Below are 538,294 nucleotides of genomic sequence, written 5' to 3'. Positions count from 1 at the left end.
TCTGTGGGCCCACCTGCATGGACTGTTACCATGACAGCATCTGGAGCCCAACTCCTCCTGCTGGCCTTATGTGTTTACAGAGGCTCGGGCCTGCAGCAGTCTGCCCCTCGGGTTCGCCTCTCCTTCAAAGGTGAGTTCCTACAGATTAAACTTAAAACTCCCACTGACAAACAGGGGTTAAGGCATTGCTCTATATTACTTGTTTGGTTTGCGCACGCACAAACGCACACATCCACACCAGCCGTTTTGCTTCCTTTCCATACATATGTAAAAGAACTTACTTCCTGCCTAATGTCAAAACAGTGCCACAGTGAAAAACAAAAAGGTGGATATTACGTGTGGTGGGTTACTGGTCATGCTCACTGACAAAGCTTCTCCCCACGCCCTAAAGCCCACACGCACAATAGCTTGACCTGTCAGTTTCGGCTTCGTTTTTGATGTCTGACATTATGACACAAAAAGGAAGCACCTGAAAACCTGATCACGCAAGCAAAAAATTATATTATAGACCGGCCATGTTTTTCACCATTAGGTCTTCATCCGAGAATGGGTGGATACTGTTTTTTTTTTGTTTTTTTTTTGCAGCTTTTTCTTTTGTAGGCGTTTGGGATTTTTCCCGTCTGCTCCTGTCCTCATTATCTTGTAATGGCAGAGATTTGTGTTAAAGAAAAATATGCGGCTTGGCACCTTTTGATCAAAAACGAATCTGGATGATTACAGTTATCTCTGCGTCCCTGTCGTGTTGCTACTTCAGCTTGTGGACGGACGCACAAAACACACACACACGTCACTCCTGAGGTGCGCGTAATTGAGAGTTGGAGGCGTGAATCAGATTTAAAAACATTCTCGAGGGCTTTCGTGTGGAGCTGAGTCAAAACATTCAGGGTCAGGTCTAGGCAGCGCGAACACGTTTGCGCCCCTGAAGTGATTCGGTGAGAAACACTAACGATTTTTCTGCAATCCCAACAAAAGTCATCTGAAGCTGATTAGGGGAGAGGTAGAGATCTGTGGTCGACAACAATGCAGGCCGTCGGCTTTCTACGTGCAGAGCTGTTTTGAATTCAGACCGAAAACAGCTGTCTGCATGCTTGTGATGGTTTCGGTACACAGAGAGAGTTACATTTGAGCCTTGAGAGGATAATTGTCGTGCATTTTTATATGACCTTTAAGACTAATCCCCTCTCAGTAAACAGCTTATACGTACCAGTAAGGTTTCTTTTTAATTTTTTTTTACCAGTTACGCGAGTCTGGTCTTGAACTTGATCGTGTTCCTCTCAGATGAAGGAATTTACATTTGTAGAGAGTTCTCCATAAAATATTCATAAAAAGGGGCTTGTTCAAAGAGAGAGGGAGAGAGGTGTTAGATTTTAGTTTGCTGGTAAAGTCTTCTAATAATGCATTCACAGACCTCAGTCACCCTTCCCCTTAATACCAAAAGAAAAGTTGGATTTACTCTCCAAGTGTTTTCTGCCACTCCAAGGATTTATTGTTCATTGTTTGCGACAGCGAGCCTCTTTGTTCCCCGAGGCGCCTGTGGAGGAGGTTTTTCGGGGCGGCTGGAAGACATGTGACTCTTCTGAACAAACGAGCCGGGCTGAGTGACACTCTGGGGTACAGGAGGCCTGCAGAGGATCGAGATCTTGTATAGTTTCCTCTGCCGCCGGGAAGTCGTGTCAGTTGTACACGCTTCAAAGGGCCAGACCGCAGCCCGTTTGATAGAATTAGTCAGCATTGCTCGAGAGCAAAATGTGCAGTGTAACTGAAGCCGTGTTTTAGAATCTCATGCCCTCGCGGCGCTGTCACCAGTTTGTTCATGCTAGAAAGAGGTCTGGGACTAAACGGCAGCAGTCACTGGTGACGATGTGTTGTCAAGTTGTAACATGAGAGCTTACAGTGGTCCAGCTGTAGCTTCATACTTGAATTGTTTGTCCTTCCCAGTGTTTCCCTATCAGTGTCAGAATGCTGTCAGGGGATAAGTGTTTGGTGAATGTTTACCAGATGATGGCAGTACATTGTTTTCTATTTTTGGAGAATGGAGACATGTATAGGGGTGTGGTGTTTCTACATTTAGCCCGTTCAGTGAATCCACTATGGCCCAGTGGAGCTTGTTCAGAGGCTTGTTATCCTGTGTTTACCTCCTGGGAACAGAACCGGACCTCATCCCACCTCTAAGACTCCATCCCGTCGGGCCGTCCGGAGATCCGATTGCACAGCTTATTTTAGTGGCACCTTGACTGCATCCTGTTAACACTGGCCTCGGAAGGAAGATGGCAGTCACTTTGATGTAAATAAAGATTGTGCTTCCTCTTGAGTCCCCGTAAGCCCGCTTCTGACAGGCTCTGTGAACATTTGTCATTATATAAGCCCGCGGTCTTTAGCATGCCTCTGTCATGTCCCAGTTTGCACATATGGCGGTCAATATTTTCGCGCAGACCACAGATGTGTGTGTGTGTGTGTGTGTGTGCTCTTTATGCGTTTAAACTGATGCAAGGGATTGCTGAATGGCAGAATGGAAACAAACAGCCAGGGCGCTGCACAGAGTCCATTTGTCTCGCAGCAGATTAAAATTGTTCAATCAAAGCTTTCAGCAGAACAAAAAAGGAGAAACATTTTCCACGGCAGCAGCATGTCTTAACAGGTTACGCTCTGCTGAACACAAACTCGATCTTAAGAATTAGCTGTGAGTTCCACTGACCGTGTTTCCTAAGGGACCTGCTTTTTCGTCCAACTCCACAGGGCCTGCAGTGCCTTAAACTCAATCAGGCAGCCAGGACACATAAAATATTGAGATCTTAAAAGCGAATGTGTTTCTTAAAATGCTCTAGTTGAGTTATATTTAATCACTGACACACATTTTCCAGAACAGAAGTAAGAAGCGTGTTTAAGGGACCTTAAGTCCATTAAAGGCAGTAATGAAACATGTTAAAAGCATAAAGGGAATAATGTGAAGAGATTTTGAGAGGTAACTTTTGCTCTCCCTGCTGCTGGTGGCTTTCCAGAATGGTATAAATACTTCTTTTTTTTTTTTTTTAAACAAAACTATAACACTTTCCACACAGAACTCATGGACACAAGAGCAGCACGACCCTTCAGTTTCTCCTTCAACACCAGCGACTACCGTATCCTCCTGATGGATCAGGATCAGGGCCGTCTGTACCTGGGCAGCCGGGAGTACTTGGTGGCTCTGGACATGCACAATGTCAACAAGGAGCCGCTCATAGTGCGTACAAATTCCTGCAGCTTGCTTCTTAAATACTTCGAATGTGGTGTAAAGTTTCTGAGTTTCTTAATTAAGTAATTATTCGCGGGGTGGTGTTTGTGCTTTTTGAAAAACAGATTCACTGGCCTGCATCTGCTAAAAGAAAAGGAGAATGTCAGATGACAGGAAAGGGAAGACAGGTAGGATCATGTATTTACATCCTGTTCTTTCAAAAAATCAGGGGCCTCTCCTTTCAAGATGGGACAACTGTGTTTGAATTCCATTTGTGTTCCTCCCCTTTGTCCAGGGCGAATGTGCCAACTTTGTGCGGATGATAGAGCCATGGAACCGCACCCACCTCTACACCTGTGGAACAGGAGCATACCAACCCATCTGCACGTTCATCAACAGAGGCTGGAGGGCAGAGGTGAACAAGACATTTACGGTTTCCCCGAGCGGGATTTACAGCAAAACTCCCCCAGCGGTAGACCTGGAAAGCTTTGTCCTGCTAAATATTTCAGGACTACAAACTGGGACACTGATTTGTTTATGATTTTTCCATGCTCCCCTGTGACGTCTTAGCGGCCTATTTATAAGCATTCTCCCTGTCTGATCTGCCTCTGCAGGACTATCTCTTTCGGCTGGTCCCTGGGTATGTGGATTCGGGGAAGGGCAAATGTTCATATGATCCCAAACAGGAGAACGTTGCAGTTCTGATCAGTAAGATACGTCTTGTTTATAAGCAAAAAAAAAAAAAAAAACGTTATAAAAACCTATAGAGTTTCACCACTCCATCTCTTTTTGTCTGTCTCCAGATAGTAACCTGTATGCAGGCGTCCATATTGACTTCATGAGTACAGATGCTGCTCTGTTCAGGACCATGGGAGGCAGAACGGCAATCAGGACCGAGCAGTACGACTCCAGGTGGCTCAACGGTGAGTAAGTGTGGGTGTGAGGTGGTAAATATCGAAGATTACAGGTTATGGTTCCTCTCATTCTATTTGACAACCACTTGTCTCAATCCCCTCTCTTCGTATCTGTTTTTATCCTCTAGAGCCTGTGTTTATTCAGATCCAGCAGATACCTGACAGTGCAGAAAAGAATGACGACAAGCTTTACTTCTTCTTCCGTGAGAAGAGTCTAGACTCCAGCGGCGGGGCGAGTCCCACCGTTTTAGCCAGGGTGGGACGAGTGTGTCTGGTGAGCCGAGCTATACTGTACATGTGTAGTGAAAACGAACGCAGCCTACCTCACCATATAAAACATGTTGCACACATTAAATCATGGCCTAATTTCCTTCCTGTCTAGAATGATGAAGGAGGACAGAAGTCCCTGGTGAACCGCTGGACCACGTTCCTGAAGGCCCGTCTTATCTGCTCCGTGATAGGAGAAGATGGAGTGGAGACGCGATTTGATGAACTACGTAGGGTCATATTAAATTAGCGTCATGTTTAATCTGATTGCATTTCATCTACAGCTGCTTTGAGTATAGTGTTATGAATTTGCATATTATTATCTTTCAAGGGGACGTGTTCATTCAGGCAACGCAGGATGAACGAAACCCAATGGTGTACGCTCTCTTCACCACAGCCGGGTGAGTCATTTTTAATAAATTTACACTTCGCCCAACCTCTGTTTTGTTTTTTGTGGACAATTCACACTTCAATTTCACGGGTTGGGTGCACGCTGTCTCTTATCTCGCCGTCTTACCTTAATTATGTGTTTGTGCTCAAGCTCTGTGTTCAAGGGCTCTGCAGTCTGCGTGTATTCAATGGCTGATATCCGTAATGTCTTCAACGGACCGTTTGCCCACAAACATGGTCATAATTACCAGTGGACAGAGTACAATGGAAAGATTCCTTACCCGCGGCCTGGAACAGTATGTTTCATTATATCTAAATAAACCATGAGCAACTAAGTTAGGAACAAATATGAAAGCACATATTCATCTTCTTTTTTTATTCCTGTGCAGTGTCCGGGAGGAACCTTCACTCCTGGGATCCGTTCTTCAAAGAACTTCTCAGATGAGGCTGTGAATTTCATCAGGGCCCATCCCCTCATGTTCCATCCAGTTTATCCTATCCATCGTCGCCCCCTGGTGGTGAGAACCGGCGTGGACTATCGCTTCACTGCCCTGGTGGTGGATCAGGTGGATGCTGTGGATGGACGCTACGAGGTGCTCTTTCTCGGGACAGGTGGGACGCCTGCAAAGCTGATGGCACAAGCCTGGTTGATGGAATTTTTAAATTTTTTTTCAAGAAAAATTTAGCTCTTGAACATAATTTATCTCACTTCTAGATCGAGGAACTGTGCAGAAAGTTATAGTTTTGCCTAAAGACCCGACCAGCATGGAGGAACTGACCCTAGAGGAAGTGGAGGTTTTTCGGGTATGTCTAAATATATGAACCTGAAAACAAGCACACGCTGATCTAAAAAAAAATGAAGTCTCAATATCTGCACTTTAATTTACAGACCAGAGCTCCAGTCAAAACTATGAAGATATCATCTAAAAGAGTAAGAATCCCATTCCTAAATCTCACTGGGTGATACGCATTTGGCTTCACATGTCGAGGCAGATTCTTCACTGACTTGTGTTTGTTTTTCTTGTGTCAATTCAGCAACAGCTGTACGTGTCGTCAGATGCGGGGTTGACTCAGGTGTCGCTGCACCGCTGTGGTGTGTATGGGAGGGCCTGCTCTGACTGCTGTTTGGCCCGGGACCCCTACTGTGCTTGGGATGGAGAGAGCTGCTCTGCCTTCACCCCGTCGACCAAAAGGTCAAGGAACTTTCATATATTCCCAGGACACTGAACTAAAGAGAGGATGTGTGAATTCTGCTTTAATCCGAATTATGACTTTTGTCTCAGGAGGAGCAGGAGACAGGACGTCAAACATGGTGATCCACTGAGGCAGTGCAGAGGCTTTAACGCCAAAGGTGAGGCATGTTTTTATGTACTTTAAATCCCAAACGCTTCAAGCTTTTGTTTGTTTTACGTGTTTTTTTTAATCATCGCCTTCCTCTCTACATGTGCAGTGGAGAAACGTCTGAGAGAAACAGTGCAGTTTGGGGTGGAGGGCAGTAGTACCTTCTTGGAATGTCAGCCTCGCACTCCTCAGGCCACTGTCAAGTGGCTGTTCCAGAGGGAAGGAAAGAGGAAAGTGGTGAGGAAGAGCAATCACAACTTTCTAAATGTAACAGGAAACGTTTGCTATTCCGTTTGCTACTCATATTTTTCTTTGTTGCTGCAAGTTGTATGAGAGATCAATGTCATCATGTCTATCCAGTAAATTTAAAGTTTGTCAACACTGTTAAGCTGCAGGCCACCACCAGAGTGTCCCTGCTTCTGGCAAAGAATTAGTCCCTGTACACCACACACAAGTTCCAGACAGTATAACCATACATCGATCAGCCACAACATTAAAACCACTAACAGGAGAAGTGAATAACATTGACCATCTTGAGACAATACAGAGTTCTGCTGGGAAACTTTTGGACCTGGCATTCGTGTGGATGTTACTTAGACATGTACCACCCACCTAGACCAGACCAGGCACCCCCACCCCATAGCAATGACACTCCTTGATGGCAGCAGCCATCCCGAGCAGGATGCAGCCTGACACAGACACACACAAAAATGGTTTAGGAACAACTCCAAAAACATGAAGAACAGCACAAGGTGTTGACCTGGCCTCCAAATTCACTAGATCCCAGTCTGATGAACTATCTGTGGGATGCGCTGGAACAAGTCTGATCCACAGAGGCCCCTCCCCTCAACACATAGGCACAAGGATGACCTACACAATATTAGGAAGGTGGTCATAATGCTATGCCTGATCAGTGTGTACTGACAGAGCTTGGCTGTTTCCTTGTGTTCAAACATTTTAACTAAACCAAAAAAATCAGCTGCTGGTAGAAATGAAAGATTTCAATCTTCTCATCTAACTTTCAGTAAACGAGTAAATAAGTGTATTTATCAAAATGACATAGTATTGTTTTCTCTATTATTTATCATATTTTTTTCCATAGCTCAACCGTGTAGGAGGAGTCGTGAAGACCAACCATGGCATTCTTCTAAAGTCTCTTAACCAATCAGACGCGGGCCTCTACCACTGCCTCGCCACTGAAAACAACTTTAAGCACACAATGGCCCGCGTGGCTTTGCGCATCCTTGACCGAGACATCGTTATGGCCCTCACCGCTCACGACGAGGACGAAGAACCAGAACGCCGCCACGCAGGACCTTACTCGCAGTCGCCCCTCGCCTCCACACCCTTCCCTCCAGAGATTAGACTGATTAACCAGTACTGCCAGTCCTACTGGGAACAGCTCAGTCCCAAACAGCAGCAGCGCAAACGCACCAGCCGCAGGCACACAGAGAGTCAGGACCAAGGCCTCGGCTAGGGGACAAGACGGACGCTGTCCAACACTGGCATGTCTGGACTTTAGGGCGGACTTTTTCTTTGACACGCGTTTGGGTGTCGCTTCCATTCATTGGGCAGGTGATGCTGTCACTCTGTCGTTAAAGTACTATATTTGTGGTTTTGCAAGTGTCAGCCCAGTGGACATATTTTACACTACTGATGACCACAGTCTAGATAACACCATACATGTATAGGTTTCAGAACACATCTGTATTACCATGCAACTATAATGTTACTCGTGGTGAAAAATACCATAAAAGACCGCACGCTAAAGTTGATCACATATTTCACTCAGACATGTTTTGGAACAAGGCTGACCGTGCTGTAAAGTATATATAACATTCAGTTAATGGGCTACGAAATGCAAAAACACAAGTATGCTCCCTTTTAAGTATCTTGAAACAGAAATGTAATATATTGATTGTGAATATAATATATATGGTCCAGATATGGTCATTGGATTACTCTTGTATGAGGACAATATGTTGATATAAATGCATACTTTGCATGCGTACTATTGTTGTTTGTTGCAAGTTGTACATTTTACGGTTGTTCTGTTTTCTGACTTGGTGTGTTACAATATTTGTAAGGTGTAATGTGTTCTGTTAAGCTAATTCCATTTGGATGTTGTCATATAATGACTCCCCTACTGTCCTGTGCTTCAGTGACCTACAGTATGTGAGTGTTGAAGATACGTATAGCGTACAGTGTTCTTCCAGTTATGCACTTTGTCGGTGGTGGTATTTGAAGGAAATGGGGATCTTTGCACAGATGTATGAGTAAATATGATACAGAAATCTTTTTTTTTATGTACAGTATGTTATAAAAATGGGAATGAAACTGGCTCAGATTTAGTATTGTTTGCTGGTGTTCTGTCACTTGCTGTATTTACAGGTTTTTTAGAATTGCCTGTTATTGTTGTTTTTTCTAAAGGAAGCGTATGGAACAAGATAAATTCCAGTCAGAGCCACCATTCACCTTCGTAGTGAGTAACACAATGCTATGTGTTGTTGTGTAGATGAATCATACACTGGAAATGTTTGAACACATATATAAACATTTCAGAATTCTCTTAAATTGGTTCTTTGCAGTCCTTTATATGGAGTTACTTGTTTATTCATAAATGTAATCACCTACAGTTTCTCACACATACAAGTTATGCTCCAGCTTGCATCATCATCGAACCTGCAACAGACCATCACGCACGGTGGTGTCGCAGTTCAGAGGCTTAAAACTAAAATCTCAACCAAAACCGAAATCCGCAAAAAAACAAGAACCGCTTCATCAGTCGTCCCATTCGTCGTCATCGTCGTCTTCATCGCCGCCGTCGTCTTCACTTTCATCTGAAACAGGAAACGTGTAAAGATATGGGAGGTTTGCTGCTCTGATCAGTCCACTCATGCATCATTGTGTAAAAATGCTGTGATGTTCTAATGTTTACCTGAGGAGTGGATGACTTTACTTCTCTTCTGCATGACCATCATGAGGGCACCGACAATGCCCTCGCCTGATTCTTGTGAAGAAGCCGGAGCCGGCTCAGCATTCTCTGTCACCTGTGAAACATTTAGAAGCATTTAATTAAGCATGACAATCAAGAACTTTGTACCTACTGTACATATAACATATTTAAAACATTTTAGAGAAATTGCTTTACATTTTTGAGTTTCTTCCCCAGTCGGATCTGATCAAGCAGAGCTCCTCTGCTTTCTCCTCCTCCGGAAGATACAGGAGCAGGTGGCGGTGGCGGGCCTCCAGCGAGGGGAGGAGGAGGTGGGAAATCTGAAGAAATAGAGGTTTGTGGAGGAGGGGGTGGAGGGGGTGGCGGAGGAGGAGGTGGAGGGCCACCACCACCACCTCCTCCTCTGCTGGGTGTAGATGGGACAGGAGGAGGTGGGAAACCCGTGGAGCGTTGTTGGCTTGACGGTGGCGGAGGAGGAGGCAGGTTGTGGGAGGATGATGGAGGCGAGACATGAGAGGGTGGGGGCGAAGGGAACTGAGGATGTGCAGAGTGTGAAGGAGGTGGTGGCAGCGGTGGACCGCCACGGCTCGACGGAGGTGGGGGTGGCAGGCCTCCGCGTGATGGAGGCGGCTGGGGGGGCGGCGGCCCTCCTCGCTGTGACTGGCCTGGGATGGGAGGCAGCGGGCCAGAGCGTCCTCGTGGGGGTGGAGGTGTTGGAGCTCCGGAACCGGAGCCCGGCAGAGGAGGCAGGGGTCCCTGTCTGCCAGGAGGAGGTGGTGGAGGTCCACCACCTGTGATTCAGTGGAACAACATATTCATTAAAATTGAGGCAAAGATCAGACCTTCACATTAGCCTGTAGGGAGCAGTGAGACTGAGAACAGGGTGAATGTGAGACTGACCTCTGTGCACCTCCCTCTTGACCGCCTCCATGCCTCCTGACTGCTCGATGACATTATAGATGAGCCTGGAGGTATTTTCATCCCTCATCTCAGCTTCCCCAATGCCAGCTTTGGAGAGCAGGTTCAACAGGTCGGGGTCAAGGTTGTTGGGGTCCCAGCCGACGTGACTTACATGTCTGAAAGGAAGAAAGAGGAATAAAAACAAAACAGTACGAATTAGTTAAACTTGCAAAGCATGGACAATATTGTAAAACGTCTTCTGGAGAAATGAACTACAGCTACATCATGGCAGCACATTACGCTCATACACTCACTTAAATCCACTTGGGGCACCTATGTCTGCCTTGGAGAGTTTGGGACCACCCTTCTTCTTGCTCTTCTTGTCCTTCTTTCCTTTGCTACTCAGTGATGCAGCAGCAGGTGTAGGCATCGATCGATAGCGGGACGACTGGATATCCGGGTTTTGGATGTCCACCGTGGCCATGTGGAAAGAGCCAGGGTTGCCAGATGCTGCATGTGGAGGAAGTACAGAGTTCACTCAGGTTCTTATTATTTCGTTTCATATGTTTTTAGTCAGAGGTGAGAGAGGTGATGAGGTGAGCCAGTTACACACCTGGTGGGACTGGAGGCAGGGAACTTCTTTCTACAGTGGCAGGAAAAGAAAAAATAATTATACTTAAAGTTCACCTCATGTAAAAATAAATAAATAAGGCTGAAGTTGTGAGGCTCGTTGCTGTCTTACCATTCGTAGGCAGGGGGCGCTGTTTCTTGTCTGGCAGGAAGGACGTAAAAAAAAATGTAATGATGATAACACAATGTTTATGCAGCTAAAATACACATAAATCAGTGAGCTCTTGTTTTATCTATGACGTAAGTAATTACTTACAAGCTAGCTTTATCTCTATTATGCAACCAATAATCTTATTTCCATTAAATGGATACAAAAATAGCTGAAAGACTCAAATTTGGGCAAAATTCTTTTAAGATCTCATTTAAGATTTGGGGTTTTGTTCACCCCCACAAACAAAATAACATTAACATGACTGAAGCCTGTCAATCTGTTGCAAATGCATTAACGACACAGAGTGCAACACAGTGTTCCTTTTTCATGCTCTCTAGTGAGGCCATGACCCCACTGACCTTGACGGTTGTGTCTTTGGTTGATTTTCTCCTCAACCGCCTGCTGGAAGGCCTCCGCTTCCTGTTGCTCACAGAAGTTCAGTCCAACCTGACAATCCTAGATAGAGTTAAATATATAAAACAATACTTAAAGATTTGGTGAGTGTTTGTGACCTTTGGTGATGATTTTACCAGGAATAATTGTGGTGTGTCACATCATGACTACAGCAACAGGAAGAAAGCTCAAATAAAGATGTGCTTACATCTGCTGCAAAGGTATGAAAGTATGGCCGTGGTGTGGAGTAAACAATCTGGTTGTAAAGCTCCTGCTCCCAAACCTGTCTCTCTGTCTGTGGAAAAAAAAAATAAATAACGTCCTAATTATTTTATATCATAGTTTTGTAAATTTTTTAAAAGGACAGTTTATTCACCACGGCTAACTCATAGATACATCTATATACTTGCAGATGTGTTGCACTGTGTGGGAGGTTACCTTCAGATCAAACATCCGAATGAAGTAGGAGCGCTTAGGGTTGTCTTTGACGAAGCAGACCACTCCAGTGTGCTGCAAGCTCCACATGGATGGACTGTGAGGCAGAGCCATGAACAGTTGTGCTACCGCGGTGGCCACAGACTGAACACACAGACAAGAAAGTGTTCAGAGCTGATAGGACACTTGAGAGCATTTTATTACACTCCACATGTAAATTTACAGTTTTGTGGTGTCGATCAACTTCCTCATCCGCTTTCATTTGTTTAAATGGGAGCTTAAAGTCTTGCGATGCTCCTAATTTTTCACTGCGGCCGTCTAAATCATCAAAAATGTGTAGATTGTGGTTTGTTTGGCAGTTATGCCAGTCTGATACAGTTACAGGTGGTAGGTTTACCTCAGTAGCTAAAAGAGTGTCAGGAACAAAGTAACTTCTGCTCCACTGTTGACTGAACACAAGTGTGATGTCTAATTCTGACAGCAGAGGAAGAATTGGTTCAGCCACCATTTCCTGTTACTGCTACCTCCTACTTGATGACCTAATGTCAGCAAATTATTTTAAACTGCAGCTAAACTAAAATTTCAACAGACTTGCTCGAAGAAAATATGTATGTCGAGTTTAAATAGATTACAATAGATAAATCAAATAAAATGGAAGTAAATGAACGAAATGCGTTTGTTTGAGGAACAGATGAAACTGCAACACTGTTGAGAGTAGAGTTAAATATTCAGTGTTGCAGTCGTCTACTCAGTGTTTAACTGTCAACCCAAGCCCATTAAAATTCAGAAAATTATGTTTAACCGCCAAAGGCAAGAGAGAAAAGTCAAGAGGGCTGAAACTCTATCGTTCACTGGCATTCAGAATAAGCTGTATGGCCCTTTCACTTTTACCGTGAAGACTTTCATCACAAACAATACATGTCCGTACAGATAAAGAGGAATATCATGCCCACGGTAGGCAAACCCCTCCCAGGTCAGTGGAGAACTTACAGCACACCTTCTGCCCAACAGATCTTCCAACTTGTCATTCTCCTGTGGGCTCAGCAGCTCGCTTCCAGCAGTCTCCGTTTTGTTTTTACTTCCACGGCTCATGGTCCTCTTTTAAATCTCCCAATTTGTCTTAAATTACCCTGTACAGCATTTGAAAAAGCGTCCGCGCTACACCGTCAGAATAGTCTGCTCTACAGTCAAGGAAGTTTCTCTTCTCTGTTCTGTGCACACATCAGCTCAAAGCAGGAAACGGACAACCGCACTTCTCTAACCCCCACTTTTCTTCTTTCACTCAGACGCAGAGCGTAGATGAATGTGTTACTTCCATTTTCAGAAGGAGGCAGTACACTCTTGTTCATCTCCTGCTGTGAGCACATATCTGTCACTGCCACACAAATGACTTCAGGCCGCTTAACGTTTGATGTCAATTAAAACCCGACACAAACACATGTACAAATGAAACACATATTTTATTAACAGATATATTCAGTTAATTTATAAATGCACAGGATTCATGACAAAGTTAACACAATGTTTTGACAAATAAAAAAAAAAAAAGACTAATTTTAACCTAAATCCTAAATCCTAAATCCTAAATAGGTCTTTATTTAGCATACTAAATAGTTTCTGGGAGTGCTGATATGTACACAGCTTTTCCAACACTGCATGTTGCAATTTTTAATTGTCTTTTGCTGAGCACGATTGCAAAAAAAAATAAAAAATGAAAAAAGAATGTGTCTCTTAGTCTGACATAATAAATATATTGTTTGGTTTGCAGCTGTTCAAGTTATATAAAATCTTTGTTTCTTTCCTGTGTTTCTGCGAACCTCCTCTCTGTGTTCACACACACAGTTCTCAGTTCTCAGTAACTCTCTGTTTAACCTTCACGAAAAATAGCAACAAAGTGTACCGTATTTGTTGGATTACTGGCCACCGCAGACGCAGCTTTGAAGGTAACTGCCTTTGTAACAGTCATATTAATGCCACATTAAACACATAATTCAACCCCATGTAAAAATCACTGGCAAATTGTATTTTGTAAGGGAATGTTAGTGTGGAACTGCAGGTCAACCCTCGCTGGTCACATGGGGCTGAATTTAACAGATGTCTAAGGAAATTTGACTGCACGGTCAAATGTGCGAGTTTTAATTGCATATTGAAAAAGCAACAGTTGAATGAACAAACTGAAATGTCTGGTTCTGTTTGGTAAACATAGCTGGGAAACAGCTGATTGTCTGACAATACTATCAAATTGAGGTCCTGCAAAATCTAAGAAGGTAGGGAAGTAGATTGGAAAGATGTCAGCAGTGACTGAGCTATTCCAGGGAACTGTACACATCCACTGTCTAAAATGGGATTTCCATTTTAGTCATGCTGTTCCCTTTAATTATTTTGCTGCCGTTCTACACACGACCCCAAACAACATCCTCACTCTGGGCCGTGTCAGGCTTTACTCAGTAAGAACACATTACTTTGCATTCTCACTCATCACTCATCTCGCCTTCACTACGGGACATTTTGTTTGGCCCATTACATGTCAAACCGCTTTCTTTTTATTTTTGAATGTAGGCAAAGGTTCTTCTCCTATCCTTCGTCTTGTGCAGCCAAACGTTCCTGTTTGGCTTTGGATGAGAACTCTGCAGGTCGGGGTAATTTAACGAGAGGGCGAGCTTTGGCTGACTGTTGGTAGTACCTCTGTTCTGTCATGGCAACTAGTGCCCTCCCACACTTCGAGATTCACCAGTCACCCAGTCAATTAGGATAAACGACATACTCATGATCATAAAGATGAATCCCAATCCAGCAAAGCATGCGGCCTGGAATGAAAACAACATCTGGATCAACAACACATCCAAAACAACACGAGAAAAAATATGTGTCTTTGATTGCTGAAGGAACTGAGTTGTACCTGAATCTTTGGTCTTGACAGTAAAGGCTCCTGCTCTTCAGGAACAATCCGGATGTAGAAGATACCGGGTAGGATGAAAATGAGGCTGGGCGCAGATGTGGCTCCTGCAGATGATGGCGACAGAGAGAGAAGTGAGTTAATTTAAGGTAGTGAGAAATCAGTTATTACACAGTTTACAGAACATATAGGTCACAGTATCAGCAGTCAAGCCCTGACCATTCCTCTAGTTTAGACATACCGATGATGCCAAAGATGTCGCGGATGGAGGGCACAAAAATAACAAGTATGTTGACCGTGAAGAGGAGACAAATTGCAATGGCGCCGTGTCTGGCCCAGTGGAACGGCTTGTCAGGGAACAAGATCTGAAGCACAGCCCTGCGAATCTGTAGACATAAAGAAATTAGGAAAAGAAGAAAGAAATGGGAATTTCAAAATTAATAAAACTAGATCAAAGTAAAGGCTGCTCATATCTTATCCTTTCAGGTGACATTAAAATATCATAGAAGGCTGTTGAGAAGCTGTTACGTGATGCCATGTGTAAAAAGAGCTCCTGTTTGACTTAACTCAACGCAAGTAGCTGATGTTTTAGCATGTACAGTATTTTCTGTTAGTTGCTGAAGGCAAAATACCTGCTTTAATATCCCGAGGAGTGAGACCCTGCAGTTCAACATACTTGAAAGTTTCAGCCCACAGAGAGGTTTCTTGTACAGTAATTCAGAAAGAGTGAAATAGTGAGATGAGAAGATGGATACCACTCTCATATCTGTTCGGTATGTAACTAGCTTAGCCGGAAACAGCTAGTCTGCCTTACTACAAATGTTAAGAAATCCATCTACCTCTAAGGCTCAGTAGGCAACTCCCTCCCCACATTCTTTCACATACTGTAAAACATTTTTCATTTTTACTGAAGGATTTGTGTTGTTAACAAGAAAGCTTCACATGTGCTTACTAGATTGACTTTGTAACCTTTGGACAGAAGCAGGCTAGCCTTTGCTCATTTGGTTGCAAATCTAAGATTATGTTTTTGCTCATCTGCTGTGTGTCCTTAGTTAAGCCTTCAAATATGTATTGTGTCCATCCATTATACAAACTGCTCGCATTTATAGGCCATTTGCAAAGTTAATGGAAAAAGTTTAAAGATATCTGCACAGTCAATACACTACTGAAACAAAGACAGATGGTCTAAGGGATTTCACTCTGCCTGCCACAGCAATAAAACAGTAAAGCAGTTCCATTGCCTTCAAATACAGAAATATCCCTGTTCTTTGAGACATAGATGTGGTGTATTGGCTACCTTAGAAGTGTTTTTGGATGTGCTATGTGTTTTTATGCAATGTATAGTAATATTCTACCTTGTGCCAATGTGGATAAAAACTAATTATCCTAAAAATATTTAACAGTCCTGTCCACCAGTTTTGTTTCAAAAAGAAATTCTTCATCAGAAAAAGTAAATGTCGATTGTGGAGTACCCCTTGGAACAATATTCGGTCCACTGCTTTACTTTACTTACTTACTTACTCACTTAACTATTGAAGTCCTTAATTATTATATAAATAATAATCTACACAATGACTTTTAAATAATGTGCATGTAAGCATCCAAATCCAATTAAAAAAAATCTTGATGAATTTTTATAGAGCTGAAACTACAACATTTTTATTTTCATCTCACTTTCAAAGGGCCCAAGAAGATGTCATCAAATGTTAGGTCAATCACATTCTCAATATTTCTTAAGAAAGTAACTGATCATCAAAATAGTAGTTTCTGTCTATGGAAAAATCTGTTGTTCTGTATCCCGCTTTCATTTTTATTGCTTTTATCTGAATCTATTCTTTATTATATAAAGTGTGTTAAATTTTAATGTGTAGAAAGTTTCCAAACCATAAGAGTTACATTTCCTGCTTTTGCTGTGAATATTTTATATTATTGTGATGGATGTCTTACTGGGAAGAGGACCACAGGGACGGTTAGAGTGACAGCAACCAGGACAGCCAGACGCACACAGAGAACCAGGACATCCAGAGGGTCCACACGGCTGTAGGTGTGTAACAGCTCTGACTCCACAGCACCTATCCACAGAGAAGCATCTAGGCCTTGACATCTCTCACACAGAGGGTAATCCCTCATTCACAACACTGCAAAATGCATATGGGCTCAGGGTACAAGTGGGTCATAATTTTGAAATCTCACAACATTAGAACAAAGTGACCTTTGACTCTCAGAGGTTTCTTACCATAAAAGGTGAGGTAACCGAAAAGAGCCGTCAGCAGGTACATGACAAACATGGCCAGGATGGAGATGTTGGCCACAGCCTGCATGCGCTTCTTGGTGGCGCTATGGCAAAGAAAAGAAGAACAAACACATTCATTTATCACAGTTCTATGTGTGTCAAAAAAGAGTTGGGATTTTGTGAAAGGGATTGTGATATTCTGACATACTTTCGTAGTTCAGTGTAGATTGGTAGAACCTCTGGGTGGCAGACAAACGCGAACGCCAAGATTGGGATGGTGTATGCTGTCTAAAAGCCAAAACACAAACGTAAAGACAAGTGAGTGACACACAGTTAATTGCTTTTTATTCCCGTGGCTGTTGACAGAACACGCCTCAGCACTGTTGACTTAACACACTCTAGCGCAGAATACACCAATAAGGACATGGGCCTTCTGAGGGTGTCCTGTGTTGTCTGGTTACAGAATGTTGTTAGTGGGAGACTTTGGGTCCTATGAGTTGAGGGGAGGGGCCTCTGTGGATCATCCCACAGATACTTGATCAGTTCAGGATCTAGTGAATTTGGAGGCCAGGTCAACACCTTGTGCTGTTCTTCATGTTTTTTGAGTTGTTCTTAAACCGTTTTTGTGTGTGTGCCTCTGTCAGGCTGTATCCTGCTGGGTATGATTGCTGTCATCAAGAAGTGTCATTGTTATGGGGTGGGGTTTTCTGGTCTGATCTAGTTGGGTGTTACATGTCTAAGTAACATCTACATGAATGCCAGGTTTGAAAGTTTTCCAGCAGAACACTGAATTGCCACAAGATGGTCAATGTTTTTCACTTCTCCTGTCAGTGGTTTTTATGTTATACCTGATCGGTACATGTAGCGGTAGAGCTGCTGTGCTGACCATGAAATAAAAACACACATAACAGTTCCGGTAATGAGGCAACATGAAAATGTTTTCCTCTCTGACCTGTGAGTTCATGGTGAAGAACTTGGCCTCACAGAAGTCGTCTGTTACATTAGCATGTACATGATTTGGAGTAGAAGTGATGTTATGATGTCCTTCTTCTTGTAGTGGACAGTTGATGTTGAATTTCTTGTATATAACCTGGTGAAACAGACCTTCAGTTTAATCTAATGTAAATATTTGAGGGACGTTCAGCTGGTTATTTTATATACATCTTTGCTGACTCACTGAAATGAGGAAGAACACCATGCAGGAGAGGGAGAAGCCACTTGTATAGCCAAGATAGCCTATATGAGAACAACAAGATGTACAATTATTTGTTTGCAAACTGCAGACAGTAACTTCAGACCAGGAAATGGAAACTAAATGGGCAGAGGAGACGTAGATGTGACGACAGCACAAGTAACATGACACAAAAAAAATAAAAAAATGTGACAACAGAATGAAAAAACATACCAAGTTGTTTCATGAGTGCTAGAGGAAGGATGATGGCAACGCTAACAATGATGATCAAGTACCTTCCGTCCAAGAACCACTCTCTAAGAGACAGCCAGGCAAACAGATGAAAACATGTATACCACCAAACAGAAAACTCCTACTACTATACGTGAATCTAAACCAGAAGATCACTTTGACACTCACCCCGTGTTTTCATGTTTACCCAGGAAAGCCTGAATAACCAGTGGAAGCTCCGACTTTACGATGAAGAGGTAGCTGGACATTGCTAAAAAGAAATGAAAATGGGCTTATCCTATGACATTTAATTGCATCAGATTTAAAGGTTTAATGACAGATACTAGGCACCGAATTACAGGGAGGAAATGGGATGACATTACCTCCAATATTGTGTACCGTAATGATGCAGGCTGCCAGTATTTTTCCTGGGTGGCCAAAAGCCCGATTCCCAAGCTGCTCGTAAGCCCGTATGCCTGAAGACACACAAACATTAGATACGCATGCGATGAGTTATGAATACACACACGTCATGGAGTTATATGTGTTTAATCAAGCTCTGCCTTACCGACAACTCCAGCACATTTCAGCAGGAGATGAATTGAATACGCAGACAGAATAGCAATGAATATTAACAGGATTCTGAAACAACACAAGAACGAGATCTGCTGGAATTTATTCATTTAAACTACAGGTAACAGAAAAAAAAAAAAACACACTTTTAGAAACTTTTCAGCAATTCTTATGACTATTGTTTTTTTTTTGTTTTTTTTTTTTAACCAGCCCACACAAGGGATTGTTTGATTTAGAGAGACTGGCTCTCTCCAAACCTGCCACACTCCACCTCCCAGGCCCGCCACATAGCACAGGACTGATCCAAGCAGGCGTGTCTTGGAACTGATCACTAGGGTCTATATTTAACCACTCAAATCTGATTTAGAGAAGCTGCGTGTGTATGAGCTCTAATGTACATTCTGACAGGTCAGGGTTCGTGCAGTAGCAGCTGTATACAGCAATAGGTGCAAAACTATGTATTACAGCTCACGCAGACACACAGACAGAGACACTGTGTTCTCACCGCTGCCACGCGTTTATGCCCAAACACAAATACACACAGGGAGTCACATGACACACACTCATGTGGCCTTATTTTTGGCCTTATAAGGACCCTCTATTGACTTTATCCAACCTGTTTCCACTTAGTTATAAACTAATTCTACTGTTAAATTTCAGCCAAATTACAATAACAGTTATTTATAATTAAATTTCAAACATACACAAATGCAGAAAATAAGCCTTATGACTTTGGTTTGTAAGAATCTTAACTACAGAACATAAACTTTTACATTTGGCTTTGCCCGAATATGAAATATAAATCACAAGAAGCTGAAATGGATATACACTTTTCCCCTTTTTCCGTAGAGACTTCTACTGTGTATTGTGGGCCAACAAGTACACGAGTGGAATCATTACACACCACAAGAACTGACAAAAGGCACAAAGTTCAGCCAAATTTGGGGTTGGTGTGTTTGACTTGCATACTCACAGAAATAGAATGATTCCGGTGTTGGACATTGCAAAAGCCAATCCCAGAATTCCACTGCCCATTATGGCGTTGCTGAGGTTAAAGACGGACATGCCAAACGAAGTCTTTCCCTCGAACTGCAGTGAGAGGGTGTCACGCAGACAGTTTGGTTGACAACAAACACATAAATGTCATTAGTAGCATTTACTAGATTTTACTACAGCAAGCATATGGCAGAGAAAAGGCACTCACGTCCGTAAAGTGGATTTCTTTCTTTGCTCCTGTTTTATGTGGGAGAAACTCGTCATGTTCCATGGCCTCAAGCCCATCAAAGCTACAATGGAAAATAAACATAATGACAATAACATTGAACTTTGACCACGTTTGCTGTGATATGATGCACCTATCAAATCAGTATTGATCACTGTGAGGCTTACCCATCATCTCTGCTGTGTCCGTTCATCTTCTGAAGCTCCATTTTTGGGTGGATATGGTTGATCTGCTTGTGCTTGACTGAAAAAAATCCTCTTCAAATTTTCAAATGCCTGAAAGCGCAGCACACAGATGTTTGGTTCATGATATACTTACCTACCAAAAAAAGAACTCTTGCTAACGTGAAAATTATTAAACCAGCTGGGGTTGTTGTTACATAACATACATAACAATCCAGCTACGCGCATGCACAGACATTGCCAACTTTCCATTATTGGTGAAAAAAACAAAAAGAAAATGTGAGCAGGCTGCAACCACTCTGTGTCTCTTTCGAATTGCTTCTGTGTATGTGTGTGTGTATGTGTGTGTGTGTGTATCACTTTTTATTTTATTTTTTTAACTGCGATCTGTCTTAACTTGTCAGATGTGATACAAGATCGCGCCGTGGTTCTCTCAAGAAGCTGAAGGAGAAATGTGATGAATTTACGATGTGAGGCGTTGGCTCTGGCCTGCAGTACAATAAATGTGGAGTAATGTTACAGTGGCCGTCTGAGAAGGATGTTTAAATGTCCCCTGCTTCTTAAAGGTATACTTGCACAACAGAGAGAAGCTACGTGCTTAAGAAACACTGAATATGACTAATATAATACAAACTGGGTAAAATGCTGCAGGCCTATTTATAAAGTCTTCAGACTCAGCACTGTAATTTTTCATCCATGCCAAGAACAGCATGAATGCTGTATTTTTTTTCCCCCTCTTTTGGCAATGCAAAAAAATGGTGTTGCTTTTCTTCTCCACACTTTAGATATAAGGACACAGAATAAAGTTTCAGAACTTGTGGCAGTTTTTCTTGGGGTGTCAGTCCACATAAAGCTTGTGTGACACGTAAGGCTTTAAGTAACAAATGTTGTCAGAGGACTTATGTTGCTCTAATCTGTTGTGGGCCACACAAAGCTTGGCATGGACACTCTCTGGGAATGAGCGTAGGTCTGTCCTCCTGCCTACGGGGTCATGGGATACTTCCCTTCACTGTGGGTAAAAGTGCCCTCAGGATTTTCACATCTGACCCCTAAAGACACTGTTGCGCTACATTTTGCCATTCCTTGAGAGTTTCACACAAAACTGAAATTTTCTATGTTCCTACGCGCCACACTGAACGGGCCTGCTGAGGGAGAATTATCCACACAGCTCTGTGCTTGATAGCAGTGGGATAAACAAAGGGTTCCTGTGTAAATGGGGCTATTTAGTCTAAATACAGAGTAGCCTTTTCCCTTCACACTGGCCTCAGGTCAAGTTTGGTTAGAGAAACTTTCTTTAGCCACATACACGACGACTTTCCCATGGCCCGTAGCCAACGCGAACCAACAAATCATAGGCTGAATGTTAGTTTGTAATTTAACATTCAGCCAAAAGACAGTTTTGATGGATTGGCTGCCTCTACACATATCGTAAAAGGCAGACTTTACTATTGTGCTAAGCGTTGCATGGTAAAACTTAGGTGGGGGATGAAGGAACCAGACAAACCTGGTTAAGTAGGATCTTGTTCCACGTTAGTTATTTCATTTGCCAGAGGGCAGCTCTAACACGGTGGAAAGGCAACTAGTACCAAAAAACTAAAATTATTCATGTGCATTCCATGCAACATACATAAACAATACATTAAATGGTACGGTACAATCCCACCAGTAAACAAAGCATGTTATGTTAAATAGAGTAGCCATGACTGACTTTACTATTCAGCCACATGGCTCGTCTGACGCAAGACTAGCATACTATTGACAGCCCTTCCCTTCTCTTCCTCCACATCTACAAGGACACATCCACACATTTTGTTGCCAACTTACCCCGCTAGTTTTCTTTTTTGTATAAATCCTTGTCCAAGCTAGTTCAGTTTTTAGGTTCTTCAAATGTTTATATTTGGGCTTGTTCTTAGGAGTCTCTCCAAAGCTCCTTGGTAGTGAAGAGAGGAGAGAGTGAAGAGATTAGAAGCTGGGAGGGAGAGCAACCGGGAAATGGGAACACCCATAGCCTAGCTTTAACCCTTTGTTAAACCAGTCAGGTAGAGCTGCAAAGCCACAGTACGGCTCCACTCACCTGGTGTGTCTACACTGAAGTGGTGTTACCATGAGTGTCTGTACAAAGGAAATTAATTATTTGTAGTTTTCAGAGACAATTTGTAGTTCAAGGCTATAGCTAATCCCAGAAAATCTTCAGACAAAAGGGCTTCTGGTGTTCATACAAAAGACTAATCATGCCATTACAGCCTGTGCAAGCAGAAAGGAGGCTTGAAGCAGATGTCATCCGAGGTGGGTTTTGTTACAGCATGTGCGGATACTTACTGACAGTTTGCATCCTGCTGGAAGTCGTAGTGATGGTAATTAGCTTAGGAGATAAGTGCTGTTTTAAGATTGCTCGCATGTGATTGTGCTTAAGAGTGGAAACATTGTGTGTGCTTGATTCAAAACAAATGGTGAGACCTGAACTGCCATGTAATTAACAAGCCATGCACCATGACACCAAAAAAAAAATAATATATATATATATATATATTCATTCATTCATCTTCTGTACCCGCCCATTCCTGTTAAGGGTCACGGGGGTCTGCTGGAGCCTATCCCAGCTGTCATCGGGCGAGAGGCGGGGGTACACCCTGGACAGGTCGCCTATATGAATATGTATGGAACCTAAATAAAATAATACTTGTGTAGTGCTGTTGTCCTGAAAAAAGTTTCATGCCCAGCCTGTTAGTAGTCTTGAAACTTAAATGTTACTTCTTAGAGATGACATTTCAGTTATCTGATAAAGCTTGAGTTTGCACACCCAAGAAACACCCATATTTTCTTTATCTCACTGTGACATAAATCCTTCACTGGAAAACGTATACTCTTGTTTAAAGATTGTATCTGTTGTAGACCAAGTGCACACAGTTGGTTGTTTTAGAAATGTGGTAGTTGTAGCGGAAGAAGAGAGTCACTTCCACATTTTCTTCGGTTTTTGGCAGTGAGAAAAGGTTGATAATACATGTTAGACTGATGATCTAAATAGATAGGGCGAACGAAATAGTTAAATGTCAGTGAACTTAAATGACTTCAGTGGGTTAAAGGAAATGTGAGAAACTGTCACATAACAGTACAAACTTGAGTAAAATATAATTGATCAGGAGCCATTTTCTCTTTAGAGAACCATGCATTAAACAGTCATGGCATCATTGATCTCCCATTTAAACTGGTCATTGAAATGTATACTATGCAAACTGCCAGCATGTCAGGCAGATGGCAAATGAGAGCATAAACATATCCTTAGCTGACAGCTTAAATCCAGTGAGAATGAATCAGGGTGTTTCTTATTTTAACTGTAAATATTAGAGCGCACAGTCAGTTGCTTCACTATCCGTAAAATGCTGGTCTGCGGGTCTACTGCTTACCTTTCTTATAGCGGTCAGTCACATGGATGTCTTCAGTCTAAAGTAATAGCACACAAGTTAAAACTCGCAAGCTGGTTCTTGTCCAAAACTGTCTTTTCACACTGTCCACATGGTACAGCCATGGAGAAAAATGGAGGCGGAGGAAGCAATTAGGCGCGTAAAAAAACAGTTTCCTGTTATGTCACAAGTTAAGTCACAGCCTGTTTTTTTTTTTTGTTTTTTTTCAGACTGATCACACATGGTGGCCTGTTACTTTCTTTAGAAGAAGAATTGTGCACCGGAAGCATTCTGCTACGGGAGAACACTTTAGAATAGTGAAGCTTTCTTTCTAATGTAGTCCAAGTATACGTACTACATTAAGACACTATGCTTTACTGGCATACATTATAGTAGTTGGCTTGTGGCTACGCAGCTGATAGTGTAAATGAAACATGCTGCTGTGTAAAGTTACTTCTCTTTTTTTTCTGAGCTTCAGCTGTTTTATTGGCTCACTAACATTGCCATCTAGTGGCAACATTATACAAACAAACAGGTCAACAGCAACAGCACTCAGATGTGTTGAAACCTGAAGTTAAAAAAGAAATGAAAAAAAAAAACTTAGACCATCAGAAACTACATGATGTGAGTCTTACATTCGTTGAAGGGGAACAAGTAACCATGCAACTAAATGGCTTTTTATTATTCATTAACCCAACGATGACTTTCACACTTCACCGACTGCTTAATCTGTGAGATATCAGAAAATAGCGGAAAATGCCAGAGTTTCTCACAGCACAAGGTACTGTCTTCAAATCGCTTGGTTTGTGTAACCAACTCTGCAAAACTGTTAGAGAACAGAGAAAACGTAAAATAAGACCAAAGTCTAGAGAAGTTTAAAATAGGGAAAATAAATTCTTATAATAGCTGGAACCTCTGGGAATTTAGCATTGTTGTTTGAAAAATGGTTAGCAAAATCGCTGCACATACATTTTCAGATGAGCAACTAATCAACTGGTCGTCTAATTGTTCAAATTTGGGAAAAAATAAAAAACAAAGTCATCGTGGTATAAAACTATAATCTTTTATTAAACTGAAAAAACAAAAACAAATAGTGGACAATAAAAAAACACAGAACGTCTCTGTAGTAATGTTGTCTGAGTGGTAGTCCTTACAGTGAACATTTTATTTCCCCTTGTCAACCCACGCAAAGAAATTACATCGAGCCTCTGGGTTGGACGTGTGTCCCTGAGGACGGGCACAAACAAAAAACTGCTTGCCCATGTTTGGCCCCTCTTTTTTTACAGTGCGAAGCACACAAGGTTCCCCGTGGGCCTTACAGCTCGGCGGCGCAGGTGGTCCGTGAAACAATGACTTCCAAAACACTTGTGATGCCCCTTTCTTGGCATCTGAGTGTCCCCCCGCTGGCTTAGGGGTTGAATGTTGTTCTTTTATCTGTTTGTCAGTTTCGGCTGTGGAGCTGTTGGTGCAAAGCTGTGATGAGCCATTAAAGACAAGGTCAGTGTGTTCAGGGTTGGTGCCCGTGACTGGTGACACTTTCCTAGTTGTTGACGTAACTTTATCTACACCAAGTGCTTTTTCCTGCTGCCTGGCATTTGTTTGTTTGGGTTTAAAAAATGAAAGGAGGCTGCCCTGCGGCTTCAAGGAAGCATTAACGGTTTTAATCTTTTTCCCCGTTGGGGCGACAGTGTCTGATTTAAAAAAACGTTTTTTACCACAGACATTTCCATCAGCCAGTGGATTTAAATTCTCCCTCCTTTCTTCCTCTTCTTGAGATCCAGGTAAGGCATCCTTCTGCTCTGACTGAGTTGATTTTTGGTCCACTTTAACAAGGAAGCGTGAGAGTTTCTGCTGTTTGCCAGCAAACTCTGGCAGGTAGCGAGTACAGAGAGGAGGAGGCTTGGAGCTGGATAGGAGAGAGCAGCTCAGTTGCCCCCACACGGGGCAGTGGTCTGACCCTTCTACCTCTGGCATGATATCTGCTGCCACAAACTGCTCCTTGGCGAGCCGGCAATCAGCAAATATATAGTCAATGCGTGTGCCATAGTTGGTCTGCCGTGCGCCAGTAAGGGTGGACCAGCATGTGAAGGCGTTCGTGCGAGTTGGGTGGAAATAGCGGAAAGTATCCACGAATTTTCCGCCACGTAAGGGACCTGTTACCTCCGATTCGTCATCAGGTTCTTCCTCATCCTGGTTCTGTTCTTGTCTGCCACTTTGCAAAAAGCCATTCAGCCATTTCCTCCCAGGGTTTTCACCAAAATCCTCCTGGGTGATGAGAATGTCATTGTTACAAGCATACACGCCCATAATGTCTCAGGCTCATTAATGAACACACTATAACATGTTAGTGTTAAAGGTGCTCATAGGGGTTAAGATTTTGTTAGAAAATCTGCTTTTCAATCTTTAAGCTAAGATAAGCTAACCATCTGCAACTTCACATTTACTATACAGCAATGTCATTGTTAGAATTATCTGTTATTGCAGAGACATACTTCACAAAATGTTGGACTATTCCTTTTAGCAAGTAACAAGAAAACAGTTTCATGTGACTGTATTCTAAACGTTTACTTACAATATCAGTGGGGTCACAGTGGTCTATTGGCCGGTGGGATGTATTTACATCTCCTAAAATGATCACATGACTGAAAAGAGAAAAAAATAACTCTGATTGTTCCATTATAAAACACGGAAGCATATAACTAATAGACTTACTGTAACCACTAGGATTTTTATCCCAACACAGGCAAATGTCATTTGAAAATGCAGATTTTCTTTAAATTTAATGTTTCTTTTACAACACTTCGAACTGCTTTGAGATGCATTTAATGAGTATATAACATTTAACATCTGCCAAACTGCCCTTAGCAGTGTGAATGTGTTAAAGCTCAAATGTCACACACATTATAAGAGACCCATGTGTGTGCCATTTGTGGTAAAACCAAGATACACCTGTGCTCTCACCTCCCGTCTTTCAGTACAGCTTCAGCCCGACACTGAAGCAGCTTGTAGAACTGCAGCTTGAACTGCTTTCGCTCAGGTTTTTCAGGGTCAGCCCGTGGACAGTACACATTAATTACAGTAACTGTTTGCTCTTTGTCCTGACTCCTGTGAGGGTAGAACAGAGTCAGAGGCAGGCACGAAAATCTACGGTTTACAAATGCTTTACAAACACTAAAAATTTCACCGTACTGTATTTACTCTTACATGATTCTGTGCTTTGTGATAACGGCTCGTCCTTCGTTGTCCAAAAGTTGCAACTCCTCGCTTGAAAAGTTGGTGTGGTCACCGTAGCTACCGACAGCCCCATCATGGTTAGTCAGCAGACCTGTGAGACCCTCCTCAGCAGCAAACGGAGTGGCACTGTCCTTACAGTACGTAGCAACCCCTGTGCACATCGGGAATGGGACGAGAATTAGTTTGCACAATGTAGTAATAGATCAGCAGCAACTATAATGAAGGTGTATTGCAGTGGCTCAGTTACAAGGATCTTCTGTTTATTAATAACATTCATAACTGTTTTCATTAGAATGAATAGTGGCAACCATGTATATTTTAAAATATTAAGTATGTCTATTGAGTTTCAGTGAAAGAGGAAACAATGTCATAAATAAATAAAGGCAGAAAACTAGAGAACAAAATCAACCTGAGTAGCCGCTGCGTCCTCGACTGTAGCTAAAATAGGAGTTGTAGCCGTCAACGATGGCAGTTCTTTCATCGAGCAAGTCTCCTGTGGGGGACAAATAAGGGTTTGACTTTTTATTATGTTTACAACAGACTGTGGTGCACTGAGCATGAAAGTCCCAGCGTTTTCATAACTGCTACAGCTAATCACTTACTTGTCACTTTAGTCTCCTGGACACAGATAATATCTGCGTCCAGTGAGTCAAGAGCACGTTTTATACCGCCCCTAAAAGTCCTGATGCCGTTTATGTTCCAAGTAACGATCCTCATTTTGACTGCAATGGACCAGAGACGCTCCGGCGACGCGGGAACTAATGTGCAGAACCGGAAGTAAAACGGAAGTCGAGGAAGCACAAGCGGAAGTGGATTTCGCCACTAATCTTTCGATATTTCTATCTATCTTTAAATAAATACATACTTTTTTTGTGTTTTGAGCTTTAGTGCTTAATTTCTGTGTGTGGAGAGCGATAACGCAAGCTGTGTCCAACCAAATACAGAAAATACAGACAATGCTCGATGTAGTTGCATTGCACAGTTGCTAAGCTAGAGGGGGTTATCGTGCCTCCACCTTTTCGGCGCGCGTTTGACACTCGACCCTTGTTCTGAAACGAGAGAAACCGGGTGGGAGGAAGCGACGCAGCTGCTCGCTAACCTGGGCTGTTACTGGCTGTTACCCCTGGCTACTATCGCGATCGGCAGTTGTAAATTCAACGCTTGCCGGGGACCGAGGAGCTCCATCTTTGAAATAAAACCACAGGGTGAGTATCTTGCTCGGCTAATGATTGCTATCCGGCTAATTAGCTTGTCTGACAGGATCCGGCTGGCGTTACGACGGGTAGGTGATGGCGTCTGTTCGGTTAAGGTTATGTAAATGTACACAATTCTACAGCCAAGAAGTCTGTTAGCTAAATGTAACATTTCGTCGCTTGTAGTTTAGTTCCGTGGTCTCAGTTACTGTCGACATCATCGCCAGGCTAACGCTACTGTTGCTAACCGTCTAGTCGTGTCCCGTTTCAACTCCGGTGTCGTCTTGGATTTTATGTCCATGTCAGGATATTTTTCATCCTCTAGTTACAAGCTCGCTGTGGAAACACTGACAGCGTGTAGGCTGCTAGCTCTTAGGTGATGTTAAGATGGACTTGTTCGTGGACTGGGGGGGGAGCAGATGCTTAGGGGGTGACTAAGTAGCTACATCATCTGGCACCGGTCAGCCCCCGGCTGGTGTTTCCATCTTCGGTCAGACAAGAGGACACGAGGAAGTGGAGGGGATCTGCCCCACCCAGTCAACACTGGTGGTCGTAGTAACACCATATTGTTTCCTCGGCTTGTTTTTGCAGGACTACCAGCTGTCATAAGTGTGTAACTAACATTATTAACTCTTTTCATATTCTTAAAGTGTTGCTGATGCGACTCTGATGAATACAGTATAGTACTGCATCCCTTTTTAATAATGGCAGCCAATTTAAGCTAAGTAGTGGGGCATTAGCAATCATCAATAAACAGTTTTACATACCACAACTGTAGAAAAAAAGAATTTTTTTTTTTATACCTGATAATATCCACATTGCTTGCTGGTATTCACTAATTCCTTTGTTAATTTATGGATTGGATTTATCCAGTGGCCACTTGTCCTGTTGAGTTTAAGCGATTTCCCACTCAACCAATCCCAAACGTAATCTTTACAGTTTGCGCAATTAGTGTCTCGATATGATTTATGCAAAACCTCCTTGCCATGCTTTCGTAGTAGTTTATGTAACCACCATCTTGTGTTTTGCCTTTTGTAGTGGGGCATAATGAGAGTGGTGGAGTGAGGAGGCGGGTGTCCCAGTAGAACATTGGCAGACGAGTGGGAGGCCAGGCCGGGCCAGGATGCTGGAGGCAGACGCAGACCCAGCAGGTGCAGCAGCGGAGGGAGAAGGGGAAGCAGAGATGGGGAGCAGAGACTTCAACGCTGAGTTGGTGCGGCTGACTCTGGAGCTCCAAGAGGCCACGGAGGAAAAGCTACAGGCAGCCCGCTATGGCCTGGTGGTGCTGGAGGAAAGTGCTGCCCTCAAGATGAAACACAGGCAGCTGGAAGAGGAGCATGAAGCCCTCAAAGCGGAGCTACAGCAGCTCAAAGAGGTAGGAACCCTTAAGGCCATGCAGTTACATTTAGAAAAAATAAACTATGGATTTTATTCCTTCAGCTTCTGCACCACTGCTTTGTATTTTTTTCATATACTGGATATATGCCAACATATTTTTTATACTGTTGCGTTATTGCAGGATCTCATTAACACAATATCCCTTAATGGGACAGTAATAATCATAAGTCATTGTTTAACCTGCATTACATTTACGCAAAAATAGGATTGTAGAATTACCTGCTTTCATGTGCTTACACTGTCGGCAGAATATAAATGCTGACGTGATGTAGCGGTGTAATCGCCCTGCTCATGCTGTTTATTTTAATTTTTATGGCCAAGGAGCAGCCTTGCAATATGCCAAGCTATTCTATAAAGCTGTCATTGTTTTTATCTGTACCACTGAGCTGTGACATGAATTTGACTGCTCATCTCTGCGTTGCCTTTGAATGAGTATCTTCTACCACAATAACACTTCTGTTGCACTTGTGATTTAGTATTAATACTTTCAGTGAGGAGGCTGGTGATCACATGCTGAGTCAGTTTGACCCGTGCATGTCAATTAATGTCAGATCAGTGTTCTGTGCTGAGCACGTTCCCCGCAACCAATTAGTCAGAATGTTGCTGTTAGCATGCTGCACTTTCTCTGCCTGATTTTGATGCTTAAGTTCGAGGCATTAGCGCCGGATAGTCAAGATAAAAAGATTAGACCATTATGTTGAAGCTCAGATTATAATATAATCCAAGCCTCCGATGTATTGAAGGTCTGACATATGCTTCTGGCTGGCTCGAGGTTCTAAGCAATGTACTGTAGTAAAACTAGCCAAACAACCTGATCATGTGTGTTACAGTGTTGTATGATGTGCTGATATTGCTTGCTGATGTAAACTTTGTCACAAATGTTCCAGATGGACATTGAATGCTTTTAGTATCGCTGGAACAAGACTTTCTAAATCTGGTTTATGTAAGAATGTAATCCCATAAAATTAAATCCCGTCATGTGGGCAGATTTTGGGTTTTGCAATTGTCGCATGTACCTGCAAAAACTGAAAAGAAACAGAATGTTTAGGTTCCTGCTTACAGACTATATTACTAGACATTTAGTGTAATAAAACAAATATAATATTTATTCAAATTGATCCTCAGGGATGCTTATAGCAACATATCAAGCAAAGCTCTTTAGGTCCGAAGGGACGTAGTGGTACAGAATTTAAGTTATTTTTTATAATCTGCATAAACCACATTTCTTGGCTATTTAACCACCTCGGCTTTGGTAGGATTTTAACAAAGCAGAGCCAACTCATGCGTTGCAAATTAGCATCATTATATAACCATACCATGATGTTCATTTGAGTGTGTTTAGCAGCGTGTTCATTTAACACCTAATTTGGTAGTTCTTTCATCCGCACTCACAGATACATAATGTGTCAAGGTTCCTGAATGTTTCAAGCTGTGAGGAAATATATGGTATTAAATTGTTAAGCGCAGTGTGCTATAGCCTACTATTATACTATCATGTCAGCAAAACAAATAAACAGAGTGAAATAGTGGAAGTGGCTGGCGTGGTCTCATGTTACTGAACCGTATCAGCTACTTCCTCCCTGCAGTAGGTTTCAGATAATGGTTTTCAGGGACGTTCTCTTTCCTGTTCTTTCTTTAAAATGTTTACAATCCTTGCCTGGATGTGATATGGTTGTGTTTCAGTACTGTAAACGTTGCTCCAGTGTGTAATATACTTGCAGCGTGTCTGATGCCCTTTCCTTTTGTTTGTGTAAAGGCATTTGCAGATTCTGTGAGCAGCCAAAAGCGTGCAGCTGCTGATGGAGAGTGCCGGGAGGAGAGCCTGCTGCAGGAGACTGCCACTAAAGAGGCTGCCATGGCAACCCGCATAGAGGAAGTTCAGGCAGAGCTCAAGCAGTCACGCCTTGCCCTGAGCAATGCTCATGCAGAGATTGAGAGACTGGGGGTGGTCTCCGCCCAGCTAAAGAAGGTATGGGGTGTACTCACTCGGTACACCTCAACACTGGATGTTACATTGTATTTATATCTGCCCACATCTCGTCATGATAAATAATAATGTATCCAAAGCCAGATTTCACTGTACATGACATAAAAGTTGGAACTGTTGTGCATTTTGAATACTGTACTGATCAGATGGTGGTTTGTGTTCCCCAGGAGTGTGAATGTCTGGAGGCAGAGAAGGGCCATCTGAGGGACGAAATGAAGGAATATAAAGTACGTGAGCTGCGCCAGTTGCAGGACAATGGTGAGCTAGAGGAAGAGAACATATCCCTGCAAAAACAGGTGTCTGTGCTCAAGGAAAACCAGGTCAGTTATCGCCCGACTTTGTTTTTCCTAATTATGTGTCTTCATTTGTTTATGTCTTATATATTGTGTTTGTGAGTGAAGCACATGTAAGTGGTTGTTGGGACTCGTTCGAATTGGTGTCCAATTCTGTAGCTTCCACATCAGAGGACCGTAATTCATCTCACTATTACCTGCTTTTTCCATTTGTCTGTGAGTTCCTAGTGTGTCTGCTTCCCATAAGAGCTGAATACTGAAGCCAGTGAAATGATTTGCTGGCAATGCATCTGAAAAGAAATGATTACAGTTGCTAGAATAACTATGGCAACCACGCTTGCTGTATTTTAGCCACGTAACATTTTTAAGTACAACTCTTACAGCAAATTCAGGATCTGAAGTGATGTTCTCTTTCAGATTTATTTTTTAAGTTATGGATAACTTCAAAGACTTTGAGAAATTATATTTTGGAAATATTATTATATGTATTTTTGGTTGAGAAGATTTTTCTGAATCTGTTTTTAACAACTCTGCGTGCCCAAAACGCTCTTCAAAAACGTTGCGTCTTATTAGATACAGGATGTTCACTGTCCATGTTGGTTGGTATACTGAGTGGTTCTGTGATTCTGCCTCGGAGTGCGGAATAGGTCGCATGTTGTTCACGGACCTCTGTTAAGACAAACAGTGCTTGGCTAGTTCTAAATCCTGTAAAGGTTTGTTAGTGTGTACATGACCCATGAGGTGACTTTTTAAACATGGCCTTGCAATCCTCTGCAGTCGCTGCATGAAACCCCTGATCTTAAGACCCGTCAGTCATACAGGATTACTTTTAAAGTTATAGTATAAGAGGAATCCGTTCTTATTTTATCCACACCGTATTTAAAGCTTAAGTAAGGCAGCTAAATAAGCCGGCTGAACAAAGAGCATCATTCAGCACGTTTCCTCTTTATAATGTAAGATATTTGCCTTAAGAGAAGGAGGTAGTGAAAGGACCCAAATTTGGCTAGAATAGAGAAATATTAGTCCACCTGCTGTACCTTCATTTGGTATGTTCTTTTATAGAGAGGTAACCATAAAATCACCCACAATTTATTTTTGTTTGTTAGAGCCATCATGGTGTAATTGTACTGTGTGATTACATTATGTTCTTGATTACAGTGATACAATAGCTATGTTCGATTGTTGGAGCTGGGACGTGCATTCATATGTGTCACATAAAACAAGATGGAAAGATCTTTTGAAAACATTCTGTTCTTTTAATCACATTTCAGGTTGAGTTTGAATCGATAAAGCTGGAGCTGACCCACAAGAATGAGGAACAGGACGAGCTGCGGGGACAGCTGGAGGAGGCGGCGAGGCTGAGGGAGATTGCAGAGAGGCAGCTGGATGAGGCCTTGGAAGCCCTGAAGGAGGAGAGGGAGCAGAAGAACAGTCTGCGGCGAGAGCTCTCTGCCCTGACCCTCAACCCCTTTGATTCAGTGGGGAACCTGGAGCTCCACTTAGATCAGCTTGATGATAGCCAGGAGGAGGGCCAGGGTCGAGAGGGTGAAGGTGAGGAAGAGAACCAGGACAGCGGTTTTAACAATGGTTCTGGATCTGCTTCCAGTTCTGCTCACCCTCCTCACTTGGGCGGCTCCAAAAGTAATGGCCTCATCCATCGCTACTCCACTCCACGCAACAGTGACGTGTTCCTTCGTGCTCCGGCCTCTGGGCTGGTGTCAGACCTGCTGAGCGAGCTCCACTTCTCAGACAGTCAGAAACTGAAACAACAACTCCTTCAGGTAGGCGAGAGGGCAACACGCACCATGATACTGAGCCAAAGGAAACTAGTGAAAAGCGGCTGCCAAGTGAATTAGAGAATGAGATCAAATTTCAGTTGTGAGCTCGATTTACTCAGTGAGTGGGAATGGATTTGCTTTCTGGGTTGCATGACCGCGCAGTGAAATCAATAATATTAAAACCATTAGCTGTGGATCTGTCAAATTCAAATGGCACTGAACAACTCTGATCAAAGTGGATATTAGCTTTAGGTTGTAACTGTTCTTGAAACTGATGTTAATAATTTAAACTAAAATCTAATGCTGCAATGAATTAATCCACATTAATGTAAACTTATGTTACCTGTTAGCATTTAGCACTGTTACAGCAAGGATAGGGAGATTTAGAGAGGGCTCGCAAAATATCTTCTGCCTAAAAACAGTACTGTATGGGTCCAGTCCACTACACATACGAGAACAAAACACTGATTTCAATTATTTTTTAAATAATTCACAGTACTGTATTGTGGTTTGAGGTTGTTACTCAATTCTGTGTGTGTGTGACTAAGCTATTAGCGCTTCCTGCTCTGACCCACATCCGCTTTGTGTTGTGAACACGGAAGAGGTCTGTTGGTATTTGATAATGGCGTCTTCACCATGAATCTTAGTCAGCTGGCACAGTTTCACAGCTTCACAAACAAAAGGCTACTTTAGAAAATTAAGAATGACTTGAACTGTCATCCGTCTCTGTCTGAAAGAGATATATTATTCATGATGCACTCAAATTGGGGGTCGAGTCAGAAGGCTCGTACCCAACAGATGTTTCAGCTGTATAACTGAATCAGGTTACATTAAAAATGCATTAAGTGTAAAGACGGTGGGGGAGAAATTTGTCTGACCGGTAACAACTGTCCTTTTATTTTATGGAAATTAATGAACAACTAGCTTTAGTCCAAATACCTCTATTAGAACTGAAATGGATTATCACAAACATTTCATGTCTTTTTTGTGTTTGTGTGTACCCAGGCAGAACGAGAGAAGTCAAGTCTGTCTAGCAAGGTGGAGGAACTGCAGATGCAGCTGGTAATGTCTAAACAGGCACTAAGTCAGCAAGAAGACAAAGTGGGCTCTCTCACTCAGCAGCTGGAAGCTGTGCAGAGCAGTAAGCACAACAACCAAGATGCCGTTCAGGATGAGCCAGAAAATGGAGACGGTGACATTGCTGCCTTTGACTATGAGGTAGACACCAAGAGCAAGGAGGTGCTGGAGGCTCGCATGCGGTCGGCTAGTGAAGAGCTTCTGAAGCTGCGAGATGAACTGTCTCAGGCAGGAACTCGTTATAACACCCTGGAGCAGCGATACAAGCAGGAGAAGGATCGTTGGAGGGCAGAGGCCCAGGAGCTTGCTGACAAGATCCGTCAGTGCATCAAGTCCAGCAAGCAAGATCAGGAGCGCATCTTTGATCTGGAGAAGGAGATTGGAGACACACGGAAAGTGGCAAATGATTCTGAGGGTCACTTGAGCGTTGCCCAGGAAGAGCTGCTGGCCTTCTCTGAGGAGCTGTCCAACCTCTACCATCACATTTGTGTGTGCAACAACCTAACACCCAAACGAGTCACCCTGGACTATTACCGGGATGGCGCCAGGTCAAGCGGCGCAGGAGGCAGTGCACGAAGATCACACCATGCCTACCCACAGCAGAACTTGCAGAAGAAGCCTCGACCCAATGACATGTTCATTTCCAAAGCTGCAGCACTGCAGTTTATGGGTGAGGTGGACAGTGCCGGAGCCAGTGGAGACTCTCCCAGCTGCCCCGGATCCCCAACCTTGGATTTCAGGGACCCCTCCAATGTCCGCAACTTGGTAGCAGTCATCCGTTGCCAGATCAAACACCTCCGGGTAAGACAGCACTGCAGCTGCACATGAAGATATCAGACATTTATTTGTGAAAAGAAAACTGTAACCAGTGGAAATTCACAACATTTTCATTGTAACTCAGTCGCTGAAGGCCAGAGTTTTGTTCTTGTTCGTTACTCTTTCACAGATTTCTCACTGTACTTAAAAGTAGTGAGTAGCTCCCATGTCTGCACAAATCCACCGCCTGGTCTGGGCTGCTTTGACACGTGTGTGTGGGTTTGAATGGATTAGATTAGCAGGGGTCAAAGTTTAGTTGTGGCTTCCTCTCCACAGAATCCTTTGAGAAAACTGCAGTGTCTGAAACATTAGGAGCTTGTTTTTTTATTTACTTTGTTTAGATCATCTAGAAACAAAAATAGTAGATATTTTAAGACTGAAAATTAATATCTCTCAACCCAGTAAGATTTAATATTTGCCGTGGTAATAAAAGCATCCCTGCAATACTGTACAAACCTGTACTTTATTTCCTTTTATGAGTAATTTGTCTATGTGTTCTCTCAGGTGGCAGTGGACCTTTGCCGTCAGCGGGGTGCTATGCCTTACTCGGGGATCAGCAGCAGTTTAGAGTCGGAGCGGGACGCTGAAAGCCTCATGGAGGAAGTTCTGAAACTGAAGTCTCTTCTCAGCACCAAGAGAGAACAGATTGCTACCCTCAGGACGGTCCTCAAGGCTAATAAACAGGTAAACACTGCAATGTTCCAACCGTTCGTCCACGAAGTGAAGCACAGTTCAAGCAGACAAACAGGGGTTTTGTATTGGCTGACTGGCACCAGCCATTTGAAGGACAATGACTGGCTTGTTTTAGTGAATAACACCCAATCATTCATCCTCATTTACAGCACTGACATTATATCTTCACAATGACCACTGTTACTCTTACAAGAGCGCTCACGACAACACCACGACCCCCTCCATCCCCTCATCTTCATGTTGTTGAGTTATGTGATATTTAGTCTCAGCAGGATCCTCAACACTGCTCAGATTTGGTGGGGGGTCAGCAAACAAAACCCCCACACATTTATCTGACTGTAAACTCTGACTTTTTCCTCCTGCGTTTGTTCATTTTGTCTGTGGGATTCATCTCTTGTTAAGTTCATAGTCAGGGTAAGGCAAGAGAGCAAGTCTTGAGTATTATCCATGCATAATCTTGACATAATCTGTCTCGTCTAGTACGCTAGACTCACATGGTCCAGCACCTTGAGTATCCTGTGCTGATGCACACTTCAGAGGTTGAACCCCCCCACCCCCCCACCCCCACCCTCCTTTGCTGCTCCCCAAACACTGCATGACCTGTTTATGTCATCCCCTGAGATGTCTGTCCCTTTTACGCACACACTCAAGATAATCTCTTTGACTGGGCAGTATTCACTAGTATTCTTTCTCAAGTCTGATTGCAGGAACTACGATACTGTCCGCTAGTATCTTTGATCCTCTAATCATAGTCTTTACTCATTAACCTGGTGCCATTGAATATTCTATCTAATGGCCAAAATGGGCTTTGGATATCTTGTCTCGTGTCGAAGATAAATTATGTTTAACAGGAACACTCATAGATTGAGTATATTGATTTTGTAGTGTCTTCATTATCAGAGCATTGATTTTCCATTGATTTTTCTATCTCTGATATAGATTGCTCTTTAACAGAGGACATGCTTTTGTCACATGGAACAGGAAGGTATTGACAGTAATCATAGATATAATTTATGTGTTTACATCTAAGGAAAATCTAGAACAAAAAGAAAAATGAACTTGTGCAACACTTTGGCCGGTGTTCCCATCCTGCAGCAGGTTCTGGATAGAATTCCTCTGTGTGGTTGTGTCATCAGTTTGGAAATAGATTTATGAGTTCATACAGATCATGCATGATGATATGCAAGAAAGTGAATTGTATTTTTGGTTATTGCAGACTGCAGAGTTGGCCTTGTCCAATTTGAAAACCAAGTACGAGACGGAGAAGAGCATGGTGTCAGAGACAATGATGAAACTGCGGAATGAGCTCAAGGCCCTGAAGGAGGACGCTGCCACTTTCTCTTCACTTCGAGTCATGTTTGCCAGCCGGTAAGACTTAATCTTTATGTGATTTGCAACGATACAGAAACATCTCAAAAAGATTATTCTGATATTCAGCAGCGTTAGACAAGATTTTTGTTAATTGTTTAAAATAAATTGTTAAAGATGCATATATTTTTTTTCCTATAGTTCTGATTGTCTTAACTTCTGTGTTAGTGTTCTTCGTGCTTAGTAATGGAGCGCTTGTTGCGGTACAGCTTTTGCTGTCACTCATGTAATAAGCTTACTGTGCTTATTACCCCTGTTGACAATCCACTGGTTCACGTGAAGATTACGAACCACATGCCATGCCCTGTGCCGGCGGGGGAGGAGACAAGGACAGATTTGTCCCATCAAGCCAGGTCACCTTAGGGAAGGAGAAATCTAATGTGTGCAGGAGATGAGCGAGACAGTAGACAGGGAAGGTGCTATCAAGGGGAACGCACCAAGAGTTAAACTGACAGACCAAAACACTTCACAACACTCACTAACCACTAATCTCCTCTGACCATGCGTTGGCCTTGGTAATGGTTTGCAGTGTCTTGTCTTGAGTTGTTTACCTAAGTGCTTTTTTCTTCTTGGGATGGACAATAGAAATGCATATATTATTATTATTACTAAAATGCTAGAGAAGGTTCCAGGACGTTCATCAGACCGTCTAGGCCCTTTCCAGACAGTTATGAGGAGAGATTTGATTATCCCTAAGAAGGATTGGAGAACAGACCGTCATCAAGGACTGCTACTGTCTGTTCCAACAGGCTGAAGATTACAGCTCTAAGAGAAATATCTTGGCACATCATTAGGTGTAGTGGTGCCATCGTGTGGTTGGCTAGAGTACTGTATTTCTACAATATGACAAGGGAATATGCCTACTTCACTTTCTACTTCCTGCTTCACTCTCAACAATGGCGGCTGAAACTTTCACCTAAATTTCGCCGAACACAAGTCATACAAATGTCTGTATCTTCACAACTCCTCAGTTAACCTTGCCGTCAATTCGAAAATCGCGGAGATGGAGAAGCAGCCGGAAATACTGAAGCAGAAACACTACGCTACTACCAAGCGGACCAATCACAGCTCTTGCAAAAATAATCTTTTGTTGCAGTTCCAGCTGGTGTTTAAACTTTGCATCTAACACGCTATAAGTTATGTTTAGCGTGTGTTTTGCATGTCTCTGGCATTGTGCTTTAACTTGCCTGCTTGTGTTTGTTGCATCTTTTGTTGTGTTTGCATATCTCAGGTGTGACCAGTACGTCACCCAGCTGGACGAGATGCAGAGGCAGCTTGCAGCTGCAGAGGATGAGAAGAAGACACTGAATTCTCTGCTGCGTATGGCCATCCAGCAGAAACTGGCTCTTACTCAGCGTTTGGAGGACCTGGAGGCACCTCTGTCTCCCCACAGCTTGAACAGCAGCCCCCGACGCTCCCGGGCCAAAGAGCTTGCCAATAAGTCAGGCCGGGCCCCTCGGAGCCCCCGAAACAGTCCTGCCCGCCCCCCAGTGAGGAGCAGTCCACGTGCTAGCCCAGTTCTCGGGAGCAGCGTTCCTGCAACGGCAACTCACCACCTGCGAGCTCTAACCCGAAGCCTCCACACGAGCCCTGTAAGAACCTCTTTATCTCCTTGTCCTGACAACTCCATCAATTCAAGCAGCAGGCCTTACAGAGGCAAGGCTCTCCCACGAGATGCCACCTTCATTAGAAGTCGTAGTGTCAGTGACGTTTTCAACACAGATCTGAGTAATGATTATTCACTGACACATAAAGGCTCCACCAGTTCTGTGACGAGTGAATTGATGGTTAAAACACAAGTTAGTGATTCGAGAAAGGGTGCGTCAGGCAGGAGAGCTTCCCTCCCTGCTCGTCAGGACACCTTCATTACAACTCGTGTTGTACCTGCCTCTAACACCAGGCTGAAGTCTCCTTTGTCCTCTTCATCTATAGATAATCTAACCTCTTCTAAAACATTGCGTGTGTATCCTAACACATCTAAAGCATGGAGTGAAAGTCAGCCAAAGCCTGATCTAAAACCACACACTGAAGTCTCTGTAAGGAGAAAGCAGTTGACTCACAGGTCTAATTCAGTGCAAGCAGCAACTGCATGTCCTAACACATTTCAGTCAGAGCCGGCCTCTTCGCAGTTGCACGCAAAATCTTCAGCTGCCCAGACAACCACATCTCTCCCTGTCTCTCACAATCCACCTGGTAAAACCAGGATGACTGGTATCTGTAGAGAGTCTCGACGCAGATTATCAGCCTCCACCAGTAGAACCACTGAGGAATTTAATGCTAATATCAGCAAGAGCTCCGCTAATAAACCTCAGGCCACATCTTCCAGGGCTCGCAGCTCACACTCGAAATCATCTCGCAGGCGATAAAAAGATGCCGATAAAGTATACATCAGATTTATGCTCAATACCCACTAGTTTATCTACGCGTTGTCATAAATATTAAAGCACACGTATTATGCTATAAAATATCAAATAAGTTATTGACATTTAGAACAATTGTGTTTTTGTACAGATTTTGTTCACGCTTTAACTGATTCATCCTAATTTGCTGATCATATCTCATCTTGATCTGTTTATCAGCATAATTTATTTTGACATCTTTAGTTTCTTTTTTAAGTTAAACTAAATATGTTTTCTCTTGTCTGTCTCACCCTGTCTCTGTAGCGCTGAAACCCTCCTTCCATTACTCCAACACCCCTCTTCTCCTTAAAGGACCTGTCTTCATGTTGACTCCCTGGCTTCCACCTCCTTCCCTGACTTGAGACATCCTGTCCATCCCAGATGTGATGCTACATTCCTCACTCTACCCACCAGAACCATGGATTTAAAAAAAAAAAAAAAAACTCTCATCCCACCTTCTTGGTCTTCTCTGCTCTGAGCGGAGAAACCTGCATGCAGCCCGGAGACGGATGAAGAGACACATGTGCTGCTCATTTCTCTGTGAGGTCATTGACTGTGTCTTGTCCAAAGTGGTTCCAACTTCCTTCTGGTCTTGTTAAAGACTTGTGTGTTGTGGCGACCCATTGACAGTATTTATTCCCTAATGAGAGACCTCTTCTCATGTACAGTATTTACTTTCCTCAGACTTAGATTCAAGGCTCTGATCTGTTTTCTCTGAAGGCTTTATGTCTTAAAACTCTTGCCTTTAGTCTGGCATTCTGGTCAGGCCTGTCTGGCGTCTTTTGGTGTTGATAAGCCATTAGGTCATCCATGATAGCTCTCCTAGGTAGTTGTTTTTGTAGAACAATGCAGCCTTACCTACAGAATTGCTACCTTAAAAGTAGAGCTTGCTTTTGTCATGATATTCCCTACTTTTACTGGTGGTGCAGTGACCCCCCCCCCCCCCCCTTTTTTTTTTTTTTTTTTTTTTTTTTTTAATCCTGTGTCATTGCTGGTTCTTTGGCTTTAGCCTATCAGCCACACCCTTTAACTAGAGAATAATAAACATGCCATTTCATATGGAAAAAGAGCAGCCATAAGGTCACCACCTCAGGTCAAACACAGAGTGTTCACATACATGATTTGGGAAATCTTAAATGTGCGTCTTACTTTGCAAACTATGCAGATCAAGTCAGAACAGTGCCTGTTATACTCTCTGCTGTTCTTTAGGCTCAAGGTGAGCTCTGAAACCACTTTCAGTTAGCAGTGGAGGCTGCAGCTATTTTACAACAGCCATGTGGCATCTCTTATAAACAAGCAGCTTTTGGAAGTCACTGGGGAGGTTAAGCATGCCATTGATTAATCATGTAAGCATCATCTTGTTGGCAATGGGTGTTAAAACCCACCGTCTCGAATCACTCAAGAATTCAAGTGGCTCATTTTTCCCTAAAACGGAAACCAACACGTTTCATGCTCATTTCTCTTGATTACAGTAATAACAGTTCCCATTCAGCTTGTGTGTTTTCTTGCCCCTTGAACAGCTAAGAAACAACAACATTCATGTTTTTTATTTTATAATGTAATGTCACCCTGCTTTTTTCTGCTTCCAGGATGAGCATACAGTATAGTAAAGAAGTAGTATCGCCCACAGCAGGCGAGTTCTCCTGTGGCCACAGCGTCCATTGTTCACCATTTTGAATGATAATTGTGCTTGCAGGTCTTGTTAGAGTTGCTGCTTATAGAAAGTGAACAGAATAATCATGCTCCATAATGTTAAAAAAAAAAAAAGCATCACTCTGTACTTGTAGCGCCTTGTAGCACATTATGACTTAAATCCAAGAATATATAAACTTAGGAAAACATATTTCAAGGTCCACCCAAACTCAAACGTGACATTGCTTTGCTCTACAGCTCTAAACGCCTGTTCTGCAAAGTAAATAAAAATCATGTAAAAGTTACATCTATCTTTCTATTAATACCACCTCTATGGATTTCCTAAAGAGTAGTTTAGTGGTAGTTTGGTAGAGACTAGAAGACACCACTGCATACGTTGACCTCACCCGTCTCATTGAGAACAGTTCAAATTGAACTGACCTGATGCGACCAATCAAAGTCCATTAGCCCACATTTGGAAGCAGCTTTTGCAGAGAACTGTCCTGTTACAGAACAGTTATACTAGAAGGAGCCACGTCCTGCTGTTTGATTTATTTTATTTATTTTTTCGTGCCTTGGTTTTGGTCTTGTCTGTTGTTTTTTGGCTACATGACACTTTCTAAACAGAGGCTACCGTTCAACACTGTAGTTGTGATCATTGTAATGTATGATTTTAATTCCTTTTGGAGAAACTGATCGAGCAGTGTTAGCTCTGAATAATGTGATATCTGACTTTGTTAAAATATTTTCACTTTTTAGCTCGCCTTTTATGACTCCATTAACTAATGGATGATCCAAACATTTGCTGCATCTATGTTTTAAAGGCAACTATTATGATCAGTTACTGTATAAAGAATATAAAGAATTCTAGTTTTTGGTCAGGGGAGCTCATCCATCTATATAAACTCCAGCTGAAAAGTGAAAATGCTTTAACATAACGTCATATTAAACTGAAGGTTGTAAATGGATTTCTCAATCTATTTAATTCACTTTGTGCAGATGTCTGTATAATTTAATTACCACTGTTGTATAATATTTTAACTATTTATGTGGTCTGCTTTCTGTGTAAATTGCTCTTGGAGACGACATGCACGCACTCCACATAACACATGTGATGGTCCTCCACTTTTTATGTGTATGCAAGTTGACATCTCATTGACCTGTGACCCAGTTTTGTCATGAAGAATAAAAACAAGCCAACACTGTATACCGACTCAAGGGAGTGATTTCAAAATCAACATTTGTCCTACAGAATAATAAGATTTGGTCTGGCGGATGCATGTGATGGTGAGCGCCTATTCTAAAATCTTTTCCTGTGGATCAGCTTGCCGCCTCAACAGTTTTCCTCTACGTTTTGAATAAACCTCGGCTGAGTCTGAAGTTGAGCTGACTCAGCATGGGGAGTATGACTAATCACAGAAGTCCCATTTTGGGCCAACTTTGAACAGACCAGAGAATCCAGAAGGAAGAGGGGGAAGGGGTTGGCTTCTGGGATATGATTAATCTTGTTCCTCTGTGATTTCATGAGTTAAAAATGATAAATTGAACTCATTAAAAAAGTTCCACATGGCAGCATTAGAACAATAGCCCTCAACAAGAGAGTCATTTTGATAAAAAAAACTAAATAAAGGACCATAATTTTCAGTCTCCTTGTGGGAAGGTAAGATTTCTTTATTTAGAAAAGATAGGCTGTGATCATAAAAAATGAAATAATCTACAAATCTGCAAATCTACACCTGGAGAAACATGTCTTATTTATGTATATATGTATATATTATGGATAACACTAATGTCTAGTGTTATTTTGGGGATATATCAACCTCAGGAATCTGCTGAAGATTCCAAGATGTCCTGCAGACGTTTACATGTAGTGTATGTGTGCGGTAGCTGTGGTCAGCATAATCTTTCCTGTTTACCTCAGGGTCCCAGAGGCGTACAGGTCATGTAGTGGACTGTCCTTGCCATCAGCAGTGCCACAGATACCATGAAGAAGATGCAGATGGACTGGATGGGTGTTCTTTAAGTCCACTGACAACACTGCAGTGCAGGCTCCTAAAGAGTCCAGGTTTTAGATGAAGTACAGTATTCTTAGCTTTGGCTGGCTTTTTAGGAAAACTGCAGGAGGCCTAGAAGAGATGGCTTTCACAAGGCCCTCAACTGAAATCACCACCAGAGAGGTCAGGGTGTAGTCATTATCATTGTAGTTTTTCGGGGGGATGGGGATGGTTGTAGAGGCTTTGAAGCATGCCGGCATGTCCCCATTGATGTGTTTGAGATGCCACTATACACCAGAGACAACAGGTCAGACAGGGTGGAGGCAGAGACAGATTGTCTGGACTTGCTGCTTTGCAGGGGATTTATCTTTTGAACAGCCCGTTGTCCCTCTCAAGGGTGGAGCAGCAAGTCCTCGTTAGCTGTGGCATAGGAGGAAGGGGCCTCTGATTTGGGTGGATGATTGGCAGCCAAGGCTGGTGAGAAGGGCAGGAGTCATAGGGAATAGCATCTACACTGACCCCTTTGTTTTTCAAATGGAACTCATTCGGAGCCGGAGTTGAGGGGGTTTCAACTTCTTCAGACAGAAGCTGAGAATTGTCATAGAATTGTCATTTGCACCACTACAATTCTATGAATTGTCGTTTAGACATTCTCACCGACATGCTGAACCTGCAATTTAGCTCCTGGCCTTAACCCCACTCCTGATCACCTCTTCCTTCTCCAGCTTTAGCTGTGTAAGCTCTGCTGTGACCCAAAGTTACTTTGGTCTCTGTGGTGTGTGTGTGTTGTACAGCAGTCAGAAGAAAGACATCACCGGCTCTCTGCACTCAACACAACACAGGAGCACTCAAATTCAACACAGGAGCACTCAAATTCTTTGGTATCTACAGAACACACATTTTACAGATTAATATCCTGTGTAACAGGAAATGGAACTACTAAGTAAAAACCCAATATTTTAGTCTGTAAAAACACTCAGAGGTCAGTTTATCCTGCATGGAGTAGCTACCTTTGAGTTAAGTACTTTTTGGACTTTTTTTACTTGAATAACATTAATTCAGAACTTCATCACTAAACTTAAGTAACTAAATGAGTAATGCATTTGCAAACTTCAGCAAAACATAACGAACTCCCACTGAAAACCTTGTTTACATACACTGATCAGCCATAACATTAAAACCACTGACAGGAGAAATGAATAATATTGACCATCTTGTGACAAATCAATATTCTGCTGAGAAACTTTTGGACCTGGCATTCATGTGGATGTTACTTAGACATGTAGCACCCACCTAGACCAGACCAGGCACCCCCACCCCATAGCAATGACACTCCTTGATGGCAGCAGCCATCCCCAGCAGGATGCAGCCTGACACAGGCACACACACAAAACCGGTTTAGGAACAACTAAAAAAACATGAAAAACAGCACAAGGTGTTGACCCGGCATCCAACTTCACTAGATCCCAAACTGATCAAGTATCTGTGGGATGATTCAACCCATAGAACCCAAAGGCCCCCCATTAACAATATTCTGTATCCAGACACCACAGGACACCCTCAGAAGGCCCATGTCCATTCTCTGATGAGTCACAACTGTTTTGGACGCACAAGGGAGACCTGCACAATATTAGGAAGGTGGTCATAATGTTATGCCTGATCGGTGTATGGTTACCATGCCCAGTGTTGTCTGTGGAGATGATTGGCTGCAGGAACCCAGTGACGTCCTCATTAAAAGGAGGGCCAGGAAAACACGGGGCGTGGCTACAGGGGTATGTTGTTTTCATCAGTTTTCGAGCCCCAGTCCGCAGTGATAGCAGTGTTTAGGCGTGTTTACCTCGCTTTTTAAAGAAAACATGTCGTTTAAGATAGTGGGCACAGCATTAACTCGAACAATATGGACAAGAGGAAACACGACCCCTCCTCTCGCTAGGTCCCCAAAAGTGAACAAACTCTCCACCTCGTGCAGGCTGTCTGGAGGACGAAAGCAGTGCTGCGAAAAAACAAAAGAGCAGCAAAGTTGCAGCTCGGACTCGGACAGGCCGAGTGGCGACGCGCCGCCGTCCGACGAACCTCCTCACGCATGCACGCCCGCGGACAAGAAGAGACCCGTGGGTGCTCCCGGTGTTAGCGGTGTGCGACGACGGTCGTTCACCTCCAAGGCGGCTCCCATGGACCAGAGGTCTTACCTGTGGAGTCGTTACAATGAAATGAAGCGGCTGGTTCACGGTAAGCACGGGGTCCCGTCTCTTTGGTTCACATATTTAGACATATATGAACCCCTCCACGTCATCATCGGTGCACGATTACCCGAAGACATTTTGTTCGTTTGGGGATTGCGATCATCCTCTTTCCGAGCAGCCAGATGGGACTGCTGGGACATTAATTCCCTGGGTTCCTCTGTGCAGTTTTAGGTTAAAGTTTACACAACTGCTGATGGAAAAAAACAACAAAGAACAAAAAAAAAAGTCAGTTAGAAGAAGTCAATCTACACTTGTTCTCATGCGGTTCCTCTATTGAGCAGCGTTTGGTTTTGAAATCAGAAGCGTTTTCAATAGAATTCACCATCCACAGGCCATCAGAGCCTTTCTGTTCAGCATGTGAACATGTGCTGTGCAGTCAGCGATTCATCATCTGCTTATATGAGCCCCGATTGTTGTTTATGACAGGGCTGACCCCGAGTCTGGCGTGACTGCATGTCAGAAAATGGTGGATCTATTTTGGTATGCAGCATGATTGTGTGCACGTTGCAGCAGATCTAACTAAACAAGGCTAGAAATCAGAAGTTGGACCAAACAGTTCTTTAAAAACATCAGTTAATCACACATGACCGTGCAGGGCCATGCTTGGTAATATTTACAGGTTTGTTTATTTTGTCCACATGGTCCACAGCTACCACAGAGTGTTGTGCATAATGCGTGCAGGGGGAAGTATCCACACCAGTGTGTAAAAAGTCAGCAACAAGATTAGTTTCTTACTGAAAAGTGCACAAAACTGTAAAAACAAGACTTTTCAACTGTACTGTGGCTAGTCATTATAACTAATACATTAATATGGCTGCAGATTTAAAATACAAACAGCATTTTAAGTCTGCAGCCGGTCACAGTGACTTTTTTACTTTTATATACTATTAGATAGTTTCATTTCTAATATTGCATTATAAGCAATAGAGCAATCTATTTTGATATATAATTTAAAAAAATAAGTAAGACACTGCACATATCCACATTTGTTATATGCAACTATTGCACGTCTTTGTATTTGTTGTGTACAAACACTGAAGATCCTGCTCATGCAGATATGCTGTATATCTACTGTATGTATCAATAGACCAAGTGTACATACTTGTACACTACATAATGCAGAATGAAGTTCCTGTTTTATTTTTAGTTTCATGAGCACATACAGATTTCTGTATTTTCTAACTGCCACTTACTCTGTAGCTGCTGCGTCAGTGTTAGAATATTTCTCTCTGCAATGTTGTGCAACAGCAACATAAAATAGCAAATGGAATCACTCCAAATAGTTCCCCATTGGGCCTGGCTGTAGGTTGTGTTTCAGATAAAGCCTGTCTTTAGTATCAAGGTAGATGTTTTTTTCCCCCTCCCAGTAACTGAATCTGTGCAAACCACGAGTTCTTAGCACAGTGGGTTTTAATTAAAGGTGGTCATGCACTCTTGGCCAGAGCCGCAGTTTTCTAGATCTGATTTCTTGAAATGTGACTCAGCATTTTCAGTAGCTGGTAGTTATACGTGCCTGCTGGACCAGCTGCAACTCTAATTGGACAGTCCCACGACACAAAGGCCATGGCCCACTTTTTCCTGTTGATCAACAGTGACCTAGCCCCGTGTTCATATTAGAGACTGTCCCGGGAAAGCACGCTTAAGTGTTTATGTAAACTGTGTGCATGTGTTAGCTGTGTGACTGTACTTATCAAAACAGTAGGCTGATTAAACAGATAACAGAAATAGCCTCTGTTAGAGGTTATGAATGCTGTGCTCCAGTCCCCGTTTACATGGGACTAGATGCAAAATGTTCCGTACAGAATGTTCCTTTTGGGCTCATTTAGTTCAGTCAAGAGTCAGTTAACATCTTAGAAACGCCGTTACGCAACCTCCGGTGAGCTTGCCAGGCCCACTGTATTGAAAACAGCAACAGAGTGGCTTATTTCTCTCTCTGCAGAAGTGCATAATCAGCAGGTTTCACGATGGAAGCGTTACTGCTGATTTATTTTACATTAAATCATGAGTCGGTTTTTGGGAATCCTCTAATCATGCATTCCTGCACATAATCAGTGTGTTGTCTTTCCTTATCTTGATTAGTCATTGTCTGATTCTATCTATATTTGAATGAGGTTTCCTGTTTGTCTTTCCTTGCTCAGACTTGATCCCACCGGGCGCATGTAAATCCCTCAATTCCTCTACCATCTACGCCAACAACGAGGTCAACCTGTCTGAAGTGGACATCTACGGCTTTGACTATGACTACACGCTGGCTCTGTACTCAAATGCCCTCAATACGATGATCTACAATACAGCAAGAGGCTTCCTCATTGAACACTTCAAGGTGCGTTTCACAAGGTCAAGCATATTGGCGTTGCACTTGCTTTTATACCCGGGTTCATTCATCTACTTTGTCCTCCCGCTTCACAGTACCCTGAAGGCATCCGCAAATATGATTACATTCCCAACTTTGCTGCTCGGGGTCTACACTATGACATCCAAAAGGTAAAGAATAACTTTTCCATTGCAGGAAAAAACATACATTATACATTCTTCATATGTGATTACAAATTAAACAATTATTTTTCTTCTGTAGGGTCTTTTGATGAAGATAGATGCCTTCCATTACATTCAGCCAGGAACAGTGTATCGGTAAGAGGTTTATCATTGTCACAGAATACTAGTTTCAATTTCAGTACCGAAATGCATTTTGGTTTGGTTCCACGTACACTTTTCTCCACAATTTTATTCTTTACACATATCCCTGCTGCTGAAGCAAACGACACCATCTGTAATGTCTGAAATGTTACGTATGGTTCTAAGTTGTAATCAGAAGTGCTAAATACTACAGCTCCTTGATTGGCTGCTTGAGGCTGTCTACAAAGGCAAGTCAACCTCCACAGACCTACATGGTAAAATGGCGCACTTTACTGCAGAAATAAAACATATTTACAGCCTGGAACGAAAAACAGTTTGGATGTCATGACAACCGTATGGTCACCTTGTTGTTATGCATGATTTAGGGCATAGGTGGCATAGATGGCTAGTTGGTAACCAGACATCTTTCTAGCTGCCACCCATTTTTCCCCCATCTTTGAATTAGCCGAGAATTAGTCGCATCCATTGGTTATGTCCTGCAGGGTTCATCCACTTTTATGGTCACCGGTTCCATTCCTCTGTAGATACATGGCCGAAGTGCCCTTCAGCGAGGCACCTCGCATGGCTCCGCAATGCTTCAACCGTGTTTATTACTTTCTGTGTGTACAAATGGATGTGTTAAACTGAGAAAACAAATCACATGTACAGTATGTGTACATGTACATTAAATATTTGGCCAATAAAGCAGATTTCTTTTTTTCATGTTCACAGGGGCCTGAGCCCAGTGCCAGATGAGGAGGTCCTTCAGCTCTTTGGAGGGACCTTCCACGTCCCCCTGCAGCAGGACAGTGGCTTCTATGGAAAGGTGGGGAGGACTATTTGTACAGGGAAAAAAAAATAAAACACTATCACGCACTATTGTAACATACAGTTTGCATTCTGAATATTTTGAATGTTTCTTGTCTGTGATACATGTGGTTGATTTGTCTTAAATGTAAAATTCCCTGCTAACATCACAGACGCAACAAAATATGCTAACGTCATTTTGCAACTCTCAAACAGGGAGTTCGGGATTTAATCATGTTACTGTGCCAAGACCTTTCAAATGTCAGGATTTGCGTGGCTTTACTATTGCGTAATTCCTGGTGGTGAATTTGGTAATCTCATATGTACCATTGTCGTCACAAATCAGCTGGAAAACAGTGTTTCAGTCCCAGAAAAAGCTGACAGGAAACTGAGTCAGAACTGAAAGCTCCTATGTTTGTAGTTGTGACTTTGTACAAGCTGCACTCAGTAGAAATCGCTATGGTGTCTTTACAGTCACAAAGGTTAAGCTGGCATGTTTGCCAATTAGAGGCAATTTGGATTCTAAGGTTTTGAATTAAGCTCAAATAGCTTCCATTCCATCAGGTCTTTTAAGTGCTTCCCTGCAACAGGAACTCTTGCTGTCTCGTAATCCTCCTTGAAACAGCCTCGTCCAAAATAGTCTTGGGGTGCATCTAATCTCATTCAGGGAATTGGCAGTGTTTTCAGAGAGGCCTCTTAGAGGGTGATGGCTGTATTGAAAATTGTTCCTAATGCGATTGGGAAGTCATTCAAAAGACCACAGAGGTGCAATAAAAGCTCATTTGTTCAAGGTAGAAGATTTACTGCAGGCCCCGTAAAATAAACACCAGCCATTAACGTGCATTCTTTACACAGGGACCAAAGGTGAAGCAGTTCATGGACATCTTCTCCATCCCTGAGATGACCCTCTTGGCTGTGGCCAATGATTTTTTCATCTCCAATGACATCGACTATGATCCAGTTCACCTCTTCAAAGACGTCTCTGTGAGTTTGCCCACCCAACTCGCTGTGTTAAATGTTTTGCTCTGTGGTTTAAGTTCAGGCCCTCACCCTGTAGGTTACACTGAGGAGCACTGTGCCCCAGTGTGTTTGACTGTTTACACATAGTCTGATTTATAAGCTGCAGGCTGAAGAATCTGCTGAGCTTGCAATACGTAGAGCCAAGAACAATACCTGATTTTTTTTTCTTGGTCCAGAGGTGTGCAGGTTTCCAGTTACAGGGCACATCCCCACTTTCTTCCTCTACTCATACTGGATTGCCTTGAAATCTTTGTGCAAAACATTAACCAAGTTTCATCCTCAGGAAGCAATAGGCATGGTTCACCTCAAAGGCTACATGTACAAATGGGTGATGCAAGATCTCGGTGAGTTCTCCTTTCCTTTGTTCCAGTATTTACTTGAACCCGGCACGTTTCTACAAGTACGCTGAGGTTGCAGTCGCAGTCTTTGTTAATGAGTTGTCTTCACTGGCTTTCCAGATAAGTTCATTCTGAGAGGAGAAGAGACGGACGCCGTTTTGCATCGTCTGGTTAATCATGGGAAGAAACTGTTTCTCATTACCAACAGTCCCTTCAGCTTTGTGTAAGTGTCTAAGGTTCAGGTCTGCAGTTACTCCCTGTGATTCACAACAAAAAGTATATTGTTGCAGTCTATTATACTAATATTGTTTTCTGTGTGCAGGGATAAAGGAATGACGCACATGGTGGGAAAAGACTGGAGAGACTTCTTTGATGTCGTCATAGTACAGGCGGATAAGCCTCACTTCTTCACCGACTGTATCAAGTGAGTAACTATTTGTAATCCAGTGTGGTGAACGCGGTATGGTTCCTCCTCATCAAGCCTCATACAGTCACTTCAGTTTCAGAGCGCGTTTTCTCAACACTGTTACTCTCACAGACCTTTTAGACGCTTGGATGGTAATGGAGACCTTCGGTGGGAAAAGATCAACAGTTTGGACAAAGGACAGATCTACAAACAGGTCAGTAATACCTGAAGCTGTTTGTGCTCTAATCATTATTATATACACCGATCAGTCACAGTATTAAAACCACTGACAGGAGAACTAAACCACATTGACCACAATACAATGTTCTGCTGGGAAACCTTTGGACCTGGCATTCATGTGGATGTTACTTAGACATGTACCACCCACCTAGGCCAGACCAGGCACCCCCACCCCGTAGCAATGACACTCCTTGAAGGCAACAGCCATCCACATAATGTTGTGCCTGATCGGTGTATCTCTCTTTGTATTAGCTCTTTTTTTTACATGCAGTAAAAGCAACATTATTTGGTGTGTCTGGATGAACTAAAGAGAACAGCCTGTGATTCTTGTTCTTTTCTTTTGCGCTTCAGGGGAACCTGTTCGACTTTCTCAGACTCACAGGCTGGCGAGGATCAAAGGTTCTTTACTTCGGAGATCATCTCTACAGTGACTTGGCCGTAAGTATCAACTAGTGTGGATTTCGTCAGTGCTGAATCACCACAAAACGGACGCCAGCTGTGACTCACCGTTGGTGATGTGGTCACCCAGATTATTTCACTGTTTAATTTATTTTATGTCCTTTGCGTGCAATAGAGCAGAGGAGGGATTTTTACAAGAAATGTTTATTTTGTGTTTTTCTAATATGACATGAATGCACAGGCACCTCATTTTAACATCATACTTTACTTATGGTCTTCTTAAACATACAGAAGCAGAGGGTTAAACATGGACACGTCGTCAGATGCCTACTGTCTCACCCTTTTGCTCAATTCAGGATATTTCCAGTGTTGCATTAGGGTGGGGTCAGAAGGAGCTGCACAACGAATATTTCTAACACTAGGTGGCATCACAGGCTGCCTGATACTATTTCAGAAACACAAAACGAATGGCCGTAGTTACTTCACACCGTGAGAAACACATTATTTTGTGTGTCTCATCAGAAAGGAAAGCAAAGTATCCTAACTTGATCTGTGTGGGACCTTTCAGACAGGGAGGGAAGATGTTTTTTTTTCCTCCATCACACTGTCTTGATAACTGAATTGAGATGGCTGAGACTCACCCACGTTTTCAACAAAATATATTTTACCCTTTCTTGCAGGACCTGACGCTGCGTCACGGCTGGCGTACAGCGGCCATAGTGCCTGAGCTGGAGCAGGAAACCAAAGTGGTGAGCACGGGCCGGTATGCTGTGAACCTCACCTGGCTGCAGGCTTTAACTGGCTTGATGGAGCGCCTTCAGGTGAGAAGTTAACCGTGCCCAACTCATCGAGTTCTTAACCGATATTAGCACACGGTGGCAAAACAGACTTCTGTTTACAAGCCCCTGCTGCTTTGTGATTTGGTAACTGATAGACTGACCAAATTTTGCAATGGCAACTTTTTCACTCTGGCTGATGCCAAAGTATACAAGTTGTGTGTGTTCTTACCTTGGCACTGAGGATTAAATAAAACCTCATGTAAGGACTAAAATTACATTTTCTCTCTGTGTGTACTTGTTTTTTTCAATGTCGGTAGACCTAAATTTGTTCCTACTGCTCTTTGATATCATAGACACATCGTGACCCGGAGTCTAAACAAGTTTTTCTGGAATGGCAGAAGGAAAGAGAGGAACTAAGGTGAGTCCCTTTATCTGAATCCTTCACACAAGCACCTCCCAGTGTACCCAGTCATGCTGTTTAACATGTCTGTACCGTGGCATGTTCACTGAAATACTGGCACAAAGCTGAAGAGCTTAGAATTCATTTGAGAGTTTCAGTCTTAGTTTTTCATAATTCTACTCTGCTATACTGCTATATACTGTATTTGGCACTTTTTGTATATAAAATATTTAAACCTAGCTCCATATGAAACCAGCTTCAGTTACAGAGCAATTCAACTTTTATTTAGGGTATTCACCTTGGATTAATTTACTTCAGATGAGTATTAGGAAGGTGGTCGGAAATGTTGAGGCTGATCGGTGTGTGTCTTCCAGCATCTGTGAATGCAAAAGTGCCTGATGTGATATTAACTTTTCCCCTAACTTTTCGTGTTTTAGGGTGTTGACAAAGAACTTGTTCAACCCTCAGTTCGGCAGCATCTTCAGAACGTGTCACAATCCCACCTACTTCTCCAGGCGCCTGTGTCGTTTCTCAGACGTCTACATGGCCTCCCTAAGCTGTCTGTTGAATTACGACTCCTCGTACACGTTCTACCCCCGCCGCACCCCTCTGCAGCACGAGGCTCCTCTTTGGATGGATCAGCTTTGCACCGGCTGCATGAAGACACCTTTCCTGGAGGAGATGTCTCACATACGATGAGAGCTGTGCTCTCCTGAGAGACTTATAGGATTTCTTATTTTAGGCCTGGTAAACACTTGAGTTAGTCAGAGGACTTGTAGCAGGGTTTAGTTTTATCTGAGGCCGTTATCACACGGGCGGTGCAGTCTTGATCTTTTCTGGACCTCGCCTGGAGGGGCTGTATGTGAGAATGCAATAATTTAGGAACATTTTAAACAGATTTTACCTTTGCTAGCTGCCTTGTACAAAGTTCAGTTCATGTGTGAATAGAGCAGGCGGCTGTCCAGAGAGTGACCCAGTGAGCGAGTAGTTGTGCTGATGAGTGTTATGTCCTGCCTCCAGTACTCTCTGGCTCCTCATCTAAACCAAACGCAGTATTTCCTATAGTAAATATACAGCTGATACGCACAATCCACTGTTGTCTTCTACATGTGTCAATGTTGCAATATCCAGAGTTGTCGTTTCACACACCTGTTTAAAACCTGCTTAAGACGGTGCTGCCTAACTCCCTCCACACAGCACAGTTCACTGCTCAGCACAAAGAACACTTACCCAGTGAATCCACCAGAGGGAGCCGTAGACCCAGCTGCCGTCCAGAGAGCATGTAAACATGTGGTGGTGGTACAAAACTGACAGACACTCTGCTTTCTGTTGCTGCGTCGCACAATTAAAACAAATAAAGGACAAAAAAGTTAACATAATTATGTGTTGATCTCTTCTTAGACCTCTTACTGCGCGCTGCACATTTTCACATAATAAAAGATGCAAATTATAACCAAGGTTATTGGATTGAACAGATTTAGCACTGCTTAGCTTTGACACAAACTTAAGGTGAATTAAAAAATGTAGTTGGTGCCTTAGTTGTGCATGTAGAATTAGTATCCTTGCTTCCATTTATTTCATTGGTCGTTTGGTTGCTAAGCAGCGCAGCATCCATTCATCTCTACTGTAGTCAGCATCTTAAAGTCATTCACTTCCAGCTTCCTGGGTGAAGACAGCAGCAAAGGTACTGTACTCTGCTCCGTTACTTCCTACTTGTTTGTGCCAGAAGTGTACAAGTGTTCGAATAACTGGAAGGGCTAGTAAAAACAGGCTTAGGTTCAAGTTTTGTCTCGCTGTCCCGTCCAGGAATACGTCCCGCAGCATTGTATTGTTGCTTTTTTTTTTTTTTTTCTTGCGGTGCGCGTTTGTTGCAGATGTAAGTTGCATGCTGGTAATTAAGAATAAACACACGCTTTAAGCTACTCGAATGGTCGAATGATCTGCTTTTTACGTGGCGGCAGATATTTGAGAGACAGGGATATTTAGTAGCAATGACAGTGAGGTAAAAAAAGTTTGGTTTCAAAAGAGTCGCCATTTTAATGAGATAAGGCACCGTTTCATACAAGCTGGGATTTGTCTGGTAATTGGAAAAATTCTGAAGATGGCATGTTTTTTCGAAAATCACTTTAATGTTTTTATTTTGTTAGACAATAGACAATTTTCATTTGCCATTTTTTTTTTTCAACCCAGTTTGAAAATGGAGACTACCGTTAGGCTGTAACATCATTCCTATATGACATTACCCAGGCTGTTGTGTCCATGTTATAATATAATGACATAATTATAATGTTATAGGGTAATAGTGATGATGGAAATGAAATGAAATAGTTTTCACATGTATATTATGGAGTCTTAAACGATTCTAATTGTAAAAAAAAAGATACATCCACACACACACTGATAGCTTTTGACATTCAGTGATTAATTACACTTCCACATTCCTTCTCAAAATGTGTACATTTCCGTGACATCTGATGACAGAATGACTTTTTCTCTTCATTTAAAACATGCAGGCTATTGATTCGTCTGCGGTTAACTAGTCCTCCTGGGACTTGCAGAACATCCTGTTTCCTCAGCGAAGCCCTTAGCGTGTGTTGCCTGACCCTCTAGCATGAGTAATAGACTACTACATCTTCCTGCACATCGTCACCTCTTTTCGCACACTGCTCGTTGGCTGCATATTGCACATTGGGTGTTCAGTTCCCTGTGTTTTGGTGGATGAAACACAATCTTCGCAATGTTTGGGTGTTTACCCCATTGGCAGGCTTGAGAATCCTGAATGATAGGCTCCATGTTACTTTCATTCAACGTTTAGCTCCACTGTGCCGTGGAAAAATTAGGCTGGCAAAACGTTGGAGCGCTGTGACAGTATCACATTCACGTCAAGAAACATAGCACTTGACCTACTTTAGGTTGTGTAAAATGAAACTATGTCAGGAAAAGTGAAGATTTACAGCCTTAAGGGATGAATTCATAACACTTTTAGTCTCTAAACTTTGGAAACTGCATTGCAAAACAGCAGGATCGGTCTGATTTACTGACAACACTGGTGGCGGAAGAGAATTTCACACAAATTTGAACTCATCTTAAGGACGAGTGATGCTGCAGCTATATATAAATGCTGCATTATTTGTTTCCGGAATACCTTATATAACCTTTAGTGGTGCATCTGTATTTCTGCAGGGCGGACTGGTGTTTCAGTCTTTTTCATCGCTCTGTGCCTTCGGTGACTATGTCGGCATCTGAGCAGCAGAAGCTGCCAACAGCACAAGCGTTTTGCACATCAGTTGTATAATTTGGAATCAAGCAATAAAGCATGAAGCCTCATTTAACTGAAAAAAAAAAAAAAAAGCATATGAGCAGGAAGTAATTCATATGCCCTCCGCAGTAAGTTCTATAACATATGCCTGATTCCACTGATGACTAAACTACTGTATATGATTATTTTCAAATGAATGAATCTCAGTTGCCAGTGAGCTCTACCCAACCTGTCCCTTCATCCTTGAAAGCTTCCATCCTGCATTTATCTATAGCTTCACTGCTCCTCCCATTTGCACTTCCATTTCTTCATCCCTTTTCTTTTATCCTTCTATACCCCTCTCCAGCATTTCCACACCTCTAAATCTCTCAATTTCTTTCCACATTCAAACCTCCCGTTCTTCATTTCTCTGTGCTTCCAGCTGAGTGCCCCCAAATCTGTCGCTACACTGGCCACGGGAAGCTGTGCTCTCAGGTTTGTGTGCTCTGGCAGCCAGTCCCTCCATGCCGCAGCCTTTTCTATTATTAAATGTAATGGGACCTTTACTTTCACAGCCTAGAGTCTCGCTGTAGGAAGAATTCCCAATTGCAGATGATATTCTATCCATCTGCCTTGCAAAACTAAAGCAACAAAGAGAGAAACCCCACAGAGAAAACACAGACACACAGTCTTTGTTTTACTGTATTGTCATTCCTGCTCTTTGGCAAGCGTACGATGAAACAGCATCATATTTGTTAATTCATGAGATTTGCTTTCCCTTTAGTCAACCTACAAATAAAAAACAGATGGCTCTAGGTTTGCTGAAGTTGGAAATCTTAGTTTTGGTTACATCAGACAGAGACTGGGAGGATGAGCAGAGGAGCGAGTCCTCAAGGCAGTGACATACAATAACTGGCCCCTGCCAAAGTCCTGGAGCGGGGCAGTTTGAAGTCACTGTTGTGTAATCATTAACCACATTTCACATGATGAGCAAATAGTCTGTAATAAATATGATTAAATTGCCATTAGTCCAAAACACTTTTACAGCTGTTTTGTTAGCATACAAATTAATAACATTTCATACCCATAAGATATTTATTTACTTGAGTAGCAGTGACACTGTCTACTGTTTATCCCATAACTGGATAAACAGTTATTAAAGTTTTATAGAAAATGGTTGATGCCGACTAGATAAATCTTTTATTATGTCTCTTCAGTTGCATCTCTTCAGCAGCGATGACAACAGTGAGTCTGTATTTACATTCATTGTATATAGAGGGATGTTTTCTCAGTCTCAGGTACAGTACATTGTCAAAGCTGGACGTGGCTTGCGTTGACACACAGTGGATTTGATTCATATTCATCTTTTCTCACCTTTGTAAGAGCTTTTTACAAGCTTTTATCATGAAGGGCTACTCTGCCTCTACTGTGCAGAAATGATACCTGACATTATAATAGCTGTGTTTAAATTCAACCAGAGAATAGAAGCTGCTGTACAGCGTTAAATAACTATAATTCATATAATGCTGCTCCCTTCTGTTGGTTAAGGAGGAACATCCCACCTTTTCATATAAGATTCAATATATATATGAGGCTTTAAGGTGGAGGTTGAAGTGTGCAGAAGCACAGCGCACAGATCAGATTGTTGATGGTCTTTCATCTAGCAGTGGACAAATCTGAGTTATTTCTGCACAAATATTCACACACTTACATTCAGCTTCCTTTAGAAGGCTGTTCAGAAAGTTGAATTAAAACCGTCCTGGCTCATAATAATACGTCTGAACTCTTGATCCTGCACTGTACGAGGAGCAGAGTGCTTTTGTTTGTCATCTTTTCAATCACTTACTCTTGTTACAAGCTCCCTCTAATATCTTTTTTTTTTGTTTGTTTCTTCTTTCTTCTTCAGTCACACAAGTGTCTCCAGATTTCACATAGATTATTGATACGCTGGTTTATGTGAGGCCACTGGCTGCTGCAGAAGCACTCTTTCATCATCATACATGTAGGATGCCTGTTTGGCACCGTGACAAACACTCAAGTCTCTGAAGACGGGCTCTTTGGCACACCTTTCTCTTCTGCACTCTTGTTCTTTAATGCTCTAGTCTGATATATAATATCTACATTTCTGTCTATAATGTATGAAATACAAACCTGCTGCATTCAGTGAAGGTGTACTGTGCCAGTGTGGTGAGAACATCTTTTTTATTACAAGTCATTTTATCACTTTTGTATTAGATAGCTTGATTATGAAGGTGCCCTTTGTGTTTTTACATTACAGCAATAACGTTTAAAGCCTATGCTTAAAGGCCTTTTTTTAGAAACTGGATGCATCATTTTCCTCCCTGCTGAATTATTCATGTGCAGACTGCATTTATGTGCATTCTCTACTCAGAGGAGGATGTCAGCTGGACCACTGCAAACAGCTTATTAGAGTGAAAGTGTACTGTCTCTTTGATGGGCTTTGAATGAGTCACCCTCGCTCTGCCTCTGCATCCGTGAGGCTTCTATATTTATTCTTAATTTTCAACGCAAGTTGCCTTTGTACTGTTTCCTATTCAGCAGTTTCAATACCAACCAGGGACTGTGGGTATAATCACTGAGTTTTTTTTTAACCGGTTTACTCAGAGCTATACCTCACATCCACGCTCTTTGATGTCAGCCTCATTAACATTCACAGAAGTGTCTTGTCATTGCTTTGAGTCTGTGGCTCTGCAGCGGTTTAAGCTTTTATTTACATCTCTGAGAAAATATATTTCCCTGATGTCTTCATCCTGCTTGATGGAGGTGACTAGGGGAACAATGATCCTGTAAAATGATCATTACTGAGAAGTTCTTCTCAAAGTGTCGCAGCTCTTCAGTACAAACGCAGTCAGTTAATCCTCTAATTAAAAGGTGTGGCCTCATTAGGACTCCTTAGAAGCTGAAGCAGCAGTTCACAGTATTATGTAATGAATCCATTTAAAATAGTGCAGACTACAGTAAAGCTAGGCATATGATTTTGCTGTGTTGATGCAGTTTAGAGTTTGTGTGATCACTGATTGATCATTTATCACTGATGATGAAAATTAAATTATAAACATTTTTATTTATAACTTGTTATTACATATCACATGTCACCATTTATCAGACACCAACCTCCCAACTATTCTTGGACACATTATGTGTGGATATAATCCCATTTCAACTTTTGTTAACTTCCTGCACTCCTCATCAACAATACATGCCTCTACTTCTTGAGTTTAATATTCACCAGTGTGCATAAAATGTTATACCTATTTAAATATCAAGTTTGCATAAATGAACATTCTGTATTCAGTTCTCTAGTAATTTATTTTAAACGTTGTGTTGCATTTTAACAGTATTGCGCATACAGATTAGTACGGTATGACTCATAAGTCATCTATTACAGGACACTATGCACATTTCCTGACACATCAACCCTGCTGCCCCCTGTAATTCTGGAGAGCACTGTTTCCTTGGTGGCACGTGCAGAAGTTTGCTTCTAATTGTGGAGACACCTGCTGTTCCAGTGCTGAGCCTCTGACCCCTCACACACTCCACTGTCTGGCTACTAATGAAAATAGATGGCAATCCCAGGGATTTGGTTCAGTTTCATCCCATCTGCTGCACAGAGAACAGAAGTTATCTAACAAGATGTTTTAAGATTTTCTCTTGTAGACTTTTCAGTGCTGTTAGTTTCATCTTTCAAATCTTTATCCTAAACTTTGATCATTTCTCCTTGTCTCCGAGAACTTCTTAAAATGGGCTTGACCTGAAAACAGCAATGAAATTCTGCAGGAACTGAGAAATGTTATGTTCAATAATTTAAATAAGCTTGTTTGATGACATTTGTGCACACAGTGTGCTAGCTGTTGCAGCATAATATTTCTTAGTTAGGAAGCATAAATCCTCTTGCAGTCCTTGTGCAATCCTTATGAGCTTGTAATTTTTTAGGCTTTTTATATCAAAAATAATTTTAAAAAAAATGGATGTTTGAATAGATTCTTACAAACAATCAAAGTTTTTGTGCATTACTTTTCATGTTTCCTCTATGTTGCTCGAACCTACACCTACAGTGCCCAGAAGAGGGCAATGCAACTCTTGAGATCATCACCTTCAGTCTAAGCATGCTTTATAAAGTTACTGTCAACGTAAAGATGCTCACTTTCTTAAACTTTATTATTGACCATATCAGATCAAATATGTCTGGAATACGCAAACAGCCAATACAGTGTTGTTCAGTTCTGCAGTAGTGGTCAGTGGGAATGGAAACCGTCAAATGTACTACTGCCAGCGTGAGTTGAAAGCAAAGGGATTCAAAGTTACCCTTTAGCTTTCTGACATTTCTCCACCAGGCTTTAGGGATTTAAACTTGAGTGGTGTCGGGCTGAGTCTGTCTCTGCTGTGGCGAGCACTCTATTGATCACCTGGCATGAAGACAAAGTCTTTGCAGTTGCAGGGAACCATCTATCATGTAGCTGCCTGAGACACAGCGGAGAGATAGCATGGCACTGAGGATCCATTATAGCTGAAATAGATCTTTCTCTGCAACGAAGATCAATGAGCTACATGTCCCTGTAGCTGTTACCCTCATCCTCTATCCGATCATAATTGTTTGAAGAAGACAGGCTGCCATGATTAATTGATCTCATGCACAGTGGTATATAGTAGGTGCTCTATTATTAAATTATCTGTGACCCCTAAGAAAATTCTAAGTGATTTGTTTTTCAAGAAATAAGAAAAACTGATGCAAAGACAATCCAAAAGGGCTCTCTCCACCTAGGAATTATGTCTGGTCTCTTGCTAATGACACAAAGAGAATGGGAACAATGCAGGGAACTCATAACTGCATTCGAGCCTCAAACGCGTGAAACATCAAGTGGATCAGGCTCGTTCGATTTAAGCATGAGGACCTCTTTTCTTCTGCCCTGTCCACCATAACATCCTGGCCCCCGAAATGGGGAGGCTATGAAAGGCCACAGTGTGTGCACGAGGCTGTTTGTAGCTGCTCCCAGGGGCCTGAGGGGCATGTGACCTCGTTGGGAGGTGGATGCTTGAGTGGGGATGCTCCACCCCTCCCCGTCAGACAGTCGACAATCCTTACAGTAACTTCTTTCCAAATGTGCTATTTTCAGCTGCTCTCCAAGCGCGTCTAGGAATCCAGCAGAGGATGTGAAAGTGATGCTCAAGACGAAATGAAAGTGAGTGCTGAATAAGAAACCATATATAATTTTAAATATGGCACCCAAGTCGCCTAAAGTGACAATAAAGTGAAGTGAAGTAATAGACCTTTTTCTGTCCAAAATGACTTGAGGGGGAAATTTGAACCATCCAAAAATAACAAATGTCTTTAAATAATTGCTTCTGTCTCGGCACCAGTCATGCAGTCAGGTACTGAAGCTGGCAATGTTGAAAGAAAATGAAATACTCACTAGAGATAAAGCTCAGCCTATTTCCTCGCACTTCAAAGCACAATTGCCCTTTGAATATTCGCTGCCTTCAAATATTTGAGGGGTACCCCTTCCTCCGTGAGCTCACCCTCTCCAAATATCCTCAGCATATGTGTGCTCCTTGTTGAGTCCAGTATCACCAAAATATTTACAGTGTATACAGTGGCCATAGGGAGCTTGTTCATCTCCATACGGTACAAATATTGTGGAATGATTAACCCCGTCCGCATGTTCAGCTCCCGCATTTTTAGAGGTCCTGTCCAAATAGGCAGCCCTCACAAGCAAAAACAGCCACGGCTTAGCCCCCTCACCCTGAATAATAACATTTTAGATGACCGCTAATAAATGATGAATGACTGATTGTTTGTTTAAAAGTAAAAATGCCTCATTTATGTGGTATTTTTTTATATATATATTTGCTTGAGCCTGGAGGATCATAAAAAGAAATTTGTACATATATTGAAGAATATCATCTTATTTTTGAGTAAAATACAAATATAGATTATTTTTTAACTGAATGAAGCTTTCGCCAAGCCAGCAAGCCGTTACATTCATGAACTGTATGTTTTTCTAAACTGATTTACTTGTCCAGCCCCAAACACATTAAACTCCTACATATATAACATTAAGTTCCTCCTTTAAAAATATGAATGATAAATTCTGATCCTGCTCTTCAACGACAGCCTTCTCACGTGCTGGTTGTCCTGGTTTTCAGCTTTTCCGTAGACAGGCACGACCCTCATTTATTCAGGAGCAAATTTCCGTGCCTCAAGAAAGCAGCTCTGAGGATGAATGAATGATCTTTCCCTCTCCTCCCCCCACCCCTCAGCCCTCATGTAACACCTTGGCTCTGCCTCAACATCTGCCCTGCTGCTACTGCTGCTACCCTATCCACACTCCAGACTGGGCATAAATTATTGAGTTTATGGGGATGTGTTTCCCCATTCACAGACTGCAAATAGGAGGAGGCAGCCCACAGCTAATCTACTTGCACCTGCAGTAATAATAACATTCAACAGAACTGGTTTATGAAACAATGATTATGTTTTCCGATCTTCAAGCTTTTGCAAGCTTGAAGACAGCTGTTTTGTTGATGTTGTGGTATCAGTAGTCCGATGACATGGCTATCGGGCAGGGATCTCCATTTTTTTTGTCCTCTTGAGAGTCTTCCTGCCCGTCTTCCTGCCCATTCACTTCCTTTAAAACAAAAGAGGAGCCAGAGCTGCTTGGAGGACTGGGCCTTGTTCCTGAGGTGATGTGATTAAAGGCTCCTGTCTGAGCTGCGCCCATTCAAATGCCTCACACACACACACACGCGTGCACCGAAGCTGCTTTAGTTAATTGAATTGTCAGGAAAGCAGACAGGACTGAAGGTAGCACCAAGACTGATGTGCTAAATCAATAGAGTGGCACTTAAATAAAGTCGGTCTGTGGCGGCACAGAGGAGCAGCGTAGCTCACTGCTTGTTAAAGTAACAGAGCTTATGGTTGGGCTGAGGCTTTCTTCTGGAGGCGGATAAGACATGAAAAGGTTTGGTATATGAAACATGGTCATCATCACAATCACAAACAACTCCAAAGTGGCAACTTAATTGTATTCAAATTGTTGACCTCTCCTCAGCAACCATTTCTTTGCATTTTGTTGTGCTTCTTCGTGGATTTTGATATATTATTCATGTCTAGCCCATAGCGTATTTTTTAATCAGATAATCAAATATGTAATTTGTCTTTTTAACTTCTGGCTAGGAAAAATGGATGACGGCTGCTTAATTCCTTAGAGCTGTTGATCACCCAGATATTAATAACAAAATGCAGCACTAGAAGGCACTATAGGACACTCTGTGGGCAAGAGGAGGATGTAGCGAGGATGCTGTATGGATTTATATAGACACAGCAGTGCTTTGAGCTAAATGCACATAGTGATAGTATTAATATTTTTAGTACTATCAAGTCCATGGTCAACATCTTTGTTTAGCTTCCTAAAATCAGCTAATTAACTCACATTTTGACCTAGTTTGGCTTAAGGGATCACTGAGGCATAGTTACTCACGAGGGTATAATGTCATCCTCATGGCCACAGTGTTAGAGGTGAATGTATGGGATCAATAAGCTTTATGCTCTTCTACATGCATGTAAACCAGTTCAATCCATCCTGTTGTGTTTTCAGTTTGGGCAAAAGTCACACAACGTCCATCCGACAGACCTGCACAGCCGCCACTAGCGCCTCCTTCCTTGGGTGATAGCTAATTGTCAATCAAATCAATAATCTCTAACAACTAATCCTATCTCCATCAGGCAAAGATCTGTCAGGTTTGATAAATTGCAACATGGCCAAGAGACAAAGTGAAGTCCATTACTGACAAAGTCAGCCAAAGGACTGCGCTGAAGTGTTTTTTTAGGTGATTGCTCTCTTGGAGGAAAGGGGTGATGTAATTGCGGCGAGATGATGTAATTGCTTATCAGCGTGATTGTGCTCGTTTGGTAGGCCTATTGATTAATTAAGAGCTTGTCTGCTCCGTTACTACGGGTGCTTTGTAGTTAATGGGATGAAGACATCATTGGTCCTTGGGGAAATTAGGGCCCTGGATTAATGAGATTTTATTTACACGTAAAAATGTCGTTATTCCCATGTAATGCGACAGCCACCGTCCAGCCTAACACGGGGCATGGCAACAGGAGTCTGATTCATCCAACATAGTACGAATGCTTTGGTAATGAATGTCTCTCAGATAGCTGGCTGATGCTTGAGACTGCGATCCTTCTTTATTCAATAATCTGTGGCAGCGTTATTGCACCGTTGTCACCGCCGCCACTTTTATCAGACTCAACAGCCAGCTAAAGGAGGCTCTCTATGTCCAGATATGTACTCCATTTAATCAATGCGGTTGATAGTGAGTCAGGATAGCACTGCGCATACCAGAGGTGATGGGCTGACAAAAGGAAGAATTACTGTAGGCAGGAGACGAATGAGGAGATTAGAAACTTGCTCCGAGGTCGTCACCTGCAGTATGCAGGAGTGGAGCTGCTAACTTCAGGCTATAGGCTCTGTGATTAGGACATTTGTGAAGAATGATGTTTGTCTGATGTTTGCGGGCTTGTTTGACCAGCTGTCTTCCAGTGACAGATAAAGGGAGTGCTAGTGTTGCTGGACTTGTTCCGAGCAAACTCCGAGAGTATCAAGAAAACCTCTGCGTTCTTTATACCTGCAGCCGTTTTTGGAAGCTATTATGCAGTCAAGTAACAAATAATATCCCCGTGTTTGTGCTGTGTGACAGCATGTTCACTACACTTCTGGTTCGGTGGGAGACTAGCACAGTCAGCAGCTCTCACTCCAGCCCCCTCCACCCTTTTTCCTCCCTCATCCTCTTGCCGTTTCTCCCCTATTTGTGAAGGAGGCGTGTAAGCAAGGAAGAGGCAGGGCACGTTAGCCCCGGCTAGGGGAGTGGAGCTCAGACGGCAGGCAAAGCATACAAACACACACACACACACACACCCACACACACACATGCTCAGTCAGCGTAAGTGACACAAGTGCTGGCTTCATTCAGCACTGAGTTGACTGACTCACTGCTATCTATTAGCCAGTATGCCGCAGAGAAAGAGGAGTTTCACTTTTGGAGCCTATGGAGGGTAAGAAGGAATATCCTATTGATCTGCACACTGACTAATCCTCTTCTCAGTTCTCCTGTGTGATGGTGAAAGTCTGAGTATCTGTCTCTGGCACCTGGTTTGATGACTGTGCAGATTCAGTGTCTGTGTCTGTGTTTGTGTCTGTGCTGCACGTCTGCGCTGCTGGTGCACTGGAATGCCATCATTTGTATCAAGGCAGCTTTTGTCCTAAATCACTCGTCATGCTTGTTGCTTATTATTATTATAAACTGGACCTGATATTGCTGCTGCTGTCGCTACGTGATGATCTCTCATAAAGGTTTTCAATCTGCGGTAACGATGAGGTATCAGATGAAGGCTCATAAACGAGAAATCAAGGGAGAGACGACAGGGCAGAGGACCTGTATTTCATTAACGTGCGCGCAAAAATGTCACCTCATGGTTTGTGTGTGTGCTCATGTGAGCGCATGCTTGTGTTTTGTAGGTGTGGTATGCATTGCGTCTATTGTGTATATTTCCTTTTGTTGAAGTGAACTGTAAAGAAAGGCGTATGTGTTGTTGTCATTCTGCAGTGTGTATATGTGGCTCGGGATGTTGACCAGTAGACACAGAGTCAGCAGTGATTTTCTTGGTCAATAGGTGAACAGGTGCCCCTGTGCAACTGCATGCCTGTAGGACTGTTTGGTGCAAAGACAAGTGTTGCGCATATGCATATTATACACTTTGTGTGTGTTGAAAGCCTCAAGAAAGTCTGGAAATTTGCTAAGAACAAGTGGAGGCAGTTAAGGCTAGGCTGAGCTTTGCAGCAATTCCACTGTAGTGGCCACAGTAATGACATCAGTGTGTCAGTGTGGCCAGCTGAACGCCAGAGAGATCATAAACATTATGGAGAGTCATGGTAGGAACAGCACGCAGAAGAGAGGACTGTAGGCACTTAGCTTGATTTGATTCTTCGGAAGAAAAACAAAATGTAATTGATTTACTTTATTTGCGTTTGAGTGTTTAGCTTAACTTGAATGTCCGATGAGTTCAAGTTGTCTTCATGGGGAACAAGTTCTGATTTACCGTACAGCTCTTACTGGCACCAGAAGCGTCAAGTGATGCAACATCATCCTCAGTCACGTCCTTCACATTGTTGTGGCCGTCTTTCAGCGTGTTACAGTTGTAACCAGTCAAGCTAACAGTGTCTTTGTTCAGATAAGAAAAGCTCTGGGAAGCTTGTGTGTACCCGCATTTCAACAGAGGCAGGGAGGTTAACCAGATGAACGTGTGCCAAACCAAACAGACAGTAGTCATCGTTTTCATGTTCATCTGGTAGAAATGAAAAATGCCGTTTGAACACTCTTCCAGTAGAGCTTAAATCTCATCCTGGTGTTGTTTCTTGAAGTTTGTGGCTGTTGGAATAAACTACAACTGTGGTTTTCATCATCTGTCAAGAATAAGTAGGTGTTTTCTATCCTCTGGCCTCAAGGGACAGTAATGAGGCCATCATGCCTTGGCACACCACAATAAGACGAAGAAGATGATGTGCTTGAAAACTTAATTAGGCAAGCAACACAAAGGTGAGCTTTATTCTTCTTTGGAAGTGTTTTCAAACTGCATTTGAAAAGACAGAGAAGAGATTATTTTTCTGGGACTGCAGATTAAAGTTTGGTTAAGTTCCCCGCCTCTGGTACAAACAGTGGACAGCTGCTTTCCTTCGATTTTCTATGACTCATGCGTGGGATGAGAGTGTCTAGAAAAGCCTACTTTAAGATCACAGGACGTTTCCCTGAAAAACAATCCATAGAAAATTGTCCTTGACAAGCTGTATACAGTTTCAGAATTGTACTGGATTCCTTCCACGTAACTTCTTGTGAAGCGTAGAGGAGTTTAACCGCTTCACAGCAGGTGATCTGAACATTTTGCCTCGAGGACCGGATGTGTTTGGACTCATTGTCAATTGTTCATTTCCTCCATGTAGTGGAAAAGTTGACGGAAGACACTGGAGGAAGCAGCATATCTTCTTTTTATATAAAACAAATACTGTGCTTTTCAGTTTGGCAGCGGCCTTGAATGCCATTGCACTTGGCATTTCAATAGGTCAGTCTGATTGCTTATATCAGCGGGCGATTTGTAATACACTCTGCCCCCTGCATCCCATTGGCATTCTCATGCTTCTCTGCAGATTGGTCTTTCTTTGACACAGCATGCTCCATACTTTTGGCATCAAATATTAATGAAACTGCCACTTATTTTGACTTGTGCCATATGCCATTTTTTTTATTTTACTTTGCATTGGTTATAACCTCTTTTCAGTATTACAGGAACATTTATTTATTACTACACTTTTCCTTTGTACTTTAGAAACAGAAATGTTCTTAGTCAAGCGGGACAATAATGTTGCAATGCTAGACTTTCATATCCTTTACTGTCTCTTATCAAACATCCCGTCTACTTTCAGGGGTTATATTCCTTACTAGACTTTCTTGTCTATCACATGACATGAGCTGCAGATATTTCTGTTTGTCTCAGAGGGCTCTCATGTTTCCCTGTAAACTCCTATGAAATGAACTCCGAGCCATGACCTGTTAAGTGAACCAAGTACTCTCCCAGTAAACAAAGTGACGAGAGCTTTAGGCGACCCGAACAATGATGCTGTATGTTATAGTGTCCCATACAGGGATTGGAAGCATGCTGGTCAATGCTGTTCAAAAACAACCCAGTGGAAAGACACACATTGTTTTGACATTAGAGCAGGCCTCGTTTCGCATTCTCTGGTCAGCTGATTTGAAAAAAAATGTTATTTATTCAAGTAAACAAGACCACAGACTCTTTAGGGGAAACAGTGTTTCTCAGTGGGAAATAGAATAATTCATTTCATCATGTGTTTTTGTGCAGTTTGAGGCTCTTAAAGAGGCACTTTAGGTCCAGCATTGTCTTTGGAGTCTTTATTTTCACACCTCGTGCTGTTTTAATAAAAGAAAGAAAGAAAGAATAGCCTTTGTCTCTGTTTGATTTTTGATGATCCATTGTCTAAGGCGCATTGTGCCGAATAATGCACCATAAACAACAAGAAACCAAAGCAGACGGGGTCATTTTGTTTGACAAAAGCAAATGTTTGCATTATAAAAGATGATTACACTGCAAGGCAGAGCTACTTGAGAGCAGGAGGCCATTCAAGTGCCTTTCCAAGGGCAATGGCAAAACAAACAGGGGATGTAGGGCAACCCGAGGGCTCTTCAGTGCCTACGCAGTCAGTCCACCTTGCATATTTACCTTGTCACATTCATTTCCACAATGGCGAGCCGTCTACGGAGAAGAATGGCGAGGGTAGGCACTGCTTTAGCTGCAGTTAATTATCTAATGCTAATGGTCTTTTACCTAGTTCTAATAATAATAATAATAATAATAAGTAGTAGTATAATAGGCAACAATAATAATAGTATACTAAGCCCACCGTAAATTCCAATTGGTCCACTTCAGACAGTTGTGCTAAAGATAAATTCAGACACTTCAGCTTTAAAGATTATGTAATTCTAATCTTTAAAAAGACAATAAAACTGGTTGATCATTGTGGTCTTTAAGCTGTGCACGTTGGAAGGATTTGATTTTTTTTTTATTCAAGATCTTTTTATTAACATTTTCTTATTATAGCAAGTGTACAGTGCTGGATAGCCATTACAAAGATTATGGGTACATATCAATCGCACCATGTACACATAAAGAAGAAAGAAAAGGAAAACAGGACAAATGAAAAAAGACAAAACCTCGAACATTGTACAAAATAATCCCTCCCGTGTCATTGCCAGATTACCAGTCACAAGTATCACTGTTAAACCAAAAGCACAGAGTATATAACACATGTACAGCAAAGCTGAGCAGTATTCAAGGGCCAAGCCCTTAAAGGGTCTGGAAGTCTCTTAGAAAGGGGCCCCACACCTTCTGAAACCTCTTATTTGAATGCTGCAGGGAGTGTCTGATTTTCTCCAGTTTTAAGCAGGACATGATGTCTTCCAACCACTGTGCATGAGTGGGAGGAAAAGTATCCTTCCACCTGAGCAGAATTGCTCGTCGAGCCAGAAGGGAGGCAAAGGATAAAATGCGTTGCTTTGCTGTAGTTAGCTTTTCCTCCCCTCCCATAATCCCGAACAGAGCAGTCACTGGGTTTGGATCTAATTTTATGTTTAACACCTGAGAAAGTGTATGAAAAACCTCCCTCCAATATTTCCCAAGGCCTGAGCAAGACCAGTACATGTGGATGAGAGAAGCTTCCACATTTTTGCATTTTACACAGTATGGACTGATATCCGGATATATGGAGGACAGTTTTGCTTTTGAAATATGAGCCCTGTGCACCACTTTAAACTGGATTAAACAGTGGCGTGCACAGAGGGAGGTTGAATTAACCAGTTTAAGTGCGGAGACCCAAGCATCCTCCGACAGAGGAAAGCCCAAGTCCTCCTCCCATGCAGCTTTCAGCCTATCTGTGGAGGCATTTCCAAGCTCCAAGAGCTTGCCATATAGAGCCGAAATGGGCCTCTTTTTAAGTGGATTTATAGAAAGGACGGTGTCAACTATAGTCGAATCTGCTGTTGTTACAGAGCCGATCTTCTGAGAGAGGATGAAATGCCTTGCCTGGAGATACCTAAAGAAATTTGACTTAGGGAGGCTGAATTGCCTACTCAGTTGCTCAAATGATGCCAGATTGCTGTCTATGAACAGATCTTGAAAACGTACAATCCCTTTCCTGTGCCACTCTTGAAAGGTGGAGTCTTGGCAGGATGGTTTAAAAAGGTGGTTTGATGCGATGGGGCTTAGCAAGGAAAAACTATGAAAACCAAAATGTTTCCTAAATTGGACCCAAATTTTTAGTGAGTGTTTAACCACTGGGTTTCTGAGTGATCTTAATGAGGTTAGTGGAAGTGAGGATCCAAGGAGGGCAAGAACCGACAAATTACTATTTGACTGTACCTCCATCGCCACCCAGTCCGGGCAGTCAGGCTGGCCATAACAGGAAGACCAAAATGCAAGGCATCGCAAGTTAGCAGCCCAATAATAAAAACGAAAGTTAGGGAGGGCCAAACCCCCCATCGCCTTGGTCTTTTGAAGGTGAATCCTGTTCGGATTTGATTTTTTTTAAGAAAATAAATATATCTTTCCTTCTCATTTTTATCTAACCATACACCATCATATTCATCTGCCTCTTTTTTCTGTTTAACTATATTTTGATGTCACTAATGTGACTATATCAACAACTGCAGTAACTTCAGCGAAAGTTGGGGGAGGGTTTCACATGAGACACCTGTATACGTTGGTGTACTGTATAGTTATATAGCAGTTCCTTACAAATCTGAGGACAGAAAAGGAGAACAGATCATAAGAAGGGAAGGTGAAAAGAGCTACAGGAAACAAGAAGTGAACCTTCGCAAAATTTTCTCCAAACTTCTGAAATCTGAACTAATACTTCACTTGAAGTGCCTGCATATGCACATATTAATGTGACACATATAGACACATAGAACTGAAATCATATCTGCTTATTGGGATTTACATATAATCACAAAACACCGGCATAAAATAAACATTATAGTGATCAAATAAAACTACATCCAGTCAAGTCACGCTAAAAAAGAAACACTACATTCTTTTTCAATAAACTGACAATTGAAAATATAGTCGAGTGTTTCGTTTGTTTGGGGGATAAATGTTGCTGAGCCTAGCAGCCAGCATAGTAATGTGTGTGTTTTCATACACACTGTATCCTACTGTACTGTAGCTAAATGAGGACATTCAGCCACTTTACACTCATTTCTCCGTCAATAGGCTCATTCAGCCCACTCAGGGCCGCAATGCAGTCTACAGTCTAGGTCTGGTCACGTTCAGCATCGTTTGACAATGTCTTTTATTGCTTCCCTGGGTGTTATTTATAAAGAGTGACTGCCCGAGGCCCTGTCAATCTCTCTGTGCATCTATCTTTTTCATCCAGACCCTATCCTGAGGCACCGTGAATGGCTAAAAGCAGAGGCAGATATGACAATATGTGGCGCATTCATCTAGTCGTCTACTTTTATTTTTTTTGCTGAGCAAACATTGATCTGTCACCGGGTCGACGTGCCGGTTCAGCCCAGACAGAAAGATCTCAGCAATTTTTTTTGAAGGACTGCCATGACTCTTTTCCTTATTTGCTGCCACAGGACAGCTCACATTTTTGGAGTTTAGTGAAATATCTCAACAAGAAATCACTGGCATGAAATTTGACACATTGAGGAGGAATCGTATTTACTTTTACATTTATGTCAACAGTTATGTTTGTCTAGCATTTTGTTCAATAATCGCGGAACTAATGAAAATATCATTCAGTTGTGCTTTTCTATTTAGTGCTAACAATCAAACGTCATCTTGCTGTCTGGCTTAACTAAAACGACATGTCATCATTTTAAGAACGCTGATTTTAGAAGTTTGTAAAGCGCGATCTCCCAGAGCCGCCAGGACAGCAGTAGATTGTTGAAGCCTCAGTACTGATTCTATAAGAAGGCTGTAATGGTTATGTTCTTAGGTTAATGTATACGAATGCGTGACCTTTTCATCTCTGTTTAGGTATCAAGCCCACACTGCCGAAGGACATTAGTTGTTCTCAGTTCCTGCTCGGGGGGAACACAGAGGATTCTGCTCAAATTCACCGCAGCCTTAGGGAATCATTTCAGTGTGAGCTGGGTTCATTAGGAAGATGTCCTTAGCATTAGTTTCACGATATCACTTAATACAAATGTCTCTTATTTGAAACCTGTGCTATCAGACACAGACAAACTGTTTTTCATAGAAGTACAGCGAACATCCAGAAAGTGAAAGTCCTAACTGAACGATGATGGGATACTTCCATAAAGTCTGCAGCCTTTCAAGATGGTTTTTGTCAGTTCTGCTGTGGATTATGCCAAATTCTTATATTTCACATATAGAATTAGTAGCTACCGCAAGAACATGTTACCGAAGCAGATTTGTAGCTGAACAACAAACTTGTTGGCTTTAAGCTGGATTTCCTTCGGGCTGAGTCCTCGACTCAGTCTGGTGACCTACTTGCCAGGAGCGGTGTTGCTGACTTGATATATACTAAAGGCCTCAGCTAATTTCTAAAGTAAGGAAAGTGTTTAAAGTTTAGCCGGAGGCGGAGAAAATTACAAGCTGTGAGATTAAGTTGAATTAGCTAATTGTCGAGTTGTAGGAGCTGCTGACACAGTGACAGCTTCAGGGTTTCTGAGACCCGCCTTGAGCCCTCTTATGCCTTGCTGATGTCGGTTTCCCTGGCAACCGGTTTCTGGTTGACGCCTAGCTGAGGAGGCATGAAAAAACAATTTGCTTTTATTTGGCTGCGTCCCGCTGAGCTGTAATTCCTATGTTGCGTTCCGAAATGGGCTAGTTCGTAGTCTTCTTCTTCTGTTTATTTATTTTTGATTAAAAATACGCTGCACACACTGTTTTCATGGTGAATGTGCAAATGTGACTCATAGCCCACAAATGCATTAGCGCAGGCAAATTTGCTATAGCCTACTTTTGTCCACGCCAAACAGAATATTCTTTGTTTTGCTGCTAAGGCTGAGATTTTATTTATTTATTTTTTTTAACGGGTGTCTGTCGTTAGCTCTCCTTCTCTGTCTTTATTTGTGTTTTGTCCCGCGCAGTTTAGCTTTGCTTTGCTTTATTTGTGGAATGTTTTAGTGAAGTTTGTTTTTCATCAGGATATTTGAATCTCTTATTCATTTGCTATTCTTTTGAGTGACTATCATTTCCCTACAAAATAGAGATATTACACTTAGTACTAGGACATTTTTTCTGCATGTCAGATAAAAAAAGACCTTTGTTCTTCCCCGGGTGACACACCTGACACTTTCAGATAAATTGTGGAATGTCAAGAGTCAACAGGAATGAAGCCAAACAGCTTTTAATGTAGCTACTATTGTGCGTGCAATTTTCTTGCCCTCTGTCTAAAAACAACCATGTTTATGTCACCAAGCAGCTTATTTTTAGCTTTTAGCAAGATGCCAGACAAGTACAGTATTTGTATGAGTACATCTGTGTATGTTTTTGCAGCTTCATACAACAAGGGAAGAGGAGTGCTTGTCGATTTCATGGCTGTAACTAAACTAGACACATTTAGTCTTCCTCTTTCCCAGTAAAAGAGCTCTGAGCTGTTGGGTGCCTTGTTCTGTTGTCCAGCTAAGGATGGGTTTCATTTCAAATTTCCTGCGTTGGTTTTTGGTGTTTCAGTTTGGAGCCTTTGTCCAATAATCTGGACACACCCAGGTTGATTTCATTTTATAGGAATTCCACGAAACCTGAGATTGGGTGAGCGGCGCAGGATGAGGTTTGGAAAATGTTTTCTTTAGTGATGCGGTACATATGAAAACAGCTTTTCTCTCCTCGCACTCAGCTTCACGAGAGCAGAGCGACAAGGACCTCTCCCAAGGACCGGTGTGCATTCCACTTGAGATAGAGAGCTGATATATCTACACACACACATGTCTGAGAGGCTGTTTGAAATCATCGCTGGTGGAAGATTTGAGATAGAACAACACGGCAAATTCCACCCGTGTGTCATCATATGTCACATGGAGGCTCGGGGCTTGAAAATGATGAGATATCTTTTGCGCCGCGAGGAGTCGGGCAACAACCTACTGTAACAACACAGGTCTGTAGATTCGTGACTCCACAGTGCATTGAACAAACGAACCCCCCCCCCCCAAAGCCTGTTTCCTCTCACTTAAACAGCTTTCTCAGAAGGAGGAAGCTTTGGGCTTTCATTTATCTTTTTGAGGATTTCCCACAACAAAAGAAGAAGTCCTTTTCTTTTACTTTTTGTTAACGTTGGCTCATTGAACAGTCAATGAAACTTATAGGGTCTTTCTATATGAACGAAAACAGGAACCTCCTCAGCAGCCCGCTTTGTGAGCTTGAGTTCAAGACTGGTTTTTTTTGCCTTCCTACTGGCATGACTCTTAGGCTGGCAGTGTTGGCCAGTGCATTCCTTTCATGACTCAGGTACCTCAGTCAGATGGGTTGTTGTGATATTTCGTACAGATGTTCTTGGTCCCCAAATAACGAATGCTACTGTGAAGATCCCCTAACATTTCGTCTTGCACTGCCAGAAGGTTGTCAGTTTTTACTTTCTATTTTATTTGATTTTTGAGAAATTCGTTAAAAATGATGATTTTCTTTTTGAACGATTGGCCAGAAAACTGGGTTCAGATGTCCATGTTGCCCTCAGTGTGATTTGTCACATCTCTGGTGACCTTATTTCCCAACTAGTGCTACCACATGGTCAAAATGTCAGTGTTGTCCAGTAATACTATGACATTCCTGTCACCCTCAGTTCTTGTTAATTTTTATTAGGAAGTGGTGAGATAAATAAATTATTATCTCATCGTAAGATAAAAAAAAAACATGAACAAAATGTCAAAAATTGCCAGAGCAGCACTTCCCTTTCCAGAACCATCCTCCGGGTGTTGCTCTGTCATATACACTAATGATATCCAGAGAAAGATGAGTGGACCTCTAAACTCTGGTGGCCCTACTGGGAGACACGGGGTGGGAGCAGACAGAGACCCAGCTTTGGCTTTAGGGATGAAGCCACACAAACAGTCACAGAAGACAAGGTCAAAAAGCAAGGGGAAAACAAACATAAAATCAGCATTACAGCTTGGGCGCTACTTGTTTTGTCTGCTTCTTTTGGATTTTTTGGTGCTATATTCTGTGAGTATTTCTGAGAGGCCGTGAGATTTGGTAAACAGTCCCTTTTCCCTGTGTCACCATTGCCGTCCATCACGAGACACCGGCCTGCAGCCATGAGTCACCAGTCTTAAATGTCCACACTGTTGTTGCCTGTGAACTCATCTCCTGCATCCCAAGTCTGTGACTGTTTACAATTGTGATATGTTTCCAATTTCTGATTGCGTGTCCTGCTGTTAAAATCTTGCCTAACAAGCTTCCAACTATTAAAGGAAACCCTGGTTTATCTTGGATTCCACCTGCAGACATGAAACATATTTCACTTCTGCACACACACCGCCCCCTACTGGCTAAAACCGCTCTGTACATTCTCATCTGCGGCTTCCAGCGCTGCATCGTCTGGTTATTGTTTCCAGTGATTACTCCTTAAATCTGTTTATCCAGAGTGATTCAAGGACAGCTGATAGTTGATTCTTGACTGACAGTGAGTAATGAGCCTCGTAGCAGGGATTCAAACCAGAACAAGATTCATTTTGTCTTAGGAAACACCAGGCTAGTAATCATCCTTTCATCCTTGGAAGTACTGCTTCAACAGATGGCAGGAGTTATTTCAGGGTAACTCAGCTTGCTGTATAACCACCCTCTCTCAGTTCAGTGGGAAGGGTAGTCCACTGTCCCTCTGCACTTTCCACACTAAAATTAGTCAGAGTGAACTTGCAGGCGGACAAGAGCTTGACATCTCTTACTGTGGTGTGTTCTAGTTTTTAACATTTAGCTGATTTTTAGGTATTGCATCCCTGGTGTATTTTGTTTGGACTGTGAAGTGGTTGCTTGCGAAGCAGCTTTTTAATGTGTTTTTGTCAAATTTAGAGAAATCAACATGAAACAATGAATGTCTGGGCCATGAAATGAGTGTCAACGTGTACTTAAACATGTTTGCAAGAGCTAAATATTATATGCTTTTTTTATTTCAGAGTGGACAAGACATTCTCCAAGGCCAGAAGCATATGGTGAGTTTTTCCTCTGTCTTTATTTTTGTCAATAAATTGAATTATGGTGGGACAGCAAATTGAAAAGCTTGTAGCTCTCTGGAGTGGTGTTCAATGTCACTGTCTAGCCTTGTGGGTTTAAAATGCGTGAATGATTCCACCGAGTGGAGTCTAAGTAAGATGAATGAGCCAGTGAAAAGGTAGAGCAGATGGGCAGCAGTGGGAAAACAGATACCCGGTCCGTCTTGCCATGTCTGCAGTGCTGGCAAGGTTGGAGTGGTGCTGTTGGAGTGGCAGGCAGTGATCTGAGCATGCACACCTCCTGCCACTGCAGATACATGTTTCTGAAAGCTTTAGGTGGGGTGGCACGAGTGCCTGGCCCTCATCTCCCTCTCTCTGAATGCAGCAGATTAAACAGTGCTTCACCACAGTATCATCTCACCTTCCCTCTGGAATACAGATTCAGGAGGGTCTCTATTATCAGCCGGGCCTGTATTACTCGGCGGTGACTAGGCTTGTTTTCACAGGCGGCAGACAGGCCACCAGCTACTGCTACTTCAGAATGACTGCACCTTAGTTCAAAGGAGAAGATAATGAACACTGGGGCAAAATGAAGACGAAGACAAGGACCTAAAAATGGATACGAAACAGCAGCGTCGTTGTAGGCGTGAAGACAAGGAAGAGGCATAAAGGAAGTGACTGGATGAGGTGACAGGACGAAGGAAAAATCTGATCAAAGGAACAAAACACGATCCTATCAGCCATATTTTTATTTTTTGACAGTCATACTCTTCTTTAAAGTAAGAAAATATTCAACAGACTCTGCTTGATGTATTTTGTGGATCCTTTCCACTGTGTCAGAACTTGAATTACGCAGCTTTATCATCAGTATTCATACCCAGCAGGACAGATCAATTTCTAACAGCAAAAGCCGTTGTGCCAGGATAAAACAGCCGTGAAAGTACCAGCAGACATCTCCCAAACACATACTTCTGACATCATTAAGTACTGAAGATGAATGCAGACACAGTATGTTGGACTCGTTGTGAATGAAAAATAAAACAGGGAGCAAAGCCTCCCATCCGAATGGGAAGACCAAGAAAATTCTGATGAATTTGTTTTGAACCTGGTTAAAGATTACTAAGGATTAGTTATAATATTTCATTATCACACTATTGCATTTACTGTAATTGATCATATAAAGATAATAGACACTCATAACGATATACAGTATGTGTACAAAAATTATATGAATGTAATTTTAATCCGTAACTATTAGAGTAGCTGGTCGAATGTTAAATGGCCATCTCCCTTCTGCTCATTGTGGTTCATACACAATAAAGAGTTGATCCTCAAGCCCTGTTTCCGCTCTCTCCGAGGGAGGCCTGTAATTGGTTGTAATCCTGTCTTGCTAAGCTCCCTTGATGGGAGGAAATAGAGGAGGAGGTTTAGCGTGGATAATGGCCATACTGAGATGTTGTATAAGACCGTTTGTTTGTCTCTGTCCCGAACACATATTAACATACATCCAGACACAAAAAGCACTCTGCCTCTTGGTCCCTGGAGCATGATGGATTACCGTGGCAGCCTGCCTGTTGTATAACTCCCTGCCCATTCTTTAAAACAACTTGGCCACTGATCCCATCCCACTGTCTTATCCATGCTCCAGCTCACCTGACCTTCGTGCAGCACAGAGCTGCACATTTGAACTGGCCTCAGGTGCTGCTTTTGCTATGCACTCAGACTGGACTTGACATCAAGTGAAACTGAGATCTTAGTAGAATCTTTTCTCTAATCCGACAACAATTTTTTTGTTTTCCTCCAAAATATTACTCTTCCTTCAAATGTTTGATATCCCTCTCTGTTTAAAAGTAAATTTTTTAGGCTTCACTGAGCAGAATGATGTTTGTGAAGAGTTTAAGAGTGTATACAGCAACCGAACTTTAGGTAAGAAAGAGAGAAAGAAAGAAATAAAGAAAGTAGATCAGGTTGCAGTATTATGTTGTTATGAATATACTTCCTTCATTTTTAGGGTTGATTACTTAGACCATGCTTGGCTCAGACTATATTTATCAGATCTGTTTTTGCTCTGTTCACTTATATGAGGGTTTCCTGGAGCTCAGAGTGTTTCACATTCTGTAACAGGGCTTCCTGTAACTGTTAGGACACCGTTTCAATCAGCTGGGATTGTTGTTTTTGTTGGAATAAGTTCAGGCCAACAAGGAAATATTATTATTAACGGCATCTAGATTTAAGAATTGTTGTACAATGACCTACAAACGCATAGTTCTTGACACAACTCCGAGGTGTGTGTGTGAAAACCAATATGCCATGATATACCAGTACCAGTACCACCATGCTACTATACCAGTATAGTAACACAACTTGTACTTGTTCAAGTACATTTAAAATATATATATATTATAAGGATTCTTATAGAAGCATTAGACTCATTTGGACATTAGACAACAAGAGCATCATCTTACCATTAGACATCCCAATTTCATAATAAACTGCAAGAAAACACGTATCCCTGCAACAAGCTCCGTCTGCTGAGTCATAGATCATGATCATATAATGCTTAAGTGACATTTGGCTGGTGTTGACTTTGACATTCTGACGCACTCTCCTCCTTTAAAGAGTATATGCATAAGTAACATGAGAGTGATGTCAGAAGTCAGCACCTCATCTGCCAACGCACCCTTCGATCAGAAACACCTCCCACACTTACCTTTCAACCTCCCTCTACAAATTCAGCTATGAAACATAGTAAACCCCCAATATCTCAATTAACATACTGACTTGGGAAATACATTTGACTAGTTCGGTAAGTAGTGTAACAATTCTGCTGGTAAATATGTGTGTATATGTATGTAGGCTGACAAACGCCTTAATCACATTCACACTGCCACCAATGTTAATTGTGACACAAGTAGTCTGAGACATATGTTTTCACTTCACATAATGAGCCATATTAAGAATGTAAAACGTGATTACAGATCGCGCCACGTTCTTCTGGGCGCTGCTTCTTTTGTTGAGTACTTTGTAAACTACTTCTGTACTCTGACATCATTTCCTTCCTGCCTGATGAAGCTATACTTCAACACATTCTCTTGTGCGGGCGTGGGTGGCTAGGTGGCTGGCTGGCTGTCGTCATTCAGCCAATGTCTTTTAAGTTTTGTGGTTGATGGGTCAAGCACATAGAGGGTCTGTATGGGTGCACAGCAGTTAAGCCTTTTGAAAGTAAATCAGCCCACTTGGAAATTACAAGCAGCAGCGTAAAGACGTGTCTGGATCTTTAAATTATAGTGAAACTAAGGTCAGTGGTTGTGCTGATTTAGTTTGACCTGACCTCGCTTCCTGGCGGCAAAAGGATGACAATGAGAATGGATGAATAAAATAATAATAATAACAATCTGAATTATTATTATTATTATTATTATTAATAATTGGCCCTTACATCCGATAAACTGGCTCGATCTCAAGAGACGTTTTCTTCATGTAGCAGTTTTGACAGAACAAAGTGTGCAAGTGTTTTCCTCAATGGGTGTTGAAATTTCAAAAAACAAATTATTTTAGCGCAATGCTATTTATTCCAATGTGTGTGATGTGATTTCTCTGTTTTTTTTTATTTTTTATAAGACTATTTAATTCCTTCATCCTTGTTTCTGCACATAAACACTTAAGAGGTGTCACTGTAAACACTCCTCTGTTTGGGATCTCTGATTTCCCATGAGATGTCACTCTGCATCATCCTCTGCCTGTTTCTTCTGCACATGCACTCACACCGCTGCACCGTGAAGCCCGGCTTGGTGTCAACTTGCGTGTGCACGCTCATCTGTGTATGTCAAGCCGAGTTGTCTGGAAGAGCGGACGTAGTGGGAGAGCAAACTGTCAAGCCCGATCAGACTAGACTGTCTTTCCGCGAATCTCCTGCTGTCTGACCAAATATAGCAACGAAGTGACAAGCTCGCCCCTGGTTCTACTCGTCTCAATAATCCAAATCCTAACATGCCATGCACCATCCAGCACCAGCACAAGATGCCTTAAAAAAACATAAAGCTCAGATGACAGCAGGCAGTTTAAGGTTGAGATGAGCACCAGGCAACTTTGACAGGACACTTCCTGTTTAGTTTATCTGATTCTTGGAGCTTTTCTGTGACAAAGTTGTGCTGCCAGCTTTTTTGTAGTTCACATCCTTGCCTGCAGACACTTTTGGTTCAAAAGACAGAGCTTTAGGTATTGAAAAGCCAGCCAATGCCTTTATTTCTTCTGTTTGTGGATGGGTAAAATCCTGCCTATATATTTAGGGATGGGTATATTCCTTCTGGAGCCTGTTTATTGGCGGAAACTGGAGGAAAACTGAACATGAATTGGACATTTCCTTGAATGATAGTCAGTGTGTACACTTCACAGATGAAACGGCATAAAGTTCAGTATCACTGAACACACGGGTAGCTCAATATAAAACACAAGAGCACAAAATGATCCCACAGTGACCTTCTGTTGTAGAAAAGGCACATCTGCATGACTGCGATTTCCCCGGAGGGCGTGTTTCCAAGGAAATCTGCACATTGTGAGAGATAAGCAAGCTGGAAATCAGGGGCCCATTGCTAGAGTGAACATGCTTTATTCAGAAACACCTGCTATATATGGCCTTTCAATGCTCACTGACTATGGCTAGCTGTAAAGGAAGGGGCTCAGGAGAATGCATCAAAAAGATGCATAAGATCCCCTTTGTTTTCCTCTATATGAATGTACAAAATGTCCTGATACCTTCAGGGAATAACAGTAAATGTGTTGTAGTTGCTTGATAAGAACTACTGATTAGGATTTTCATATCTGAGTGATACTTAAGGACTTCTAAAGGTACAGTTCCCTGGGAAAGACTTATCTGCTTTCTGAGTTTTGTCCAATATTTGCTTTTGTCAGATTGTGGCGCCGGTAATTTTTTGAGCTATAGAACAAAAAGACAAAGGTAAAATCAAACGGGGGGTTTTCACGTCACGGATTAAAACACTGACTCAAATGTTGTTTAATTTATGTGACATGCTATGTACATTAATGCAGCTGAACCTCCAGCAATACAAAACATTTTCGATTGGAAATCTTTTTATCTGCAAAGATTACCTTTGCGTCTCCAGTTGCAGCCACATGCACACAGGACAAGGAACTAATACAAGCATCGCTCAGAGAAATGGCTTTGCTCCAGAGACAATCATCCTGCCATTTATTTGAGTGCTTCAGGTCGGTGTGAGCGGATTGGGAAGGGTGGCCTTTATAGCAGGGTAATTCCAGGGTCTGTTTGTGTTGTAATTCATACTGCAGGTGTTTCTTATGTCTCTGGCTGCTGGAGGACTGATGGCAGGCAGGGAGCAGGTGGTGCTATTTCATGATGAATTTGGAAAAAATGTACGGGGGAGACCAGCTCATAATGCATGAGCCTCTGTGTCGCCAGTGTAATAAAACAAAATCACTGAGCACTACAGCGGAATAGGTTGCCGGGGACCTTTGAAATTAAATTTCACACGCATGATAAGCACTAGAGTACTGGCTAAATGACTTTGTTCGGTGGTTTTCGATAGTGAGTAAATTAACTGACTGATGAAAAGGACCTACGCTGACATGTACAGTTAGAAGCGAACTGACTAATTCATTTGTGGGGATCAAAAATTGAGCTAGATGTGAATATACTCCATAACTTCTCGTATTAACTTGTGTTATGTTCAGGACACACCTGGCCATTATTCTCCCAGTGCCTGGGTCACTCAAGCAAGCAAGATAATCTAGTTCAAGAACATGATTTCATATCTGATCCATGCCCTCCTAATACAATACAATCTCATTACTCGTTAAAGTGCTGCGTAATTATCAAAACAGTCATAATCACAGTCACAGGAGGGGTCAGGTGTACTGCAGAGAAATCATGCCGAGGATATAAAGTTTCCTCACAAGTTCACAAGCAGTTGGCCCTCCTGCTTTGCATTGCAAACCAACTATGGGCCTGATTAAACACAGACAATTTGTTTAAGACTGACGGGAGGCCTGTTTAACATATCTAAACACAGCAGGAGAACCTTCCAACATTTTGCTGCAGGAACGATGAGAGTCTTTAGCAGACCCCATTTTTTATTCATAGATTATAATTCTGATTGATTACAGCCAAAAATACCTGCATGAACTCATCTGTAAAGTATCAACTTTTATTACGCTTGCCATCGCAAACTGAAACCTTAACCTTTTCAAGATAAATACAGAGTGGCACAGTGTTCCTCCCAAAAGATATATATTTTTCCATGTGTCTGTGTGGAAAGGGAGAACAATCGATTCTGCTGGAGTGATGCATTTATGTACAATCATCAGATAGCCTGTGAATCCACTGCTGTATTGTTGCCGGCTCTTGCGGCTCAGTGTTTGCAGCTCCCCAGCCCCCATCCAGTCCCCCCCCGCCCCCGAGGTCGACCACTGCTAATTAAATCTCAACCTGTGGGAGACACTCGCCTGTGATGCATAAATAACCATTCATTCATATTTTAGAGCAGCAGCCACCTTGCCTCCTGGAGACCTCTGACACATTACTACATTATGTGTCTGTGATGGGAGACTTAAACCTTTTAGCTGCCCTCCGGGGTCAATGGCTGGTCTCACAAACGTACACATTATGCAGATTGCCTTCTTAGCTGATTAATTCATTTATTTTTAAATATGGGAGCATGAATTACTGGATCAATTTTCATTTTTTATTTTATCAATTCAAATATATTAATGCACATAGTAACTCTTTTCATTCACCATAAGACTTTAGGAGTTATAGGATGCAGCCAGCTTTTGGGTTATTTAGGCTCGTGTCTCAAAGGGTGTTGGATTATTAGCTAACACTTGGGTGGAGAAATAGATGCTCAGAAGCTGAAAGTGATAGGGGGCAGAAGATGGGGAAATTTTGAGGACAGAAACAATTCCCAGAGGATATATGTGTGGGGGCAGGAGAAGCGAGCCACCACAGGCCATTCCAGCAGCCTTAATGGGATGGGAATCCCTGGCAGCGGGATCGGTCGGAAGGGATTTACTGTGGGATTCTGCAGAGGACACTGGAGCAGGGAGAACGCTATCCATTTAAAACCAACTATCTTCATCCACAGGAGATAAAAATAAATCCCCCCGAGACTCAGATCATTTCATTTCCTAGTTCTTATATTATTTATTTTTTTGTGAACATTTGAGCATTGGGTCTTTGGTGAGGTTTCAACATACTGCTCTGGTTGGATAGAAGCCAGCTGCAGTGTTTCCTGTTAAAATACCACTTGGTGCTAGAGTTAAATTCGGACATTTAAGTGATAATGCTCTTATTGGGTGATGTGTTTTTACCTATAAGTACTGACAAAGCCTTCACAATCTACATTTTAATTTTTTTAAACAAGCACCTCCTGAACATTTCCTCTTAAAAAACACGTTTAGCCAGATCCTATGCTCAAGGGCTTAAAAGACAAATAGAGAGAGATTATTGTCTCACCACAGAAGGACATCACACCAAATGACTGGCAGCCTGGACATTTGTAAAGTTTCTTTCAATGATATAATATTGTTTTGTTTTGTTTGTTCTGTGCCGGGAAGCTTTGGATGGTGAGAGGATTATTAGTTTTTATCACAATACACAGCTCTTAATGGGGCACAGTATGACGACTGCTGTAATCCCTTGTTATCTCTTCATGTCTGACACTACAGTACACACAACAGACACATACAGTGCACACGGCAGACACACACACACAAGGCTTTCCTGTTCAGGTGCATTTGAGAAGCTGCCTAAGGAGAGGAACCAGGAGCTGACACCCTCGCTGCATTAGAGCATTATTTAGCAGGGATTTAGTAGGAAAAGGCACTACTGGTGACGCTAGTCAGAGGTCTGCTGGGAACTGTGGATGACAGCTTAGTGGAGAAGACACACATGTTCACTGGGGATTGAATGAGACTCATTACAGTAACTGAAAACCCTTCCACACATGCTTTCTCATCCTGAGTATTAGGGAGGCTTCAATCCCTGCTCACCTTTGGGAACTGGGTGTTGGACATGATCACCTTGTACAAATCATATCATAATGAACATGAACGTACATGTGGGTGTTTTTTTTATGTATGGGTGATGCTGGTTGCCACAGCAACAGCCCTTGCGGGCTCGCGAGTCAGTGTGCAGAGTAAAGGCAACCCCCTTTACCCTAACCATCCCAGCTTTCTGAGCAGCAGGCTTTAGTAGTCCCCTAAACGATTGGAGGAGGGGAGGGTCCTCTGGTTTGAGGGGGGTGAGGGTGATGGTTGTGTTAATGGTTGGGGGTGGGTTAGAGAGCCGTGCAGAGTTTAGGGCTTCTGATAAGTATCAGACTCTGCATGTGCGAGCTGTAGAGCAAAGAAAGAGGGTGGAGATGGAGGATGTGACAACTATACTGTGTGTGAGAGAGAGGGAGAGAGAGAGACTGAGTGGGAGGAGGGAGAGTGAGGGAGGAGAATCGGCAGTGGAGAGGATGCTCGCTGGGAGTGTGCGGCAGTCTAAAGAGCTGAGAGTGAGGCCAGCAGGTGAACGACCGACGAGAAGCAGCAAGTGATCTGACTGGAGCTGGAGAGAGAGGAGAATAAACAGTGAGGAGATAAATGTGTAAGAGAGGGAGGGAGAGGGAGGGAGAAGCTTAACTAGAGGCGAAGCGTGGACAGTGAGTCATCTGCCCGAGTGCTGGTCCCTCTCCGGACTTCCCAGGGAGCGCCCAGCGTACAGCTGCCACACAGTGTCAGTAAGTTTGTAGCACTGCTCCGTGCAGGACGTCAGGTCGTCCAGCTCACACGCTGTGACTTCTTCACACTGCTGATGGTCTGTGGTGCATTGCTAACCAGCTGGGGTGTGTTATGTAATTTGTTGTGGTGTCGGGATGAAGCCGTGGCTTTGTGCTGCAAACTGATCTGGAGGAGGGCTCAAGTGGTAAGGCTGCACGGAACGAGGCAGGTGTGTGTGTGTGTGTGAACAGCAGTGTGTCATGTGTGCTGCACCACATGCTTGTGATGCAGGAGTTTGTAATGGGCAATTTCTTCTGTGTTTTTATCCTACTTCTGAAGTAGGGTTTGGATCTTGCCACCAATCAATGTTTGTTCTGTGCAGTGTGTTTTGTACAGTAATACTATGCACACAGGGCTTTGTGATTTTAGACAGGCAGGCAAATATGTCTAGGATTACCATTTTACATTAAAATATCATGCATTATTTATCTTTAAACCAACTGTTACAGATGGAAGCACATCCCTTTATATAAACACGTGTGTGTGCCTGTGTGTGTGTGTATTTGTGTGTGTCCTGCATCCATCTATTGAGCATCAGTTCTAATTAAGAGTTCGGGGCAGCTGATGCCCTATCGTATCTTTCTCTCCCATGGGAGAGTTGCGGCTGGAGCTCTCCTCTCCTAGTTCATGTTTATTGAGCCTGATGAGAAAGGGCTATTATTCAAAACTGTTCCCATTTCATCTGGCTGCTGCAGGACTTTCCCTGAATGGAGAATCACACACGTTGTGTAATAGCAGGGAGGGAGCGCTGTATGTTAATGATTCATGCTCTGTTTTCTTCACCTACATTTGAGTCTGAGTGAATCACACTGAGTGAAAACAGATTTCCATCTCGGCCACTGTCCCCTTTGAGGAGCTGTCTTTGTCATATCTGCAGCCTCGGCCTCAGACCAACAGCACCATATATTCACATATGAATATCTATTATCTGTCAGAGAAATTACTTAATTTTGACTACATGAGGGTCTTGTTTTGTCCCATGGAGTTATTAAACACACTAAATAATATGCTTGTGGGCCTTGGAGGCTTTTTAGCTGCTTAAGTAAACCACTCCTTGTACACGCAGACATATGATACATATTTCATTCACTTTGTCCTCATTTCAGGCCTGCTTTCCTGCGAATCAATCGCTTTGTATGTTTGAAACAGACTGAATTAATTAGACAAATTGAAAGCCTGCTGTGCAAACTGGCCCGTAGTCTGTGTCAATACGGCAGCATGTTCACTAGCGCTATTGATCAGTTTTCCCGTGGAGATGAAGCCGTCCTGGTGGAGATATTGAGTTTAGAGCAGAGGATGTGTGACAGTTGTATCGCTCGTTTCTGCATCAGCAATGTGTTATTCTCCTAGATCAGAGAAGAGAGTGAGAGAGTAATTGTGAAACTGGTAAAATCATTATTGTGTCCCCGGGTCACTGAAGTGTGTGCGAACACAAGTTCATGCACTTAAAGAAAGGAACCTGCACTGAGAAATATGATTTTAAAGCTTTTGGAAATCGGTTCTTTTAGATATCATATAGATTTTACACTTAAAATGAATTTGTCCTCACTTTTAAGGCTCTCTATGAGATGGATGGATGGATTCTTATTTGTAACACAAAAGATCTCTATGCTTATTTTAAAAGGGGTGACAGTAGGACTGCTTCGATGCCCCAAACATCAGTCCATACAATTGCATTTTCTTCCTAAAAGAGACCAATAACATTTCCTGAGGCATTACCTTTTCTTGTTTTCCTCTTTCCCCGATCTCAAACTAAGTGACCTTTTCTGACTGAATGTTCTCTTGCGTCTGGCTGACTGTAGGAAACAAGATGTGAGTGACCCCCGAATTTCTGCAACATTAGAGCCCCAGCTGTTCCAGCCTACGCTCCCATACACCACCTCGCCATTCCACAAGGTAGGAGGAGGAGACCCTTGCACTTTGACCCTGATCTTTTCTCCTAAACCTCTCTGTGACCTTTCTTTCTGTGATCTTTGTAAGGTGTCTCTGCTCATCATGTTTCTACACCTGCCTCTGTCTGAATGGACTCGCTCAGGCTTCTGTCTGCACTTAATCTCTCATGATGCATTAGACCCAACATTCGACCCTGCCATTCTGCTTGCAGTGTTACTTAGATTTATTATTCTTGTCTTCTTTTGTGTAACTTGTGTAATTAGAGCTCGCAGAACTCAGTGTCTGGAATGATTGTGTTTGACTGATTCAATTAATAGAAGCATCATGCTGGCAGTTCCTCAACGTAAGCCTAACAAAACGTATTCCATCAAATCAAACAAATGACATCCTCCCGGAGCAATTGTCGTATTTAAATCAAAAGACAATCTTCTCCCCCCTACCATCATCCATGATGTACAACCAAACCTGAATGAGAGTCATGTTTATTCACTTTGTATGAGATTCACTTGTTATCCAGTTATTTTTATGCTTCCTTAAGGAATGAGCCAATTATAATTTAGTCTGTTTAGTCTATTTTTGAAGGCTTTTTTTATAAGATCAAGCTAAAACATGCCAATTATATTTTCCCAGAATGAGTCTCTTCTAATTTGTCTCCAGTTTGCTAAATCGGTATTCAAAAGTTCTTTTTCAAGAATTTATGACTCATCTGTGACTGCTTGATCTATTGTTCTCACTTTCTGTGGAGGAATACATATCAGCAATGACTAAACTGAGGTGACTGTAGACGCAGAATTAAAGGTTGAGGGTTTAGGAGGAAATCCTTTCTATGAATCTATTTTGACAGTGACAGTACCTTGCAAATTCATCTTGCTGTCAGAATTTTTATTCTTGTGTTTGGCACCTCTGATCATTAAAAAGGAATGATTGATGTGGAAAAAATAACTGCCAGACTGGTATTTTGGGAACTTAGAGACTGAAACGTGCTCTGTGGCCTAGCTCTGTGGAGATTAAAAGTGGATGCAATCTCGCCGAAGTCGGATTGGTTTCATAAGGTCTCTCACACTTTGGAATGAGCTTACACCTCTCACAATCTGACTTGATCTGAAGAGAGCAGAGGGAGTGGGAAGAGAAAGGGATTAATTTGGAGATTGGGTTGTTTAACAGTCACTCCCGATCCCTGCAGCACGCACCATCTGTAGGGGCCTTCGACGTGCTAGTCAGACATGAGACGAGGATTTTAGAAACTTCTGTTTGTCTACAGATTTTCTTCTGACATGCAACCCCAATATAGCTGCTGAAGACAGCCATAAAAGCATTGCAAACGTGGCTCATTGTATTTTCCACATTATCTTCACATTCTGAAACTGCAGAAAAGATGGTAATGCTAAAAAGATGTAATATTTTCCCTCATGATATTGCTTCCATTTGAATCTAGGAAAAAGAACCATTGGATAAGGATATTGAGGGACATTGTGGTAATGTGGTGTACTGTGCTACTATAAGAGCTTTATGGGGTTAAGACTCACTTTAGCGTATCACTTTGATCAGAGCCCCACAAAAACCAGGTCAATCTGCAGTTAATCCCAGCAAGTCTTATTGTCACTGCCTAATTCAAACTACGCTGCTAAAGTGTAATATTAATAATCTGGAAACTTTCTGAGAGGTGGAACACAAATACCCAAAACCATCATGACCATCAAAATAGTAGACACTAGTGAACCAGTGCAGCACACTTTGGTGTTTCTGGTGAAAATATGTTTCTTGTGATGTTACCATACGGCCTCATCACAGCAGCCAGGCTGAATTCCTTCATAAATCTGATAACCAGATCTAATAACCAGACATACTTTGCATCGGAAAAAAATAAGAAAATGAGCCCCTGGATCCATATGAGATTCTCATGGAGCTCATCAAAGTTTCATTGAGCTCTGTGAGGATGCAGAGGATGAAAAGCAGCAGGAGACAGAAGGCCTCGTGCATTTGATTTTGTGTCTTGTCGTAATGACATTTTAATTAAATTCCATAATGAAAAGTCTCAGCTCTAACACCTGCACTGTGTGCTAGCCTGGCTCCCCGGGGATCCCCCACACGTCCTCCACTTGGGTCATTTCTGCAAAAATATCCATCTGCAAAAATGAAATGTCTTGCTTTTTTTCACAAGATCGATGTTTGTCCTTAACTTGTTTCCACTGCAGTTTGCATGATTTTTTCAAGCTTCTTTAAAGTTTTATTTTCTTTTTTTATGTTTTTCTACATACATTTTGTTCGAAGTTGAGCATCTTCTAATGTTTGAATATTATTTGTTCTCATTTCATACTTTGGGGATTACTGTATCTGAAGGATATTGTTGTTATCTCTGGAAGTATAAAAGCTGGACTCCACCTCTTGCTATTTGCCAAGACACAGTTAGTGATAAAGACAGAGGCGGAATATGTGTGATTTGGATTTCTTCCTGCAATTCTACACACCGACAGACAGCGTGACATAGACGGATCAACACAAGACAAGGACACCTTTATTTTCAGTCACAGGATCGTTTCTGTCAACTTAAAGCGATAGCAGCTGCCTTTACATGCAACCTGAGACATACTGATAATCGTGTGTGTTTAGAGCACACACTAGGGGAGCCTGTGGGTCTTGTCTCCCAACTTTGTCTGATGTGACACTTTGTCAGTCATGGTCGCAGTTTGCCGGGATGCAGCTTTACCTCAGGTGTCACAGTGGGACATAGTCGTCTCTTCACCATTTCAAAAAGGCACAGCAGTCATGGAGACTTAAATCCAAACCTGTCCAAGTCTTGTGAAGTGGAAATATCTTTGAAGCTGCAGGACTCTGGTTTAAAGAGAGCTAGAAATGGCTAAAAGTCTCAATTCTCCAATGGTGACAAAGGCACACTGGAAGAAACCCAACCATGTAAGTATGCTGGACAGAAAACTGGTGAGGGAATTTGGCAGTAATTTCAGTCGAGGTTCGGACAGTTGCCACTCCAAATTGATATTAGTGTTCCAAATGCGAAATCCAAGAGTGAATATATGCTGTTTATTGGACTACAATAGTGTATATTTGTAGGGGAACAGTTTTTCTCAAGACCGGATAACATTTAAATTGATTTGGACAGGCAGTTTTATGGTTCATGCAGTTTGTGTTTAAACCGAAAGACAATATGTAGCTCATTACTACAGCTCCTCTTATTCTAATCTTTCGTTAAAGCCAGAGTTATTTGCTTTCAGGGTTTGTGGCAGACTATTGTTTGCACATGGCGGAGGACTTTACTCATACTCACACTGAAAGCTAAGACACCATTGCTCTGTACACAAAGTGTTTGACTATGTCAAGCTTTACTGGTTGAACCATTCCGCCTTCTCTTAAACTACTCCACACTGATGTGTCCTTGGATTGTTGTTATTCTGCATTTTCTGTAGTAACTAGAGTCATCATGCTCAGCTGAAACATGCACGTTTTGCACGTGAAAATACCCAACCAGCTGTGAATTCTGCAGAACTGGGCAATGTGTTTCACGTTAATGGTCTGTCAGTCACACGTGTCTGTGTAATAATGTGACCAGGGAGATTCAAGACTACGTTCTACAGTGAGGCTAAATGTTGATCACATTGGAACCGCTCGCAATTTACAACATCTGCGGTAATGTACTTCATAGAATTTAGACTTTCAATAATTCACAGACATGTTTTAAGCAATTAATCATAAAGTTCTTTAACAGCTCAAATGATTTTGCTGACTTTGTTTTATCAGCGTGATAATTAATAGCATAGGCTGAGAGAAAATGTTGCATTGTCACACTTCTGTTTGGGGGTTTTTGAGACCCCTGCAGTGTTTTGGTGTTCCCATTATGCAACACTGCCTTTCTAAAATCCCAAAGAAGTCCGTTGGGATTCCTGTTTTGGAAGTTTAACAACTGATAAACAAACTCTAAAGGGGAGTTGGAACTGTGAAAGCTAACAGATGGCAAACATAAGAAACTATTTAGAATAAAATATTGTCCATTAATTTAATGTGTAACTTGTTCATGCACTATAGTTTCCTCTTGTGTGTGTTTATGGTCATCTTCATTAAAAATGTTCAAGCCCTGTAATAGGGCATTAAGGTCAAAAGAAAAGCAGTGACAATGAGAACATCCACTCCCAGCAAATAAACTCAAAACATTTCATTTCACTCTCCTCTCTCCAGACCACAGATTTATTTGAAATGATTGAAAAGATGCAGGTAAGGTGATGCATTGATCTTTGCATTTTGTTTCCAGCTCGCTAAGCTGTGTACTCACCAAGCAACTAACCAGTCAGTGTGTCTCTTCCTAATTCTGCAACACTTTGTCCGTCTCCTCAGTACAGTACTCATAATCTCTCTCTCCCTCTCTACGTGAGAAGGATATTGAGTCTGGTGGTTTCAGAGGAGAGTTTCTACAGCAGTATGTTTTTTTTTTCTCAGTTTCTCTGTTAACATTCTGGTTGAAACACTGACTGACAGCGCTATAAGCTTATTATCTCACCTCAAAAGCAAGCTCCTGGTTTCAGAAGACTTTGAAAGGATTTGTAGCACACGGGGCACATAAAAGGCTAGGAGTTTTATGATAGAGCTTATATACAAAACTTGTGTATTCAGTGCCTTGGTGATGGAAAACACCTTAGTTTTAAAAATATTTGGTTTATTTCAGTCACAATAGCCATCAGTGGCTTCAATTTCTTTCATGAAAGGAAAAAAAAAAAGTCGGTTTTCTTTTTTTTTAGCACGCATTATGTAGTATCTTTTTCAACAATCAGACAATGTCCTGATATATGATCTTTCTGGATGGCATCACCTAGCCCTCAGTTAATATCACTGCATCTTTTTCTCTGCATCAATCCTCCTTACACTCTTACACACATACACACTCTTCTGGTGCATTGGGTGTTTCGGTGCAGGAGAGGCACTTAACTCTGCATCTCTTTAATCTCCAGGGTCTTATATCCACACTACTGCGGTGTGTTTAACAGACTTTTCGGTCACCCCTCTGTGACTCCTGCTCTTTAACGCCAGTAACTGTCTCTCAGCAGCCTCCCTCTGTGGCCGTATTAGTCCATCTGTCCCTCTTTGACTTTGCTTTGTTGCCTGCTGCATACCTCTTGGGAAAACTCTGATGTTATATAATGAGTCTGATCATCTTCTCCCAGCGTGTTTTGTTGTTTAGATCATGAATATTGCAACGTCCTGTGAAGATGTGTGTGAACTTTTTTTGTTTTAATGCAGCTATGTCGGTGACTGAGTGTGACCCCTGTCTCTGTGGTTTTCTTATCTAACCCTCTTTTTTATAGGGCAACAGGATGGATGAGCAGAGATGCACCTTTCCTCCCCCACTCAAGGTACAACGTGCACCTTCATATGATGCTGCTTCATTGCATCTGACCCCTACAGACAGGGAGATATCTTCAGCAGTGTTACCCATAATGCAGTTAAATGCATATTTGCCAGAAAAGATTCAAAGTGATTTATGCTTTGCAGACTTAACTTAACTTAACTTAGCATTTGAAACTGTCATTGTGCCAAATAATAGCAATACTTTGATCAAGACATGCACTGATTCCCATGTCACTGCTAAACAGATTTCCATTGCATAATGCAGTTACTCTGAAACAGTGTCCTTTGGGAATTGGGCATTGTGGTTATTTTTATTCTTTGATGAGTGAACAAAATGTTTTGTTTTGTTTTTTTTCAGACCGAGGAGGACTATATTCCATATCCAAGTGTCCATGAGGTGGGATAGAATGATATTTTTCCTCATTAATTCTTGAATATCTCTGAGAAACCAGTTCAACTTAACCCCTGTCTTGAAATTACTGCCGTTGCTATTTTAAATTTTAAAACAGGTATTAGGGAGGAAAAGCCCCTTCCCTCTCATCCTCCTGCCGCAGTTTGGGGGCTACTGGATTGAGGGGACCAACCACGAGCTGAGTGACACATTGGACACTGAGCAGCTTCAGCCTCTGTCCCCAAACACCCGCACCAAGCTGGAATGTAACACAACGGCTACAATCTTCCGGAAACACTTCCTGGGCAAGGTGAGCCGATTTGAGACAGAGGTCACTTTTGTCCAGTTTCCTTTCATCCACATTATACAATATATGTGATAACGTAAGCAGGCTCAAAGATCACATCTAAAATAGGCACCACAGGCAAGACAAAAAAAAAAAAGAGAGGAAAACGCTAAACATCCAACGCGGGTTCATTTCTTAAAACACAGTCATCTGTTAAACAGGTTCAGTAATAAGTGGTTTTTCAATGTAACCGTGTCCAACATCCTCTCGTAAATTCCCATTTAACTTGACTTTAATGTCTTCCATGGTTAGATTTTCCCCCATTAATTATTTTATTGACGTATGAGCATGATCTCTGAAACTATCATTTACTTACAAAGTTACAAAGCAAAGAAAACCATATAGGGCAATGAAGGTGATTTTTTTTCTCCTTGTCAATGAATCACATAAGAGCTAAACCAACAACGGATTCATCTTGGCTGCATATTTATTCCTTACAAACAATATGGACACATTCACACTTTCCATATGACCTCTTAATATGGAGTTGTTTCTAAATTGTAAACTAAATACTAAATAAGGTTTTTTTTCTTGATAAAATGTGTTTGGTTATATAACTACATATATCATTCTGATATTGAATTTGTGCTCACTTCAGTGCAAAGAATGATATATATCTTTTTTTTTCAACCATTTCTTTTCCTCTGGGAGTCTTTTTAACTGGCCCAAACTAAAATAAATATGCACACAGTTTAGCACCTTTTCTACTTTATCTGCCTACCGTATAAAAAAATAACATTTAGCTTGTTGAATCATTTGATGAAATAGTGCATCTGTATTTTTTATGTGTTTCCTCTCCGGGAACTGGATACAGAAGCTGTATGGTGTTTTATATATCTCCCCCACTGCTGATTAGTAACATATATACTTAGATGCTCTCCATGAAGCAGCTAAGGTTGTAAATTTTAATCTTATTCCACTTTACATTTGATTATTAACTTTAGTTGGTTCCTCGTTTTTCTGCGTCTTTATTGTTGAAATCATGCATCATGGTGGGATGATTAAATAATTGCGTTTATTTAGTAATAAAGTCAAATCAACCAATTTTCTTCTGCATTATAAAGTCATATTCATGTATTCTCTCATTATAACGGCTTCCTTCCTCAGCAAATGACTCTCATTACTCCGACAGGATATTTCAGAGTCTCTTCTTCTACTTGCTCATCTTACTAACGGAATGAATAAGAAATAAGCAAATCGCAGCAGAGCAGCCCCCCTAACAGCAACCAGCCTCACTGTTTGGCACCTTATACACTGCTACTAATGAAGATGCATTAGACTTTGCCACCTGTTCCTACACCCACATAATATAATGACATTTGATCTGCGTGTGCTAGACGAACAGGAGAAAAATATTCAGATTGGAAAGGTGTCATGCACATGTATGTCTTTCACTAATGGACAAGTGTCTTTGCACTGTGCCCTCAGGAACACTTTAATTACTATTCGGTGGACGGTGCCCTTGGACATCTGGTGTTCTCACTAAAATACGATGTGATTGGTGAACAGGAACATCTTCGCCTAATGCTCAGGTAACGCTCATTATGTGTACGCGGCCCAGTACAATTAGAGAAAGAGAAAAACAAATATTCGAGTCCGTGGATAATCACATCTTTCACATTCAACAAATGGTAAATGCAGAATAGTCTATTATTTTTGTTCCTGAAATGCCCAGTATTGACTGGCTAAACACATCCTACCAGCTCGTTATCGTAACGGTCATAAACCGGGGAGAGTGTCAACAGCACTGTCATTTCCACAGAAGAGTAACAGATGGTCTATTTAGGCCAGAGAGTGGGTGGGGAGTGAGGGGCGGGGGGGAAGGCAAAGAGAGGCGAGGAAGTTTGATGATGGTCCATATCGGATCATGCCTTTCACATCTAATAAATTCTGAGAAATGCTGTATCATGTTTTATGGCTTTAAGTCCGCACTGATTGTTTTATGACTTTGCAGGACGAAGCTGAAAACCTACCATGATGTGATTCCCATTTCCTGCCTGACAGAATTTCCCAATGTCGTCCAAATGGCAAAGGTGAGGAGAGAAGTTTCTTTTTCTTGTTGCAGGGATCGATGCGTTATGACAGCGACTAAACCCAGCCTGACATTTTTCCTCTTTTTATGATTTCAAGCTTGTCTGTGAGGAGGTCAACGTGGACCGCTTTTTTCCCGTCCTGTATCCAAAAGTGAGTTTTGGTTTGTACTACTGCAGCTGCTGTATAGAATATGTCCTAGTTCAGAGCTCAGGTGAAACAAAATGAGGTGATTTCAAGCCTTAAACATTCTAAACCTCACATTAGCCTCACGTAGATTTTTGAATGCATTTGTAAGATAATTTTTGGGCACTTTTGCCTCTATTTGATAGCAGCAGGACATTAACATGAAATGCAGAGAGAAAAGGAGAGATGGATAATTCATGCTACACAGGTCCCTGGGCTGCAACTGAACAACAACTGTTGCCAACAGATATACTTGAAAACTGTCCTTTCACGTCTATCGTCATCTCATTTTTTGCAGGCGTCAAGACTTATTGTCACCTTTGACGAACATGTGAAAAGCAACCACTTCAAGTTTGGGATTGTCTATCAAAAGTTTGGACAGGTGAGCTATGACGCCTGCACGTGTTCACTCCAAGGACAATGAGTGTGTGCTATACATTGTAATTTCTGATTTTCTCATGGAAGCTGATTATGCTCAGTCCTTCTCTGTCTTAATTATGGCTTTCAGTCAGCCCAGTCATTGTGACTGTCTTCAGCACACCCTATCATTTTCTGAGGCAATCACAGCCCTCTTGTTTACTATGCAAGGGGGGCCAAAGAGCTATTGAATGCTTTTCTAAGGACACTTGTACCTTGAAACAGAGACCTCATCGTTTTGATCTCTCCAAACCTACAGAAATTTAAATACATTCTTAAATTCATGGTAAATGAACCAAGGTCCGCCTCACAAGGACAGTGAAGACCCTTTGCACGTCGTTTTAGCACATTTTCTATTCAGTGTGGGTGTCAAGTGAAGAAAGGAATGATGGTTAAGTAGGCATATTGCATTAAGGGAAACAAATCATAATTGCTCAGTGAGCAACGGAAGCTTCTTCTCAGGCATTGTTTCTGTGTGTTTGTCTTGAGGCAGGCTTTTGTTTTCACATCACCGCTGCACTTGCTGACAATAGACAATCAACTGTCTAACACAGCTAATCATAATCACGAGGTTTCCTAAATGTTGTGTTAGACCTTCTTCTGTAATTGATCCGTCGCTTTGAATGCAAATGAACTAGTGAAAGACACTCTTCCTTCCAGTTATTGACCCCGATGAGCTGTTGAAGAAAAAACACACCTCGCGTGAAATTCACAATTTGGTCATTGCTGGCACTGTTTCACACAATGTTCTTAATGATTCTTAATTTATAATGCTTATTAAAATATACCGTGGATGTACAAAGCATTCTCAGGATTTTGTTCCTGAATATACTGAAATCATTTTCTTTGTTCAGCTTTGCCATTTACTCTTTTTTTTCTGGTTACAGACTTCAGAAGAAGAGTTGTTTGGCAACAGTGAAGAGAGTCCTGCCTTTGTAGAGTTCCTGGAGTTTCTGGGAGAGAAGATTGAACTCCATAACTTTAAAGGGTAAGGACCTAACAGTAGTTTGAAGCCACTAAATATACTCCTCCGTGCATTTCAGAACATGATGCCAGCTCCATTTTACGTGATATTAGGCGAGCTACAGCACCGATGTTCATGTTGCTGCAGTGATGGTGGAGAATATCCTGTTAGACATGGCTCTGTGTGCTTACAGTTTCCGCGGAGGGTTAGACGTGACTCACGGGCAGACTGGCACAGAATCTGTCTACTGCAACTACCGCAACAAAGAGGTCATGTTCCATGTGTCTACAAAGCTGCCTTACACGGAGGGGGACACCCAGCAGGTAATACAATACCAAACTAACACACCTTACATGACTCATAGCAGTCAGTCAGTCAGGTTCTCTGCAAAGCATAGTACCACATTTTACATGTGCCAAAAAAAAAAATGCTGCACAAAAACACACTGCTAGTGAACACACCACTTCAAGTTGATGCCTCTGTGTCTGCATATGCGCGCATATTCAACATTATACTGGCTCAGATTTTCACACATCATTTGCAGTCATGTTTTTCTCAAGCACATGTCTTTGTGTTCAGTCTCCCTGGCAGTAGTGGGTGTTGCATATGGGTTAAGACAAAACAGGTTCAGGCTGTCATCTTGGGAAACAGCACCCTCTGGTGGTGTGTTACAAACTGACACGCTATCAACTGGGAGACAGAAATGGGAGAATGGGAACGAAGACTGAGCTTATATTAGTAATTATGTATTTATTTTTGTAGTCTAGATTCTGTATAAGTTAAATGAGTGTATCTGATATGAAAAGAAGAAGAGTTCAGCCTGTCTTTTAGCTTATTTTTCTAGCTTGGTCTTGTCACCGTTATTGAAGAAGTAAAAGGTTTTCTTTGAATTAGACTGGGTTTCATCAGCAATCAGCAATCAGTAGAAACCACAAAAAAAGACTCTCCTATTGTGTGTCAAATTGTTTCCAGAGAGAATTGTGTAACATTCAAACATTTGGCTTGGCACCCGTCTCCCTTTCATCTTGCCGTTGAAAGCATGAGAATGTTTTTTGTTCTTACATCTCAAGATAAAATGATTACGTTTCTGTGGGACTGTTTTGTTGCAGTTGCAGAGAAAGAGGCACATAGGGAATGACATAGTGGCCATCGTATTCCAAGAAGAAAACACGCCCTTTGTTCCAGACATGATCGCCTCAAACTTCCTCCACGCCTACATTGTGGTCCAAGTCGTCAACCCCTGCTCTGACAATGTTCTCTACAAGGTAACCTATTTTTCCCCCTTATTCTCCTACAGTAGAAAACAGTAATCAAACTGTACGTCCTCTCACTCTGACTTCCTAGGTGTCGGTGACAGCGCGGGATGATGTACCTTTCTTTGGCCCGGCCCTGCCAAACCCTGCTGTGTTTAAAAAAGTAAGAGAAACTTGTCCACCTCATCCTGTCTGTGGACTTTGCTGCAACTTGTCATCTTTTAGTTTCCAACAGGATGCCTTGTTTCTTGTCTCCTCCCTTTCCAGGGCCCTGAATTCCATGAATTCCTGTTTACTAAGCTAATCAATGCAGAGTATGCCTGCTACAAAGCTGAGAAATTTGCCAAATTGGAGGTGAGTTGCTCGAAAGGTTCTCAGAGATTTAGCGCCTCTGCTGAAAACCTTAAGTAAATAGATTTTGTTGCATTTCCCTCTTCGTGTGTTTGTGTGTGTGTGTGTGTGTGTGTGTGTAAGGAACGAACAAGGTCGGCCTTGTTAGAGACCCTTTACGAGGAGCTCCATGTGAACAGCCAGGCCATAATGGGAGTTGGAGGAGAGGACGACAAACTGGAAAACGGGAACGCAGGAGGAGGGGGCTTCTTTGAGTCCTTCAAGGTAACCGGAGATGCTTAAGTGGAGGCTGGGGCTCCAAACTGCCAGCTTCACTTCCTGGAACTTTCTGAAAGAAAATGCCTTAAGAAGTTAAAACTAGTTTACATAACCAAAGTCGTATTTGTAAGATGTCATTCTGTATTTTAAGTAGTCTTGCACCACAAAAAGGAGCATTTACATAATCTTAATTCAAGTTCAACAGCTTAACGTAGCACAAAAAATGGGAAAAGGGGATTCAGCTAACCTGGCAATTTTTACAGCAGAAAAATCCATTTTACTCCCAGCAAAGCCGCTCATTTCTACCCTTATATATTATGTTCATTATCAAGGTGTAGAGGTGCCAGTACGCAGATTTAGTTAATTTCAGACTACCCTTTTTTCCAGTCTTCATGCTATACTAAGATTACAAGCTACAGTTAACATTACAACAGTCACATCTATTGTTAGAAACAACTCTTTTGTTTTACCTACTATCAGTGTTTCTTCTGTGATCTTAAAATTGTGACTTCTCTCTGGCAGTAGTTTGGGATTAAGAGCTTTATCAGTCTCCCTCAGTCTCTATTAATAAGAATGAAGAGACGGCCTGCTGCTCTGTCCTGCAGGAACACACTTTTGCTTCCCAGCTTTCTTCCTCATGCTTCCTAGCTGTTTTGTGAGGCTGTGCTCTCCGCATGCTTCAGTGCCACTGGTCACGTATTTTTATAACTCTCTCATCTTTGTTTGTCTAATGTCAGAGGGAATGGGTAGATTTCTTTCACCGTCAGATGCCTCTGCTTCTCCACTTTGTCCCATGCCTGCAAAGAGGTGCACTGGGCTTTAAACTTCCTCTGACTGTGTTTAAACTCAGTGTGGTCAGACATCTGTGAGCCACTTGGCCCTTCTATACTTCCCCTCTCTTCTCTTACCTCCAACCTAAACATAATGACTCATCTGAACCCTCCTCCCCCCACCCCCCTCGGGCGCTAAAGCTTAGCAGTGTTCTCTGTCGCTTCCTTGTCTGCCAGGATTAGTATCAGACCAGTGCTCTCTGCCTGTAGTGGTCAGTGTTCAGGGACAGCCCCAAGGCTCCTCCCGGCCTCTAATGCTGTACAGCGATACAGAGGGGTCACAGGGGCCAGCGCCATCTGAATGTGTCTCCTCCTCCTCGTCTCTCTCTTTAGCGAGTGATCCGCAGCAGGAGCCAGTCTATGGATGCCATGGGTCTTACTTTCAAGAAGCCGCACACAGTCTCCACTAGCCTGAGCGGCAACTTTAACCACAGCCCCGCAGAGAGCCCCAAATTCCCAGGGATAGTAAGTACAGTCCCACTCCTCGTGGTCTTAAGTGAGGCGAGCCTCGCTACTTCTGCCTCCCCCAGCAGTTCTCCTAGAGTTCATGCCCCCTCTCCCTCACTTGCCTGCTGCACTAACTTCTCACAGAGATTGACCACACACTTGGCTGAAGAAAGCATTTATGTCTGGGCCTTGAACTCACATTGCAATGAATGCACACACTCCGCAGCCTCAAGGTGGAGTGACAGGGCACTTGTGGAGCTGAATATATGCAGGATATAAGGTCAGAAGGTGAATATCCTTGGTTGAAGCTTCTGATGTTTGTTTGTTTCTTTTAACTTGTGTTCACATTATTTAATTCCCCCACGCATCTGCGTTGCATTCTAATAAGGTTGACTTCTCTCTGTATGTTTGTGCATGCTAGCTAAAGCTTGTGGACATGTGCTGATAGTCACAAAATTATTCTGAATGTTACACTGAACAAATGAATATGTATGTCATGGAGTGAAAACCTTGCAACCTTGAAATGTCACGTTTTTGACTTTGTTGAGTTTATATAGTTGATTGTGAGACTATTAAGAGCTGAGTGTTGCATAGAAATTTCTCTTCTCATATCTCAATTGAAAGTAAAACGCAGTCTTTACTTAATCTGTAGTTGCAAAGTCTTCACTCAGCGACTATGTATATGGTTGTCTGTATATTTATTGCATATTTTAAAAAGTGCGAAATTATATCATTTATATGAAATTGCAATGAAGTTAATTTTCTGTGTTTGGAACCGAACAGGATTTTTTTGTCACACACAACCTCGCTTCATAAGTATATCATTTTTAGGTCACCTGTCTGATTGCCATCAAACATAACTAATCCTAATTATTAACTAATAAGCTTTATTAATATGACAGAAGCTTGCTTTTTTTTGCACATAACCCTGTCTTGAAGCCTAATATGTGCCATATGTCATTCCTCTGCTGTTCTTATCTCCTCTTCACCCTCTCTCTCACAGGCTCACACAACTGGTTTATCATTTCTCTCTCCCATTCAGCTGCCTGTGTTGCCCCCATGGAGCCAAATTGCCTCTTTTCTCCAGTTAACGCGTGCTTTGTATTTTGTTTGACCAACATGACTTACTGCATGGAGACTCATATATATATATATATATTTGTATATATCTCATGTTTTCTCTTCCCCCCTCCTTTCCCCAACTCTCTTTCTTTTGTCACCTGTCATCACCACTCTCTCTCTATGTCATTCTGTCTGTATCTCTGTCTCTCTGTCTCTCTCTCTCTCTCCCTCTATTTCTTCTCTTCCTATTTGGCTCAGTCATTGCTTGTCCCAGGCAAAAGTCCCAGTAAATATGGACGCCGAGGCAGTGCCATAGGGATAGGAACAGTAGAAGAGGTTCATGTCTAATTCTAACTACTCTCTAACATCTTGCATTCCCACTTTGTTTATTTTTTCTTTTTGCCTGCATGGCTCCACTGCATCATGGCCAAACATGTTCCTCTATACATTTCAGCTGTTTTCAGTATAGTATGCTCTTTGTGCTACAGATAGGATGTGTTGTATTAAAAGCATAACACTTGCACATTTCCAGTGACTTAATCGCTTTGGCAAGTCCAATCTTTTGAAATTTGCATGGACTATATAAAGCATTATGTGATAAGCCGCTCTGCTATGTGCGTATAGCACACATATGGAAAACTACAAACTAATATTGTTGAATCTCCTGTATTTTTACTCTTTTATTTGCTTTACTGCACTATGTTTTCACCTTCGGTAATCTTTTATGACTACTCCATATTTTACATCCAGCATGCTTAATTCTCTATTTGTTTAAAAATTATGAATATTAATGACCTAATGATCCCATAGCAGAGATATTTTAACCGCCCCCCTCCCCCAAAAAAGAAGAGGTGCTCTTTGAAGCCACATTGAACAAAAGGCTTTTTCAAGTTCTTATTTTGAGACTGTTAAAAGGGAGATTGAACGAACAAAGCAGCTGCTGAAAAAGCATATTCAGAGGAGGGCTCTGGAGCCTTTAAGCCCATCTTTCATCTCTCGCCTTAACGTGCTCTGCTCGGGCTCAAAGACTGCCACCGGGGCTTGTCATTAAGCTGCGAAGTGCAGATTTTAACAGTTTTCTTCATCACAGTAACAACTTGAAGGGAGCAGTGTTACTCTTCAGCCCGGTTATTCAGAATGCCGTGCTTTTGAAAAGCTTTTTCCCAATTAGTACCATAAATATAAACATTTGAATGGTTGGATGGTCAAAATGATTATCTTCCATCAGTAAGAAATAAATAGATAGATAAGCTCTGGAGATCTTATTTTTCACTAATATTCAAGGTATTTTGACTCTGACACACACTTTTCCACTCTCCCTGGCAGTCTTTGATTATCCCGGGGAAAAGCCCAACCAGGAAAAAGTCAGGTCCTTTCAGCTCCAGGCGAAGCAGTGCCATCGGCATCGAAAACATTCAAGAAGTCCAGGAGAGGAGGTGAGGGAAGCCTCCTGTGCATGTTTACATGAACCCACATACTATGTTCTACACAAATCAATAGGCCTCTTTTGTTTTGCTGACTTGAATACTGTTTTTTTTATGTGGCAGCAGAGAGAATTCCTCAAATACCCAGAAGACCCCTGACAGCGGGCACGTCTCTCAAGACCCCAAATCTGACAATTCATCCAATCAGAGCTCTCCTGAGGTGCTCACAACCACCAAAAACAGGTGTGTATGACATTGGATATTAATCAAGGAATGTGACACACAATGTAAGTAATCCTCCACTGTGGCAGCATGTTGTATCACTGTGTCCTATACGTACATAAGATAAAATCAGGTTTTGCTGTGCTGGAGAGTGGTTAACCCAAGGTGTAGTTCTTATCTCGGTGGCAGGGCCCCATCCATCCCTGAGGGTCACGACCTCTCCCGCTCCTCCTCCAACGCTAGCAGTTTCACCAGTGTGGTTGAGGAGAATGAGACAGAGCCCACGGAGGACTATGACACTGGCATGGTAAGTGAGCACCATACTGTTCATATACAGTACAGTACCTGATTCTGTATTATGCTCTAATATGCATATGGATGCCTCCTCGGTACACTCCCCAGGAGAGTCTATCATCTGCCGGGACGCCACACAAGCGAGACTCCCTCACCTACAGCACATGGCTGGAGGACAGCATCAGTAGCACCAGTACCACCAGTCGTGGCAGCTCCCCAGGTGAGATGAGTGCAGATTGCAGAGCTTGGAGAACAAATAAACAAAGGTTAATCTGTGTATTGAACAGGACATTACTTAGGCTTTTAAAAAAAGAGTAAAGCAGAAGGAGAATGCTACTGAGATGGATATTGTTCTGGTTAACCACAGAAATATATGTGATTAATTCAATTTAGCATTTGTCATGTTGTTGTAGCAATATGCTGAAAGATCTGAAAACTGATTTCTGATTGTTATGAGAAAAAATGACTAGACATAAAAATGTTGTATTATTGTAAATATATTTTCTCAATATTCTTTAGTACATATAGTCTTTCATTGCGTAATTATTTTTTCAATATAAACAACAAATTATACAGTTTTTTTCCTAATCTTTCCAAACACTGTGAGTTAAAATATCTTACATATCTTAGTTTATATGGATAACGTGAACAATGTGCTAAGTCAGGATATAGTGGGACTGGTTTGACACACTACCGACCTGTCCTCCAGGGCCCGGTAAACCTGATCGGGGGAAGGGTACAGACGTTCGTATCAAACTGGAACGGTCACAGGATAACCAGTCCTCATCAGTGAGTCAAACCCATCCTTCTCAAAACTTAACTCCTTTACTTCAAAATCTGTACTAGTGTGCACTTTGAATCATGCTGTACTGATGCTATAGAACTATTGACCTCTAGTGCTGTGATGCCTTATGCCTGATATTGCATGATTTTTGGTTCTGTTAATGTTTGTGCATCTGTGTGCAGAACTGTTAGCTCCACCCACCTAGTTGTATCCTGGACCTCCATCTTCAGGTTAGTCTTTTCTCATAGATATGCAACACCGAATTCTTAATCATCAAATATACAATATATACAGTATACATAGAGTGTCATCTTATATGTTTGTCAAGTTAGAGTTTTGACCAGACGACTCTTTTATTCCAAAAGCATTCCCATAAGTCACAATCCCTCTGGGTGATGAGACAAGTGCAGGCATGCGCCATGACCAGTGATGAGCAGGAGGATGAGGATGAGAAAGGGGAGAAAAAGCCGATGGAGCCTGGCCAGTCTAGTGCTCAGTGGAGCCAGAGTGCAGCATATCCAGAAACCTGGAGGACACTGGAGAGGATGATGCACAAAGAGGGGCCAGCTTTTTGCACAGTGTTGTTTCCTTCCACTCTTTTCTTTCCCTCTTCACACATCTCTTGCCTAGTTGAATGTTTTTCTACCTGACCTTTGTTTCAAAAGTGCACATTTTATCTACAAATGTAATTGTTTTATTTGTAAGAGATGTTACTTTACTGTTAGTTTGTCTTGTTAAGGCCTGGGGGTGCTGGCTATACAAAGTAAATGCGGTGCCATTGTTCCCTCTGTTAAGACTATGAGAAGATGCAACAGAAATGCCTGGATAATTTTATCAAATCAACCAAGGTATTGACTTAATAAAGATATCTAATGGATGCCAAATATTTAGCATCAAAGATGAGTATTTTCTAACAAAATATCCAACATGATATTGAATTGTACTGTTGAATCCGGTCAAATGTGATTATTTCCTGGATAAAATCCAAACATAAGGACAGCAAAGGTGCAGCAGAACAAACACTCCTTTTGTTTCTTTTCTTCTTGCTTTCCATGAGATTAACTTTATAAACTTCACACCACATGTGACAGTAACCATAGCAGTGCATCATAGATAAACTGAAATGGCCTTAAAACTTAAACTCCTTGTTTCCTTGTCCTTCAAATTTACTTTACCTCCCTTTTATACAACATGTTCTGCAGATAATAATGGGACAGCAGTATTAGATTAAATGTAAACCTAATATATTCAGAAACCTAAAAAACACTAGTTTCTATAAAAAAAAAAAAGTTGAGTTGTACTTCGGCACAGTCTGTATAATCTGCTGAGGTCTGGATATATCTATTAATTGTGATTTAACCGCTTTGTCTGTCCTGTCGGTTGGTGCAGAGACCAATGTCAACATTATGTTCTGGGTTTTTTTTCCTCCCTGTTGTGTGTTTTTATTTATTAATTTGATTCCAGATGAAGTGGCATTTATGTCGTACCTCTGTGACATTTATGTCGTACCTCTGTTATACTGTACCTCTATGGTGAATACATTCAACATCTGTCATACGCTTAGTGTTGCTTTGATGTAAATTGATAATGTTACCATCTGTAAAGCTGTTTCCGGGGTCAGATCTCTTTCAGTGCAGTAAATTTGCAATGCAATTGTAATAAAACAGTGAATATTTATTTGCTTTGAAAGTGAGAAGATAACTCCAAACACAACTACTGATTTTGTAAATAGATATTTAGTTAGAACACATAGTGTATAATGTATAGGCCGTTGACTTTAAATAGGACTGACCAACACCTTGCAATTACTGCCAAATTAACAATATACTGTTGTTTTATTTCTTGTGCCCTTAATTTTAAATATTATTTTGAGAGAGTTTTATAGAATAAATTTATTTTAAACGCTATTCAGACTGTTCTGAAGAAAAAAAAAAAGGGAAATATCTCACAGTACATCCTGCTGATCATTTCAGTTGCCTTATGTCACAAACGGATGGTGTAAGTATAGCTAGGGAAGCAAATAGTTCATTGCCAGCAGGATTTACAATGACATGAATGTTTTGTCTTGCTGTTTTTATTGTAAATAAATGCCCTGAGAACTTTACACTGTGTTGTACTTATTTTTGCCATGCATCACACCTCTCTGTTGTTTATTCAGGGTTTTTGTCTACACAAATACACTATTCTGGATGTCACATATTGACTATATATATAAGAGATGACACAGTGAAAACCCCTGCTTTGACATGCATGCATACTGTAGATGTTCCGTATCCCACTAAAGAGAACCCCCCCCCCCCATTAATAAATAATTTGATGTGGCTGCCCACAACTATGTAGAACTAGAGCAATCTAAAAGTGGAGGCTTCAGTGGTTACGCAGTTGCACCACATGGAAGAAAGAAACATATTCAGATTTAATTAGGAAAGAAATGACTCATGATTGAAATGGGCTTTCCGAATCCGCTCACACACCAATAATGGGACAATTGCAACACGTATCATTTCTAGGGATGCACCGATCCGACTTTTTCAGTCCCGATACCGATGCCTGGGCTTTGTATATCTGTCGATACCCGATACCGATCCGATACCGTTGAATTAATATAATAAACTGCATACCTTCCACCTTATACCTTCCTTCCACCATGTAGAAGAATCTAAAGGCACCAGACTTTCCTAACTAAGACAAAATAACATAGATGTAATGTATTGAATACTTATTTATTTGTTATTTGAACAATTGTGCATCCAAATTGAAAATAAAATGTAATCAAACTACTTAAAATAAATTTAAATAAATAAAATGTAGTAGTAGAAACAAAACAGTAATCAAAACAAGTTACCAAACACTGTAAACATGTAAAACATACCGTATTTTCCGCACTATAGGGCGCACTGGATTATAAGGCGCTCTGTCAATGAATGGTCTATTTTCGATCTTTTTTCATATATAAGGCGCATTAAGAGAGCCGAAGTCCCGCCCCCTCTACTTCCGGGTTATGGGACCTATCTTTTGAAAAAATATGAACGGCAGTCTATGGCGAAAGATAAATTATTTTCTGGTCCCGATCGACTTGTGCCTTGGATTATACATATGTTGTTTTTCAGAATAAAAAATGATTTTACATGTCAAGAATGTCATAGTTTGTCGCCAGATAGTTAAGTAAAACGCTATGGAAAATACGTAATTAAACGAACTACAAGTCCCGCATGCTGGCGCGTACAGAACCGACCAAAACTCCCTTCGTGTAACTACAGCTCTCGACATGACCCGATTTATAATGATTTTCACCTCGTTTAATGCTTCTGCCTTCGTCCTGCATTGCTGAGCATTGCTCCGTGATTCTCCTGACTACGGTACCCGTACTGCTGCAAGCGGTGCGGCTTTGAGCGCCGTGAGCGCCGTGTACGACACAAAATCGCTTCGAGGTCAGTAAGCACAACCAGAATGAATTCATATATAAAGCGCTCCGGATTATAAGGCGCACTGTCGTTTTTTGAGAAAATTAAAGGCTTTTAAGTGCGCCTTATAGTGCGGAAAATACGGTATATTAAGTGCAAAGTACTGCAGGAATTCAAAATACACAAGCAGCTGAACCTGAGAATATAACCCGTGAAATGCCTCCACACACCCGACGCTTTCGCTCGCTCCATGTTAAACGCTCCAGCTCGTTCTTCTTCTTCTTCTTCTGTTTAATGGCGGATCATATCTTTACGACATACCGCCACCTACTGGACTACTACAGGATCTCCAACTCGTTCCACCATGCTGCTAACGAATGACGAAGGATTTGCTGCGACGGAGGAAAAAAAGAAAAGAAAAGAAAAGAAAACTGGATCGGCCCGTGGATCGGTTAATTTTACCGATACCCGATCCAGCTATTTTTTCCAATATCGGGGCCGATACCCGATACCAATATCGGATCGGTGCATCCTAAATTGGTTTTACAAGTGTTGAGATTTCAAATGGAAACTAGACAAGTCATCTTTGCCCCTGAACGCTCTGGACATTTCTGTTAATAGGCATCAAATATTCTTACATGTTCGAAATATATGCTTGGGATACACTGATACCTTTCATTTGAGATTTTTAGCAACATAAAATATAGCTCCCAGTATTTATTTTGCTAATCAAGGCTGCAGCAATTTTGCTGTATTATGTTAATATAAGCCCTCAAATGTTATCCCCAGATATGCGCAATTCAGAAATGTATGTTTTATATATCTCTGCTGGGCTGGAGGCTGCAATTTTCATCATATTTATTATTTATTATTATTCTCTTCTGATGTAAACAGTGCTAACATTTTATTCTAGAGATGTTACAGTGACAGGTACTTTGTCTGTTCTAACCATACAAACCGCTAGGTAGTCAGAAACAGTTTTTGTATAAATGTATGTTTTGTTTTGTTTTTATTATATATGTATATATGTATTTTTTTAATTTATTTTATATATTTCAGCTGCCCCGGCGGAACCTTTGGTCGCTCTCTGAAACAGGAAGTACACGCAATTTGTGTCGCACGGGCCGGAAGTTGGCGCTTGGAGTCACATTGAAGATTGAAACTCCGGTCACAGTAATACAAGGTAACGTTTCAGTTTTTGCAGAACAAATTATTATGTTGAATCCATGCTGCGTGGTGGATATAATGAATGCTTTTAATATTTTAGCGAAATGGGGACGTTCTCGTCCTAAGTGGAGCTACGTTACTAGCTAGCACTCCTACCTAGCTACGATAAGCCACCTGGCAACTAGGAAATAGGTTAATGTTACAGGTTTATGTTATTATTTGTAACCTTCACTTAACATCAGTGCATTTATTTTTTCTGCTTTAATTAAGTTAAGACCAATTTTCACCCTCTGTCGCCTGGCTATTTGGCTGTTGGCTAATCTAATCCAGGGACATGTTGATATAACAGCATGGCTACAACCGGCACTCATTTTCTCATTTTCTTTGCTGTGCTTTTGAAAGAAAAAAAATTCCATGACACGAGTCCTCATTCAACATTTTATTTATTTATTTATTTATTTTTTTAAATATGTATATTTCCTTTTATTATTATCATTATATATTACTTGGCGTAACTGCTGGGTGAGCACGAAATAATGACATTGTTATATTTCACCTAGAGCTGAAATGTTTTGACACTGTAAACACTAAATAACTGATCTTTCTATGAAAGAGCTAAAATTAACACACAGTACTTTGATCATGCCCACAGGACCAGTGACCAGTCAATCCATTCCTGATGACTGTAATTCGATGATCATTAACAATGTTTGCCTCAAAGGTTGTCCCTCGTCTCGGTTTCTTACATAGAGCATCTTGTAAGTATCAAAGGATATCGGTCCTCATTTTATACAATATTATCTGCGTATAGTGTGAGTAATGTTACTCAAGATTACAGAATTTCTTTTCTCTTGAATGCCTAGGTGCGCTTCAAGCTCATCGAGAAATTTTGAATAGGTGTCTACAACCGATTGTTCCCGCTTACTGCCCTTCACTACAACAGAAACTTAGAAACTACTCCACAGCTGCTGACAACACATCTCCTCCACGATGGATCCAGCTTGAGCCAGAACTGGATGAGGCTTTAGTGCCACGTAAGCTGTCAGTGAGTCCTCTGGAGAGCTGGCTCTCCCTGCGCTACTCCCTTCCTCCCCAGCTGGAGTCTGCTCAGGCACAGGAAGATGCAGAGCTCCTGGAAGAGAAGGTCCTGCCACCCCTCTCTGTTCCCGTCTTGGAGGATGGGGAGGGCCCAGCAACACCCCTTCAGTGTAAAAATGTTCTAGAGATCCGTCGGCGGAGCATGAATCGGCATAAATACAGGAAGCTGCAAAAACGGACTAAATTCTTGAGAAGGAGGGTCATGGAGGGCAGGGGGAAGAAGAAGCAGGTGAGTATCTTTTTGGACATAAAAATTATTCTTTTGACAATGTGACAGTTTCATGAGAAATTAAAAATATAAGTAGAAATTAACTTTTGCTTGATTTACTCATTTGATTCGTAATGAATAATGACTTAACTAATGTTAATGCTAATTTATTATAACCTTGATTTGTGTTAACAATTTTCCAAATCCACTGGTCCTGAACTTACTTGCGTTTGTTTATCCTGTCCAGAAACGATTTGAGCTTGATCTGAAGAGGATTTGGAGGCGAGCAGGATTGAAGAAGGCTCCAGAGGGGTGGAATCCACCTAAGCTCTTCATCAAACAGCATGGGAACAAGGCTGACTGAGAAAAACAGCGATTCAAGTTTGTGACACATCCTTCACACTGGGTGGCTCTGCACACCACACATCACGTATGGTATGGTTATGGCAGCCAGCGTACTTTCTGTGTTTTCTGTTTAACCAAAGTGTGCTTCAGTGATGAGGCCATATTCCCAGTGTGTGCTTTTATTTCTAGTGTGTAAATAAAATAATAAAGATCTCTCTGTAAAGCCCCAAATAATGTGGTTGTTTTTTCTTGTTTTGTGATTAAGGCGTGATCAGCTGTTGCAGCTAACAATGTTATACTGTAGATGGCAGTATTGTGCGACTTCTGGCAAATCAAAAGCTCATATTGATCATACCACCATCCGAGGATCATTTGTGATTCACCTACACAAATCCATTTGCTGATCGTGTGATATGTGTGTCTTTACATGAGAGGTATCAATGGTAGTTTTAAAACTTTTCTAATCTCGAAACGGAATGAACTCTTCATATGGGAACTTGTGGAGCAACATAAACGGGCCTTCTAGATTTATTCAAATTCTTTTTCTAACTTTTAATCAATGTGACGATGTAAATTACAGCAACCTTTTATGCGACTAAAAAGATTGTTAAAAATAATATGAGCTCTCCGAGTGGAACAGGGGAAAAAAAGGCTTCTTGTCATCTTGTTTGGGAATGATGGATTCTTTTGTTCGTCGTGTTTGCTTAAAAGAAAAAAAGTGATTGTGCATGCCTTGCCTGTAAGGAGCGCAGCACCAAACTATGGCAGTGTTGGTTTTCATTGGCCGGCGGAGGCGGAGCGTGTGGAGGCTCCAGACAGCAGGAGCACAACAAAGTACAGCTGGAGCTGCTCGGTGAACTTGGAAGTTTTCTTGTGTTTCATCAACTGATGAGCGCACCACCCGTGACAAGCTTTTACCTCTGCTGCGCAGAAGATGCATCTTGACATGATTCTCCTTCAGGGTAAGTTCTTCAGTTTTCTCGCTTCGGGAAGAGATTAAAATAAAAGAAACTTGGAACTTTTCTTTTGTGCTGTTTAATTGGGTCCAGGTTAGAACTGCGCGTAGGGAACAAAAGCAGCCTCACGTCCTTGGTTTGCGCAGCTGAAACGTAACTATCTGCTTTTAAATATTTTTCAGGTTATTTTTTTTTTGCGAATGAATTAGCCCAATTATTATATTAACTGCTTTTATTTGTGTGACAATTGTTATTTATCTATCTATCTATCTATCTATCTATCTATCTACCTACAATAGAGTAGCTGAATGACCTTTAAAGTCATGTAGACTAGTCCTGCATGGTTATGGCCGTCCTTGGCCTGTTGATAAAGTTTCAAGTATCGTGAATGTGGGATTTTTTTTTTTTTATGTCTTCAGCCCAATGTGTTTCCAGTTATCTGCGGGCAGAGTCGAGGAGTCAGCACAATCCAGCAGGCAGTCATTATATGTGTCAGTAATGAGTGTTTCACCAGGAGTGGGTCGCCTTGAGTCCGGGCTGCATGGAGGAGGGGGATCCACTCCAACCGTGTTTATGGTGGTTGGCTCCGTTTTAATGATCAGCCACAGACAACGGGGCATGGAAACGATTAGAACTGCTGTTTGGAACAAAACAAGACTGTAAGCATGTAGGTGCTCACTGAAGGCAGAAAAGGTCCAGCAGCATGTTTATGTTCTGGAAAACCCAAGTGCATAATCCATGGACCTTTTGAGCCTCTTTTGTTTAGAGTTAGAAAAGGGTCATCACACAATGAAATGATGCGTACAAGTTGTTTTTATTAAGGTGTCTCTACGACTATAAATTAGTCATCAGCTCAAATCAACTATAAGACTTGGTTGAGAAAATAGTGTAGGCATCACCTTATTGTGCTCTGGTGTGGTTAAATAATGTACAACTTGATAATAAATGTGCATTTACACTAATATAATACTAAAGTTACCTAACAAATTCAAACTTGCGTAAGCCTTTCAGGGGAATGTTTTGTAGGTTTACATTATGGCCAACACTAAACTTCGTTGCCATTTAACACAGACTACACACGAGAGTTTCCACAGGACAGTCAACAAGCTCTCCTCTGAATGTATCTTTGTGAGTCTAGCTGAGTCTGCAGCTCGACAGATTTGTTCGATTTATTCTCAACCTATGACAGAGCTGTGAGTAAACTTCACACACCCACAACGACCATGAATCACAAAAATTGTGCTGAGCGAATTCATGCTTCGAGTATTAGTCGAACATCAAGCCTGTGTTGATTCGACCTTGCAAATGGCATTCAGGCAGTTGCATCTTCATGCGGGTTATTGGGTGATTTTGCAGGTAATTTGCTAAATGTCTGTTATTATCACTGGCGCTTCAATAGCCCATTGTTAAGTCTTAGCGTTAAACCAGACACATGAGTCAACGGTCTGTGTGTGTGTGTGATGAGAGACAATTACAGTGGCTGGGGCACTTTGTTTTACCATCTGCGGGAAAGTTTCAACCCTTCAATAGAAAACCCACCAAAGTTTTCCAGCATTAGGTCTCCTCTCTCATGCCAGCGTGTGCGCTTATATTTTCCTCAGCAGCAAGGGCGACTTGATAACCTCACAGTGAATGTGCATATGCAGTAGCAAACATCCACAGTATAGCTGGTATTCCATATCCAGGTACCTCTCATTAACATACCTACTGAGTGAGCATCTTGCAAACAAATTATAAAAATAACCAAAGTAGATCTTTAGGTCTTTAAAGTAACATTGTAGTAACAATAGTAATTTACTGTGCTGGAGGTGGTCAAGGTGGCCCTTATTTACCAGCTTAATATATAGGTTAGGTAGATGTTTCTATGGCAACACATGATATGTTATGAATTTATCATGTTCTGAGAGTCTGAGTTAACTATTATCTGAAAGCTATAGTAGATCTAGCTGACAGGTTTCAATAGGATAGACAATGGAAATAATTAAACTACAGATGCCTCAAATTTGTTCTCAGAGTCAGTGCTCAAGTACATTACATTCCACTGCTGCTTATGGTGTTTACGGCAGTTGTCACTGATTACTTGCTAATCTAGCTTGGCACGAAGTTTCACCGCAAAAGATTCAGTAATTTCGAGATTTGAAAACCTCTCAAGATTTAGCCAGCAATCTACTGATTAGTCACAGACTCCACAGAGCTCAGCTGCCAGGCCCAAGAGCCGAGACCACTTCAAAAGTTATCCTCTGCTCACCAGCTCCCACTATGTTGATTTTAAGATGGCACTCATTAGCCTACCTTTAAATTGCTTCCTGCAGTATTTCTGAGGTCTCACCATACACGCCTGAGCATAGATTGAGATCCTCAGGCAGAGGTCGTTTGCTTCTTCAAAGGGAAGAGAGCATTTACAGTCGGGGCTTTCAGCCTTCAGAGGGACTTTTTCTCAGGCTGAGTCAGTGATTGTTTTCTATGCTTTTCCCTTAAATCTGACCATCTTATCATTTCAATTTGCTGCCTTACTTGAAACATTTTCATGTTCATAAAGCAGAAGAGTGCTGATTATTCATGTCATTAAATCTGTCATATCAAAGCAATGAAAATATTCTTTTATTTGCTTAATATATCATCACTCTCAGGACCTTAAAAAGTGTATATTTCATCTATATTTCAAAGCATCCATTACCAGTACAGTGAAAAAACACAGGTGTTTGGACAGGTTCCTGGACTTTTGACACCAGGTAGTGTGACTGAAGTGAGCCGAATAAGAGCCTGGTTCTTCATCCCCTCAGGATCATGGCCTCGCAACAAGCCAGCAGAAACAGAATGAATAGAGTCTCTGTGTGCGTTGGCTGTATGCTTCTCCGCTGGCCCTTCAGTAAACAGACGAGGAAATAGCACTGTGGGAAAAGTGCATACGAAATAGCAAATGTGCTGTTGGAAAATCACTCGAGTGAGAAAACACAAACAAGACATATATTTCTAGAGTATATTGTGTGCATATGGTTTATTTGTCTACTCTTGTTTTCCTGTGCGATATTTCTGTTGTACAATCTTGCCTTATCACCGTGTGTTTCAGCGTTCCTCTAATTCTTTAAACTGTCCTCTCACTGAACCCCCATCTGTTCCAGTGTTTTTCAGATCCAAACCTAAAATCCCAAGGGACAATTAGTTTGGGTGGATGCGCTTGAAGTATTTCTTAAGACTTAATCAGAGAGCAGCATACTATCTGTGGAAAATGTGCCTCAAGGATACAAGTCTAAACATTTATGCTTTTGTCTCTTTCAGTTTTCGCTGTGTTCCTCCTGCCAGGAGGTAAGTTGCTCTTATTTTTGTCATAATAGAAGATTATTGTGGCACCGAATTCCTGAGTATATGTTTTTACATGTTCTGTCAGCTTGGGGCCAGAGCGGCAGCAACACCCTTGGCGTAGTGGTGGAGGCCAAGAACATCACTCTCCCTGCAGGATCGAAGGCCGTACTGCCCTGCCACAGCCCCCGCATGGTGTGGACCCGGGACAGACTGAAGGACCGTCAGAGGGTGGTTCACTGGGACTTGGTCCGCAGCACCCCAGAATATTCTGTGGAGCGAGTGTTGGACATGTCTCCTGGAGCCCGCCAGAGGGTTTACAATGGCTTCAACAAGGGACGCATTTCCATCCCAGACTCTGCTTTCAAGGACGGCAACTTCTCCCTTATCATCAACAGTGAGCTTTGTTTATTTTCCATTAGTAGTATTAACACAGTGTTTTGTTCATTGTCAAAAAATCTGTTTTATAAAAGAGACCTGGTCATCATCATCATCTCATGATTGTTTGATTGCTTTTCTTTTCAGATGTGGTAGCAACGGATAAAGGTGTTTATACTTGTAATTTGCACCACCACTACTGCCAGATTCACCAGTCCATTCAAATCCAGGTCAATGTCACTAAGTCAGGTGAGGCCACCCGATTCATACGGCCTAATGTTATTCCTTGAATTGTGATGTATAAGACACACTGAAACAGTAATGTTTCAACTGAAATGTGTTTCCAGTACGGAAAGAGAAACGATACTGGGATGGAGAGAAGACTGTGTTCGTGGTCTTGTTGGGAAGCTCAGTGGTGTTGCCTTGTGTGAACCGGCGCCCCCTGTGGAGGGAGGGCCTCCAGGAGGACCAGCAGCAGGTGGCACACTGGGACTTCCAGCCCCCTGGAGTGCGTCCTGACAGGGCAGACCGGCTGGTGGACCTCTACGCCTCTGGAGAGCGCCGTGATTACGGACCTCTCTTCTCCCAGAGCAAGATGACCGTGGCGGAGGATGCTTTTACATTAGGGGACTTTTCACTGTACATCTCTGACTTGAAGCCAGTTGATAAAGGCCTTTACTCCTGCCACTTGCACCACCACTATTGTGGTCTGCACGAGAGGCGCATCTTCAGACTCAGTGTGGGACCTCCGCTTCCATCCGATGCCACCACAGCACCCAGGATTTTCCAAAATGATGAGCCAGAACTAAGTAAGCAAATCAGAATTAAAGACAACACAAACATCATTTTTCCTGAAGGTAATAATGTTTTTCCCCATATGGTTTCTTGGCTGAATAGCGAGTAGTGGGAGAAGGCTGCTCCTGTTTTTTTTTTTTTGGTTTTTTTGTATTATTTATAGGCATAGCTGGTCAGTTAAATCAGTTCCTGTTCTTGCCAATTTTCTCCTCAGTCCAATCTGTTTTTGTGTTTGAGGGAGGAGAGGAGGTAGAAGGAATGCAGAGGCTAGCAGAGTAAGAGAGAAAGAGTGAAGGAAAGAAGGAACAAAATCATTCTGTTTTTTTGAATTCAGCATTACAGTTTGAAAAGCATTTTCTTCCATTTATTTGCAGCATGCCTACAGTAAACAGCTTTAAATTGGCTACAGCGGATGTGGTCTTATTTTCCTCGCAGACTGTTTTTCATTTACAGCTTTTCTGTTTTGCTGGAGACATTTTAACTGCACTGAGTAGCAGAGTTTAGGCTCCAGCAGCTAGTAATTTTGGGAGGGGATGGCCATATCTTGTGTTTTCTCCCTCCATTTGACCTCATTTTCCAAAAGTCCCAACCATGAGTCTAGACTGGCTACACTGCTTCTCTGGTTGTGTTTATTCCTTCTTTCCCAGTCTCTGTTTCTCTGCTGATGTGTATCGGTCTCTGGTAGAGGCATGTTTACCAGCAGTCAGAGGAAGTCTGATACATCTGTTCAACATCTGGGCCAGCTGTGACATGAAAGAGCAAAGCATGGGGAGGGGATCATGGTATGTGTTAGCCTATATATTCCCCTCCCCCCTAAAGTAATGACAGGACATTTAATAATCTTGTAAATTATGTTGAGAAGAAATGCACACGTGGATAGATGGCGTCCTACCCACTTCCTTTGAGTAAACCTCAGCTAGGAATTCAGCTCTTCTTCATGGATCACTGACCTTGTCAGTTACATTAAAACACAATTGTTTATACTCACCCAGGTCCCAGTATTCATGTGAAATTATAAATGTCATCGGAGCTTTTCACGGTAATTATTTATGGCACGAACAAACAGAACGTTATTTCTTTGTCATCAAATGCAACTGACAGCCCTTTTTTTTTAGTGAGCTGTCGGCAGTTCGACAGAAATCTTAATCTCTGAAAATGAAGACGCTTCTCTTCACGTCATTGACTTGCAAATGATTCATATCCCACAGGGTAAAACGAACAAGCAGGGTAATCTCTGTGCAGCATATGTGAACACATACACGCATGTCAGATGTGTCAAGAAAATGGTAATGGGCTGCTGTGGCGCCATGGCTGTGGCTTTCCACTGGACAGTTGTGCTCTAGAGACAATGACCTTGGACTCTTTGCATTTTCATGCATATTAGGTACATTATACAGTGACAGCTTATAATTACGAACCAAGCTCCCTCTAAGGAGGTGGGAGATTAAGTCAGTGTTTTTTTTTCTTGACTGGCTGGTTTGAATGCATGGTCAGTGATTAAAAACATTTCATGTTTTCCTCATTATTCCCTCAGTGGTGTCTAGTTTTACTAGTTTCCAATTTAGCTGCTTTAATGAGAGACCACAGAGTAAAAACAGACTAAACCACATTTGCATAATTTTCAGTATTTTTCAGCATGTATTTTCTATGATTAAACTTCTGGGATAAAGCGCATTTGAATTAGTTGAAATGGTATATAATATATGCAGCTCTGTGAACATACGATAATGGCTTATTCTGCAAACGTAGCTGTGGTACATTACATTATGTTTGTCATGATACTTTTAATAGACATATAGAGTTTTACATCTCCAAACCCTGTATGTTTTTTTTGTGCACTTGTCCTTTTTGCCGCCTGCCGTGTATGCATCTAGACTGGCCTGTCAGATGGTAGAGCTCACTGATGAGGCAACATTTCACGGACGTATTTTTCCATGCATGCAAGAACCGGACTTCTGTGTTTGACTTCAAGAAGAACAGTCCTAAATGGAAAAGCAATCCACACACGCAGACAGACCACATTACAGAATGTGTCTCTCTCTCTCTCTCTCCTCACACATTTCGTCTTTTCTGGTCAGCTTGTGTTTTTCTGTGGAGGAAAAAAAAATAACAGCTGCATGACATCAGGTCTGGAAGTCATTACTGCCAAAAAGCATTTTGACATTTAACTCTCTGCTCACTCTCCCTCTCTCTGCCTTGCTTGTGGAAAGAAATGAAAAAGAAATAGCCTCAAGGGGAATAAAAGTCTGTACTGTAAGAACTGAAATTCTATTTGATCCTTGTTTATTGTCTTTATTCTAATCCAATGTAGCAATAGTTCAAATTCAAGCATGCATCCTCTGCAACACATTACGTTGTTATTTCATTTCAGGGTTCCTTGAGTTCACTTGATAGTTACCAGGTGCAGCGCCTCTCCTCGGCTCTGTTCATGTGTGACACGAGTAAGTAGTTTATTATAGGAGATGTTTAATTTCATCCGTATTCTGCTTTCAGGGACTGAAGAGGTGGAGAGCCCGCGTGTGGTGAATGTCTTCCTCCCTGAACATCGAAATTATTTTGTGCAGCATTTGGGCTACTTCCTGGCAACATTCTTGTTGCTGGCATTCATCGCTGTTGCTGTCATTTTGCTGACTCGACGACGCAAAAGGAGAGGTATTGTGTGTACTTTATTTGTGTGTGTTCACCACATAACCTTTGTTTTTAATTCTTATAGAAAGTTTAATCATTATAGGTACTAGTGTAAATGTCTATGCTTACATTGTGTGTTGAGATTGTTTTTTTGTTGTTCTTTTCAGGGCTGGAGTATGAGCTACGTAGATCTGATCAGTAAGCTATTATATACATTATAAAGTAGATGTTATGCTATTATCCTTTGCCTTAAATCTAAGTAAACTGAACAACACTTATTTCTGTGCAGGGGGAATGTAATCAGTGGAGGTGAAACAGCATTAGACTGCACAGAGATGAGGACCTACAACCGGGATACTTTGAATTCAGGTGCAGTGAACCTCATCCACACACAAGCAATATCCAGATATGGCCTACGGTAACAAGAACTATGCTTTCTCATAACCTGTATGTCTAATGTATTCCACAGACTACAAAAACAACCTACTGAAAGAGAGAGATATGGGGAAAGACTGCAATAAGGGTGAGCTGACACCGTTCAGTGTGTTTCAATGATTAACAGCCCAACAGTGTCATTATTACTTACAGCTACAGATAATAAGAAATGTTGCATTTTATTGTTGTGATGTCCCTCTCCCGCCTCCTCATCCAGACTTTGATGGAAAGATGTGGAAGTGAGAGTGATATTTCTGAGAAGCTGCTGGCAGGTCCAGGGCAAACACCGGATGAGTCAAAGACCACAGAGAGAAAGGAGAAAAAAAGGGAAACCCAAGAGAGGACAGGAGGAATGCTCCCTCTGCTGTAACCCTAGCACACTAAGCTTTTTCACTAAAAGGCCTCACCAGTTTTTTTTACATGTTATTTTTGATATAACTTGCATTTTCACCAGCTGTTATAACAATACGGTTAAACATGTATACAATCCTACTCTTTGAATTAACTGATTTATGTTAAAACCAGGCATTTTTATCTTCCTTTGAAATATGTTTTTTTTTATTAAATGCATGCTGTTTATCAAGGTATGTTCTTTGTGTACTGTGCATGCTTACAGCTCTGCAAGCTCACAGCTTATTAATTGTTTCAGTTTAATTATTCTCTTTGCACAGATTTCTGCTGTACTGTAATTTTTTAAAGGTTAATTCACTGTTTGGAATCAAGCGCCGCACATTTCTGTTCATAGACAGTATGAAATGTCATGTCATTTGTGGGTTTTGATTTGGCATTTACATAATGTTAAACTGAAACACTTCTCCAAATGCTATTTTGCAAAAAAACAAACAAACAAACAAAAAAAACTTGCATTGAGATACGTCTGCTCATTGCTAATTTATCAGGTGCAAAATAATGAGATGACTCAGTTTATGGAAACTCAGGAAAAAACAAAAACAATAAAAAGCAAAAACATATTTGAACCATATTGTTTTGGAATGTGCAGTACTTATTTGCATCAAGCCTGTACTGCAGGATGTACCCTGGCTTTTAAAACACTGCAATATTCATTTGCTACGCTGCTGGTCAAAGATACAGGCGCATATCTGTTAAAACCTGCGTGCAAAACTGCAATAATCCTATGATAAATGCAATAATTGCAAATGTATCCTGACCCATTTTTGTTTCCACAGTGCCCGTCTCTTGCTCGCGGGTGCAGGTGGTCTCCTCTAATAAAAGATTTCTTCATTAAAGTGATTCACCGAGAGTGGCCACATTTGCTGGAACAGGATCCAACATTAGTTCAAATATTTGGTTATTAGAAGAGAAGGGAATTATAATGAATGGGGGGGGAGGGGGGCGGGGGGCATGTACTTATATTTGAGATGAGTGAGACAAAGAAACAGACACGTTCATCTTTTTCTGAGTGAAATAAAAGATTAATCAGTGTATTTTGTTAATGCACATCCTTATCAGACATTCTGTCGTCATATATTTCGAGATGCATAAATATATTTTATATATTATTATATATTATTATATTTATATATATGGGCTGATATTGGATTGTTACTGTTTTACGCATTAATAACAGATGATCGGCGTAATAATAAAAGGAAGAAGGCACTGTATAGCATTAATTGGGCCATTGCAGTTCCTCTTTGTTCCATGGCCTGACTTACAGTAGGCTACACATACAGTATGAATGTGTTGTATAAACTGGGCACATGGGCCTGCACAGGCACAGCCCAGACACACCACTAGATGACAGCACTGTCTAACCAATTAGCTACCTTGTGAGAAATATAGCAATATTCCCAACTACTCCATATCGCAAGGATGTGGACTGTCCCTTCCTGTTTTAGTGCCGAGAGAGCCACCGTACCGACGCGCACCGGAGCAGGAATACAGACACCCATAACGCGATTATGTGTGGATTTTCGCCGTGTTTGTCAAACACACGGAGCCGTATTTTCCGTCGCGGGTTTAGGTATTAGGGAATGCTGTTATGTTATTCTCCGGGTAGCTGGTAACATAGCAGGCCTGTTTATTGCGCTGCCAACCCTTGTTCCTTTCCTGTGTCAATGATTGTCCTCCCCTCACTCTCATGGCGGAGACTAAAATAATATATCACATAGACGAGGAGGAGACTCCTTATCTGGTCAAACTGTCGGTTTCTCCGGAGAAAGTCACCTTAGCGGATTTTAAAAATGTCCTCAACAATCGGCCGGTCAACAGCTACAAATTCTTCTTCAAATCGATGGACCAGGATTTCGGGTAAGTGGCCGACGTCGCTGCCTATTATTACTATTACTAATATCTGTATTATTATTATTATTATTATTATTATTATTAGCTTGTTCGTGTGGCCTCTGTTCGTTTCAGTGTGTATTTTGACAGGGCCCCGATTGGCAACAGGAAAACGATAGTGACTGCAACATTGTTACATGTGTGCAAACTACAGTGCCATGTCTGTTTCCATGCTCCTGGCACCTGCTCATTATTGCTGTGCGCAGTGGAGGAGACACACGAGTGTTTGAAGTGATACCAGATCTGTCCAGAGCCCTAATGACGCAGCCCTGCATGTATTAGACAGAGCCAGACCCCTGCTCCTCTTATTAATGTCAGCCCATGAACCATGTGGAATAGAAATGTCAGAGCCATGTGGACAAAGCGCATATGCCCTCAGGTTCCATAATGTTTGCTTTTCTTTCGGTCACCACTGCAGCATGTGTTTTTTTAATCATAATTAGGCCTATTGATGGCCATTTGGAAAATAATGAGCAGCCTACACGTAGGAAGTTGTGTTTCTTCCCAACACAATGGACTGCAGGTGAGTCTCAAGGGAATATGGAAACCACATGCCAGTTATTATGGCTGTGCTTCATCTTATCACTTTTTTTAATTGCCTCTGAGCTGTTAATCCTTTAAACGGCACTCCATCCTTATACCCTTGTTCTTCTGATTAACATTGTAATATATACTGTTTTATTACAGTATTGTAGGACACACCGATTCCAAATGCTTGTCTGTCCTCCCTAAGAAAAACATGTAGGTTAAACAATGCATTGTGATGTGGCAATTGTTTGCCGTCTCCTCACATCCAGTAATCCAGTTATTTAGTGGTATTAGGAGAGAGGGAAAACAAATTATTAAACCTACTGGAATATTTGAATCACTAATTATGTCTTAGGATGTTATAACCAAAATAGTAGATTTAAATACATTAGAACATGTTGTTTCTTTAGCAAAGCCTTGGAATGTGTGCGAGTTCAGGAAAATGTGTGTTCTCTGTAACTTATTTTCTTTATTCTGCCTCAGAAAGTCACTCCAGTTACACCCCCGACCTCCACTGGATGCTGACCCACATGAATATAATGGCAGAAATATTTCTTTCTCCTTTTTCATTTGATTTCCTCTCCCCAGCGTTCCTTCTGTTTGTAATCCCACCCCGATTTTCACCAGGTCCGCAAGGCTCTTCAGTTCTCTTGGTCAGCGAGATCTGCTTGTATCAGGCCTCTGCTGAGGTTGACATATTTGTGTCAGTGCCTGTTCTCATTCCAGTCTGAGCAGTCATACAATGGCCCACGTACATTAATATCTAGCGCTGTAATCGCCAGCATGATTGGAGGAAATGCAGAGGCAGGCAGCGTCTATAGAGCCAGACGTCATACATTTCCACTGCAGCCTGACCTTGTGGGGGAAACTGGCTCTTCCTGGTGGCAGGCTAGGCTTGGTGCACCGCTTTGTCCCCAGCCCTGGCTTCCTGCCTGTCTTGCACTTCAGGCCGGGCCGCTTGCTGGGCCTCAGGTGATCGACAAGCAGATTATGGAAACAAACAAAGCATGTTTGCTCTCTCCACATGGAGACATGAGTCCAGGTTGCAGAACACACTGCTATGAGAGCTAACCGTTCCAGCGTGTGGATCAACAAAGCATGTTAAATTACATTGTGAAATGGACAGTGTGACTACTCACACAGAGCTGTTACACACATATTGTAAGGGCATATCCCCAAGCATTCCTGCCTTTGAGTTAGGGGTGAATATTCAGGCTCTGTCAGTGCCGTATGGTATTGGCACAGTATGGAAGCAAATCCAGTCAAAGGCACAGAGGAAAGCTTTGTGGTAGCCATGGCTGGCTGTACTGCATACACACAGACAGTATGGCTGCTGGAGAATTAGCAGTGGAGGAATAAGAGTGCTGAGCAGAGAGGGAAAACATCAAATCCCTTGCAGTTATAGACAGTGTTTGAAATGTAAATGAGCAGTCAGAGCAAGGTTCTCTGTAGTAGACCCCCTGTTGTGCAGAAAAAACAGCCATTTTCTTATGGGATTTCTGGACTACATTTGCGCTAGCCATATCAGCTCTTTAAGAAATGGCCACACAAATTTGATAAACGGTTTACCCCCCGAACGCCTCAGCTTACCGCAGTGAACATGTCATTTCAGTTCCCTTTGGATTCGTACGGTATACATGGAACCATTGCCGTAGCATTTCTGTTCACACAACAGAGCACGGCAAATTCAATGACGAGCATTTCTTGTGCACATTTCATACTTCAGTTGTGTTTTTCCACAGTAATATTCATTCGGTCATCAATATTCATAAGACAGGAAGCTAATTGAGGCTGGGTTGTTTTGAAACAACCCACTTGGCTTTTTTCCGGAGACTTCAAGGTGATGATATGGGGTTTTGTCTGTGCCACTGGTGGTGAGTGGGTTTGAGACCTCACTATAATGCAAGTCACAGAGGCACTCTGGAGCTGAGGAAGCAGCCAAGCTGAAGGTCTGAAAGAAACAGTCTTGTTTGTGCCTCGGAAATAAGGGGCTGGCAGGGGGATCTTTCTTCTGCTGAGAAAGTGATGCTAAGCCTCTGTAGTTAGAGGACAAAAATCTGCAGCTTTTTGCACAAATGCACTCCTGCCTCTCCTCGCTTGCTTTTGCTATCCGAGGATTGTGGCAGATTTAAAGGTTATACTGCACTTTGGAGTCATAGCACCAACAGCAACACTCCTACTGTGATAATGATTATATAATATTTGTCATAACGTCTCATCTGAACTTATGATGCTCAGTTAAAGCATTGAATGTGCCAGCGACAGTATGCATGCTATTAACAGCTTTCCAGCTGTTTTAAGCTGAATTAAGCTGTTTTCTAAGTGAGACTATTCACAAACTTATTTGACTACAAATATTTTGCTTCCCTGTTGATACTATCATTAGCATCAGCCCATCAAAGTCTTTGGACTTTATGGTTGGTGTTGGCGGGCTTCTTCTGCCTCTGGTTTCTGGTTTAGGCCGTGAGTTACCCAGCCCTCCGCTGTCTTTCAAAGCGTAAACAAACATGTCCAATCTTCCCCAGCTACACAAATATCTCCAGCAGCGGAATATTCTGCGATCACCAGGGTAAATCTCGTGTCATTATCCTGTGAAATCTGTTAAGATCTATTTAAGCTGTCAGCTCTAAGAAGTATGGTCTGTGACAGCAGCCCACACCACTCACATGCCTCTCTAAACAGGGCTTATAGTGTGTGTGGGTGTGTGTGTGTGTTAAAAGTTCAGGAGCACTAAGACTGGTCCTGATATCAGATGGAGACTGTCAAAAAGACGTCATCTGTTATGATTTGAATAGTTGTCTGTTGGTTTCACTTCTTACACCAGAGACTGAGAAATGTTTTTTGTATTTTGTGTGTCGCTCCTTTCGGAATCTGTTGCATTGGTCATCTGCGTGGGTGGATCTCATTCCTGCAACACTTTAGGAAGAATCGTAGCCACTATTTTATTTCTAAAGTCCACTCCCACATCCTCACAAGTCACCTTACAGCTGCTCAGGCCGCTTGAGAGAGGATGCAAACACTTCCTACCTAAAAAGCAGCCGGCGGAGTCAGCCTTCACCTCCCTCCCCTTTTCCTCCCCGAGGAGGAACATGCCACAGCAGCAGACTCTGTGGTCGTCAGTCCCAGCCACAAGGCTACGTTATCTCTGTCCACCACTCCCAGCAACACAGCTCCCACAGCAGCAGCGCGCACAAAAACACAACTGGCTTGGCTAATCATTTCAGTAGCAGAGAAGTTCTGGCAAACAAGAAGTGAGAAAAAGCTACAAAGTCTCTGTCAGAGACACCCCTGCATAAAATCTGCTTAGGATTTCCTGCTGCTCTCAAGTTGTGCCTCTCCCTTTTCATGCACCATGTTCAAAGGCGAGACGCTAATATGAGATCTCCACAGGCTTTCAGAAATGCTTGTATCAATTCTGGGAAAAAATCTGTGCAGAAAAACAAACAATACGCATTAATGACTGTGACACTGTGACTGAGTGTAAGGTGTTTGGTCCCTGGTCTTGATCTATGTGACACGAGCCGAGCAGGTGTGGTGACGGGTTGCCGCTGAACTGGGTCTCAGCAGGTCAAAGGGTAACAGGGAGGTATTTTTGTTGGGAATTTACGGCTAAAGACGAACACTGAAGGAGGATCTCACAGATCACTCTATTAATACACACTCCTGTGCCTTGACGCCCTGTTGCCGCACCTATGAGGCTTTTCCTACCTACACACTATCTATCTATCTATCTATCTATCTATCTATCTATCTATCTATCTATCTATCTATCTATCTATCTATCTGTCTATCTATCTGTCTGTCTGTCTGTCTGTCTGTCTGTCTTTCTGTCTGTCTATCTATCTATCTATCTATCTATCTATCTATCTGTCTAGCTTTGCACACCTGCCCAGGCACAGGTTTACTATAAGACTCATTCATTACTGATTTATAGCCCCATCCTTGCCAAGTTGATGTGTCCTTATCACATCATCCTTGTGCTGACCATAACGGGTGGCACAGCCATGATGTCCATGAATCACAGATAGAGACACCAACTGTCATTGGCATCCCTGCTGCTCTTTAAGCTTAGCCGTGCTAGCAAGGGTTCAAAGCCGGTTGAAAGCAATGTGGAAAATGTGACTTTCAAAGCATGAATGTCGCTCGGTATGAGCCAGCAATGCAGGGAAGGGAAGAGTTTCCAGGCTGTGCCGTGCTGTGTTTTTCAGCTGGCTCTGATTCCTACTCCTGGTCAGTTAGTCTGACTGTATCTGTCTGCTTTCTCCCCAGGGTTGTCAAAGAAGAGATTTCCGATGACAATGCCAAGCTGCCGTGCTTCAATGGGAGAGTAGTGTCCTGGGTAAGTGAGATGGATGGTGCACCCGTGCTGCCCCTCTCTGCTGGCTGCTTGCCTGACTGTGCAGCCTCAGCTCTAACCAAAGATATGCAGAACACTCATAGATCATGTAAATGTGGCCACGTAACGCCTCCACAGAGGTTTTCAAACACTTCTCACCTTGATTCAGCTGTAGTGTAAAAGGTCTGAATGATTCAGATTGATGTTAAATTTAGCCATTGTTACAAAATGCAATCAAATTTGACTCACAAATAAAGAGAGTAGTCCACTGTAATCTGATGGCCTGTTACTCTACTGACTTATGTAACGTCAGTGTTTTTTAATATCAAAGATAAACAGTGACGTGAAGCCAAGTTTTCCTGTGGGAACATTAAAGTACGTCCAATCAAATCTGTCTGTCTTTATTAGTGCAGGATTTATATGTTAATCATTGCTCCGTCGTACACAGGGCACAGGTCAAATCTCTGTCTTTAAATATTGATCTAAAACTAAGAGCAATGATGTATGAATTAGTTTTTTGGGCTGTGTATTTAATCTGCTTGGTGACTTCCTGTCTGTTGAACTGAAATGTGATGTTGTACTTTATTGATCTCTTTGGGGAAACTCATTGTTTTTCTTGCCTTCCTCCATAGGGAGGTCAAAGGTCAGAGTGAGCCACACAGTGTGGGCTGTAGACTTGTTAGGGGCTGTCTTGTTCCATAACACTTAATCAGCGGCGATGGTCTCTGACAACAGAGCTTGAAGCTTTTACTTAAAACTTAAATAAGGTATAACTATAATTTCCACATAAAGAAACCTATGATTTACAGCAGGAATTATTCATAATCAACCAATTATTATTTTAATAATTTATTAATTGTTTGGAAAAACTCAGTTACAGTTACTCACACTCCAAGGTGATATCTTCAAGTCTTTAACTACACTTTACCGTATGGTAATGGCTAATGCCATGTATAACTCGAAAAAGAAACAAATCAGGATGATCTTGTATGAAAAACAGCATTTCTGATATAACTTCACACACTACTAAGGTGCATAGATGAGGAAAAGAAATTGTATAAATGTCAAGACTCCAGCAATCCTTGTATGGAACCACTTTATTAGACTTTATTAGAGGTCTAATAAAGTGGCTCCATACATTACTGGAGCCTTAAATTTTCCACAATCATGAGGATCCTAAAAGAGAATCTTGAAAAAACTAAAAATTCTCTTTTGATTACCAGACTACCTTCAGATTAGTTTTTCAGCTCGATTGTAATGTAATAAAGAGAAGTTTATTTTTGTCTTTTAGATGTATTTAGGCTACTAAAGCTAATTATCATTTATCCTCATTAATGAAATGTATCAGCAGTACTAACCACAGGTTTACTTCTGGATATGAATCAAAATTTGTGGTCTTGCCACTCACACTGATTAGCATTTCTCTGAGCTCTGTTTCCTGTGGTGAACTTTCAGATTGCTTGCTCTGACAATTATTATTTCTTCCTGCCTGAAATTGTCTTATCAGTATGACAGCTGAAAAGACAAGCGTGGGCTCACAATCTAGGAATCGAAACAACTGCACACCTACTAAGAGGGCTTATAATTAGAATTATAGTTATTTATATAGAATTATTAGAATATATTTATGTACTATATATATATATACACACACACACACACACATAGTAATTCTAGTATACTGCCTTTTCTTCTATTAAAAATATAAATTAATATACAATATATAAAAATGTAATAAATGTAAATGTCTGATTTGTTAATGTTTTTAAACTCAATCCTCAGCCTAGAATAAAACGATGTAAATAATCCCAGGTCTTCATTATTCATTAAGAATATGGGCTACTAGCCGACATAGTTGTTAAACTGATGCTCAAAACTTAAGATGCTTTTCAAACATAAATTGAAGATGTTTTTAAAGAGGGTGAATTGGTTTTGCTGTGTTATGTGTATTTTCATGTTGTTTTTGTGTTTTGTTACGTACTTATGTAACATTGAGTTTTTGTATGTGTTTTGAGTTTTATGTCATTTAAATGGATTGGCTTAGACTAGTTTGCAGTATGTGGTGCTGGTCGGTCTGATTTGATTTCTACCTATGTGGGGGGGGGGGGGGGGGGGGGACTTCTGGTTTACAAGCACGGAAGCAAATATTGACCATCATATGACCAATCCGTATCCATGTCATAAGGAAGTTCTGTGTTTCTATTATTAGTTATGTTCCTTAATTCATGCCTAGCTGCCTGCAACTCTAATGCATGCTTTTGGTTCAGCACTAAAACGTTTCCCTCAATAATACTATATTTTATAAAGCCATTTTCTATCAAATGAAAAATGCAAGGACCATAATCTACTCATATATAGGATGTTTCAGATTGAAAAGAATTCTACATACAATAAAAGGAGCACTTTAATTCCTTGAAGAGGAGCAAAAAAAGAAACATGGCTCCTGGGCTTCATTTAAGAATCTTGTGACACCGTGCTGACACCCGTGAATCCCGAAGCTTGCATTAGAATAATCATCGTCCATACAGTTGTTAGTCTTTCCACGGCTGTCTGCTGTAACTTTCATTATTTTGGCTCAGATGAAAGGCTGGGTCATTGTACATCCTCCTTTGTACTGCCACTCAGCTGAGTAAAAGCAATATGGTCTTTTAAGTTTCTGTGTCGCTCGCAGTGTTTCTCAAGCTGTTTATGCACAGCCACGAGTCGTCTGTAGGCCTCTCTGCAGCATCTCATTTCACAGCCTTTCCCCATGTGTGCTTGTACACCAGAATTGTCTGTCTTTGAGTTTCTCGTAGTTTGTTTGTCTCCACACTACGGAGACAGCAAAATCATACAATAACGAAATGAATACAAATTATGTTTATCGTGCAACTAAATATTTAATGTTTTTTTGTGAGTGTTTTTTTCTCTGATCCGTAATGAATATTTCCCTTCTCAGTTGGTCCTGGCAGAGAGTGCACACTCTGATGGAGGATCTCAGTGCGCAGAGAGTCATCCGGAGCTTCCCCCACCCCTCGAGAGGACAGGGGGCATCGGAGACTCTCGTCCCCCCTCCTTCCAGTAAGTAGGCTGATTGCCTCTTGTCATATATGCACAATTGCGCTCGCACACGTAGGCAGATGTATTAAAGCACGCAGTCCTGCGCACTGGGCGAGCTTGCCTTTCACAGCACGCCATATTCGCCAGTCAGAATGTGGAGGGATTGGTCATCATAGGCTCATATGGGGAGTGTAGGAGGCTGATACTCCAGTGTGTGAATATAGCATGAAGTATGTGCGAAAGCTTGAGTGTAGGAACATGTATGAATGTGAGAATTTTCCCCCTTGTGTGTGCGCGTGTGTGTATCCCCTCCCTCCCACGTAACCACAGAGTGAGGCGTTAGCCCGCTCATCTATGTAAACATGATGCGTAGTGCTGCTTATTCTTGAAATAGCCTTTGCAGCATAAACATCTTCAGGCAAATAGTGGCACTCACTGAGGCCCATTGTGTTCAGTCACTCAGAGCATTCATCCATACACGGCTAATAAAGGCACATGTGGCCCAAAAACACATTGGTGCTTAAAAGCTCAGAAATGGAGCCTGACTTTGGATACCTGAGCCCACACTTTGACGTAAAACTGGCAGATTAGAAAATATCCCTGCACTTGCTGGAGAGAAGTCCCCTGCTAAATATAGCACGGAGGGCTGGGGGCAGCAGAGACTAGGGTTGTTGCCATTACTGCTCTAGAGCAATATGGCTGAGGCTCTATATTGAGAACATGCAATCTGTCATGTCTCAGTGTATCTCTTTATCCAGTGTTTGACATCTCAGCTCGCTTTTGCCCTCTATGGGCTGCTGCCTGCTGTTTGGCTGTCAGCTGTCCTGATGATTTTATTGTTCCCAGCCAGTTTTCACTACTGCCACCTTGTGGTGCAAGCAGCCTTGTGCCAGCCCCCGTGCCTCACGTCATTTTCCCCCGCCCCCTCCCACACTCTTCCTTTCTCTTTCCCTCTTTGAGTCAGGCAGGCAGGCCTTTCTCTCAGAAACAGCGTGGTGAACTATAGCAAACCGCCTCTTTCTGTAATGAATCCAGTCTTCCACGCTTTACCGTTACCTTTAAATCGCCAGAATATTATTACCACTTCATTTTCTCTTTGTGCTGTATTCATGCATTTCACGTGTTTCTCGGTGTGAATAGCTCTATTTGATGAGCTCACAGAATAGGTGTTTTGGGCTGAGAATGGACACATCTGATGTGCCTCTGCCTGGTAATCCGGATTAACAGACATTAAAAGCGCCCATCTCCATTTCCCAAGAGGGAGGGGGTGGCGATTGGCAGCAGTGAGGGGGGTTGGTAGGTGCGAGGATTAAAAGGGGGTGGCATTTGTTCACAGCTGCAGCCTAGCATTGTGGATAATCTCCCCCGGATCAGCAGATCTGCCAGTCGGCTGGTCAGCAGCCATCACCGCATCGATCGCCACATTGCTTTATAATCGATTCCAAAAGAAACCCGACCAAAGTGCGCATCTCGAGTCATATTTGCATACATGCGCCGACCTGTGCTGTTGAAGCCAGGCCCAGGTGCACCCATTAGTCGCAGAAGCGTGTAAGCACGCCCCATTGAACGCTTTATCCCGCTGAGTGAACACAGCAGACACAGCGTCCTGACTGCACTTGTGTTTTTAATTTGCATCGATCATCCACACATGGTCACTGAGGTGTGTGAGAACATTCATTTTAAAAGCTGCAGGGGGATGTTTGTCCACATTTTGTTTGCTATGACTCTTTTGTTGTCATACATTATGAATATGACACTGTTTGTCTGTGGGCACTTCCAGTTGAGCGTGCATGAAAGCATGAAGGCAAGTGTGATTATTTATGCAGGTGTAACGTACATGTTGCACACATGCCTAAGTGTGTGTGACAGACTAACGGGCTGAGTAGAGTTCTCACCAGCTTCAGGTTTCCTTGGAGCCTTGTGGCTGTGTAAGTCTCTTAACCCTGGTGCCTGAGGCCACAACGTCTCCGGCCCTCAGACAGAATAACAATCTACCCGCTAGCCCCTCCAGAACCCCCACACTCCTCCCAGACCTCAAGTACACAGGCCGGCTTATAGCTCAGCACACACCTGATCTACCACTTCTCACTTTTTATGCGATCTGTCATTCTCCCCTCTCTGTCTCTCTCCCAATCATGCTCCAGGCACCATCTGGGCTTTCAATAGGTCTCATTAATGCCAGTATTGTCCAGCATGGCTCACTCTCAGGGTATCTGGTCATTAATGACACTTAGTGAAAAATACATCACATACCACAGAACAATGAAACTGCTATTTTGGCCAGGGGGATTGAATTTGAAACAGACCCATGATATGAGTTGCATATTCCCCTGAGGCTGAATGGCGGGCAAAAGTATATTGTAGCAGGGGATTATGTTCAGGAGTGTTGGTCACAGGCAAGCTGGAGAATTAATTCGAAACACTTTCTGAGAGAGGGGCAGAGCGGGCGTGTGTTTTGTACATCATTATGTCTCTGACTGAAGTTTTCCTGTGTGTGTACTGCAGTGCCAATGCGGTGAGCAGTCGCGATGGTCTGGACACAGAGACGGGCACAGAGTCTCTCCTGAGCCACCGCAGAGAGCGAGAGAGAGAGCGCGCTCGGAGGAGAGCGAGAGAAACCGAACGTGAGTATTATCAGCCAGGAACAGATGGATTCTGAAAATGCAATCACCCCGTCATTTCAGTACCTCTCCATTTAATAGTACGCACGAATCACTCACGCAAAAAGTGGACAGACCGCAGACATGCATGAAAATAAGGCCCCTGGGGATCAACTGGTGCATGTTGAACTTCAGCTTTGTCAAATCAAGAAACACACAGACAGAAGGTGCACACGTTTACTGTATGTCAAGATTTCTGGAATTTACCGTCTTTCCCAATAATCGTCCTTCCTCTGCTTTATGTGCTGTATGTGCGTCAGGTTTATGGTCAGAGGGTTTTTTCCACTTAGTGGTCACCCTCCAATCCTGTAGGATGATTATACCCTGTCAAAGGTTTGTGAAATATCAGAGGACAGTCTGTTAAAGCTATTGTTGTACTATAAAGACAGTCTGTCTGGACCTGCATCTTCATTGTAAAAGCCCCTGTTATCAAAGCAAACACATTACTTTTTGACATTTAACCGCGGCTACTATTATTAAATTCACTTCAGTGGGAGAGGGACGCCACTCTCCTTGCCACTTCCGAAAAACTGCTCTCCTTTACAGGATCATTGTTTTTTAAAATGGGTCACTGCCAGGTAAACTCACATGTCGTTTGCGTCCACATGAGGGAGCAGGGTATATTGGGTGCTACAGGAAAAGGGTGTGTTTAATATGAAAATAAGATATTTTGAGACAACAGCTTGCATTCTATTTCTGTCTCACACAGACATTTTAGATTTTAGTTAGTTGATTTTTTGACAGGAGGATCTCTCCCTCTGTCTCTCTTCCTCGTGTCCTCTCTTCACAGCAAGCCTGGCTCTCTGCATCCTGCGCTCCAGGCTTATTAAACAAACACTCATTAATTTATGTGCTACAATTAGTATCGCAGAACAAAGCATCAGGTTGGTGCTGTAGGAAGAGCTGTCTCACATAGCTGGAAACAGATTTCACCGTATCTTAGCAGACTAACTGCATAAGCAGATCCAGGGATTTTATCACACTCGGGTGCATCTTATGATGGAGCTCTTGACTTGGCACACAATATATTGCAGCTGCTGCTAAAAGCAAACTGAACATCTGTTTGTTGTTTTGCGAGTGAGAAGCAGAAATCTTGCCTCCATCCCCTGCTCTGTGTTTACTGACCTTAACACAAATCGCACATTATTTTAGAGACGCCAGGCATTAGAGAATTACTTAGGATCACCTCATGAATCTCTAAATCTCTCATTCTGTCTTCTTGCCTTCCATCTCGGGGCCTGTTGTTTGTTTGCCCTAATTAAGGGAAATGACCATAAATCTGGCAAACAAGTCTCATTGAAATGTAATTCAGTTTGAGTCACATGGCTGGGATGTAGACACATAAGACATATGAAGGAGAAACCCCGCCTCTGCCTAACTGCCTGCAGCATCATCCAGTGCAGGAATTCCCCTGTCACCTTATACCCACGCTTCAAGTGATTCTGTCTCTACGTGAACGCTAGCTGTTTTACAGTAATCAGGTAAAGGGTTCAAATCTGGTAAACATATCCCTTCTTACTTTCTGTCAGCGCTGTAGAATTTGAGGATGAATAATGCAGCAGGTGAGATTTTAGGAGGGTGAACAGATGTAAGACCCAGAGGGCAGCGCAGAGTTATGGGATATGATCTTTTTCAAGACGGCCAGGTGCTCTACATCTCAAAGTCTTGTAAGAAAAGACTGTAATATGAAGTTATAACATTGTAGAAAAGAGCAAATGGTGCCTTTAAAAAGAAAAACAACAACAAATGTTATGCTGTGCAGGGTTGTCAGGATTTCAAGGTTGAGGTCAAAGTAGACGGAGCTAAGCCAAAGCCCTTATGCTTGTATTAACACAGTGCACACACACTCCAAAAAAAAAAAAAAAAAAAAAACAGCTGGTGAGTTTAAACTTTGTAAAAGTGATAAGAACATTTAGGCTTTTAGTGACCTGATGGTGTTTTCACCCAAGCAAGAGAGGGGAGAGGACAGAACATCATCTCAAATCCCACGTTAATTTTCTCTCTCTCGCTCTCCCTCTCTCTGTGTTTTGGAGAATGCTATTATCTGATTGGTCAGAGACAGATTAACAGTCATTCTATAGTTGCTTGCCATGGGAGGGATGAATGGAGGGAGGGAGCAGGCAATACTTTGTCCTCACTGTCAGCTCACTTTCTCTGTGCATCGGATGAAGGCACACTGACGGCTGTGGTGAGAGGGATTTGTTGTGTTGTGTCCCGTGATGGTATTTTGATGTATGATACAGGTATTTTCTTTTAGCTGGTTAGTTTAGTGCAGGTTTGTTGTCTCTCATTCCAATGTTATTGTGGGAATATTATTACAATAGTTTCGCTATGAGGAGACATTTTTATTTGCTTGTTGTGAGCTTTTCTTGTTTCATCAAAGAGGAATATTGACCAGCACAGATAATACTTATTTAAATTGTTGCTTTATCTGATTAGTCTCTAGTTTGCATATCCAGAGTTCATAGTTAACAAAAATTGAACAAGATTGACATTTGTTTTAAAACCAGTTAACCAACTTTTGTAAAGGTCAAGGTTTTTTGTGTTCAACATTTCAAGTGTTCAGCCAGTAAATGACTTTGCTGTTGAGTCATAGCACTCTTGTTTCCTTATGTGCCACTCTTCATTGAGTATCTTTATGCCTCTATTGTAGATAAGCTGTGAAGCCTGTCAGCAGCCAGCCGGTGGGCCGAGACTGTCTGGGGCTCAGGCTGGCTTTTAGAGAGCGGCTAGCACAGACGGAGCAGAGCACAAAGACACAGATTTGCAGTCTGGCTTGGTGAACCTGCGCACTTGTTTTTTTTTGTTTTCTCTGGTGGCGATCCTAAAAGCGTAGGAGGAAATATGTTTGAGTGAATCCTGACAGTGAATGTCAAGTCCCTCTGCTGCCTGAGGGTTCATGTGCAGTAGCTCAGCTTTCATTAGAGCACCTTCTGGGCGGAGCTGGAGATGGGAGCTACTACATTGCTGGAATGTTTTGCTTGCTCTCGGCGAATACAGTGGCTACCACGCCCTCTTCGCCTTATGAAGCCTTTCCAACCAATCCGCTGTTACCCTGAGACAGCACCGCCTCGCTGGCAATGTACGTATGGAGATGGACAGTGTAGTCGCACTCTGTTGGTGAATTTATGCAGAGCTTTGTACTGTAGGGGCACTGTTTTAAAACTGTATTTCCTTTTGATTGAAATCCAACTTCTGATTTTCACTTCATTTTTTTTCATTAATGTCATCCTCTTCCTGAGATATCACATATCAAATCTTCTGTGTTATTATCTCTGCCGCTTTTGCTCAGATAACTATGATATTTTTTTTATTTCTGCCACTCACACTGACTTTCCTGCCCTCCCGGTTGCTCCCTCCCTTTCTGATTTGACTCCACAATAAGCAACATGACCTCGTGTCTGACTCACTGCTGCTCTGCTCTTTCTCTCTGCAGTCCCTCGCATCAACGGTCACTCCAAATCAGAGCGCACTGCAAGGGACTCGGCCATGGGTTACGACAGTGCCTCAGTAATGAGCAGCGAGCTGGAGTCCAGCTCATTTGTTGACAGCGAGGAAGACGAGGATGCTAGCAGGTAACACACTTGCTCACATCAAAATGTATCTACAGTTTGTGCCATCCAGTCACTTCAGTCAGTAGCTTTACAGTTCATAAAAGCCACTAAAACAGAAAACAAAGCCCGTGAAGCTCATAATTAGGGACCTCGGTGGTTCAATCCCTGGCACTTGTACTTGTATACATGGCTAAAGTGCCCTTGAACATGATATGAAGCTTGAGTTGTTCCCAGTGCTTGGCATTGGTGAATGTGTGTGCACTTGTGTGGACACGTGTCATTCTGACTGTAAAGCACTTTTAGCACCAATAGGTAGAAAAGCACTATATAAATATAATGCACTTACCATTTACTCACTCGGACAGGTTAAATGCAGAGAACAATGTATGTGTACATTGCTTGGAAATGTATTTTCATTTCCCGTAGCAGGCCTTGGTGCATTTATATATTGCGACTGGGATGTCTACAAGACTGTGCAGATTTGGTGTTGTGTATATTATTACTGTGCACTTCTTAAATATTGCCCTCGACAAATACCTCACCGTAATAAAATAAAAAATTTAGCTGAACTAAGCTCCAACAAGCTAACCCACTATGTAAGCTTACTGTGCTAACCAGAATTGGAAATAAAGCGCTGAAAGCGAATAAAGAAAATAGATGTAACATAGTAGATAGTAGAGTTTGACAGTACAACTACACATGCACACCTCATATCTCATTCTCATATCCTATTTTTCTCTACTTTTCCTTCCCCTCTGTTGTTTTGTGTTTTAGGCTTAGTAGCTCCACAGAACAGAGTTCTTCTTCACAGCTGATGCGCAGACACAAGCGGCGGAGACGGAGGCACAAAGTGGCCAAAATAGACCGGGTATGCACTTCTAAGAGACATCAATGTCTCTGCCGTAATTGACATTGACACTGGTTGTGAGAAATAGATGAGAGAGCTGATTAATATAGACTTTGTGCCGCTTTTGTTTGCAATGTGCTCAGTGTCTTCCTTCCTTTCCAGTCTTCATCCTTCAGCAGTATCACAGACTCCACTATGAGCCTCAACATCATCACTGTCACTCTCAACATGGGTAACCCTGATACTACGATTTTCTTTTTCGGGATTGAATATAAAATTCATATTATTATATTTATCAGACACTTTTTTTCTTTCTCATTACCCTGCTTTTTCCCTGACAGAGAAGTACAACTTTCTGGGTATCAGTATTGTTGGTCAGAGTAATGACCGGGGAGACGGTGGCATTTACATCGGCTCTATCATGAAGGGAGGAGCTGTAGCTGCTGATGGCAGAATAGAACCAGGAGACATGCTCCTCCAGGTACACTTCCAGTTTTACAAATCGTAATTGGACATTTGACATTTTTGCAGTTACTATCTGTACGTGGTTGAACAATAGCATCTCTGCTGTTGCTGTTTTTTGGCGTCATAGCCGACGCATGAAGAGATTAGTGTATATCTGTCTGAGGTAGCGGCACATTAATAACCACGTAGTTTCGTTACTAGATTGTTGTGTCGACGTTCTGCCTCTCCCTTTCCTTCCTGTAATTGCCATCTTTTGATCTCTCTCTGGTAGAGCTCTGCGCCTACACCCACAATAAAACACACGATGACTGATTGTAATTGGAAGTTGCCTCAACGTTAACAATATAGGCTTCTTTATGGTCGTTAATCCTGTAGATGAAGGAATCTAAAGGACTAAAAGTACTATATAAATGAATGTGTGCATTTTACATGTGTAAACACACATCTGACTACCCTGCAGAGCTTGGAGATAATATTTTAGTCAGTATAACAGTGTACATGTATAGCATATGAAGGCCTAATTACATTGTTTTGTCTGTTAACCAGGTGAATGATGTAAATTTTGAGAACATGAGCAATGACGACGCTGTGAGGATCCTAAGAGAGATTGTTTCCAAAACTGGGTAAGAACATAAAACTAACTCAGACCAGTTACTGAGCATCGTGTTCAGTGCGCTCTTTGCTGTAGAAGATTATCACAATGAGAGCATAACGTAAAAGTTGTGACGAAATGGGAGGTTATATACACCTTCTCATTTCCTGTTCACATAACAGTAGCATATTATGAGTTGTACGACCAGTAAACCTTACATACTATGACTGTGGCTTATTCATAATGACGCTTTTTGGTGATATTGTTGATCTGAGTAGATAATGATCCATAAATAGAGCTCATGAATGGGTTTCATACATTTGAAAGTAACAAAAATAATAAAAATGTAGTCCAAACTCCATGTGTGTGTTTAAAATATAATCATTTGCACTTTTTTTTTTATCTATATTTAACCCCCAGAATATGTTTCTACAGTGTTTTGTTTGCTTATTACATATGTTCTTCTCCAGTCCTATTAGTCTTACTGTTGCCAAATGTTGGGACCCCTCTCCACGAAGCTACTTCACCATCCCTCGCGGTAAGACAGGCACTAGCGCTGTATTCCATTCATGCACCTTAGCTAATTCATGGTTTATCAAATCAATCCTTGCTTTATTATATTAGGCACAGTGTAACTGATGTCATGTCCCTGGGCAAGTTTGAACTAGGATACAATGTTTAAGTTGTATGTTATATAATATGCTGTTTGTTTTATTTGAACAGCTGAGCCAGTGAGACCCATTGACCCTGCAGCTTGGATTTCACACACCACAGCACTGACAGGACCTTACCCACACTATGGTAAATACAACCCTTCAACATCAGCCTTTTAAATATTTCAAGGATTCAAGGATTCAAGGATTCTTTATTGTCATTACGACACATGTTGGTACATGGGAAGGAACGAAATTGGTTACTCTGGTCCCGATTCAAGCCATAAGTAAAGAAACAAAAAAACAAAAGTATAAATATAGAATATAGAATAAACTTAGCTTTCCATGTATTATACAAAATAGCAGGTATAAAAAAATGTATAAATATAGGCGGTAAAAAGTATCAACATAGAATTTAACAGCAATTCAAAAATAACAGTATTTGTACCAACTGTGATACAATGAAATGTTTTTTTTTTTTTTTTTTTAAAGTTTGTCAGTGTTTCATCTCAAACTTTCCATTTCAGAGTTTGATGACTTGCCTCTGTCTGTAAGCAAAACAGACATGGCAACCATCGTCAAGGTGATGCAATTGCCTGACTCGGGCCTAGAGATTCGGGACAGGATGTGGTTGAAGATCACAATTGCCAATGCTGTCATCGGTGAGAAAATCATAGCAAAGCAAAACTTAATGCAGGCATAGATTTGAGTTTTTTTGTAGTTAGTATTACTGTGTGTGAGCAATAATAATACCTCAGTAACTATTTAAAATACAAAGAAAATTCTGGCCTTCACTATGATTTTGTGAGTCATTTGTTTAAGAGCACAGAGTGAAACTACAAGCGTGAAAATGAACTATAATTTCTGAAAATTACACCTAGTAATCACAAAAGCTCTTATCAGTTTCATCCAGTCATTTCTTTGAAGCACTTTGTATACAATCAACTTTTTTACTTTTTTAACACGCAAGCTATGCCTTGGCCTGAAAAAATAGTTTTGAAAAGTAACTACAACATTGTGTGGCACATCTAACTGTAGCCTCTGTGGTCACTGTGTGGTTGTTGCAGTATCAACAGTATTTTTAGCATCTGTTCAACACATCAGAGCTGGCGCCTACACGTCCGTGTGTCTGTTTGTTGCTGTGTCAGGTGCTGACGTGGTGGACTGGCTTTACTCCAGAGTAGAAGGATTCAAGGACCGGCGGGACGCGAGGAAGTATGCGAGCAGTCTGCTGAAACATGGCTACCTGAGACACACTGTCAACAAGATCACCTTCTCTGAACAGTGCTACTATACCTTTGGGGACCTCTGCCAAAGTACAGCCACTTCTTATGGTGCATTAAAAACTCACATATATTCTTGGATAGCCTGTAAATGTTTCCTTCTCTGGTTCTATTTTCTCTCTTCAAGACATGGCATCACTTAATTTAAACGAGGGATCCAGTGGCGGAGGCTCTGAGCAGGACACTTTGGCACCGCTACCTCCCACCAACAATCCCTGGCCTCTGGGCGGGCAGCCATTCCCCTACCCTCCTTTTCCCTCCGCGCCCCCCAGCTTCCCACCAGGATACTCAGACCCATGCCACAGTTTCCACAGTGGGAGTGCAGGCAGCCAGCACAGCGAGGGTAAGCAATGAGGAGGGGCGAGATGGGTCTTTGAGTTTTCCATCAGCCTATCATTAATCAATGCTATAATTTGGCTCAACATGCGACATGACGTTAGCTAAATCCGCTGGCAGATGACATCAGTATTAACAAGTGTCTGACTCATGCTAATGGAAATAAGTTGACATTGGATTGCATTTTCCATAATGAAGTGTGTGTATTCTAAAACGCGTCCTGTATTGTCAAGGTCAATCATGAGCATCTTGAGTCATGCAGCGGACAGCTCTGCAGTACTGGGTGTGTACACTAAAAGAAAATCTGATCAGTCATGTGATCATAAATCACCAGCTTGAAATGATCATTACCAAATCCATCCCTCTTCATCTTTTCTTGAATGATTTTCATTTTGAATCAGAAGTTGATGGTGCTGCATGATTTTTGATATCTGCACCGGAGGAGAGTGGAGAACTAGGGCGAGTTACACATAAATAGGTGGCTGTGATAGTGTCGTTGTAGTATATACAGTATTTTAAATCAGGCAGCCCAGAAGGATATGGGTAAACTACTTCACGTGTTGTCATCTATCAGTGTAATTTTCATTGTTGTGACTGATTCATCGTGACATTGCCATGTCTTGCTTTCAGCCAGTTGTCATTCTTTCAGTTGGTTTATTTGTAACCTTTGGTAGGTCAGAGATAGTAGTCTTTTGGAGCCTAGAACAAGGCTTTATCACAAGGATAATTATGTGTGTGCTTGCTTGTTTCAGTGAGTGCATGTGTGCATTTTTAGGGGCAGTTTTTTCATTACTTTTTTTTTATCTGGATGATAAGAAAAGAAGCAGTAGCAGTGATGCTTTTAATATTAGGGAGCAGAGGCAGCTGAGTACATTAGGTAGTATGGGAAGAGCCTGGGATGGGAGGTGTGTGTAATTCTGTTGTTCCCTCTGTTTCTGCTGGGCAACGGTAGACTGAAGGAGGAGGTAGTCCCAGGACACTGGGGGAACCGGTAAGCCTGCTAACCCCCTCTGCTCCTCTGCTGCTCTCTCTTCGCTCTCTCTATCTTACCATTGTGTCCCTCCTCTTTTTCTCCCGTGCTCAACGTTCTCCACTTATCATGCTGTAGCTTTAAGGTTTTTTTCCCCCCCTCCGCCCGTCCCATGATTTTTCCTTTGTCCGTGTGTATTCTGTGTGTGGCTCTCTTGACAGTTATTTCTCCCTCTCTGCACCTCTGGGCATGCATTTGTACTTTGCTGGGAGGTGCATGATGCAGGATGATCACTCTGAGGCTTGGGCTATCATTCCCACCGACAGGGGGCGGTCATGCACCACTCTACCCAGTACTGTTGGGCTCATTGCGGAAGGAGACGCGTGGAATGTTTGATTTCACAAGTGGTACACCTTCATCAGTGACGCATCAGCTTATAATACAGCATTGACGTGTGACAAAGACCTTCTTTTAATGCAAAACTGATAACATCAACAAAGATACCAACAAAGTGTTGTGTAGCTGTCCTTCTGGTCCAGGTGTATCATGTTTACATTTAAAATCTGTGAATGTTTCGGTGTTTGAATGAATATTAGATGAAGTCTATAATAGTAGATGCTAGAGTGGAACTTGGGAGAGAAACCTTTGAGATAATCATGTTTGCCCTTGACTGTCAACTCCTGCTAGACTGCATAAAAAAATATCCGGTCACACTTTAAACAAAGTGCAGTGATGTATTTAATATCATTAATGTATTATATCTGTATAAAACAAGATATCTCTTGCTCAACAGGCCATCTAAAGTGTCTGTTGCAGTTCATGGAGGCTTTATTTTAAGCTGTTGTTTAATGTGTGACCTAAACTATCTGGTTCTACATCAGTGTAATATATATCTGTAGAAGGCCACACTACAATGTCTGTTTGCGTTTTCCTCACCAGGAAGCCGAAGCAGTGGATCCAACCCCAGCGCAGGCAAAGGTAGACGCTCCTCCCCGCAGGAGAAGGGTCAGAGGTCAACATGCAGTGAATCAGAGCCAGGCATCCGTGGAGGGAGGCGCGGTGATAGATCCGCCAGCCAAATGAGCCATCATAGCCACGCCATCTCCAGTCACAGTCATACCCGATCAAGTCTCAGCCACAGTCATTCGCACAGGGGCCACACTCTCCCACAGAACAACCACCCCTCCTTCACCTACAGCCACACCCCCTTCACGCAACAAGGGCCAGGCTCCTGCGCCCAGAGTGAGCGAAGCCATGCCTCCTCCTACGGACCCCCAGGCTTGCCTCCCCCTTATTGTCTGGCCCGTCTGGCCCCCAAGACCTCAGTCAGCAGTAGCACACCTCCTGGAGCCCCTCCTGGGAGAGAGTTAGCAGCCGTTCCTCCTGAGCTCACCGCCAGTCGCCAATCCTTTCAGCATGCTATGGGCAATCCCTGTGAGTTCTTTGTTGACATCATGTGACAGGACAGTGCCTTTAAAACTCAGTGAGCACAATACAACTCTCCCTGAACCCACTCACCCTTTCTCTTTTTCCTCTCAGTCTGTTGACCATCTTCCAAGTTCAGAATGTAGACACTGTCTGGGCTCCTCGATGGTCTCCTGCTATCTGTCTGTCTCTGATGTCCAAGCAAAGGAATACATGCAGCAAGAGCACAAAAGGAAGGAATCCCCTCACACATGAGCACGATTCCTGTGGCAGAAAACCCACTTTTGTATTGAAGTAACGTGTACAGTTTGTGAAACGTGAGTGGTATTCAGTGTGGTGATTTCTTTAAAGCTGCCACGCAGACATTCTCTGGAGTGTGTAACTCTACCTAGGATATTTTCTGTTTTGCAAGACCTTTAAGCTGGCGGGGCCTGGATCTCAATCCCCCAGACCCAGCCTGACACCTACGCCCTGCACTTTTTCTGGGCCTACAACTTAGACTGGATCTCCTGACTCACATCTGTGTACTGACAAAATTTAGCTAATCACCTCAAACCTCTGGTCCCTTAAGTTGTGGCGTTGCCACTGGTTCATTTAAGCTCTTTTTTGCCAACGACTAAGATACTAATCTTATCAGTTCATGATATGTGGATTTCAGCTTCATGAGGGAGGCCCTGTAGTCAGCCGCTAGTCTAACTAGGCTGCATATTGCATGACTGTCTCAACTGCTTTAAAGAAATGTTATTAATTCATTTTGTTTAAAGTATTACCATTTCTGGAGGGAGGAGGTTAACTCTTGCCAATGTTCTAAAGGAAGAATCCGTACACTGGATGATTTTTGTGATGTTATTTATGTGATCATGTTGCATTGATGTCTACTATGGCTGACTAACAGACAATCAAGACATCACTCATGGTGAATCCGTGGCAAGTTTCCACTGTCATAGCTGTGCTTTGTCGAATGTATCTTTGTTCCTGCCAGTGATTGAACCCTGACATTCATAACACTTCGGTAGAAACGCATTTAAGCAAGCAAATCAACGAGATTGCAAACAGTGGACAGCCACTGCAGCTGAGAAAGTAAACTCTGAGGGTCGACGAGATGAACAAGTTCGCTGAGAGCTTCTTGGCTGACTCCTTTCGCGGCGAGTGCGAGCTTCGTTAAAAGTCAGTGCGATAAAAGCCAAAGCCTCACAATGTGTGGTGGATATTTCTTTATAGTAGTAGAGCTGTCTATGATGGCAGTCTTTGTAAGAGCAGATGCTTCTCATTTTATGAATTCAAAGTGACTTCAAGGGGAATTCTGGCCTTCAGATGTTCTCCCTGCAAAACAATGGCAAACTCATGTTGTAGCTGTAACTAAAACACGACTACAAGAGGGAAGTAACACACACACTAGTTTTTTTGAGCACTTTCCCATTTTGTCTTTCCTTCCCTTTAGTATGAAACACTGTTTGCAATCAAAGCTTTCTCTTTAATTTTGTTTCTTTGCAAAAGAAGAATAAATTGTACATAGAAATTTATTATATATATATGAATAAAAATATATATGTTCAAAAGTGTGTCTGTACTTACAACATTTTTAGCATCATTACATTTTTGTTTTTTGACAGATAAACTGTATTGTGGAAATTAACAGAGGGAATAATTGGCTATTGTAATTAGGCACAAGTATTTCAAACGTGCAAACGACACGTGGCTGGTTATGGCTGGTTATTTTTCAAGACTCATCAAGGGGGCGTCTATCAAAGTATAAACAACTGCAGTTAAATTCAAGGTAAGATATGACCACAACACAAAGTGTGTCATTTACACTTCATTTGCAATTACAGTTCACACCCCTGAGTGGAACTTCCAAGCACCAGCGCTGCTGCTTGTACTTTCCAAGTGGGCTGCTTTACTTTCAAAAGGCTTAACTGCTGTGCACCCATACAGACCCTCTATGTGCTTGACCCATCAACCACAAAACTTAAAAGACATTGGTTGAATGACGACAGCCAGCCAGCCACCTAGCCACCCACACACAAGAGAATGTGTAGAAGTATAGCTTCATCAGGCAGGAAGGAAATGATGTCAGAGTACAGAAGTAGTTTACAAAGTACTCAACGAAAGAAGCAGCGCCCAGAAGAACGTGGCGCGATCTGTAATCACGTTTTACATTCTTAATATGGCTCATTATGTGAAGTGAAAACATATGTCTCAGACTACTTGTGTCACAATTAACATTAGTGGCAGTGTGAATGTGATTAAGGCGTTTGTCAGCCTACATGCAAATACACACATATTTACCAGCAGAATTGTTACACTACTTACCGAACTAGTCAATGTGTATTTCCCAAGTCAGTATGTTAATTGAGATATTGGGGGTTTACTATGTTTCATAGCTGAATTTGTAGAGGGAGGTTGAAGGGTAAATGTGGGAGGTGTTTCTGATCGAAGGGTGCGTTGGCAGATGAGGTGCTGACTTCTGACATCACTCTCATGTTACATGCGTATACTCTTTAAAGGAGGCGAATGCGTCAGAATGTCAAAGGCGACACCAGCCAAATGTCACTTAAGCATTATATGATCATGATCTATGACTCAGCAGACGGAGCTTGTGGCAGTGATACGAGTTTTCGCAGTTTATTATGAAATTGGGAGTGAGAATGAGCTGCATCATTACCTTAAGGTGACTGACTATGATGTAGTAAGAAGTCACCAACCTCCTCATCATTATTCTGCAAATTTCCCCATGTCCCAAAAGCAAAAATCATTTACAGTAAGGAAACACTAGTTCCCCTTTCAAAGGAAATAAATCCAGTTAATTTGTACTGAGAATAAATTACTAAACCACCTTAACAAATCATTATCCTTTGCAAGTTTCACTTTCATTTCAGCACAGTAAGGTACTTATGCAGCACTTTTTATTTCAGTTTTTATGTCCTATCACAGGACAACATGACCTATGATTTATCACTGGACACATCATAGTAATACCAGGTGATTTACAAAGAAGGGACTTTTTTATAAAAAAGAAAAATCAGTGTCCCTTGGCTGAGCATGTGACTCTTAGCATGAGTAATCCACTGTCTTATATGACTCATCAGATTCAAGAGTAGAGTTCATTAAATCATCATGAGTGACCCTTCCTGGATTTTAAATAATATTTCACTTTCTTTCACTACAATAAGCTTTCCCTGCTGTACCTCTGTACAATGCTTTTAAAAGTGTTTACGACTCTGTTTCGTGGTTTCAAGGGCATTGTGTTCAATGTGTCCCCTGTGGGGAGGGTAGTTTAATTTTACACACAAGCAGGAAAGTCCCATGTCACGTTAACATCGCCTCTGGTGTTTGTTGACCTGACTTCATCAAATAAGAATAAATAAAAAGTCTGGGAAGTCCATGATTTAAAATATAGATGCTTTAATCACATTTTGTGGACAATACGCTCTATGCACCAACAAATACCTCGTCAGTTATCTTTGTGGTGAGGAATTATGAGGTGCGAAACATAAACAGCTTGAAAAGAGGAACAAAATATAAAAGTCCCTTCATCTTTGATGTGTAATGACAACATGATGCTCTTGTTGTCTAATGTCCAAATGAGTCCAATGCTTCTATAAGAATCCTTATAATATATACATATTTTAAATGTACAAGTACAAGTTGTGTTTCTATACTGGTATAGTAGCATGGTGGTACTGGTACTGGTATATCATGGCATATTGGTTTTCACACACACACCTCAGAGTTGTGTCTGGAACTATGCGTTTATAGGTTATTGTACAACAATTCTTAAACATAGACCCCGTTAATAATTATATTTCCTTGTTGGCCTGAACTTATTCCAACAATAACAACAATCCCAGCTGATTGAAACGGTGTCCTAACAGTTACAGGAAGCCCTGTTACAGAATGTGAAACACTCTGAGCTCCAGGAAACCCTCATATAAGTGAACAGAGCAAAAACAGATCTGATAAATATTGTCTGAGCCAAGCCTGATCTAAGTAAGTAACCCTGAAAATGAAGGAAGTATATTCATAAAAACATAATACTGCAACCTGATCTTCTTTTTCTTTCTTTCTTTCTTTCTTTCTCTCTTTCTTACCTAACGTTCGGTTGCTGTATATGTATAAAATAATTACTAAAAAGTTGTGAAAGTATTCATTTCAACACAGATGATCATAAATTAATTCATTAATTCATTCATCTTCTGTACCCGCTTATTCCTGTTACGGGACGCGGGGGTCTGCTGGAGTCTATCCCAGCTGTCATCGGGCGAGAGGCGGGGCATGATCATATTTAGATCCGCCCCTTTAGAAAAAACAAAACAAAACCCACTATGAAAAGCAGAGCTCAGCCACCGGTGGAGCTGAGTTGTGTGTTTGAGGTCTAAGAGAGTTGTTGTCAGAACACTGCTGCCTAACTACTCAAAAAAGGAAAGCTTTAATTAATACGGAATTTTCAGATTTTGGCAAACAAACAAAAAGCTTTGTGGACAACAAAGATACCTGGGATATTTCTTGGACTGGACTACCTCACTTTTTTCCTGAAGTGGCTGCATCATCCTTAAGGACGAGGCAGTAGACAAGCATGGCTGTGATCCTGTTGATGATCGGACTCTCTCTGCTCATGCAGGGCTGCTTGTGCATAAATGGACAGGCTGACCAAGGCTGCAAGAAATGGACGCAAAATGGAGACAATGTTTGCTGTGAAGCCTGTCATCCAGGTAAGAATAACCATCACATTAGAAAACAAACTACAGTATGTTTTTTGCACCAGTACCACTCATAAATATAAAATAGTGTGTTGTGTTGTTTTACATTCATGCTGTATGAATGTTATTAATATTGTTCTTAAGAGACACTATATTTACTGTATGTTAATGAAGCCAAGGTGAATTGCCCTCTCTGCTCATTATTTTTAAAACCAGCTGTTACCTGTAGATGTAAAAAAAAAAAAAAAAAACTTCATATTCCAGGCTTCGAGTTCCTCTGTGGTGGCTGCATGTAACCAAATATAGTTTCAGTGGTTTTTCATCTAATCCCACAACAAAGGATGCCACAGCTGATACATCCATTAATTTGGAGGTGTCACGCTACTCTGTACATGTCACAGTTTTCTTGCAGTCCCAAAGCAGTATCAGTTTGAGTACTGCTCCTGTGCTACATTCCAACTTCAGAATCTATGAGGGACGAGACTTTATCTTGTGTCATGAGACCTGCTACATTATGAAATCCATGTCTGCTAATGTGATAAGAGTTTACAGTATACACACACTGGTGTCTATTATGTGTATGTATCACACTCATGTGTATATGTTACTAGGAAACCGCCTGGTCACTAAATGTGGTCCGAACCCAAAAGATCTCTGCAAACCTTGCGAGCCTGGGACATACACAATGGAGCCAAAAGCATTTATGTGTAAGAGATGTACACAGTGCGTAGGTATGTTAGTTAAGTCACAAAATTACATATCCTCACTTGTGTGTTACAAACTTAACTAAATTTGAAATCTGGAAAATGGCTCACTTTTTCATGTCTTTGTACATTTAGGAGCTCAAGTCCACTTGGAATCGTGCACAGCCACAACTGATACAAAGTGTGGTTGCAGAGAAGGTCTCACCTGTGGCAATGAACGCTGTTCCTTCTGTGTGGACGAGTGTGACAAAGGCTTTGAACCTACAACTGATCGTAAGAAACAACTACACATAAGCACATCACCCTGGCGTACATCATATAGTATCTGTTAGACCAAGTCATTCTCTCTGCGCAGGTTCTTGCAGACCATGTCCAAATGGAACCTTCAGTGACAAAGTTCACCAGAAGTGTAAACCATGGAGTACCAAGTAAGATATGCATACCTATAAACAGTCTCTGCCACTGCAGCCATGTTTTGCCGTTGCTGTGCTGACGAATGTAATGAAAACCATTGTTTTACTCCTTCTCACAGGTGTACCGAACCAAATCAATATATTGAGACTGAAGGAAGTGCAGTTAGTGACATTAAGTGTGGTAGTGTTCCAGCTTCCCCAGTGACCAATCCAACAAAACCTGGTAGGACATGATTCTGTTCCTCTGATGTCCTTGTGTTTCAATTCTTATTCCTAATTAAAATCTGTTATGGTTTCTTGTTATTTTGAAACAGGTCAAACAGAAAACTCATGGCCATTGGTGTTAGCTGTGCTTACCAGCATATTCGTGATCTCTGTCTGTGTCACCATCATTATCATTGTGGCTACTAGAATCCTCCATAAAAGGAAGAAGACAAAAAAGACAATTCCAAAAACACCCATAATTAGAACACCTACAGGTAAGATAACCCAGATTACCCTGACTGAAACACCTGAATCATAGCTGACAAAATATTTGTCAAATCACAGATACAGTATTTGATTTATCATATTCTCCCTCTTTTTCCTTCCATAGATGATCCCAGGACCTTAATAGCAATAGAGTGCAGCTTTCACGAGGCTCAGCAGGAACAGGGCAGCAGCTCAGAGTCGCTGAACTCCAAGGACTCCTCAGAGCAGCTCATCGCATGAATGGAAGGGACTGGGGTAGACAAACACACTGAAATACCCGCTGTCTGTGTCTTGAATTATGAAGTCTTGTATTATGAAGTCATCCTGAATCCAGAATAATATGGAATTGTTCTTTCTGAGTCACTATTTGGAAGAATATATTTATTGGCTCCAAATGAAAGAAGCTGAATACTGTATTCAGTCAGCTGTGTTATCTTCTCTCCCCAAAGAATTCCCTCAGTTTGCATAAGGGTAGAATTATACTGATCCTGTGTTAATACAGTGCACATACACATGAAGGGAAGGGGAATTCAGAGAGGGAAAAAACACAATGAGTCAACAGTTGTTTTTTGTTGTTTATATCATGTGAACTTAGACTGTGAACTTAAATGTAACTTAAAGGTAAAACAGGGAGGTTCCATTTTGGCGTCATATCATTTGTTGACCAAGTATTTGGGCTTTTTTAAATAATGCAGAAGCACAAAAGTGTGAATGACTTTCATATTTGCATGGGGGGCTGTTGAGTGTAACTCATTGTGAGAGTACAGTGCAGGTGCATGTTCATCTGGGTGTAAAGATGACTGTCGACATACTGGAAAAATCCTACATTCTCTGTGATTTTAAAACTGTTTTGTCAGTATTTAAATGTTTATCTATAAATGAGGTTTAACTTTTGTTTTAAATCGTGAAAATAATAACTTGTCTAAAAGCTACACTGGAGACAGCAGGGCATAGTCTCTTTCACTCTACATTAACATTAACAGGAACTATATGGACTTTCCTACTATTGCTTAATTGGTTAATGTGGCCGAAAATCCCAGTGAAGGGAGATTCCCTTTTTGTCAAGCCTAACACAAGCTATGTGTTAACAAAGAAGGAAGCCCACTCTATAGTTATCTGCACATATGAAGAATGAAAGAATTCGATTCAGCAATGCTCATTGAGCAAGCCGAAACAAGCCTCTTGCACAACAGTTTGTCAGCAGTTATCACAACTGACTCTTTATTGAGTTGGCTGATAAACGGATTAGTCATACACTAAGATTCTTCTTAAGTGTGTCATGTGGGAAATCCTCTGGACATTTGTGATAAACACATGGCAGACAAATGAGGTGCATAAAGATCAACATGTGGCTCAAGGGTCATGTGGAAAACCCCCATCATACCAGTATTGTGTTTTACTTTTATTTGACTTCGAGCAGTGGAGTGGGCAGCTAGACAGACCTACCTGATTTTTTTTTTCTTTCGCATTTCTTTTCTGAACTGTAGCAGGCGTATGTTTCTATGTAAAATGGAACATTTGAGAAATACGCTGTGTGGGCTTGAGGTGAAAATGTTAACCCACACCTTTAGTAATGTATGTATGAGTCACAAGTCAGCACAGTAAGGTCTGATTAAATGCCTCAAAGTTCACAGGTGTCGTTTTGAAAGAGAGTTAACCACATTCCAATCTAACAGTCATACAGTACAATGTTTTTAAGAATTGTAGCACTTTATCTTATCTGCCAACTGTTACTTGACTACTGTTATCTACTTCTGAATTCTGGTTTAAATGACTCATGAGATGTATTTAAAGCTGAAAATGTACAGTGGATGGAACAATATAATATATGTATTTGTTTAGATAATTTTAAACGGTCAATAAAAAAAGTATATTTTTTATTTGTCGAATTTTTATACAGGACAGCTGCATTCATAGTGTTCAAAGTTTTAAATGTAAGAGTAATAACAAAGTTGTAAGCTCCAGTCTAGTAGAATATGGTAGTGGACTACTTGGTTACATATGCTATACCCAAAAGTCATGAACAAACCTCATCACCACAGTAATTCCAGCAACTACAAAATGGGGTTTCCATTTATTAAAGGTTAAATAAGTTCATCTGATTGTCATTGTTCAGCTGTAAACATGACTCGAACCCTGACAAACTGCTTTGAGGCGTAGCTGGCACAAGCTCCAGAAGCTAATGACTTGAAATATCTTATAACAGGTTCAGGGTTTGTACAAAGTAACTTCTCATTTTCTTTTCTTGGTAAATGTCAAATATGCGGGTGAGATATTGCAACACTCTAAACAGTGCACAGCTGAGGGCAACATCACATTTAGACAACCCTTGAAGTGCAGCCAAGATCAGAATCCAGTCAACTACCTGGCTACTCCCATTTAGTGTATCTGCTGCAGAAATAAAAAGTGATTTGGGGAGGGTTAGGGTCCAGGTGTTCAGATGTTTTGGATGCTGACAGTATACTGCTTCCCTATGGAAATGCAGACAAATAAAAGTAACACATATAAAAAAAAAGGTATACTGTTTAAATTAAGCACTACACTGAATAATTCAAAAAACCTACTTCAATAAATTTCCCTTTGAGAATGATAAAGGCATGCAACCAAAGTGTTGTCATGATTCACTTAATCATGGAGTATTCTAAAATGTCTCTTTGTTCAGCTGGTCTAAAGTGCTAGTTGGGGCAGCTGACTGAACAAAACTCTTGTCATTTTCAGCTTTAAAGTAGTGAGACCTCTAGCTGGACAGATGTTATAAAATATATATACACAATCCAACAGAACACTGCTGGGATTTATTGTTGCTTGCAATTCTCCTTCTTCTCTTTGGGTTTACTGTGTCCTGATTTGTCTGTTAGCCGCTTTGTTGGTGGGATGAAAGTAGGCTCCTCAAGGAAGTCATTGCCAGAATGTGTTACGGGAAGACCTGTAATAGAGGAAAATGATGCACATGACCAGATATTGTTTTTCTTTCTTTCTTTTATCTTACTGTGTCATTTCATGAGTAATTTGTACCTGTTTGTCCCACTCTGAGGCTCTCTGTGTCTTGTCTCCTGGCCTGAAAGGTTGGGTCCAACTCCTCTGCAATGTTTCTGATCTGCTGGGCTTGTCTGTAAATGAAGTGTCTGTCAGTCAGTAGATGAACATATATTTATAATGCAGATACTTGTCAGTTTTATTACGGTATAGTGGAGATTGGGCTGGGTGGCTGGTTCTCTGGGGAGCAGTCCTCAGTGGGGGAAGGAAGGCCCTCTGAGTCAAGCCTCTCTCGCTGGATGTGAGGGAGAGGAAAAAGGAGTTTAACTCATTTCATCAGATTGGTTTAAAAGCTGAGTTGACGACAGTACCAAGGGGATCTTTAAATGTGTACCACACATGTACCTGTCTCTCTCTTGCAGCTCGTCTGTCATGATGAGTGATCATCGCTCTGTGCTCGCGCCACGATGCCGGCCCTTCTAGCTCACGAGATCTGCGCTTTGACTTCATTTCCTGCTTCTGCATAAAACGCGCAATTTCCTAGAGCAAAAAGAAAAAACAGCAAAGTTTCATTGGTCGATGTAGTTGTTCAGCATGAGAAACATACTGACAAGATGCCAGTTCTTCACTGTACCTCATCCTGTGCCACCTGTGCTACTCGGAAATCTCCTTGTGGATAAGAATTACGTGGAGAGGGCTGGGAGTTCTGTGAGAAAAAGACAGTAAAAGCCTCAATGAAGATAAACTGTAAAAAACGATCAAATGGGAAATCACTGTTCTTATAACTTCCTATGTCAGTGTCCTGTAATAAATCATTGGATCCATTACCCTCCTCAACAGCTTTTGCTCTTCCTCCTGCAGCATGCGAGCCAGTTCTTCATCTTCTAGGACCTGCTGCATTTCTCTCAGGTCCAGGCTTGTCTCTCTGGGGTCTGGCTGCAGTGATTCTCCTACAGGTGATGTTTGATAGTATTAAATTCAAAGGAACTGAAGCAACTTTGCAGACCAAGACCACACGTATTGTAAGAAAAGATGAATCACATAAGGGTTTTGAAAGAGCCTGAGAGAAACAAAGTGTAATGACACAGAATTACACGAAAAGATGAGAGGACCAGAATGACACGTTGCTAGATTTGGAAAGGTACTCCATGGAAAACGTCATGACCAAAAGATTCATGAATAAGTGATGATCAATCGTAGATGTGAAACAGGAAAATGTCTCACTTCAGTAACAGAACAAGTCACCACTAAAGCCCACGTCCAGATTAGACCACAACTGAGGGAAGATGAGAGAAGCAGGTGTACACAAGAGGGACAAAGCAGAATGTTGGAAGCTTTCCTTCTGCAGATTAGAGTTGGCTGCGGGACTGGGTGTTACCTGCTGCCATGTGCCTTGACCTATCCCTGGCTGAAGCCCTGCTGCAGCTTCTGAGGCTTTGGCTATGTTGTGGAGCTCTTCGTTGGGGCCGCTGTGCTCTCCTCTCCACCTCCTGCTCCTCCTCTGTTCTTAACCTTTCCTCCGCAGTCTTGTGCCAATGATTGTGTACACTCGTTGTCCTTCTGACTCTGTAATCATGTGCATTCCCCTTTTCCCTCTCGTTAGTGTGCCTGTGCTCTTTCCACCTTCTACTGCCAAGTCTCTCTCTGTTAGCAAGATATGAGTCTCTATTACTAATCTCATAAACCTCTTCATTATCACATTGCCTCTCTCCGTCCTCTCTCTGATCTCTCCCACTGTTCTCTCGGTAGGACAATCTCCTCCTCTCCCTGATATCTCCATGGAAACTGTGCCTGGTGGTGGCAGCTCTCTGGAAGACTCTCTGATGTGGTTGGGAGTCACCGTAGGAGACCTCACTCCCATGAAGCACCTGGCTGTCTCTGCTTTGAGGCCTTATTTGCAGTGGCGCCCCATTGCCTCCAAACTTCACAGGCACACCCCTCTCTCTGAGGACATGGCCCAGCATTTCCCATACTTTACTGCTTTCACTCTGCTGCCTGTGAGAGTTTCTATTGTCATCCCGAAAATGGACACGTTTGTCCGGGTTGTCCTTGTAGCTCCCGGTCCTTTCCAAGTCTCTGTTGCTGTGTCTTCTCCTGTTATGTAGCCTGACCGATTCACTGCGACTGAATCGCCTTTCTCTAGCCTCAGCCAACCTACAGCAGTCTGTATCTAGATTTCTGCTCCTGTGCCAACCATCATACTCCTCTCTGTAGTTCCCCTCCTGAACCTGATTCCTGGGCCGCCTCCTCTGTAAATCACCATTTTCATAATAGTCGTCATCTGACTCCTGTGTCTCCTCCTCCAAGTCGCTGAACTCATCCGGGAAGCTGCTGCGAGGGCCAAGACTTCTGCAGTTTCTCTCTTGTGGGTGATGTAAAGGTGTCCGCTGTCGAGCGGGTGCTGTGTTGAGTCTTTCATATAGTCTCCGGGACCACACAGAAAGCTCTTTAGAAAAAACTGTGTCCGAGTCATCTGAATTTTCACTCAAAGTCTCTCTTAATTCATCTCTGGTTTGCCTAATGGAGTCTGCGCGTCCTTGATTTGACCATGAAGTTATGTTTTTCTGAGCTGCTACCCCCCTGGGGGAGTCAGTCTGAGGCCCAGTTAAATCTGAATGGTTATTAGAAGTGGAACAATGCCACCACCTGGTGGTGGGAGGTGAGGACTGCTCCTCCCCATGGTGACAGCTGCTGAATGTGTGCTGGTGTGGGGATAGCAGTGCAGGGTCGCTGGTGCTGCCTTTAGTAATGCCAAACATGCAAACACAAAAGCAGGGAGGATGGGTGAGTCTGTTAGGGGTTACTATTAGACAAGTGAGGTAACACAGCATTGTCACAGCATGTCACTTGAATATTTGTTACACAATTTACAGAAATGTTTGAGAAACAACTGAGGCATTTCAATATATTTATCAATTGAAATACACTCAGCAAATATGCTGTCATGTATAATAAAAACAATGTGCAATTAACCGATTCAGAACAAAACACAGAATATGAGGATGATGAATACCTAAGTAGGACATTTTTTTTTTTCATGCAATAGAGCAAAGCATGTTAAGAGTGAAGCCAAGCCAGGAATGGATCTGTCCTACTGAAGTGTAATGAATACATTTTTGAAAATCTCTATAAATACATCTTCAAATATAAATATATATTTTTTCCTTGATTTTCAGTATATTAGGATTATTAAATCTGTTGTGAAACTATATACGCAATAAAATTGTTAACATAATGGTAAAACTTAAACCATACCTTCATTATGACCCTCATGCTCTCTGCTCCTCCTCCTGACCCTCTGCTCCTCCTCTTCCTGTATCCGTTTAGCCATTTCCTGTGGGAATGCGGACATACTGATTAATGGTTTGTAATATAAACCACAGAGTGGTTGAGTCACTGAATGTGACTTCCAGTTGAATTGAGAGTGCAGAGAAAATGTCCATTATATATTCACTTTAACCCATATCAATTTCCAATACTATACTAACTCTCTTAAAACACCTAACCTGTATAACTTGCCAATAATGAGTTCTTTCAGATCATTCAGTTCATTTGGCTTTATTAAAAGCAACAACAACAATGGCAAATAGTAACATAATTAATTAAATACCCTGATACCTGAAACAATGAAAATATGTAAAAACTGAGACATTTTCTGCCAACAGATGGCAGCATAGCTATGTGTGACAAGAGAAGTGACTCCAGCTCCAGTTTACCGAAGTATTTTAAAAATCTTTTTATCTTAATTAGTGTGATGAGTTTTCATTTGTCAAGTGGATGAGTCTGATTTTCTATCAACATTTTTCTATAATGTCCAAAACTGCTCATATACTCTAGTTACAGTTTCATCCATTTACGTCACATCTTTTCTTTTTCTTAAACCATTTCACCTTTCGTGATTTGTTCTGATTAAAGAATAAAGAACAAAACAGGCTGTTTTTGTAGATGTTGTTAGTTAGTAGATTAATTTATATACAAAGTAGTATCGATTTACATCTAGCATGTTTACTGAGGAGGCTACACCAAATACAGAGGCATGTTGGGTGATCACTGTAAGGAGACTGTATCAGCCAGGGATGACTTGAAACTATGTGTGGTACAAGAAAACTTTTCACGTCCTTCAAAATGAGCTAGCAGATGCAGGTCAACGGCGTTTCCCTTGAAGTAACACCTTGTCACTGGGGAATGCCCGTTGCCACCAGACCAGATGTACGCCTCTGCTCTCCAACAGCATCTCGTCTCAGTGCTGCTTTTCTTGGAGAAGCACGAACTAATAATGTTCCCAACAAATCAGCAGATTCTATGAAATCTCTCTCTGCAGGCCACATTCGCAGCATAAATCAAAACTAAAAACCAGCACAGCTCATTTTGCCTTGCAATCAGGATGTGTGTGTGTGTGCATAAGCTACTTTGCCAGCATCAGCAGACAATTAGCAGCTTGCCATGGCAGGTTAGGCGTGTAGTGCCACAGGGATCTGGCATTTAAAACTGCACAGCCTGACGCCTTCTGTTCCTTAATTAAAGACACACACTACAGGGAGGCAAATATTTAATCAACACCTCTGATCAGCCAGTCATTAAGGAAGGTAGGCTAACGGCTGTGTTAATAGTTCATTATTTTATCCCAACACTCATAAAGAGAAATTATTGCATACCCAATAGGTAAACACAGGCTTTAACGTTTAACTCCTCAGTGTAGACAACAGAGGTCAAACCCAACCCCTTTAAAATGATGAATGAGCCCCACAGTCACTGACCTCACACCCTTCACACAAGGAGCTTTTATAGGTAGAAAGGAAACTGTGGCGTAAAGAAAAATATTATGCTGGAGTGGCCTTGCGAGACAAACTGCTGGACCAGCTAGGAAGCTGTTCACGGCAAAGCAGGCATTTTCTCCCCCTAGCCCTGTTCTCCTTACAAAGCTCAACTCTTTATTTCTATCGGTGAACTGATGTTGTTGGTTTATAACATTTTTGAGGTGTTGGCGTTCTGTATAAACACGAAATCATCAAGGGAGTGTTGATAGATGGGAACCATCTGGTTGCCCTGTCATGTCTGGCCTGTAAGATGAACTGTTTTCTGTGTTTACAACATTTTGGAGAAATCAACTGTTGCACCGCAAATAAAATAAAAAACAAAATGGAGAACTTGTTGTTTGGTACTAAACTCATGATTGTTCACCGCTAAAACAAGAAGCACAGCAATACTTGTGGCTCTGCCAGCGGTACTTTGAGCTGAAGCACCAACAGTGCTACATATTTAAGTATAGTAGGTTTATTGTTTATCATCATCATCTTAGTTTACCATGTTAATTGTTAGCATTTAAAAATCAAACTACAGCTATGGTTGAGGAGAACGGCAATAGTTTTTTCAAGACATTTCACTGAAAACCACAAATGCCAACCTGATAATGGTGCCAGGGGAAAAGAGAGAGGGTTTTCACATTGTCTGGACTATAAATGTTGTTATAAAATCTTATTGCATTTTTATCCCTGTTGAGGTATTCTGCTATCCCTAAAGCTGTACTGCTAACAAGTCTAAAAGTCTCACATATTTAAGATGTCATGCTGTGATAGACTATTTAGACATGAGAGAATAATTCAATTTAAATACCAGCTACAATATACAGAAACATTTAAGATTAGTGTATAAACATAAGGACTAATCAAACGTTACCATTATTTAACTAGGACAAATATAATTCCAGTGTTTCGAGAAACTATGTCAGTCATTTAATTTAAAGGATAACCAAATAAAAACTGAGTCACACCCCTGATTAAACACCATCTGTGCCTTTCTTGCAAGACTAAATGTGTACATATGTCTGCAATAAACCACCAAATAAAAAGCTTGAGCCATCATCCATATGAGCAGCAGACAGGCTGTGTCTCTGTTTAACAGTTGATTTCGCTTATGCAGCCCTTCAACAGCACAGTGGACACATCGGAGGCCCAGAGCAGCACTTTGCTGCAACCTCCATTCATTACTAACCCAGTTAGTTCTAAGAGAGGGCAAAGTGATCCATATGATCCCCGAGTCCCAGACCTGCTGATAACAGGCAGATAATTAAATGATATACATGCATGTCATGAGTGCCATGCAAGCCTGTGAGTCACCAATTAAGTTTGTTCTGCTATCGTTATTTTACATTTACAAGCAGCTACATTTTACTTACTGCACTATGTGATAAGCTTACAAAATGATTAGTAAACCGTATAGCAAATGATTCTTTTACTTAATGTTGTGGTACATTTTAGCTTTTGTACTGTCATATTTGTTTTCCTGTCTGAAAGTTGCTGAAACTTTCTTGTTTAAACAGAGGTTGAAAAGATTTGCTCCTTCTTTCCAACATAGACGAAGTGTTGGGTGTCACTTTTGGAATCAATTTGTGCCAAAGTAAAACTTTTATACGGCTTCTTGTTCCGCTCTGGTTACTGCCAGCAACCTGACACCCACAGGAAAGGCTCTGTTCCCAATTTAAGGGCAAAGCCGTCAAAATATTTCATTTTCTAAACCTCGCTGTCAAAGCTGGGTCTTCTCATCAGGTTAGCGGTGCATGCTTAATGTCTTGCAATTTTAAATTATAAATGACTAGCATAGGCACACGGATTCCAACCAGGTTGATATGCACCAGTCATCCGATCGTCCACAATCTTCCACAATATTTACTACTCTTTTTATTTATCTCCTGTAGAATTTCATAGTAAAGATTTGTTTTCTTTCCCTCAAATACACATCAAAAAATCCACTGATAATATGAGCTTACCAGTGATATATGATGGACTACATTAGTGGGAGGAGTATTTGAGTGACTTCGACATGGGCTTATTTATAATGGTTAGACAACCGTGTCAAACAATCTGCAGAACTGCAGATCTAGTGGGGTGTTTCCGGCATGCACTGGTTGGTATTTATCAAAGGTAGTCCAAGGAAGGACAACTGGTGATCTGGTGACCAGGTCATGGGCACCAAAAGCCCACCGATGCATATGAGGAGGGAATCCTGCCTCATAAGGTCACACAGTGTATTGTGGCATGCTGCATATTTGGCTGCATTAGACAGAGAGTCCATGCTGACGCCTCTCCATTACTCAAATTGCCAACTATAGGCATGCGAGTGTCAGAACTGGACCATGGAAGAATGGAAGAAGCTTGGTCTATTGAATCCTGGTTTCCTACTTTCTGTGGGCAGTTGGGTGGGTGTGTGTCTTTTATCTGGCAAACTGAAGAAAACAGGATGCACTATGGGAAGAGGACAAAATGGCAGAAACAGTGCAATGCTTTTGACAATGTTCTGCTGGAAAATGGTTGGTCCTAGCATTCATGTAGATGTTAGTTGACACGTTAAATCTTCCTCAACATTGTTGCAGACTACATACACCCCTCCAAGACAATGGTATTTCCTTGTGGTCATGCTCTCTCTTAGCAGGATAACACATGGAATAAACAGTTCAGAAATGGTTTGAATAACAGATGCAACTGTGCATCCGTGGGAAGTGCACAAAAAACAAGTTCAATCCATAGAGGCCCGTCTGCAAATAACGTGACTTAAAGGTTACGCTGCCAATATCTTGATCTGATAACACAGGACACCTTCACATGTCACACCTCGATGGGTCAGAGGTGTTTTGGTGGCATGAGAGAGACCTGCTTTCAACGGATCATTTAGTGGTAGGTAGATGTTTCAATGTTGCGGCTGATAAGTGTTGATTTAAGCAGCCCTGTAAGGCTGAATGATGAATAATATTTACATAGTTAAATGTCACTAGCAGGAGAGCCAATATTAGAGAGCATAGCTATCATGGGGAATGTTTCATTTCACTTGACCCATCTCATCCATAAGCTAGTAGCTAGTTTGCAGGATTTCTTCAAATATGTTTTGTAGGCAAAAAAAAAAAAAAAAAGTGAGTAAAGGCTCACCTCATCTTCCAGCTCTCTCATCTGGGCCTCCTCGGCACATCGCTGGAGCTCTTCCTGGATCACACGGGCGTACTCAAAGTCCTGCTCCTCTCTACAGAAAAATCAGGGAAGACAATGACTTCTTGTACTTTTGTGTTGATGACTGTCACAGCTATAGGACGTGAGGAATTGCAGTGCAGTATGTGTGGTGCAGCAGAGTGAGCTGTGTTTTGCTGAGCAGGAGTAACTTACAGTTGTTTGGTGGCCTGCCTGAGGAGGGCACCCTGCTGGGCCCGCTGCTCCTCCTCCTCATCCTGCAGCCTCTTGGCTACACGGATGTCATTCTGCACCAGCTGGTTCTTCTGGATATTGGTGGTATAGTACTGCTCGACTATGAGGGTAAAAAAGTAAAAAAGTGTAAGACAGTATTCAACGTGCTGAATTTCTAAATCGCATTTTGGTCTTTAATAATTACTGTATTACATCTAAACTTTAAACTAAGTGTGTTCATTCTTGTCGTATTAAGGACTGCTGTGTTACATAGTTTTAGCCACGCCAGCTCCTCTGTATAATTCAGAGAAATAATAATAACAGTGTTTACTGTGCAAGAATTACCACAACAGTGACAGTTGTGGATTATAGCCAACTAAAAAGGCTGCATTTAAGACTTGTACTTATAAAACACTCACTGAAAACTTAACTTTATGAGGAACACCCATGCAATCTACCAGCACTGCCATAAATTCTACTTTTAATGAGTGCATACATTTTCGAGTAATGCCACAGAGGCAATATTTCTACTTGATTACTGAGAATGAACTGTGTGTTTTTCTGGACTCTATTCTGCTGAAACATGCATTTTGACCACTTCTTGACAAAGCTGTTCTATTAGTCTGCATGGGTGTTACAAATTAAGCGCATAGTGAGAGTATCGTATAATCGCTAATTGAGACCGGAGGGCAGCTCACATAATATAAATCAGTTCATATGAGCAGGGTGTTGTCACATAGTAGTTTGGCTCTGTACTTACTCTCTTGCTCCTGCAAGTTGTGTGCCAGCGCTCCATCCTCCAACACGGCAAAACACTGACACACTGAAACAACAGAAGACAGCAACATGTCATACAAACAGTTTCAAGGTTTTCACAAAAGAATAGAGGAGGGATACCATTGTTTAAAAAAGTGAGGAGTTCCCAGAGCCTGATAATAACTGAAAACAACAGAAAAATGACAGCAGTCTGGAATAACCCTATATGGCGCCATCCAGAACAAAAGCTGCGTATTTGGATGACCCACAAAGTTCTTGGTCCAAAACTTGGTCTAAAGAAAAACAATAGGATATGAGTGCTGCGTTTTATGATGACTGTTTACCCAACACAGACAAAGGGTGATGAGTGACCCTTAAAACGTTGCCATCCACCACTCTGGCTAAAAAAAATAAAAAATAAAAAAATCCCTGTTAAGCACATTAAAAGGGTCATGACAGGGTGTTTCAAAGCAACATGCAACTGTCATTTAAAAAAATGAGCAGTCGTTCTAAAGTCAGCAGAGCAGCGGTCCAACTCCAATGATTTGACATGTTGTATAACAGCAATATACTGTAATCTTTTCTTTTTCGTTGTTCAAAGACTCCTAGATGCACTTTTTCTTTTGATAGTGTGCTCACTGTGACTACCAAATGAACATGCAAACTTTAGGAACCACCACCTGCCAGCATTTACACTGGGCAGTCAGGGCAGATGGCACAAGCGTGCAGTACCAAGAGTGAAATCTGTAAGGCTGTCACAAATCCAAAGTCTTTAACTACCAGCTTTCTGTACCACAGCTCTGTCTAGTTCTCCATATCGAGCCAATCTGGGCAAACTGAGTCTTTCCTCTCCCATGATCTCATAGTTTAGCCACCTGGTGCTAGATATGGTAATAAAACAGATCAGTTTCATGTCAGTCACACGTGATGAGCCTTGTCCTTTTATGCTAGAAAACTGACGAAGACAAGGACTTAAATATTGATACAAAAACTAAGAAATATTTTGGTACTTATGCAAAGAAGTGCTCTCAAACGCCAAAAGATTTGGCCTGAATACAATTTAAAAAGTCAATCATACAGTGGTAAACACTATCAGCTTTGGATTTCTTTGATCTAAACATGAATCTCAATCCCATTAACATTTGTGGACTGTTACTTTAAGTGTTTACAGAAGTCCTTAACAGTCCATGGTAGCCTGTGTGGGCTGCAGCCCATGTGAGTTTAAAGGTCTGTTAAACAAACTCTACGGTAACTCAAGAGAAAATAAACACAGAGACGGCAGCACTATGCCGGAGAGAGTTTCTCCACTTCTTCCATTTTTTGAAGACTCAGAGCAACTAGAAAAACTAACTGATATTCCTCAGGGAATTCAGAAAGGCTCTTTTCCCAGCCTTTGAAAGGCGAAGAGAAGGACAGAAGACAGTGTCCAAAAAGAGATTTAGCTCGCAGAAGAAAAGCCTTCCCGCTGATCCAGAGGCAGGGACAATTAAAAACACCTGTCTTCCTGCTAAGCCTCAGCTGAGCCTATCAGCAGGCTGGGTCACGTCTGTGGAGACGGCGGCCACGTCTACATCTGTAAGCATCAAGTATTACGTTTATGAGCTGGGTTCACCCACATTCTACATGTTGTAAGCTTTGAAGCGACTTCTCAAAATCTAAGTTCAGTTTATACAGATAGACAATAATGTATTAATAGTATCTACAAAATAAACTGACTGAGGATATTTCTGCATTATCAGGAAGCATGGTACTATACACTCAATCATATGTTTATGTAGTGTAGTATTCTGATTCAATTTCTCTGCATGGTTTTTATTGGTGATGTTGTACAGGACTGCATCTATTAGGAGATGCTTTTATTATCCTTTTCCACTCCTGTACGGACAAATAGAAAATAATACACACAAACAGAAAAAAAAAACACCTCACACTATATAACAGTTCAGCACAACTGATCGATATGAGCTTTGTAACAGCACTCGGGTACAAACATGATCCAGGAAGTTTACTTACTAAACGGAGGTGCACTGGGTGTTGCCGTGGATGACGAGAATGAATCAGAGGCTTCAAGACTCATTGTAACAGTGATATACTGAGCTTATAGTCTGCAGTAGAGCTGTGACCCATCTGTGTAGCTAAGCGAAAACAAATAGATAATAAAGCAATTGACGCACCCCAGGCTTGGAGAATGCGCTTTATGTTTGCATTCACAATAAGAGAGTCTTCTTAAAAGCATCCTGGCATGTTTTTAGACTATACATTCATTAGATACGTTTACATGGACAATATTTGTTTGGTCCGAATGAGGACGCCAAATAAAATGATCTGATGACATGCCTCACGACATAAGTAAAAAAGTAAACCTCTAAAGAGTTTTTGCCTGGTATGGAGTATCAAATCTGCTGGTATTATAAGAGAAGCAGGCAGCTTATTTTTTTGCCCCCTTCTGTACCGGCATCACTGAATACGTCAACAGAAGAAGTCGACCAAGGCGAACACATGTTTTCAACACACTGATTCTTGTTCTTTTCAAACAAATTCCTCTTTTTTTTTCTTTTTTTTTTTTGTATCTCTGCGGCCCTGTTCCTCCTGGAAACACGTCACGTCACATGATGTTTACGCCACATGGGGGAATGCGCAGAATGGACTCATTCCAACCAGAGAGAAATGTTTGAATCAAGCGTTTACATTATGATTAGGTGTTAATTTATTTCTTATCAATGTTTACGCCACCTCTCTCCATATGACTGCTGAATTTTTCCAATTGCAACTGGGTCAGATCGTGTCAGTCTGTTCCAAATGAGGTGGTTACATTTTTATTCTGGTTGAGCTCTTATTCTGTTTATTAGTGGAATACTTATGTCCATGTAAACGCACCAATTGCCAACTAAAACATATTTTCACTGTTTTCATGTTCATGCTCCGCTGAATATATAGCCCTCCACACATTACAAGAAGATCTGACAATGTTACTGAGCATGTTCAACATTTACAGAATAGAATATGGGGCATTTTCAAAGCTTAAAATAACCCCTCAAAGAGAGGATGTATCCTCTTTGTCCCAGTCTGTAAATGGAGAAGTGAAAAAAAGGCCCCTGAGACACTGCCATGTGGAAATTTAGTTGAGAAAGTGGGGAGTGGGTTCAGTCCACAGCCGCTCAACTGTCAAAGTTCATGGAAATCACCCAGACAGCACTAAGCCCCAAAAGGCTCTGTTTACACCACAAATGACCCCTATAAGTCCACACTGAGAGTTAACCTACACCAAAGCAGACATGCATTACCACTTACACCTGTTGTGGAGCTTAAGAGACTATCCACTAAAGGGATCTCCAACCTGTCCTTATGGGTCCAGTCTGCCAGTGAGGAGGGATTAAGTCAAAGGCTCGATTCATCCAGCGGGACAATGTGACCGCTCAAAACATTAAATCCAACAAAGAAAGAAGAACGAAAGAGAGTAAGACGGAAGAACTGGAGTGTCTCAGTGGGTGTGTCAGCATTGTGGGTTAACTCGTTTTTCCAAACTTATTTAAAGTATGGTCACATTACCCTTGCAGGGGAGGGACAAGCAGACTGTGTTATTATTACTGCTAAACAGGTTTGGAGCGACAGGGTGTGAGGCGTTCAGGGCCAACAGTAAAAACATATGTTCAGCGCATACAGGCACTCCTTCTGTAAGCTTCTTAATGGGGGAACCTAGGAGGCCTGGGTCTGTTTTCTAAGAGGATAGTAAATCAAAGATCCAACAGAGAACAGAAACTGGCTGCAGCTAAGATCCAGGAGTGCGACTGTCTAAGAACAACTAAAATGCAAGATAAGACTTTAAAATGTAATGTTAGCCAAACTGATTGTAAAGCACAGTGTTGTCCAGCAAGTCGTCTATTCAGCAGTAAGGCTCAGAGAAAGGGATATGACTGAGCAGGAAACAATGACCTGTATGACCCTAAAACCTAAACAGTCGATTTTCCAACAACAAAGCATTTTCCTCATTATTGGTGGTCACACACAATTCTTTTTACTCCTATAACACAGTATCATAAGTGAGTGAGTGTCCCTCCAACCTTTGAAAACTGACAGACAATCATCTGAGACAAAATTATGCAGATTATGTCAAGCATCTGCCACGAGGGAGCAGCCCATCAAACGCAGACAGAGACATATTTCTTTCATCTTCCACAGCTACTTGGATAGCAGCAATGGCGAGGGCCTGCCAAACAAAGAAACTGGCAAAAGGAGAAAATGACAAGAGTTCTATTTTCAGCCAAAATCCCCCACCGGCCGCCCACAGACTCTCTTCCTCTCCCTCTCCCCTCCTCCTCCTCGTTTGGGTGAACTGGATGCTTCTATTTGCCTCTTCTCTGAGTTTTTTTCTTTTGCACAGAATTTCACCATGAAGTTCCTGTCCATCCCACAGCCCTCTACGCTGGGTGATAAACTTGGTGTACTGGGCCAAGCAGCTCATGAACCGGACTAGGTTGTCATGCAGAACAAAGAGAGGTGAGGGGCAATGGGAGTCTGGGTCAGTTGGCGAGAGTGAATTTAGGAACAAGGGGGAGCTGGGGGAATTCCTCAGAGAGCTGCATTCCCTCAGCACATCAGGCTATATCAGGAGCAGCCAGAGGAGGGACAAAACAGGAACTGATAACAGGGGCAGTAAAAACAAAGACCGTCGACTTGGCCAAGACTCTTGGATGACGAGGAAAGTGAAGGTGAAGAGGGACAAGGGGAACTACGGCGGTTAGGGAAATTGAAGCATAAACACCCACAATGGGACGTTAAGTAAACGTCCCCAGTGCCAAGCAGAGGGTCAGCAGTGCAGTTTGATAAATCTGTCCATTAAACTAGAAGACCATGAGTGAAAAAAAAAAATAAAATGATGAGACAGCTTATTTACATGCTGCTATTGTCGCAATGGCAAGTTTTTAGATGCTATTACTGGCTTTGTTTGAGCACTGGCCCCTGCTCAGTAAAGCATGAAAACGCAGAGCAGCACACTGTGCCCTTTGTCTGTGGAAACAAGAGTGGAGTGCTGAATTATCTCCCCTGATAAAAAGACATGCAGACCTATTTCTATCCCATTCATTAGTGTGGACATGCCAAAGACTGAGCCAACGGTCTACATCCAGACCACAGCTTACAAATTCCTGACCGTTTTCATACCCATGTGCAAGCAACTAATTCGCAAGTGGATTTTTTTAATAACAATAAGAGGCTTTATGAAAGATTTCTATAAACACTTTAACAGCTGAATTTTCTTAGATGACGTTTTACAAACATCTCTATTAAATTAGGCTCCACTCTGACTTGCTGCGTTTGCTAGACAGTGAATTCATAACTACAGTTACAGCCCAGAGATAAAACATCCTTTATTTATACTTAAAACTGGCTTTTGAGCTGTATCTTTGGCATAATCAGCTATTTGGATCACAAGTCTAGACAGAATACACTTAGTTGACACCTTCATTAAACTAAAGCACCTTAATACAGCAATATGCCAACTCTACTGAGATTACAATGTTTTGCATAGGTTTACATTTGGAGAATGCTGGCTGTATCTAAAAAGAAGGAAACTAGGCTTGTTTGACTTTTCTTGAAGACATTTCATCAGTCACCCAATTGGCTCTGATACCTGAATGTCTGAGGATTTTCACAGACTTTATACTGACTGTTGTAATCCTTTGGGTGAACTCTATTTTACCCACTTGAGTTATGTCAATTAAGGTAGACTAAATAAAAGAAAACACACATCGGAGGCATTCATCTGCAGTGATATCTGCAGGATATATCACAAGCAGCTATCTCATTCCTCACTCAGTCGTGATCCCGATTAGATCCATGTCTGTACCGTTATATGACTGAACCCCTGCTAAGATACCAGTCCTAGAATCCGTTTAAGTTTGCTATTTCTCTTGTTGTTGAAATAATGCATTTCTATTTTTAACAGTTTTGGGACTTCTTACTGTAAAAAATAAATTTAAACTATAACTGCTCTGAAATGAATATTGTGTGTTAAACTTTTCAGCCTCTGCTTATCTTCCCTCAGTCATGGAGCTGATCTGCATTCCCGGAGCCGTCCTTGGGATAACTTAGATCTACACTGTCTGCAGCACGTAGTCAAAACACACAGCATATCAAGCAACCTTTTATCAGATACGGATGCAGAGCACTGATGCTAAAAGAATCCGTCCGTCCTTATCAGCCACTCTGCAGCAGTGTCCATGAAAACACTTGAGCCCTGCTGGCTCCATGTCTGCAGTTCAGTGGCTGACCCTGATCTGTGACCTTCCTGTGGAGAGGCTGAGCAAAAACAGCTTTTCCTCGCCATAAACCCGTAGCACTCTCTGCACGCACTCGGCCTTGTGATTTTTGCGTCCGATAGATGCAGGACTGTGTCTTGTGTGTGTGCTCGTTACCTTCTTGGACACGTGGGAGGTTGGACTGGTCAATCTCCAGCTCTGCCATCATTGTCCCTGTGTGGTCACTGTCTCATGGTGATGCAGAAGATCCTGAAAATAAAATGATTATTGAAAGTTATGACATAGTTCATTGTGACACATAGAAGCAGTTAGGATGGAATTTTATTATAAAATTATAAAAACTCTCAAGAAGCGTTTATCCAACAAGGTTACAAAAAGGGGGCAACTGGACTTGTGTTTTTTGAGTTTTTTGAGAAGACGTTTCACCACTCATCCGAATAGCTTCTTCAGTAAACAAATTCAGTCAAACAGAGACACAGAAGAGCACTGATCACTAGCTGAACCCTGTGTTGTTCCTGGTTGGCAGCAGGCTCCATTTACAGTGCTGCTATTATCATTAACTCGAGGCTACAGTAAAAACTGTAACGTTATCTGAGATACACAAGGCCACACAGTAACAACCAGCCTACCTGTTCCCTGCTCGCTGCTCATAAACGCTGCAGTGTTGTGTTTACGAACACAGCCTCCTCAACAAGTACCAAACATGACAGCCGAGTGCCAACTTTGGAGCCGACGGCTCAGTCACACTTTCCCTCCCTCTCTCCCTCCCTCCGTCGCTCTTCCTTTACAATTTATCCAAAAACGGCACGGGCGCTCTTGACCGTCTCTAACGCCTCCACTTTCGGTGTGAAACTGAAGCGAAAGCGCCGAAGCGCGTTCATCACAGAAACAAAGACCCGTGGACTGGTGGAAGGAAGCCAGGGCGGACAAACTTAGCCCACAGTCTGTCGCTTCTTCACGGCTCCTGTTCAGCAGCGGCGGAGGCGGTTCACGACTGCTGCTGCCTTCAGGTGCGCCTTCGAGCTCGGACGCGTCTCCACCAAAGTTTAATCACCAGCCACAATGAGCAGCAATAAAAGTATTTTTATGTTCTAATTGTACTAGGGCTGTTATCATTATCAGTGGAGACAAACAGAAATGTCGCCCACCTCGGTGACAAGGCACGAGATTAGCGTAGATAGTGAAGGCGGCAATAAATGTAAAAGATCAGCTGAGGGCAAAGGTTGGTTAAGGAGAGAAACGTGACGATGAGACGTTAGGTATTACAGCTGTAAAGTTAGTCTTCTGGTGACACCCAGTCAACAATGTATTACAGCTCCATTATCACACTGTTACAGGCCTAATATCTCGTTTCATTAGAGCTTGATTATTTAAATTCCCAACAGTTATTGAATGCAGCACTGAAGCACCCAAATGTTTCAGTCACTCAAATTTCAAGAATAAAATAAAGTCTACAGCTGACTATTTGTTTTATTTATTTTATTCATTTTATTATTGTAGTCACGCATTTAATTCTAATGCATAAAGATGAGAAGGACTGAAACTTTCATTTTGGAGCTTAGACCTGTTCAATTGTTAATAACTAGCAAATCTTTCACATTTTTTGAACTGTTAATGGGGTAAAATATTTCACGGAAACAACTTGATTTGTGCAAAATTACAGTTGTTACCATCATTCTGTGCAGTTTTCAGCTAACAGACCTGCATTAAACTGGAAGAGTTTATGTATTATATCACAATAGAAGGTTATTCTTGCTTATATGACTAAAAACAACACATTTCTAAGCTTGGTAATATGGATATAATTATTTAAAACATTTAAAACAAATGTCAATAATGACAGCTGTACAAACTACAGCATCTTGTGCTTTGTGATAGATTTAGTTTTAAGACTGATAAAATAAAGGAGGCGCAAACAAATCAGTCTTAAAAATCATGTATTTTTAAGACAGACTGAGGCTCACTGGAGAATTTAAACCGAAGCCAATTTGGTGAAACTGAAATAGTTCACTGTTCTTGGGATTTTTTTTAAAACGTAATGTTGCCCTCTGCTGGCTGTGTTTATGTCAGTGAAACAAGTACGAGACGAGACAGATCATTGTCAACAAGTCACCAAAACCAGCCTGGTCACATAGCAGAGAATACCAGTGAATGTTTGCTTCCTGTGCTTAGACAGTTACAGATGACTGGCTCTGAGTCATTTACAGGTTCATGACAGGTTAAGGTAAAATCAAATGTTGGTGAATGAGAGGAAGTTACTTCCAAATTGTGTCTTTTGTTACTGCACAATTTCTGTAAGATACAGATGATTCCACAGATACAGATGTATCAGACGTTCTTCAGTTAAAGGACAGGTTCATATATATGGTTCATATATATTTTTTAATCTATCTAAAAGAAACACACCTACTACTGTGTGCTCTGATGTCCCTGTAAACAAACATCCTCTACATAATGGCCAAGGTGCGATCCCATTGTAAAGTTATTTGAATGAAAAACACCTCATAGGTGATGCTTTTTAAAAAAAACACAATGTCAAGTGAATTTCTCTCTGTCCCTGTTCATTAAAACCACCTATGCCTTGAAAAAGAATCTCGACTCCTCATACATTTGTAAATAGCACTCCAAAAGAAAAAACCTCAAGCCCGCAAGAAGAAACAACATGTATTTTGGATATTGAAATAACCTGGACTTTGCAGGGGGCCTTGACTAGTGCAGAATGGAAATCTTAATAGCTTTTCATGATATACAGCAACACTAATAGAGCGTCTGGTCTATCAACCATAAAATAAAATGTCACAGCCGCTTCAGTGGCACTCATTACCATAGAACACAGAGACTGAACACTGACGTCATACTTCTAATAAATATACAAATTATACAGCAAGGTGCAAAATGGAACTTTGTGAATAGCTGCCTCCACCTGCCTCCACGCTCCACTGACCAATAAGAAAGCTTTGCTGACCAGTCGCGCTGGAGGTTCTCATAAAGTCTAGTTTTATTGCATGACTAAGAAGAAGTGAAAGCACAAACAGAACATCGTACACTAACCAGGCTTCTAAATTATGTGCATCGATCAAACTGATTCAGTGACTTGTGGAAAATGTTCTGCTGTCTTAAATTGACTTCAAATGTCAGATGGCTCATAGACTGCACGGCTGTCGACGTCTCTAGCATGTTCACTGAACCTTTAAGTAAGTAATTATACAGCTTTTATTGGGAATGTTTCCTGCTTTGTATACTGTGGGTTTTAAGTCAAAAGGATTCAAGAGGGAGTTTAATGAACTGGTGACATTAAAATATTGGCCATTTGTCTGCGCAGTTTCTCCACCTGCTCCCCCGTGAGACGTTGTTAACATGACATCTGAAACTCCTGCTCCGATGCCGTTTACACGATCAGTAAAAACAGTCAATCAAGCTGAAGAGCTGGTAAAACATGACTGTGCCCTTGAAGCATGGGTCGCGGCATTTGTCTTTTTATTGAGTCTATAATTCACCTTTGACTGCCTGTTGATTTATCGCAGTTAGAAGGGATGGGACTGGATATTGATCATGGCCGCTGTGTGTGTGTGTCTGATGTGTGACATGTGGGAGGGGGGGACAGGCCACAACTTGAAGTATATAACCAAGTTGGGACCAGCAGAGCATGTAGACATCTTCTTTTCACCTGAGGAGTCAAATCATAGCCACTTCCAACAACAGCCTCCTACAGTCATGAAGTGCAACCACCTCCTCTCCTGGGCCTTCATTCTCGTGGCCTCTGGCCGACTGCTGGCCCACCCCATCACAGAATCTGCTGAGATGCCCTATGCAGGACCTGGTGAGTGGAAAGTAATATCTCTATCATAGCTGTTATGCACAGTAATTCAACAGTTCAGTTCCTTGATTAGCATTTTCAGTGCTAGAACGTAATTTGTGAAGATTAATGGCAGGCAAGTCATGTCCCGGGGCCTTGGAGTAATTACTTCAGCGGTGCAGTGGTGAACACTGATTGTTCTGCCAAAGTTCTGAGAACAGATGCACTTTTTAGTTCAATTAATTCAAATGCTTTCCTAGTTCTGGTGATTACGAGTGAGAATTAGATTAGAAAATGTCCACAGCATGAATTTGTACCTGTCGGAGGCGTTTTTTGCCGACTGTGTGGGGTTGCTTGGTTGTCCTCAGTTTCTGTGGAGGACCGAGGAATCGGCGCCCTGGATGATCTGTCTCTGACCGAGCAAAGCTTCCCTCCGCAGGACGGGGCCGGTCTCAGATATTCCACTCTGATATCTGGGGAGATTAACAGGGACGGTAAGAAACACATGCACACAAAAACAGGAGCAACAGTGTGCTACAAACTTGAATGCAATGCAGGATTCAAAGAAGTGTAATCTTTTCTTTTCTTGCCAGCTGAAGCAGCACCATCGGTGTTGGCCTCTCCTTTTTAAAGTTAACTGTTCTGAAGCATGCTTAAAATAAATATAACACTTATTTCCTGTTTTATTTTGTCTCAGGTGTCAGAACAACAGGCCTACTTCCCAGAGGGATGAAAAGAGAGGTGGGTAGTCGAGAAATGTTATCCCTAAAACAGCAAAAGAAAGTGTAAGCTGCACACTGTATCCACCTCTGTCTTGTCTTTCAGGTCCTATTGGAGAAACAAGGTCTCCTTAATCCTTTCAGCCACATTCTGGGCATCCGGAAACAGTTCAGGAAGAGAGCAGGGAATTCCGAGTGTTTCTGGAAGTACTGCGTCTAAAACGGTGGCATCCAAGCTACACACAAGAGGCTGGGCTTGCACTACAGGAAAAAAGTTTAAATCCCCATCTTGCACTCCATAAAAAACTCCATGCAAGTACACATCTATGTCCAGGTGTATGTACTCACACATACACATTCACATACATGAGTATTGGTACATGTACTGAAAGAAAAATGCTACAGGTATGATTGAAACATGTTGCTTGGAGAATTTCAAATGATTTACTGGGATTAAATTTTATGTCGTGTGAAATTATTTTCACGATTCCTAAAAGTTGGCTGACTAATGTTTGACCAAATGTCCTTGTGAAAGTGAAAGGTAACACAACTGTAAGCTGAACAGAAATAAATACTGTACTATAATGAAAAAGTGTCCCTGCTAATTTTGTTTTCTTCATAAAAGGTGTTGGTGAGAGACCCGTAGGCAGAAAAAAAATAACTTTCTTAAAAGTAAAAGAGGAAACAAAAAGACGTTGCAAAGTTGATTCTCGAGTTTTCTTCATTTTTTCCTTTTTTTATTATTTTACAGCAGAAAGAATATAAAGCATTCAGAAAACATCTTCCATATTTTAAGGGCAATTCAAAACGTTTTGCATGGCTTCAGCAGCTGAAATCTCTTTTTTTTTTTAAACATATCCATCGAGTCAGTGACGCTTGTACATGCACAATTACAAAAATAAAACTTACAAACAAGAGAAGGGAAGAAAAAGGAGGAAAGCAAAACACATTAGGAGAACCGAGAGGAGATGAAACTTTCAACGGTAGGGGTCGGGAGCGGAGAAAAACTGGGTCACATAACAGGGAAAGACAGAGAGAAAGACAGCTATAGAGGAGAGGAAAATAGATCTAACACTAGTTCACATGCAAAGTGTCGAGGACCCGTGACTTTCTATCAAAGCAGGGCCTTTTTTTTCTTCTCAGTTTGGAATTCATGAAAACGTGCAGTTCGGTAAAGGGTGCCATATAATTGCTGTCCATAAACTACTGAATGCTTGTCTTGCAATACTGGCATTTGCATAAGAGTAAGTCGACTACATGTGTCCAATCATTTTAAACTTTGCTAGGTCTATAGGTCTCCACAAAATAGTTCTTTATTGCTCTGTGTCAACAAGTGGAATATATTGTAAAACTGCTTGGGTTCTGTTGTCCTGATGCGCCTACCTTTCTCTGGTTTGGGTGCTTCGGAAAAAGAAGAGGAGGAAAGGCAGATTCTCAGGTCAATTCACAGAACATCTTGAAAATCGATAATACTGTATGTTAATGAAGAGCGCCCCTCAGTTAACCTGTCATCCCATTCACAAGTGGCAGTAAAAACAAGATTTGCAGGTGAACTTTTTCATATGCCTACACTCTTAATCTACGCTTAGTCACTTAGATAAATTAAAGGCCTAAAGAACTGGCCAGAGTCATACAGTGATTTGACAGGTTTCTAGGAAAGAACGTCAAATCATTTCTCTTAATATAGCTATATATAAACAGACTTTATCCCAGGGCTCTGCTAGTGTCTGCAATGTTCAAGGTTACCGAGAAGAAATGGATTATACATTATATTCAGTCATTTTAAAGATTTCGCAGTGTGTCCCAGATTTTTATTTTTTTTTTTAACCAGAAAGCACCGCTGAAAGATTTCAATTTTATCTTCTCCTGCTGTGAATCACATCACTCTGTTTCCTCCTCCCCGTTTTGGCACCCTGAGTAAAATACAGAAGGGAGGTGAACCAGTCCCTCAGCCTGGGAAAGAGCAACGCTGCCTTCACCACTCAGTGTACAAGTGAAACTGACAACTCGACATGTCTGCATGTGTGCTGTGCGCTGTCTTGTGCGTGCGTCTGTGTGTAGCGTGTGTCACTTATAGTTAATTTGACGTACATATACTGTCACAATGTCTCCAACCTTGTCCGTTTTGTCCTAATCCGAAAGTTGGGAGTACACCGATCTAAAAATGAATCAATAAGAAAATAATAGACAACTGAAAAACTAAAAGTTAGAGCTTGCTCTAGAAACAATCCTGTCCTCATGCTTAGCCATGAAAACGTCGAGTGTTGATCGTCGGCTCATTTTGTAGGTTTTGCCCTCCAGTCACGCACCCTCTGTCTTTCTGAGTTCTGTGACACGCCAAACCAATGTTCATTGTTTTACAGAACAGTAACTCTTTTAACAAGTCTATCTGACTACCGATTCTAGGAAAAATAAGCATGCTTTAGGTGCAGTTCTGTCACCCAGTTAACTATTTTACCCATGCAAGCATAATAAATCCTTCTCCGTTTTGCCACAATATTGCATTGGCTATGCATTCTAACCACAGACTAGAGGATGAACGCAAGGCAACAAACCCCAGTAGTGGCATTTCTAAATGTCATTGAAACAAGCTGTCCCAGTAGAAGATAAAAATAATAATAAAAAAAGGCATAAAAATCAAACTAAAGCTAGCATGGCGACAAGCTGGAGTGCTGATACTGGTGTGTGTACGGGGAATATCACTGTGGCTTTGCAGGGTGTGATGGCATAATGGTGGTGATCACGTGGGCTCGTGTGGAGGATGCAGCACCGTCTGCGGGTGACCATGTTCTCTGACATTTCCTCAACCTCAGGTACATCGTATGCGTTCAGAAACTGGTGGTATCAGGATATAAATAGGCACTTTCTACACAAACACTCTGGAAATGAAGTTTACATATCAGGTGAGTGGAAAACAACAGCTATATAGAACAACCAGTCAATCAAGTAAGTTAACCAGAGAAATACTTGAATTAGCCTAATAATAATTGAACAAACATGGCAACACTTCAATGAACAAAACTTTTTTTTAAGTGGCACTTGGCTGAATAGTCACATGTCATTACTTGGATACAGAACACTCTCTGGTAGGATTATAATATATGAATTAGGCAGCAGCCAACAGGCACCTTTAAACCAGCAGCTCATGGGTTATTCTCTCTCAGATTGTTCCTACAGCCCCATTAATATGTTATTGTGTTGTGCTGTTTAATACCCAATGTACAAGATACAGGTTATTCTTCATAGTTACAAATGGCACACGTGCACTGTTTTACACTGCAGTCATTTTGGCTCATTCACCCGGCGTCGAGGCGGGTGACAACTTTTATTTACTTTCTATTGTTTCAGCACGTCTGAATGTCAGAGCGGTTCATTTTGCAAACGTGTTTTCAGCTGCTCGACACAGAAACGCAGTCATGTACAGAATGCTACACATCGAGTAGAAATGAATTTCTCTTTGACATGGAATACGAGGTCTATTTAGACCCTGGCAGCCATGACCCGATTAAGGACGATTTCATTTTTTTTAAATTATAAAACATTGCATTGGGAAGATCCCGTCACCAGGACGTAGGGTTTAAAATGGAATTCAACCCTTTAAAGAGTTGAATTCCATTTTTTTTTTTTTAATGACACGTCATAACATGGATTGCTTCATGGGCACACCGTGGGCAAGGCTGCCATTTACAATCTTTAAGATGAGACAAGATACCTCAGTAATCGTATCACATTCTATTTGCGATGACAGCACAAATTCAACTTTGATATAAAGTATTCACTGATGGAAAAAATGCAGTAATCTGTGAGGATGGTGGAGACATGATAGACTTAAATGCTTTCTGCTTAAATATGACTTTGTCTGCAAACTGTGTACCTTAATGTTCTCGCGACCCTCGGCCAGCTGTGGTGTGTGTGTTTCACTGTATGATTATCTGTTCTGCAAAAGTTAACTTAATTCTCTTCTTAAGCTATATAGCATTCACATACCTTGGCACCATTGGCAAAAGGTTCTTGGTAGCCCAAAATAAAAACAAAAAAAAAAAAAAAAAAAAAGAAACAAAAATAAAAACAAAAATGAAACAAATTAACCGTACTTGTTTTAAGATAATTTTGAAGACTTCTCCTAACACTAAATACAGTATTTTTTTACTTTTTCATATTGCAATAATATCATGCTTTAGCAAATTGTTCTTCTCAAGAACAATCAAAATAAAATAAAATACTCTAATAGTGAAATAGTTTTAATTTTACAGAGCATAGCCACTACTGCTTTTGTTGTTGTTGTTGTATTTTTTCCTTTTGACTCTGTTCATACTTTTCATGCACATAGCTCATTTTTATCCCAGGTATTTACACTATATACAAACATACAACCATACTTCTTAGGCATTCAAACAAAACTATACAAATATTCTGTTTTTGTCTCGTACCTGTTTTTGACCCATTTTTAATGAATAAAATAATATATTTCTAAAATACAATCCCCGATTGGGTACATGTTTTTTCCTACGTACTTTCAGCCTTCTTTATATACAGAAATCGCTCAATTGTCAAAAATATGGATTTGTCAAACCCCTATTTTGGGACAAGCTTAGGGACCCCCTAAAAGAATCTCTAAGACGTCAAGGCAATGTATGTGATCTTCCCCTCAAAAGCCTTCGCAGGCTCTGAAGTTCATTTAAAAAGAACAGTAATAACCTGCATGACCATAAACAAAGCAAAATAGGCAAGTTCTTTTCTCTTGTTCGGTTTCAGAGGAGCAATAAACCAAAATAAAATAAACAGAAACCAGACAATACGGGAATAGCTTCATTACTGAAATGGTAGAACTCATGGAGAAGAATATGGATATGTGGACCACTTACGTAGAAACAAAAAGAAAATCAGAGGACAGGCTGAAAGACTAGACCATAAGCACACAAGCAAAGACTTTTTCTTGCCAAGAAGTCATGCATTTTTTCTTGGTAGGGTTTAACAACATATAGCCTGAAGATACAGATCACCAGTACATTGGACATGATGGAAGAAGTACATTGGACAGTGTGGAATAAATTCAAGTAATAAAGTGACAATATATACGATAAAGCATAGTTGTTGTTGTTTTTTTTTTTTTTTTAAGAAATGTTAAAACAGAAAGATTTCATCCCCCGTCTGCTTCTGCATGGTTAAACCCCGACTACATTCATTTGTAGCTCCACCCGTGTGGGCAGACTGGTGGGGTAGAGCACAGTGGACCAGGAAGAATTGTTGAGCTAAAATGAATGATGTATACTCTACAGCAGTGGATAGAAGTGGGTGTGTGGGTCATCGATATATTTGGTTTAAAAAAAAAAAAAAAAAAGAAAATCCTTTTTTTTTGAATGAATTGATTGGTCACTTAAAAAATTATGAAATACAATTAGAGCCCAGAGTGTTTCTGCTTGGTCTCTCTGTCCTCGAGATCGTATGCAGCAGCCATAATTTACGCCTCCTCAGGTCCTCACGTGTGACAGACCACCTCAGACATGTCCCGCGTCCGCTTCCTTCACTGTCCAAAGCCTCTTCATATCCAAAAAAAGACAAAGCAATCCATGAAAAAGTGCAAAAAATGCCAAGAAGCAAATGTTCTGCACCCCCCACCCCTACCCTTGTAGTTTATAATCCTGTAGAAGATGCGACTCTCCAACCAAAATCAAGTCAGTGGAAAGAATAGATATGTGAAAAAAATGCTGTCGTACATGTAGTTGAACCAGGAACACTGCAGTAGTAGTAATAATTGCAGCGCTTGCATTGACGGTTTTTTTCTTTTCTCTGTTTCTCTTGTAAAATGTCTCGGGTACAAACAAAAATGAAAAGAGGAGTCAGGAGAGTGATGTCACACCGCAAGGGGGCTCTTCTGAGGGGTCTCATGTTCCCTGGCCCTTTTCAATTCTTTCACCCTGGAAACACAGAGAGAGAGAGACGAGGGTCCGTGAATACATCACCCGTGATTTGAGTAACAAGTTCATCAACGCACACGCACGCACACAGGCCTGACAGTATCAGGCTGTTCAGACAGAACTACCCAAAGCGTATCGAGTCGGCCCAGATCATCAGGAACTTCAGCAGGTCTGTGAAAGGAAATGTTGGTCAGGATTGGACTGAGCCCGCACTCTCCAGTGAATAAAGGAAAATAATTATAGCACAATAATTACAAAATCAGTACACTTGGGATTGGATGTCCATCTGTGATAAAAACAATTTGGATGCGATATTAGAGCTATTTTAATTACAGTTATTCTAGACTGATACACTGACTCCTACCACCCCTTAATGCAGAGTTTGACCCAAATGTGACCAAGTGGAAGATTTAGTCATTTAGTCCGTAACATAAAGCATGAATAACTGAATGACATGCTCTGGTCAAGGTCTTCATATAAAGACACACTTGATAGCTTGTGAAAAAAAGCAACTAAAATCCTCCTATTTATACAAATGTACTAACTGGTAGTTCACGAAAGAATGCCACCAGATGATGCGTGTGGGTTCATATAAGAGGAGCATTATTTCTGGAGTGTAAAAGCAAAAGACTGCAAATATCACTATCCTGTGTCGTCTGCTCCTGTTATTCTTGGGCAAACACTGCAACATGTATGTACAGAAGAAAAGCAGCCGTGGTTAGACGCAGCGTTTGTACACGCAAACCATGGGTGTGTGCGCTGCATCCTCTCATGCTGAGCTGGTGGACTCCCTGGAGGTATGAATCCATTAATGCTCTGTGTCGTAGTCCCGGTGGGTGGAGGAAACTATTGTTTGTTTTCTCTGCCGTGACCTATATGCTATCACAGCTTCCTAACCTATATCACATTATAGCAGACAAGCGTGCCATTAAGAGGAGGTAACACCGACAACCTCACCTGCCCTAAATGCATGGTGACATGTTTTAGGACAGCTAATGCAATAAAGAGTAGCAACATGTAACCTGAATGTCATAGAAAGAAACAACAAGGAGGTTAAAGGTTTATGAAGCAAATATTCAAACGTCTATGTGTGATGCATACGATATCCTGGCCTCGTTCCCATATAATTGAATCTGATACTACTGTATTGTTTTATTTTTATTTTTTTGTTGGTTTGGGTGAACCAGATGGCACATCACATTTAAAGTTTTCACACAGTTTTAACAAATGGAAATAAGAGGGCTTAAGTCTCCCTTGCAGTCTGTCGAGTGGCTAGAAACAGAGCACACAGCCAGCGAGACAGACACACAGCTACTTGAGAAACAGCAGGCCCATAGCATGCCTAAAGGTAGAAGAGCAAGGCCCATAGTTGTCACCACTTGACATGCAGCAGAATAAAACATGGTTGAGAAAAAAGCTTCCCGTTCTCTCAAACTGGCAGTCGGCATAACCACACAAAGCTGAAACAAAATACATACACGGAAAGTCATTTCCAAGGAGAGAAAGACAGAGATAAAGAGAGTCAGAGAAGTGTCTGTTAAGTGTTGCAGTGATATTGTCATTCATAAGCGTTTTGTTAGTTCGGTTCTGCTCTAAATCTGAGCCTCTCAGTCCACCTGTGGCTCCAGTCAGCAGCCTTCATGCAAGCAGGCATCAAGCAACAGTGATGGGGGAGATGAAGAAGGGTGGGTGGGATCGCGGGAGAGAAAGAGCAAAGGAGAAAATGAGAGCGAGGAAAGGAGGGAAAGAATGTGAAGGCCGAGACCTCAGGAGAAGATAACTGTATTATTAAAGAGTGAGAGTGAGACATAAGAGGAACTAAGGGAGAAAGAAGGCATCCAGAATAAACAGGTAGAGAGGAAGGAAGAGAGAGAGATAGAGAGGCACGAACTGAGTTGCTGAGGCTGCACTCACCCGCTTGAACAGTCTATGGTCCATCAAGGGGCTTGGCATAAACAGCAAAACAATACCAGACAGCTATTAGCACACAGTAGGCACTGTGAAGGAGGGGACGAGGACAAGTGGGGGCCAAGTACAGTGAAGGGGAGGGAGGTGGAGGTTAGGTGTTAAGGGTATTTGTAACCACCCACTTTTTTAACAAAAATAAATCAAACACATCACATAAGAAAAATAACAAAATGTGCCTTACTGATGTAGTCAGTCTGACATTATTCTTTTAGACCTATCCTTGCAGTAAATCTGACAGTGAGTGTAGTGCATGTAAACTACTATGTGTGCATATGGTTAGATGAGTATGTGTGAGTCAGTGTTGGGGCCTACCTGTGGCGGCAGCGTCGTAGGAACCTCATAATCTTCCTGGCAGCCTGATCCTGCCTCTTTGTGAGAAGACTACCTCTATAAAACAGCACATAGAAAAGAGCGTCTTACTGTTGCTATTACCCAGGTCATGGTGTATCCGGGGGCAACGCTAAAATAAAGGCAACTGGACTGGTTGAGTTTTCTTGAAGATGTTGGTCCACTCATCCAAGCAGCTTCTTCAATTCTAAACGACTGGTGGAGTTTAGGTTTTATTTTAGGAACATCAGGGGATGGTTCCTATTGCCCGTCAGTAGGTTATTAGAGTACCATTCATCAAGCTACTTGCAGGAGTGGCTGAACATCTTCAAAAAACAAAAACAAAAAAACAACCAGCCCAGTTGCCTTTGTCTTAGTATTGTCCTTGGATATTGTAATATGAAGTGCAACACCGTGTAAAATATTGTCTGTAGCAGCAATAGAATATTCAAGCCTTTGACCTTAATTGAGTATGTGCTTACCTCAGTTTGTGCTGAACCAGGGCAGCAGCAGCCCCACGGTGGTGGGGCTTCAGCCTGCCAAACTCCTTGTAGCTGCGGTAGTATTGCTGGATGAGTACAGCAGCCCTCTTGCTTTGCTGGAACTTCTTCTGTTCGTGGTAGCTGCGGAATTTACTCTGGATAAGGATGGCGGCCTGCGTCATCTTCTTATAAAGTGCATACTGCGGGCGAGAACAAAACAACATGTCAAGGTTTGTTGTGTGCGAGTATTAGAATAGAATAGAATAGAATAGAAGAACGAGATGTTTGGAAGTAAACTGAGCCAGTGTTAGTGGTTTTTTTTTTTACCTTCAAGGCTATCCATGTTAGCTTGTAAACGGGAAAAGGGAGAGATTATGAATGTGGACTAAAGAGTACTGAAGTATAGACTCACATGTAGACTTGACCACGTCTGAAACACCTTGTGCATTGTGATGCCTACCTGTTTGTATTTCTTGTAACAACGTTGTATGACAGCAGCAGCTACTTCCTGTTGCTCTCTGAGCGGCCGCCCCTGTTGGAGAGTAGAGTGGGATAGGTCAGAGGTCACAGCAGAACCTGTATTTCGCCACAAAGGATATTAGTGGCTCTGTCTCCCTGAGGTCTCCTGGTGGCTAGCATGTGAATGCTACCCGGGAATTTGTTCACGTCTGGTGGACCAGACCCCTGTGAAAATTGGGGAGGCGGAGGTAAGCTGTTGTGCGGCCGAGAGCCAAAAGTCCACCTCAGCATCAGCTGGCAGACGAGCACAACAACTGTGAACGACAGCGAACAGTTCGTCATAGGAACACTTGTTATAAGTAGCTGAGGGGTGGATAGGGGGTTGAGGAATGGGATCGGGCAGGGGGTAAAGACTGGTGTGTGGAGAGCTAATTAAAAACAGGCAGTAGCAGGCTTCATACCCCTAACTCAGAAAGAGACAGACAGAGACAGAGCAGAAGAACATGAGCTTAATTGTATCTAAGAGCAGCAGGAATACAGGGGACAGTGCAGTCGTTTCTCTAAGCAAGGCCATGCTCTGCTCAAGCCACCTTTCCCATGCTGAAACCACAGGGGTATATTTGTATATTTCTGTTTATGTTGCAATGTGTATGTGAGCAGAGGAACAAAGAATCAGACAAAGATGGACAACTTTGATAAATATTAACCTGATTGGAGACATCTCAAGACAAAAGATGTTAATAAAACATATCACAATTCTGAACCTTACTGCAAAAATCTGAGCTCCAAAGCTTGGAACCAAATAAAAGTGAACCCTTCAACATCTCCACTGAAGCTAAAAACAAGTCCATCTAATTACAACAGTCCTAAGCCTGCAGCCCTGTCAGTGTGGGCAACAGTTCACACAGCTTATGGCACCTGAGCACCGGGCCTGTACCTTGTACTTGCGGAAGGCAGTTTGGACTAGGCGAGCAGCCTCATATAGCTCTCTCTGCTCTGGATCTGACAGAGTCAGCTGGGCCAGGTCTCGCTCCACCTTGCTGTTAGAGGCATTGATGAACTCACTCCAGTCAGCTGGGGAGGGGAGAGTTGACCTTTCAATGGGCCCCTCTCTCAGTGGAGACCCCCCAGGACTCAGGCTGGGGTTGGATGATGGCGTCAGGGGTTCATTATACAGAGATCTGAGGAGAGAAGATGACAGAAACCTTATTTATTCATGATGAGCGTACGAATTCTGCACCTAGTCAATATTCATAATGACATTCGCAGCATAGTGGATGAAGGAATCAAATTGAAAGTATTAACCTTTGCAAATAATGGGCCATGTCCCCAAGCAGTTTAATAACTGATTTTATCTTCAGTTTACATTGACTTCCTTTAATCTTTGCAGCACTTCCCACTGCAGCACTCAAAAACAGGACTTGTTTACGGTTTAAATCTACACTTTTAATCCATCGTGGCATTACATTTAAAACACATGTATCAAAACTAAAAAGAAACTTACTCTACAACGCGTGCCTAAATGTGTAAATGTGTAAAAGCAAACACAGAGGAAAGGACAGGCATGTAGGGAGGATTTGCTGCACACCCACACGCATACAACACAAACTGGCTGTCAAATAAAATATTCTCTGGCGCTCACATGGCGCTCCTTACCGTAGATGTATTATGCTCGGCAGCTGTTCAACATCTCCCAGGTAGTTGGCCAGCCAGTTCATGGTGTTGCTGACCCCTGATGTGTCTAAGGGCACAGAGTCTGTAGCGGTGAAGTTTTCCCTTTTGATTCTCTCTGGCGTTGCTTCAATGATGTGCTCTGCCAGTGTCATCATGTTTACCTGTTTTGTTGAGGCAAACAAAGATGAAGATGGAGGTGAGTACTCATCTAGTAGATCTTTATTCGATTCGTCAAGCCTGAGAGACTACTTGTTTTGGTATCTGTTCATGGCCTAATTATACGGACTGATCTGTCTGGCCACGTGACAAAAATGTCAGCTTTAATGGCAATGGGGAAGGGTATTAATGATGACAGCCATATTGCTGGGGGCTAAAATTCCTAATCAAGCACTTCATCTGTTGGACGAGTAGTTAGACTGATATTGATGCCTTAGCTTTTGAAGTAGATCAATAGAGAGAGCTTATTATGCAGTGATGGTCATCAACAGAGTGCCAGGACTGCCTGGTGTCTACCGCCTACCCAGTGCAGAATGCCCACATAAAAGAAGTGGCATGGTACAGTGATGTCCAAGGATCATTTTGCAGTATTTGGTTTGCTGATAATCGTGTAGCTGTAATGCATATTGCTTGAATAAGTGGTGCCACTAAAAGAATTAGATATATTTTTGATACACTGTAGATATTCCCATTAGTTAGATGTCAATCTGCAATTTGCAGTTGAGCCAGATGTTTTATTTCTCTTTTCTCATATGCACCATGTTGTTTCTCCTGCCATATTGTATACAAATTAATACTGCTGCGCTTTTTTTTTTTCTCCATTCTCACCTGCAGGTCATCCATCTGTGTGAGGCAGTTCTGGTTCTCCAGATCCTCCCGATATGATAGCAGTTCTGAATCTGCCATTTCTCTGTCTGCCATTACCAGCATGCCTAGCTGTTCCCGCTGACGTAACCGATTGACCAGTTTCTCTTTCCCCAGGCTGCTGCCTGCACTGATCCCCAGCGCCTTCCTCCCCAAGCTGCTGCTGGAGGTCCATCTGGCTGTTCCTGTGCTGCCTCCTGTAGTCAGGCCTTTGTCTGAGCTCAAGCCTTCTGTGGACAGGCTCTTAGTGCTTGAGGACAGCTTGTGGAGCTGTTGCTGCTCCAGGCTTAGAGGAACAGACATGGCCTTATCAGGCCGAGTTTGAAACAGTTCTGGATTGGGTTTATGTTTTTTAGCAAGTGGAAGGTCTCTTTGGCCCTCGCTGCTGTAGTAGTTGGAAGGCTCTGACCTGGGCCTTCTCAAGTCTGCAATAAAGATTACACATGAGAATTAGCAACATAATACAAAGACAAACATCTTCTTTGACAATGACTATTAGAAATAATTAGATCTCACAATCAATGACTTTTACTGACCCGGATTGAGGCTGGTGGTACTGGATGTTGTTGTTGTGGTGGCAGGACCTCCTTTCTTACCACTGGGTGCTACTACACTGTCGTTTGCCCAGCTGACCATCCAGCTGTCTGTAGTGGGGGCATCAGGGGCTGGGGAGAAAGACATGCGAGTTGTGGGAGGTAGAGGGGCTGGTGGCTGCTGCTCTTCTCTCTGTAGCTGCTCCAGACATTCAGCCAATTTGGTGTGGCCACGAGAGCGGGCAATTGACAGGGGTAAGCGGCCCAGAGAATCTGGGATAGCTAGGGCACGTCTGTCCCATTTATACAGGACCACTGCAGCCTCCAGGTGACCAAGTGCACATGCCCACATCTGGAAGGAAAACAAATAAGAAAACGTAGAAAGTGTGAAATAGATCTAATCGATTACAAAAACCAGAGTTTTCTTCATTATTGTTCACACTGTTTGATGTTAACTTCAGCTCTCTCACCAGAGGTGTGCAGGAGAAATGATCCACATTGAGAGGGTCCACTTCCAACTCCAAATCAATACTATCAGCATGCTTGGTACTGAGTAGGAGAGAGAAAACACTGTTTAGTGTGTTGTACACCAATTAAAACCCATAGCTCCATTATACAGTATGTATGTAGAGAATTTAATTCTCACCGCCACTTGATGAGTGTCTGAATGAGGGTAGCATAGCCCTGGCCTGCAGCCAGGTGAAGGAGCGTCATGCCTCTGAAGGTCTTGGAGTGGATTAAATGTTTGGACTTGGCCCAGCAAGCTCTGCTCATCATCTTCTCACAGACCACCACAACACGGCTCTCAAAGGAGCTGCTGGCCTGCGTCTGGCCAGATACACACTCAAATAGAAAAGAAGCGAACCTCTATTAGTTGCTGTATATGGCTCTTTGACAAAAAAAATAAAAAATTGAATCACTCTATTGTTATGTGTGTAGTTATAAAGTACATTTGTCAGTCTACATTGTGCTTTTTGTACACCATTACGTGCACTAAATGACTTTAAGCACAACATGCTGTGAAAGCAGCATGAGGTGGCTTTTTACCTGTGACTGACTGTTGTTGCCTCCCCCTCCACCTCCTCCACCACCGCCTCCGCCTCCTCCGCCCCCTGTTCCTCCCCCAGCTCCGCCACTCCCTGCACTGCTCGACTGCTGGTGGCTGGCCATCTCTGCCATCCTCCTCTCCATCTGCTCCAAGCGCTCCAGGATAGACATTCTGAACTGGTTATCTGGGCAAACAGTTGGACACAGAAGAAGAGCACGTCAGCACACAACCAGCGTCCAGTGTGAGATAAAAAATGTCTGTGTTTGCTGGTTCCACCACAAACAACCCTGTGTCCTGACAAGATAAATGATCACACATTATGCACCACAAGCTGCACCAATATGTTAGTCTGAGATGCATTAAGATTGTTGCAGTGACTTAACATCACAAGGTGCACAATTAACTATTTAAGAACAAAAGTGTATTTTTGGGATAGTGAAAAGCTGAGGGGTCTATCCATCACCAGCTAATGCCTACAATCCCTAAACTCTTGCCACCATCGTTCTTACATCACTCAAACACAGCTTCAGCAGACTAATGCAGGTTGAAAGACTGGCCAAAGAGCAGGGGCATCTTAAGTGTACCCAGCCTTTTACGGATGGCTTCAGACAAACTTTAGAGGGAGTGTAGCTGAAGGCCTTCTCCAACTGATTAAGTACAGTCTATTGTAGTCCATCCCTGTTTTAATGTGCCTGCATGATGGGAAGGATGACCAGGAAGTTGACAGAACACAATCAGTCATGTCCTGCAGCTATTCAGGGTCCTTGAAAACCCAGTCTTTCTATACATAAGGATGAATGATGGATGCGCATTAGACTTGAGTGTTTACATGTTGTTAAAGAGGCAACTACTGCCTTGTACCCTGTGTCAGTGAGAGTAGTGAGAGCAGTTTTAGTGATTGTCTCCATCTCTCAGGTTTTCAGCCTTAAAACAAGAAAGGCTATTTCCCATGTCAGAAATATGGAATATACTGCATAATTCAAGATGTAGTAGAGGAAAGGGCAGAACAAATGTCTTCTGAAGAGTACTTTAGAGTATTTTAAAAACAAGCAGACTGTAATGTTGCCAGACAGGTTTTGATCTCTGTACAAAATCCATTTGAGTAACTACAGTAACTCGTTACTCAAATGCTGTTGTGACACTTCTAAACACTAAAATAAAACCTAGTGTAATACGTTAATGTAAGATTATGAGACACAAGGCATACTGAACTTTAAGGAAACCCCCTCCACAGACACTCACCTACACATCAACAAAAAACATGCACTTGCGAATATGAATGTGCGTGCACGTGCACACACACTGTAAGCTGTGTACAGACAGCGGATTGGGATGGGCACAGAGAGCCCACTGCAGCAGGGAGTATAGAAGACTGCATTAGCATTCCCCATTTAGCCACTATGAGGCCGTTTCTGTGGCAACCTGCTGCTGAGCGGTAACTAGGCGACAGGAACATGGCTGTGTGTGTATGGTCTGCCTGTGTGCTATTGGCTTATTGATGAAGGGGAGGAGGAGGACTCAGTACACCAGCAAAAAATGGAGAAAGACAAACAATGAAAAAAAAAAAAGAGTCTATAAAGCTGGCTGTGTACCTGGGCTACTCTCTTTTATCATTGTTGATGTTTTAGGTAGGGACCTAATGAGTCAAAGTGGGGAGCCCTCACAGCATGACCTGATGACATTTGCGCTTTCTCTGCAGTCACGGCTTAAGGTCCTGTAGAGAGCTAATGTCACAGTGAGACCTCGTATAAGCTAGTATAAAAGAGGTCAAGTAACTTCAATCACTGTGTAGAACAGTATAATGTCACTGACTGATAAATTACTGTTCTCTGTGACAATATGCTGCACTGTGAATAATGGACTCAAAGGACAACAATGAGGTCCGTGCCTTCGACTCCTGTGTGTGCTTTAGACTATCCAAGTGAATGCGCCGTCAGATGAGCAGATCACGCTCATATCGCTATGAGGGATCCACCTTCACCTATTCACAGGGTGGACTGTGGAAACTACTGAGGTGAAGAGTTGCGAGCCAGTTCTAGACTGAGTCCTTGTGTCAGGAGGGGAGTCAGAAGGTTGATATAAGTCACAGTGTAAGGCTTCAAGGTACAAGGCTATGCTCTTCCTCTCCCTCTGAGTGACATGTAGGGAGAGACATGGACAGAAATGGAGAAAGAGAGGGGGGATAGTTAGCAGTAGGCTGACATGTCTTTGTTCAGACCCAGTGCTGCAGTGTGCTGCAGTGCAGATGATGTCATCTCCACCTGCTGCCTGCTGCTCCAAATGCGATGCACGTCCACTGCAGAGGGAGGATGGGGGTAGAGACGAGTGGGAGGGGAAAGGGAGGAGACAGGGAAGGTGAGCAACCAAACAGCACTGTAACAACACAGTGACGTTGTAAACGTCCACCCTCTCTCTGGTTTACTCCCTTGTGACGGTGTGTGGCAGCAGACGTGGTCACTCTCACACATTTAGGGTAAACTGTGACATGTTATGTTGGAACTGGATGTGGAAATGAGGCAGACCACTCATTGTACTAGAAAACATGAATGAATGATGACAACTATAGATATCAGGATGCATATTAACCTTCAAAAGCTTGGCCAGGTTTCTGTGGGTGAGTCCCATTACCTCTGTTATGGAGTCATATAAATCGTTCCTGTGTGTCTAGTATTTCCCTACTGGAACTGGGCCTGTGCAAACTTTCCCATACAAATTGAAAAATACAAAAGCAGAGAGACCTCTTAACTTTCCTGAATAAGAAAACCCACACTGATTTTCATGCTCGGTCTCACACTTTCCCATTTCTAGTGTGGGCTATCCTGTGAAGTATATTTTTTGTGAGAGTTATTTTACTGGAAACAGCTAACAGAGCTAAAAGAGAGATTTTATTTATTTATTTACTGTAAAGTCGTTACATAAGACAAGACTGTGCGTTTTTAAGTTACAGAGAGAACGGTGCTAAATGATGACCTGACTGAGGTCAGAGGAAAACCTCTTGCATTTGGGACAAAAGCCCGGAGAGGATGGAAAAATACCCAAAATATGTCTTTTAATAGAGTGACAGCTACCTAAGCTAAAACGGGAACACTTTAATATGCACCAAGAATGTAAAACAAACCCTGGTCTTGAACTTTTCTGACCCAAATAACCCAAATTAATCATGTGCCACTGATAGCTTAAGGTCGACACTTAGCAGACCCACAGAATAAATAATAAATGTTGTCATTCGTAAGAGCCATCGCAGGAGTACTGTAACATACTTTCAGCGTGTTGTTACTACTCCCTGATCTCTGCAGAGTCAGTAATGTTCCTGAGCTTGTTATGACTGTGGTGTGTCACAGTGTCTCTGCTGCTGCCTCTTATTAGCTCTTTGCTTCTCTCGGAGGACACTCATGTCCTCTGAGAGAAGCAAAGAGCTGAGGACCTGTAAAATGTGCACTGGGTTTCAATCCACACAACGTCAAAGGCCAGCCCCATGTGCTCTATCTCATCTCTGGGATGTGGCAGCAGCTCCTCGTGAGACAGGTTGATATATACAGGGATAAAGGAAGGAAGGACAGGGCTGCTTATTGAGACACAGTGCAGCACAGTGGGAGTGAGAGCAGGCTGAGGGGAGGAAGAAAACAGGAGGAGAGATAACAGTCAGGACAGGACAAGGCTGAAGTCAGATGAGAGGACAGAAGACGGGTGATGGAGAGGGGTAGACATTAAAGAGGGGAGGAAAAGGTCAGGACTCGAGGACATGCCAATTCAGAGATTGTCAATAAGACAAGCTAGAAAATTCGTTTGCTGGGTCAAGTTAGAGGACGGGGAGGTGCAGTTTGTCCGTCCCAATTCAAAAATGTCAAGGATGAGGGCAAAGAACTGCCACTGTAGCTTGAGTGTCTTAGATGTGCACAACGCATGTGCACACACTCATATCATCCTCCAAGTAAAATGCTGACTGCAACCTGTTGAACTTGTTAACACACAGACAGGCTCGTGGACAAACATACTACACTGAAAGTCACACAGGGTTTGTTTGTCTAATTTAGGATCACACTTTTAATCTGGATTTTAACTGTTAACATTGCATTTGCTCCTAAAAAGGCATATCTTTTATCCTTAAAGGGCTTTTGGGGGTAATCATACTGAGAACTTCTGATAGATTGTAATAGACTAAAAGAGGACATCTTTAATCTTCACTTCTTAAACTCTGGTGCTGTCCGTGCCAATCAAGTTAAGGGCTGAACTTCATTATCTTTTTGCAGCCAGCCAAATTCTCACATGTATCCCAGTGGAAAGACCAGAGGCCTGCCTCCCTCTGGGTCTCTGTGTGAGCTGACTGACAGGGGCTGGTATTTGTGGCCAGGCAGAGGAAGAGGGCAGGCCATCTGGCAGCAGACCTCGCAGCTGGAACACATGGCCGTGTGCTGATCAAAGGCAGACTATACTTTGACACAGTCTAATGACAGGTTGTGTGTCTTCCTCTCTAATTTTTCCTCGCTTTTGTTAAAAGAGTGATAAGAAAATCTCTTAGCTGCTCAAGGAATAAGACTGAAAGAGACAGAGATGTCTTTCCTTACTAGAATATGTTATTTTAAATCTACTGAGGATGTTATCTATTCATCTATCCATCTATCTATCTATCCATCTATCTATCTATCCATCTACTATACTGCTCATCCTGTTCAGGGTCAAAAGGCGGAGCGAGAGACAGGTACATCCTTGACAGGTCATCAATCCATCACAAGGCTAACACACACAAACAGACATTCACATTCAGTTGAATTCACTTAACCTCTAAGTCTTGACTGTTGTGACAAGCTGTATCATCTAAAGGAAACCTCTCAGACAGGTAAACAACATCTACACAGAAACAAATACAACAACCAGATCAAAACAGTTTTGGTGTTTCCCATTACAACGCTCTAAAACAGGTCTGTGGTTTGTCCTCTGTCAGGTAACTACCAAGTATTGTATGCCCTCTTCCTAAGTCCAGAATAATTTGATCAGAAACCGTACTGGTCTTGCTGACATTCAAAACAGACAACAACAAACATGATCACAGTGTCAGGACACTGAAATAATTTACTCTCAACCATATACTGTAACTTAATAACCACAAACAAAGGTCACCCTGCTTCAATGCAGCTCTTAACCCACTGGCATTTATCCAGCTATATAGGTCAATATGAGTACAGTCTGCACGCGGAAAAGATACGTTGTGTCACATTGAAGGTAAAATGCCAAGAGTGCACACCGTGGGGATTTACTGTCATCCGCTATCACACTAATAGAGTGATTCAGTATTGGCTTCTTATCTTGGGAAGTAGGCTAGTTTGATTTTTCATCGGTGTACTGTTGATGCAGTAACAAGTGCATTTCATTAGCTTCGCATTTGCATAAACAACTACATAGTGCTTGACACTTCAGCTGCAGGCACAAGCACAAATGAGAGATGAGAGGAGAAATAATTTCAAAGATGAATCAATTTGATATAAAACACTACAGCCCAAGGGACAAGACTTCTGCAAAGCTATCCATTAGTAAGACAGGACAGTTAGGCTAAATTCATTTACAAAGATTCTGTACAGAGAGCCTGTCCTGCCATTTCGCTCATGTTTTTTTAACATCATACTTAGGTCATAGTTCTTAGTTCAGTTTTGTCACATGCAGAAATTCCACATATGGCAGAGTATTATGAAGCAACAATTGTCACATCTGTCATAACTACTGACAGACACAGAGATCGAGACATGAGATTTACAGCCATATCATTCTGAATGATTTATAGTTTGAGACTTTTTTTTTTAAACGCCTGACAACTTACTGGCACATACCTGCACTTAATCAGGGACTAAACCCACAAATAAAAACGTAATTAACGGAGAAAACAAAAAGACCAAACAGATATTTTTTTTTTTAAAAACAGCACTCTAACATGCATAACTAAACTAACTACAACAGTACTGCTTTAAAATTGATTTAAGACTAAAAACACTTGGACAGTATCATTGAAAACTATACACCGTTCACTTTTCAAAAGTAGAATTCATAGCATAACTATGACACCAGCTTGCATCAGCTTGCACAGGTGTTACTTTTACCACATTTCCCTACCTCATCTTAAATGGACATTCAATTAGGCTACATAAATAAAGAGATCATCTTACTATTACTCAAATTATTATAAGGAGTTCAGTCACAATTGAGGTTTGGACTGAACTCCTGATTATTTGGGAAGCTTCAATGGAGGCACATACACATCTAGGAATTACTGTATGTGTACTGTATCTGTATCAGTGACTGTTTCTCTTTAAATGCTCCTATCTCTTTTCTGCAGTGATCTATCACCTCCAGGTGTAAGCATTCCCACATCACTGCTGCTGTTACTAGAAATACAACTGCCATTGCTCCTTTTATTGGCACAAGTAAAAGAGCTACAATAATATAGTTTGTCTTAAAAATGAACTATAATGCGGTTTAAGTCATGACATTAGACACTGTGAAACCAACATTTCCACTGTTTATGAGCAAAAAGCCTGCCAATGTGATATTATCAATACTAATATTACTACTATTGCTACAACCACAATGTAGATTATATTTCCAACACTACTACTACTATTGCTAGAGCCTACATATTCAAATGTCTTTTGCAGGTAAGACACAAGCTGTTTCTACTAGTGCCTGTTTTCTTTTCATTAAAGTGGAAACAAAATGGTGTCAGTGTCAATTGTGCAGTGATCTTGTGTAACACATGAAAAACACTGTGTTGATTCATGCAAAGACTTGACAACTTGGGATCTTTCAAAGCAAGGAAAACGTTACACTTCACAGAGGAGCAACAGGTAAATAAACGTGTACGTGGGATTATCGTGCTTTAAATGTTGTGGAAACCTCTGCAAAGTTTGAACAGCTAACAGAGTATGAAGGAAGTCATTGTTTGTAGATCTGTAGAGCTGAAGCTGCTGTTACTATTACTGCTGTCAACGGACTGATTTTTATGTGTCCATGCCGGTGAAAAGGTCAGCCCTGAATGCAGTGTGAGCTGTAACACAGCAGCATTAGTAGTTCTCACAGTCCATACGGTGGCCCTAATAACCTCAGCAGCACTCAGGGATGCGACAACCCTCCAGTGCGCTAGACTGGAGCAACTACCGTACATTCAACAACACGTGAAACAGCACTTGGACTATAGGCTGGGACAAACTCACCCTATAGTAATCATCAACAAAAATAAAAAAATAAATAAAGCTGTCAACAAGAAGTGTAATCTGAAGGCACGGCTTGGTGTAAAGCAAACATGGAAAATAGGCGTGCTACATGTTAACTTTCTTTGCTATTCAAATTTCCAGTGTTTTTGCTGGATGTTTTTCTCCTGAGGAGTCTCTAAAACATGTCCAAGCACAAATCGTGAGTCAGGAGTTGGCTACTATCAGCATCAACTCTCCAGTGCTCTGCAATGAGGCAGAGTCACATGAAACATTTGGAAAGCATGTGGCCGAAAACAGACAGCATCTGTAAAACTCCACTACAGCTCTGAGGACTAAATTAAGACACTCAGCATGCGGGGTACTCAAAGAAACGTGGAACTTCTTCTTCTTCTGGCAAACACAAGAAAACGCACAGAATACAAAAAAAAAAAAAAAAAGCAGCCCAAAGAAAAACACAACACAACCACAACACAGCACAGCACTACAGCCATATGTTGAGCTTAACACTTCTAACCTTCTATTTTATTTTCCATTGGTAGAGTCCACCTCAAAGTCAAAAAATAGAGCCCCTTTGTCTTTTAGGAAATGCAGGTGTCATTCACTGGCATCCTGACCCAAAGAAGTCCAACTAAAGCTGCATTTCACTCAAATCGCAGTTTTTGCCGGCCAGGCTACTGCACGCTGTTACACGGAGAGGAGGAAAAATATATTAAAAAAAGATAAATCCTTGGTGAAGACTGAATCTCAATCTCAACAGAGCACTCGTCAACAATAGAACAAAGTGAGGGAAGAGAGCGACGTGAGGGGAGAGAGAGAGAGAAGAGAAGGAGAGAGAGGAAGACCGCTCACTACTCTTCCTCCTCTAATAGCCCCCTCCTCCTCTTCACTTGTTTCACCTCACACACATGCACTCTTTCCTGGTGTTTCTAGTAGTCGCTGCTATCCCAGCCTGCAGTAAAACGACCAAAAAAAAAAGAAAGAAAAAAAACGCCGCTAGGAAACGTTGTGCGCACGTGCCCCCGGTAAACAGTCGCCCTAATTCCCGTTTGTCGCCTCCTTCACGAGCCCTGCTCCTAAAAACCCGCACCTTGAATGATTCCCGCCATCACTGCTGTTTATTGGGCTATCATTATCTTTATCATCTAAGTATTCGGACGGATCAAGCCGACTCTTCTCGACGCGTGTTGCTCTCAGCGTGCGCCTTCGCGCAATCTCTCCCACACCGGAGAAAGTCGGCTCAAGCGTTCAAAACACGCCTTCTCCCAGCTTAGCAGCCGTCTGAAAGTAAATCGTGTTCTGTTTGCGGTAGTTTACCATGTTTACCCTAACACGCCCACTCCTCGGCTCCTGCATTGTGTGTACACGGTCTGCCGTTTGTCATGCGGGTGTAGTTAGGCTCACAGTCAGTACTGTCAATGCGCTCCCCTGGACACTAACGGGCACTATGCCGCTATGCGGGGCTGGAATTTGGCAGCTCGCGGAGAAGCCCTCCCGGCTCGGGTCGTGAGATCTGAGCTCAGGGACTAAAAGGGGACGACGAGCGTTCTGCAGCTCCGACAGCTTTTCTGTCCTGCCCATGGCTCCCTACCTGCAGTGCTGCAGAGAAAAGCGCCCCTTCCCCCACTCTGCATTATGACAAATCAAGGCAGGCAGGCAGCTGTGCCATTAGCACATCACAGCACAGTTAGTCTTCCACGGGAGAACAAACTCACAAAGCTGTACCACACCGCTGCGGACTCAGACAAAAATATTGCACGTATCGCACGTAATGGCAGCAGCCTGTAGCTAGTCTAGTTAATCAGGCGACTGAGCAGAAGCCTGACACGGTAACAGGAATCTTGTCACAGTAGTGTTTTGGACGTGGGGATCCAAAGGGCTGGGTGTCATTGTTCCGTTAAATGTGCAGCGCTTCTTGCTCGCTCTGTTGTGCTTCAAGACTCTGGACATTATCGATGTGATTAGTACACATAATTACTTCCTGCCCTACTTCTGAAATAAGTCACATGGTCAAGTTATCGCAGTGGTGGAAATCGATTTTCTCCGTGATTACAAACAATTCCACACAGCTCCGCACATTTACGGGAAAATAAAACACAAACAAAGCACATGGATTCGTGCGCTCTGCGCCAGAGTCGCTGTCCACAGCACGGTGGTCCTGAATCTGTGCTTCACACAGGCTTTCGAACAAACCTGGACCGGACCATGTAGCAACATTCATCTTGCAGTAACAATCCAACATGTGTTTGACTTAAACTTCAGGATTCAAACATAACGATCCTTTTCCTTTGGCACAGCTCAAGGTGTTTTCTCTCTGAAACTCACTTGGTGTCACACCAGGTTGACATGCCTTTCCTTAATTTTTATGGAGCAAAGAACACACACGTACAACATGTATATTGTATCGTGTTAAAGTGACACTGTTTTGTATTTTTTATTGATTTATTTTGACAATGCTGCAAAAGTCTCGTATTACCCATCTTTCTCCCACAATTGTACGGACAAATGGTCCAGTATCAGTTGCTGTATAGCTGGATGAAATGAGCTGAAATCCTGCCAAACTGTACAAGTGGAAATCCCAGTGCAATCAATGATCTTTGTTGATCACTCCACGGCTTTGCCTTGCTCAAATAGAGAGAGACCGCAGACTACCACAGAACAAACAATGAGGGGTGGAAGGCAAGGAGTTAATGTAAGTAAGGTGGTAGGGTGGGCTGTGTTTTCCCTGAGACAGTCGGCTCCTCCTTAACTGGTTCTGTGAATGGGCCAGAGAGGCAGTAGGGTATGAATGGCGGAGGGATCCACTGGTACTGTATGGAAGCTGCCAGCTCTTGATTACTCACTCCCACTCCCTCAAGAGCCGTCTGCAATGCAGCTGTCCTGTGAGTCTGTGTTTCACCGTGCCCTACTTTATCCTGTCAATGCTTGAACACTGCAGCAATACTTCTCCCAGTTGCACGTGTACATGCAAACATACGGTGACTTACATGCTCATTGCATTCTGCAGAATATGCTTACAGTAGGTCACCTGACTCATAGACTTGACTTTAAACAGAATGGATTTGCCAGCCCTGCAGCATCTATTGTTATATATAGAATAACTCAACAATACTGCTCAACAAAAGCCCTTTTACTGTAAGAGGCTCACACATATCAAACATGATTTATCATCATTTGAAAATACCCCTTAAAGCCAGTGCCCAAATGTATCATTGGATTTGCACTGCTGTTTACACAAGTAGCCTTCCTAGGGGCTAACTGTAATAATGCATTTACAGTTAATGCATTTTAACTCACTCACTAAACAGGCCTTAAAATAGAACGCATGCATACGTGTTGCAGTGTTTAAAGTGCTGCACAATAGAACAATACAATGCAAAGAGAAACACGCTTCAGCACATTTCACCTTAACTCAACTCAGCTCAACTCACCTCAACTCAACTCAAATTGATTCAATTCAATTTATCAGTTTTAATAAGTTCAGTTGCTCAAGTTACTGGATTGAGTCAGTTAGGGGGACAAAACAATTTTGTAAAACATTGGCAAAATTGATGAATCAAAATACTGAATGATTGCAGAGCTTTATCCATAAAGAGGCACCTCAAAATGAGGTAAAAGGTCAGCAACTTACTGACCTTCACACTGAGCGGCCAGCCCAGTGACTGTACAGCAATATTTACCTTCAAGCATCAAAGAACCAGCGCGTCATTATGAAACACAAGCTGTGACAGTTCTCATCTCAGCCAGATTTCAGTCCAACATTTAACAGCAAAACATGAAAGAATGGCAAACAACACACGTTAAAGTTCTCCTTCCACTGTAGAAAATACAGTATATAACATTATTACTACATGTGTGCATACTCGATGGTGTAAAATCATATAATCTTTGGCAGTTACAATATTCTGAAGGCTTTACTTTGTGCCAGTAGCAAATGAATTTGTAGGTTGTGGAGAAAAAGCAAAGCGAGAGAGGATTTCACCTACACGACTATCCAGAAAGCCATTAATAAAAGTTTACAAAACCAAGAAAGAAAGAAACCACAGCAGAAATAGAGAGCCAGATGGCAGATTTGGAAGTGCAAAGTGAGCATACACAATAGCAAGGATTACATAAAAGAAGGAAGAGGAAAATAATAGAGACATCAGATACAGTTGGAAGAGCCTGAGCAAATACAAGGCCAAGAGGACACCTACCATCCAGAGAGAGCCAGTCGTGCTGAGATGATGGCAGTGAAGGAAGAGCGCGGGCTTTGTACTCGAACACCACTGAATTAGAGATGATCTGGTTACTGACAGCCACCTGTAGTGTCACCAGACCTGTATCATGAGCTGCAGAGGGAGAAGATAATGAGAATTCAGTGCATATAAAGAATAATCTGTAATGACCAGTTCAATTTTCCATGCATGTCTTTGCTCGGTGTAAGAAAAAACAAAATACAGAGCCTGTGTTGCTTCATTATATCCCAATTTAAATGTTACACATGATGAAATGATAGCAGCAAAGAGCACATTGCATACACAGCATATTGGCTAAGATAAACATTGTTTGCACTTACTGTTACAAAACTGAGTTGGATATCCAGCATTTTAATATTTGAATGTCAAATTAATTTGAAAATGCAAATTCATGGAAAAACATTTCCTGGCTAGATCATCTAATATCAGCCTACGGATTATTACTTCAAATAAGTAAACGAAATGTAAATTTATACATATTATTCTTTTAATAAACACAAAACCCAGTATCACAGCCCCCACAGAAAAAGATGAAAAATGTAACGGATCGTAAAGAATAATGTAATAGCTACTGCTCAGTTCACTGATGGTTCATGTGAGAGTGAAACATCCCCTGTGTACCTGGGCAGTAGCACCGCAGCACCCCTGGTTGGATGAGAGAGGCTGGGACTGAGATCTGGTCAAACAAACAGCTGTAGTTCGAGTTGGCCTCTTGCCAAGGCCCAGTGATCAGCACCTTAACACCACCCTGACAAACAGAACATCGATTGAACATACTCAAAACACATCTACCAGTTCAAGTGTTAAGGACTCCTGGTTACAGAATGTATTGTTATCCTGCCACCTAGAGTGAGAAGATAAAAATGACACCAAGGTAGAGTGAACTTCTGCCTTAATGCCTTACACGGATCTCTGCTGCCATCTTGTGGATGAACAACATTACTTCACTAAAGCCATCACTATAAAAAGACAACACAGACTTTAAATGTAGTGCTGCCCCCCACTGGCTGAAGGGGGGCATTACGGTTAACATGATATTACAAAGCCAAGGAGTGAAAAGGGGAAATTCTCTCATCTGAATTTCAAACATTTATCCGATACGAGATGTTTTTCTCTCCCAGACCTATTTATTGAAAGCCATAACAACACTAATGCATAGTAGACCAGTGTAATGGTCAATCCTGAGCACTAACACAGTGTTCATTTGTAAACACTTTGTCTTGCTTATCTGACTGCTGACTCTGCAACAATAGAAAAATTATCCTTTCATATCTGAAGTTTTTATTTAATTAATACCTACAAACTATACATGAATAATATTTTACATCAATAAAATATTCACTCATTTACTGCTTTAGATTTTTGGGATGCGTGGATTTAAGTTAAGATAATCCTTCATTTATCCCACAGTGGGGAAATTTGCAGTGTTGCAGCAGTAGTAGAAACACATATATTTAATATCAAACTTTCACACCGTTTCAGTAGTGGCTGTTTAAATCTAAACATACCTCCAGTAAATAATCGAAGGTATAATTCCAATGAGGACAATTTCATGATTAAAAAAAAAATGAAATTGACATCAAATCACTCTCTAAAATGCTCTACTTAAACTCTACTTAATAAAAGCATTTCTGAAATGGATCTAAATCTATCTGTATGAAGATATCTCTTATCAGTCTCTCTTATTCCCTGTTCAGAAAAGATCAGAAGTCTCAGTGCAGGGTTTTGATACTTTTACTCATGCAGTGCACAGGCAGTAATGATTTCAGAAGTGGACGGACACGTTAAAGTCAAAAGTTCTATGGGAAAGCTACGGCCTGCATTTTATGCACATTTATATAACTGGTTTTGAATGATGATGGAATTGATTATATATAATAATTAAATATAATAATTAGTTACACTGATAGGGGCATACTCCACTTTATAATAATGTCCTAGTGGTCTTTACTAAAAAGAACACTGGTCTTATGACAGCATAATCACAGCATATTTTTCAGGCCCATACAAATGTGTCCAGCTCCAGAAAGCTCTAGTGATAGAATTAGTTAAATGGTATTTCAGCCTATATGTATGTAGCTTGAGAAGGGAAACCAGGGGTAAAAAGCGAAAGAAGAGCTTGCTTGTAAAGCTTATTGCTGTGAGCAGAAAGTAATAACTGACAGAAACCAGGATGAGTTATCCACATTTTTCTTGAGTCAGAGCTTCTGTCATCTGGATTAAGGCAGCTAAAAAGTAAGAAGGCAGCCAGGAGGTTTCAGTGAGTCAATGAAACTGTAAACGGTAAAGGGACAAATTCGGATTTTTAAAAACTGGGTGGAACATGTCTGACCCCTCCACATAAATGAGATCTGACCACAGCTGCGATTATGGACTAGATACAACTGATTTAAAGCATGTTGGACTGCTCTCAATTGAAATGAGGAAGTGACTCTTGTCCTTGTGACCAACACCTCGGCAATTACTGCATAAAATGTTGTGAACAAACAAATGGTGGCCCCAAACCCCAAAACACTATGAAAAAAAAGAGAGACCCTGACACTCACCTCAGGATAGGACCACTCAGGGGAGTAGTCCGTGACCATGAAGAGCCGGCCTGTGGCCTGAAGCATCCCCAGAGCCCCCTGGGCCACAGCTGCAGAAACCACCTCTGCTACATTCATGTAGGACAATGAGCCTGCCTCTCCAGCGTTTCCTCCTGCTCCGGCCCCTCCACTTAGAGACTGGGGGCTGCAGCAGGGTTGAAGGCAGAGCTCTGAGGGGCTGTAGCCGGAGCCCCTGGCCCCTCCATCTTCCTGGCCCTGCTGTGGGGCCCCACCAGCTGTGTTCTGATTATCAGAATTGTGAGATGTAACTAGCTGGTGTGCATATAGGCCCCCTCCAGCTGACATGGCAGCCCCACTGCCGTCCACTGAGATGAAGTCATTAATGAGGTCAGAGAATTGGTTTCCAAAAGAGATGTCAAAGTGATCCAGGTTGATCTCCATGCCTGTCCCTCCTGCTCCACCATTGCTAGCACCTCCGCTCAGGCCTTGGTGGGCTCCAACAGCGTTATACAGTCCCTGGACCATGCTTGTGCCTTGAAGGAGAGGCTGCAGCTGCTGTTGCTGCTGGGTGCGGTTGCTGCCATCACTACTGTTGTTTCCATTATGAATTGCTACCCCTTCACCTGCACCTCCTGCTCCTCCTCCGCCACCATCTGAGGCCTGTTGCAGGTAGTGCTCTGCTCCTCCTCCCTCACCATTTCCTGCCCCACAGGCTTGAATGTGATCTCCTGGCTTAAGCATATTCTCAGCTCCATTTTCCGTGGCTCCAGTCTGACCTGAACTCACGCTGCCTGACTGCTCTAGACCAACTACCTCCTCATGTTCAGTCCCCAACCCAGGGAAGGTTCCCTGGTACTGTAGCAGTTGAAGAGAGCTCGCTTGGGCAGGCCCTTCTGAGGGTGAGCCTCCATTACAGTTGGCCCTGTGCTGGGTTTGATGGGCCTGATGGTGGTGATGAAGGTGGCCATTGCTGCCAGGTGAGTCTGTTTTCACCACCTGTAGCCCCATGTAAGCTCCAGAGTCATGGGAATTGTGCTCCATCATATGTGTTTTCTGGCCCATGCTGGGCCTCCCCTGCTGAGTCTGGCCGTTCTGTGATGCATCTTGGAGAAAAAAGCTGGGTGAACGATTCTGGTGTTGCATGTGTGGGCTGGACATGGTCTGGCCATAGCTCACTGCTGTAGCACTGGAAGTATAGTCTTGCTTGGCATCAATGGCACTAAAATCCATCTGCTCCAAGGTAGTGCTGGGACTCAGACCCCCACCAGAAGGGAGAAGGGAGCCGGCTGCTGTCAGACTAAGGTTGCCTTGGCTTGAACCAGCACCAGATGACACAGAAACCCCACTGGCACAATTTACTACTGCCCCCACCTGGTAGCCACTCTCCTTGGCCAGCTGCTGCTCAAAGGATGTGTCTTCAGTCTTGATGTTCTTCACCAGAGCTGAGCTGAAGGTATAGCCATTGTCTGACATAGGAGGGGAGCGCTGTAGATTGCCATTGGTGCTACTGCTGCCACCAGAAGAGGAGGAAGAGGAAGAGTTGCCCTCTGTTTTCATTGCACTCCCTCCATAGGTCTGGCCCTGTTTGGGGTTGTTCAGGAAGCAGTCGGGATCAAAGTTCATGTTGGTTTCTGGTATCTTGATGGTTCCAGAGTCCAGACTGCTGGAAAGCACCAGTTCCTCGGACACCCCAGCTGAAGACAGCATGGACAGACTGTCTCCTGCAGTGGTAGTCCCAGGTTCCCCCACTCCTCCACTGGGGAAGGCAAATTTGTGACGATCAGAGGTCACGGACAACACCAAGCCCTGTGAAGTGGCATCTGCACCCATCAGGTGAGTGTTGGGTCCCCCAGTAGGAGACATGCTGTAGACAGGGTCTCCGGTGACCTCAGACATAAAGACACTCTGGGACAGGCCAGACATGACAGAGGCCACATGGCTCATCCCCGTCACCACTGGGCTATCAGCCATGTCCGGGTCGCTGTTGAGGCCGCTGCTGATGGAGACTGGGGAGTTCTGTGTGGTGTCGGGGACCTCGACTTGGTTGGTGGATGACACCTCTGTGCTGTTTTGGTGCAACAGGACAGGCTTGTGGACTTTGCCATTGCGTTTCTCCCTGGTGCTGCCCCCTCCACCACCTCCCCCGGAGCTTTTGCCTCCACCATGGGCACTGTGCTCGGTCTTCCCCTCCGACACATCGTTGTTCTGCACCTCAGAGTGGGCACTGCTGTAGCCGCCTGAGCGGGGGTCCACTTTAGGGGAGATGATGCGGTGTTTGGCGCTGTTGCATTTATGGTGCACACTGCTCCCCGCACCTATATGAGGGCAAACAGAATAAAAGAGGTTGTGGATTTGGTTGGGCAAGTGGAACACAGAAGAGCAAAACGATTTTATTGATTTCCATGTTCTTTTCAGTTTGTTATTATCTGTTTGTTTATGTGTTCAAATGTTTGTGAAGGACAAATTTCTCCTCACTGTTATAGAACTAGACCTTCTGTAGCTATACAACATACAAGTGAGTATGTATGAATATGTTTGCATGGCTTGTTAGTAAGACATAAGATGGGTGTTATTTAGATTTAATTATTCAATATACCATAATTAGTAAAACTTTTCTCTCTACATTCTCTTTCTGAGGACAAGCCTGGTGAAAAAAAATATTAGCATAATGTTTTCCTGACATAGATTTCAGTAAAAAAAACAAAAAAACAAAAAAACAAACACTTGACATAATTATGAATCACCTGCCGGTAAAATACCTCCATCACCATGTGTGATCCACCATACTGAGCAGTATCTTTATAGCCTTTTCACTTCTCTTTGTGAATTTTCCAGTACTCTCTTGAGAACAGACACCTTCCCACCCACTAGCCCTTACCCAGGGTGCCTGTGCAGAGGCAGTTGTGAGTCCGGGGAGGTGGCTTAGTTTGGTGGCTGTCCAGAATCTGTTGCACTAGCTGCTCCACTGAGAAGCCAGAGCTGCTGTTCCCATTGCTGCAAGTCCACTTGATGCCATGAACTGCCGGGAGAGAGGAGGAGACAGAGATGTCAGCCAGCCCAACAGACCACCAGCCACGCCAGCCCCCCGCCCCACCCTCTGCATTCCCTATCTACCTACCAGAATCCCTCATCCAGCTCACTGGACACCTCTCTAAAATGTCCATGGCAAAGCAGAAAAAAAAAAATCTTATGTCCGGTTTTCTTAGAAGGGAAATAAACAATCCACTCAATCCTTCAGTATTGTATTTTCATTAGCAGAATATAAGTGCCATTACTTTTATTTTTATACTTGCACTGATGACGCTTGGTCCCCAGACACTGTATTACGTCTTTTCCCTTACACTGAAATAGGTGTGAACATTTTTCCTTTGTGCCTGGTTTCCTTCCATAGTCCAGTATCCCTTCACTGCAATGCCAGGCCTTCTGAACTGAACTACTCATCTCTGTTGTGCCCCTTTCCCTCCCATGTGTCAGTGTTTGTTTCTGCTCTGTGGCGTCGCCTCGGCGAATGCTGATGAAGGTGACAGCAAGCTCAATCTTTCCACCCTCCACCCTCACCCCGACCTATGACTCTGTTCTGACAGGAAAAGCCTCTGGGGAGGAACATCACCTCATCAGCCGCTGCTGCTGAATCTGCTGCTGCACCGAGGGAAAGAGAGAGAGAGAGCCTTTCTCCTGTAAAGCTCCACTCCCTGCCTCAGTCACACCTCGCTAGCACCCCCTAATACTTTTCATCGCGCCACTTGTCAAGCAGCCACCACTTCTGATGAGACAGATAGTGGTTTTAGTGGCTGTAAGGTGGTAGGAGACACCACTGAGTGCTGCAGCGCTCAGGCTCTCAACCAGGAAAAAAGGCAATATTTCAGAAGTAAAGCATATTTAGACTATCAAACAAAATCAAGCCAGCTTCAATTCAAGTTCCCTACACTTCAGTACCTCCTTTGGTTAAATATGCAAGAGAGAGATATATTAAGAGCGTGAGGCGTAGAGCACATATGAAAAACAGCAAGAATTTGATCAGTGCACGTCTCTTTGCACTTGAAATAAAAGGAGATGGAAGCACTATACGAGGGTGAGGGTAATGCAGATTAAAGACTGAGCTAGTTACACCAAAGAGAAAAAAGCTGGGAAACATGACCGGATGACTGTGATGAGAATCTAACTTGAAAGCTTTAAGATCCTTTGGCAGATAACAGGTTTGTCACCAGCAGATGTCAGTAGAGCCGCTGTGATCGAGCGAAGATCATACGCTCCACAGACAAGCCATTGCGGCAGGTAATAGAAACATAAACAGGAATCACTTTCACGTATTATTATAAAGTCAGATTTATTCAGCCATTAATCTACAATGAGTGAGAGGGGGAAAAAAAAGATTGGACACCAAATGTGACAGGGCAGTTTCATCTAATGTCATTATAATTACTGCACAAATAATTGTGTCTGTCTGGGGATTCCATTAACCAGGCTTGAGTCACCATTAACCTCCCGACAGTGTGTACTGCAAACAGTACAAATGAGATGATGCTATTATTACTAACAAAGAGATAATGGGGCCATCGGCATACTAAAAATGCTGTCATGAATCCCCCTTCGTGACAGAGCCAGCAGGAAGGCTGCAGGCCTGAATAAAGTCCGTTCTTCTGATCTGACTCAGAGAGGTTGACAGAGCAAGAGTGAAAGGCTAATGCAACGACTTACATCCACCATGCAGTGCCATGCCTATTTGTCCAAACAATCTTGTCTCCACTCTGCCCTGATCCCTCATGCCAGATTGCCACAGCCCTCTTCATCTAGACGAGTGTCACCCCTGGAGGCTCTGGGTTGTTGACGTACAGTTACCACCGTGTCTGCCTGTCTGCTCTTATCACTGAGGGTTATATTCTAAAGCAGACATGACAGGAGCAGTGCTACTAGGTTTAATCCCGGTGGCAGCAACAGTGGAGGCACCAAACAGCAACCTCGTCATAAGATCATTCTAATGATTGCATTCTTCTGCAGCATCACGCAGTCCTAATGACAAACACAGCTGGTCTGTAGGGCACATCCAACCTGGTCGCCTCTGCACCACTGGACACTATAAGGGACAGTGGAGTACAGTACTGTACATGATGGCCAAGCCTGTCTGTCTTGCCCTGGCATGCTCTTCTCTGTCCCTGTCTGCTAAGCCTGGAGACAAGCCTTCTGTCTGTCTGAGTGTTTGTTAAAGCTGCTCATGCACTATCTGTCAGCAGGCTAGGGGCATAGCTGTGGAGCTCTGCGTGTTTATTGCATTAGACCAAAAGAGTGAATCAAGCTGGCTGCCTTGTCTATGGAACTGTAGCGTGACTGAGTGGTGATGCCACTCTCTTAGCCCCTTGCTTCTTCTCTTTCTCATCAAACACCGCAGGGCGTTAAGGATGACGAGGTCAGACAAGGCCATGTTTTGCAGGGCTCGTGTTTGAACTACTGTGTGTAAGCATCCGTGCATGTGTGAATTTTTGACTGAGAGGACGAGGGTGTGTGGATTTATGAGACAGAAAAAGCTCAGCTAATCCATAAAATCCACATTTTTCCTTTCCTTGTTTTTTTTTTCTGTATCATTAGAGGTGTCAAATGGTTTGTGCAGCGAAATATTGTGAAAGGAATAACAACAAGGAAGAACGAGACAAAAGAGGGCAATTATATAACGCAAAAGCTGACAGTGCTTTGAAAAACAACAATCTGACATTAAACTAATGGTGTGCTGATAAGAATCATCTCATGAAATACGAAACCTTGTCATTATATGGTGACACATACAGCCACACATGACCATACATGTGTCTCAAACATACTGCACAATACTGTACACTCACGCGTTCTGCTTTCAGATCTCAAACTAGTTGGAAAGAAGTTTGGTTTGTCATAGTCCTGATAAAGAGAGAACTATTTTTTTCCCTGCTATTTTATCTATACAACATCAGAGGAATGTTGAAAGTTCTGCTATGTACAAAAAAGAATCCATAGCACTTCACACATATTCAATGTAAAAATCTTCCATTAGATGCACATATCATTTTCCATGAATACAGGTCAGTCTGGCAAAATGCACTCCATGTTCAGAGCTAATATATAATTTAAGTAAAGCATGGTTAATACAGCACGACTTCACAGCCAGTCTTTCCCTACACTGAGATGAGGGTTGCAATCTCACACAACCACTAGATGGCAATGTTGCTCTTTCATAGAGGCCATGTGGACATGCCAGATGCTCCAGGAGAAAGAGAGAGTGATAGAGAGGAGAAGACAGAAAGCACAGACAGAAAGCAGGAGAGGGATTTTTTTTTTTTTTTTTTTCTCTTTATGTAGCCCCCTCATGTAGTCTGGCAGCTAGAAGGCATCTCACATTCACCCTCTTTGTCCCAACAACTCCCAAAGTTAATGACTTTACGCATTACTGGAAATGGTGCTTGATTTTTACATTAAGCCACAGATGTAATGAATACAGTAGGCAGTTGTTGCTCCGTGGCTGTCCTGAGGTAAGGCTTTATGTTAAAATGTCCTAAAACTAATGCAGTGAGGAGGGTAACAATATAGCCTAGTCCTCAATGATGATGGCTTGGACTGCCAATTTAGTATGCAGCCGGCATGTGTGTATGTGTGTGTGTGTGTGCGCTTGTGAAGCTGCTGACATCTTCCTCTTTACCTGGCCACAACACCAATAATTGGCGGTCGGAATATCAGTCACAGCTCTGCCGGCCTCTGCCAGACACACCTGAATCACAGTCTGGTTGTTAAGGGTATCTTAACAGCTCTGAAAGTTTTTCAATGACCCTTTCAAAGGTCCCACTTTGGCCATTATCATCATCAGACAAAAAAATATTTTTTTTTTTATTTCCTAGAACATAACCTCAATCAAACACGTAGTGCAACGCGCGGAGCATTAGCAAAGCTGATAACAACAGGGATCAATCCATTGAAGGGGAGGAGACAGATAGAGCCGGAGGAGGGGTGGAAGGGGATTTCTGGTGAGTCAGACATTCTTTCTCCCACGCACTAACATGAATCAATAACCAGCTTGCTGCCCTCCTCTGCCTTGACGGCCTCCATGGGCCAAAGGGGAGGCAGATTCTCAGTCTGGCCAGAGTGGTGCCAGAGGTCTAGGGGAAGAGACGAACTTTGACCTGGAAGTACCAGACGGCTCCAGGTTGAACACACACTCATAGACCATGATTCTCTGAGTGATGTGCTGAGGGCACTTAGTGTACCAGCTATGAGCAAATAGGAATGGGCAATAAACCCTCAGACAACAACAACCGACAGTATGATTAGTCTCTCCATGCATCTAAGTATGTATGTATGCATGTACAGTATGAATGTATGTATGTATGTATGAATGTATGCATGTATGTAGACTATATTAAGGCCTTGCTAGCGGTGACAGCCGTTGCTCATACTAAAGATTATGAATAAAGGCTGAGACTGGAGTGACAAGAAGTGATGAATGCATAATTCTGAATAAGATTATTCAAATACTCACACATGGGCTTGAGTTGACCAATCAGCTCCTCCTTGGTCCACTTGGCCCACTCTTTCTTGTCCGTATTGATGGAGCACAGGATCGGTCCACATGGTTTGCCACAATCCTCAATGGCTGGAACATTCAAATAGTGGACGAGCACAATATCAGGGTTCTGTAGGGAAAACAGAGAGCGAGTGTGTGTGTGAGGTTAGACGAGATGTCATTACGGCTAGCCTGTAGCGTAGTTTCTTGACGATATAACAGCACAGAGTGGTAGTAACAAGTACATTGGCTCGGATGTGCGAGTTGGGAAGGGAATATGGCTGAATTAGAAACACTGGTAACGCTCACACAGACAACAGAGCCCAAGAACAGAAGAGGAAATGCACAACCCAAAACACAGCCAGACAGAAGAACAAATCTGGGATCAGAAATCGGCAATAATCTCACTCATTATGTGTCTGTATCTCTGTATCTCCAAATGTGTGCGTGATTGGATGTGTACCCTGGAGTGTGTGCTCATTTATGTGTGTATTTATATGTGCATATGTGTGCTAATTACAATGTGTGCTCATGTAACACACTTATGGCATTTTGTCAAGTCCTCCCACATGGTGCGATGATGCCCTCAATTAACTCTGCCTGTATTTACCAAGTCAAAACTCAATAATTTTCCGCCTGCAAAATTGTTACAGGGTTACCTCTGCAAATTCTCCAAATTGACAGTTTATGAAAAATAGGTAGCGTTTAAAGGAACGCTGTGCAGGTGTGAATAACATCAATTCACTTCTGTGCTGATGAAAAGCTTTGATTACTAGGCACTCACACAACGCATGTTCCTGTTTTAGTCCTTATCACTTCCAATTTACTATAAACATCTGACTGCCACTAAGCTAACAGATTGAACGCACAAATACAGCACGATGTTGCTACACTGACACACGGGATGCAAATAAACGGCACTCTGACTAAAAGTGACACACACACACAGCCGAATATAAGGATGTATACAGGACGTGGTCTAAGATTTTTCTTGGAAATCTGGAAATTAATACTTCAGCTGTGTTGCTGAAAACAAAAGGAAATTACATTTCTTATGTATGACACAAAAAAACCACACCTACACGTGTGCGCGCGCAGATAAACAAGATGAGAGAATGAACAAACCAAGACTTTGATAGAGAAAAATGCTGTGACAACATGTACGTGTGACTGCAGTTTGAAGCTTCATCAGTACTAAGTGGCAAATAAATCAAAGTGCCGCTACTGTAAGGTCTGTGCTCCCTCTCAGTGTGTACCATTAATCTGCACCCCCCCACCCCCACTCCCCACTACATCAGACAGGGGTGTGGTTGGGGGGCACAGAGATACACAGAAAGAATTACTTTCGTAAAAGCATCACAAACATCCAAACAGCTACGGCCATCTCTGATGTGTCTGGGCAGTCATAGCGCTGTAGTACGTAAAAAACAATCGCAGGAAGACAGATGACCTTCCCCTCGCCATGTGTACCAGAAGCTGGAGCTGGACATTGCAGCGTGTTATCTCTCTGCTTTCCTTGTCCCCTGTCATCACTACGGACACTGGGTGACGACGGCAGGCCTGCTCTGATGGAGATGGTACAGGCTGTGTGTGATGCCCCCAGATGGCATCACCAGCTGTGTCAATAGCTAAGAGATGCCCTCCATCTTTACTTGGAATGAGCGCACAGAATGCAGACAGCTTCATTCACTTATGAGCGCACATAAATGAATGTGGATGTATGGGTGCAGATGAGAGTGAATATGCAAAGACACACAGCGCACGCAAAAGTGTGGCCAAACACATAGGCACAGCCACACACGTACAGGATGAGCATAGTGTAACAGACACACACGCACACACACTCAAAGGACGCACAAGGGTTAGATGAAAATAACCATACACGTGAATACGCACAGTCTCCTCCTTGCAACACCCACACTCCCACCTGTTTCCTACTTTTTCACACAAAGCTGCATAAATACGCACGTACACAGCAAAAGCTGCAAAAGGGATACCATGTGGCATCGTACATCTGATCCAAAAACAAGTAATCCTCGTGTTGCTGTGCTTCGCTATTAAGAAACTGCTATCTGAAACTATGGGGAGAGCCAGAGGCGGAGAAGGTCTGGAACTTTCACTCTCTTTCTCCACTCTTGTTTTGCTCCCTTCTCTCCTCTTACTTTACAACATGTTTAACTCTCCCAACTCAGACCTACCTCCACTTTCGGACGAAAACAACACAATGAAAATGTACAGCGTCACATAAATCTATCAGGATGGTAATTTAATTTAATTTCCTGCTGGCTGCTTTCTTTTCCACAGTGTAATATCAGGAGTTGGTTCTCCAGGAGTAAAGGGAAAAGGCTGAGGGGGAACTTTTTGCCTGGATAGTCTTTTCTAGAGAAAATTAGATCTCATTAAGTTATTGATTAATTGTGTAATGTAGTCTTTTGGTTGTTTTTTCTCTCATTTCCCATGCGGGTCTCAGGGCAGCTATCCAGCCTCGCTTCCGCAGTGGAAGGGACGACTGGGATACAGTTGCAGGAACCTGTGGTGTGCATATGGTCGTGAAAAGATTTTCGGCCCTTTGGATTCTTATCCATCACACAGTGCCATCATGGAGTGTGTACCAAATTAATTCCGCAGCAGGAGACAACAAGCTCAAACATTTATGCATGGTTCTGCATATGTGTTTATATGATATTATTTTGTATGCGATCATGTCATTGCTTGCCAGCATGTGTGCCAGCAATTCACATGTGTTAAAAGCGTGACTGCATCATGTATGCAGAAAATGTAGCGTGTCTCCAGCCAGCATTTGGATGTTGCTGTGTTGTGTTAATGTTTACTGCGCCTCCCTAGAACAGATGGATAGATGTTGAGATAATTACTAGCAGAGTCTTGGGGAGTCAGCCATGGGGGCGGAAGGCCTGCTGAGTGGGTGGTGGAGCGCCTTCCTGCTCCTCCTTCCACCAGTCTCTCTCACAAATACACAGAAATACGCTAAGACACAAAACTATGCATTCACATGAAATATCAACAGTCATACACACGCACATGTTCGTTAATACATAACGCACGAGACACATGAAAAAGGTGGTGTGCAAACACTCAAACGCACACGCATTAGCACACATGTGCATATGCAATATGCAAGACATCGCCATCGCAACCGAAGGATAAAGGTGCTGTTGTAGCCAGGCAACAGGTTTATCTGGCACCCACGCACTTTGAGGCAGCCAGTGCTCCTACGATCTCTCAGTGACTGCCTACCTCGTCCTGAAGTCATACACCCTGTTCTACTCCAAAAGACAAGAAGGAAGAGAAAGAGAGGGAGATTCGCTAATGGACCCAAGGGCACAGACAGAGTTAGATGTCGGTGGAGACGGATACAATGACCTTCTACTCTGCGCTGAATGTGTGATGGTGAATGTGCGTGTTGAACTGCAGCTGAGATATAACGAACTGAGACTTTGGTACAAAGCACATCTATTGGTGAAATCTGGTGTGAGTGTTCAAGTAAAGTGTCCACTCTCTCGTTATGTCTCTGTGAACCGGCCACAAATCTGCCACTCTCTTGAAACTCCTCCGTGTAGCTGCTACTCCGACAATCCAGCATAGCTCATTAAGAGCCAGAAAAGGCAGGGGGAAGAGGCAGATTTTGAAATAAAATACATGGAACGACAGCGAGACTGAAAGAAGGACATCTCTTATATTGTTATTCAGGCAGCTCTGCTCCGTGATTGTTCTTTACCGTAGTAGGCCTCGCTTTCATAACTCGTGCACAGGAGCGATAAGAACACCATTAGCATGAAAGGATCTTAATTGAGAGGGGATGCTTCGTGGAACGTGGATGAGGCAGGGAGTAATGGGGGAAACCCTGCTCCACTCTGATAAAATAACCCCAACTGGGGAGTGGGGGGCTTCAAAGCCTGTCACACCGGAGGAGACTACACAGCAGACAGCGGCTCAGGTATGGGGGCTTTTCCCATTTCCCCTTCCACTTTCACTCTGTGGAAGGAATGGAGAAAATAAGCAAAGGAGGAAAGAAATGAGACAGTTCTTCATGGGAGAACTGAACTAGTAGGCTTCAGGGATCTCCATTTCAATGCAAAATATCTTGAAAGCAGGAGCAGCCAATTGTTTTGTCACAAACATTCAGCATCAAGGCATAAATAGAGAGGGGAGGGCGTACATTGGTGTTTTTTTTTTTTTTTTCATGAATTTATCTTAGCCTTTTGTATTTTAGTCAGCCTACATTAAATTATAAATAGTATGTGAATGAGTGTCTAGAGGCAGATTTCTGTATGTTAGTTGGTGTATATACATCAGTATGCATGCAGAATGAGCGCAATGAGCTGTGAGTGTGAGTCTGAGGGCACTGGCTGCATATTCATGACGTCTGTGTGTGCAGTGCATACTGGAATCTTTGTGTGCATTTTCACACGTGGCTGTGCAGTTTCCTATGCAACTTTAAACTCTACATATGTGTTTTGCACCGTGTGCTTATGGTCTATTCAATAGGTACGAGGGGTGATTGAGGTCCTGCTTATTTGGCTATGCGGGGGTAGTTGCCCTGGCAGTGGCATGGTGATGGATAGCATGAGGTGCCAGTCATTAGGCAGCCTCCTGGCCTCTGGCACTGAGGTTGCAGTCTTAAACATTGCCCTCCCCTGTATGTCCCCAAACACCACTGCTCATTTCAAGGTCAACTGCCTCTGTGGTGCTGCACGTTCACCTCCATAAGTTGTAAGACTTCTTCCTTTTGTTTTGAACCTTTAACGCTCACTGCTAAAGGGTGTGTTTTGAAATGTGGGGGTGGCTGACTGGTGCCTTGCACACAGAAGCACAGACATGCACATGCTGTACATGAGCCCACACACACGCGCGCGCGCACACACTGCGAGGTAAACAAAACACCACGTCAAACCCTCCCAAAAAGGCAGCAAACAGCCTGAAGCTCCTGTCGAGATAGCGGAGCAGACCCCTATCTGAACCCGCTCCTCTCTGGGTCGTCTATGACAAACTCTTTGTTTAAATGTTCCCAGTTTAGAATACAGACAACCTAATTGGGGTGTCTGGAGTAAACGCTCAACTTAACTGCAACAGTTCACCCTCCACTGCATCAAGCTCTCCACCAACACTGCCTGAGCGCCAAGCTAAAGTGACGCCTGGGGTGGGTATCAATCCCGGGGTAAGAGCCAGTTTACAGGAGGTTTCTTAATGTGCTGCCTCAGTTGCCTCTGTCCAAGGTTTGTCAGAGGAACTGCAAAGCAGGGGGCACAGCAGGAGACCCTGATTTAGAGAAGATCCATACTCCACCTCTTTACCTCCACTACCTAGTGTACTGGCTGGAAGATATGAAAGGCAGCACTTGGAACTTTTGAGGAACAGGAAGAGGCCAGCATGTTTGAGCGTGTTTCAGAGGAAGCCAGGGGCTGAGGCCTGTGATGTTTAATTCAGTAGCACATAATCACTCCGATGGAGTTGAGAGCGGGGCTTTAAATAACTCAGCTTAGAGGGGCAGAACTGCTTCACTCTGGGTGGGGGAATGCGAGTCTGTGTGTGTGTGGGTGGGTGGGTGCGTGTGTGCACTTTTGTGTGTAATTGTGCAGATATGTGAGTGCATTTTGCAATCCTACGTGTCTGTGAGTGAGTCTGCAAGAAAGTGCTCCACTATTTTTGTGTGTGTGGCTCCTCCCCGCTTTGAAATATTTTATTTGTGCAGTGCACCAGAGTAAAAGGTGGAGTGTGTTTGTTGCTGTGCCAAGCGTCTGCATGCATTACAATAAAAGTGCAAAAGGCCAGCATTCAGAGGCTGAATATGGAGGAGCCTTCCAGATGCCAAGCAGGCAGGCAGTAAGTCAGGCGGTAAGCCGGGCAGTGAGGCACTGAAGCCCCTTTAGCTGCCACAACTCAACTCAGAGTTTACAGCCTACTTATTCTTCCTAAGGCCCTTACAGCACACACTACCCTCTCCATTAGTTGTGGTGGTCCCAAGTGAAAAAGCCTTGCTGCCCAAGGGAAAGCAGAGAAAGGGCCATCAGGAGCCCATCCGGCTGTCTTGGCAGAGCCCGTGGCTCTGATCCTGATATTCAGTGGCCATCCAGGTGACACAAAGTCACACCGGAGTAAAAGGATTGAAAGGAAGTCACTGAGCCCTCTCAAACACAGGGAGGACTTAACTATGTGCTCTCTCTTCATGATCCTTTTCTTTTCCCTTTGCCTCACAATAACCTCTGAACCTCTGAATTCTTCCTCTGAGTCTTTTCCAGTTACTTGCTCTCTTATTTTCATCTGTTCCTCTTAGGGCATAGTGCAATTCATTTGGAGAGGGAAACACTGCTAATGCCATCCCTCTCCGTCTCTCTCTCTCTCTCTCCTGCTCTCTCTCTCGTCTGCTCTCGCTGCCTTTCATATCAGGGCTGAGTCTGATTTGTTTGTGTGTGTTGTCTTTTTCCCTGTGCCAGTCGACAAGACGTACTATTTATGTGCCTCTGCCCGTGTCTGTGAGCGAATCAGGACTTCACAGGAGCAGCCGGGGGAGCAGGGTGTGCTGGTGCATTTCTAAACAGGGAGTCACAGGGAGGACTGATGTGTGTCCAGCTGCAAGACAGTCCAACCTGGCCACTATCTGCCTCCGCAATAGCTCACTGAACAACAATAGATAACCCTGGTTGTCAGCAACAACAACTGTTGAGGTTGTAACAGAAAACTGACCCAGCCAAGCACGAACTCTTAGAGCATAAATGCACACGTATTGTATGTAGATACGTACTCACAGCACAAACGCATCACACAATGACAGCAGCAATGGTCACAGGACTGCTGAGCCTGTGTGCTCTGTCAAACATGGTGAGGGGCTCATTATTATTACTGGGCTGAATACTGGAGCAGCCCCTGAGCTCGGCTTGGCAAGACCTCTCTCTGGAGACACACACACTGGCCTCTACGCGCACACATACACACCATACAAATGGGTAATCAAACGTCTGCCCCTGGGAAAAAAAATGCTCAAATGGTTTCCTAGCAACCAATGGTGTGTATTGGATCCACATGAAAAATGAAAAATAAAGACAGTGTGTGAGCGTGTGGTTGCGTGTGAGACAGAATGAAAGAATGAGGTTGAGATAAACAGTGCGTATTAGAAAGGGATAGAGGGGTTTATGGGGTGAAGTGCGAAGTGGTCAGATATGAAGTTGTGAATGGGATATGAAAAGGTAATGAAGAGACAAAGAGAAAAGGCACAATCAGAGGTCTGCCAATCTGATCGACAAAACGCACACGCACTTCCCCAGCCTCTCTACAGGGGCAGTGTTGTCTGCGAGTTGATCCAAGGAGCAAGTCCACAGATTTCTAAAGTCATGGGAATATGCTGTCAAATCCCAGCTCAGAGAGCGATCATCATGGGAATAAATCAGGAGCTTACACACTGTTACAAATATGTAACACTACAGGGGAGGGGCTTATGCATGAACCGAGGCTTTAAGCCTAAAACGCATTGCCATGTATCACACCGGGTTCAAATGCAAAACACAGGGGGTCGTGCTTTACCAAAGTCACATAAACAGGTGAGAGTACTGGTTTGTAACATCGCTACAAAACATTCACCAGCTGAAGCTCTGAGGCTATAAAGAGCTCTTTGATCATCGCTGAACACTGCAACAAAAACACAAAAAGTTCCCTTTAAAAATGATTCAACAAAATGACAGAGTTACATTATATTTGTTTATCTATGTGCAAGCGTGTGAAATGTGAGGAGCAAAGCAGCGTGTAATAGTGTGTGTGTGTGTGTGTGTGTATTTCCATAAGATACTCGTGTGTGCGACTGTCTATGTGCATGTTTGGTACATCTGTCTGTAAAACTGTGTGTGTGCGAGCTGGTGAGAAGCATACTATCTCCATCCAGCAGCTGCCACAAAGAGGCTTCCCAAAACAAGTGCAGGGCCGTGACAGAGACAGAGCGACCGCAGCCTTCTGGTGGTGTAATAGGAAATTAATTGAGACCATCAATATGGTATTAATCATTAAAACACAGGTGCTGAGGTGGCACTTTGCTGACTGCTCTACTGTTGGCAGCGCTCACATACACACACACAGTAAAAGTTTGACCTGCTGCTTTGCAAAAATGTAGGTGGGGAAAAAAGAGCGGCCGAGACAGAGGGGAAATGAGAAAAAGGAAAGTGTATCTTCCCATTAAACCGCACACAGACAGTGGGGCACTTGTGGGCACGGCAATCCAAGGTCATTCTTGTTTTTGCCATGGAAATGGTTAGCGTTCACCTCTTTTAATCTTCACGTGATACTGACTGAAGAGTGGGACGGAAATTGAACAGTATAGCGGGTTTTCTGAAAGGCTTTCAAATCAGAAAGTGTCAGGTGAATTTGGAGTAATATTTATCAACTCCCTTGGAAGCCATGTTTCTTATAACACCTAATCCGTCGTGAGGCAAAGCACAGTGAGGACTGGAGTGCCAGTGTTAATCAGCCAGAGGAGAGCCAAATTGCAGGTACTACATTAAGCCGTTAAGCACACCACGTCTCCAAATTGTTGAAGGTGTCTCACTGAGATGAATGCTTCTTCTTATGAATAATACATTACACACATATACACATACAAACCAGACATGTACTGTATATACGTGCCCATGGGAGTGCACCGTCACACCCATACACGTGCAACGCGGCGAATGTAGCGTAGTGAGACCCTGTGACAGCTGTGCAGGGCGGAGGTTTGTAGTGTCTGGCAGAGTTCAGCGCTTTCTTCGGACTGACTGAAGTCCAACATCAACTGGCCTCCTCAGACGCCTCACTCCAAACCCTCACCGTTGCATGTCTGTCAGTGTCAAGGTTGAGCCTATGAAATGTTTATGATTCAGGAGCGGTAGATAAGATGAAGATTGATCTGGATCGAAAGGCAAATAAGATTGCCAAAGCCCAGAGTCAGCTGAAAAGCAGGCAGAGGGAGAAGAGGCGGAGAGAAAAAGAGACTAAGAGGAGAAAATGCATTAACACAGGTCTGGCCCTGAGAGAGCACAGAGTAATGAATACTTCCTCCACACACACTGAATACTGGGGGGAGAATATGGACAGACCATCATGACCAGCTGATTGATACCGTGTGGTGAGTGTGTCTGTGTTTGATCTGTTGCCTGATTGCTGGCACGCTCAAAACATTCAATTCTTGACTGACTCTATCCTCGCTCTGTGATGCGTTTGAAAGTGGTGGACATGAAATGATAACTTTCAAAAAACAGCAGGTTCAATCATGCTTTTAAAACTTAAAGGTATGACTACAATCATTAATTGGACAGGTCCATGTCAGGGAAAGACAAGGGAAAGAATGATTGCCAGTGATTAGCACTGCACAAAACAATTGCACTTAGAAGAATGGGAAGCTCTGACTCTTCTCAGTAGCCTGACGATAACGTATCAGCTTTAATTTACGACGTCTAACAACGGAACAAAAAGGGAAATGATGTCATCAAATAGAGCATTTTTCAAAGGCCAGAGGAACCTGTCTACATGCTTTAATGCACATGAATTTGTGTGAGTGCAAATGGAACAGATAGAAGGATAAGGCCCTTTGATGAATCTCCCAATGGCCCTGGCCAGCTTGCAGGAGCGGAACAGAGCAGAGGCCACCAGAGAGTTGGGGTCCGAGCCCTGGGGCCTGTTCTCTCCCTCCCCCTCTCAGCCTGCCTTCCCATTACCTCCTCTGATCAATACTGGGTCCTAATCACTGAGGACAGTATGCTAGTTCTCTCTTTCTCTCATCTCCTTCTCTCAGTTTTTCTTCTCATGCTTTTACAACCTCTGCCTCTACATTACCAGCAAGCATAAATTAGTTGCACTTGCTTTTTTCTGCATGTGCCTATGTGTGTCCATATGTGTCCCCTCTTCGCTTGTCTTAGCCACACACATTCTGCCAGTGCTTCTATGCATATTTGTGAACGGGACTCAGTTTGAGACTCTGTAAATACGTGAACAGGCTTATACAAGGCTGTTAAAATGTGTGCATGTGTCTGGGTACAACAAGATAAGAGAATATCCTTGAAAAAGCAACCCCAACATAAACCCCAGTGAATTATGAGCAGCATGCATAAACTTGAATAATAATAACACATCCCCTCATTTTGGTGGCTTTATCCCAGTTATCTAATTGCCCATGTCTTTTTGCTTTAATAAACTAATGAATGTGGCTGGGTTGAGGCCTGGAATCATATAGGCAGCAATAAGAGGCGCTGCTTTAAACCCCAAACTGCATCAGAACAGCTGAATAATTTGTAAGAGAAATAATTACGGGGCAGAAGAGCAGGCATCAATCCTGGAACACCGACAGTGCCCTCGCTGGAAACTACCTCACCCATAAGCCAAGGCTCCATTAGGTATTGTCTGGGGCCTACAGGCTAATTTGTTTGCATCAATAATACATTCAAAGGATTTATCTAACTTGCAAATGAGCGTTCATTTACTGGTCCAAGAGGCAAGGAGGAGAGCAGGCAGCAGGAGAGAAGGTGTGAAAGGCTGAAGCAGCTGGTTAGGGCTTTCTGGGACACAGTTAACTCTTTGCTGTGCAGCAGGATGGCGGTCCGTATCTACCGGTTAGTTGGCACTATTCGGAAAAGCTTGCTTCTGACATGTTTGGATAACAGCCAGGGTTTATGGAGGGCAGAGATGGGTCAAGGTGCTACTGACCAAGCGTCGGAAAGGAATTAAAAATAAACCCATTAGAGTCCCATTAGAGCCATAACGTATTACCTGCAGCACCAAAGACTCTTTGATCATACGCCAGGTGATCAAATTACAAAGCGGAGTGTATGTCTGCGTCTCTGCGAGAAGAAAGGGCTGTGGCATTAGTGAGACATGGTGGGTTGTCCTTGGGGGACACTGGGATCCCCGGTGTCCTTTGATCTCTGTTCTATGCCGCCTCCCACAGGTGATACCAGGATGCTCAAAGCCAAAAGAAGTGGAGGAGGGGTCACGGAGGAGGGAGACAAGAGAGAGAGAGAGAGAAAGAGAAAAGGATGGGAGAGGAGGAAGGAAGCTGGCCATGAACATATGCTGCCTCTCTGTGCCAAGCCCCACTGGCTCAGGCAACCCACGCATACGCTGCGCTGCTGCTGCTGCTGTTACCACTCCAGTCCTCTCCAACACCAACACCATGGCACTACTTAGTCAAACAAAGCTGGAGAGATGAATCTGGAAAGAGACCGGGTCTCCCCAGTCTCAGCACTGCCAGGGTAGGGCTGCTTGGCTTGGATAACACAGTCTGATTATACACACACACACACACACACACACATACATGTACAGAGTAGTGGCTTTCAACAGATTGGCTAGCCGGCCCCGAAATGTGGGCTTCTTCTGTTGTGGGCCATCATACGGCTAAGTCTTAATGGGCAAGTCTCTCGTACTTCGATTCAGTTTGATTCGTGATTGGTAGAAGCTGCAAAATATTAATTTGTTCGTATCATACCAAACTTGAAACTGAACAATACTGTGGGGGATATTAAAAAATAATATTTTTTAGGAATTGTTTTTACACACTTTTGTAACACAGCTGACTAATAATGTTGGATTTCAACAACAATGACCATCTGTTGTTAAAGCCACATAAAGCGTGAGACGTTAGCTGCACCTTTATACTATAAATTAAGATGTACAGCATAGGTTTTAACAGACATGAGAATATTAATTCCGCTTTAGTTGAAACAATCTTGGGCAGGAAAAGTGAAAAAGAAGTTAAAGGAGTTTTTCATTTCTCTGTTGAAGATTTAGCGCAGTTAATGGTAGCTCTGTGTGTGTGTGTGACAATGTGTGTCAGATAAGGACAAGAGTACCGTAGTTGCCAATACTTTGAGGTCTGATGTATTTAACACCTAAAGGCATCATTAACACTTGCAGACTAAAAGGTTCAATTCCATTTTCACTGCTTAAACATTCCACAGGCTTCAAATTCACAGAAAGGTCACACACTAATATTTTTATACAATCCTTAATAGGATTTCTAAAAAGTTGTGTCATTTATCTTTGAAATATTTAGTGTAATGAGGCGCTTACATTACTTAAACCGCAACAGTGTGGCTAGGGGGGATTCCACAAAAAATGTTTCAAATAATGACCGACCGTGTTTTTGATTTCACTGTGTTGTTAAAGGAATAGAGGACAGGAGGGAAGGCAGGGAGTGGAGGGAGGGCGGGATCTGAACGGCTTTGGAACAGTGCTGAACATGGCTCCCCACAGGGATTCAAAGCAAGGGCGAAAAAACATCAACTGCACAGATTCAAATTGCTTGCCACTGCACATGTGCGCACACAAACACACGGCCGTTCACAAATCCACACAAACCCTCCACACAAAGAATGCAGACACACAAACAGCCTCAGATGCTATATAATAACTAATGCTCGTATAACACAGAAATCAAATTCAGGGTTCGTCTTGCAATCTGAGCCTCACAAACTCAATTCCCCTCTGCCGTCTAGCCACCTCACGATCCGCGGCCTTTTCCGTGTGAACGAATGGGGTCAGTATCGTCACATAAACACCATCCTCTGCTCTCTCCCCCTCTTTCCCTTTTCTCAGTGAATGGATGCTGAGCACTGGTGCATATCTACACAGGGATGGCAAGGGCACCGAGGAGAGAAAATCAATACTATATCTCACCACTAAGCACAATCCCAACCAAAAGCAGCTGGAGTTTGCAGGTTGCTCCATAAACTGGACGGCTTCATCTGGCTGGCCACTGTGTCGGAGGATTGCTACAGTAATGCACTACAGCACAATGGCCTAGGCCAGAGCCTGCCAGACACGGAGGCACGCGCACTCACAGACACACACAAAAAAAACCCACACATACACAGAGACAAACAGCGTGCTCCCAGGGGCTGTGGAACAGCAACAGCAATGAGAAAAACTCTCATGAGGCGGGAGCAGGGTTGACAAACACACCATCCTCTATCACAAGCAAGGAATAGCACCACTGGACCATTTAGCCCACCCTTGCAGAGTGCGTGTGCACCCACGCAACCGCATACATGTGCGCTCACACACTCATATGCACATATACAGACACAAGGCCTTAAAATACCTGTTCTAAAAATAGCACATGGGAAACGGGACTGAGGCTATTATTATTGCACACACGTCCTGCCTGGTCCCACCAAGGAAAGGGAAGAGACTAATGATTTTCCTGGTGCAAGCAATTAAAAAACTATTTGTCACCTGCCAGGCTGCATATGACGTTAGGGGCCTTGGCAGAGGACCACAGAGTAACTCTGCATATACACACTCACACACACACACACACAAAGTGGGTTGCGCCATAGCAGGCGTACCAGAGGCAGAAATGGTGCATGAGAAACAGGTGAAGCTGGAGGGTTGGAGAAAAGAGAGAAGCAGAAAGAGAATGAGGTAAGAAGGGAGGAAAGAGTTCTCCGGATAGAGGAACAGAGTTGTGTAAACGGCTGATTTATCCGGACAGGTTAATACCAGGCCAGACATCGTCTCAGACAGCACGCTGCCATCAGGAAGTCATGTAATATTTAGAATCCAGCCAATGAAAGTCATTCTCTCGCTGCTAGGCTCCTGGCTAAAATAGAAATGTATATCTCCCTCCTCCACCCCACCCAGCCTCACCCCCTAAGAGCACAAGAAGAGAGGATGTCCAATTCTCTGCCATTCACATCCCTGCTCTGCCTCTCTCCCACTTTCTTTTTGGACTGCCTCCTCATCCTGCACGTTTTATGCGCATCTCTGTTTCACCTGAACTGCTGCAATCTCTGTCGGATTCGTGCATCTGGTGTAAGGAATTTCAGGAAAGAAAATATGAACCAATATATCTCTGAAAATCTACATTTTAATATAATATAATGACTCCCAATGGATGCTTTGCCACAGTCTTAGAATTGAGGAGTAAACACAGTAAATAACATGTAGTGTTTACAATGAAGTCCACATGGAGATAAGGAACTGTCAAAGCTGAGTTTTCCGAGAAGGTCACTGGAGAAGTTAAGAGTTTTTTTCTTTCTTTTTGTTGTTAAGCTCTGTTGGTGTATGCCAGGACCGCAGTTTATCACTTCGAGATTGTATGGGGGTTACGGATGCCACACAAGGGGCACCCTGACTGACTGAAACGTCCCGTATTCATAAGGAAACGTCCTCCGATGCAGCCGCAGGAGGCCAATATTCGGCTCTGGGGCAACGGGAAAAAACCCTATATAAATTTGGAAGGGGTAGTAAATAATGTTAAGACAAGCGTTATGCCTCCTTTGCACTACACGGCCCTACCAGGATCCAGCTTCTAGCACACACTCGGCTGCAGTAATTTACGAGGCAGCTCGTTAACGTCAGGTGATTTGCGCTGCTCGTTTGCTCCCGCTCATCTCCACCAAATGATATCATCTTCTACCTCTAATCTTCTAACTCTAATCCCCATTCTCAAAGCACCCCCACACCCCTCCCTCCTCTTGTTTCCTCCCCTCCTGACACAGTCCTCCACCCCCCACCTTTCCACATTTTGCTTTCTCTCTCCTCCTCTTCCTCCTTCCTCCTCCTCCTCCTCCTCCTCTCAATCCCTGTGTCTTCTCGATTTCGCGTGGGTGTGTTTTGAGATGGAGGAGCAGACAGCGATAGGAGCAGAGCCATTCCACTGAAGGGTGTGTGTGTGTGCGTGCGCGCGTGTGCGTTCAATATGACATCTACTCAGATCAAAAAAGACTAAAAGAAGTCTGGTTTGACTCTGAAGGCTTTATGTGCCCTTGTAGTTACTTTTCCACTGCCCCCTGCTGAGAGAGAATGAGTGCAGGCCAAAAAAAGAGAGATTTTTCTCAAAACTCGCAGAGGGGAGATAGCTCAGCAATCCTGGGGAGACACAGTGGTAGGGAGAAATAAAGACAGATAGAAAGGTGAGATGGAGTGGGGGGTCATAGACCAGAACAGTGTGCGGGAGAGAAACGAGAAGGAAAAATATTTAAGAGAGAATGACAATCTTTATAAGAGAGATTATACTGACAATGAAGGAATTAAATAGTTCTTAGCCATAATAAAATACAGCTGACGCTCCTACAGTTATTCATTTCAGGTAGTGGAATGATTCAGTCACATTGGCCGAATGCTTATCTTTTCCACAAACAGGACTTAGTCTCAACCCGTTAAAGATCCGATGCAGATAACGTCCTCAGACAGACAGATATTCACAATGAAAATTGCCAATTATAGAAATTGCAATCAGAGCCGTTGGTTTGTATGTTGATGAGTAGTAGCCGGTTAAAGGGGAACTGAGATCAATATCTGACTGAATACAAAGTGAATCCCTCTGCTTCGACAGCGCTTTCATACCAACTCGTCTTTGCTCTGTGCGGTCTTCACATGTCCCCCTGTCTTCCTCCCCTTACCTCTACCCCTTTCTATCCCCGGCTCATCTCTCCCTCTATGACACGTCCAAGTGATTGTGTCGGGATGTCAACCCTCATCCACGGCTAATTGGGGCTCAGAGGAGTAATCAGGGCAGGACAAATCAGACAGTTCTGGTCATTAGCTGTGACCAGTGTTCTCTGGGAAGCTGGGAGACGCGTGCGCGCTTCTGCCATCAAGCCTGAGCCTGCGAAATGACATGGCTTGATGTAAGATTGGCACAGCACACATCAGACTTGCTGCAGATTCCTCTGCTTTCTAGCACACACGGGCAGGGAGTAAACACAAATAAGCCTGGCTGGTGACACAATGCCCAGGGACCTCTTATTATCTAATATGGGAGAGGCTTCAAAGGGTTGCTGACAAGAAAGCTCATCAAGTACAACAATCGTGGTTTGTCCTCAACGAGCTTGAAGTGATGTATATGTTGCATACTTCTCTGGTCAGTGAACTAGTTCTCTGTGCTCATTTGCGATTGCCATGGAAAGAGAGCGAAGCAGAATAACATGTAAAATATTGGCGTCAATAACAATCTTGAAGTCACAAAATGTAAACATGTCGATGGCTACTGCTTCTGAAAGAGGGTGCATGACTCTTGGGCTAGAAGAATGTCAATTCGTCTTACTGGCAGAGCCTTAACCTTTCAGGATAACTGAATTATTTAAGCACCACATACCTGTTGTGGGCCTCTGTTTCTCCGTCTGGGCTCAGGCTGGTTAGGAGGCTGCATGAGTCTATGGCCACGCACGCCTCTTTGGCTGCAGAGTGAAAATGGCAAGACAAATGCGGCAGGGGATTTGTGATAATTGGCCGTGCTGGTGGGCTAGGCGACGGGCCTAGAGAAAAGGTCGCAGGCACTGAGGAACAGATCAGTCTGCCAGGAGGAGAGGAGGCTCGAGGTGCCTCTGGGGTTTAACTCAACTTCTCTCTCTTTCATCGTATGGGGAGAGAGCACTCCAGCAGGGGCCATTAATTAAGCACCAGAGTAACCTTCAATTTGTTTAGAGGTCAGAAGTCCCAGTGTCACTGTTTTGGGCAGAAACCAACTTAGAACTAACTCCATGTTTTTCTCTCTGAGCGGAAACAGAGGGTAGCAGATGTGCTCAGAAGAAGAAAAGTTGATAGCAGGGAGAGAGACTTATATGAATGTTTATGAGCATAGGGGTTGGAGGGGGTTAATGTCAGATGCACGGTGTCTGTGTGACTGCAGACAAGGAGGAGGAGAAGTGAAGGAGACGAGGGGAACCACAGGGACATGGCTCACACCCCGACATGCTTGTGAAGCAGCTGTTCTCCTCATGGCGGAAAGAGTGGGGGCCTGCCAGCAGCAGCATGCTGCCGAAAGCGCAGTAGTCTCCCACCATAGTGCAGTAACAGAGCGGCAACGTCTGATCCACACACACACACAAAGACAAACATGTGGAGACGCTGACAGATATACAGACACACTCTCCCCGCTGCATATACTGCCACCTGTTCTCTTGCCAGTCCGGAGCTGAAGTTTTGAATTTAACAGTAATGTCAGACGGTGAAGTCAAATTCATATGCTATAAATCTGAGCTCATACTGTAGAGGTGCATTTCCATTTGATACAAACAACAGCCTGCATAGCTAAAGGCAATTATATTTCTACTGCCTCCGTTTGCCCCGAGGTTGTAGACAGCCAGTCAAAACCTCACCAGGTTTTCCTGACTCTCTACCCTCTCAGTGAAATCAACAGAAAGGTGCCCAGGCTCATCCATGATTTATCTCAGTGAAATATTCATTATGTAGCCTTGCATAGTGTGGACGTATCTGATGTGAATCTGGACCTGACAGCTCTGCTCCGTCATCACACATCACCCGAGCCACTCTGAATCCGGCACCTGTCTCCCAGCTGCTCAACACAGAGGCAACTAAACTGATTTGAATGAATAGAGGACTCTCGTAGATATAAAGAATCCATCTGTCTGTCTTTAGCCTGGAGGCATGTCCGCTCTGGAGCTACTGAATCCTGCTAGCTCACGGACCAATGGATCAGCACAGCAAAGGAGCTACTCAACATTTCCCATTCAATTAACCAGGGCAAGAGAGGCCTCTCTCTGTCTTGTCTTGTGTCGAGGCATGATGTGTACATGCGTTGGTTCCTGCACATGATCTGCTGACAGCCTCGGTCAGATGTATTGATCTGTAGAGATTGGTGAGCTTGTTATGAGAAGAGCATAGCATGGGAGATCAAAAGCGCCGGGTGGGTTTTGATAAACGAGCAAAACCAAAAAGGAAAATGAAAATAGCTTTCAAAGGCGCCGTTGTGGTGAAGAGCTAAAAAAAAAAAAAAGGTTAAGTTTCAGCACCATGGACAGCACCTCCGAGCCGCCAAGGGTTCTCTTTAATCACAAAGTTATCACTCTGGCTGTCCAATTAAGTGACCTTTGAGTTATTCTATAAATTAAAATTGCCGAAATACTGTCTAACAGTGGTAGAATGATCACAGGGACAACAGTGACGACTCATTTTCCCGCATAACACTAATTCAAGTGGTTCCAAAGTCATTATACTCTGAAGGACTAATGTAATAAGAAAAATGTAACTGCAGTGAATGATGGTATTAATAATGTATTCATGTGAGACAGAGACTAGAGCACAGTGGCCTAAGCTGAGGAAGGTAAGAGGGAGAAAGTGATAGCTGTGAAGAAACAAGGTCGTCAGCATTCCCTCCTGCCTTACTAGTCATTTCATTATCTCATCCCTCTCTCTTCCTCTTTAAAGTAGGAAAAGCAGGAGAGGCTATTGACCCCTCTCTGTGTTCGTGGCAGGCAGCAGGACAAATGAAGTTTCCCCTCAGACCCCCTCCGTATTAATATCATAATTATCCCCACCTCTGTGCCCCCGCCGGCCAGCACAAACTCCACTGTCTGATTTGATGGAGAGGCACAAGCAGGGAATTACATTCGATTCGCGCTAAACAAGAGAAGGGGACAAGGAGCAATAGAATCAATCAGTGCCACCAGGACGGGCGAGATCCTTTGTGTCGACGGGCGTGTGCTTTTCTGTGTGTGTGTGTGTGTGTGTCTTGACAGCATGTACCTGGAAGAGTGTGAATAAGTAGTAGATATGCTTTTAAGTATCTGATTATGCACACTCCAGCTGTAACTGACAGCATTTCAAGAGTGGATACATAATGTTACAATGTTTTTAAGGCTTGTGGACTTTTAGTGTGTTTTTGCTGGAAGTGTAGAAAACTGTACTTGGTATTACACAGAGCTCTGTTTTTTACCAAATCCACTGAAACAGGAACTTTTTTTTATTCTTTTTTTTCCCTTTTTTTTTTCTCAGTAGAAACCCACACAGTCCGCCCTGGGCAACTCTCTGTCTCAGCAGCAATTTGGATTCATTGTTTGCAACCCCAGATAACTGTGGTGGTACTTTTCTTCAGTCTCAGCCATTTGCGGAGATGGGCCAGACATTCTGAAGTGGTCTAATGCCATAGAGAGGTGGAGGTAGCGTGGCGGGGATGAGCAGAGTGAGAGTGAGAGGTGAAAAGAACAAAAGAAAATGAATGGAGGGAGAGAAGACCCCCCTCGCAGGTCTTTATTCCTGTCCCCTGTCTCATTACCCAGGCTTTAACTCAATAAAGAGTGGATAAAGAGTGGATAAAGAGGCACACACCCACTGGTTGAACCCCCCTCGCTAAAACACCTTTTACCAACCTCACTGTCTTTCTTGCTTCTCGCTTTCTGGCTTTCTTGCTTTCTTGCTTTCTTGCTCTTTCACACACATATCTGAAAATACCCACGTACACACACTGTCCCCCTTCTCCCTATTCTACTGGGTTTTTTATTTTGCCTCAAATCTTTATCTTCTTCTCCAACTCTCCTTTCAGTGTGTTTTTAGCCTAACTTTTTAAAAGTTGTGTCCGTCTCACTCTCTCATTCACAGTCTGTCTGTACCCTCTCTGTCCTCTGTGCTCCCTCCCTGTCGGTGCTGTGTAATAGGAGTTATTTTCATCCCTGTCTCTCCGTGACTGTGGCTGCTGGATGGCTGAATATTTACATTTTTCACTCACTGGTGACCTTTCCCTGTTGCCGCTCTGGGAGCTCCAGTCTCCTTGCTGCTCTGCTGTTGACAGACTACTGCCTGCAAATCTCATATGGACACAGCAAATGGTACACAGGGAGTCAGGGACAGAGGGTTCAGAGACTGGAGGGAGGTGGAGAGAGAGAGATTAAGAAAGAGACTGACTGACTAAAAGTGGCTTGAAGAGACAAAGGTACTGAAGGTCTATTTGCATCTGCAGATATGGACTGAGGTGTAATTCTTTACCTCTGGTATCACTGTGACTGTGGTTTCTTGTCAGCACAGATGGTCTGCGATAAACTGCCTGGAAATAGATGGAAATCTGGGATTCCAGAAGTGCCAAAGAAAATACAAGTAAATAAATGATTTTTTTGTTTAGCAGCAGAAGGTACTTTTTTATTTTGATGGGTGAATGTGTTAGCTGCACACATCCAGCGCTCAGAGCTCTGGGAGACATGTAAGCAGATCTGCTGAGCAGTGTGAGAGGTGAGGGCCAAGGATTCATTTTACCAGTTGTTCTTAGCTGACGCTCTACAGCAACAGGAAAGAAAAGTTTAGTCAGTGAACTCCACGAAGTTTGATGAGTGCTTATGTGCATGTATCTTGCAACTGGCAGAGAGAGTGGAAGTGGTAGTTTAGAAGTGAGTGAACCAGCGTGACCCCAGAATGAATGTCTGCATGTGCCCTTGTGTGTATGTGTCAAGCATAACGTTGGCCTGACCCTTCATGGAACAGTGGCTTTCAGCCATGCTGCCTTTGGCCTGGACTTGACCTAAAAAGAATGACAGGCTCGCATTTTTAAGCCTGTACCAACATGTTTGTATGAGATCATACATATGAGCATGTCATCACCATCGGAAAAAATATTCTTCCTTTCTATACTTGCTCTAAGGTTCCTTACCATTGCAATTCCACGTTAGTAATGGGATACAAAATCCCATTACTTCGTTCTGTGCAGTTGTCAGAATAAAATTCTTGCTATGTACTATATTACTTGCTACGGTCCACCAATAAAGGAAACTGAGGAATCCAACAAAAGTTATTTCAAGTGAATGCTAAGGACTGGATTGTGTGCCTAATTGTTGTCTGTAATGCATTTTTGTGCATTTTGTCCTCTATCTTCAACACTGAAATGGTTTTGCGAGGGGATATGAGCCAGTTTGGACGGAAAGAATGGTTACAAAAGACTCTAACTCCCATCAAAGTAATGCATTACCACAGAAAACAAGAAAACATTTTCTTAAAAATAACCCCTGATACAAGTATTCAGTGTCTCAAATTACTTGGCACCAGATCACTAGATTTTTTTTAGTAACACACAGTAACTCTAATCATTTGGATAATAGATTTAAGTGAAAACAACCCAAGTGGTTTTGCTGACTAACTCAGAAGAGGCAGACAGAGCCATGCTTTTTGTCTGCTAGGGTTGTTATTACTGCCTGTCACACATGGTGCCAACACGGAGCAAGAGAGAAAAATAAACTGTTGTTGTCTGAAAGCTTTTGTTTGCCGCGGGAACACTCTAATTATTTTGATTAGTATTTAGGCATTGTTAAGGCCAGTTTTTCTCTTTTGTCTTTTCCCTGCCAATCTGCTCCCCTGTTTTACTAGCAGCCATTGTAGCATGGATGGGAGGGGGTTTGTTGGATGGCAAATTGATATGTCTTCTGGGGATATTCAGTGCAACAGGGATGTTGAGACTCAACAATTCTCGGCAGTAAATGCAACTTAGAAAACCTGAAACAGAGGCACTGCAGCAGCACAGTAGAATATTAAAGCCAAACACTAACCCCATCCAAAAGATGGGTTTCTTTTTATTAATCAGAATCACTGTATTAATTATAATTACTGTATGCAAGACACAGCGATTTAGAGATCCAGATAGATAGATAGATAGATAGATAGATAGACAGTAACAGAGGAACCACAAATCTTTATTCTCTGAGCATGTGCTTTATGCTCCCTTAAAACTGTGTGTGTGTGTGAATGGCTGTATCAGGCACCTTCCAACAATAATGGCTGCCATGCTAAACGAGAATGATGAGATGTATTGGGTAGGTGATCAAAGGACTACTATTTACAACCACTCTCAGTCTGCAGACTTGATGACCCAGAGTAAGCACACTACACTGTACAGGGAACCTCTTCCATCATGCTTTTACTGCCCATCACTGCAGCTGTTAGACAGGGGAGATGGCAAAGCTTTTAGCAGACTGAGATACCGGCCTCGTGCTGGACTGTGTGTATGGGCAATGCCATCAGAAAAGTGAATGACTGGGAAAGATAAGGGAAATGGAGGCTGGGGAGAGAAAAGAGAGGAGAGAGAGGGGGATAGGAGAGAGGGAGAGAGAGAGAGAGAAAGAGAGAGAGAGAGAGAGAGAGAGGCAGAGGAGGGGTAGGTTGATGTCTGCCTGCCGGCTGTCAAAGGAAAATGCTTCGGTTTAATGGAAACTGATATCATGCAACTCATTCAAGTTCTTGTGGAAAGGCAGGCAGAGTCTGCTAGTGAACTAAAGGAGGAGAAAAGGATTTCTTACCTGGAGCAGCCAGTAGCACCTGCGGTGGAAGGTGGGGATGATGGAGGAGTGGACGTAGCAGCCATACAGACACTGGAGGCGAGATAGTAGAGAGGGAGACAAAGAGGGACAGAAAGAGGACATTACACTACAGTAGTAGCGCCGTGCAGGAAATAGGTTGACCTCTCAGCTGACCGTGACAGCTGTGACCTTTTCACCCCTGACCTTGTCCCTGTATACGATAACTCCCAAATGGACCTGCTGGCAGATGGTCAAGCTATTGTTCTTGAAAACAAAGACAGTGACCTGGAGGGAGAAAGTGGATGGGGGTTAACCATCCTCAGCACCGTCCCAGCATCACCATATGACTCCTTCCTTTTTTTTCCCCTCTCCGCCTCTTCCACTTACATCCTGTCCTGCTTGGAAAGAACCCTTGACAGAATGATTCAGGTGCTCCTTACACCAACCCCCCCCCCTCCCTCAACCCACAGGGCGCGCCAGCACATAACTAAAGCACAGTGTTATTAATATCCTTATCGTAAACAGATAATACTGTGCCTGGGGGCTCGTTACCGTAGAGAGAGCTAGGCCGGGCTGATAACACCTAGTGGTATCTGGCAGAGAGGCCAGGAGACATTTTTCACCAGTCGGCAGCAGAGGCAAACCCAGTGAAGCCCCGTGCACTGTGGAGCAGTGTGTGATGGCAGCTCTTACCCTCCTTCCATCCTCTCCCCTCCTCAATCCTTCTCCAGGAGACTCGTGGCCCGGGCTCACAGGTGAACGAGAGGGATGGCTAAGGTTTTGCTTGTTTACAGCAGCAACAAAAATCTACAGCACTGTACTCTTGCTCAGCCCTCACCAGCTGGGACATGGGGCTATGACTTTGTACGATAAATATTTGTGGAAAAGTTTGATTGTTCTAAAGACGGAAATCCCGGCTCATACAAGAATTAAAGGGAGAAGCAAGTGGACAATGCTTCGGTATGAATATTGAAATTCATACATTAAAGGTGGCGTGATACACACACACATATACACGTGTGCTCACACCTCGTCGAACACTCACAGACACGCACATGCACACACTGGACTGACACAGCTTCATTATTCAGCAGTTGTATATTTCCAGTGGGTTAAGGCGGGTTAGCTGGAGCGCTGTGAACGGGGAGGCAGTGGTGAAGGGGGAAGGGAAAAGGGAGAGTGAGAGGGAGTGTGGACACTGGGCTACATGGCTTGGAGGCTCCTTGAAGTGCGCTATGTGCTGGGCTTGTTTAACTAAAACCTAGTTAGGAGAGGCAGTTAAGGTCAGTCTGTATAAACAGTCATCAGTCATCAAACCGATTCTCTATAGTGCTGCACAACTCCACCGACACATTACACAGCTAAAAAAACAAACACGTCACGAGGGCGTACAAACACATGCATCCCACACATTCACACGCACAGTTTCTACAACCAATTCATGAACAAGAGTTGCCTCGGCCCTGACTCCAGGTGTTCCATTCTTCCATTCACATCTTTTGTCAACTGATTTCAATACTACCAAACTCAGCGGGTGAGAGTTTGAGAGAGGGAGAGAGAGAGAGCGAACGCACGCACGCAGACTGCCTCCTGTTCTTATTTTTTGCTGTGCTCTCATCCATTACAGCTGTCTCAAATAGGATGTATGCCTCCTCCCACTCCCATAGCTCCGCCATCCATTACTCTACGCCGGCGACGGACAGACACTTCCTCCCACACCCACAGTGCACTGAACACATTACCACAGTCAACGACAACAGCCATCCGCTCGCACAGTTCTACTTTTGTGAGCATTTATGTCATAAACTGTACTTTGTGCTCTTTCCAGGGATTAGTGATGCAATACAGTGGTCTATAAGGCATTAAACTCTTTATACGTTTCAGAACAGTCATGTGCTGCAACAGTTTTGTGAAAGGTGCTTACAAACAGAAATGCCAGCCTTATGTCTGTTCAGTACTTGGCTAACTTTGCATTCACAGCATACAGACCTTTAAATGCTGCTTGTGTGCTTAAAAAAAAATAAATAAACTTGCTGTCTTATTAATTCTGATTACAGAGCGTTTATTAATATATCACGGTTAATACTGCTCTAGCCTAAAGCGCTTGGCCCACTGAGAGTGAGCTGTGGTGTGGCTGTGGAGTTAGATGGTATGACGCTATGGCACGCTCCTCAGGATTGACAGGTGGGCCGATGCAACAGGCCTCTGTGACTAGGGCGACTGGGGAGTGAATAAATTAGCCCCCAGGCTGCTTTCCTTTCCTTCTGTTTACTCCATTTCTCAACCACACATAGCAGTGTGCCAGACAAACAAGCAGCTTAAAGCATAACACAACTGTTGCACCTGTCACTGGCGATATACTGTACAGAAGGCATCAAACACATTTGCACACGCACGCGTAAACTTGCGAACCCGCACCCAGCCGCCAATCCTCCCTCTCACAAGCGCACGCGCAAAATTAGACACTGAGTCCTAAAGCACAAACCAACTCATAAATATTCACATAAAAACACACACTGTAACAGTCATGCACACAGCTTTCTGCATACTTACACTGACAATCACAATAGATCAAGATACAAAAGAAGGCCGAGATAGTTTTGAGAGCACAAGCACGCCCACGTACACAAAGCTCATCATACTTGAGTGCTTATCAGTAATGCAAGGCGCATATCAGTTACTGGTGTTTCCGCTGCTTTCTGCATGCTGAGTGTCTGGGTGACAAAATGACAGCAGCAGAACCATTATTTTCTGTCTTTGGGCTGTGACAGATGACAGCACATCACAGGGTAAGCAATTAAACCGTAATTATACACACATGCACACATATCCTCTCATAAAAAGTGCAGTTTCCCAGTGTGCAATTTTGAAAAGCTTCTGCACACGGATACAAACCCAGGCAAAACAAATACATATGTAAATGTACATATGCACACACATACATGTATTATTAGTGCGTCTGTTGCGTGGGCAAATTAAACACAGACAACAGGTGAATGACACAAAACAGTTTGTAGAAGAATTTACAAGTAGCGTGTCCATAATGTATTAATGTGCTGTCACTGTGGACGGCAAGGGGAAAAAAGAGCTAGAGCGCCGTGCGTCCTCCAAAGTCAGACACCGAGGCTGCAAATTTATTTGGTGTTGTCACTCAAGCATGTGGTCAAGGCACTGAAACGGCGGCATGGCCCAATGAAAGGGTATTATTGCTTGGACTGAACACAGCCCTTGTCTTAAATAAACCCTTTAGATGTAAAAGGAGAGCCACCGACGGCTACCCGTCCCGCCTCTGGAGGCCACGGCTGCCCCTGGCCTCCTGTTGCCCTGACGACACTTCACTTACATTCATCCATCATGGCTGACAGATGTCAGGCACAGCTTGAGATGGGCTAGCAAAATGCAAAGTCTGTGAAGGCGAAACTGGCAAACAGGCCCGCAGTTATAGTGAGAGCGAAAGAAAGGGGAAACGCTGTCATTAGACCATAATGATGTGTGAAGACAGTCCTAATCAGAGCGTGGCACCTTATTTATGTTGGCAATTTGCTGTTTTCCTGCCATGATGCAGACGTCCTACTGTCAGAGTCTGCCACACATTTGTGTTTCAGCTGGATTGTCAGCCCCACAGGGAAGCTCACACGTACTCATTTACTCACACACGGGAATAAGCACATACATGGATAACTTGCCAGGTATTTCGTTAACGACCCTTTTGTTGGTTTTTAAAATTACATTCCTCTCCTCGACATCCCTTCTATCATGCCCAGCCAAGTCTTTCAAGGATAGTTTTTGTATCGACTCATGGATGACTCAGGTGTCCTCTAATGTTTCCTTAGCCAGCATTTTTTCATACATTCCACCACTCTGGGTATGAATAATCCACCATCGGACCTCAAATAAATTTGTCAACGCTCGCTGTACAGAATGACTCGCTTTGCACGATTATACAGTTGTTGACATGGACATCCACCTGGTAAAGTCACTTCTGGCTCACTGTTTCATTAGAGGGAATGTATCATTGTGTGTGTGTGTGTGTGTGTACTTCTGTTTGTGTGCATGTTTGCATATGTCTGTTCACATGGATGCCCGGGGCAGGTGATTCAGCCCGGGGCGCAGCAGCATAAATAGAGCTCACACATCAGCCAATCGGGCAGCACTATCAGACCCCATCCGAGGAGAGAACGCAAAATCCATACTCAATAGAGATTCATGGACCATGCAAAATTCAAACTACCCCGGCTATTGACAGCATCCATGATGACTATTGATCAAGCAACGATTTCTGGCTCTATACAGATGTGATTAGATGACTTAGGGCTGAAAAGTGCCGCTTCCAGTTTGGAGGATGAGCTCATTTTCGACTGATACCGTAATGCTTGGCATTTCACCTGCTGTCTTTACAGTCAGCCACTCTGCTCTGCACTCTCCCAGTCATTCGGCGGGAATCAAATTATCTATAGTGTCTGGTAGGGTGGCACTATGCCCAGACTGCCCATAATATACGGTATATCACTTGCATTTTTGGATTTAGAGAGAAATGCACAGCTCTGGTATGGCACCGGGAGGGTGACTGTGGCTTTTATCGCAGCTACTGCTTTCTCTATTAAGATTTCCCTTCTTTACATGCCTTTAAATAAGCCACAACTTGTAAATTTGTAACAGTATAATTCTTCAGTGCATCTGAAGACTTAAGCAACGGTTGATGAGACATTATACATAATAAATCAAAAGAGGCTTAGATTTATCTCCCCAGTCCTCTTCGTTGGACCAGCTGCAGCCTCTAAATCAGTCAAAACTGAGCGGGCTACAAAATGAATTGGCAGGCTGCACCCGAGCTGAAGGGAAAAAATGGAAAACAAACCTAAATTCCTCAACAAAGCAAAACAAATGATGTCCTGGAAAACATGCATGTGTTATGGAAATGGCTGGCTCTAAAAATAACATACTCATTGTAAAATAAACACAAACAGTTGATAAACAGGCCCTGAAGAGGAGAATTAATTAGCCACGCTGGACGTGTAAACACAGCTATACATCAAGTTCAAGAGGAAAACAATAACAGGACTGAGGCAGTTAGAGAGAACCCCTGACCACTGAAAACTCAGTGCCTCTGTTTTGCTTCATTCCCAAGGCTCAGGAAAACAACAAATTAAAGGCAATAAGAAAGACTTTGGAAAACTATGGCGAGGAGGTTGCGTATATGTGAGATATACTGAGCAGACTGAGAGTGTGATAAGAGGCAGGGAAGAAAAATAGAGAGGCAGAAAGCTAGACAAGGGATACGGGGTTTACAGCCACACTTTTGCATATGCCAGAGCAAGCGCATGCCCATGCACGTCTGTCTCCCTGACTGAAGACACTGTGTCTGTTGATGCTAATGCTAGCCAGCTGGGCTTGCAGCCAAAGGCATTAAGTGGAATCGAATTCCACCAAACTAGCTTTAATCAGCAGGTTTTTAAGGTTAGAATTACTTTCCCTCTCCTCCAGCCTGCTGGCCAAGGTTAAAGCAGACACAGGCAGGGGCTGGGCTCAGCTAATGGGATGGAAGGGTGGCATGGAGCCTACGGCATGCCACCATACTCCAGCACACAAAGGCACAAACACATAATTGTGCAACAAGAGCTGCACAACTTGGTGCCCTGCCACACCTGCAAAAAATAATAATGTGCATTCACCTACAAAAATGGAAATGCAGTTTTACACAAATATGTTGCTTATGTCAATGACACACAGGGACATGGCTAGGCCGCATGAAAAGTAAATCATCATCACCATGCAAGCAACATCTCCTGAAATAAATAAACTAGCTTTGAGAGGGGGTCGACCTTGTTAAAGGGTGAAAAGAAAGAAAAAGCTAGTGGGTGTAGGTCATAAATATAATACTGATGGATTTAAAGATTTAACTCTTCACTGATACATCCTCTATGACCAAAATCATGTGACAAATGGAGGAACATACACACCGTGGCTACATCTGTCCCTATGCAGTGCTGCATAAAGGCCTATTCGCTTAAAATAAGCTGCACAAAAAGAGAGGTGAAACGGTCAGTGAGTGAATACATCAGGCTGTTTTTTTTTTTTATATCCTTCACAAAGAGAAAGTCGAGGTCTTGCCTTGACCTCAGCCTACTACAGCAGTCAACACATTGATGCCTGTCAACAAAAGCTCAGTAAACCTTGCAGCGCTTCTGTCAGCTTCTCAAAAGTCAAACTGTGTTTCTATAGTACCCACACTATGAGAAGAGGCCTACACATGCCACGGTAATAAATGTTCTATCTTCACTTTCCTCACTCCGGCTTTCTTTTTTTTTTCTGATCTTTTCCCTCTCCCTCTGCCACTGACTTTGCTCCACACATAAGAGAGTGCCCTCTCTTTGGAGATGTGTTACAGATTAAATTAGCTCAAGTCATGTCTTTGTTTTTGAAATGCTAATAGGCTGTCTTGAAAATGTGTGTTTGAACTCATTTCGACGTTACAAAGAAAAATAGCTTTAGTCAAGAGTTTGCGTGAGGTCAACAAATTATATGAATGCGAGGCATGACAGGTTGCAAATGGATGTTAAGCAAATGTGTAATAGGTAAAATGGCAAATGGAAACCGGTCATTATCTCAAGATGCCGCTTCCTTCTCGCCCAACCTCTGAACCGCCCTCTAGACTGCCTGCCTAGAACAGACATGTAAAAATGTCTTGCAGAAAAACAAGTAATGATCATCTGTTTGCAACACAAGCCCGGCACTGTTCAACCACTGTAGGCATCTCATTCCACTAAAAGTGGAGTAATGGATACAGCAATCAGGTTATCGAGCCGCAGTTTAAAGGCTTAAGGTCAGAGGTCATGTTTTAGCTGTCATTTTTAGTGGGTAGGAAACAGCTGAGTCTGAGAAGACTTTCCCGTACCTGCTCTCTCCATTGCGCTCAGCCAAACCCAAATGCATGTGCTGGAGAACGGCCAAAAGGGACACACAACATGGATATTATATTAACATGTACTTTAGAGAAACACGGGGAAGGGAGGTACAAGTACAGATGTAGCTACAGTATGCACCAAGTGAACAGGGAAGTAAAAAGAGAAGTCAACAATGACATTGTCCTTAAAAAGTGAGATGTCCTTATTTAAATAATGAATTAATGGCGGCATCACATTGTTAGACTGATGCTGCTTATTAAACATAGATGGCATTGTTTGAGTCCGTATGACCGCTTATTAACCTTCCCCTGTGTTAGCTGAGGTAAGAATAAAAGTGCCACTGTGTGGAGAAGGGGAGCACGTCCTCTGCATTAATGAGAGCAAACATCCAACCCACTGTTTCGCCCTGAAAATACACACACGGCGGAGACCTGCTCAAGATGACATCACAGGCTCTGCTTCCCCGCTGTGGGTTATGCCGGGCAGACGTGCCGCCTAATTGTAAGAGAGAGCCCAGATTTGTAATGCTGCACAGCTCAGTTAGGGCTGATTAGCGGAGGCTCGCGACTTCTACCCCTGCCGTGATCTATAGGCTCTCAAAATTTCTAATAACTCCGGTGTGAGCGAGGAAGAGCGCAGACTGTAAATCATGACAAGTCCTACCGAGTTGAGGAGAGAGAAAAGAAGAGACGGATGGAGAGAATGAATGAGAGAGTGAGTGACAGGAAAATATTCAGCTTGTATGGAAACATGAAGGTGGGGGAGAGGAATGGGGGAAATTATTGAGGGAGCAAGGTGAGGAGAGAGAGAGCAGTGCACATATAGGGGAGAGGGAAGCACACATCAAGGAGACATGGGAGAGTTAGGGAGGAGAGAAGAAAGGAGAGGAGAGGAGATATGATTACCAAGGAAACAGCAAGAAAAAAAAAAATCCTGCCGGGGAGAAAGAGACAGAGTGTGTGGAGTAGACAAAGAGGAGAAAGAGCAAGGGGGAAGAAAGGGAGTGGGAGGACAGAGAGACACAGAGAGAGAGACAGAGAGACGAGAGGATAGAACCGAATGCTAACAGGGAGCCCAAACCCAGTACTGAGGCTTTATCCTTCACAGGCGGAGGAGCAACAATCGCAAACACATTTTCTCTCGCCCTGGCCCTAAGAGAGATAAAAAAGCAATTTGTATTCTATTCCTATTCAGCGTCGCTTGGCCTGTTTCTCTGCCTGCATATTTGTAAACACAGCTTTGTCAGAGCAGCTTAATCTTCCCAACACAAACACAGACTACGGGAGGGAGGGGCGAGAAAGGGGTGAGAAAGGAGGAACAGTGATGAGGGGGGATAGGGTAAAAGGACGAGTAAGGAAAAGAGGAGAGGGGTGAAAAGGGTAAGAGGGTGAGGATGGGTGTGAGGAGCAACGGGGGGGGTGTCATAAGGGAAGCTGAGCCGAGAGTCAAGCTCGCTTCCGTCTCTGCTGCTGCCACAGGATGTCCCCGTGTCAAACTCTGAATGTCTCACTGTGTGACATACAAACACACACACACACCATTGGCTGGCATACTCACCCTCTGTTGTCATCTCTACCCACTGGCCTAAAGTCCAAGTCTGGATTACTGACAGAGGCGCAAGAACAAGCCTCAAATCATTCCTCATCATATGGCCTGGACGTGACAGATGGAAGAGGTGGGCCCTTGTGCTTCCTTAACTGCCACCATACCTCTATTTAGTGCTTATGCTGCACATTTACCCTGTCATCCAGCTTACAAGTATTCGCTTCCAGATTTTCCGGGGGAACCAAAGTCCACGTTCTGTGCAGGCCAAATCACGTGCCGAAGGACAAACACATCACTGCAACCAATTATGCATTAAAGCGGAGAGAGCGAAATAGAGGGAGGGAGAGTGAGAAAGAGGGGGGACTTGGAAGTGGCGATCGTCTGGGTGCACATTCGCTCACGGAGGCGTGAAATTAGGCAGAGCGACACCTGCCAATACGCATTGCATTAAAGCGCTCTAGGTTCACCCCACACTTTGGCCTTCCATATCGCTCTGTATATCTTTCTCATTCTGTTTCACCATACTTTGAAACCCCGTTATTGTGCCCCACAGTGCCCAATTAAAGGCCGATAGTTGCCCCATGCACTGCCAACACTGGGAGGGGGGAGATGGTGCACCACTTCAGATCATGACAACAGCCTTCATCAGCTTCTCTGTGCTTCTTCTCTATCCTCACTCCCCGCACTCCTCCTCAGTCCCTGCAGAACACCCAATTTGAACAGCCAGGCTCAGCAGCTGGATTAGTAGGATTGAGAACAATGACAAAAATGACATCGATCATGGAGGTACTACGCTGTGGAAACAGCAGCATTCTCAGACTGTATATGCTTCCACCTGCGTCGTATACCCAGTACAGAGCTGCAACTTCAACAACTTGTCAACTAACTGCGTTTAATATATAATAATAATCCTGGCCATGGAGCGGTTTCTCTGCTAGCACACAGGCCCTTGGGTTTGGGGTTGATAAAAGGTCAACAGCATCACACAGAAAACAGAAGTGTGTTCTGGAGCTGTTATCTACAAAGGTAACCAGACAGACATGACTGGCAAACACACTACTGACAAAATGTTTCAAGAGTGCTAAGCTAACTTTGTTCCAAGTTCGCTGCCGTTATGGTTTCAGTAAGTGTTTGAACTGTGCAATATTTGTGCAGCATTAGTCTGTCTGTATTTTACTGTAGCTGAGAATATACTGTAGCCAAAAATATTTAACTTTGACAATAATCGTACTTGTGACTATATGGGGAGAGCCCTGCAGACAGAGACACACAAAAGACTGATTTGGAGAGAAGGGGACTGCCACAAACAGACAGAGAGACAAGCAAAGGAAGACAGAGAGAGCTGCAGACACACAGCAGGCAGATGGAAGAGCCTGAGAGCCCCCAGGCAGGCCTGTGATGAAGACAGTGGGGAACACAACTGAAGGAGTCCATATTATGTGTGGATTGTGATTAGGGGAGGTGGCTGGTTAAGGGGGTGAGGTAGGCAGACGAGAGAGAGGGAGCAGGAGACGAGGAAAAATCAGCCAGTGAGCCAAAATGAGGGAAAGGAAAGCAAATGAAAAGTGACACTTTAATTCAGAGGGCTTCTTCTGGCTGAGTTATTATGAGATGTTTGTAAGCTGGCTTGTTCATGCATCTCTCCTGGCCTTGTGCCTGGCTCCCTCTCACTGAGGAGACCTGTGGCGCTAACCTGTCTTTATCTGAGCTGCACAGCAGGGGACAGCACTCTGCCACCATCCTCTGCTTTGATCCTCCTACTCCCACCATGGCTTCCTCACTGCCTCTCCCCTCCTGCCTACCTCCTTTATTCCCTCCTCAACCATCCCTCATATGCAAAATGTCTCTCTGTGTACTGCTGCTGCTTTGATATGGCCAAAGTCATCCATACTCCCTCCACTCTTAATTAATTGCGATTACTCTAATCTGGAAGGCAAAGGTTAGCTTTGGCTTCACAGAAACACTTCTGGACACAGCAGTGCACTCGTGCTACATATGAAGATAACCGCTGAGAGGAGAGAGGAAATTCATTAAATAAAATGAACGTTTGCGTTTGAGGCAGCAAGATGCACACAGACATACAGGAGTAGTGACAAAAAGACAGGGGGAGAATGAGAGGATACAAATGCATAGAGAGAAAAATGGGATTGAGAATGAAATGATTTGACATTCTGGCTGGGCAAAGAGCTGTGTCTGAAGATGGGAACCTGACCAGGGTATGTGATTTCAACTGTAGGAGAAGGAAGGCCATGAAAGCTGTTTTGGGTTGGGGCACCAGCTTGGGAGCAGACAGATAAAGGAGACAGACAGATAAAGGAGACAGACAAATAGAGGAAGGGAATTACAGGCGAACACAGATGGGCAAAAACGTACCTGAAATACCAGACAGGTACAACCTGGCAGCCAAAACAGACAAGGATGAAGGAGGAGGAGGGGGGCGGGGTGGGATGTGGGTCTGAGTGTAGCAAATTCAATCAGGCAGAGAGACGTGCGCACACACAAATACAAATACAAGTACAGCCAGACAGACAAGAACATGGATAGATGCACAGTATGAATACACAAAGGGGGTGTGATGAGAAATGTAACCGTAAAGCAGAAAGGGAAAAAAGGACCAAGAGCAAAGTCAAAGTTAGAATGAAAGAGAAGAAGAGAGAGAGAGAGAGGGAGAGACACTGAGACAGACACAGAGATGGTGGTGGTGGTGATGGTGGGGCAGTAAGTTGGAGTGTCGACAGGTCTCCAGAGGTTGTAATATATAGCAGCGTTTCAATCTCTCAACAGCAACTACAGCCCTCCTTTTTCATATCCTTCCACAGTCTGAGGACAGAGAGATACGTCTGTCCTTCGGAGCAAAATCGGCATTCAAGATGATATAATGTGCACATTTTTTGACATTACATCCCCAAATCTGGATGGTTATTTGTGGCTGGATGAGCCTTCCGTCCCCATTCCCTCTTGAAATCTCAAGGTTACTAATGGTAAAGGATGGATATAAAATGCCAACGTCAAACGCGTTTCTATGTTTGTCTTGTACTGTTTCCCCCCCTCCCTGAGAGGTTCGAGACCAATGGTTGATTTATCTGCTGCATGCGCCATTAATCCTGCGACCATGCATGCCTCTGCTGAATAATTGATCTCTGTGCTACTGTAACTAAATCCGTCAAAACAATGACATCCCGCCTCCTTCTCCATGCCTTTACTTCCGCTTTACCTCCCTGCTAACCACTGCCATCCCACACCTTCATACGACTCCAGTTGTTCTAAAAATACGCGCAGAGCAGTTTTCTGTCCAGCAGAGTTTTGGAAAGAAAGGGTTGGGGTTAATTGGAGAGGTGTTATATCACCACAGTAAGGTGTGTGTGAAACTGTGATTCAGCCACCAGAGGGAGTTTCCCCCTGAGTGTGTACTTCATGGAGGAATCTGGAGAGGAAGCCACTTGTCCAAATACACTGAACAACATATAAAGATGTAATTGACAGGGTAGTTTGACAATGCCACCACCTGCACTCTAGACTCCTGGCAGCCAAATGAGTTGCGGCTGAGAGCAGCTATGACCTCCTAAGGTGATCGGCTCTCAGCTCTCTGTCTAGACCTCAACAAACAGCTGCTCGGTCCAGAGCAGAAGGGGAACAATGACCCTTAATTTATGTCCACACCCTCCCTCCCTCCTCCCTCCTTCCTGCCTGTCTCTTTGACTTGTTTTTGCATACTGCATTTAAAGTAATAAGTACAGTATCTCCTTGAATGCCACAGTGCAATAAATCAGAGAAAAATAGACCTGTCATCTTAGTAAACAATGCGAGGGACCAGTTATCATTAAAAACAAAAGAGTTCTGGAGGACACCTAGCCATGCATACGGATGAGGATGGGACCAATCTACCAATCTCCTTGGCTCGCCCTAAGTTTCTGGCTAGGGGTGGAGGCACACATACACAGAGGCACATGCACAAGCACACAACTGAACAAACAGAGTAAGGGCTCCCAAAGACTGCATTATTCTCTCGTTTTAACATGTCTAATGTTATTTTTCTCCGTCACATAAAGCTAATACAGAGATTACCATGGATATGTCGTCTCTGCAAAACTGAATATAGATGTGTTTACTGAAAAGGTTATTAAAAGAAATCGCAAAAGAGCTTTGGTAACACAATTTACACCACAAAAGGAGAAATGAGTCTTTGTCTTGAAGTCAAATACAATGTGCGGTTAGGCAGGGGAATTGGATTGCAGAGAAACTGAAAGATACTGATTTCCTCAGACCTCAGAGCACAGATAAAGGCTTCACAAATAGCAGTTTGATTATGATATTTTGTCGGTGTATAATGACTTCTTATGACAAATAGCACACGATCACGGAGTCATTCAATCATAACATGTTGGTCGAAGTGACGTTAGGAAGATTTAGGTCAGTGCTTGGAAAATGAGCTCCGGATTCGATTGCAGAGACGACATTGTTCAATGTCAAAACAGTGCCATGAAAATTTAGGATCATTTGTTATGTAGTGCAATCAATGTTTATGACAGGCAATCCATCGTCAAGTAAGCTGTATGTCAACCTTTATGTCAGCTTTATGACACATGGATCGCATGAAATGTCATGGAATGTCATCTCTGTGTTTCCAGACACCAGGGCACATGTGATGGATACAATCCTGTGAGAGGAAATCACAGTCTTTAACACATGTTTGCGGAGCAGAGTTGATACCCTTCATGTTAATCAGGCACCAGTGTTTCTGTACCCCTGTGTAAGGTGGCAGGCGCGTGGCTCCCGGCAGCGATTTGTATGCAAAGCTGCATATCCTCCTTCCATAGCAGAGGCCCCTCAGGTGTAAGTGAGTGGAGGTTCCTGGTGGCATTCTGCCCTCTCCTGCCTAAATGAGATTGGGTTGGAGTCCCCCTCATATCTGTGTGCACACGTCCCCATTCTTTTTCCAAAGGGAGCGCAGACACAGCAGCGACATGCAGAGGTCAGTGAGACAGAGAGAAAAAGAAGCAGGAAGACAGAAAAGGGAGAGAAATAGAAAGACAAAGCTCTTGGTCTTCAGTCAAGAGACTTGGACTAACATTTACCCAGCTGCTGATTTCATGACCCAGAATGAATACTGCAGCCAGACTTTCAGATGATTCGTTGTCTAGCTGATGATGACAGTAATGGAGACAGTCTCCTCCTAGAGCTAGGAGTTACTCTAAAGATGTCACAGCTTGAGCGCAGTTACTACAACCCATTAGCTCCTTAAAAACAAGGTGTATCCCTAAGTGATACTTGATGAGAATGAAGATGGCCATACATCTGTGTATACGGTACCTACAAACAGGCCTCGAGCACTAGTTGTGCTGTACAGTAATAGGCTTTGGTGAGGCCTGCAAAGTGCTGCGACTGCACTTTTGGAGTGGGTAAAATTGCAGTGCTACAGAGTTCGTAAAGGGGAATATGGGAAGAGATGGGGGGGAAAAATCTGTGCAAAGTAAAGTCTCTGTCTCAAGCCTTCTTTAAGTCTAGCGCAGGTTGTTATCTGTCAAAAAAAGCTGAGAGATGCTCTCTTATCGACTCACACACACTCTATAAGCACACACAGACTTAATTAAAGTTCCTTTTCCATCTGATGTACACGGTTGGGCTATGTTGTCTGTCTCTGCCTTGTGATAAATTCATTCTGCCTGCCAGATATGAGCCAGCTGAGCTGTGTATGTCAGCTCTGTCTGCAGCTGCCATCCTTCAGAAACACTTGGTGACAGAGGGGTCCAGCGTTTGTGTCGAATACACGCGGGACTGACATATTCCAATAGCTCCTCCCACTCTTCCTCGAGAAGCCCCGAAGCTCCTGCCCTGTCTCATTATGTGGGCGAGATGTTTGGGGGTCTCTATGTGCCATCCTGTCGCACTGTCAACTAGCATAATGCCTCTCAGTGGGCGCCTAGCGACTGCAGCACACAGTTTGTTTCTGTTTGTGTGTCTGTCAGTGCGGTCTCCTAATCTGAAGAATTCATTTACTCTGCTGCTGGACTCTTTTCACATATAGCTCAAAAACAAGAGAGGGACAAGGGTGGCTGCTCCAGTCTGGAAGGGGGTCCACGCCAATGCAAGACTCAAATGTCACTCAATTTTCAAGTGACTAGTGTAAATACAATACCTAGATTTGTCTATGTGTCTTTTCAATTTGTTCCATTGTGGTGGGTAAAATTTAATTTAGTAGGGATATTTACACAACCAGATGACAATGGGGCATTGGGGATGCCGATGCAGTGCTGGTGAGAGTTGCCATCCAGCCTGCAGATTAATAAAAGCCTGTGCAAAGATTTGCAAGATGACAAACAGTGAGAACCAGACGGCGCAAAACAAAAGCAAAACAATCAGCTTCTTGAAAAGGCTTAAATGACATTTAATATATTTACTGGCAAACATAAACATAAATTGACACTGGGAGGCTGAGAGGAGTGAATACAATATCTCTGATTGCTATTACTGGCATAAGCAATGACAGCGTGCACAAGATTGGAGTGGTATATTGAATTTCATGTTCTTTGAAATGGAGTCTGAAATGTAAGATTTGTCTTTTGCCTCTGAATAGCTCTCACCACACCCCCTCCCACATTCGCTCTCATTTGGAGACTGGCACATTCAGTTAACTAATGTGCAGTATATGGCTATGCTACACTATTACCCCATTCTCTCAACTGCCTGTCGAAGGGATGGAACATCGGATGTGATTTGGAAATGCATTCTTCTTGTTTCTGTTTCACATCAGAAACATACCTGCTGGGAAGATTTTCCCTCCGTATATTTCCCCTATATGCTGGTGAAATGCTATTCATCTCATTACGGTTGATTGGGATCCTCATTACATTAGAGTGTGCACCAGCAAGAGCGTGCATGTGTGTTTTCATGCATGTAAATAAAGACAAGAGATAATGAGCGTAGAGAAAGGGAGCAATAGAGAAACACAGAGAGGGAGAATGGGAAAGAGAATGAGGGAGGGAGGAGTGTGTTAATGAGTGTGAGATGTGCTGAGGTCGCTGTGTTTGTTCTGTAATAGTGTGTTGCCGCAGAGAACTGCCACCTCAGGTGGGTGATTAGCAGTAATTATATAATTACACAAAATGCGATAATAAACAGCACAGAGGGAATCAGCTCCATCATCTACTTTGCTACACCTCATATACAGATATGTATTCATTTTCTCATGGACAAACAAGTAAACATAAAACTGCGCAGTTCTTGCTTTTTGATGAATACACACATCCTTTATTCACGCACCATCCTGCACCAACACAAAGAGGGACAGACAAACCCACTCACACCCAGATAATTCCAACCTGATACAAAAAGTAATGGAACACTCACACTTGTCCTCCACTCGCACCTGTGAGTAAAAACCGATTTGGTCCCTGACACACAGTAACGGCCAATAAAACAAGTGCTGACTTGCTCCCAAAGGCAGCCGAGGGGAGCGGGGGGACAAATGAACACAAACTGGGAGTAAAAAGCTGCTCCCGGAGGATTTTGCCTTTTCTGTAGTCCTCATGCTCCTTCCTGCTTGAGTGAGAAACACTATCTGAAAGAGCCCACAATTGTCCACCTCATCTCCGAACCGACTGAAAAAAAAGAAACAAATGTGTATTAAAAAAAAAAGAAGAAAGAGACAAAAGAACGAAAAAGAGGGACAATCCCTAAGCTCTATGGGAGAGCAAGTGAAGTGGCCTTTTCATTCTCAGCACAACTTAAATCTGAATGTCTATGTGTGCGCAAGAGTGAGCGCTTGTGACCTTCAGTGGGAATACGTTCACACTTTACATGTGGGCAATGGCCAAAAAGTGATCCAGACACACAAGAATTACAAGGCACGAATGAGACATCCACACAGCGGAGGGGGTGGGATGACACTAACTGTGAGCGGAGAACAACAGGCAAGAATCGGGGAGAAGTGATGAGGATGGAGGAAGAAGGGGGCATGTCAGGATCCGGAGGAAAAATTGAGGATAGGGGCTGAAAGAACAGCATGGTGTGGGAGCAGGGGATAATTACTGCTAATAAAGCCTAATGGAATTCAGGCCTCACGTCAGGTGCAGGAGGATCTGATTACTGCTGGGCGGCGGAGGGAAATTGGGAACTGATCCGTTAATCCCACATCCCCGTTTGTCTCTCATTCGGTGGGAATCTATATGTGCGGGTGTATTCACAATTTTGGAGAAGTATGCAAAGTTAGTTTAACAGCACACAGCAAGCATCGTAATTTAAATATTTCACATTCATAGTTTCAGCATAGAACTTTGCAGTGTGCCTCGAATCATATTACATTTCACATTAGATTTCGTCTTATTATTAGTGTGTGTGTGTGTGAGAGAGAGAGAGTGTGTGTGTGCTACTCACTTTTCGAGAAAGTGAGTCACAAGGTGTGTTCTATCACAGTCGCTCGCTGTGACCTGGAGTGTCCCGATTTCAGAGCACCGGCCATTATGGTCTCTGCCGAGGTTCGCGCGTGTGAGTCCATGAGTAATACCCTGTACGGCTGTGTGTATTCGCATGCATGCAGATTGAACTTTTCAACTGCTTCTCACTCCCCGAGCCTCCTGCTGATGACCGCTGACCTTGGCTGAACATCACAGTCTGGCAACACAGAGGTCAGTGGAAAATGCTGCCCTTCCATATTACGGAGGGCATGCCGTATGTCCATTAGTGTCTGAGAGTGAGAATGAGAAAGAGTGAAAAATATTGAAACGGATATTTCTATATTGCGAGTAATACTGTATGTAGTGTGATATAATTGTGTCCTTTATATATAGCTTCCCCGCAGAGGCGAGGTGAGTATGATGGGATGAGAGCCTTTGTCGGCATCTCTGGAAGTTGATGAGTTGGGAGTGTTTCGAGAGAGTGCACGCACATACAGTGTGTACACCCCAATCACATGTAGCACCGTATATGCGAGAGGATGCAGATGTGAGGGTGAGCCTCTTGTTACACACGCGCTCAAAACAATCTCTTCCTCCTCCGCAGGAGACCATCTCCGGTCTACCTCAACTTCTGTGATGTCTCCCGCTCTCATCTGGCTTCAGCCCGGCTGCTGCAGAGAAACTGTTTCAGCATAGCGAGCTGAGAGAGGAGCAGGCGTCATTAGCCTGGGTGGAGATGCCTTTCTCAGCCTCCCTCTATCTCTCCATAGCACCTGTTCCATCTCCAGATGAGATCAGGAAGGTGGGGCAGTGGAGGGCAAAAGAAGGGTGTAGCACAGGCATGCTTGAAGCGGGAAGAGAGGCAGATGAGGGAGCAGAAGAGAGATGGCTGTGCGCAGAAGATATCAGCCCATGCCTTAAACCAGACTCGAGGCCTTCGCTATCGTGGTTTGATTTCTTGCTATGCTGCTCCACATACTCAGCTCATTGTAATGGCTGTTGGGTGTGAACACGGACGTGGCAGCTGCAAGTCAAAAGGATTAGCCATTTAAAGAAGGAAAGATGTTTATTTTCAAGTGCTGGGCTTTTAGCATATTTATGAAAATAAGCAACCAAGGCAACAGGGAAATAGTATTCCCTGCAGAAAAATTCACATCTCAAATTTAGAAAGCATACCCGCGGTGTAGGCAAATGGGGGAAAAAAACAACAAAATTGACATAATGCATGTAAAGTCATGGCCTTGCAAAATGTGAAAAGACATGATCGGTAAATCACCACATTTTGAAAAGCACAGACAACAAGCAGATATGATCGGCTTTCAGCATTACAGAACCAAGAGCATTTTTTCACCCCCACCGGGAAGATGAAAGGCCTATATGAATCATTATGTTTACACAATAGAATATTGACCTTGTGTTGTAGGAAAGAAAACACACTTCATAGCCGAGTACCAATCTGAGAATGGTCTTTCCAGTGCTATTCTTTATTTTACTCTGTACAAAAGAATATGTTGACCTGTTGCATGACCTATATTATAAGCTGGGTAATTTAGCACTACCACAGTAATGCTTACTCAGATCTGCTGAAATGCAACACACACACACACACACACTAAGCCCTCGGAGAAGTGCTTCGAAGCAGTCTGTCTTAGCAGCAACACCAGAAGTCCCTATACAAGTGGTCGGGGTCTGTTTGCAGTGCTATGTAAGGTCTTTATATAGGTTCACAAAGTTTGTAAAAAGGTGTTTATTGCAGGCCAATCTGAGCGCTTGTTGTGTTTTTACAGAGCATCATCTCTGCTTGTTGTGTGAGGGTGAGATAACATATTGGATGTTTATTAGACCTGGAGTCAATGCCCAGGCCGGAGCACAGCTATAAAACTGCCCTCTATAGCTGGCCAGTAGAGGCAGTCAAATGGGCTGCTGGCCTGCTCAGGCCAGATGCCACTGGGCTGCTAGGAGCATTTCTGTCCCCTAATGCCCATTACCACCAGGTTGTTCTGGAAAGGTCTAAGAGTCTAAGAGGGGATGTCTGCTTTGTTTATTGCAACATGTGACCTCCACCAGTACATACTGGCAGCAATGAGTGCTTATAGCATATAGTACATAAACATTTACGTATGTGCGGCATGCAAATTCATCCACATTCAACTTTACCCATGCCTGGCAGTGCAGGCACTGGCGGGCTGATTCTGGGATCCTCTCCCTTATTTATTTTGGGCTTCTTACATTTTTAAAGGGGAATCAGAGCGCTTCAGACTCCTGCAGTTGCAAGAGAGAGGAGTCTAACTGAAACACTTACAAACACAATCATGCACACACGTCACGTCAAGACCTGGGGAGCGAGGTGAAACGCTGGGTGCTTAGGATCTGATGGACGTAGCCAGTCCCTTTCTCATCGATCTCTTCCTCGGACCATTTAGCACCTCTGCTACTCTGGGGGCCGTGGCCACAGCTGCGTCTGTGTGGTCCTACAGCACCAGCCTCACCCCGCTGTGATTAGCAGGAGGATCATGAAAAACAAAATATCGGTCTGCATTTTTGACAGTGCGTGAGGCACTTTCAGAGAATCGTGGAAATGTTATAGAGCCGAGGGGAACCAGCCCCATCTTTATTGCTCTTTAATCAGAGCAGTGCAGGCTGGGTAAAGATCAATGATCTTTGAGTGTTAGCATTGACTGGGGCCTACAGCTCCCAATCAAGGGCCCCTCTCCCACCTAATGTTACATTTAATGAGCCAATTAGTCCACAATGGCGTGGCCGGCATCTTAAACTGTTGTTTACTCTGCATTCATTATTAATATCTCATAGTTAGGTATGAATAAAATTAAAAGGAGCAGTGAGACCATTAGCTCCCCATGGTGGATGCTTATTAAGATAGGATGCTTTGTTATCTGAGCAAGGGGTGGGGTGGTAATTGTTTGTGGTGGGCAGGATATGCTGGTTCAGTAGCAAGAGTGGTGTGATTTATACAACCTTGGAGATGTTGTTGCATGCGTGTATGAGAGATGGAGTGGTGTGGTTTGCTCTAATGCCTGTGAGAGAAGAACAACAGCCTGCATTCAGTGGTGTCAGATGCTGCTTTAGCTCCCTCATAAACTCTCTTTCTGTTCGTGCCCTCCACTCCATACCCTCTCTCCATTCTTTCATCCCACCCTCACACTTTAACAAACACCTCTGGGAGGGGGTATGCAAATTTCTTTTATCTCCCCTTTCTGTCATTCTGTCTCTCCTGTTTATTGCCTTATTTTCCTTCCAGTTCTACTTTTTAAGTTCATGCAGAGCTGGAGAGAGCTGCGTGGTGAGGCTAGGATGTGTTAGACCTGTTGTCACACGCGGGGAAAACGACTGATCATTCAGCAAAACTGGAGGTGAGTCAAAATCAAACACGTCCAACTATCATCGTTAGCACTCTTGTTCTGGCAAAGCTGGATGTGGCTACATGGGGACCGGGACCAAAGCCTGCTGGGGGTTTTTGCTTGTTTGGCTGTTCCTCATGACAAAGATAGAGTGCGAGTGTGTATATGGAGGCTGGAGCAGAAAAAAATAAATAAATCAAAAAATCAATAAAACATTAAAATCGCTTCAGTCAACAGAGCAAGACCCAGCTGCATCCAGCAGCTCTCTCGCCCAGAAAGATTCTCTTATGCTTATATTCAGGAGGCAAAGCCGGGTGCACACCTCAGAGGAAAGCCTGTATATTTCATTGGTGGCTGGCAATATTCATTACGAACAGAATATTACAGTTTTGGGATATAATATAGAGGTTACTGGCCTGAGGCGTAGTACTTATGACCAATCAGCGCAATTCTTTTTAAGAATTCATAAAATTAAGTGATCAGTGAACCAATTTAGAATGCCTCTTGCTGTCCCCAAGGCAAGTGGCTTGACAGATAGTGTCTTAAAGGAATCGTCATTAAACTATAACAAAAATCTGCTAAAGGCTATATTGCACTGACTGACAAATGGCAACATTTGTGTTAAAGTCTTCTTCGCCCACCCTCAATTTCCTCATTCTTCCATTCATCTATGGGCTCCAGTGAGGGAGCAACGGGGTAAGCCTTTTTGGTTCCACTGCTCCTCACCACTGAAGCAGTGCATAATAACTCATAGCCAACATCGTACTGGAACGCGGCAGCAATTGCTTTCAAGCTCCCACTTAAAATAGTCCCGGTGACAAGCCTGCTGCTTTAAATAAGCGCCTCAGCCTGTCTGGAGAGGCTCCTTAATCCCAGTGGTGAGAGACACTCCAACAGGAAGACACCAGGGTGAAAAAAAACACTCCCGCTCCAGAGAGACTGGAACAATTTACAGCAGGTAACTGTGGGAAGCAGGATTCACCGGCAGGGCACGATAGAGGGAGCGGCAGAGAACATGTGGGGGGTGTGGAGAAGTGGAGAGGGGATATACATGGAATGGAAATGAGATAGCTTTTCCTACAAATGCCTCAGTGCCTGAACCCACAAACCCCTAAAATGCATCCCGTGGGGGCAGTTGAGCGCAAATTTAAATGAAGCTGGCCGAAACAGAATGGAGTGAAAATACCAGCACAGGACAATAAAAAAATGTAAGTCCAAAAGTCAGCATAAAAGGCCAAATGTCCACACTCCACACTACTTATCTCTATCCCTGTTCCGTTTCTGGACACTGTGCTCTGCGGCCTCTGTGTCTGTGCCAGGCTGTGGTGTGAGCCTCGCTCGGTTCCAGCTAGGTGACGTAATCTTGGGCCAGACAAGAAGACAAGGGGCCCATGACGTCACCCAGCACCTCACAGAACCTCGCTTTCATCTCCAGATTACACACACAAGCTCTCTTCTGAGGACAGTGTGTCCATTACACAAAGGGAAGATTTTGGCTTGTCCTCCCTCACTCACTATTTTTCTCTTCTCGTCTTTCATTGCTTTCCCGTCCCACCCTCCAGTTCTTTTCTACTCGCAGCCTTTCGTCCGATTTCTCCCCCACTTTTCTCCCTGCCACCCTATCACTTCCGTCCTCCCTCCTTCCCCTCCCCGCACTCCCACCCTCACTCCCTCTATACCTGAGGCTCTTGTTCTTTTATAGCAAATTGAACCTTTCACTCTGAAAGAAATAATTACTCTCTGGAGAGAAAGGGGACTGCCGTGGAATGCTGATATGACACACAATGTCACCTTGCCACTCAGGAGCTGCCTGCACACCCGGCTCAGAGAGAGGGGGGAGGGTGGGAGGAGGGAGAGAGCGGGTCAGGGAGCGGGAAGGGTGAGGTGGGTTATAGAATAAAAGTAATAGAAAAGTAACAGAAAGAGCAAAAAAAAAAAGCTTGGGAGAGGGAAAGGGGGAGTGAGAGGAAACTGCGCTTGCACTGGTAAAAGAAAACAGGAGATGGAGGGAGTGAAACTACAAAAAGGACAGGGAAGGTACAGCAGGTAATAAGCCACGGGGAATGAGAGAAGCGACCAAAAAATATAATAGAGATGGAAATGAGCGACTGACTAAGAAGACTGAAGGAGTGAAGGAGGAGGACAGGAGAGGATACGTGATAAGAAGAAGGACAAAAGTGGGAGAGGGAGTAAAGCGGGGTTTTGGGGTCAGAAGACGAGAGGGAGTTAGAGATAAAGAGAGGGACAGACAGGGTGTGTCAGCAGAGCCCTTACTGGGGTCAAACCATGGACGGATCCATCTTCATCCACTGGCATTTGTGAGCAAGGGAGCATGAGTGTGGAAAGCTGTGAGCCGGATCGCTGCCATTTCCACTTATTACCCATCATGCCTTTCAGCAGTGTGGCCATGCGGTCATGCTCTGGCCCACGGGAAGCTAAACAGCCCTCTGTGGGCTGAAGGGTAGAAGGGACAGAGTGGGAGGATGGGATGTTTTACCCAGCTTATAAAAAAAAGAACCATGTAAATTTGTTGCTGGTTTTGCCCGTTGTTGTTTGACAACTCCAAGATTAAAAATGCGTTTGTGTGAATATTTCAGTTTTCCATGATGCCACTGTAAAGATCAAACACACTGCGACATCCTAGTGGTAGAATTGCATCATGACAAAATCTTAAGGCACCATTTAGGTGATTTTCTCCTTCAGACTGTGGGCATGAAAAAGTGAATTAAATGCTGACTAGAGGTTTCAGATGATGATCCAGTTTGACAGAAATTAATTAAAGTGGCATTCCACTAATATTACACACGAAAATTAGTTTTCTTATGAGGTATACTGCTCAGTCTCAGTCTGAAAACAGTTATATACGCTGTCTTCTGTGCCCGTGGGAGGAGCTTTAATAGGTCTGAGAGAATAATCCAAATAACTGATGAAAATCTATAGAGAGATGGAGAGTTTCATAAAAGATCGGAACCACTAAAACTAGACCAACACTTCTACAGTTTGTCATCAAATAACAATGGCTTAAAACTTTAAAAAATGAAATGGCTAATGGCTGAAACTAATATTAGCTTTAATGCAGACTAAGATAAAAAAAAAGTAAATCAAAATTGAGTGCTAGAATAAACACTGACACGAATTTCATTAAATGGCAGAGCAACTTCATTCTTCTCATTAGATAGAGAAGAACAATTAAGTTAAAATGACTGATGGTCAGTGGGGAATTATGTCTGGTACATTCTATTAAAGAATATCGTACAAGGAAACATTGATCTTGTCTGAAACAAGAAAAGAACAAAACATATGTACAGTACCGGGCAAAGGTTTAGTTTAGCCACTGAGATAAATTCATATCCAATACGTACATTACAACTCCACTGCTGAGAAGAGCAAGGAATCCTGCAACAGATGAGATCGGATGAAGCCAAAGCCAAAATCCACAAGTTCCTTAAGATGCTATGTACACAGGAAAACTATAGCATGTTGTAGCAATTATTGATTTGCTTTAGGTTTATTCTGTGCTTTGTATTATAGGCTCATTTATAAATACAAACAATTTATGCTATTAGTTTCGCACCATAACATTTTTGCACAGTGCATGCATATTATTTTCTATATATACTGTATGCACCTACACAAACCTCCGATAACAGCCAGCCTCCACCGCCTCTTCCGCCGCGGCTTGCGAAATGAGAGCTATTTTTAATATCTGCTCGGATGCCTTCTGAATAATGGGCAAATATTACTCAAGGTCACAACTCATTTGTCAGGCTGTGAGTTGAAGGAATGGCTCGCTGCACTAAGGCTAACGTTCAGCTTTTATTCCACTGATAAAATCTGAGTCGGCTTTTACGAGTACAAGCAGTTAAAAATGGAGAATAACAGGCGCTGGTAAGACAGAGGTATGTGGCAGAGAATAGTGGAAAACACACAGCATGGAAGAAAATAATTTGCAGGGAAGGGCGGACGGAGGAAAGAGCAACAGGACTTTCGCGCGGACCAAATTGGAGAAAATCCATCAGCTTATTGCCGAGTGATGTTATAACAGAATGCCAAAGGTGGCAGGAAGGAGTGGCTCTGAGGATAAATCATGTTCCCTCTGCCTCTATGACAGCTTTAGTCACAGTGACGTCCACAAAGGGGCTGTGGTGATCAAACAGGAGCTGTGATGACTTCATCCAAATGTCACACACATGGTACTACAAACACCCGTGTCTCTCCGGGCAAGCATTATTTGATCCTGGGAGACAGGCTCGTGACAGGCTATAAAATGACAACTAGCCTCATGTCTAAGACAGTGAATGACAAGACACTGTTTGCCAAGTCTATCTATAATAAATATAACATAGAATAGTAACAGATACAGAGGACACCGCTACCATGTCATGCCTTACAGCTATATCATTAATCACAGGGGTTTGCAGTTTACTGTCATACAACTGTAAACTATTACTGTGCTCTGCCACTGTGCGCTTGCTGCCCCACAACCCCTGGTCTTAGGTTATTAAATCCTATAGCCCCCAGCATGTGACTCCAGCTAAGATGCTTCCAACCCTGGCCAAAGACTTTTATCTTCCTCCCCAGCACAGGCATGGCACCTCCGTGATGCTTTCAATTTTCTGCTCTGTGCTTCTGTGTTTTATGAGCCTGTGCAAAGGTTCCAGACTGACTGGCTGGGCTGACCTGGACTCCCTGCCTGTTGGTGCGTGCGCTGTGGTTAAGGTGACATCAAGGCCACTGACCAACCAGAGACAGGGGCCCCGTGACATCATCAGCCAACCACAGAACACCCAGACACCCGATCCGGAGAAACACAGGAAGGCACCATCTTCCATGCGTGCTGGAGGCACATGCAGCGCTCTCGCATGAAAAGACTAATCTTAACACACAGCACCAAGCTGAGGTGACAGTAGCTTTAGTCCAAAATGTTGTGGCTCTTTGTAAGGCCCGTCCTTTGCTCTGCACAAAAAGAGAAAACTGGATATCTATTGGTGCAGTCAAAGAGCCTGAGCTAGTCTTTGTTTTTCTTCCAGTTCCTATGAAAATGGGTTATGGAAAGGTGAAAGGGAAATGAAATTGAATTCTACGTCAGGCTCAAATCCGTAATTACCTGAGCAGACAAATGGATGGAATAAGCAAACCATGGATACCGCACAGTCAGAACATGCAGGCACATGGAGGAACCTGGGTTTACTTACTAACAGTTAAATAAATAAAAAACTAAACTTTTGGTCTGCTTACATTTAGCTCGATCTTAGCATTAGTTCCAAAAAGTGTGTCTTATCCCTCATCACTGGGGTATTGAACAGAGGTCATGTGTTTAAAAAGTAACATAATTACCAAACTATATTATTAAATGTTAAATGTCACGGCCTGCCATATGCCCTGGCTGTGCTCTTGGTTCTTGACTCTTGGCAGTCCGTGGAACCAAATCAAATCACTGCTTGGATTGAAGCTCTTTGAACTTGGCTTTTTCCAGGTGTAAATACAAGGATGATGGGAAGGTAACTCAATGAGGAGGATTTAAAGTCTTTAAAGGTAAATGATGGCCTGATGTTTCAGTTGCATACTGAAAGAGCAGTTGTCCTCCAGGACCTCTAGGTGTCGCCCTCCTTAGTGTGTATCTTGGTTCAGCTCATCGTCACGGATTTCTGCTGCACCTGATACACAGCGGGCTGAGGGGGCAGGGTTTAGGACCCTGTCAAATCCCTCTCACACCTAGGGCTTCTCACACTATTAAATCTAAATCCCATGCTGCATATGAGACAGGGATGGAAGAACTTAGCTCTCCTGAAGAGGGTTGACTAGTGAGCAGAGTTTTTTCCTTTGCAGCGGAACATGGTGTTATGCATTACATTTCGCTACCCAGCACCCATAGCCCACCGCTTAGCTGATCTTTGAAAGATATTGCTTATAAAAGAGATGACTCCGGGCGACGGCCAAGTTCTGTAGTTTTATTACACCTTGGGGCTACAGCGGCCTGTCTTTGGAGAGATAAGGTTGTACCCTTTTCATTTTGTATCCTCCGGCCGATATTTTAAGCTGGCTTGTTAAGGGCAGGCGGGCTGAGCGCTGGAACAGAGTTTGATGCATGGCTTTACAACAGGAGCCGGGCCCATAACGCTCAAAGGCCGATCATTACTGACCTTAATAGCCCAGTCTGCATCTGGGCTTGATTGATCGTGCCTAGCAGGTTGTGAAATGCACCATCTGGAAGGAAGGAAGGTGAGATGGGCAAGCGGAGACGAGGGAGAAAGCAGGCAACACCAGCCGAGCACGGAAGAAGGGAGGAGAAGGGAAGGGGGAAAAAAAAAAAACACAAACCAAGACGATCTTGTACTGAAATTGATGGCCATAGTGGGATGCTGTAGAAACTTAACTGCACTAAGAGGCCCACCAAGCACCATAAACACTGTCCCTGACATAAACAACAACACTTAGCCAGACTAGGTGTATACAATATTCATCTACGAAGCTGCTGCTTGGTAACTCTTGTTTACTCGCTCTGTGTGCTTGGATAAAATCAGCACTGCTTATAGGTGAGACAGCAGGACGGCAGAGTAAGTGCGATATGAGTTATGTGAATAAGCGCGATTTTGAATGTTACTCGCTTGTGTGTGTGTCCATGAGGGGTGTGTGAGGAACAGAAGGTGGTTAGGTCCACAGAGTGTCCTACTACAGCGCTTTATACCATAATGTCTGCATAATGTATGATCCTCAACTACTACGTTGGTGGAGATTACCATAAGGCCCTCAGTGTTCTGCTGGCCGACACTTTTAAAGAAAACTCTCTATGCAACAAAAAAAAAAACTGCTCCTGAGCAGCAAGATTAACAGAAATAGATCACTCAGAAGTATCAGCTATCAACAAAAGCGTGTTAACTAGTAAGAGGCACGCCACATGATGTCTGTACTTCATCCGAAGTTCATGCATAGTAACTATATCACTCAAACCTTTCATGCGCAAAGAAGTTTCAACGCCATAAATATTTAAGTTGGCAGAACACGGTCGAGAAGCCCTTTCGTGTCAGCTGAGGCTCCCAAGAGCCCATCAAGCCTGTGTTCTCCATTACCATGATCTCCTCTCAGTCATTCAGTGACGGTAGCTATAGTAAGGCAAAGTAATGTGTATCTGGTGCAGAAAAGGGACTCTGACAGACTCCTTTTTGCACTTCATTAGACCAATTATTTGGCTTGCTGAGTCATTTGACCCAGCCCAGTCATGTGAGTTATGATAAATGCAGAGAGGGTTATACAGCACTGTGATTTTTAATATCAGTACGTATTTCAGCATTTGGCAGAGACACCAGTACACCGCATAGCATGTAACACACCATAACTTCGCTTTATAAAAGTGTTTAACAGCAGATTTGTGTGTGCTGTAATCAGCACCGCAAAATGTCTTTGGGGCCAACTTTTCGCAAGGGAAGATGAAACATCTGGTATCAAGTATATTAGGAAGGAGAACAAAGGGGAGAGAAGGAGAGGGTACGGTAGCTGTTGTGCTTACAACACCTGTACACCTCTGCACACTCCGCGTTGCCTGCATGCTTTGTGTGTAATCTTGTACGCGCGGGAGAAAGAGATCAAGGCACACCGCATTCTTGTGCAACGGATTTTGACAGAGAGTCTGAGGGAGTGCACTTGTGCGCGCTCGCTTGTGTGCGTGAGAAAGGGGAAAAGGATGACAGAGGGCCAGGTGGAACGGAGACTTCTGTCGCTGACTCAACACCTTTCTCATTTTATTACCAAATCATCCATGACAAACAGCTCTGGCGTTTGGCAAAGGTGAGGCAGGCAGGATAAGAGCTTGGATGAGGGTAGACGAGGTCACCTCAATACTGCAAACATTGCACTGGTAGTGTAACATGTCTGTGTCACTTCAAATACCGCCTTTACATGATGCAGCCATCCATGTGTCATTTTTAGATACGCCGGGGTGACAGTGATGGCCTTTACTTCCTATAAACTCCAGCCATCAACACACAAAAGGTTTGCGACGGAGAATCTTATCACCTGAGTGACTAGCAAAAGAAAATGCGTGGTGACAACACAATCAATACAGCCTATGAAATATGGAGCAAGCGTTCTTTGTGAACATTTAAAAGCAAGTCAACCATAATAATGGGAAAAATATTTTTGAAGTACCCTAAAAAGTAAGTGCTGCGGCTAAGATCTATTTTATTTAACAACGATAACAACATATTGGTTACTGCTTATGAGCACTGCTACCAACAGAAACTAAACAGTGGAAATCACATTTTACAGTGTTTACCTCTTGTTTAGTTATGTCGACTTGTGAATTCCTGCTGCTGAAAAAACAAAACAAAAAACAAGCAAGACTGCTGCTGACCCTTAGTTGGGGCTGTGAAAGATTGAGCAGATGTTGTTCGGACAGCTCACTACTGGGGAGTACGGTTAGAAAGCAGGCCTGCCATTCTTTGATGTCAAAGCCTTTTGTGGCGACGTGAGAGGGAGCAGATTAGCCTGATTGACGGCTATAAGATGCTAAGGATGGAGCTGGAAGCACAGCGAGCCAGGGCGTTGGAGTGGAATGGAGTTCATTCATGAGTTACGAGTCTGTTTCAGTGATGTAGTAAAAGACGAATAAATCCTCCAAACAGCCTGTGAAAAAATACAACCTCGGGCTCGTGATGGAGACTCGTACAGGACAACAGGCAGAAGACGGGGACACGGGTGGGTGACACGCATACAGTATGCAAGAAAATCCAACCACAAATCAGCACCAGATATAGCGAAGCACAAAAAAAAAAGAAATCTCACATCAAACTGCCATGCTGCTTCAAACTTTTTTTCTCCACAGATTATTATATTTAACCACAGCCAAGAAAACACCGAACACAGGCAGTAACTAGCCCCGAAAACTGTCACACTCTCCTTCGTCAACTTTATGTTTCAAGGAGATATACTCTACTTAAGAGGCCAAGGGAGCCCATGTTAAGTCCTAGACAGACAAGGAGCAGGTTGATATAAATACCAACACACCTAAGAGCTCCCCTCTGCCTCACAAGGACCCAGACCTGCAAGGACAAATGACCGTCCCTGATGCTGTCCCTGAGTCCCTGTGCTAAAAGCGACCGGGTTAAGGTTAAGGGGACCTCAGCCCACCAAGCACCAACGAGCTGCATTTACAATGTCAAACTTCTCTGCTCATGAGAAACCTGACAAGGGTTTCCATGTGCTTTTAGCCTGAGATAACCTACTTTACATGCAGTATTATCATACAGGTTGTGTAACATTAATGGTTCTGTCTAAGGCCGAAAACATGACAGGAAAGAAAATAGTTCAGAAAGGGGATACCAGGGATTAAAAGTAATTAGTTTTCATGTGTCAGTGAAAGATGCTCCTTGACTTCCTGTTTATTATCAGGATGACTGATGCAGAAGCTCCCAGAGGAGACCAAGTGTTAGGGATTAACATGTCATCACAGAAGGGGGAACACAGACATTTTGACAGTTACACTCGTGAGCCGAGGCTTCATCTAACACCTGCCTCACACCTCCTGTCCAGAAGCGCACCTGTTCTGACACAGTGTGAGGCTCAGAGCCATTCCTGGAGCAGTGTTTACACCTGTCCTAGGCTCACAGCAACACGCTGATACGGGGAGGAATAAGAGGGCCGAGGATCAGGCAAATCTGGGATAGAGGAAGATGCAAAAACAAGAAATTGATGGAAATTTCCTGTGGAGAAACTGGGGTGGAGTAATGGCAACGCCTGAGCACGCTCAGCAGCGGCGTGTGTCGAGGTAACATTGATGCATGGTGTGACCTTACTTGTAATGCCAGCCTTAATCTACGCAAGTGGAATAAATGAAGTGGGGCCGCTGCGGACGTGTCACCCAGACTTATAAAGACAAATCCACCGCCGCTCTGAGCTGTGTACATGTATTCATAAAAGTCAGAGCGACGTCTCGACAGAGTGGAGTGCCCGGTATTGCCGGCTGGCTGGTGACGAACACCTAGCTCATGTTGTCACGGCTGCGTGGAGCTGTCTATCATGAGGTGTAACACACTGTTAGGACGGGAAACGTGAAGGTGAAAAGCAGACAGCAAGAAAATAGTCTGTTGGAAGAAATTAAGCACAAAAAAGCTAGATATGATATAGCATTTTTTTTAAGTTTAATCAAATATTTCTGTTCATTATCATTTGACAACAGACAGTAGATAGCTCACACCTTCTTCTTCTTGAATATGTAAGGAGGAATCAGTTTAAAAGCTTGCGTATAAAAAGCACGTCAATGTCTTTCTGAAATTTGTAATAAGAGATAGCCTGAAACCAGTAGTTTAGTAGACTTTATATAATATATTTTTTTGTTATTATTATGATCAATAAGAAGCGTAGTATTTAAGTTTGTGCGAGTGTTCGAAAATGATTTGTGAGGACAAAACTTGAACCTCACAGTCATTTGTGATGAACTGCTTTATTGCAAATCCCAATGTGCTGACACTAACGCAACTTGTCATTCCACCACTCATTACAGTTTAACGATGGATGTCCTGACAAACAATCTTTTCAGCTGGATAGCCGAGCGGCTGTTAGCAGTCAATTCATACTTGGCTGCCTTTATTGGCGTGTAGTTCAAGGAAAGAGCCGTCATTGATCACCGCGCGTTTAGCCGGTTTGCCGCGGAGCAGTGGGATCCAGTCGAACTGACAACAGGCCTACCTTGATAGATGCTGGACCGACAGAGGACATATGGATGTTGAGCACTGACACATGCGAGGAGCGCGGGGATAGAGGTGTGTCTAACATGCCAACAGTCTCATGTCCGGTATGTGCCCTCCCCCACTATAACCCCGGCCCCCTGTCCAGTTCTGGCTCTGACATGGCTGTGATTAATGCCCCTGGCCAGGATGATGATAATAATGATCATAATTAATCAAGGGTTCTTCCTGCACCTCTAGGAGCCAACAGTGACCTGGAAATGACACCCAGACCTCCTTTCCCCTGTTCTCCCCCTCTCTCTCTCTCTCTCCCTTTTCCTCCCTCTCCTCCTCCTCTCTTCCTTGTCTCACTGACAGGCCTGAACCTCGGCCCAGCAGAAAGAGCCATGCATTATCCTGCCATCACTACTTCTATTTATATCACACCGTCCATCACTATCACTTACTCTCCTCCACCCGCCTTTACTCCGCCTGGCTCTCCTAAGTGGAGTTTACTTGAAGCTGCCCCATATTTCCTCGTGGAATAATGCTGCCTATGCAAATGTCTGGAGTCAAAGAAGCAGTCTTTGTGACAGTGAGAAACTAACATCATAATTTTTTTAGACATCTACAGAAACAACGTCCAAAACGAAAGCCACCACCTCTTGCTGCCTGAGGACTGGGAGTCTCCCTCTCTCCCTTCTGTAGTGTACACCTGAAGGTTTGGCATAATGTCTATGTGTGTGACAGTGTGTAAGAGTGTGTGTCTCTCACAGATTTCTAGCATATATGCAGCGGCAGAATGATATTTTAAATTCCTTGGCGGCTGCCAGGTAACAGTAGCCTGGAGCAATGGAAAAGTTTTTTGTCTCACCTTCTCTTTATTTCCCCTGGTGAGGACGATACAAAGCTCCTTTGCTCGGCTGAGTTGTACGTGCCAGGCATGTGTTCAAAACACCTCCCTCCTCCCTGAGCTACTCAAATGCACATTGCAGACAGCCTGTCTTATTTTTTCTTATTTTACTATCTCTTAATAAACTTTGTCCAAAGGTAGTGAGGACCTAAACGGAGGTGCTGACAGTGCTTACACATCACACACGGTATTAACCTCACACTCAAAAGTATAAGGTACTGTCACCAAGTGCAGCTCTGATTTACCACGATGGTATTCTACCCAGTGATGCAATAAGTTGTTTAGTGTTGGTATAGCAATAGGCCGCATATTTCTCCCTTTTTCTCCCTAAATGTGTTCCTGCTTCTGGATTTTATTTATTTATTGTCTCTTTTTTTTTGTCACTTTGCTTCCTGACACATTGCTCATCCCGCTCTGCGTTAAGGGCTTTGCTGAAGCTCAGTGAAATCATGACACCTACCAAATCCCCCTGTACCTCTGTGCCAGGCCCAGCCGCCCACAGTGGATCCCGCTATAGAAACAACTGCATCTGACATCACCGGAGCTCGACCCACACATAGCAGGAACAAAAGAAGACCTACATTTACCCCTATAGCAAGTAGGTGGCCTACATTTCCAAATTGCATAAGATACAGGATCTTCTCTTGTTTCTCACTCAAGTTGTTTGTCATGCATTACAAAATGTCTCGCAGGCGGTTGTGCCAAATTGAGGTCTTAAAACAAACAGATGAGAACATGGTACATTGCCCGTTATTATCATTACCGTCATCGCTGACGCTCATCCCAACCAGTGAATACATATGCACTAAAAGATGTGACTCCATCTGAGCCAGGAGTGCACTGTGCTGATTTACAGTGCTCTACATCTCTGTACAAGTACCATAATGCTTTATGATCTGATTCCAATTCTATGTTGACACCATGAAATTAAACTGTTACATCTCACCAGTGGTAAAGCAGAAACCACATTTGCTCCACAACCCGAGACTCTAAGTGCCTGTGAGTACCTTGCAAAAACGGGGCTACAGAAAAAGTTTTCTGACAAAAGTGATTTCATGATTGTGTCGCACATCAATCACACAGACAAAGTACACATCCAGGTTGATAACAAATATAAAGCAGATGAATGAGGTTCAGATCTTATTTATGCTCAAGGTCAAACAACGTCTTGAGAGTCAGCAATCAACGGCTTGTCAAGACTGCATTTGTCTTGTCTTGTTCTTTTATTATATTGTGGATTCTAACCTCCGACTGAACTATGAACTTTGAATAGGTCAGAGTTAAAGCAGAGACCTTGGTCATACTGCAAAGCACCAAATGATGAAGGGACTGATGTATGGACAGAAGAAAATAAGGTAGCAAAGGATGCTGGGAAGGAGAAAAAAGAAGGGGAACATGAAGAATGTCTCTGGAATCAGGGGAAAAGATAAGGCAGCTGTTGCTGGCAGCAGAGCAGTCATCTTCAGTCATTGGGGCCAAACTGAAGAGCCTCGAGGCACTGACTACACAACCGGTCTGCCAAGTGTAAGCCAACAAAAGTCTAAAATAAAGGCTTCTTATCATGAAAAATACAGAATGTCTCCAATGAACACAAAGATGCGGTTGATAACCTTGCTGAACATCATCTCTCTCCAGGAAGCTGAAGGCAGGGAGGAAATATTGACAGAAATGTTTTCAGATTATATTCTCATGACTAAATCAATACTCAGATGAACCCTCTCTTCAGAGCGGAGTTAGGATGGAGTCATTGTGAAGGTCAAGCAGTTAGCCCATTAAAGAGGCAGCTAGGCGCGCGATTTGGCAGCTCATCTCTACCTCCTCCTGCATGGCATGGAGGTAACAACCTTGAGGAGTTGATTAGCGGTAGAGACGGCTCCCACGACACAGAAGAGCCCCACCTCATAAAATCCTGGGCTCGGTAGCAGAACAAGGGAGCCTGGGAGAGGGGAACTGGAGGGAATTCAATGCAGAAGAACTGCCTGCCTGCCTCATCTTTTACAGGACAAATTAAAACCACAGCGGAACAAGTCATAAAACAGGAAATAATGAATTCAATTATACTTTTTAGTGTTTAGCGGCTGCTGGTGAGATGTGCTGAGTGGGCAACACGAGGCACGCACACAGCAGCGGGCACAGGCTGATGACTATGTTGGTGGCGCTGAGCTTTGCTGAGGGCTGCGTGTGTGCTGACTGCATGTCTGCATGCCCCTAGGAGCAGTTTAGACCTCGACAGGGCCTTCATTAGCAAATGAATGACTCTTAATTGGCCTGGCAAATACACAGGACGCTTGTTGATTATAGGGAGTTTTTTTTTTTTTTTTTTTTTTCCAGCCAGTGCTTGTACTCTGACACAGATGCACAAATACACACAAAGCGTATAAACAGAGAGATGAAACTAAAGTAGCACAGAGGCACAGTTTAGCAGAGGCAATACTGACAATAACTGTCATGTCATCAAAACGACAGACAATTCATGGCTTTGCTGTGCCAGGTTCAAAAGCAGGCCTTCAGCTGCCAACAAAGGATCCTGACAAAGAATTCTGGGACATATTCTCTTTCTTCATCCTATCTATACTTGTCTGTATCTCCCTCTACCTCCCACCACCTACTTTTCACTCTTTTTCAATCCGCTCTAGTTTGTCCCCTGGCATTACTAACACCTCAGCGGGAGGGAGAATCACAGACAAGAGTCCTGGTGTCCTAGATTCAGCAACACTGGCAGGAGCACGGCACATACTGGCCTGTCCTACTAGCTGCCATATAGGACTCAGAAATCAGCCACACATAGCAGCCCAGTTTAAAAAAACAACAACAATAAAGAACAGCCCACAGGAACCGTGTCACCGTTCACACACATACACACACACACACTTGCAGATGATGATAAAGAGAATAAAACATGTTGTGTTTACAATTATTCCATGTTTGCCATATCAGTAATACCATCAGCACACTGGTTTATCTGTGTGTAACAGTATGTTTCTGTGGGATAAAAGATAGTGAAGAGGTATTAAATGAAAAAAAAAAAGAGTAGAAAAATACACACATTGATTTGAGGCCTAATAATTGTGGAAGAAGAAGTAAATACATGTCTGAACGAAGAAGAAAAAGACAGAGAGACGGTGAGAGGAAAAAAAAAAAAAAAAAGTCCAAATGACTATCTCAAGAAAGTCGGTGTCCCCTCTATGCCCCAGCCTCTGGTGCCACTCACCCACTGCCAGCCTGCCAATTAAAGCCCTGATTAAAACCGACAAAGTGTCTCCAAATGAAGAAAGAGCTGTTGGAGGTCTTAACTGCTGAAGCCTGTCAATTAAACTGCCAGAGGAAAGCGGTGAGGGAAGAGCAAAAGGGTACGGCAATGACACGCAAAGCAGGGGGTACCGACGAATATAAGATCTCTCATTCTATGCCCCGACTCCCCGCGTTCCTCCAGAAAAATGGATAATGTGTGAGGGGAAAATATAGTTGGAGAACTGAGAAGTTGACTTATAGGTTGCTTTTTTGTTCTTTCTACTCCAGTCCCCATTTTTTTTTCCCCTTTTTGATTTGGGACGAAAAATAAAAGGAGTGTGCATGCAAGTGTGGAGAAAAACTGTATCACAGACCAATAACACGGTGTCCTTTTTGTTACGTCTTATTGCCCGTTGCCATTGTAAGTCATAGAAGCCCTACAGTGATGGGCTCAACGGCAAAGCCCTCAATCCCAGATAAACCACCCACAGTGTACATCAGCTGCTAAAATATGATGGTACTCGTGAGGTCATAAATCTTGTTTTAGTGGGATGGGGAGAGAAGAGAAGCCCTAGTCTCCCCTGCATCGTTACCGCTGCATCCCTGTGGCCCATTCCACCTCCATTTAAGCTAAATGTCAACTTTTCAGTTCTTTTTTTTTTCTTTTTTTTTTTTTTACTTCCCGCAGTTGCCATTTGTTTTAACACAAGGAGAGGAAAGTAAGGAAATAAGTCAACAGGAAGAAAACTAGAAAGAGTTTGTTGTCAGCGGCTTTCAGGGCTGAGTGGATGGCCGAATGTTCTATAGTTTACAAAGGAGAGAGAATCCAGTGGAGAGATACAATGGATTCCCAATCTGTCTGAATCTCTAACCCAGGAGCCAATGATATGAGTAATGAGGGTTGCTATTTGTTATAACAAAGTCCTGTACCTGAACAGCGAGAACAATTTCACATCCAGCTAGAACTATAATGCCCTAATACTTCATAAATGTTATTATTATTTAGACATTAATCATCATTAAGAACCATAATGATATTCTTTCAGTTTAATTAAATTAAAATGTTTTTTTTTTTTTTTTTTTTACTCTCTGGTGCCAAGTGAACGTACTGCAAGATGCTCTGAAAAGGCGCTCAATCATCCACAGCCAGATGGCTGTGGGTTACGAAATTCACGTGGGTTGAATGGAAACAGAGAAGCACCTAGGCTGCATTACTGTCACTGTCAGACTTGCGAAACATGCAACGCACTGGAGAAACTCATCAACCGCAACATTACAGTGTCACTGCATCAAATAGTGTAACGCTGCTTAAAATCAGTACGGTAAACAGGAGCCATCGGGGCGTCTGTTTAATTTATTCATGTTCTTCGCTGTTTCTCTTACAGTCACCTTTTAAAGGTTGGTCTGCTGTGGGAGGAAACGATTACGATGGTGTCGGGTGAAAAACAACAAACAGATGAGAAAGCGCCTGCATGCCCCATAAAACAGAAATTGCCATACAGCAACCATTTCTTTTCAGCACACGGTAACACAAAAAAAAAACAAAAAAAAAAAAAACACAGCTAGAGGACAGACCGCGGGATGAGGCGGAGAAGCCGACACGCTGGCCATCTGATAACATTAAGCCCAATGAATCACACTCTCTCGCGTTTTCTTTCCTGATATATATCCGCTTTTAGCAAATGAGGGAAGAAAGAAAAACTGTTCAGAATGTAGGAAAATAATGTAATTATACATTACAGCAATAATACATTAGAGCACATTAAATGAAAAAGACAGAAAGGTGAAAAAAACGAGGGGAAGGTAAGAAGAAAGCAAGAAGGTAGGCAAGAAAGAAGGTAAGCGCTATAGAAAGAATAGGGCCTATTTTTCAGACCAAACAGAGGCCCTCAGGGGCATGCATTAAACACTGAGTATGGCAGACCTCACCCTTTACTACTCTATTGGCTTATTCAGAGGGGGGGCAGCCGTTGTTAATATTTCATGGGACAACCAACAGAATATGGAGGTGTAAGCTCACGGGAGACCCCCAAGCCTCTGTCACTTTCCCCCTTGCTCTGGCTGTCAGGCTTCAAAACTGTCTTGTCACATAAGTATTGTGTGTTTGTGCTGTACATGTACAACTAGTATGTCAGTGTGTGTCTCTATCCTTTTCCCCTTTTCTGACAATGCAGAGAAAACTCACTCAAGAGCAAGACACCAATTCAAGGTATTAGTGATGGCAGCAGTGCGATCTACCTGTCTAGCAGTGAGCAACATAATACGACTGCCTGTTAAGAGCACCTTATTATCCTCCACACACACACAACAAAAAACTTTTCCATTATCAAGTTATACAAACATTACTTTAAACTGGGGATCATTACATCTTAAAAGCTTTGATGTCACAGGTCTGGCTTGGTCATTTCGCCTTAAGGGTCCTTCTCCCACAGCACCAAAACAAGACAACAGACTTTTTGTCTTTTAAGCCAATCATGAACCAATTGTAAAATGCTGCATCAGGCGTCCACAAATGGCATGTTTAAAAATGCATTCAATCCTTGGCACCCCTCAAGGATGAGTCGAACAAGATTTTAAAAAGCGAAAGCGGGGCAGGGACTCTCGGAGTACAAAAGACACACAATGAATCCAGTGCTCTGGTCTTGGCTGTAAGAGGCACTTTGCTGACTGTGTCCCCTGTGTGCCAGAGCAGGAGGACAGTCCTTTGTGTAGCAGAAGTCTTGGGCCGCTGAATTCCCTGTTTCAGCGATTCTTTACTAGGGGACAGATCCCGAGAGGTGCTGCCTCTCCCTGGGCACCCCCACTGTGAATGACGTCCACCTTCTGTTCTCATGTGGAAGGGCGAAAATGGGCCACAATCCGACCCATTTCAATGACTCACTCCACTGAGCTTGAAGTGATATGGGCAGGTCAGGTAAAACCACTCAGAAAATGGGCAAACCAGTTTCACAGACAATAAGTGGTTCGCGAAACAAAATAAAAGCATTATTTCCGTGTCATTCTGAGAGCATTGTTTTTATTTTTTTCAACATCTGTTTTGTAATAGAGCCAGTCTCCTGATCAGTCACTCAGTCACTACACAGCTTCCCAGTCATTCATCACAATGTTCTTCAACTGGGCGCACACAAAAATTTGCAGAACAAGAGTGGAATGAGGTACTGTGACTGGTTTACACACCGGCCTCCGGGCAGGAAACGGCGATGGAGAAAGTTACTGTACAGGTCTGTCCCTCTGAAACCTTTACAGCCCGTCTAGATGGAAATGTTTTCATAAGGCTATCAAATTCATCAAGGGACTGTTTTATGTGGTCATAAAATGAAGTGTGATAAATACAGCGCCTCAGGTCAAAGAGTATTTAAGTTCTGATACCCATGGTGTGGCTGTGGCAGAGCAATTATTCCTCTCAGGAGTGGTGTCAGGCCTTGTATGGGCAGGGTTAGAGCAAAACACTCGAGGCAGCGTCCTAACGTTGTAATTGTCCACACTCAGTGGAACAAAGTAAAGGGACACGGACATGGACGGGGTAAACAACCGATAGGAACGGACTCTTAATTGACACACCTGCAGTTTCCAGTGGTGTTAAAAATGTGTGTTTAGTCAAACAAAGAAAAAAAAGCCTGGTGACCTACTGAAGTGCAGTGACGGCTCTAAAATCCCTTCTGAGTTTGAAGTTAAGTGGTCAGGTCTTGACAAAAGTGACACAATGTCTTTCTTAGATGTCCGTCTGATGGATGAGCCAGACGGAATAAGGCTTAGATGACGGTGTATTTGCAGAGGTCAGATGGAGAGGCAGCAGGAGGGAGGAAGACAGAGAGAGAGAGAAAGAGAGAGAGAGAGAGAGACGCCGAGCAGCAAGTGAATGCAGAAGCTGTAGAACACCTTGACAGGCAGATATCTTGCTATGCACGAGATCCACCTCAGGGGACGTCTGGCTAATTTCCTGTGAAAACAGCAGACTACAGAGGCAGGAGGCAGCGGGTGGAGGTATAACAAAGACCGGGGATGAGGTAAACTATATTCAGTTCCTGGCTCCTAGTCTCATCAGAGTTTGTTCTGTTGGCAATACTTACATGGGACAGGTGAGCAGGGAGAGAAGTGGGGGTTTGAGAAACAAGAAGGGCATTGGTGGAGTTGTGGGAGCCGAAGAGTGAGTGAAATATTGGTGAGAGTACATGTTTATTCAGCACGGCCATGCATTTGCATCTCGTTTGGGTGCCTCGGCCCCATTGTAACCAGTATGTCTGCAGCCCCAGATCCTAGCGACAAACACTCTCAAACACACTCAGCATAAATACATTAACACTTAACTGCCGCTCACTCGTTTCCACACACACAGGCTCGGATTTCATTGCAAATGACACCAGGGAGATGTATGCAGTGCATGGCAAATGGCAAATTCTATTCTATATTCTGTGTAAGGGAAATATGGCTCCCCTTTCTCATGACACATTTGATATACAGCCACTGCAAATTAGCCACAAGGCTGCAAGTATGCAATGAATTGATATTCCAATCATCTGCATGATATAACTGCACACAGAACAACGGCAAAGTCATCTGCGTCGCCCTGATTAGTGAAGTACACAAGCAGGAGAATACAATTGTCTGCCTAAACCAGAAGCAGACTCGTTTCCCAGCAAAGGCCGGCGTCTAATAGAAGCAGCCATCGATAAATTTGTACAAATATTCCAACAGAAGCAGGAAGGCTGCCTCACCGGGGGGATGCGCTGATGCGGCGTCTGTTAGAAGATGCCACAGTCAAAAGCATGAACGTCAAAAACACACCAAACAGAAAGGAAAGATAGAAAAAAAGAAAGAAAGAAAGAGAAAAGGAAAGAAAGAAAAGGAAATAAAATGAAAGGAAAAAAGACAGAATAAAAAGGAGGTGAAAGGGTGAAAACTGGGGTTGTTCTCAGAAAGGTCAGGCTGATTGTCTCTGCCCAAATATGCTGGCCTTTTCAAAATTAACTTGGCAAAGGCGATATTTTCCACAAAGCCGGCATCATGAATCAAAGACGCGTCTATAGTTCATCCCTGAAAGCAAAGCAACTTGCCTCCCTGTGAGCGCCACATCTCCCCACTGACACGCCACCCCCCCCCCCCCCCCCCCCCCCCCCTGCATACAGCTGACATCTTCAGTAATTATGTAATTAACACCGTGGCAGGCCTGATTTCAGAGAAAGTACATTATAATTCCATTCAGTCGTTCATTAGTTAGGCCAAACATTAGATACACTGTGCGCAGGTGCGGCAGGGGGCCAAAGGCTACTTGTTTTTTGGAACACAATTGCGGTGTCAATGGCTTGATTGGTTTCTGCTTGATATCGCTGACAGGACAGGTTTGTGTAATTTACCAATAATTACCCTCGCTCCCCGATACAACAAAAAAGTGGCTCGAGATAAACCAATGCGATTGTCCCGGTCTGGTGTGAATCATGTGCAGCAGGCTCTCGTAGACTGAAAAGCATATATAATAGATAATATGAAAAAAAACATAATCACAAAAAAAAAGAAAAGAAAATGTCTATCCTGCTAGATACCGTCGCAGTAATTACCCGAGCGATAAAAGCATGTTAGGAAAACCAGCAAAACCTGTGCTGATATATTCCATTAGTTAAAGCAGCAGTATGCCTCTGTGAGCTGTATTTAATGTTGTATTTAAACAACAGTGGGAGCCAGTTATCTAGATGTACAGATCATAAAATAGTAGCTTCTGATTGTAACAAATGAATCGCTGGGTTTGGACGAGGAGAAGCGTACTGTGAGCTTTATCCTTCAACTTATGGCACAACTGAAGCGACTCACACTGGGCGCAACATAATTAAGAGGAAATTTGTTCCAGGCTGGCATCCTGTGATGAAATACTTTTCTTGTGATTAGTGGATGGATAGTATCACACTATTATGATGTTACAGTCTGGTTAGGCAGGCAGACAATTTGGTCCCAGTAACACCAGATCTGTCCCTGTCCCTGTGATGATTTCTTCAATTAAGCCTTCCTGGCAGAGGAGGCCAAATGCTTAACTAGGCAGAATTGGAGCTGCCACTAGCTAGAGGTAGCAATGGGCTCCACTTCAACAGCTCATTCATCAGCCCCAGCGCTACCACTGGGCCACCTGTTCTGACACCATGCAGGGACGGAGTCATTTGCATTCTGCTCCGACCGTCCTCTTTCCCTCTCCTCACTTTCTCCCCTCTTTCTCTTTCTCTGCCGATACAACTTTTAAAGTTCCTCAGTGGCAGCTCTGGCAGATAATTGAATACCAGGGTTTGATTTAGTTTGAAATCAATTTGGGAAGGGGCTTTTCATTCATTATGCTCCTTGGCTTTGGTTCTACGTCTAAAATCCCTCAAACTTTGGCATAGGCTCGAACATCGTCAATTCAAAGCGAAATTAAGCAGCCCTGAGTTGGATTGACAGGCAAGTAGAACATGATGGAAAAGAGAGGGTCTGTTGTCTCCTCTTCTCTCCTCTCCTCTCCTTTCCTCTCCTCTCCTAGGGAGTCTCTCTCCTCTGTGCTCTTTGTCACCACCAGGTGCTGCTGTAAAATAAGGAGAGGCATCGACAGGAGGCAGCCATGCACATAGCTTGACATTTTAGCCAGCTCCCTGCAGACACATATGGCAAGTGCGTGGGTGGATGTGTGCATGCCCGTACGTGGAACAATTTGCTTCATGTGCTTGCCTGTGTTTTCCTTTTAGATATACGGGTCCATGTTTTTCTCATACATTTCATATATTTATGTTTACTTTCTTGCACACAACTTGTCTCTCTGACATCAGACATATTTGGAAAGTGTTTTGTTGCTCTTCAAATCATTCAGTCTGAAGTAACATCATGAATAATATAATAAAGAGTCTCATCAGTCTCAACTTTAGTGGGTTATGTCAATGAGGATGAGGTGTATTGGTGATATAGTCCTTTTAAAAGTGTTCCCTGGTGAATACAGCTCAATCAGTAGCAGAGCAGGTAACTGACACAGCCCGTCAAGGATTTACCACAATTCCACTCCACAAAGCTTGTTGGATTGTTGTTTGGCTGCATGATGAAACGGCATCCAAAGACTTTCATGCTTTCATACAGAATATACAGAATAACTCTGCGTCTGAAATCATCAATATGTGCCTGTGTGCCGGTTTCATTGGCTGCCATACATGGTCAAGCCATAACAAAACCTCCGCTATGTTTGACGTATGAGGCAGAAGGCTTCAGATCATGAGCCGTGCCTTTTTTTTTTTTTATCTCTGCACTTTTCTCAACATCTTAGTAGAAGTTGATATTTCTTTCATCAGTTCATGGAACTTTGTTCAAGAACTTCACCCGAACTGCAACCTGACCTTTCTGTTTTTAAGGCCTTCTAAGGAGTTTACATCTTGAGATGAATTCACCTAGAGACCATAGTCACAGAGCCTTAGGAAGGAAGGAAACCTGTAAGTTTACATCCAGAGATAATTTTGGACTTTGCTTTACCAGGCTGCCACAAGACCTCTACTCCTCGGTCTGCCAGGCTGTGTATCATTTTTAGTTTTCCTTTGCACACCTTTTTTTTTTTTTTGACTTCCTTTGATACGTCGCTGATGGATTTTTGCTGTCTTTGAGCTTCATTATTGTTTTCTTCACTTGTATGGTCAACTCACTCTCAATTTTTCAACATTCAATCAATTCTGTGGTCTTTTGTTCACGAACAAACAAGATGCATCTGCCCCAGAAACATTAAGCAGCCACGTGTCAAACTGCATTTGAGTCCAATTTGGGCTAAATGTGTTATATGGACTATGTCTCCCTCACAGTTCTTTCTATGTTGATGTAAACCTGGTCAAATTGAAGCTGAGGCTTGGCACTTTAATGTAGTACCCATTATTTTCTTTCAAACTGAATTTGCTGAAGCAAAAAAAACAGTAATTGTCCAAGTACTTACAGTCTGAACTGTACATCTTTGTGACAGAGTCCAACTGACAGCAAAGGCTGACACACTGGCCACTGTTAGTTATAAATCAATCTAATGAATTATACAATATGTTACACTGCATAATGGAGCTTTATATCCCTTGTATTTGAAAACAACTTGCTGCAATTGTAAAGAAATATGGAAGTGCTCCAGCAGAGCTCATTCACTAAGCACTTTGCTGTGTGTAAGAGGACCCTAACAGAGACTGGAGGGTTGAATACCAGCTTTCAATAAAGAAAAGGGATAACATTGTCAAGTGAACCACTGCAAGAGAGCTTTAACTGTGAGGGATGCACAAATGGACACTTGGCATCACAGCCACTGTCGGGGACATCGGTGGCCGATATCACTGCATGTTTTCTCCACTTTAAAAGCAATTTCTTACTTTGGAGCCACATCCCACCCCCCGTTCCCGAATTTCCAGCTCCCTTATCTTCATGTGTGCTTGACTCAATTGTCATCTGTCTGACTTGAGGCTGTGTTAGATTGTTAAAGCCCCTGGATATGGTAATCCGTGGGCTGCTCTGACCTTGGGAGAATGTGTTTGCAGGGTGTCAGACCCCCTAATTCATCAGAGACAGGCCATTAGCCAGCTATCCAGCCACACAAACACACAATGGACCAGGAAGGAAAGTTCTCAGGGAAACAGCAGCAGCCCCCGTACCAGAGATATCATTAGTTACTGCCTTTCAAAACTGCTGAATTGGGACACTTACCTGACTTGCCCCATTTTTTGCACCACACGAGCCAAGATGTTGATGAATGGATGTATGAAACTGTCACTACCACAAAATGGAGAAAATAGGGTTAAGGACATACCCTAGTCTTCAAAATTAAGGACTAATGCAGGAACACCGGTGAAACTAAGTTAAGAATGTAATATTTAAATAAAACAAAAGCTGACGCACTAAATGAAGACTACAGATCTGCAGTAAGCGCAGAGCCCCTCAGAAGAATTAGTGAATGAAGGACAGGATATGTAAATTGAGCATTTTCAAACAATTTCAAAGATGGCAAATGGTTTCCACATGAGGTCAGTGGTTGTGAACAGCCTCATATATCTAGATGCCAAGCGAGATGGAATAGTAATTACTCCTGTGCATCTCTGTGCAGAGACACAGCCTCTATCTTGTAAGCGGCAATGATTGACAGCCTCAATAAGAGACTCGCGCCGCGCCCCCTGCCCTCCGCCTACATGCCCCACCGACAACTGGTCAAACCCATCGTCTGCTGCCCCCCAGGCGGAGCATGGGTGACACCCCCCTCTGATAATCCTGCCTATCACATCCATCATGCCACCCTGCTCACCCCACGAGAGGGCACAACCGAGGGAATCTAATCAGGCAGTCTAATTGAGGAGCAGGGCTAGCCAATACCCGGCCTTGGAGGCTGGCTCTGCCTGGGCAGGCTCAGGGGACGTCAATAACACTCAGCGGGTGTCGATTCATCAAACCTCCTTAATGTCATTAGCCCTGAGAGGCTCGCTTAGCCCCCCCATCCCTCGATCTTATTCTCTCATGCGTCAAACTTTCTCTCACTCACTTTCTGTTGCTGCCGTGTGTCTCTAAATCTATCCATCTCCTATCTGCATTATTCTCTCCCTCCCCAATCTTTCCACAGGTAATAATCTGTTCACCTTGCATAACAAGTGGAAAACTTGCTTGGAAACTGTTATATCTGTGTTTGGGAAATGATGCACACACTGTCGTTATCTTCTTTCCACACTAAACTTTTTTTCATTCCTCCTCCCACCCCCTTTTTCTTCTCCAGCCCTCCTCCTCCGCCCCAATATGCTCTTCCTCTTGCACTCCAACAACATGTGGCGCATATTCCAGCTGTTTATTAAACAATGCCAGAGCTTCCTAGGAGCAGGTGATGCAGTCAATTACTCCACAATTACCTGGGTAATTATGCAAAGGAGGAGAGAGAAGAGCAGTAGCGGAGGGATGAAGAAGACCTTGGCAGAGGTGGATCAGCCACGCTGGCAGTGGTCGGGGCTCAGAATGGCAAGCGATTGAGACCTTGAAGTGACAGTGCCAGCAAGAGTGAAGCTATAAAGGACGATGTGCCCCCTCACCTGCCAAAAACATACACTCACATGCACACAAACAACCACAAACAGAGTTTGGAATACTCAGCTTCTGCCCCGGTACACTGACATCCTGATTCCTGCGTGTATGTGGCTTTTCTGAGAGCTCAAGCCTGCTGTTTTTGTTTTGGACAATAACTACACAGTGTTTCTGTGTTTTTCACTCCGCTGTTTGCCTCTACTCCCGTGACAATTAGGTGTCTTATACCTAAGAGCCAACAAAGAAAGGAGGGCAGAAGACAGGAAGAGGCAGGAGAACAATGTAGAGGGTGGTACGGATAAAAAGAAAAAAAAAAAAGAAACAGGAGCAAAGGTGGAATAAGAGCGGACAAGGAAATCCGGGGGGAGTTGCATGTAGTCCACACAGTCTTTATGCTAATACTGATTAAATAAGTGGGGCTGCTTGCATCCTTGTTTTTGCTTTCAACATCATTTTTATTGTGTATATAAAGGACAGCCAGATTTGGTACATGCACATTTCCTTTCTCTCAAAGCATACTCACTAGCACTAACAACCAGCGCAGCTCTGCAATCATCCATGTGGACTATTTTACACGTTGACACCGAAGCTCATGTCAAGCGGGCCTGACAAGCATATCTTGGGGTAAATTGAACCATACAGTGGCTATTCTGAAACAAAAAAGAGTCAGATGGAAGAAGAGGGCTTGGCATATTTCCTACCATGGGAGCTTTATGCTCTTGGATTGAAGACATTTTCACTGACAGGGTGAATACTAAATTGCTTAGTGTCAGCTCATCACTTAAGGAGGATTGTTGGTGGGTATAATACTTCCCTGCACACGGCTTCTCCAAAGAGTCTCAAGCCAGCCAGCCCCTCTTTACTATCTCCGAGTGTCCTGACCTGATGCTGTGGCTGGACTCCTGTCCGCAGACACTAAGCTTTCAGTTGTGACTCCCCAAATTCATGACTTTGGCTCAGATTCATCTCGGTGTTGAAGATTAATGTATAAATCCCCCTTCAGGAAGGAGGTTAACTGACCAGCCAAAGTAAACATGGCCACACTTTACTGAGGCACAGCTGGCAGAATGTAACTGGTTTTACAGCAGATGAGATGGCAAGCAATCTGTGTCCTTCTACTGATAAACAGTTTAAAGAAGCAAACACATTTGTCCTTGGGTAAGTTATGTTCTCTCTTTTTTTTTTTTTTTCTCTGTCTGCTGTTCACCTGTCTGTCTGCGTCTAGAGGTGCAGAATAAGGCGGTCACATGACCATTCTGTGTTAGTGAAGATGGGCATGAGGGAATTACCTCACAGCTCCGTATCTTAAATCTGTGGGATTAAGCTCCATTAAACATGGAGCGCCGCCAAAGCTTTATCTCTGGATTTCACTCTGAGACAGAGCAGAGAGTAGGAGAAGGAGGGAGTCAGGAGGGAGAAATAGCGATGAAACGTCCTTCACCTTTATCGACCAAATTATATATAAAAAAAAGGAGGGATGAGAAAAATTGCCTGTTCCACAGTACAGCGGTGGAGAACAGAGCTTGGCCAGCTTCCACTCATGTGCGTAGCATGCTTAAACATCCAGAGAGTCACTATGGCGCTGGTCACTACTTCTGTAGCTGCTCACACATGCACACACACACGCACACACACATTCTGTAAAACAGGCCTTTCCCCTAGCTACACTGGTCACTTAATGAGAAACGACCACTGGTGAGCTTTTGTGCCTCAGCACCGAGACAAAAACGCACACTTACTTTCTCTTCAACTGATAAAAGTCAACCCTTAAAAATTTTAATACTGGGAATAGTCGAGATTGTCTCATTAATAGTTTGCTATACAGTCTCACAGACCACTTCTGTGTCTGTACATGAACAGTTTTTACATGATTCAACTCATTTAATCAATGAGCTACACTCAGGCATGACCACATTGTCTTGTCGTCCTATGTTTTCACACAGAAAATTAAACAGAGCTTCGCTCAATACATTAACTGTATAGCTAGAGATAAAAAAAGGTGAGCATGCTGGGAGTCCTGGTGGTCCAGTGATGAACACCTCCTGTGTCCTCCCTTCATCCTCTTATTCTCTCTCTCGCTCTTCTCCCTCCTCTGGGCTGTTATTGATCTGATCTCCTCCTCTCTCAACTGGAGCCATGATTCATGTTGTTCCGACTGGCCCTCACTCACCACACACAGACACAGCTCAGTCATGCCCTCCCCAATCTATCTGTCCATCTGTCTCTGCCTGCTCTCCCTCTCTGTACCCTGAGGCAAGTCATGCTGCTGTCCACAAAGGGCCACCATGTCCCGGTTTGCTCCTGTCTGTGATTATTAATACTTATATTTATTTGCGTCACTATTATTATAAAAAGTCCTTTGCATGAACATGTTTTTTCAGCAGGTATCTGTCTGTGATCTTTTGAAAGGAAGCTTACTTCATAAGTCAGCGCTGAAACTCTTGACGTTCTTGTTTCCCATCAGCTTTCCAGAGCACAATGAAAATCCACATTCAGCAAATATACAACCGCAGGTTCAAAATTTTAAGTTTGCATTGCTCTAAATGGCTGCCATGGCTAATATTGATTAGGTTAAAAGGTATTTCTTGTCCTACTAGCGATTCAAAGAATATTTCTTTCTTGTTTGCTATTTTTAATGTGTATAAATTATTCCGTGTTTATTCAAACTTCATCTCTCAAAGTGTTCCCGTCAATTCCAATGCAGAATCATTTTCTAAAAAAGCTTGAGTTGGAGAGAGAAAGGGCAGAGGAAGAGAGGGAGAGAGAGAGAGAGAGAGAGAGAGAGAGAGAGAGAGAGAGATCTGTATAGGCCTTGCAGCAGCAGAAGCACATAAAAGCCCAGCTTCAGCCAAGGCCCCTGCTCCAATGTGTAGAAATTAATTGAGTGAAAAAAATCTGCTGTTTAAGGTTGAAGTGGGTTATGGGAGGCAGTGTAACAATTGTTTTCTGTTTGCCAGAGGCTATATATCGTTCATTCTGGCTTTCTCTCTCCTCTCCACTCAACACTCGCCTCTCCCTCCCCACCCTCTCTCCTCCCGTACCATCCATCCACCTTCTAAGCCTTTCTTGCTCCCTCCTCTCCTTTTCATCAGTCTTTTATTTTCCACAGTGTACAGTCTTTTTGATTCATTTTTATCTCTCCCATTTTCATCTATCACATAGGAGTTTTTTTTTGGTATCTTTTAAACGTAATTTTCTAGCAATAACAGGCTCCATTTATGAAATGAGGTTTTACTAAATCTGCTTATGAGCACGTTCACTGCGGAAATTCACTCACATATATGGCATGTATACATATAATAACACAATAATTGTCCCCTGAGAGTCTTTCGGTAAAACTAAACACGTAGGTAGAGGCAATCATTTGAGTGTGTGAGCATACGTGTGTGTCAGTGCATCTGTCTACATGCAAGCATCATTATTTGGTGACAGTGACAGTAACGGGGGACCAGTGTCGACACACAATGCAGAACAAGCTTAGCACCCCCTTGGGCTTAAACACATGACTCATTCCCTCCACACAGTTTCAATGTGCAACAGAAATTCACAGACGTGTGCCACTGCCTTTCATTTCACTACAATCAAAACGACAAATCAAACAGACTCCGCAATTAAAATCAACGGAAGAAAAAAGGAGGGACAGTGATGCACATAGTGCAGAGGACACATAAGTTAACACCAATTCAGATTACTATTAAAAGAAGAAGGTTAACCCTGATGCAAGAGATGTGGAGTGCAATACAAACAGAAGAAGAGATGAAAGTAAAAAAGGAATAGAAGTCAAGAAGACTCAAAGTTAAGAGGAACAAAACTAACAGACCACTAATGAAGAGACTTTTCTCTGTGTTAGTATTTCCTCTGATGCCCAGAGCAGAAGGGTTAAACCTGTTTCCTGTGTTAAACTCCTCTTTAGCACCCTTTCATGTAAAATATCAAACCTTTCAATATCACTCTGAGGAAAGCACAGTTGCTCGCCCTGTATAATTCTATACAAACACTTAGCCATTCTCTTTGAACTTTGCAGTTCCACTCATTATTCCTCCTTTGAAGAGTGAATTTTGGAGCATTGGTACATTTTGATTTTGTAGTTATTAAATGCAACACAGCAGCAAATTACATCTAAACCTCTGTTTTGCTGGTTAATAATACATGGGCCATGTGCATTTGCCAGCCGAATAAACAGCCAAGCAAAGAGAAAGCTCAAGGTAGCCAATGGGCAAGACGCCTGGGTGTAACAAATTCGTCTCAATGCGAACGTCAACAGACGAATAATTTTGCACATGAAGCAGAAAAGGTTCAGTGGAATTGTGAGGCTGTTGCTCTTTGAGTAAGGAGAAGATAATGTCGCTCTACAACTCCTCCTACAAAGCCTCCACATCCTCTACACAACAGTAGCATCCTTAACATTGAAACCAGTGTTAAGGATGTGTCTCCCTATCGGAAAGATACTACAAGAACCAGGCAGGGGAAAGATGGTTCTGCCGAGGTTGTAAAGGATCTGAAGAAAGCTGCTACTCTTGACATAGTGGCTGTCCTTCCTACAGGAAAGGCTTTGTATCAACAGGGACATGGTGGCTTGTTCAAAAGGAAGAAGCAGACAGAAGGAAGAAGCAGACGAGGTAAGAAAGACAGAAAAGAAAAGAAACATGGACAAGATGAGAATAAAGGATAAATAAAGAAATTTGGAGAAATGACCCATCCTGAAGAAATTCAACATATGGGGCATTTCAAGCAACCTACAGTAAACAATACATATTGTAGGTTTTCAGGATAACAAACCCACTCTTTGATTCCACTCAGACATCAGATGACCTCTTGGTCCTGGCCTGTACACAAAATCGCACTAGATAGGTGAAGCAGCCAGAAGCTGGTTGTAGATCATTAAATAGAGATTTGGCAAAGAACTGAGGTAGGAGAGGTGAGAGTAAGAGCGAAGCTGACTCTACTTGCTTTTGTTTGAACTCATACCTTTAAATTCAAGCGAATCAACTGCATCCAGCAGTGATCTGAGGTCTAGACCAGAGTGGGCCCTGAGTACATAACACTGCAAACTATAGCGCTTGGCAGTGATTTTTTTAGTAGAGTATGAATCTCTAAAGCGTACTCTGGATCTGTGAGACGGTGCAAGGCAGAAGCCTTGGTGAAAGTTGCTCATTATCATAAAACTCAGGCCCTCTGCTGCCCAGAGGTCTGCGATCCGCTCACGAGACCAAACAAAAGCAGAATTCGCACACTAGAGCAAACCACGGAGTCATGAAAAGCCCGCTCGCAGCCTGCAGTGCTCTGTTTTATTCACCCTTTCTACAAACATCTTGCCCTCACTTTGCATATCGGGTGTTGGTTCTGCTCTACTATTCCCAAGGGGGGTTACATACATCAAACGCAGTTGATTTGGAGCACCAACAGTATTAATAAGGAGAATGAGTAACACGTTAGGCACTACAAAGCCTCTCTGTTTCTGCCTCAAAAGATTTTTTTGCAGTGTCATATGGTTCCAGTCATCTTAATTTACACTGTGATCTATTATTATTTTGCATTGGTTTTAACCACAGGAGCAATGAGTAATAATAGCTGCTGCACAGGTCTCACTATTTCACTTTTAAGAGCTACGGTAAGAAGCATCAGTAAAGCCCGCTCAATAACTGGGAGACAAACTATTCAAGTTCTGTAATAAATCAAAATATTTCTCCGTCCATTTTCTAGAGGACATTTCCTCTTTCTCCTTCACAATAAAGCAGGGGATCCCCATGGAGACGCCTCAGCACGACAACACTACAACATATGGCAACAAGTGGGAAATTAAATTACGAAAGTGTCGATAATGGACGTATTTTTGACAGCCTCCTTATATATTCACTCCTTACAGCAACCTTTCCAAAATTAGCCTCTCGAAACGGGTTGCCGGATTGAAATGGTGATAGCGGGGTCAGCATGAAAGGCAGACCCAGGGCTTAACTGCTGCTGAGTGATTTGGCAATTGTAAGATGTAAGAGACGAAAACTAATTACTGTGGGCTTAAAGGAAAACCAAGAGTAAAGTGGACTCTCCCAAGGCTGGGGGGAGGTGTTCATGTGGGAAGGCTTTAGTTCAGTTGCTAATAACAACATAACAACCCCCATTAAGCCATTATGCCGCGAAGAAGATCACTGCTTTAATCTAATGCGATAGATTTTTTTTTAAAAAAGCACAATAACTAAAATGGGTATCCATCTTGGAGGCTTGGAACCAGCACCCTAGCTATAGTGATTTAGAGCTAAATGCTGCAATTTCTAATAAATCGATCAATAATAATGTAATTAGTATCAGCCGAATTTGTTCAGTATTACTTTCATTTAACTTTTATTTGTTAATTTTTGTTCCCTCTACGCGAGTTTGTGTTTAGTAGCTTCAAATTATAAGACCCTAACACGAGCATATTCCTGCGCATAAGGCGCCACTTAGTATTACTCCATGTGAGAGCTGAAGGTTAGGAGTTATAACCATGGAAACCATTCTTCAAAATATCACTCACAGATTGCCCTTAACTCCTCCACAATCAGGTAATTCAAAAGGGAAGAGCTTGTGTGCTCTAAGGCAAGAGAAAGAAAAAAAGTGAATAACAAAGCAGGCTCCAGGAAAAGAGAGAGAGGGCGATGGAAAAAGTAATCAATTTGCTGTCTTTACAGAGGAGGCAACAGCCTGTTGTCAAGCAGACAGCCTATAAGTTTGAATAAAAATGTAAAATCCAAACTTTTTCTTGCTGTGGGCATTGCCGCTATCAGTAATCTGATCTTAATTTCACAGTTGACTTGGAGCAGGGGCAGGAGGGAAAGCACGCACGGCGTCACCTCCTCACAGAAACAGGGGTTTGTTTAGTGCCCTCTCACATCTGGCCCCGCAATCTGGTGATATCAGCCACTGCATCTGTAAATCACTGTTACCGCTGAAAACACACCGAAAGCAACTCTATTTCACAGATATGCGGCTAGTTGGATCATAACTTACCAACGATACCAACTCATGTGGCCATGAAATTACGAAATTTTATTTTCCCCCTCCAGGTATACACTAAAAGACAAAAAGAAGTATAAAGCAAGACCTGTGTAAATTTGCTTGAACGGACAAAAAATGTAAATGTTTGATTTGGTCTAAAGGGAAGGCCTAGACTGCTGGTATAAAGAAGAGTTAAACAGTGAAGGTCATGTGATATTGAAAGCCAATGCAGTGTAGCATCCAGTAGCATCCACTCCATTACAACATTAGCAACTAATGTTTTGACATTTGTCTTCATTATTATCAATGAACAGAGGCGATTGAGCCACCAGCATGCTCCATTACCTTCCTTCATTGCACAGTTGCACAGTTGAAATCACACATTAGGGTGGATCCAACATAAAATGACAAGTTACGGGGGCTAAGGACGCGCCAGCTGATTATTTAGGTGGTGGAGGGTGAGAGGGTCGGGCGAGGGGATGGCGGGGTGGAACATAGGCAGGAGTGGGAGTTTGGGAGTCGGTACAGAACTGTACTGGTATTAAAAGCTGGGGAGCATGAGAGCACAGTGGAGCAGAGCACACCTTAAGAAGAGAAGCTCATTTCAATCGGTATAATTAGCCTGTGGTAATGAAATAAGTCAGAGGCACTGCCACCTTCGCTTAAGAGAAAATCGATCTGTGTTTGAGGGAGTTTATTAAAGCTTAGGAATAATGGGGAGATAGGATAGAAAAAGGTAGAGGACTGGACGAGATAGAGGTTGAGCGCACATTAACAGCTAATCAGCTAAGGAGAGGTGGTAGCATTGGGGAAGAAGCTTGACAAGAAGCAGAAGGGGGATCAGTGGGAGTTTGTCAAAGCAAAGCAGATGTGTTTGAGGTCTCTGCTATTTCACGGGGAGAAACTAGGGGATGCTAGAGCTATGCACGCAATGAGACATACATCCTGAATAAAGATTACATCACTCTGTGGGACGATAGAGCCAATCAAAACCTGGCATAACCGAGAATTCTGGTTGATAGGTAGTCATCCTCATTAAAGTGATTACAAGGATCCCTGGGGAAGTCTGTCCGTGGCCAGGAGCCGGTGAACTACTCGAGCCTGGTAAGAGCAGGGTGTGGTGAGATAATCACTGATGGACATTTCTCCTCAGGTGCCCCAAATGCATGCTAGCTGATGTGGGTGCTGCTTGCTCATTTATCCAGCCGTCTGGCCAACTCACCTGGAGTGATGGGGGAGACGTCAGAAAGGCAGGCTGCTATTTCACGGCCTGTTAAGCGCTAATGCCGCAACATGCCCTGCGCTCCAATTTTAGGGAACAGGGAGCATTACCGCCCCAACTCAAGGTTCTGTCCGTCTGGACTGTGGATTCGGACGGTAATGGAGGGAGGGGAGAAGGAAGAGCAGGAAGGAGAAAGAGAGGCGGGAGCGGAGGAGGAAAGTGAAAAGTCTTGTGAATGAATTCAAAGACAGATATATGAAAGAAACCAAAAGAAGAAAAAAAACACAGGAGGAAGAGAGAAAGACTTAAATAAACAATAAAAGGTAGAGGCTGGGAGAGAGGGGAGAGAAAGAGAGCAGAGCCTCGGTTTACACGGGCTGCTGAGCCAGCACTGTGGAGCAGACAGGACAGCAGCGGCACACGCTGACATCTACTCCTGCCATGCTAGGCTGCCTCTCGCAGGCCCCAGAAGGCCCCTCGCTCACTCGAAGTCTCTCCCTCGCCAGAGCTACTGAACATCACTAGCCTGACCCGCCCACAACACTTGTCCTCACTGTGCACTAAACATGGCCCATGTAATAACCACAGAACCTCTGTTAAGCACTGGATGGCTGGGGAATCAGAGCAGCCAGAGCACGGCATGAACGATGTAAATCCTGAATCCTGTATGTATGTAAAAGCAAGCAAAGTTATGCTCAAGTTGTGTAGACTCTTTGTGTTCTGACTTGCAAAGTTATGATATGAATAATGCATTAAAACAAATCTTCCCTTTCTGCCCCTAACCAAAGCAGTAAGCAGAAATGGATAGCTCTTTATCCTCCCATACATTTACTGAACAGAGGGCAAAGGCTGAGTCACTTGTACGTGCCTATAATAAACATGACTGTGCTCGATGGGTCATGGATCCCATCATGGGCTAGTTAAAGCAGTGATGGATCACCTCTCGCATCACCTTGCTCTGTCAGTCTTGAGGGGTGAGGTATTTAAAGTTCATGACTCAGGTCTTCCAAGGCTGCGAGATGTGAATGCGCACACGAACGCAAGAGGCACACAGTCTGTGCAACGCAACACGTCGGAGATGGTGTCCGCACTGTATTTCTATACAAAATAGATAACTTCTATTTTATGTGCTGTTTCTATGAGCTCCCATGTTGCATCGCAGTCTTAAGTCTCTGTTTTCTCACCTTCATACCTCGCACTGGCTCTCCTGCTCACACAGCAATTAGCTCTGGTAAATTAGACCTGTTAAAGAAATATGGGCTCACAGACAAAGTCTCAGGATGTTAGTTAGTTATACTTTCTTCCAAGTTACTGCCGAAAGCTCGGTGGACTGTCTTTGTGTGCGGCTCGTGATGATTTTGCTTGTTACGGTTGTATCCTTTCCTGTAAGTCAGCACTGTAGGACATAAAAGACTATCAAACCCCTTCCAACAGCCTTTTATCATCCGATACACGTCATTTGACAGCATAGCACACATCTGACACGCCGTGGAAAGCAGCCCTACAGTATATACAGCACGACACCGTATGTGCATATGAAGAGAATCTGGAGTGCCCTGAATCTGAGAGTTGTTTGTCTTTTATTTCAGGTTCTCACCTGAAAGCTAATGTCTTCAGCTGGGAATGCTGGTCGCAGAGGTCTGGATATTTTTACACCGTAACAGTATGTTTCTCCTAATCCACTGTGACAGATACAAGACCAGAGAAGAACAGGTGCAATCCCTGGACAAGAAAAGTACCAAAGATACAATAACCCTGATGTGTCACAGTTCATTAATTAATTATGTCATCTAGGCCCACCTGCCTTTCAGTCAGTAAAAATTCATTCAGTGAGGGTCCGTCCATATACGCACACTTGCAATATTTGCAAGTAGTGAGGTGCACATGGCACAGTCCAGCTCATGATTTGCTGGAACAAATACACTAAGTAGTTTCAACTATGGAGTGCTTCAGTTATATTAAGTAAAAAAGACAGTGCTTATTATTTAAAATGATTTCTGACTGAAGTTTCTTTTAGACATGGAATATACTGTATCTGTCATTGTCTTTGAGAAAAGGATACATTTAATATTCATGATGACCATGTCAGATATGCAATATTAATCTTAATCTTAAGAAGAATAGGCATGTGGATGTTCTGCCACCACCTCGAATCCACCATGCCAGAAACGTACATTTTGTCTTCTTTTGTCTGTTCATAATGTGGGCCCTAGACATGCACGCTACTATATCTGGTCCGGTGTGGTGCAGTAGTGGGTCTGTATTAATAAAGTGCGCATCAAGCGCAGGTTAAATGTACTGCGTGTTTTGTGAGAGAAGACAAACGTATCACAACTCTGTTACCTGCTGTAACTAACTGCTGGAGTCTTTTTTCTCATTTTGGCATCAGCTCCTTTTTTAATTCCCTGCCTGTGTTCGGCCTTCGCGTTCAGCCCTCCCACTTTTTGTCTCGCTCATTTGGGATTTTGCCTGCTTGCTGCGGACCCAAGCCTGTCTGCAAACTTTACCTCCCATCATTCATCTTTGGCTGATTCTGTCTGCATTCATTTTAATGAAGGTGAACTGTTTCATTTTTGTACGTATCTCTGAGCCATGTATTCAAGTCCTATTTGTTATTGAGCTGTGAGAGAGATGCCAAATGAAATGGTGTTTGCAAAGTAGATGTGGAACCATTGTCAACTGATAACAGTTGGGACTATGTTATAAGAGTTATTCTTTATCCATATGGTACGTTTATTCATATTTAGACATGCTTTAGGACAGGAGAGAATGTTTAATAACTGTAAACCATGATTGCCAGAATAACTTGATTATATTCCTACCTTAACAAATCCCCAAAACCCAAGCTTCTTCTCTGAGACACACTTTGAGGACACAAGGTCAGTCACCATATTTCTTTACTACTTGAGGGGTGGAGCTTAGGTAGAGCTAAAGCTGCTGACAGCTATTTAGTCCTACAGCATAAAGGACCTGTCAGTAAAGGTAAATTCACCCCGAAATAATTCTTTCTTATCCGTAACTGCAGTTTGAGTTTGGAGTTTTGCAGTCAAATTAGTTTTTATAGCTTTTCTGACTCACAAATGATGTGATTTTTTTTTGTTTTTTTTTATCTATGTGAGAAACTAGGCCACAAAGGGCAGAATGACCCCATTCCCAGTCACTGTCTGTACAGGTTCACAGGCTGTACTCACACCTTAATTACACCATAACATAATTTAACCAAATTATTAACTCAAAATTGTCTAGCACTGTCAGAAATGGGAAATACATGTAGAAGTCTAAAAAGGATAGATGTGTGTAGTCCCAACAGGTTATCAGACCTCTGCAGGACCAGAGATGACACTGAGCTGGCTAGACGAAGGAAGGGGCCATTTTCTCGGAGTGACAAATATCTGGAGGAGTACAAACAGAGAGCGGAGCCCCTGTTGGGAGAATGCCTGAGCTTTGTCTTTGTCACACTGTGTGTCACAGACGCACAGCAGCTCTCCCCGAGGTGTGCGTTTATGTGTACATGTGCGTGAACTGTGTGCATGTGTACATGTGTACACACACACACACAAGGGCCAAACATCTCCCACCGTCACATCTCCGACTCTACTCTATCTCTGCCCCTGTCCTTCTGGCAACCGTGCTTGTGGCTGAACAACAAAACAGAAAGCAAACTTTAGCACTACTGCAAGCTGTGGAAGAGAAGGAGTCTTTAGATGAGTCTTGCTTTGTCTCATTAATGGGGCTGCTGATAAATCAGCCAGGGTGTCGACACTGCATTGTCACCACCTCAGGTCTATCGAGAGCCTAGGTGAGCCGAGGACAGATACGACTGGGCCTTTTATGGCAGCAGCTGGTATGGGGAGTGACTTGGAGTGAGGTGTGGGAACACTAGCTCCACAGTACTGCTTTGAGCCAGCAAGATTAATGTAGGCTCTCTGGAGCAAAGGCAACATCCAGAGCTTTAATAAGGTACAAACAATCGGTTCCACTCCACTGGCTTCCTAGGGAAAACTATTGTTGTGCCGCATTGTTTCTTGGTGAGATTCCTTGGAGACACGGGTCGACTGTAGCATGTGACTGTCTCCATTACAGCCAAGGGAGAGCTCACTGTAGACCCGTGTTTGTCTGTGTCAGGATGAAGGCTGGCTCACCCCCACCCCTTACCCCACCCCATCCCACCTCTTTTCCCATTTATTCCTTGTAAATCCAAACTCTTGTCAGCACACTCACCTCAACTCCCTGCACTTTCAACTTCATGTGATCCTCCCGTGTGGTCTTCCCGTCTTTCCTCTTCTTCCAGCAGTAGCCATCCTTTCTGTACTTCACCTTCTTCCTATTGTACAGTATCATCGACCCATTCTGCGGCCTGAATCCGTGGAGAGAGAACAGACAGGGGGAGTGCAAAAGAGAGAAAGATGAGATGAGATGAGAAGAATTTTTAGGCAAAGCTACAGCACAGCTCGGGGACTCATTTTAGAGATGTACAAAGAGGCCTGACACGAGTCTGCGCCAGGCAGAAAATGCACCAGTGACTTAGATGACAAGACTTCTTTATGGTGTTTTTCAACATTGGTATGCACAGTTTGACAATGAACAAAGCACCCTTCAGCATACATTTCTTCCGCTGAGAAGTGTGTGTGTGCGCGCTGTGAGGAGCTAAAGTGACACTCCTCTCCGAGTAAATTATATGAAGGCCGGTGTGCAAGTCAAGCGGCGTGGAGGCCGAGGGTGGGGTTCTTTCCTTATCTCTCATTCATCTAACTTAAATGAGTTGTGGTTTTGGAAGCCCCCAGGGAAAAGAAAAGATTCTCCCTCACGCTCCATTCATAATTCACTCTCCCTCCACCAGACCATTACCCTGTAGGCTCATAATAATATAATATAACTATTTGATGATAATCTGCCTTTCCACTTCGATTTGTAACGGAGGCATTTGGCGCTCAGTGTTAAACATTAACACAAAGTGTAGCATAAAACATTCATGGGTTCTTCAACAATTAGTGAGAGGTTGGGCATAGTTTTGTGTGTATGTATTTGCGGGTATTGTGGAGTGGTTATGTATCATCAGTATGAATCCATACATGCGCAATGTTTCCCACATAATATCCTTCAACGCACCCACACACATACACAAACATAGAGAGTCATGTTTCCATTATTTCTGAGAACATAACATTGATTTATATTAATTTCCTGGATACTTACCCTAACCCTAAGCATAGATACTACTTGTCTAACCGCAACCTCACACTAAGCCTTGCCTTGATTTGAACAGTTTACAATATGGGGACTTCAAAAAGCAGCCTGAACTCCAACAATATGACTATGTACACATATTTATGTCCCCACAACATCAGTAATCTAAGCACACGCACACACATTACACACAGCTGCTATGATTTGGAGCTCTCCCAAATGAGAGCAGGTTTGCCTCGGTGTTTGGTGCCTCACAGTGAATGAGTGGGAAAGCCGCCTGCCCAAGCTGCTGAGGAGGCAGTGTAACTGAGGGGGGCTTAACCATCCAGTCAGCTGGTGAGCCTTGTTAGCCTCGTGCTCGCTGCTCCCGTGCACAGGCACAACACGTACACAGCAACACGCGCAGACACGTCGAAGTGGGGACACACACACACACACACACACAAAAAACTTGAAAAATGCTCATCAAAGCAAAGAAAAAAAAAACAGACTGAGTTGATTTGCGCCTTCTGAAACAATAACCAGAATAAGAACAACCCAACGGTTGTTTTGCATTGTTTTGTTGTTTATTGTTACCATTTTTTTTTTTTTTTTTCACAAGGTTTATTTATAACCGTGCATGCATCATTTTGCAGGGCTGCCTTTGGGGGCCAGGGCGTGTGTTTATCTTGGAATCACTCATCAATCATTTTCCTGGCTGGATCTCAGGGGCCAGTGGAGAGGGAGGAGAAAGGGGGGAGGTGGGGTCCCTGCCGTCCCCCCTCCGTGGCCCCTGACAGCACCTTCTAATGAGAGACGCCACTCACACAATGACGTGCTCACTTCTTGCTGATCTCCCTTTCCTGCCTTTCCTCCTCCCTTCCTCTCTCTTCAGCGCTCTCTTCTTGCCGTCAGTCAACTCAAAGCTGTGCACTGGGGAATGTCTTTGTCTCCTCCCTTGCTCCAGCTCCTTTTCAGCTTCCTCTCTCCCTCTTGTTTCATCTGTCTCAGGATCCCTCACCTCCACTCTCCCTCTCCTCCCTCTCTCCTGCTGTGTTTGCCTTACTCACTCCCCTCTCTTGTTCAATACTTAGCATACTTTGCAGAAAACAACCATTAAACAGACATTTTTACTGGCCAGCTTGAAAAGTGGAACTCCTCAATGGCTGCACGGAAAATACACCAAGTATAAATTCTGTTCTAGTTTACAGCATCTGTAATGTCCCCCATCGTAGAGGCGTGATCATAAACAGGTCTCGTCAACTAAGAACTTTGCAGATTGTTGCATAAGCATGTACTCCTACAGATTTGCATCCCGAATGCCACTTGAAGGACACTCATCTGACATGCCTGCATCAGCACTTGGTATCAATCACCCACAGGATTGGCCCTCTCCGTAAGTTTGATGCTATTATTTGTTTCAATATCACTCTGGGTTTCGTCCTTCAAAAGATACAAGGAGTGCGTGCTTCTTAAAATGTAGCTCTGCATGAGACAAAAAGATGGGCGCGGATGAGATAAGGCAGAAAATCAAATGACACAGGGCTATCTGATCTCCTCCAGAGCACTGGAAATTGGGGTGAGGCTTCGGTGTCAGAGGCTCCACGCCGTATTTATCGGCTCGCCGCAAAAACGTATTCGCTCAGCTTTTTTTGAGGTGCTGTTAGGTAGATGCTATTTTCTATTCAAGACACTTTAGACCCAGAGGAGAGTGCCTGTAGGCATTCTGGGGTAGGTCTGAGACCAGTCTAAAATGTATAGTTTAAGAACATAATGCTTCTCTTCTCCCTTCGACTGTCCCTCCCCCCTCTCCCCCACTCATCTCCTACCACTGTATACTTAGGCGTTTCAATTAATCTTATCAGAATTATACATATTTATACATGAGGGGGAAAAGCTAACTGCTCTGTTATCAAAGAAGCGTGACAGGAGGCCCTCTGTCTCAGATGCCTAAATGTGGCAGATTAATATGGAAATACAGGCTTCTGACAAAGTGCACACAAGCTCCACAGCTGCCTCTCTCATCTTTGGAGTTTGCAGCGATAATAAGCTTTACCCTCAGGGTGGTGTTAGGCCTTGTCCAGTCCTTTAGGAATCATTCATTTACCCAGGTAATGGCATTCGCTCAATCAGATTTGTTCATTTGAAAAAGTCAGGGGAGGGTGGAGGGGGGGGTTTATGAGGCTGGTGACGTGTTCAGCATGGGTAACAAGGCCGAAGCAGGGGAGCCCCGGCCCACAGGCAGGCGAAAAAACATTCCTCACAGGCTCAGTTTCACTGTCTAAAGGCCTATAACAGAGGACGGAAGGAAAAACTAAATACACACAGAGAAGAGGAAAATAAATCTGTGGGAGAAATCCTCCTGTTCCAGAAATGGTTGGTGGGGAGAATCCAAAACATGGGTGAAACATCCTAAAATGAAATGATCAAACACAATATGTATATAACATTATGACCTAATACTGTTTCCCTTGTTCTCATCAGAGAATGGACATGGGCCTTCTGAGGGTGTCCTGTGGTGTCTGGCAACATAATGTTGTTAGTGGGGGCCTTTGGGTCCTATGGGTTGAGGGGAGGGACCTCTGTGGATCCGCCTTGTTCCAGTGCATCCCACAGATACTTGATCAGTTTGGGATCTAGTGAATGTGGAGGCTATGTCAACATCTTGTGCTGTTCTTCATGTTTTTTTTAGTTGTTCCTAAACCATTTTTGTGTGTGTGTGTGTCTGTGTCAGGCTGCATCCTGCTAGGGATGGCTGCTGCCATTAAGAAGTGTGGGGTGGGGGTGCCTGGTCTGGTCTAGGTGGGTGGTACATGTCTCAGTAACATCCACATGAATGTTAGCAGCAGTTTCCCAGCAGAACATCGTATTGTCACAAGATGGTCAATGTTATTTACTTCTCCTGTCAGTGGTTTTAATGTTGTGGCTGATCGGTGTACATTTCTTATAATACATGAAATATGCATTACTTTATTAGGTTATTCAAATTATCAAGTTGTATTAAGTATGCTGGAGGATTTTACCCAGAGAGGAGAGGAGAGGAGAGAGAGAAGGAAAGCTAGACTGGAGATGCTTTGAAAATCGGAGGGTGAGCTGGTTGGGGCCCGAAGTGGCTCGGGAGGGAGGCGATACCTGCTGTTCTCAATTACCCATCAGAGCCTTCAGCCATCACAGCCTTTACCCCACTGTGTCAACAACCACACTCACACCTCCTACTAATCCAAACACATCCACACACACACACCCAAGCAGGCACATACAAACACTTACACAGACACACACCTGTATATTTTGTGACACACACGCCAATCCTATTAAGTATAAATATGAGGGACAAATATACCCCTGAGCACTCACACACACACACGCATTAAACACATGTTCACATACACACAAAGTTTCTAGTAACCCTGTTGCTCCATCTAGGGATAACATTAATAACAAGAAGAGTGACAGAACATCAATAACACAGTGATGCTGGTCATTACTGGATCTGTCAATCACAGGAAAACATAGATCACATGTGTTAAAACACACACACACCTCTGGAGCTGTTGAAACGGAGCAAAGGTATATCACACGTAATGTAATTACACCGCAGCCCAGGCTGCTCTATTAGCAGGCGCATCATCTTTGAGCTGGACGTGTGAGGAGAAAGGTGCTGGCTCTGCATCGGGAGCCCCGATCCGGACGCATCACGTGCAACTGATGACTCGCAGATAAGGCGCTCCTTTCAGCCCTGCCAAAGAATGCATCAGGACGAGGGGCGTTCACTGAAACTACTTTAAATGTAAATCTGCCACGGCCTCAGGATTGAGATTCATCCTGTGCACTGCTCCGAGTCCCTCCAACTCGACCGTGAGTGCGCATACGGCGAGACGCCGCAGGTTAGGCTCTTTCTTAAGTGCCAACGAGGCCTCGGCACCTGGTCACTGTGAGGCCCACAGTTCCCACTACTCTGGACCTGAGTGGCATCAGCAGCCCTCACCCACACCCTTAATAATATGACTTATAATTAAGGGAGTAAGGGGCAGTGTTCTGGTTCAGTCAGTTGGAACAAGTTATGCAACATCGTATAAATCCCATCATGTCTCTTTCTCCCAAACATATTAATTGCTTCATTTTATAGCGACACTGACACGAATTAGTCTGAAGTAAATCATGGAGTTAGGTTTGCCAAACATGGTATCAGGCACTGATCTCCAAGGCTGTACAGATGGAGCTCAATGTTTGTTTACTCAGTGTGTTCAACTAAATACAACAGAAATGATGAGAGGGTAGCTGGGGCCCTGGAGTTGTAATTCAGGATAGGGAGACAGATCGTATGCCTCCCCTCTTTCTCTCTATCTATACTGCCAGTGATTGCCACAGAACTCAAGCCCCGGCCCACTGCCTTCCAGCACAAAACAGATGTTCCCCCCACACTTATCTCAATGAAAAAATCACAGACAATTTACAAAGAATATAAATTACGGCTGTAGCTGCACATCAGTGTCTCTGTCCCTATAAGACCTTGTAAAGAGGATAAGGGTGAATTTGTGTGGGAGGGTGGGTGAATTGTTGGGGGACAACATAAGGCGAACGGAAGCAGTGGGGGAGGAGGGTGGTGTCGCTCTTATCTGGTCCACAGCAGCCCGGCAGAATGAGAGGGTGGCTGGTGACTGGCGGTGATGCTGCGCTGATAGCGCTAAGCTGGTTTCATGCACATTTCAGGGAGGCTGCCATCACTACTCAGACTTAAAGCTGGCTCTGCTGCTGCCAGTAGGATGAGGTTCGGATGTTATTTACAAATAGCCATGTCATACACTGGTTACACCGCTGCATCCCCTGTGTCAACACGTGCACACATTGCAGTGAGGTCTAATGTGCGGCTTTGATCTCGAGCTTAGGTGACAAGGAATTTGAAGTTCAGTGCTTGTAAGGTTTTGGCTGTGAAGACATTTCTTATTCACTTGAAATGCACACTGTCACACTGTGCATGTGTGAATGCATATAATGTGTTTAACTGGGTTGAAATGTTGATGACTTTCAACTGCTCGCTCAAAAGGCTTCCACATCATGTTTGCGGTGAACGCTGTTTCCAGTCTTTAGCCAGTATGCCACTGCTTACTTGGAGAACGCGACTACAGAGGCACTGATTCATACTTCACATCCTCTCTGCTAATCTTCACAAATCATCCATGGTGTGTCTCAGTACGTCGTAAATGAAGGTGCCATCAGAATGAAGCAGCCCGTCTCCTGCTGACAACTACACGCTGTGTGCATTTCGAAAGCGTAAACTTAAGTCCTGTAGCAGCGCCTTATTATGACACTTTGTAAGGAGGACGCTTTTGTATTTTCAATAATGCATGACCAGCAGGCATTGCATCCAGTCTTATTTTATGTCATGGGGTAGAGTTGCAGTTTTAGCAGCTTATGTTCTCCCATGGTATGAAAATCCTAATGCAATTAAATTTAAGTTGAACTAGACTGCAGCAAGAAAAGGTCAGGTTTTCATTATTAGTAACAACAACCTTTCTTTCTATTAAAAGGAGAAGCAGGATAATTCAGCCTCCGAGTTAATGATGTGGTCTTGTATTTTCAAGAGTCCAATTTAGAGGAGAGGATCAGAGAGATCAAGATTTTTATTTCTCTTTACTGGTTTCTTACATTCAACAAAGAACATAAATGTCAGTCTTTTTCTTTAAGTTGAAAATGAAAATGAAAGCTATTAAAACGCTGGAGCAAGTACAACCTTAAAACTGTAAGCCTGAGTGTAGTGGCAGTAGTTTCAAGTGAACATGTAAATTACTTTAGTCATTATAAAGTATAAAACTTCACTTCTATATGTTTTGTGAAGTAGATGTTGCATCACACTGACTTTTTGAAGTGCTGCACCATTTAAGATTTTTATGAGAATCACAAGAGGACCTTGAAGTCCCCCTGAGATGGTGGTAGCTGTACGTCTCTCCTGAGACCTGGACAAATACGGGAGGGGCCTAGGACAGACTCTCCTCCACACGTAGCCTCACGCCAGACCAGGCTTATGGATCACCTGGACGTGGCCCTCCTTGTCTCTCCTCCAGAGCAGTCAGTGCCACTGAACTTCCCCTATTGATCCCCCGGTGACGGAGCACAGCTAAGGCCAGCTATTGAACCACTTATGATTAATTCACAAATCCTGCCTTGTCTACAAAAAAAGTAAAAGAACAAAGCACAAGAAGTAAGAACAACTGAATAGGATGAAGGATAAGGAGCCAGTGAGGTCAAAAAAACTCAACTTTTTAAAGTGAGACAGAAGTACGGAGTTAAAAGTTCTGCTTTACAAGCTGACCAAGCTATAAAGCACATCTCAGAGATCCTTCTGTCACAAAAACGTCAGCACAGTGCTAGGGAGAATAGTGTATGTGGTGGCTGAAAAGAGGGAGTGATAAAAAGGAGTGAGAAAAGGGAGAGAGAGAGAGACAGGAAAACCGAGAGAAGGAAAAGAAGAAGCCATTCTTCCCCTCCCTTCCATTCCATGGTTCTATTTTAGTCATGAGGATAGACCGATGAGGGCGAGAGGTTGAAATTGAGCTGTAACTCTATCTGGGTGCTGGAGCGAATCAGAAAGTCTATCCCACCTTTCACCTGGGAATCACAGCTCTCTCTGTGCCCTGTCTGGTCACCATACCAACCAGAGCCAGGCATCATGGGTTTAATTGGAGCCCAGGGCTCGGCGGCAGCTCAGGCACAGATAGAGAGTGAGGGGGGAAAAGGACAGACATCGGCCATGGTCAAGTGATGGTGACCATGCAGATCAAATTGAATCTCAGGCCTTGCTTGCATTGCCCAGGTGATGTGGTCCTGAGGTAGCGCTAAACATATTGGAGACCAAGTCACCTATGCAGAAATACTCAGATTGGATTCCAGCGTGAAGCACAGAGCTGGCTTTCTTCTTTGATCCCTGTGTGTGGTATGGGGATTTTACACAAACACCAACACACTGCGGTTCGCCTCTGTAAACACAACCTGTGCCAGAATGTTGAGTACACAGAGCATCAACAGAGGGGAGCCCACTGTGTCGTGTATGATCTTGATATGAGACAAAAGGGAAAATGACAGCTGTACATGGGTAAATACAGCATCATCTTCCCCAGCAAATCCAGTGGTAAAACAAGGAACGGAAGAGACTTCTGAATCAAAATGTTGTGCTTCTCAGCCGAGCAGGGAGTACAGCTGATTAGTGAGCACCGTCCACAACAAAGAAACAACATTAAGGTGTTTAGAAAGCACTTGCTTCTGAAAAACCTTTGAGCCACAGCATAAAACCCTATGGAATTAGAACGCTGCCATAAATCGTGCGCGCGCAATGAGACTCGCGCGAGCGCAAATCAAACATCCGCGCGCGCAATGAGACTCGCGCGAGCGCAAATCAAACATCCGCGCGCGCATTTTTGCCCCCCGAGCGCTTTTCCAAGCACTCGCGAGCTATTTTGTAGCTCGCGCGCGCGCAGAGTCCGCTCGCAAAACTTTCCCCTGCTCGCTCGCGAAACTCTCCTCTCCTCGCGCGGAAAACTGTCCCCTGCTCGCGCGCGAGTTATTTCTTTTAGTGGGCGTTTTTTTCAGTGAGGGGGACGGGCCTGGGGGCATGCCAATCACCATTGTATCCCCGAATATAATTGGTTGAGCGTATTGGCCAGTTGAACAGCAGGGTACGGCAACACTAGGACAAACGGGACAAACCACACTTATTCACACTCCAGAACAGAAGGTGGCGGTAATGCACCAAAAAGCTGGTTGCCGAACCGCCATTCAGGTAACGTCAAAGACAGTACCCTGCAAACATTTCATCAACCTTGACGGCAGGTCTAAGGGGCGACCTCTAGCGTGAAACGAGTTTAAAATAGGTCTAGGTCGCGCTTCGACCACAAACCAACTTGATGAAAAAAATAAATGTAGGTCTAGGTTGCACCTCGACCACAAACCAACTAGAAGAAAAAATTAAATTATACAACCAATCGGGTGAGAGCCCTTCTAGCCAATCAGAGGCGGAAAGGGCGGGACCTTCTACTCCAAACCTGGCAGCTAGAGGTGTGCGATACCGTTAGATTTGGTATCGATCCGATACCAAGTAAATACTGGGCCAGTATCGCCGATACCGATACCGATACCGATACTTTTTAAAAATTAATGTGGATGCGCCATCAATCTGAATCAATCTAAATCTGAATTAATTCTCATGACATTTTAAGTGTTTTCGTGATTTGCCTTTTGGATTATTAATCAATTAAAGTTCAGTACAGAATTTGGTTTATAAGTAAATAGAAAATACTTTATCACAATAAAAGTTTTTGTTCAGAAACAACACAAAATGATCACTTGAGGACAAATAAAAACAAATTATTTTTCAGGCATGTTCAGAAACTACAATAAAAACTTAATCTCTCCCTTCACTGAACTTCTTTCTGGATTTTCTTTTCTTAAATAAACAAAGTGTAGAAAATTATCACTCCACAACAAATATTATAAATAATGTAAGGACGTGTTTAGGAAGTACAATACAACAAAAAATAAGACAACATTTCTCCCCTTTAGTGCACTTTTTTTCTTCTTATCAGCATCTGTAGGGGCCAAGTGGGCGGGGGATTTTTAAAATTTCCATATGCTTTTACAAGTTTGTTGTGTTACCACTGTATCTTACCACCTTTTTACAAATAGCACAACTTGCTATTGTTTCATTTTCGGCCCGAAAATAGAACCAAACAGCCCTACTCTTTCTCTCGTGTGTAATGCGTTGCTGCTGGCCGAGCCTGGCTGGTAGCGGTGGGCGGTGTTCGGTCACCTGGCGCTGCGGAGTCACGTGACGGTACAACAAACCCACGCGAGGGGGAGGAGGAGCAAAACGAGCCTGATCTGCTCTGAGACAGCAGCGGCATTTAGACAAACAGAGTCGGGTCGCTTCTTTAATGAAACGAGAGAAACTGAAACTTAAGTATCGATCTCATTACATTGGTATCTATCAATCTCGATACCAACGTTGGTATCGATATTATCGATATTTGGATCGATCCGCCCACCTCTACTGGCAGCGGAACGACTGCAGAGAAGCAAGTACGGCACGTACCGAACAGTTTTTTCGGTAAGTTCGTTGACATAAAACATTAGAGACGGTTTATATGTGTTCATTATCATAGACTGTAGGTTCATATTGCAACTTTCTGTGTTTTAAAAAGTGTCATTGACCGACCGTGCGTTATGTGTTTAACTGTCGAGTGGATTTCAAGCTAGCTGCTCACTCGGCTAACATGAAACAGGGCTCTTCAGTGTGCTTTCTGTCTAATATTCTGATATTTTTGGACTATTGGAGTTTAGAAATCCAGACATAAATCAGTGAAGCACTTATACAGACGAGCTGACATGGAGGTGTCCAGAAAATGCATTTTTTTCCCCAAGATAATTTGAAAATGTTAATTTATCTTCATTAAAAAACAAACAAACAAAAAAAACAATAGTAGCCTAATCTATTGATTAGCTGTTAAAATGTTAATATTCAGTGGATTGTGAACATAAAAATTTGACTCCCAATGCAATGCCTAATTGTCTGCTTTGTTAATCAACAATGTTTCTTCTGTTTAAGATCATGTAATGTTTTTATTTTATCATTATCTGGGACTTTTTGGCCTATGTAAATATAACCAAAAAGCAATTTATGTCTGTTTCATGACTTAACATTCATGTGATGTATGTAGTATGTACGTAGGTGAATTAGATGGTAAAACGGTGTATAATTTTCCAAGATGTGTTTAAGAATTGTTAAGTAATATACTTCAAATGTTTTTCCAGCTTCACATGACAGAGTGAGGATCTCCACTCCAGGTGAAGGAGCCATTGATAGGAGGGAGAGGGGTCCAGAGGAGATCGTGATCGCCTACAAAGTGTTTTTCAACTGTGTTGGTGTTTTTATGTTTATTGCACATACAGCTAAAAATAAAGAGACCACTGCTGCGATTAAATTGGGATTATTCCACTAATGTTGATTTCTAAACTCCTCCTAAGTTTGAAAAGTAGTGTTGTGTTCTAAAATGAATATGAACCTGTTTTCTTTGCATTATACAACGTCTGAAAACACCAGAATTGTTTTGTCATTTTGACATGTTGCCATTTTCTGCAAATACATGTTCTAAATGATAATATTTTTATTTCCAATTTGAGAGAAATTTTGTCAGTAGGTTATAGAATGAAACAAAAGTGTTCATTTTACTCAAACACATAGCTATGAATAGTAAAACCAGAGGAACTGATCATTTTGAAGTGGTGTCTTAACTTTTTCCAGAGCTGTATGTGTAAGAATCATGTTGGTCTCATTAGTTTTTAGTTTTTCAAGTGTTCTGATTGTTTGTGTAATAAAACTTTAAAGAAATTGCACTTTTGTGTTGTCAAACTTATAATTTCCCCCCAAAGGTAGGTTCTGTTAATACATTGTATTTATATAAATGTGTTTATTTATAGCAAAAAATATTTTTAATATCATTTATTATTCATTAAATGTATTATCTATATGTAAACACTAATTGTTACAGTTAATCAGTCAGTTTGAACAGATAACATTTCGACGTTGAACAAACGTTAAAACGACGTCGAGACCTAGACGCAGCCAGGGGCTTTAAAAGTAATGCTGAAATGAAGGTTGAAAAGACGTCAGATCGCAACGTCAACATCTTCTCTACCTGCATTTGTCAACCTCTTTTTAACTCCACTTCACTGCAGAAACAACATCTAAAACTCGACACATTCAGCTGTAAAAATATATATATCAGAATATTTACTGGATCGTTTTTAGAAGGTGAATAATGCGCGCTTAGAAGACATCTGTGTTACAACGGGACGTTGTTTATGACCGTTAAAAAGACGTCGAGGTTGCAACGCGACGTCGTTTCAATTTGCCTTTCAGCATTACTTTTAGACCTCCTGGCGACGTGTACGTTTAGACGTTGTTTCAACGTTTATTAGACGTCGAAATGTTTGCAGGGTTGTGTCTCTTAAAAAGAGTGTCCATGGGCATCTTTGCCTTAATAAGATTTTAATAAGAAATAGCCTACTATATTTTGACACACATCTGCATTTGGACCATACGTCTATATACTGCTCTCATATCGAGAGTTGCTGACGCCTATATAAACTACAGGCCTTCTATCTTTTTTATTTATTTTTAGGATTTTTTAACATTACGTTTATAATTTTCAGGGAGAAAGAAGAAGTCTAAATCGAGAATATGAACAAAACAGTTTTACCAAAATAAAAAATGTCGTTGTGCAACAGAATCCAAGTTACAAAAAATGATCAGCATTTTATCAGATTAATGTCGACGATGGAGGGAAGGAAAGACAGCACTCAGTCAAACATACTGAAGTTCATTGCTCTGTGTGACATTTTGCAAACTTTCAAGTCAAGACACCAAATCACAATACATGTCATTCAGGCATTCGGGGCTGTGTGGTTTGTCCCGTTTGTCCTAGTAGTGTTGCCGTACCCTGCTGTTCAACTGGCCAATACGCTCAACCAATTATATTCGGGGATACAATGGTGATTGGCATGCCCCCAGGCCCGTCCCCCTCACTGACAAAAACGCCCACTAAAAGAAATAACTCGCGCGCGAGCAGGGGACAGTTTTCCGCGCGAGGAGAGGAGAGTTTCGCGAGCGAGCAGGGGAAAGTTTTGCGAGCGGACTCTGCGCGCGCGCGAGCTACAAAATAGCTCGCGAGTGCTTGGAAAAGCGCTCGGGGGGCAAAAATGCGCGCGCGGATGTTTGATTTGCGCTCGCGCGAGTCTCATTGCGCGCGCGGATGTTTGATTTGCGCTCGCGCGAGTCTCATTGCGCGCGCACGATTTATGGCAGCGTTCTAATTCCATATAAAACGCTGAGCAGCGTTGTACTGTATGTCAACTAGGAAATTATGCCAGCGTGATTTCGTTTCTGCAAAAGCTAAATCAAATGTAGTAGGCAATTAAAAGTTATATTCAATGGAAATATTTCCACAAATGCAACAGAGTCTATGCAATCAGTTAATTTATTGACCATCAAACTGTGCTTTGAGGAGCCTTTGCAAAAGCTGCAGGAGAGCAGTGCGTGGGACAATGCGTATGATCCAACTTTCTACAAAACAGATTAAAGCCAGAAGATCAGACCGGGGTTATATTGGGAAGCTTCCAGCTGTGAATGTGTGCAACTGTGTCAGTGTGTAGCAGGGCTTTCATAGTAAAGAGCGCTCAGGCTCAGCGAGTCTACTACACCCTGGTTAAACAAAGTGAAGCAGGAACAAAAAATAGTCAAAAAGAAAATATAATAAGTATAATAATGTAGATTCTACAGGATGCTCTGCAGGTTGTTAAACGTTGAGCATAACTCGAAATAGATCTGTTGCATTTGGATGGAGGTACATGCCAGACATGCCCTAATACACACACAGTCTTCATGGAATTGCAGGAGCATGGTGGATGCCACTAAACACAGCTGAACATGAAGAGCAGCCGCTGCATTTCTAACTGTGACATTATTTGTCACTGACAATACAGAGATATAGATATGCAAGTACAGTCAAAACCGTGAACAAAACTAAAACTATTTTTCCTTTATTTAAGCTGACATTTTGATTCTGGTTCTTGCCTGCTATCATCATACTGTTGACTCAGTGAAATAAAAAAATAAAAAAACAGTATGCTTTTTCAGCTACCACATATATTATTTCTGACGTGTTCTGTTGATGTTATTCTGACTCTGAATAATCTTAATAATCTTTTTCCAGAAGCGGAATACGGAGAAAAAATAAATGTATTGGAGCAAATGACAGAATACAAACAGCGGTGGTGGGGGTGTGAGCGTATGATGTTACGGGTGAGAGTGTCAGTCAAGTGGTCCCACGGGCCCCGATGATCTCTCACACTCGATTTCTCTGCGTATGTTTGTATATGATGACCCTCGACTTTGGCCCCTGACACATGTCTGAGATCACCCCGCGCTGTCTCTGGTGCCTCAGCTGGGGCCAGGACCTCGCTCACACACACACACTCGCACACGTCGTGACTGAAAAGTCAACCGCGGTTCTCCTGGTTGTACTGTACACACCGACACTGATGGGCTTTACACAGACAATGAAGGTGATAGACTGTGTGTGCCTTGTTACGTTTATCTGTCCCTGTTCAGCTACGGACTCCCACAGCCTCCTGCGTGCTCATGAACACACACATCTGAATACACTCATAAAGTAGTCAGCAAGGCACACCTCTAATCATGGCCACCTCTGCCTTCTCATTTTCCAAGTTCAGTGGCCCATGGAGCGCCCACACACTAAATCACATCAACAGTCTCTCCTCCATGAAGGATCCACACACAAACATTCTTCCTCCTTTTTTCCACCTTGCCTTTCTTACTCCTTTAACAGCATCTTCGGCTACATAACACACACACACATATAAAGACAGACACAGAGATACACCCAAGCATGACTGCCGTGGCAGCAGCAGCATTGTGTAATAAATTCCTCACAGCTTTGAATCGACTAAACACAGATGCAATGAGCATTTACCTTCCGGAGAAGGAAGAGGTGTAACCCTCGTATTCCAGAACCATAAAATGTTTATCCTCAGTCTGGCTCAGATCATGCTTTTACATACTGCCTTCAGGAGTATTACAAAACGTCCGCACTGTGCAGGCGCTGTCACACCAACCTAGTTGATTGACTATTTCCCCCATATTTGACACACCCGTGAGTCTGCTCATCAGTCACCTCAGCAAACAGGCGGCGAGAGTTGTGGTGGGGATTCAAGGCAACAACCCAGCATGGCGAACGTTTTGCTTGCGGCTCTGTGCTGTATATAGTGCTTGGTAACAGAGAGACTGCTAGTACCCACAACTTATCAGTCTGCAGCGTATTAGTCGGCTACTCATCGTTGCACATGTTTCTGTCGAATGATAGGAGCTGAATGAAGATCCACGAGTGTCACCCTGAGACCGCACCGGAGGTGTACATGATGTTCTACGAACTAAAACATGGAACACATACTTATTTCTGAGTCTTGGGTCCAGTTCATACTCTCCCTCGTTGCTTGTAACCGGCTTGCATATATCCACAGCTAATCCCTGGAACAAATGGTATACTCTATATAGACGGTAGTGAATACCCATGTAGATTATAGTATTTCTTCTGTGATTGTACATGATGTGTGTTCTCAGGAAACTGGGTTAGCCTCTAGAGGAGTCCCAGCACACACCCACTGTCACACACACAAACATGGTCCGCTGGTCCTTATGGAGCCCCTCTGTCTTTCTCTAAAAAAAAATTCTTGTAGGACAATGAGACACTGCTCTGGCCAACGTTTGGCATTGTAATGAACTACTTCTGGAAGCAATCACGTGAATTTACATCATCCCTTGACATTTAGCCTCACACTATATATACTACCCAGGTAGGGTGTCTTGCCTGAGTTTTTGAGGTTGAGTGTGTCTGCACACCAGTGTGTGTGCATGTGAAAATTAAATATCTTTCCCTGACATTTAGCCTGGCTGTCCACATGATTCTAACATGGGAATGCCAGTCTTGCAGCAACATATCATCCTCTATATGTGTTGGTCTGTGTGTACATACTGTGTGTCTGTTTCTGTGCAACAGCTGAAACACACATTTATTAAGGGGGAGGCCTGCCACTCATGTGCCTCCAGAGGGTGAGGAGACCAGACACCATATAGAGGGGAAAGAAAAAGTGAAAGGCAGACTAAGGGGAGAAACAGAGCGATGCACAACTAATGAAGGAGAGGAAGGGAGTGGTGAAAGTGTCAAGGCACCCATTGTATTGCAGGGCAGGAGCAGTAAAGACAAGCTAGTGGCCTCCGCAACTTTAAGATTGCCATTAAACTCTTGCCTTACTCGTGTTTATGGTTGGCTTTGTGTGTCAGAGGAGAGGAGGATCGTAAAGTGGGGCTTTGTCTGTCTGCCATCGATTTATTTCCTTCGTTAGGGTGATGACACTGCCTGCTTATGATGTCCTAGCACAGACTGTAATTACAGAGCACTTCTGTCTTTATTGATGTCACTTTGTTAGTTTAATTACGCTATATTGGGTTTTAGAGTCGCGGCAAGAGCAAAGCTATGATGTAGGGCAAAAATCATCAATGGAACATCCTCTTTTGAAGATGTCGGGTGCACAGAGTTGGGAGATGATTATTTCATAGACAGACATTTAAAATAGACCCTGTGCATCGCAACAGCTACAAAGGCAAAGAGAAGGTAATCTAAAATTTAATGACTATTCCGTCTGTGTTATGACCAAAGTCAGAGGGAGGAGGCTGTGAATGCGATGAGGGCCTTAATGGAAATGAAACACCTGGGTTCAACCTTGAGAGCGACTGTTTACGCTCCCAGTCCCCAGGTGCTGGGGTTGACTGAGAGTCGCAGAGAACCACTGGTATTTTTGTGTCTTCGTGTGAGCGCAAGTGTGTGTGTATAGAGCGTATATATGATGGGATGGGACCCAGGGGGAAGCAGTGCCATGTCAAGGTGACCCTTGAGTGGAAGAGGGGGAGGGAGAGGCCACCTGCTTGCTGGCGGTGGCAAAATGAGGGTGACAGCCTTCCACCTGTCTGAGAACACTCTCATTCCAGACCCCATCTGCCCACCCCCTTTTGGGATATCTCCTCCCCAGGGGAACTTGTGACCCTCACTGTCGTCCGGTTGACCAGGCCTCCTGTCCACCGTCCCTATAGCCAGCCGAAGCTGCCGCTGCTCACCAACTACCAGAGACCATTCAGGGGCACTGTAATACAGTACAATACATAGGGGGCTCTGGAGCAGGCGCTGGTAGTTTTACTCTGCTTCTCCTTTTCTTGTTTCAAAGTGATACAGGCCCCCAGGCCTTATGTGTCAGACTGTGCTATAAGTCTCCTGGCTTGGCTAAGTCATCACACGTAGCCAACAGGGAACCTTTTATTTGCTCCTTTTTTCTTTCTCTCCGATGTTCTCCAAACTGAAAACTCATCATGGTGTTCTGTAGCACAGATAATCGCTGGCCAACAACAGAGCAATTTGGCAACTCAAACAATGGTCACATATAGTACACTGTCTATTTGTCACGCCTCTCTCTCTCTCGCCCTCTGCGCATGCAGCTGGCTGCGTTTCTTGCCATTGTAGAGTGGAACACACACAGAATTACATTCTTTCATGAACAAATCCACCCTGTGGATAGATGTCTATATTCAAGGATTTCTGTCTGACTGCAGTCAAGGGCCATCTCTCTCCCATGGCTGTAGACCTGTGGTCTGGACCTAGGGCTGTGTTTGCTCTTTCTCTATAGGTTTCGATCACATAAATGAGTGAGGTCCATGAGGAAAAGACCCACCAGACTTCTGGCATGTCTACTGATCTCCCTCAGCCCTCCAGGGCTTGTAGACCTACTGTACTCTCCCTTTCTGCAAAGGGGAAAGCTGCCACAGAAAATGGAAAGAACAGAAATTGATGGAAAGAGCTAAAAAAAAAAAGAGAGGGAATATGAAAGGTGAATAATAAAGAGAAAGCAAAGGATACTTGAGATAAACATCAGCTCTTTGCTCTTGAAAAAGGGTGTCTTCCAAATATAATACTGACCTGCCAAAAATTGCACACCCACAGTAAGGCAAGTGTAATTTGGAGAAGAAGGCTGTAAAGGTTTGTACTTAATGCAAGTTGGGTGTTCTCAGGCAGATCTGTCTGCACGTTCTGCATGATTGCCTGTTGATTCACAATGTATTGGTGTTACCTTGGCTGCTCCCTGGAAAAAGACACAATGATATCACTACCTATTCTTGGCAGATGTCACAAGGAGAAGCTGATTAAGTGCTCCGCTCCTGAACTAGGTGGATGGGGGTCTTTTCTTGAAAAGCTTTTCTCAGTGGGAAAGAAACGAGAAAGACATGAGAGAGTTGTGGATGAATGAGTTGTGCAAATCAAGGATGACCCCAGTCAGGATTGGTTCACAGTGAAGTTTGAGTTTAAAATGATTTGGTGATGGGTTCCAGCATGCTCTCAATCATTAGATCTGCGAATACGGCGCTTGGAAAGGGTGTAGGAAGCAGCAGACAACAGAAAAACAAATATGCTGGACAGAAGCGCCCAACAACACTACCACCTTCCTAAGCTGTGCTCCTGGCTATTAGCATCTTCTGCCGTTAAACACGCAAAGGGAGAGCCTTCATTTTTGACATAGACTGATGTCCACATTTACAATTTTGCATATGCACAAACGTCACAAATACAGGCAGATCAGATGATGCCTATGCTACTAAATCTGTGTATTATAGCTCCACTCAAGGGAGGCGTGTCAAATCAACAAATTTGGAGACGGAGCAGATGACTGCTGCTTCGCAATCTGACCAAACGTAAGCAGCAACTATGCAACAGATGTCACAGTTGAGTTTAACATGTAGATCAGTTATTTAATTTGCAAGTTATTAAAAAAAAAGACGAATATATTACTTATAAATCTTTGCATACCACAAATAGCTAAACTCACCCCCAGAATAATTGCATCAGTGCGTGCTTTAGCCTAAAGCCTGAGACAGTGATAGATACTGTAGTAGCAGGGTTCACTACAGGAAGGCAAGAGCAGCAGACAGGGAAGGGGGTCCTGACAGACAGAAAATGGGACAATGTGTAAATAAAGAGCAATGGAAGATGGAGAAAATGGAGACTGAACAAGAGAAAAGAAGAAGTAGTGAGAGGAGGAAGGGGATGACGAGGAAAGGGAAGGTTGGTCTCATTACTATTAGACCTTCTCTCTCCCTCCAGGCTCAGGTGACCCCAGTTCTCCAGCCCTCTGCCTTGCACACCACTAATCATTTGGTTTTAATCACCGGGATATTCTCCCCCTTTGCCCCTCCCCTACATCCCCTTCCTTCCCTCCGTGCCCTGCTGTGCGCCCTAGCCTTTGCCAAGGTCCAGCTAATTTTATTCTAATTGGCCATTGCCTGGGCTGGGACCAATCTGCCTGATTGTCCTCATCTATCCGTCCACCCTGTCTCTGTTCCACTCCTTGTCCTTTTTGTTCTTCGTCTGTCTGACTCCCTCTCTTTCGCTCCCTTCACAACTTCCTGCCTGTGCTTGTTTCTTCATCTCCTCACTGCCTCCCCCCTCTGCCTCATCTCTCTTTCACCTCTAATTTTTCTTTTTACCCATATGCTGCCACGGCAGCTCCCTCCCTCTGCCTGTCTTTCATGTTGTTCATTGACATCGCAGTTGTGCGAGTGTTTTCCAATTTCTCTTCTCCCTCTGCTGTTGACCTTACATTCCACCAGACAAAACAAATAGCCTTGATGTTGTCTACCAACAAAAAGCTTCGTGTGACTGCCTTGATCCGAACACAATGGCATGAAAGAGAAATGTGAAGCTGTTCAATTAGGTAAACCTGATGACTGAAGTCTGACTTTCTTTCGCTTTTTATGAGAGAGAGAGAAGGAGATACAGACTGCGCGTCAGATGACACAGAAAAAATTTGTGTGCTGTGTGAACAACAAAGGGTGATGAGATGCCCGCTGGCCAAAAAGCACACAGAATCAAAATGAAACAGATAGTCCAGGGAAAGAGCTGCCTTCTTTATAGGCTTGTGTGAGCACAGCAGACAGTGTGAAATTACAACAAATAAAAGCTTTTTTTATTTTAACTTTCTGTAATTTTATGTATCCTGTTTTACTGCTTTACAATAGAATGACAGATGTGCAGATGTGGTGAAACGATGTTCATTTTGTTCACGTCGATTTTGCAAACTACTTGAAGTCATGACTTCCAAATATCCCAAAGAGGATTTCTTTTCTTTTTTTTCTTTTTTTTTTATACAATACTGAAGCCATAGCTCATACTGGTCATCATGGGTAACCTTACCTGTCACAGTGAAAACAAAAAAGGAGAAAAGCAGATGGAAATCCTACATTACAATCACACGCTACAAATCCTCTACTTTTCTTTTCTCCTCCGGATCAACAGCTCCAATAAATTTTCATTACACCTGTGTGAAGCGCTTCAAATAGAGCCACAGAAGCAGAAACTAATTACTTTCTAATTTATTGACTAATGGCCACAGCCCTGGGAGACAGCTGCAATTGTTCTAACAGTCCTGCTGCTCCGACTGCACTCAGGTCCACTTTAGATTCATAACCAAAATAATTTATCATTACAAGCACATTAAATTGAACCGTATAGACCATAACAGTGGTAATTTATATCATTTTGTTGTTAGGGATGCTTTTCCCTCCCCTGTCTCGAAAGCATGCAATCTAGGCAATGGGATTCGTCTCCTGGCAGTGGTTGCATGTGGCAGGTTCACTTTGTTCTTCAAAGAACTCTTTGTTTTGTGCCTCATTCGCCATTTGTTGGACCTTTGGGTAGAAAGGAGACTGAAAAGAACGCATTGCCTTTTGAGTTTAGAGAGAAATAAACAGAAGTTTGAGTTCCACGCAACAAACGTAATGGTCATGTCAGACTACGAACATCGCTTGCATGTCACGTGTACAGGGCATGGAGAGGAGAAAAGATGGCTCTGTACTGATGTGTGGTAAACTCCCTGTCATGATTTAAGTTCCAGCATCTCTTGCTGTTAATATATACATTTTTCTCATTTGCCTTTATCCCTTAATGCATCTCTGTCCTGATGGAAACTGTGGCTTCCAGGATGTCAATGTCCCCATCAACAAGCCACAAATCGTCGCCCAGTGGTTTGAACAGTGTGATCACAACATTAGCCATGTGTCAAGGCCTTCTTAATCACTGCAGAGGATGCCATTTGTGCATTGATGGCATATTCGGAAGCAAAGTATGAGATGGCATTTTCCACTGGTGTCATTAAGATGGAAAGCCCATATGATCACGTTCATTATGTAAGCAATGATTAGCATTAACTTTGCCCTCTAAGAGGTGAGTGGCCTGAATCAAAGCCAACAACATCACCCCTGTATGTAGCTAGTTTGCAGAATGGAATTTGATCTGACTGCCAAATTAAGTAAATTATGTCGTATTTAGCAACAATATCTTGAATATTTACGCCTAGATCTTTGTTCCATCTTTTATGTAAAACAAAAAACATCCCAGAGGCTTCTGAGTTTAGCCAGATTCCAGCGGAAAGACCATGTGATCTCTGGGAGGAATTCTAACCCATCTCAGCAAACAATAACCGATCCAAACATGTTGTGTTGTGTTACTAGAAACTAGAAGATGACAATGGTGCGGCCCTGAGGGAGGGTCTGAACAGTAGCAGTCTGTCTCCGTGGGAGGCAACCTCCATTCACACCTCCCCGTGCACGAACATGCCAACTGCTTGAATCTGGAGCTTTCAACCTTAAGAAGCCGCACAAACAGCGAAAGAAGCAAACGATAAAACACTACTGTAGTTTAACATCCGTAACGACAATGACGTAGGTGGCCTTTTGCCGACACTTATTTTCAGTTTCTCATGCTCATGCAGTGTGTTTCTTTGTTACAGCTTGATAGATCTTAACATGATATGGCCTGGCTATAAATCTTCACTCACAGCTTTAGTAGAATAAGAACAGTTCACACAAGTCTAAGTGTCCACAGCAACACTATTAGTAAATCATCAATGATAATGAAAAATGCAAGATCTAAAATCTGTAGCTCAAAACTACTTGGGGATACATATTTTATCTTTTTATTTGATCACAGTCACATCCATACGTCCTTACACGCACATAAATTGAAAAAAGACATATGGGAGCACAAATACCACTCTCTCTTTTTCCTCTCTTTTCCTGTTCTCCTCTTCAGACATTCAAGCCTTCACAACCTGATCAATAGAATTCAGAAGGCCACAAATACAGAGAAGAGAGTGTGTGTGTGTGTGTGTGTAGAGGGGGGGGGGTCCCCTGGGGCAGACAATAAGGACATTGAAAATAAAACGCGGAGCACAGACACACAAACAGAGACACACACAAACGCATATGCAACCTGTCCTATATTCACCGAGCCCAGCATTTACGTCAGCCCCCTGTTTAACGCACGGGCCACTTAATGGAGCATAGCCAAGCCATGATATGTGTGTTTGCGTGCATGTGTTTCTAGTATGTGTATGCGTTAAATAATGTTGGACTGAGAGAGTTTAGCCATTACAGCGGAGGCAAGGGAAGGACACACTGCTAAAGTGGAACGCACACAAAGTCAAGCACAACAGCCATTAAATCAAAAGCAATCTCTTTGCTGCTGGCAATTTATACACAAGGAGCTCTCACACATGCATGTACTGTACGTGTGCATACATATACACAAAACTGACAAATACCACTATCAAATAATAGTGGGACTATTAGGTTACTTTAAAGTGTGTAAAAAGTGGGAGGAAATGAATGACATTCCAGCAGTACATCCTCTCCAAACCTGAACAAAATGTGTCAGCAGTGGGAGTATAAAATCTCTGAATGAGAGTTTTTTGGCATAGGAGATATGGAGAGAAATCAATTTCAGGGCCAAGTATGGTGCCAAGGACATCCAGAAGGGCATAGCTCTGTTGATCTGTTCATATCAATTTGCTCCTTCCCGCAGACAGTGAATGCCACAGTGTGCCGCGCTGCATCTTTAAGGAATATCGCCCCGATAACGGAGCCATAAAACACATCATTTTACAGTCAAACCATCTCTGTCTCAAACGCACTCGGAGCGGAAGCCATTTTCAAGCAACATAAAGTTTAACATGGCGCTACATCTGCCGAGCCGCTAGCTTCCACACTACGCGATACTGAGCAATTTAATTAGGAGACATCGGACAGCATTGTGTGGTGCTGCAACGAGCCACACCCTCTCTACCCGCACCTGAGCCCTCCTGAAGCTGTGGTCATCTCTGGAAGAGCAGATCCACCTCCCAGTATGCAAAGTTTGTATTACCTGTATCATTAACACCGTGATAAATAATTTTATAGTGACACAAAGTCCTTACATGGGTGCAGTTATACAAACTAAATCAGCTTGTTTGAATCTTATACTAGCCTCCACGATTACGTGACAACATTATACATCATAAATATTTTAGATACACATATTGCCATTGTCCTTAATGATATTATTATTATTATAACATAACTCATACTGAGGCGTTTGTGATCACCCAGCTACCTCGTGTGTGTGGAATACAGCATTTCCATCCATCTCAGACAGACTCTTTCTACATGAATACGTAGCGAAAATAAACATATTCAAAAGCTAGAAATTCTTCAAAAAAGGAAAGCAAAAGCGTTTGAAAACGGAGATTTAGATGAGCTCCTTTGATAGTCATTAGTCAACTGAGAATTGACCTTACCCCTGCCGAGATAACTTTTTGAACAATAACGTCTCCCTTGAAAGGTCATAAAGAAAATCTCTTTTAAAGTTTGCCTGATTTCTAATGGAGCCTCCCTCCACTGAGCGTCTCAACTACCTGAGTGAGAAGCCACCAAATCACTAAAGCACCCTGATGCAGACGGTATAGATTGCGGATCGTCAAGGGCAAAAGTTTGATTTTTGCCTTGACCATCTGAAAGCAGGTTCCCAATATAAATTTAATGGATCACTGGGTGATGGAGAGTTGAGAATTGTGAGGGACCGTGGAGGTGTGGATTTGTGAATTGCCAAGCACAACTGGGATCACTGTGCTCCGCAGAGCCTCACTAAGAGCCAGGTGATCAATGCTCAACCTAGAAAGAAGACATGTTACGTGTTCGGAGCAAATAGTTGTTACCCATGAAGTAAGCACTAAGACATCTTCAAAGGTCCGTCTCTGCTTTGTTTAACTTTTCTGTAGGAATGTGAGGTGCACAACATCGTTTCTTAACAGCATTCCAGATAAATGTTTGGTGTCGAGCTGTGGGTGAGAGAGGATTGTCCAGATGGAGGCACAAAGTCAGGGGTTCAATTAAAATGCAGAGAGAATCGATTTGTTTGCCTTAATTACTTTGTTAATTTGTTAAAACATTTACTTCAAAATATCCTGTGTCACATTTTCTGCTGAGATAATGGAGCTAGAGAGAGGGAGGGGCATTTGCTTGGGTTGAGTGCTTTTTAAATGGCTCACCCTCTGGTTCTAAACACAGCGCTCAGTATGTCTTCTAGTCCGTCCCTGAGTCTCTTTTGGTGGGGTGTTTCGGTAATGAGGCCCTCCTGTAGCGCTGCGCTCCGCTCCTCTGTTAGTGCAGAAAAGCGCACCCCCGCCATGTCCTGACATTCTGACAGATAGGAGCCGTGGAAAGCATATGGCCAACGTGGCAATGCCTCCGTCGTCCTCCAAACTGTCGTAGGGTTCAGGCATAATGAGCGGTAGAGAGAAGAGACCAAGTCCTACACACAGGAACATTAGTCATCACATTTTTCTCATCTGCCACGGATCCGTGTGAAAAAGGAAAAACCTTCCGACTTCACATAAGAGTCAAGAAATCCCATGAATTTGTGACTTTACAGAAGAAAGCTATGTAGTTTAGCATGACAGAGCCAGACAGGAAGTTTCCAAGAAACTGCATATCTAAGTTGAGTACCACACACAGGTTTGTTGGAAATAATGTGAATTACTGCAGATACCTTTAAAATTAAACGAATGCAATTAAAATGGTTTGGGGGGCGCGTTTTATATGCATCACAGTGTAGCCTCCAATGGCTGACAGTCAGGGTAGAGACAGAAAGAGATGTCTCTGGCTGCAGCAGGAAAGAGTGATGGTTTGTTGGGCCAGGAAGTGGCCGCCCTCCTTGTCAACTGTCAATGCAGTTAGTGTCCAGAAGCTGAAGTCCACAGTGACTAGACGTGATTTTAGATAAGGCTCCCATCCAGCCATGCCCTCGACACAGCCTCCCTTTGGTCCAGACTCCTCTACCAGTCTCCTTCCCTGTCTCTGTCTGGCCTGTTGTCCCAGCCCGTCTAGACACTTTCCAGCACGCGATCCTTCACCCCAGCTAACCCGGCCTCGTATGCTTTCTCTCTGCTCAACGCTGCATCCCAACACTGGCTGGTTAGAGGGCCGCAAAGGGCTAGTGAAAAGGACAAAACAATGCCAGGCAGTCCTCTCTCTCAGTCTAATTCAGGCCAGTCACTGAAAGGCTTAGTGAATGGTTCTCAGCACTGCATTTCAATCCTCCCTTGAACACAGCTGAAATAATCATAATCCAAGACTTGGCTAAAATGTATCAGACAGTCTCAAGAGTGTGAACAATTATAATGAGGCGGCTTCCACCAATCATGTTAGGATGTAGACACACCTCTGAAAAACAAAAATAACAAGTGAAAATGCTTCAGCCACTCCTGCATTCAGAGAGGCAAATGAATGAGAACAATGAGCCAGCCAAGAGGCAATTACAGAGCGGATGACTTTGGGTACAGACTGATCTGCTGGTGGTAGCGAATCCACCTGAGTACCTGCGTTCTGTCAGTTAGAGAAGCCACAGCATGTGCTGCAACAATTTTTTGAAACCCCTTCATCCTTTGCCCCGTCAGGTGGAGTGTGGACACCATATATTCACATTAGCCCCAGTGCAAAGCCCTTTAACCCCGACCTGCTGCAGGAGACGGCAGTGCATCCGTTTCCATACACGCAAAGCCAGAGCCTCACCCATGACTGATCTCTATTAAATTACATGGATTAAATCAGAGATCCTTAATTAGGCCCCAATAAAAGTGTCATGTGGCTTTTGAAACCTCTGAGCATGCCATGATTGGATAAAAATGTGAAAACATACTAAATGAAATTGGTTTACCGCTGAGTGTGCGCCCCATGACTCTTGAGTGGAGCAGCAAAGCAGGGGGAAATAAAGCGAGGAGAAATAAGTAAGAGAGGGAGAGAGAGAAGAGACACGCAGATGCAGAGAAAGAGCGAGGTGGAATCTCAGGGCGAGTCACACCTCTTTGCCTCAGAAAAGCTCTTAAATTCCATGTGTGACCTAAGGGAGAGAGCTCTAAAGAGTCAGCCTAAGATGCTGTGATACAGAATCTGACTGTTGCAGAGCAGTGAACTAATACGGTCTGCCACAAGCCACACCGAGGAGCGCTACAGGCAAGGCACAGGGCTCCTAGAGACAGGGCAGTCCTTGCATGCATATATTAGATGTGCATAGAGAGAACACACCTACACATACATACTTACAAACACTCAAGCACACACATCTGGGACTCGCTTCTCTCTAAAAAACTGGAGCGTAATGCTTCCAAGCTCCTCTGGACCCTTGCATTGCCTAGTGTATTGGCGGCCAAAAGCTTTTAAGTGCTTTAAAGTCATAATAACCCTAATGTCTGCCTCCCCCCGTGTGCTCCGTGTTTGTTGGTAAGAAAATGAAAATCAGCTGAAAAAGATGCAACGATGAGGGATGTTCAGACATTTTTTGGGGTTGCCGGGGATTTGGCATCTGTAAAGGCATTAAGAAGGGAACAGAGAATAAACAGGCTCCCAGGATGTGTCGTGCGGTGACAGGGAGCGTCGGAGGAAGGCAAGCCTAAAACTGTGAACGCGTACGAAAGCACAACACACAGTGGGCTTCTTATTTTGCCCTCTTCTCCTCTTGCACATTAGCTTGTTATGTTGTTTGCGATGTTTCTATTTTTGAGAACATGGGATTGAGGAAAAAAAGAAAAAAAAAAAAAAAACGCAGATCCACTGCCACAATGCAGAGCAAGGAATAGTAAGCACACAAACAAAAAACAGCCCCCAACCACCTTCCCACTCGCCACTAATCCTCTCATGCCCTAATTGTGGGCGCAGTCACCCCAGATTCACTCCTTGTGGGGGAGAGAGACAGAAACAGAGCTAAGGCTCTGGATGAGAACAGACCACCCTGTCTTCCCCTCAAAACGATTCCTCTGCCAGAAAACACCAGAACGGTAGGTGGTACTCTCTCTCCATTACATTTTACTTTTATCTCACTTCCCCTTTGCCACTCCATCTTCCTGTCATTTCTTTTCTCTGCCTCTCCTCCTTCTACCGTAAACTGCCTCTGGTGATTACGGACGGCGATGGCGGTGGCGGGAGAGGTGATTCCCTCTCTTTGTATCCTTAAAATAGGTTTAATATACCATTACCCCATACAGCTGACAACCTCTGTGAGATTGTTAACATGTTGTGTGGAGCGCTAAGGTCAACAGGGTGCTCTCCAGTGAGGAGAAGTGGTGGCAATTGGTTAGATATCAGCCACGGGGGCTACACACATTAGTGGCTTGCACTTGTAGCATCAATCAATGTGGCAGGTTTTCATATCATTCAATCAAATAACAATACTAAAAATCAAATGCTGTTTTATTTATAAATTTTTTTTTTAACACAATCACACACCACAGGCCTCAGAAGAAGAAAGAAGAAAGGAACCCGCAACTGGAGGTTGGCTTTATTTTGTCTGAACGCTGCTGCTAGTGGTGTTTGGGGGTCTGCATTGGAACAGAGCCACGTCAACTATTACAGCATCAGTCTATTTTCCCGTCTGTCTGTCTATCTGTCTCTCTCTCTTCCTCGGCATATCTACATGTCTGTCTCATACTCGCTCAAAACCAAGGTGCACATCAGGTGCTGGTTCTGCACATTTGATGCTTGGCTGTCACTGTATCATTGTCTGGTGACATAAAGCGCAGTAAAGCACTGAGCAGTGATGAAGTGGAGGGGTTTTAAACCTGCGCTCACTGGCACATTTCTTGCCTTTCAACCAATGTCATTTGGAGAGTGTCATCATCCCACAGTGAAAGTAGCCAGCCCCCACCCAAAGACAGAAAGAACGAGAGGGAGAGAGAAAGACAGAGCTTCCTTCGGGGCTGCTCTTGCTCCATTATTCTGCTGGAGGCTTGATTAGACAGAGGGGGTAATTTACGAGGCACTTTATTGCCAATTCAACGGGCACATCACCTGTAAATAATTGAAACCCTTCATGTCCATTCTGACATAATCATATCGCTATCATGTTAATGTATCCAGCAGTGCTTTCCTTTGGGTCAGGCGCAGGACTACTTTAAATCTTGGCTGACCTGTCTCCATAACTCTCCCGAGCATCAACCTCTGGCAAACAGAAAAAAATAAAGATGATCGACTGCACTGAGAAATGATGAAAAACTAAAAATACAGTAAACAAATATGAGGCTTCTCAGCATCTCAGCAGCGGGTTGCAGGTGGAGGGCAAGGATTTTGCACCGGTTTGTTAATTATTTTTGCTTATGATGTGGACAAGGCAGATTCATCACCTTCTCATTTATTTATCTCCCTCAGAGTTCTATCAGTCAGTATAAAAAGGCTGCAGTTTTTGAACTGCAGCAGCTATTATGATAAGTTGGGGAGACAAGGGCAGCAAGAAAAATCCAAGCCCTGCTCTTTATTGTGGGGAATTGTATCACTGTGGGAATTTGTCTCTCTCAAACACTTAATTATACCACTGTTTAACAAAAATGATGTCGAATTGATAGCTATTTTTCTTTCTTTCCTTTTTTTTTTTTAAAAAAAAAAAGTCATGAATATTAATTATTCCAATCTGAAATGGGCCTCACCTTTCCTTCAGCGTACTCCTCTCAAATGTGCATGACAAAAAAGATTTGAATAATTTATCAATTGACTTATATATGAATTGATTAATTCACTAATGCAAAATTAATAGATGGCTATCCAGCAAATTCCACCCCTTCCATCCACTCCCGTTTTTAATGAAGCAGTTAAAGTAGTAAGAGTCTTGAGTAGAGCGGTGGAGCAGAAGTGGGCAGGGGGTATCTATCTATTACAAATGTAATGATGATGTTTCCTCAGATTCAACAGTCTCTCTCTGAGGGCAAGAACTTCCCAAAGTGGTTCATGCTGAGTGAGCCAGTGCTTTGGGGAAACGTTGTCTGCATGGCTAGGTTTAAAGAATCAAATAGGTAAGACATGAAGGAAGGGATGAAAACAAACTGTGGAGGTCAGCTGGATGGATGAAGGGTGAAGGTTACGTAATTTAAGGTGCCACGAACTTGAATGCTCTCCGTATTAGTGGCCTTTATGCAGACGGCACATGACAGGGAAGGTTGCTGCTCTTTCTCGGCTGCTAAATGATGAAGAGGTTCAAGGGGTCAGTGCTGCCATTTGACGTTTTCACACATTTAATGCTGCCACATGGTAACTCATCATCCGTTGTACTTCCTGTGCTAGGAAACTCTGTTGGGGCGAAGAAATGGGACACAACGTGTACGTGTATGTGCACGCGAGAGAGAGTGTTTATGCACACTCATGTCGTGCCTGTGCTTCGCCGGTGATTCACCCAGCTCTCTGGCAGCTATCCAGGACCTATTTTCTCCTTCTTTTTACATAACAGCAAACAGTATCATCGAAGCAGTGTGTCCTGTCCTTTCTCTTCCTCCTCCTCCTCTCCTCCTCCTCTTCTTGTTCCTCTGCCACTTCCTGTTCTTCCTACCCCCATCCTTCACCTTCCTGTACATGTGGGAGTTTTTTTTTTTTTTTACCACCTAGGGGATTGTGAGGTGAGCAGTCCTGAACAGACGTTTTCGAACCACACCCAAAGCACAGAGCGGTGGTCCAGATTCCAGGGAATGGCACGAAGAAGTGCGTGGGACGGGAAACTGATTTTGACAGAAATGCTCCCTAGAGCTTTCTAAAGGCCCTGCTATCCGTTGCACCATATGCCTACAGGACAGCACCCAACTGGGCGCCAGGGCATGATGGGCTGAAAATAGGGACTCACAGTCACAATCCTCACCGTACTGCCTAACATACGGCCATTCTGCACCAACAGAGCAGTGTGACGAGGTGGAAAAAAAAAACGGTACAAGAGGAGGTGGAGAGCAGAAGGGGGTTGAAAATAGAAAAATCAAGGAGCTAAAGGGAGAGGAGATGAAGAGAGCTTAGTTTGTGGGATGAGGGCGAGGGGTAAGGCAGTGTGCCTGTGTGTTGTGTCCGGGTGTGTGTAGGATAGCAGCGTGGGCAGGGTTTAGTGTCTGGACTGCACAGTGACTCAGGTGTGAATAATACGTTAGGTCTACTTTGTGTGTGTAAGCGAGAGCCAGGGGGAGAGAGAGAGAGAGCGTGGTGAAGTGCTGGGCTGTCTATGTGTCTAGATGGCTGAGGGTGAGCTCAGCTGTGTCTATGGCCTGCTCCACGACAGCCAGCTCAACGGTGCAGAAGCGCTAATTGAATTAAGTCTTTATTATCAGGCTGCAGAGGCAGCACTTCTCCCCATCTCGGCCCGCTTGGCTGACACTTTCTCCTTGAACACCTGCTTGACATCAACTTCCTCCTCTATTTATTTATCCCCTCTCTCCTGTGGCCAGCTACTGGCTGCACTCCTTCCTCCGCTCCACCTCTTTCTCCATACTGGCATACCGAAGTGTGCTTATTTTTCATACTTCTTTCCATCTGCACTACACAATACCCCTCAACTTGATAACCTGGCGTGGATGCCTGTACCACAGCCCTGCACCTCATTGTCTGTTGTCATGCGAAAAGGGACACATAATAAAAAGCATTAATTTCTTTGGACTGGAGCTGTTCTTCTTGGCCTTCAGCAGCGGCCCCGTTGAGTGTAGAGGGAATAAAGGCGATAAAGCTAGATGATGTTCTATGTTCCTTTGAATGGTCTCTCGGGCAAGCTGGCCAGGGTAATATACAGCAGCTGGGATGTGAACTAACATATATCTAGTCCCCTGTCCATTTCCACTAGCCTCAGGCTCAGGCTGCTTCCCTGGGCTCTGCTTGGGCATTACTTTAGAGGACAGACAAACAAGAGGCACTATTAAGTTGGCTAGGAGTCTGAGGCCCAGCTACTTGGCACAGCACTAGCTATAATCTATTGACCGTTTGCATTCTCCCTCCAATGCCCCAAAACCACAGGACTTTTCTCTATCTGTCAGTGGAATCCATTGCTCACCTCCCTCCATCTCTATCTGCTGTTTACCCACTCTATTTTTCTCCTTTTTCTCTCCTTCACCCCATGTCAGCTCAATCCCCCTCTATTCCATCTTTCTCCTGCTCCTTCGTCTATTTGCGTAAATCCTTTCCCCCCCCCACTCCTTCTCCTCCTCCTCACCCAATCCATCACTATTCCTCCCATCTCCATCTCGTCTGTTCGCTTCTCTTATCGACATGTTTCCATTTTCTAAACTACTCCCGCTCAATCATCTTCACTCTTCCTTCGTGCCCATTTTTCATTTTCTCCCTTTCATTCACTCTTACTTCATGCACTCTGGGTTCACCTCCCTCCTGTCCTCTCTGCTTTCCCTGGTGGGCCTTATTTGACCCAGCCCTCGAGGCCCCAGGTGGGCATAGCTGTCCTTGTCAGGACTGTTGACTAGGTAGAAGCAGCAGGATACAGTGTCCTCCAGGGCCTGACACAATGGGGTGACCAAGTGTCACTATGTAAAAAAAAAAAAAACTAAACTTTTACTTATGATGAGTGTGGATAAAAACAACAGAAGAGAAGGACAAGCAGAGGAAAGAGATGAAGGTGGTCACACAAGTTCACCTCACCAAACAGTCTTTTCAAATTTACTTGACGTGCTGTCTTTTTTTCTTAACTCTGGCTTTATTCAATGCCATATGTCCCACTGTCTTCATCTCAATGTGGTCTTATCAAATGGCTCTTAATCATTTATGCATTTGATTTTGTATGCACCGCTCCTTCTTTTTGCCTTCCCATCACACTCTCTCTTTCACCGCCTCCCTCCCCCCTCTCTCTTTCTCTCTCACTCCTGCTGCTCCTGTCCTTTTCCACTCTCCTCTGAAACTCTGCCAGCCAACGAGTGCCACAAAGCATTAGGACCAAACACTATCAGACGCCCTTCTCAGGCACATCCTACACATCCAACCCCCCCCCAACTTATACACACACACACACACACACAGACACAAAGTCCAGCACTTCCTCACACCATTTGCCAGAGTTGGTGACAGAAACAGAGTTTACACATAGGCCTAGGGAGGTCTTATTCACAGTGGCAGACTGTCCCTCGTATAAAAGAGATACACACATTTTATACGCAAGCACTCTATTTTTAATTCAAAGCACACACTGTTTCACCAGTAATTACGCACACGCGTGCCATCTCAACACATTCATAAATGCGTGCATATGTTCAGCCACAATCCAGTTTTCAAATGCATAGTCACGGCCTCTAAAACTCACAGACATACAGTATGCAAGCATTATCTGTGAGTATGTGTAAACACAGCCCTCTCCGTCTATTACTTTCTTGGACACATACACGGAGGGCTGCACAAATTCACAAGCTCCGTACACAATAGCAAACACCATACACAGTGGCAAACGAACAGTCATTAGTAGATTTCAGGCTTCCTCTCAGTTTTGCTCCACTCCGTTGTTGGTGTACCCGAGCCTCTGGGGTGGCGCCACTGCTGTAGGTTTTAATAAAAGCATTGTCTCTGGAAGCTGTCTAAAGGGACTTGGTTTCATTTTGGAGTGCTGCTGCTGTTGCTGTGGATGTGGGAGGAGAGAGGGCTATTGCGCTGGGACGTGGGGGCAGCTAGGTTCAGTGTCATTGCGGGGACCTCCAAGGACTGGTGCTTATTGTTTGATAGTTTCAATATACAATGCGTGTGCGCGCGTGTGTGTGTGTGTGTGTGTGAGGGAGAGAGCGAAAGAGTGTGTGTTATGCGCTCATGCAAGCACATGTGTAAATTTATAAGTTCTAAACTTGTGCTGAAGTCGGAGCAAATAGCTGACAGAATCCAGCTACCACAACGGGTCTGCTGTATCTTTGTGTTGTGCAAGACAGACGTTATATAAATAAACACACACACACACACAGCAGATGTAAAAGCACTTTCTCTGCTGTTAACCTGTGCTATAAAACAAACAGTGGTGACAAGAAATGACGATGTGCAACTGCTCCACAATGAAACCGTGTGATGTTTAGGGGATGCTCGGGATAACGAGCTATCTTCTCTATACGGCACACAGGTGTCCATTAGCTCTTTGGGCTGACCAATCTGTGACACCAGCTAGTCAATAGTTACTCCATCTGTCAGGATTCCAACACCTTCGTAAAAGGCCCTCAAGGAAACATTTGTGTCATTTGTGATGGACAATGAATGCTTGCTCTCAACAGGAGCACAATGTTTAGCCCATGATGAGGTCACATCAAACGTTATTGTCTAGATTTGCAACCACAGTTCTTTGCCGTCCTTCTGCTTTCACTCTCCTCCCGCAGGTAACTTCCGATCCTATCTGCTATCGCGGCCATCAGCGACACCTCTTTAAAAAGGCAACAGGAAAGAATGAGTACGGCTATCTGGAAGGATGCGGTAGAGGAAAATCCTAATTGTCCCTTTAAGTGTGTTCCCTCCTGTGGAGTAAAGGTGCGAGGTAACGGCCATCTTAAATCACAGCCTGACCGTGGCCTTCATTAAAGCCATAATGCCAGGCTCTCCCTTTAATGGAAATGGAAGCTAGCGAGGCTATGGGTGTAAATTAAAGTGTAAGTCCCGAGTAGGGAAAGATTTCCCCGGCTCTGACAGGTGCAGCCTGAATTAGCTGTAGTGCTGTTCAAGCAGTCAGTGGGAGAACACTGGTATTGATTTTAAGCACTGTTGCACTTCCTATCTGAAAGGGAATGTGTATTACTAGAGCTAAGCACATCAATCACTCAGCATTCCACCACTCTCCCCTGGCATGCCTCAGATTTTGAAATCATAAACAAACAGAAACAGGCCTAAACTAAAGACAACACTGGCTGCCCCGTTACTGTATTGGTTTTGCTCATGTGCCTCGTAAAATACGTCTGTGCATGTGCGCAATTGGTCCACTTCATCTTATCTTCCTCGCGTTGACAGGGCGGCATCTATATTCAGAGTGTGTCCTGCTTCGCATGTCACCTTGGTCAAACAGCTGGCGTCAGCTCCTTGAGCTCTGGCTGTGGCCCACTCCCATGTTTACGACCTGCATGTGTCAGAGTTGTTACATGCATGCGGTGCAGCCATGCAGCGCTGTATTTCTCTCTGTATGACCCTGCTGCTTATCTCTGCCTCCCATCATATCCTGCTGACCCAATCTAAAGCCACTGGCTGGGGGAGAATTAGTCCACTTAGCCCATTCCCCACAGGGGTCAACCCACACACAGATATGCAGACAGCACACCCACAATAAGATGTATTCACACCCACCCATGTGCACCTGAAGATATGTGATGACAAATGATAAGGCAGCACTTAACCACAGGTGTCCCAAGTATGACCTCTCACCCGTGACCTTGAGCAGAAAGCTTTTCAAATAGAGGCCAGTCATCAATCAGCGCCCATCAATCACACAAATACGCCACATCCTTTCATTCCCCCCAACCTCTCCTGGCCCCAACATCCATCACTATTGCCTACCCTTTCACTGACATCTGGAGAAAAAAAAAAAACAAACACTTCACAGCCTTTCTCCCTGACTCTCCTGTTCCGGAAACACACACATGCGGTGAACACACACATCTTGTCCTGCAATGAAGACTCCTCTAAAACACGGGAAGTGTTGATGTGTTGTCAGGTGATCTGTGGGTGTACACTAGGAGCTGCTCCCTGGTGACACATCTGAGACATCAACACCTGCACGGAGACATGACATGGGGTTGAAATCCCTGTGCACACCGGGAGCTAAGACCACTGGGTAACAGACAGACAGCGGTGACAAACTGTGGCCATGCCGCAAAAGTCTCTAACATCAAACGCTAGACTCATATTTAGGCTTGTGCCGGAAGAAGACAGCGTTGTGACTAATCACGTTGTCTTTTTTAACCAGTTTATATTTTTTTTACCTTTAGGTTATTTACCATGCTACAGCAAGATAACGGGTGAATCCTGGAGAGAATAATAAAGGTGACTCTAATACAATCTGTGCAGACTGCATCTCATGATTAAACAATCCAAATAGTTTGGAGTGTTGAAGAGTAGAAGCTTAGAAGTCTTGGGGCACTCTTAATTTAAATAAATATCTTAAAAAAACAACATAAAAAAAACATACAGGTGAGCCCAGTACTTTTTTGGCCTATAATTACACCAGAGAACATATTCTAATTGGCAGTGCCATTATGCAAAACTATTATCACTGTCGCTCCAAGGCAGTGGAAGAAAGGAGGGATGGGTAAAGGGATGTGGGCAATGGCTTCCATGTCAGTAAGCCAATGGTCCATTTACACATGAGAATTGCTAATAACGCCAACATAGCAAGTCCAGCTCACAGAAGAAGATAAAGGAAGGTTTAACATAGCTGAGCTGATTTCAAATGCATGACCATGTAAACTTTAATAAAGGGGATATTGTGTGAACAGGCTGTATTTGCTGCAGCAGTGAAATGATTGTGTGGTCTGACACACAAAGGAGCTCAAAAGAGGCCAAGGATGTCAGCCCCGAGGCTGTCCAGTATGCAAAGATTAGCCAAAGTTACTCAAACAAAGAGCCGCCTACTGTTGAGGAATACAAGTCCCATGTATTTTTAATTGTCATCCAATATACTGTATGTTCTATGTACGCTGTATATAATTACAGTCAGTGCTTCCACAAACACATTTTCTAATATTAAATCTACTGCATTAAAACAGCTTCCAAACCAACGAGTACACATTATTCATTTGCAAATTGGCCCTATGTGCATCTGCATACATTAACAAAATAAGTGCAATGCTGGAATCCTCCTTCTATTTGAAATATCACAGCAGCTCTTTTTGTTCCACATGTGGGAGGAAAGTCTGACCCAGACAGTTCAACGGTGTGCTGTCAGATAGGAGCACATTAACACAGCATTCACAGCAGATGCTGCATCAGTGCATGTTATATTAATTGGCGTGCTAAAGGAAAATGATTAGTCGACATTAATATTCCATCATTTATCTGCAAACTGTAAACTTTTTCCTAAACGCCATCAGCAGTCTGTAATATTCAACATCCTACACTGAACTAATGGTGGCTGCAAGCTGTGGATAAGGGAAACAATCTCAAACAAAAAAAATATGTAGAAACCAAAAATGGAAATTGTGTCTGCCTGAATGTAATACTTGTAGGGCTGTTAGTCTTGAAAAATAAACTTGTGTTGTAAAAGAGGGCAGGAGTGTAATTGTCTTACCTTGTTTTAGGGGATGTCGTTAGCCATTCTTCATGCTTTTCAAATGTTATCAAGTAAGCTGCAATCTCCTGTGAAAAAGAGAAGGGAGGAGAGAGGAAGGGAGTGAGGCTTAGACATGTCATCTTTAATCACTGTTCTCTTGTGTTTGTAATACATCGGTGAGACTGCTTCATTGATATTCAGACAGTCTAACCAGCAGCACAAACACAGGAAAGACGGAAACAGGGGCAGTGCCGGGGAGTTCAGGCAGGTAAACGCAGGCTGGTAAAAGTAAAATGAAAGACAGAAGCGGAATGCGGCTGAGGTCAGATCATCTTCTGAGACTATCTTTGTTACGAAGGCTTTGATCACGCTCTCCTCTGAGGACATCAAGGTGCTCTCTGAAGGATTGACGTCTTTGTGTTTGAGAGTGAGCAGCTTTTAACATTTTTTGGTACGATCTTCCCCCAAATCCCTTTGATCTGCCCTTGACACTCCTCTATGGATCAATCCACTATTTAACCTTTGAATAATGATTACACGCCAGTCTCACAATATTGACATGTGTGTATACTGGCACTTTGGAAAAGGCTGTAGATCCTCCGGAGTCAGCTGCGTGCAAAGAGATGATATAGATAGTGAAGTAAAAGAAAAAATCCTGAACTGCCATTGGCATAAATGGATGAATGCTTCAAAGACTTTCATGTTTCCCATGCTCGCACTGCCTACTGCGTCAATCTGAGTATACGGGGGAACACACTAAACTATACCCCGCCATTTTCTCACCAAACTAATGGGCAGGAATAAAAGCACTTTGGGTGCTGGTAGACAACCTAATGATTACCAGCGACAGCCAGCAATTCACTCTTCAGCAAGAACATTTGTCAGACTCTTAGAGATGGCTAGACGCGAGGACAGACCTACACAAAGTGTCGTCTCTTTAGTGTCTAAGGTTCCGCACCTTGCCTCATGTAGGCGAGCGTCAACAAACCTTTAAGAGGAAATGTGTTCAAATATTACCTTGCCTGCTCTGTGAGGCTTCATTTTGAATTAAAAAAAAAAACCAAAAAGCTTCCTCCGAGACATTCACCCATCCATATGGGGCAATAATGTCTACATGAACAAGAGTTTTCTCTACAGCGGAAACTAGGAAAACTATGAGGTGTACTATATGTCTCAGCACAAAGCGATCATAAAAGCCAAGCCAGTTTTTTTTCTTCCAAACTATTTCCTCCCTTTCTTTTTTTTTTTTCTTAAAGCACACACTCTAAAGTATGCAGCCCCGAAAGAAGGTTCCCATTGGCTCATCAACGCTGTGCCACGAGTGTGACCTGGCACAGAAACAGCACACTGGCGATAGCCCATAGGGATGCTGAGGGGCGCTGCGGTGTGAGGGGTACCCAGGCTGGCAGGGGTCCCAACAGGGAGGGGGTGGTAGCACGACTGGCGCTGTTGCCTCCAGGTGCAGGCTGGAAGATAATGCTGTGTTGATTAACTTCCTGTTCTCTTGCCATAACGACCGGAGGCACTAAGGCCATGACAAGACGGAGTCCTGAATTAAGAAAAAGAAAGGATGGGGATGAGGCTGTCAAGAGGGGCTCGGGGCTGCTCCTCTCTTTTATAATTTTCTGCTGCACAACAGAAAGAAGTGAAAAGTATAACAGCAACAACAGTCCACAACCTTGTTGACTGAATGGGCAGAAATAAACAACAGGGTCACATTAAAGTTACTTTGCTGCACACAAGTAACTTAGCCTAACCAGGCAGTGATGAATCCCTGCTATTCTTTATACATTTTGGGAGGGATAAACACCTCCTTTAGTGACCTCTGTGCCTACTAGCACACAGCGCTTTACATCTTTTTTTGTCTTTAAAATCTAGCCGCAGCTTCAGCCTCCGCGGCGGAGGATAAAATAGGGGGCCACATGGTCTTGTATTTAGAAAATGTAACACAAAAAAAAAAAAAGCGCATCTCTACCTCTGGCTCTTTCCTCACCCCTCCCTCTCGGAACAGATGCCAGGGATTATACCAACCCCCCGACCAGCCATAAAGGTGCAATAATCTTATGGTGAGGAAACAAACAAAAACAGACGTGCAGCCATTAAACAGCTGCAAGGAGACAAAGTTTGCATGGGCGGCATAATGAGAGGCTCGCGTGCGTTCAGGTTGAGCAAACACGCTTGCGGGTTGGTGCAAGAGGTGGAGGGGGAAATGGGCATGCGGTGTGCTGAACACTGATGGTGCATCAAAGTCAAACCAGCAGCTGTCAATGGGCTCTGGACTCTATCTGCTGACCTCACTGCCTCTGGCCTGCTCTCCGTCACTGGGGAAATATTCAGAGAAGGCTCTCTGTAAACACAGCCCCTGCCTCACCCTCCCTCTCAGGTCAGAATCCACCTCATGCAAGGTTGTTTGTGCTTCACTCCGTTTTTACCTCAGCCTCCCCACTGACATGATCTCAAGGTGCTGATGAAATATACTGTACCAGTCAGTGCTGTATTCTGCATAGCTTAAATTAAGGCAAACTCTCTTCCAAGCCTGATTTGAACAAATAACAATCAGCAGAAGCTAGCAATGAACCGGAGAGTGAGTATGAGCAATACCGCCTGTAACTGACATCACGGTTGCAGAAAAGAGGGCCTTTCATTTTCCAGGGGAAAGAACAACCCGGAGCTGTTTGTTGTAACCCAGCCATCTCATTTGTTTCTTTTGTCTCTGTTAAAGCTGCGACACACTGTTAGCGGAGGGGGCCGCCCCAGAACATGACGGAGCAGTCTAGTAGTTTCAGGGCTGATGGAGATGGAAAGGCGTGTGTGTGTGTGTGTGTGTGTGTTTCTGTCTAGCGTCCTACAATCAGAAGGCCTGATTACTGGTTAGCTGCCTGTGCCTGGCACGCCACTGACATGTTCTTCAGGTGGTGTCACCCCCGTACACAGCAATGTGTCGGCCCATTTGTTCTCTGCTCTCATAGCTTTCACGAACCCCATCCTGCATCACCCACTTTTTTTCTTTCCCATAAGCGTTGAGGTGAAAGGGAAAGCCACCGTGAGAAAAAAATTCATTTTGAGATGACTGTCTTTTACTGTCTCGCTTCTCAAATGATATTTTCACTCTAGAGGTACAACGTTTTCTCCAGAGAGAATCAGCTTTTGAAATGTCTACCTATTTGAAATTGGAGATGACACTAACATATTCATCCCATTTCACTTCTTTGCACCAAGAAAGGGGATGTCGAAGCAGGAGCAGTAAACTATTCGCTGTATGGCTTATTCCATATTCGAATTGTTTCCAAATTAGCTGTAATGACAGTTTCATCAGAAACAGTTTGATTAAACCATTCATTAAACCATTGTCCTTTCTTATTTCTCAAAGTCAGTCCAACATGACACTACTGTTTGACGGAGTTATTCCCCGATAGATTCACCGTCCCAGGATGACTTGAGGCCGGTTTGTTTGCCGTACCCTCGGATTCTCTCTCTCGCTAGCAACTTTGATTTATGGAAGAAAGGAGAGGTGTTGAGAGGACCGACGCTTCAGCATTTGGATGACAGGCCTGATCACATGAAACAACTGTTCCATTAGAAGGAGAGATAGACGTCTTTTGGCATTATCTCAGGACACATCAGACACCTGTCTCCAAGCACCATCCATAAAGCCTCTCTTCTCCATCTGCATCCTCAGAGCATTTGCGCAAAAGAGAGAGGTGGGAACGATACAAAGCTAGGGAAGAAAGAGGTCTAAGTGCCACTGTGCCTCCCCTGGTTTGAAACACCCACAGTTACATCATTGTCTGAGAATTCAGTTTTTAAAAAGCCACGATTTACCAGACAGTACGTTAAAACACAGAGTAATGACTCATTCTTTGTTAGCTCAATGATTTAAATCCAGTTTTCATCACCAAAACAAAAAACAGATCTAACAAATACGGCACATGTTTGTCCATTACAGTATTATTCCAGTTATACTGGTGCTCAAGTGACACTAATGAAAATGCACTTAATGAATAGCCGTATTAGAAAAACTAACTTTAGAAGCACTATTGATTGCAGTAAAAGCTTGAGCTAATGAAATGAATATGAGAGAGCAGGAAGATGTTAAAGAATAGATGGAGCAAAGTCTGGTAAGAGAGCAGAGCACAGCGCCTCCAGCTTGCCTCGTGGTCAAGTCTAGGGAATGCATCCTCAAAGCTTTGACCTTGCCCTGCACTTGAAAGCAGGAAGTGGATGAGAGGGGGCCATGGGAGGGATACGGTTAGAGGAGCCCTCCCTGGTGACCTGGGTTTTGCTGTGGAGGGCCAGGTCATCTGATATTTCCTCCAGGGCAGCCCAGGAAACCAACCTGCCCAGGGCAAGGCGCAAATGGACCGGTGGGTGAGGAGGGTGGAGGGGGTTTGCTGAAGAACCGGGCTATCACGAGATTACACACAAAAAAAAATCAAATGCAATTAGACCCAGATAGAGACAAGCACCGGAGAAAGGGATGGAGGAGGAGGGCGGGAGAGTTACCGAAAAGGGAGAAGATAATCAAAACGGAGGGAGGATGAAGAAAGTTTGAAGTTTTTCTCCATGACAATGATAAATGCATTTAAAACAGGAGAAGTGTGAAGGTATGGTGATTAAAAAAGCGTGCTTTGGTTCGATTCTGCAAGCAAAAGCACCTTAGCTGAATCATTTTGAGGTTTTTTTTGTTTATACTTCATGAATTCTTAATGCACTAGCAATAATGTACCACACTCTGTATCTATGTAATCTCATATGGCTGTATTACTCTTTTAAGCGTTGGAAAGTAGTGAGGTGGAGTGAATCTATTTTAGCAAGCTGTAACCTCCAGCTAGCCTTTAAGATTGTTTGAGCATGTCTCATAATAGGATGCAGTGGATCTGCTATCAAGACAAACGGTCAAGACAGCGGGGGAAAAAAAAAAAAAAAACGAGAAAGTGAGAGGGACGAGACATAGGAGGAAAGCGAGACAGTTGAGAAAGAAAGCAACAATAGAGTATGGAGCTGTTGACAGCTGCACTTGGCATCTGTTGAAGAGGAGTGAGGCTGTTCTATGAGTCCCTGTGCTGGGTTAAAAAGATGCCCTCTCCAGCATCCTGCTCATTAGGACCTGCATGGGGCTTTCCTCCTGAAAGGGAGGGGTGGAAGTCACACTGTGTCCACTCTGTTACTCCACTGTGAAGAGAAACAGAGTTGCTCTGCTCCGTCTTCCAGCACACATCTTCCAGCATTTTGGCAACTAATGTACTGGATTTATTTGAAAAAAAAAAAAGTGCACAGCCGAACTAAATTCTATGAGGAAACCAGCTCACAAAAAAATGCATGATCACACATCAGACTCAGCATAGCTGCTCAGCACACGTGTAAACCTTCACCGCGAAAAATCTTACCGTATGTTTAAAACACACCTCGGGCGATTCTGCTCTGTTTGTCTTTCTAGTTTGCAATGTACCTTCTCGGCTCTCTCACCTGCGGTCCAGCACTCTCTCGCCATTGGAGGAGGAAAGAGCGAGACAAGCCGTCCACTGGCCTACATTATACATAGTTCTGGGATCAATTGTTCATTGATCCTGGATTGCTTAGATGTTTTCCAGTAGTTGGTCAATGCCTCTCTTCACATTTCTGCTTGGCATGCTGGTCATAAGACTGAAAAAGGAGGCATTCTCCTGGGGAGACTCCTCTCACTCCTCAACGCCTCCCTGCTCCCATAATCAATGTTACCTACAGCAGCTGCCCTGCCAGCACTCTCTTTTTTGTTTACTATACCATTTCTACACGCTACATACTTTCGTAGCAGAACAAGACTTAGCAATAAGTGACAACAGCGGGAAAAGAGGAGTCGACGCCACGCGAATGTATTCACCGTTGGCCTTTCCTTTAATTTGTCAGCCATCTGCGCATCTTAAAGACAGAACAAGTGTTGGCCACAATCGAGGCATCCGGCTCGTCAGTGAGGCCTATTTTGCCACAAACGTTTGTCAGCATACCAATTAGACCACAGCCTTACAGTAACTTTATCAATTAACTGAATTAAGCACCAGCAAAAAGGGAAGTCACGTTTTTTGAGGGACAGTGGGTGATTAAAATTCCTTAATTGCAACATGATTTCAAAAAGTACATAATTTACAAAAGAAACTAATTAACTAATTAAATGTATCATAATCACACAATAGATTCTATGTTATTAAAGCTTTTATTCTGACTGCTCTGTTCTTCTGGGATAAGACCAGGACACTAATGGTATATTGACAAAAAAAATAAAAAAAACTTACACCAAATATAATTCCAAACAAAATTGTACAGGTTCTCTCTATTATTGGTTTTTGTATTGAGCTCTGTATCTCCTATTATATTGTACGCGGGGAGGCCCATTTACATCCTTCCTTGCCTCAGACCGAGAAGCCGTGGCCATATGCTGAAGCGAAAGCGTGACAGACAGAAGGAGAATGAGACCAGGACCAAGAAGGAGCTGGCATGAGGTGGGATTGTTTTGGCGTTGGTGCCATAGCTGCTGTCTTGGATGTTCACTGAGAGGATGTAATTATTTGGCCTTGAAGGACTACAGCGTTCATCCACCACCTCCCTGAAGCAGCAGCAGCAGCAGCAGCAGCAGCAGCAACGTCACAAATGAGGAAAGCGGGGAGACTAGTGTACAAGCGAGAATGAGACAAACCTGGAAGACTCAGAAAAATGGTTTATGTGGGAATGGACCAACAGCATGTGGTATGTTACAGACACAGAATGTGAATTGGACATAAAGTTGACTGAGATGAAATTCATCCATCTTTGTCAGCCATAATTAGGGTGCATTGTGACCCAGTGGTTGTTGCTATGGATGTGTGTGCCTGCTGATGTAAAGCCCATATGGGACCTCCTATGGCTGTACCCTTGAGAGATGTGTCTTGTGTAATGATTCTATTATACTTCTTTCTTGCTCTATCTCGCCTTTCCCACTTTCCCTCGGGCTCTAACTTCTGGCAAGACTCTAAGACGTGTTGGAGGCTTGGCAGATCTATGGAGCACTACATTAGTAAACAGGGCAAAAACATTCCTGTGTGCACACAGACGCATTGTGGTGCACTACAAGGCGCGGCGGGAAGTGGCCAGGTTCACTTCCTGATGCCCTGTGGCTGTCTGACCTCTGGCGTCTGCGCTGCGTGTCCTCTTCATCAGCTATGCAGCAGGATGTCTGCTCCCCCCTGCTGACAGCCCAACCAAGGAGAACGGAGAGTGGTGGAGCCTCCATGATGCCGACCTTATCCCAGCCCCACTGCCGAGACTCCAGGCTGTTCCCCAGATCTGCTGCCAAACTTTTCACAAAACCCAACTTCTGTCCACCAAAAGTGGGAGAAAACCGCAGGAGCAGTCAAACGTACCAGGGCAGGGGGCTGTTAGTATCTCCTCTCTTTTTAATTCTCTACTACGTGTCTATCTGTTTGACAGATGCTCTTGTTTTCTCAGCAAATATTGGAAGTGCCGTGTCCGACTGTACGGCCAACTGCCAGCAGATTGATTCCTAATGTAGTTTCACAATTTCATGGAGTGCAGACATAAATGTTACATTTGTTGCTTTCCTGTGCTTTCTGTGAGGACGATATTACAGTGAAAATCCACGGAGAGGGCCATTAAATGTCATCTAAATATAATTGAGGTGTGATTTCTCTCTGAAGAGACATTGCGAGAATCGAGGCACTATATCCTCAAATATCACAAAAAATTTTCCCCAAAGTGAAGGAGCGACGGTATCACGCATAAATGAAGTGACAGTGGAATCTAGAAGGTCACCATTCACTTCATATCAATCACCTAATGTCAGCTTTCATTTTAGGGCTCCTGCAGGACCTGTCCGGAGAGGGGCGGAGAGATTTTCAAGTCTTCCTCAAAAGACACAAATTGGCAGGGTTCTGTCTCATGTGATCCTGAAAGCCTATTTATTTCAGGCTCCAAAATCAATTAATGTCCGCATTATCCTCTGAATTCCACCATTCACAGCAGCCAAATGACTGGGGCACCCTTGCATGAAACCAATTTTAACTTTCAATCCGAGACAACCCCCAGAACCACCTACAGGCCCTCCATCTGAATTGCAGCTATCTTTGACCATGGAGTCATGCATGTGTGCCTATGAGCATATGGCGCATATTTGTGTACGTGCGCTTGCATAAGTAGCGTGCCGTGCTGGGAATATGTGAGGTTATGAAAAGTTTAGAGTGCTTGGTTCAGCCTGTTCTCAAATAGCGGCCGTATAGTGGGAAAGCTCTCGAATACAAAAATTCAGAACGTTCCGACAGGAGGACAAACTGTGACACAAAAAGTAAAGCCTGCTCGCCATGTTAAAGGCAAAAAGAGGTGACGGAGAGGGAGGAGAAAGAGGTGGAGGAGGAGGAGACAGGCAAAAAAAAAAAAAACGTCTGAAAAGGTACATTATGTGTAAAAGGGCAAAAGTGTTAAGTATTTAATTGACCACAGTGTATGTTGTGAGGAGATACAGAATGAAATATTGAGCCAAACTGTCCTGTTCATCCACAGAGTGACACACTCCGCCCTTGAGACAGGAGAGTAAAGACACGAAGACAAGACAAGTCTGAAATTTCACCAAAGAGATGGTCAGATCTCCAGCTCGGGCCAATTAGTCGGCAGAAACTCTTTTTTTTCTGCTGTTCGTCAGCATGAAAGGATCACCCTTTGTCTGTCAGACTCAAGCCTTTATCCTTTATTGCGGCTTCCTGTACACAATCTGTAAAGCACACAAACACACACACACGCACGCACCCGCACACACACACACTTTTAATTCTTATATGAACAAGTTAGATTCCTCCAACTCCCTTTTCTGCTCCTGTCATCTCTCTGTCCGCCTGTCAGCACATACGTGTCCGGGCAGAACGCTCACATACAAACGCTGACCGCAAACGCCGACACACATGCAGTATCACTCAAATCCTCACATGAGCTGCTCTCATTTTATCTCCTCTCAGCTCCTGCCATCTCACTGACTGATGTGATTGTTAGTTCTGGAGGAGGGCTCTCTTTAATTGAAGTGGGTGTGAGTGCATGTGTGTGTGTGTGTGTGTAGCTATCTGTCCAAAGCGTTGCCTGGCCATGGCTGGTATTGTTTGGCCTATCAGACAAGCTGTCAAGTGTTTTCCCTCTCTCTCTCTCTCTCTCTCTCTCTCTCTCTAGCTCTCTCTCTCTCCCTCTCCGCCTCTCTCTCTCTCTCTATCTATGGCTCTCTGCCGCTTTGTGTTCATGTTACAATAACGGGAATGTGGGACTGAAGGTCACAGAAGCCTGGAGTCAAACCAGCTCGCCGGCATGCATGTTTTGTCTCCTAACATCAGACCCCAGCACCAGACATCTATGTAACACAAACCATACACATGAGATACAGTCAATGACCACTCAAAGCCTCTAATAATCATGTTCAAGGTCATTTTTTACTGATCTGAAGCTACCGAACACTGAAATGCATCAGCGCAGCCGTATACATTTCACTTATTTTTTTCTCTGAGTGAACTTTTCCTTAACTTTTCTGCCTCTATCTGCATACTCCCATCTGCCTTGTGTGCATTATCAGTCTCACATCTCCCCTCTAAAGGTTCGGCCCGTGGAGAGGGAAGGCACAGGCTGCTCTTTGTGAAGGCTGCTCTCCACAGACGGTGGGGAATCGATCAGCCAGACGCTCCAATGGGCTGCTCCTTTGTGAGCCCAGTCTGGCTCAGTGCAACTCTCCTCTGTTTATCTCCCTCACGTCGCTCTCTGGCTACATGCTCTTAATTAAACATGCCGCATGGCTATTAATTGTCAACCAGATTCAATTTGTTCCCTGAGCGCGCTCTGAATGGGCCTCTCCTCTCAGAACAAAGGTGTCCGAACAGCCATGTCAGAGTTGAACAAAAGGCCCAAGTCATCACTTCTATCTCAAATGGCCTGAGCTGCTCCAGCTCGGAGGCAGCCACTGAATGAAGTGTTATCCAGGCAGGTGTTCAAGAGACATTCAGAGAAAACTGTCATGTACTTTGCCACACGCGCTTCTTTTTTTTTTCACCCACTTTAGTCAGAAACCAAGTACTCCATCTGAATTTAGCTGCTGCACCTTTCCAAATTGTCATAATGCTTTTACCTGCACTAATACCCATTCAGTAAATACTCTAAATCAGCCTCGTTTTTTAATCTTGTTAGGTTGTTTTCCCCCCCTTTTACATAGAAACTCTTTTGATAAATTGTGGAAACAAATAAATAAATAACCCAATGACTGCTGAGATGAATCTGGGAGTAAGCAGCTGCCAAGGCATAATATAATTCATGGCCATGCATCAATGTTACTGGAGACTGCTCCAGCACCCAGCCAGAACCCACAGAGCCAGGTGCCAACACATCCATCCCCTCGCAATTCCCTCATCTGTCCCACCTCTCAGTCACTCCAGCCATCACCCCAATCAATGCTTCCTTCCCAAAAACCTAAAGCTCTGGGCCTCAGTCGGTGCCAAGAGGGCTGGTTGGGGCTATTGTGTCAATGCCTAAACCCATCTACAATACAACGATAAACCTGCCCCCACTGTGCCTCCGATGTCACACGCTGAGCAGATGCCAGACCAAGAGCTGTTCACACACACTCACATAGAGATGTATATACTATTGTGAGGCGAGCCTTGTTCAAACACTGTGTTGGGGAATTTTTAATGAGAGTTAGGTGAAGGTGCTGTAGCACACAGAGAGAGGAGATCTTTTCCCCAGTGTGCTTATGTGCCTGCCTTTTCAGCAATCCCAATATTTTGCTGCTGGTGAATTCACTGAGCAAGTTGAGGAATTACTTATTTAAAAGATAAGGTTTCCTCTGTTGTCAGCAAAAACCGCCTCTTGTCCATAACAGGAGAAAACCAATGCAGTGTGAAATCAAAGGTCACCCGGAGACAAATAGCACTAACTGGCAAGAGCAGGGGTGACAAACGTTCCCTCTCTGTGCTCTCCAAATTAATTAAGAGTTGAGATTTAACATGGCATCACCAACACAAAGGAGAACAAGCAGCCTTGTTGTTGTTTAAGCTAGACCTTTAAGAGAACAAACACATTCCCATTTTCTCTGTTGTAATCAAAGCATGTTTACCCATGTCTCTCAAATGACTGTTCCATTGAATGTTTTATGTGGCAGCTTTGAAAAGTCATTGATCTCAGTCTAGGCGCCGAGATGCCTCTGTTGAGCTTACTTCAGCCTCACAAGTCATCCCGCCTTCAGCCCAGGTTCCTTGGGGTACTGCATTTAATGCCCTACCTCAGGCAGCACGCTAATCCACAGCATTCGCAGGTGTCTCTGTCTGGCCGTGACCACGAGATAAGCACAAGCCTTGAGGAGACAGCAGCAAGCAACAGACACAGAGTGCACGTATGAGTGTGTCCTTGCATCCGGTCCACAGTCAGTCACCCATTTGAGGAGATGGGCTAAAAAACAGCAGGCCTGAGACCGAGCCTGGATAATGACACCTCATCTGGGAACAGCTAGCGAGAAACATCTGCATCCCCTTATCTCTGCAATGGCTGCACAGTCGAAGCGACACGCCGATCATTTACTGGATTACCCTACAGTAAGCTGCTGCCTGATGCTCTTTCACAGATCAGTGTAGTGGAAATGTTTATACGGAGCGAACTGGGACAAGAAAGTTGTCTCAATGTCTTAGATAAGCATGAGAGGCCAGCATGCCGGCCCCGGGCACAGATCGCAGTGCACTCACCTAGCATTGATCCCAGTCACAATGCTCAGTCAACCAATTGTGGACCAGAACATTTAATTAGTTCAAAGAAGTAACGTTGAGAAGTTTCTATGTTGAATATTATCACTGTACTCAATCTATTCAGCAGTCAGGAGCCAGAAAAGATGGATATAACTAAGAAATGTTTAATGCTTTCATTTTGGGGCAGTTAATTTTACAAGAAAATGTGTGGCTCCAGATAGAGAGCCTGTGAGAAATAAAAGTTTAGTTAATTAGATTTACTATCAAGGGCAGTTAATACCCACTACATAATATCCTGCAAATATACTGCATTTGCAAACGCTTCATTTATAGTGCATTAACAACGAGGGGTCTCTGTCCTTCATGTTGGTGAAATATGAAATGGGGGGCTCATTGGACTAAGCTAGAATGTACCAATCACATGTAAGGTCATGTTCAGCTGTAGCTTTTGGCCTTTTAATGGTCATTTATTGTTCATCAAGTGTGTGCGTGTGCATGTGTTCGAATGTTCGTTGGAGTCTATGTGTTTTATGTGTTCTCTACCCCCAGCGGGGGGCAGCACCACCATGGCCTCACTGCCTCCACCCACTCATCCATCCCACATCTTGTCTAATTAAACATCGTTAACATTCATCCCAAGGTCTTATGCAGATGAGCACAGAGGGAACGTGGTGCACTGCGCATTAAGAAAACAACTTGGGGGGTGGCAGAGAGGTGAGCTCGGGGATGAGATGGGGTTGTAACTGAATTGAGACGTGCCTGGATATCTCCGATTTGACCTCATTCATCAATTAATTACCACCATTAGCAGGAGGTGATGTGGAACCAAAGCTGGAATCACTGCACCGTGGCATCCCCACCACCAGTTTGTTGTTTGTGTGCGTGCGGTCACATGCGTATGACAGACGGGAACCCATTAAGCAGCGATCCAGGTATGTCTCTGTGTGTACGTTTACCTACAGAATGACCAGAAAAGCAGACAGACAAACTGACAGGCATCCAGCCAAGCACCGCCATCGGCGTCTCCTCAACATAGCTGTGATCACAGCTCAGGCCTGTCATGTGGCTGTCACTCTATCACTCACAGTTATACACACACACACCATTGTCACACCATACCACGCTGCACCCGTGCAAACGCCTACTGTACGGCCGTAACTTAAAAGACACTCTTTAATCCTTGGTACTGTTGCTTGTACGGTCCTCAAGTTCTAATTGGAAAAGCGCCCTGCCAGTATTAGCGCCAGGGACAATATCAGCCAAGATAACCCCACTGTGGAAGAATCAGAAAACAATTTTGTGGTTGAGTCTATGTGAGATACTCAATCTTGTGTCATTTTACCCACAAACTGTAAAGGTATCAGTAAACATTTCACTGACATTCAAGATAAAAGACATAAAGCTGGCCTTAGCGTGAACTACACTTCGGTTATTCATATTTGCTCTTGTTACAATCTGCATGTATTTTGCAATAATCACAACAGAGGCATGGCATGTGTACGTGGGTGCATCTGTCAGAGATAGTGACTAGGTTCGTGCACTACCTTAGGCATGCATGGCAACCTACAGCATTCAATCCAGCAGACTAAAATAGGTTTGAGAGGCTGTAGTAGATGATAGGGTCTGAAGGAGTGCCTGCCAGGGCAGTGGGGCGGGCGTGGCAGCAAGGCTGTGAGTTATGCGCGTTGCACTTGGACTCATATTTTTGAGGCCAAGCTGATGGCTGGCCATGCACGGCAGCACAGCACAGCACTTCCTAAGATCCTGTTTGTAACTGTCTGTGAACAAGAGCCCGAGGGAGGAGTCTGCTTAAACTCACTCACCTTCACCGCCGGCCTCAGATCCATCTTTGTGCACAGCATGCATCCTGCATGTACTTCCGCACACATGCGCGAAGACAACTACACATCCAAAAAAAAAATTAAAAATAAATAATAAATAATACACTAGCCCTCACCAACTTGTCACACAAGCAGTGTGCAAACATAGCACAGGGTCAGCACACCACATGTGGGACTTTGCAAAAATAAATATCCCCCCTCAAAGGACCAGTGTCAAATAGGCATGCATGAAAAAGCACAAAAAGCACTTTGCCCCCCATACATATCTGATGCGCGACAGCCAAGGTTCAAATCCTATCCCTAACGGCAGCCACTTGAATCACCTTCAAGGATCAACAACTTTCATTTGGTGCTTTGCATGTATCTTCCATAAACATGCTATCCTACTTGAGATAGCTAAAAGTAAAAGCAGGGGGCGCTGTGTAGACAGTCAAGTACTGGCAGTGATGGTGAGGCAGGCGGGCTCAGGAAACGATGATGAAGTACAGCATTAGTGCGGTGATTAACTCCTTTTCTCGCTCTTCCTCCTCTCGTTCAGTCCCATTTCCTCCCACTGCGGGACGGGAGGGGAGCCTCTGATCAGTGTGTGTGAGATTCCCTTGACACACCGTCCATCTGTGTGTATGAGCTGGCAAGCCAGCAGGCCTTCTTCACCAACATGCTGTTGAGATCCCATCTCAATGTCTCTCCATTACAAACCTTTCCTCTCTGGCTCTCCAAACAGCACTGAAACTTTGATGAGATAGTGTCCCATTTAGCACTGACATGATGTCCACATGCTACAGAGGATAAGGGTATAAAAAACACTTGGATCCATGTGCCATACAAATCAAGTGGAATGAATTTTACATAGCGCTAAAGATTGAAGTTTACATCTTTGGCTCATATCTTACTCACAGTTTCCCTCTCTGGTTTACTATGTATAGCTTGTGAAACGCTGTCATGCACAACGGAGTCACGCGATATCTGAACAGGCTAGAGTATGTTTGAAAGCAGGACACCATGAGGCCCTCAAAGACGAAAAGGCATGATACTTCGCAGTGCAGTGTCAACACGCTAGACGAGAAAACAGTTAGTCACCTCACTTTTTCTACTGCTGTCTAATAAAGGTTTAGAAAATAAAATATCTCCACAAGGAAAAACAAATGGATTTTCTTCAAAGTAGTATTTGTAGTAAAAAACATACTAAGGCAGTTATTACCTTATTAGACTTTAATGGCTGAGTAATAATTCATCCACCAAATAAATAACTAGAATGACCACTTGTTGGTTGTATGCCCCCACCAACTAGTCAAGTTGCAGTTTATATTCATGTTCATCCAGACTTATATGATTTATGATGTGAAGACTTTAAAGAAATTTAATAAAAGCATTAGGGCAGAAAATCATGATGACTTTCGACCTTTTGGATTTACAATCAGATTGTTGTTTTGTGGCGTCTAAACAGTTCATCTTTTGAGTAAAAGTGAACTTTTGTGCCAAATTGGAAGAATTTCCTCAAGGCCTTTTCTGATATGGCACGTTCAAGATTTGAGTTATGGCCAACAGTTTTGAGAGGTCACAAAGACATTGACTGGTGAACACCAAAGTCTAATTACTTGAACCTCGAGTTAAAGTCAACGTTTGTGCCAAATTTCAGCAAATTCCCAGAAGGCATTCCTGAGATATTTGGTTCATAAGAATGGGCTGGAATGCAGCACAGATAGATGGTCAACACCTAAAACTAATGCTTCTGGTCACACACAAGTGTGTTAACCTCAGTTTATATTTGACTTATTCTAGCAGCTCTCACTTTAAAAAAGGTACTTGTTACATTTCAAAATTAAAAAACATTTTAATCTGAACATGTGAGCAAGAGGGGGAGAGACTGTAGCCCTTTCTAAGCGGTGACCAGAACGCCAGGTGGCTGCGGTAAATGACCTGCATCAACGGTGCAGTAATAGTTTCACCTCAGAGGCTATTCTGTGATCACATAGCCCCCACACATATCAGGTTGCATCACCACAAGCAGGGAAGTCCTGTTTTTCTCACAGGTGCACAGAAAAAAAAAGACCAGTGAAAACCCAGCAAGGTGAAACACACAATGAATCACATTCTTGTTTTTACTCCACATGCGATAACTACATGGCGCTAAAACAATTTTGCCCTTATTACCCATAATGCAACAGTGAACTAGTTTAGTTAGTCTGCACAGAACCAGGTGCATTATTTATTTATTTATTTATTTTTTGTTTTACTCAAGGTTGGTACAGTTTTTGGCAGATCCAGTCTTTTTTCCATACCTCAAGCAATCTAACACGCAAGATAGGTTTCGGCCCTGGCATACCTTTCTGCGAAGAGAGTTGGGCAACTGAACAGAGCCCAGAGATTCCTAAAGGTACAGTCACACCAACCATGCCGACATAAAATAACTGATGACAATGACGGCCAGCTGTTACATCGCCTCATGTCACCTGTCACCAAAAAGTTGCACTTGAACACACCACAGAGACTACAGCCAGCTGCCAGCTGGCACATACATTCTGTCTGCATGAAAGGAAAAAACTCTCCATACCAGCAGGTGGCGGTAGTCTGAATTTGTGATTAAAAAGGAGAAACAGAAAATGCTACTGTTAGCAGGGAGGCTACCAACATCACACAGAACTGGCCTTTCCTGAATCATGCTGATAAGTCAAAAGTCTGCATTTGATTCGTTCTAGGTGATCATGTGGCTGAGAGAATATTCATGTATTTTAATGTTTAGATGAGAGGAAGATTAAAATGAAAAGAGTCTTTGTACTTTGCTGTGTTTTTCTTCTCATCCACTGGATTGAACAGTCAAGGCTGAACAGTCAACCAGAGGGATATCTTTAACGGACTTGTTCTGATTCAACATGCTGAATCGTCTGACAGGCTACCGAAGTGTTTGACGACTACCAACACTCACAGACACATCACCAAAAGTACGACCACAGACGCTCACCGATGGCCTGACACCGGCAACTGACCGACTGTTGACGTGGTGTGTCATGACCTTTAATGACTTTCTGAAAATAATGCTGTGTGAATTACACACAGTCTACACGTTTTGGTTAATCACGGATAAACATTTTGTCACAATTTCCAACATAATCTTCCCCCTTGTCATTCAGACAGAATTCAAAACTCTGTAACATTTCAAGGCTACTGCTGCTTTTTTTTCTGCAAACGGAATGAAAGCCATGGAAGAGAAGCACTCTGTCACGCAGACTGGCAATCAATGTTAATCGCCACAGCATTTACAATGTTTTGAAGATTTTGTAGACTCTTGTAGACTATTATAAGTATCATTAAGTATCTTTCAGTGAAGGTGATTCTTACAGTGGGTTGTATATCTCCTATTGTCTCTATTTCTCTCCTGGCCCTTATAAATTCTCAACAATTACATGCCAAGACTTCTTTTTTTTTCTAAGAGTAGAAATTACAGCTGTCTCCTCTCCTCTCTCTCATCCTGGCATCGCTCATCTATTATTCAGTTTTTAATTTGGCTATTTGAGGTTTGTTCCCTCGTTTGGCGACAAGTAAGCCTCTGCTAAACAGGCACCTTATCCATTACACTAAATCTAGCACACAGCAGACAGCATTCTGGAATTGACCATTAGTGGGGTTATTGATATAACCACCATTCCCTCTCGTCATTATCCCTCTAATTTATCCGTAATTGTATAGCAGCTTTTTGGAGTTATTCTCACCTTGGATGCAAAGAGAAAAGATCTTGACTTTGTGAAACGTATCCATGTTTGGGTGGTGTGCACAAAAAAAAAAACAAAAAAAAAACCTACCCATAAAATTATGAAGGGGCCGCGTTCAGTCTAGGCAAAGCCAGGGCTCCTTTGTGGCCATTTTGTTCAAGAGCTTTTGTGTTTGTGACAAAAGTTTCCAAATTGCAGTCGGCTTTTAGCCAGGGTACCATCGCACTTTTGGTCATCATTACGGAGAGAGATAGGCCATTCTGACTGATCTTCAGACTCCTATAATCATATGCAATTGTGGTAAAGTGAAAAGAAAGACATGGCTCTTTACTGGGATCTATGGCTCATTGTATCTTATGTGTCACACGAGCCAAGAATCAATAGCACTCAATAGTCTATTAATAGGCAAGTCTTGGCTGTGTTCAGACTATAGCACCAGCCTGTCCACTAGACCAGGCCATGAAAAGAAGAGGGTGCAATAGAAACCAATCCTCGCTCTTCTGTTAACAGCGAAAGCCTCTTAATCATCTCAGTTTCCCATTGACTTACCGCTTTCTCCCTCTCACCGAAGGCCCATCTTAGAGGGGATAGTTAACCGACCCCCACAGCCCCTCCTTGCCACAGAGAAGATGACTCTGTCTATTGAGGAGCATGGAAGTGAGGTCAATGAGGTTTTCTTCACTTGCAGTGAAACATAATTCCAGTTTGGACTGATATGTTGGGGAACAGCTCAAAATGTACTGTACAGCTGTACCTGTGTAGAACACTGCATTAGTACAGCATCTTAATCATTACAATTAAAATGAATTTAATTTGCATATGTAAAACAATGCCCCATTTCCACATTCGACTCCAATGATAATAAGTTGCCCTTTAACAGGAGTGATCACTGATAGGCACTTGACAAGTACAAGAGCATCTCCATTTTAAGTATAAGTGATCCGTCTAATAGACCGTAGTAGTTATCTGATAGAGACACCAAAATCAGACTGCAGTCGCTCACTCGTGCAGGCAATCACAGGACACCTGAGTAATATAAAACAAATATTGATATTGATCTGCAGTCTTTAATTTCCTCCCACCTCTAATAATGCTGAAAACCAAACAGAGCTCGGGGCCTTCCACTGTTTACCATCGCACACAGATTACTGCATCAATTCTGGTCGAAGGAGATGCATTGATGAATTGCTTTGTGTTTGTTTAGGCCTGTTATTTTGTCAAGTGCATTTATTAAATACTGCGCTTATAGTTTAAAGATGTGTTTGTTATTTCCCATTGTCTACTTCATGTAGATATATGTATACACGCTCTATAGTTTGCCTTCTCTGTTAAGTTTCTATATGTGCTGTTTCTCTGCATTTTCCCCTCTGGTTCTTGCACCGCCTTGGGTACAGCCAGTAAGGGATGTAACTATGAAGGGGAGGTGGTCAGCATCACATGGTCTCCCTTTGGTAGTTGTGCACCGCCCCCCTTTTGGGGGACGGGGGCTGTCACATTCGTCTTTGTCATGGTGCGGCATGCCACCCATTCATCAGGCCTGCCAGCAATGGCATCCCTTTCCTCTGTGTGCCCGGAGACTGGGCACGTCTGGGCCTGACTGCATCCCAGATACACACAGAGAGCAACACACAGACACTCTGATGGATTCATTTATTAGGCCTTTCATTACCCAGGGGGCCAATGGTGAATCGCAATGCACTGAATGCCACAGCATTGCACAGCTATGCCGTTGCCCTCTAGGCCTACTGCTATCACGGACAGGCATTCAGAGGACAGAATAATCTTCTCAACAGTGCCTCATTAGACACTGGAAGCCATTTGGATTACCAAATGAGATGAGTAATTCAACATAGCCACAGCTACAAAAGGTAATTTGTCCATGGTCCTCTACATCTGTTCTGCAACAAACTTTAAAGAATATGATCCTAGCTTTCCAACATTGATCCAGCAAGTACATGATTCCGCTCACATTTTATCCGACTACATGTTAGGCAGGAGAACATTCCTTTTGTTTTTATTATGTGGCCCAGTCTGCACTACTCCCAGGGCTCTATGAACCTTGTTTTAAAAAGACAACTCTGAATCAGTTCTTTTGTGCGTGACAGCCTGCAGATTCCAAAGCAATTGGAGAGAAAGAAACCACAGAGTAGATGTGTGAGGATAGAGTTCAATACTGCCTGCAAAACTTAGTATTATTGATTGCCCGGGATGGTAAATTCAATATAGTCTAAAGAAGTTAGAATTGTGGATCTACAAGCCAAGCAATTCAATAGTGTTCATCTCATGCAATGCTGAGGATCTGGGCACTGTCTGATTCAATCCCAGAAGCGGTGGAGAAGGCTAGCAGGGATGGAAGCGCCAACAAATGCAATACGCTGCAGCTTCAGAGAGGATCTTTGGAGTCAACAAATTTAATAGAGCCACTTTATCCCCTCATATGTTCGTGCAACTAGATTTAGAGTGTGGAGGTTCCCCCTGCGAAGCTCCTACGAGCTGGGGAGTTTATCCTGAATAAACTGTCGTCTTTATTGCATCTTTCTCCAAGTCCAAGCCAAGCCCTGGTTTAATTACAACAAATCCAGCGCATGTGTTCACCATGTTTACCAGTCATGAAGGATGCTTAAAAATTCTGCTCAAAGCAACTTCTGTCAACAGCAATGGCAGAAGGGACACATCTTAGCCTCCCTGCAAAATATTTAAGTTTCACTCTGGGTGTAAACACTAAACTCCTTGTCTCCGATTCTACTACGTGGAAAAAGACGCAGATGGGAACAACTGTCACGACGATAAAGAGGTTTTCATCTGATGAGAGAGATGCTCATTTGAGAACCACAGTTGAAATTCAAAATCATCTAATCCTGCGAGACCGTGTGCGGCTCCGACGCAGGCACAATAGCGACAAGACTCTCATCTCACCCTGGACATTTACAATCAAGGCCAAATTAAGTGTGGCATAAATTAGCCACAGATAACATAAACTAGCGCAGAGGGGATGGAGGAGGGATATGATGTACACCACTCAAGAGGATACGATACATTTCTTTTCAATTAAGAGTTTGAACAACGTCAAAGCCTAGCTTTAAAATTGCCCGTAATAAAAGGACTCATTTGAATATTTGCTCCATTCTCTCAAGATATTAGGATGAGGAATCACTCATTAAAAATGAGGAGAAGAGAGGGAAAACAAGATAAGTATTTCTAATTGCTGCCATGTTTGTTTCCTAATATGTGACCCGCGACACTAAAATTACGTAGTTTGAAAACAAAAGCAAATAAAAAAGAAATAGGGAAAGAAAAGGAAAGGAAAGGCGTTAAAGTGTATTCTAGGAGAGGAGGCAGAGACGTGCTAGGAATGCTCAAATACAAATTTAGCTGTGAGGAACCCTGAATAACACAGGCACTGGTTGTAATCCCAACACTATGCTGCACTGTCAAGCAGCTAATAAAAATAGGCTGGTGGCAGATCAAGTCTGTGATTCAAATACATTCAAAGCCTTTCTTAACTGAAGTGCAAAAATCCCATTCTGGCTCATTTTCAGACTATTTTTTTTCTCTTTTTCTTCACTCTCCCTTCCTGCTTTTCTTATTGTTCTCCATGTCTCTCTCTCTCCTTTCTCCCTCCATCTCCCCATCTCCCCTCTCACAGTATCATTGCTAAATCTATTTGGAGCCGCCGCTGGGAGCAATTGAGCAGAAATGGGTTTGTGCACATCTTGAAAACTGTGTCTGTCATAAAAAACACAAAGGTTCAGCACAAAGAACTGGTTAAATATCCATGTGTCTGACCACTAGTAGCCTGCAGGTGTCCTCAGCTAGGGCAACTGTTGACTTGGAACAACATCAGAGCAGCACACCCACTGTACTGGAGCTTTGCTTTAGCGATGTGTATACCGCAAAAAATCAATTCTCTGTCTGTCCGGGGCTGGTATGTGTGCTACACAGGCTATTACACAACTTGACCATACAGAAAGCAGGATGACCGGCGTGTACAAATGTACTGCTATCACAATAACAACCGCAGCACAGCTGAGCCTGGAAAGACATCGCACTCTCTCCTTCCGACGAATCAAGTCGTGGGGATGGCGCCATGTGACAGCGCCGCTTCCATTTGTCGGAGTGAGATAATATGACTTCAGCTAAAGCCTTCTGAACCTCAAAGAGCACGTTCATCTCCATGACTTTGAATTCATTACCCATCAAAGATAAGTCTCCTTTTCACACACGGAGCTCTATTTGTCAGTGTCACCACACAAAGGAGAGGGGCAACTTATTCATGCCAAACATGCCTCCAGTTTCAACTTTTGGTCGCCCCTTTGAGCACTGTTTTTTAATTAAAAGAGAGTTCCCTTTCTTCTCTTTTTTTTTTTGGCAGGAATGTCTCTTTGATACTACTTTCCTCAGCTTGAAATAGTCACGATAACATATCTTTCAATTACAGTTTTATTGTGACTACCATCTGGTTGCCATTCAACCCTTCTCTCCTCCTCAAGCCACTGCGTACCTGCAAAGAGGAGAAGTGACACATGGGTCTGCATGGAAACAGCTCTGATTTTCAACCCATCACACACTAGCAGGGGAGCGGGGCTTTTATCTGCAAACTGAGGGAGCACGCGGCGCCAGGAGAGAAGCTGTGGGGTGGCGACGGAAGGGGCGCGGCGGGGGAGGGGGCCGTTGATGAGTGGAACGCATTGTGAGGGGACGGTGCTGACCCAACTCCCTTCATCCCATACCTCGGCCGCTTCCCTCTTCACATTGACAGGCGGGTAGATTGAGGGCTAAGATTAGCAGCCACTTTCTCACAGAAGGCCAGGGAGATACAGTATTGAGAATGAATGGCCACATCATGTTGTCAATGTTGTAACCTTGGCAACAGACGGAGTACTATTTTAGTCCCCCCCCACCGGCCACCGGGATGGTTGGAAAGAAGAACTGAATCTTCTCTGCTTATTGTATGTATTGTTCACACATACTGTTCACACGTACTGTACGTGCATGTGGAAAAAAAAGGGTTGACATCCTGTACCTAACAGCCGCGGCGCATATCTTCACGTCGCAATCTAGCCTCTCAATCAATATCTCTGTGCATTAACTTCTCGGTCATCTCAGCAGTTAAGGCCAGACACATAAAACGACAGACAATGGTAATATAGTCCTTAGGTGCACACTAGGTGATATCCATTCATGAAAATCTCATTCACATCCTTTCAGCCTAGCTTCACGTCTATACAGGCAGCAGAATTGTATAAGCTGTTTGTGACAAGCCGATTTAATGATCTACGTCTGGTTTTGAGCCATCAAACCAGCAGATGAAGACAAACCCCGGCCAGCAAACAAGAAATACACAAAGCCTACTATAGAATCCAAGGCCATGGCTGTCAGTCTGTTCTCCAAGTCACTGTCACGTCACTTTGAACATAAGTGGAATCTAATGCATCAAAATGTTCCTGTTTATTTGCAAGGCAGGGAAAAAGCACTCAATAAATCAGGACAATATGCCGGGAACGACAGGCCCTTGGTGTCATACATGCTGCCAATTTGTCTGAAATCAGCTTAAGGCCACATTTGCAACAAGGGGAAAATTACCAAATATTGTCAGGATTCCAATATCAAACACATTTTCTTTCAAATTATTCTGAATTATTGACCCACCTCCCGCAATAACAAAAGGCCCGAACAACCTCTCTCCTCTTCAAGGGCAAACTGGCACAATCATTTGTGTTAAATCATTTGTTTGTGTTATATGAAATAATTCCTGATTTGCTTTTTTTCCCCCCTTGTGATTATTTAGCGAAAGCTGAGTGAAGTCAAAGCGCTGTATTAAAATCTAATCTTCAAACACCAACCTGGCTTCTACTGATCAGCCATGGGCTATTCATCACTGCCATTACCTCACCACACATTTTTATCCCTTCCTCCTCCACTGCTGCTGGCCAGCTCTCCTCCCTCTCTTTCTCCATTTGACTGACCTCACCTCTCTCCCTCCATCCTGAGTCCCTCTTTTGATTTACAGCCTCCTGTTTGGCCCATTCCACGCTCTTTTCTTTGCACCTTTCCTCGATTCATTCATTATTTCCTTCCAGCCAGTCCCTGTTTTTTTCCACATTCATCCTGATCTCGTTTTTTTTTTTTTCCATGAACTCTTGCCATTATAATTCTGCTGAATACATTTGGGCCTACCAATGGCCTTCGATGTTTTTGTGGCAGCCGTCTCATTTACAGTTGTTGGTAGGCTGACATAAACCCAACCAGAATTCAGGGTCAAAGGTGTCATCTTAAATTGATTCCCACTGGATTTATGATTGACACAAAAGCATAACATAAGCAGGTTGTCAGGGACACCTTGCTAAAACTAATGCAGTCTAACAACAGTCATAAAATAAATCTGACTTTCATTAGGCTCATACTAATCACTATTGTGTAGAGGTTTTTCGAGTCTACAGCTTGTGATGCTATTGTATTCCTTTCCACACCCCATTTATATCAAGGTAGCCAGCCACAAACCTCAAACTGTACTGTACAGTTGAATTAACACCCCTCTAAAACACTTCCAACAACAACATAACCTTTGTGAAGGTAGGATTTATTAAAGGGCATGATTTTGTTATAAACTTGTTATATAATCTTCTAGAGCTGTCATCCGTTACACACCCAATTCTGGCTACGCTGGAAACCGACAGATATTGTTTGTAAGCACAGTGTTAGCAGTTGCACTTTTCTTTTACCGTATAGCTGTACACAGAGGCAGCTGCGTCTCAATGAGAATACTTTTCTATTCTCATGTACTTTGTTCTTTTAATGTTGCCTGGTCGCTGTGCACATCCTCAGCAGGGGGTCCCACTTTTTGCCTTTTTGAAAAGTTAAAAATAGCACCACTTCAGGGCAGTTTAGCTGCAAGTGTTTTTCTTTTACTTTTTGTCGGCAACTGGAAGTGCACAGAAACAGGCTGACTGCTGAATCTGGAGGATTAGGGAGACGGCTCTTTGATCAGGGCCTGGATGAGCTCTGGGATCTCTTTTACTCCCTTTCTCCCTTTCTCCCATATTCCTAAATGTTTTCCCTGGCTTACTCTCTCTTTATCTGTCAACCATGCTCCTCCCTCTTTCATTTTTCTTTCTCCCACGTTCCTTGTAGGCTTGGCCGTGCTTTGGCCATGCCTGCTGGCACCCCAGGGCTCCCAGACAGGAGATGGCAGTGTTACACAGTCGAGACAAATGGGTGTACTGAGGATGGCATCACAAGAGAGTAAGCACTGGTGAGAGGGAAGCAGGGGATAAGGACAGCACATGAACTACACGCTTCTGTACAGATGACATGGGGAATAAGTAATCCCTGGCCCCTTCTGGTCTGACTCAGCAGTCATTTCTCTGTCTCCCCCACTGGAGATAAGTCTAATGGAATTGCAGCATTAGAAGTGCCGCAGAGCCACGGTTGGGTAAAACTCACAATACGCCTCTTTCTGTTATGACACAGATTTGTTTGCTTTTTCTGCCTACCGTGGGGCATGTGTTGTAGGCAGCGGCCCTTCTCCACATACACTTCAGCAAAGTGTGGGTGGGGTTCTGAGCATAGCAGAGGTGGCTTATGGGACGAAGTGGAGGCAGCGATTCCTCCATCAAACATGCTTTTGATTTGTCTATTGGATGAGGAGCAGGGATTACTATCCACTGCGATGTAATCGCAGAGAGCTGAAGAGTCATGAGCAGTTACACAGACAGCAGCACATCTGTGTGTCAATGAAATATTCAGGAGTAAGACAGCTCTCCAGAGGAGAGCAAGCTACAACACCTCCACACATCCTCCACCAACGTTAATGATTTATCAATAACTCTACCCTCCTGCAGACTACCTTGGATGTTAGGTGCACCTCATTAAAAACACCTGTCCGACATGGGGAGGGACCCTACATCAAAAATAGATCCATACAAAACGTGGGAGTGGGCGGAGATGGGCAGGACTTGCCCAAGCAGCAGCTTTACCGTCGGAGATAGAGAGGTTTAGCAGCCCCCCAGCACCTAACCGCCCACTACCCCATTCCAAATGCACACACAGCCTAAAGTGATGTAGGAGTTGCAGCCAGTGTACACAGCATACTTGCACCTCTTCTACCTGTACTGTACACTCCTTACAGTCCTTTGAGGCTTTGAGTCAGAAATCGCCAGAAAAATGGTGAGGTACAGAGGAGTTTTCACATTCCTGCATCCAAATAACTCCCCCACTCCTTGGAGAAAGTTGCATTTTATCATGAAAAGGTGTTGTTTAAATAATCTGTCTCGACGCATGCCTATAGAAATATTTAGTTTGGAGGTTTCATTCCCAGAAACTGAACAATTATTTGCTCAACTGGACCACGGCACTCCAATTACACCGATATCTCAGGTAATGGTCCAGAAATCCTCATTTCCATTTCAAAGCTTACCTGCAATCATATGGTAATAGTAACTCCCTTACAATTGATAGGAACATCCATTATGGAAAGGGGGCAGGTTTAAGGATAGGACAGTGTCCAGGGGAGACCACGGAAAAGACCAGATAGGTGGTTTACTGTGAGTGTGAATGTTGAAACTATAAAAGCAGTGGGTCGATTCATAGGGAGAACAAAGGGAGGGGCAGGCACAAAAAGTTCATAACCATAGAGGAAGCCTATTAACCTTGGTTGGTACTTTAAATGTCATTATTTTTAGCTGACACAACAAAAACGCCTGCGAGAGCTGTTCTCTTAGCGATGCGCCATGTAAATCACTTTCGCAAAAAGGAAATTACTTCCCGGGGCCCAATGTTATTAATCTAAATTCTCTGGTTAGTCAAATTGTTGCACATAATAAATATGGAGCAGCTCGTGATGCTTATCTGCTGTGACATCCCATTCTCGCCAAAACATTTTTTTCTTCGTTTTCTCTTTATTCATGTCTCCATGGCGTTCTTGAAAGAGACAGCTCTACTAAACAGCACTAACACTAGGGGAGTAAGATGGGGTGGGGAGGGGACAGCAGGGCTGGGAAGACACTCTGTCTCTTGCTTATAGTCATCTTCCCCGTCTTTTGCTTATATGATGGCTGTCTCGGCTGGCTTCTCTCTCTTGCATGTCTTCATCTATTCTCTGTCTCGGACTGTCTAGGTTGATGACACACGCGCGCACACATGCACGCACACACAACCATTTGAGCTTTACCCTCTAGCTGGCAGCTGCAGATCTGGTTGCCAATATAGAGCGGACCAGATAACTCACTATGCTGTCATATTAGAATAAGCAGCCTTGACAGAGAGATCATTTGCATGCACCCCATCACCAAATACCAAGTTGTCTCCTGTTTTGCACAGAGACCATGCCGTCAGACTGGAGACAGTAAGACACAGAGGAAGGCTGAGTAAAGGGGGGGAAAGGTGAGAGAGAGACGGAGAAAGAAGAAAAGCAAGACACTGAGAGAGAATCACACGCGTAGAAGAGAATAGAAAAATCCCACATACAAACACTGGAGACTGCTGCGATTATCATGCTGGCAAGTAAAAATGGTCTCTCCAAAGTAGTGCAACCACCCCTTGCGATATTGTCTTATTGCATGGTAGGACTGTTGCTCCTCCGTGGTGATTCACTGGCTCTGGGACTGGCTGTTGGTCCTATGGGCTGACTCAATTATGTGTATGCGCGCGTACATATGTGAGTGTGTGTGTGCATGTGTGTCCTGATTATGCAGGTATAATTGTGGGGAGGTGGTGAAAGCAGAGCCTCAAGGTCAGGGTGGTGTGGCTCATCAGCTCTAGCCTCTATCACTTTAATTAACTCCTCCGAGGGGCTTAGGAAAAGGCCCTTGTTAAAAATTCACCACAATGGAGCCGACAACCATTGTACGAGAGGGAAGGGCAACATGCAGGTTGCTAAAAATAACTCGTCTAAGCACAGCACATGACTACTAAGACGGGCCATTATGTAATTTCACTGGAAAGGAAACTAGACCAAGCTGAGCGTATGTTAACTTTTGTGTTACTTCTGTCCTTATCTAAAAGTAAAACAGAAAAGAAAACAGAAAATACTCTCGTGGTTCTGCAGTTCCAATATAAAACAAGTGAAGGACAGGGCTGTGCTACGTTCACGAGATTATGCTGAGATGCAGGAGCAGACAGAGGCTACAGCGCGGTAAGCCCGCTAATGGGTGGAGGTCTCTAGTAGTGTGACATGAAGCGTAATGCTACCTCAGCACAGCTCTCCTCACAGGGGCCTCACCTTGTAGAGAGGACAGGTTGTAGTGGCTGATGGGCCAAAACACAGATAGGGGTAGAAGAGTGTATGACATGAAAGCACCTCTAAAAACAAACGTGTTTCCAATGCCTGTGACTAGAGAGTTTAGATCAGTTATATGTCAAGTGATGTTTATGGTCCGTGATCGACTTTAAGCTTCAGTTTTTGTAGCAAGTTGCAAGGTTGGTGGTACGACCCCTGAGCTGCTTCTGTCAAGTGACCTTGTGCTAAGAATGTATGCGTAAAAGGAAAAGAATACAATAATATATGCAAATGCACATTAATTATGTAATGCAATGGTTGTGTCGGAAAGTTATCACATTGTAGACTTCTTCTATTCTCCTTATAATTCATTTTATAACGCCACTTTCATTAAATCTGATAAAATCGTAAATCAACACCTGTGATAAAACTGGTTAGTTTTCACCTTACTTTACATTCACTAGGGGGTCAGATTATTAATCTGATTAATCTGTAGACATAAAGGATAACACTGCTCAGGAACTGCTGCATGTGTAAATGAGCAACTGTTTAGTACTAGCACTTTAACACTGATATATCGGTGCCCCAAAGTTCTGCGCTTGAGTTAAGAGTTTCATATCCACGAAAATACAGCACAAAAAGAGCTCTGCCAGCCAAAGCTGGCATTAATTCAATCAGAAGAAAAAAATGATTTAAAATTCAAAATGACACAGATAAACAAATGTTGTAATCTGCGGGCAGCGCTACTGGAAATGTTATGCAATTAACCACAGAAGTGGCCATCACCGTGATCAAAAATAAGCCAATCTAATGGATGGTCGTATAGATGTCAGGAAACAACCACAAGAGATGTTTTATGAGGCCATCACGGGGCACTTTCCACAATGAGACGTGTTGCAGAGGGTGGCAAAGGACAGATCTGTATCATGTTGTTTGTGGATCAATTTGAGAACTTTAATTAGCCACGGGGTCAAGGCAGCCAGTGCAGCAGTCCCAGGTAAAGCTCATCAGCGAGGGGGCTTACAGGTGCCTTCGGCCCTAATCTCTGCGCCCATCTTGCTGAAATTAAAGCGGCAAATGGGAAATTGATTTCTAGCCCCCCTGTCCATGGCAATATCTCCTTTTGTCTTAAGGACATTAGGTAGGTTTGCACTTGCCTAAGCTGTTCTTTAAAACATTCATTATTGATACGGAGGGCTGGCGGACAGCCAGGGCAACCATGAAGAGGATGAAGCGTAGAAGAGAACTCTGAGCTGCTGGCTCTTTCATGGCAACAGGTCGTTCATGCAACGATCTTCAAAACAAGCTGAGTGGAAACACCGGCTTTGACCTCTCTACTCAACCTCCAACCTGAGCTGCTGCTGACATGGCATCTCCTGCAAGATTGAGGAGATTAGACCACTCGGAGAGAGCCGGGCTCAACTCTTCAAATAGAACCTCTCTGTATCATCCAGCCGATCAGTTAAATCAAATATGTTAGTTCTAAGCTAAAGGAAAAAGGCCCATGGGCTTTCCAACTTGAAAGAACACAAAGAACTCCAACTTCAACCCGTGGAAGGAACAGAAACAGGAGTGAGTCAGCGGAATCTTTGAAATGATGGGATGGTGAAGCTGTGGCTAGTGATATCACATAGAATCAAATGGAGTCTAATTCATTTCCCTCCCTGCATGTCACTTCTCTCAGATCGCAGTTTCTGTTGTGCCGTGTTGATGTTTTCCACTTTATGGCAGGATGCTATTTGTCATTCTAATGAACTTCTCTGTGGGAAAAAAAGATCCCAGGGAACATTTCTCAAGATGTCAGTGAGCAGAGAATGTAAAGTGTGCAACACAGTTAATTCAAGTGGGCCTGCCCTGAAGGCAAGGGGCCTGCCTGTGTATCAGTTCTTAACAGGGACAATTCATGCCAAATTAAGGCAGGGAATAGAATATTTAGGAACAGGTCCAGGATACTGTGTTGAAGAGCCTGCTCTCTTCATTTGGGACAATCTGACAGGCAACACTGACAGAACAGCCTGCTGTCATTAGTGAGCCTTGGTTTATCCAGGACCCCACAATAGAAGCGGGGCCCAGGTATGCAGGGTGTACCTTTATATATTATGTAGCATGGAACAATATCATAGTCCTGCAGCCCTTATTATTCAAAAGCCACAGAAACTCAAAGTGCCCATGGCTAATGTTGCTGCGAGAGCAGTACAGAGTGTGTTCTGCACTGTAGAGAGGAAAAAGGAACTAGCTGGGCTGTTGTGCGCACGTGATAAATCTGCTGGTATGCCAGGGCTCTTTTCTCATTTGTTAGGCAGCCATGTGTGAAAATGTTAATGAAGGCCTATATAATCTAGGAAATTCTCACCATTAGAATTTCCTTCACGTAGCCAGGCTTTCTGCTTACACACTGACTATTGTGCGCATCAATCCTTCCACTGTCGTACTAATAATAGACCTAATTGCCTCAGTCAGCCCACTAGCTTTCTCTGCCCCCCTATGCATCTCAAAAAGAGGAGTGCAGGACTGTCTTATGACAAGGCACTGCCACAGAACAAGGAGTAAATCAGGATATATATATAACAAGCAGACACAAATACCAGTGGCATTCTGCATGGTGTCCATCATCTACCTAGCCTCCATCATCTTATCTCATGAAATATTAAGCATCCAGATGCCAAAATATTTGCCAGGGCTCAGCCGGTCTGAGCAACGCTCTCTATCTCATCTATTATAAATAGGATGGAATAAAACTAGGCCGTGTGACATGATGCCTCCCCCTGACCTCAAAGACCTACCCTATTTGCAGTGGTTATTTTGTTGGGGTGAAGTCTTTCTGAGCGCCAAACAATATCTTGACAATATTTGGCTATTATTTTATTCACCCTGTCCTTGAACAGAAAATGTGAAAATATGTAGATCCCTTTTGAATTTCCTGCTTGAATTAACATTCAATGAATCTGCATGCCTTTTTCCCTTCTTCGCTCAGCGAGGCTGTATTGCGTAATCACTCTAAAAGGAGAGGGAGAGGTGAAGGTTTGGCAGTCTTAATCTCTCAGAGTAGAGCCTCTTTAAGGGAGTGGTGACTGTGGGGGCCAAATCATCCATAGACCTGCAGGGAACAACGAACGCATCGGAGCGTCCAGCACAGCAGCCGATATAAGTGAAAACACTCAATATATCCAGTGTTGCCAAATCCAGCGCCCAACTTGAGGAGCAACGCTTACTTTTAAATTCATCAAGCCAGCAAAGGAAAAACGTTCACAAGACGTCCTGCACTCTGAAAGTCTTGATGGGCAGGTGAATATGGAAACCCATTCAGAGGGCAAAAGATAAGGGAAGAAAATTGCTTGACGTACCAAGCTGATGAAAATTTGATTAGTAACATTTTTCACCAGAAATATCTCATATGCCAACTGAAGAATGAATTTAAAATCGGAACAGATTTTAGTGGACTAAATCAAAACTCAACTCTCTGATCCTCCTCCTACTACAAAAGCAGAATCTTTCAATAAAAACAAAAACAGAAGCTAAGGACGTAATTTCAGACATTTTTACTCCAAACTCTTCTATCCTCTTCTTATGACACTGTCATTAAAATCTGGCTTTTAAGATCTCTACTTTTTGTTTAAAATTCTGACAGTGCAGTGGAAAATTCTTCTCAGGCTGTACAATTGACTCTGCTGGAAACCCTTTCAAGAGGTAAGGGATCAAAGCTGATGGCAAATAAATGTTATTTTTTCGGTATATGTTTCTTTTTGGAAGAGAAAAGGGGGAAAAAATAGATTATTGCCCACATACACAGGAACTGAACCTTTTCTTTGATATGTTCCTCTGTGAACTTCCAAGCTGCTGTCAGAATTATTTAAAGCAGTAACATTAACATGTAGTTCATTCACATTATCACTGAGTAAAGCCAAATAATTCATCAGCATAATGAAACCACTTCAGTACAATAATACAATAAATAATTGCCTGAATTACTAAAGTTATAAGTGCAAAGCATGTGTGATGTATGACAACATTTATATGAGATTAAGAGTTTCATCTGAAGTTCCCAAGCAGAAATGTAATGACTAAATGAGCGTCATTAAGGACGTTGCCAGGATATGCTAAAAATATCTAGAGTCATTATCTATTTATTCACAAGGAAAACTATCTTAATTATTTGGACATGTGCTTTTAGAACAACTCACTAACACAGATGTGACACAGAAAAGGCAGTTTATAGGAACTTTTCTTCTCTTTTCTTCTCTTTTGATCCCCAACCAAACACAACAGTCACGCCCAAGTTGCTTGTTCTGCTTTGAATGTTCAGAACGTGTGCCGGCGCACACACACACATACGCGCACTTTAATACCCTCTAGGCTCATTTTGGATTTTTCTAAAGGAGACTCCCACTGCAGCCACAGATAGATGAGCAGGTGTGCTAACCCCGGGGTCCGGAAGCCTTCCAATTAAGACACATAGAACCAAAAAACATTCCTCCACGCTGACCTCGCCAGCAAATATGAATTACATTCACTTGGGTGGAAAAACACCGACTGCATGTTTCTCTGAGCCGTCCCTCCTGCTGCTCCGCCCAGCATCATTTTTAAATCTATTTACACGAGCTGTGTAATAAACCCAATTTCATCTGAGTCCAGCTGTTTAGTGGAAGAAATGTATGGTTTTGTTCGCAATTCACACTACGCACAGGGTGTGTGTATGTGTTGTCTATGTACTTTGAATGTTATCTTCACCTCAAGGACTGTGTATCGGCCGCCATGATCATGCTGCCTTTGTAAAACGGGAGGTGAAAGTTGAGTTCCTGCCGAGCAAAAATACCATTTGCTGCTTTACTGGGGGTAAGCCGAGCCCATGCTTCACTAAACACATTCAGTACAACCCGAATTATTAGCTATCATCCACATCATTGAGTTATTTGTCACTGCAAACACACGGCCATAACTATTCAACAAATTAGGATTTCCCGACCTTGTGAAAAGGGAAAGTGCCACCTTGTCGATTGTGAAGAGGGGATGTATGCAGAACAATGTGAAAGGGAAGTGAACTTTACTCTCATTTTTGCAGGTTGACCATTAACATCAACCTTATCAAAGTCATTTGTCTCCGGATTTGTTGAACATCTCCAAAATGCTCTTTTGTCTGTGCCTGAGTGACACTGTTTTCTGAAAGGTTAATTGCTTCTCGTAGTAATAAAAGGCCAGATTCGAGGCTGTGATTGACATAAATAGAGGTGCTCTCCCTCCACATCGAGGTTTTCCACTATGTCCATGCTTGCTGCCAGGTCAGTTTCAGACAATTGTGATTTATTATTAATGACATTCAGTGCACTTCCTGTGACATTCCTTTTATTGGGTCCTGTGCCTTTATGTGGCCCATCTAAGAGAGACGCTTGTCTGCCCATGGCCAGCTTTACAGCCAAAAAGGGAATAAATTTTCCAAAGTCACAGCCACAGCCAACAACGACTTATTTGATGCTGAAGCTCAAATCATTCATTCTGCAATTGTGCATGAGAATTTACTTTTAAGCAACAACAATACCCACAGCAGTGCAATAAATCTTTTGCTTCTCCATGCAAAGATTGCTCCCTTTCTGCACAGGATTGGACTTTACACACAGGCACAAAAAGTTGAGATTGCAATTTGCTAACATAGCCTGTTGTGGAGAGAATGCAGAGGATAGACTGGCAGATGAAAGTTTAAAACAGGAACAAAAAAGAGCGAGAGCAGCTCAGGAAAACTTCACCAGCAGCTGAGGCCAAATCGTGATGCCTGATTTGTATTCACTCCTCAGTCCGTGAATTCTCCAGAAGCAGCTTTGGGGTTGGGAGATTTTGAAAGTTTAGGAGAAGCGTGCACATTACATATTGCTGAAAAGGAGTGTATGGGATGTGTACAAGGAAGCTGAACCTCCAATGGCTCAGCAGGTTTTTTTTTTTTTTGTACACACTCACTTGGAAGTGAGTGCCAGGCCTGAAGGTCAGCCTGCCTCCTCATCAGCCCCTTTGTGCGGGCCGTGCAACGCACAAAGCAGCTGGAGGCTGGAGGCCTGGGGTGCAGGGCGGCCCGTCATTGACCACCACTCCCTGCCTAATTACCTCCCTGCCCTGGCCCTGTGTTCATCCAGCCCTCTCCAGTAAGTAAGGCTGGGCTGCTGAGATGGCTGGGAGCCTAGCCTCATTAGATCCTACAGAGTCCCTCTGACTGAAGCAACATGCACACACTACTAGACACCATCATACACTAATGGGCGAGCAGGAAGGCTGAGAGAGACAATAAAACATAAGGAAATACATCATAGATGCACACATCTTGGTGTGCACCCAATACATATTAGTCTTTTGAAACTTATGGTGGTTGAACAATATGGAAGTGAACACTTTTCTTTTTTTACGCATGTTGCGTTACTGATTCATCCACACTGCATCTAGGTGGTTCATCCTCTAATGGGCCTACTAAGCACACACACACACTCATATTCACACCACCACTATGCTCCCTCTCGTAACACGCTTTGATTCCTTTCCATGTCAGCAGAGTTTCCCTGTCAGCGTCTTTCCCACCGCGACTGAGATGGAAAAAGCTACTTTACTTACGGGTCTTATTTGTTCGCCTGTTTGTTTCTCTCTGTTCGCTTTCATCTTTATCTTTTATGACTGCCCCCTTCTCCCTTCCAAACTCCCCAGAGAGACAGGCACGGGGTAGAGGGGAGGCTGGCAGAGGGAGGGGTGCTGGGAAAAGACAGAGGGGGGGCTCTTTTGAAGGAGAACGAGGAGAATTGAAAATGGACGGTGTTATGAAGGAGGCGAGATGAAGAAAGCCAATCTGCCTTTGAGGGCAGAGGAGTGGGAGAATGAGTGAGAGGGGAAGTAGAATAAAAAAGAAGAGAGGGAAAGAGAAATTCTGTGGGAGCCCTTTTGTCTAAGAAGGAGGGAAATTACGAGTAACAACATAAAGTACTGCGTGAAGTATAACTTTCGTAATCCCACGCCCAGGGAAACATCCCTACCATGTCCAGACTGCCAGGTTGTCGGTGCAGGCAGAGGCCACATGGAGGTGCTGTGACAGAGGGCGCTTTGACAGCACAGCTCCTCTCACGAGCAGCTCTGCTCATCAAGGAGTGTGCCGCTCCAGAGCACAAGCTGTTTTCTCCCAGAGATAGAACTGTGGCGATACAAGTAGGTCCTATAAAAACTTTTTGCTCTCGTAACAAGAATAGATGGCAGTGGAGGTTTCAAACAGGCCTCGGATTATCACTCTTATTTTGATATTCCTACCTAAGGCTGCCGGGATCCAACCATCTTCATGCAGATTTGTAATTAAGATTCCCTTTCTCTCATCAAGCCTCTTTGTTTTTCCATTCACAGTTTTCCGATAGTCCCTTGTTTGCCTGTGATTGTCATAATTGCATTGCACAAATGGAATCAAAAGAGATGAGGCAAGTGTGAAAAAAAAGAAGAAGAGATGAACTGCACTGCACAATATTTTGATCTAAACTAAATGAGGGAACTATCTGCCCCTCACACTTGCACCTCCATCTTTTTTCAGGCTCTGATGAGTGTCATTTTTATATTTGCTGGTTAATTTCTTTAGCTGCTATACTCTGGGGCATCTGTGTTATAATAAAGAATGAGGTGATTTGTTTTCTCTCTCTCTTCCTCTCTCTCCCTTTCTTCAGTGTGCTGCTTACGCTGTCCCCGATGGTTTGGACGATACGGCGACTGTGAGATGGGAGTCAGTATATTAATCAAGATGTTGACAAAGTAAAGCATCCCGCATACTGCCAAGTCCCACTGGTGTGCATCACGACCTATTCCGAAAATTCGCTTTCGGGTCACCCTATTGTGAATGCGGAGCGCCGGCTGCTTTCTGTCCGTATGATCCATGACAGCTTAGACTGCTTCCAAGGGACAGTCCCTGTCACAAACACTCAGCTCCCAAATCATGTCCTTGACTTTGACCTTCACCCAGCTACAGTGAACTCCGGTGCAGGAGCCGTGGGCTTTACTTGTCGGGCCTGGCCTATAAAATGAGTTGGCAAGACTGCCCCTGACCATGTCCTATAGGCAGCTCTGCCCCCCTGCTGACCTGAGATCAGCCCCTAAACATTCAGCCTCTGTGTTTCTGGAGAAAGCTGAAACTCCTCAGATCTCTGCTGTGCGGTAAAAGGTTCAGGCAAAGTGAATCAAACTGTTGTTACTTAGCTATTCTCTAAAGCCTTTGTTCTCCTCCTTCCTCTTTTTTTTCTCTGTAGCTCACTGGATCCGCTGATTTTCCTCTTGCTTTATTATACCGTCCTCCTCTGCCTTTTTTGACTGTGATCCTTGCTGTTTGCTACATGGCATTTTTTCTTTTCCTCACTCTCTCTCGAGCGCTTTCTCGTTCAAGGCTTTTTGAGAGGGCCATTCCCCCCTGACGTTTACAAATGAAATGAATGAAAACCATTGGTACGTGACTCCTCTACAGGGAGACGTTCCATTATACCTTGGTTTACTCAAACAGAAGCCTCCCTGTGATTGGCTAAAAGCAGGGATACCAGACTGAAAAGGGTTACCCTAGATAGCAGAGGATGCAAGGAAGTGGAATAATGGCAGGCTTAGAGAGAGGGAGCCTTGCCCAATGTTTTTAGCTGTTTGAAAATTGATTTATTCTTACCGATCCAACAAACCCCATGTATTCTCAACCAATGGATAAAGGATGAAAGGTATCATTTGTCAGAAACCCACTGGTCCACTCAAGAGAACATACACTGTTTGTGAACATGGATAAAAATCGCGCATGCACACGCCACAGTTATGTGTCATCCAAGCCGCCTTTTCGCATCAGAACCCTTCCACACTGAGAAAGTGGGAAAACGTTTTGTAGCAGGAAATGTGGCTTTGCTTTTTCGCTCCCTTCAATAATCCTGAAATTGTATTTCAGTCTTGACCGTAAATAGACTGTACCAATTAACCTGTGAAATGTTGCAAGCAAATAGCCTAACAGAGTGCCTTTAAAAAGATGTTCAACCTTTTCAATGTTGTGAAAAGGGATGAATATCTCCATTTTCTTTCATCCTGTATTCCAGAATGGTTGTTATGTTCTCCTCTCCCCTGAGGAGGAGTTAACAACCTTGAAGCTTTGTAAACATCGATGGTATGAGGAATAAAAAGTAGATTATCAGAGGGATATTTCCTGTAAAAGCAAACATCTGCTGTGATAAGTTATCATCATCTTTTATCACTTGATCAATTCATACAGCAGTTTCCTTCTTTGCAAATACACCCATGTTTCCCGTTTTATTTATCCTGATAAACAGCGATGTTTATCACATTCTGGCAATTGTTTTGATGTCATTCATGATTTTCGGCTATATAAAAGACATGACAAAGGGAGGAGGGATTAACAAGCCTGGATGTTAATGTTAGTGGAGTGGGAAGCCAAATTAGTGGGAAATAAAACAAGATGCCTTTGTGTTAGAGAAGCCTCAGCAGATGCCAATCAAGCAATCTGAAAGACAGCTCTGAGTCCTGGGAGGGATGTAATGGAGTTCAATGTGAAGGCAAGGACGTCGTCCTCAGTAGACGACAAAACAGTAATACACAGAGCAGCGTGCTGAAATAAAGCACAATCAATTTAAACAACACCACTGTGCTGGGACCCCGTCTCCGATCCAGGGGCTTTCAGTCTTTCAAAATCCTGCACCGAAAGCTGGCCCTGCTGCCTCCCGTCGCCTCCCGTCGCCTCCCATCCTCCCTCTTCACATCCAGCCTGACTTCCTCCCATCATAAATCTGGATAAATCCACAAACCACTGTCTGGCATGCTCCATCTGTCTCTCTCACTCATGTACTGCTAGTGAAAACCTCTCTGCATCCCTGCCTGCCAGCAGGCTGTCCTCCAGGCTCACTTAAAAAAGAATGGAAACAGACAAAAAAAAAAAAAAAAAACAGAGCCCGCTGACTGTACACCATAAAGACAGCATGAAGACCCACCTCTACACTACATCACTACCGTTACTCATGTCAGTAAAACTAACTTTCAAATACAATTATCAAAATCTACTCACCCATGATGCAGTGTGATTCATTCAGACTGGTCTGAAGATTTTATAGCACAAATAAACATATGGGTCATTTATTTAAGATTATTATTACAGCATTAAGATCTTTTGCTTTGACACACAGATTCATCTCAAAATATCCCATGCTTCAATCTTCTCATGAGACATGAGACAAAAGCAAAGTAATCTGCAAGCAATGGTGATAAAATTGCCAGTGAAAACACGGAGGATTTCATTTTTTTTTTTCTCTGCTGTCTTCCTGTATTGTTTACTTGAATGTGACTTCAGGCGGATTTAAAAATTGGACCGACTAAATTGGTTGACCATGGGCAAAATGTCAGTTTCAATAATTTCGTGTGAGCGTGTGGCAGAGAAATCAAGTCTTAAATTTTATGGACAGTGTCGGAGGAGAGCAGCAGGCGACCGCAGACGAATGAAGTCACACTACAACAAGCCTTTGATATCCACCAACAGGGAGCACAGGAGGAGGGCACCACGCACCCATGGTGGCATACTAAAAGATACATGCAAGCTTACACACACATACACACAAAACCTGCTCCGACAGACCCGAGCCCAGCAGTCCAGACTGGGCTCATTACATCCCACCCACCCCTTCCCACCACAACCACCGGGGTCCTGACCACACAGTGGGGCGACGCCCAGCCACAGGGGTCCATGTGTTAGCATTCAGCAGAGTGAGAAACAACAACACCAGTGGGCTCATATCATCATCCACCTCGCAGCTCCCAGGGCCCTGACATCTCCTCACGGTGCTATTGTTTCGCCTGAGCGCTGCTCTCTTGCCCTTTTCTCTCCACTACAGTGCGCAGGAAAAGGGCTGCACAGTCGGGGGGTTGGGGCTTGTTTAGACAGCAGGGAACCCCGTCGGCAGAGCGGCACTCGATGGCAAACATCGAATATGATTGGTCAAAGGAGGAAACGTGGAGTTTCACAGGAAAATAATCTGAGTATTTTATCACCTGTGTTTAACATAGATACGGCAGGGTATAAAAAAAAACATTGTGTTTACCTGTTGATGATAGTGGCAGCACAGGAGGATCCACAGACATAAAAGAAAAGAAGAAAAAACATTAGTTTGCTGGCTTTTGAGGAGGCAAGAAGTGCCATGCATGAATATGATTAAACACGAGACTTAAATTGACTATTTCCGACGGGATTAAAAAGAGAGGCATTTTGACAAAAGAAGGCTTCTGAAGCTTCATTCTTTGAAGCAGCTCTATTAGTGTTTGTTTTCAGTTTTTTTTGCTGTTGCCTGTGTAGCTGTTTGATGTGGAGATGAGTGAGAGACAGCTCTCCTAAGGCAGACTGTAGCAACATGACACTTCTTTTTTTTCCCTCACTAAATTGTATCTGGAGAGGACAGCAGACGGGTTTCCAGACTCCAACTTCGGGGGTGTAATTCTTCTTCTTCTTGATTAGATACCTTCGTGCTCTTTATGTAAAATATCTCATAATGAAGCACTTATTTGCATCGACCTTGGTGTTACCTGCCCAAGGACACTAAAGAGCCAAGTGAGGCAGGCTGAATCAAGTCACCCAATTTACTGTATGAGACCGCTGACACATATTGATATATGCATGCACTTCCCACGTCTACACCCTTAGTCACATACGGAGTATAAATCACAAGGGCAGCACAGCCCTTTCCCCAAGCTGGGGAGTGAAAAATTCTGCTAAATAAAATTTAACAAATGGCAAACATTCCCAGAACTTTTGCCTGCTGTGATGTTGTACCGTAATGTGTAGCTAGAATATGCCTCGCTAAGTGTCTTCATAGAGACAAGAATACCTGGGTCTAATGGCCTGTGGGTGAGGGTCGGTGGAAGGTTGTGGTCTCTGGCTAATACCGCTCATTCAGGTCTAGTCTGATTATGATAATCACCAGGAAAGCCACTGATGAGATGGCTGTCCCAAATGACTTTCCTCATGGGCGTGAAAAAAAAACCTCCTCCTATGCAGTATATGTTATGGCACGTTTGATTTATTCATTTCACGCGCCCACCAGAATACCTCTTATCCCTCTGTAGTTTCTTGCAATCTATTACTACACCGCGCATTACGGCAGCGGAGATTTCTACATTCTGTTTGAAATGGGTCTGCAGACGGAACACCACCTGTCATCAACACAAACAGCCTGCTATCAACAAAAACAAACTAAAAACTGTGTCACACCATTAATGTAGGCTAGTGATGCAAAACCATTTGTCTCACCATGATCATGTTTGCGCTCCGCTATAATATTGCTTTCTTTGGTTCCTCCTTTCCTTATTTGTATGAGATGGAAACAATTTATTTCTTCTTTACGCATAATACAAAGAGTGATGATGAAACCAGCAAGGGCATTTGGTTTTCTGTCTCTTAGAAGACAGGAGACCCATTGAATTTCATGAATAAATGAATGAATTAAAATTTATCTAATCATACTTCAGGAATCCCCCCCACCCCACACACACACGCACACCCTCACCGCTATACTGCTGAGGAACCTCCGTCAGTAGTTCCACTCACAAACAAACACATTTAATCTTGGAGTACACAAAGAAGGTGGGGGGTCACTATGGCAACAGCACATATCACCTTTTGCAATATGTCTCTTTGTGCATGCTTCTTCGTTAGGATTCACGCGTCATCAATGAAAACAGTTCTTTGTCTCCCATTTGGCGCCAAGTGAATGATTGTTTGCACAGTCAGATGAAAACATAGACCCTCCATATTTAGAAAAAAAATAAATATGTGTTTTGTTTTGCTTCTGGTACTGACGCTGTGATACATCTGACCAGTGAATGAATGCAAAGTGTAGTTCAAACAGAGTTCCATGTTGCTTTGCTTGGTTGGATTAACTGATAAAACAATGATATGCACACAGTGTTGTGTACTGTACAGCACACTGTACGTCACATTCTTTATGGTAAGTGAGGCCCAAGCCAGACATCTTATTACCACCATAACTCTAAATGTTGGAGCAGCAAAAACATAGTTTTAAAAATAACATTTAAGCGAGGAAGGCCAAGTTGTACACTTGTAAAACGTATTCCTTCTTGACGGCGCTACAGGAGCAAGCTGTTTCAAAATGAGTCTGGAGACCACAACATGCTCTAATTGATATGACCTTTAATTGCTCATTCAGTGCAGTGGAAAGAGGAGGAAGACATCAAGCCAGTCCACTGTGGCTCAGGCCAAAGAGGCGCTGTGTAGATTGGCCTACACTCGCAGGCCCCGTGGACATAATTAAACCTGAATAACAAACACTTACACAAGTGCTCTACTCTCCTGAACAGGATTCTGAAAACGTTCAGGACGCCAACTCAGAGCTGTTTCAGTTTGTCCCTCAATCAGGGAGGATTTGTTCCTGCGCTGAATCTAATTGGAACCCAGACAATTATGGTGAACATAGATGAAGTCCTGTTATCCACGGCCAAGATTTATTTAGTTACTAATCTCTGGATCAGTAGTTCATCTGAACTATTTTATATTTTTATATCTCGTTTTTTTTAATATCATATACAAATATAAAGTTATAAACCATTATTACATGTTGCTTTCATCATAAATGATTACTAAATGGGTAAATATTCCTTCATTTACACTGTATGTAATAGAAGAATGTTTCCTATCCTAAACAGAACATCTGTATTTTCTCTTTAGCATTTGCATAAAGTCTATCTACATCAACTGTTCACATACAGAACGTGTTGTAAAGGCAGCTGAACAACTGGACCTTTGCAGGGAATTAGACATCATGAATTCATTTACACTTAAGTCCAGAGGCCTCTCATTTGAGTGAGGGCTCGGCTTCGGGTAAGCCATGGGTTCAAGTTTTCCACCGGGGCCGTGGCAGCAGCGTGTTTGACTACTATGTATTCAGACCAACAAGCTGCTGGTCACCAGATGAGCCCTCTGGTGGGGCTCGCTGCTGGCCTTTCGCAGACCTCCATCATCTCCACCTGCCGTCTGCCTACACCCCAGAGAGCTCCCACTAGAATAGCTATGAATGCAGGTGCTGGACGTCTAGACGAGGGGCTCATTAGCTTTCCTGTGGCTCACCGGCTAGTGATTGCTGAGGCCTAAGCTGTCTTGCCTGGAGGGAGGGGACAGGTCCTGATTGAGAGCGTGCTTTACTACAGGGGCTTAGGTGGGGGCTTCAGGATTAACACATAAGTCTTCCACCTTCATGGGTGCGAAGAGCACTTGTAGTGCTCCGTGCAGCTGGAGGGGGAGTGCAGCCCAGGGAGTGAAACAGCTTTTCTCACTTTGCATTGATAGACTGACCAGAGGCTTAACTCACACATCCTGGAGGTCTGGACGGATTTATGTTACTTACAGCAGTCAACCTAAATCGCTAAAGGGCACCGAGAAGTTTTTAAAATGTTAATTCAAGTTAATTAGTTTTAATAACTTTGGCTTCTCTGTGTGAGACGGGGTGTTTGTGTGTGCCTAACATTTCCAGACACCACTATGTGAAAGACCTCTCAGTGGCCTGTAATTGTTTCAGCTGTGTTTTTCACCGCAGGGGAGAGCCGGTAAAAGGAGTGGCAGCCTGTGCCCTTTCCTCTCACAGGTCTCTTTCAAGTGGTCAGACCTTAAGCCAAGCTGCCCTTCAAACTGATGCCTGAGTACATGAGCAACAGGTGAGAGATATTACTCTGGCTTTATGGCATGCCTTATGAAATGGTTTTAAGATTGATCGTGCTAAATTCAGCTCAAATCGGCTCTTATCTTGAAACGCATTAGGTCTACATGTGTAGAGAATAATTTCTACATCATGTTTAGAAAGTCTAGGTTCGCGTACTTCAAAAAAGGGGCTCTAAAAAAATGGATCTGAATTGCAAAATTGGAGTCATTAGCATGCCTCCAGATTCAGTAAATATACATGCACTTCTAATTTAACTTTCAGATTGCTTTCAAGCCTAATGTTTATAGTCAACAGAAGCTCGCACCTCTCTATATATTACCACAGCCACTTTCCTCAGAAGATTAAGCGATAAGAAAGAGAGTCAAAACAATAGTGGAACAAACAACTTTTCTCTGCTGAGCCGTTTGCATAATTATGATGCCTGAGGGCCAACTGATTCACTGAAATCTGTTCTCTGTAGGGGGATGGAAACCTAAAATAGCAGCCTCTGATTGTCACACAATTGGCTTAGACTGCACCGTGCAGCTGTGCTCTGAGCCTGTCTGTCTGTCATTTAACTGATTGCTGCATGGCTGCCAACCTATCAGGTGCATCATCACTGAAATGTGGGCTGTTAAGCGCAACACAAAATTTATCCCCAGCTCCTTCCAGAAACATCAGGTCAAAAACTGTGTGTGTATATAGAGCACAGTGTGCTGCTGCATTAAACAGTTCCTCAAAATGTATTCCATTTCTGATTACCATAATGCCACAATGGCAGAGTTCAAAGCTTGGATTGTACAGCTGCAGATATGAACTGAGACAACCCCCACCCCACCCCACCCCGCTCTTCCATTAGAAGAGAGGAATAAAAGAATAGGGAGAGAGATAGAGGAACAGACAGTGAATTCCGGGGCAGTCCGACTTAATTACCGGGGTACAAGTGTGATAAAACACCAATCCACCTCTGAGGTCTTTTACTTCTTGCCAATACCTTCATCATTGTTTTTGGGGGCTCATGAGAACATGTCGATCCATAACTCCTGGATGCAACAACCTGATTTAAAGTGCTTACAGTTTATACACAAAGGTTATCGAAGGTTAATTTCCAATATGGTGCCAGGCTAGGCCGCAGAAGTTAGCGAGCATTGAGCAGTCCTGACTCGCTTAATCATCAACACAGCAATTCGGCATGACTAATGAACGGCACGGAAATTAATTTAAAGAAAAATATTTTCATCAATTGTGGCAATTTTTCAACTGGAAACTGAATATTGATTATCCCCTTCAAGTTTTAGGTGGTGAGCAGGGTGGAAATATTATTGCCAAATGCAGTGTGCAGAGCGACTGATTTAAAAGAAGGAAGGAACGGCTAAATGTCTTAGACGTGTGCCCTTTGTGTCGACTCCATGCTATTTTTTAACAGCGCTCCTGTGTGATTACATGGCAGTATCTCAAAATATTAATTAGTCCTGTCTGTGTATCTGATTACTGAACATGCCTAAAGTGAGCGTGATAAAAATGTTGTGTGGTTTATCTGCGCTGCTCTCTATTGAAAGGAAGTTACAGATAAAACTGGTATCATGAGGTTCATGGATGATGAATCATGTCCACAGTATTTTCTCTCTCTTCGAAGTCAATAGGCCTGTAACGTGAGCACAGTACCGGGCTGTCCCTAGGCAGGCTGACTGAGCCCGCTAATGAAAACAGAGGAAAGGAAGTGAGAGGAAAAAGAAACAGAGAGTTTTGTGTCTGAACAAACACAGGAGGAAAGCCTTCAAGGTCACTTTCAGAGAAAAAGAAAAGGGGGGGCTCATTGAGAGACACTGAAGGGAAGAGCGAAGTGATGATGAGACCAGAAATTTGGGCTCCCTCAAAGAGGGAATAAAAAACAGAAAACTTTTTCTGCTGTGCTCTTCAATTTGGGCTAGAGCTGCACACTAAAACTCTGAAGCCAACAACATTATGATTTACCGTTACAGTTCCTAAATAATTCTTTTATTTTCACAGTTCACTTATCTTTTTAAGTGCAGGAGGATTACATGGGCTTTACAACAATAAAACCACGCAGCAAGAGGATAAAATAAGTCGACACTATTTCCTACTAGGCAAACACACAAATGGGCTTTGTTTCATTTTTATGATCATGTTAGCATTACTTTATCAATAACAAATCAGACACTTTTTGATAGCTCAGCGTTCGAAGTAATAGTCAGCGGAGCAATCCGTGGAGCATGGTAAAAGAGTGGAAGTAAAATGGGCTGTAGCTGCACAGCTGTGTAACGGGAATAGGAATGAGAAGAGGCCTGTCATAAGGACGTCAGAAAGTGGACTGTTCCAGAAATGCCCAAGTGTGGACACACACTCAGGCGTGACTTTACAGCAAACCTATTATCTGCTATTCTGTCACTTTGGCTTTTCCACTACAAACTTGGGACCATATTCAATTTCAGCACCAGAGATGTCTGCTTCTCTGACCATCACACCAACACTCTCTCTCTCTGTCTCGCCCTTCTTGTGTGGGTGTGTCCCCTCAGGGAGAAGATGGTGGTTTTTACAGCACTTCACCCAACCTTAAAAAAACACTTAGCAGTACATACATGGTGGAATTTTTTTTTCCCCTACACTATTAAAGGCGTCAGTGCTGCCACTAATCAAAAACTAGCCTGCAAACAAAATGCAGTGTTTGCAGAGTATGTCAGAAGAGATAGAGCTCTTCAAATGGAAACTTTTCAGGAGGGATACACTGATTCGGCTCTCAGGGATTTATGCTAAGGAGTGCGTGACTAAGAGATGTTAGCTGTGTAGTGATAGTGCATTAAAGATAACAATTCAGTCTTAGTGTGTTAATCATTAATATTCTGTCAGGGATATGGCAGGGGGAAAGAGGCAGGAGAAATGCCCAAGATCTGAGGACAGAAGGCCTCACATCACAGACGGGAGCGCTGCGAGCTCAAGACCCTGCTTTTGATCTTTCCGTTTACCTGGATGAGACCTGCTTGAAAAACACACCAAAAACAGACCTGTCAGCCGCAGAAAGCATACTTTTATGTGACGGCTGGTTGTCTGACTCTCTGTGCCTACCCAGGCCCCCCAACCATCTCTAAAAATATACGTCACTCAGCGAATCAAAGAAAGTTTGTTCTGTTTCTCCGACCTATAAAACATCTGTATTCACGAACGGCACCCAGAATACACGTCCCAAACCAGATACAGTTATAAACTCTACCCCATCTCACTCCGTCCTCATCATGACATTTACCACGAGAGCTGGAATGAATGGTAATCTCACGTCAGTCCATGACAGCTGAAAGCCAAGGGCCTTTCTAGATCAGTCTCGGCAGTCTCCCGTTTCCAGGTGTTGCTATTTTTCCGCCTTTTGTTTCGACGGCGCAACATTTCACTCGATCTGGCTTTTTGTCAAGAGGGACCCGTGTGTTCGGAATTAAACTCGCAGAGGAGAATTAAGGAAAGGAAGTTACACGGATGAAACCAGAGGACTCCTGGGCCTCTTACTCTCCACAATCAATAGGCGTTATAGGACTAGCCAGCATCACAAGGCAAATGAGGACATTCAAATAAACACAGACACACTACAGACATACTGCCAAAAGGCTACGGCCGTCTGAGAAAATATGCGGTTGGTTAGTTGGGAATATGTCGCATAATTATGCTAGGCTGTAGACGATATTTATGCATGAACAGATCAATGCCTCTTATGCTTGCATGGCTAATGCACAGCCAAGCCCTACTTAAAAAGAGCTCTATAGTTTGAACTCAACTTGCATCTGTATTGATACATGGGTGCGTTTACTTTCAAAGGTAGCCACTTTAGGTAATACAAGGGTCCCCCCAGACTATGCACAGTCATACCCTGACTCAATAAAAATCTGTTTCTGGGTTTCTCAGCTGGTGTGGCCAATTAGTGTGAAATTTGGTGACAGAACTGTGGAGGAGCTAGGACAGTCCTGTGTGTAATTATTGATCTAAGTTTACTTGCCTGCTTGGCTACATGTGGGGAGGAGAGGACACGGTGCAGGGCTGTTCTCATACAGGGCCTAATTAATAGTGACATAATCTGATACTATAGCTTAAAGTTGTTGGGGATTTCTGATCCCCCCGCTGGCGTGTGGACTTAAGAGAGCTGCTCGTTGCACCGTAATTGCAAAGCTTCGGCTTGGTGTCACAATTAGAGCGGAAACCAGCATTATTATATCCACTGTTTTATATCCACATAATCTCTGTCAGACCCTATTTACCCTTGCTCTGCTTTCCTTTCTTTTATTTTGACACTGTGCCAATCTGTACAGCATACAGACACTAATCCCTGTGACAGGAGGTTTTTAATAGGGGCTCATGGAGGTCTAAGCATTGGCATACAGTCTGGATTTTTTGCAAGACGTGTGCAATAATCGTAGTGACAAAACAATAAATATGGGGAGGGGTATCTAGTTAAACATCAGTATCAGTATCAGGCATCATGTTGTAGGGAACATGTAGCGTGTAGTCCACTAAATGGACTAATAAAAAGATTCCAAGCTTGCCGCACTTTGCCATATTACCACATTTGTGGCTATTTCGCTTTTTTTTTTTTTTTTTTTTATAGAGCGCTGTTCCGTTTTTCTACAGACAGAGGCCTCTCTCAAGTTCACACATTTTGTTGGTCTGAATGACAGCCCACTTATTGATTTGATTATTTTGCGGGCCAGAGGAGGACACAGGTGGAGCTGCAGAGCAAAGTCATTTGTAGAGCAGCTTGAAAGAACTTCATCTCTTATTAGACCCCGTGGGTCAGACAAAGGAACACTGTGGGAAAAGCACACAATGCATGCTGAAATAGCATCTGACTTCTGTTCATGATTCTGTGCCGCATCTCTGAAGAAATGCTAACCAGCATCTTTCCTTTTTCGACCTCTCTGTGGGATTACTTCTAACCAGTCACTCTCTGAAGGCTCCTCTGCAGTGCTTCAGCCAGAAAGACACATAATATTTATCAGAAGAACAGAGGGGCTGCACAGAAAAAAGGGAGAGACAATTTAAGTGGTGTCTTTGATAAAGCAGTGTTTTTGAAGCACCGCCCGTTTAGCTTCAACAGGACAAGAGGAAATAAGGATGGGAAAGTGTGTCTCGCGACGGTGCTCCACATCAATACACACCACGGATACCTGGATGCCTCCCAAACAGAGGAGAGACTCTAAAACTGCCCCTCCTCCCTTTAAACTTAGGCTCTTTGATCTTCTCCCTCTTGAATGTAAAGATTGTTACTGCCTGCACCACAGAGAGTTCAAGCACCCCACAACCTCCACCGCACTCACCCACCTCAATATCCACACCGTGTTCTTCCTCACTCTTAGAAAACTTTAGAAAGAGGGCAGAGGAACTTTTTCCTCAGCACCAGTCGTCACCTACGCTGCGAGAAGGAAGGTGGCTGGGCTGTCATGAGGTGGTAAATTAGTAGGTTAGCGGTTTAATAGCACCATTTACCGGACAAATTATTACTTTTCTGACCATTTAACTGCGTTCACTTTTCTGTATTGATTTAAGTTTTTGTCTTGGCCTATCAAAGGAAGAAGCAACACTGTTCGCTTTTAACTTGATTTCCTTGGTTGCAGCCAATTAACAGGGCTGCAGCAGCGTCAGTTGTGGGCTAAATGAGACCCAGGGTGCCAGTGAGATCCAGCAAGAGCCTCCACTAACAGATTCATCCTCGCCTATTTTCCACTATTGTTATATCTTTTTTAAATCTCTCCTCCATGACTTTTCTTTTCTTCCATTTTCCTCCAATTACTAGACAAGAGCTGCTGCGTGCTGTCGTTCAGACGTAGCTCAAGTTATGCGCCCGAGAAATTTCCTTCTGTAATATCTACATTGGGAACATTTGTCTTTTGTGTGTGACTCGAACCACGTTTGATGTCTACTGAACTCGTTTTTTTTATGCATACCGATAGTTTATTTCGACTAAATCTCCGAGGTGTTACTTTGTTGGTGTAAACAAAACAGAAACACAGATGCTGATGTGATGCATAACTATCTGATAAGCTGGCTAGAGTATAACTGCTCTGCTATTTGTCTGGAACTATTTAAACATTATAGCTCGCTGTGTGTTTTCAAGCATTACCTGAGCCACTAAGACAACAAAAGAGATTTTTAGTTGCGGTAAATTAGATGATAAGGTGCTCTTCAAAACTTTGAAAACCTTTGGAATGATAAGAATACAGAATAACTATATGTAATATATGTTAAATCCTCTGTTTATTCACATATCATTGTGTACTCATTTTGCACTCTCTTGATGGGTTTGTGAGGTAGATCGTTTGTGGGATTTGGAATAAAATTTAAATGAAAAGGCAGAATAAAAAACAACAAATTAAAAAGTGTTTATTGCAAATGCAGTGATTTCAGGGACTGAACAGGGATGTTGTCAGCAGGATGTCTCATGTTTGTATTTGTTTTCAGATTGTCAAATGTGTCGTTTTCCTGCGTCACCATTTCATGAGATTTTTTTCTACACTCATGTTGACTATATATATGCTGATGTTATAGTATTTCCCAGCTGTTACTTCATGTGACAAACTGCTGCCCTTGGACTTTGTGATGGATTTTTTCCTTCACTCAGATTTGCACGTAGTTTGGTAAAGGCGTGTGGTTCGACTTTCATGGATAGTTTAGTTCTATTAAATGTTCAGTAGCAGAAAAGACAATCCCTGGCAGCACTGTGTCGTCTAACCACCAATATAAAGTAGACACAGTGGAGTGGTTTCACCGTTCTCAGCCAACTGGAGGTGGGCGACAGTTAGGGCTCTCCCGTCCCGTGAGAACAGAAACTGTTAACACAGCAATGGCTCTAGCTTTGCTGAGTGGCACTAACCAAGGGAGGGGCTGTGTAGTGAGAGGACTCACCTCTCTCTACCCTCCAGTTTCCCTCATCGAGCAAAAAAGCTTTCTCTTGTCTCTTGGTCTGGTGTAATGTGCGTCAGGATCTCTGGAATTCAATTACTGATCCCTTTTAGCCGTGCCTGTAATCTTCCTGTTCCAGTCATATGCTCTGGGAGCCAGCCAGTGTCACACACTTTTCCTAAAATGATTTCTTTTATGACCAGCCAGTGAGAGAACAAACTGCATGCAGTTATAGAACAGATCTGGATCCATTCAGCCCACCATTTGCCTAAACCTAATTACGTTGCATTTGGGGGAATGTCACTATAAACTGTGAGGGAATAACAGTGTACTCTCTAATGAGTGTTCAATTAAACAGAGAGCACCCACAAGGCAAACCAGCCTCAATAAAGCCAACTGTGTTCTTTCCAATCGACAGAGTCCCTACCCGAAGTTCCACCGAAGTCTTGAATGAAAAATGCATGCAGCAAATGCAAGACTTCGCAATTAAAGAAACATGCCTCCATCCTGCCCTGTGGACTTTAAAAACTATGGAGACCGTCCTCACAAGAATAAAAAAACAATAGCACTGTTTTTTTTTTGTTAAAATACGAAAGGCTGTGATACACCTGATGGCCACTTGCTGGTGGTAAGCTGCTGGTGAGAGTCTGCAGCTCTAGTTCTTGCAGTGTTTCCTGCACTGTTGCCACTGGTTGGAAACATAGACTGTATATAAAAGTGGACGCCATGACAGCTCCTAAAAAATGAAGTAACAGCATGTAGAGCTCCCCCTGGTGGCTGGCCACAAGCTCCACCTTCTCCATGTTAGTGGATGGGACTTGGACCAAACTAAAACACTGAAGAACACGTCAAATCATTTATTTTATAGGATGGTTTCTGTGACTTTAGGTAGTTAATATAATCCTGATGTGTGTTAATTTGTCCATTTTTCTGAGAAGTTTCATTTTAGTTGTCATGACAACTGGTTTGCGAGAGTAGGAGAAGACAAATACATAAATAAGTACCCAGGCTCAGGCTCCAAACTCACAAGATGGCGTGTAATACTAGCGTCAGTTATCCATATTTTAGTCTATGGTCCTATGGATCCTGTTGGCTATTTTTTAGCGTGTTGAATCGGGGGCACGGTTTATCTGTGAGAGATATCTCTGACTGGTTGATCAAGTTAGAAAAACACAATACAGTGATCTTAACCATGGCCAGGCGAGTTAATAATCCTTTGGACCTTGACAAGCAATGCTGCCTTAATAACTGTGGAATGCTTTTGGGAGTTTAAGCCAAATGAAAAGCTTGGCCATAAGCCAACTGTTGCGTCATGCAAAGTTGGGAGAATTGAGTGAGAAGGGGAAAGGGAGGGTCCGTGGGCATTGTCATCACCTCTGACAAACATGCAGTTGTGTTTAATTATCAAGTGTTTACTCTGCTGCCCCACACGTCAATCTCATGGACCCCCAAAAATCTGACACACACTGTGGACTCATGCTATTAACTAGAGTCAACAGAGCAATGATCTGTGCCTGGTGTTCCTGTCTTGTGATAGGTGAGGATCTGTACCCGCACCCCTCTGCTCCACCTGCCTCTCCAGTCTGCCGGAGTTAATTTATCTGGGTGATAAGCAGGTGGACGAGGGGAGGAGAGGCCCTCAGACGGAGCTGCACTGTCAGACCTGGCAGACTGAGTGACAATGCTAATAGCCCGGTCCCATTAACCTCACCACACGCTTCACCTTTATCTAGCACACAAAAGACTGTTTGTTTGCTTGTTGGATGATAATATTTACCTCGTGATTTGGCGGCCTCAGACATGACAAATATACTTGTGCATTTTGAGAAGGCGCTGTGATTCAGGTAAAAAGGGATGCTACTAAAGGGAGACAGTGTGCTCTGCAGCTCCAGTCTGTGATAAGAGGTAATGTCCTTAGCTTAATCTGTGACTTCAAAATGAAAGAATATTCGTGTTTCCCGTGTTTCTTACTTTTAAATTAACGACGTCCTTGCCTCTCCTTATTCGGCCAATGCACCTGTCCTGCCACTGTACAGTACACTTCGGCTTCATAAAACGCAAAGTATGCCCATGTTGAATTAGTGCATTTAGGCAGTTTATCCTTATCTTAGGTCTTATAATAAAGAAGTTTGGTGTTTGTATGGGCGAGTCCCGTGTTCAGTTTACTGCTCCGGTGCCAGCCACAAGACTGAGAGATATTGCTTTAATTGGAGAGTTACTGATCCTGCAAGGCATTTGGGTGCCAGACGTTAGCATCAATGCTTCTCGCTGTGTTCTGCTGCGCAATCACAAAAATGATATTGGGGGGACAGCAGGTGATCCATAAAAGCTGTGTTTTAAAGCCTTGTTAATTATTCTTTCAGAAGTCTAATGAACAATGGGGATAAAACCTTGTGCAGGGCAAATCTCTTTGTGGGAGAGGAGGAGCCAACTCTCTTTCAGACACAGTACTTCAGAGCCTTTAGCCCATCTCATCTGTCAACATGAGTCTATCATTATTAAGCTCACACATACAAGTGTTGTGCTTTGATCATGGCCCTGAATATAGCTGGTACAATATTTAATAGTCATGTACACTTACACAGATATGGTGTTTGGATGGAAATACGAGCTTGAAATGGTGTCTTCCATGCATAATGAAGCAGATGCCGAAGATTATATAGTTTGGCACAGAATCTGAATATGCATAGATTATCTCCTATTTGATTTAGCAGCTGGTGCCTGGGTGTGGATGTGTACAGTACATCATTTACGAATACTGGGGACCTCCGCATTCTTGAATTTCGTTTCGGTGTAGTTTATCATATTTCCCTGTGTGGAACAGACATCGTATTCTGTCTTTGGCTGGAGAGGGCTTAATACACGGCAGGCCTGCCAGCTCTTTCGCTCCGTAAGAGATATGAGAAGAAGGAGATTAGCTCAGCTACCCATCCATGACCTTGATATTACGATGAAGACGGATAAGAGCTTTCTCCCTCCACCTGCCCAAAGCTTGCGAGGCTGTTTAAACAGCGGGCCGGGCAGTCATCATCCATTCAAAACAAACGTCTTCTGCTGGGGTTCAATTTTTCAGCCGTTCTATTCAAGATCCCAAGTCAATTAATGATGTCATACGCTACCGGGATAAAACAAATGCATGCCATGTACTGGAGCTTCCAGACAGATGATTATGGAAAGCAGAGGAGCTTAGCACAGTGGCTACACAGCAGTAAGTCTTTTTGATTAAAACCAAATTTTACCATAGCTAAAACTTTCTTTACAAGCTTTACGTTTAAGGAGCATAATAAAAGTGCCCCGCTGTATACTAAGAGATTTCCCTATTTATGCGCGCGGTGACAAATTAATTCCTTGCTAACAATGTGATGAGATTACTTACGCTTTACAAAAAAACACTTTATCTGAACCCAAAAAGACCTTACAGCAACTGTCTGACATAATGAGGAGGGCAGAAGTGAGCCTCATCCCCACCTAACAAAGAGATTAAAAAGAAATGTGGAGCTCAAGCACCTCACAATCGCTGACTGTACTAAAAGAGGGCGGTTAAGTTGCTGCTTCCCTAAGCAGAGACAAACTCTATCTTTTCTCATTAGATCCCATCCTAAACTTAGATGATGTATCTTTATTGGATGGTTCTGGGATTTCTTCCAATTTAACAGAATATTCTCAATTAGCATGTTTAGTTCATAAGGATTATTGATTATCAAATGCTAGCAAAATTGTGATCCGACACTCTACGTTGCTGTTTTTTAATAGCTTTTTTTTTTTTGCCCAACAAAATTGTCAGCAAAACCTTTGGCATCCGTGGGCAAACTGCATGAAGTAAACACAAACTCAAACACACACTAAGTAATAAGCCTAAATATTAATTGGGCAACGTGAAAAACTTTGCGCATCATACTAATTTAGTGCTTGGAGTTTCCCAAACTTTTAAATAAAACTGTGTACAACACCACCTCCCTACAGTAACCGTACAGACCCAGTGACTTTGTAGCCTCGTCTGGGATTGTAATAGCCCTCCTCCCCTGCAATAATGATGTCTTTAAAATAGTGTAGCTACATGTCATTGCAGCGCTCATTGGTTATTCAGCCTGGATTACATGTCTACAGCTTACTCATTATTGAGTCTCACTAAGAGCACCTGCAATTGTCTACTGTGGGATAGCATGTCACAGAGGAAGTGCTGAGAGGGCATACCTTTCTTTTACTAGAATGCGTCGAGAGTATTAAGGAGATGGCATTAGAACATAATGAGCAAAAAATGTCTCTCTTACATCGGGCCAAGACGCTGATGGGATTTTCATGCTAGACTGAATCTCAGATGCGTTCGGCAGACAGCAACAGCTCAGGACATATTTGTTTGTTGCGAGAGCAGTTAGTTAACAAATGCTGCTGTGTTTTGTACTTTCAGGTTTGTTTGTTTCCTGGCACCAGAACACACATTAGAAAGATAAAAACATAAAGATGTAACTCGAGAGATTCTTTTTAATGCAACAATGAGAAACAAGAGGCCGTGTCCTCTTAGACATGTTCTTTGTTCTCTGACTCTGATTTATTTCAAATCAAATACATAATTTTATTGTTTGTTCATGTGCTACGATGTCCCTAGAAACTATTATAATGGTGGTTTTAATGAATAAACATTATTCATAAGGCTTTATGTTTGTATAAGCCTCTTACAGCACTCATTGATTCAAGTTCAACGGGTGAAGGAGTTTCTAGATATAAATAAAGGTTCTTCACACAAGTATGATAAGTCATTTAAAATAGTTAGAGAGGAGACTGTGCTTTGTCCCTTCGAAGACCTGCTTATTTAAGTCTCTGGATTTGGTTAATAAAGCTGAAAATGCCCTTTGACCATTAAGTGAACTGATCTTATTTTCAGAGAAAAATCTGCGATTCATGTAGGCTCAAATGCGCTAGAGGCTAAAAAGAAAAAAAAAAGAAATGTAGGAAGAGAAAAGGGAAAAGATGAGAGAGATGAGAGTGAGGGCAAAAAAAAACAGAGAGCCAGCAAAGTAGAGAGGAGAGGTGTAGATGGAAAGCAGGATGTGATGGCGGTGGTGGTGTGCCAAAGTTATCCACTGATCCATGCCGAAACAGATGCATTTGATCACAGCAAATCTCGGGCTTAGAGCATAAATACATAATAAACAAAAATTAATGGAGGCGAGCGGCATGCATGTGTTTCATCGGCCTGTGAGTTACCACTACAGTGAGTGGAGCAGGGCAGAGGCATCCATATGGATGCTGCTTAGAGAGCAGACTTGTTAACATATCTCCTTCACTATGCCTAGCAAAGCATTACATAGATGGAATACATATCAGCCACATTTAATAACAACAATATGAGCCTATGTACGGGGGATTAAAAAATAAAGAAATAAATAAAAATGATACAGCAAAAATTTTCCTGCCAAGCATGGTATTCATGCCAAATTGAATCAATATCTCTGGGCAACTGTTACTATATAGTGCAAAGCACTTATTGTAATGTGTTGTACGCGATACACAGTAGTACTCAACACCTCATAATGAAGCAGTAATATGGAGAAATTGTTACATTTACTGTGCAACACAAACACTGTGATCATTTGACACTATGGTGGCTGTCAGAGACAGTGGGCTATTCAGTAACAACTGCACAAGACTAATTCTGCAAGTGTTCTGAGTAGTGGGGTAGAAAAGCAATGAGGAGGACTCAGACCTTACATCAGAATTCTGTGGTTTGCAATTAGAACAAGCATTTTTTCCCAGCAGTGCAGCAGAAAACACGAAGAAGTCAAGGATGATGAATTAGTCTAATGATTCCACAGTAATATCGCTCAGAGACAGAGCTGGAGGAAATTGCTGTTCCCATGTGAAGGGCCTAAAATTACCCCTTAAGATATGGCTGAACTTTTGCCATTGCATTCTCTGTTGCCATCATTATTCAGTGAACCCTCTTGTTTGTGTTGGTATCAACCGGATTCCCGCTGCTTGCTATTGCCACCGTGGCAACGTTCTCTCATTCCTCTTTTTCACCTTCTTGCTTTTGCCCTCTCCTGTCTGTGTGATCTCATGCTATAACAAGCACACAAAGCCCAGTGGGATGCTAATGCACAGTACCACCCTCCACCTCCCCACCAGCCCTTTCTTTTTCCTCTGTCGGCTTGTCACATATGACTGCCCCATCTGAGGCAATGAGGGGCGCGACAGAGTGCGTATGCGTTGTATAGGCGGTGTCAGATGTCTGGCCTGTGCAGTGGAAGAAAGGAGAGCAGGGGAAAACATGATAGAAATCCAACACACACGCACACGCACACCTAATGCCATGAGGCCTCAGGGGTGAAGGGCACAGAAGTCAACCCAGCAGTTCAGTGGTGAACGCCAATTAGCGCACTGTTCTGACCTTGACAAGGCATTCTTTCTCCTCCGTCAAGAGGCAGTCGTTGCCACAATCCAACACAGACTGAAAGAAAAGCCTCAGCTGAATGAGATCTATTGATGGCAGGGTGAGCAGGGAAGAGGCAAGGAGACAGGAATAAAAACATTGCCACAACGCTTGACGTACTCCCTCAGCAACTTGCTGTGTGACTTTGGCTTGTTGCACCCTTATTTGAATGCGTTACACCACCTCAGAATACAAAAACACAAACCTCAATAAATAAGGCCTGTGTAATTCAGGCTGTGCCAGTCTGCGCTGATCTGGGCCTCTCAGCCCACTCTGCATGATTAACAGAGGTAGCGAAGTTTTGCTTGAATAAATTAACAACTACGCTGGCTATCCACTTTTGAGGATGTGGGAAGGCGAGATACACACTTCACACATCTGTGTTTGCAGAATCTCCAGTGGCCTCAGTAATTTAATTTTCACAAAAATTCCATGTTTACACCACAACAAAAGAAATTAGATGACGCACAGAGAAGCAGACAAAATGAAACTTTGCTGTCACAAAAATAACATGATGCAAAGCCCCTCAAAGTTAATATATTAGAAAGTGTCTTTCACTCTCCTGGTGCACAGTCAGCAAAACGGAAATGACTGTAGGAGACACCAGGCTGCCAGGCCCAGATTTAAATCGGATCGGAAAATAGAGCAGGTTTTTAAAAGTATATATATCTGTATATATATATATATCCACATATATACAATTTAGGCAAGTACAGCTACTAATTCATTATGTGACATTTTGCCTTTTGAGCCCAAACCCTCGCACAGGATCCACACCCATTACTATGTTGACTTACTCTGCTAAAATTCAACATGACGGTCATTTTATTTAATCATTTCCAATATCACCATTGTACGTCTGTTACCAGGAAAGGTTTCATAACTGGAGAAAGAGATGGGAGATAACTGACTGAACTGATCCACCACACTATGACTATATTCACACCGAAAATTAAATAAAAGTGTAGGCATGTCGCTACAGGTGCTGATGAGAAAATAAAATGGCCACTTTGAACATTTATTTTCATTATACTACCAAACAAACTGTGTCTTTCTGCTCTGAGGCAGATGCAGTAAGTTACCCTCAACATGCGACACTCTACACTGTATAAATAATGTATTCTTGACTGGCCGACACACACTGGACAATGAAGCCACATTCGGAAAGTAAAGAAATACTTGTATTAAAGACATGTTTTCTTTGACAATATTGCTGAAACTATAACACAGTGGAGCATACTGTTGCCATACAGTCTAAAGTACTAAGTATAGACTATAATCAGAGCCCCTGGTGGTATAGTACAGCGGCATTACTAAATACAGTAGATGCTACTTTATCCGTAATTCATCTGTGTGCCTTTTTTGAGATACATTCACGAATTTATGACTTTTTCATAAGGCATTTCATGTATAATGGAAGCCAAAGGAAATGGGGAAGAATGTAAATTAAGAGACAAGCTTGTTAGAAGGCCAGTTTGACTGTTTACATGCTCGACTTGTCCTGAGTCGACCCTAGTTAACAATTCATGGTGAAAGTTTCCCTATCTTCCAGCCTGTGCTCGGCACAAAATGCATCTGGAGCCAGTAGGTGTCTCAGTGCACTTACTCAACCCCCTTTTAAGCTGTCTGTTCCTGGTACCCTTTTTCATGTCCGCCTCCTCCATCTACGCGTGCCTTTCAGTGGAGACCTGGAGGTCAAGGTCACAGTGTCTCAAACGTGGAACACTGAGTTTCCAGGCCAAGGCTGCCCCTAATAATCAACACAAGTCAAGTGGCCCCTGACAAGGAAGAATAAACATGTATTTGAAGCTTGTTTGGATTAAAAGGAGCAGCCAAAAATATCAAACAGCTGTGTGTTACCACAACCATGAAGCACATCAGTTTATAAGCTTCTCAAGCGGAAAAACTTCATAAGCTGAAATGCCGCATGATTGATCATTTCAACCAATGTCTTTGGCAGTTAATGGGCGTCCGTGTAGAGCACAAGAGCATGGCATGGAAGGTGTTGTGTGAGCAGGCAACCATAAGGGAACTGAGCCATATCTGTGTGCTCAGCAGAGTACATCAAAACTGACAGGGACATCAAAGACTGACGACAAAGCCTTAAAATGTGCATGCAGTGTGTGCGTGTGTAGGTGTTGGGGTCACTCTCCAGTCACAGGGTTAATGACTGCCGGGATGGGGGAGGCCATATCACTCTCCTGTTAGTCATCTATAGCGTGGCATTTCCCTGTCAGCACAGCAGAGTCTGGGAAGGGGTGGGGGTGGGGTTCAGTCCAACAGATAATGGGAATGAACACAGGAGTAAAATTTATCATGCATATTAAACCACAAGAGTGGCCTCAGAATACACAGAGTGTATAAAATAATGCACAGAACGTGGCTGGAAAACAAAAAGAGAGGAAGAAATCACAAAGAGAGGAAAGCCCGGACCCAAGCAGCCCTCCCCCACCTGGAAGATAAAGATGACTGATACCTGCTCCACTTCCAGCCCAATCTCTTTAATGCTAAAAGGAGCCACGGATAGGAGCTAAGAAAAATGCGAGGGGATTGGGAACATGGAACAACAACTCTTTCTCCCTCAACCAAGTTTATTTCAGCTGAATTGCAGACACTGCACTCGCTTCATCACTTTACCCTGCCTCGCCTTCCAGTCTCCGCCTATATCTCTGACACACTCGTGTTTGTGGCGGCAGACAAACGCCAACATCAGATCCCTGGGCAGATGTGCATCCCAGTGTTATGCACAGAAAACGGATTGTTCAAATGCTGAATAATTACCATGATAATCATCTCCATCCCACAAGGGTCTGAAAATGCATACCTGACATCTGACATTTGGTACCCATGGCTCCTCTCCCAATCTGCATAATCACATTCCTACCTAATTTCCATGCATATGTTTGGGAAAAAAACAGCGGTTGAATATTATGCATTGTGGTGAGGGCCTGATAGGAATGAGATATTGTACCGAATCACGGCGTATGCACATTAGAGCTGAGACAATTCATGATTTAATCGATTGACAAAAGACTCTTCAACGACTTCTCTGATGATGAATGAATCACTACGGTTATAGTTTTCAATCTTTTTCTTCTTGCTTTTTATTAAAGTAGAAAAGTTGCTGCTTTTCCTCTGCTTCTATTACTCTATACAGAATGTCTTTGCATTATTGACCTGTGACGCTCGGAAGACGTTACCTTGGACATTTTTTTTTTACTTTGAGTTTCAACTAAATTAGAGATTCTCAAAAGTTTTCAGTCAGTAAAAGTGGATTTAATTTTCACCATTACAGGGATGGGCACTAATAAAACATGACATTTCATTGAAATAAAATCAAGATTAAGGTTTGCAAGATAGCCTTGCTTGCACCAAAGCACATTATTCTGTTCATGTCACAAAATGAATTATATTCAGGAAACTTTTAAACCCACTCAGCATCCTTCGCCCTCATCAATCCCTTCATCATCACCAACACCCTCTTTAAAGTGACTCTGTCTCTCACTTTGAGACAACAGTTAAATCAGACAAAATGATTAATTGATTGGTCAAAAAATAGTCAGCAGATAAGTTAAATGATTGAAAATGCTAATTAGTCAGTCATAAGCATAGTTCCTTCATCCGTACACCAAAGGTATTAAACACTGTGATAAGCCCTTTAAGGCATAGTGCAGTACTCATCACATTTGACGTACAAAGTCTGTACGTATTAGCCATCAAGGAAAACAGAGAATGTCATTAATTGCTTCCCGACACTGGCTGCTCACTGACTTAACTCAGACGATCGGCCGCAGCAATGGGCAACAATATCTCCTTTGCAAAGGATTTTGTGAAGGGACAAACATTTTCAATATTATGGATCATTTTCACGCCATTGTTATGCTGTACAAACGCATTTGCATTTCAGTGTAATGGGGTGATGACGATGACAAACAATAAATGATTTTTCATTGTTGTGGCTTTGAAATTACGCAATGATCTTACAGTTTTTCGTTTATTCAAATCCATTTTGGTTTAACGAGGCGTTTTTTTTTATATATACACATATACAAAGGCCTCTAATAGAGGACAACGCTGTAGAACAGATATCCTGTACAATTAAAGCTTCACTGAAACTAAATATGTGTCACTGTTAATTATTATACCATGTATTTAACTATAACTGAAAGAGCACCAGTTACAAGTAAAACAATGGAAATCCCTGCAGCAAACTGATAGGAAATGTGTCATGTGTTTCTTAAGGAATAACTGGCCCATGATTTGTCTGACACTATTTTTGCTCATCTCAGAGCGCAAGAGTGAGTGAGTTTTGCCTATTGCACACATCATCATTTATTTACCTTTTCTTTTTCCAGGTCACAGTTCAAACTGACACGCACATTTTATAAAGCAAGGAACAATTACGAAGCCATGTGTGTGGATCTGGTTCAAAAAGTTTACTTACGTGCCTTTTTATTCAAGGCTTTCCTTTCAGTGTAGGCTGTCCAAGTCAAATAGTTCCACATCAAACAGTGCGGTTTTTTTGTTTTTTTTATAACATTATAATGAAAGGAAGGAGGCAAAGTCAGCAGCAACAACACTGTGTCTTGTCTATTATTCCTACGCATCAGGAGCAGTTTGTATTCAATGTTCAAGTAGGCAGTGAAATACAATATCTAATAAAAAAGATGCAGGATTTGCTATCAGTGTTCATCTTTCATAGTTAAAAGATTTTTGCTGCACTCCAACAGCTTGCATAGGATCTGCTACACTGAGAAACCGCAGTATATCAATTATACCAGTGGTCCGTATGCTACCGCAATGCATACTAAGCTTTTTCTTTTCACACGCTTCAGACATTTATAAGACATTAGGAGGTAACAAGTTGGAAATGGTGAAAAGTGATTAGGCAGAGAATTTGACAGATATGGGAACGCTGTTAGTCCCTGTTTAGCACTTGTACAGTATGCCTCAGTCTGAAGGTAGCGCAAGCAGCCCCCTTCCACTATCCTCAGCACAACACATGGCCCACTCAAATACTCACAGCTCCGCAGAGCAGCTTGGCTTCTGCGTGAGCTCCATTCCCTCTCATTCTGAATCACGCTGTGATGGGATAGCAGTCCAGCCTCTCATATTTCCTCAAAAGCACAGTCACTGATACAAAGCTTGACAGGCAGCCAGATTCATCTGTGTAGCTTTTTGTTGCCTCCACCTGAGAGAAAAGCCCTTAAACTGTGATGGCCACTCATTCCCCTGAAAGCGTATTGTGGGTTTTATTACAGAGTGGCTCAAGCACAGTGTCGCCCGGCAGACGATCATCTGATGTGGTCTGGCGTGGGGTGTCTGTGTTTCATGTGTTGCACACTGCTACCCAACAATGCAGACCCTCCCCATGTCTCTCCCTCGCTTTGTTTCTCATTATTGAGCTAAATGGAATTAAGAGCTTTTCTACTGGGATCCTTTTTTTCTGCATTCGCCCTTTTGAACAACCTGAGGGGGATTTTAACATGCTATTACCCTTTGACACAGTGCTGGTATTAGAAGTAGGAGAGTTGCGAGGTATTTAGCCGGGGCTCCAGACAGTGAAATGGAAGGCAGGAAAAAGACCTGCGCTCTCCTGCGAGTAGAGATGGAGAGGGCGCCTGGGGGCAGCTGGGGTGGAAGGCCCCAGCCTGGGCTCTGTCCACTGCAACCTGCCACACACAGTCTGAATCCCATTTATTCCTGGTGACCTTAAATAAAATGCTGGCTACCCCTGTGGGCCCCATGTGAGGCCAAAACCAAATGGGCTGTGTTCTCCACTCTTTCTACCCCACTGCTAGAGAAAATGAGCTTTATCTGTGGGGGAACTCGGGGCCATGTGACTAAATGCCCCCTTCCCTGCATGAGTTTTCCCACAAACTCCATTCTGCAGTTAATCTGCAAAGCTGTCGCCTTTTAATTACTGGCTTTTGGTACTGGAGTGCTCCAATGTGGAAACCAATTTTTGATTTATTTTCCAAAGTTTAGATTATATAGTATATATCTCCAGAGCGGCATGGCTGTTTGTAATTTGAGAAGTACTAAATTTTCTCATCATGAAAATTTCCACATACTCTCATTACACACATGCACTCCAAGGTGACATGGGGGCTGTCTGAAAAATGTGTCGCTTAATTACTGCAAAGGAACCGATAAAAGAAATATCTAATCCTGGCTGATTGAGTTAGGATGTTAAAACAGTGGGCGGCGACAAGCATTAGGGAGGTGAGAAATTGTTAGATGAAACTCAGTGTGTGTCTTTCTGGTCTGTCAAGGACTCGGAGTGAACAATACAACGTAGCACAGATTCATATCAAGCTTTGAGATTTTTAAAAAAACAGTTAAAACCGGAACATGTAACGTGTTAGTTAATAAATCATTCGATTCAAGACAGAACCAGTGGACTGGAAGCGACAATTTCATACCATGTTTGTATTTTCATGCATTGAAATCGAGCATAAGCTCAGTCGTAACACCCTTCGCTAGCTGCCACATTTGCCATGCTTTACATTTGTTGATTCACATAACAGCATGCACCGTCTTCAGCACGTAGCTTTCCGGTGGCAACTATGTGAATAAATGAATGTATTCATTTATGTATGTATTCATACATCTTGTTATGAGTCAGCTGATTTATTTATCTGTCCTTTTCTTCACAACACAGATCCGTACTGTGTCCACAATAATAGCATTTCTGAAATGCATTGTTTTAAATTTTTAGTCCACGCTAAGAAAGTTGCAGACGCATGAAGAGCACATCTTTGCCACAAGAACCCACACAGTGTACCGGTGGTGTTCAAGTGCCCACTACACCTCCATGCAGAGCCAAAGTCTGCATGAGCAACTCTAATTAAAGTGGAGTTAATCACAAATAGCTGGATAGGGCCACAATTGAGGCATATGTTAAGAATGAATTACTAATTAGAGCGGCAAGCGGCGAGACAAGTCCCAGACTGCTTGAGAAGTCTCGGCACGTTACTAATATATGAAAAGGTATAAACAAACAGCAATCTGGTTATTTAGCTCCTCCATCCCACTTACAAGGATCCAATTATGGCAGATCCCTGGAGCCGCCAATACAATCAGGCAAGAGTGAGTTGGCGTTATGATTAACTGTGAAGGCCACAAACTCTCTATGGCTGCTCCAGCCAGCCAGCAGGCCTCCTCTGACAGGGGCGGTTATGTGGCTCGGTGAGCCCCAGGGCTCCACTCCCAGAACAGGCCATTGGAGAGCCCAGCAAAACAAAACAGAACAACAAAACACAGCACACAGCTCAGACACTGCATTCAGGCTGTGTTGTAATACGTACAAGCTATTTCACTGGATGGCTAGCTTTTATAGAGCACCCCATTGCTCGAGTATAACACACAATTAACAGTGTAAATTCCTTGAACAATGCTTATGGCACTGGTGTGTTGGGTGTACACACCTGTTCCTCAGAACCTAGGACCGTGCATCTGGCAACTGAGCATTTTTCTTTTAGGGCAGAAGCCCACAATCATAATATTACAGAAGCTACTAATCCTTGTTGACAGCATTTTGTCCAATCAGCTGGTAGGCTTTGAGGCTTGAACCCCCACCTGTGAATACAAAAGCACAGGTAGCTTCTGTCAGCAGAGTCGCTGTAGAAGCTGAATAATTCTATATCAAACCCTCTCCAGAGCAGCCCGCATCCATACATCCAACTGTGCTTTTCACCACACTTTCGGCAGAAATATCAGTGTGCAGCCGAGGGGTAAGCTGGGCGATGGATGAAATGGGCTTTTTTGCCATTTATCATTCAGTGCTGGAGGTCGTGTACAGTTAGCCATCTGGATCACAGGGAACTGTAAAACATTTTCCCTCGTAACAGAGTGTAAGGAGCGACTGAGGCAGAGAGAGTCTATACAGACACCCATCAGGCATAACATTATAACCACCTTCCTAATATTGTGCAGGTCTCCCTTGTGCCTCCAAAACAGTTGTGACTCATCAGAGAATGGACATTGGTCTTCTGAGGGTGTCCTGTGGTGTCTGGGAACACAATGTTGTTAGTGGGGGGGGGGGGGGGGCAGTTTGGGAATTTGGAGGCCAGCTCAACACCTTGTGCTGTTTTTCATGTTTTCTGAGTTGTTCCTAAACCGTTTTTGTGTGTGTGTCTGTGTCAGGCTGCATCCTGCTGGGGATGGCTGCTGCCATCAAGGAGTGTTGTTGCTATGGGGTGGGGGTGTCTGGTCTGGTCTGGTCTAGGTGGGTGGTAGATGTCTAAGTAACATCCACATGAATACCTGGTCTAAAAGTTTCCCAGCAGAATAATGAATAGTCAGTGTTGGTTTTAGTGTTGTGGCTGATCAGTGCAGTTTTTGTTACTGAAGACTAATAACTATAATTATTTCTATGTATCAGGTAAGACATGGAAACTCATGTCATGTGTTGATCAAATTAAAATTGAATATATATTTTTATTTTTATTTTAAGATACCTTAATGCTGCTGTTTTTCCTTTCCAGCATTTGGTACACTTTTGTGAACTCGGGAGTAGAGGGGGAACACTCAGATCATCACCAGCCATCCGGCGTTAACGAGAAAGACACCTACAGACACACCGTCGGAGGCGAACAGCATGATATACTCAGTCCTATACATGTACAGATGTGCACACACACGCTAACGGGTAACTCTGCAGGTGGGAACCAGCGTGATCCAGTCTTAACTTTAACCTGCCTGAGAAACTCACAACAACACAGCCCAGCTTCATTGGCTTTGTTTCCTTTACTCTGTGGCTGTGGCGTCAAAAAAGGCCTCCCGTCCTACTTGAATTAGAGACGCTGATCGGTACCAGTCCGTATTCCAGCAGGAAGCTACTCAACCTTCAGCTCAGTCCAACTTTTAAATGCGTGATTCAATCTGGATCTTCCTCCTGCCCTGCTTCGTGTTTTTTGCTCTCAGTTATAATGTGGCCCGATGTGAGTGTGTCGGCGTTATGCGTGTGCCTCCGTGTTTGTTTTAAAGTACACAAGAACCGCCAGCTCTGGGCAGCCAAGTCTTCGCTCCCCTCCCCAATGATTAATATGTGGGCTTCTGTTGGAGCTGCAGGGGGAGGGGGCAGGTCGAGACTGGAGATTTGTCTGTGGTTTAATTAGTGCATTCCTGGCAAATTCTCCAGCCATAATTATGGCCAGGGTTCTTTTCTGACCTTTCCGGTATTTTCTGCATGTTTGGCTTTTATCTGATCATGTTTTATTCAGGATCTTTGTTGTGTACATTCTGTTCGGCCGCTGTCTCCGCACAAAAAATAAAAAAATAAATAATAAAAACACTTTACAGGATGGCCAAACGGCACTTCTACCCTTTATCATTTTCCTTTGATTCATTTTCTCTCCCCACTCTCTGAAATTACAAGGTTCCGCCATGAAGCGACGGGGCCAACGTGGCGCTGGCGGAGAAGCTTGTCCAGAATGCAGGCATCCATATTTATAAACATGTCATTCTGTTTGCTTTCATAACATCCAATTTTGCAAGGATGAGGAGGAAAACATTCTATCAACATGCGAATATCATGCCTATGCCCCCACCTGCGGCCAAGTGGAAACAAAAGAAATGTTTTTTTTTTCTCTCTGATGTGTTGTTTTTGACATCAGGAAGTAGACGAGCGATTAAATTTTATATTTCAGCTGGAAAAGGATGGAAAAATACGGGATAACGTTGATAACTAAGAGATTAATTATGTCAAACAAGGATCTACAATTCCACATTATAGTTACATGTCTTCATTCTCAGTTATCAAATTGCACAGCCAATAAAAAAAAGAACGTGACGGAAATGTGGTACACATATCTGTCACACTCTGCCTGTACAACTGCAGACAGCATAGAGAACCGTAAACCGAGGGTCTATTATATTCATTCACATAGGCGCACACGTATTCACACAAAAACAACACCACATATATAAGAGCAGAGGCAGCACTGGGGGGATGTGGGCTGCCGGGGGCCCCTGTGGAGAAGCGATGGCTTCCTGTTTGCAAGCCTTTCTTTAGTGAAAATGCTTAAAACGGGCCAAACGAGAGCAGTGCTTATCCAGCAAAATTGCTGCTAGATGGAGCAGAAAGTGCACAAATTTTCTATGACACCCCAGTAATGAGGTTTTATATTGACCCAGGCACTGAGTGGAAGGGCTCTGTGCTCCTCTTCTCCTAAACTCAGTCAGCTCTCCTCAACCTCTATTTGGGGCCCCCGTACTAAAAACAGTATGGGCTCAGGCAGGTAGTGGAGCAAAAACACACGCAAGCTAAACGACGGCCACTCATCAAGCACACGTACCGCCGTTGCATTGCTGGTTTTCTTAAAACTGTGAGAGAATCAATTATTTTCTCTCTTCTCCCTTTTTTTTTTTTTTTTTTTTCTGCACAGACGGAACATATTTTCTTTCCCGTAACATCAGAGCTGTTTTGCCATGACGCCGCGGTTGCTTTTTTAACCACGTCTCATGGCAGATGCGAGCGCTGACAACAATTTTAGGAGCTTCAGTCGGTGGAAATATGCGCACAAATCTCCCCCACTGCCATGGCTACGCTCCCTTGTATGTTGTGCTTTGTCTCTTTCTCTTTCATTATAATTCAGCGCAGGTTTTTCATGCTCAAGAAAATATCTTGAATAGATAAACTTTTGTTGTGATAAATGCAGAGTCGATATTGAGTTATGTGGGATGTGCTACTACACAAAGGCAAAACAGTGTACATCAATTCATTTGGAGCTGGAATGATTCAGGGAATAGTCGATGGATATTAATCACCCTCTGTTTTGATACCTTATTAATCAATTTGTTGGATTTTTCTAGCAAAACAGCCAAACACTCTCTGTCGTTCAGTGTGAGGGCTGCTCACTATTCTCAGATTAATATCACTACAAACCGAACATCTTTAGATTTTAAACAGTTGGCCAGACAAAACAACATATTTAATGATGTCATCTTTCAGCTCCGCAAAATCGCGAGACCGCATTTATTTTAGCTTTTTTTTTTTTGTCACAGACCAAACAATTCAGCAATTAATCATCACTGCCAATTCTCTGATTATTTGGTGAAATTATAAAAATAAATGTTAGTTGCAGCCCGGAATTAATTTATCAAATCCTCTGAGGCAACAGACTCGAGTCTCTCCACACGCTGTTTGTACACATTACTATCTGCTAAAATAACATTAATTTATTTGCCACAGCTGTAATTTGTCATGTCAATTGATGTAAGAAGTTATTTTGGTTCGTGTTATATTCTTGAGTCTCCGGAGGAAGGCCGTTTCTCCTCAGACATGCCAGTCTGGACGTTCCTCTCCACCCATTTAACCGTCTGCTGATTTTAATGGAGGCGAGAGAAGTTACTGTGATTGGCCATTATACTGAAGCCTGAACCGAACTGCACCTGCTGAAAATAACCCTCTACAAACTGCTAATATGTTTTGTATTAATGTGTAATCTCTGCGTAATCCTTCTTCTTTTCGCTTTGCACGAGTATTGCTCACACGCCTCTGGTAATCAAAACTGCACAATGATGAGCCTTTTACAACAGTAAATACACATAATTTATCTTCTCTATTTCTTAACCATCTTAAAACCTAAGAATATTGTCCGGCCATTTATTTCTCCGATTTAATGTGTTTAACTTTTGTTCGTCACTGACAAATATACTTTAAACGCATATCGTGTGAGTGAGCTGAGTGTAATTGTTGGGTTTTACACAAAACTGTACAAACAAAAGTGCAGCCGCTTTGATATCTGTGCATGCTTTCCGTTTGATCAGAATCTCCCTGAAGACATCTCCCTCCCAGAATCCTAAGTGCCTGAGGCAGTGGTCCATGATGCACGACTCTATATCCTGGAGCTGGAGCAAGTAAAGGTCAGTGCTGGATGTTTGTGAAAACCAGAGGTGCTGCTTGTCTCTGAACAGTTATTGTATCATACAGTAGCACGTGTGAACCATCTAGCACCGTGGCCTAACACTGACATTCACAATAGAAAGGAAGCAAGACCATCTATCTATCTATCTGTGCTACGTGAGATTAAAGTAGGTCTGTACATAGGTGTCTTGTGAGTAAAGGCACAGCTCAGCATGGCAGCAGCTTATTAGCAATATTTTTGTATGTCCATCAGGATAGCATGCACCAAGCTATTTTAAGCAAGTGCTTCACCAGTGAGTTTTGCATAGTCTGCAGTCCTCCGATGAATTAAAAATGTATGCTTGGATGGAAATAATTTTGGTGTACATCATAATTATTACCTTAAAGGGGAACTCATCGTTTTTAAAGAGGAGTGCTATTTCTAAGAATGATCTAAGGGTTTTAATCGTCCAGCGAACTCGGTATCTGCTTGGTAACCTTCTAACGACTGCATCTTAGGCCATTTAGCCCTGTTTTCTGTATAATCTGTCTGAGGTGCCAAGATTCAGCCTGCGCTTTCTGACAAACATAAGCCTCAAAGGCCACTCACAATGCATTAAGAATGTTTTCTTTTTGACAGACATCAAAATGTGACCTTTAAATGATTCTTGTTATCAGGGAAGCCGAACAAGAAAATCGATAGGATGCAGCCGGAGAGGAGGGATTAATGCAGGGCAAATTGATCATTCCATTTCATTTTCATCTTGATTCGATGTGCCGGCCGTACACACCTAATCTGACCACAAACTGCTTTTAACACTTCAGAGGAGAACCCTTTGAGCAGAAAAATACAACAAGCTCAACAAGCCTCTCATTTACAAAAACGATAGGGCACGAGTGTGAGCCTTCACTGACAGTTAACCTTAAGCTTAAGTTAAGCTTGGTTTTTCTTTCTCTTTTCATCACTTTTCGGCGCCTTTTATAGTGTTCCTCCGTGCCGCTGCCTCTATTCACCGCAGGGAATACACAATGGCTGAGCTCATTGTCTATTTCACACAGTTTCTGGGTCCATCACGCTGAAAAAACAAATACATTAATCATCGGAACACATTGATAGATCATTAATTATTGTACCTCACTGTTGATGTCACACGTTGTTGAATCCTTTCACAGATAATCAGAGCACTTTGGAGGAACTTCATTAAACAAACTGTTCATTTACAAAGCCTGGAAGTGCAGGCGCAGAGTCAAAGAGATAAAAGACAATATTTTCCTTTAAAGAATCTCTCAGTAAACCTTAAAAAGAATATCTGCCATAGAAGAATTGCGCTACTTCCCCACTTCCTGCACACAGCTGAGATTGGGAGCGCATTACCGCTGAAATGCCAGAGCTCAACAGATAACTGCGATAACAAAGATAGCAAATCTAGGAAATGAAAAATGGCACTTCTCTTCTACAAGGAGATACATCAGTGTTTATTAAATCAATGCCAGACAGAAGAATCTGAAGGTAAAATAATGAACCACTTATAAATGATCTTTGCTTCGCTGGGCCTTACCTGATCAGGGTGTTCAGGGACCACCAATGCGAGGCATATTAGAAGAGGTCTATTAATCCTACTGCTTCTCATAGCTGACTATAAAATGGGTGAGTCCTCTGTGACTTACTAGGCACATCCTTTTTAATTTTTCAACGCAGAAAAAAAAAAGCCCAGCCACACAACTTTCATTGATTGGGTGTGAAAGTTTGGGTTGTCAGTGTATTTCTGCTATGAGAGCGCGGATATTTCATTATGGTGCTCTGGGACACACATTACACAGCTCTGCTACCTTTCCAACAGCATCCATGGCAACTGGAGAGGCTGCTCTCCCTGCAGAAATGTGCTTTTAATTGAGTGACATCTAATCAGGCAGTGAAATACAGCAGTAGAGTTAACAAAACAGGTCAACGAGGGACAAGGACTAGCAGCTGCAATCGCCATCACGGCGCAGCGCTTAGTTGTGTCGCTGACCAGGCCCGTATTAGTCTGGTTTTAATGAACAAAATTACAGGGTTGGAGGTATTCCTCACAAGATCCATGGGTGAATGTGTGATTGGATATGATGAGCCCTTCTTAAGACTACACCAGCTTGGGGAGGAGGCATGTCTTTGATGTGCTGAAATTACTGGAGCTGAGAGGTTTCACAAGCTACGCCTTAACACATATTAAACAGGCTCTAAAGGATGAATTTTTCACCGTCATCTGTTTTTTTTTTGTTTTTTTTTTCCTTTAGCGGGATGCATGGTGTGCCAGGCTTGGCTGTCTGCTATTTTCTTCCTCAAACATTGCTTGTGTTTTTAACTGAAATAGCATTTCCTCCTCATTATCAGATGTTGAATCAGTGCACACAGGGACACCATCAACTCCCCTCGACCTAAAATCATCTGCCTTGACAGCACTCTGTAGTGACATACATAGATAGAGGGGGTAAAGGCACAGTCTCAGTAAATCGTCTGCCTGTGCTTTGGGGAATCATTGGAATTCATGATCTTTTCTCAGTATGCTAACAATAATCTTCTAGCTCTGTCTCGCACATCACTAGGCATAGCAAACACTTGTCTTCACTGAGTCTCAGGCTGCCACAGCTTCTCCTCACCATGCAAATTTCAGGGCTCTGCCCCTCTTGGTATTACAACAATGTCCTCAACCTTTTCCAGTCACTACCTTTCATACAGATGGATGACAAAATTCTGTCTCATAAAGGTTTTTACTTTGATAAACCTTTGAGCTGTAAACAAGTGGTAAGTGGACTATTTCTGTGTGATTACAATAAGACACATACAGAGGCCCATAAATAAACAAATGCTCCTCTCCAGGAGCAACTATGCCCTCACAACAAAAAAAAACAAGTGGCTTTTGTTAAGCAGGGATAACAAATGTTTCTGCAGTAAAATCTGCTGGATAAATAAAATACAACCCAAGTGAAATTTGTCTGCGTTTGTACACTCTATGTGCAGGACTGCAAAGAGAGCTCTTAATTGGAAGGACCTTATTTGGATGCTACTAAGGGTGGAGCTTAAGTTCATGCAATACTACTAGCAACTGAACTGAATTTGATCTGCTCTCTGTAGCAGTCAACATTTTAAGGCGGATTCGCTTCTTGTTACAACTGATGGTGGTTTCTTCCCTATATAATCAGATTCAGTTTTAATAATAAAAAGGAGGAGTTTTTAGCATATGTTCTACATATTAATGTGATATGTTTTATGTATTTTAATATGTTTTATGTATCGTACGTTTGAGTCATCCCAAGATGGAGGTCCCTTTGGGCACAGTTAAGTTGAATCTTGAAAACAAAGTAAACAGTAAACATTCGAATAGCAGATGGTGCAAATGTAGTAACTTTGCACCACATCACTAAATAAGGAGGTGTCGAATATGTACTGAGTGCCACTGAAGACAAATAAAGACCATATATGTATACATATAACCATATGCTCAAGCCTATAAATTAATGGCTGACGTTTTAACACCGGTTTTTGTTTGTTTGTTCCGTTTCACACATTTACAACATTCAGGTAAAAATTTATGGCAAACATTCAGAAAGACGTGTTTTGGTTGAACAACAACAAATCGAAAAGCTTGCGAGCAATTACACTGTATCTTCACATTTCTCATTAACATTAGGACAATAAAGTGGTAACTAGTTTGTGATTGCAATCACATTATAAAATGTTTCTAAGGCGACGCCTCTTATCAAGCTTGCTGTATTATTATGGAACCATTTCATCTGCCTCACCTCCAGCGTGAAGCTTTGATGGTGTCAAGTGGGAGACGACAACCAATTAAAAGAAAATCAGTCAAACAACTCCGGGTCAGATCTCAAGATGCTCCCAATCACTCATAATTTCCTGTTGTTGTGCTGCATTTCGACCGCTCCTGATTGAAGTCTGATAAGTCAGTGTACACAGTGGTCAATACGCCATATGTGCAACTGTATCTCATCAAACGTAAGCTTCCGTGGAGAGCCCTACACCGCCAAAACACACTACTTATCTGTCTTTACTTTGAAAAGACGCTTGGCCCACAGAGCATGACGTGTTGCCTTGAACAAACAGGAGCAGAGGTAAGATGACTTGCAGGACCTCTAATATTCGCTTGTTTTTTAGGAATGCAAAGGCTGGGAGATGAGAGGAATGCCATGCGTGGGGTCTGGCAGGACAAGGCAGTGGTCCTGATAGTATTTCTGTGCACGTCCTCCTCTGTTAGTCATTACTGTGTGCAGACGAGGGGTGATGTTTACTCTGCTGAGACAAGCAAGTCTACTGCTCTGGGTTGCAACCTTGTGACTCTCTTTTCCCTCCTGCTGCCAGCTCTCCTAACGTCTAGCCCTGGCCCTGCCACACCATCGGCCCACTGGCCTATTGCTGTTGCTGAATGCCTACCGTCTACCAGGACTGGGTTTTTGGAATATATTCGACAAAAAAAAAGGATGATGCATTCCTGTGCATATTGTCTGCCTGGTGGGTGTTCGGTTGATATTTCAGGAAATAATAGCATAATACCCACAAGGGATGTGATACTGCAATACACTGCTGTGCCATATTTCCTCCCTTTTGTCTTTAGTTTCCTTGTGTTGTCACTTTCAAACATTACCTCCACCCACACACACACAAGAAAAGGAGAAAGGAAGAGCGGGATGGTGACAGAGACTCACTGCAGTACACAATGTGTGAAATAGGGAGCTGTAATCCTTAGTAATAGATTCAAAAAAAGAACCAATGACGATACGGTTGGATGGTTTATCATATGAAGATGACGAAAAGAAACGACAGAACACAAGAAAGAAAGCAAAGTTGTTATCAAATGCAACTGTGAAATTTGTGCATCACTAATGGCTCAAGGACGGTGGAAGTAACAGAGCAGAGAGAGACAGAGACAAGGTTGAAATAAAAAGGACACAAATAAATTAACAGTTATAATTTGACAAAATGAAACCAAAAAAATAAATAAAAAAGGAAGGAAAATGAAAGCAAAGAGACAGATGTAACAGAACAGTTCAGTGAGAGATAATGGCAATGATTATGATACATAATGGCAAAAGGTTAAAATCAATCATAATGCACCAAATAAAAAATGAAATGATTACCAAGCTTATGCAGGAGGTCAGGGGTCAGAGGTCAAGTTCAATATAAACACGGAAACCATTATGGCGGCTGCGCGGAAGTCTCTGGAAGAAATAAACAAGGAGTTGAAGTAAGTACACTTCACTGTAAGTGCTGTTTAAATCGTACATCCACTTGACAATATGTAGCACTCAAATATTAATGTGACAAAATGCTGTAGTAAGCAATGATTCACAGCAGTGCACAAACCAGAGATGCTCCGTTTCCTTAAGTGGCGGTGGGCTATTTCATAGTTTAGTGAATCGCAGACACACTTATTCCAGCCCTTTAAAACAATGGAAGTCATCATTTTATCATCCTATAATAGTGTCGAGACCATAAATTAAGTGTTTGCTCATTTCAAAACCTCTCAGCAAAATTGGGCAGACTAGGCAAGGCACTAATGCTATGCTAACACATCAGTCAGTCCTTATGTTACATGCTTTCACAGCAACCCCTTCTCCTACGGTTATACACAAAGCACATTGTGTGTACACAGTGTAGACACTGGTAAGACAAAGACTGTGACTGATTTTTTCGTTCAACCAAAAAAAAAAAAAAAAAAAAACCCAAACAAAAAAGGAATCCTATAGTAGACTAGAAAACAGTCTGTGAGGCTCCAGCACACCCAAGACAACAAAGGCATTACTCTTTGCCAAATAAAGAAAAACTACACAAATGGCTGTGCAGTCGAAGCAGAAAGTTTTCATCTATTTAAGTCTGCACATTTTGTTATGCATAAAATGCTTCACATTCATTTGTGTGATATTGTTTGTGTGAAGTGGATATGAAATACACCAAATAAAACATATTCTTTCAAATATTATTCAAATATGCTTCTCTGTTTTTTTTTTGTTTTTTTTTCAGGATTTCCTGCTTAAACCAACTCTTCAGTTTCTAGAAGTACTTCAACAGTTTTTCTCGTACAGCGTCGTTCACATGATCCCTGTGCTATCGATGGTCAGGGTGGCAACAGGGTCAGAGACTTTCCTTCTCCATATGTAACCTGTGGGACGCATTAGAGGATTCAAAACAAAGCAGGTCCCGACATTGTGAAAAGAAGATGAGTTAAATGTCAGCAAAAAGCTTTAATAACACAGAACAGCAATGTTTACACTGGAGTCCAATACAACACCCACTAAAACATCGTCCTCAGTTCAATAGGCTGATGACTCTTTTTAATATATCTGATTTCCAAGAATCTCTACTAAAACCTACAAATCACTGAGAAGCATTTAAGAGGACAGATGTCACACTGACCGGGGGGAAAAAAAATGCAGAAATGCTTTTACAAAAAAAAAAAAAAAAAACATGTTTCCAGGTCCTCAACCCACCCTGAGCATGAAATCCAAACAACATTAGACGTGAGACAACACCCTGTACACATTTGGCCCTCAGGCAACATATCAGCACTGGAACAAGAAGGCAAATACCTTTCAAAACAATACTAGGTTTTATTAGTGTCAAACACATCAAGAAGCTCATGCACATACTCTGAAATAAATGTATTTTGAGATTCTTTTGTAGAGCAGAGAAACAGAGAAAAAAGCCCAAGGGTTGGGGAGACACTACGGAAGCTTCTGCATCTGTGTGCGATTAGTTCCACTACCTAAGATAAAGCATGCAGAGCAAATGTAACCTCATCATAATCTGTGTGTCATGAAGGCAGGGGGAACACTCAACCAGAAAACAACAATAACCGCTGTACGGTACAGCCTACCACTGTGAAAGTGCCTGGCGTAAACCATAGTCCTGCCAGTGTTCTCCACCCATCATTAATTGTCTGATCATTGTGGAACAGAAAACAGTGGCGGTCTGAGCAGACGGGAGATCTCACAGGTATTAACTGCTAATTGCCGTCAAACAAACAAGTAGCACTTTCAGGAGAAAACAATCTATATTAATTCTTCCTATTCTACCCTGCAGAATGCACGTTGGAATTTCTTGGGTGCACAAGATAAATGCTTATACCATAATTACAACTAATTGTGCAAATAATTGCAAAGTTCTTGTGCCACCAATACCCACAATAAAACAAAAGCAATCCATGTGCCCCTTGGCTGTGAAATTGAAACAGTCCTATTTCTCTAGTCCCTGCCTCCTAGTCATTCATTATCTAGTGTTTGTATCTGCTCTGTGGTAAAAGTCGGATTTTGCAAAAGCGAGGGGAAGGGAGATGGAAGGAAGCTGATGACAGGGATTCATGGATGCTCTGAATGCAGACATGCTGTTCCAGCGTCTCGCCTCTCCCAACAAAACATTTGAAAAGCTTCAAAGCTCAAAGCTTTACGCTTTGGAACACATCTTTTGATTATATCCCGGTCTCCTTCTTTTTAAAGGAAGGAAAAAAGAAACAAACAAAACATCACCTGTAAATCGAGATAGCCTTTTGCAGAAGGTTTTTGCACCTAATCCCTTTCATTTCAGGTCAGTAAAATATTAGTGCTTTCTCACTGCTCTGATGGTCAAATCACATTTCAAAGATTCGGTGTGCCTCTCCAGCAGAGGGAAAGAGCGAGAGGGAGAGAGAGAGACACACGGGGCAGTGGGGAGCTCAGGCAATCCCCCATCTATTACAGACGAACCAATCATCAAAGACAAATTACAGTACACTTCACTGGGATATGCTAATTCCAAATTAGATGCAAGTCATCAAAAGAACAGCATTGCAATATTTTGCATTTACAAATTGAAAATGTCTGCTCACAGAACAGGTTTAATGCCAATATAGGAAGAAAAGAAAACAGGATTCAGACCGACAGCACATGCATGTTCATTTAAACTGTGTTTAAAAATACAAAAAGATTCATGTGGCATTTTGCATGTTGTTAGTAAAAACAAATGTTAATGAAAACTCTTCAGTTATATATATAAATAATCAGGAGTTAATTTAATTTGTCTCATTTTACATGGATTACCTTGTCATGTCAACAGTATTAGTATTTCCATACTTTGCAAGTGATCACCATCTGAGAATAAACTGGAATCTAAATGTAGTCATTCTGCAGAACCCAATCTTTCTGTTCATTTTCTTCTCTAAAGCAATTACTACAAATCAGCAAACTCTCTGCCCTCCAACTTCTCAGCTTGGCACAGCCTCCAACTGGTTAAAGTGCATGCAGTATGTATAATGTCATATCCATTGAGATAATGACTGCTTTTGTGTTTTGCTACTTATAATGTATGCTTGTGAGGTGATCGTCATTCTCTACAGCCCATTATCAAGATGTCAGCGGTTGACAAATGTTGCATCCTTACCACCTCCACATGTGATAAAACACATCAGTGTAATAAAAAGGAACATACTGTATATAGAGACACGACCAAAACAAAACAGGCCGATGTAAACAGCATCGTATTTAGCATCTAGATATGAGGGTGGTATTAATTTCCTCATCTAACTCACAGCAAGAAAGCAAATGGGCACATTTATTTTGAAGCTAATTGTTTGTGATATCACAGAAAAATACATCACAGTGAGCAGAATATTAAAAATGTTAATCAAGTGTTCTGATTAAGCTCTAAAAGCAACTTTCGTCAACTAAAAATACGTTTAAGCGGAATATATTTGTAGTTCTTTACAACGTACAGCGTTAAATAAGAATCGATTTGTGAAGCTTCTCCATCGGATCAGATACCGCTCTCTTCTACGATTGTTCTGCTGAGGTTTCCATCGTTGATTTGAGGAGGAAGACTGCCAAAATGCAGTTAGTTTAAACAATAGAAACACAGACAGACAATTACCCAGTCCCGAGGGAGTCACAGACTAAAGAGCTGGTCAATATTTCTGTGCAACATATGCATCAAAATGGCTGGGTCAGCTCCAGCATCTCAATGCTCATTCCGTTCTCCCGCTCTAAGTGCCTCTTCTCCCAATCTATGTCCAAGGGGAGGACGATTGCCACATCACTGAGGTGTGAATACGTTGATGAATTTACCCTTTACGTTTGACACCTGATATGTAAAAGCACGGCTTATGTTCAGAAGCAATGAGTGGTGCCTTGACAATGTCAATATTTCTCCCCAACATGCAGAGTAGGCACATACCCTAATGACAGACCAAGTATATCAGCAAATGAGCACACAACAGGGGCAGAGGACTGGGGGGAATTAATAGCTCCAGCAACAAACGACCTGACAGGACAACTGCAAACGCACAGACAAAGAGGCTTGAAAACACGCACACACACACACACAAGAGGCCACATTCACATACATACTCTGATATACAAAAAAAAATATATAACACATGATCTCGGGTACTTCTAACATTTAGAAGTTGCTGTGTTCTGTGTTTCAAGGCTCCTCCATTAACAGGATCTTATTGTGGGATATTCCTCTCTGACTTTCACCCATGGCAGCCTACTTTATGTAAGGCAGTTGTGGCCAGGTAAACAGGTTTTTATTTCTTCAGTCCTTCAATAGAAAAATCCCTTACTTACACCTCATTTGATGCCCCCTTGACACCCTCCCTACCCCCGGTTCTCATACTCCAACTCCCACATCTCCCAGAATAAGGCTTATCATGAAAGCACAACAAGGATATATTGTCAAGAATTTTACTTTTAGGTGGTTCTGATTGAAAGAGGCTGGCTTTTATTCTCTCAAGTACAGCCTTCCCCCTTTCCCTCTGCCACGGTACACAGGGGTACCATTTTGGTGGCTGTGGACTTCATCCATTCATCATTCTTCTCACCTATGAAGCAAATCACACATATATCAACCGTAGCTGCCCTCCCACTTCCCTAAATCATGCTTTGTTCTGCTGTGTGTAAAGAAAACTACCTTAGCTTTGGACATCAAGGAGAGGGATGCATGGGGAAAGCTTTACTGTTTACCCACAACTGAAATTGGCAATTACAATGCAATAGGTTTAAGATGTAATTTTAAAATGGTCTATTGCTCATTTTGTATTTGAAGAAAATGTACATTTTAGTATAGTATTGATATAAAATCATCGAAATATTTTTCTAACTGCTGACATTAAGTCTCATTGGAAAAGGAAGCAATTCCAATTCAGTCCGGGAGTTTAATGACTGTGTTCAGTGTAGATATTATCATAAGTGAGTCTGCCTAAACAGCTCGCAGCTGTTGTGTCCTCTACAGCTCTTCTTTTTTTTTTTTTCACAGGGTTTTAGCCTTAAGCATTTTGAGAGTTTGTAGGTGATATCAGGATTCATTATGATAAACGTAGGCTATTACAGTAAAAATCACAGGCCACACGTTAAGCGATGTCTAAAAAGATAACGGAAAATGCATATCACTAAGCTCTTGGAAGTATACCACAGGAATGCCGTTGTTTGAAATGTCTGTTTCTGGTAGTTGCCAGCTGGAGAGTCAGGATGCAGGACAGGGACGCCAGTGATGGGCCCAGTTTGTAACCATTACCAGGGTTGGTAAGCCAGCTTAGCAATTTTCAGTACTAGTTACTTACACAGAAATGTTACTGTACGGACATGGACACAGCCTGCCTCCAATTAACCTCCTGTTTAAAAGTGGAAAATGTTGGATAGCTATTGTACGAGTTCCAGTAATTACAAAATTTGCAAGTATTTTGAATCAGAATATTTCTCTAATTGCTACCAATTTACCACGTATTTCCTCTAATAAATCTAAACTATGATGTCGACTATTAAAGCAGCACAGTGTGGAGTCTGAGCGTGTTTTAAAATCTGAAAAGGCAAGGATACTTATTCATCGGTACAAGGCTACTTCGGGTTTACCTCAGCTGGACACCTTGTTCTTGTAGATGGAGCAAGACCGGTGTGCATACGGTATGTAGGAGAGTTAATTGTAGCAGAATTATTTGCCATTTATTCATTACTCAAGCAATTTCTCTAGCATTATTCCTCTTCCAACAGAATCCGGGGCATGTTTTAATTATCCTGAATACAGATTGACAACGCTGTGTCACCACTATTTTAGATTTAAAAGGCGAAAGCTCACCCATCTTTGTTCAATGTCGCAAATGTTAAAACATGAGCAGATTAAAAAACTGTCTGCGTGCAAATATCACTGGCATTTTAATGAAAAGAAGATGTTTACATGTTTTTTTTTCCAAAGGGATTGCAAAATGCCACCAAAATGGACAGCCTTGCGTCACAGGCGCGTTAGATTGCTGTATATGTGGCTGTGATACCTTGATGCAGCGCAGTAGGAGGGCTCTGTCGTTTTAATCTCTAATCCTGTTCTCTCTAAGGAGGAGAGGGTGAGGATCAGAGAGCAGAGAGAAGGTATCCTCTCACAGACACAGACCCATGCCATGGCACTCTTCCTGTCCTGTACTGAAGCTGTCACCATTGGTGTCTGGGGCCACGAGGCAGGCAATTTTAGCGTTGTGGTGTGAATCGATACCCAATCACATCACGTTCGCAGGCAGCACATCAACCTGAAGAGGCCATAGCGCAATTTACAGCATATTGTTTTTGGCCCTGGGAGCAAACAGGCACAAGGAGCAATAGAAGCATCATGGCAGAGCAAGACAAGGCCTTGTCGTGGCCATAACGGCCTTATCTCTGGTCACAGAAGTACTCATATTAAACAATAGAGCCAAGAAGAGCTCAGAAACACACAGAGTGCATCCGCTGTTCAGTTTTAGCTGCGGAATCTCACACAGTAGCTTTAATGTAAGAATTCTCATTTCAACAAAGACCTGTTAGAGTACGTCTATCTACTAGTAGGCTAATATTGAATTTGGTGTACACACTGTTTATATTGAATATTTGTGCTTCCTCTTTTGTTCTATCCATTTCAGAGGACATATTTATTCACATTCATTAATGCAAATGTACCACAAAAAAATAAAAAAACACAAGACACATCACACCCAAAATCAGATATCACAAATGCACTTAAAGAAGAATAAATATTGGCCCAAATATATGAATGTTATTTACATTTGGTTATCAAGCAACGGCTGAATATAATAACAGGAATGACAGTGTGCCAGAGAGGTGAAACATCAGGGCAGGTGGGATTTGAAGAATCACACTCCGGGGGGTGTGACAGGCTCATCATTCAGAGTAAAAAACATGATGTTTGTTTGTCTGCAACTTGCATCTTGTCAAGCCAACAAGTGGTTTCCATACACACCTGCAATCATTACCTTCACACAGCAGGGTTGCCACAGTGGAACACAGAGCCACGCTGTGAGCACAGTGTGCTGCATGGATTAGAGTAGGGAGCCACGTGGTATTCTAGTCAAGAACGACAAAAACTAAATCGGTGCGGGTGAAACTACATGCTATACATAACCAAAAAAAAAATGTTAGCTTTATGTATGGCGGCATTATACAGCCTTTGAACACTGAGGACAACAATGACAGAAAGTAAAAGCACTGAAAAGCATTTAGCAGAAGAATTGCATGCTGTATATGTCTGCATATACCGGTGAATATAATTTACTTTTTGAACAGGATAATACACCATACAAGTCTGATGAATGCCACACAAGCATGTGTCTTCATGGCAGACATTACAGTGAAGTAGGCAGCTTTTGTCGGCGCGTGTTCTTAAGTGGCTTACTTGGAGGTGATCCACTGTTCTTTAGTGTCCAATCATATCTGATCAGAGAGACACACCAGGAAACAAGCCTATTATCGGTAAAAATGAGAGACATATCACTACTGTTTGATTGATGGGGCTATTCCCCAGGTAGAATAATCCTCTGCTTCATTTTCGACAACTGCAGCGGACACAATATGCTGTGCCTAAGATGGTTGTTATGGCTACATAATTCTCTTAAAACGAGGCTTTTATTCAGGGCAAAACCAACTGAAGCAAGTCAAGGGCAAAACTGCTGAAGTATTTACCTGCACAGCTCAGACAAATAGCTGCTTTAGACATGTTCTCTTTTAATTTGCAGTTGTGATGTGTGTGTGTGATTTTTTGTGTTTGAATTGGTTAGTGCCAGGCAACATTTTACAACTGATATTGCAGTTAAGGTAGGCTTTGTGATTGTGTCAATTAGTTTTTCAGTTAAAGCATCAATCGGGGTATCTGGTATGTAAAAATGTAAAAAACATAAAAAGAGTCCAATGTGACTTCCTCAAACTGCAGTCCAAAACCCAAAGGTTTTTGTATGTAAGACACGTGAGACAAAGAAAAGCAGCAATCAGCGGTGGAGATTAAAAAAAAATGGTAATCTTTTTGCTGACTGACAAATTAAAATTCATTTAGCTATTCATCCAAAGATCATTCTCTAACTATTTAGTAAGTGGTTACTCTTTGTACTGTGGTCCTTGTTACTGCTTACTATACACCTTCCTATGGCCTGGGGAAAATGTAGAAAGCTTGTCTCCATCCATACTCATGAAGTCACCAACTACAACAAGAGCTGGAGTTTCACATTTGGAGATTTAGTCTCTGTGTCCTCCCCAAGGATCCAACCCATATCACAAAGGCACCCCATGCAACTAACACAGTAGGAGTCACTAATACGGCATCAAACACATGACTGCACCTGCAAGCGCTGCTAATTGTGTTCACATGACATACTCCCATCCACGGTTCTGCAGTAATGAGAAATTGCTTACCACTCTATACTATACACATTTGTGCTACTGGTTTATCAAAGTAAAACTGTGGCAGTCGTATTTCAAACACTGGAAAACATGCAGTAATATTACAGCTGTGTACAACTGATAATTGCAAAAGTAAAATTCAGATTCAAAAATTAAATAAAAATCGATTTTTAATTGAAATAATTTAGTCGTTTTGCATGTTTCTTATTTGTTATTTATAAGTAATTATATTTATATTTATATTTATATTGTAATAATATTGTTGGGATTTATTACTTGAACTTATATTCCTTAAGGTCCATGAATCAGTGGTGTGGTGTGGTGTGGTGTTCCAATTGTTGTGAAACAAGAATAAATGTTTCTTTTGTCATATTTAGTAGACTGTTATCTGATAACAAAGTATGCACATCCTCCCAAGATTACCTCAGGTCTGGGAGGAACGGATCAGGGACTGAATGCTGACATTTCCATTTACAGATAGCAACAGCTAATACCTTTGCGCTGATTAGAAGCTGTCAGTCCTCTATTTGAATTGCAATCAATACATTGTGTACACTAAGTGCACATTTTTGCATGATGGGCAAGGGCAGACCACTAGTAAATGCATCTATTATTTCTAGATTTGAATACCCAGCCCCCCCTTCATCAGCACAGCACATCACAGAACATCCCCCCCGTTTAACACCACGGATGTTCTCCACACCGAGATCACAGTGTTCATATAGACACATAAATGTGAATTTTCATCATATCCTCACGCAGAGCATATTAATCAGCAGTGCATCCCCTGCCAACCAGACCTCATCCATATTCCAGCGGGCTTACTGCGAGGGGGAGAGGCTGGTGATAAAGCAGGATCGATATGCAGAGCTAGTAAAAACACAGCAAGTACAACAGCATGGCACAAAGGCAAAGACTGGAGAGGACAGGCGAGTGAACGAAGGTGCCTGGTAAGCCAAGTTTAAACAAACTTCATCCATAGAATATTAATAAGAAGAGAGAGTTGAAATTCTTATCTTCAGTTATACTTAAATATACACATAATGCACTGCAGGTTAAGGTATGAGACAGATGTTTGCTCATCCCCTTTATGTACAAATATTGATTTTTATGGAGTCTATAAAGGTAAGAAAAACCTGACTACATTACACGTCAGAATGCATACTGAAAAAATACAGCAGCAGTGAGTTAACTCTTCACGTACTGTATCTTTATATTTTATATATATATACATACATATGTAGTGTATATAAACACAGTGCAAAGGCTGTAATGCAGTTCATAGGTGAAAATATTTTTTGACTGCCACAGTGTCGCTATACTACAAGTTGGGACACACTACCTTTAAACTTTTCTGGCAGGTAAACCTGGGAAGTCATGAAAGATTTTCTCTCTTTGGCATATCTCACAACTGCCACAGAGAATTGAGTGACAACTTTATTTCTCATCTGTTACATAAATCAAGGAAATGCTGTGAAAGTCAGCTCTACAAACTAAGAAATTCCCTGTGCTTTCTAAGCTTCGAAAGGATTTCTTTAACAAAGTTTCACACAGGAGCGAGAGAAAAAGTAATTTCTTTGACAGGCAGACATTATGTGATAGAGGAGACTTTTCACTGCATTAAAGAATGGGGCTCCAACAACAAAGAGATAGTAGCTGTTTAAAAGGCCAATTTTCCAGTCCACATTGTCATTGTCACACTCTTAACTCCAAAGGCAGACATGCACTCTGGCATCAAAGGCCATTGATTTTCTAATCAAGAGCAAATGATGATTAAGGCATATCTGCCCCCTTATCTTTCCGTTTAAAATCCTCCTTTCTGGATTCAATTTGACTTTGGCTGTTTTGCTGCTGAGAGGAATCAGGACAGTCAAAGACAAAGACACCTTGTAGAGACAATGGGCGGTGTCATGAATGATTAAGACTAGTGGAACAGAAAATGATCACCCATCCTCCTCTCCCCAGATCAGTGAAGGCACACACTGTTATCACAACAGCATGGAGGCATGGAAACGTTTCATTTGATAAACATTAAAAATCAAAGTTTATTGCAATATATGGCTAATAAGTAGAGCCAGTGGCACAGATATTCCCCAAATCTGACTGAAGCTGCTTTACACAAATATAAACATGGATGAAAAGCCAGCACGGATGCTGTAAAGACTCCCACCCCACACTCTCTGAAATTCCCAAACTGGGTAGCAATAAACAATGTTAAAAAGGTTGGGAAATGAAACCCCCATCTCTTTTACCTTGATAACATTAAGAAGTAACACCACAAAGCAGAGCTGACTCACCCTGAGGGTGCAAATGTTCATTTCTTAGCAGACTTCAATTATCCCAACTTTCTCCCCTGGTCGGCCTTCCTATGTATATGTTTAGCCTTTGTGATACACCTGCCTGAGGATGAGGGATTAACTTCCACCCTTCTCTCTAAGCTTGGTTTGGACTTTAGGTTTAACTGTCCTTCAGGACCAACCTGGAGCTCAGCTTAACGATGACGCCCAAACCCCTCATCACTCTTGCAGTCTCTCTTTTCACTCACCCTGTATTTTCTCATTCCAACTCAGACCATAAACATTTCACTGGAGGGGAAAAGAATCAAAGACAGATGGACATCATCAGTCCTGACCTTCAGGCAATGCCAACTGAACATGCAATACAATGTGTTGTGTTGTTAAAAGTATAGTTCTGCTGGTGGTGAAATAAACAGACAGATAGCAGAGACAGATAGACAGAAACCTATTATAAAACTGGTCCCAATATCGTTGATGAAAAGGGGTCATTGTGGTACAGCTGTTTATGCTAATTACTCCCGTTTAATGAGTTATTGCACAAGGTGTAATTCTCTCGCGCAGCCACATAATAAGAAGCATGGACACTCATTTCCCGATTCATCATGACCAGCTAACAACTTTTAAGTGCTCATCACAGCCAAACAAGACTGCCTTCTTGGAATTGGAGGGTCATTCATGGCGGGTTTTACTTTCATCCAGTATCCTATTAGACTCTAACTCTATGAGGTCACCATACCTGAATTGATGAAAATAGCATCCATCCTGACAGGAAAGAGAGAATTGTGGGACATCTTTGGCTGCACAGCAAGAGCTGACTTGTGAGAAAGAGAAGCTTGCAGGCCACTGTTGGGTGCACAAAGTCCTCTGCAGACAGATGGAACAACAGAGGGAACTATTTTTGTTCCTTTAGTATTTTCCTCTCTTATGGATGCCGACATATGTTCAATGAGTTTGTCTCAGAAACAGAACGTAAAAACAGGATGAACTCAGTAAGATTTAGTTGGCTATGTTTGAACAGCGGTCCCAGTAAGTTGCAATAAGACAAAAGAATTGCACCGTGTGCCCTTTCAAAGCCCGTGAACTCTAGCAGTCATCTAAAAACACAAGTCTCCGTCATTATTCTGTGACCTATCAACCATCAGCTCATGACTTTTACATTTTGTTAAACAAGTCGAGCTTGAATTTTGCTCCGTGAAATGATTCAAAAAGAAGTCAGAGTGCTAAATGTGTTTTTAGTTGCAGAAAGGCACAAATGTGTAGCTGCGTCATTTCCATCATCAGATTGCTGAACTATTACAGTTCCCCATGATTACCTCAACCTGTCCTTATCACTGAACACCACATACCAATGTAACTTGCTATTCGCCATGGCTAGATTTGTGTTTTCTTATGGAGAGGTTTCTGTAGATTTTAACCTTAATCCTATCAGCTAATGTGAAGGCACTGATCCGCGCCTGTCTTGAAGGTTATCTGTGCATGTTTCACACCCACAGGCATTCATTATTTACATAGCAGCTCCCCCGAGGCACCAGCCACCACAGGAGGTGTAGATGGGAAATCTACCTCCCAATCTGCCAGCGACACATCCATATCTATACTCCATGGCTCACTGACTTAGGAGGATGTAGTGTCAGGATTATCATCCGTTCCCTGGAAACTTCATCATCATCGGCCCCGGCAGCTGTGGCAGTGGCATCCGGCTGCTGTGTTTGCCTTTTAAATCAGGGGTTTCCCAACAGTGAAGCCTCAAGGGACACATTTTTTGGAGAACAATTTGGACACAAATCAGAATGTAACACTGCCAACAATAACAGAACTCATTAGGGGCAGACTAGAGGATGGTTAGCAATAGTAAAGTGACTGTCGCTCCGAGAAAACTAACAGCATCACTCTTTTTATAAAGTCCCTAAAAATGACATGTATTTACATCCGAGTGACAACACCCTCTACTGAATATAAGAATCATCAAAAAATAGCTGTGTAGTTCTGTGCAACAAAGTTTATAAAGCGAGGATGGTGGGCCAGGTGGATGGTTCAACAAAAGGATGGTTTTCACTTGATTCCCTGGGCTTAACCAAGTGGTTATATGATGACAAAGGCCCCCTTATCTTAATGAAGTATTGATTTTAATCCAAACCGCGATTGTTCCCCACAACTAGTTGCTTTTGTGTCTAAACCTGAACTGATTCATTTTGATTTGTCATTTCTAAGGATTTATTTATTTTTATTTATAAAACACATGCAATGTCCTGTCAATACTGAGAATAAGAAAAGAAAACCCTCCTTTGTGCAGTTAAGGAGGTCATGGACACAGGAAACATTTTGTCATTTAATTTGGAGAATTTAAGGAACATGAGTTCAAACAAGAAAAAAAAAAGCATGTTGTGTGTCCTCTAAATTGTCCTCCTCTAATTTGTAGATGAGCCTGACATCAAACAGGACATCAGTTTAAAAGCAATATTAATAATGTTTGTGTAAATCATTCATTCATCTAGAAGATGCACAGCAATACAGAGTAAGATAAATGCATCAGTGGTTGGACGCAGCAGTTTCACAGCTTTATCCCATAACCCCACGGATAATTAATTCTAATGATACTTTTTATCTGTGACACCCATCCCGATAAACATCAATGCACAAACGTACTCATATGAATGTGCTATTGAGCGTAACACTGACCTTTCCAGACCCCCTGGACCTCTGCAGACGTGTATGAGAAACACCCTGAACACTCACACCAGCCCTTTAATGTGCAGGGCTGACTTGATATTAGCGTGACAAGGGTATTTATAGAGCAGCATAGAGCCTCACTCGCCCCTCCTTTCCACATCATGAGCCCATTCCAGCCCAGACACTATTGGCAGTCCTGCTCACTCACTAGAAAAGCCATCATGTCAGCACACTGGCTCACGAAAGTATGTTGTGCTAACAGGTTTAGGGGCCACTAGAAGGAGCCCCGTGCAGTTCATTATGCAGTGACAACATACTGTACGTTTCTTCTTTGATGCCTTATTGCACACCAACAAGTCAATCTGTCTCAAAGTGTCACTGTTTTTTCCCCCAGCTAACACAGACATCAGCTTTTGCAGATGCAGAATGCAGATTTAGTCTCCTGCTAGTTTCTGAGAATGCATATAAAATGTCAAGACGTGAGTAGTAGTAAATAATATTCAAATGTATCACAACATTTGGTTATTAGATTAGATCAGACAGCTATTCCTGATCTGTAACAGACTGACAAAGGTAAATAGTTCACGCTATAGTTCAGGACTTTTGCCTATTAATGAACGTCTGTTACATTCAAGGCTTTGACAAACAAGTTCACACAGTTCTAATTAAGCTTGTCAGCAGTAAGTAAAAAATATACATATTTTATACGAGTCTAAAATGTGGTGCTCTCCAATGAAGCAAAGCCTCGCCAGTGTTTCAAGGTAGCTAGTGTTGTTCCTTGTTTTGTGGAAAAAGGGTAAAAGTTGATGACTGCTCAAAAACTCAAACGTCAACCTTGGGATGTCGGCTGGTGAGTACTGAAATGCGCGTTTGTGAAAGTTTGTGAATCAGACAGAGTGTTTGTGGAAAAATGCGCGATGTAGCTTTAATAAATATACTAAATAAAACAATCTCCAAAAATGAAGAAGACTGCACATTTTTATTATTTAATGTCCTCCAGCATGTGCTAATTTAGCTGCGATGACTAAATGGCTAAAGGCCTACAGTATGAGTATTTTGAGGTCATATATATATTAAATATGTATACAATAATATATATTACATGAATACATATCTATCTACCAAACCCATAGGAAACAAAAATAGAAAATGGACTAGAACAGAAATTGTAAGGTTTTTAAAAACAATCCAATAAGTATTGTCAATCAATAGGTAATCTTGGGCGATTTGAGACCCTTGGATCATTAGCAATGACGTTGATATTCTAGCAAGCATTAGTTCAAAGAGCCAAGGACACCAGGAAACCAGTCTCCATCCCCCTGAATTTGGCCATTAAGATTGGCATATCATCAGCCACGCCAGCAGGAGAGCAAAATAGATCCAATAAATAAATTAGAACACCCCCAAGCAGATGTTTACATAAACATTATGTACAAATACATTATGTATTGCCCAGTGCTCTCACTGCTCCAACAGAATTCTCCAGTAGGTTTCCAGGTGTTCCTTTATAGTCCAGCAATACACTGCTTTGATCAACCTATCAGAACAATTCCCTCTTTCATCTTGGGAATATGATTCGGATCAAGGTTCAGCACGTCCCTTCCTCATGTTTAGTATTCATGCTGAGTTTGGTAATCTGGTGTTGCTTTACTAAAAGTCATCGGCATCATCAATTTCTTATTAATACGATGAGCAAACACCCAAGAGGAGGGAAGGGAGCCTGAGCAAAACAGAAATGCGAGGAGTTAGGGGGAAAAGAAGCAAAGAAAGAAATAATACACAGAGAAACCGAAAATAGGAACTTTCTGTCGTCCTTTGAAATTACAATTCAAAGTTTTGATGTATTATTGTTTAAGAATGTGATGCTCTTTCTACCTTTGTTAAAAGCTTGTCTAATGATATTTCACAAATGTATCTTGAGAGATGTTTGACAAGTGAATAACGGCAGTGTCAGCTTTGGCTATTACTCTAGCCATCAAAACAAATTCAATATTTCTATAAACTGACAAGCACTAAAAGAGAATACACTGATAAGGCATAACATTAAGACCACCTTCCTAATATTGTCTAGGTCTGCCTGTTTGTGTGTGTGTGTCAGGCTGCATCCTGCTAGGGATGGCTGCTGCCATCAAGGAGTGTCTTTGCTATGAGGTGGGGGTGCCTGGTCTGGTCTAGGTGGGTGCTACATGTCTAAGTAACATCCACACCAATGAATGCCAGGTCCAATTGTTTCCCAACAGAACACTGAATTGTCACAAGATGGTCAATGTTATTTACTTCTCCTGTCAGTGTTTTTAAGGCTGATCTGTGTCTATGGTTTATTTTCCATTATTCAAATGATATGAGAACTACAGCAAGAGTTTGGCTGTTTTCCAGTCTTCGCAAACATCCTAATTCCTGTAAATGAAAGCAAGTGTCTCTCTCAACAACAGTGTCTTGAGTTGTTGTGTTGATTCAAGTGATGTCCTGAGGCTCTGCTACAACAGTTAACAACTGTGCAAGACGAACATAAATGTACAGTAAATTGTAAGACATATTGCCTTATTGCCTTTCTAAGAGAGGGCCGTTTGCCTCTGAGATAAGACTGGTCAGAAGCCAGAAGATGAAAGGTCTGGTTCTGAGGACAAGCTAGTTTTAGTTTTCCACCTGCAACTGTGCAGATGTTTTATTAGCTCTAATGTCCGCAGGGACAGCGTCAAACCGCAAACATGCACAGTTGCTGACCTTGCAGTTGACCTTTTCAATAAAACAGCTTGTGGGTGTGCATTTCGTTCATGTATTTTCAGTGTAGGATGGGGATGTGAAAAGTTGTGACACTTTCTCCACTTGAGAGGCTTGATAAAGTTCTGCTTCCCTTTTTTTCTTCACTCTATGTGGTATACATCAATCTAACTTGACGGCCCAAACTTGTTCTGGCCGCCACCAACTAAGCACAGTCTAAGCTCAAAAGCTAAATTATTTAGCTAACAAGTCCAGTTGATAAATGTGTGCAGTGCAGGTCAATACATTACAGGGATGTGTGGACGAAACCTTTGGTAGGATTTACTATGCATTGGGGGAGATAAAGGCCATTGATTGTCTCTAGGAAGGTCACAATAAGGTCTCTATCGCCACTGAGAGGGGTCTATTTCATGTGGCAACTAACAACTTTATGCCATCTTTTGGTGACGCCATGCAATAAGGTTAATCCAATCTCCAGGAAGATACTATGAACTGGCTTACATCTACCAAGGATACAGAGGGATAATGGGCTGTATTTGTATGAAGGGATATCTAGCTTTTACATTATTCATGGGGCTGTGGAAAATGCAATGGCGGTGCTAATATAATATTGACCTAACCCCAACACTACATGAATGGCAATAGAGGCAAAGCTTAACACACACATCTACACACACTGTGGAAAGTCTTACTGGAACATATCTCTTCCTCTTATGATCAATTCACATACTACACACGATACTCGGAAACTCAATACAGTAGATGGTCTTCGTAAAGGTCACCGGAGTGACTGGACAAAGAGAGAAACAGAGCTGTGTCCACAAACAAACACCCTTTATCATCAGACATCAGAGCCAGGCGATAAAATTGTTTTCGGTCAACAAATACTCAGGAGGGAGTTCTCTCTCTTTATTTGCTGTACGGTGTGGGCAGACAAGAATAGATGGAAATAAAACTGTGCTTGATTGGATTAATGGTTTACCAACCTACATTTAATGAAGATGTGTGTGGGGCTGACTTTATAGGAAAGCACAGTCATTTCTCAAAGACAGCAGGAGCAAAGCAGCAAAGTACAGACTTAAAGCACTACCTAATTTGTATTTAAAGATTGTGTCTTTGAGTCTGGAGATACGCACCAAGCATCCGAAAAACTCAAACCAAAATAAACATCAGTCTCTCCTCGGCAAAACAGCACAAGAAACCATTTACCAATTTGAACGGGACCAGTTTGTGGTAAAAATGTGTTCCACTAAAATATTGATGCTCTGAAAATGTAGCACGCAAGTAAAAATGACCACAAGCTGTACAGCCATCTTTCCACCCAAATCCCTTCATGTCTACGAGCATAAATCTTCCTATAATTAACCGCAATTACATACATACATCCTGCATATGAGTCAGGATTGTTCAAATATATCTTTACCTACTAAATTTCCAATTAGTATGTTTTGTTCCAGTGCGTTACACATCATTGGCTGAGTATAATATAACCCAAGAGTCACCGCATGAAATACAAAAAAAAGCACGCGCTATTGAGAAAGTGCACGTCATCGGGGAAACACGGCCCAGCTGAAGCATTCATGCATCCAGTCCAGGAGAGATTTCTAAGCATTTTCATTGTTAGATACCATCAAAGCACTTTCTCTCCTTTCTACTTATAGTATATAAACATGACTTTGAAAAATACCCTGCAGTGGGAGAACAGCAGAGCCACTGTGGGTCCATGTTGCCTCATCAACAGAGATTTCAAAAGGCAGTGCAGAATTTCAATGGTGCTTCAAGGTTCTGCTAAAGGACAGGCTAGGGGAGTGGAAGAAAGGGGAGGGGAGGATGACGGGTTATTATGGACTCCAGCAATACACTGTGTTGACACTTCAACCTTTTAGGCTGAAGCCGGAGAGCAAACGCTGCTGTCTTTCACCAAAAATCTAACCAACCTGCAAAAAGGGGTCAATCAGAAATCCAGAATGAAGATGCACCACATTCAGTAATTCCAAAGAAAAAGCTACAATGTAAAGAGAAAGCATGAGGAGACCTTTCAAACGACCGTCACCGGTCAGAGAAAGTACTAAAAGCCACAGCTTATGAGAATCAGAGTGCTGTGTTAGACACATTGCCTATCTGTAATGTACATTCACTCAGTTTAAGGTTCAGTGCTTTACAAGCTCTGACGTATAAGGGATTAAACAAGCTGCATATCTTGAGGTACAGTACTGGAAATATTTTTGGAAGTTTTGTGTCATGTTGTTTAACTTTGTTTCTTCTCCGCTCTTTGTAGCAAAAGTACCAGCAGAAACCACATACTGCAATTTGTACTATGTAGAACCAGCTCCTAAGTAACTCATAATCAGCTCTGCTGCAGCAACTCCATAAACTTTGCTTGCCAGACATATTGTTCGAATAAGCGGCACAGATCACTCACAGAAGACAGAAAAAATGCACTAGAACAGAATATAAACAAAGTGGAGCACGGAGTAATAAAATAAATGCTCTCTGTCAGTCATCAGTGTCCACTTTAAAGTTTAGTCTTTTTCATTTTTCACTGCAAAACGTCATTGTTCTACTGGATATACAGTCTGATTATTTTGGGAAATAATCAGTTTTTGCAGAATGTGACTGACTGAAACTTTTTGACATTCAGGTGAGTGGAGCAATACTGGGCAAGAGCACAAAGTCATTCCTACCTTTATATATTTATATATATATGACTTCAAAAAGAAAGGATCATTGGAAAATAACTGAATAAATGATCTATCACAAATGTTAAAAGACAAAGCCACTGAGAGCTTCCTTATTCTGCAACTTTATCCATGCAAAAAGGGTTTTAAGAAGTTGCTCAGTCCTGGATCTGGGACCTGTGGGATAGATCATTATGTCCTTGTCAGCTTTATTTTCCAAATTCAGACAGCTTTATTGATGTGTAAACATCTCGGAGAAAAAAGCAACTTCACATACTGCCCAGATGAACAAAAGGGCTCAAGGACTTCCATCCAAAAGGACGTCTGACTCCTGATGGACCAGGATCCTACAAGCTGCCTGAATGGACAGCTTTGATAAGATGAATGATCTTGTGGGGAATAACCTTTGATACTACGAGTCACTGAAATATAAATACATATATATAATCCAAAAGGGCTGGCAACCTGTGCAAGATTAACATTACTACACAAGATATACGGTATCTTATCTATGTATACAGTAAATAGTTTGTATTTGCTGACCTGCAGGTGTAGACATATAAACATTAAAGCATTAAAAACAAGATCAGTACAGGTCTGTACAGGTCCTGAATCAGATTCACAAATTAAGTAGCTCTGATTTGATGAACCTTTTAGTTAGTCACCATTCCTTTCAAATGGAATAAGCAGGTTATAGACGTAAGCAAATGACAGTCAGCTGAGCATCCACAGTCACGTAAGCCTGCAAAATGCTCAGGTTCCTTGTTTGCAAAACAGTGGGACAGCTAAAAATAAACATTAAGATGGACAATGCGTGGCTCCATTAACCACAGGTTTCCAGAAAACTAGGAGGAACTGCAAACACAAGCTGAACAGCATCTTTTTTGAGCATATGATTAGTAAAGACATTAAATGATGGATAAATGCAAAAATGCGTGCTGCTGCTTAAAAACAAGGTCAATGATAGCACTAGTTCTAGTTCTCCGCCTCTGACAATGAAAGAGGGTTTAATCAGATGAAGGCCTAATGTAGCAGGGCTATAGAGGCACAGCCATGCCTGGAGCTGTCCATCAGATAGAAAAGGGCATGATGGGCTGGGATCCAAACAGGCCCACAGAGAATCCCAGCCTGCTGTTGTTGCTGGCTCCTCATTCTCAAGGACCTTTAGAGATCAAAGACCAACACACAACAAGAGAGACGGAGATAGAGGGAGATGGACCAAAGAAAGTGAGTGGGGTAAGCAGGAAGGATGCCATGAATCAGAAGAACCCATGTGGCCTGCTACTGATTACCCAAACGCTAGGCCTCCTACTGAGTCCAAGGAACAGTCAAAGGGATTTCCTGGGGAACGTCTGTGAAACATCCACTCTGAGTCAGGGCAGTCTCCTCCATCCGGTGCCAAGATGAAGTGTCTTCCGACCTCAGCTCCGCGAACATGTTATATTTTGTAGTGTGGAAACGATGTGTTCCTTTGATACTCTAAAAAAAGATCCTCTTTCCTCTGAGGAATAGCTGAAGTAGCCTCTCGATGCTTTTACTCTCTCCACAAAAATAAAAAGATACATGGTGTGCTTCTGCCGGCTACTGCTGTTGTTTAACCTTGGTGAAATACAAAATGGGACAAGCAGTAGAGCCGAACAAATACTGGGCTACATGAAGCGTTACGAAACAACTTGGAACATCTAAAAATGGACAACAAAAATAAAACTGAAAGGGCAGCCCTCCCAAATATGAGCTCCACCCAGAAATAGAACAGTTTTATTGGAGATTTCTATAAGGAGTTAGTGTTTGTGTGGATGGATGTTCTCCATCAGAACAATTTAGCCTGGCGTGCTTAAAATGTATCCAAACTGTCAGTAACTATAGAGCCAGGACCTCATATAGATGTCATATTATCAAAAACTACAGCGATGAAACAAATACAACATCTATGTAAAATATATAATCAGCTATTATTATCACAAGTTAGGTTGTGAAACATTTACACGTTAAGAAGAGGTGACAGAATTTGGCTATAGGCCTGTGGGTGAAATATTACTGAGAGAGATTTCAAGTCTGGTTAAAAGCTCAGTATTGTCTAATAATTACCGTGAATTCAGGATGGAGTGTTTGATTTGAATTGTGTTTCTCTGAAAATGTTTTCAGTTTAACTTAATGTGGACAAACTAAGGCGCATTTAAAAACTGCGGTGAATGGCATTCAAACCTCCACCAGTCTCAGTCTTGTGTTATTTTTTGGTTTCATTTTTAATGAGGCGTCTGAACAGGATACAGCTGAAATATGAGGCAGATAAAATGGAGCAGGAAGACGGATAAAAATATTAACCCTAATGTTCTGCTGGGGGTCGTGGAGACTTCGAGGTGAAAATAGCACTCTTAAGATTTTATCTGCAGGCTTGATACTCCATAACTTTTATTAATTCTATGAGAACTGCTAATATACCTGATTTTATAACTGTTTCAGAAGTCCACATCAGAATTACTTCTCTTTGGACAAAGTTAGTATTCACGATTTGGCGTCATTTCGTATTCAAACTATGTTGTGTCATTTCCATTAATGTGCAAAACAAATTTGTGGCAAATGGAATAATTTGCTCACAATGAGAGAGAAAAATTTTCGAAGGAGAAATAATGTATTATGCTTTTTTTAATTTATTATTATTAAAACTAAATTTAGGTCTATGGCACTCCAAACAATGAAGCCAATGTGAACAAAACACATGGGTTATGCAACCGCCTTGAAACAGAATGTTAAAACATTAGCGTGTAGCTAAAAGCATCGAACATTTACACAGAAAACTTGGTTGATCATTATCCTTACAGTTTGTGCAATGAGAGTACAGAGAAGATCTGGAGATGTACACAGGACACACAGTGTGTGCATGTATGTGTGTTTGCCTGTGATATGGGGTAGATTTACAGATGTGCGTGAACTTAAATGTGCGATGTCAATGTTTACAAACACATGCTAGAATTATAGGTTGCACTTTAATCACAGTAAGAGCCTCTTTTGGAGCAAAGCAGCTTGTTTTCTGCGCAGGCAGCACTAAGCGTGAAGAGATGTCTGATTGATAAGGAGGTACGACGCGCCGAGGTGCAGAAAAATTTATCATTACAAAAGAAACTGGAAGGGGAATCAAAGTCATCTGTTATTTTAAAATGAATGTGGAAATGCATGGCTCTCGTTAAGTTTTATGAGTCGGTCAGGGGATATAATGTAAGTACAGCTCAAGTGTAACGCACAACCACTGTCACATTTTATGCTTATCGTATAGCGCTTGTTTAATTGTTCAAATTGTTGCTGCCTTATAATCTGGAGTAAGATCTAAAAAACTTGTGTCTCTCTCTTTCTGCACGTTAATACTATAATGCCAGCCTGTAAAACTTGATTGCCCAGACAGAGACCCCAATGCATTAAGTTCACTGAACAATATAAGACTTTATCTGAAGCAATATACATAATTCAGTATAGAGTCATTTTATAGCTTACCAGTTGCAGCAGCAGCCGTGTTGTATGTAGCAATCTCCTGACACACTTCTGACAGGATGTTAAACCACTTTTTTTTGTATTCCACAGGGTACAAATGCCAAGAATAAAGCTGACATTAATTTTGTTTGCAGCCTCTTTACATGCATCTTACTTGTCTACTCTCGTCAGCGTCTTACTAAAACATCCCTTTCATTATATGTTTTCTCTGATGTACCTCCTCTGTGAGCAGCAGATTTTTCCTTCAAGCTACAGTTCAGTCTTCTTTTAGTTTCCACTTTGGACAATTTGCCATATTTTCCACCGGTTTAAATTGTTAGAGGCTGCCTGTTGTTAATTTCATATCAGTTAATTGCCGCTGGAGATATAAAAAAAAAAAAGAAATCTGGGCAATTATATTGTTTTTATACAATGCAGTTTTTTTTTCTCTGAATATGATGAGAAATGTATGTAATTTATTTAAAGAATAAACAAAGTACCCCTAAATAATTAGAGCTTCCAAGTCCTAAAGAAGAGACAGGATAATTTCCTTGGTCTAGAAAGTTTATATAAATTAATTCCACTGAATCACCCTCCTAATCAACTACCTTAATTAATGGACACACACACGGCACAGTCGGCCTTATAGCACAGTGTAAGAAAACGTTATGGGCAACCTCTACGCCCATGGCTTTGACGCGAATAACCCCATGGTCACCCGTGGAATACACACAGTATTATATTCAATACAAAGATCCAGGTAAAACATATCAGTTAGGAGCTATGCACTTACAAAGACCAAGATTAGATACTCATATTACAGAGAGGATCAGGGTAGTGAATATGATAACACTCCTGCCATTCAATCCCTATTGTGGCTGGCAGGCAGGTATTCACTCATGTGTACATCTACTCTATGTAGAACAATATAACAGTTTATTGAAGCGCAGATGTGCACATCAAATGCAGAACTCACTTTCCTTTATCTAGTAAATAAAGTTAAACTCCATTACAAAACGGCCTGTACCGAAAAAATCCTGACCCAGCAATTCAGAGGTAGAAATCTTTTCGTCGACTGTACCTGAATAGCTTTGCAGCTCAGTGAACACATGAGGGAAAAGGGAAAGAGACAGAAGATAAGAGTAAAGAAGGAAACCAGAGGAAGAGAAAGATGGAAAAGAAATCGAAGACGCAAGCTGGGTTCAATTTAGAGGCTTCCCACAGGAGGTGGAGTGACCTGTATCTGCTACAATAGAGGTCATGCAATTTTGAGCGGATACCCCTGTCTTCAGAGGGTACGGAGGACCCCTGCCTTGATGTGCACATCCAGAGGAAAAAGCAAAGGGTCCCTGTAGCATGCAGGACCCCCTGAATGACCTGACTGGTGGGTTCCTATTACAACTGCCTCACTACACCGTAGCCTCGCAATTGACACTTCACAGTACGCTACAACACTAGCAATCAGTAAAGCTATCAAGCCCACAGGAAGTTACTATGAAGTCAGCCATCCAAAGAAACTCTACCAATTCCCTATCTTCCTGTCTTCCACGTTCTCCAGCCAAATGTGATGAAAAAAGCGCCAAGAAATGCATTATTTAGTAAACTGTAATTGAGTGGAAACTACAGCAGATGAAAGTATATGATCACACCACGCAAACACAACACACAGATATAAATTAGGCTCTGTCTGTGTTCCTATTATAAACACTTTGAAAAGAAATAGAGAAAAGTTGACACACTGCAACACTGTGGCTGAATAACTGTGCTCCCTGAGCAGCCAGAATAAATTGTGCAGGCATTTTGCCATCTAAACCTCGGCTGAGTAGTTCAATGAAGAGCTGATATAAATAAAACCTGAACCTTGGTTTAAAAAGATTCTCACAGATTCTCACCTGCACCCAATGAGATGTTGTTTTCAGTGCTGAAAGAAACATTGCATGAAACCCGGAAAATCTAAAAAGAAAAACAACAAACGAACAGATAGACCAACAAACATGACCTTTAATTTCCACTGATTGCTCCTGAGAAGCTAATGAACATTTCAGCAAACATTTGCAATTGGTGGGAGTCATTTTAATTACTCTCCGCAAAGAAAGCCTTGCATAGCGAGGAGCTCAAATGGAGATAAACATTTAATTAAGCATGACCTTGTGTTCAATAAGGTGAATGTCCATATAAAAATACACTGACAGTCAAGATTTGGCAGTGTAATGACAGAAATGTATCAGAATTGGCAATGAAGCATTAGATACCTGGTAATTTGACCAGAGTAGCCAGCTCTCTCTAATACACGCTCCTTTAATCCATGGGAGAAAGCTTTTATCCGCCCAATGTTTTAATGAGGTCAGGATATTCTAAAGGGGATGCTCCAGCTTTTGCACTAGAATTTTCGAGCAAAAGTGTACACTCAGTACACTCAATACAAAATCTCATTTATTTTGTTTGTAAAGCTTGAGCTGCTGTTGAATAGGGCTAAAAATAAATGCCGGCATACTCGCTAAAACTTGAAGTCTGTCTATTTAATAGCATGATTACAAAGCGGAAGTGGGTGCACAAGGTTTCCCACAGGGTTTTGTAGTGGAGGCACCCAACCTCACCTGAAATGAAAACCTAACCTCTACTAATATTGCTCTATTTTCATGAAATATAGTATTAACCAAGTGAATGTCACGTATTCAGCAAGAAAAGTGATGACAGTTTAAACTGTGATTGAGTAACTACACTGATCACAGATCACAGGTGGCTATTACAAGATGGCTTTGCAATAAATAATTTTTTATTTTAAAGTTTGAAGTGACAGCTGAGGGCAGCAATGCCAGCCTGCGTTTACCAGCTTTCTAGAAGAAACACTGCAAGTTGGAACCATCAAAGGAAAAAGACATACAGTAAATTCATAAACCATTTGGCCATTTGACACTGGCAAGGTAATAGAACTGAACAATAAGCAACAGGAACTGCAAGTTCAGTTGACCAGCCTGCACAAATGAAGCCAAACCTGAACTTTAAATTCATTCAGTGGGGGAGCACACAGCCGGACTGAAAAAAAGAAATACTGAAATTAGAAAGGGATCTTAATGGCTAGGAATGGCCCTTTCATCAGCAAAGATATCATATGTGAGATGCAGAGCAATTGCTGTGTTATCCTTTCATATTTTAAATTAAAATATTTTTGTTGAAAAAAAAAAAAATACAAAAAAAAAAAGAGACTGCTTTCAAAGAACAGATGAATTCATAAAGAATGATTCATTTCCCCACTATAATGGCATTCAAGTGTGTTGTTGTGTAAAATCTTAACAGCGGGATCCAAGCTATCACGGTGGCATGGAGTGGGTTAACACAAATTATGTTTTAGTCAGAGATAAGAAGTGAATGATTACGCCGCACTGCATCCAATTGTCATTATTGCACCTATCTTTTAGCGTTTGCTGAGAGTCCATCCAGTATTGCCATCAATTTCATTTGTTGTGGGGTTTTTTTGATCACTGCTTCCCTGCCTGTTATACCCACTGCCTGGTGAGTCCACTAAGTGTTTCTTCTGGTCCTCCCGCTCTGTCCTGAGCGGCTGCATATTGCATGTAGGCACCATACTGTGCTGCTGCTGCTGGCAGCGGCGTGAGGCACGGAGGATTATTCCTGACGACAGGGGCATTAAATGTGTAGCAGGCCGGTGGAGGCCTGAGCTGATGCTCTCTTGTCTGTTTTGGTTCAGCACCAGTTCAGAAGCAGTCCCTTCTAAGCTGAGTGGGAGCTCACAGTACTCAGAGCGTTGTGCCGTTCATTAAAGGCTGAGGGTGTCACACCAGCTTAGGCCCAGTGTCCTTCCTCAACCAAGGCTTCATGCAGTACTCCCCTGCCTCTGCTTTTTAACACTGAGTGACTAGAATATAGTCACTTCTACACAATTTTTCTCTGTTTGTCAATGCTTTGTAATATCATACTGGAGCCACTTGTTAAAAGGCAAGCTTATATGTACAAGGAGGCTACCACTGTTGTGGCAAAGAAAAATATTACTCATTCATGTCCTCAGGACTCCACTAGCATGTCATAAATGCAGTCATTCACACTCTATGCCCATAAAAACTGCTACAGAAGTACATACTAAGTGTAAAAGTCAAACTGTGGAGCAAAAAAGTCTAGCCAAAACCAAATCCCTTTTCTTTAACTGGTAGTTGCCCAACAGATGATACACTTGTTTAGAATAATATAGTTATACAGAAACCTGAATCCGAATTCTAACGTGATTCAAAGAAAGAAGTCCATCTTGAAAATTGCAATTCTCCTGCACATCTCAAGTCCTGCAACCTTCATGCCAGCATAACCAAACATCGGGCTGACTCTGTTTGATCTTGAAAGGGATATAAGCCTAAAGCCTTTCCTGTGCGAGATGTCCTTCTTTAAAAAGATTCTAATCTCAACCGAAATGTCTAGCAAAATAGAGGTCATCGTGCCAGAGCACAGAGCAGACAATAGCAGTTGGCTGCAGCCCTGAGAGGAATTCTGTGAAGATTTGTTGCTATGTGTCTCACCTGAGAGGCATGGTGACATCAATGGCTGAAAGAGCGGTTACACAAACAAGGTAAATATAGACTCCCTGGAAGTATTTCTGTTTTCTTCTGCACCTCATTCACTACAAAGTGTGCTATCATCTTGTCTCATTTTGACAGAGAAATCAGAGAAATGTCACTGATTATTGCAACAGAAAAAAGAATGTTATTTCTTCTTTTGTATTCCTTTTCAATAAAACTATGTTTTTTTTTTCTCTCAAACACAGCCAGGTACTTCTCTTCCATTGATAATTTGAAGGCTGATAGCATATCCGTACCTTGCACTCTACTCGTGATTCACTGATGAGAGTACCATTCAACCTTCTAAACTCCCATCCTCTCCCTTGAATTTTGATTCGATTGGTTTATCTAATTTTCCGGCAAATGCTTGAAATGTATTCCTGCACACCTTCTTCTCATGAAGCTACACAGGGGAATCATGAGAATGATAGAAATGAATAGCTCTGCATTAGCTTCACCTCACCGCACCTCACCAGCAAAACCACAGCCCCCGCGCTCTATCCTTCCAGATTAAAGTTTCAAGCAGCAAGTTGTAAAATTTATAACACAAACAGAATTATTCTACATTTAAACACGAAGCAAATAATACACAACTGTAGAGAGACACTGGCAGCAAAAACAAATAATCAATATTTTACAAATATTTCTATATACAGTAAGTTACTGGATGTTTAGGTGTGAATGTGCACAAATAAGTTAACCTATAAAGGATGAAAAGATCAATGTTCAGGCCACAAAAAGCTTATTATGCAAATAATAGTTTATCTGTGCATGACACTAGTTGATAGCAGATATGATTTTTTTATTTATTTTTTTTAAAACACAGACTTTATATTGAATAATTGCTATTGTTGAGTTACAAAACGTAGCACAACTCTATAATCTGCAGGTTATTTTCTTCATTAATTGCTTAGTCTATAAACTTTAGGAAAAAAAAAACTGCTCACCGCAAATTTGAAAAGCTCAAGTCGTCATCTTCCTGTGTATTGTTCTGCCCAACCAATTATTTATTGGTTGGGCAAATTAAATCATGAAAGAAGAAAAATCTGATACCGGAGGATTTTTTTCTGAAAAATGAATCAATAATTAGCCCTCAATTAATTGCTTCCAGTGTATTAAGCAACCGCAGAACAAAGTTAAATGATGCTGTGTATCTCCTAAACACTGCTTGCTCCCCTATCTGAAAGCTAACCATAGCGTTCAAACACTGAATTAGCCAAACTGTATGGCCTAAATAGAGCTAGAAAATAATCACTAAAATGAACATTAGCAGCCAACCTACTCTGATTCCTTGAACATAAAAAGTGGGAAATTAGTGCATTAAGCATGCCAAGCTAGCGCCAGAAATATGCACAGAATTGATGAGGTGTCACTTTCACTAAGAGTCACACAATTGCACCGACAAGAGCCTCTCTGATCCCTCCCTTCCTGCCTGTCTGCCGCCGATTAGGCACAAACACTCTGATTTGTATGGTCTGCACAAAAAAAAAAAAACGTCCTTGATTTTAGCAAAGGTTGCCTTGCTCTGTTCAGCCCTGGAAAACAGTATTGGCATGCATATAGTAACACGACATCAAGACAAAACAAGTCCCTTTTTTCCTAATTTTATATCAGCTTTCTAAACAGCCACAGAAAAATCTGCAGTCCAATAACGCAACATGGTCCTTTCCTGAAATATGCCTGTTATGATTTAATTTGGTAATAAATGACAAGACATGCTAACAACTGTGGCCGACAGCATTCCCCAGCAAATGCTTAGACTTACATTTTGAGATCAATTTCACAGCCATGTTAATTAATTTAGACTGCTTGCAGCACAATGCAGGTCAAACAGGGCAAACAAGTTACAACATCAGCCAATTAGAAACACAAGCGTTATACTTTTTTTCATAACTACAGCAGAGCTAGTAAGCAAAGATATGACAGACAGAGACAGATTAAGACTGCAAATGATGTACAGCAGAATAAACAATGTATAAACCATACGCTGTATTTTTCATTACTGGTCTACAAATCTTTAACACAGATAGGTTATTGCTCTCAGTTATGTTCTAAGACACAAAATCAACATAAAACAATATCTAACTCTACCTGACTGACAGATTGTCTTTTTGAATATCCTGTTTCTTAGAGACGAGCCTGTCTGGGGCCTTATCATCTGGTTATTTTTCAGTCAATTAACTTTCATCATTGCAGATGACTGTATTTATATGGTCACAATTTGTTAATCCAAAGCATGGCTGGTTGATTTTTGCATATTGGTTTTAAGATTTGTCATGGAGCGTATTTAGGTCTAATTACAACCCGTTATTCTCTGAAAGGAGGAACTGGTTCTTCATCTATCAATAGTGGAAATGAAGGCGGTAAATTCATCAGCCTATCCCTCGAGAATGAGAACGGGCTGACAAATGGGTTCAGAGGCAAATGAGGCAACACAAGTTTCCCCGTGAGGGAAACGCAGTATAACATGTTTAAGACTTGTGTCTACTCTAGTCTACGCTTTAAACACGTCCTAGAGCAAACCAGTTACTGTGTCAATAATGGATCAACTAAACCTAAAATTACACACGTTAATTCTTTCCAAATATTGAATATATTTTGCATTTTAGGATCTATTTCAAAATATGTCGATGCTTGCATTCAGAAAATTAGAGAAAAAAATGAAGAAATGAAGTCACTGTGTCGATCTTGGCCTAGGCACATGATGTGATAATTTTTGTTTAACTGCTAAAAGAATGATTGTAAATGTCTTATCTTCAGGGAAAGAAACAGAAAACAAAGGTCATATTCATTTAAAAGGGCAAACATTTTTTGATGTAAATAAAAAAAAAAGGAAAGTGATTCGATGTCCTTCTCTAAAGTGATGAAATGCAAGACACCTTGGGCTTCCACGCTTGCCAGTGCTAAACTACTTGTTTACACCGTGAGGAGAAAAAGTGAGGAGAGGTGGAGATAATGTTCTGCTTATTTTGTGGTTTATTCTTATATTGTACAACAGAACATACTGTATAACAGTTAAAGGTCAGTCTATCCAAGCTGAGCAAGGATAGCAATGAATTATCTATGTTAGGGAAGGCTAAAAAAAACATCGGAGGAAGCTGTGGGTCAATGTAAGACAATCAATTTCAAAATCACTTATAAAACGACTGCAAAAGGGTTACGCTCAGAAATGCATCTGAATGTGCACTTTAAATGTGATAAATAATAAATATAAAATATAATGAGAAATATGAAAAATAATAAACCCTCTCATGTACTTGAAAAAGTCATGAAGAATCTTGCTATAGCTGTAATCTGAGGCAGAAACACAAGAGCTTGATATTGTGAGAGAGAGTTCACAAGACTTGAAATCTGTCCGAAACGTGCCCGAGAGAACAGCATGTCTTATGTGGACGGGTATCTGTGTAAAGAGATGGATTTAGTAGAACGGGTAGGAGCGGTGTCCTTACCTCATTAGTGTTCCACCGGTGTCTCTCCTTTGGCAGCGAGGTGCATTTTGGTAGACATTCAAGCAGCTTCTTGGGCAGGTATATTTTCAAATGTCCATGTTCATCTGAAACAAGAGTAAGACGGGGAAAAAAAGAATATTTAGCACAGGCATCATACCGTATTGACACACTCATCTTCCCCTGTATCAGTCTCTCTGCAGCAAAAACACTGACTGTTGAATAACTATCCCCAGCTGAATTAGGAAATTAATTTAAGAGCAGAGTGTTGCATACATTTTACTTTGTGGTCGCCGAAATTATTTCACTGTGAAATGCATTCTATCAGGGGAGTTCACCAGGAATTTTTCACTGTCAACTTGTAAAGGCTGTGTCTATTCATTATTTAGACACAATAAACACCCTTGAGTGATTTTATAGTGTATGGAGATTTAGTAAGGGAATCAGTGTGCCGCACAAAAGAATGCGGTATATTATTCAGGGAAATAATTAAAATCACCAGGCCCAATGCTTACATCATAATGTACGTACGTATGTATCTATAATTTACATCACTTCCAAAGTATAATAAAACCGTCATTTTTAAAGACACCCTCTTGCATGAATGCATTCAAATGTTTATTTCGTTCCGTTGCTTTCTTCTTGTTCAAATATGCAGATGGAACAAATTATATTTGTATAGCAAGAAAAAACAATGCTGAATTCTAATCTTGGGGTGTTTCTTTAATCAGAACATGAGTTATGGCCAATTATCTCTATAACATACATACAACATAAAGACATTCTCCAGGAAGCGAGGGTGTTGACAGTTAAACATAAAATGCACTGACTGTCAATCATAGTTAGATGACATCTTAAAAGTTGGAGACAATGCTGCAATGCCGGTCGAAAGTATGATAATATCAGGTGGAAGTCTGAGTGGAAAAGGGGGGGGGGGGTTCCTCGGGAAGTGTGGATTGAGACTTGTGTCAGGAAACATTACGGCATCAAGAAAGAAAAATCAAATACATTTTTTTTCTTGTTTCTGTAGCTGCAAGGCAATTTTGTATTACTCTTCCTCCATTCACACAAACGGTGGACCTCTAATCTTTTTCTATACTACTATTACCACACTTCTAATGCATTTAGAGACTGTAATTCTGCAAATCTTGGATGTAGAGTTAAGTTAATCCAGGTAATGTTCCTGCATGTGGAAATGAATCTATTATTCAGATTTAATGTGTGCAAATTGAATGTAAATAAATTCACTAAAGGTAAATGTAAAATGCTGCATTTATCTGTAATGCAATATAGCTTGGTAATAAATTACAGCAAGAAAACAAATACCAGAAACTGAGGTGCATTTTTCTTTCACATTTATATAACTGTGGGTTAGGGGAAAGCAAAGAGAGACACAGAAAAAAAGCCTGAATATGAGTGCTGACTATGGATCCCTGGGGTAGCTGATATCAGTAGTTGACTGTAGAAAAGGAGAGAAAAGTTCAACCAAAGCAAAATACCACTATAAAGCCAATACAAATAATCCAGTAGTGCACTTCATTATGAGGGTACACCAAGAGTGTCTGTATCTTTCCTGCAGCGTATCACAGAGTAGTACAGTGCTATTGCCCACAAACCTCCACATGGAAAATTCAACAGAGCTGCTCCGTAGAGACGCTGCTGGCTTGAAGCCTCTGAATGTAATGTGTCAGGTGGAACGTCATCGCTCCCAAAGGAACGCAAGTAGTAGATGTGTAGAACCTGCTATATCTCTCTGTACCCATAATTCTACATGTACACTCTGTTTTATATGAGCTGCACAGGTATCTGTAATCATTTGCTTCGCCCAATTAAGAACCACATTCAGCATCTTCTCCAGAGCGGTTTCACTGTAAAAGCTGGGAAACATGCTGCAACTGAATAATCACAGAGGTGCCAAGAAAAAAGAAAGGGAAGCCGTTGTTATGTGTATATTGCTGTACATCAGCAAGTTAAAACTTGAGCGTAAGGAAAACAACAAGTAAAACTCTACTTCTTGGGTCAGTGCAAAGTTTTGGCCATTTCCAATCCTATCACATGTGCTCTGAAGATTTTCTCTTTTGGACTGACAGACAGCAGTAGCAGAAGATACATATGGTAAGTCTGTCTCTACACAGATTATTCAGGATTTAATGCTACCCTCTGGCACACCCTCCTATGACACCGTCAACACCAGTCTCAAGTATGTTGAGGATTTTCTCACCAAGAAGGTTGAGATAGAAATCCACTGAAGGAGGATACGTCTGCTCAGTCTGCTCGGTCTGCCAGCAGGCTGAAATACTTGGGATGAGAACAGCAAATCTTGACGAATAAAATCTCCCACTTGGTTTTAAGCCTTCAATAACCTTAAAATTACACTGGCCATCGCACAACATGTTTTTTGTGGGGAATACTTTTAGCTCTGCTGCCACAGACGCCTGAATTATGCAAAGTACATCTCAGTTCAGTATGCTGCGCACAAAAGAGGTGACACAACTGCAACTGCACTTTATTTTTAAATGCCAGTCTTGTATTTGTCAGCTAACATCCCCGCAAACAACAAAGAAACCTATGTAAATCCTGCAGCACTAACAAGGTGTTACCTGGGTTTTTCCTTGTTTTCTTAACCTTGCATGTATGTTTCTGAAATTAAAAACTGGGAATTAGATTTGAATTAGGTTAAACGTGAAAAGACACGCTGTGCCGTCAGAGTGTCATAAGAGCTAAGTGCTATTTTACACTAGCACGCCATGACATAGAGGGGACGCATTTATTTAAAAAAAAATCTTGATCTCTCAGATGTTTTCATTCATGTTGAATCCACCGTATGTAATAAACATGCAGTGAAGTCTGAATTGTTTCTCCAGACCGCAGAATCTGATACTGAAAAAAAATAAATGTGTGTGTAAAGTGCTGACTTTCAGTATCTGATAGTCTGTGCAAAGCTCCTGACTGGCCAAGTCAGTCAGCTGACCTCAGTCCAACTGAGCATGTGTTTCACTTGCTGAAGACCAGACTGAAGGCAAAAAAAATCCCCAAACAAGCAAGGAATGAGTATGGCTGCAGTACAGGCCTGGCAGTGTCGACAGGGAAGATGCCAAGTATCTGTTGATGTCTATGGAGCACGGATTTCAGACAGTCAGACAAAAAGGATTTGTAACCAGATATTTTACAGTATACCTATGCAATCATTTTATATTATTCAAACTGATCCAGATATTTGTTGATCAGCATCGGCAGCGTAATGCACGCAGCACTTGTGTTGCATTTATTTGACATGACTGTATTTCTGGCTAACTACCATCATGTTTGAAGCTGCGAGCTGTGCTTTCTGCTGTTAAATAAACCATGTTTTTTAGATGTGGCATTTCTTCAGATGTTTAGAGCTGGCCTCCTCTAATCTGGGAGTCCTTGTCTCACTTGAAAGGGGCCTTGTTTTTACACGAGAACGTTTCTAACGGGGATCTCAAAGCACACAAGGAGGTTTCCTTTCTACAGCACTGCACTCTCATAACTCTAAACTGTTTTGTTCTTTCAGCTGCTATTTATCCGTACTAATAATATCTGAGCTACGGTATGTCTTCGGTTCCTTCCACGGGGCATTTCCACCGATGTGAAGGAGGAACTGTGAGCGTTCCAACAAAGTATTGCTTACTAATTAAAGATCTGTCTGCTGTGGAATAGAAATCCACGTATACTGTGGTTTGTGCATCGGCTGTAAACAGCTCCAAGGGGAATCGGTTGGATTCCAAATTTGGAATAAGTTTACAGAATATAGACAAGCTCTTCCTAATCAAATTGTCTGATCAGTGCATAAACAACAAATTACTCACAAAATATGTGGCTTTGAAAATATAAATGTGGCTTTTTTATATAACAAGAACCAGATCAAAGCGTTAGAAGAACTCTGCTTCTTTGCATTTCCTATAGACGCCGCTGTGAGTTTTCATATTTATTTTGAAGTCGAAACTGCAGCCTTAATGACTGTTTGTACATTAGCCAAGAGAGGGATACACAGAAAACTACTATTTGGTTGTAAAACACTGAAGTGCAAGACAGGCTGATACCAGAGCTTGTTACATGAGAGGATGTGCTGAGCTGAGCTGGCACACTGGAGCCAATTACATTCTAGGTCTTGATGAGCCAGTTCACACACAAAAAGCTAAACAGGGAGAGGAATGCTTTTCAGTACCGAGGCTAGAGGTCTGCCGCTTTCATGTTGCCATCGCAGGCCATGTGTGTGCTGAACAGAGGCAGACAGTGTACACTCCTTCATAATTCACAACACCCTCTGCCGAATGGGTATAAAGATATATATTTCTCTGTGCTGATGTTTGGATTATCACTGATCCTGGCTGCTAAGCAAACACTTGGGCCGAATTTAAGGGTATCTGTCATGCTAGCTTGCTCCAGCCCCACCCTAGAGATGAGAGCGAGGGTCATGAGACTGGAAAGGCTGACAAAAACAAATCTTTAATCAATATCTGAGCCCTGAACGCAAAACCCTCTCTCTTCCGTCTCTGTCTCGGAGCGCTCTGGGAGTGACAGTTTTTCTTTTTAATCTGTGCCCACATTGTGGAGAAATTGCAAGCTAATGTTTTGGCTATAGATCATTCAACAAATCGCTGCTGGCGGTGCATATCCAAAGTAACTGTTTGAATGCAAAACGTTTCCCACAGTTCAGTGGCTAACATGGCTTATGGGTGTGAAGAGCAGTGTAACTGTTCTTCTCTAGCTATACCTGAAACACTTGGAAGGAAGAAGAACAAACAGTCCCATAGATAAACATTTGGCTGTCATCTCTGTCCAGTAAGAAGTGCTGTGAAACTGAATTAGGCCCATGGCAACATCTGTTATCATTACATTGGATGACAGCCATCCAGTAGGCCGGACCAAAAATGCCCCAAAGAGTTTAGATCCAAAATTAGCCTGGAACCTTGGCCAAATTAGCTTAGCGCAGACATATTTTAGCTTGGGTGACACAATGTCAAGCTACCAGCAACAAAAATGTGCTCCTTTATCTACTACAAACAGACTGTATCTCGGCAACAAGTTATCAGTAGAAAACCAAAAAAAAATATCTTTCAGCCTTCGCAAAGAAACTCTTCCTTTTATGCAATATTCTACCCTAATAAAGAGCCCACATTCATCACTTAAACATCCTGCAAAAACTTTACTGCATATTTTCTAACATTGTGACTATTATTTAACAGATGGGAACTCGGTTTATGTGCCAACACTTTTAAAAAAATAAAGATAAAATAATCAGAATTCAACAAGTAATGTGCTCTTATGTGTTCCACCCCTTGCAACTAACAAAGTTGTTAGTTCCAACAGCTTGCGTTTGAAGACACAAAAGATATTCTGATCATTTATGCGGACAGAGTGAGGAGGACAGAAACACTTATTATGTGAATCATTGTGTTTGCATCAATAGTGGCGGATTTGAACGGAATATAAAAAGAACACCATCTTTCAGTGTGTACAAAACACATGCATGCACACTGAAAATATAAAAGCATAGGTCTATTTCAGTCGACAGATAGAACGTATGACACATAAATGCCTTTATGTGCGTAGCATGCAAAGAAATACAGTATATTACTACGTATATGCAGTTTCAACAGCATGCATAATGACGTATGAAAAAAATATATATAATCTGTGAGATGCACAGGCATGATAGAAATAAGTGAGTAGGATGTGGCATGGAGAAGGTATAATGACCTATAGGAAGCTAGATGTCATGACAACTTCAATGACAGAGTGGACCCAAAGCTCAGACTGTGGGTAAACAAGGGCAAAGAAGTAACAAGATGTTGGCAGAAGAAAAAAAAAAAAACTGACAAAAAAAAAAATGTGAAGCAGAGATGAACTCCGACAGCCAAAGGGAAGTAGTCAATTGATGACATGCTGTCAGCGAAAAAGCAATCAATCTGGGTGTGAGACGTGAAAGAATGAGGAGGAGAGGTAAAGAGGGGTTTAACCTGCAGGAGGCCATGTAATGGGATATTTACAACAGCTTCCTGTGACTCATCTAATCCCCCAAATTCTTGCTAACGTCACAAACCTATTTGTGGCCAAATGTCACGATTTCCATGTTCATTTAACACTGTGAAAGGTAAAGATGGATTTTTTTAAATGCTCGTTCATTATTAACTATATATAATTGTAAACACGTGAAAAACTACAAAAAACATCCCCTTTGTCACGTTTCACTTTTATATGACGAGACTAACACAACACAAAACATTACAAAAAACAATCTAATCCACTATATACTATCTAATAAACAGTATATCATTGATTTTAGTATATGCAGCAAAGACCACTAGCAAACAGAGGACTTGATTAGACCAAAGTCTATAGTCTAGTACTTGTGGGAGATCCAGAGCTGAGCCATACAACAACACAGGACAATTTAAACCGACTCAAATTTCCCTGGCAGTAATGACAATGATGCCTATCGTCCAGGGGCCGGTCTCCCTACAGCCCGATGGCTCTTGATGGGGACACAGAGAGGAGTATGTAGACTTAAAATAGCCAAGTGTTAGTGTAGGACTGGGAAACCAATTATCTTTATCATTTGGCCTGTAGCCTGTTCGATAACACTCTTACATGTAGTGAAATTACTAACCGCCCACAAGGAAAAGAAAAAGGTCCTAGTGAACTTCTTCATGGCGCTGCTTTGTTACGAGAAAACTAAAACAAAGAGAACATTACATGGCTTCTAGCGATTGCATTTAGGATGAGTGTTTGACCTGCAATGCACACAACAGCTGTTGTAAAAGATGCAAAAGGTGTTTTTTTTTCCACTGGGAAAAAAAAAATAAAGAGTCTGCATGCCAGTGAGACATCTGAATTATGCTGAATCTCGCTGGAGACCATTTCAGTTGTGCTTCACCTAGACAGGATGCAACATATGCAGTGTGGCAGCTTTCGTTGTTTACAATTACGCTATTTAAATTCCTCCATGGACAGGCTATGGCTTTGTGTGGTTGTAATGGTGTAGTGTAATACAGCATAATAAGGAAAGACTGTCAAAAAGTCAAACAGCTAAAAAAAAAAAAAAAAGGCTAGGCCTATTACTGGAAGTTCAACAAACATGCACACACGGTTAACTGCCTGCAACAAACTGAAAATGACTCTTTATGTGTTCTCGGCCCTCACCAAGCTCACCCATCCATAAAAAACCCATCTCAAGGAGAGCAGAGGTGAGGTCTCTCTCTCTTTCTCTCTCTCTCTCTCTCGCTCTTGTTCTCCTTTACTTTCTCCCTCTTGCTTACACATGCACACAAACAAAGCCCTTCTTTCTGTATCATAACTACTCCCACAATTACTCAGACGATTACTCAGATCAATGGTTTACCTGCCTGCTTGAGCCTCTGTATTCTGCTACAAAGTGTCCTGGTAGGCAGAAAAACCTCCAAGCTGCACGCATTAAACAGTGTGTCTGACATGGGTACAGGATACTGTAATACCATGCAATAACATGAGGGGAAATAGCAAGACTGGCAAAACGTATTGTCAGTCACAGCTGTCACACATGAGGGGGTAACACTAAAGTCTATCAACAATGTCCCTGTTACAGTCTGCATCCCTGTTTCATAGATCTGCACAAGCACTCCCTTGCCATTAAATCTCTAAAAGAATTCTCTGTTATAAAAATACCAAAAAGGACATGGTACGGCAGAGCTCTTCCAGTGACAGATATCGAGTGAAGCGTCTTACAAGGGGTTGTGGCTGATTTCATACTCTCTATTTAGAAATGACAATACATGAGCACACTTAATTACCCAGTCTCTAGTCTAGATCAACAGAGTCTTCCAGCAGTGAAGAGACTGGTGTATTCATTAACAATGAAGGGGTTCCTTTCTGCTGGGAAACAATCTGCTTTTCAGGGGACAGTTTTTTCAATGGATAAAGACAAAGGCTAAAACTCAGGCACACACTCTAAAGAGGAATGAAGGGAAAATCACCACATATAAAGTCAAGACTTTGGCCTATATTTCTGACTGATTTGTTTTGGTTGTGATAGAAAACAGTGCTTGTGCGCAGACTTGTAAGTGCGCTGAAGCAATTCCCACAGAAGCTGGTTTTTACAAGTCATAAAACCCTCAGCTGTGATGTTGTGTTGTCTTTGTTCTTTGCCCTCGGTCTACAGTTCTCGCCGAGAAGAGGGAGGCAGACGCAAATATTAATTCATTTGGAGGAAAAAATGTAAGACCTTCATTTGTTTTGAAATGTATAAAGTTTTTGTCCTTCACAATTAAATTTGCAACACTTTAAAGTCACGATGCTAACATGAGTTGATCCCCCCTCAAACACAGGTTTAAGAAGAGCAGAAAAAAGGCAAGTACAGGGCCATAATTGATGGCTCAAAGTGTAAGCTTTCTCTCTGAGGGTCTGCTCAGGTCCTGATCCCCTGGCCTCAACCTGAAACAATCACTCTTAGTTAACGACAACACTTCAGCTATTGACAGCGTGATCCCGTAAAGCAGACACTTCAATCAACAGAGCAGCCGGGGGACGTGTTGTGTTGGAGGAGAGTAAAAGAAGGAGGGGGGCATGGGGACGGATGAAATCAAGGAAGTAAATAAATGAATTGATGAATGAATAATAGATTGGCCAGCTAGTGGCCTCTTGGAGCAGCAATGCAGTATTAATAACTGACTCTTACTGTTCGTCTCTGTGTCATCACTGATACTCTTAGGTGGACCATGGCCAGCATAACACACTGCTGATCTGTACATTCGATCCGGATTACGAACTTTCTTCAGTCCTTCAGGAGGCAAAGAGAAAAGTAGAGAAAATCGAGGAAAAGAAGCAATCTCCCAGCCTGTGATAACTAAAACTCCCCATGCAAGCAATATCAACAGAAACTACACAGTATGTTCAAATACATTAAAACACACAAGAGCTGTAGGGCAAAATATAATGTGAGTAATAACAACAATAACAATAATAATATGGGTAATAAATCACATTGAATGTGTCTACTGTCTATTTGAAACAGTGAAGTTCTTGATAAACTGACTTTTTTTTATCCCTGCAAAAAAACGCCTGTAATAAAGGTCCCTGAAGCTCTGATCCTGTTTGATACAGGTCAGTAACACTTCTTATTGTATCAATGGTAAACTGGATGAATCAATACAATCAATCAGCGGAGGCCGTACAAAGGAGTCAGCAAAGGTCTATTACATGCAGACATTAGGTGGGATACGTCTCAGCAACCACAGACTCCCGTCCCGGGTCCCGTCCATCCATACCTCACTGATTCAATTAAGAGGATAAAAAAAAAAAAGAAACGTAGCGCCGGATTCAACACAAAACTGAGAGAGCAAGGGGTCTGACATCATGGGGAGGTTAAATTCATCCTTCTGTACAAAACAGCAGAGAAATATTTATACCACTGCTGCACAAGCACTTCTGTAAGTTAATGGCTGACTGCGTGCTTACTTGATCTTTTGCTGCTGCTTCACCCTGAACTTTGAGTGAAATGATAACATCATGAAACTTTTTCTTTTTTATTTTTTATATGCACTTGCTTGAAAATAAAAGAGAAAACATGACTTCCTGCATGGCGGAGACTGTTGGCCTCTTTCAATACATATTCATCAGCAAACCTTTGCTGATTATTTCTGTTCTCACCAAAGTTACATCTGCATTATACTTAGATTTATGCAGATAAACACACCTGCATGAGCTTTAAAATGTCCCATCATCGTCATATTTGCATTTATTTGATTTTAAATTGATGTAAATATATTAAACAGCTGTGCTAGGTCTGCGAAAACAAGCTGACAGTATCAACTGTCATAAAAATGTAACTAAAACACAAAATTTTCTTTACAAATCTTTGTGTTTCATTTCTTACATTTGGACCTTGTATAGAAATATTTGAGACTCTGCTCTTGTAGATTCTTTAGCCCGCTGGATGTAGTTTTATCCGGAGCAATGTCAGTGTACGACACATCAGTCCTGTCCTTTCAGTGCCCTGCAGGCCTTGTACTTAAAGTAACGGACACACAGAGCTTTTTATGAGTGTGAAGGAAAAAATACCCCCAAGAGTCCAAACAATCAGTTAGGCCGGAGAGAAATACCCCAGGATGTAAACACTACACCACAGAGTGCGAATGGGTCACGGCCCTTGGGTTTAACACAAGATGCAACCCTCAGTTGTTATGGGCGATCATAAGACCTGCCAAACAACTAAGAGCAATCAGCACTGTCCACAAGGACGAAAGGTTAAGAAGCACTGTTGGGCTCTCTAAGTGGCTACCAAACATCGCGGAACATGTAAAAACTGTCATGTTCAATGCAAAACCGGCCTCTACATTAACGAACAGTTAAAACTAAGAAAAACTGCGTGCATGAGCAAAGATTCATGAGAGGTCTTTGTGAAAGCTTTAAGGGCCCGGTTTGCATGAGACGACAATGCATTTACATAAAGGTATGAAGCACTCTCTCTTTCTACACTCCCCTTCCTCCTCCTCCTTTTTCCACTGACCGGCCTCACAGGAACACTGAAAATAACTTGACCGGCTCAGCGATGGGACGTTCAAGTCAGGGTTTTCAGTGAGAGCTCCCTGTGTTGGAGAGGCATTATCAACCACAGCCTATTTGTTAAGTTCAGCTATGTAGATGAATACATTAGGACTAACACCACAGTGAAGTCATTACTATCACAAAACCAGATGTCTTCATTTTTTGTCATCGCCACAGACAGATCCCTCATATATGTGCGCTTCTGTAGCTCAATAGCACCCCCTGGTGGGACTAGGTTTAGTGGTTGGCATACTGACATCCAAACAACTAAAATCCCAGGGTTTTACATTTCCCCCTCATAAGGACAGAGACAATTGGTAACATGACCGTAATTCTACATAAAAAAATGCATCTGTGGTTACTGACACCAAAGTCTGAGCGAGGACTGTTTAATTCTGAAGCCTGCATCAAAACATTGAGAACGGCTCAGAAACAGCTGGACCTGACGATTTATTATTTGCTTTTCTGTGTTTATGCAACCACATTTAAAGCCTAAGATGATTCTTTTGTCGCACCATAAGCCTCAATGCAATTCAGTATATCCAAACAAATACCATAAGTATAGAATAAGCAAGAACATACTGTATGAATGTTCTATTGTTATCTTATTCTGCTCATTTGAAAAGTTAAAGATGACAAAATTGAGCACAGCAAAGGGGTCTGTGTTACAATAAAATGCAATTTAACATGCAGACAACTGTTTTCCAGGGTATTTCATAAAACTCTATTTTTAGCATATGCAATTTCATCTTTGTCAAAAGTGAAAGTGAGACTGTAAATAGGTGTCTCAATCTAGTCTGCTTCTAACAGCAGAAAGGTGCCAGGAAAACTAAACATATGATGCATGTTATATTTTATGTTACCTCTATTTTCATGCAGGCGTTGTTTAATTACTCACCCAGCAATTCCATGGGCCTGTCTGAATCAGAACAGATCTCTCATGCAATAAAATATTCCACTTTAAAAAAAAAAAAAAAAAAAAGGAAATAATTAAGTCTGGAGCATCTTAAGTTAGCGAGCCGCATGAAATCAGCTGAGAGGGGGAAGTCATCATTTTGTCCTATGTGTAAAGTAGTGTAATGGGCAGGCTGCTGGAAATCCTAGCTACTCTCCATCCTCCCTGTTTCCTCTGATGTGATGGCATTTCAAGTGCGATAGGGCATCGCGAGCGGAGCAGACACTACAGCGTTTTGATGTCCGTGTCTCAAACCAAATATAGGCCAAGTAGTGGGCTATTAATTATCACATTATATCGGCTCGTTTTAAAAAATACATCACTTCTGGCTCGTAAACACTGTTCGCTGAACGGCGGAGGAGCAAATTCTCGCGCTTCGAGGGGGAACTGAACGACCCTCTCTCTCTCTCTCTCTCTCTCCCCCCAAGACGAAAAAAAAAATAAAAAAAACTAGACTTCTACATTTTAAAACAGAAACGACTTCATAATTATTGCAATGTCGTCAAAACAAGCCGAAACGCGCGGCTGCACGAGAGAGACGTGCTGACAGATAAACTAACACAACCAAGCCGCTTTTAAAGCTGGGTAATAAGGGAAGAAGTTAGTCGATGCCAATGACATGTTGTCATTAACTTAGCCTTGTTGTGAACAACTTGAATTGGTCGTCATTTGACAACGAGCACAATAAACGGTGAACGCGGTACTTTTACCACGCTGACTGTCTGTCCCCGTGGCGTGCTTTAAATGTGGGCTACGATGGGAATAGTAGCTGGCTAGAATGCAAGCTAATATTAGCTGGCTAGGTGATGTCTCCACGTTTTAGCTGCCTCTTCGGAGGAAAAATAGCGGAGCCGTTTTTCCGCCGAACATTTCTCCACTTGTCCTCACGCGTGTGTCGTCTCCGCGCAGAGTTGCAACTGTTCTAAAATCACACCGCGGTCATACTAGTAAATTAATCCCATTATATTTCTCTTACCTTCCGGCTTGTTTTCGGCAGCCATTTCCCCTTCACGCGCAACATCCTCCTCCTCCTCACGACCGTGGGTACCACGCGCGTGCACGGCGAGGACAGCACGAGGAGGGACCGGAGGAGCAAGCGGCGAGTCGGTCCGACCGAGGCGAACTTACCATTGGCTGTGAGGCGGTGACTGACAGAGCGGCTCCGGGATGAAGAACACCACATCTCCCCTCACCTTGGCACCACCAGCAGTGATTTGGTTTTTGTTTTTGTTTTTTTTGTTTTTTTTGAACAGTGAATTTCAAACAGCTCGGTATCGTGGCAAGCCACCCATGGCACTTTTATTCAAAAACACCTTCTTAAAGCCAATTAATATTAAAAATTAAAAACTTGTGCATATTTTATATGTAATTACAAACAACTGGGCTGTGAATACACGTCTCTCTTTGAGCTGTCTCAGAAAAGTTGTTAGACGTCGTGATTCCCTAGTGACAAAACAACAAATAGTATAAAAAATTAACTGTTTAATGGGCTTATTATCAAGAATAAACCTTTTAACTTAAACTGATAGAGAAGATGTGATCTGTTCCATATAACAGCTGAAGACTGAGACCCATCTGCAGAAAAGTGTAATTTTACTTGATCACCAATTTGTGGATTCTGTTTTAATTTTGGGGTTCATTCTTATTGTGTTTAATGCACTGGATGCTATACACACGCACTATTTAAAACAAATAATAAAACATGTGACAGACATCAGTAATCACTAGTAAAGTCTGTCAATCAAGTGTCTAGATGTCACATTACATTCAAGAGCCTGTAGATTATCTGTTTTCCCCTGGTGGATCCGTCTCGCTGTTTTCAGATTGGGCCCTACAGGGATAGCCGGAAGAGCTGGATGCCACCTCTTGTGCCAGCTTTGGGGGTGGCGGTGGAGTCCATGTAAACAGTTTTGTTTGGTCAACGCAGTTATTTTCTCCACAATGCTATCGAGGTTCTTTATTGCGTAATTATGAAGCAATCACATAGGCTTCACAATAGTTAAAGGGCTACAGGCAGTGTAATTAGACATCACTGTGCTTAATAGCGATCACCGCGGTCAGCATTTGACTGACTGCTGACCGTCAGTACAATGCAGTGCATCGCAGAGACATTATAAGGACTTTGGTGTATAGTTTGAGCTGGTGGTGCTGAAAGAACAGCTCCCCTGCTACCTACTGCCCATGCGCCCTATACAGTGCTCATTGTTATTGCGAAGACAGTAATAATAAACTAATGAAAGACCTAATGTATTGAAGTGGTAGTCTCAGCTCTTGCCTTAATTGCTTCTAGCGGTATATAATATATACAAACAATATCCCCTTTAGAATTAAGCCAAACTGTGCCTCATTAATATTTGCAATATTTCCTTTCTTGCGTCTAAAAAACTATATTCAAATATTTGTTTATTATGTTTTACCCTATGAGACATATATAGCTTCGATATAATATAATTTGCAATAAAAGATAATAATCATTTTGAGGTCAAATAAAAGCATTCTTTGTTGCAGCGTGAAAATGTCACTGCACTTTTTTAGTTTTAGAATCATATTTCATCATTTTAAGGTACGACTGCACTTTTTCTTATAACCTCGTCGCCAATAACAACTAATAACTTGAATAACTTGAATTTAGAAATGTAGTGTAAGACGGGAGACGTGCGACTGTGTGTGAAAGGGTTTCGGATTTCGTCGCTCATCCCCAACACGAGGGGGCGGCAGCGTGCGCACTGGCGCCTTTGAGCCAACGTAAATGACACGAAGAAGAGATGACCGGGTGTAAACATGGCGTCTGCCTTGGACGACGATGAGATCGGCAGTGATGATTATTATTCTCTGCTCAATGTCAGAAGAGAGGTACAATATGCGCTTGTTATCCGAATAAATGTCTGTGCGGCTGTATGTGTCAGTCATTCTATCGGTTTTCTTTGGTTGCTATTTAATTGTTTCTTGTATAATCCCATAAAATGTTAGCTAGGTTGCTAGCCTGTGACCCTCGACATTGATTATTGTGCAGTGACTCCACGGCTGGACACTTTGCAAGATACACAGCATGTTGCGGGGTTACAGGTTTGACAGCACGTGTTGTCAACTGAGGAAGTGAAATAGACAAACGCGTGTTGCTCTTGTAATCCAGGACCTGATGTTAACAAACCGATAGATATTCTCAGTTTTAGAATGATCTCATTGACTGTGGACAGTGCTAACTAGCTAATGCTACAACTGTGACAAACTTCAGTGTAGTCCATTATACTACAAATCTGTGCTAAAACTGTGGGGATTGGACACTGTTAGTTATTTTATTTAATCTGTAGGTGCAGTAAACATGTGGATCAGCAAATTACAGTTTATAAAACAAAATCATTTGTGACATGCGAATTTAATGTGCTACAGGCTAATAACTAAATATACTGCAATGGAATTGTTAACATAATTTGCTTATTCTCAAGCATATAGACAGATACATGGAAACTGTTCATTCAAGAATGGATTACAAAATGTGTGATCTGCCCTATTATGTATTATAGTGTAAAACGTGAACTGAAAAAAAAGACTAAATGTTAAATATAGACTTGATTAATGTGAACATGTACTCTTAACTCTGCCACCTGTCTAACTATAACTGAATTTAAACAATAGCAGCAGTAGTAGCTAGTCAGTTACACTGTAACTGTTGTTGATAAAGTTTTTACCAAAAAGGTTTAATATTTTCTTTATTTCACTGGTATGCGCCAGGCTACACAGGATGAGCTGAAGGCGGCATACAGGCGATTATGCATGCTGTATCACCCAGACAAACACCGGGATCCTGAATTAAAGCGGCAGGCGGAACAGCTTTTCAACCTCGTACACGAAGCCTATGAAGGTAAGAAAAGCTTCAGTCACGTCATGACTCAGTTCAGTCTTCAGCTGCACAATGAACTCATGTTGACTTGGAGATGTCGTGATCTACTTTAAGGCATTTGGAGACATAAGGAGGTATGCTGTTAATGACGGTTAATCCTCTCTTTCTAGTGCTTAGCGACCCGCAGGCACGAGCTATCTACGATGTCTATGGCAAGCGAGGACTCGATGTCGAGGGATGGGAGGTAAGCGTGTCAGTGACTAAAGTGGTCAGTAATTCCCAAACAGGCCAACAAATACATTTAGAAATAGTCGGGCTGCTTGTTGTTACACCGACTGTAATGCTGGCCAAATGTCATGTAACAACGTTGTAACTTAGATAATACACACAACAATATCCAAGCCTATCAAAATTAAAACATCGACTCTCCAATTATATATATTTTATTAACCTCACCAAATGATCTCAGGTAATTTACTTTCATCACATTGGTCAGGGTTTTATCTTTTCATAAATGGATCATGACGTCATGTTTGTGATGTGTTGGACAATTTAGAATTCCACTGAGCTGAAGATTTGACACCTGAACATCTGTTGCTGGCCAATCGTAACATCGAGAGATGTGAATTTATTTATTTAGGCTTAACATTTTCTCTTAGAATTAATTATTCTTCGCTTGAGAATAATTTACCCATGCATACACAGTTAATCTAAAAGTTTTGTCCATAATGACACGCATAATATTTTGGCATTACAGTCTAATATCATAAAGCTTGCGATGTCAGACTAAGACTTTCCTGTCCTGTATGACATTGCCTCCTTTAATCTGCATGAAATTATTCTTGTTTTGCTTCATCTGTGTTTACTAAAAACACTGATGCTTGAAAGTACAAAATATAGCGCTTATAAATATGTACGCAGGAAGAAATCTTTCATCTGCAGCCTGTGAAGCAGTCAATCCGCTGTGTGCTTTGCATTCAAATCATATCTTCTTCTTCCAGGTGGTGGAGAGGAGAAGGACCCCTGCAGAGATTCGAGAAGAGTATGAACGTCTTCAGAGAGAGCGAGAGGAGAGAAGGCTTCAGCAAAGGACCAACCCAAAGGTTTGTTTAGGGAAAGATAACAGGCTTCACATTGAGCTGAATGCAATGTAGGAGTCTTTTGCCTATCCTAAAGTTTTGGAATAATCATTTCGCAGGGAACGATTAGTGTGGGTGTCGATGCCACGGACCTCTTTGACCGGTATGAGGAGGACTATGAGGATGTGGTTGGAGGCGGAGTCCCACATGTGGAAATCAACAAAATGCACATATCACAATCAATAGAGGTACACGGTTGCTCCAGATGTTAGTCTTTGAGTAATATTTGAATAGAAAGATGACAAAGCTGTGGTATCTGGTCGGAAAGATCTTTGATGTTGTTTCTATCTCATATTTTCTACTGCAGGCTCCTCTTACTACAAAAGACACAGCCATTTTGTCTGGCTCGCTGTCAACCCACAATGGAAATGGAGGTGGCACCATTAACTTGGCCTTGAGAAGAGTCACCTCAGCTAAGGGGTGGGGAGAGGTATGCTTCGTTCTTACTGGGAACCACTGCACACACACTTTATTTGTAGAGATACTATAAATGGCGCACTTTCTACTGCATCTGTTTGTCATAGAATGGCAGCCTGGCTGTTTTACAGCATCCGCTTACATTTTCAGACGCGAAACCAGATTTGTTGTCGTTTACACAGGTAGAGTTAGGAGGCGGAGACACTCATGGACCTCTCTTGGGAATGAAGATATTCCGCAACTTGACGCCTCGTTTGTATGTGTAGAAATCCAAGAGAAAATAAATCAATAAATAAATTGATACTTTCTAGTATCAATTCACTTCCTCATACATATTTTTTTTTCACCTCAGCTTTGTGACCGCTCAGTGTGGGCTCCAGTTTTCATCCCGAGGCGTGCGCCCTGGCTTTACCACAGTACTGGCCCGTCACCTAGACAAGAACACTATGGGCTATCTGCAGTGGCGTTGGGGCATCCAGTCTTCTATGAACACCAGCATAGTGAGGGACACTAAGAGCAGCCACTTCACCTTTGCAATGCAGGTAAGCAGCCAGCAGTTATATTTAACTTTTAATCTCTTTGCCAACATGCCATTAAATCAACGGCTGCTTGTGCCAAAAGGATCATTTGCTTTTTGTTTCTGCAGCTTGGCATTCCTCACACTTTTATGATGATGAGCTACCAGTACAAGTTCCAGGATGAAGACCAGACGAAGATTAAGGGCTCAGTAAAGTATGTTGTCAAAGTGCAATATGTGTTACTTGGAGAATGTAATCATAAATTCACATTAGGGCTGCTGCTGTAGGTCATAATGGCATATGTTGGGAGTGAAAGTGATGCATTTTTGCATGAACCAACAGCTCAAGTTAAAGTGAACTACAGGTACAGAGGTACAAGGCAGTGACTTTGTCTTTATATTACAGATCAGGTTTCTTTGGGACTGTAGTAGAGTACGGTGCTGAGAGGAAGATCAGTCGACACAGCGTCCTGGGGGCTACCGTCAGCGTGGGAGTGCCTCAAGGTGTCTCGCTCAAGATCAAGTGAGTGCAACTCCTCGCTCCAGTTTTCCAGTTTGGCGTCATTTTCAAGGGATTTCCTCTCAGTGATGTTGCCATGGCGCCCATAGGGAATAAGACATTACATCATGACAGTCAGATTAAATTGCATCTGCAATGGAAGGCGTGTCTTTGAGCATACAGACACAAGATTAGACTCATTAAGCACTTTTGGACCAGCAATTATGAGGACTCCCTAAGGGTAACTACCCACTGAGGAGCTCCCTTGAGAACTACATGCCTTCAGGAGGTTTTTATCTGTTTGCATATGCCGAGGTGACATAATTTCCAGACAGCAGTTGGTGTAGCTACGTCACTGAGTATTGCACAACATACAGCACCTTGGCCCACGGCATTTTTCCGTTTCTCTCTATTTTGTTCCATTTTTAAAAAAACATTAAGAGATGTTTCTTTTATGCAGAATAACATTTTTACCAATGTTAAATATGTTTTTATGGTGTGCACTTACATCACCATGCTTACCCTAACCCCTAAAAAGTAGATGCCTCCTTCACCACTTATAGAAACTAGAAAAAAGTTCCTTCAGTGTTTTTAAAATCATATCCCAGGACCACTTAACATCTCAGTAGGTGCTTACTGAGATGTTAAGTGGTCCTGGGATATGATTTTAAAAGCGCAGACAACCCACTGACCTGTCCGACCAAAGGAATGGTGCATGTTTTCACCTTGCTGTGTTTTAAACATTAGCCTGATAGCTATAGATAGAAATAATAAAACCAGCTCTCCGTCCACAGACTCAACAGAGCCAGCCAGACGTATTTCTTCCCCATTCACCTGACTGACCAACTCCTGCCCAGTGCTGTATTTTACGCCACAGTCGGACCACTGGTTTTCTACCTCGCCATCCAGCAACTTATCATTCGGCCCTACATGCGGGCCCAGAAGGAACAGTAAGAAACCCTCGCTTTAAGTTAGTTTCTTCATGCAAGCCTTGTTATTGGAGGGAGCACTGCATGTATTATTATGGCCCAGATTTTACGAGCTCATTTTATTTCTCCATTTATCAACAGAGACTTGGAGAAGCAGAGGGAGAGCTCAGCCTCTAATATAGCCAGGAAGAAACAGGAGGCAGAGGCTGCTGTGAGTATTTTACAGGCGTACATGTGCTGCACCCGTTATGTGCCAAGCCCACGCTGGGGTTCAGCGTTGGATAAGAAAAAAGCAGGTGTTTTGTCTTGACTGTCAAGAAATATTAGTCCCACCGACAGTTACGTGAAGGCCGGAGATTGGATTAGATAAAATTCAAAGTATAAATGAAATTCATTAGTATAATCCACATGATGTGAAATCTCATCAGTCTCTTCCTCTGCGTTCCTTTTTCATCTCTGAAGGTTTTGCTCATGCAGGAGTCTGTGCGAAGGATTATTGAAGCCGAGGAGTCTAGAATGGGTAAGATCAGTAATATTCAAGGGACGAGCTTATCCCGGGAATAATGTTTTTTAAGTAGGTTGTAAAACTATGGTATTTGGTCCTCTAAGAGTCGAAGCAGTTTTTCATACATTTTGGGTGAGATCCATTGACGTCTGCTTGAATGTTGCTCGCTTCAAATTGAAGCCTCTCATATACGTTGCCCGGTTTTGCTGCATAAATCATATTCAGTCATCTTTTAGCAAAAACAAATTCAGTACAATCCCCAGCTCACGTATCAGACAACTCCTCTAAAAGATCATAGAGATCTTTTAGAGGAGTTTGATGAAGTTTAAGGGGATCGCACACAAATTAAAGGTGGGACTAGTGTATACGTATTTCCTCTATAGTATCTGGAGACTTACTTTATCTGTACTGATATGGTTGAGAAACTGGTAGCGATTAGTTAATAGAGATATATATATATATATATATAGCTCAGTGGATTTTTAACAACCCTCCCATCTTGTTTAAACCTGTGATAATTGGGCCTTTTTAGTTTGCCTTTGATAAGCAGAGTAACAAAGAGCCCTCAGCAGAGAGTGTCCTTTTTACCTGAGGGAGTTTGACATGTGATAATGTGACACCTGTCACAGTAGAGGCTGCTTTGATTTTTAGTATCACCTAGACTTTACATTTCTAAAGTCAGTTAATAACTGTGTGTGTGTGTGTGTGTGTGTGTGTGTGTGTGTGTGTGTGTGTGTGTGTGTGTGTGTGTGTGTGTGTGTGTGTGTGTGTGTGTGTGTGTGTGTGTGTGTGTGTGGTCTGCTTTTCTCTATTTATTAGACTGGGCTTCGTGAAATGGCTGCAGTGTTGTTTATGCAATTAAAATGAAAAATGTTGCCTTTTGGTTGCTCACTTGCAAATGACTTTTGTAAACAAGTCCAAACGTTTGCATCTAAATTATCTGCCACCCTTGGATATCCAAACTCTGTTCTTAAATCAAATTGTGCACGTTATTTTCCATTACAGTAGGCATTATAGTAACGTTTTTAATGCCGCTTCTTCAATCAGGTCTCATCATCCTCAACGCCTGGTACGGCAAGTTCGTGACAGACAACAGCAGAAAACACGAGAGGGCAAAGGTCATTGATGTGACAGTGCCGCTGCAGTGTCTGGTGAAAGACTCAAAACTCATCCTTACTGAGACCTCAAAGGTAAGGACATAAATCCAGTGCAGGGACCTTCAGATCTATACTGTCAATGTGAATTTGTAGCGATAGATAGACAGATAGATAGATAGATAGATAGATAGATAGATAGATACTTTATTTACCCTGTTGTATCCACTGATACTCTCCAAAACTAAATTCTACTGTCACAAATTGACATCCTCTTTCTGGCACCTGACTTTACTGCATGTTGTCTTTCCAGTCAGGACTCCCTGGATTCTACGACCCCTGTGTGGGGGAGGAGAAGAGCCTGAAGGTGCTGTATCAGTTCCGTGGAGTCATGCATCAAGTCCTGTCAGGAGACACCGAACCACTCAGGATACCAAAGCAATGTGAGTCCCCTAAACAGCACAGTAGCAAATGGGAGTCACTGTGTTATGCCAATTTCTGCAAGTTTCCCATTTGTAGATTGTGTTCTTTCTTGAACTGTTTAATCTGCCCCTGTTTAAGAGGTTTATAAGAGCGGAGGGCATTTACTTAACTCTGAGCCTTTGTAAATGAAATGTGTTCAGTATCATGGATTAGGGTTATTGTAGGTAAAAGAAAAAAGGAAAGAGAAAATAATTCATTTTTGAGATTTGAGTACTTCCTTGTGGTGAACTTTATTTGTGCCATAACCGCTCTCATTGGTCCTTTGTTCCACTGTCTCACCTCAAGGTTGAACGAGTCTCTTTGAAATGAGTTCAACTTTGAGGTGAGACAATGGTACCGGCCCACGCTGCATTGCCAATCATCACAACAACTCTGAATTTCATAAAAACTTGGTCTCTTGTCACCACATCGCTTCTAGTCGCTTCCCGTGTATACGCCCCTTCGGATTACAAAGTCAAAACTCGGAGATTAGAGTCACATATTTACGAGATATAAATTGTTTTTCGTCTAGGATCCACATTGCATAACTTTGCAAGGCTGCGTCGGCCTCATCACAGCCCAGGCGCCGCTTACTGGGCATTTTCCAGCACTGGAGGACCTAATCAAACTACACTTAACAATTGCATTTAGCGACAAGGAAATACTTGTGATTTCAGCCCAGAATCACCATATTATAGTAGGCATCCTGACTTTGGAGAGGTTGTTGTGAATTGGGTGTATTCAGAAGAAAACATAGTGATTTGGATGAGGGTGTGTTTTTGTGCATCAGGAAGTATAATGCAATCAACTGTTATTGCTAGTTACATAAAATTTGTGGTACAACAGTGTGTATGGGGCATTCTCTGTTTACCAGCTAAAAGTTTATTCCATCTTGCAGGTTTTTTTTTTCTTGTACATTTTTCTGTTTTTCTATCTTAAATGTATTACTTCAATCTCAGAAGATTTTTTCCCCGAATTATTAACGCGCATCTGCCATACATTTCTTTTAACCACCAATGGCCCTTACATGCCGTTCACTTTGGGAATGCCATCTAAAATACGCTAAGCCAGATTACCTGCCTCCTGTACGTGTCCGTTCTGACCTCTTTACTCTCGTCTCTTTGTCACAGCTCACAGAATTGACGCGGACACATAGGAGCTCCTCTGCTGACCAAAAAGACTCATCTCTTGACTGTTTCACAGGAGATGGAGAAGCCTCCGTTTTAGATATGAAATGGATTGAAGCCCTTGTTACTCAGAAAACATGCATTTATCTTTTCGTCTTTATATTCATTTAAATATGCAGAGTGGAGTTAAAGCATCACGGACTGGATTGATCGAAACCAGTATCCACGGGCGGGGTTGTAGCCTGCTTAAAATTGTATTGTGACCCCAAAAAGAAATGGCTACCGTCTTTATTCACAGGGTTTTGAGCCTCCGCGGTATCCATTTATTTTTCGGTATGGCTTGTAAGTTATGACAGAGTTCTATGTACTGTATTGTACAAAAACTGCAGTGCCTATGTGTCCCAAGACATGAATGCACCTCTGTTTGATTGCCATATTATTAAAATCTGTCTCTCTCAAGTTGTTTAAACCTTTTGGTACTTTTAAATATTGCTTCATAAGACATTGCTTGGTTGAACAAGGGTAATTAAATTTGAGCATGTTTTATGGTTAGTGTTCTTGAGATGGTTATTAGTTGCTTATATGGTAAATGTGGAAAGGAGAACTACTGAAATATGGGGTGGTAATATGAACGTGGCAGACAATACAGGCAACAGCTGCTGATAAAAAGAGGAGCTAATAAAAAGGAAGGAAAGGAGTATCCACCAGTGAACTCATTCAAATTTAGTTGAAACTGCAAATGGAAAATCTATGAGTGAATTTTATTCTATTTGGTATATCCAAAACACGAAGCTGATTTCCACCACTCATCCATGTGAAGTTCTACATGACTGGTGCGAAGCATGCCCACCTGAATCACACACGTGACCAGGGTCCGTTAATGACCAGACGCTCATCTGCAATCGGAGGATATTCAGATTAACCTGGTCGTCCACGATTGGAGGTATTATAACAGGCCAGAGACTCAAAGTATGGATGGGGGTGGCAGTTTTTTGGGGACAGGTGTTAAGACTGTAAGTGACGGTTGATAGTTAATGCATTAGTCCTGGCCATGTGAGTTTTAGGAGGACACCACCCACAGATGTTCCTAATACAAACCTGAAGTCTACACCAGTGAAGAAACTACTTGGATGTGTGGTGAAACATCTTCAAGAAAGCTTGACAAGACATGTGACTTTGTCTTTTGGATATACCATGACTTCTGTTACTGTGAGTCTTCACTTCATTTGTTTTGGTGTTCCTTAACTTGTTCTCTCCCTTCACTTATTTTTTGTGTGTGTTTTAAATGCAAGGAATTCTTCTTCTGAACAAATTTGACAGTTTGTTCATCTGGCCAGTCAGTCTGTGGTCAGTATTTTTTTTCCATATCATCAGAAATTAAATCAAGCAACAATGAATAAAATAAATTATATATATATATATATATATATATATATATATATATATATATATATATATATATATATATGAATATATATCTTGAATTAATGTGTGTGCCAATATACTTTAATAATAATAAAGTAATTATAAGAAAGTTTATTTTACTATGTAATTTTTCTGTTTTCAGAGAGAAGCGCTCGTTGTCTCCCTCCCGCACGTTAATTCTTAAAAAGTGACGCTCTAGGCCTACGTCTTAAACTAGAAGTCTTTTTTCTTTTTCCTGTCATAACTTTGCGCCGAAACTTCCGCGTTTTCTGGGACCTCTAACCCGGAATCTACTCAACCAGGAGGTTCCGAGGCATAGACTATGTTCAGAGGCCTGTTTCTGTTTCGTCCGCCGCAGACATGAAGAGAAGGGCTTTGGAGAAAGACTCAGGCTCGAAGAAGAACTGGATGGAGGATCGCGCTTCTTCAGCCGCGCTGTTCTTTTACGTTACAGATGTAAGTGAATCGTTTTAAAAAAAAAAAAAAGGAAACTGGACTTTTTTTTTTTTTTTTTTTGAGACGTTTCATCACTCATCCGGGTAGCTTCTTCAGTTCTAGCGGACATGAAACTCTGCGAGTAACCCATCTGAAACTTGCTTGACTTGGTTCTGTTAACAACCAGGCCCATCCAATCTAGACTGTTACTAGAAAATATACATCGTCAAACTAATGAGGAAGTCGTTCGCCAGCTGCCCTGATCCGTTATAATGACTCATATATGAGTCATACAAACCCGTCAGCCCTCGTGTATGTTCGATTTTAAACACTGACCGTCATATTAACTTGACTCAACCCAAAGTCAACATGCTCGAAAAGCCGACCTCTCAGACATTTTACTAATGTTTAACAGAAACCTCCCCAAGGTATTTGCTGCAATACATTTGTGTGACTCTTCCTGCACGTACAGCTTAGTTTCACTTTCAATGTTTTTACTTTATCACTAGTATCACAATGATCAGAGGATTGTACATCATGTTTCTAATACCCATCTATGCGCTTAATGACGAACATCATACTAAAAATACAAGGTAAGGCATTTCAGATTCTGGTCCATGTTGACATTATGGCATCATACAATCTCCCCCCATGCCGTTGTATTCTCAGTGCCTGCTTTGGGGCTCTGGGTTCTCTAAAGCATCTTGATATTGTTGTTGTTGATGCATAAGATGGAAATGAAATGCTGGTTGGATTGCAGCACTGAACACATTCACTGGGTAAATTAAAAACAGGCCATCTATATATATATATATATATATATATTGTCACACTCCATTCCATCTATCAGTTGTATTGAAAAATAAACTGACTCCTCATAATCATCTGATTCAGGAGATCACGTACATTTCATTTTAGGTGCAGCACATCCAAACTAATGTGCGGTGAATTAAAATACATTACAATTCAACCCGTCCAACCATTATACAGTAAGAGCAATCACATAACCCATTATTTAAATTACTCACTTGCATTAAACCTTTGCCTGCTTCTCTTTCAGAGTAGTAAAATTATCAATTACCCTCTCATTGAAATTGACTAGTTCCCTCTTTATGGAAAGTGTGGGCACAGATTCAGATTCAGACATTCGTGACCGAGTGATTTTCACGGGAATGTCTCAATCACTAGCTAACTGGCTGTCTCAGTGATCAGTGAAATGTGCTAGTAAGCCCACTCAGAACTATTCAGAATGCATTTGAGCATCTGTGGGAAAAAAAGCCTTAATATGAGAGTCAATGAGAAAATGAGGAAGGGGCAGATCATCAGTGCTCCATGGATGAGCTTGATGCTAACTGGACTGTATGCAGAGTCATCAATAGAAAATGTCTAGACTGACAGTCACTGACAGCTAGTCAAAACTGTGGAAGGAACCCGCAGTTTATTATTTACTCTACACAATGGTTCAGTTTGTTGTGAGCATTAACTGAAGCTCCTGACCAAGATCCACGTTTTTTTTTTTTCTACTGACCTGCCACATTTGCTGATAACATCATAAGCACAAGTGCTCCCACGGTAATAAAGTGCTCAGTGCTCAGTACTGTTTGTTAACAGCATAACCATAGAGGTTATCCAGCACTCCAGCTTATCTGTGTCCTTTTTGATCTCAACTTTGTTCCAAGATCCTGGAGGAAATCTTCCTAAATCTACCTCCTAAAGACGTGGTACTTGTTTGCCGGAGAGTGTGTTACCAGTGGAAAGAAGTGGCTGACCGTCAGTCTCTTTGGAGGGAGAGATGTAGACGAGAAAGCTATCACATCCGGGATGCTTCCAAATTGCCTGAAGACTGGAGACGGTTTTACTTCTTGAGCAAGAATAGAAGAAATCTTCTCAAGAATTCGAGAGGAGATGGTACGAGACCACTAATCTGACTTTAACTAATTTGGTGATGGTTGAAGCTATTGTTTTCCTTCTTAATACAAACTAGCTCAATAAAACGGTTTCCCCCTTCACACTTTTGTAGAGGGAATGGATCACTGGGAGATTCTAAGGAATGGTGGCGATCAGTGGGTGGTGCATGACCTTAGGAAGGAACATCCAGACAACACCGTCAAGAAGAACTTTGTAACCTCTTTTGGGTGAGTATTCAGTTGCACTGTTGCACCAGATATGTGGTACTACTTTTACATGGTACATCCATCCTATGTCAAAGCTAAAACCCTTTCTGTTTCCTGCAGAATGTGCATAAAGTCACAGCTGATTGATTTGGAGAGGGAAGGTTACAACTCATGCTTTATGGATAACTTCCAGCCAAGCATCAGAATATCTGACTGGTAAGAAGAAATAACATAAAAATATGGATTCTGATTCCTAATTTGATTTTTAACCATGATGATGATTCAGATTTTTACAGCTTAGGTTTGATCTTCAAAACGTAGTCGCCATACTGAAGGGCAAGAAACACAACCCTTCATGAAATCGTACAGGTTTTAAACAACAGTTGCACTTGTTTAGCGTTCAAGCCTGTTTTGTCGAGAAGAAAATTCAAGGATTCAAGGAGTTTTGTTGTCATTACACACATGTTGGTATATGAGTGAGGTGGAATGAAATTAGTTAATCTGGTCCCGGTGCAAGCCAAAGCAGAAACGGTAAAAGTAAAAGTATAAAAATAGAGTAATATTAGCCAACTAAGCATAACAAGAGGCAAGTAAGTAATATAAATAGAAAATAGAAGACGCAACAGTATACCGCAGAGCAATATACAGCAGAATTGAAAGTGACAATCGTGCACTATTGGAGTCTGTGCAAAACGACTCCATTCAGTGCAAGATGTATCTGTGGTTGGTTGTTGGGGGGCGGGGATCAAGGTTTAAGGTGGACAGCTAATGTAATAGAATGTTGTAGCTATTCTCCCTCACTGTGTGGACACAGCATTAGAAGGAGTCACCTTACCAGTTGGGGTAATCAGTCAGAACTAACGCCATACTGAGACTATGTCCTGCCTTTAAAAGAATAAACAAATACTAAAACTGCCTTGCTGTCTGACAAAACAGTCGAACCCGGTTCTACTTTGCCTAAGAGCAACATTACATCATCCACCGAGGTTTGTGGCAGCTAATCAATAGGTGAACGTTCACATTCCTGAAAAGATTGCTCTGTATTTCTACTGTTTACTTCACGACTGCCGGTGATGAAAGATAAAATGGTATCTAGTACCAGCAAGAAAATCTATTACAGACCACGGTGTGATATTTGATAATCCTTTAAACTCATGGATCTGTTACTCAAACTGGGCTTCATGGATTGTATTTATTGAACTTTATTGAAGCTAGTGGTTAAAACAACATAATCCCACCAGTGCTGTACTTAGGTCAGAAAGCCCACACTGGTCTTCTACTTGGTACAGCGGTAAGTGACATCTAGAATATTAATCTGAAACATTAAGTATTTTTGTTTACATGAAATGAAGCGTGTTTGTGTGTGTGTTAGGTTTATCCCTACTGCTGACTACTGTGGCGCCCTATATCAGATGCGTGTAGACTTGCTGAATGAGAGGAGGGAAACTGTCCAGATGTTTGCTCCTGACATCGTTTACTTTGAAAAGGACTTCCGTGAAGAATGGAATCAGGTATGATAACAAAACACACAGCAACAGTTGTTATAAAAAGCCTACATACAAAGCCCAGTGACAGCTCCAGACCTATTGATTATTTTCCAGATGACCCATGTATTCAAAAACTATGGACCAGGAGTGAGATTCATTCGTTTTACTCATGGAGGCAAGGATTTATGCTACTGGAAAGGATGGTATGGAATCCACATCACTGACAGCTGTGTTGAGTTATGTGCAACAATGGACGCATAGCCTTTTGGGATTTACGCACTTTGTCAAGGGCGGCACACAGCAGAATGGTGGTTAGCACTGATTCCTCACAGCAAGAAGGTTCTGTCCTATCCTATTGAATAATAGTACACGGTTTGTCAGCCATTTAACACAATACAATATGTCCAATTTCTCCAGTTCTATATTATGTTTAGATTCTGTTCTGTTTTACCATGAACTTTGAAATACTTGACCGAAATGGAAGTGATACCTGAATGCATCAGTTCATCTGTCAAGCCAGCATTTATACTGCAGAATTAATCATATTTACTGGAGTCACATCAAAGCAATGAAGTATCACAATCAGGGTTTGATTTCATTTACCAATAACACTATGACAACCGGGCACTTCTGCTTGGCAAATCAACAATAAGAAAATGTAAAGCATGGCTGTTTTATTTATTTTCTGAATTGTTACATATAAAGTTGTTTTGTACCTTCGTGTTGCTTTATGTCTGCTTTGGAAATGTATACAGCTTTTTAAAGCTTTATGATGTAACCAAAACAACCGCCAACATAATGTATTTGAAGTCAGGTAAAGAACTGTTTTGTTACAGAATTACTTCATGTTGTGTCTTAAGCAAAGTACATTATGTCATATTGAATGAAATGATTTTTTACTGACTGATATTTTATTCTTTGTCTCAGCATTTTCTTGATCTCAGGATGCTGTATCCACACGTTTCACTCAGTAAAGCTACTTTTACAGTATATACAAATTGCATTCAAATGCACCACAAACAAAGCACAAATTCAAAACAAATTTTTGCATTCAGACACAAAGCAGTTTCCAAAAAATGCACTTGCTGTCAGACTAACCCTAACCCGTTAAATAATACTGCACAGGTTGAGATAATAAGCTAGTGGTAATGATATATAGCCCAGGTGTGTCTTTAACCCTCTGGAGTCGACGGACGCGCCGGCGCGTCCAAATCACATGACCAGTTTAAGACGATGTAGCAGCAAGACGAAGTCTCACTGAGACTCTGTTTCAATTTGTGCAGAAAGTGCTAACTTCAAACTATATACCAGTTTTTAAATTGTGTTGATAGGCCAAGTAAAAGTGGACTTATGAAAACTAATATACGGCATGCTTTTTCCTGAATATTGTCATCATATTTGGTGCGCGTTTAGTGCAGTAAGATACGGCGAAAAGGAAAACGCTAGCAAGCGGAGATCGCTAGCCGGCTTCAGGTGATCGAAAAAAAAAAAAAAAAAAAAAAAACATGACACCCTCTTTCCTATTGGTGGAAAAATGCATCACATCAGCCAATCAGAAAATTATATGGTAATGGTTGCTAAGGAAGAGGGAAAATTGGTGGGAGTGACGCTATATACAATCTATGGAGTGATGACGGTGAAGAGAGAGAGAAACGAGTTTTGAGATTTGAGACATTTGTGACCTTAGTTATTTACTTACCTTACTTATTAGACATTACTTATTGTGACGCCTGATAGTTTTGCAGATGGTTCTAAATAGTTGTGCAAAAAACGCCTGATGCATTTCCTGTATTTCAATGTAAATAGTTGTAAATAACTTTGTTGTTTGCTAAATTTTTATATAAGCTTTTGAAATTTACAGTTTAGATTTGCATTCTAAGTTATACAAATGGTTCGTTAAATATGTTTGTGGTTTTCACAGTGAAAAATCTAGGTTTTTCCTACTCGGATTTAATATTTTTAGTGTGGTTTTAGGTCCACTGTGTTAATACAGTATATCAGAATGAAAAAATAACTGTATAATCACACATGTGAGGTTGTGTTGAAGAGAATGACACCCAACAAGGCAAGGTAAACTGTTTTTAAGATGAAATATAAAGGTAAAACCAAAAGTAGAAAAAAACGGCCAATTATACTCTGGACCCCAGAGGGTTAATCTAGTGATTAAAAAATGTGGTTTATTCACAGCAGCATTCCTAAATAATGTCCCACCATATTTTAACAGCTTGTTGAAGGCCAAATGTTATTCATGGTGCCACTACAGTTATTACATGCTAGACCCATATACATTTGTGGAATACAATTAATTAAAATATCACGACATCATCATTTATTTTTTATTTTCTTAATTTAGCTGTATGTCTGCAATGTTTTGTGGGGATTTGTTTCTCATTGGTGTTCATTTCGGGTGACGTTCATCTCTGACGGCTCTGACTCTACCGTGTTCACTGTCATCGCCGGTCAGACATACCGGAAGTTTACTTTAAGGAAGCTCAAGAGGGTTCGCTCATATGGGTTTGCTGTTATTTCTACTCGGCATACACAGAATATCACCCGGGTAAGCGAAGTTACAAGCGAAAACTGGTGATTGAGCCTGACTGACTGTAGTAAAAAACAGTCTGTGGTTCTGCTGTGGTTTGAGCCGAGGGCTGTTAGCTCCGCCTACGGAACAAGCACAAGTGTCTTGGAATAAATAGCGAGCGCAAGCATGGTATAGTGGAGACTGTTTTATGGGAATAACTCTGGCCAATGCAAGTGATTGTGTTTACTTTCGTAATTGCAGGACTCGGTGGTTAAATTTAGAATGACAGTAAGTAAACCGCTTTAAAACTCAACTTACATGACAAGCGTCTTCGTCTCGAACTGCACTTCCGTTTTGTAAGAAAGTGGAGCCAGATACTGTAGCCTTTTAAGCCACGACACCTTGCGTGTCTTCGTTGTAGTTTAAGAACACAGTAACACAGTTGCCGTGAAAAGGATTGACTACACTGGTCTATGTTGCTTGTAAGGACACTTCTGGCCTGAGTTTGTCTGAGGCATGAAGAGGAGGAGGGGCAGAGCCATGGGTGCAACTCACAGCTCAAGTCGGACGGTATCTTCAGCGAGTCCAGCCTCAACTTCAAACTGCGTAAGTGCTTTTACAAGACTGTCAAGTAACCGTTGAAATATGGCACGTGACTGCTGCCGGTTTGCACCTGGAGCGAGCACGAGCTGCTCTCGTAGGGGCACTGCAAACTTAATCAGGAGCGGTTTGTTTATATTTGCTTGAGGGGACACTGTCCCATGGTGACTGTCAGGATATGTCCATACTTGGTGCATGGATTATCTTTACATAGGAGTCTATTGTTCTACAATTAACCCAACTCATAGCAGACATTTTGACTTGTCACATGAGGGGAAATACACGTGTGTCATCAATGACTCATTTTCAGTTCAGGGGGGCACTGAACCAAAATGCACAAAAGTCTTTGTGCTTTCCCTGCTGTGATGAGTCAAAATGTGTAAAGGTCTGTTTAACATACACTGATCAGGCATAACATAAAAACCACTGACGGGAGAAGTAAAACATTGACCATCTTGTGGCAATTCAATGTTCTGCTGGGCAACCTCTGGACCTGGCATTCGTGTGGATGTTACTTAGACATGTACCACCCACTTAAACCAGACCAGGCACCCCCACCCCATAGCAATGACACTCCTTGATGGCAGCAGCCATCCCCAGCAGGATGCAGCCTGACACAGACACACAGAAACAGTTTATGAACAACTCAAAAAAACATGAAAACAGCTCAAGGTGTTGACCTGGCCTCTAAATTCACTAGATCCCAAACTGATCAAGTATCTATGGCATGATCCACAGAGGCCCCTCCCCTCAACCCATATTACTCAAAGGCCCCCACCAACAACATTCTGTTATCAGACACAACGGGACAGCCTCAGAAGGCCCATGTCCATTCTCTGATGAGTCACAACTGTTTTGGGTCATAATGTTATGCTTGATCAGTGCAAACTTTTATTATGAGCATGCATTTAACATGCCCTACATTATTGTCTTTTATACTATTAACGTTCACTGTCGCATTCAAAAGCAATACTAACAGGATAAATTTTATTGTTTCTCAACCTACACAAACCTAAAAGCCCAGTCTATTCTGATTCGTCAGCTCCATACACATTCAGGCCTAGATTAGAAGCCAGCGTTGCTGCTCTTGACGGAGAGACATGGAAACTTGAAGTGTTTAATTGCATGCGAAGTAAGGATACGCCCCAAAGCTCAGGAGGACCCATCAAGATTTTTAAAAAAAATAGAGCCAGGAGCCATGACAAACTCTAAAATAACAGGGCTTGCCACAGAATCACACACCACGACAATGTTGTGTAGGTGATGTATACTGCTGTATAAAAAATATAAAAGACACTGATTTCATGCAGGGTTAATATAGGGGAATTCTGAAGCTCTTTGTTGTTCAGAAATTAAATTCATACAGTTTCATGTGAACTGAGGGGATTTTTTGTTGTTCACTCTATCACTACAGTTGGCATTGATGTTACAGGGCTTCCCCAGCTGCTGCTGCTGCTGAGGCCCTTATGTAATTATGTGGCTCTCCAGTTGGAAGGAAAACATGACCTAAACACAAAGGGGGGATCTGTGTGTGCTAGACAGACGTGAATACAAAACATGCATAAAAGCTTTTTATTATTATTATTATTATTATTATTATTATTAATAATAAATCATATTTAAAACCTTGCTGCAACACTATAATGTAACTCCATCTATGGTAATCCAATCTGATTACTGGCTGCACGCACCCTGAAGTTGAATAAGTGCTTGCCTTAAGTTAATCTTATAGTTAATGATCTTACCAAAAGTAAAAATAATAATGAATAAATAAATCAAATTTTATTCTATAACTTTTTCAGCTTTTTGTAATTCTAAAAAAGGTTGATGTTGTTGCTGATGTTATGTAAGAGGTAGGAGCATTGGTTAAAGTCAGATCTGAATAGTCATTTGAGTTTTCTATCACTGTCACTTCTGTTCTTGACAGTACTTCGACGTACCTCTGGACATCTTGGAGGAAATCTTCCTAAATGTTCCTGCCCATCAGGTGGTTTGTGTGTGTCGGTTAGTGTGCCGTCAATGGAAGGAAGTGGCTGACAGTGAGTGTTTTTGGAGAGAGCGATGCAGAAGAGAGGGGTTTCAAATCCGTGATGCTTCCAAAACAATAGAAGACTGGAGGCTCTTTTACTTCTTGTGCAAGAAAAGAAGAAATCTTCTGAAGAATCCAAGAGCAGAAGGTAGGAAAACACAAGACTGACTTTGATGAGCATTTGGTGATGTTGAATCCGGTATTTTCCTGCTGAACAACAAATTAACTGCAAAATAATGTCTCTCACAACCCTCATGTTTGTTGCTGAAGAGGGATTTGGGGGTTGGCATATCATGGAGAATGGTGGTGACAAGTGGACAGTCGAGGGACTTTTCGCGAAACATCCAAATGAGGCCGTCCAGAAAAACTTTGTGACCTCTTATGGGTGAGTATCCACCAGCGGTGGTCCAGAAAATAAATTCCAGTTATTCTATATGCTTCATTGCAATGGCAGTGTAATAACCTCTGAAGCATGTTAACCCCCTTTCTGTTTTCTGTAGAATGTGCAAAAAGTCACAGCTGATTAATTTGGCGAAGGAAGGTTACAACCCATCGTTTATGGATCACGTTCAGCCAGACATCAAAATATCTGATTGGTGAGGAGCATACACAAAACAGGCTTTCACATTTCATTTAGTGATTCCTTATTTGGTGCCAAAATAGAGTTGGCACATGCACATACAGTTGCTGCACACGAGCGTAATAGAGTAATTCAATAATATGATACTCATAACAAAACACCGGAGGAATTCATTTTGAAAATGGTTCCAAAAATATTATAAAAATAAGTTCTCACTTTGTTAACAATACACATTTATACAATTTACCATTTATATATACACTAAGCAAAATTAATGCATTCTAATATAAGAGTGCTGCACTAAATCTTACCTTCACGAAGATTATGACATTCAGCATTTGTGTGAAATAACGGCCGTTGATTCAGTTGCGTTTTTATTTTGGAAGATGTGGATTGTAGTACTATTGAACTGCATTTTACTGACACAAGTTTCTTTTATTTTGACAACCCCAACTTAGTGAGGGGACCAGACCAAATAAGACATTTTTGTGTTTAACTCAGTACAATTTAGCAGCAACACAAACTACAATTCCAAAACAGTTGATCTATCACCTTTCTAACACTGTTTCAACATAAACTTAATTTAGTGGATGACAGATATATTAGAATGCATTTGTTTTAATTGTTACCAAGTTACCTAATCTTTTATCAAGTGAGTTATTGATAAATGTTTCCCTATTGTGCCAGTTCCAGTAAAAAAAAAAAAGTGTTTTGATTTAATTGCCAATTCCTGACATATGTACATACGCTTGTCCATCTGTGTTACATTAGGTATGCACCACGACGGGATTGTGGCAGTGAATATACAATCACTGTGGTGTTGCTGAATAAAAGGAAGGAGCCTGTGCAGACATTTGCCCCAGAGACTGTGTACTTTGAGCAGTGGAATGATTCCCAGTGGAATCAGGTATATACTAAGCATGGAGCATAATCAAGTTCAGCATGGAAAATAATAAAGTTCAGCTCCACATTACAGATATTTATTTTTTTTCAGATCACCCACGTATTTCAGAACTATGGACCAGGAGTGAGATTCATCCATTTTATCCACGGTGGCAAGGACACACAGTTCTGGGCAGGATGGTATGGAATTCGTGTAACTGACAGCAGTGTTGAGATATGCCCAGGGAAAAGTGCATAGCCTTTTTGGATTCGTCCATTACGTATCCTGCCTTTGCCTGCCATTTCTGTATGTGCACTGGTTTTTGTTTTTAAGCTTAAAATGTTGAACACTGCACCTTAAAGGACCAGTGTGTGGAAGGTTAGGGGATCTGTATGCAGATCATTCAAATGTCACTGGTCCTTAAACTAGACGTATAGACTTAATTTTGCATAACATGCTTTTCGAATTTGAAAATACAGCTGTAAATGATGTCACTGGAAAAAATTGTTGTTATATTAAGATATATAAAGTGGGTGCAGTGATCTTATGAGAAAACCTGCACAATAAGGCGAGAGAGACTCGTACAAGGAAAGAAATATGGTTAACATTTGCCATATACTGTAATGATACAGTCCAAGTGGCAAAGCAGCTTCTATAGAAGTATCCTTTACACTGCTTTGTAATTCCCTACTTATGATGCTAAAAAAGTTATCATTTTTGCATTGTGTCAAATGTATACAGGCCTATAAGTGCACTCTATGTAAGCATCAAGTCACAAAACAACATGTAATTATTTGTAGTAAGATTTAATCATAATACTGGTTTATTGAGATGCTTTATTACAAGCAATATACAGTACAACTTGGATGTCAAATATTAATAAAAATCAAAGAAACATTTTCATCCTGGTTAATTTCAGTGTCATCTCAACTTCTCGTTATCAGTAATGCACGTTTTATTCAGTCAATAAGTTATGAGTGATCTTCTCACTATATTTACACATCAAATTCAGGCCCACAAGGCATGGATGTAGTATTGCTAGTTCAGTCAGATCAATTTTCACAGGATCTCAAACTATCAATAACTGCAGAGTAGCAACAGGTATGTTCAGTTTACAAAAATAGTGAATTAGTCCGGCATTACAACTTCCAACAAAGTTCCAACTACTGCAACTTTTGATCATCATTCAGGACATGCATCTCCTCTTTAACTCATCTCTGTCACAAAAGTACACAGGAATTGTGCTCAAACTCCTTACATTGACAAACTGACAGTGACTTTTTGTGATACACAGCTTTTAATGTGGTGTACCATACACGCATTTTCCACCTTTGTCTGGGCCTGTGGTTCTATACTTGGCCAGGCATTAATTTAGCAGGTTTTGTTTTGGCAAACTAGATCTAAGAGAGCATGGCCTAGAAATGTCATATTCCATCATGTGTTTGTTAGACCTGCCTGGAGGCCACTGAAATTGAGTAAAATGCTCTGGATAGATTCATCTTTCTCAACAAAATACATGCGTTTGAGTTCTATGATCCAAGCAGGATTTATATTGCTGCAATAGATACCCATCTGGTGATGGAGGAATGATGCAATGATGTCAACCAGGTTTTGTGTGCTGTGGTTGAGCATCTTATATAAAATCATAAACCTTAAGGGAGTGACTTGAAGCAAAATTTGAGCATTTCAATTACTCATTATCCACTTGTCTGCTTCATAGGACACTTAAGACAACAGCTCTATTAAAATACCTTTTCAGACAGTTCTTTAGGAATAACACTTCAAACTAAACATAATGTAGTCAAACAGAAACCTTACTTCTGAGCGTCCTTTACAATTTGTTGATATAGTTTCACCATTCAGTGTTCACATCAACCTTTTCAATGGCACCAAATCATCAAAAACGTTACTCAAGTCTTAAAATCTCGTTCAACACATTGAATATGTTTTTAGGTTAAGTCAGTGAGAAGGCTAATATTTAATGATATTCTTGACTCGTGATGGAATGTGCAGAAAACCTCTCCAGTACTGTCAACCTAGATTTGGAAACTGGTGTGAAGAATGCTGCGGCGGAACTTAGAGCAGAACGCATTTACGTCTTTTCTTAGGCTCAGGAGGCTCCAGGGCAGCCAGTATTGCCTCATCAAACACATTCTTTAATCCTTTCTGTGGAAACAAAATATTAATATTCAAAACAAAGCTATTCCAAATACAAAGAAATAGCTGAGTAGAAATGGAGCAGGGCGATCAAAATTTTCCTTTATTCAAATAACATTTTACAAGAATCTCCTCATGATCAAGTTGCCCAAGTAAAGACAAAAAGCCCATGGAAAATTTTGATGCTGCAGTAGAAAAAAAAATTGTTATTACTGTCTAAGACAGAATGTAGCATATATGCTTTTGTAGGGTACATCTGATGAGGTCATTACTAAAATAATAACAGAATGTCAGTCTTAACAACAAAAACAAACTCAGTCATGTCCAGTTACGCAGACTTGCACACAAAGTGCTGACAACAGAGAGGAGAACTAAAGATTGGCACTCTATCGTCTCAGGCAGCATGGGTAATTGTGTTTAGGCCAAGTTGAAGAGAAAGCACATATGAATAGAAGGAAAGAAGTTAATGGGCACAAAGTTTTAAAGTTTAAAAGAGCGTGGTGGTTATTGTAGTGACAGACATTTCTTTACAATGATTAAGCAGCAGATGATCAAGAGGCAAAGCAAGATGCAAGAAGAAGACATCAGAACAAACAGCATTTTCTCTTTCTCTGAGTTTCGGGGGGCTCTAAAGCGGCTAGGATAGCCTCATCAAATACGTTCTTCAGTCCCCGCTACAGAAAGAGGAAAAGAAAGGAGAAAGACAGGCACACAACAGAGAGTCAGATGGAGATTTAAGCCAAATGCTGTTAGCAAAAGACACGGCAAAGCATTTCCACACTCGTTAGGAAACTGACATTTAAACACCAACACTTGTCACACCAGCTTTCAGAGACGATTCATGGGAAATCTTACCTGTGTTAGGGCTGAGCACTCAACGTATTTGACAGCCTTAAGGTCACGGGCCAACTTTTCTGCGGTCTCAGGGGTGATTGGCTTCTGTTTGTTCTTGGCTAACTTTTCCACTGTAGATGGGTCATCACGCAGGTCGATCTGAGTGCCTACCAACAGGAACGGGGTCTTGGGACAGTGGTGAGTTATTTCTGGGACCCACTGGAGAAAAAAACAAATCGGACAAAACACTCATCACAACGAGCAAGATGCAGTGAATCACAGATTACTGTCCACAAGACTTGATTTAGTTGCTCTTAAGGGGTGTAAGCACATGAGGAGAATCGCAACTGATTCGCATATGTCGCATAGTTTCTCTAAACGTTTAAGTTCATCCACAACTTTGGTTTTCCATCACCAAATACACCATGCTGGTAGCAGGTTTGGAGTATTGGGTGAGCCCAGATGAATACTTCGGGACAAGAAGAACTAGTCCCGTCCATACATTAGAACTATTTACATGATTTGCGGGTTTTCATGGTGACATCATCTTATTATATTTTAGTTTGGACTCTTATCTGTGATCCTATCATTGTGCACACATCCCTGCAATAACAGCTATCGTGCCAATGCAAGTATCCCTGCCAGGAAGTGTGTCCCGTCACTCCACCCAATTTTTTTACAATACAGTTTGAGTCAAGAAATTGAGGAAGAGAATTCCAAGTTAGCAATCGGTACTCACCTTTTCTTTAACGTTCTCAAATGAAGAAGGTGAAACAACCGAGAAACAGACTAAGAAGACATCGGTCTGTGGGTAGCTTAGTGGTCGTAACCTGTCATAATCCTCCTGACCTAAAAAGCGAACAAAAACAATTGAATTTACCACGACACAAATCGACAACTGTGCTCCGTCAATATATTAAACTGAAAGTGTAAATATAAGCAGCTGACCTGCTGTATCAAATAAGCCAAGGGTGTATGGTTCACCCCCGATCATTACGGTTACTGCATAGTTGTCAAACACCTGCGATGGAGGAATATCATCAGTTCAAGAGCATTGCTCACTTCAGTCCTGGAAATGTGTCTGTCAGTATATACTTCAAAGTGGGGGAAAAACACTTACTGTTGGTACATATTCAGAGGGGAATTTGTTGGTGGTGTATGAAATCAGTAGGCAGGTTTTTCCCACCGCTCCATCACCCACCACCACACACTTGATAGTCTGCATCTCTGTGCTTTCTGCTGCTGCTGCTGCCTATTACGTTAGCTGCAGGAAGAGGGGAGGTAACAACTCATTGAGGTTAGGCCATTTAACATTTTAGACTCGTATGAACATTAGCCCTGAAACTTAGGCCTCTATAGAAGTTAGGTTACTTAAGTGTCCTGCCTTATTAAGTGCTAATGCCATCTTGATTAAGCAGTTAGATCCGAAGGAAACGACAATGTTTCTGTAAATAACTAGTACAGTGTCACACCCCATTACCACCAAAGCTAACGTTAGCTAATGACAACGTTACTCACTTCCTTACACTCGCTTAACTGTTTAATTTACCATTTGTAAATAGAACAGTCGACAAATCACACTGCGTATCGTTTTCTGCTTAAACAAATGCGCAATTGCAGTGCCAATTTGTTGATGTATCGCTTAGTAAAAAATGCTAATGTAATGCTAGCAGCCTCCATTCAATGCTAACTAGTTAGCTAGCTTAGGAGTCAACCGGCTAACGTTAGCTTGCAAACTAACGCTGGTTTAATTACCGTACCCAACGTCCAGATAGAAAGCCTGACACCAATGTCAGAACATGGATTTATCAAAGAACTAAATGTGGAAAAGTTAGAAAAATGTTTCAGCAACGTACCAGTGTCCTTCCGTATTCCTGCTAGCTACTGTTAGCGGTGTTTTTCGCCGGGCGTTGGCACCAGTGAGCAGCAACTTAGTACCGTCGGTCTGCGAGAAGCCAAGTCCCGACACTACGACTGTCAAGCACGACAGAGTAACACCGGATATTGGTTTCAAAATAAAACATTCAACATTCGCCACAACACAAAAGACAAACATTCTATATGACAGCAACCAATTTGGCCTTATGTGGAGGTCAGAAAACCGACAAATGCAACATACAGGTTAAACACCTCAAGTGTTTAACCTGTATGTCGTTTTTATATCATGTATGTATGTACTCTTCTAACGTTAACTTCTCCAGCTTTTACTTTGAAAGCTTATTTTTCTCTGGTTATGTTTGCTGACTTGACGGACGTTTATCTCAGCGGTTCATGCAGCAGAAGTGGTGATGTCACCTCCTAAATGCCTCTCACCTTGCATCCTCTCTTGAGTCCGTTCTGCAGGTAAAAATCAGTGCATGTATATGAAATCAATAAATAAATCAATAAATCTGACACATGGGTTAAATTAAAGGATAGATTAACATTTTATCAAAGTATTTTATCACGTCCCTGCATGTATTCTGAAGTAGCTATTTGCATTGTATTTTTTCCTCTGACCCCCCCCCCCCCCAAAAAAAATGATCTCACTCTTTCTTTAAAGTACATTTTACACTTTATTTTTGTTGATACAATTTATTTTCCTAACATACCAGTTGTATGTTGAGTAATTTTTGGTTCAATGAAGATCCAGCATGTTTCTTATGTGTTTTTTTTCCCCCCATAAGGCATTTGACATTTTACAGTAGGATATGCACCGGTGTAAAATATAACAGTCTAACCTGCTTTTTCTACTACGATAAGTCAAAATGTCTGCTGTGAAAAGGGCCTCAAGAATACCAAAAACAACCTCTACTGAAATCCAATTCAGGGCTGCCACAGGCTAAATACTTGTTATGCACATAAAGTGAACACTGTGAGCTTCATAAAAAAATAAGATTACATGCAGGGTTATTGCATTAGATTGTACAAGTGTATATAATAATAAGTGGGTGATAAATGCCATTCTACCAGGCTGTTTTCAAATTTCAGAAAGCACAGAATGGCAGATGCAATTCTCCAACTTCTTGCAGCTACAACCACCATGGTAATTAAATCTATTTGACAAGGATTAATCATCATTGCTGCTTTTCGCAGAGAAAATAAAATGTAACCTTTTCCAGGAAATTTTAGTATAATGTAGTTTTGATTGTGACTGGAAGTCACCAGTTTGCATAATTTACCTTGGAAAAACTCCATCTCAGCCGTCGGTATCCTGTGAGACTACCTCACTATCTCTCATCAGGGCAAGAAGCAGAAGCAAGTGTGAAACTATATTAATGTGAAGAAACGGTAGCTCAATTACCTTCTTTAGAGCAAGTAGAAAAGAGAGAGGCACATAACCAACCCTATTATTGTCCATGATTTGTCTTTTTAAAGGAGCCCTTCACAACAGTTGGCCCTTCATTTATAAATGAGGGCATTTGTATTCTGCACGGCTTTTAGATCTTTGACAGATTCAGTGAAAAATCCTCGGAATTGGGAGTTAATCGCAGAAAGAATAACAACCTCCGATCGTCCATATAAGATCGGCAAATAAATTAAATGAAAGCCACGGGCCACGGTTCTCCAGGGGTGCTACTTTTAAGCTGATTGGATATTCAAAAGTTGTGCCTAAAGTTATCTTGGGCCCTGGCACTGAAATTAATGAGGTTTTAATCATTTAAATACTTGAAAAAAAAAAAAAAAGAGGCTGAGAGCTACTTTTTCACTTTGTTTTCAGCCCGATTCGCGCACTGAATGAATAAATGTCCACTGAAAGAATAGTCTTGTGGCCTCAGTAGGCATGTTGTACATATTTCTGAGTTTTGATGGCAAATTTGTTGTTGCAGCTACATTTTCTCAGCCTTTATCCTCCTCACGGCGATATGTGTTGATGCAAAACAACAGAACATTAAAATAAGGAGGATCCAACGTAGAGCCGCCCACAAACTAGATAAAACAAAGAAAGGAAAATGAAATTGCTTTAGAAGTCATTACTTTGAACTGACTCTACCTAATGTTTCTTATTCAAATATATTTCATATTGTTGGTGTTATATCAACAGTGTAACATTCTTAGACTCTTCTCACCTTATGGCATCTTGTTCAGGCGTCTGTAATGTAGTGATTTGTGTGGTTGTGGGTGGGGTGGTCACTGTTGAAAAGAACACAAATTAATATGTGACACCTGGAGTAATGCTACACACACCCTCTTAGCAGTAGTGATATGAAGAAGCGACACTGAACAACAGTATGATAAGAAGTCATATAATTACATTATAGCTGAAATGTTTCTTTTCAAACAGTATGATAGACCAAGAAACAATCTAGGAGAAATAATGGATAATTGTTATTTTTTCTGGATTAAATTGCAAAACATGAAAAAAATAAAAATATCTGCAATCAGCATCTTTAATTAAAAACATCCATCGGAAGAGAATATTATTGGCGTTTTTGAAATGAAATGTTGAGAACCATTTTGCTGAACTTGTATTCATTTTAATTAGTTATTTAGTTTGTGGTTATTGTTTTTTTTTTCTTCTTCTGCTTTTTAGTCACAGCGTAGAAAATTGTCTTTGTCTTCATCACACTGCAAACAAAACAAGACAATGAACTGGGGACAAACACTATTATAAGTAAAAATTAGGTTTCAAATCTCCAAATCGCTCTAAAAACAAAAACAGCAAACAAAGAAACAAAAGTCTGTCATTTCCGTTCGTTTAAATCTCTCCTTCATCAGGACTGTGTGGGGTTTTGTGGTTATATCAGATCAGATTTGACCGTGGTCAACATAAACAATGTTTATCAGTCAACATCGGTTTTCAATTCAGATGTTGCTGAAATGTTAACAAGCCTATCTCAGATTAAACAAGCAGAACTATGATTACCACGGACTTTGTGAAAGGTTTTGTAGCGCCCCATTAGTCATAAAGAGAATACAACTGAGGGTGGACGTTTAAGCACATAGCAACTACAAACAGCTTGTGCAGTGTCTGGCAACGTTTATGAGCAGCTGAAATATACCTGCGTCCGAGATGAGGAGCTGGACCCTTGTGAAGACGTTCCTCCCAGGTCTGGCGATGACACACCAGTACATATCCTGATCGCTTTCCCTGAGCAAAGTCATTGTCACGTTGAAAACTCCTGCTTTCTTGTCATCAGCAATAAAGGTTCTGTCATTATATCGGTTCCTAGGTGTTTTCACCACTATCTTACAAAACTCATACGGAGATCCTTTGCACCAGTACTTTGTGTTCTCTTGGAACAGAAGGTCGTACTGACAAGAGACGGTCACTGATCCACCGTACAGTGCTGTTACCACCTCTGGGGCTGACAGCTGAGCCGAGTCCACCGTAGACTGAGTTAGCCACAAGAGACAAAAAAATGATAAATGTGAAAGAATTCCCATGATATTAGTTGCTCATATCACTTATTCTTTCAAATTACCCACTCAGCTATTATGGAGCTATATAGCCTTTTTTTTTAAATTACCATTAAAAAAGCCAACAGATATCCCAGAGGTCCTCATGGTGGGGATAAATAGAACAGTCTAAAGGAGAAGCTGCAACACTTCGAAGCTTCCTCTTATTTCTCCTTGTGATTGTGCAATTTTGTAGTTCATGGGAAATCCAACTGCTGGCTATGTTTTGTTTGCGTAGGCTTGTGTTATTGTGCTGAGAGCAGGTTGTCAACTCTCGTGGTTTTGGCTTGACACTATGTGGTTCTGTCTCACGCTCTGGAGCTGCCCAAGCAAACCTCATGCCAAATAAGTGGAAGCATCAAAGCCTCTGTCGTTCTCTGAACGTTTTCCACATTGGTCCATAAATATATTAAAGAGAGCACAAAAAGACTTGTCTTTTTTGTTGTTGTTATTATTTCAGTTGCAGTATTTGCAGTCACAGCTACATTGTTCCCATGCCTGCCTAACCACACAGGATGCAATTACCCAAGAACAAAATATAGCAACCGGATACTGAGTGGCACAGTGACGTGATGGCTGGCACTGTTGATACACAGTGCGAAGGTCGTGGGTTTGAATCCAGGCCGACTGATGATTCTAAATCTGTCTCTCTGTGTTAGCCCTGCGATAGACTGGCGACCTGTCCAGGGAGTACCCCGCCTCTCGCCCGATGACAGCTGGGATAGGCTCCAGCAGACCCCGCGACCCTTAACAGGAACAAGTGGTTAGAGAAGATGAAGAAGCGGCAATATACCACATTACATTTCATTGTGCAATTATTACATATTACACACTGTATGTATTCATGCAATCCATTACACATTACACAGTGTGACACACAATGCTCAAATACACTGTACCTCTAAACCATGAAAGGCTCTTTCTTTCCTTATTCTTGTGGAATGATGAAATATTTTAATGCATTTTTATTTTATTTTTTTTTAGATTTCCTTGTCAGCAGCTTCCCCCATACAGTATTTGACAGATCAGAAAGTATGCTCTGGGTCATGAGCCGTTTTCATCAAGTTGATAGAGGCTGACTTTTGTCCTTCTGTTGACCTCAACACTGGGAACTTAAACACCAGTTTACCAGCTTCAACAGTAGGTGGCAGTAAAGACCATCCTGACTACATGATGTACAGTCTGTCAGTCCAACTAATTCCCTTGTTTGCTCCCAGACGTCTCTGTATGTGGCACAACCTAATCAGACTTCGTAAAATGTTTGAAAAGCCTTTGCAGATATATTTTGCTGCGGGACAAACAATATTATCTTTTGCCCCATTGCTTCACATCTATTGCATTTGTCTGACTATTTCCTCAGGCTTTCATTCCCCTAATTTGATTCTTTTCCATCTTGTGCCACTGTACATTCTAATGGCTTAATAATGGTGTAACTGATGTCAGTATTATCGTAAAATATTATACTTTCAGACTTTCCTTTCTTGGGCTTCAATGTTTCATGTGCATATCACATTCACAGTGTTTGACTTTGCTCTTTCCCATGGCGAAGTTCAGACCTGCTGACCTGAGTCGACCGCGTTGGTTCAATCATGTCACATGTTCATGTTGTTGTTTAGTTTTTGACGTCATCTTCCTATTTACAGATGCATTTCAGTTATGACAACTAACTACTTTGTTATATTATCTGTAGGATGAACCAAATGAGATCTGACTTTGTTTAAGTCCCAGCTGACTGAAAGAATGATTCCTATCCATCTTGCAGTATGATCAGGGAAACGCTTGATTGGTCCCAGATTGATTTTACAGCATGGCTACGACCCCAAACACACTGTCAGAGTCAAAAAGATCTATCTTAAGCCACAAGATGAAGATGGAGTCCTACAACAGATGGTATGGCCCCCAAAGAGCTAATCATCATAGAGTCTGCACGGGATAACAAGAGGAGACAGAAGACACTGAGACGACGTGAATCCACACACGATCTGTGGTAAGTTAATGTTCCAAATTGACAAAGAAAAAAGTTTGAAAGTGCCCATGAAAGTGCCTGTGCCAATGTCATTGGATATATAAAGACCCATAGCGCAGGGTGATTTTCAAATGCCGGAAATGCCAAACTCTAAAATCCAATTAACAATTACCGCAAATTGGTTTTATTTATTTTAGTTTTTTTCTGCATTGGGCCTGATACTGTTTTTTAGTGGATTTAATGCGCACAACATATCATATCAAAAATATATATTCATGAAGTCGACGGACAAGTAGAATTAAAATATTCACTGATCAATTTAGTTTCAGTGCCTACAACATATATAGAGGAAGGTATGTGTTTATTCCTTTATTTTTCTGGGGACAATGCACATTAATCAACACACAATCAACACAAGTGTTAACCAAATGGCTTATTTTCAGCTGTTGTCTGGACGTTAAATTAAAACGATATAACGGCGGCATGTACAGATATTACGGGAGAATTGTTTTTGTACGTGGCAACTGTAGTGAGGAAAGTCATCTAGATAACAAATAAAACAGGGTCAGACTGCATCAATGTGAGGACATTTCTCAAACACGTCTGCTTCAGAAGATCACGCTGAACGTCATGCACCATATATAAAAGCCATGACTTGCTGTTACCCAGTTTTACCAACTCACATGCCTTTAAGAGGAAGCTTTTTGTTTTCTGACCCTAGTGTTGAATGACTTTTAAAGATCCACTTCCCACAAGAAAAAACAGAAGTGTCCAGATGACGCACAGATTATTGAGGATGTAAGCAGTGATTTCAACACCCACAGCATCAAATCTGATTTTGAAAACATCCTCTGTTGCTACGTCTTATTACTTACAGCTTCAAGTTAATATGAAACTCTGAATGAAACTATGAAAGCTGAATGTTTTGTGAATATTCTGGCCAGTACTGGATGAAATCAAAGCGTTGGCATTCTTTTTTAACTCAACGGATGTATAATTTAGTAAAGTGTATCATTCATATATGATGAATGAGTCTTTTATCTGCACCTCAAGGAATGAATTCTCAAGTAGTCTACAAAATGAACTGTCCTGAAACGGTGAAATGACCTTGGTGACGATTTAAATCGGATTAAGTGCGACGAAGAAAACCAGCGGGTAAACGGAACGTGCTATTTTCAGTCCCCTTGACATTGGTTTGACTCCTTTTTTTTTTTATTATTGAGACACGCTATAAAAAGTTGAGTTTGCTGAAATGGCATTACTTCTGCTTTCAGGCTCTGTCTGGGCCAAGGTGCTTTCCAGTGACACCAGCATATCTTTATTTAAATATTATATAAAGTGTGAAAGATAAAGACGGCTGCATTATAATGGAAGCTAAATGATTAGATAGGTGCTCCATTTACCCAGCGAATGATTCGGATTTTAATGCAAATCATTTTTTATGCCATATCACGATTCTCCTTTCAGCATGATTAGAGTTGTCAAACATATTTATCATCACATATCTGCAGCCTGAATAGGTTTTCAAAGGCAATTTGGGCAGCTGTTAGTGTGAGCTGATTTCTAAAGTTTTATGTGACAGTAAATTTACTGCATGACACGAAAGCCATATTTCACATTACAGATTCTAGCCCTGTCGTTAAATCCTAAACATCTGTTTAACATTTTGTTTTGCTGTGTCTCCATGCATAAGCACACCATAATTTAAACTTTTAACATGCATTACTTTCTTCTATGAGCTCTCAGTTAAGAATTAAAATGAAAGTGTTGGTAGCTACGGTATAATTTAAAATAAGTAAATATTAGAAGTAAATACCATTCGTGGCAAATGCTTCAACAGTCTTTGTAGGTTGAGGCGATTTTTTTTGCAACTCTGCAGTACTTGCAACTGTATTTGCTTCGGATAAATGAGTCCTTCACACAAGGAGAACGTCGACCTATGGAGAATAAGGCTGATAAGTAATCATATATTCTCCTTAGGTTTGATAAAAACAATCTTTTGCAAATAAACACATTTTTGGCCGATGCCCCATTTTTGGGGGAGAGTATAAAAGCGAGCCCACCTGTTAGACGCCCTCCTTGTACAAGGCAGTCATGGGCAAAGTACTGTTTCTGGCGGGTAAGTCAGGGCTGCGGTTAAGGCTTACACATTTTTCTCTTTTATATGCAGTAGATGCCCCTGGCAACTGGTGCTTCCCAGATTCTGACATGCATTACATCTCATCAGTGTCGCAAGTGATCATCTCAAGTTCTTTTTGCTGCAACATAACCGCATGCATTTTATTTTGACAGCTCTGGGCCTGCTACTGCACGCGCAGCTTGGTAAGCAGTTTATCTTCCTTTTATGGCTAAAACTGCGTGTGTTTGGTCTGTAAACAATGTCTTTCTCATTTATAAAGGCTCATCTTTCATACTGTCATGCTACTTCACCAACTGGGCACAGTACAGACCACCTCCGACCATCTATATGCCCAATGACATTGACCCCTGCCTGTGTACCCATCTCCTGTATGCCTTTGCCACCATCAAGAACAACCAGCTGGCAACTTTTGAGTGGAATGATGTGGAGCTTTACAGCCAGTTCAATGGCCTAAAGAACAAGTGAGTCCCTAAAATAACTAGTTTGGTTCTGTTTTTAAAATAACATTCCCATTAAATAAGGTTAATAACTCACTGGTAGGAACATGGGAGGGCTTTAGTTGTCACTGCACAGTAAAAAGAATGATTTCTTGGCAGAAATGGCGACCTGAAGACTCTGCTCTCTGTTGGAGGATGGAACTTTGGCTCTACAGGGTAAGATAATCTTCAGATATCTGCAGACTTGGCCCTCTAAAAATTGTGGATCTTCTGTTTTAATCTGTTTCTGTTCCCACATCAGCTTCTCACAAATGGTGTCGAGCCCTACCAACCGTCAGACTTTCATCAAATCAGTCATTTCATTCCTGAGGGAGTATGAGTTTGATGGGCTTGACATTGACTGGGAGTACCCAGCCAACAGGGGAGGCTCTAGTGAGGATAAGCAGTACTACTCTGTTTTCCTGGAGGTTTGTTCACAATAGCGTTTTTTTTTTTTTTTGTTTCTTTGTTTTGTTTTGTTTTTTTGGTTACATTTTTACTTTTTGACACTGTGGCACAATAATCTTCTGTGGGGTGTCCAACTTGGAGCCTGGCAAAACTACAAATCCTGGATCATGAAATCTGAAGTTCACGACTAAATATTTTATATCCGTTGACATTCAACAGGAGCTGAGAGCCGCCTTTGAGAATGAGGCCAAGCAGAGCAACAAGGCCCGTCTTCTGATCTCTGCGGCTGTGTCGGCTGGAAAGGACACCATTGATTCTGCTTATCAGATTCCCAAACTTGGCCAGTAAGCATTTGAAGCAATATCTGTGGTGTTTCCAAACCTATAAACAGTTGCAGCCGAATGAAACAACTCTGAATCACACTCTAAAATCACCTATCTACACTTGTTAATGTTGCCATAGTAACATCTTCTTGTTTGCAACACCCAGGGCCCTGGATATGATCAACGTCATGACATATGACTTCCATGGCTCTTGGGACCCCATGACTGGTGAGTGCAGTCCCCTGTCCAAAGGACCTGAGGACCAGGGTGGCTTCATCTATTTCAACGTGGTAAGTACTTGAATATCTTTGGTGTTGTGTAAATGATACATGGACAGTATCTATGCAGGCTTCAGTTAGAGTGCATGAAAACATCCACACGTGTTATTTAAGTCTAGAGACATGTGTTGTTGTTTTTTTTTTTTGTTTAGGATTATGCCATGAACTACTGGAAGAGCCAGGGAGCCCCAGCTGAGAAGCTGATTGTTGGTTTCCCTACATATGGCAACACGTTCACTCTTAGAAACCCTTCTCAGCACGGTGTAGGAGCACCAATCGCTGGAGCTGGAACTCCAGGAAAGTACACACAAGAGGCTGGGGAGCTCGCTTATTTTGAGGTACGCTTTCTTCTTGCTGCAGTAAAGTAAAATAAGCTTCAATTTAGTGTTTATTGTGTTACTTAATATTCCCCAGTATGCACTATAATGGGCCAGGTCTTTTTTTTTTTTAAACTTGTACAGACTGCAGATGAATGACTTACTGCAATTTAAGGCTGCCATTAACTCATGGTGATATTCCAGATCTGTGGCTTTTTGAAAGACGGAGCAACTGAGGTTTGGAACCAGGCTCAGGATGTGCCATATGCCTACAAGGGGAACCAGTGGGTGGGCTATGACAACATGAAGAGCTTCCAGATCAAGGTAACAGAAATGCACAAAATACATGTTTTACCGTTTGACAGCACAATCTGTTTGGCTGTGTTGATTTACCCCTGAGCTAAAAATGTTTTGTTTTTTGTTTTTTTATTATCTCCAACAACTTGTAAAACATGTATTCTGTGTATTAAGAGCGAAAGTTTTTGAAAGAATGCATTGAACCTTTTTTTTTTGGATTCGATGCTCTGGCATCAGCAAGCTCAGCTTTTTATAGCGCGTCTCAAAAACAAAAAACAGGAGTCAAACCGTCAAGTATGTAACCGCGGTTAAAATGCTGCCTACATTGCTCCCTTCTGGTCATTTTTAGGCTGAATGGCTGACCAAGAGCAACTTCGGAGGTGCCATGGTGTGGACCATTGATATGGATGACTACATGGGCACTTTCTGTAACCAGGGAAAATACCCCTTGATTAATGTTCTCAAAAAGAGCCTTAATCTGGATCAAGCATGTAAGACTCCTTTTACTTTTCTCATGATCACTATAGAATCCATGATTAAGTATATATTAAAGACTTAATACATGTCTAGGGCACAGCCTATTGATTTGTGTGTGTTTTTCAGCCTGTGCTCCTCCTGCAACTCCCCTACCTCCAGTTGTCGGAGTGAGCACAACTACCGGAAGCAGCTCTGGAGGAGGCTCCAGCGGAGGCTCCAGCGGTGGCAGCTCCTCTAGCGGAGGGTCTGGCACCAGTGGCATGGACGGCAGCTTCTGCGCCGGAAAGGCTAACGGCATGTACCCCAACCCAAAAAACACGAACCAGTTCTACAACTGCAGCCGTGGGAAAACCTACTTGGAGCACTGTGCCGCTCGCCTGGTTTTTGACAGCTCCTGTTCTTGCTGCAACTGGTCTTAAAGTTATAGATTGACCGGTCGACTATTCAAAGGCTGGATGACTCGGTTTGACATTTGTTTTTACTTCTCACAAAGCTAACTTCTCTGTGAGTGCAAAGTTCTTCCTTTCACGTGTTGGATGGATGTTAGACAATGTAAAACCTGGGGACGTCTCACTGAATAGTTAATTTTGAAAGCAAAGAAAATAAACCCACAGATTGCTTCAACAAAGTGTGTTGTGTGTGTCCATTTTTTACTACTGTCATAAAATAATTGCCTTTGTATCACACAAGTGAACACTTTCCACTGTATAACTCTTTTATTACACATATATACATATGGCAAAAGATACGTGACGATATAAAAACTGAAAACAAACTAATTAAACGGAAATATGAAAAAAACGTGTCAAGTATTCTACATGTAATCACAATCCTGTAAAATTTCAAACCCAGATGTGAATATGAAACAGTCAAACACTAATGCACAATTAAGATGAATGCTGTCTGTGATTTACAAAACAGGTAAAACAATCTTTGAGGCTGAACCATTATCTCTAACACTAGCACACTATCTACTTTGCAAATACCATGACATTTCCAGCACAAGGACATTGGCGCAGTTGTTCGTTTGGGAGGCTCTGGTGAAACATTTTGAAGCTCTTTGATTATTGTTGTAATATTTAATCTCCTACAGCAGAACATCGGTGCCACTCGTCTCAGCTGCTCTCTTTGTCCTCTATCTGTTCTGTTTTGGCCGACCCGTTCTGCTCCGCTGCTGGTTCTTCCACCATGGCTGACTTTTTTGATGTTCCTGTTGGGGTGTGAGGGGATTAGGAGAAAAGGAGGGGGATTGGTGAGAAATGAAAGCAAACAAACCTTCGGCACATCTACCATTACTGATATCTAAGCGGTGTATGAGGATTCTGCCTAATGTTGCACCTGTGAGGTAATTTCTGTGCATTCGGTGGAACAGCAGGAGACCAATGAAGAAGATGAAACCAAGGCAGGCGGTTATCACTCCACACAACAGGAAACTGTAGCTGCCTTCAGACTGAATAATCTAGGGATGAGACGGCAACGGTGAACATAAATCCAAATATCCTCAGGACTTGCGTTTGCAATTATAAGCTTATTTATTCACTTCTTTTTACAGAATAATGTAGATGTAGACTTACTGAGCCGACCAGAACCTGCATCACCATCTCTCCCATCCCTGCACTTGTCACCAGGACTGATGTTGCGCAACCTGCAAAAAGACGTGCATGGTTTATTTCTACTCGTCCTACTTTGATTCCTTAAGTGGTGTCATTATTACTGGGCGATTAGCACTACATCATACCCTGATAATCGAGGATGTCTTCGGTGTAGGCAAGCATGCAGGGGAATATGCTGCTGAGGAAAAGCCCACATAAACAGGTCCCGACAAACAGAAAGATGCTGCTGTAGTAGAAAATGAGCAGCATCAGCACGGTCACAATAGCTCCTGCCTGTACAAACAAAGAAAAGAGAGTTAATGCCATAACTACACATCAGATCTACATGATGCAATGAATACACTTGAAATTGATAAATTAGATGTGCCCTACCAGGTTGAACATGAGCAGTCTCACGGGCTGGAAACGATAGGAGAGCGGTATGGACAACAGACGTCCAACAGTGATGGCTGCCCAAAAGATACTGGCCAGGTAACCTGCTATCTTATGAGGCAATGACACCGACGACGTCACGGCGTAGGTGTACACAAAGCCAGCATATGCGCCCTGAGAAGACAAGCCAGGTTCTTAATGCGCCCTACTTTCTGGACTTTATGCGAAGCAGATTTTGTATGCGCTACTAAAATTTTATGTGATGTTATTTATCTGCGCCCCGCTCACTCACCACAATACCATCGGTCATAAAGAGCACCATCCCGCCGAAGACATGAATCATAAAGAAGGATACTGGCAGCCCGCGCAGGTTATCATTCCGACAGCAGCTAAAGATATCCCCGTGACCTGTGAGAGAGTGAAAAGTCACAAATGACACATGGGTGCACACAAAATGGCATATATTGTTTAGTTTTTTTGTTTTTTCCACCCAAACTGACTGACTGTGAATCCGGAATGCATGAATTATTCATTTCTGCACATGCAAAGCAAAGACGACATTCTGCCTTTTGCATGGAAAAGTTGGCAATAAAGTATTTCCAATATGAGTCATGTTCTCATGACTCATATGTCATATCTTTACCTCCAGCTTCATGTTCCTTCTGCTCCACATCTGGACCCTCAGCCCCCTGCTGGTTCTCCATTGCCAGTTCATCCTTATCCAGAAGACGTGGCGTGCTGCTGGGGCAGCATGGGATCAGCTGCTCCCGATACATCAGAAACAGGACTGCAATGGGCACGGGCAGCTGAAAGTGTACAAATATTCTGTTTTTCTTACTCTGCATTCATGTCATTTCAAAATCAGAACTCCTCTCCTCGTCTGCTGCACAATATCTTACATTAATAAGCGCCATGATCCAGAAAGCATAGTGAACAATTGACTCCTCTTTCGCTCCCTCATGGGGCAGGGGGTCTGTAGTTATATTGTGCTCTGCAATCGGACTGTTTCTCAGCATGTTCCTGAAATGATGCATGGTCGCCGTCTCATTCCCTGTGTGATTCCCACAGCCCGACTCTGAGAGGAAAGGATCTGCAATCAGTGGGCTCACCAAGGCGCCGAACCCAATGAAGAAATGAAGAGCCTGCAAAAACGTAGAAAGGCCAGGAACATAACTTACTTCAGTGTCTCAGGAACTACAGAATATCATTAGCTCCTAACTTGCCGGTGTCCTCCTTTTGTAAAAAAAAAAGTAATTTTGTGGCTCCACATTTGTAGAAAGACAAAGATTACATTAATTATTCAGTGAATGGGGACGCTATCATGTCAGTACATTTGCCAGAGGCTTTTTCACCTGTAAGAAGACAGCAGAGTCCTTCTGATAGATGGTCACCAGTTGAATGTTTGCAATTGTGTCAATAATGCCCATTGCAAAACCAGACACAGCCATGGCGATGGCCAGCAGGAGGACATTATGGCACAGAGGGATGATGGCAAATATTATAGAGATGGTCAGAGCAGAGACAAATAAGGCAGCTAGAGCGCTGAACAACCTTGAAGAAGGAAAAGAGACACACTCAGTTGTGATGTAGGACGTCATTTATGCACTTAATGCTGCAGTTAGTGATACTTACGTCCGCTTGAAGACGCCACCGATAGAGCTGCCGATCAACAAGCAGAACTGCTGAGCAAAGAACACCCAGGTGATCTGACTGAGCGTGGACTGTGTTTGACATTGCAAGTCTAGAATTGTAGGTCCAAGGAAGGCAATGCAGAGTCCAAAGCTGAAGAAAACACTCCAGTAAGTCAACGTGTGGTGGGCATTCCTTTTGAAGAGGGTTAAAATCCGCTCATCCACAAACATCTTAGGCCCAATAAAAATAGATGTATCTCAGAGAAAGAGACTGAACAGAAAGTGTTTCTTTTATCTTTTTACTATTAAGTGTAAAGACGGCAAAAAGTGGAAGCAGCTCTGCAAGGTTTTGAGATGCTTGTTGTGGAGTAATGAGTCTCTTGATCTCTTTTAAAGCTCTCAGCTCTCTCCTCTTTGTATTGCTTAACTGAAAAGGATGTCCTCTTGAGTTAATGGGTGAAGTGGAGTTTCTTCCAACCATAATATTCCTATTTGAATTGTGTCAATGATTAGCAATGAAAAAAAGAGTTTGTGTTGAAATGGCACGCGCAAAGTGTGCATTTATATGTCATGGCACTTTGAGTCATTCCAATGGAAAATGCCTGGTTCAGGAAGCAGTGACACATACTGTAGGTGTCTCAGGGACAGGATGTCTTTTCTTTCATACCTGAACATCTCTGAGGCATTGATTACAAAAGAAGATTGACATTAATGCCATAATAATATACTAAAAATGTCACACATCCAAAAATTATCTTGATACGTGACTGTATTCTATATATATATATATATATATATATATGTAGCTGCGACTCTAAATCATAATTTAAATACATTTAATACTTAATGCACAGTACATTTTTTATCATCAAGACGTGTGAACTTTATGCAGTAAATCAACATATATAGTAGAGGACGACGTCTACTGAGTTCTCCTTTGAGGTTAACATTTTCAGTTTTGTGAAGTATGGACTGGGTTGAGTTTGGTAGTCGTGGTATTCGTGCTCCCACTTTTCATCTAGCATCACCAGTTTAGTTACCCACAAGGCAGACCTAAACATCTAACAGACCATTGTTATGGGGAATACACAGACATTCATGGCTCCCAGAGGATGAACTGCAGTAAATGTGGTGATCCCTGACTTGTCAACTAGCGAACTACTGAACATCACAACAAAATTTAAATGTCTTCAGTTTGCTAATTGGCAGATATTAAGATGCTAACACACGGATTTGCAAAAACTGACAAGTGTACATCACCTGTTCACATTGCATAAAGGCTTAAAATTGTGCATATACAAAGGTGGATACCATCACAGCTGTTTGTCTAGGCATCACTAACCCACCTCAGTCCCACTCATACCAAGTCTGTGGATTAGCCAGGAGTCAGGCAATACCAAAAGGGCAACATTCATGTGTATATACTATCCATGTATTGTACCATGCATGCTGAACATCTGTATGCTTGTATTGTCACTGTGAACATATGCTGGTATTTAGTTAAAAGCACCACCGTGTCTAAATCTCACTGACCTGCTTACATCGCTGCTTGTTAAGATTTTTTTTATTTATTTATGGGACTTGGTGACGTCAACTTTTTTATTCATCTTCTGTAACCGCTTGTCCTGTGAAGGGCCGCAGGGGGGCTAGAGCCTATCCCAGCTGTCATCGGACAAGAGGCGGGGTACGCCCTGGACAGGTCGCCAGTCTATCTCCGGGCTGACTCAACTTTTTGTTATTTTTTCTTGCAAGTTTGTGTGTCAGTCTAAAGTTCAGGACTTCTATTGCAGATGGTCAGTTTGTGTGACATGACATTGTAATCTTTAGCTTGACCGCATTTCAGAATGGATGTCAATCGGCCAAGAAAGTAGCAGAGACCGTGCCTCTTAAGACTATTGTAGGAATTACATATTTACAGACTCGTGGTTATATGACTGTAAAGAGATTATAAATAATAATGAGTAAGGCGGAGGATACCTTGATCCTCAGAGGTAGGAATATAAGACTTGACTTACTATCTAAACTATTTAATGATTGAATAACAGAAGCAAAGCTTTTCCTGTTGTGGCCAAATATGGGCTTCCGACAAACTTGTAAGGTGGAACCAAAGAAATCAGACCACAGGTACTTTATGGCTTAGAATTTTAAGGATCTTTACATTACATACAATACAGGTGTGTATATTACACGTGAGCACCTATTTAGTGTTTTATTTATAATTTTTCTTTTAATGTGTGTTATGTCTCACCCCCCCCCCCCCCATGTACAGAAATATGATCTATATGTATCAGACATGTTATTTAAAACATGATTAATTTGTTTATTATGCCTCTCCGTCTCTACTGAATTCATAATGGATTGTATTTGCATCTCTTAAAAAGTATAACATAGTTTCTTGCGAATGTACCTTAAAACAGTGATATATTTCAGAGTCAGACCAGAGCTGAGCTGTGTGACTGATTTGCCAACATCTCCCAACGGAGATGCTGCTCAGGAACTAAACCCTGAGAAAATGATGTGTTTATACAAGAGGCATTCATTAACAACCGCTTCCTCCTCTGGAGATATAGCAACATGAGATGACTTCTTCAGGTAATTGTCAACTAACATAATCTTAGAGGTGTGCAAGAGGGTGTTAAAAATAAACAGCAACTTCTAGTAACTGAAATAGGACATCTGTTTCTGAATGAACTTATTATTTACACAAGTTAAATTAGGAAGAGTCACTGCACACTGCCTCAGCATGTCCAGTCAGTCTAAAACAATGTTTTCCCCAAAAAATCAGTTCATGCAACTTACTCTTTCTCTCCCTCAGTGAAAGCCCATTCTTATCCAAGGACTTGTAATTCGACATCACCACGCCACTGGAAAGCCCGTCGTTTATCTTTGCTGGTGTCCTGAAGTATCCATATCACCTGTTTAGTACAAAGCAAATGTTTTAATGACTTTAATTAAAGTAAGTAAACTACCAAATAAAAGTACAGCATGCCCTGTTTCTGAATAACATTGTCCAATGTTGAATTATAGTTGTTTGTTATAGGTGGATTATTATTGCTCCAGAGTTGTGGGGTCCAGACTCAAAACGCTCCCTCTCTGTGAATCTTAAATATTTACTTACTAACAGCCCTCCACTAGATGATCTCAGGATGGGTTCAGACTCATAAGGGACTAACATGTCAGGGACACAGTTAGAGGCAGCCCCCACAGTCCTTAAAATTTCACAGAAATTTAAAATTTCTATTTTCTTTTTGTACATAGTCCAGGTTTCTGGACCTATTTGGACATGATAAATTGATTAAGACCAATAAAAACACAGATTGTGAAGGAATAAGTGTAAGTATTGCAGCAGGTAACTGTGGGGTTAATTTACATGCTCATGCAAGACTGAAACGAAGTACTGAAGGCTTGCATAAGTCTGAAAAAAAGAATGCTGCCAAAAGCCTTGTAACCATGTGACGTTGTACAGTCACCTCTGAAAGAACACTACAATTTCAAAATAAAGTATTGCCCAAGTGAAACTTTTCAAAACTTTTTTTACAAATGTGTTTTCCGATCACCATTTACCAGCTTACAAACCAATACAACCAGAGAACAGTGATAAATGAAAATGCATTGGAGAACCAAATGTAAAAAGAGAGCAGCAATTGTGAAAAAAAAAAAGATAAATCAAATGTAACTTTAAAAAGATTATGCAAGCATCATTCTTTTGCTCTTCTGAATTTACTTAGTAACAACTTATTTATTTGTTGGCTGTACACACAACATGTGCAGAAAAAGAAAATATAAATAAAGGGCTATAAAAGTCTCCTTGGTGCTTGAGGCATTTTTACTCAACTGCAGCATGTCACACTTTCATCTTGATGCACAGTAGGATGTTTTGGAGTTTTAACTGGTTTGGAGATTTAAATGATGACTTAAGAGAGAAACAGACACAAGATTAAAGTGTCAAACACTACATTATTCTGCACAGTGAAGGTGAAATATCGAAGTGAAAGAGCAAACACAACTTCTTTGTAAAAGAGGGACTACAACATTTCAACACTAGATGGTGTTAAAGCGTTGCTTTCATCCGGATTCAAGGCGAATTCTGTCAGAAAAGCTTCTATAGAAAAATAAGCTGGTTCATATGAATAAATGAAACAATAAATGCACAGACTGTTAAAGACAACACAGAATGATCACCTACAGACATCACAAGCACTGCCGATCTATCTCTATCTCTCAAACACACTCAGAGCACAGCATCTCTTTTTTTCAGCCTGGTCTGCTGATAGCAGCAACACAATGGTGCAAAACAGTGCTCCTCTCTCTCTCTCATCTCCATTGCCTGACATTTATCTAGCCCTCAATCAGAGGTCTGAGGCAGTGCCAGGACAATGTGACAGGAATCATAAGATGATTGCTCAGATTTTTTTCTCTTGCTCACCTCTGCTACTTTTCCACTCCATACTGTGTTTGTTCAGGGCTCAGTGAGCCTGCACAGTGATTGCTATATATTATAAAAGAAGAGGCTTTTCATGTCTTATAAATTGTTTTCTAGTTTTATAGTACCTCCAAATACATCTTCAAGAGACACCAGAGTGTCCTTTAGAGGGTGGACTATTAGTACTAATATTTCTCAACTCAAGTAACCACACATGATTCAGAATATGCATTAAGACAAATTTGTGAAGGATTTGTGAAAGCAGACATAACACAGAGTCAGACAGTCACCTATCCACATGTCTACTGTCAGTCTCCGTGGTACTGGTTGGATATGCCCTCGATGCAACCCTTACACATCTCCTCAGGCCCAAAATAGAACCAGGGATATGTGGTATGCAAACATGTATGCAGGGCGATGCAGTGCTATTCTATGAGGCTCTGTGGTTTCAGACTGGCCGCTGCAGAAAAGCCCCTCTGTAAGTTAGGGCATGAATATATCAAAATGTAATACATTAGCTTCCATGAAATAGAATTTCTAAAGAGGGAGCACTTCTTTTAATTTTTAGAAGTAATTAAGGTGCTAATACATGGAGCTCTGGGACATCCTACCCAGCTGTATGTGGGCTAGACTAAAGAAAACATGCTGTATAGGACAGCATGACCCATACAATGTGACCATGGCTTTGAGGTAAGGGGGTAAGGGTTATGAAGTCACAGTGCCATTGATTTTACACCTTTTGGAAACAAAAGGTCATTAGTTCATTGTTGTATTGAGTTAAATGTTAAACTGCCATAATTAGCGTATGACGTGTCAAAATAAAACCAATATCCGTTTGTGAAGTTACTGTCACCTTTGACCACCAAATTCTAATCAGTTCACTCTTGAGTTCAAGTGGACGTTTGTGCCAAATTTTAAGAAAATCCCTCACTGCCCTCCTGAATATTATACAGTTTGCGAGAACGAGACACACGTAAGGATACAGTGACCTTGGCCTGCGACCTTCCAGCATCAAAATGTCACTTCATCATTGAGCCTTGAGGACATTTGTGTCAAATTTCAAGAAACTCCATCACGGTTCTTGAGATTTCACAGTCGCTAGTTGTGTTACATCCAATGATGTCTCCTGTGAGGTCACAGTCACTTGGACTCTGTTCAAGAGGATGCTTCTGTCAAATCTGAAGAAGTTCCTTCCGGGTGTTCCTGAGAAATCACGTTCACAAGAAGGGAACGAGCGGACAACCTGAAAACATAATGCCTCGTGGCTGTTGCCGACGTTTAGGCATAAAAAATAAATTCATCCTGTCAAGTGTGGGATAAAGTCACTGTTGACTCATTCGGTACTAAGTTGTGATCTTCCCCTAACTCTGAAAGTGACATTTAAAAATAGAAAACTGACCGGCAGTCTACTTTACATTTTGAAACAGTGTTTCTTAATGTAATAATCTATCCCTATGATTATACTGGCAATTATGTGAAGAGGAAGGATAGAAAATTCAATTTTATACTAAACTAGACTGTAGCTTTGAAGTCGGAGGTCTCCCGTTAGCTTCAGTAAACTATCAAATGTTGTGCATGGAACAAGGACTGTGGACTGTGGCTCCCAATTCCCTCCATTAGAACAGGATAATGAGGGTGAGTATGAACAAATTTAATTAACAACAAGCTTTGCTTGTTGGTCACAGACTTGAAAATATGTCAGCTTGTACTGTAAAAAGTACTGAGTATGCCTATACATATAAAGTTCATCTTTTAGTCACTTCAGTTGAATAAGGAAGAGAAAACTAATTAATGCTCAAAGTAAACATTCAGCAGATACTCATCAATGTTTTCTAAATGCTAATATAAAACATAATTAAAGCCGTTGCACACTGATAAAATATAGATATTACTAAAAAGAAAACAAAAGAGAAAAATGCACAAGTTGGGGGAGATTTCTTTTTCTAAGAGTTTATCGTGATTCCTAAAAGAAGACTTTTCTTGTATTTTAATGTGTCACTTGGGTTTGAAAGCGTACTGGGCTGAGAACAAACCCTTTTTCCTCTATTAGTCCAGGCTTAATATGATGGGAATTGAAGTTTAAGTTCAATGAAGCATTGATGATCGTCCAAAGACTTCAATCAGGATCTCCCACCAAGTATTCGTAAAAAGCCCAGCAGCCGATCACATCTGGAGCCCCTCTGAAGATAATGGTTTCTATCAGCCAGTCCCCACTCGGCACTTCAGATGAATGGAACGATGTTGTTTCTATTGAAGTCTGTTTTATTGGCTAATTATGTTCTGATGCTCAATGCTGTTATAGATGGTTATTACTGGTCTTACTATGAAACTGTTTATTATTGGACACAAAACTTTTTGTTGCCGCAACAAGGATTTATTTTACACCACTATGACCTTTGTTTTTAACAAAATATACAAAAGCAATATTTGTAATGGTTCTGTAAACTCATCTTATTCAGTTCTAATTTGTTCTTCTTACGCGCTAAAGCTGATATTAGATCCTGTGGGTGGCTATTACTTTAAATATCCAGGAATACATTAGTCCTCTGATGAAGCTTAGCTAAACAAGTTCATGGTGGGGTTGAAAATGTCAGTGAATTCAGTAATGATCAATTAGTAGACTATTGGTTGCGTCAAGAAAAGAAATGAAGAAACATTTTTCAGCAGAGTACAGATTTATTTTAATATTGTGAACTGTGAACTAGTAATTCAATTGATAATCAAAATAGTTGCCAGCTATTTTTTTATTTTTATTTTTAAATTACATATTAATGAATCCACTTCACATTGTGTTATCGTTTCTGCTCCTTCATAGTTTTGCTGTAATTCTAGGAATAATTGTAATCTAGTGAGAACAGCTGACTGAAGAGGAAAATTAAAAGCAGCATAACAAAGGATTAGTTTCATGGAAAAGTGGTTTTCCTGAAGCGGATGTGACAGAGCGCTCTAGACTACAGAAGGCTTAGACCAAGCCAACACAGGAAATCAAGCATTGTGCCCATTTTCATGGATGAAATGCTTTGTCAGTATATCAGCACAGATAATAATTTGAACGCTATGATAGAGTGTACAACCTCAGTGGATTTAATGAAATGTAAGTGATGAATTCCAATACCCCACAAAAGATAAAAGATTTCTGCACTGAGGACTGAACCAGTTTTATTTATTTTATTTTTTTTCCCTGTCAGAGCCAGAAGAGAGAACAACTCATGCATGCAGTTGTGTGGTAATATACATTTGTACACACACATCCGGACACAGAAAACACAATGCTGATTTATTCTTTTCTATCATAAGATGTCTCTTGCTTTTCCCCTCTTCTCATTCTCCCCGTCTTCCTCTTCACCCCGCCTCTCCTGACACAGTTGTAGAGAGCAGAGCAATGATGCGTGTCTTAGTGAAACCTGGTGAATAGTAATGAACTGAGCCTGTGTGTCTATTTGAGGGAAAGCAAGAGGAGGACTGAGGGAGAGAAGGGAAGGGTTTGAGTGGAAGGAGGAGGAGGAGGAGGAGGAGGGAGGTGGAGGACTGTGAGAGAAAACAGGGCTTCTCTTGCAGCACTGATGCAGCACAACACTGGTGAGAAGAACTGCGGAAACTAGAGATACAGTTGCGTTAATCCTCAACACCTTTAGCATGACTGCCTTCGCTCTGTGACATTTGCCAATCTGGCCAGACCGCTATGACGTCACTGTGTCTTTTCCCTGGGTTTGTTTCTTGTGCTTCATTATACAGTAGCTTATTCTCCCAATCTAAACCCCCCGCCACACACAAACAGGGGGAGGAGGGTGTATTAGTAAAGGAAACGGATAGAGAAGGGAAAAAAAGCTGCAAGTGAATGTGACTCAGAGAGGGGCAACAGCACCTGCTGTCTTCAGCTCAGATTCAACAGGCAAAACAGCAGTCTCCCTGTATTAGTGATGGACAGTAAGGTGGACAAAGAGGGGAGAAAAGAGGCTCAAACAAAGAGTAAGAAACTCCTGATCCACAATCAGTGTTAGCTAGAAGCCTACAACCAAACTAATGTGAAGGATGACAAAAACAAAGTTTGTGTCACGTAAGTGGAAGAAGAAGAAAAAAAAAAGAGTGTGGTGATAAAAATGTGAGCTTCTGCATGCAACCGAGGGACAAATGACTGGAATATTCAGCGACTGGCTGCAAAGATCAACTGGAGTGCCAAGACTGAAAGGGAACAAACACAATAGACAGCCCCCCTACCATAGCCCCTCTTTTATCCTTTTCCATCCAGGACCCATGGGCACTCTGCCAAGCTGGAATCTTAAGAACTCATTCAAAGAAAGCCAGAGAAAGGGACTTGTTTAAAACCAGGACCCATTCTCTCTTAGTCTTGTTTTTCCTTACATTTCCCACGTGAAGAGGGATTTCTGGTTGCTGTTGTCTCTGACACTGCATCTGAGGAAGGGGGAGGCAGGGGGTGAGGTGGGGAGGGCTAGAATTGCCATTCATGTAACGTTTTGTCAGATTCATGTTTTGAGAGTATTGTGGGCTATCTCCCCCCTGAGCCCCTTTCTCCCTCTCTCTCTCTCTCTCTCTCTCTCCCTCTCCCAGTTTTCATTCTGCTTTTCCTTCCTCTGTCTCCCCACTCTCGCTCCTGCTCACATAGTAACTCCTCCCCTCCACTACCCATTGTCTCTCCATACAGTATTAGGCTGAGGGGATGCCATACTGGGTCCAGCGAGGGACGCGGGAGAGAGAGAGAGAAGGAGGTAAGAGTCAGATTTATAGAGCGTAGGAATGCACCCAGCTCTTAACGCATGTCGCCGTTACTTAGAGAAGTGTGAAGTGTGCTGATTAAAATAGCTGTTTGTTTCCATCAAGGCTGACAGTGAAGATAAGAAGCAGCTTCAGTGATGCTGTGGGCTTTCATGTGTTGTATTTCAATGTGTTTTGGTTGTCTAGACTGCCAGTGGAGGTGTTTTTTCAATAAAAGAAAATGGTACAAGATGAGAAATCAGGTGCGTTCCTTAGCCGTTATATCAGTGTCTTAAATGCATGATACATGATGCCTTTGCTGTATTTCTATATTTTTAGAGAAAAAGGTCCACACTGTTCATAACCTTTTGCCAAAAAGAAGAGCAGAATGTGTTCAGTATATTAAAACACGGGGCGCAATCTAAAGTCTTTAAAAACATCTGGGAACTGATGATTGCCTGAATTGGCTCCCAGCTGAGAGGAACCATGTACGATGTTTGGGGATTAAAGCTAATCCTCCCTGTGGCTGAGATTCACCTTCTTGTCTGGACAGAGTCTGACAGAAGGGCTTTACTAATTTATGCTGAGACATGCATGAGCACAGGCTCCCTGAAGCTCAGTGGCAGTGGTCCTTTTTTTGAACCTGGAAAAGGCTGATTGAGTAAACGCTCTCGCTCAATAAGTAGGTAATTCTCTCTGTCAGAGGTCATGTGAATATGCAGAATGTGTGAGGCCAATGAGATATTGATCTAAGTGTGTAAACAGCTTGATGTTAGGAAGGGCTGACAACCTCAGAAACCATGCTGTGCTGCATTGTGCTATCTCCTCAAGGTAAAGCAAAAACATCATGACATCTTCGGACTTTGAGATTAAATAAAAAGCTATGTTAAATGTAGAAAAGTTATGTCAAACTATCTAAAGAAGTGTTTTACACGTTTGCACTGGTACAAACAGGTGCACAAAAAGACGACGAAAAGTGGTTCCTCCAGTACTGGACAGTTGCAGCCTAGTACAGGAAGCTTTGTGTGCTTGTTCAGAGGATAAAAAAAAAAAAAATGGAGGCTGTCTCAATGGGGCTTTTGTTGTTTGAGTTGGAGACAGCAAAAGCACAAGAAACACTGACTGACAAATACCTGGCCTCTCTGTGCCTCAAATACCTCTGAGCTGCACTTGATACAATGTCAACAAATGCCTCCTCTGTCCTCCTCAGTAGCCCCTTTCCTCTCTGTCCGCAAGATTTTTTCATGTTTTTATAAAGGCTACTGTTTTCTGAGCAGACATCTGGGTGAGCACATTTTGGCCTGCATAGCTAGGGTGTTGAGTCTCCACTCACTGAGGGGTTGAAAAAGGCCCAGAGCACTTTTATTTGACTTTTTTAAGATTAAAAGAATGAAAAGTGAATAAATGGACACATAATGAAATCTAACATGTATCTTAGTTGAGCATTAGTGAGGCTTAATTCATCATGATGGCTTTTATATAAGAGGCACAAGTGCATGGGAAGTGAAAATATTTCTGTCTGTAATAAAAAGTGCTAAGCTTTCTGTGCCCAGTCAGTGGTTGAATTAAAATGCTGGCATAATGATGTCCTTTGTGCTTGAGGAAGTCAAGCAGCAGGGTTGCTACAGAATATAGAAAGACTTTACGTAATGTGTTTTGAATACAGAAATAAAATCCTTTTGATTAACACTGCACCTTTTCCCTGTAGACATTGGTTTAAACCTGCATTTTTAATCAAGGATTATTCACCAAACCCCCTCGAGGAACGGGTTAGCTTGCAGGATGCTGCTGTAAGATTCAGACACCGAGAAGGGGGTCGACTTATTTGAGTCTGTGCTGTGAAAAGTACAATTTCTACTGTCTAAAGACTCCAGACAGTTTCACTTTATTCCCCTGGGCCTCAGATGAATACTGCCAGTTTCTTTGGTTAATTATTCATGCGGATGTGAGTTTTAAATCCTGAATGCTGCCTGCAACCTGCCCCTGTTTTTTTTTTCCCCCTCTTTTTGTTTTCAAGCTTTCAGCCTTAAACGCATGATTTCTCTAACTGCGTCCGAGTCACTGGTTTTGTTTCGCTGCCTTCCAAATCAAACCACACATGCGTCTTATGGCTTTCTATTCCTATGTGAGTTCTTTCTAACATGTCATGTAGGGTTTAAAGCCATTGGATACACAGTGGACTGTCAACTGAGGAACTCTGTTCGAAGACTTTATTTTTAAGGTATTTTTAATATGATTTTCTACCATTTGCAAAGATTATTAAACCATATTAAACTACTCGAATGAATGACAGAATCCAAGCACAAAGTCTAAACATTATTTTACATTCTTCATATTAACTTGGCTTGTGTGGTATCAATAAAAGCTGTAGTCTGAATGTTTTATATCGTGAAGGTTTCTTTGGAGTTATAGAGCAAATATGTTTAGCTGGGGCTAAAATTAGAAATTTCCTTGGAGACATTTTTTGGGAAATGACTTCTTTGTATTAAAAAACCTGTACCTTATCAGACCATTAAGGAAATTTAACCTATTTTCCTGCTGATAGGGAAAGAGCTCAGGTCTCTCATTTCTACTGGGAACTTCACTGTGGAAGTCACGACTCTGTCACATGCAGATATGTGGTTACTGTAATAACTGTGGCTTATTATGTGTCATTTTAAAGTGAAAATTTGGAACATGTTTAACCTGTTGATTGCTTCTCAGTGTTTTCAGAGTGTTTCACAGCACTGCTTTAGGAAATGACACCTGTCTAATTTAACCAGTTAACACTTAGGCGGTATCACATCGTTACTCTCCAAAAGAGCCCTAAAAAGATCCTTAAATACCACTGTTATACCACTGTTACTGAAAGAATTTATTTTAATCTAGTGTTGGAGCTGCTGGGTACTGATACTGGTTTGCACCTCGGCTAACTGAGCCTTTACAGCACTTGTATAAATTGCTTCCAATCAGGGTTCTCATGGTTCTCGCTCCTCGTCCCTGTTGAGTAGATTTTTCAAAAGGATTCAAAGAGCGTTTAGCCCTCTGACCGCAATAACTCCCTCTTGAATCTCCCTTGACTTTGAACTTGGATGTATCCATATCAGACTTCTTAAATTCTCTGTGAGACATCTTAGACTTTTTTTTTTCGTGTACATTATTTCTTTTTTTCTTTGCTTTGATATGTTAAAGCCTCCTAATTAAATCATTTCTAAAGACAAAGGCAGAGCTTCCTTATCAGAATATTTCACTGGTTTTAATAGTGATGACTTGTCTGGGTGAGTTTAAGATACTGAGCAGCAGTTTCCTGCTGACCAGCTTCAGTAGTTTTTAACTTTTGGTATATATATTTCATATATTGTCTTCCTTGTTGTGGCTTTCACCTGAAAGTCTGCATTTTCAATTCTGTACATGTAACAGAATTGACAATAAAGTGGACGTTTGATGTTGGACGCATCCCACACTGTGGATCAAAATGAATTCCAAGTAGGCCGATTTATTTTAAGTGTTAGTTAAAAAATAGGTGTAAATGGTCACAGCCAATCAAATTATTATTAAATCCCCTCTGAACACAAATTTGTCTCACATCCAGTCTAAAAATGGTGCAAGTTCATTACAGTAAACAACTCAGCAGGTGACCAAGTCTGTTCCACTGAAACTCAAATATCACTGCAATGTGATGTAAACACCTGCTGTCTTGTCATCTCGTGTTTCCATCCACAGAGCAGCATGATAGCGAAGTAGTTTTGTAATTAAATCTGTTTTGAATGATTTGCTAAGACAAATAAAACAACCCATCTGTTCAGGGAAGCAATTCTGCTTCGTCTGTGGATGTTTTGACTGCTGTAAAGTGGCATTCGGGTAAAACAATCCTGTGAGAACATCTTGTTGCTCTCAGTTTAGTTCAGTTAGGATCCCATATTTTTGTAGACGAATAAATATTAGGAAACAGTGACAATGTGACACATAGGACAAGAGTAGATAAAATAATAGATATACAGAAATAGTCTGTTTCGTGAGACGTCTTGACTAGTCATGGTAGGAAAAGCACAGGTATATAAATGATGGCTCAGTTTTATTAAGTGTCCCAGTAATTCATAACTGTCCTCTCATGACAGATGGTTTGTTACACAGAACCATCTGGGAAGTCAGCCTTGGAAACTGTTTGGGAAAGGATGGACAATTTCAAAAAGCAGGTGATTTGATGAACCATCTGTCTATCACTGGCTGAACACAACAATCCACAGCAAGCAGTCACCGTAGCTAGGTACGTAGTTAGCATGCCAGTTTGTAAGGAAAATTTGTGCATAAAAGGCATTTTTAGGAGTGCCTGTCGTCACCACTGAAACATGCCTAGGGCTGCCAATAAGGCCTCACAAGACACTGATTAGTTTGCATACTGTAGCCTGAAGCCTGGCAAGATGGATTGTCTTGTGATATCGTGAGAATCCAGCTGCGTTGCAAGGCTGAGACAGTGTAGCAGAGCACAAAAGAAAGACCTTCCCTGTGTGGAATGGAGTCATAATTTAGACACCTTTACTTTTACCTGCTTTGACAAGTTCTTCTGTGAAAAAGGTCAAGTAGCACATTTACATCACATTTAAAACCTCACTTAAAGTTTAGATGAGGGAACAAGACACAACTTTAAAATGTTCCTCCAATGAAACTATTTAATAATCTGACAGTGAACAGGCTGGATACAGAGGGTGTAGTTTAGAACAGATCTAAACCGGAACTTGCTGAGGATTAAAACACATCTGCAGGTGCACAAACTAGACCTGATCATTATGTCAAAATCAGCACAGATTCAGCTGCACTGCAGCTAAATTTCCTCATAACCATGTAGAGCATTGGGTATAAGGATGATAGAAGGTTTACCAACATGCACTGGGGCAGATTATTGTTAAAATTAGTTTTTGTGCAGTTACTGGTGCTGCTCTATAATGTTCTACATTGTTTCCACAGTTGTGGACATTTCCATATTGTTGTATAATTAATGATGTCAATACGGGCACACCGTGTACATGATTCCTGAGATTAGCATTCTGGACAGTGATCAATACAATATTGATAATGAATTTAGTTTCACTGATGAATAACAATAAGTGAGAAACATTTCCCAGCTAACTCTTTCTCCCATGTGAAAACCTTATCTTGACAGAGCATGTGTACTTGCTCAATACTGCTGTAAATATTCCAGTCATCTCATCATGTACCAGCACATTATCCACTTTATTTCCTTTTGACCTATTGCAATGTCACTAATACGTCAAATACAGTATTATTTTGCTGCTGAAGTCTGGTGGGAGTTTGACAGTATGAGATTATTGTGCAAGTCACTGAAACACTGAAAAGTATGCATTTCTGGCAAACTGTACTTGTGGTTAAGCAACTGCTGTTGTATTTGTCAAATAACTAAACTGGGACCTGACATACAAAATAAATTGAAGAATAAGTCACAGCTCTTTTTTTAGCATTGGCATCAAAACAGCAAACAAGTTCAGACTAAAGGTGGACTTTAAAGAACCTTAATCTTGACTTGGAATTTAACTAATGATGTCTGCAATAGGGGTTTGGTTAGAAAGGAAAGTCTTCATAAGCACATTTGGCACATCCTGCTTTCCTGACAATCTTCTAAAAAAAAATCCGTTCATCTGTTCACAGGTGTAAAGAAAGGAACTACAGCTCTCACCACTCCCACGTGGATGCATCACTCCAGTAAAAATGCAGCAGCAGTATACACCAGAAACACCTCAGTGCCATCGGCGGCCTACACCTGGGTCACACCAGGGGGTGAAAGGTATGCAGTTATTTTACTGACAATGACTAGATTATACCACTACGCCACCAAACATTTCACATACACAACTTTCCTTGTCACTCCTACCTGAATGAACAATTCTCCAACCTGCCTATGAATCCTCTTACATTTTCAAACTGTCATGTAACGTCATCAGTTTGTATCATAAGATTCCACATGTACGTTTTAGTCAGATATGTGTATGTATGACAGATGTATGTTTATCTTGCTGTTCTCTTCTCTCTTTCTTCTGTCTGTACCCGGCTGGCCTTAGGCAGATGGGTCCCTCCATATGAGCTGGGTTCTGCTCAAGGTTTCTTCCTGTTATAAGGGAGTTTTTCCTTGCCACCGTCGCCTTCAGGCTTGCTCTGGGGGTTTCGGGCCGGGTTTTGTAAAGCGTCTTGAGACGATTTGTATTGTTATTGACGCTATATAAATAAAATTTAATGGAAAAATTGAATATGCTGCCCTCAAATGGAACTTGTGAGCTTATGATTGCGACATGGAAACTTATGTATACAAAATGGTTGGTGTTAAAACGGGAACATCCGCTGCAAGCTGTGAGAATGTCGCTAGGCAGCTGTTAGCATCTAGATGTCAGAGAGCTAACAGTTTAGCTGGCTCGCCCAGGTGACTTAACTAACATGTTGATTTGTGAACATTATAAACAATCTTTAGATGATAAATTGGAGCTGGAGAAAAGTGATGGCTGGACCTGAGGGAGAACTCCAGTATAGCCTATCTGCAGTTGGAAACATTGAGACCATGAACTCATGTTTAAAATGTTTACTGAGGAAGCAAATAATCACAAAATATGCTCTAAGGCTTTTCCTGCTCCATCATCTATTTTGTTCCATCTGCGACCATAAATTACTAAATAAACATAATTTGGGAATTTAGGTACAGAACTTAAGACTAACAATTAAGACCGTGAAGTCATGTTTACTGAAGTAATCAAGTGAGAAATAAACAAGTATTCTCATAGACTTTGCAAACAGTGTCGCCCTCTGTTGACCATTAAAAATAAAACAAGTGAAGGCACTTCCGCATTGACTTTACCGTCAAGTCCGTAACTTTTATACACACCTCTGCTTTTCTTATTATGACAAGTCATAAATCCGTTGTTAAAAATAGTCTATTAAAATTAAGACTTTTGTGATGATTGATTTAATGCAATTAAGTAGTTTAAGAACTGCAGCGGTGGACTTGTTCATTAATTTCATATTTACAATAAACACGAATTGCTAGTTAGCTAACAGCTTACAATAAAACTCAAAAGGGATCTCAGAATAGCTAACAAGCTAACCAAAGCTACGTCCGCTTTCTTCCAGAAGTCTATCTTTTATTAAAAAAAACGTAGCATTTAACGTTTAATTAAATGTAATTAAACCAGCCAGAGACAGTGTTAGTTTGCCATACTTGTAGTCCTCAGTGGCATGTCCGGCTAGCCTGCTAGCTGCCAATCAAGTCGCAGGTTGCAGCTGTTCTCAATCCAGGCTGTGATTCTCAGACCACGGACACAGGGATTTCTAGGAGCTGCTCCGCCCGGGACCATAAGACTTTAAATATAAAAACGCAGAAGTAGTATTTTTTTATACTCCGCCTCGTTCCGGTGACATGCCATTTGTGGAGGACCCCGTTCATTTCTCTAAGTCTCGACTCAAGGCCGATTTAATTGCCCATAATGTCGCGCTGCCGCCTGCAACGAGCAGAAAGGAGGTTTATGTGGAGCTGCACCTGAACCACATTCATCAGAGTAACGCAGCGGATTTCTCCAGTGATGAGGAGGATCAAGTAGATGTGGCAGTGAGTTGATCAATCGTTTTGTGTTGCTGTTATATTCTCCCGCCTGAATTTGTATATCATTTACTCTTTCTTTTGAACTCTCAGTTGGCGAGGGCCATAAAACAGTGCTATGAGAAAACACCCCCCCAAAAAATAATTCTTCACAATTGCAAGTGAATAATGCGATAATGAGGCTTTCGTGAATATTTATGTTTCATTGAACTGATTTAAACCGGTGCTGCACAAGGTCAACAGCTGTGGAGGGGGAGATCTGGGTCACTGCTGCTAAACAGTCCTCTTGGTTTAGCACACTTGAGGTCTTGCACCTCTAAGCCACCAGCTGTATAGTTGGTATAGATTTACATGAGACGTTTCTGCAGTTGGCTGCTGCCATTGCAGTCATGTGAACACCTGTCACACTCGGTTATGTGTGCCAGGAAGAGGAGCTGCACTGACACTTGAAGTCTGGAAGTTGTTTCTGTCATGGGGTAGAAAGACTGTCTGTTGTTTCTACATAACACCAGTACTATAAACTAAAGGTTTCACATTTAAAATCTATGTAATATTTGTCCCAGTGCTAATAATGTGAGATTAAAGATTAGTCAGATAATCCATTATTGGCTGAAAATCCACTTAAATATTTCACTATTTATTTGATAATGAAAATATTTTTCCGATTGCAGCCATGAAGTGTTTTTCAAAAACGATAATTCCACATTTTGTTATAAAAGGTTGCAGCAGTTAAGGATCATTATCTAATCTTAAAGTTTTAACAGATGCACACAATTCCTGTTTAGCTGAAATATGCTACTTTGTGCAGTGATTATATATATATATATATATATATATATATATATATATATAAAATGTTATATGTTTATTTTGAATGTCACTACTCTTCTGGATACCTAAAGCCAGAGTCTTACTTGGATACCAGCGCTGTCTTTTTCATAAATTTCAAGCCAGCTCACTGTGAGGCAGGGACTGATGTGGCACTAAAAACTATCTTGGCAGCTTAATGTATCTAAGCTATTTTATGACACGGTTTTAAGGAAACTCAAAAAATTTAGTGTGGATTAGTCACACAATGGCAGATTCTCAATTATGCAGGTCATGGTGTATCTTAAAACAAAGTTGTCAAAAATGTGCCAAATAAAACTTAAGATGTTAAACTTTTCCTTTATAAACCTATTTTTCTCTTATTGTCAATTTGGCATCACAACACTGGAACAGGAAAGGAGATGTGCACAGAGATTGGCTGAATATTTAACAGATTTGTGTGTTGCAGCCTCCAGCTGTCTTTTTATGCTCTACATCCCACACCTGGAATCTTCTGGCATTGAATCTGCAGCTTTGTCACGTCTTGAACAGCATTCACTTAATTCATCAAGTCTTGTTTCATTAGGACAAGGCAGAGGATCCAGACGACGCAGAGATGCCTGATCCGAGCAGTATGACCGACGATGACCTTAAGGCCATGCTGCTCAAACACGGGTTTCAAGCTGGGCCTATCGTTGGTGAGGCTGATCTTCATACTGTATTTTACCTCGTTTTCATAGTAAAAATAAGATACCTGTCATCAAGAATAATTCTCTATAGTTTTACTTGTCTATGCTAGCTTCCACCAGAGCCTTATATGAGAAGAAGCTCAGGAATCTGCTTCAGTCCAATGGACATGACAGATTGAATGGAGCCGAGAAAGCTGTCCTGTACTCAGACAGTGAAGAAGAAGAGGAAGATGAGGAGGAGGAGGAAAATGGGGAAGAGGAAGATGAAAAATCAGGTATGACCAGAAATAATGTAGTTGTCAACTTTTTTCCCCTAATTATAGTGGGTATTAGATGGCCATAGTTATGTGTTATTTTATGTGACAGGTTCAGAACCGGAAACAGTTGAGAAGTTGGAGCAGACACAGCAAAAGAGCAAAAAGGTGAGATAATATTTTGGTATCTTTGGTTAAAGATTGGTCTGTTAATGAACGGTATTTCTTGAATTATGTGAGTTTACACTACGTATTAACCTTATCTTAATTTATCACTATACTAATGGAAACAAATCTTCCCTATAGTGCCACCTAATGGTTATAGCTTGAAACTATCATGCAAGCTCCGGTCCTGGCAATAAGAATTTTTTTTTCCCGCACTTTTCACAGGCAGAGTTGCATCGTCAAAATGGTGCTTTTAATTACCCACAGTGCTTTTTACCCTCATCAAGGCTGGTAAATACTACAGATATTCATTTAGTTTGCACAATTTTCCAAACTTTTCAAACTGAATTCTCAGGTGATGCTGAGGTGTTTTTCTTCTGTGTATGATTTGGTTGGACCTTTTTTGTAGCGTGCCTGTCCTTCCAAAAACAAGGAACCTACTTGCAAGTGGAATTCAAGGAATGCATTAAAATCATCAGAGCAGAGTCAGCCTCGCTGCTCGCAGATTCCTGCTGGAATTAGTAGAGCATCCTCAGTAGATCAACGCTCAGGATTAGGGCCAGGGGTAGGATGGTGTTATTTCACTTTCTCTTGTGGATTTTACATTCTCTGCATTCCTTGATGTCTATCTTTACTTTGCGCCCTTCTCAAGCCACCAGTGTGTATTTTATAGTGAATTGGTATCTAACTGGTGGTGTATAGATTGGGTGATACATGTTTTTGTTGCTTTTAATGTTCTAATCCTTGCAGGTCCCATCTGGATCAAAATCTGTTGACTCCAAAGGTTGCGCATCATTTTCCCCTCAGGCCTTCAGTATCACTCAGATGGTTGAGGAGGAAAGTCAAAAACAGATTTTTAAATATATATATATTTATTAATTTATTTTGAGTTATCTCTCCAAAAAGGTAGTTATGCAATAATATACATTTTCACTGTAAACAACAGATGGAGAGCCGGAGCTCACTCTCTACTAGCACAGACGGTGAGAGAGTGTTGAATGGGAGCAATGTGCAGGAACATTGGTCACAGTCCGACGGGGTCAGTAGTGCTCACGTTGTTCAGTCACACTTTAAGAACAAACTTTGGTGCTGGTTGAAGTGTTGCAGAGGTTCACTGGAAGTGGGAAGAAATGCAGATGGGTGACAAAATTCCAGTGAATAAAGTTTCTGTTCTCCTTTTCTTAGCCAGGCATGCTGGGTGTGGACAAGTACAAAATGAAGAACAAGTCTCTGTATTACACTCCCAAGGCTTCTCCTCGTAAACTGGCAATGGAGGCATAAATACCTTTTTTTTTTTTTATTCTCCCAGTGTTTAGTCCAGATCACTTGATAGGAGGGGCACGTGCACTTTTATTCTATAATATTTGGTGTACCTCTTTCATATTTTCAGTGTTGCTATGCAAATTACTTTTGGCAGTTTGTGCCGATGTATGGGTATTTCATTGCCCATGATGAAGAGTACGCTTTCAACAAATGCATATATGGTGGTGGACAAAGTACTCCAAGCTTTTATTTGAGTGACAGTAGCAATACCACAATTCATCATTTTCAATTGTTATAAGTTGAACTGTTGAATAGTGTAGCTATCCAGTAGTGTGTATACATGTTATGGGTGAAGAGGGCATCTTCTTTGTGACAGTCTTGCCCTATACTTGAAAATGCATGTGTCATAAAGTTGTACTTTGTCAGTGTTCTGGATCAGGTTTTCTTCTCAGACCCACTCTCTTTGTCTGTAAGATCACCGTATACTGGAATACCATTCAACACCCCATTAGACCAATACTAGGAACAAGGACTATCACTCCATTCTTTCATTTCCACCTGACTTGCTGGGCTTCTGTGTCTGTGGGACTCTTTCTGGACATGTTTCTGGTCTAATTTGTCAGTAACGTCTTTTCTCACTTCCTCAGGATCCTGTGAAAGCTATGTTCAAGGACATGTTTCCAGAGACTGAGACCACACCCACGGGTATCTAGTAAGTGCCGTACCAAGAATGTCACAGTGCAACAATAAGGAGCTATTCACAGCTGCTCTCGTAAGAGATTTAGATCAAAATGGAGTAAATGAAGCATACAAGACTTTGAACTGTGATTGGATGGCCGGCTTGTGATTGGTTTATCAACACATGTTCTTTTGTATTTCAGCGCGGCTTGTCGAAGACCCATCAAGGGTGCAGCTCAGAGACCCGTCCAGTATGAATATCCAGACACTCCAGTCAGTCCTTCAACCATGGAAAGACGAGAGGTGGAGCGCTATCTCGTACCCATCCAGATACAGATTTTAGTCTTCCTCATTGTGTCGTGCATCTTGTACATGATTTATGTCAACGTTGAGGACAGCAGCTCTGTTTTGGCCTTTCTGGACAGTCTAAGCCAGGGGTCAGACGGTGAGGAAGGGCCTTTCCTTCAGGCTGAGACGCAAGATGGACACGTGATCTCTGGGCAGGATTAACTCCCTATAAAGCCTCTACATTGAGTTACAGACGTAAGGGTTGCTTGACCTAGTCTTGAGATATCGTCAGGGAGCACATAAACTTAAACACAGTTTTTTTTTGCCTGAGTTTGTGTGCTTAAATGGAAGTTTTACACTTTTATATGTTGTCTTTATGGATGTAGATTTCTGTCCCTAACTAGAATTGTGTAATGCAACAGTGCCTTTCCAATGATTTAGTGTCACTGTACTTGTATGTTGTTGTTTTTTTTTTTTTTTTAAACATTTAAACTATATTTCAATAAAGGATGTTTTGCTTCGTATACTTCCTGTGTCACTTGTGTTACTAGTTAAAGAAAAGAAATATAAGGATCTACAATAGGGACAGTAGGTGTAGCTGTTCTCCGTCAGGCCAGCAGGTGGCTCTCGTTTAACAGAAGCATGTCGGTCTGCACACAACCACAGTCAACGAGTTAGTCCGTCTCAACCCAGACTGAACAATGACAGACTCAGGTCCAAAGTTCAAAATATTCAAGTTTTTAAAGGTTATTATTAGTAGTTTGCTTATTACGGTCATATTGTTATTCACTATTGCAACTATCAGGACGTTCACATTGGACGTAAATGTCGGACTTCAACTCGCACGCTGGGAAAAGACGAATAACCTCTCGCTCGTCATAGACCAACACCAGAGAGAGCAGCTTCTTAATAATTTTAAAGGTAATTTGAGTCACATTTTAACAGAGTAGCAAACCTTGCCTGTCTACCGTGTGTATGGAAAGTGCAATGCTAGCTTAAGTTAACGTGTATCTCCCCTCTTTCATCCAGAGGCTATCAGGATCCCCACGGTATCGGTCTCAGAGACGGACATCAACACCACCGCGCTGCTTGAATTTGACAAGCACCTCCGTAAAGGTAAACCTGACACTAACATGTAGTTGTACACCTGCTCACACATGTTTAAATAGTTTACAGCCAACCCAGGACTCGACATAACCAGTCGGTTGTGGCTAGCAGTAACCGTTAGCCAACAGTTAGCTGCTCACCAATGGTAGTTTTTGATGCCTGCCTTGTATACAAACATTAGCTAACGTTAGCTAGCGTCAGAAGTTATCGTTAGCTTGTTACTGAGTTACTGAGAGTTTAAAACGATTTAATATCTTAACACAGTCTATGGTCTCAATAGGTGCTTACGGTTTGTCATGTGACATTTTAACCATCATTAACCTGCTTTATGGTTTATTTAAAATCAATAAATGTTGCAGTATTTATTGAACTATTAAGAAGGGCTCTATAGCAGGTATTATTATTATTATTTTTTTTTTAATTTTATTTAACAAAACTAACAAACAGTCAAAAACTACATCCATCTAACAAATAGAAACAATAAAACAAATGTATTTAAAAAACAATAATTTTACAATTTGTAAAAAAAAAAAAAAAAATGTCAGCCATGTGGCCTACGATAATTTGGGGCATCAGAAATATCTGGGTAGTGATGAGTCTGTGTGTACCTTTTCAAGAACTGATGATTAATATTAGTGAGTAGAGACCAGCATGTATGAAATGATACTATCTGATTGTTTTTTTAAATAGTATTTGTCTCTCTCTGGAGATATAATTAGATAGTAGAAGGTGCAACTGAGAAACTGAAAGTTTTATCCTGTATTTTAAGTTCGGGGAGGATTGTCTTTGTAGCGATTGTTAAGGCAGTTAAGGTTGTTCATGAGTCAAAGGTCTCCCATTTGTTCAGAATGTTTCGCTGGGTGACCACAGCCAGATGGCATGAAAGTAATTGTCTATAATGTTTATTGTGCAGTGTGCACATGTGTTATTTTCCCGTTTCACAATAACTCATGTTATCTTCACATACTCTACTCTGGAGCAGCAGCAGATGTTACGTAACAGCTTTCACACAGCTGCGGAAAGGTTTCAGCTCATCCTCTTCTTCCCTTGTCAGCCTTCCCTACAGTGTTCTCTTCAAGCCTGATTCATCATGAATTGGTGGCCAACTACAGCCACCTGTTTAGGGTGCAAGGGTCACAGCCTGACCTGGTGCCTTACCTGCTGCTGGCCCATATTGATGTAGTGCCTGCCACGGAGTCAGATGGCTGGGAGGCCCCACCGTTTTCTGCAGAGGAGATAGATGGGTTCATCTATGGCAGAGGGACCATAGATGACAAGGGCGCTGTAATGGTGAGAGAACAAGGGGTATTTTGTATGAGCTTGCTGTTTAACTGAGTTCACATATATACTTATAAAGGTGTGGAACCTTTTTTTTTCTAGGGAATACTTCAGGCGCTGGAGTACTTGCTGATAAAAGGCTATGCTCCACGGAGGGGATTTTACATCGCCCTTGGTCATGATGAAGAAGTATGTCAGTTAATGCTAAAACTCTCATTTTGACAACCTGAACTTAAATAAGATATCATATTTGAATGTCTGAGCTCTTCAATATTTATTTTTGAAGGTCAATGGTCACAGTGGGGCAATGAACATTGTGCGTGCACTGAAGCAACGGGGTGTGCAGCTGTCGTTTGTCCTGGACGAGGGCCTGGCTATACTTGACGGAGTTATCAGTGGTCTTGATGGACCTGCTGCTCTGTAAGAACCTGCCATACTTAAGGAGATGTTGAGCGTCCTTTCACACCTGCAGCATTCAGTTCGTTTGAATTAATCATGGTGTGCTTGAGCCCTTAGTTCGTAAGTGGAGACTAAAACAACCACACAGAGCCTTCTGGGAAGTGGCAGTCTCAATCGGGGGTGGGAACATGATCTGACCTCAAGCCGACTCAACATCTTTGAGCTAAACGACTCCTGTCACCACTATTTGTTGTCTGAAGGCAGTATAGTAGTTTAGTTTTTCTGCTAAACCAATGGGCAAAAATGCTCCAAGTTTACAACCTGAACAAACAAACTATTTCTGTGTTTGCATGGTATAAAATCTAACAAACTGTCCTGATCTGGTGTCAGAACGCCCCAGTGGGGTGACAGGCATGTCATGAAGTTGTATGTCTCTATTAAATTGTGTAAAAAAAAAAAAAAACTGTGTGTGCAATGTTTTGCAGAATTGGGATAAGTGAAAAGGGCTCTGCCACTGTAAAACTTAGTGTTACCATGGCTCCCGGTCACTCTTCGATGCCTCCCAGGGAGAGCACCATTGGCATCTTGGCTGCAGCAGTCAAACGGTGAGAGGAATACTTCTTTAAACTGTAATTATTTTTTTTCTTTTATTAATTCCGTTTAAACTTTGTTGAACATATCTGTTTCACTACATTCCTTAATTTTACTTTGACTTGGATATTTTCATGCTTTTTCCTCAGGCTAGAGGAGAACCCTATGCCAAGGTTATTTGGTCATGGGCCTGAACGTGAGACCTTTGAGCATCTGGCTAGTAAGGTAGGGGCAACAGATCAGTTGTTCACTAATAGCATGTTCTCTCCCCGGTCCTGTACTTATTACTCATTCTTTGACTTCAGTTCAGTCTCCCACTGAAGGTCATAATGTCAAATCTGTGGCTGTTCTCCCCACTCCTGGGCAGGTAATAACATCCTGATTCATTCAGCATATTTTTTGGACATATTGGAATAGGCTGGTTGGTATGTTTTATGTTGCAGGGTACTTGAGAGAAAACCAGACACAAATGCTTTTGTAAGGACAACCACTGCAGTCACCATGTTCAATGCAGGAGTTAAGGTACAATTATTCGTTTAAAATTCACAAGAAGGGAAATTACAAGCAAGGTTTTGTTATGTTTGTTATGGAAATTTTCTGCCTTCTTGCAGGTGAATGTCATCCCTCCCGTTGCTGAAGCTTATGTAAATCTACGAATCCACTCAGCACAGTCATTACAAGAGGTAGATTCTCCTTCTGAGAATTCCTGATGTCTGTTTACGAACACTCTGAGCTGAATAAAATGTGTGCTGTCTCATTTAGGTCCTGGACCTCATCCAGGCTACGGTGGGGGACCAGCGAGTGAAGATAGAGCTTGTTAATGGATTTGACCCTCTACCCATCAGCTCTGCTGATGAGAAGTCCTTCGGTTTCCAGATCATTAAGAAAACAGTGTTGGACATGTTTCCAAAACTTACAATTGCTCCAGGTAGATTTCAAATATAAATAAGGGTTGTTTGGGTCAAAGTATTTCAAAGCATTTGATAAAGAGATTTCACATGGTTTTTAATTGTGCAGGGATCTGTATTGGAAACACAGACAGTCGACACTTCAAAGACCTGACCAAGAATATTTATCGCTTCGCCCCAGTCTGGTTTAAACCGGGTGATGCTCAGAGGTAAGAATGTAGTTAATATGCCTAACACTGAACAAATTAGTTTAGACAAAGCCTGCTGCAGTCATTATGATTAACTGCCTGTGCATGGTAATAAGTGGTTATAACTAGGAGGCGACTCCCTGAACAAGAGAGCTCCCTGTTGTTGATCACATGTTTACATCAAATACTTGTGATGTAAAAGTGTGACCTACTTGTATTGTTGAGACTTCTAAGATCCTATTGAGCAAATACACTAAGAAGAATTTTAGTGGATTTTTTACTTGTCAGCTCTTGTAAAAAAGCACCATTATTCAGCAAGACAAGAGGGAATCAAAAGGGAAAAAAATGTACGATGAAGGATATTTTTCTCTTTCTTAGATTCCATGGCATCAATGAAAGGATTTCCAAAAAGAACTACGAGGAGCTTATAATGTTTTACTTTAGTCTGATTCAAAACTGTGATATTCAGAAGCTCCCTGAGCCACACAGCTCCACTCATGAACTCTGAGGAATTCACAGCTTTGGCAACAAATAAGTCAAATTCAAGAAGTCTGTGACTGTTGGTCATATTAATTTCAGCTGCAACTAACAACCAATATTTGTAATTCTTCAATCATGAATAATAGATACATACAGATATTAATTATGGTAATTGCTGAGCAATTGCCTAGTGCACCTTAGTATTTGAGATAAAGATTTTGTGGAGCATGGCTGTGATGAATCTAATATATAAAATAAATATTTGCTAGCTGCTGATAACAGTACAATCATTGTGGTGCGTATCACAAAGAAATGACTAAAAAATTATAATCTTTTTTTTTTTTACAAAAAGATGCTGCCTTCTGTGGAAATGGTGAAATGTGACTATTAAGACTGTAATTTATTTCATTCTTGAATAAAATAGTGTTTAATAGAATACAGACTGAGTCATTTGTAAGTGTGGGTTGAATTTGCATACAGACTTTACTCAGGCATCATTTAAAAAACACTTTTATGATGTGATTATTGTTTCTGTGTTTTACACGATTTTAAACTGTAAAATATATAAAACACATGACTGAAATCCCAATTTTCCCCATCATTTTTCTTTTAATAGATAAAACAAAAATAAATATTAACACTTAAGGGCAAACTTAAAAGATATTAACACTTTATTAAAATTTCATTTCATGTCAATTATTTATTCATTTAGAAGCACCAGGCTAATGTTCTTCTGTAGTAAAAAGAGATTAAAAATAGAGTAAAGGAGACAACAAAAAATAAATTTGACACACAACAACAGTTAAAAACAGCTGAAGTGAACAGGTTTGGGCTCAATGAATAATTTAACGGACCTATATTTTGAATAAACTGATGATTTGCTTAGCGATCAGGCTGCTTTTTACACCACTTAGCTGTATTATATCCATCTTTAAAGGGCAGTCTGAATGTAACAGTTAAATGGCCCATTTAGTTTTAATGTCGTACAACAAATCCAATATAACTAAACCTATAACAAAACCATTGATTATAGACCCCAGGATCCTTGTTCACTGATGTAGCAGCCTCCTTCAGTAACACCACTGCTAATGCTCCTACATCACTGGATCCAGAGGAGAGGTTAAAAGCTCCATTTAAAAATGCCAGTGCTGTGAGGTGTAAAATGTGGAGACAAAAAGTCACAATGAGAAGAGCTCTCTAAATAGGTGTTTGTTCAGTTATGACAGAAATCACTAGTGTCTTGAGATCCCCGGTATGAAGGCCTGTGACACATTTCCAGGATCCATTAAAATAAAATGTCAGCATATTACTGAAATCTAGGTGTCTGATAAAATGTAGAGAGCTAATCATATGCATAATGTCAAGAGTTAAATTAACTATACTTGGTAATCTGAATGCAACAAACCGGCTTTCTGAGTAAAGACACCAGCAGTAATGGTCAATCTGCCACAGTTAGGTGACGTTCTCCAACACAGAAACATTGCTCAGTCTAGTACAAAATAGTACATGGCATATTTCTGGAAGTCCTTATAGAGAAAATCATGATCTGACCTGACACTGAAATGTGACTCGGTGCAGCTCCTCAGAGTACCTCCAGTCCATGTGTAGCCCATCAAATCCAGTTGCTTTCAGTAGTGTGGCAATAACTGGTTATACATTTCTGTGCTCTGTGGTGATGGAAAACATTTGTCTTGTGCTGCCTAACCTATGCATAGCATATAGCCTGTACAAAGCACAGCAATACCTCATGAATTAGCAACGTAAGTTTTATGGTTAGGAAAACCCCGGGAGAAAGGCTGTTAATAACTTACTTTTGTGCGTTCAAGGTCAAGTCTCCTGCCAACAGGGTTTTTAGCAGTGAATCTCTCTCTCTGTCTTAGGAACTGCTAACACTGGGTTAAGAACTGTCCAACACATTATTAAAAACTGCTGGAGGCAGATGAAGTGATGCACCCATCATGCCTAATTCCTACTGTACAAGTCTGTGGGGGTAGTGCTATGATCTGGGGTTGCTGCAGTTGGTCAGGTCTAGGCTCAGCAACATTATGTGTCCAAAGAATGAGGTCAGCTGACTACCTGAATATACTGAATGACCAGGTTATTCCATCAATGGGTTTTTTCTTCCCTGATGGCACGGGCATATTCCAAGATGATAATGCCAGGATTCATCGGGCTCAAATTGTGAAAGAGTGGTTCAGGGAGCATGAGACATCGTGTGTGTGTGTGTGTGTGTGTCTATATATATATATATATATATATATATATATATATATATATGGGTGGGACTCAATTAAAAAAATAATCTAATTAGTTAGAGGATTTGTAATTAATTATACGAGATAATCCCATTTTAATCACATAACATTATTTGCCCCAAAAAGCAACATTTTTTAATTTAAATGGATTTTAGTGGACGACTGAATCAAATAATAGACACAGACATGAATTTTGTAAACTCAAGCTCTTTTAATGTCTGGAAAAATGCATTTAATTGCAGTAGAAAAACAGCAGAATAAGAAAGAAAATATCCCTGGCCAAAACTGAACAGACCTAAAGTGCCCTTTTATGTACTTTAAGTACTTTTTCAGAAAAGTATTGACTTTAAATGGTAAAAAAAAAAGAAAAGAAAGAAAGAAATAGTTTGGGCTGCCGACACTTCCTGTCCATACTATCTACATAATGATATTTACCAAAGATACGGACAAGATAGGAACAAAAAAGATCAGACAGCTGGAGTAAGTGTTTAACCAAACTTGTATGCTGCGCTCGTGTTGGAATCCAATTTGTGTTTACTTGCTGGGCCTGAACCTCAGAGAATATTGATTTTGTGGACAATGGAGTGACAAATGCTTCTGCAGTGAAGAGGTTGTGAATGTTAAACATTAATTAGTGCATTAATTTGTGTGCAATTTACAGGGACAGCCGGATTAAAAGTGCAGCACGGGTGATACAAGAAAAAACATCAGAAGTTGTAATGAAGTTTAACCTGCTAGCTGGTTGTGATTTAGGTCATACACACGCAGGGACATAGTTTAAAGTGCTCTTTTCTTTTTCTTTTTTTTTTTTTTAAATTAAGATGCGGTTCGTGTAATTTGACCCATGCCTTGGCTATTGACTATTTCAGAGTGAGTTCATGTGAAGATTATGGATTAAACAACTGGCAGCACAACAGTACAGCGATAACAAAAGAAAAGAAACATTCTTATCGTCTAACAGTCAAATTCCTACAAGGACAGCTTTGCTATTGATCAGATTCCATGGCGTAGCAGACTTTGAAGTCAAATCTGGATAAAAAAAAAAGTTGGCCTTGTATTGAAGGCCTGTAGACCCAGGGTGTTAAGGCAAAGGTGAGCTTAAGCTTATGGCTGTGTCACCATCATGCTTTGTGATTAACATCAAATTACAAATCTACATTTAAAAAATCATTTTTTTGATTTACACTGAGCAGATTACATAATGATTTGATGCTATGATGTGGATTCCTTGTGTTACACTCACATGTGATTCTATTATTGTGTCCCTTTCATTTGTACAGTACCGTTGTAGGACTAAATAACAGAAACACCTATTTGTACAACATAATGCAGCTCCACAGCAACACAAACCTAAAATCCATGTGATTATCATATAATGTAATGATCAATGCCTCTCTTAAACAATCTCAGCATTAACTGAACTTTTTTACAACCTTACAGAAGTAGAAGTTGTAATAGACTTTTTCTCGTTTAAGATAATGTGTTATAAGCTGTGTTAGTGATAAAAGCTAATTTAAGGTAGAATTAACTAAACACGAACTGAATCAACAGGTGTGATTTTTCTATATTCTCGCTCGTCGTGGTGTGTTTAATGAGAGCCATTAAGGCCATGCACAGCATTTGCAGCTGTCCCGAAAGACTAAAGTGGCTGGACAGTTTTGGACCCACGTGATACCGTTGGCACAACTGTAAAAAGAACCTGGGGCATCGGGTTTGGCGTAGATCCCACCAGCCTTTGTGGCACAGAAGTTGTCGTCAGCGGTTTTGGATGGTACAACAGTTGCAGGTCTCGGATGAGTTATGGTGTGATCCTTGTTTGTAGACGGTGTCACTTTATTTGGAGTGGTGGTTGCAGGTCTCAGATGAGTTGTGGTGTGATCCTTGTTTGTAGACGGTGTCACTTTATTTGGAGTGGTGGTTTCCATAGGGGGAAGGGGAGGAAGCTCTGGAGTAATAAGTCATTAAGATTATTTGAGTGCAGTTAAAATGAACAAAATCAATGTTATGGAGTAACTTTTAACAGAATGTAGCAATATACTGTATAATTCTAGGTATTACCTGAAGCCAAAAGAGAGCGAAGATATCTGATGAGGGTGTAGTTTCCCTGACCACAGAACTGTCCACTAAAGTCGTCCAGATCCAGAGACCAGACGAAGGCTCCTCCGAATCTGTTGTCTTTAAGGTAACGGGCCTGAAGGTAAAATGACAGTATATTTGCTTTAACATTGTATTTGACTTGACTTTGTACATTTGGTAACTCTTTTTCTTACAGAAACACACCTTGGTATTAAAACTTTCTTTGTTGTCATATCCGACCCACTCGTTTAGTTTGAAGGCATATGGAACTTTCTGATCCTCAGTCATCTGAACAGTGGCACCTTGCAGAAAAGTGCAAATCTAAAAAGAGGATTAAAATGCACATCTGAAAAATCCGAAACAACTGTGTTTAATTGATAACATAAAGTGACTTGTTAAACAAAAACAGTTGGTGCAGTTTCACCTCATAGTAAGACCAGAAGCCGGGCTCCCTTGTATAAACTCCAGCACTAGCGGGACCACTGGCAGGTGCTCCAACATGACTGGACTCAGTAGACAGTTTAAATGTTCGTCCATACGTAGCAAAGCCCATATTTAGCTTTTCCACAGGTGTTCCCTTATCTCGCCAGTACCTCATGGCAAAGTCCTTAAATGCAAAGGGAAGCGTTTCGATCTCATGCTTAAAGTTTGTAATGAATTCTTAGTGAAAACTGTCTTCAGTGCACTTTCCATGTTTTGAGTTTTCTATCTCAGCCAAGCTTTGAAATGTTTGTAGGGCTAGGTGTTTAGCACAAATTAGAATAACACAGAGAAAAGGAGGGATCTGCAGTGTACTCACAGTATTTAAGTAAACACTGTCGCCGGTGTCTTGGGAGCCTTTGAACAAAGGGCTGTTGTGTCCTGTGACACTCTCCCAGGTGCCGTGGAAGTCATATGTCATCACATTGATAAAATCAAGATACCTGATGAAGTGCATGTTAGAACAAGTTAATCAAAACGTCCAGTTGTCCGGATTTTGTAATGAGTTAGGTGACAACCTACTTTGCTATCTCTGCGATTTCATAGCCAGCATCAATGGTTGCTTTACCAGCAGACACAGCAGCAGAGATCATTAATCTGGGCCTCCCAGTTGCTTTTCCTTCAGCCACATAGGCTTCTAGGAGTTCCTATAAACCACAGGATTAAGGGAACGTCAACTCATGTTTAATTTCAAATATTAGTTAAACATCACGGTAATCATTCTGGGTCAGACCTTGCATAACACAGTGAATCTCTCCTTGTCCTTCTGAGGGCTTCCTCTTCCTCCAGGGTACTCCCAGTCCAGGTCTAGTCCATCAAAACCATGTTTTCTCAGTAGTTTGATAGAAGACTGGATAAATTTATTTCTGTTGGCTTGTGTGGACACCATTGTAGTGAATCTGGGTGGCAGTTTGGAGGGAGAGATATTATTATTAATATTACATATTATAGAGATATTATAGTCATATGTACTGTACCAGTATATGATAAATGTCACACTTTTGTGTTCCAAAGTTCCACCCTCCGACTGCCAGCAGTGTTTTAAGATTTGGATTCCTGTGGGGATATACAGATTCAGTTAGCAGCAAGGATTTTCTTTGTGCAAGTCATAATGCCAGAGAGAAAGGGACTGACCTCTGTTTGAGTCCATTAAAGGATTTATAGAGCTGGTCATCGTTCCATTCTATGGTAACCAACTCATTTGCCTCATTCATACCGGAAAAGGCATAGATCAGGTGGGTACAAAGGTATGGATCAACATTCGAAGGCAGAAACTTCCCACTGTTAGGTCTGTACTGGGACCAGTTAGTGAAATAACACACGAGTCTGGAGGATGAGGCTAAACATGAAAGAACAGAAGTTCTTTTTATTAATCCTTGAACACTATCTTAGAAAGACCGATTAACAGTTTAAATTAAGTTTAATAATTTATGTACTCACCCAAACTGCCCATGGAAAGACAGAGACCTTAGAAGTTACACATTTAGTTAATATCAGGTAAAAGAAGAAAAGAATTTGAAGAAAACTATTTCATTACACCTTACCTGCTATTAGAATCAGCTTTGTCATGGCTGCTGCTCGGATGGGCTCTTGCAAAGTAATGACTAGAGAACTGAATAGCTGTCCTCTTATAAAAGGAACATACAAGCTATGATAATCATTAATCAGGAAGCTGTATGTCCCAATTTCAGTTTTGGTCACGAAACTGTTGCTTCCCCCAAGTTGAACAAATAACGGTAGCCGATAAAGGACTTCAAGCTTTAAGATCACAAAGGAAACGTGACTGTTGCGAGGTTTCCTTTCCACTGTTGTGAAAACTTTTTAGAGAAACAGCATTTATCATTATGTGGCTTACCAGCCTCATGCATGGCTTGTTGGCTGCACTATAAAGTGAACAACGTAGCATTGGCCAGAAGAGTACAGTGAGCTCCAGCAACAATAGAGTGGTGGCTGTGCAAGCTGACCAGCATGCCTTTTATCCACACATGAGAAGGTGGGGGTAATTATAACAGTGGAGCCCAGTCAGTACTCAAAGACTTGTGCACTGCACGGCAAAACCAGTAAGAGTGTGATCAATAGCAAAGATAAAGCAGCTATGATCAAAGTAATCAAAGTAACTACACATTTAATGTAAAAATGGTAGAAAAACTACGTGTTACTGTGAAACACTGGCTGCATTGTTGGTGATTTTGAACACGTAAGTTGGTAATGGGCTGGTGTAGAATGATTTGGGGTCACTGAAAACCAACGTTGTTAGTTCACACATATAATGACTTCTAACTGAACTGTATTGCAAACTAGATGTGCAGAAAAAGATTGGGTATTTTGTAATTGTAAAACAAATGAAAATAGCGCCTCCTCATCCTTGGCCTATATTTAATTTAGATTATACCGGCTGAATTACAAAGTGTAAACTACAGGGTTACAAAATAGTAGGAGGATCTTCTTAGTGGTTAACATGGCTTTTAGAAGAAGTGGCCATATTGATTCGGTCCTGTCAGTGTGTGGTTTCTGTAGAAAAAAATAAAAACATTAAACACACATTTGTTTATTGGAGGAGACATTTATTTAAGGCCATGTCACAGCATTTGCACCTATCCCTGAAACTGAAAACAAGGTTTACAGGACATGTTATGATGTATGTATATCCACTGATAAAAGGTGCCCCCCTCCGTCATTTTTATAGATGCCGTCAGCCTTTTCAGCACAGAAACTACATTCAGAAGCAACATTTGCGCTAGTATCGGCAGGAGCGTGAGTAGTGCCAGTGGTACCAGCAGTATCTGAAGGGACAACATTTGTTGTGTTAAGGTCTGGGTGATGACTACCCGTAGTGACAACTGGTGGATGTGTAGTTACAGGACAGGGAAGCTGGAACATCTAGCAAATAAATGAGATTACAGCCTCATATTGGATAATTATTGCATGGGCGATTATCTTTTAGCTAGCAACAAGTTGTTTAACCCCAACTGATGCAATAACTAGCTTCTCATTTCGACAACTGCGTCAAAAGACGCACTCTGGTCGTGGAAAAAAGGAACCAGCGCATCAGGGTAAGAGGAGACGCAGATGAAGTGATGAAACCATCATGTCAAGTGCTATGATTTGGGATTGCTGCAGCTGGCTAGGTCTAGGTTGAGCAACATTATGAGGTGAGATGATTGTTACCACAGTAGCTTGTTGGTAAATACAGTGAGAAGCTAAAACTAGAAGTGAGGTAGCTTAGCTTACCATAAAGACTGGAGACGGTTATGTGGCACAAATAAACAATTTCTTTATTTGTTTTTTAAATGGCAATTTGCTGCCAGTGCTGTTTGAGAAATGGCTCAGAATTGTTAGTGAATTTTTTTGGCCAGAGATTATAGTTAGCTTCATTCTTAGCATCATCCACTTAATGAAGATTTAACTGGCAAACATTGCCTTAGTAATATTTCCCATCCCAAATGTTTCTGTGTTTTTGTCGTGTATATACAGTATGCACACACATGCAAGTAAAGAATTTGTTTTCTGCAATTAATCCATGTGAGCGCACATGGATCAGAGGGCAGCCATGCAGTTTAGGAGATTTTAAGTGCTTGCTCAAGGTGCTTCAGCCATGGACATGTAGGGGATCAAACCAGTGACTTCATAGTCTCCAAGCTGCTTCTCTATCCAAAGTTGTGGAGATATATTGTGGTTGCATCATATGTCATTCAACTATATCAACTGTACTGTACTGTACTGTACTTCTACTTGGTACCTGCGCACAAAGGGTTTTCTTGCTTATCATCTCCACAACTTGCTCAAGTTGGTCTCTTGTTGCCACATTACTGCTCGTCTCTTTGTGTGTGAACGCCCCATTAAGTAAAAAGGCAAATAAATGTTACTTCCCAAAATTGCCCACTTTGCTTTAAGTTTTTAAAGTAAATGATTACACTCCTGTGATTTAAGCAAACACAGCAACTGAAATAATATTCAGTCATAAAAAAACATGCTATAAAATATGGCTCCACTTTATTTAAATTAAAGGCATAATTGTCTTAATACACAGATGATGTTAGAAGTCAAATAAACAAACCCTGTTACATAAAAATTAATAATGTCCAGTGTGAGTGAAATTAGGAGAACAGTTCATGAATAACTTGATTTTACAGTTGCTTTCAGGCTGCGTGCTGATTCCCCCAAAGTCTTGATTTTCTTTATTCTATCACTAAGAACACTTTCACACAGTGTACTTTCAATACTAGTGCATAAAATAAACCTCAAAGCGTTAACAGTCTAAGCTCACCGTGGCTCTGCTGATGGTGACAGAATGGTATGCAGCACTTATTTCAAAAAGCAAGCATGCTAAAAGCACACAAATATATCTCAAATATCTTGAAATTAGCAGAAAATAACTACAGTATCTAAGTTTGTTCTTGTAACTGCTTTTATCAACATGATAAACTGATCCCTTTGTGATGCGCAGCCAGTGTCTCTTGAACATATGTATAGGCATGTGCGTAAACACAGTGTTTTTTATTTACAAAAGGTACATTTCCCTTTTCATCAAATGAGTACCATCTCTCTAGAGAGATAATCCCAACTTTCCACATTTTCTTCCCTAAATGAATGAAAGCTGTGTTGTCTACAAAGATAAGAAGGGATTTAACAGCATGTCAGTCTCCAGCTGTTTCCTCCTGCAGACACGTACAGATCACAAGTTCATCCAGGTTCTTGAAGTGAAGAGACAAATAGTTGAGAGGCAGGTGCAGAAAGCAGTCTGAAGTCTGAGCTTTATGCCAGGGAGTAGATGGTATTCATTGGCGAGTGGAGCTCCAGACCTCCACCAAAGTCCAACTCCCTGACGTCCCTCCTGGTTCCTGTATACTGACCAATGAATGAGCCGTCCTCGTTGAACTGTATCTCTCCCCCTTCTCCATATTCCACCAGACTGTCATCGCTGTCTGATCGCTTCATCATGGCCTCAATAGACGGCTGGCCTCTTTGAAGCCCTTTTTCCTCCTCTCTACAGATAAATAATAACATGATTTTAGAAGTACTTCTTTAGCACTAGAAGACGGAAAGAAGTTCAATAATGATTAAGTCGTTTCTTATAAATTTGTTTTGTTTATGTACCAACAATATCTGTGTACATACCTCCGAGGGTAGGGCAGAGTGGAGACACGTGCAATCCTACAATACAAACAGTTGGGTTGAAATCAGTCTCTGAAAGGTTGGCTCACTTTTCCTCCATTCCCACACCGTTCATAAAACTACCAGTAGTCTATTAAATTTACAATTGCAATTTACAGCTCCTAAAATCTTTAGCATCTGCAAATGTCAATGGTGTCAATATGTCAATATTTAGTCTTTTCATACCTTTCAAGTGACCTTGAGTGGTTCAGTGCAAAAAGAACGAGGGGGAAGGGTTTAGATAGAAAGGGTAGAGTAACAAAATCACAAATTAATGTAAGTATGATCAAAGAGTTATCGTAAATAAGGTCAAATATCAGATTTGATTTGTACCTGTGCAGCATCGTGCTAGATGCAACATTAAAGTTAACTTGTGGAGTTTTTAACTACCACTAGCACCATGGATTGCTCCAGTTTATGAGTTGGTCCTTGTTTTGTGTGTGTTTTATAAAAGTTAAAATAATATAATAATAGTATGCAGCACAATAGTTATACATCATGATAAACATTTCTGTTTCCAGCTTCTTGTAGTTCCCCTGATTGATAGTAGGGGGTGCTAACGTGCAGTGATACATTACAAATTGTGCAGAGAAGCAAATGTGCTTTTTTTTTTTTTTTTTTAAGTGCACAATTAAAAATATTAACAAAAAAATAAATTAGCAAATTTCTTATGAGGAACAACATTTGCTCCACAGGGCAGCTAATGCACAGTTACAAAGCAAATGGTGCAAATACAACAATGATAGTATGGGGAAAACACAATGACTTATTTGTTGTTTATATAAATTATAGAAGATTATTTAACACACCGTGGAAACTTAAAATAGCATTCCGTAAAACTGTTTGGTAGATAAGATATAGTGATTTAAAGTGTTCATTTTACACCAGCTGTCTGTTGCAATGCTTACCGATAGTCAAATGACCCTTCCTGATCTTTGTCATCCACTAGCTCCAGTGAAATGTCCTTTTTTTCCCGTACTGAAATCAAAACAAGCTACTTTGTTACATCATAGATACTAGACACCATGGGATGAGGGCTTGGAAATGGTGGCAACTAACAATTATTTTGTTTTTAGCAGTTTTTGTCATGTTTACAAGTTGTTGTTTTTTCCAACCAGCAGGCTAAATTCTTGAACTTGACTTAGATAATATGTCAGAATTGTTTCCATCATTCTTCTGCAACTCTAGTCAGGAATCACCACTGTACCTGGGTATTTGCCCCCTCGACTCCTCTTGATGAAGCAGACTATAAGAAGGATGAGCACTATGAGAGCCACAGCACACATTATCCCGATGAACCAACCCTGAGTGGTTATGTCCACTTGGTCCTGAGCATACGCTGAGACACACAGGTACAGACACTTTCAAAGTCAACATCCACTCAGCAGCTCAGTGTGTTTATTTCATATGCCACCAACTGTGTTGTGCTGATGGACGGAGAACACAGCCGAATTACTTTCAGTGGTGTAGTGGGGTGACTCCTCCGTATGCCATTCACCTATCCCGACCTGAGTACGGGCCGCTATGGAGAATCTGTATCTAGTGTAGCGGTCGTATCGGCGAACCGAGAAGCTTGTTACGTTAGGAGGAAACTCCTCCACTCGCAGCTCCTCTCCCCTGGTGGCGTTCACTGTGAAGAGAGTGGACATTTCAGTGCACTTGGAGAACACTTGACGCTGGCAGAACTGCACACAACTGAGCTCCTAACTGCCTCACCGGCTCACAGATCACCAACACAAGTGTTCATTACCCTCTTGAGAACATACTTCAGTGGTATTCTGGTTTGTGAGTGCATATTGAAGAGCGCTATTATGTACTAGAGAGGACGTGGACATTGCCCAGCTTCAGGGGAATAGACTGATTCATTTTCTGTTATTAACGTTAGGCAGTCCTCTGAGGAAGGACTATACTGTACTTTGAATGTGTGTTTGAGAATGTTTGCGATGGTGCACTGGCCCACCTGTCTGGTACTTGAGGGAATACCCAGTGATGATACCGTTGGGCTCTGCTGGCAGCTCCCAGTCGACATAAATACTGTCCAGATGACGCTGTTGGATCCTGAATGATCTGGGAGCAGATGGTACTACAGACAAAAACACAGCAGATGATAAAACACCAGCTTGGGAAAAAAAACAAAAAACTTGTGCACTACGCAAGGTATTCACTTCAATAATTCTTTCTGTGCATTTCTTACTTCCTTCAGGCGTTGAGAAGGGTATGGTATTACTTGGCGGCCCTTCAAATCGATTGTTTGCCACCACTGTGTACATTTTGTAGTTGCTATAGGGGATGAGCCCAGTGAGAACCCCAGATGGCTCTGGATCATTGTTTGGAAAAACTTGAGACTTCATCCCTCGGTTGACCCTATGCCACCTCAGCTGGCTGCTGTCCCTCCAGTAGTAGATCTGAGAGACGAGAAGCAAGACACATTATGAAACTGCTGCACTTCCTCAGTCACTTCCCCTAGCATCAACTTTATACTGTAAACAACGTAGGTTTTAGGATGTATTGTAAAAGGTTACATGGCCAGTTTTTGTCAGCAAGAAGTTCAAACAAGGAAAATATATTGAAACAATACCTTTATTCTTTATTATACCAATATGGAAATGATACCTTTCAGATAAATATATGAATAAATGTTTTTCATTTGTATTTTCAGGCATCTTACATGTGTTGATGTTGTCTTATTTTAAAGATGTTTTCATCAGTGTGAAACCTGACTCAAATATGCAGTGTGTGGACATGATGACGTGCCGATTTCCCCCCTTCCTGCAGCAGGTGACTGAGTGCACCTGATGCCACTTGTTCGTCAAGGGAGAGAGCACAAAGGTGGGGAAGACGCTCATTTGCCATTTAGCTTTTCAGCGCATGTGTTGCTGGCGATGGTGAAAATTATGCAATTTACTCCTACCCTGCTATGGTACGGGTGTCATGTTTTGTATTTTAGTTTGGGTTGTTATTCACTGTAAAGAAGAAGCACTGCACTTTTGTTGATTTCACTCTTGATCGCTTCTTACTTACTTTCCTTCCCCCTGGCCCAGTTGGAGAATGAAACATCATTTTTTGACTTCCCTAGATGTGCTTCTGCTTAGCATTGTGAATTTCTTGATGAACCCATAATAAACTCACATTTTGCAGGAATTTAACCTTAGAAATTATACCTCTATCAAATGTAATATCCTTTTTGAACATGTTTCCAGCAGATTGCCCCAATAAAGTTTAGCGTGCCCTCCAAATATGTGTAACCTATATGAAAGGCCATTAAGCTGTGTTCAGTTCACAGCGAGGCAGACACACCTTGTATTCTTTCAGTTCTCCCATGAGTGACTCTCGCGCCACCGAGTCCCAGTGTACAGTCACTTGGGTGCTCTCGATGTCGGACACTCTCAGGTTCAGGGGTGCAGCTAATGGACCTGAGGGGAAATAGAGATGAGTTCGTACTTTGTCTTTGTCAGCAGCGAACACAAAGTAAGTGATGAAAAGAACAACTTGTCCCCAGCGTGTAAATCTAAAAGACCATTAAAACAAGAGGGTGTTGCGTCCAGAACACAAGGAGTGGATCATGACTCCCTGTGAATGACTCCTTTGTGATGACAAATAACCTTACCAAAGAACAATACTTAGTCAAGGTGACACAAAACACTAAAATGTGTGGGATAAAACATAAAATGAATTTAGCTACTTACGGTCTTCACCAGAATAACCAGTGACAATAGGAGACTCTGGCCCCAGCCCAAATTCATTGACAGCCTGGACTTTGATATCATAAGGAGTGAATGTATCTGCATCGTAGATGTAGTATCTTAGCCACTTAGTGGTCGCATTCTTCCACTCCTCCCGAGAATCTCTCCTTCTCCACCACACCAGATACTTTAGGTGGGGGCCGTTCCACTCTCTGTAGGTCAGAGGCTGAAAGCATGTTCACAACAAACGGCATGGTTTATATCGTTACAGAAATTAAAGATATTGAATAGAAACATGAATTTTCAGTATGAGTTCAGTCCTTATTACCTCCCAGCTGATCTCCATGTTATTTCTCCATGTTCCCACGCCTTTAACGTTCCTTGGGATGACATCTGGAGCTGTGTAGGAGGAAACAGTGCACTGGTAAGATTATTGATTACTGATTTTTTTTTTAGTTGCATGAGAAAATTCATTCCACTTCTGTATACAGTATTTTAATTAAATGTGAAGCTGGAGGCAAGGGACATTATCTTTGCATGAGGAGAAGAAGTTGGGGCAGCCAGCTAGCCTGGCTCTGTCCAAACAAATCCATCCATGCACCTCAGAAGCTTGTTCATTAACGTGTTGTATTTCATTTAATTTCTTCATATAAAAGCACCATTTTGAGGTTTTATGTGCTACTAGTTGGGGCCAATGATCAACAAAAAGCTTAGAAGTCCAATGAAATCAGTCAGTTTTATAATAAACTATCAGTTAATTTACCAATTTAACAAACAATAAATACTCTGGTAACTAGTGAAGTGTCGACAGGAGGTGAATATTTGTACTCTCGGACACAGCCAGGCTAAGCTGAACCACCCATTTACTGGCATCATCAATTTTATCATTAAACTCTCAGCAAGAAAACAAATAATCTTATTTCCCAAAATGTCAAACAACTCCTTTAAAAAAGTGTCCCAAATATGTGTCTTTTAGATCATGACAAACAGGCATATATTTCACTGGCATCAAACCCACGTGCACCGCTGGTCTGGAAGCGCTTAGAGGGCCGACTGGGACGACTCGCTCCGATTTCATTATAAGCAATGACCCTGAACTCGTAGTAGGTGAATGGTGTGAGATGCAAAACGACAGAGTTGAGGTTCCCCGGGTACGCCGATAGATTTCTCCACTTCCCAGGCAACCAGTCGTCGTCATCATACTGCACTAAGAACTCTGAGAGACCACAAAGAAAGCAAAAAGAACTGGTAAATGCAACAAAAATACACCAAATTATGGGGAAAAAAATCTTTTTATTTCTGTGAGATGATGTAGTTTTAAGGCTTTTACCTTTAATGGGGCTGTGGTTGCTGTCTCCAGGGACCCAGCTGAGTCTTACGCTACGTTCGTATGGATCTGACAACTGCAGGTCAGTGGGAGGATCTGGACGGTCTACATAAGACAAAGACAAAACAAAAAACAACATTAAATAGCCTGACAGTTATTTTTGATATAAAAATATTTTATTTTAAATGTGTCATACCCATCACCATTAGGTGTGCTGAGGCGGACTTCTGGTCCAGCTCACTCTTGATGACACAAGTGTAATTGCCCTCGTCGCCTCTGTTTACGTTAGTAATGATCAGATTTGATTCATCCAGAGAGATTCTGGGAAAGAGTATATCTGGTGAGACCAACTCGCTCATTGGGACACAAAAAGTGTATCTGCATGTGATTTAAGTGACTAAACTGACAAAATAGATTTGCATATATTTTAAATACCAACCTCCAGCCAAAAGCGAGCTGCTTTTTGTTTTTTAACCAGGTTGTTGTGACAGGAGTAGTGGCATCCGCTTTTACGCCACATTCAAAGCGCACATCTGTTCCACGGATGACTTTCATGCTCTGAGGTCTTGTGACAATTAACGTGGGTTCTGGGAGGAATAGTTAGTTAATAAAAGAGTAATGATTTTACACTTTTAGGAAAGTGTGTAAAAATGTTATCAGTGACTCAAAGATTTGTTCCTGATCTTCACCTTTGACCTCTATCCGGACTTGATTTTCTTCTCTTCCTGCGATGTTGCTGACTATACAAAGGTAAGTACCCTGGTCTTCTATCCGTATGCGTCTGATCTCCAGAGTCCCGTTGCTGTGAGTTTTAAAGCGATTTCCTTCGAGATTTCCTTGTCCATATTTGGACCTTGGTCAGCAGATCCACAGACACACATACAGCGAGTTGAGCTTTTTTTTTTTAACATTAAAATGTTACACAACATGTACTTACCATCGTAATTCAGGCACTGGAGAACCAAAGTAGCGACACTCTACGAAGACACGACTACCCTCAATTGCCTTGATAAGTTCATTCCTGGGCCCGAGAATACGTGGCGTTGCGTCTGGAGTCAAGTCAAACATGACAACAGCAACATCATCAATGGATATTTAATTTCAATATGCTCTTGTGATGCAGAATAAAGAATTCCCACTTGACCAATGGACACATTGGTCATTACGTTATGGCAAGGTTACAAACAGCAGAGACACAGGAATTTCTTCCCGTCTCAACGTGGGGTCACATTGTGGTGCACAGTTTAAATCTTATAAATGTAATTAACCAACCCAAAAGACAGTTCTGCAAAAACTGAACTAAACTGTGTTGCAGATCTATGGGTTTGTTTCTATGAGTTGTGGAGTAATTTTTCACTATTCTCGAGTATTTTAGATTATATTTGATATTTTACACCAGGTATTTTTTGAACTTTTAATAGAATTGTCATTTACATGTGTGAAGGTGTGTGAAGTGATTTTTGTTCGTCAGATGCACTAATTTAATTTCAAGAAAAACTGAATGAAAATGCTCAGGCTGTGCAGGCTCATATGCAAACATGAATGAAGATTAGCATTTCAGAAAAATGGTGAATGTTAGTTTAACAACTTGAAGACTGCTTAATGTCTGAAAATGTTACAGATGACAGTGGTAACTTACGTAGCACGTTGACAAACGCGTTGGCCAATAAGTACCCGTACTGATTTGAAGCATTGCACTGGTAGACGGCAGTGTTTTCAGCAGTCACGCTGCGGAAAGAAAGAGTCTCTCCTGACACCTGTCTGTTAGGTTGCGGTGTAGCAGCTGGAAACAACACATGAGAAAAGAAAATTACAGGCAGAATTATTATGATTTAACAGATTTTTTCTTTTTCCTTTTTTACAACTTGTAGACTTAATCTCCTAAAATGTACTTTCAATTGGTTCCCCATTAATGAACCAGCTGACTGTGGGACGAGGAGCTCCGTCAGAGCGACACACCAAACGTCCATTTTCCTCAGGAGCCAAGATCAAATCAGTGGGCTTCTCTACCCAGAATGGAGCCGCTGTAAAATCCACAGCATGTTAGTATTCTGAGAAATTATCTAAGAAAATAGAGTACTGTATGATGTTACTGGTGTCCTCACCTTTGACCTTGACCGCTATGGTGTGCTCGATGTAGCCTATCTTATTTTTAGCACTGCAGGTGTATTCACCCGCATCTTCAAAAGAGGCCTTTGGGATTTGAATCATCTTGTTGAAGTTCTTTACTTTCATGCGTGGCGTCGCTACCAGGTCCTCTCCATCCTTGGTCCAGGTGATATGAGGAGTTGGCCTTGATGATGATAAACAAGGCTTTACACAGGATGGCTTTCATGAAATCAAAGTGAAAATACTCAAACTGAACAGAAAAGAAACCGACGCAAAATTCTTTGTTGCAAAATAAAACAAATTCAGTGAGTCCCTATTTACGACAACCCATGGATACTTTGCCTCTTCTCTTGTTGAAGGTTTGTCTGTCTTTCTGCCTTTAGTTTTGTCTTCATCTACTTGATCAGGAAGTAATAAAGAAATACACCACACTTCTGAATTAAGCATCTGTTGAGTCAATTGTCCAAGAAATGTTTGTTACATAAAACAGGAAGCTCCATGATAAGTAGCTGTTAGTCCTAAACAATTCTTCAGATTAAAGCTGTGAGTCTGCCTGAGTCCACATTCAGTATATAACTGTAATGTTTTGATAAACTGCTATATGTCCAAACAAATATGACCTGAATGTAGACTGTAAAGATTGTTTTGACACTCACATTCCTGCAGCGATGCACTCCAGGAGCAGCTCTTCCCCTTGCAGGACCAGAATGGAGCTGGACGAGCCTGTGGGAGACAGCCAGGTGGGGGCAGCCTCAGCCACTGTGCGAGCTGCAGTGGCAGAAGGGACCGGTCACGCAAGCATCAAAAACCTAATCTCTAATACCTTTCTGAAACTCTGGGAGACTAAGATGAAGCAGAATAGACACTAATCCAGACATGTTTACTTTGAGCTTTTTATAACCTGAAATACAATAAAATGGTCCAGTGGTTTAGTATTGAAATCACAAGACCTCCAGGATTTTAAAGAAAAAGTCATGTCAGTAATACCTGTATGGTGCCATTACACGTATACAAGCCTGTGCCCATTCAGTTTCCAATCTGTTAACGTATGAAAATAGATTAAAAATGGATCCTAATTCATGGCATGGTTGCTGTTTTTCCTCTCGCTGCTCTTTTTCAGCTACCAATGGTTAAGAATAAAAATGCTTCCGCTTGACCTGCCACCATGTCTCAGCTGACACTCAGCTTTAAGTATTTGTTTCCTTTGCCTCCACCGGATTTAGTAATTTGCCGTGCTTGCAAGTTATGTCAGTGTCTGAAATTTACCCTTACACCTTGCACGTTACACATATAAGCTTGCTTGGAACTCCGAACACACTCATACTCACTTGTAAGAACCTTCACGACCACTGGCAACTTCTGCTGAATGACGTTCTTGTAGGGGAAGCGGGCATTACAGCAGTAATCAGACACAGAGTCATTAAACAGCACATTAGAGAAATATAGATCCCCATTGACTCCCATGGAAACCCTGCGGTCCTGCCGCACAGGCTGCATAGTTGGGAAAGCTGTCTGAATGGGCCAGTTGAAAGGTCTCGCATACGAGCCTGAAATAAAACATGAAACATGAATGAAACAACATATTTAATGTGTACCAGAGCCTCACCACTGTGCACCCCACACTTACAGCTGGACATCCAGTACGTTTCAGGTTTAGGTGGGCCAGGCGGAGGGTCACAGGAAAGGACCAGAGGCAAACCGGCACTGATCACCACAGGCTCAAGAATCTCCCTTGGCCACACAGGAGGTCCTGCACAGACAGAGGGATACATGCCTCCTCTGTCATGTTTTGCTGTTTCATGACAATGCTCATTAAATAACTAAACAGCGAGACAATGATTGATGTTGGACTCAAGACTAATCAGCAGTTTGGCAGTAAGAAAAACAAAAACCGAATCAAGGCCAAAAACAACAATTAATTCATGAAACATTCATTATTCAGTAAAGCACGGTTTTAAATTGAGCGACATGTTTCTTGATTAAGACGGACACCGTACCCTGCACCTCTGAGCTGCTCTCAAGCTGCTTCATCCTGTTGCTGTAAATACTCATTAACATCAAGTGTGCAGCTGAAATTATTCCTAATAATACACTAATTACTACTGATTTGGTAACTTTTTTTTTTTTTTTTATATTTTTTTTGTGGGCTTTTGTTGCCTTTATGATAGACAGCTGAAGGTGGACAGGAAAGGGGGGCAGAGAGAGAGGGGATGACACGCAGCAAAGAGCCACAGCTCGAACCCTGGGCTGCTGCATCGAGGACTCAGCCTCGGCACATGGGTCGCCAGCTCTACCCACTGAGCTATCCCAGCGACCCCTGATTTGGTAACTTTTGCTAAAAACTGCAATGCCATACACAGATCAGGCATAACATTATGACCACCTTCCTAATATTGTGTAGGTCTCCCTTGTGCCTCCAAAACAGTTGTGACTCAGCAGAGAATGGACATGGGTGTCTGTGTTATCCTAATGGGTTGGGGGTGCTCGGTCTGGTCTAGGTGTCAGTAATGTAATGGCTGATCTGTAAGCTACTGATAATCTCTTAAACCATATATTTGAGGCATATTTGATGTTTATAATTTACTAGTAGAAATGAATGGCACTCTCCTTTCTCTGTTGGATACAAACAGGCTGTTTATTCTTCAGTAGCATCAGCTGAACTTACTGTATAGTTGTAGTCTGATCTTGTTGGAGTATGCAGATCCATACTCATTGGACGCAATGCACTGATACTCTGCCTCGTACTGTTCTGGATTGTTTCGGGCATAGATGTCCAGAGTCCCTGAGCGCCTGCGCATCGATGTCTGGGAATCACGTGCCACATTGAAATACTTCCCATTACGCCTCCACGAGAAACTTTATGACGGAGCACAAGACAGAAACAATCACTGAAGCGGTTTGGCGTTAATTATTTCAATAAGTGTGCTCAGTGGGCTGCTGCATAGCTTACATAGGATGAGGGTTTCCTTTGGCTTCACACTCTATCACCATGGTGTCTTTGGGGTCAACAATGTGCTCCTTCATTGACTGCTTTATAATGGTTGGGGGTTGTCTGACTGCAGGCGGGGAAATACAGTCACTTTGTGAACATACAAATGCATTTACAACGAGCACACAGCTTAAGCTACTGACTCACTTTCCAGAGGAATGTCCAGAGCCCAAACACTCTGCCAGAAAAGTAGCAGCAGCGCTGGTTCGGCCAGTGCCCCCATCTTTACAGTTCATTTAGTCCAGTAATAACTGTGGTCACCAATTCTCCTGTTGTCAGACTGAGTGAAGAGAAACAAAACACATCTACAAGACACCCTCTTCAGTCAGAAGTCATGACGTTCAACACAAATTAATGAAGGAGAAATCTTATATTTTACTGATGGTTTCGATATTGTCCATCTTTCAGCAATAAACATATAAACATCATATTGGTACTTTAAACGACATCGATTATATCATAATAAATCAATCTGCAGGGAGATTACCTCTCATACTAAGATATTAGGTATATTTAGTATTTTGCTGTTGGTCGGTTTGGTAGTTTATTGTCACATGATAAATGAGGGGATATGAGGTGATAAATGGGGTAGGAAAGACATAAAACACAACTTTTGTGAAATTTTGATAAAATAAAGTAGATTTAACCCGCTGTTAACTCATACAGACTTCTTAAACATTTTACAAGTGGGAGGTCACTAGGAAAACATTTGGGAAATACTGATTTTATACATTTATATTTATACACTGTAAGCATTTCCAGTGCTTATTTAATGAAAAATCGAAGTCTGAAAAATAACTGTGGCCTCCAGGTCAATGTAAGTTAAATATATCCCACTAAAATGTAGTGAAGTGGAAGTAAAGTGACATCTAATGTCAAACTGTCTTTAAATATATTTATTTAAATAATGTACTTAGTAAGTACTTTAGGTCCACAACTGTTTCAGATTATCAAACTGAATATTTTCATATGCAGCACAAACAACCCAGACAACATTTAACTGCGTTCCAAGCAGACAGCATCTCAGACATGAAAATGAATCCTTTGAATGCCTAACAAGAGGAAATGTGCAGGGATTATATTTAGGAGTCCGATTAAACAAAAAGAATTCATTAGATGCCCTTTCCAAAATATTTAGCTATAAATATGTAATGAAGCAAGCATTGTGTTAGGTTGATGAAAACAAAAAGTTATGAGAACCTACCTCTCTCATGTAAAGTCAATTCAGGGCTCTCTCCTCCCCATCTCTGCGGCTTCCCTTGTGTTCATCAATAATCCTGTGACTTTTCTCCAGGAAATTATTCTTGTTTGCGCAGTAAAGCAATTAATGCCTCGGTCCCTCAAATATCAGGTCAAGAACCCTAGAGGAGTTGATACACATCAGTAATTGAGTTTCTGTCTGTCAGTGCCACTTACACTCTGCCCACCCATCTCATGAATAATGAATGAGACCATACAACACCTACACATCACCCACTTCAATGTTCGGGCCGAGCTGAACTCACCATCAATCGCAATCACAAAGTTTCCGGGAACTTAATAAATAAACTGAAGTTCCAGGAGATGAAATCTATTTACAAGTAGGAGAAGATTTTATATAATTTATATAATTTTCCTCAGAGCTGAATAATGTTTGTTTTCTATTAGTTTCACTGAGTCAAATGAAAGCACAAAACCCACCCAGATTATGTAGAATTTGCATTCTTGTTGGTTTTTCATGACATCAAAATGTGGGCTTCATTGTTGACCAGTGGGAACTGAGCATGAAAGCAATGTCTGTTTCTGCCATATGAATTTCACATGTGGCAAATCCCAAGTCACATAAAATCCTGGCAAAGGCTGGGAATACGTCTACGTACTTCTCAAATACATTTCCAACATCTTTCCTTTGAATTTAACTCCCCCCACTTTTCAAAAATGGCAGTTAGGAATTATCATCTTCTTCACATTTTTCTACACACAGCCATTCACAGACACAAAGGAGAAGAGGAAAAGGCCATTACCATTCATCTGAGAAAATCCTACAGGAGGAAGAAGCAGTTATCTTTTCTACAAATAGTGCCAAAGATGCAGGAGAAGCTCTATTTGTTTTAGACAATAGCCATCCTGTCAACAGAGTCCCGACCTGTGTAGGCTTTCAGGCATTCTCATGGGGCTGCATATACAAACCAGCACTGACAGAGCGAAACAATAGCCTGGTGGGGAGGAGGGGTAAAATGAGGTGGCCCTGCAAACTACAGATGACATTAAACGTAGAACTAAAACTTCCATCTAAAAGTCTTTTTAGCAAAAAGGACTGATGCTTTCTCTCTGTGACAGATTTTATTTATTTTTAATCATATTTTGGCTGTCAGTTCACATATGACATAAACCACAACATCTCAGTAGCTGATGCTCTCTGTTCTCTGGCTCTGATCTCTGTACAGAAACATAACCTAACTCGCCCCAAACAGAACTCAAAAGGATAAGGGTTATGTTGAGCTTCTTGGATCTCAGAATGGACATTTCCCTCCAAACATTGGACTGAAGCAGGCCTGGAAGTGAGCAGTGATCAGTGCCATGCACCAGATTGCACACTGAAGAGGCACAGAGGCGGACAGAGCCAGCTCAGTGACGACAAAAAGGTCTCTATGCTCGTGGGTCTCCTTTGGCACAAGTGCCCAGGGCTCGGGTAAGAGCAGATGGCATGTGAGATGGAGTGTTCGACCACACAAGCTGCCCGTTCAGACGCAGAGCACCTTTCATTTGCACTTTGACGTCACTGCACTGGGGTGAGCACAAGAAGGGGATGGGGAGAAACTCTTCCTGAGCAGAACGCTGCGCTAGGTTACATCACTGTCAAAACAATACTGCCTCTCAAAACTCAACACTGACTTTATGCTAATGTTGACATGCTCACCGTATGCTTACAAGTGCTGAAGTTTAGTGGGTCTTAACAATCGTGATTTAGCTTGTGGTACCATTTGGCACTTTTGCACTAAACTCAGAGTAGTCTAAGAACGTTGCTACTCCTGGAGACGGTACTAGAGGAAGTGACCATAAAGGCCAATTTTATGGTGGCACTGGCAGAAAAGTCTCAGGACCATTAAGGTCATAGGGATACATTGTGTAGGCAACAAAAAGTGTGTCAGTCCAAAAGTATGTGTTGATATATTTAATCAGTTGCATTAAAAATAAGACCTGCCAATGGCTCTAGAGGGTGAAGCCAGGAGATCACCAGGATCTTATGGGTCTATCTTCTGAACGTCTTTTTTTGGCATGGAAAACCCAAGCAAATCCCATGATATGTGCACCATAGAATCTTCCAATGTGCAGCGCATATTTGCACATCTGCACATCTGCACTGCACAGCCAGCAAGAAACCTTCACCTTCACTCATCACCCCAGCCACAAACTGTTCAAGTGGCCAGAAATAAGAGGCTAAGAAGGAGCTTCTTCCCCCAGGCTACTCGTCCCATGAACACTCTCACACGTTATAACTGGGACTCACAAGGACTTTTCATGCACTTCGCACACATGATACTGCGACGTTGCTTTATTAATGTTGCCACCTCACTGTTACGCAATAATTTGCACAGTCAGGAGTTGTTACTGTTTTATTTTACCGCCGCTCTCTAAGTAAAAACCTTGAACCTTGATATTTGCAGATATTTGTACCAGAAGTGTTGCGTGGACCCACACTGCCATCCACAGAGCCATGCTGCTACTGTAGCTAAAAATACAGAGCCAATGAATATTTATTGCTATAAATACACAGTTGTATGAAGTCTGTTTCTGATAAACAGTATACTAAGTACAGGCAATTAATGTAAAGTTGTAAATCTCATTTCTCACTTTAGCGTCACATCAAAAAAAATTATGTTGATTAATCCCTGGAGTGGGAGGTGCATCAATATGTAGTGTTCACTCTCTTAGAAATCTGCTGATGCAGTAGTCAACCAGGCCCACTTCTCAACTCACACTATGACATCATTAAAACCTTGACTTCCATTGATGCCCGTCAAGCACCCCTCCACATGGCAATACACACCACAAACACTGTGCTGCTCAGAAGCGTCTTAGAGTACCGTCTATTATACACCCATAACAACAGAAAACGTACATTTAATGAATGCTAGGACTCCTACCTTTAAGTTTTTTTCTGCTTGTTGCACTGAAAGCAGACTCGGACACGTTCTTCTCATCTTCTGTCACATTAGATTCACAGCAGCCATCTCCCCTCTGAGCTTCACTTTCCCAGCACTATCTGGCTTTAGTGTTATTTTTCACTCCATCATCTTAAAACAGGTGACAGAGCGAGATAACAGGAGCCCATCGGGACGTCTGTCCTTTGCCTGAGTCACACGCCTGGCAAACAGGGCCTGGGAGACTGTTATAATAAATCCATTGTGAAATCCACACATAAATATAACGTCATCTCCATCGTGATGGTGGCTGAAGCTACAGAAACAGAAGTGCCATGTCATGCACGAGTTGGTTGATTACATTTAGGTGTCATCCAGAATCTAGCACAAATCGCCAGGAGCCTTTTTAAGAGGTGAAATAATTTTGGTATTTCTTCATGTGTGCTGTTTCTGATTTTCACAGTGTTAGACGGGGGGTGGGTCACTGACCCTGTATCTTCACTCTGGCTGGCACGAATACATACTCTCTCTCACACAAAGCGTTTCTGTTTGGAACAAAGTCAGTCCATTGTGGACAGGGAGGGCACGGCTTCCAGACACATGGGGGGGATTTAACCCGTCACATTCAAGTGGCTGGATGGCTTCTCCTTCAATTATAAACTCGTAAAGACTCCAGCAAGTTAAAGAAAATTGGACATTTAATATTTCCAAGGAAAGATGACAAGGAGGTGTTGTCATAAATATAATTTTATTTACAACCAGTAAAATGCCCATAAGTACAATAATATACATCAATGTCACAAGAAAACATAAATTATAGCTTATATTATTCCATGATACGGACATGTACATTCTTAAATACAATAATAAAGATACACCGATGAGGCATAACATTATGACCACCTTCCTAATATTGTGTAGGTCTCCCTTGTGCCTCCAAAACAGTTGTGACTCATCAGAGAATGGACATGGGCCTTCTGAGGGTGTCCTGTGGTGTCTGGTGTTATTAGTGGGGGGTTGAGGGGAAGGACCTCTGTTGGATCAGGCTTCTTGCAGTGCATCCCACAGATACTTGATCAGTTTGGGATATAGTGAATTTGGAGGCCAAGTCAACACCTTGTGCTGTTCTTCATGTTTTTTTTTTTTAGTTGTTCCTTAACCATATGTGTGTGTACCTGTGTCAGGCTGCATCCTGCTGGGAATGGCTGCTGCCATCAAGGAGTGTCATTGCTACGGGGTGGGGGTGCCTGGTCTGGTCTAGGTGGGTGCTACATTTTCTCAGTAACATCCACATGAATGCCGCCAGGTCCAAAAGTTTCCCAGCAGAACATTGTATTGTCATACGTATTGTCAGATGGTTATTCAATGTTATTCACTTCACCTGTCAGTGGTTTTAATGTTGTGGCAGATCGGTGTCTAGCTTATATTACAATCCATGATACTGAAATGTACATTCTCAACTACGGCAATACATATATAGTGATGTCACATGTGCGCATAACACTAAGCTTTTTTGATAAAGTGCATCCAAGTGCTTATTTAATAGAGGTGTGTATTTGTGTCTTTGAGAAGTGAAAACACAATGAGGGAGTGGACAAAATCTTAAAACCCTCCAAAATTTGATCTGTGTAGTGCGGCACAGATGATGCAGCAAGTGAAATCACCTTATACTGACTTTCAAAATGGTGGATATGATGCATGTTGCTGATCATTATATAATCAATCTCAAATACACTATGCAGTTTACTTTGTGGTTGTAACTTCAGCAGCAGGTTGAGCTCATCACAGTCCATTCGTCATCCCATCCACGTCTCCAGCAGTCTCTTCGTCTCATCATCTCGTCTCCACCACCAGTGCGTAGACCCTGGAGGTTGTCTATTCTAAGCATGACATTACCCTCCCCCCTCAAATATGTTGTCATCACATCAGTCTCTGTTTCATCTCCCAAGCCCTCTCACTCATCCAATCCTTAGTTCTGCTAACAGACGAGCGCTCTGCCCCGAGCACCAAACACAATCTGGCCAGTTTGAGCCGGTTTCTCTCCAAGTAGTTCTGAGTGTCTCTCTGAAGCTGGTCCAGGGCCCCTGGTCGGTTCTCATCAAGGGACACCACGGCACTCAGCATGGGGTTGAAGCGGAAATAGACGTCTTGGGCCAGCAGGTCATCTAAAAGGGTGTGGACCCCTTCGGTGTCCGTAGCGCTGCAGATCAGGTTGCTGATTTTGGCCCTCAGGCTCGTGGAGGTGGCGGGTCCCCTCTTGGCGTTGTCATAGCGACCGGTGCCAAGGGACAGCACACATTGGAAGTGTTGGTTGGGCCAGAGCAAACGGCTCTCGTGGACAGCCAAGGCACAGGGATTGTTGAGGATAATTCCTCCATCCTACAAAGAGACACAGCACAAGGATGTCAGGATCTCTGGAGTAGAAGAAAGTTGAAGATGGAGGGGAGTTAATGAGGGAATTCCACCTCAACATCCATGGCTGATGGGGCCTCGACTAAAACATTTAACCCCCAGACTGTTCCCTTGGCACTGCATGCTGCTGTCAATATTCAGTGCAACAAGGAAAATCTCCCACACTCTGCCTTGCTGTTTGATTTCTGCTTTCTTCTATCGCCAAAGCATATCATCATTTCAGGGCACTTTACAGTACAAAGTAACATCAATACCTTCCAGGGTTACAGAGAGAAACCCATAAATCGCAGCTAGGTAAAGACTTACTATGTACTATTTAAAGTGGTTCAGTCTGTGTGGGATTGTTTTTGTGTTTCTTTTCAGATGTACTCTTCCCTGATGCACATGTCGCAGCAAAGCTCAACAAAGCTCAAAAAAACTGAAGCTGCAGGTGACAAATATCAGTAAGTCCACCCTTATACCATCACATTTGATTCATTGCTATCATAAAGATAACACTTAGATGACAAAACTAAACCATGCCTGTAATGAAAGTTTCAATTCTTGTACTGAAAAACTATAGTTTCCAACCTGATGAATGTCACTTTGTAAGGTGAACTCCTGGAAGTATCCCGGGGCAGCAGATGATGCCCGCACTGCCTGCCACATCTGGTAGCCTGAGCCTCCTGAGTAGCGGCTGAGAGAGCCTGGTTTGTGGTTATAGTTGCGGAAGACGAAGGCCTTAGGACTGGTACCCCAGTTTACCACCGCGCTGACAGCTGAAACCTGCAACAGAAATCATCGTTAAACTTTGCAAACTTAATATTCTTTGCTTGAAACTAAGATTGGTGTAGTGTGGAAATAGGGAGGGGATCAGAAAACCAGCTTCTGTGGTAAAGTTCAGTGTTCTTACCTTGGGACTCAGCTCATCTCTAGCTGTTTTAATGAGCACTCTACTACCCAGCTTCTCTCTGCATAGGATAGAAAATATGTTCAGAGCAGCCTCATTAAAAAATCCACTCATTTCAAATTTAGAATCTGTTCTGTGCATACCGTAGTATTGTCTCCCAGGTCTCAGTGTTGTAGTAAGAATGACTCCAGCCCATCTTCATGGTGCCAACCAGCGGGTTCTGCCGGAACACTTCAGAGCCAAATCGACGATACATGTCGGCGCACTCCTCTAGAGAAAAACGGGCCAGGCCCAGCATGAAGGCCAGGACGGCGCCTTTAATGAACAGAAACAGAAAAGTATGGTGAAATTATGAATTCAGGCTGAAACGAAGATGAGTGTCACGTTGCTATCTGTCACCTGTGCTCACTCCACAGATGTAGTCGAACAGCTGGTGGACCTTTTTGCCGGTCTCATCTTCCAGTAGCTTTAACAACTGAAGAGGAACCACGCCTCTGAAAATGAAAAGTCAAAATAATAATAAATGATCAAGAATAACAACAAAAGTATGTTAACTGATGAAAACTATTTTCTTTGCACCATTGATCAGATGAAATAAACAACTGCAGATATTGCTTTGGACAGTGTGAACATATGATGGATATGTTTCACTATTTTCTTAACCTTAATAATCTAGCTCTGTGTGCTGCACGCACTGTTACAGATCCTCTTTCATTATTAATCAGTTTTCTTACGGTTACCTTGTGCCGCCACCATCAATTGAGAGCACTCTGATGCCTCGACCTTTCACTGGATCCACGTATCCGATCAGAGCGAAGGTTTCTCTTAAGGCAGCCTGAAGCTCCTCATTGTGTCTGTAGGTTCGCCTCTGTCTCAACAACGTGGCTGCAGTTTTCTCCTGGAAACGCACGTTAACTTTAGTGAGACCGACGAGTTTATCAAATGCCAGTAATGATGATTGTTGGATTTTAAAACACACCTGCCAGATCACAGCTTTGCATGAAGGGTGGCGGATGAGGTGTTCATTGAGGGCCTCCACGCAGACAGTCAGAGCTTCTGGAGAAGAAGCCAGTCCAAGACTGCCTAGTAACCCAAGTGTCAATTCCTCTGCTTGCCTGCGACTCATGACAAGCTGACAGCATGCAACCAGAAATTACATACAATTCATTTTTATTCTAAATCTTGCCTGTGTTTGTCATTAGCGCAAGTTGAAATGGTAAGTTTGAAAAGCAAGTTTGTCAAAGACACACTCACATGTAATGTCAACTCACCTTTTTATTTAATATTGTCTGTGGTGAAGTCATAGTGGGTTTGTGTTTACTCGTCTGAGACAAAGTGCCCAAACTCAGATAAGAGCCCAGAAAATCTGGGATGGCGCTTGTCGGGTGGCGAAGGCAGTCCATAAAAGATACACTCGACCGTCTCTCAGGGGTCTCTTGGGATCTAGCATCCTTTAGATTTCTATCGCTGTCCTTATCCCGTCCGCTTTGACCTTTGAAGTACTGATTGATGTGACTTGACATCTGGAAATAGTTCTCACCGAACTTAGTTGCATTGTTGCTGCTGTGGAAAAGGCCTCCACTTTCAGGGGCGATGGCTTCCTCTTGCTTCAGATGTGACCTGGTGCTGTGAGTTTGTGAGGTAGATTGCGTTGAGAAGGGTTTCTTGTAAATACTGTTGGTTTCCACAGGCACTTGTTCTCTTCTATTCTGAGCTTCATCCGAAACTTTGGCACCAAAGTATTTATTGATGTGCCTTGCAAAGTGAAGGTATCCCTCCTCCCATCTGCCGGAGATATTGTTGGGTTCCGCTGCCACCTGTTCACTACCTGATTTCACTTGAGAAGGCGTAGCATTTGCAAAGGAGTTGTTTTGCATTTTTCTATTCATCTTTCTCTTAAGTTTTCCTCTGGTAGAAGACAAGTTCTGTAAACTCTCTTGCTCTTGAACTTTTGAAAAACTGTGAGAAAACACTGAATTAATGTGATGAGCAACGTAACTGTAGCTCTCGCCAAATCTTGTAGCCAAAGAGCTGATGTGAAATATTTGATGTGCAGATATGTCCTGGGTTGAAGGACTTGTTTCCGAGTTCTCCTGAGCACCTTTGCCTCTAGGAGTGTGTGTTACGCCTTTGCTCTCAGATGCATTTTGCTCTGCAGCCACGTTTCGACTCTGACTACGCCTCTGTGACCTGCCAATATAATCTGGAGTTGTGACAACAAGACTGGCATTCTCAGCAAGTGCAACAACATCCTTTCTCCTGAAAAACATGTTAATGTGTCTGGACAGTCGATTAAATGACTGACCAAGACGGCCTCCTCCAAGAGAACTCAGAGGAAAAATGTTCTCAGTCTCGTTTAAAATCCCGACTGGAGCTTCGGCTTTAAACACATCTCTGTTAGAAGATGAATAGAAACGCACAATCTGGGGACGCCTTGCTTCTTGGGTAAAGTCTTTGACGAAACAATAAGAGGTAGAGCTTGTGTTACTGCGCTTCACATTTTTAAAGGTAGCCTTTCTCACGAATCTTGCCAGGTGAGGAGGTGACAGCTGTGAATGACTGTGCGAGTCCAGCTGACAGTCCTTTCTGAGAAGGCTCATTGTGTACCTTATTCTGCAGTAGGTCCTTGAACTTGAACACAAGTCGGTGCTGAGGTAGCGACCCATGTTTGGCCTGATGTGGTGAGCGGCAGTCAGCTAAAGACCAAATGTCACTGTACTGCGTTAGGACATAGCAGCATACTCAACAGGAAGCTAGAAAAATACACAAAATAAATACATTAGAACAAGACTTAAGGCTGCAGCCATGTCAGAAGCTCTGGACTTATATGTTTTAGTGCATTGTGATAAATGCTAACATGTTGAAATCTTTAGCAGGTATATTTACCATGTTCAAGATAAAGATTGGTGAGTATTTTAACATGCTGACTTTTGATAATGGCCACTACACAAGTAAGTATCACAAACTTAATTCTAGGAGCATTAGAAACTTCGACTTGTTGAGAGATAAAAGATTAAGGGAGCTCTTTTATTATAAATTATTCTGTGGTCCGCAGGGATGCTCCAAATAGTTGTGGACTTTATTTCATTAACTACAAAAAAGCCAGTGTGCTGGTTACACTAAAGGAAAAGTCAAGGATTCATCAAAGTCATTAGAACACATCACCCTAAACCTAGTTGACGTTTGAAGAAGAAACTAATTCAGTGACAGATCCTTAGAGGATGACATTCTTAGAGCAACAGCAAATGACATATCCCTATAAATATCTATTGTTTCACAAATAAAACCACATAAAAAAAAAAATAAAGTTACAAAACCTCTTGATTCCAACAAATTAATTATCTTGCATTTCAATATGGACACACTTCAAATAACAAATAACCCAAGCATGAGTGTATTGTCAATATCTCATCCACGTGTCTGTTCAGAGGTACGCTGCCAATGCTGCATGCTTCCAGATTTATCTGATCAGACTGTGTACAAACATCATGTTCCACAATACCCTTTGACTTCAGCTGTGTCCTAGTACTGTGTCCCCTCAGGAATGTAACGTGAAACCTCGGAGCGAAAACACAAGTGTACACGGCCTGTAAATAACACTCTACTACATCTATGTCTGCATTTTGACAACACAAACAGCTTTGCCTTCAGTTAGTTACCCCCACGTCCTTTACTAATAAGAGATAACTTGTGTGTATAATACAGTGCATGTTCCTTGGTGGTTTCACAGAAAGTAAGGCACCCATGTTTTGTATGCAATAGTCCAGCTATACCTCAACTATTGTTGTCTTCCACTGGGGGAAGGTCATGAACCAAAGTAGCTCCTCTAACCTTGACAGAACATGTTGAAAGCGTACACTAAAGATTTACCTGAAACACAAACAAGTTCTTCTGTCCTCACAGTTCCTCTGCTTTCAAACTCCTGCTCTCTGAAGCCCAGAACAACACTTAAGACCAAACTACGTGTGTGTTTTGACATTTAATTCAATCATTCCTACGGGCAGGGCTTTAATCTCATTGGTTGAGCTGAGCTGGTGGGGGGTGGACCGGCTTGGCCAATGATCAATAAGACCACACAGGCTTACGGTCATGTGCCGCCACTGCTGACATGCACACGTCTAAAATTAGGGCGGGGGAGACAACTTAAGGGTCTCAGCGAGCTGCTTCTCTTACAGCACATTGCGCACACAAATACACACCTCCCTCCAAACAGACAACTCTGTGAATCATTACCAGCACCTTGTTTCTTAGAAACTGTGCCCTCGCTGTAAGGTACATGTGATAGAATACAATAACAAGTCTGCAGTAGTTCAGTGATGTGATCAAGTGTGGTCAAGCTTTAGATTACAGCCCCAAGGAACAGAGTTAATATGTTTTTGTTTCTTTAAAAAAAAAAAAAAAAGTAACCACATGTAGCCAAAGGAAAGGAAAAGAGTTTTATATATTAAACTTTAACAATTACAGTGAACATGAAGTGAACAAAAGACAACGTTACTGTAAATTCAGTGAAATAAACCGAAATGTGCCCACAGTATAACAGAGCATGTTTGGTAAACATCACTGTCCTACAGCCCTGACTCATGTACTGTATACATTCACTTGCCAAAACATTAGGTACACTAGTGAAAACATGCATTCTTATGTATCCGTCCTTCACAAGATGCCGCTTCATGACTGTTATTATGTTCAGTTTATGTTGAAACATTATAATAGAGGTGGTAATTCAACTGTATGATCATTTTTGGAGGTAGTAGTTTGTGGTGTTGTTAAACTGGATAGACTTAAACACAAAACTGTTTCTGTTGTTTAGCCTGGCCCACTGACTAAAACGGGATTGTCAAAGTAATAGAAACATGTGTCGGTACAACACAATATGGTTACAATAGTACAGTAGCACTACAAAGCACAGCCTCTAAAATGAAAACAGTTGAATCAACAGCTCTCTCAGTTATTTTAAGAAAACAAACATCACTTTCAAAACATTATTTCAACCAAAAAGAATCAGGGGACTTTATTGTTTTGGCTGTAAAAAGAATTTTGAATGATCTGATCAATCACAGCTGCCAATAAAACACAACTCCTTAGGTAGCGCTTCATTTGCAGCTGATATTATTTCAGACTTACAATGACATCTAGTGGCAGCTTCTTGACAGTTTGGTTCTTTATCTGCTTTTGAATGAACCTCCATCTGAGACACCGTGAATGACAGGAAATTAACTGTATTTTGCTCCAGCGATTCTCAGACTTATCTCAGTACTGTATATTTGCCAAAATATGACAGGCCTTTATACGATGTACAATTACTCTGTCCTTCACAGGAATGTTCTTTCTCTGCACTGCCACGTTTCTGATATTTTTCTGTAGCAGGAATTTCTTTTGTCGGACCGTTTTGTCATTTTTGTGAGAGGAAACATTAGGCCAACCTGGGGATGAGAATAAAAACCTGAATTCTCGAAATTCGCTTTTTTAAACCACATTTTATAATATTGAGTTCCATCTCGCAAGTTGCAGACATATTTTCTCTTCATCACTTAAACTAAGCGAGGAATAAAACAGTATTTCCCTTTAGCAGCATAAATAAAGCTTTTCATGTGAGTTTTACAACGGACCAGTGGATTCACCATGCTTTATTTATGCAGAACTTCTTAATCTATGTAAGTTTTTAACTGCTGTCAAGAGTCAGTTATTTTTTTTTTCACAGCGTCCTGTTGTGCATTCGTCCCCACGTCCGGTCCACTTTAGGCGATTCTTGGCAAAGATGGTGTAAGATTTGTCCATAAATGGCCTCACAGGTGACCACATCATAAAGCGGCCCAACCAGCCGAGCCCCACTGCACCATACATGACAGCGAACGCTGGGACCCCACGGTGAACCTGCCAACACACACCATGAGAATACATTTAGAATAATTTGCATATTTGCACACAGACTATTGCCATCTTGGTTAAGTCAGTGGAATGTGAGCTCACCCTGTCGTTCTCGTCAATCACATGCATTTCCTCCATGGCCATCTCATAGGAGACATCCTTGTATTTCCCTCCATCGTAGCCAGGCAGGGAGATATCGATAAAATTTACGTTGCCAGGCTGGTTTCTCTGCAGAAACTGGAGGAACCGGATCTCTGTCACACATATGGGACAAAGCCCATCGTACAGAACCTAGAACGGAGCAGAGAGCAGACTATGACAGCACTGCTGGCTTCAGTTTTCTGTTTCATCTCAGGATGTTTCATCTCAGGATGTTTCACTCATTCACAGAAAGAAGTTCGTAGTCGACAGTAGTAGGGCAAGAAGTTGAAAGATTATTTAGTAACATATCAATATTTAATGTATTATGCAAAAAAGTCATGAAAAATGTAACTAACTTAAACAATATCATATTAATCTGAAAATAAATAATACATTTTAAGAAGCAGCAGAATAATACTTATACTACAAGGTACAACACCTATGTAACTACTTTTCCTTTACATTCCTCATCAGCTGTATGGATTATTATTTAGACAAAAACAAAAAGTGCCCAATTTTTGTTTTCTGGACAGAAGCATTCATTAAAAACAGTTTTCAGTGCCGTTTCTGTACAGTATGTACAGAAATTAATTTAATTTAGTAGAAAGAAAGATGGAGCTCACCCTGACACCGGCAGACTCGGAGCTCAAGGTCCGGTGTTGATGGTTACAGAGGAGGGCAGGTGTCGGTCTCATCACCGCTCTTGAATTGACACAACCGGGCAATTTGGTCAAACCCGAAGCGAAGCATATTCTCACTTTAGAAAACATCTGGAGGTCAACTGCAGCTGTTAACTTGCTGACTGATCAGAAAACTAACTATGTACGCGGCTACAAAAGTAGCAGCCTCCTGACTCTGGCTGCGTTAGCAAACTAGCTAACACTACTAGCCAACATTCATGTTACACAAGCGTCAGAGTTACACAAGCAAAGGTCACCCGTTAATAGTGTTCATCACAAACTATCTTATGAAACCCTATAACTGCAAAGCAGACGCTACTTTACGTCTCTGCGTCTATATAGTATAATAACACTAAGTTTGTTAAAGCTTTAAATTTTATAACAGTAACTGTCAGGAGTTGTGCGCATGTCTGATGGAGGGGGCGTGGTGCTGGGATAGGGGTAACGCGAGATGTCCCACTCTGATGTTTCTTTTTCTCGAAAACTGCTGTAAAAACAAAGTGATAATGTTTTTACAGACGGCCTGAGTTTGGCAATATTGCAAAACTAACGGACACCTATACACCAGCGATTTTTTTTTTTTTTACCTTTTTTATTAATCATGTCTTCATGGAGCACTTCATTATTTTATGAACTAAAACCTAAAACTTAGTGTTTATTTTCCTGTTCTGAACTGAATGGACCGAAAGGCTTTTTAAAGAAAATGAAATTTAGATAATTGACAACTTACTTTGTTGGCGTGCATCAACCACATTGCCCTTTCATATGTGTCTGTCTACATATGTACATAACTATACATAAAGCTGATTCTGATGTGATTTATTTGATCGAAACCGAGACCAAGTCTTATATAATCTTCACAGAGGTATATCCTATTTTTGAGGTTTTGCATCTTGGTGTGGTAATAGTGTATTATGTTGGTTGTTATTATGTTTCATTTTCTTTCAGAGATATTTTGCAGGTGGAAGTCATCCAGGGAATAACAGGAATAAGAAAAACAAACAGACTAACCTATCTGATACTATTACAGTTACCCGGGTGTACTGTAACACAAGATTTTAGTCACCCCCAGAGTAGCACAGAATACGAAGGCCCTTAGTATGAACACACAACTTTTACACTGTTAGGAAAATGGTTGTGTGTGTGTTTAGACAAATATTTATCTGCATACTTTGATTCAGATTTTCTACTCAGAGGCATCTGGTAAACTGGGTCACTCCCCTGTTTTGTATGGTCACTTGTATTTAGCCTGTAAGCACACGTGATGAGATCAAAGGCCTTACAGCAGGGTGTTTTTGAGGGGGACAGTCTTACACAGTGACAGGGTTCATAGTCTGGGTAACACTGTTGCAAGGATTGAGCAGAGGTGAGGGCTTGTGATACGTAGAGTATGTAGAATAATGTAAATTATGGCAATGTGACTATTTCTGCGAAAATGTGCAGCTGTTTATTCATGTTCACGTCTTTTTATTTATTTATTTATTTATTTTTTACCTGTTCCCACTTCTCAGTCGTCGGATTGAACATGCCCCCTGCAGCAGCAACCAATCTAGGCTACACCCCACCAGATGGAGGCTGGGGCTGGGCCGTCGTCTTCGGTGCTTTCATCTCCATAGGATTCTCTTACGCCTTTCCCAAGTCCCTCACAATCTATTTCAAGGAGATTCAGGAATATTTTTCAGTCTCCTACAGCGAGATTGCCTGGGTTTCCTCAGTCATGCTTGCTTCTATGTATGCAGCAGGTCAGTGGCAAACATACCGTTTCAAAAAATGTGTCAAAAGCATTTGGAAAAAAAAAAAAAAAAAACTGTCACACAACCTGCATGTCACATGACTATTCCGAGAGAGCAAATTAAGTCTGTTGTAATTCTTTTGTCTTTGGCAGAGTTCCCAAAAAGGTAGAATATCTCTCTTCTGTGTGCAGGTCCTGTCAGCAGTATACTAGTGAACCGGTATGGCAGCAGACCTGTGGTTATGCTTGGTGGGGTGATGGTTTGCACCGGCATGGTGCTTGCTTCGTTTGGCACTAGTATCATACATCTGTATCTCTGTGTTGGAGTAATTGGAGGTAAATTATGCTTTCTTTTTCTCATTAATAATTAAAATGCATTAGTCATTCTCAATGATCCAGTTAACTATCCATGAAAAGTATTCACATTTAAAAATTGCACAAGGTCATTCAGATATTAAGGAGTTTTTTTTTTCAAAAGTTGGTTATGTTTTGCCTTTGTAATGTTTGCTTTCCGTTACCTGCTTGTGACTGGCCAGGTCTGGGGGATGCAGCAGTTGCGTCGGTTGTTGTGTCATGAGGGGTTTTGTTTTTTAAAATGACACATCAAATGGTTACTTAAATTGAAATCAAGTAACACTGTTACTTATGGCCTGTTGAAACATTGCTATTAAAGCAGTGTGTAAACTTGTGTTAGACCTTATTTTTTTGAAATTGAATGGATTTAGAAAATCCGCTCGTTCACGTTTTGCATGCAAGACCACGTGTTCAAAGCACTAACAGTGAGCAAACAAACCTCTCAGACTTTACACTTAATCTTTAATCTAGTAGTGACACTGGCACAGGAAACAGCTGTCCTTGGAAACAGTTACTTGATGTAAAAAGGTTTATCATTGACATACAATAAAATGCCAAACTCCAATTAATAAGTATTCTGACTATGTAAAACGTTTTTATTCTGCAGAGCATTTGATTAATTCAACATTTTTTTAGTCTATGAAGGTCAAAACATAAAAAACAACACAAAATGTCACAGTTATCTAAAAGCCTTGATGACATCCCTCTTTTGTAAAACCGACAGCTTAAAGTCAAAAGAGAGTCTGTTTACACACAAAATGACAAGCAGAGGAGCTGGTGACAGGAAATGGAACATTTCTTTTTCTCAACATTGTCCTAATGCCTCCCTAGACCATATTTAACGCTGAAAGTTGTTTAGCAACATTGC

General features: G+C 42.2%; 26 protein-coding genes across 38 annotated transcripts in view; 15 read left to right on the top strand and 11 right to left on the bottom strand.

Annotated features, from left to right (window-relative positions):
- Nucleotides 1-8,697, top strand: part of LOC311494536 (semaphorin-3F-like) — an 11,875-nt gene extending 3,178 nt beyond the window's left edge. Inside the window, exons 3-19 of one of the 2 annotated variants that reach the window (XM_084553626.1) lie at nt 22-130; nt 3,060-3,220; nt 3,337-3,399; nt 3,507-3,626; nt 3,826-3,919; nt 4,015-4,134; nt 4,254-4,399; nt 4,508-4,622; nt 4,724-4,793; nt 4,934-5,078; nt 5,172-5,394; nt 5,498-5,586; nt 5,672-5,713; nt 5,818-5,975; nt 6,066-6,133; nt 6,233-6,360; nt 7,226-8,697. In XM_084553626.1, coding sequence (XP_084409752.1) covers nt 22-130; nt 3,060-3,220; nt 3,337-3,399; nt 3,507-3,626; nt 3,826-3,919; nt 4,015-4,134; nt 4,254-4,399; nt 4,508-4,622; nt 4,724-4,793; nt 4,934-5,078; nt 5,172-5,394; nt 5,498-5,586; nt 5,672-5,713; nt 5,818-5,975; nt 6,066-6,133; nt 6,233-6,360; nt 7,226-7,600 — 2,226 coding nt within the window. In that variant the 3' untranslated portion in view covers nt 7,601-8,697. Of the gene's footprint in view, nt 1-21; nt 131-3,059; nt 3,221-3,336; nt 3,400-3,506; nt 3,627-3,825; nt 3,920-4,014; nt 4,135-4,253; nt 4,400-4,507; nt 4,623-4,723; nt 4,794-4,933; nt 5,079-5,171; nt 5,395-5,497; nt 5,587-5,671; nt 5,714-5,817; nt 5,976-6,065; nt 6,134-6,232; nt 6,391-7,225 lie in introns of both variants that reach the window. The other variant, XM_084553625.1, reaches the window with a different exon arrangement.
- On the bottom strand, nt 8,698-12,907 carry wasb (WASP actin nucleation promoting factor b). Its single transcript, XM_084553628.1, has 11 exons — nt 12,579-12,907; nt 11,592-11,732; nt 11,362-11,448; nt 11,120-11,216; nt 10,722-10,751; nt 10,593-10,622; nt 10,294-10,489; nt 9,980-10,155; nt 9,275-9,870; nt 9,062-9,173; nt 8,698-8,963 (listed from the first exon to the last, which is right to left on the bottom strand). The coding sequence occupies exons 1-11, from the start codon at nt 12,678-12,680 to the stop codon at nt 8,905-8,907; spliced, it is 1,626 nt and encodes a 541-aa protein (XP_084409754.1). The 5' UTR covers nt 12,681-12,907; the 3' UTR covers nt 8,698-8,904.
- A 122-nt stretch (nt 12,908-13,029) lies between these two features.
- Nucleotides 13,030-23,772, bottom strand: LOC311494540 (sodium-coupled neutral amino acid transporter 3-like). 3 transcript variants are annotated; one of them, XM_084553631.1, is made up of 17 exons: nt 23,501-23,772; nt 22,171-22,208; nt 20,082-20,189; nt 19,897-19,978; nt 19,666-19,781; nt 18,688-18,761; nt 18,503-18,595; nt 18,309-18,390; nt 18,123-18,205; nt 17,895-17,953; nt 17,670-17,807; nt 16,926-17,005; nt 16,721-16,821; nt 16,432-16,556; nt 14,726-14,870; nt 14,488-14,591; nt 13,030-14,395 (listed from the first exon to the last, which is right to left on the bottom strand). In XM_084553631.1, the coding sequence occupies exons 3-17, from the start codon at nt 20,120-20,122 to the stop codon at nt 14,291-14,293; spliced, it is 1,428 nt and encodes a 475-aa protein (XP_084409757.1). In that variant the 5' UTR covers nt 20,123-20,189; nt 22,171-22,208; nt 23,501-23,772; the 3' UTR covers nt 13,030-14,290. The 3 variants fall into 3 exon arrangements, with proteins under 3 accessions (XP_084409757.1, XP_084409755.1, XP_084409756.1); XM_084553629.1 differs by lacking the exon at nt 22,171-22,208 and adding an exon at nt 21,921-22,026; XM_084553630.1 differs by lacking the exon at nt 22,171-22,208.
- A 676-nt stretch (nt 23,773-24,448) lies between these two features.
- On the bottom strand, nt 24,449-27,494 carry apex2 (APEX nuclease (apurinic/apyrimidinic endonuclease) 2). The gene is made up of 6 exons (XM_084553627.1): nt 27,334-27,494; nt 27,141-27,224; nt 26,702-26,882; nt 26,459-26,602; nt 26,070-26,139; nt 24,449-25,762 (listed from the first exon to the last, which is right to left on the bottom strand). The coding sequence occupies exons 1-6, from the start codon at nt 27,446-27,448 to the stop codon at nt 24,662-24,664; spliced, it is 1,695 nt and encodes a 564-aa protein (XP_084409753.1). The 5' UTR covers nt 27,449-27,494; the 3' UTR covers nt 24,449-24,661.
- Nucleotides 27,495-27,631: 137 nt separating this feature from the next.
- Nucleotides 27,632-40,666, top strand: LOC311494535 (protein bicaudal D homolog 2). The gene is made up of 10 exons (XM_084553624.1): nt 27,632-27,936; nt 28,963-29,299; nt 31,079-31,291; nt 31,477-31,629; nt 32,874-33,383; nt 34,386-35,258; nt 35,778-35,957; nt 37,183-37,334; nt 38,566-38,926; nt 39,998-40,666. The coding sequence occupies exons 2-10, from the start codon at nt 29,048-29,050 to the stop codon at nt 40,001-40,003; spliced, it is 2,700 nt and encodes an 899-aa protein (XP_084409750.1). The 5' UTR covers nt 27,632-27,936; nt 28,963-29,047; the 3' UTR covers nt 40,004-40,666.
- Nucleotides 40,667-45,154: 4,488 nt separating this feature from the next.
- On the top strand, nt 45,155-54,732 carry nt5dc2 (5'-nucleotidase domain containing 2). The gene is made up of 14 exons (XM_084553056.1): nt 45,155-45,588; nt 47,741-47,925; nt 48,012-48,086; nt 48,178-48,233; nt 48,951-49,044; nt 49,881-50,009; nt 50,329-50,389; nt 50,504-50,606; nt 50,706-50,807; nt 50,922-51,003; nt 51,381-51,467; nt 52,109-52,249; nt 52,561-52,625; nt 53,045-54,732. Exons 1-14 carry the CDS (start codon nt 45,216-45,218, stop codon nt 53,304-53,306), a joined length of 1,815 nt encoding a protein of 604 aa, XP_084409182.1. The 5' UTR covers nt 45,155-45,215; the 3' UTR covers nt 53,307-54,732.
- Nucleotides 54,733-63,727: 8,995 nt separating this feature from the next.
- Nucleotides 63,728-105,104, top strand: LOC311494433 (rap1 GTPase-activating protein 1-like). 2 transcript variants are annotated; one of them, XM_084553485.1, is made up of 26 exons: nt 63,728-64,924; nt 75,580-75,615; nt 86,217-86,310; nt 90,496-90,531; nt 91,617-91,664; nt 92,018-92,056; nt 92,169-92,360; nt 93,825-93,928; nt 94,351-94,429; nt 94,527-94,580; nt 94,912-94,995; nt 95,918-96,018; nt 96,188-96,317; nt 97,104-97,259; nt 97,339-97,410; nt 97,515-97,601; nt 97,722-97,862; nt 99,020-99,151; nt 100,454-100,531; nt 101,522-101,631; nt 101,743-101,862; nt 102,031-102,148; nt 102,244-102,355; nt 102,845-102,924; nt 103,102-103,149; nt 103,285-103,357. In XM_084553485.1, the coding sequence occupies exons 1-25, from the start codon at nt 64,881-64,883 to the stop codon at nt 103,108-103,110; spliced, it is 2,256 nt and encodes a 751-aa protein (XP_084409611.1). In that variant the 5' UTR covers nt 63,728-64,880; the 3' UTR covers nt 103,111-103,149; nt 103,285-103,357. The 2 variants fall into 2 exon arrangements, with proteins under 2 accessions (XP_084409611.1, XP_084409610.1); XM_084553484.1 differs by lacking the exon at nt 103,102-103,149 and having other exon boundaries at nt 102,013-102,148; nt 103,285-105,104.
- Nucleotides 105,105-107,419: 2,315 nt separating this feature from the next.
- On the top strand, nt 107,420-109,366 carry aurkaip1 (aurora kinase A interacting protein 1). Its single transcript, XM_084553669.1, has 4 exons — nt 107,420-107,506; nt 108,143-108,248; nt 108,354-108,817; nt 109,044-109,366. Exons 2-4 carry the CDS (start codon nt 108,197-108,199, stop codon nt 109,158-109,160), a joined length of 633 nt encoding a protein of 210 aa, XP_084409795.1. The 5' UTR covers nt 107,420-107,506; nt 108,143-108,196; the 3' UTR covers nt 109,161-109,366.
- Nucleotides 109,367-109,963: 597 nt separating this feature from the next.
- On the top strand, nt 109,964-118,303 carry LOC311494386 (matrix remodeling-associated protein 8-like). The gene is made up of 10 exons (XM_084553412.1): nt 109,964-110,103; nt 113,377-113,403; nt 113,486-113,794; nt 113,923-114,024; nt 114,123-114,584; nt 117,064-117,222; nt 117,366-117,396; nt 117,488-117,567; nt 117,668-117,721; nt 117,851-118,303. The coding sequence occupies exons 1-10, from the start codon at nt 110,076-110,078 to the stop codon at nt 117,874-117,876; spliced, it is 1,278 nt and encodes a 425-aa protein (XP_084409538.1). The 5' UTR covers nt 109,964-110,075; the 3' UTR covers nt 117,877-118,303.
- An 873-nt stretch (nt 118,304-119,176) lies between these two features.
- Nucleotides 119,177-142,131, top strand: LOC311494368 (segment polarity protein dishevelled homolog DVL-1-like). 3 transcript variants are annotated; one of them, XM_084553383.1, is made up of 16 exons: nt 119,177-119,904; nt 124,735-124,804; nt 127,740-127,861; nt 130,346-130,464; nt 133,937-134,075; nt 134,829-134,922; nt 135,064-135,133; nt 135,243-135,382; nt 135,913-135,989; nt 136,429-136,496; nt 136,682-136,759; nt 137,139-137,273; nt 137,760-137,927; nt 138,022-138,237; nt 140,140-140,634; nt 140,740-142,131. In XM_084553383.1, exons 1-16 carry the CDS (start codon nt 119,735-119,737, stop codon nt 140,745-140,747), a joined length of 2,169 nt encoding a protein of 722 aa, XP_084409509.1. In that variant the 5' UTR covers nt 119,177-119,734; the 3' UTR covers nt 140,748-142,131. The 3 variants fall into 3 exon arrangements, 2 of the variants coding, with proteins under 2 accessions (XP_084409509.1, XP_084409508.1); XR_014699276.1 differs by lacking the exon at nt 140,740-142,131 and having other exon boundaries at nt 138,022-139,221; nt 140,140-140,260; XM_084553382.1 differs by having other exon boundaries at nt 140,140-142,131.
- A 3,070-nt stretch (nt 142,132-145,201) lies between these two features.
- Nucleotides 145,202-148,825, top strand: tnfrsf9a (tumor necrosis factor receptor superfamily, member 9a; the record flags this gene model as incomplete). The annotated part of the gene is made up of 7 exons (XM_084552949.1): nt 145,202-145,337; nt 145,937-146,056; nt 146,165-146,302; nt 146,385-146,457; nt 146,562-146,665; nt 146,757-146,921; nt 147,038-148,825. 7 exons carry the CDS (start codon nt 145,202-145,204, stop codon nt 147,151-147,153), a joined length of 852 nt encoding a protein of 283 aa, XP_084409075.1. The 3' UTR covers nt 147,154-148,825.
- Nucleotides 148,826-148,975: 150 nt separating this feature from the next.
- ccdc187 (coiled-coil domain containing 187) lies at nt 148,976-166,347 on the bottom strand. 4 transcript variants are annotated; one of them, XM_084552947.1, is made up of 13 exons: nt 165,700-166,347; nt 165,227-165,319; nt 158,818-158,880; nt 158,040-158,178; nt 157,809-157,899; nt 153,145-153,223; nt 151,268-152,629; nt 150,718-150,839; nt 150,524-150,595; nt 150,295-150,429; nt 150,096-150,184; nt 149,929-150,023; nt 148,976-149,839 (listed from the first exon to the last, which is right to left on the bottom strand). In XM_084552947.1, the coding sequence occupies exons 2-13, from the start codon at nt 165,276-165,278 to the stop codon at nt 149,709-149,711; spliced, it is 2,430 nt and encodes an 809-aa protein (XP_084409073.1). In that variant the 5' UTR covers nt 165,279-165,319; nt 165,700-166,347; the 3' UTR covers nt 148,976-149,708. The 4 variants fall into 4 exon arrangements, with proteins under 4 accessions (XP_084409073.1, XP_084409071.1, XP_084409072.1 ...); XM_084552945.1 differs by lacking the exons at nt 165,227-165,319; nt 165,700-166,347 and adding exons at nt 160,827-160,948; nt 162,105-162,215; XM_084552946.1 differs by lacking the exons at nt 165,227-165,319; nt 165,700-166,347 and adding exons at nt 160,827-160,948; nt 162,151-162,201.
- Nucleotides 166,348-168,784: 2,437 nt separating this feature from the next.
- LOC311493929 (urotensin-2-like) lies at nt 168,785-170,346 on the top strand (the record flags this gene model as incomplete). Its single annotated transcript, XM_084552751.1, has 4 exons — nt 168,785-168,890; nt 169,235-169,360; nt 169,564-169,607; nt 169,692-170,346. The coding sequence occupies 4 exons, from the start codon at nt 168,785-168,787 to the stop codon at nt 169,803-169,805; spliced, it is 390 nt and encodes a 129-aa protein (XP_084408877.1). The 3' UTR covers nt 169,806-170,346.
- Nucleotides 170,347-175,470: 5,124 nt separating this feature from the next.
- On the bottom strand, nt 175,471-435,205 carry camta1a (calmodulin binding transcription activator 1a; the record flags this gene model as incomplete). The annotated part of the gene is given in 25 exon segments (XM_084552845.1): nt 175,471-175,503; nt 177,418-177,448; nt 177,784-177,858; nt 178,281-178,480; nt 178,608-178,628; nt 178,741-178,812; nt 179,677-179,920; nt 180,396-180,574; nt 181,239-181,699; nt 181,811-182,159; nt 182,278-182,356; nt 182,454-182,650; nt 182,855-183,039; nt 194,248-194,382; nt 194,911-195,037; nt 196,836-199,150; nt 199,714-199,854; nt 204,334-204,487; nt 226,350-226,421; nt 283,789-283,924; nt 319,743-319,810; nt 422,578-422,681; nt 431,252-431,353; nt 435,051-435,169; nt 435,171-435,205. Coding segments are annotated over 25 exon segments (5,634 nt in total).
- Nucleotides 435,206-436,759: 1,554 nt separating this feature from the next.
- On the top strand, nt 436,760-445,605 carry dnajc11a (DnaJ (Hsp40) homolog, subfamily C, member 11a). Its single transcript, XM_084552720.1, has 16 exons — nt 436,760-436,927; nt 437,807-437,936; nt 438,086-438,159; nt 438,917-439,018; nt 439,114-439,242; nt 439,362-439,484; nt 439,654-439,727; nt 439,824-440,013; nt 440,118-440,203; nt 440,395-440,511; nt 441,282-441,437; nt 441,558-441,627; nt 441,879-441,936; nt 442,969-443,111; nt 443,329-443,458; nt 444,608-445,605. The coding sequence occupies exons 1-16, from the start codon at nt 436,856-436,858 to the stop codon at nt 444,631-444,633; spliced, it is 1,680 nt and encodes a 559-aa protein (XP_084408846.1). The 5' UTR covers nt 436,760-436,855; the 3' UTR covers nt 444,634-445,605.
- A 751-nt stretch (nt 445,606-446,356) lies between these two features.
- Nucleotides 446,357-451,073, top strand: LOC311493960 (F-box only protein 44-like). The gene is made up of 6 exons (XM_084552782.1): nt 446,357-446,485; nt 448,144-448,372; nt 448,485-448,599; nt 448,699-448,794; nt 449,951-450,089; nt 450,180-451,073. The coding sequence occupies exons 1-6, from the start codon at nt 446,390-446,392 to the stop codon at nt 450,324-450,326; spliced, it is 822 nt and encodes a 273-aa protein (XP_084408908.1). The 5' UTR covers nt 446,357-446,389; the 3' UTR covers nt 450,327-451,073.
- A 1,432-nt stretch (nt 451,074-452,505) lies between these two features.
- Nucleotides 452,506-456,936, top strand: LOC311494430 (F-box only protein 44-like; the record flags this gene model as incomplete). Of its 2 annotated transcripts, none has more annotated exons than XM_084553480.1 (7): nt 452,506-452,622; nt 453,074-453,192; nt 455,114-455,363; nt 455,486-455,600; nt 455,716-455,811; nt 456,567-456,702; nt 456,790-456,936. In XM_084553480.1, the coding sequence occupies exons 2-7, from the start codon at nt 453,103-453,105 to the stop codon at nt 456,934-456,936; spliced, it is 834 nt and encodes a 277-aa protein (XP_084409606.1). In that variant the 5' UTR covers nt 452,506-452,622; nt 453,074-453,102. The 2 variants fall into 2 exon arrangements, with proteins under 2 accessions (XP_084409606.1, XP_084409605.1); XM_084553479.1 differs by having other exon boundaries at nt 452,511-452,874.
- Nucleotides 456,937-458,707: 1,771 nt separating this feature from the next.
- LOC311494431 (cell division control protein 42 homolog) lies at nt 458,708-461,610 on the bottom strand. Of its 2 annotated transcripts, none has more exons than XM_084553481.1 (6): nt 461,526-461,610; nt 460,790-460,933; nt 460,618-460,690; nt 460,409-460,518; nt 459,691-459,888; nt 458,708-458,844 (listed from the first exon to the last, which is right to left on the bottom strand). In XM_084553481.1, exons 2-6 carry the CDS (start codon nt 460,892-460,894, stop codon nt 458,755-458,757), a joined length of 576 nt encoding a protein of 191 aa, XP_084409607.1. In that variant the 5' UTR covers nt 460,895-460,933; nt 461,526-461,610; the 3' UTR covers nt 458,708-458,754. The 2 variants fall into 2 exon arrangements, with proteins under 2 accessions (XP_084409607.1, XP_084409608.1); XM_084553482.1 differs by lacking the exon at nt 458,708-458,844 and adding an exon at nt 458,867-459,509.
- A 7,489-nt stretch (nt 461,611-469,099) lies between these two features.
- Nucleotides 469,100-472,350, top strand: LOC311493948 (acidic mammalian chitinase-like). The gene is made up of 11 exons (XM_084552769.1): nt 469,100-469,133; nt 469,307-469,336; nt 469,414-469,615; nt 469,751-469,807; nt 469,893-470,058; nt 470,258-470,382; nt 470,528-470,651; nt 470,792-470,977; nt 471,161-471,280; nt 471,603-471,744; nt 471,857-472,350. Exons 1-11 carry the CDS (start codon nt 469,109-469,111, stop codon nt 472,147-472,149), a joined length of 1,470 nt encoding a protein of 489 aa, XP_084408895.1. The 5' UTR covers nt 469,100-469,108; the 3' UTR covers nt 472,150-472,350.
- Nucleotides 472,351-472,561: 211 nt separating this feature from the next.
- mfsd4ab (major facilitator superfamily domain containing 4Ab) lies at nt 472,562-475,975 on the bottom strand. The gene is made up of 10 exons (XM_084553411.1): nt 475,348-475,975; nt 475,068-475,266; nt 474,615-474,857; nt 474,359-474,521; nt 474,008-474,123; nt 473,716-473,889; nt 473,469-473,616; nt 473,305-473,375; nt 473,069-473,189; nt 472,562-472,940 (listed from the first exon to the last, which is right to left on the bottom strand). Exons 1-10 carry the CDS (start codon nt 475,575-475,577, stop codon nt 472,846-472,848), a joined length of 1,560 nt encoding a protein of 519 aa, XP_084409537.1. The 5' UTR covers nt 475,578-475,975; the 3' UTR covers nt 472,562-472,845.
- A 15,700-nt stretch (nt 475,976-491,675) lies between these two features.
- Nucleotides 491,676-496,694, top strand: lemd1 (LEM domain containing 1). 2 transcript variants are annotated; one of them, XM_084553380.1, is made up of 11 exons: nt 491,676-492,067; nt 493,452-493,563; nt 493,665-493,829; nt 493,921-493,976; nt 494,199-494,264; nt 494,383-494,538; nt 494,724-494,810; nt 494,920-495,012; nt 495,159-495,248; nt 495,884-495,948; nt 496,118-496,694. In XM_084553380.1, the coding sequence occupies exons 1-11, from the start codon at nt 491,879-491,881 to the stop codon at nt 496,422-496,424; spliced, it is 1,386 nt and encodes a 461-aa protein (XP_084409506.1). In that variant the 5' UTR covers nt 491,676-491,878; the 3' UTR covers nt 496,425-496,694. The 2 variants fall into 2 exon arrangements, with proteins under 2 accessions (XP_084409506.1, XP_084409507.1); XM_084553381.1 differs by lacking the exon at nt 495,159-495,248.
- Nucleotides 496,695-496,860: 166 nt separating this feature from the next.
- On the top strand, nt 496,861-501,589 carry pm20d1.2 (peptidase M20 domain containing 1, tandem duplicate 2). The gene is made up of 13 exons (XM_084553379.1): nt 496,861-497,123; nt 497,232-497,318; nt 498,364-498,599; nt 498,690-498,776; nt 498,874-499,007; nt 499,472-499,591; nt 499,727-499,802; nt 499,883-499,944; nt 500,021-500,099; nt 500,189-500,260; nt 500,340-500,505; nt 500,595-500,694; nt 501,052-501,589. Exons 1-13 carry the CDS (start codon nt 496,904-496,906, stop codon nt 501,179-501,181), a joined length of 1,569 nt encoding a protein of 522 aa, XP_084409505.1. The 5' UTR covers nt 496,861-496,903; the 3' UTR covers nt 501,182-501,589.
- Nucleotides 501,590-503,593: 2,004 nt separating this feature from the next.
- On the bottom strand, nt 503,594-508,228 carry LOC311494991 (acidic mammalian chitinase-like). The gene is made up of 11 exons (XM_084554273.1): nt 507,509-508,228; nt 507,405-507,431; nt 507,099-507,303; nt 506,964-507,020; nt 506,698-506,863; nt 506,487-506,611; nt 506,284-506,407; nt 505,909-506,091; nt 505,689-505,805; nt 505,467-505,599; nt 503,594-505,239 (listed from the first exon to the last, which is right to left on the bottom strand). Exons 1-11 carry the CDS (start codon nt 507,531-507,533, stop codon nt 505,010-505,012), a joined length of 1,392 nt encoding a protein of 463 aa, XP_084410399.1. The 5' UTR covers nt 507,534-508,228; the 3' UTR covers nt 503,594-505,009.
- A 1,959-nt stretch (nt 508,229-510,187) lies between these two features.
- Nucleotides 510,188-521,449, bottom strand: nfascb (neurofascin homolog (chicken) b; the record flags this gene model as incomplete). The annotated part of the gene is made up of 26 exons (XM_084553055.1): nt 510,188-510,951; nt 511,083-511,118; nt 511,305-511,316; nt 512,027-512,096; nt 512,326-512,457; nt 512,575-512,748; nt 513,079-513,201; nt 513,313-513,523; nt 514,416-514,531; nt 514,805-515,027; nt 515,130-515,200; nt 515,820-516,017; nt 516,132-516,233; nt 516,325-516,449; nt 516,568-516,715; nt 516,818-516,981; nt 517,066-517,177; nt 517,768-517,911; nt 518,021-518,152; nt 518,234-518,421; nt 518,894-519,005; nt 519,566-519,784; nt 519,865-519,987; nt 520,903-521,093; nt 521,188-521,293; nt 521,374-521,449. The coding sequence occupies 26 exons, from the start codon at nt 521,447-521,449 to the stop codon at nt 510,720-510,722; spliced, it is 3,540 nt and encodes a 1,179-aa protein (XP_084409181.1). The 3' UTR covers nt 510,188-510,719.
- A 5,212-nt stretch (nt 521,450-526,661) lies between these two features.
- Nucleotides 526,662-532,105, bottom strand: LOC311493947 (calcium-independent phospholipase A2-gamma-like). The gene is made up of 8 exons (XM_084552768.1): nt 529,923-532,105; nt 529,631-529,783; nt 529,392-529,549; nt 529,051-529,145; nt 528,795-528,966; nt 528,655-528,712; nt 528,333-528,527; nt 526,662-527,729 (listed from the first exon to the last, which is right to left on the bottom strand). The coding sequence occupies exons 1-8, from the start codon at nt 531,315-531,317 to the stop codon at nt 527,271-527,273; spliced, it is 2,685 nt and encodes an 894-aa protein (XP_084408894.1). The 5' UTR covers nt 531,318-532,105; the 3' UTR covers nt 526,662-527,270.
- Nucleotides 532,106-533,010: 905 nt separating this feature from the next.
- On the bottom strand, nt 533,011-535,709 carry LOC311494384 (uncharacterized protein). Its single transcript, XM_084553410.1, has 3 exons — nt 535,284-535,709; nt 534,622-534,810; nt 533,011-534,525 (listed from the first exon to the last, which is right to left on the bottom strand). The coding sequence occupies exons 1-3, from the start codon at nt 535,428-535,430 to the stop codon at nt 534,331-534,333; spliced, it is 531 nt and encodes a 176-aa protein (XP_084409536.1). The 5' UTR covers nt 535,431-535,709; the 3' UTR covers nt 533,011-534,330.
- Nucleotides 535,710-538,294: the final 2,585 nt, after the last annotated feature.

This window comes from Chelon labrosus (assembly GCF_963514085.1).
Source record: "Chelon labrosus genome assembly, chromosome: 10".
In the NCBI taxonomy this organism is placed as follows: Eukaryota; Metazoa; Chordata; class Actinopteri; order Mugiliformes; family Mugilidae; genus Chelon; species Chelon labrosus.
Note: the sequence above shows the minus strand (reverse complement) of the source record. Positions and strands in the feature narration are given on the sequence as shown.

What these genes read in the sequence shown, in the direction of transcription:
- pm20d1.2 (XM_084553379.1), top strand. Translation starts at nt 496,904, where the DNA reads ATGACAGACTCAGGTCCAAAGTTCAAAATATTCAAGTTTTTAAAGGTT. An exon ending in TTGAGCATCTGGCTAGTAAG is followed by an intron (nt 499,803 to 499,882) that starts GTAGGGGCAACA and finishes CTTTGACTTCAG; the next exon opens with TTCAGTCTCCCACTGAAGGT. An exon ending in AAAACTTACAATTGCTCCAG is followed by an intron (nt 500,506 to 500,594) that starts GTAGATTTCAAA and finishes TTAATTGTGCAG; the next exon opens with GGATCTGTATTGGAAACACA.
- aurkaip1 (XM_084553669.1), top strand. Translation starts at nt 108,197, where the DNA reads ATGTTTGCCTCAAAGGTTGTCCCTCGTCTCGGTTTCTTACATAGAGCA. An exon ending in TTTCTTACATAGAGCATCTT is followed by an intron (nt 108,249 to 108,353) that starts GTAAGTATCAAA and finishes TTGAATGCCTAG; the next exon opens with GTGCGCTTCAAGCTCATCGA. An exon ending in GCAGGGGGAAGAAGAAGCAG is followed by an intron (nt 108,818 to 109,043) that starts GTGAGTATCTTT and finishes TATCCTGTCCAG; the next exon opens with AAACGATTTGAGCTTGATCT.
- ccdc187 (XM_084552945.1), bottom strand. Translation starts at nt 160,890, where the DNA reads ATGAGTCTTGAAGCCTCTGATTCATTCTCGTCATCCACGGCAACACCC. An exon ending in TGAGAGAGCTGGAAGATGAG is followed by an intron (nt 153,224 to 157,808) that starts GTGAGCCTTTAC and finishes GCATTCCCACAG; the next exon opens with GAAATGGCTAAACGGATACA. An exon ending in GAGCTGCAAGAGAGAGACAG is followed by an intron (nt 150,185 to 150,294) that starts GTACATGTGTGG and finishes CCTCACATCCAG; the next exon opens with CGAGAGAGGCTTGACTCAGA.
- LOC311493948 (XM_084552769.1), top strand. Translation starts at nt 469,109, where the DNA reads ATGGGCAAAGTACTGTTTCTGGCGG. An exon ending in ACTACTCTGTTTTCCTGGAG is followed by an intron (nt 470,059 to 470,257) that starts GTTTGTTCACAA and finishes GACATTCAACAG; the next exon opens with GAGCTGAGAGCCGCCTTTGA. An exon ending in CAGATTCCCAAACTTGGCCA is followed by an intron (nt 470,383 to 470,527) that starts GTAAGCATTTGA and finishes TGCAACACCCAG; the next exon opens with GGCCCTGGATATGATCAACG.
- LOC311494991 (XM_084554273.1), bottom strand. Translation starts at nt 507,533, where the DNA reads ATGACAAAGCTGATTCTAATAGCAG. An exon ending in TTTAATGGACTCAAACAGAG is followed by an intron (nt 507,021 to 507,098) that starts GTCAGTCCCTTT and finishes ATATCCCCACAG; the next exon opens with GAATCCAAATCTTAAAACAC. An exon ending in AAGAAAGTTTTAATACCAAG is followed by an intron (nt 505,600 to 505,688) that starts GTGTGTTTCTGT and finishes TTTTACCTTCAG; the next exon opens with GCCCGTTACCTTAAAGACAA.
- LOC311494431 (XM_084553481.1), bottom strand. Translation starts at nt 460,894, where the DNA reads ATGCAGACTATCAAGTGTGTGGTGGTGGGTGATGGAGCGGTGGGAAAA. An exon ending in CCTCTGAATATGTACCAACA is followed by an intron (nt 460,691 to 460,789) that starts GTAAGTGTTTTT and finishes CCTCCATCGCAG; the next exon opens with GTGTTTGACAACTATGCAGT. An exon ending in TGGCTTATTTGATACAGCAG is followed by an intron (nt 460,519 to 460,617) that starts GTCAGCTGCTTA and finishes TTCGCTTTTTAG; the next exon opens with GTCAGGAGGATTATGACAGG.
- LOC311494386 (XM_084553412.1), top strand. Translation starts at nt 110,076, where the DNA reads ATGCATCTTGACATGATTCTCCTTCAGG. An exon ending in TGTGTTCCTCCTGCCAGGAG is followed by an intron (nt 113,404 to 113,485) that starts GTAAGTTGCTCT and finishes ATGTTCTGTCAG; the next exon opens with CTTGGGGCCAGAGCGGCAGC. An exon ending in GAGCTACGTAGATCTGATCA is followed by an intron (nt 117,397 to 117,487) that starts GTAAGCTATTAT and finishes ATTTCTGTGCAG; the next exon opens with GGGGAATGTAATCAGTGGAG.
- nt5dc2 (XM_084553056.1), top strand. Translation starts at nt 45,216, where the DNA reads ATGTCGTTTAAGATAGTGGGCACAGCATTAACTCGAACAATATGGACA. An exon ending in ACCTCTTCAAAGACGTCTCT is followed by an intron (nt 50,010 to 50,328) that starts GTGAGTTTGCCC and finishes TTTCATCCTCAG; the next exon opens with GAAGCAATAGGCATGGTTCA. An exon ending in ATGGGTGATGCAAGATCTCG is followed by an intron (nt 50,390 to 50,503) that starts GTGAGTTCTCCT and finishes CTGGCTTTCCAG; the next exon opens with ATAAGTTCATTCTGAGAGGA.
- LOC311494368 (XM_084553382.1), top strand. Translation starts at nt 119,735, where the DNA reads ATGGCGGAGACTAAAATAATATATCACATAGACGAGGAGGAGACTCCT. An exon ending in AAGTGGCCAAAATAGACCGG is followed by an intron (nt 134,923 to 135,063) that starts GTATGCACTTCT and finishes CTTCCTTTCCAG; the next exon opens with TCTTCATCCTTCAGCAGTAT. An exon ending in CTTTGGGGACCTCTGCCAAA is followed by an intron (nt 137,928 to 138,021) that starts GTACAGCCACTT and finishes TCTCTCTTCAAG; the next exon opens with ACATGGCATCACTTAATTTA.
- LOC311494540 (XM_084553631.1), bottom strand. Translation starts at nt 20,122, where the DNA reads ATGGAGCTTCAGAAGATGAACGGACACAGCAGAGATGATGG. An exon ending in TACGGTACACAATATTGGAG is followed by an intron (nt 18,391 to 18,502) that starts GTAATGTCATCC and finishes ATTTCTTTTTAG; the next exon opens with CAATGTCCAGCTACCTCTTC. An exon ending in CGGTTACCTCACCTTTTATG is followed by an intron (nt 16,557 to 16,720) that starts GTAAGAAACCTC and finishes CTCTGTGGATAG; the next exon opens with GTGCTGTGGAGTCAGAGCTG.
- mfsd4ab (XM_084553411.1), bottom strand. Translation starts at nt 475,577, where the DNA reads ATGTTTGTGGATGAGCGGATTTTAACCCTCTTCAAAAGGAATGCCCAC. An exon ending in ACTCTGCTGTCTTCTTACAG is followed by an intron (nt 474,858 to 475,067) that starts GTGAAAAAGCCT and finishes ACGTTTTTGCAG; the next exon opens with GCTCTTCATTTCTTCATTGG. An exon ending in AGACATCCTCGATTATCAGG is followed by an intron (nt 473,376 to 473,468) that starts GTATGATGTAGT and finishes GTCTTTTTGCAG; the next exon opens with GTTGCGCAACATCAGTCCTG.
- LOC311493947 (XM_084552768.1), bottom strand. Translation starts at nt 531,317, where the DNA reads ATGGGTCGCTACCTCAGCACCGACTTGTGTTCAAGTTCAAGGACCTAC. An exon ending in GCAAAGCTGTGATCTGGCAG is followed by an intron (nt 529,550 to 529,630) that starts GTGTGTTTTAAA and finishes GTGCGTTTCCAG; the next exon opens with GAGAAAACTGCAGCCACGTT. An exon ending in ATTGATGGTGGCGGCACAAG is followed by an intron (nt 529,146 to 529,391) that starts GTAACCGTAAGA and finishes TTTCATTTTCAG; the next exon opens with AGGCGTGGTTCCTCTTCAGT.
- lemd1 (XM_084553380.1), top strand. Translation starts at nt 491,879, where the DNA reads ATGCCATTTGTGGAGGACCCCGTTCATTTCTCTAAGTCTCGACTCAAG. An exon ending in CACAGCAAAAGAGCAAAAAG is followed by an intron (nt 493,977 to 494,198) that starts GTGAGATAATAT and finishes CACTTTTCACAG; the next exon opens with GCAGAGTTGCATCGTCAAAA. An exon ending in TTTTACCCTCATCAAGGCTG is followed by an intron (nt 494,265 to 494,382) that starts GTAAATACTACA and finishes CCTTTTTTGTAG; the next exon opens with CGTGCCTGTCCTTCCAAAAA.
- wasb (XM_084553628.1), bottom strand. Translation starts at nt 12,680, where the DNA reads ATGAGCCGTGGAAGTAAAAACAAAACGGAGACTGCTGGAAGCGAGCTG. An exon ending in TTCGGATGTTTGATCTGAAG is followed by an intron (nt 11,449 to 11,591) that starts GTAACCTCCCAC and finishes TTTTTTCCACAG; the next exon opens with ACAGAGAGACAGGTTTGGGA. An exon ending in CCTGCCTCCAGTCCCACCAG is followed by an intron (nt 10,490 to 10,592) that starts GTGTGTAACTGG and finishes CTCCACATGCAG; the next exon opens with CATCTGGCAACCCTGGCTCT.
- LOC311494535 (XM_084553624.1), top strand. Translation starts at nt 29,048, where the DNA reads ATGCTGGAGGCAGACGCAGACCCAGCAGGTGCAGCAGCGGAGGGAGAA. An exon ending in AGCTACAGCAGCTCAAAGAG is followed by an intron (nt 29,300 to 31,078) that starts GTAGGAACCCTT and finishes GTTTGTGTAAAG; the next exon opens with GCATTTGCAGATTCTGTGAG. An exon ending in TCTCCGCCCAGCTAAAGAAG is followed by an intron (nt 31,292 to 31,476) that starts GTATGGGGTGTA and finishes TGTGTTCCCCAG; the next exon opens with GAGTGTGAATGTCTGGAGGC.
- LOC311494384 (XM_084553410.1), bottom strand. Translation starts at nt 535,430, where the DNA reads ATGTTTTCTAAAGTGAGAATATGCTTCGCTTCGGGTTTGACCAAATTG. An exon ending in CCGAGTCTGCCGGTGTCAGG is followed by an intron (nt 534,811 to 535,283) that starts GTGAGCTCCATC and finishes GCTCCGTTCTAG; the next exon opens with GTTCTGTACGATGGGCTTTG. An exon ending in TGATTGACGAGAACGACAGG is followed by an intron (nt 534,526 to 534,621) that starts GTGAGCTCACAT and finishes GTGTGTTGGCAG; the next exon opens with GTTCACCGTGGGGTCCCAGC.
- apex2 (XM_084553627.1), bottom strand. Translation starts at nt 27,448, where the DNA reads ATGAGGATCGTTACTTGGAACATAAACGGCATCAGGACTTTTAGGGGC. An exon ending in AGGACGCAGCGGCTACTCAG is followed by an intron (nt 26,883 to 27,140) that starts GTTGATTTTGTT and finishes CGATGTGCACAG; the next exon opens with GGGTTGCTACGTACTGTAAG. An exon ending in GCTGTACTGAAAGACGGGAG is followed by an intron (nt 26,140 to 26,458) that starts GTGAGAGCACAG and finishes TTCTCTTTTCAG; the next exon opens with TCATGTGATCATTTTAGGAG.
- LOC311494433 (XM_084553484.1), top strand. Translation starts at nt 64,881, where the DNA reads ATGCCGCAGAGAAAGAGGAGTTTCACTTTTGGAGCCTATGGAGG. An exon ending in ACCCTGCTGTGTTTAAAAAA is followed by an intron (nt 97,411 to 97,514) that starts GTAAGAGAAACT and finishes CTCCCTTTCCAG; the next exon opens with GGCCCTGAATTCCATGAATT. An exon ending in GGATAGGAACAGTAGAAGAG is followed by an intron (nt 100,532 to 101,521) that starts GTTCATGTCTAA and finishes TCTCCCTGGCAG; the next exon opens with TCTTTGATTATCCCGGGGAA.
- LOC311493960 (XM_084552782.1), top strand. Translation starts at nt 446,390, where the DNA reads ATGAAGAGAAGGGCTTTGGAGAAAGACTCAGGCTCGAAGAAGAACTGG. An exon ending in AACTTTGTAACCTCTTTTGG is followed by an intron (nt 448,600 to 448,698) that starts GTGAGTATTCAG and finishes TGTTTCCTGCAG; the next exon opens with AATGTGCATAAAGTCACAGC. An exon ending in AGCATCAGAATATCTGACTG is followed by an intron (nt 448,795 to 449,950) that starts GTAAGAAGAAAT and finishes TGTGTGTGTTAG; the next exon opens with GTTTATCCCTACTGCTGACT.
- dnajc11a (XM_084552720.1), top strand. Translation starts at nt 436,856, where the DNA reads ATGGCGTCTGCCTTGGACGACGATGAGATCGGCAGTGATGATTATTAT. An exon ending in CAGCTAAGGGGTGGGGAGAG is followed by an intron (nt 439,485 to 439,653) that starts GTATGCTTCGTT and finishes TCGTTTACACAG; the next exon opens with GTAGAGTTAGGAGGCGGAGA. An exon ending in ACTCAGGATACCAAAGCAAT is followed by an intron (nt 443,459 to 444,607) that starts GTGAGTCCCCTA and finishes TCTTTGTCACAG; the next exon opens with CTCACAGAATTGACGCGGAC.